Source organism: Moschus berezovskii, chromosome 3 (genome assembly GCF_049115385.1).
Source record: "Moschus berezovskii isolate FMDL1 chromosome 3, NW_MosBer_1.0, whole genome shotgun sequence".
Taxonomy (NCBI): Eukaryota; Metazoa; Chordata; class Mammalia; order Artiodactyla; family Moschidae; genus Moschus; species Moschus berezovskii.
The window spans coordinates 37,847,941-38,424,656 of NC_142462.1; the positions used below are offsets into that span (position 1 = coordinate 37,847,941).

The 576,716-nt window shown below is 42.7% G+C and overlaps 1 protein-coding gene, 1 long non-coding RNA gene and 1 other non-coding gene across 7 annotated transcripts; all 3 read right to left on the minus strand.

The window, feature by feature from the left end:
* Positions 1-50,953: 50,953 nt before the first annotated feature.
* Positions 50,954-295,292, minus strand: RAPGEF5 (Rap guanine nucleotide exchange factor 5). Of its 5 annotated transcripts, none has more exons than XM_055420567.2 (26): positions 295,000-295,292; positions 248,756-248,806; positions 246,963-247,069; positions 241,999-242,120; positions 240,279-240,447; positions 225,355-225,421; positions 195,706-195,754; positions 164,329-164,402; positions 152,605-152,730; positions 124,638-124,753; positions 124,080-124,168; positions 98,359-98,437; positions 94,319-94,463; positions 93,045-93,142; positions 91,222-91,252; positions 90,194-90,272; positions 87,407-87,556; positions 83,636-83,733; positions 80,834-80,956; positions 78,658-78,836; positions 72,563-72,653; positions 70,252-70,302; positions 69,356-69,443; positions 64,032-64,096; positions 58,410-58,464; positions 50,954-55,233 (listed from the first exon to the last, which is right to left on the minus strand). In XM_055420567.2, the coding sequence occupies exons 1-26, from the start codon at positions 295,228-295,230 to the stop codon at positions 55,115-55,117; spliced, it is 2,652 nt and encodes an 883-aa protein (XP_055276542.1). In that variant the 5' UTR covers positions 295,231-295,292; the 3' UTR covers positions 50,954-55,114. The 5 variants fall into 5 exon arrangements, with proteins under 5 accessions (XP_055276542.1, XP_055276541.1, XP_088689797.1 ...); XM_055420566.2 differs by having other exon boundaries at positions 124,638-124,756; XM_088833671.1 differs by lacking the exons at positions 164,329-164,402; positions 195,706-195,754; positions 225,355-225,421; ... (3 more) ...; positions 248,756-248,806; positions 295,000-295,292 and adding an exon at positions 152,809-153,011 and having other exon boundaries at positions 124,638-124,756.
* Positions 295,293-322,971: 27,679 nt separating this feature from the next.
* TRNAC-ACA (transfer RNA cysteine (anticodon ACA)) lies at positions 322,972-323,044 on the minus strand. The gene has a single exon. It is a non-coding gene; the product is annotated as a tRNA-Cys (tRNA).
* A 137,196-nt stretch (positions 323,045-460,240) lies between these two features.
* On the minus strand, positions 460,241-471,466 carry LOC129552298 (uncharacterized). Its single transcript, XR_016036886.1, has 4 exons — positions 471,326-471,466; positions 470,414-471,168; positions 469,142-469,229; positions 460,241-461,402 (listed from the first exon to the last, which is right to left on the minus strand). It is a non-coding gene; the product is annotated as an uncharacterized LOC129552298 (long non-coding RNA).
* Positions 471,467-576,716: the final 105,250 nt, after the last annotated feature.

The following is a 576,716-nucleotide window of genomic DNA, read 5'->3' on the forward strand; positions in this document are numbered from 1 at the left end:
CCAACTATTTTCCTATGAATAGAATGTGCTTTCTTTATCAAGATAAAAGGTGTTTGTGTGTGTCTGTTTGTATAGAGATGTGCTACACATTTCAGAATAAATAGAGGGGCCTCTCTGCATGTGTATTGCATGTGAGTTTCTTAATCTATTTGAAAGGTTCAGGGTCAGAAATATTTTGGTGTGTCCTCAAATAGGACTGGAAATTCCTGAAAGGCTAAACATTTGTCCTTCATGTAGGAAAAATGAAGAGAAGAGAGTCACAGTTTCTAAGAAGCAAGCCAGAGTTGAGTGAAACTTTTTATTTATTTATTTTTTAATTGAAGGATAATAGCTTTACAGATGGAGAAGGCAATGGCAAGCCACTCCAGTACTCTTGCCTAGAAAATCCCATGGATGGAGGAGCCTGGTAGGCTGCAGTCCGTGGGATCGCTAAGGGTCGGACACGACTGAGCGACTTCACTTTCACTTTTCACTTTCACACATTGGAGAAGGAAATGGCAACCCACTCCAGTGTTCTTGCCTGGAGAATCCCAGGGACAGGGGAGCCTGTTGGGCTTCTGTCTAGGGGGTCGCACAGAGTCGGACACGACTGAAGTGACTCAGCAGCAGCAGCAGCAGCAGCAGCTTTACAGAATTTGGTTGTTTTCTGTCAAACCTCAACATGATTCAGCCATAGGTATACAAATATCCCCTCCCTTTTGAAACTCCCTCCCATCTCCCTCTCCATCCCACCCCTCTAGGGTGATACAGAGCCCCTGTTTGAGTTTCCTGAGACATACAGCAAATTCCCATTGGCTATCTATTTTATACATGGTAATGTAAGTTTTCATGTTACTCTCAACATACATCTCACCCTCTCCTCCCCTCTCCCCATGTCCATAAGTCTATTCTCTGTCTGTTTCTCCACTGCTGCCCTATAATTCTTCAGTACCATTTTTCTAGATTCCATATATATGTGTTAGTATATGATACTTATCCATCTCTTTCTGACTTACTTCACTCTGTATAATAGGCCCTAGGTTCACCCACCTCCGCTGGATCATGGAAAAAGCAAGAGAGTTTCAGAAAAACATCTATTTCTGCTTCATTGACTATGCCAAAGCCTTTGACTGTGTGGATCACAATAAACTGTGGAACATTCTGAAAGAGATGGGAATCCCAGACCACCTGACCTGCCTCTTGAGAAACCTGTATGCAGGTCAGGAAGCAACTGTTAGAACTGGACATGGAACAACAGACTGGTTCCAAATAGGAAAAGGTGTACGTCAAGGTTGTATATTGTCACCTTGCTTATTTAACTTATATGCAGAGTACATCATGAGGAACGCTGGGCTGGAAGAAGCACAAGCTGGAATCAAGATTGCTGGGAGAAATATCAATAACCTCAGATATGCAGATGACACTACCCTTATGGCAGAAAGTGAAGAGGAACTCAAAAGCCTCTTGATGAAAGTGAAAGAGGAGAGTGAAAAGGTTGGCTTGAAGCTCAACATTCAGAAAACAAAGATCATGGCATCTGGTCCCATCACTTCATGGGAAATAGATGGAAAAACAGTGGAAACAGTGTCAGACTTTGTTTTTTTGGGCTCCAAAATCACTGCAGATGCTGATTGCAGCCATGAAATTAAAAGACGCTTGCTCCTTGGAAGGAAAGTTATAACCAACCTTGATAGTATATTAAAAAGCAGAGACATTACTTTGCCAACCAAGGTCCGTCTAGTCAAGGCAATGGTTTTTCCCGTGGTCATGTATGGATGTGAGAATTGGACTGTGAAGAAGGCTGTCCGCCGAAGAATCGATGCTTTTGAACTGTGGTGTTGGAGAAGACTCTTGAGAGTCCCTTATACTGCAAGGAGATCCAACCAGTCCATTCTAGAGGAGATCAATCCTGGATGTTCATTGGAGGGACTGATGCTAAAGCTGAAACTGCAATACTTTGGCCACCTCATGCGACGAGTTGACTCACTGGAAAAGACTCTGATGCTGGGAAAGGTTGGGGGCGGGAGAAGGGGACGACGGAGAATGAGATGGCTGGATGGCATCACCGATTCTGTGGACATGAGTTTGAGTGAACTCCGGGAGTTGGTGATGGACAGGGAGGCCTGGCGTGCTGTGATTCATGGGGTCGCGGAGAGTCGGACACGACTGAGCGAATGAACTGAACTGAACTCAACTGAATAACAAGCAATGTTGAGCATCTTTTCATGCGTTTTCATGCCTTCTTTGAAGAAATGTCTGTTTAGGTCTTTTTCCGACTTTTTGATTGGGTTGTTTGTTTTACTGGTATTGAGTTGTATGAGCTGCTAGTATATTTGGGAAGTTAATCCTTTGTCAGTTGTTTCATTTGCTATTATTTTCTCCCATTCTGAGGGTTGTCTTTTCACCTTGCTTATAGTTTCCTTTGCTGTGTAAAAACTTTCAAGTTTAATCAGGTTCCACTTGTTTACTTTTGTTTTTATTTCCATTAGTCTAGGAAGTGGGTCATAGAGGATCTTGCTTTATGTCATTGAGTGTTCCGCCTATGTGTTCCTCTAAGAGTTTTATAGTTTCAGGCCTTACATTTGGGTCTTTAATTCATTTTGAGGTTATCTTTGTGTATGGCTTTTGGAAGTGTTCTAATTTCATTCTTTTACATGGAGCTGTCCAGTTTTCCCAGCACCATTTATTGAAGAGGCTGTCTTTTCCCCTTTGTATATTCTTGCCTCCTTTGTCAAAAATAAGGTACCCATAGGTGCATGGGTTTTTTTCTGGGCTTTCTATCTTATTCCATTGGTCTATATTTCTGTTTTTGTGCCAGTACCACACTGTCTTGATGACTGTAGCTTTGTAGTATAATCTGAAGGCAGGAAGGTTGATTCCTCCGCAGCTCCATTCTTCTTTCTCAAGACTGCTTTGGCTATTTGGAGTCTTTTGTGTTTTCATATGAATTGTGAAATTTTTTGTTCCAATTCTGTGAAAAATGCCATTGGTAATTTGATAGGTATTGCACTGAATCTGTAGACTGCATTTGGTAGTATAGTCATTTTCATAATATTGATTCTTTCTAGCCAGGAACATGGAATCTCTCTCCATCTGTTTATGTCATCTTTGATTTCTTTTATCAGTCTATAATTTTCTGTGTACAGTTCCTTTTTCTCCTTAGGTAAGTTTATTCCTAGATATTTATTTTTTGCTGCAATGGTAAATGGGATTGATTCCTTAATTTCTCTGATTTTTCATTGTTAGTATATAGAAATGCAACTGATTTCTGTGTATTGATTTTGCATTCTGAGGCTTTGCTAAATTCACTGATTAGCTCTAGTAATTTTCTGATACTATCTTTAGGGTTTTCTATGTACAGCATCATGTCATCTGCAAACAGTAAGAGCTTTACTTCTTTTCCAATCTAGATTCCTGTTATTTTTCTTCTCTGATTGCTGTAGCTAGGACTTCCAAAACGATGCTGAATAATAGTGGTGAAAGTGGACACTCTTGTCTTGTTCCTGATCTTAGGGGGAAGACTTTCAGTTTTTCACCATTGAGAATAATGTTTGCTATAGGCTTATCATATATGGCCTTTACTATGTTGAGATAGTTTCCTTCTATGCCCATTTTTTGAAGAGTTTTAATCATAAATGGGTGCTGAAATTTGTCAAAGGTTTTTTCTGCATCTCTTTAGATTATCATTCAGTTTTTGTCTTTCAGTTTGTTAATATGGTTTATCACATTGATTGATTTGCGTGTATTGAAGAATCCTTGCATCCCTGGAATAAACCCAACTTGATCATGGTGTATGTGCTTTTTTGTGTTGCTGAATTCTGTTTGCTAACATTTTGTTGAGGATTTTTGCATCTATGCTCATCATATACTGGCCTGTGGTTTTCTTTTTTTGTGCTGTCTTTGTCTGGTTTTGGTATCAGGTGATGGTGGCCTCGTAGAGTGAGTTTGGAAGTGTTCCTTCCTCTGCAATTTTTTGAAAGAATTTTAAAAGGATAGGCATTAGCTCTGCTCTAAATATTTGACAGAATTTTCCTGTGAAGCCATCTGGTTCTGGGCTTTTGTTTTTTGGGAAATTTTTGATCACAGCTTCAATTTCAGTGCTTATAATTCAGTTCAGTTCAGTTCAGTCGCTCAGTCGTGACCGTCTCTTGGGGACCCCATGAATCACAGCATGCCAGGCCTCCCTGTCCATCACCAACTCCCGGAGTTTACTCAAACTCAGGTCCATCGAGTTGGTGATGCCATCAAGCCATCTCATTCTCTGTCGTCCCTGTCTCTTCCCGCCCCCAATCCTTCCCAGCATCAGAGTCTTTTCCAGTGAGTCAACTCGTCGCATGAGGTGGCCAAAGTATTGGAGTTTCAGATTTAGCATCAGTCCTTCCAATGAACACCCAGGATCGATCTCCTTCAGAATGGACTGGTTGGATCTCCTTGCAGTCCAAGGGACTCTCAAGAGTCTTCTCCAGCACCACAGTTCAAAAGCATCAATTCTTTGGCGATCAGCTTTCTTCACAGTCCAACTCTCACATCCATACATGACCACAGGAAAAACCATAGCCTTGACTAGATGGACCTTGGTTGACAAAGTAATGTCTCTGCTCTTTAATATACTATCTAGGTTGGTCATAACTTTCCTTCCAAGGAGTATGCGTCTTTTAATTTCATGGCCACAATTAGCATCTGCAGTGATTTTGGAGCCCAAAAAAATAAAGTCTGATACTGTTTCCACTGTTTTCTTATCTATTTCCCATGAAGTGATGGGACCAGATGCCATGATTGGGTTGTTCATAATTTCTATTTCTTCCTGGTTTAGTCTTAGAAGATTGAACTTTTCTAAGAATCTGCTCATTTCCTCCAGGTTATTCATTTTATTGCCATATAGTTGTTCATAACAGTCTCTTTATTATCCTTTGTACTTCTGCATTGTCTGTTGTAACTGCTCCTTTTTCATTTCTAATTTTGTTGATTTGATTCTTTTTCTTGATGAATCTGGCTAAAAGTTTGTCAGTTTTGTTTATCTTCTCAAAGAACCAACTGTTAGTTTTATTAATCTTTACTATTGGTTCTTTCATTTATTTCTGCTCGGATATTTATGATATCTTTCCTTCTGCTAATTTTGGGGGGTTTTGTTCTTCTTTTTCCAGTTATTTAGGTGTAAAGTTAGGTTGCCTATTCCATGTTTTTCTTGTTTCTTGAGGTAGCATTGTATTGCTACAAATTTCCCTTTTAGAACTGCTTTTGCTGCATCCCATAGGTCTAGTCAAGGCTACAGTTTTTCCAGTGGTCATGTATGGATGTGAGAGTTGGACTGTGAAGAAAGCTGATCACCAAAGAATTGATGCTTTTGAACTGTGGTGTTGGAGAAGACTCTTGAGAGTCTCTTGGACTGCCAGGAGATCCAACCAGTCCATCCTAAAGGAGATCAATCCTAGGTGTTCATTGGAAGGACTGATGCTAAAGCTGGAACTCCAATACTTTGGCCACCTCATGCGAAGAGTTAACTCATTGGAAAAGACTCTGATGCTGGGAGGGATTGGGGGCGGGAGGAGACGGGGATGACAGAGAATGAGATGGCTGGATGGCATCACTGACTCGATGGGCATGAGTTTGAGTGAACTCCGGGAGTTGGTGATGGACAGGGAGGCCTGGCGTGCTGCAATTCATGGGGTCACAGAGTCAGACACGACTGAGCGGCTGAACTGAACTGATAGGTTTTGAATTGTGTTTTCATTGTCATTTTTTCTGAAAAGTTTTTCTATTTCCCTTTTGACTTATTTAGTAACCTGTTGGTTATTTAGAAACATATTGTTAACCTCCATGTGTTTGTGTTTCTTAAAGTTTGTTTCTGTAATTGATATCTAGTCTCATAGTATTGTGGTCAGAAAAGATGCTTGATACGATTTCAATTTTTTTAAATTTACTGAGGTTTGATTTGTGACCCAAAATGTGGTCTATCCTGGAGAATGTTCCATGTGCATTTGAGAAGAAGGTGTATTCTTCTGCATTTGGATGGAATGTCCTGAAGATATCAATGAGATCCATCTCATCTAATGCATCTTTTAAGACTTCGGTTTCCTTATCAATTTTCTGTTTTGATGATCTGTCCATTGGTGTGAGTGGGGTGTTAAAGTCTCCTACTATTGTGTTACTATCAATTTCTCCTTTTATGTTTGTTAGTGTTTGTCTTATGTAACAAGATGCTCCTATGTTGGCTGCACAGATATTTACAATTGTTATGTCTTCCTCTTGGATTGATTCCTTGATCATTATGTAGTGTCCTTCCTTATCTCTTGTAATAACATTCATTTCTTTATTTTAACGTCTGTATATTCTTTTCTGCTGGTCAGGTATTCCTGTCCACGTCAGCTGGTGTTCTGCATGCACTTCTGTGTCTGAAGGTGTATTCTTGATGTATCTGTGGAGAGAGATGTACTGCACGTCCACCTACTCCTCTGCCATCCTGTTCTCCAGTAAGTGAAACTTTCTTGATCGTGAGATTAAAGAAGGTCCCAAGAAATTGTTAACTCTCTTCTTCTCCCAACTTCTTTAATGACATCTTAAGGTGGAACAACTTCCTCTGCCTTGGGAGACAGAAATCTGTGTCCCTGAACTCCAGTCCCCTCCCACCTCCACCATAAGATGGAAAGAAATAATTTTCCACAGCCAGGTATTCAATTAGTATTTATCAAGTGACCACCAAGGGCTGAACATTCTGCTTCTTTGATCAAAGTGCACTTGAGATCTCACTGAGGTTTATCTTCCAGAGAGCTATAACCACTTCACTGTGAGTGCTGTGACACTGAAAGGTGATGATGACAGATGGTAATAATCAATAATGAAAATAGTGCTGCAGAGGAGGATCAGCAAGGGGACAGCCTTCACTGGAGGTGGTGACATATTTTGAAAATTCCCAAGACTAATGCTAAAGAGAAAGCAAGAGAGTTCCAGAAAAACATCTATTTCTGCTTCATTGACTATGCCAAAGCCTTTGACTGTGTGGATCACAATAAACTGTGGAAAATTCTGAAAGAGATGGGAATACCAGACCACCTGACCTGCCTCTTGAGAAACCTGTATGCAGGTCAGGAAGCAACAGTCAGAACTTTACATGGAACAACAGACTGGTTCCAAATACGAAAGGGAGTGTGTCAAGGCTATATATTGTCACCTTGCTTATTTAACTTATATGCAGAGTCCATCATGAGGAACGCTGGACTGGAAGAAGCAGAAGCTGGAATCAAGATTGCTGGGAGAAATATCAATAATCTCAGATATGCAGATGACACTACCCTTATGGCAGAAAGTGAAGAGGAACTCAAAAGCCTCTTGATGAAAGTAAAAGAGGAGAGTGAAAAGGCTGGCTTGAAGCTCAACATTCAGAAAACAAAGATCATGGCATCTGGTCCCATCACTTCATGGGAAATAGATGGAAAAACAGTGGAAACAGTGTCAGACTTTATTTTTTTGGGCTCCAAAATCACTGCAGATGCTGATTGCAGCCATGAAATTAAAAGACGCTTACTCCTTGGAAGGAAAGTTATGATCAACCTTGATAATATATTAAAAAGCAGAGACATTACTTTGCCAACAAAGGTCCATCTAGTAAAGGCTATGGTTTTTCCCGTGGTCATGTATGGATGTGAGAGTTGTACTGTGAAGAAAGCTGATCGCCGAAGAATTGATGCTTTTGAACTGTGGTGCTGAAGAAGACTCTTGAGAGTCCCTTGTATCGCAAGCTGATCCAACCAGTCCATTCTAAGGGAGATCGATCCTGGGTGTTCATTGGAAGGACTGATGCTAAAGCTGAAACTGCAATACTTTGGCCACCTCATGCGACGAGTTGACTCACTGGAAAAGACTCTGATGCTGGGAAGGGTTGGGGGCGGGAGGAGAAGGGGACGACCGAGAATTTGATGGCTGGATGGCATCACTGACTCTGTGGACATGAGTTTGGGTGAACTCCGGGAGTTGGTGATGGACAGGGAGGCCTGGCGTGCTGTGATTCATGGGGTCGCGGAGAGTCGGACACGACTGAGTGACTGAACTGAACTGAACTGACAGAACTGAATGCTAAAGGAATAGTGTGAGGGCCAGGGTAGTCACAACATGGTGACTATTTAGACCACTCAACTTTCTCAACTTTAATGATGGGCACCCTCTGCTACAGTCCTTACTGAAGACCCAAACCTGGAGGTAAGTTGTCCCCGTATGCCCAGGGTCTGTCAGACACTAAAGCTGGGAACTCTTTCATAAGGGCACTAATTTCTATCATGATGGCTCCACTTCTATGAACCAATCACCTCCCAAAGGCCCCACCTCCTAATACCACCACCTTTAGGGTTAGGATTTCAACAAATGAAATTTGGGGGGCACAAACATTCAGACCATAGCAGAAGGTATCAGCTCTAGTGCCTGGGGCAGAGAAGAGTAGTCAATTAATAAATGTTGAGCAAGTAAATGAGTGGGTGTATCAACAACCCTAAGTGTGCTGAGAGTTCAGAGGAGGGGAAATTGACAAGAATTAGAATAGAATAAATTGTTTTAAGAAGGAGATGGAAACCATCCTGGAAGAATGAGTTGGACTGACTAGATAGAGAGGATTTATGGGGTGGGGCTGGGGAGAGGCTTTCCATTTTAAAAGGACACAATGAGTGTAGTGGTCCAGATAGTGCAACAAGCTGACAGTTGTAAGGAATAAGAGCTTACTAACAGAAGCAGAAGATATTAAGAAGAGGTGGCAAGAATACACAGAAGAACTGTACAAAAAAGATCTTCCCGACCAAGATAGTCACGATAACGTGATCACTGACCTAGAGCCAGACATCTTGGAATGTGAAGTCAGGTAGGCCTTAGAAAGCATCACTACTAACAAAGCTAGTGGAGGTGATGGAATTCCAGTTGAGCTATTACAAGTCTTGAAAGATGATGCTGTGAAAGTGCTGCACTCAATATGCCAGCAGATTTGGAAAACTCAGCAGTGGCCACAGGACTGGAAGAGGTCAGTCTTCATTCCAATCCCAAAGAAAGGCAATGCCAAAGAATGCTCAAACTACCGGACAATTGCCCTCATCTCACACGCTAGCAAAGTCATGCTCAAAATTCTCCAAGCCAGGCTTCAGCAGTATGTAAACCGTGAACTCCCAGATGTTCAAGCAGGTTTTAGAAAAGGCAGAGGCACCAGAGATCAAATTGCCAACATCCGCTGGATCATGGAGAAAGCAAGAGAGTTTCAGAAAAACATCTATTTCTGCTTCATTGACTATGCCAAAGCCTTTGACTGTGTGGATCACAATAAACTGTGGAACATTCTGAAAGAGATGGGAATCCCAGACCACCTGACCTGCCTCTTGAGAAACCTGTATGCAGGTCAGGAAGCAACAGTTAGAACTGGACATGGAACAACAGACTGGTTCCAAATAGGAAAAGGTGTACGTCAAGATTGTATATTGTCACCTTGCTTATTTAACTTATATGCAGAGTACATCATGAGGAATGCTGGGCTGGAAGAAGCACAAGCTGGAATCAAGATTGCTGGGAGAAATATCAATAACCTCAGATATGCAGATGACACTACCCTTATGGCAGAAAGTGAAGAGGAACTCAAAAGCCTCTTGATGAAAGTGAAAGAGGAGAGTGAAAAGGTTGGTTTGAAGCTCAACATTCAGAAAACAAAGATCATGGCATCTGGTCCCATCACTTCATGGGAAATAGATGGAAAAACAGTGGAAACAGTGTCAGACTTTGTATTTTTGGGCTCCAAAATCACTGCAGATGCTGATTGCAGCCATGAAATTAAAAGACGCTTACTCCTTGGAAGGAAAGTTATGACCAACCTTGATAGTATATTAAAAAGCAGAGACATTACTTTGCCAACCAAGGTCCGTCTAGTCAAGGCTATGGTTTTTCCCGTGGTCATGTATCGATGTGAGAGTTGGACTGTGAAGAAGGCTGATCGCCGAAGAATCGATGCTTTTGAACTGTGGTGTTGGAGAAGACTCTTGAGAGTCCCTTATACTGCAAGGAGATCCAACCAGTCCATTCTAAAGGAGATCAATCCTGGATGTTCATTGGAGGGACTGATGCTAAAGCTGAAACTGCAATACTTTGGCCACCTCATGCGACGAGTTGACTCACTGGAAAAGACTCTGATGCTGGGAAAGGTTGGGGGCGGGAGGAGAAGGGGACGACGGAGAATGAGATGGCTGGATGGCATCACCGACTCTGTGGACATGAGTTTGAGTGTACTCCGGGAGTTGGTGATGGACAGGGAGGCCTGGCGTGCTGTGATTCATGGGGTCGCGGAGAGTCGGACACGACTGAGCGACTGAACTGAACTGAACTGAACTGAAAAAACAGATGCACAGACTCATTTCCCCTGTAACCACCATACACAACTTTGCCAAGAGAAAACAGACCAACTTTACTTTCCAATGTATGGAAATGGAGAGGCACGGTGAGTTTTAGGAACATCTCAGCTATTGTTAGCCATGTAAGCCACTGCCATTTTGAACTCACAATCTCATGTGAGCTGACTTCCCACGTAAGGCCTGACATTTTAGATAGAGTTCTGAACACATACAAAGCAACTGAATTCTTTCAGGTAAGAGAAGAGAGTTTATTCTGACAATTCTAGATGAATAGGAGGTACCAATGCCAAGCAAAGACGTGCTAAAAGCCGGGGCACACAAATTCCAACGCCTTCTGGGGCCAGGCAGGTAAGGTGTGAGTGCAGCTGATGAAGTGGGAACAGTAAGAAATGGTGCAGGCATGTGTCTTTTGGAGGGTACACAGCTTTTAAAGTACTCAAACTAACTTTTTAAAAAGCCACTTAGCTAACTTCAGAAATTATCTGTGAGCTGAACAGAATCTCTGGTTACCAGCTTGCAACTCATAGACCAACAAAATACCTATATGGTATTGATACAACCAAACAGCCTAGCATGGTTGAAAGTTTAACAGAATAACAAGATCTGTGAGACAAGGGATCTCTGTCTGTTCCCTGATATATCGCAACTGCCTGGACCAGATGTTGGTATATGACAGCTATTGAATAAATGTTGGTTGAGGAATGATGAGTCAATGCCCCAGAGACAGTTCATATCTATCAACAGAAAATCATTCAGTGATCATTAAGTTAGGTGTCTGGATAGATAAAAGGAATGTTGTTTCGTTTTTCTCATGCTTCAGATTTAGCTGGGGCATTATTGGTTGAGAACCTTAGAAATTTTGGTTATTAAACAGATTCCAGGCTTCTGTTTCAGTGGGGAGAAACTGTCCAGAACCTGTACACTTGGACAGTCTCCCTTTGAGCTACGTTCACAGTGTATGTGTGTGCTGAGTTGCTTCAGTTGTGTCCGACTCTGTGACCTAATGACTATAGTCAGCAAGGATCCTCTGTCCATGAGATTCTCCAGGCAAGAATACTGGAGTGGACTGCCATGCCCTTCTCCAGTGGACCTTCCTGACGCAGGGATCAAACCTGCATCTCTTGCATTTCCTGAATTGGCAGACGGGTTCTTTACCACTAGCACCATCTGGGAAGCCCAGTGGTGTCTGATTCTTTGTGACCCCGTGGACTATTCAGTCCATGGAATTCTCCAGGTCAGAATACTGGAGTGGGTGGCCTTTCCCTTCTCCAGGGGATCTTCCCAACCCAGGGCTCAAACCCAGGACTCCTGCATTGCAGGTGGATTCTTTACCAGCTGAGCCACAAGGGAAGCCCACATTCATAGCAGATGTTCTCAAAACAAATCAGACTATTCAGGAAGATATAAAGAGCCTTTAAAACCACACCAACTCAAAAATCTATGCTTTTATAACCCAAAAGGTGAGATCAAACACTTAAAACCAAGGTCATTAAACCTTTTAAATATAATTTCTACGTAAGAATTATTCTGATTCACAGGAAACTGGTATGTGGCAATTATTTCCATATATTCTTGAATGCACTGACATCACAGTAAGAATGGTGGGTAGCAGCTATATCCCAGACCTAAGTCATGCTGTTTGCATGTGATTAAAAGACTGAACAATCAACTAAGGATTCTAATCCTACGTCCACTACCAATTCTATGGCCAAACCTTGAGCAAATTGGTTTATCTTCAAAAATGGTAAAGACCACACCCTGAGACTGGTCTCTGAAACACAGCCTACATATAAGAATGAATCAATTTGCAAATCACTCCACCTTAGATATAAAAAATGCTAAGACTTCTAACAATAGAAATCAGTACAGTTACACTTTCATTAATGAACAAGGAAAAACATGTATATTGAGGCATTTACTGGGCATACTATCAACATCACAAAAAGATCTATAAGACTCTGCATGAAAAGATAGACTACTAGCTCCCCTATCAAAACTGCATTCTACTCCACTCTTCTGTGCTTTAACAATGTCCTATCATTTTCAGTGTTACTTCTAGGCTATGTACTTGAGAACTTTTTTAGTCTAATGCAATCCAACTTTATGGACCTTATCAAAAGAAAGAAGATGAAGTAAAGAAAGTGAGGTGTGCTCTAATAAAAACTATTTACTTATTTTTAAAAGAAACATTCTCCTGAAGCTAAAAAGTTCTCAATAAACTCGTGTGTAATTCAGGATAATATAGGGAAGCACCAAGCCCTGAGCCTGGAATATGAAAGTAATCTTGTGGTAGCCATGGAACACTATCATGTTAGAAAAAAAGTATCGTGTATGGTTTTTTTCAAGACAGGTCAAATATACTGCACTGGACAGTTATCAAATGCAACTAGGCATGAAAAGGATCTGGTGAGCATGTTTAAAATACAGATCCTCACATCCCACTAAGTCAGATTATCTGGGGGAACTACAAACCCTGAATCTATATTTTTAAAAAATCTTCCCAGGTTATTCTCAGGTAGATGGTCCATGGACTCACACAAGGGAAGTGCTGCTCTAGATTCTTACTAAAGATTTGAAATTTTAAGAATCCATTACATTTTATAAGAAAAAATATATATAGTATAAGTATATATACACACATATACCTGTGTGTATTTGTGTATAGATACATATGTGTGTGTATGTAGTAACAAAGATGCTTTTGCTTGACCAAACTTTAGTCAGGCTCCTGAAACTCCTAGGCTCATCTATGAACTTCCTTATAAAATCCAATTCCAAGAAAAACTAAGTCAGTTTAGTGAGTCTTTCCTTCTCCATATCTGAGCAGATTCCTCAGCTCCCACCATCTCCCAGGTGACATCTGATCCTCCTGACCTGTCTTCAGCAAGAATCTTGTTTGGCCAAAAATCCCCATTCCCCTGATATTTTCTTAGTAATTTCCATTCACTGACCCCATCCTGTTCCTTGGCTATAAATCTCCACTTCCCCACACTATATTTGAATTGAGCTTTGGTTCTATACTGAGGTCTCTTTCCCCCTCTTGCAACAGCCCTGAATAAAATCTGTGTTTTCCTCTTCAGCTACTGTCCAGCTTGTTTTTTCTTTGGCAAGTACTTGTGTATGTATGTGTTTACGCATGTATGTACCCACAGAACCACACTTAATTTCTAATGACTGTTTCTCAGGGAAAAAGACCTTTGCATTATGAGCATTTAAAAATCACCACCCTGAACTAAACTGAGTGACAGAAGCCAATAAACCTCTCAAAAAATTTAGCAGGAATCATCTAAACATAGGAAATTGTAATCTCAACACTTATATGCATTCACTGACTTCTGTTATGAAAATTATCTAATATAACTCATTTCTGAAAAAACGATCTGAAAATGTCCCTCTGTGCTTAAAGAGAGAGAAAAACTTAGAAAATATTACTGAAAAGTGAGAAAGTTTTTGAAATTTCCCAGGATGTCTTTTTTTTCCACAAAGTCTTTATATGCCTCCTACCTCCTTCCTTTTGAGCCTTCCCCACTGGGAACATAGTAGGTACTGAGAGCCTGACTGTATACAAATGCTTAGACCATTTCATTAACGGTTGTAAGAGGCCTGGGCACAAAGAAAAACAGGGAGATCCCCTCGCCGGGGAGGCCACATGAGACAGTGGGAAGTTAACTGACTTTTGACTGAGGCTGGGGGTACTTGCTACATCATGGGAGAGACATTTCTATTGATACTGCAGTTTGATCTGTACCACTGTTCTTAAATTTAAATAATTGAGAGGAAAAATATTTCTCTTTCATTCTCTCCTCTGAGTCCCCATCTGCAGGGATGTTCTAATAGGAAAGCTGATCCCTCAAAACCTCAGAGACTTTTGGTGCCGAGGAGATGCTGAAACAATTCCAATCCATGTGAACAAGGGTGAAAATGGTGACATTTATTCATTCTCTCTCTCTTTCAACCATAAAAAGAGATGAACCAGCTGGGCCTGCTAACATTTTCCTGGACTCATAGCTTTAAAGGACAAGCCCCAAAGTCTATTCCTAAGTTTACGACAGAATCAAGGGGTACTTGCTTCTTTTTAAAATCTGATAGGTGAAGGCGATGGTAACTGTCAGAAATTCATGGGTGTCTTCCACCACTGATGAGCTACATAAGGATGACTATAGTTTTATTGTAAGTAGCAAATGGACAGTGATCCTCATGTGACTTAGAGAATAACATGATTGTTAGTTAACAATCCACATCAGAAGACAACTGAACACAATTTTACAGACAAGATGGGTAAAGAAAACGTATCTTGGAGGAGTTTTGTGACACGTGAAGCAAACAGATATAAAATTGAGTAAGACTATCTTGTTCCAAGAAAGTGCCTGCCCCAGCATGGTAGCCTGGCATATAGGTGCCATAAAAATTGACCATACAAATGATGTGAGCAACAGAAAATGCACTGGGGAAAAAAATACTGGAAGGAAAGTGCCTGTGTGTCAATAGTGTTTTCCTGTCTCTTTTGACTTTTCTGTATTCTTTGTATAATTTTTTTACAATAAGCATGGATTACTTTTATAATTTGAAAAAACAAATGCAAAAACAAACAAGGTTTTTTTGTTCACTAATTCCTTAGTTTCTCCCATTTGAAAGTTCTGAGGTCTGCTTTCCTACTGTTGGCAATTACTTTTTTTATTTATCCCAGTTTTCCAATATTGAAAATACAATTCTAAGGGGGAAAAGATGCCCTTTTGCTAGGAAAGCGTAAGACCAACTAAGCAAATTAAGATAGAACGTAACAGAAAACTACAACTGGGCTTGATAGGAATATCAACCTAATAGGAAGAAGTAAGTAGACCAGGAACATCTATCCACAGGGTAGGAAATGACAATATTTCATCAGGTTAGTGCACTCCTCTGCTATTTACTTCATTAGTATTGCGAATTAAAAGCTGAGAGAACTGACGAAAATTTTACAGGCTGGCTGAGGTTTTCTGAACGTTACCTCCATCACTCATGTTATTGCCACAAGCTTGTCAATCACAGTGCCTCTGTATGAGCTGGTTGAGGTTCAGGTCAATCTTGTGACAAATAGAAGACTCCTGATGTTCTTTCAGTCTTCAAAGACTTTGCAAATTTGACTTTTACTTATGTGAAAGAATCTCCTCAATGACAAAACCTAAGGCATTCAATACCAGGGCTCAGGATGAGCTGAAATGCCCATGGGGAGACCACAGATGGCAGCTTCAGAGACCCCAGTAATGAGAGGTGCTGGGGAGAGAATCTTTCATTTGTATAATATGCTCTATTTACAGTTGTACAGAAAATTTCAAAATCCTTTCACAGCATTAATCACAATCTCTGTAACTACCCTTTCGAGTAAATGCAGCAGGCACATCCTCCTCCTTTCACTGGCAGGTGGACTGAGAGTCCCAGGGAGGGAGCAGCTTAAGACTGTTTGCTGGGGGGCCACCGAAGCAGGCCTGGAACTGGGTTCAACTCCCCTTCAACACGCCTCACTGCCTTTATATGCCCTGCAGGAACTGAAAGAGTGGAAATGCTCACACCTATTGCGCTGAGATACTCTCAATGTCATTGGCATCAGGCGAATAGTCTCCAGTAACCGATCCAATTTGACGTGTACATGGGCAAGCAATTTTCTGTTAGACATCATCATCATTAGCATTCAACAATTAAAATTCTCATCCCTTTAGCCTAGAAAAGCCGACAGAGAAGCTGTTCAGGTAGTTCTGATCCAAATTTCCCAGGTCCAAGAGGCTTGGTTTTTCCCCATCTCAGGTTCAGTAAAGCATACAAGTAATTGGCCGTGGAGTGGCACTGAACGGCTGACCCTTTTGAGGCTTGCCGGCCACTACGAGTTGTTCTGTTCTGACTGTCATCTGGCGGCCGCAGCTTTCAAGCAATTACCCGTGGCCACTTAGTGACAGTATTAGGAAAGTTAAGTTGGGACTGTTCCCAGCTCCTAATTTACCACTCAGTAAAAATGGAAAGTTACAAAGAAAACTAGCTTGGTTGCAGCCCCTAAGTGTTTCGGAAAGACCCAGCTGGGGCAGAGGGCTGTGAAGGAAGGCAACTGACGAAGAACTTGGCTTAGCTGGAGATGCTGGGGGAGGACTTGGAGAGTCCCAGGAGCCTTTTTCCGGGGGCAAAGAAGCTGGGAGTTTTGTGAGGAGGAAGTGGACAATTTGTGCTTATCTGGCAGGCGCTTCTCTTTTATGGATGCTCAGACAAGACCCTATGATCTCTGCCCTTTTCAAGCCTGTTTTCTTTCCTCTTCTTTGATAGTGCATCTTACACCTGCTGCCATCAATGTAAACATGTAGAACTCTAGTCTGTAATGTCAAGGAATTCTTACTGTTACATATAACCATTTCAGACCCCTAACTATAAGAAAGTCAACTTTATCTTAATTTTGAATCCTGTAAGTTTCTTATTTGTTTGAAAAATTATCTTCTGATTCCAAGAACTATAATCAAAAGAAAGTGGGGGGAGGAACCACCCAGTGGGCTACCACCCTACTGCTCACTTTTCCTCTAATACATTCATTTCAGGGAATTTTTAAAAAGAAGTTTTCCACTAAAGATGATGCACATTTCACGGGGCCTGGGCTTCAGCATCACCACTGGGATAAAGCATGGGCTTTGGGAAGGTGACTATCATTTTAAACTAGGGTGAGTCCCAGGAGAATCCCGGAAGTCCTCAGCTGACACATGTGTAGCTGCTTCCCCACCCAACAGCACTGTATGTTCTTCCACCTCCCATGGCTCTGTGCCAAGAATTCTTGACACTGGAAATTAGCTTAGCTCCTTATAATTTAAGCAAGACTTAATTTAAACAAATGGTTCAGTTACCATCTGGGAAAGGCCTGGCAGAAAGCTGGGAAAAAAAACTTCTAAAATGTTTAGTCTGCTTTACTCTACATTTTCCTAATATTTTGCTTTATGCATCTATTTCTAGTTAGCAGCTATTACTGGGTCTTCATCTTTCTCCTTCCCACTTTCACCTGTTTGGCTTGAATTTCTGTACATCTTCCTTCTCTCTCCAGTTTTGCCCATTTCGATTTTTTTCTTCCCTCCCTTTCTGATGGGTGGCGAGTGGAGCATACAGCAGTGGCACATCCTCACAGGCTTATTTAGAAAGATTCCTGCAGGAGGTGTTGCTTCTGTTTTTGTCCATCCCGGGCAGCAGCATCCTAACTGGTAGGCAGGAGAGGGACAAAAGCGATGGCTTTTGTTGTGATTTCATTTCCCATCCTATTTCTAATTTTTAAAAGCTGACAGACACCAAAAGCAAAGGTAAAAGCAGCAAAATAAACAACTGAGAGTACTACAAACTAAAAAGCTCTGCACAACAAAGAAAGTCATCAACAAAATGAAAAGGCAAGCTACCATGTGGGAGAAGATACTTGGAAATCATTTATCTGATAAGGAGTTAATAGTCAAAATATATGAATAACTCATACAACTCAACAGCTAAAAACAAAGACACAAAAACAACCCACACGATTTGATTAAAAAACTGGCAGAGGATGTGAACAGACATTTTTCCAGAGAAGACACGCAGATGGCCGATAGGTATATGAAAAGTACTCACCACCACTCACCTCCAGTGACATGCAAATCTAAACCATAATGAGGTGTCACTTCACATCTGTCAGAATGGCTTTCATAATAAAAAAGACAGAAACAGTAAGTGCTGGGGAGAATATACAGAAAAGAGAACCCTTGTGTTCTGTTGGTGGGAATATAAATTGGTACAGCCACTAAGGAAAAGTATAAAGAGGTTCCTCAAAAAATTAAAAATAAAACTATTATAGGATCTGGCAATCCCACTTCTGGGTATTTTTTTAAAGAAAATAAAAAAACTAACTGAAAAACATATCTGCATTCACACGTTAACTGCAGCATTATTGACAAGACCCAAGACAGAGAAACAACCTAAGTGACCAGGATGGATGAAGGGATAAAGAAATGCATACAATGGAACACTATTCAGCCATAAAAAGGGGAACCTTGCCATTGACAGGACACAGATGGACCTTGAGGGCATTATGCTAAGTGAAATGAGTCAGAGAAAAACAATACCATATGATCTCACTCAGAGCTAGAATCTAATAAAAAGCAAACTCATAGATACAAAGAAGAGATTGATGGCTGCCAGAGGAAGGGCTTGGGGATGGGGGAAATAGGGAAAGGGGGTCAGAAGGCACAAAATTCCAGTTATAAGACAAATAGGTCCTGGTATGAAATGTACAGCATGGTGACTGCAGTTAACAATACTGTATTGTTCATTTGAAAGTTGCCGAGAGAGTAGATCCTAAAAGTTCTCATCACAAGGAAATGTGTAATTATGTATGGTGATGAATGTTAACGAGGTGTGCTGAGGTGATCATCTCACAATATATACAAATATCAAATCATTATGTTGTAAAGTAACATGATGTAATGTAATGTTATTTGTCAATTATATCTCAAAAAAAAAACAAAAGTTCACAAAAATTACAAAATTCAGAGACACAGCATTACATAATGCTTTATATTATGTAAATAATGTAATAATTTATAATGATATATCATCATAATATATAATATAAATAATAAACATAATATTTACATAAATATATTAAATATTTATATATAATAAATAATAAATACATTAGTTGACTCACCATTTTTTCCTGCATTTTTGGTGGTGCACGTTTTACATAAAAATGATTCTTATAGTATCAAATAGAAGCAAGCAACTCACTATCCATAATGCCATAAGTTCAGGATTATTGTCAAATTGAGGGAAACTTCTATTAAGTTTTTGTATCAGGAGTAACTCAAGATTTTAAGGTAATGCTGCTGCTGCTAAGTCGCATCAGTTGTGTCAGACTCTGTGTGACCGCACAGACGGCAGCCCACCAGCCTCCCCCGTCCCTGGGATTCTCCAGGCAAGAACGCTGGAGTGGGATGCCATTTCCTTCTCCAATGATTGAAAGCGAAAAGTGAAAGTTAAGTTGCTCAGTCGTGTCTGACTCTTCACGACCCCATGGACTGCAGCCCACCAGGCTCCTCCGTCCATGGGATTTTCCAGGCAAGAGTACAGGAGTGGGGTGCCATCACCTTCTCCGTTTAAGGTAATAATTACTTTAAATACTATAAATTGAAGTAAGTTATGAATCAGTCTATCATCGATGTCCCTGTTGTAGCGGCCCATTATGATTTTTTAAATTTTTTATCTCTGAAAGGATAAAACCTCCACTTTGACCTAGCAGCAAGAAGAACTAAATTTTCTCATGCTCGTGCTCCATTGTTCAGTCATGTCCAACTCTCTGCAACCCCAGGGACTATAGCCCACCAGGCTCCTCTGTCCACGGGATTCTCCAGGCAAGAATACTGGAGTGGGTTGCCATTTCCCACTCCAGGCAATCTTCCTGATTCAGGGATCAAACCCAAGTCTCCTGTGTCTCCTGCATTGGCAGGCAGATTCTTTACCACTGCACCACCTGCAACTCCTTCTAAATCTTCTACTTACAATATTAAAGATCTGATGATTGTACAAATTGTATACAGACTAGCTTCTGGCTTTGTACATTTCAAACCCGTTTCTCCTCCTTTACAGATTTTGGTGTTAGGCCCTTCTGTTCTACAATGTCAGGTGAAGAAGCATGGTAGACCATAGGGATATTCATAAAAGCCACACTGGACAATTAATGTAACCTAGCATGACTTATTTCTACAGGAAAAAAATTGGAATCCCATATATGTGCAATTCAACTCTCCCTTTGTTGGATCCCAAAATGAGGGTTGCCACCTCTATCGCCACCAGGTGCAAAAAGTCAATAGTGGGCAAGCTGAAGTGGAAAAAGTGTTTTTGATGGATTTCTTCCCTGGTGGCTCAGATGCTAAAGAATCTGCCTGCAAGGCGAGAGACCCAGGTTCCATCCCTGGGTCGGGAAGATCCCCTGCAGAAGGGAATGGCAACCCACTGCAGTATTCTTGTCTGAAGAATTCCACGGACAGAGGAGCCTGGTGAGCTGCAGCCCGTGGGGTCACAGAGAGTTGGGCACAACTGAGCCACGAGCCCTTTCACTTTTCATGTTCACAGTTAATATACCTTATTTTCTCCAATTTTGCAAGAACATATGACACATGAACACGTTTCTGGTCACGCCCAGGACGTTGGAAGAAGCCAAAGACATAACTGAATCTGCAGCTTTACAGGCTGACCATGAATCTGCCTCTATGACAGAAAAAGTTCAACTTAGACTTTTTTAAAGATATAAAGGAGCTCTAAGGACAACGGCAAACTTATTCTCTAATGAGACCTAAATTCAGCTGCTTTTCTATATTTCAGCAGATAAAAATCATAACTTTTGTACAAAGGTGGTCTGTACTGATGCAGCTACTGAGTAAAATTTCAGATCCACAGACTATGAGAGGCACATGGTGACAGTGAAGGGAAGGGTGGCTTGTTGGATCAAGGAATCCATGAAGTGGAGCAGAGCAAGTGGGAGTCACTTCAATTCAGACTCCAGGCAATTCTGGCCTTGCTTCAGAACCCCAAAATTACCCAAGATGTTGAGATAATCACCATCGCATCTTTGGCAAGCAACCTCTTTCAAAACCAAACCAAACCACAATGAAAACATCGACCTTTCTTCCTGTTGCGCCTCACCCAAAAACCTTATCCTTTCCTTGCCAAATCCTTAACCCAGTTGACAGGAGAAAGAGTTATTTTTGTTGTTGTTTGCTGGATGGGAAAGCACCTTAACTTCTGCTTTGGACCCACTTTTGTGAGACACTTCCCTCTACAGTTGGCTCTGATGTCCACCTTCTGAGTTTCCACACTAAGAAACCAGTGAAAACTCTTCCCCAGCAGGTTAGGGACTCCAGGCTGATCCAAGATGGATCTTCACAGATGGATATGAACAGTGGTAGAGGGGATCTGTGTTTCTTTCCTCAATGCGTATGCACTTTCCTTTTAGAAACTGTGTTCTTTGTATGTCCCTTGAGCGTAGAAGGGAGAACCTCAAAACCTAGTGATGTGGAGAAGTGAAATACAGTATCACCGAGCTGTTTTCCCACAGCTATCTCACACTCTAATTTCCCTAATGAAACAACGTCCAAGAATTAAAAAACCACAATTCACTAACAAAAATTCATTCAGTTATTTGTCAAATGCCAGCATTGAAGATGTAACAGTTGACAGGGCAAAGTTGTTGTCCTCATGGTCATGACATTCTAATGAGCGAGGCCCTAAGCTGGGAACGAGAGAAGTGATAGCTAAGTGGGCAGTGTGTGGGGGGTGAGGTGGGGGGGTTGTTGCAAGATGAGGAGGGAGAGGTACCCTGGGTCACAGCCACTGGAGTGTCAAGGGCCACAGTTAGGGCTATGGGTTTTATCCTAATCTATTGGAAGGTTTGTGACACCATCTGGTTATTTTAAAAGGCCTACTTTGGCTGCTGTATTGAGAACAGACTGCAGGGGTGCACTGAAGCAGGAAGCTCTCTATACAGGCAGTTGGAATAAGAACAAGTGGCCACTGAAGGGGGCTTGGTCTAGCAAAGTCACTATGAATCTGCTTTTGTGCACTGGACGAAGGACTGAGAGCTCATTAGTACACAGCAATGAGCAATGTTTGACCAAATCTGGACTCCAAACCCACGCTGCATTTGCAAAGGTCTCCAAGTTAAATCTCCCACACATTTTCCGGAACTAACTCCAATCTGCAGTCTGCAGAACTTGCATATCATCATATTAAGGGTCAGACTGACAGACCAAATATCCACAAGTCCCTTATTCACTTGTACGAACTGCACAGAACATGACAAAGCTTTTGGGACCAGACAGACCTGGGGTGGAGTCCATACTCCATGGAAAGCAGAGCCAACTCTGGGCAAGTTCTTAACCACAGAGCCTCCGTTTACCAGTGGGTAGAAATGGACAGTCTCCCCTCAAGTTGTGGGAGAACAAATTAGAATTATGTTAAGTAAGGGTTTGGCAGATCACAGGCATTTGGTAGAAATCAGATCCAAAATACAGTCACATCAGTGTGAAAACGGCCACTTTCTGCCCTTTGGAAGTAAAATTACTTCTGCAATTTTCTAATTACCCGGTATAACATCTTTTGAAATAGTACCCAGATTCCTGGCAAGTCTCCAGGAAATTGATTTAATCTGATTCTCTTAACTATGTATTTCCAAGTAGGGACTGCACTAATTGTGACACCAGAGATGCTTGTAAAGAAGTGCAGATTCTGGGCAGCATCCCATTACTTCCAAACAAAAAACTCCAGGGTACGGGCCAGGAGTGCACTGAAACATCCTCAAAAGGTTGTGCTACCTTTTGAGAACCATCTCCCTGAATCAACTCCAGGGAGAAGGGGCCCCAGGACTAACTTCACCAGTCAAGGAAGAGTTGGAGGCACGTCTCAGCCCTGCTTTGCAAAACAAAAACAAAAAATGCCCCGTTTGTGGCGGCTGTAGGAGGCGCAGCTGCTAACGGGAACAATTTTTCATACTGAGGAACATTTCAGTCCCTTTTGGAATGGCGGGAATTTACCTCTCGCTTTAGTGTCCCCCTTCGCAACACCCCACCTCCTATCAAGCCGGGCAGCGCCCAGCCTTCGCGTCTCCTGCTAGCTTTCTTTCCGACCACAGCGACGCCCTCGGAGGCAACGCGGTGAGCGATAGTGCCGCAGGCGAACCGTGCCGGCGGCCACGCGGGCAGGGAGACCGCGCCGGGCGAGGGACGCGGGCCAGTCGCCGGGCTGAGGCTCGCCCCGGCTGCTGCCCAGGAGGACCCAGGGGGAATTTCGGAGTGGCACCCCGCTAGCCCAGGTGATCTTTTTGGTGGACCCGCTGTCTCTTAGGAAATAGAGGAACCAGCGCCCTCCAGTGGGAGAGAAAGATAGGAGCCTATGGTCCAAGAAAGAAAAAAGAAAACAAAAACGCTGCAGTCCTCCTGCCAGCCAGGCCCCGAGGCCACGGCTCCTGCTACGACTCGGCCTTGTTCACGTGTGACTCTGTGCCCATCTCATCACCATTCCCCAAGCCGTAACTCCACAGGAGGACGTAAAAAATTTAGATTGGGAAGTTTCCCAGGGAACAACTGTAGGGAAGCAGATAAAGAGGGGACAGAGAGAAAAGGGACAGAAATCAAGAGAGCTTCCCTAGAAAGGTTTAATCAGACAGGAGGAAGGCAGCAGCGGTGCATGGGACCTTAGCCCAACCCCCTTTCCTCCGAACCTGCCACTGCCACTTCATCCTTCTCTCCTTGTTCCTAAGGGGTGCCCCTTGAGGCACTGTCTGCACAGGACTTGATTTTGAAGTCTCCCTCGTTTCGGTATCTTAGCTTGGGCTGCTGTTTACAATAGTCGCTGGATGACTAAGGCACATGTATCTCACAGTTCCGGGGGCTGAGAGGTCAGAGAGAAAGGTGCCCATGTGATCAGGTGCTGGTTCAGACCCTCTTCCTGGTTTGCAGACTGAGGTCTTCTCACAGTGTCCTCACATGGTAGACAGCAGAGGGAAGAAGCAAGCTCTCACTGTTTTAAAAAAGATTTTTTTTTTATGCAGCCCATTTCTAAAGTCTTTCTTGAGCTTGTTACAATATTGCTTCTGTTTTATGTTTTGATTTTTTGGCCATGAGACATGTAGGATCTCAGCACCCTCTGCACTGGAAGGCAAAGTCTTAATCACTGGACCACCAGGGAAGTCCCTCTTATCTCTTACGAGGGCACTAATCTCACTCACAGGACTTCACCCTCACCATCTAACTGCCCTCCAAAGGCCAAATACTACCACTTTGGGGATTAGGACTTCTGAAATTTGGTGGTGGGAAAAAGCAGTTCATTAAAAAGGGTCCCTGAGGACATCTTGGGGATTCCGAGACAACAATAATTTATTACTGTCACATTAGATATTATCAGCTTCTGATCCTTCCATTATCAGCTCTGAGATACAGGACTTTGTGGTCCCTGTTGTACCCCTGTGCCTGGCTATGGTAGCTGCTTACATCCCTGTTCAGTGAAAAACCCTAAAACAGTAATTTGGAATTTACTCTGTGCCAGGCAGCATTATAAGATCTTCACCTACAGTAATCCTTTACTCCTCACTACAACTGTAGGAGGTAACGTTTTCAGATAAGGAAAGCCAGCCACCCCATAAATAATATATACAGGTTCACACTTTCACCAAGTGCAGAAGCTGTAATCAAGCCTGGGCTTCCTGGCCCCAGAGCTCTCAGAGCTCCCCAGGACAGCGCACCGCACCGCCTCTTATGAATGAATGCAGGGAGAACAATGTTGGTTCTTTGGGAAAAGATGCAAGGTTTCCAGCTGCAAAAGGCCTGAGTAATGAGGAAGACCCTTCTGACTTAACGCTGAGGGAGAATGGAGCCCCCGGTCTCCAGGCTCTTAGATGAATGTCTGGAACCTCACTCACAGTAACCAACCCCTAGGGGATATTTCCCACGCTTTCAGCTATGGCTGTGGTTCTCAACCTGGACTGTGCCGTTAGAGTCACCCGCAAGAGAATTTTTTAAAACCCAGTGTTTTTTTTTTTTAAATAAACCCTGAATTTTAAAAATTTAGGCCATCCGCCAATACTAACTGCATCAGAATCTTTAAGGGTGAGTCCCAGCCATGGATTTAGCGCTTCTGAAAGTTTCCCAAGTGACTCCAATGTGCAGGCGAAGTGGAAGGACCCTGGAAGTCAACCGGGAAACAAGAACCTGGTGCTTTCTCAAAGGATGGTCACTGAGCACCGACTGAGAGCCAGCAGGTTTACTTGTCACCAGTGAAGATCTCTGGGCCCCATCCAGGTTTATCCCATCGGAATCTCCTGGAGTGGGCCACAGGAACTGCTCAAAAGAAGAATCAGAAGTTCCCAGCAATGTGTATGCAAAATGCAGTCTGAGAGCCACCACCAGGGCAGCTGTTTTTAAAGTATGGTCCCAGACCAGCGGCGGTGCTACCTGGCACTCGTCAGAAACACAAGGCAGCAGACCCACCCGAGACCTCCTGCACCAGAGCCTATGGGATGGGCGCCAGCGGTCTGCGCTCAGTGAGGCTCCAGGTGACCTTGGTGCCGCCAGCCTGCAAACCACTTCTCGGAATAACGGGCTTCCAGTTCAAATCCCAGCTTGGTCATTCACTAGCCAGGTGACCTTGAGGTGGTGGTTAGTCGCTAAGTCGTGTCTGACTTGCAACCTCATGAACTGTAGCCCGCCAGGCTCCTCTGTTCATGGGATTCTCCAGGCAAGAATACTGGAGTGGGCTGCTGTTTCCTTCTCCGTGTGACCCTGAGCAGCTTACTGAACTCCTCTATGCCTCAGTTTCTTCATCTGTCAGCTGGGTGGGTGGGTGGGTGGGGGTGGCATTGGTTGAATTATGTCCCTCCAAATGTATATGTTGAAGCCCTCACTCTCAATGCCTCAAAATGTGACCTTTTTCAGAAAAAGGGTCATTGCCAATGGAATGAAGATGAGGTCCTACCAGAGTGGGGTGAGCCCTGATCTGATACGACTGGTCTCCTGATGAAACGAGGAAATGTGGAGACAGACAGGCACACAGGGAGAATGTCGTGTGGAGAACGGGTTGTGCTCCACAAGGCAAGGAGCTCCCAGAAGCTGAGAGAGGCGTGGAGCAAACCTTTACCTGGCGCTATAGAGGGAGCGCGGCTCTGCCTACACCTGGACTTGGGACTCCTAGGAAATGACACAGTTCCGCATAAGCTACTGTCTGCGGTGCCACGTGATGGCAGCACCAGCAAGCCAACCTGGGGACAGTCGGTACGAGACGTAGCACAATACCTGCTAACAGTGGCTTCCCAATAAATGTTAGACTTTGTCATTTAGGAAGGGAGGAAAAGTGATTCTGTACACTGTCTCCTTAAGTAGGCATTAAACCTGACAAGTAGGAAAAGGAACAAAGCAGAAAATTCCAGCCAGTGGACGGAGGCAGGGGTGGGCACTGGCCACGGTGTGTGTGCCAAGCTGCCCCAGCCCTGTCTGGAGGCTAAGAAACAGTGGACAGATGGTCACCATTTCTGGTCACTCCTGACCTGGAAAAGAACCAAATGAGGGATCCAGAGGCAATGGTGTGTTCAGCTCTGATGTAGCTCTCATCTCCAAAGCTCTCTGGGGAGGCCTCAGACCTTCCATGAACTGTCCCAGCCCTTCCCAGTCAAAAGTGTCCCTGCCCGGCAACCAGAATCTATAACCAGCTCCTGTTCTACTCAAACCCTCCAGAATTGTGTGTGTGGGGAGGCGGGGGGTGGGGACGGAGGGAACCAGGGAGGTGGGGGGCGGGGGAGAGAGAGGGGTTCATTGAATTACCTGAAATGAGTATTAATAAAGCAGAATACAAGTTCGCTTCATCACCCTCAACAACACAGTGACCTGGCTGCTCGTTGGACAATGCCCACCCTCTCTGTAAGGGCTTCCCAGGAGGCTCAGTGGTGAAGAATCTGCCTGCAATGCAGGAGACACAGGAGACGAGGGTTTGATCCCTAGTTCATGTAGATCCCCTGGAGGAGGAAATGGCAACCCACTCCAGTATTCTTACCTGGAAAATCCCATGGACAGAGGAACCTGGTGGGCTACAGTCGTGGGGCCACAAAGAATCGGACATGACTGAACAACTAACACTTTCATTTTTTCACTGACATTCCACCCAGTTGTTGAATATCCTCCTCTCCTCCCTAGGCAGTAAGGGGGCACTAGTTTTGTGAGGAAAAGACTCTGCTGTGTGAGCTTGTGCAACTATGCAACCCCTCTGAATTTCACGGGTTTGGTTTTTCTCCTTTAAAATGGAATTATTAATATTTCTTTGGCTTTTCTCATTTGGTTGTTAAAATTCAAGGAGACTGCATGTGTTCAACACAGAGAGTGATGGAGGTGTGAGCGCTGCACAGCAGGGAAACTGACCATGGTGCAAACATATGCTGCTTGGAAGCAGGGTTCACTGACCTTGGGATGACGGTTTTGCATATGTCCTTAATGAATGCAGGTGAAATTCAACAGAAAAGGAGCACCCTAAGTATAGGCAAAGTGAAGAGAACTAACATCTATGGGCATTATCTCATTTAATTCATTCAAAAATCAAGTGAAAGAGCAGGTGTAACTGAGTAGAACCCTTTGGGGCCTTTCCAGGACAGATGCCCTTATGTCCTCTGCTTGCCTCTTGTTTGTAGAAAAACTTGAGCCTCGTAGGCATTCCCCAAGTTCTAAAGAGTAAATTTAATCAGAGAACTGAGACAATGCAGAAAGAAAAGAAGTCAAGCAAAATAATAGTAATTTAGTCATTAAACAAAGTCAAGGACCTTCAGTTCCTCTTCGAGGGCTACAGATAATACTCTGAGCCATATCCCTTGAGCTGTTTTGCAGAGACCGAAACCTCCACCAGGTGGAAGAAGTTAACTGCATGCTGCCCACATGCAGAGCCCAGACCGGTTGGAACCAGAAGGTTGATTAACTTCCAACTACCTCACCATGAGACAGTCACGCACTCCACAACCCTCCTCCCTCATCATGTCTTTAAAAACCTTTCCCTGAGAGTCAGTTTGGGTCTTTCAAGCACTAGCTACCTGGACTCTTTGCTTGGTGCCCTGCGATAAACCTGCACTTAGCTTCGGCACAACCCAGAGCCAAAAGACTGGCTTTACTTCACATGGGGTGAGCGGACCTGTTTGGTTTGGTTACAAAGCAATTAACCAAATGTTAAACCAGAGGTTCCCAAACTTTCTCAGTTCATGGTCCTCCTACTGTGTCAGCACCCAGGAAAGGAAATACCTAACAGTTCTACTTATTACGTAGTCAGGTTCAAACAATTTAATCCGCATTGACAGCCTCAGGTTCAAACAATTTAATCCATACTAATAGTCTAACAGCTTAGCACCTGTTGGGCTCTGTACGCTTCTCAGATTTTGGATTCAGATACAACTGTCAACTCATTCCCCATTCCCCATTGCCTTTTACACAGTTCTAGTATCTGATCACCGGAGAAGGCAATGGCAAGCCACTCCAGTACTATTGCCTAGAAAATCCCATGGATGGAGGAGCCTGGTAGGCTGCAGCCCGTGGGGTCGCTAAGGGTCGGACACGACTGAGCGACTTCACTTTCACTTTTCACTTTCCACTTTCACACATTGGAGAAGGAAATGGCAACCCACTCCAGTGTTCTTGCCTGGAGAATCCCAGGGACGGGGGAGCCTGGTGGGCTTCCGTCTATGGGGTCACACAGAGTCGGACACGACTGAAGTGACTTAGCAGCAGCAGCAGCAGTATCTGATCACAGCTGAAATTTTTCCTAGTCATCCATAAGACATCGACAGAAGGAACACAGTGATCTAAGGTTGAAAATAAACTAAAGCTAGAGGTACACATGACACTGGACAAATGTTTGTGTTTCCCAAGATATGTATTAAATAAAGATATCCCAGAGAGCTCCCTGTAAGTTCACTGTGGTACCGTTGGGTGCCTCAGTGAACAGATTGGGAATGAAGGTAACAAACTCATGTTCAAAAGTGTGTCGTAACTTGTAGTCAGCTTTTCAAATGCTAACCTGCACAGGGATCCCCCTTACATTGTGGGTTCTGATTTGGCAGGTCTGGAATGGGGCCCCCCGAGAGGCTGCTTTTCTACAAGCTCTGAGTTCAGGGTACACAGCTAGTTCACAGACAGCGCTCAGGGCAGTGAGGCTTCAAGTGAAGCAGCCAGGAGAGGTGGGGCGGCTGGTGACCAGGCCAGGCCTCAAAGCCTCCCCGCCTCTTTCCCACCTTACTGCCGGCCACATCATTTCAACTGTAGGAGCATTTAAACAGTATTAGAGTTCGAGTTTCTAGCTCTGCCCATAAGGAAGGTTAGAAGTTGTCTCTCCCACCCACATAGAGACCAAAAGAAAGCTGAACAAACCGAAAGATCAACGACTCTCTCAGATTCATCAGAGAATTGAAGCCATAGGACAAGCCACTGCGCCACAGACTGGAGAGACCTACAGGCAGATGCAGAGTCACAACTCGCCAGGGCAGAAACCAGCAGGGACCCAGTGCCTGGGCGGGGAGAGCTGAGTCTAACGGGTGAGGTGCGGGAGGCAGGTGGGTTCACCTCCAGGGCGGCGCCCACACTACTGTGCGTGCGGCCTGCTGGAGCCCTGCCGGGATCTCACAGGGAAGATGGAGAAGCAGCCCTTCCTGCATCTGTGCGGGGAGGGGAAACGGCCTTTCTTAAATACACCCAGACATTGCCATTCTTCCTAATAAGGCCTGCCCTCAAGAGAAAGTAATTTACCACAGCCTAACCTGCTAAGCCGGAGAAGGCAATGGCACCCCACTCCAGTACTCTTGCCTGGAAAATCCCATGGACGGAGGAGCCTGGCAGGCTGCAGTCCATGGGGTCGCGAAGAGTCGGACACGACTGAGCGACTTCACTTTCATTTTTCACTTTCATGCATTGGAGAAGGAAATGGCAACCCACTCCAGTGTTCTTGCCTGAAGAATCCCAGAGACGGGGGCGCCTGGTGGTCTGCCGTCTATGGGGTCGCACAGAGTCGGACACGACTGAAGTGATTTAGCAGCAGCAGCAACCTGCTAAGGGTTTACCAGACCCAAACCAACCTGGGGGAATAGATACACCCATCTCGACGTTCTCCAGCCTCCCTGTCTCACTGATGAGGGACAAACGAAACAAAGAAAATGGAGAAGCTCTTATGAAGGTCAGCTCACTAAAGACTGCCAACTGTAGGATCACAGACGTTTTCCCTCCACATCATCTTCCAGATCACTGGGGCTCCAGTATGACCACTGGGGAATACACCCCCGAGAACTGTGCCTCTCGGAAGATTCAAGAAGCCTCTGGGGAAATCCAAGGACCACAGGGGAGGCAAAAACAGGGACACTGGGAGCAAGTTTAGCCTCTAACACCTTATAGCTACAGCAAACAGGAAACACAGCCCAAGCCTGAGCCTGATAAACACAAAACCTTACACTAATAGCCTGCTTCCCTCAGTTTCCTGGACTCCATTCCACATCTGTCTTGAAACAAAAAGGCATAAGACACGCTAAGACACTTTGAAAAGCCTCAAATACCTGGTCCATGCTTCACTGTCCCAGCAGACTTCACTTACAAAACACAAAGTCAAAACTCAAATTATTCAGAATTTCAGGACGGAAGCCACAGAGCATTACAGGCCAAGCGACCACACATCTGTGAAGCCAGCCTGCATGTCAGCCACAGGCTGGTCAGCACGTGTGACTCTGGTTATTAACAGCTGAGCTTTCTGTGCTTCAGATCCATCCGGGAACTAAGTTCTGGAAATGTCGGAGTTCTGAGCAGTTGGTCTTAGTCCAGCAGCTCTGTTTTCTTTCAAATCACAGTACATGCAGACTTCAGAGATACAGTGGGTTCAGTTTCAGACCACCCCACAGAGTGAATGTCATAACAAAGCAAGTCACAAATCTTCCGGTTTCCCAGTGCACATAAAAGTTTTGTTTACGCTGGACTGGTTCAAAATTGAGAAAGGAATATGACAAGGCTGCATATTATCACTCTGCTTATTTAACTTAGACGCAGACTGCCTGTTTGCTAAGTTTCTTCAGTCACGTCTGACTCTTTGTGACACTATGGACCATAGCTTGCCAGGCTCCTCTGTCCATGGGATTCTCCAGGCAAGAATACTGGAGTGGGTTGCCATGCCCTCCTCCACGGGATCTTCCCGACCCAGGGATCGAACCCATGTCTCTTATGTCTCCTGACTGGGAGGCAGATGCTTTACCACTAGGACCACCTGGAAAGCCCAGGTATGTAGAGTACATCATGTGAGATGTCGGGGTGGATGGATCACAAGCTGGAATGAAGATTTCTGGAAGAAATATCAACAACCTCAGATAGGCAGATGATACCACTCTAATGGCAAAATGTGAAGAAGAACTAAAGAGCCTCCTGATAAGGGTGAAAGAGAAGAGTGAAAAAGCTAGCTTAAAACTCAACATTCAAAAACATTCATGGCATCCTGTCCCATCACTTCATGGCAAATAGATGGAGGAAAAGTGGAAACAGTGACAGATTTTATTTTCTTGGGCTCCAGAATCACTGCAGACAGTGACTGCAGCCATGAAATTAAAAGATTCTTACTTCTTGGAAAGAAAGCTAAGACACACCTAGACAGCATATTAAAAAGCAGAGACATCACTCTGCCGACAAAGGTCCGTATAGACAAAGCTATGGTTTTTCCAGTGGTCATGTATGGATGTGAGAGTTGGACCATAAAGAAGGTTGAGCACCAAAGAATGGATGCTTTTGAACTGTGATGTTGGAGAAGACTCTTGAGAGTTCCTTAGATCGCAGGGAGATCCAACCGGTCCACCTAAAGGAAATCAACCCTGAATATTCATTGAAAGGATGAATGCTGGAGCTTAAGCTCCATTACTTTGGCCACCTGATGTGAAGAGCCAACTCATTGGAAAAGACCCTGATGCTGGCAAAGATTGAAGGCAGAAGAAGGGGGCAACAGAGGAAGAGATGGTTGGATGGTATCACTGACTCAGTGGACAGGAGTCTGAACAGACTCCGGGAGATGATGAAGGACAGGAAAGCCTGGCGTGCTGCAGTCCGTGAGGCTGCAAAGAGTGGGACACGACTGAGCAAGTGAACACAGTAACACTGCTGCCTATTAAGTGTGCAACATGATGTTTGAAAGATAATGTATGCACCTTAATTTTAAAATACCTTAAAATAAAATACCTTAATGCTAAAAAACGCTAACATCATCTGAGCCTTCAGCGAGTCGTAATAGTAATGAAAGATCACTGATCACAGATCATGACAGCAAATACAATAATGAAAAAGCTTGAAATATTTTGAGAATTACCAAAACGTGACACAGAAACACAAACTGAGCAAATGCTAATGGAAGAATGGTGCTGGGAGACTTGTTCCTCACAGGGTTACCACAAACCTTTAATTTTGTAACATAACTGCAAAGCACAATAAAGCAAAGTACAGTAAAGGGAGGTCTGTCTAGACTGTTCCGGGGACCACCTCAAGCTCAGCTGGCCTGTGAGAGCCCATGTGCTTTCTCACTAGACACATGCCCTGGCCCTGAGGGCAAACCTTCCGTCCTGCCTGCAGGAGATGGAGCCTCCAATTCCGTGTGTCTGTCTGCCATGTTCCATCACACAATGCAGGATGTCTTCTCAATGCACACATTCTTAGCTTTTTCTAGATGGAAACAATATGTATGACACTCTGCACGTCATCTGCCTAAGCAATTTAACCAAAAGACCCTCTCATAAGATACTTAGAGCAAATCAGAGCTATTTGCTTTGATTTGCTCTAAGTAAAACAAATGTAAAGTAAAACAGTAAAACATGGGTGACAAAGAGGATTACCTAGCATTACTGACTAACACTCACGGCAATGAGAATAAAAGTAAAACCTTAGCCAAGTCCTGGTCCCAGTGGGTGCTCTCCCAGGCATCTGAATTTAGGCACTAAACCATGGGTCATGCAGCATGCTGGAAGCAGCGGAGGGTCAACTGAAAAGGGGAGTCATGCGTGGCTGATGCCTAATGCTACAACAGTATCTGTAACGCAGGGAAATAAAAGCTATCTACAATCACAAGTGCCTTTGTGACGTTGGATCCTGGGAAAAACGACAGGCTCTTTCATTTTGCCCAGTTCCCTAAATGGATCTGGGTTTGCAGAGTTTGGCTTGGAGCTAAACTTTGGTGGTGGCGACAGAAAGGAGCTAAAACTGGAAGAATCTGGTTTTGCTCCTGAGAGGGAGGCAGTAGAGGAACTGTGTGATATGCTGGAGTTTGCACAGTGGAAAAATGGTCAAGGGATTTTTTTCCCCCCACCAAACAGGGATGCCTTGAACTCAATGTTAAAGTGTATGTATTGCTCTAGTAATTGGATGGAATGAAGAGCTGAGTGACTTCATTTCTGACTCCAGAGTTTACAAAATGGTGCTGTCATAACAGATACAGGGCACTGCAGGGAACCAAGTCCCCAGATTCTCCAGGTCCACGGGGCTACCAGCATTCATACAGGATCTACAGAGACGAGTCAGACCTGCAAGGGGGACCAACGCCCACTCTCGGCAGTCACATAAAGGTATACCAGTGAGCAATAGAGAGTTAACCTTGCCCAAAGAAAGGCTGGACCCACGTTAGGCTACTAGAAGGTAACATTTGAGCCCATGGAATATCCTGCCTGGTAAATGTCTTTGTTTATGTGGATGCCTGGGATCACATCAAATAGACTATGCCAACAATGTGATTTATGATGGAGGCTTTGGGCCCATATGGTATCAGCTTGAGTTTTAAGGGCTGGAGACTGAAGTCAATCATATGGGTGGTCAGCCATGCTGACATAACCCAATGAAAACTGGATGCCAAGGCCCAGGTGAGCTTCCCTGGCTAGCAGTAACCTGGGCACTTTTCCAACACATGATTCCTGGGAGAAGCAAGCACTGTCCCATGACTCCGCTGGGAAAGGACCAAAGGAAAATCACCCCTGGGCATTCCTGGACTCTGCCCTACACACCTCTTCCCTTTGCTGTAATGCTTCATCATCATAGTAGTGAACACAATTGCTTTTCTGAGTTCTGTGAGTCCTTCCTCAGAATCGTGGAACTTGAGGGTGGTCTTGGGGACCTCCTGAACTGCAGTCTCCTCCACAGGGAATCACAGAGAAAAGAAAGGGTGGGGGAAGTGAAGCATCTGCACCCTCTCCCAGTTCTGCAGGCTCAGATCACAGGACCCTACCCTGCCCTGAAAGGGGTGAGACTGATGTGAGAACCAAGCTTCAGAAACAAAGATGGAGTTTTGTAACCAGAATTAGACAATTATAATAACAAAGGCAATGGCAAGCCACTCCAGTACTCTTGCCTAGAAAATCCCATGGACGGAGGAGCCTCGTAGGCTGCAATCCATGGGGTTGCTACGAGTCAGACATGACTGAGCGACTTCACTTTCACTTTTCACTTTCATACATTGCAGAAGGAAATGGCAACCCACTCCAGTGTTCTTGCCTGGAGAATCCCAGGGATGGCGGAGCCTGGTGGGCTGCCGTCTATGGGGTCACACAGAGTCGGACACAACTGAAGTGACTTAGCAGCAATAACAAAGTGACTGGAAAGTAAGAGTCAGCCTGAGATGTGGAGGGGGTCTGCCTGATGTTTTAACAGAGGCCAGTGGACATCACTATGCCGACAGAAGTCCGTATAGTCAAAGCTATGGTTTTTCCAGTAGTCATGTATGGATGTGATAGCTGGACCATAAAGAAGGCTGAGTGCTGAAGAATTGATGCTTTTGAACTGTGGTGCTTGAGAAGACTCTTGAGAATCCCTTGGATAGCAAGGAAATCAACCCTGAATATTCATTGGAAGGACTGATGCTGAAGTTTAAATTCCAATACTTTGGCTACCTGATGTGACGAGCCAACTCACTGGAAAAGACCTAATGCTCAGAAAGATTGAGAGTAGGAGGAGAAGAGGGCAACAGCGGAAGAGATGTCTGGATGGCATCATCAACACAATGGACATGAATTTGAAAAAACTCCAGGAGATAGTGAAGGACAGGGAAGCCTGGCATGCTGCACTTCATGGGGTTGCAAAGTCAGACAGGACTGAGTGACTGAACAAGTGTGAGGAGATGTTGAAAAAAAGGTTTATATTGATGCCACACCATTTGAGATGCCTTAGTGAAGCTAGCCTTCACACAAATGTTCTTTCTGCAATGGACAGTCATTTTCAACCCAGACTGCACTTTAGAATCACCTAATAAACTGTGGAACATTCTGAAAGAGATGGGAATCCCAGATCACCTGACCTGCCTCTTGAGAAACCTGTATGCAGGTCAGGAAGCAACAGTCAGAACTGGACATGGAACAACAGACTAGTTCCAAATAGGAAAAGGAGTACGTCAAGGTTGTATCTTGTCACCCTACTTATTTAACTTATATGCAGAGTACATCATGAGGAATGCTGGGCTGGAAGAAGCACAAGCTGGAATCAAGATTGCCGGGAGAAATATCAATAACCTCAGATATGCAGATGACACCACCCTTATGGCAGAAAGTGAAGAGGAACTCAAAAGCCTCTTGAGGAAAGTGAAAGAGGAGAGTGAAAAGGTTGGCTTGAAGCTCAACATTCAGAAAACAAAGATCATGGCATCTGGTCCCATCACTTCATGGGAAATAGATGGGGAAACAGTGGAAACAGTGTCAGACTTTATTTTTTGGGCTCCAAAATCACTGCAGATGCTGATTGCAGCCATGAAATTAAAAGACGCTTGCTCCTTGGAAGGAAAGTTATGACCAGCCTAGATAGCATATTAAAAAGCAGAGACATTACTTTGCCAACCAAGGTCAAGGCTATGGTTTTTCCCGTGGTCATGTATGGATGTGAGAGTTGGACTGTGAAGAAAAGTGATCGCCGAAGAATTGATGCTTTTGAACTGTGGTGCTGGAGAAGACTCTTGAGAGTCCCTTGGACTGCAAGGAAATCCAACCAGTCCATTCTAAAAGAGATCAATCCTGGGTGTTCATTGGAAGGACTGATGCTAAAGCTGAAACTCCAATACTCTGGCCACCTCATGCGACGAGTTGACTCACTGGAAAAGAGTCTGATGCTGGGAGGGATTGGGGGTAGGAGGAGATGGGGACGGCAGAGAATGAGATGGCTGGATGGCGTCACCGACTTGATGGACATGAGTCTGAGTGAACTCCAGGAGTTGGTGATGGACAGAGCGGCCTGGCGTGCTGTGGTTCATGGGGTCACAAAGAGTCGGACATGACTGAGCGACTTAACTGAACTGAACTGGAAGGCACGTGGGCCTTAACTCCAGGGATTCTATTTTAATTAGGGTGGTGTAGATGGCTGGATGGGGCTTCCCTGGTGGCTCAGAGGTTAAAGCGTCTGCCTCCAGTGTGGGAGACCTGGGTTCGATCCCTGGGTCGGGAAGATCCCCTGGAGAAGGAAACGGTAACCCACTCCAGTATTCTTGCCTGGAGAATCCCATGGACCGAGAAGCCTGGTAGGCTATAGTCCACGGGGTCGCAAAGAGTCGGACACGACTGAGCGACGGAACGGAACGGAGATGGCTGGATGGCATCACCGACTCAATGGACATGAGTTTGAGTGAACTCCGGGAGTTGGTGATGGACAGGAAGGCCTGGCATGCTGTGATTCATGGGGTCGCAAAGAGTCGGACATGACTGAGTGACTGAACTGAACTGAGAGGCTTGACATTACTATTAAAAAAAAATATGCAAAAGAGACATAGGCATTTAGAACAGTCTTTGGGACTCTGTGGGAGAGGGTGAAGGTGGAATGATTGGAGAGAATGGAATTGTAGCATGTATATTATCATAAGTGACCAGTCCAGGTTCGACGCATAAATTTTCCTCTGTTCAAAAAAAAAAAAAAAAAAATTCTATTTGAGTAAAAAAAAAAAAAAAATTAGCTCTATTGAGAAATAGTTTACAAATGACAAAATTACCAATTTTAAATGTACAATCTGTTGAGCTTTAAGAAATACACATATTAAAAACTCTGCCATAATTATGATGTAGAATATTTCAATCTCCCCAAAATGTTTATTTTTTGTCCACTTAGGGTGCTGTAACAAAATACCAGATTGGGTAGCTTTTAAAGGACATACATTAAGTTCCCCCAGTTCTGGAAGCTGGCAAGTCGAAGATCAAAGTGCCAGTATGGTCAAGTTCGGATGAAGGCCTGCGTCCAGATTCACAGTTGGCACCTTCCCTCTGTAAACTTGCAGAGATGAAGGGACTAGGGATCTCTCTAGAGCTTCTTTTATAAAACATGAATCCCACTCACAAGGGCTCTGCCCGCATGACCTAATCACCTCCCAAAGGCCCTGTCTCCTATGACCATCAACTTTGGGGGTTAGGATTCAACCTATTCAGGATATTTTCTAATGTATGTATATACTGTAATGTGTTTATCCATTACCAGTTGGTAAATAGTGGGTGGTTTCAGTTTTTGGCTTTTATGACTAAGTCGGTTATAAAGTTTTAAGGACACGTCTTTGTCTTGACATATCTTTACTTCTCTTAAGTAAATATCTATGAGTGGCAGTGCTGAATTGAATGGTAAGGATCCGTGACAGTTTATAGAAAACTAATAAACTGTTTTCCAAACTGGCTATACCGTGTTGAATTCCCACCAACAATGTATGAAGTTCCAGTTACTCCACATCCTTGCCAGCACTGGTTTTATCTTGTATCAACAGGTCCTATTTTTATCAGAGTTTGATGATTCTTCATTTTAAACTTTCCCTGTTTACCTCCTGTGTGGCCTAAGCTCCACATTGGATGCAGGCAAATTGATATAGACTTTAAACTATGAATTCAGTTCCTTCATTTGATATACAACTATTGGTTTGCTGCTAAAGAATCCACCCGCAATGCAGAGACCCTGGTTTGATTCCTGGGTTGGGAAGATCTGCTGGAGAGGGGATAGGCTACCAACTCGAGTATTCTTGGGCTTCCCTGGTGGCTCAGCTGGAAAAGAATCCACCTGCAATATGGGAGAACTGGCTTTGATCCCTGGGTTGGGAAGATCCCCTGGAGAAGAGAAAGGCTACCCATGCCAGTATTCTGGCCTGGAGAATCCCATGGACTGTAGAGTATATAAGGTCACCAAGAGTCAGACATAACTGAGCATCTTTCACGCTATTGGCTTATTTATTTCTTGAGTAAGCGTTATGAGTTTATATCTTTATGAGTTATGAGTTTATACCTTTAAACTATATAAACTATATATAGGTATATAGTTTATATCTATTAACTTTATGACTTTATATCTGTTGGAGAGTGACATCATCAAAACGGCAAAACTAGAAGATTTCTATAGTCTTCCCCTATAAGGATCACCAATTAGACAATTACCTACAGATCAGAGAGACTCTGTGGAAGTCCAAGAATCCAGCAGAGGTTCCAGCACATGACTGGAGCAACAACAACGACAAAAATCTGCAACTGAACACGTCAAAGAGGGTTAGAGGAGCATCTGACTTTACCAGCACTACGCCTCTCCTGGGCAGCTCAGCTCAGGGGCAAGAGAACCTTTCTCAGCCTGTGGTGTCTCCTGCGGGGGAAGGTGAGAGTGTGAGAGGAAGTCCCTGGACTTCAGCCGTGTGAACAATGAAAGAGGCTTGTTTCTCTCTCACCCCATCCAGAGTTCCAAGTCAGGAGCCGCACACATGGACAAACCTTTGGCTGGCTGACTGAGGAATAAGAGAGAAGACACAAAATCAGAAACGAAAGAGGAGATATTACTATTAATTCTCCACAGAAATACAGAAGATTATAAGAGGTAATGAGTTCAGTTCAGTAGCTCAGTCACGTCCGACTCTTTGCGACCCCATGAATCACAGCACGCCAGGCCTCCCTGTCCATCACCAACTCCCAGAGTTCACTCAGACTCATGTCCACAGAGTCGGTGATGCCATCCAGCCATCTCATTCTCTGTCGTCCCCGTCTCCTCCCGCCCCCAATCCCGCCCAGCATCAGACTCTTTTCCAGTGAGTCAACTCGTCGCATGAGGTGGCCAAGTATTGGAGTTTCAGCTTCAGCATCAGTCCTTCCAATGAACACCCAGGATCAATCTCCTTCAGAATGGACTCGGTGGACCTCCTTGCGGTCCAAGGGACTCTCAAGAGTCTTCTCCAGCACCACAGTTCAAAAGCATCAATTCTTCGGTGATCAGCCTTCTTCACAGTCCAACTCTCACATCCATACATGACCACGGGAAAAACCATTGCCTTGACTAGACGGACCTTGGTTGGCAAAGTAATGTCTCTGCTTTTTAATATACTATCTAGGTTGGTCATAACTTTCCTTCCAAGGAGTAAGCGTCTTTTAATTTCATGGCTGCAATCAGCATCTGCAGTGATTTTGGAGCCCAAAAAATAGTCTGACACTGCTTCCACTGTTTCCCCATCTATTTGCCATGAAGTGATGGGACCAGATGCCATGATCTTTGTTTTCTGAATTTGAGCTTCAAGCCAACCTTTTCACTCTCCTCTTTCACTTTCCTCAAGAGGCTTTTGAGTTCCTCTTCACTTTCTGCCATAAGGGTGGTGTCATCTGCATATCTGAGGTTATTGATATTTCTCCCGGCAATCTTGATTCCAGCTTGTGCTTCTTCCAGCCCAGCGTTCCTCATGATATATTCTGCATATAAGTTAAATAAGCAGGGTGACAAGATACAACCTTGACATACTCCTTTTCCTATTTGGAACCAGTCGGTTGTTTTATGTCCAGTTCTGACTGTTGCTTCCTGACCTGCATACAGGTTTCTCAAGAGGCAGGTCAGGTGATCTGGGATTCCCATCTCTTTCAGAATGTTCCACAGTTTATTGTGATCCACACAGTCAAAGGCTTTGGCATAGTCAATGAAGCAGAAATAGATGTTTTTCTGGAACTCTCTTGCTTTCTCCATGATCCAGCGGATGTTGGCAATTTGATCTCTGGTGCCTCTGCCTTTTCTAAAACCTGCTTGAACATCTGGAAGTTCACAGTTCACATATTGCTGAAGCCTGGCTTGGAGAAATTTGAGCATGACTTTATTAGCGTGTGAGATGAGTGCAATTGTGCGGTAGTTGGAGCATTCTTTGGCATTGCCTTTCTTTGGGATTGGAATGAAGACTGACCTTTTCCAGTCCTGTGACCACTGCTGAGTTTTCCAAATTTGCTGGCATATTGGGTGCAGCACTTTCACAGCATCATCTTTCAGGATTTGAAATAGCTCAATTGGAAATCCATCACCTCCACTAGCTTTGTTCGTAGTGATGCTCTCTAAGGCCCACTTGACTTCACATTCCAAGATGTCTGACTCCAGGTGAGTGATCACGCCATTGTGATTATCTTGGTTGTGAAGATCTTTTTTGTATAGTTCTTCTGTGTATTCTTGCCACCTCTTCTTAATATCTTCTGCTTCTGTTAGATCCATACCATTTCTGTCCTTTATCGAGCCCATCTTTGCATGAAATGTTCCCTTGATATCTCTAATTTTCTTGAAAAGATCTCTTGTTTTTCCTATTCTGTTGTTTTCCTCTATTTCTTTGCATTGATCGCTGAGGAAGGCTTTCTTATCTCTCCTTTCTATTCTTTGGAACTCTGCATTCAGATGCTTATATCTTTCCTTTTCTCCTTTGCTTTTCACTTCTCTTCTTTTCACAGCTATTTGTAAGGCCTCCTCAGATAGCCATTTTGCTTTTTTGCATTTCTTTTCCATGGGGATGGTCTTGGTCCCTGTCTCCTGTACAATGTCACGAACCTCCATCCAGAGTTCATCAGGCACTCTGTCTATCAGATCTAGTCCCTTAAATCTATTTCTTACTTCCACTGTATAATCATAAGGGATTTGATTTAGGTCATATCTGAATGGTCTAGTGGTTTTCCCTACTTTCTTCAATTTAAGTCTGAATTTGGCAATAAGGAGTTCATGATCTGAGCCACAGTCAGCTCCTGGTCTTGTTTGGCTAACTCTACAGAGCTTCTCCATCTTTGGCTGCAAAGAATATAATCAATCTGATTTCGGTGTTGACCATCCGGTGATGTCCATGTGTAGAGTCTTCTCTTGTGTTGTTGGAAAAGGGTGTTTGCTATGACTAGTGCGTTCTCTTGGCAAAACTCTATTAGCCTTTGCCCTGCTTCATTTCGTGCTCCAAGGCCAAATTTGCCTGTTACCCCAGGTGTTTCTTGACTTCCTACTTTTGCATTCCAGTCCCCTATAATGAAAAGGACATCTTTTTTGGGTGTTAGTTCTAAAAGGTCTTGTAGGTCTCATAGAACCGTTCAACTTCAGCTTCTTCAGCATTACTGGTTGGGGCATAGACTTGGATTACTGTAATATTGAATAGTTTGCCTAGGAAACGAACAGAAATCATTCTGTCGTTTTTAAGATTGCATCCAAGTACTGAATTTCGAACTCTTCTGTTGACCATGATGGCTACTCCATTTCTTCTAAGGGCTTCCTGCCCGCAGTAATAGATATAATGGTCATCTTATATGCAAACAAGTTTGATAACCTAGAAGAAATGAGTCAAGTCCTAGAAATTTACAACCTACCCAGACTGAATTATGAAGAAGTAGAAAATATGAACAGACCAATAATGAGTAAGGAGACTGAATCAGTAAGCAAAAACTTCCAAACAAAGAAAAGTTTAGGACAAGGTGATTTCACTAGTTAACTCTACCAAATGTTTAAAGAAGAATTAACAGTACTCAAACTCTTTCAAAAAACTGAAAAAGAGGGAACATTTCCAGGTTCACTTTACAAGGCCAGTAATACTCTGGCCAGACAAGGAAATTATAATTTAAGAAAATTACAGGCCAACATCCCTGATGAATATAGATGCAAAATTTTCAGTACGAGAAACCCAATAAGATATTAGCAAGTGTAATTCAAAAGCAAATTAAAAAGATCATTTAGGAATTTCCCTGGAGGCTCAATGGTTAAGACTCCAGGCTTTTACTGCCATGCGCCTGGGTTCAGTCCTTGGTCAGGGAATCTAAGATGCTGCAAGGAATGCAACATGGCCACGAAAAAAAATAAAGTCTGGCCTCTTATCAAATACTGGAGAACTGCCTTGCAGATACAGAAGGAATCCTAGTACAGAAGAAAATAAGAAATACTGAGAGAAGATTGCAAAGCTGATTTATTTTTAAGTTTTTTAAAACTTGCTTTCCTAAACTGGTGTCCACTTATACCGCCATTCAGTGTATTGCCTCAAGCCCAAAATGTTGAAAACTACTACTGCATTAAATAACTCGTTAGATGAAAAGGTTAAACTTAGGCTCCTAGCTGATCTGGGGGCTCTACTGTGCCCTTGTTGCACTCTTGAGGTTTCGTTTTGTCTGCCGGCCAATCAGTCTCAAAACCCAGCAACCAGGGCTGTCTGGAGATGAGTCAAGCAGCCGTAAGACAGACTGGGTCTGATCTGGGATGCTGAGTCCAAAGTTGAGCAGATGAGCAGCTCGGCTGCCGTGCAAGCATGCGAGCCACTAGATGGCGCTCCACGCTCACCCTGGACCGGAGTGCCACTTCCCAGAGCTGACGGGCTTCCGGACTGACTGACTGACTGATGCTTCGGGGGCCACAGGCACGGTGCCCAAGGTGCGCCACACCTTCAGAAACCCATGAGAGGACTTCACTTTTTCTAAAGTCAGGGGAAAGAGGGGATATAATATTAACACGACTTTACTATATTCCTCTCTAGACAAGTCATTCGGATGCTTTCTTATATATATACTTATTTATATATAAATATATATTTTTATTATTATATTTACTGGAGAAAAGGGCTCATTGAAGGCAAAGTGTCTAAGGCCCATGAAAGTCATAATACAGCTCTGACTTTCCTTGCATCACATCTGGAGTGTGGACCAACAATCTCGCTGACACTGAAAGGAGTTCCAGGGCGTGCCTCTGTGTGAGAACATCTTTCAAGAGGCATGCACTCACACGCTTGCTGAACTCAACAGATCCACTCTTGGTCGCGCGCTCTCCGCTCTTGCCTCCTCAATCCCTCCCCAGTCTGTCATCGGCCCTGCATGCCTGTGCTGCCACCTGAGTGTGGGCCACCGATGCCTTCTCTTGGACTCTGGCAACAGTCTCCTGGCTTCTTTGCCTCCACGCCCTTTTTTAAGCATCCAGGGTCACTTGCTGAAAATCAAACCTGATCAGGTGAAGGTTTTTGCTTTCATCTAAAGCCTGCCATGATTCTCCACCGCCAAGAGAAGTGATCTCTCAAATGCAGTGTGTATACTTGAGAATGGCAAGCCACTCCAGTACTCTCGCCTAGAAAATCCCATGCACGAAGGAGCCTGATAGGCTGCAGTCCATGGGGTCACTACGAGTTAGACATGACTGAGCGACTTCACTTTCACTTTTCACTTTCACACACTGGAGAAGGAAATGGCAACCCACTCCAGTGTTCTTGCCTGGAGAATCCCAGGGACAGGGGAGCCTGGTGGGCTGCCGTCTGTGGGATCACACAGAATTGGACATGACTGAAGCAACTTAGCAGCAGTAGCAGCAGCAGCATACTTGAGGAAGCAGACAAAATAAAGCACTGGAGAATAGAAAGAAAACAGAACTACTTATATTTGCCTTTCATCTGCTTCTTTAAACATTTCTGGGTTTTTTTTTTGTATGCTTTACTTCCTTACACAGTACATGTGCATTATTTATACATAAATATACATGTTTTTGGAAGGGTGTCAGTTTTCACCTTTTTTTCACCAGAAGGATGCATCATCAAAAGTGTTTGGAAACTTTCAAAATGACAGCCAAGACTTTTAGAATCATACACAAGGCCTTTACAATATGAATCAAACCTACCTTTAGGATCTTCCCTGCTTGTTCTAACCACACAGAACACTTCTTAAGAGCCCAAAGCTGTTAAACTTACAAGCATTTACAAATATTTCAGGCACAGGCTGCATCTCCTTAAACAGGACCCTCAATTAACCCGCCTCTCCCCCACCCTAGGCTCCCATCCTCTGCAGCCTCTCCTGGCTTTTCTCAGCAGTCCTTCTCTCCCATAGCTGCCTTAGTTATAGCATATTTATTTGTTGACATTTTTTCTTTTCCCTTTATCCTGCGATGAGGTGTGTGGGTGGGGGTTTCTGGCTGTGTGGGCATATACCCAAAGAAGGGCTGTATTGATAAAGCAGCAAGCAGATGCTGGGCACTAGACTTGAAAACTGAAAGTGAAAGTGAAGTTGCTCAGTTGCATCCGACTCTTTGCGACCCCATGAAATGTAGCCTACCAGGTTCCACCGTCCATGGGATTTTCCAGGCAAGAATACTGGAGTGGGGTGCCATTTTCTTCTCCAGGAGATCTTCCCGACCCAGGAACTGAACCCAGGTCTCCCACATTGTAGGCAGATGCTTTACCGTCTGAACCACCACGCAAGTCCCTGGGCTTAGGCCCTATCTATGTGTCATTTCAATTCATCTCTCACATAGGTGACCAACTCCTACCAGTTTGTCTGGAACCTTCTAGGTTTTAGTTCCAAGAGTCCTGTGCCCTAAGAAACTCTTCAGACAAATCAGATGGTTGGTCACCCTATGCAATAAGCCCATTACACTAGTAAGCAGAGTAGAGCTAAGAGAAGTCATCAAAATTTGGCTGAGCTATCACAGCTAATTAGCACTGGGACCTGGCCGTGTCCCTCAGAAAAGCAGCACTCTTTCCACCATGCCTGTTCATCAGTGGGGACCATGTCTTCGTCAACTTTGCATCTTCATGTCTGTCAGGATCTCTACATATATTAAATAGCTGAACAAATGAATGAGTGAATACTTACTCCAACAGAGAATCAAAGCAGGTGTTACATGGTGACATAGTGAACTAACCAAGCCCTCCTCCCTCCCTGTGGTTCCACATCATCTCAGAATGTAAGAGAACTGGTCTCAGTGAGGATAAGTGACTTGCCCAAGGCCACAGTTCCTGGAAGAACATGGGGCAGGCACCTGAATTCAGGCTTCTCTGACTCAAACTCCAAGGATCTTTCTACTGGAACACTGAGTGAAATAAACCAAAGGGCAAAGAAAATAGTGGGAGAAAACCCAGCTGTTGTTTAACATCTACCCAAAGACACTAAGCAACTCTGAACGGCCAGAATTTGAATCATTTAAAAAAATCCTAAGATTGGGAACTTCTCTTAAAGGAAAAATCACTCTGTCAAAAAAGTGTTTCCAGGGACTCCCCTGGTGGCAGAGTGCACAAGAATTCGCCTGCTATTGAAGGGAACATGGGTTCGATCCCTGGTCCCGAAAGATTCCACATGCCACGGAGCAACTAAGCCCGTGCACCATAACTCTTGAGTCGTGCTCTAGAGTCTGAAAAATGTAACTATCGAAGTCTGTGTACCTGGAGCCTGCAGTCTGCAACAAGAGAAGCCACCATCAAGAGTAGCAGCCCTGGCTCACGCAACCAGGGAAAAAGATCATGAGCAGCAACTAAGATCCAGCACAGCCAAGATAAATAAATAGTTTTTTTAAAAAGATTAAATGGTAAATGAAAAGACTGCTTCTAAAAGAACATATCTATGAAACAGAAATAGACTCAAACACGGAGAACAGACTTGTGGTTGCCGAGGGGTGGTGGGTGGGGAGGGAATAGGTTGGGAGTTTGGGATTAGCAGATGCAAACTATTATATATAGAATGGATAAACAACAGGTCCCACTGTAGAGCACAGGGAACTATATTCAATATCCTATAATAAACCATAATGGAAAAGAATATGAGAAAGAAAGTGTATATGTTTGTGTATGTGTGTGTATATATGTATATACACCACTGAAAATCACATTGCTGTATAGGAGAAATTAACACAAGATTGTAAATCAACTCTACTTCAGTAAAATAAACTTTAAAATAAACAAAAAGAGTGTCTCCCCATGGAGAGGGCTGAGTACCAGAATATGAAACATACAAACTGCCGTATTTATCATGCAGAGGCCCTTTGTGATCAGTCAATCCTCCCCACTCCGACCCCAAAACAGTCCAGCCTTGGGTCCAAAACAACCTGGCATCTCCAAAACGGACGGGCTGTTTGGAGACCCAGTGGCCAGGCACTGCCAGCCAGAGAAGAGGCAGTGTCCCACGCCCCGCCCTGTGCTGCTCTGAAATGCCCATTTATTTCCATCTGGATGGTGTCTCTGGCTTCCAGGCTGAGTCTGTGCTTTGTCCCCTGCCTTTACTGACCTCTTTGATTCTGCAGGGTAAGCTCAGCCCCGGGCCAATGGGAGTTTCAATGCATAATGTGAAACATGGGTTCCAGAACGGCCGCTGGCTGCTCCCCACACCTGGACTCTCCAGAGAATCTGTGGCCCCAAAAGGGTTGTTGGTGCCGAAGGACAAAAGGAGCCCAGCGCCGACCACTGGGGCCATTGTGCGACTGAGGGGGGCCTGTCCTTCTTTTCCATCTTAATCTATCCTCAAGGCTCTTTCATGGGAAAGAAGAGGAAGGAAGGAAGCGGAGCTTTATCCCTTCGTTCCATCACCCTCCACCCCAATTTGGGGCAGCAGGCTAGTCACACCTGGGAATGTTCCAGCAGCTTATACACGGCTGGGGCAACAAGGATGCTCAGCCACTGTGAAAGGGAAATTCTTAGCTCTCGTGGGATCTGGAAGTGGCCAAAGTTTAGCCCTGGCAGGACTGTTGGGGAGACGAGGTGGGGTGGAGTGGAGGACAAGGGTTCTCCGCGCCCCTAGAGAGAGAGGGTCGTTTCTGAGCAGGGCTCAGCTAAGGCCTCCCGAGGTCTCCTCTGAACTGCGGACGGTGTTCGGGGCCTCGAGGAAGAACGTGACCGTGGTGGCCCTGGGATCTCTGGACTGCTGGCGCAGACCTCAGGTGAGGCCTACCCCGTACCCGCTCTGGGAAAGGGGACTTGGATTCACCCCAGCTATAAGCATTCCGGAATGTGCTGGAATCACCTCCAGCTCCTCGGACATCACAACACTGGGAAAGGGCTGAAAGCGACCTCTCTGGTCCACCCCAGCCCCCGGAGCTCTTCAGCCACCTCCCGTCACCCGCGGGGACTTGGAGCGGGCAGCGCCGGCGCCGCGAGGCTGCGAATCCCGCCGACGCCGCAGCATCGCTGGGCCGTGAACTGCGGCCTTCACCTGCGCCTGGGACACCTACCTGAGGGCTAACCCTGGGCCGGCGGGGACAGCCAGTGGGGTGGAAACCCACGCAGGCCGGAGGGCCCGGGCCAGCCTCCCGGCGGTGCTGAGGCCGGAGCGGCCCTTAGAGGCGCAGCGGGCAGCTGCCGGCGGCGGCCTCCCCCGAGCAGGTGCGCGCGGGCGGGGCGGATCGTGCGTCTCGTTCACGTTCACGTTCACGGCGGTAGCCCCGCGAGAGCACAGCGCCCCCTAGGGCCGGAGTGCCCGCTGGGTAATGCGGATGGCAGAATGGATAGGGACAGCAGGGAGCGCGGGGGACCTTGCCTGATCCCTTCCAGCCTGGCTCTCACCCTCATCCCCTTGAAAGAAAGTTCGCTCAGTCATGTCCAACTCTTTGCGACCCCATGGACTGTAGACCGCCAAGCTCTTCTGTCCATGGAGTTCTCCAGGCAAGAATACTGGAGCGGGTGGTCATGGCCTCCTCCAGAGGATCTTCTTGAACCAGGGATCGAACCTGGGTCTCCTGCACTGCAGGCAGATTCTTTACCAGCTGATCCACCAGGAAAGCCTCATCCCCTTCGGAGACACCAAATGACAGTGTCTGCCTGACCTTTTCAAGTGTCAACGTTCTCCAGCTTGGCTCCTCACTCCCTTGATTTCTGGTTTTTGTTTAAGACTCTGCATTGTGTTGCAAAAACAAAACAAGAACCCACTGGACCCTGGCCCAGTAAAGCAGAGCAGCCAAACCTCTCACAACAGTGCCTCATTGTGTCCTTTGATTTAACCAGAATCTCAAGAACAGGAATCTACAGCTGAGACCCAAATGCTGAGCAGGATTAGCACATGCCCACCAGATGGCCTGAATATCTCCCATTTTGGTCCCCACAGCAGCAAGAGACTGTCAGTCCACAAACTGTCATTAAGTATCACACGTGATTCCCAGGTGGCTCAGTAGTAAAGACTCTGCCTGTCAAGCAGGAGATGCAGGTTCGATTCCTAGGTTGTGAAGTTCTCCTGAAGAACGAACTGGCAACCCACTCCAGTATTCCTGCCTGGAAAACTCCACGGACAGAGGAGCCTGGCAGGCTACAGTACACAGTGTTGCAAGAGTTGGACACGACAGAACGACTAACACTTTCACTTCTTTTCATAAGAACGTGTGTCCTCCTAGACGGCTTATTCCATAAGGACTTCATTTTAACTTCATAACCTCAGTAAAGGCCCTGTCTCCCAATAGTCACACTGTGAGATCCTGGGGGTTAGGACCCTAACACATGAATTTTGAATGGGCCTAATTCAACTCATAACAAAGGCCTGTCCTGGCACTTTGACCCTCTCCCTGGCACTCTCCAATCCCCTTCCCTGCTTTAGCTTTTGTTTCTTTAGGAACCTTGTGTCATCTGATGTACTACTATATATTTTCCTTTCATCTTATTTCTCATACCACCTTGTGAGGGAGAAGGCAATATGAACTCCCATTTTCTGAGGTGCAGAAACAGCAGCTAAGATGGCAGTGCAAACTTTTGCTGATTCTCCCAACTCTTCAATGCCTGAGTCTGATTTGAACCCGGCAGTGTAGCCTCACAGGCTAGGCTGGTCCATTTCCTCATCCTTGAGGCAGCCCATGCAAAATGGGTGGAGGGACCATGCAGGGTGGTTCCCCAAATAGTCGCGGGTGGGACCTGCTCTAGGAACTGAGACAGTGATAAGGGGGTGCAGTGCAGGATGGGTCACCCAGGAGGATCTGGGAGTGGACGAGCCTTACTTGGGGAGGGGGTTAGGTGCATAAGGGGTCCCGGGCACAATGTGTTGGGGTGGGGAGGAGAAGAGTCCAGCCAGACTTGAGTGCTGGCTCCAGTCAGGGGGCCTGGGCAAGAAGGCAGAGTGAGGCCAGGTGGCAGCAGCCAGGAATATAATGACAGCTGATAAGATGAGGTTCACCCTCACTGTGGACCCTCCTTACCCCTGGGGAGGCAGCAGCTGGCTCTGTGCTGGAAGCAGACCCTGCTGTGTGATTCCAGGGCTTTATTCGTCTGTTTATTGCAGGCCTTCGTGTCTGCTGGGACTGTGACGTCAGCAGGGGCACCGGGCCGGGAAGGGTGAGGCGCCCTTCCGCTCTGGCCACTGCCATTCCCTCCCAGCTGAGACCCAGCCCAGGCCAACGGGACACCAAGGACCATGAACAGTTCTTACTTCCCAAATCAGCCTGGTCACTTCCTAAAACAAAACCAATTTTCTCTAGCAATTGCAGATCTGCACCAGTTTTCTTAACAGCCAGGGGCTAAAAATGATCTCCCAGATCGCTCATCTGATGACTGAATTGCTGGCTGGTTTTAGGTCTCTTGGAACTTCTCTGGTAGGGAAGAGCTCATCTCTGATAGCGAAGGCAATTCTGCCCTCCTGGGCAAATCCTGGTAGAGCCCCCACCCCACTCCCTCCAACCATCCTCAGTTTGGCTTTAAGATTCCACGCCTTTGAAAGGAGCAAGTCTCACATTGCTTATTTAGCAAATGTCTGGTGCATATTATTTTCATCTGGCATTCTTATTAGTAAGAATCAATGAATCTCCTCATGTAGAATTTCAGTTTAAAGGGGGTTACCAAGTTATTTATCTTCCCAATCTCTTTAACTCCTGGATGGATAAGTAAGAGGCCAAAATATGAAGAACTTGTATGCTATTGAGGTTTATTTCTATAGCTTGGGAGGTGCTGCTGAAGGATTTTGAGCTAGGATCTGTATTTTAGCAAAAAAAAAAAAAAGAGAAAAGAAAAAAAAAAGAAAAATCAATTTTGAAAGGGAATATTTAGATGAAAGGGAGGAAGCCTAAACAGAAGGTCACTGTAATTAATGGCTGAAGTAATGGATAGTGAGGGCCTGACCTCATGCGGGAACATGGGGACAGAGCAACTGGTGTAGAACTAGATGAGCAAGGGCTGTTGGATGTGAGCAATCAAGATAGCTCCCGTAGTTTGAACTTGGCCATCTGTCAACATACAGGGTTCTCCAGGAGAAACAGACTTACCAGATATGAGACACCACAGAGCCACGGCTGCTGTAGAACCTGGGAAAGGTCCTGCCATTGCCTGAATTCTCCCCTGTGTCCTAGAGACTGTATTAGTCAGCTGTGGTGAAATGCTGCCCAGGCAATACTAGGCCACCCACTCCCACCCCTCCATTCAATCTCAATAGCTTCTAATGAGGGTGTTTTCTCTCTCCCTCAAGTGACGCATCCTCCACCAGCTGGAGAGTCCAGTGGATGGAGACACCTCTACCTGGGCACTGTGGGTCTCACAGCAGAAGAGACATGGCAGCCACAGGCTACCTCAAAGCTTCAGTCTCCAAGCCACACAGGTCACTCCTTGCCTTTTTCACTGAACAGAGGATGACGTTTGGCCAGTACTCAATTCAACATAATCCTCCTGCAGGGAAGGATCAGCACATGCCAGAGGCCAAGCTTGACACCAATGGGCAGGATGTATGATGCTCTCGGAGGAAGGGCTAGAGAAGAGTTGGTGTGACAGTCTCATGTCTTTCCGGCCTGTGGAGCATCATTACCACCCCTCTGCTTCAGCATCCCACCCCGGCTCTTGTGCTGCAGCTGCTCCAGGCCTTGGGCATCCCCACGAGGGCCTGGAGCTTCCCTCCATGTCTGGCCTGGTTAGGGAGAGTACACCATTCCACTTGAGTGGGGTAAGGTGCTGGTGGGGGTTTTCAGACTCTGCACATCCCAGGAGAGGATGTGATTTCCAACACAGCATGTTTAGGTTCAGAAATAACTGCATAAATGATTTTGGCTTCCATGGGCCTCCTGAGAATCTCTTCACCTACCTGTAGCGCACTCTGGGTAAACGATTCTTGAGTTTCAATCTGAGCATAATATGGTACCAGAACACTGGCTGCAGAGTCCCCAAACATCACAAAGCAAGACGTTCTGAGGCGTGAATAGTGTATCTTTAACATAATCTTATATTTGGAAAAGCAGTTTTTTAAAAAAACACTTGAAAATACAAGGTAACAGTAACTTTTATATAAGTTTTCACCTTATATTGCTTGGCCATTTTTACATATAAATTATTGCTTACTAGCTTTGATAAATACACAGCACAGTCATATGTACAGAAGCAGAAAGCATGAGATATGAGAAAGAAAATACTGTTAATGGCAATTCTGGTAATTCCACAAGTGTTTCATATTTACCAGCTCTTCTAACGGTGGAAAACTACGAAGTGTAGTCCCTGAGAAGTTAGGTAGGCGCCCTGATTGCAGGTTTTCTACCTTCTAACTGTTAACGCAAGCTGACAAGGTCACAGCAGTCAAGAGTCCTTGCTTCTGGTTGACTTCATCCCAGTCTTTAATAACAGTGTAATACGAATACAATAAATAGGCTATGCAAATAAATAGTACTCTGCTAAAAAACGTTTAGTATATACAGCTTTGCTTTATATAGTACATTTTCATTTAACTTTTTGGCAATTTTAAAAAACGTTTTTCCAGCACTGGTTCTAAGCACAATGGCTCACTGGTTAATAAGCAGGCTGAAATTTTAAGGACACGTCTTTGAAGCATTTAAAAGAAACTCCGCATTAGACCACCACAGTGGATCTGATCTGCCCCTAGTTTCTGAGAAGTTCGAATTCCCTGTGCCATCCAGGGACACTTGGGATCTGGTGAGTGATGACCACAACAAAACCACAGGGCTGGGATCAGGGCAGCCGTCAAGGCCAAGCTCCAGGGATTGAAAGCCACCAACACCTTCTCTTTCACACGACTGTTTCTCCCTCCGTAGAGGTGAGTACACCTCTCCCCACAAACTGAGAGGGGTGGGCTTTTACTTTTTCCTTGTGCCTCGGAATTTCAGGTATGCTCTACCCAACTTGCTTGTGGATAGGGGTCTAAGACAATAAATTTATTCTGAGATATCAGAATAAAGTAAATGCAGGTGATAATAAATATCACTACAACCATTCAGCAATTGTACAGATTGTAACAGAAAGTGAATTTAAAAAACTGTAGTCTTTGGAGCATCAGCAAATGTGTATGAAAAAATTTAATATTTTTGGAATGGTTATGATTTTGCCTATTGGAAACTGTTGCTGGGGCTTCCCTGGTTGTTACTCAGATGGTAAAGAATCTGCCTGCAATGCAGGAGACCTGGGTTCAGCCCCTGGTTTGGGAAGATCCTCTGGAGAAGGGAATGGCGCTACCCACTCCAGTATTCTTGCCTGGAGAATCCCATGGACAGAGGAGCCTGGTGGGCTACAGTTCATGGGGTCACAAAGATTCAGACACGACTGATCAACGAGCACACTGTCCTATGCTAATTTCTAAAGAGGGCTAGTTTGCTGGAAAGCTGACAAATCCAAAGACACACAGGACTGTCTGAAAGTTGTGCTGTAGCAAAAAGAACCCTCTTAGAAGGGCTCATGCACTCCTCGCTGGTGAAGGTTGCAGATACATGAAATGTTTTAGAGTGAACAGAGATTTTGTGCAACTGTGAAAATCTAATAGAGTTGGAAAGGAGCTTCTACATCTTCCCGGTGAGGGAATATGACCTACCCCTATTAACAGGGACCCAGTTTAAATTCTGTGCAGCCTGCTCACTGGGACAACTCCAGACTTGTTAGAAAGAGTCTCATGTTAAGCTTGATCAGGTCCCCATGATCCTGCCTTGAATCCTTCAGTTCCAGATTCAGGCCTTCTTGGTGCTTCTGAAATTTCTGAGACCTGCTGCCAGAGAAACATCTTGAGACTGTTGTTAAATTTCAGGAAGATTTGGAGATTATGACTTTCAGAAGATGGGGATGGAAAAGCACTAAACAGAACAAAATCCTCCTTTCCTTTTGCTGCCCTGAGAGCCACGTGCACCCCGTGACTAGGGAAGACCCTGAGAGCCACGTGAGCCCCAGGACTGGAGGAAACAGTAGGCAAGCACCACCCTCTCCCCAGTCTGTTTCCGCTCATACCACAAGGGGGTAAACTGAATACACCCTCAGAATCTGTTCAGGCCTGATGTACATGTGGATTTGTCTGGCCATGCTCATATCTGAGCTGAGGTCCAAGAAGCAGATGCTTTGTTGAAAGAGCTCTCCACTGGAGCAACGGCAGTAGTTCTAGATGGAGCAGTATGAATCTAATGCGAATAATCACTCAAACTCTAAAACACAGAGATGATGTCAAAACAGCCTCACAGGGTCAGAATGGCTAAATGCCACTCCCTTAGAGTAAAGACCAAACTCACACTGGTGCTGTCAGCCCACACCGTTGCCAGTAATCGCCAAGGGGAGCACTTCTCCACTGTTTGATCAGCCTCGAGAGAAATCGCTTTTCCCTGGTTCTGATCTCTTCCAGCGAGTCTCATTCCATCCGCAGCTGCCTGGGGCATTTCTCCGAGTGGACCAGCCCTGGATGGTGCCTTTCTGTCAAGGCACCGTCATTTTCAGGACTGAAGGACGCAATGGGACAGACTGTCTCTCAAAGTCCTCCCCAAATTTGCTCCATGTGATTCTTTTGAGTGATCTCTCCAGGTCAGCATGGTTGCCAAGCCCAGGGAACAGTGCTGCTACGAAGGTGTCGGAAAGCACTGGACGCATCTCAGTAACGCGGTGCTGATGAGAGGAGAGGAAGCGGTTCTGTACAGGCACAGAGGAGACGAGCCAGCAGGGCTGGCCAGAGGGGCGCCAGGGTCACATGTGTGGAAATGAACGGACCTAATACGGGAAGCAGGAGCTTTGTATTTAAGCGAAGTGACAAGGATCTGGCTGGCAGGATGGATTTCAATATTGTTTCCCACAGGTTTTTTTTGTTCAAAGGTTGAGGCAAACCAGTTCATGAGAACAGCCAGAGGTCTTAACTACCGTAGGAGCCCCAATCTCTAAAAATGGAAATAAAAAGAGATCTAAAAGACTCTGAGACTTTGAGAAGAAAAAAGAGGCAAATTATAGAAAGGCCCCCTGTCTTGGTTGGGAGGTGGGCTACAGGACTTCTAAGCGTAAATCAGGCATTTGTATCTCTGGGGGCTCTTTTCATCTGCTGAAAGACAGGCCACTGCCACTACTTTATATCCCTTCTTCTTCTCCAGGGAGCGCTAAGCACTCACACATCAAATCCCCTGAAGACCCCCCTGTACTGGTGGTTCTCATTCCAGAGTGTAAGCACAAGGTGGCCGAAGAGTGAGAACACAAGGGCGCCGCCACGTGCAAGATGATGGACCTTTGTGACCCTGTCATCCCCAGAGACAGTTACAGAGTGCCCACGATGTGGCAGGCACTATACTTTTGTCAAAAATCGTACTGTATTTGAGGAGAGATGAGAGCCTGCCTGCACATGTAAAGAAAATCCCCAGAAAGTAAACAGTGAGTCAGTTTCTTAAAGATGACTATTTTTCCGTATTGGCAAAGCAACTTAGTCTAACTGACTTACAGTTGTAAATCAAGTTGTGCAGAAATGAATTTTACCCGCAAGCATACAGCACTAAGTGACTGAGCTGCTAAGAAATGCATGCCTCGACATTTCTCTTCTGGAGATTAGAGCAGGGGTGGCAGCTGCCAGTGCTCACTGCTTCCTTAGACACAAGTAGCTTTTGGTGATGTCCTAGTTTGTTTGTAACAATGGAGACCAGTCCGTCTCCATAGAAACCTAGAGATGCCATCACTGTCTTTGAATGTTCAAACGAGCTCCTACTCTGACAGCCTATAAACTGCCACCTACTGCCAGGCCAAGTAAAGCTCCCCCCGGCTCCTGTGCACTCTAACCGAGCTGTCTGGTCACCGTATGACAAGGGCGGCCTCTTCCCTTGACGCTGGCATGTCGCAAAGTGAACAATGGATTGGCTCAACATGGTGATCCTAAAAAGCCAGACTTCTCATTTCGAGCAAGTTTCTGCCTCCTCTTCTGCCGTCTCCTTTCCATAGCAGCCTCTCCCCAACTCCGGTGGCTGATATCACTTCCTGAGCACGCTCTGGCTGGCTTTGCGGTGTGCGTCTTATTGTGATAAGCTGATAAAACTCAGCAACTTTTCTCACAGGAACTTAACACGCTTGGCACTGCCATCCCCATGGCTCCAGCGCTGCAGTTCCGGGGCAGGCAAGGCAGTGTGCGGTGGGGCTCATACCCGCGGCTCGATCCTATGCGAGAGCTCGAACAGGGCTTGCTGGCTGTCAATGACGTACAGGTGATGCACGTAGGACTTCAACTCTGGGTGCTCTTTTGGAGATATGTCACCTCCTATGTTGGGGAATGGGGAAAAAGTCAATCTCAGTAAGCTATTTCTAAATACCAGTAAAACCCTGCATGAAGAAGCAGTGTAACTCCAGAAGGCTGACCCTCATTTGTCATAGTCCCAGAAGAAATGTCTGTTTGCTAATTATATAGATGCTTTCTGGGCTCAGACTAGATTCCTCAGGTGAGGTGATTAGACTGGCAAGATATATGTTTTACCAACAATGGTAGAGTGATGTCTCCTCTCATGATATAGTATTTAGTGGTTGTTATGATCCTCTCCCCAAAACAGGAAACAGCACAGACTTGGCAGGTGAGTGGCACAGCAGGACCGGAGTCCAGACCACAAGGCCCCCAGGTCCATGGTCTTGGCTCCTGACTAAATGGCCTTCACAGGCTCTTGTATCGTAGGCTGAAACTGTCAGAAATCACTGCTAATCTGGTGACTGCATGGACACGTTTTTTTTTTTTTTAAGTATTTCATATAATCTTTCGGTGTCCTCTTTTTTTGGAGGGAGTGCAGGATTTAACGGAGAAGGCAATGGCACCCCACTCCAGTACTCTTGCCTAGAAAATCCCATGGACGGAGGAGCCTGGTAGGCTGCAGTCCATGGGGTAGCGAAGAGTCGGACACGACTGAGCGACTTCACTTTCACTTTTCACTTTCACACATTGGAGAAGGAAATGGCAACCCACTCCAGTGTTCTTGCCTGGAGAATCCCAGGGATGGGGGAGCCTGGTGGGCTGCCGTCTATGGGGTCACACAGAGTCGGACATGACTGAAGCGACTTAGCAGCAGCAGCAGGATTTAAGGGCTCAACTGAGTGAACAAACATGGCTGAAGTGAACTGAAGGTCTGGTTAACAGGCAAAGCTGGTTTAGGAAGTGTGTGGATGGGCTGACACTGGCCCAGCTAAAGACAAGGCAAGGGGGTTCCTACTCCCTAACGGCCAGCAGACAAAGGGCCACAGAGCCTCTGGCGTACTGTGAACCCTGCATGCCGTGCTGCTGGCAGCTGTGATAAGGAACCAGAGATAAAGTAGCCTGGACAATGGGACAGGCCCACTTCCGTCAAAAACAAGCAAACAAAAACCCCCTCATGGCCTGTGGAGATGGGCTGAGCTACATTCCAGAGAGACAAGGTAACTGTGAGCCTCCATGATCCATGGGGTTTCAGATGGAGAAGCAGGGGGTAAGTTCAGCTTGAGCAGAAGGAAAAGGCCCTCAGGAAGCTGAGCATTCTAATGAGAATTTTTTTCTCTTGTGGAAAACCTATTTTTCCCCTCCTCTGTGACAAATATGTTTTCTATGGAAATAACTTGAGGCGTGCTTGTAGTCCTTAGGTTTAATAGAAACAAGGCTTTCCGGTTCAACAAGTAAAAGCACCAAGAGTTAAAAGTTTTTACCATCCTCCTTGTTTGGTTTAGAAAACATGATGCTCCCAAGATAATTTTGTTGTTAACTTTCCAGTCTTAAAAAGATAGCAAGAAGAATGCTTCCAACCATGATGCGTGACCCTTGCAGGGCACTCTATAATTCAAAGTGGCTTTCCAAGTGCTGACGTCAGTTAACCCTGCCTATATAAACTGTCAAAATGAATTTAGGTAATTCAGTTCCAAACTTGATTTTTAAAGATAGGTAAATACAAAACACCAAATGGTCTGCCAGTTATTTAAACTTCTCCTTTGCTTTGTGCCTTGCAGACTTATCCTCTGGTGATGGGAGGTTGATGGCAAGGTCAAGGCCAGCCACACTGCTCTAACCCTCCTGCCCACACGTGCAGTGTATATAGACCAGAAGCCCTTGGCAAGTGAGACCGAGGTCCCAGAATTTGCTGAGAACCCATAAATGCATGGGAAGCAAAGGAGGGTGAAAGAAATACAGATCCTTTACTCATCAGCAATATTATGCTTATACATTTGAATGAATCTCCATGACAATGTTCTTAACTATCTCTATTAAAACTGCATTACACTTGAGTAGTTAATGGAGAATTATATAAGCATGTATCAAATAATATTTGCTGATGTGAACATTTAGAAGATTAGGTCCTGTATTTATAATTCTCTCTTTCAAGTAGAAATTTTGTACTTCACACAGAAGTTCAGCTGCTTTGTTGGAGGACAATAAAGCTACTCAAGACTGGCAACAGAAAGAAAATTCTTAAGAGTATGTAACGGAAAGAAAATTCTTAAGGAATATGTACCAAAGTGTTAGCAATATTTTCCTTAGGAAGTAGGACTGTGATCCTTCTACTTTAGAGCTCTGTATTGTTGAAAAACATTGGTTTACAATGAGTATGTATTACTTAAAGTTAGGTTTTACTTAGTGGTCACTTCTGATTGATTTATAATTATGAACTCTGTCCTTTAAAAAATAAAACAAAACTGCCTTTTTATCTCTAAAGTCTGTGCAAGGTGAAGAAAAGGGTACCAGCCAGGAGGTCTGCGGAACGGCCGAGTGAGTCAGCGTCTTGGAGCTGGGGTCTTCTGTTCTGCATCCACAGAGTCAATAATCTCCATTCACTAGCCCTGGGGTCAGGATTCCACTGCCCACGTGAAAGCTCCCTGAACTCTATACATTCCGATTTCCTTCCTTCCTGCAATATCTTAACATCATTTAAACATAATGCAAATTATTCCTGAGACTTGAAACAAATATTCCTACATACAGTAGTCTCAGTGGGGAATCTACAAAAGTGCTCAGAAAAAACACTGTTTCAGTGAAAGGAAGCTCCAGAAAGGAAGTTTTCGCTGGAGAGGAGAAAAGATTCTGGAAGACTGCTTTGGGCACTTTTACAAACTGTATTCCTATTCCAGGGAGGCTCCAGGCAAGGAGGTGAAGGACAGGGTAACTCCTGATAAACCCACAGGTCATTCTGAGCCAGAGGACGAACAAATAAGGCTTTCGGGGGCAGGTGGTGGAATGGGAGCTTCCGATAGTTGTAAGTCACGCTGTACAGTGCCTGCTGCTGGGGCAGGATGAAGAGCTGCCACTTCTTCTCTTACTCTCCATCCCAAACATGCAGTGATGAAAAGGAGAGAACCCAGTGCATGCATATGATGTGAATAGTATATTTTACCACCTGTTTAAATTCTCTATCACCAAATACTTGTGAAATGGCCACAGTCTGTACCGATGTATGACAAATGAACATGCCGTAACCAGCTTCAACGACTCACCAAACTGGTTAGTCCTGCAGTGTCTCAGGGTTCGGACAGTGTCGGCGATCATATGCTGAAAGGCAGGAGAGGAAACACATCAGTGGAAGGGTCATTTCAGGTGTTGCTGAAGTAGGAGTGCTGCAAGGCTGAATAGTCTAACACCACTGGATGTAAACAGAAGAGTTGCATTCGGTGCTAGACCTAGCTTTAATTGAGTATACTGAGTTTGGATTACAAAAGAATATCCAGACCTTGTGTGCGGAAATAGTGGCTCTCAACCCCAGCTGCGCAGATTCTAACCAAGACTTGGAAAAACATACTTGAAAGAACACAGCACAAAACAACCTACTTACCATGAGAAAATACCTGTAAATACTATGACTGATAAGGAGTTAATATGCAAAATATATAAAGAGCTCATATAACTCAACATCAGGAAAACAGACAACCCAATTAAAAAACGGGCAGACGACCTGAACAGACATTTTTCCAAGGATGACATACAGATGGCTGACAGCATATGAAAAGATGTTCCAACACTGTTAATCATCAGAGAAATGCAAATCAAAACCACAAGGAGATATTACCTCGCACCTGTCAGAATGGCTAACATAAAGACCACAAACATTGCTGAGGACATGCAAAAAGGGAGCCCTTGCACACTGTTGGTGGGAATGTAAATTGGGGCAGCCGCTATGGAAAACAGTATGGAGGTTCCTCAAAAAACTAAAAACAAAACTATCATATCCAGTAATTTCACCCCTGGGTCTATATCTGAAGAAAATGGATACTAATTCAAAAAGACATATGCACCCCACCATTCACAGCAGCATTATTCACAGTTGCCAAGGCAAGGAAGCAACCTCAGTGTCCATCAGCTGGCGAGTGGGTAAAGACACCGTGACATATATACATACATACAATGGAAGGCAACTCAGACACTAAAAAGAATGAAATTTTGCCATCTGCAACAATATGGATGGACTTGGAGGGTATTATGCTAAGTTCAATAAGTCAGAGAAAGACAAACACTATATGATATTACTTATATGTGGAGTCTAAAAAATAAACTAGTGAATATAACAAAATAGAACAGATTCACAGAAACAGTAAACTAGTGGTTGGTCACCAGTTGGGAGGGGAAGGAGGGAGAGGCAAGATAGGGGAAGGGGACTAAGGAGTACAAATTACTACACATAAAATAAATAACCTACAAGGATATAGTACAACACAGAGAACATGGCCAATATTTTATAACAACTATAAATGGGGTAGAACCTTTAAAAATTATGAATCACAAAGTTGTACACCTATAACTTATATACTATTGTATACCAACGATACCTCGAATAAAAGAAAAAATGAATATTTAAAAAGTAATATATTAAAAAAATGCAGCATGTCCAACCTCGGCCTACCTGTCCACATGTGCTTATGCTTTCACTTCAGAAGTTTCAGCTCCTCCCCATGAAGTCTTTCTGAGGTCTCCCTTCTGGACTCGGGAGGCTCCATTCTCAACCTCCCCACTGCTCTGTGTGCAGTGTTTCCTGGCCTGTGCTGTTGTGACCAGGACGGGACTTTTCTCCTCCTCTAGACCAGCTACCACAAGAGGGCCTTGTGGACCCAGCGCCTACCGTACAGCTCATATGTAGTCTCACACACACCTGCTCAACGGAGGCAGGAATTGTGTGGAATCAAAGACTCAAGAAACTCAAATGGTGATAGGAAAGGGGATGTTTATGAAAGACGAACATCTTCTAAAACATCAATATCTTTACAGAGACTGTTCCCTGCTTCTTATTTACATTCCCTTTCGTAGTCTTCAGTTCTCTGCTTTAATTTCTAAAGTTTTCTCCATCTCCAGGAAAAGGCTTCTCAAGCTTGCAGCTCCTTCCTGCTGACGAGACCCCCTGTCTCAGCCTTGCGCACCTGCGCTGTCTTCCAGCTCTCTACCACAGTCAGTTTCCCACGGTAAAGGAAAGACAGCATTTAGGACGAGACCAGTCTCCACTACACTTCCTCCTGTGCAGGTGGCAGAATAACCTCCAAACATCTGCATCCTGTTCCAGTCCTCTGCAAGTCTACAGTGACTCCACACTGTTTCACACAAAATTCAAACATCACCCTATAATTCCAGAATCAACATTATTCATAATCTGGTCCTCCCAACCTTCCTAAATGGGTATCATCTTTTTCTTAGTAATTGAAATATAGTTGATTTACAGCATTATAATAGTTTTAGGTGTACAACACAGTGATTCAAAATTTTTATAGATTAAACTCCATCTAAAGTTATTATAAAATATTGGCTATATTCATCTGTGTTATATATCTGTATATAGTATTTATTTTATACACAGCAGCCAGGACCTTGGGCCATCATTTTTCATGTCCTGCCTACACACACTGAACACAGGGTAATCTATAGACAGCAAACCCTCAGCAAATTATGGCTAACATAATAATGTTGACACTAAAACAATTACTTAAAATTCAGCAGACCTCCAGAAGCATTATCTGAATATGACCTACTTATTAAATCGTTCTCATGGGCTGCATTTCTATTGTATTTCTACTCAATAGTGGAAAAATTAAATAGGACAGTGATTACAGCAGCAGCCCAAGTTGCATCTGTAAAGGAAATGAGACCTGACTCATGTCTGCGAATGCATTGTTAAATTTCCTTCCCCCAATTTTCCCACTATTCCCAGGACCGTTCTCTCGCTGTTTCAAGGGATGCCGTCACCTTGATTGCTACCATGTGCCATGCGCACAGCTGATGCAAGGCGGGTACTCAGGGCAGCACTGCAACCTGAGCCCAGATCGCATCTTCAGGTTTTCCGAAGCGGGAGGGAAGAGCTACGATAAAGGATGATGTCTTCACATTGAGGGATAAAGAGAAACATAGAAGAATGCATTTTTTTTCTTTATTATTTAATGGTTTGAGGCTGATACATTTGGAGCTGCTGAGGCAGAAAGGGGAACAATAGAAAACTTATTACATCCAGTGAAGCACTTCTGAGCCTTCTCTGTTCTCTGACCTAATGTGTTGGCCGGGATCAGCCTGATAAAGATAATACACTGAATTATCTGCTCGCTGGCTAATATCCATCATGAGGAACTGGCTTCCCACAAGTTAATCCATTTAGGGTCTACTGGTTCATTATTGTGAAAGATGATGCTATTTTAGCTTAAGTGAAACCCTGTCTTTTGTGAAGAAACATGCTGAAACTACTGATTCTAGTAGGAAATTCAGTTTCACTCTCTGGCATCCCAGTATAACATAGGGCTTTATACAATGTGAAATAGTGTTTTGTCCTTCCAGAAAAAAATTCTGACTTCACCCTGAATTCTCTGTGCAAGGAGGGGGTCAGCATGGGACACGCTGTTTCTTAAGTGCCATCTGCTTTGAGGACCAGGAACTCAGTGACGCTACAAAACCTGCTCCCTTTAGAAGTGATGTGCTAGCTGAGTACATGACGGGTGCCCTGTGCGCCAAGGGCCTGCTGCACACATGCATAACTGCGCTTATCTTCCAGCCATCTTTTTAGTAAGAGTTCACTTCAAGAATTTAAAATTTCAAATGAAAGATTATCTGTGTATACCTTGTCATTTCATTAAGCTTTATTAAAATATTAAGGCTACAAACAGTTATTGACCCTAAGAAAAGTCCTGTTAGTCAGACTTCATTTCAGGTCCTATGGCCAGTCTGAAGTCTTGTCTCTGTGAAAGCGAGATCCTAGACTGTGTTGGTTGGCATTAAAAGGATTCTACTGGAAAAAGCCGGGGAAGACCAGAGACACTGGTCAGAATGAAACAGAGAGGGTGCAGGAAGCTTTCCACTGCTCTTTCCAATCTGTGCATTTTTCAAATTGTTCCCTCACTTGGATAGCTCCATCTGAGAGGAAATGACACAATGAACTTGAGTCACTGGTTCCCTTTGGGAAGAAGGTCAACCACCAGCCTACCTTTCACCACAGACAACACTCAGCGTATACTGAGCACCTCCTGCTCTCCTGTTCCCTATGGGTTACTCAGGGTGAAGGGTACAAGACCTTCAGAGGAAACGCCACTTGGCGTTTCACACCTTGTCCCTCATCTTCACACACATTCCCCAAAGCTTATTTGGCGTTCTTAAGCAGAGGTGTGGGCCAAGATTTGAAATAAATATTGACCAGCAGCTTCATACTCCTGTGGTCATTTCACTAATATCAAACGCTGGAGACAACCTGCCAACAGGCTAGCGTGTTGGTGCCTACAGTCTAAGGCCACAAATAGGCCCTGGTATCTTCAGAACATTACTGGGTGACACAGAACAAATCTCTAAAAAATAATACTTTTAATACAAGAAAACTCAATACTTTAAGTATCTATTTCAGGCTGAGTTGGTCTGACTGAAGTATCTAAAATAACTGAGCTCAATTCCAAAGCACATAGTGCCGGGAGAGACTTGAGAAGTTATGGACGTGTCCACTTAAAAACTAACGACCCAGAAAGCGATCATCCTCAAATTACTAAAACAGAGCTATGGCCAGATACCCTAAGATGTCGGTCTTCCAGATCCCAGCTGCTTGGGTTTTCAGGTTGTACAGGAGCTGCCTGCACTGACCCTGTGCCAGCTCCTCCCATGTGAGTGAGTTAACCTCACAGTTAGAGCTGGGCACCTAGGAGGCAAAGGTCAGAGGCTAAACCTTGTTTGGACTCATCACTTGGTACTGTTTTTTGATTATGGTCCATGGCCCCCCAACTCACTCAACCTTCTCTCAAATGCCTGACCTGGTCTCACAGGGAATCAGGGGCCCATTCCTGAAAGAGTTCACACGAATCCATTACCATTACTAAAAAGGTCACTCAAAGGTCAGGGTCTATGGACAGGGGTCACTGATATCATCTTTAATCATGCATGGCAGGCTCATCTCTGACACGAAAGTTCATCTGTCAAACAAATCCATTCTTGTAGTCAACAGGGTCTCCTTGGAGCAGTCCTATTTCACAGTTGCTCAGCCCTTACAGGAACTCCGCCTCTGCCCTCAGCCGGTGAGAAAGGCTAGGAGGAGCCTACTGCATGACAGAGCACCCAGGAATGTCCATGAAGAGGCATTTCAGGAATGCATTAAGAAGGGGCTGGCTGGGGACCCCCTTCTCATGGCTCACTTTCTCACTCTGCATGAGGTGGTCTCACATAGCGGTACCACCTGCCCACAGGTTGATAAATGGGTGGTCCCTCCTCTCCCAGGCAGACCCGACAAATTCCACCTTCATAGCCATGAAGGACATACCTCCCCAGGGGGAGGAGCAGTGCTTGCCAAGACACAGGCAGACGCCTTAAAAGCCACAAGGCTCAACCTGCCGACAGGAACCTTACCACTTTAGTTCTAGTTCAGATACATACATTCAACCACTGATGTTAATCTAATGAAGTTCCATTTTCAAAAATAAAAAGCAAATGTTCATACTTCGCTCTCAAAACCTTGGCAGCACCCTTCACTTCTTTTTAATTGGGATGCATTTTATTGACAGTGCATAACATACAGCAAATAAATCACCACCAGTTCAGCAGAGAATGTCGTCTCTCAAAGCAAGGAAAGTACGCATTTCCCTTACAGTGGGTAAAAAGAGAAATAGTGAAATTTTACATACCAGTTTTTCAAAGTTGACAAGATTATCCAGAAATGTTTTATTTCCCTCATGAATAAACGTTACATCTGAAAATTAAAAACAAGAAGATGCATGTACCATTAGGAATAGGTCATGAGTCAGGACTTGAGAGGTGCAGATGCAGTGCAGCTTATTAATTTTTCTTAAATATTACGGATTATTTCATGCATTAGGCCAGACAACTTGGAACTGCATCTGTACAGGACACAATGTGAGAGGGCATGATTTATGTGTGTGGGGAGAAAACATTTCAGCATTCATACAAGTGTGTATCTTGCTCTTACATTGTAGGCTTTGACTTCAACCCACTTAACATAAGCTAACACTACTCTACAACTTAACTGGTCCATTATGTTTTTAGGCCAGAACAGTGAGCAGAAAAGAACTGAATACCCAGAAACAAAAATTATTTTAATATTTATGTATTTGCTTTTTAACAATCCCTGGTAAAGTGAATGGGGTCTGCGTTACTTAAAACATCAAGGTTTAGATGTGGATGTTTAAACTTAGATTTCTGGTTCTAAAAACCAGGGCTGGCGTGGTTATCCAAAGTGAGTGACGAAAGAGACAGGTTAGAAATGGCGAGGTTTCTGGGTCTATTCAACCACTGGAAAGCAAGTGTCACTGATGAAAACTATGTAAGGAAGGTAGGATGAAGCTGCATTGTCAGAGGAAGGGAATGTGGCATTTGATTTGCACCTCACTGCATTTGAAGTGACAGGAGACATTCAAATAAGAATCTCCCTTTGGTTGCAAAAATTATTGGAATGCTTCTTCAAAAGATGGAGACTAGCAACAATGACAGCTGCTAAAGCTCCAAAAGGGGGATGACTTATAAAAACTCAAACCAGAGGGTGAGTGACTGAACATTAGGGAATCCTCACAGACAAGAATCAAAGAAATATACTACAATTTAAAGAATGTTCAAATAACCATGTTATATCACAGACAGGGAGGGCAAACCAAATGAAAACCATTTTCAAAAATCTTCTTAAAATAACATGATATAAAAGAGAGAAATGAACAGATTAAATTCCTCTAACTAGAATGGGAAAGTATTTGCATTTAGTCAAGACTTTGATTCTGCTAGTCCCTATGGGGTAATTTGGAGAAGGCAATGGCCAGCCACTCCAGTACTCTTGCCTAGAAAATCCCATGGATGGAGGAGCCTGGTAGGCTGCAGTCCGTGGGGTCGCTAAGGGTCGGACATGACTGAGCGACTTCACTTTCACTTTTCACTTTCACACATTGGAGAAGGAAATGGCAACCCACTCCAGGGTTCTTGCCTGGAGAATCCCAGGGACCGGGGAGCCTGGTGGGCTTCCGTCTATAGGGTCACACAGAGTCCGACACGACTGACGTGACTTAGCAGCAGCAGCAGCATGGGGTAATTATGAGGCAGGTGCTCAGGAAATTGGCCTGCAACACACTTAGCTGCTGAGCTTTAACTGGCCACCAGGGGGAGACACCAAAACACACAATACACTAATAGAACCCTTTTCTCAAGGCATCCTTTATACACAGCTTCCACCGCACTGGCCTGCAAGGTTTTCCTAAGCTGTTTTTCTTTCTTTCCTTTCTTTTTTTAAACTGATGTCTGAGCAAGAAAACAATTCACCATTACACAGTCATCTGACAAGCTCTCTGGTTATTTAATTATCTTTCACTGTTTTACTTTCAGAATAGAATTGCAAGCTTTATATCTCTGACACAGTATTTAGAGAAAGAGCAGCCGACACAGCTAACTTGCATTCTTTCTGTATAGCAAACAAAGCACTGCGTGCACAATGTTTACTGTAAACACCACCTAGGAGCCTGGTATCTCCTCACTCCCAGAGAATTCAGGTTACAAATGCCCTGTCAGAGTTCTTGGACCACTTCCCCAGTGTTCCAAGGCTTGTCATCCCCACCCTCTGCTCCCAAGATGAGGATCATGACATAGCTTATCTTTATCATCAGTGTCAGACATGGCACTAACTCATTTAATACTCACAAAAGATTATAAGGTAAAGTCAAGCCGGAAAGAATGTGAAGAAACAACAGTCCAAAGACGGATGGAGCACGGCTGGCTCACGACCACAGCTCTAGTCTCGGACCCGAGCCCGGCGGCCTGCTCCCTCTCGCCACGGCGCCTCTCTGGAACTCGGAAGGACTCAGACATTTCTTATCATCTGTTCCAGTCAATTTGCCGAATTCACGGGATGTGGGGGCCTCTGCAAATTGTACTGCTTCCTTCGTCACTCATTCTGTCTCTTCCCTCTCCTCTGCCTGGGCGGTCTTGCTTATCCCCAGCTCTCAGGGACTTGTCGAGGTCAGCACACGAGGAAGGAGGCTTTACTGAGGGTGGGGGCCGGCAGGCTGATGCTGGCATGAGGATGAGGCAGGCAACGTATGTCTGGCCAGGAAGGGAGAGGAGAGGGGCTGCTGCCTGGGAGAAAGGGGGTCAAAATGGCTGCAGGTTTTGATGCAGGTGGCTGACAAGTGTGCGATTAGGAAGGTGTGAGAGAGATAAACCAATAGGTGGTTGAACTCAAAATCTGGAGTCTTACAACCTAAGTCATGGGTGGGCTGTGAAGCAGTTGAGGGTAGCCACCAAGTGCAATGCCAGAAATGAGTACCTGCCAGACCCCTTTATCTGGAAACACCCAAACATGTTCCTAACATTTCATATAACAGGACTGGGGGTGAAATAACTCCATTTGAAGAGATGGCAAGTGAAAAAGAGGGAAAAAACATGGATGCACCTCAATCTTCCTCTTATTTACACAACTCCACAAATCTGCCCTTGAAGATACAGATACAACCTCAGTTTAACTTCAGACACCAGCTGACTATTCACTCTACTCCCCAAACACCATGACACAGATTATTCAACTGCTTTTGATCTTCAGCTCAGCTGGAACCTTTTTTCATCACTTAGGGTTTCCTGTTCACTACTTTCTGAACTGGACTCCACAGTATGGGGAAAGTAAATCAGAAGTGAGAAATTCACTGGCAAATAGAAAAGCTGATAGCTGGAAGCATTTTTAGGGTATGCACTTACTTTGATAACCTGCATGTTACGGGGAACTGACTCTCTCAAAAAATGAAACATGGGAGCCCGAATCCTTCCTAATACCGAAGGAGTTTAATTTGGTCTCTTTCTCTAAACAAAAGCAATCCAAAGCAAGAGGCACAAGAGAAGAGGGCTGGGAATTTTCATGAAAAAGTTGCTTGTTCTAAAGTAGTTTACTGCAAATTTTAAAATAATTTTGCAGTTACTAAAGCTAAGAATTAATGTTGCATATGTTTTCCAAAATGTCTTACCACAGATGTGATATATACATATATTTAAAAGCATCATCCTATTTTTCCTTTTGAAATTATTTCAGACAAAAATAGTAACTTTACATGCAATAGTGTGCCAATATTATGTATTTTTATAATGACACAAATTAAGATAAAGGAAAAACAAGTGAGCTTGTTCTTAAAACTCAAGAGCTTCCAGTGGGAAAAAAGGGGGCAAAAGTTTAATTTGCTAGAATGAATGAGACAATGTATTTTCAGTGGAAAAAAGAGAAATTTGTTTTGCTGCCAACAAAGAGGTCTAGATAAACTCAGTAGAGCAGAAAATTGCATCCAAGCTAAGACATAAATGTGAGGCACCTGAGTGCATTAAATATTTGGGGGGAAAACCCACCACTATATAGCAGAAGGCTCAGCTCACATCTAAATTAAAGGGACAATGTTGACTATTTTCTCCTCACCTTAAAAATATCTATTGTTCCAAAATTTTGTCTTTCTAAAATCAATTCCTTTCCCAGGTCTGTCTTCCTTTCCTATTTTTCCTATTTGTGTCTACATGATTCTAAGCTTTACTTCCCACATGCCACCACTCCCACTCTCCAGCTGGTGCTTTATTTGAAATAAAAATCGCAAGCCTGAATAAACTTATCTTAGAAATAAAAATGAAGAAGCAAATGAACTTTTTAAAGTTGTTACTCTGGCTTTACAATCTTTCCTTATTTCATCCATTTGCAGTTCTCAGAATCTTCTGAGCTTGAGGGAAGCAGTCCATGGGCTTCATTGTCCTAATTGATTTAACGTATTACTGTTTCACAGAAATTCTTGCTTTATATAGATGAAGACTAGATAAACAGCTGCAAAAATGCACAGCAACTCAAAAGCTCTCCAAGCTCTGGCTGTTCTCAAGAGAAGCCGAAAAGGTTTATTTTCGGCTTTACTGCCAGTGGGACTGGTGATGAGGGGAGGCAGCAGAGGACACGGCCCGGCCAGCCAGTTCCCAGGTACTTCATTTTCCAGGCAATTCCACCACACTTACAAGTATAGGCGCTGGGGCCTGACCCAGCAGAATGTATGAGCCTCTGAAGGATGCAAGCAATATAAAAGAGTACTCCTATAAAAATACCTTGAAAAGAATCAAAATAAGACCAAGAGAAATGACCAAATCCCTTGTCCTGGAAAGCACACAGGTGGGATGTATACTAAATGTCAGAAGCATGGGCTAGATGAAAACAAACTTCCCTTTCACTAATCCCCTTGGCTTGAAAGAGACTGTGAAGATCTCATTAATAAGTTTAACTAACATGTTTCATGGAGAAGGAAATGGTAACCCACTCCAGTATTCTTGCCTGGAGAATCCCATGGATGGAGAAGCCTGGTAGGCTACAGTCCACGGGGTCGCAAAGAGTCGGACACAACTGAGCGACTGAACGGAACGGAACGGAATGGAACGGAACATCTTTCATGATGACTGATCTGCTGCTCTACAGAAGAGAAGTTAGTCGACTAACTTGCAGCTATCACATACTATCCCAACTGGATTCACTCCTGGAAAGAAGAAAGTACATTCTCTACCAGAACTTTTTATACATGACACTGCTTGTGTTGACCGAAGGTTTTTCTCACACAGCAGCAGGCCATGGGCTGAATCTCTAAACAAAGAACATAACTGATCACCACTTGGATTCTTCATGCCAGCCTTATTCTTGGTTGAGTTAAGTGGACTGTAGAGTCAAATAAGACAAGGCTTACCAGCAGAATAAAGCGAAAACACAAACAGTTCCAGTGCCGAGTTTTGTGAGTCAAGTGAAAACACTTTGATGTCTGCTTAAGAACAATTAAGGATTTCAGGTGTCTCAGAAAGAAGCAAACATGTGAAAAACAGTCACAAGCCAACAGTTAGGTTGGAATGACAAAAATACTTTGAAGAAATAAACTGGGGTTCCTTTCCTTGCCCTCCGTAGTCAGAGCGATAAACTTCTGGAAGATGGAATTACATGCCATAAAAGACGGGTAATTGTTACCTTTGAGCAGCAACGGCATGAAGGGGATTTTGGGTGGCTTCATTTTCTTGAATGTGTCTCGGTAGGCTTTGTGATTCAGGGATGGATCCTGCCGAACCAAGCAGATTACAAAGAGAAAGAAAAATCAATGTGCTATAGAAACAGTTCTAAATCTACTTTCACTGCTACAGTTTGAACATGATTTAGATATAGAGTGGTTCTTCCTAAGAACAAAGTAGATAAAGGTTTCCTAGGAGAATAAACTCACTAAATTAGGGCAGGAAATCTAGGCAATGAATGAAAGTCAAGTACTGGTTGACAATAGTGGGAAATGACTGCAGAGGAGAGACACCTTTTGATTGCCCTATTATTTTCCCTCCAATAGGTTCTTTAAGTACAGTTTCCTCTCCATAATTTCTATCATGAGGTAACCCCAAAGTCTTTTGTTAGGCACACTGCAAAGAAAAACTGCCCTCATAATGCACAGATAATGCAGAGAAAACAAAAGAACATTTCTATTGTGTTCTGAAAAGAAACCAGATTTTGTATTTCAAAGATATAAGAAATGATAAAAAGGAGAAATGGTAAAAAGAAAAAAAGAATAATGCGTAAGAATTGCACAGTATATTTATACTGGCCAATTTCATAGGCTTTGAAATGGACTTTACTGAAAAATCTGCCTTCTGAATATCTTACCAAAAGGACCATTCTCGCTACCTTTTATCATGGAGAGGAAGAAGCAGTAAATGTTACCCTGCTTCACTCCATTAAGAAGCAAAGCTACCTGTTCATATACAAGCACACTAGTCTAAGCTGCCTAACATGGCAGAGTGGAGATATTGACCACTGAACTCTAGGAAGAAATCTGAGGCTAACCATCAGTTTGAAGAGTAAGTCCTCTATGCTCAACTACTTACTGTTAAACTTTCAAGTTCAGAGAAAAGTTTCTTAAACTTCCCGGGGATTTTCTAAAAACAAACAAACAGAAAAAGAAAAGGTCAAAAGAAGTCAGTTACTTTATGGGGAAGGCTCATTAAGTTGCACTATATACTTTACATTCTGAACATAAATCCCTCTATCAACTGGTTCTACCCTGATTGCTTCTCTTTACGCAATTTTCATCATTCCTTAATGTGACGTTCCTTGGGAATGTTGCTAAAGACAGTTTAAAATGAGTAGCAGCCACAGGATTCAGGAATCCAGCTTAAGACATTCCACACACTGGTGATCTTTTAATGAAAGCTTGGATCTCAGTTCTGTATCCCACCCTTGACAAACGCTCTCACATTCTTAAATGGTCATGTTGAGTAGGAAATAATAATGCTGACTGATGTTTTTTGTATATAGCTATGTTTCACAGCAGAGGTTTAAATAGTGAAAGGCCATGAAAACCCTCAATAATGAAGCCTGTACTTTAGTGGGTAGAATCACCAAACTGGAAAGATCACCCATGCGAATGGTGGTGTGAAGACTGACGGGATGGAAACATACACCATCCTCCCAAATAAGAATTTGGGCCTAAGGGAGAAGGACCTGGGATTTGCCAGCCTGCCCTTAACATGGTGAAGTGGGAAAGCCAGATGTTTCGGTAGTCAGAGTTTCAATTCTGACTCTGCCCTCTTTCTAGCTGTGTGACTTCAGCCAGTCTCCACATTCTCTGATCGAAATGGAGACTACTCAAAGGAAATCTACAGTCCACAGTTGGTGCTCGGCAAATTCCATCAAGTAACACTGATGAGTGTTCTAGAAAATGTGTGGGATTTTCTGTTTCCAAAACAAATCAAAACAATGAGGTAAACCCCTATAATAACTACACTTTTAAACATCAATTTGATAATTCTGAATATGGACTCAACAACACAGGTTATTCAACCTGTTTGGAAACTACTGTTACACACACCAACACATATGTATTAATAAATGGATGACAAATTAAATGCAAAAAGATAAAATGTAGACACCTGCAACTATTCTTCTCAGCTGCATACCTTAGTCTTTTGGATATTCCACAAAAATGTCTCAGTTGCACATCAAACTCAACACATCTAGGGCCAAACTGATCTACTCAAGGGGTCAGCCATGAGCCAATCTGACCCTTTGCTTTTGTAAATAAAATTTTATTGGAGCATGGCCATGCTCATCATTTACAGACTAACCAGGGCTTGCACTTCAATAGGAGACTTGAGTCATGCCAGTGGAAACCACACGCCAAAAAAAATATTCACTATCTGGCCCTTTACCCCAAATGATTGCTGACCTCTCTTCTAGTTCCTCAAACCAACTTCTTTTCCTCCATTGCCTACTTAGGCCAATGTGATCATTTTCCAGGCCTAGAAACACTGAAGTCATCAGCTCAAGTGGGCTTCTCTCTCTGAGAACCCAATGGCCTTGATCATACAACAGTGACAAACAGAACCAGGATTTGGGAGACCTGGAACATATAACACTCTGTGGGCCCTGATTTTTAATAAAAAAAGAATATAAAACTACTTTTGTAAATTTTGCAAAGATATCTGCCATCCACGTGAACATACTGCCAGGAGTCCTGCAAATGAGAGGCCTGGTTGCTTACATTCATAAGCATCTCAGCAAATCTGCCTCTGGACAAACAGGGAGCTTTTGAAAGGACCAACGTGGAACTGCAACCATGCAGTCACGGGAGAAAAAAGAGAAAACTAATTCAAGTTAGGAAGCATTTTCAATTTTTGTTTCTTTCATATATATTATAGAACTATTTTGAAGACCACTTGATCAAAATAGTTCCTGATACCTTTTAAATATAGAAGTATGTACATGCTTATCTCAAACTCCCAAACCATCCCCCCGCTCCACCCGCTGGCAACCAACCATAAACTAAAATGGATAACCAATAATGGATAGCATATAGAACTCCGCTCAATTGCAGCAGCCTGGATGGGAGGGTGGTTTGGGGGAGAACGGATACATGTATATGTATAAATGAGTCCCTTCATTGTTCACCTGAACCTATCACAACACTGTTTGTTAGTCAGCTGTACCCCAATACAGTATAAAAAGTTTAAGGAAAAAAACAGTTCCTAAGGACTTGAGACACTAATTTATAACGTTTTTTTCTAGCGGTACTTCTCGCATTTAAACCATGTAAATCAGTTTACTTTAAATAAGGGCTTCTTGGTGGAACATTTCCCATTCAGTGTTATTTGTCCTCTCCCAGCCATTCCGTCCTTCCCATGGGCCCCCAAGGCTCACCTCCCAGGTCTGAGACAGCCGGCTCACAGAAGCAGTGTTGAGACCCATCACGATAGCAAAGAAGGAATTCAGGTTTCTCTGGGCTTTGCAGCTATGGATTAAAGAAAGCAGAAGGCACTGTTAAACAACATCCTTTTGCCAGATGAGCACAAAAGATAAAGCTGCCAAGACTCTCCTAGGCCACAGGGTTCAACCTGTAGGGAGGGGCTGAACTCTGCTCCATGACCTATGTGCCCCTGAGAGAGGAGTGATATCTGCTGGACAAAAACAAATTCAAATACTTCTGCTCACCATTGCCTTCAGGAAAAGATCTGTGCTTATTTTTTAAATTAATTAATTTAATTGGAGGGTGATTACAACATTGCAATGGCCTCTGCCATACATCAACATGAATCGGCCATAGGCACACATGTGTCCCCTCCCTCCTGAATCCCCCTCCCACATCCCTCAAGGCTGTCACAGAGCACTGGCTTTGGGTGCCCTGCATCATATACCAAACTCCTACTGGCTATCTATTTTATACAGTAAAGTATATGTTTCAGTGTTATTCTCCCAAATCATCTTACCCTTTCCTTCTTCCACTGTGTCCGAAAGTCTGTTCTTTATGTCTGTCTCCTTTGATGCCCTGCACGTAGGATCATCGGTACTATCTTTCTAGATTTCATATATATGCATTAATATACAATATGTCTTTCACTTTCTGACTTACCTCACTCTGTATAATAGGCTCCAGGTTCATCCATCTCATCAGAACTGACTCAAATGTGGTCCTTTGTATAGCTGCATAATATTCTACTGTATATATGTACCACAACTTCCTTATCCATTCATTTGCTGATGGACACCTAGGTCACTTCCATGTCTTAGATATTGTAACTAGTGCTGCAATAAACATCAGGGTACATGTATCTTTTTCAATTCTGGTTTCCTCAGGGTATATGTCCAGCAGTGGGATTGCTGGATCATTTAGGGCTTCCCTCATAGCACTGCCTGCAGTGCAGGAAATGTGGGTTTGATTCCTAGGTTGGGAAGATCCCCTGGAGAAGTAAATGACAACCCATTCCAGTATTCCTGCCTGAAGAATCCCATGGACAGAGGAGCCTGGTGGGCTACAGTTTATAGGGTCGCAAGAGTCGGACATGACTGAGTGACCAAGCATGCATGGTAGTTTTATTCTTAGTTTTTTAGGGAATCTCCATACTGTTATCCACAGTGGTTTTATCAGTTTGCATTCCCACCAACAGTGTAAGAGGGTTAGCCAAAGCAATTTTGAGAAAGAAGAATGAAACTGGAAAAATCAACCTTCCTGATTTCAGACTATACTATACAGCTACAGTCATCAAGAAGTATGGTACTGGCACAGAAACAAATCTAGACCAATGGAACAAGATGTAAAGCCCGGCGATAAATCCACACACCTATGGGGACTTTATCTTTGACAAAGGAGGCAAAATATATATAGTGAAGAAAAGACAGTGTATTCAACAAGTGGCGCTGGGAAAACTGGTCAACTATGTGTAAAAGAATGAAATTAGAACACTTTCTAATGCCACATGCAAAATAAACTGAAAGTGGATTAAAGACTTAAAACACCAGAGTAGAAACTATAAAACTCCTAGAGGAAAACATAGGCAAAACACTCTCTGATGTAAATCACAGCAAGATCCTCTATGACTCACCTCCTAGAGGAATGGAAATAAATACAAAAATAAACAAATGGGACCTAATTAAACTTCAAAGCTTTAGTACAATGAAGACAACTGTAAGGTGAAAAGACAACTTTCAAAATGGGAGAAAATAACAGCAAACAAAGCAGCTGACAAAGAATTTCCAAAATATACAAGCAGCTCTATGCCAGAAAACCAAACAACCCAATCAAAAAGTGGACATAAGACCTAAACAGGCATTTCTCCAAAGATGTGTGCTCTTGATACCCTCTGGACACGTCAAGATTCCTTCTTTTTAAAAACCTGTTTTTGATGCATTTACAATTTCAACTGAAAGCTCTGACGTTCCTGTTCCTTTATAGATCCCAGACTCTCATTGTAACAGCTCCTGGGTCCTGTCTCTTTAATCTGTATGTTGCCTTTCTTTTTTTGACAAGCCCCTCTTATCTCATAGGCTTAAGCTTCCCTCCTATTACATTTAGACATTATTTCCTTTTCTCTCAACAAAATAGCTACTATGTTATGCATATACTTATATATTTAAAGTATGGCATATGTTATGAGGACACCGTCCCATATTTCTAATTTGAGGAAAAAAGGAATATAATGCAAAACAAGACCATGTCAAGTTCCAATCACTCTGGAAAGTTATCTGCTCTGTAGAAGGTCAGTCTTGCCCTTCAACTTAGTTGGTTAAAACTCCACTAATTTTCAAAGCCAGCTGAGGGGGTTTGATCCAGCAGAGGGAGGGTGGGCTTCCAGGTCAGCCATCCCAAACACTCCTTAGCCTGGGATGAATTAAGAAAACAACTTCTCTGAGGCAAGTTTTTAAAATTAAAAAAATTATCCTAATTAAATATGGAAAAAAAATAGGGAAGTGCTTAGCAGCAATAAAAAGTACCTAATGTGTATTGACTGAGCTGTCCTCAGATGTCATTTCTTCCATGACATCTTCACCAATGGCTCAAATGGAATTTGGGAACAGTGTATATACAACTCCATATCCTGCTGTTTCAGGTATATACTGTTATATATTATGGATTCTTGACTGTTATCATTAACGGCTACGGAACACTTCATCAAAAACATATTTAAATAAATTTTTAAATTTATTCCCTTATTGTTGATGTTTAAATTATTTTCAACACAATTCAATACAGAAAGCTACAATAAATATCTTTTGCATATAAAACTTTTTACTGTCTGAATTTTTAAATTAAGTTATACTTCAAGTCATTACATGATTGATCAAAGCAATCATGACTTTAAGATTCTTGAACATATTAATAACTTCTGTTTCCCAAAACTATACCAATTTCCAGTTGCACAGGTGTGTGACGGGAGCAGGATTCCTGAGTTCAGGACCAGGAAACTATTTTGGGCTCTGAAGTGGTAATATACAGAGCGGGCTATGCCCTGACTGGTCCCGCCTAAACCTGTCTGCTCCTGGAGCCAGTTTTGTGCACTGGACACTGCCCAGGACAGCTGCGCCTGGGCATCAAGGCAGTGGGGGTCACCCACTAGAAGCATTTTGGAAATTTCAGCCTCCTTAATAGGGGAACCTGGGCAGGCATTGTTGCCTATACACCTACTGTCCAAAATAACTGGATGAACACAGCCCTGGAAGCCCCCCACTGCTGGGTCTGCAGTGGGCACGGTCTGTCCCTTTCACAGTCTTTCTGTCCAACTTTGGACTCTGCCTATAGTTTCCTGGTAGGCACGAGGACTTGATATTCAGTCTAACTGGCCCTTCATCCGGTTTCTGCCCATGTTCTCCCAGGTGGAGCCTGCTTGGTATTATCCATGAATAAACAAACAGGGCACTTTCCTGGCCTATGGTTTAAAAGTCCATCTGTTTCGAAGAAATAAAGGAGCCTAAAGGTATCAATACTGCAACTCTGCTTTTCTTCTGCCCTTTTTTCCCTCATTCCACCCCTCCTGTCTCATCTCACCCTGGCAAGCTCATGCCAGCCAGGGCAGACTCGAGTCAGCTCCATCTCTTCATGTGATGATGCTGGGTGCCTCTGCTGAGGGCCCTGTGGTAAGAACAGCCCCATCCCTGTGCCAGAAGCATCTCAACTGGATGCACTCCCTTTCTCCCGCTCCTCCCACCAGAGTGCATGATGGGAGCCCCACTGGTTCTGTCATTTCCAACTAGACATTTTTATACAATGTCCAACACTCAAATGCACAGTATTCAGCTAAACTTTCAGATACCATTTGTTGGAGTTGAAAAGAAGACCCTGGGGGCAAATCATTTTACTATTATTCACTATAAAAAGTATACTAGCCACTTTTATATTCAAAAATCATTTAGCTACAAAAAAAAATCTTTAGATGTAATGCTCATCTTTTTATCTTTTATCTCCCCATAAACAATTTTCCTGGTTCAGATTTTTCAGTCATACTTAAAATTTTAAAAATCCACAAACAATAAATATCGAATGTAAAAAGAAAAAAAAAATGAATATAGGAATGACTTACTTCTCTATAAGACAAACTGATACAGCACAAATATGGGTCACCATTCCCATCTGGAGTCCTCTTTAGCCAACGTTTATCCATTGCAAGGTAAGAACAGACTGATACTAAAACATTACAGTTTAGCAAACACTCCTTTGTCTGAAGAAATAAAATCCACTCAATCCACAGAGGTGGGGGATGGGACTGGTAAGAAGGAAGGAAACATGAATATGCAAATAGGATGCCTTAGGCAGGGAAGACACTGCATGATCATGGAAATTAACTGTTTTCCCTGGGCTATCTATGCCAGTGTGATTATGAAGAATTTAACTTTATGTTTCTGTTGGAATTCTGTTCTATGGGCCAGGAATAGAGGCCAGCAAAGCAAATAATTCAAGAGCATGGGGACATATGGAGAAGATGTGAATATACATACTTCATTTCCCTGCGGACAGCTATGATCTTACACTGGGAACTAAGCTATATGGTGTCAGTTTACTCCTTGGGATATTAGTGTCCCATTTCACCAAGTAGTTGGCTTTTATAAGAACGTTCTGGACCACAAAAAGCCTCATCTTTAGGAAGTTCACAGGTATTATAGAAAATGTACTGACTGAATTAAAAAAAAAAAAAAAGGAGCATTCATTATAAAAGTAGTCTAAGATTTAGGCATATAAAGAATCCTGGTGCCTTTCAATTCAGTCCAAACTCTTCAACCTGAAATTCAGTATCTTTTACAGATAGGCCCCATCTTCCCTTGGTCTCCCACAGCTTCCTCATAAATACCTTCCACTCAGGCCAAACTGGATGAGGTTCCTTTTCCTGACCACATGCTCTCTGCCTCTCATCAACTTCTCTGCTTCGCTCTTGTGAGTTTGAACTCCATGGAGAGTGTCCTTCTGAATTTTTACCTAGAATTCAAAATGCTACTTTCCTCCCAATGTTTTTCTAATCCTCCTTTCCTATTCCCTTGGCATAGACGCTTCCCATCCTCTAAAGCTCCTGAAAGAACTTCATCTCATTGTAGGGCACCCTTGGGTTCTATTTTGCAAATGAGCCATTGGAGTTATAGAAAGTATTCCCCTGCCCAGCAGACTGCAAAGTTCTCAAAGGCGGTACTAGGTGTAGCTGCATTCTGATTCCCCTATAATACCCTGCACAGATGTGCAAACAATGAATGATCAATACAGATTTCCTAAATATATTACACAGACATGTACCCCAAAATTGTTTGATATAAAAACTACTTTGAAAAACAAAGGAGAAAAGAAATGGAAAGACTGGAAGGTAGGAGGAACTGGGAAAGATCTGGACTCCTGTTGCCTGTTTGTGTTGGAAAGCTGTCCCAAGAGTGGTCTCAGGACATTAATCTGGTATTTTAACAGAAGCTCCCAGGAAGTTACTAAAATGTCATCCAACCAACTACGGAGTCACTGCTATTTACTAACTTTAGTACCAGGTACCCCAGGTCCAATGTTTGAGTAGAAATGGTCCCTGTCCTCTGAAAGCTAACACAGCCCAGCGAAGGAATTCTATATACAAAAGTAAGTTTAATCAATGAAAGTTCATACTCTGGGCATCAAGGAGCCAGGAGCAGAACCTTGAAACGCATCTGACTTTCAACAGTTCTCACCCCCTCTCATCATCTCCCCGCATTTTCCTAACCTACTGTAATTCACCTGGCCACTGTGTAATTTAGCTGCACAATGGAGCATGTGTGCACTGCCTGCTTTTTCCTTCAGCACAGAGAGCTATGGTCTGGTATTCTGACATTTAAGATATAAATATTTCAGAGGTGAAGACAGAAATATTCAGAACAGACCTTTCCAATCATTTGGTCACTTAACTCACCATTACCCTTTTGTTTCCCATCTCTTCATATCCCATCCCATCCCGTTACAGGGAAAAACAGATTCCCTCGAAAGGAGAGGAACAGAATTTCATTTTTTACCACTAGACACTCACTGAGCGGCAATTTTGATGAATTTTTTCACCAGCTGCACTCGCTTGCCCAGTGGGCTGCAGAGCAGAATCTCCGTGGCCACCCAGAGCTGGACCTCATTGCATCTCTGGAGCAGCAGGCTCAGGTTCACTGTGTGCTCCCCGCTTCCTTGTCTGCTGAATGTGAAGTAGATCAGCTCTTGCTGAAAGACAATGTATTCATGCCAGCATTTACTGTTACAGAACAGGGTCAAGTTGATACAAAATACAATCCATTTTTTAAAAATTCAATTTTAATTGGAGGATAATTGCTTTACGATGTTCTATTGTGTTTCTGCCATACAACAGGGTGAATCAGCCATAAGTATACATATGTCCCCTCCCTCTTGACCTCCCTCCCATCCCCCAACCCCATCCTACCCCTCTAGGTTGTCACAGAGCCCTGAGCTAGGCTTCCTGCGTCATACAGCAACTTCCCATTAGCTCTCTGTTTCACACACGGTAATGTATATGCTTCAGTGCTACTCTCTTAATTCGTACCACCCTCTCCTTCCCGCACTGTGTCCACAGTCTGTTCTCTATGTGTCTCTATTCCTGCCCTGCAAATAGGATTTTAAGAACTATTTCAGATAGCCACTGTCATAATATGTTAGATATAACAAATAACAATATATTAAATTCAAGACAATTCATGTTGACTTTCAGAAATGCCTCATGAAATGATGTTCACATAAAAGACTTACATAAATCTACTTTTTTAGAATGCAAAGATTATGCTTTTCATGAAAACCTAAGACACTCTTATAAATCCAAACTTCCCAAACTTGTTCTATAGGCAACCTCAAGCACAAATGACATCATTTGTTCAGATGTACATTAGACCCTCACAGGTAGATTCTCTAGACAAGGGTTTTCACATTTCAATGTCAATCTGAATCACCTAGAGGTCTGTTAAAGCACTGACTGCTGGGCCCCACCCCATCCCCCAAATTTTCTGAGTCAGGAGGTCTGTAGTCGGGCCAAAAATCTGCATTTCTACTAATTTCCTGGGTATACTGATGATGCTGGTCTGGGTACCCACTCTTTGAGAACCACTGAAATAAGACACTGTCAAATTATAGAGAGTAAGATTAGAATAAGGTACAAAACTGACAGTAACTAGTGACTAGACTGATCATACGTAAGCAATGGAAGAGATCTGTTTCCAACCGAAAAGGGGTATGTGTGTGTGTGTGTGTGTTTTACATAAGAAACTCACATCCTTCCACTGCATAAGCACATAAGCAGGGACATATCCTACTCTACCAATACTTTCAAAGTCACAAGTCATTTAGTTTGAATGAGTTTACTACTTGCTCAAATTTAGATCGTTAAGCTGCAATGCTTTCCGCGAGAAAATACGAGGACATTTAAAAGATGCTCCAAAATGAAAGAGAACCTTGGGGGTTCCTTAATCAGGCATGAGTTCCTTCTTCAGCAGGAAAGGCCTTTTTGTAATGAAACATTTCACTACCCGGCAAAGCAAATGCAACACAGTCTATCTCATTTTTCATCTACTGATTTCCGCTGGCTACATTTATTCATCAATTGTCAGTAGCATTCTGCCCCTCATCTCATGTTTTATAAACGTTTAAGCTGTCCTCAAGGGAGAGGTTGATGGACATAAAAATTTGAAATATATCTCAAAATGTCCAAGAGAGTACTTGAAGTCCTGAAGCACAGTCTAAATGTATAGAATGTTCTTAGAAAGTGTGTGTGTGCATGTAGGAACACATATAAATGTGATTTTTATATAAGTACTGTAAAGCCATGGAATAATTAAAATGTCAGTATCAAAGGTATCAAACATAAAACACCTCTTCAACCCCATTCAGCCTTCATATATTCATACACACACATATATATGAATACACATTTTCAAACATTAAAAATATAGCATATTTATATATTACACAAATATCTGATTGTATTAGGTGCAAATAAAGCATGATCATGTATTCTAATTTTCTTAGGTTTGGATCAGTCTTTCAGTATATTTAAAGTCCCCAGGTATCTTTGTGGGCCATGGTATCCCAAAGCATAACTATATCAACCAGAACATGGTTTGTCTTAAAACCTAATCACACCTGAATATTCTTCAAGAAGAATTTCTAGTTAAAATGGCACTAGCATTTATTTGATCACTTCCCCCCTTACTTACCTCGTGAATTGAATTGAAAAGGCTCCAATCAAAATTCATTAATTCCAGAGCAAGATCCCAAGTGTTCATTCCCAAAATCCTTATTGACCTTTGCTGTGATTCCTCATTTTCTGCAAACGGATTCTAAAGTGACAGACAGAAGAAAAAGAATCCTCAGTAAATTCCCAGATGGTTGGCACTGAATTGCTGGCCACAGAAAGGCACTAGAAGCCCACATTAGAAAAATAATCTTGTCTGAGTGCACTTAATAGTTTCCCTGGTCTGTTCACCTTCAGTGAGTTACAGCCAATTCAGGAAACAGCCTCAGAAGCTGCAGAATGTGATCAATGATACTTCACTGAGTTGTCCCTCCCTCCCCACAGGCAAGCATGCACACACACACACACATGTGCACACACAAATCTGATTATAAAACACTGCCCCAGCAGACAGCATAATGAAAGCAAAAGCCCTGAAGTCACTTTGGTTTCTGGTAAGAATTAATGTGCCAGCAGGGTTAGGATAAAAACAAACAAAAGAAATGTCACAGTGCACTTCAATAAAGACAGACATGGCTTTTACAGGAAATATGTTTAACAAGTCTCATCCCAGACATGCATTTACAAATTTTACTAAAATGCCTGTGGAAAGCAAAAAAAAAAAAAAAACTTAAACAGGAAATAAAAAATAAGAAGTTAATTCATTTAAACCCCATGATGTATGATTATTTTAAATTATCAATTGCTTTCCCTAGACAAATGGGTATGAAGAGTTTGGTAATAATATTATTTTATTAAAATCTGACATAAAATTATTAAATGCCACCACAATTTTAAATCTGCCATCACTGTTAAATTTATTAAAATTATTTGGCATCTTTTCAAAACATCTGATATTTTTTAATTAAGGTAATAAATTCTCTCATTTGACTTGAACAGTTAATGACGTTAAAACAGTTAATGTCTTGGGGAAAAAAGAAGAGGACTTTTCAAAAATAAATGCCATAGAAGAGTAAAGGGAATATTTTAGAATCCAAACATTAGTCTTTAATTTTTGAACTGTAAAATAAATTTTTAGCATTTTTGAATTTTTATATTTATGAAAAGGTTTCCTAATTGAAAACATGACAAAAGACCTCCACAAGCTATTCCACAGACTTGATTCCCTTCAAAATAGGTCTAGGTACAAACTGTCCCTGTACCTCCAGCATGGGTACAGGGTGGAGCTCAGTAAGGGCAGAACGAATGATGAATGTGCAGACACTGAGGTGCTGAGGTGGATAAACCCCAGTTTCTCAGGGCCCTGTCTGGCTCAATGGGAACCACGCAGATGTCAGGCTACACTGCAGACGTTCACAGAGCCACAAGGTGGGAAGAAACACAGATCTCTGCTTATGAATTTGGAGCTGTAAGGACATTGTCACTAGGCTTTTTATCGCTCCTACTTTCTCCCTAAATGTGCCCTTACCCTGGCCCTGCCCTCCGGTTATTCAAGGTAGTCCACCTCCCTTTCCAGGAAACACTTTCCATTTCTCTATTCCATTCATTCAGGGCTACCATTCCTGCTTTCCAAGAAGACTGACCCATGCCCAAGCACAGGAGTATGAGTGGTTTCCCCTGTTAGCCTTCCCTTACAGGGAAAGGAAGGCTCCGTTTCAACGGAGATCTTTTAGAGCCGAAATTACCAGAACTATGATTCCAATGGGAAATTTTAGGTGGGGGAAGCATTCACATGCAGGGTGGCATCTGGCTCAACTCACAGCACCTATTTATCCCACAAGACCTGCCCCAGGCCTGCCCTCTGTGATTCCGAGGCCCTGGACTGCAGCAGCAGAGCTCTGGGAACTCACATGTGAGGGAACCACAGGAAACGTCTGTGTGTGGCTGGGGGTGGAAGGGTGGGACAACGGGAGACAACTAGAGTGCCTCCATCACCAGTAACAGCAACCTGCATGTCAGATCCTCCTCCTTTAAGAGGTGGGGGCGACTAATGTTATTATGGCAATTTGAGATCTTGTAGCTAATTTTAGATGAGATATTTTTATTATAAGCAGTGTTGGTTAACCTACATGGTATACAGACTCGTCCGTTATATACATAAAAGGAGCCTAGCTGGAAAGACCCATTCCTGTGATGACTGCATGGCACAGACCAGGACCCTGACTCAGGATGATATGATCATAATCTGGTAAAGCCCACTTTTTATGGGTGATGGCTCTGAGGCCTGATTCTACCATCCAGAAAGCAACCACAAGACTGAGTTTTTTAGTAACAACAACAACAAATCATCTAGTTAAGTATAAAGGTTCTTAAACTTAAAACTGAAAATAACATACAGTGGGGGTTTCTCCATTTCTTTATATGCTTACTCTTTAATGGCATCTGATGTTGCCCATTTACACAGGGAATGCTGATCATGTACCTTCTCTTCAAGGGAATGGCACGCTCAAAGGGCACCCAGGGGACAGAAGAACAGAATCTCTTTCCCTTTAAATGAACACAGGATGGATTCCTCAGCCTGATCTCCATATATCCACCAGGAAAGAAGAAATGGAATTAAGATTCTGTTGGAGAAAGTGTCCCATCTCTCAAATCTCTTGTTCCAGAGAGGCTTAGAGAGAAACAGTGTGAAGGGTTTTCAGTTTCTAAAGACAGGCTTGCCTTTGATTAGCAAACGTAGTGTTGTTTGACAAGTGTACTGTTGGCTATAGAAGGGAACAGCCTGATGTATTTTTCTAACGTTCATTTTAAAACACACCAATACATGTTCTCAGCCTGACATTTGTGCCCATGTGCTTCAAGCACAAGGCTAAAGGTAACTCACCAAAGTGTCGGCCAGGTCTTTCCGGTAGACATATATCCGACCAGAGGCATCAAGGGATTTGGAGATGGCCAAGTTGTTTGGCTGAAGCTCATGCTTTTCTTTATTTACAGAAAAGAATAATTAAAAACACAAGAAGAGCTAGTATGCATTCACAGTACTGCTAAAGAGTGAAATCTGCCAAAGAAAAATACTTAAAAGTCAATGGGATGTGAAGTACATGTAATTCAGTTCTGCATATGCTATACAATGACATCAGATAATCAAAGTTCATTATCCACAAAGAGGTGCCCTCTTAGGATTCATTCTTATAATATTTAGTCATTTTTTTATACAGTACAGCTTGGGGAAGAAGGTAAAACTTCCTCTTCATTTCATATCTCTAAAGTAACCATATGAAGACTTCCCTGACAGCCTAGTGGTTACGACTCTGTGCTTCCACCGCAAGGCACATTACAGGGATTTGATCCCTGGCTGGAGAACTAAGATCGCAAATGCCATGAGGCAGGGCCAAAAAAAAACAGAAAGAAAAGAAAGTAACCATCCAACAGTAATACTGCTAACAGCTGGGTATACCTCTGTCCTCATCTTCATGCAAATATGTCTATGCACACATGCACATACAGGCACAGCTATTCATACGTATACATTAATAATCACAGACACATATATATTTGTAATAATTCCTTATGTGGCTTCATATTCTGATTTTATTGTAAGTACTTACCCTCCTGTCAAAATTATTCATATATGCCATCTGTAATTGGTTATATAACAGTCTATTACACCATCATTTAATCTTTCCTCTATTGTTGAACATTTAATGGTTTCCAATTTTTTTTTGTCATATAAATTAGATAGTGAGATACGTGCTAAATACCAGCAAGGGGCCTGACATATAACAGGAATTTGATAAATGGGATCTATTATTACAGCAGCCATAATATATATTGCTCAAGTCAACATCCTTCTGCATAAATCTTTGGCTCCTTATAGATGATTTTTCTTAAGACAGATTCTCAGCAGTAGAATTACTAGGTCAAAGGGAATGAATATCTGTAAAGGTTTTGATACAAGCTGCCAAACTGCTTTCCAATTCTTATGTCTACCAATACTCATCATTACGTTGAATAAGTTTACCGATTTGCTAAAATAAAAAATAGATTATTGGTATATTTTCTATTTCTTGACAACTAGTAAAGTGAATATTTTCCATCTATTCTTCTTCTATTTTATTTACCTATTGTTCCTATGCTTTGGCCATTTTTCTACCATAGCTGAACTCATAACACAATATGCTTCTCAAAGAAAAATGTCCTCCTCTCACCTGCAAAATACAGACGGGAACTGACCAAAGTGATATTCAAGTTTATTCCACTGTAACACAATCAGTGTCCCCTAAGGTAGCCCTTTATTTATCCAGCATGGTTGGAAAATCAATACATCACATCTCTTTTTCTAGATAACATAATCAGTTCAAATGCCAGATTTTGTTTTGAACATTTCCGCTTGATACAGAGGACAAAAATGATACTCAAATACATTCTTTACCGCCCAGCACTGCAAAGATCAGTAGCACTGTCATGCCAGGCTGTTGACATCTGCTGTAAATGGTCCCACATGGCTGGGCTCTGACATACTTCTATATCCTCCCTCCTTGTTTAAGCTACAGCTTCTTGCAACCCTCTGTATATTCATAAATACCTTAGATATGAATTTATAAGAGCCATTCTGCATTTGCTATTAAATAAAATGGCATGGTTTTCTGACAGCCATTTTTCCATTTGCTAAGACCTATTTTTCTTACTGTCAGGTTTGTCACTATGCCATAAACAATGAAAAGTGACAGAATTTTAAGCTCTGAGTAACTGGGTAGGTTTCTGTTACTACATACATATACTTCCCCTGGGCACAAAACAGCTAGAAACCTACTAAAAGCTGTGAGAACAACAGTATTAGCCCTTTCAGAGAAACCGACAACATGGGCAACATGTATTTTCTCTTAAGAAAGAGAAAGTAACAGTAGATCTCATTGTCATTTCATTTTGACACAGCACTGAAAACATTATTTATTAAAAATTATGTAACTAGAGCAAGGAATACATTAGGTTCTGTGGGCTTTTTTTTTTTTCCTTCATAAGAACATTATTGTTTGGGGTGATATGAAACTGCAGGCAGAAAGGTTCGTAACAGACAAAACTACTAATTGATGAAAAATGATGGCATATTTCCAAACCTGTGAGGTAATTCAAGAGATAAGCTTGTACTGCTAGTGATGATTAGCTATGAGTATATGCACATCAGAACGCCAGATGAATCTAATTTAATAAAGTGTAAAGACGGTATTTCACAGCCATCAAATAGATAGCGGGTAGTAAAAGAGCCATTCGTTAATTCCCAGATGCATGTGAGGCCCTGGGCGGACACTGGGCCAGCTGCCAAAGGGGGCGGGTCTCCACTGCACCACCAGGCCCTCTGAGGGTCCTCTTTCTCCAGCACCGTTTGTCTGCATGGGGACCCATGATTACCTTCTGCGACAGTACTGCCTCAGAGGAGAATGCTCATCGTGATGAAGCTTACTGCCGTCTAGACTCATTTAATACCTTTGGTCACTCAAAATCAATATACAAATATCAGATTATCTGGAGTATTTCCTAATATATTTTATTAGACATCCAACTACTCTCTGAACTCCCTTAAAATTCACGTAAGTCCATATGTTTCTGAAACATTTGCTCCTTTCCTTTAGAGAATGTCTTGCTAGGAGCCATGACGCCCAGGGAGAGGAAGGAAGGCAGCAGTGGGACTGGGCAGATGGGCTGTATTTTTTGACTATGTAAACGATTAGCTTGTAGGGCCATTTTATCTGCCTCTGAGTAACAAAGCGGAAGAGACAATGTTCCCTCACATAATGCTTTAACATCAAGTACATTCTGATCTTCTCCTGACTCTAGAGTGATAACAAAAGGCAAACAGAAACGCCCTTTATCTGCTCCCCCTCCCCCACATGTACATCATCTCTGGTTGATTAGCTTACGCTGTCCTCCCATTTTTCAACTACTGAGGCTCAGTCACTTTCTCTGTGTTTTTCTCAGGGTTAATGAAATATTAAATAAAGATCGTAAGGCAAAAATGGAGGCCAGCGACACAGAGATCTGACAGGCTCCAGTGGAAGCGTAGGGTTCTGTTCAGGTCATAAGATCAATAGTGTCAGCTTGTAATCTGTGTGATCTTATTCAAGACACACAATAAACCATTCTCAGAGGATAAATAAGGCCCAACAGAAGACTATAACCAGAGCCCACTGCCCATGTCTACCTGAAAGAACACTGCCTGTGAGCTTTCGGCTTATTGTACAGTGTTTGTTTCCTTCAATAGGGAGTCTTTAAGTATTAACTTGTCAGTCAGTAAAATGACTAGTTCAAGGCTGTCTTTCTTTTTGCTTCCGAAAGTAATTTCATCCTTTAGCAATTTCCCAAGTTAATTTAAATATGAAAACAGAAGGCTTATCTAGAGTACAAACTATGTAAACCTTTATAATACATTTCAAAACACTGGCACGCCTCTCTGGTTCTTGGGGAGGAAATTCAGTATCCAATGGTACCCAACTGTTGTCATGGAAACACCTCTGGTAGGAGGCTTCTCATTGTTAGGGTGATCACCCAGCTGCAGACCCAGAAGGCGCTGCACGTTTACTCCATAAAAATGTCAACTCTCTCCCTTTGGAGGCAAGCCAGTGAACGATTAAATATTCAAAGACAGAATATAACTTACCCCCAGAGAAGGTGACGGCTACCAGAGCCAGATCCTCTTCCGCATGTTGGATCTTTTCTGCCACAACCCTCAGGATCTCTTGGGCTGTACTGGAAACAGTGGCCTTCACGCTGACGTAGGAGTGCTCCGTTACGTACACGTGGCAAAACACTATAGGAGGTGAAAGAATTGTGAGTAAACAGAGAACTGTGGCCACAAGGCACAAACCTTTCCAAATCAAGGCCCCCACCACACTATGCTCTTTAGTACAGGACAGACATGGCGAGATTTACACGCGCACATAGGCGCCCGAGGGTATGAGAACGGAGCCACGTGCTTACACACACAAGAGATGGAGACATTATACAGCAGCTGAGCAAGCTGCAGTAGTCCCTGGGCGCCCCAGAGCGCAATGAGAGACCTACGTCATGCCAAAGCGCGCTGTGAGCTGCTGGTAGGAGGCAGCCCAACCATAACACAGTGCAGTGTGTGCAACAGGGACTGGACCTCACAGACCCTTCCATGAGGGTTACTGAGATCTCCCAAAGCAGCCTACAAAAATGTCTAACTCATACACTCTTACTTTACACTTCTCCTCTCGACAGCCCCAGTGGCTCAGTAAAGACCACCACGCTTTGTTATTTGAACTCGCATAAGCTGGCACACTGCAGTCCATGGGGTTGCAGAGTGGGACACGACTGAGCGACTGAAATGAACTGAACTGAAGCTTTATCTCAAAATCTGTCGCTTGCTATGGTTTTTGGCTTCAAGCCTTCTTGATCTTTCAAGAAAGAATCTCCGCCCCCTGCCTACATCAAGGTGGTAGTGAGCTTAATTTTCAAACGGAGGTCACATTTCCAGCCTTTTTAATTTCCTTTTTCTTGTCTGTGGTAGTACTCATTATTACAAGGGCATTATCACTATCATGGTGAACAGGCCCAGGAAAAATATTCCTTTATGATTTGACAGCAGAAGCTGCCTTAATAGCGATGGAAATAACTGACATGTTATTTGTCTCTTATATGAGCCAATGTGAGTATATAAAACACTAGCTTCTTTAGAAAAGACAGGACAATAATATACTTAAGTATTCTTCTTTTCTAGATTGAAGAAAAGAAGTAGATTGTAGCTCCTAGAGAAGTTTCGTATGCAATTTAAATGGCACCACAAAAATAAACCCAGGAATGTTTTCACAGAAATGCAAATGAAGCAAAAGACAAACTATGGGTTTACTAGTATAAACCTCAAAGTAAACACGCTTTGACAAAGGCACTGACAATATTTTGTTTTAGGTTTGGTAGGGCGTGTCATTAAAACTCTAGCACCCAACAAACAGCTGTTTTATGTGTTGTCAACAGACTTGTGAGAGAGGAAAACGGCTTTTTTCCTTCCACAGAAAGATGGAGTTTTGGAGCAAGGCAAAGATGCAGTCTGCTCTGCTAAGTCACTTCAGTCGTGTCCGACTCTGTGTGACCCCATAGACGGAAGCCCACCAGGCTCCCCCGTCCCTGGGATTCTCCAGGCAAGAACACTGGAGTGGGTGCCATTTCCTTCTCCAATGTGTGAAAGTGAAAAGTGAAAGTGAAGTCGCTCAGTCGTGTCCGACCCTTAGCGACCCCACGGACTGCAGCCCACCAGGCTCCTCCATCCATGGGATTTTCCAGGCAAGAGTACTGGAGTGGCTTGCCATTGCCTTCTCCGAAGATGCAGTCTACAAAATGCTAAATGTGAGGAAATTTACATTGTGGTTAGTCAAATGATGAACAAAAACAGTCTGAGGCATCTTGAAATAACCCTCTGAAACTCAGCCTGGAAAATTAAACAGTTAATTGTAAGACAAATGGGAAAGGAAGGTTAGCGACTGAGAGAGGAGGAGATGAGGTTTTCTGTTCCTCCACTTGGTACAGATGATGCGACCCAACAAGCGCCCTCATGAGCAGCTCGTTATACACCAAGGATGGAACAGAAGAGGAATCTGTGACATTTGGGTGCTCAAGGGTTCAAGAAGCTGAGCAAATATTCAATGTCTATACTTAGAATTTTGGCACTGTTGGGGCAGACGAGTTTACAGAGCAAGTCTCCAGTCATAATAGCATGAACATCTGAATGGCTGTTTCCCAGCTCCGCACTTGACTCAACCTTTACCCTAACAGGAAGAAACCATTTCCCGTTCTGCTATAAAAGAGTAAAGCAGAAAAGCACGTCAGCCCTGTCAGTGTGCTGCGAAGGTGCTTCCCCTGCCCTGACCTAGGAGCCCTCTTCGGACGGCAGGGGCGGGGTGGTGGGATGTCACGAGCCCTTTTGGCATGACAACTGAGGACGCCCTGCATGTGTGGCACTGCCGCATGGCCTCGCCTAGGAGGGGTTTCTATCACACATCCTTCCTTTCATTATTCCCTCCACGGTTTTCTCCTCTAAATCTCAAGGACTGACTCAGTCCAAGCCCTGAACAGTGCTTTCAGCGGACTTTCCAGTGAGTCACGAGCAACGGACCGACAACAGGTGAGAAGGCAGCTAAGGGCGCCTTTCCAGTCCTCTGCACCTCTCCCCAAGAACGCAGTGGACTCTGCATAGTCTCCTTCCCTTACTTCCCAAAGTAAAGATGCCCTGGCTTCGGGGACAGTACTCAATGATGAAGAAAACTATACCACGGCAAGAAAAGAAAAACTTTCATTGTGGATGCTAACGTGCTTGTTGTGGTAGGGGTGTGGCAGCTGGAAACAGTTACTGGCAGGCGGAGGTGTTAAAGTTGCGTTGTTGTGTTAAGGTCCTCCACCTGCCCCCAACGCCTGTTCAAATCATACTCACTTTCCTCAGTTTCTGTCACAGTTCCTCTGTGCTGGAGCCAGTTCTCCTTAAGACTGAATTGGTGGAAAAGGGCTTTATTCTGCAAGAAGGGAGAACAAGAACAATGAATGAATGTATTGCTGCCCTTTGGAAAACCACAGCTGTTTGCAACATGTTCCAAAAGAGAGTGCCAATTTTTTCTGAATATGAAATCCATCCGTCTAATCTTAGAGGAATAAACTGGGAGTTGCCGCAATTAATACAAGTGGAGGTGGACAGTCTGAGCAACAGGACAGACCTTGGCCAAGGTCAGTGGCAGGGACAAAACCCCCAAATTGATTCTTCACAACATGCTGGAGAATACAGCTGTGATTTTTAACCTCTGGCCACTACAAAAGTCCACAGCTGCTTCTCCTGAGAAAGATATGGTTTCCCCACCCCAACATCAACCTTACTTTTGGATAAGACCACTGTGAGATAGTTCATACTTCTGCTGTAGAGCAGTGACTTGCTTAAGGGTAACAGGTACATAATTCATTATGCTTATTGGTCACTTGACATATAGGCTCCTACAAAACTTGTACCTGACATGTTACTTTGCATTTCCCCCCGCCCCCCGGAAGCTGAACAGGAAACACATTCATCCCGGCTACGATCTCTCTCTCTCTCGGTTGGGTTGAAGAGTGCAAACCTTTTGCTTACAAGACTTTCTTACTCTTGCAGGCAAAAAAGTCTCGCATAGATGACTTTCTATTTTTACATCAATGATTAACAATCAAGTTTATGTCATTCAGGGGACATTGGGAAAACTCCAGAATTCCAAAATGCACCACAAAAAATGCAGAAATGTCATAAAGTCAAGGGCACCTGACTGAAACTGGATCCACACCAGCACAGGGAAAGCTAAGTGAGGCAGGAGCAGGGAGGCAAGCTGAAGCCCCCACGTGGGTGGGGGCAGCATTCATGTTAATTATGAAGAAACGCCAAGTGGGGCAAGGCAAGGTCCCTAACTCAGATCACCCAGTTTCAGACAGAAGGGTCTGCCTCACCTTCCTTTGTGGTGAATATTCATCTACAGTGCTGAAAGGGAAACAACAGAGGTCAGTCTTATATACAGTGCTGAAAGGGAAACAACTTATATCAGTCTTTGTCTCAAACCCAGAAAAACGTAGTCACTGTCAACAGACACTACTTTTCAGGCACCATGTGGAGATTTTCGCTTTTCAAAATGGTAAAATGCACAGTATTCATTCATTTACTATGTAAAACACACTTGACCTTAGGATTTCAAGTGAACCAGGAAGAAAAGAAGCTATTTATTCAATAGGAATACTTTGCTTTCTACTCACAGAAAATGAGCATCGAGGAAATAACTGGATTTACTCAGTCCATAGAAATTCTAAGTTTATTCACATTTCACTAAATCTTAGGTGAAATTACTGTTCTTCAGACAGCTAAATAAGCCAGCTAAGGCTGCTCTTTTCCAGGATGTTTCGAAGTGTGGTAGGACTTGTTGGGCCTTCAGCAGGTCCCTAGCTCAAATCGTATTCCAGCATCTAAAAGATAGTTCATTATCTCGTACCAAAGAGGCAGGAATCATGACTTAGATCATGTTCTTACTTATATCTATTATTTCCCATTTTTATGTAAGTTTTCAAGTGGAATGTACTAAACTACACTAATGCATTTAATGTATTTAAATTTGTATTAAACCAGAATTAAATTTTCCCAATTGTAAGACCTGCCTTACAGCATAGATCTATTTCCAAGTAGGGTATTATTTTGATGTAAATGTTTCTTTCTTTTTTGTTTTTGCTTCATTTGCTTGTTAATATTTTCATATTAGTCTTAGGCAATAGAAATTTTTTACAGTGTAGAATGAGATGATAAAAAAAGACCACCAAAATTCATAACATTCATTATTAACAACCTGTAGCTCATTTCTGAACTTCTAAATGTGTGATTTTCATGACTGGGGCAAAGGTTTACACACAATTTGTCTACACCCTAAAATTATTTATATAGCCTTCACTGCACAGGATCTTCCTTTACTAAATGCAAGTCAGGCTTTAAGTCTCTGACAATGTGAAAGGCTTGAATTAACATTTTCTATGAGAAGCGCCATTTGTGACTGCTGAAATCTTAATATAAGTTTGTCACAACTTGACAACAGGTGTGTTTTATGTTTAAAAAGTAGAAACGACATTGCAAGTCAGAGAACAATATTTCCCTTCAGATTAACTTTGCAGGTATATCTGAAAACTGAATAATGACTCGATGTTTTCATATACCAAAATTATGAAGAAGAGTTAGTGGTAAATCAGAGTAAAATCAGATATTAGCAATTTGAAAGACTAATGATAGATACCTCAGTGATACCTGGATATGACAAAAGTCACAGAGTAAGTGCTTCCCTTCAATTTTTCTAAATTGATAAAGAAACCTCAGGGAATTCATAAAATGAACTTTAAACATGTGCCATGGTTTGCTGGGACTTGTTTATAAAACTTTTTTCCTATCCCATTAGAGATAGCTATGAACCCCTGAAATGACAAGTTAAATATTTACACTTATAAAAATAAATAATAATTTATTAAATAATTGTTCTTATGCACCCAGACCGTCAAGGCTCAGTTGGTTCCTATCATATATTGAACAGGGTTTTTAAAAAAATAGCCAATAAGCTTGATTTAGTGTTCACTCACCTTGAGATATAAAAACAAAATACATATTTACTACGAGGAAAGCTAATGAAGCAAGATAAATCCCAGATCTGAAATGTTCAAAATGATCGTTCTGAGACACCTCCAATTCTGTCACACGTGGTGCTGCTTTCTCTTACTATCTGTGATGAGGAAAATGAAATACTTACTGACGACGGTGCATTCCAAGTATCTTTTGAAATTCTTTCAGTTCTTTTTCGAGTATTGGGTATTCATAGACATCATCCAGCACATTCCTGTATATGGTCTGGGGTGGGGGGGTGGGGCAGAAAATGGCAGCTGAATTGGTCTGGTATCTATTTTGTAAGGATTAAGACTCAAACAGTGGGTAACCTGATCAGAGAGATAAATGGAATCCAGAACAATGCAAGGGGTTAAACCCGGCACCAAAGAGCTCCTGAGTGGGGGTTCCACCTCAGAGCCCCTTGCTCTACTGTGTGGCTCTCTGGCAGCTCTTAGGGGCTATGGGTAGAAGCTACTCAAAATTCCCAGGCCTGTTCTACAATATATTTTTAGAAATAATAGCCACATAATCATTTGGGAAGGAAAAAGAAATCTATTGAATTAAACTAACCAGTTGTTTTGAAAATAATAGTAGTTTAGTCAGAGACCTGGTTTAAACCAGTTTATAACTGGATGTCTAAAAGATATTTGAATTTTAAAATCAAAGTGATTTCTTTCACGAAGACAAAGTCAGTTTAGACACTTGCCTATTCTGAAATAGAACTCTTTCCCGCATGGATTCCACTGCACCCCTTCTCTGAATTGACCCGCACCGCTAACATGCTTTTGGTGGCCAAAAGAGTCCAGCTGTCTACAACCTGTCTCCAGAGAATCATCTGCGTTGAAAAGACACTGCAGCCTACTCGATTAGAAACACATATCAGCTTACCTAATTTAAAATGTAAATCTAAGTTGAGCATCAATTTTATAAGTTATGATTGTTTTAACGTCTCAAAATACACCAGGTGCTGAAAAAGTTTCATAATGTATACATTGTCAATATAGTTCTTATATGATAAAAATAGTTGTATCGCACTATTGTAGATATGGGACTCGTTAGTTTAAACCTACAATACATCTCAACATATGAGGCAGTATCAAATTTTAAAATATGTTTTATTTAACCTTCCATAATTATTTCATTTGCAATAAAAATTCTCATGACATGTAAAATAAATAACTTTAAAGCTTGCCTTCTACATTTACTCACATAAAGTTAAAAATTTCTAACTATGTAAATACTATTTGGCCTCAAAAGTCAATACTTTGAATCAAACAAATACTTTGAATCATAACTTCAATATTACAAACAAGTTAGAGGGCTGTAACATAGGAATGAGATTACTGAAAGGCACAACTGAAAATAAAATCAGTCATTCAGCATCAAAGAATAACTGAATAACTGGAAGTAGTACGTTACCTTTAAAAACATTTTTGAATGTTCATCTTCATGTAACCAGTCTTTGTACAGAGCAATCCACTGGGAAACAAGATGCAAGACCTTCCGTTTCCGACAAGGAACATCTGAATTTTCTTCTTTGCCTTGATACTTCTTAGCAGAATAGGTGCAAATAGTTAAGAAAGAATACTGCATTGTTGCAAGTAAAAAGATGAAGAGACCCATGTATTCTTGTTTTCACAAAATATGTCAAAGCTCATTTTTTGAAAAAAATCTACAAGTATCTGTATATGCAGGAAGAAAAGAACATGTGTAGGGAAAGCAACAGGTGTGCACTGAAAAATGCAAAAGGAAACCCAGGAAAATGATTTACACACACTTGGTAGCAGGCCATGAGGATAAGGACTAGTGATCAAACTGACAAATGTATCACACAGTTCCACAAGCAGTGCGGGTTAATGCCACTTTGAAGAGATACCAGATGGGCCATTAATCAAAAGGGTGGCTTCAAGAGATCTGGCCTCACTACATAGGTGGACATTATTTCCATCAAGATGACATCAGAAGTAGGCCACATACACTTTGATCCTCAGAAATTTACATTCTAAAGTAGTGCCAATGAACATGGATTTCTGGAGCATAATTTGTGGTGTGATTCAACTGTCCACCCCCAGGAATTTACATGGAAAAAGAAAAAGAAATGGATAAGTGTACAAATATAAGTAAAAAGGGCTGCTAATTTAATTTTCTCTGGGATAAAAAATATTAAATAGGAGTAACTTAAAGGTTTCAGACCACTGAAGACAGTTAAATAAATTACTGCATATCCATTGAAAGGGCTCTTTTGTAGCCATAAGGCTGATGGTCCGGCACTCTATTTGCTGACACAGGGCATCCACAATATACTGTTAATTAGGAAAGCAAGTAAGAAAAGAATATGTCAGGATCATCCATTTCTATTAACTATGTCTATTTACATGGTCATTGCCTGGAAAGATATATACTGATAGTTAACAGTGGCTTCTTAAAGTAATGAGATTTCAGAGAACATGAATTATTTTTATTATACTTACAAGCATTACCCAATTTGTATACAATGACAATGCATTAACTATGCTGTTAAAATTAAATAAAAATAACAACCTCAAAGGCAACATGCTTAAAACCTTAGGAATAAGACAGAAGCACTTGGCACTTCCCAAAACATCCTAGTGTTTTTGCCTCCCAAATTATTGTTTCTGGGTATCTAGGACACATTACAGAGAAGCCAATGGCAAGCCACTCCAGTACTCTTGCCTAGAAAATCCCATGGACGGAGGAGCCTGGTAGGCTGCAGTCCATGGGGTCGCTACGAGTCAGACATGACTGAGCGACTTCACTTTCACACATTGGAGAAGGAAATGGCAACCCACTCCAGCGTTCTTGCCTGGAGAATCCCGGGGACGGGGGAGCCTGGTGGGCTGCCGTCTATGGGGTCGCACAGAGTCGGACACGACTGAAGTGACTCAGCAGCAGCAGGACACATTAAATAATTAACTAGAAATATAAAATGCTATGACACCAAAGACAGGTAGGCTTTAGGGTTACTGGACAGGATTCTATATTCTTTAATGATGATATATAATAGAAAAACAGGGATAAATTCTGAATCAAACTTTATAACATTTTTTATAATCTGCTCATTTAAAAGAAGTATTTATTTGGGTCTTAACTGCAGCATGTAGGAACTAGTTCCCCGACCAGGGATCGAACATGGCTCCCTGCATTGGGAACGCATAGTCTTAGCCACTGGATCACCAGAGAGGTCCCCTTTGCAGCTATTTTAAAACATAATTCAGTCACTGTCTCCCCAACCGACAAAAGTACATCAAGGACTGAATGGATAAAAAGATGTGGCATGTATACACAGTGGAATACTATATATAAGGTCAAGGCATCCGGCCCCATTACTTCATGGCAAATAGATGGGGAAACAATGGAAACGGTGACAGACTTTTTATTTTTGAGCTTCAAAATCACTGCAGATGGTGACTGCAGCCATGAAGTTAAAAGACGCTTGCTTCCTGGAAAAGTTATGACCAACCTAGACAGCTTATTAAAAAGCAGACATTACTTTGCCAACAAAGGTCCGTCTAGTCAAAGCTATGGTCTTTCCATTTGTCATGTATGAATGTGAGAGTTGCTGCTGCTGCTGCTAAGTCACTTCAGTCGTGTCCGACTCTGTGTGACCCCATAGACGGAAGCCCACCAGGCTCCCCCGTCCCTGGGATTCTCCAGGCAAGAACACTGGAGTGGGTTGCCATTTCCTTCTCCAATATGTGAAAGTGGAAAGTGAAAAGTGAAAGTGAAGTCGCTCAGTCGTGTCCGACCCCTAGCGACCCCACGGACTGCAGCCTACCAGGCTCCTCCATCCATGGGATTTTCTAGGCAAGAGTACTGGAGAATGTGAGAGTTAGACTATAAAGAAATCTGAGCACCAAAGAATTGATGCTTTTGAACTGTGGTGTTGGAGAAGACTCTTGAGAGTCCCTTGGACTGCAAGGAGATCCAACCAGTCTACCTTAAAGGAAATCAGTCCTGAATATTCATTGGAAGGACTGACGCTGAAGCTGAAACTCCAATACTTTGGCCATCTGATGAAAAGAACTGACTCACTGGAAAAGACTCTGATGCTGGGAAAGATTGAAGGCGAGAGGAGAAGGGGACGACAGAGGATGAGATGGTTGGATAGCATCACCTATGTGATGGACATGAATTTGAGTAGGCTCTGGGAGGTGGTGATGGACAGGGAAGCCTGGCGTGTTACAGTCCATGGGGTCACAAAGAGTCATACGCAACTGAGCAACTGAACTGAACTGAATAGTATTTATATATATATATATACACACACACACACACACACACAGAATAGTATTTACATTTTAAATATATAGAATAGTATATATATATATATATAAATGGTATCACTTTACTGTACAGCAGAAATGAACACATTATATGTCAAATATACTTCAATAAAAAATTTAAAAATAGAGGAGAAAAGTTATAGATAACACTGAATATTTTAGAATGGATACATCTGGGGGGGCAGGAAAAACTTAAAATCCTTGTTATTTCACCATGAAATTAAAGCAACTAATTCAGAAAACTAACTCAGGAAAAAAAAAGTACAGCAAGGACATCTGATTTCTTTGATGTCTACCTGTGAAACAAACTCAGGCATACACAAAGAATTTGTTAAAGTATACATTTCTTCTAGTTTTTCTCTTGAAAAGCATGATATAAGGATTTATCTTGCATTATTTCCACTTATGCAAATGCTCTTTTTGTTTTTTCCTGTGACCTTCATGGCTTGACTTCTGATAAAGAAAAAAACTCTTCCTTAAACATTGTAAGGCAAGACACTCATTTGGAAACTGAATGCGTTTCCATGGCATGGCTTCCTGGCCTTTGATCTGTTGCATCTCTTCTAGTCAGTGTATGCAATCCTAAAGCCTCCTTAACTGGTCATTAACCCTCTAATCACATCCATCATCCTAAGACAGCGTGCCCTGACAAAGTTCTGAAACGATGACAGCTGATAGGGGGGTGGGGGTGGGGGGTCAGACCTCCCAAGTGGGCGATCCTTGTCTTCCCCAGGATACTTGCCCAGAAAAACACTATCACATGCATGCTTTCCCACCCATGTGGTCTGGCACTAACTGATTGATTGTCTTGTAAGTTCAGTTACTGCCAGTCCACTCAACCTCTTGACTCTGGGGTTTACCCAGTAGGCCAAATTCATCTCTAGCTTCTAAAGCCTTCTGACACAGGTTTGAAGAAAACAGTATCGACACACAATGTACCCACGACCCAGAATGTGAAAACAGCAGCTCTGTATGCAGTCCCCCCTGCATACTCTGTCTGATTTCATCTTTCACCTTGGCTATCATGACATTAATATTTAACACAGCCACACTCTACTGACGGCTTGAGTAAATGAAGAAAGGCAGTTAATTCCTAATGTGAGACATCTGTCTGAGAGGAAGCCGACACAGCATCCTGAAGCTAATGAAGGATATTGCCTCAACAGCGCCTGGCACAAGTCGTCAGTTGTCATGAAGACTGTGTACGTGAGAAGGAAGTCATCAAGGAGAGTCTCTGCAAAGAAAGGAAAAACAAACAAAAGGTGAGCAAATCGGAGATAAGAAGGGCAAGCTGCTTGGGCAGGCTCTGGAAGAGTGTGCACAGCAGAAATACGATAAACGGTGGTGGCAGTGGGAGGGGTAAGGTTAGGAGAATTTTAGCACAAAATACATTTATTAAAGTTACTTTAAAAAACTCTTTATTTAAAAAAAAAAAAACAAAACTCTATATAGAATGCCTCAAGCAATGAGATTCTTTTCCATTACAAGGCTCTCTAAACATATTAATTTTCTCATCTGTTTTTTCCTTCCCTAAAACCTCATCTATATTTGTGGGTACAGATGTTATGGAAAACCAATGTATTAAAAAAAATGTGCCATTAAAAATAAATTTTATATGATTTCTGAAGTATGCACTCCAGACCTACTGGAGAATCCTCATGGAGAGAGGAGCCTGGTGGGCTACAGTTCATGGGGTCGCAAAGAGTCGGACACAACTGAGTAAGCGCAGTACAAAAGCTATTTACCTAAGTCTAGGATAAGAACAATAGATAATAAAAGCCAGAGGATACACGGCAATTTCCAAGGCCATTCACCTTTATCTCTTGAGAGCGTCTGTAAGAAGCTGGGAAAGTGAAGCGTGAGTTTCCTATTGCTGTGAAGAGGGACAGGGCTGAGTCCAGTTAAAAATGGAGAGCAGATAAAAAGGATCATGACATACTCCTTCCTAATTCCTTTTCTACCTCTTCAACACAAACAGGTCCCAATTTTATTGCCTCTTTGGCTGAGTGCTCTTTACAAAGTCCAGCTTACATATAATATGGAACTGCTAAATGGCAGCCCACTCCAGTGTTCTTGCCTGGAGAATCCCAGGGATCGGGGAGCCTGGTGGGCTGCCGTCTATGGGGTCTCACAGATTCGGACATGACTGAAGCGACTTAGCAGCAGCAGCTAAATAGGCAAACTGACTGACCTCCAATAAACTTCAAAAATGATGGAAAGACTTATGTTCAGAACGCAAAGCAGACCTTTAGCCATAGTAGTCTTTATTTACTCTCCATTTCTTAAAATTCATTTTACTCTATTATTTCGTTTTCATGTTGTTTACATTCCGGACATGAAAACTTTAGCTATTTGAAATAGTAATAAATTCTATGAATAGTGAGCTTGTGTACTTAATAGCATTGATGCTCTTTCATACTACAAATGTGAAAGTAGAAAGAATTGTCCAGAACAGAACTCTATAGCTCCATTTTGAAGACCGGAAAAATTCCATACTTTTAGAAATAACCAGCAATGCTCCTTTAAAAGTTATCAGTGCAAAACAGACTGTTTTGAAGAATATAAAATTCTGATAAAAAGAGGCTGTGAACGACACCTACAGCCCTATATCAGCTGCAGGGGTTAACTTATTTCCATGATTTGTTTATGCTGCAAAATAGCAAGATACTCTTGATCTACATAGGTAAAGTGGTTGCAAATGGTAATGGGTTACCAAAACTTCTTGCTTTCTAGAAGCTCTTTATTAAAATGAATCAGAGGTGTTCGTGAAGAGCATTAGGGATTTTTTTTTTCAAAGGTATTTATTTTTTTCAGATAAGTAACAGTGAAAAAATCAAAATGTTAGTCACTCAGTTGTGTCTGACTCTTGGCAACTTCATGGACTATAGCCCACCAGGCTCCTCTGACCATGGAATTCTCCAGGTAAGAATACTGGAGAAGGTTGCCATTCCCTTCTCCAGGGGATCTTCCCAACCCAGGGATCAAAACCAGTCTCCTGCGCTGCAGGCAGCTTCTTTATTGTCTGAGCCACCAGGGAAGCCCAAGCAACAGTATTCCTCACTAAAAAAAAAAAAATAAAAATTTAAAAACGGCACCTAAAATGTAAAATAAGCCTGCTGCTGCTGCTAAGTCGCTTCAGTCGTGTCCGACTCTGTGCGACCCCATAGACGGCAGCCCACCAGGCTCCCCATCCCTGGGATTCTCCAGGCAAGAACACTGGAGTGGGCTGCCATTTCCTTCTCCATGTGAACTATTAGTCTGTGGAAAAAGCAAGCTCTCAAACAGATGTGCCGAGGCCTTGCTGGACATATATTAAGGCCAGCACGGGAAAGCTGGGCGACTGTGGTTGGCTGCACAACTGAATGCAAGTGGACTCATGCAGCCGACATTCATAGCAGAGCTAGGGGTTCTCTACTTAGGTCCTTGTTCACAAAAGTTTCCAATCTATGCACAAAAAGGCAGAAGAAATTTTATCCTAAGATCTATCCCCAAGCTAGTTAACCCGCAGCACAAGTTAGTCACTGGCATCCTACTGAAAACTTTGGAATGTACATTTGAAATTTGTGTGTGTCTTTCATTACAGGGTTTTAAATAGATGAAGTTAAGATCCAACAATGGCGTGACGTCTGAACCCCTAGGATATCTGGGAAACTAACTTGCAAACTATCACTCTGGGATGCTGCTGAACAATAATGTTCACAAATTAGAACATTTCTCTGTACTAAATATGGTTGATGAGAATCCTCAGCTTCTCTGGTCTGATTAGAAGTTAAGTCTTCTTTGCATTCAGTATTAGATACAGGCAGTAAGGACCCCAGAGAAGCCTAGAATTACTTTAGGCTTTCCAATGGGCCCTTACAAACTGGAGTTAATAGTACACAGAAACCACTGGGTGACGTCACTGAGTACCTCATACAAGTCAGCATACAAAGTTTCTGGTGTGACACTCAGGTTCAGACTCTTTGGAACGTTCTTATGTGTGTGCTCAGTTGCTCAACTGTGCCCTTGTGATCCCAAGGACCGTAGCCCACCAGGCTCCCCTGTCCATGGAATTTTCCAGGCAAGAATACCAGAATGAGCTGCCACTTCCTCCTCCTGGGTATCTTCCCGATCAAGGGATCAAACCTGCATCTCTTGCATCTTCTGCATGGGCAGACGGGTTCTTTAACACCAAGCCACCTAGGAAGCCCCCTGGAATGTTCTTACACTTAGCTAATTTAATGGGGTTGGAACTATTCTCTAATCAAGTCTTACTCCATGAAAAATTCACATTAAAAAGAACACCATACTGGAAATACCTATAAATAATATACACAGTATTTCATGCAATAAAGAACTGTATTAGTAAAATAAAAAGAACACCATTAACTTTGACATAAGCAGCCATTCCACTCCAAAACTGTCTTAGATGATGAACTGAGTGACTCTGGGAGTTTGGTTGGATGGTGGCAAAACCATCTGGCATTCAATTCCATAAACCAGCTCATACAACATAATACTTTGTTGAGGGCTTTGACCCAGAAATGCTTATTTTCCCTGAAGCTACTACCATATTTAATATTCAACAGCATTTACCTAATTATCTCCGTGCCAGAGAAATAATAATTAAAGTAAAAACAATGAGGTTATATAAAAACATCTCCAGTTAAAAATCTAATGAAAAGAACAGCTAAAATTCCTTATGAATAGAACAGATTCCCAACACTCCTAACTCAAATCTTTATATAACTATCATTTTGTTCTGAAAATTTTCGACGTAAAAAGAGTTTTCCTTTATTCTTTTCAGTACTGGTTTTTTTTTTTTTTTGCCGCATATGAAAGTAATTGAGTGATTTAATCAAAAAGACACACTTCAAATAGAAGTGCATTTTAATAGCCATGCTTCAAAAAAAAGACTGTCCCATTGGTATTTAGACATATTTTTAGAACCACAATGGCTATATAAATGATCCCCTGAAGACTATTAGCCAACAATGGCCATTTAGAAAGACTAGCAAATCCACTGGCAACCATATTAAAACACTATAATTATATATTATATTATATACTGCTTAATTAATGGTAATTTAAAACTCTAGGTAGAAAAGCACTTTTGTGTATAAAAACATCTTTCACTTAAACACATTCATAGTTGCCATACAGACTCACATTCTGAATAAAAAGATGCATTCATTTATTTCTAGCTTAATGAATACCTAGGTATTAATATACAAAAAAACCTGTCTTTGAAATTCTATCCATTAAATCAAATCACTAAATCTAATCCCAAATTCTTGGCTCATCACTGACAAAAATACTCAGCTATCCTTTTGGGCATACCTCCTCTTCCCACAATGATATAAAATTTTGTAGTGGATTTTTAATTACAAGAATTACTTTTTGCAGTATAAAAGTAACATGCTAATAACAATCAAAACCGGAAGGCAAATACCATTACAGTTTTAAGAACTGGGCTGCCGTCTATGGGGTCGCACAGAGTCGGACACAACTGAAGCGACTTAGCAGCAGCAGCAGCAATTTGAAATAAAATATATTAATATGCTGTAAAAATCTAAAGAATGGCTCTAAAATTTATGTCTATAATTAGCCATGATGTTAATTAATACAGAACTTTTCCCGATCATCTGCTACTTTTTAAACTTAAGGGCATAAGAAAATAATTGTCTATTTTTATCTGATTTTACTTGAATGTATTTTTATTTTATGCATAAATTAAAATGTTTTCTATCACTTTAAGTGTATAAAGCACTAAAAATTTCCAGTTTATTTCTACAAAGCATAAAGGTTTCTAGAACATCCCCAAGTTATGTCAAGGTGGAATGGTAATTGGCTTGGTATAGATCATTTTATAGAGTTCTGTTATGTAAATTTAATCAAATGAAAGGAAATGGTCTAAATGCTTCCAAAAATTCTAAGCTTAATGCCTTTTTTCTTTTAACAGTTATAAAAAAAATAAAAAATAAAACAAAACTCTGAAGTCTAGAAATCATAATGAGTATAGGGTGACTTAGGAGCAATTAGAAAAACCTACTTCAGTTTTATTTTCCAACACTCGCCAACAAAATGCACTGCAATAATTAAACCACTCACCCGTTAAAGTAAATTACCAAGAAAGCAAATGAAAAGAATTTTGACAGACAATGGCCTATTGGAGCCATTTGATCTATGTAAGGTAATGTGAATATTCAACATTTCTGTACTAACTCATATTCCCTAAAGTACTGTTGGTAGTTTTGTTTCACCTGTATTTCTACGTCAGATGCAATGAAATTTAAGGTGCTCTAAAACATGCGCGACTTAACCTTTATTCCAAGGAGCCAAGAAAAGCTTTGTACTCGAAAGGGCCTATTTCTGGCCCTGGAATGTTACAACTTACCATTATTTTTGAGAAGCAGTGCCAAAATATACCATGTAATCTGATTAAGCACAAACAAAATAATTTCATGTTCATGCTTGAATCATAGGCTCAAGTGCTAGGCCACTGATAGGAGTTGTGCCTCTTGTTCAGTGTATTTCACATTTCAAAAAGCAGTATTTGTGACGTCAAATGCAGCTGTTTACTACAGCTTTTAAATTCAGTTGATTCCTGCAGAATTTTACAATTTCACCACAGTACTGCTTAGCCATTCTAAAGCTGCCAAATCCTGAGATATAGCTTTATTTTTAGATATCGATTACACAAGAAATGCTTATTCATTTAATGCTGTTTCTACATCAGACTTGAAAAGTCATCCCTTGGCGTGGCACTCTTCCAATGATAAAATCCATTTTCATTTTAACTTGGAAAATTTGGTTTTAGAATCCCACCGCATTTCTTTAGGACAGAATGACTTGAGTGCAGCAGGTTTTATGTTCTTGGCTACATTTAATTCCACACGCTGCCTTTTAAAAACGTCACAAGAAGGAGCGTGGAATATTAACAACGGCGCTTTTATCTTCTCCGCACAGAGAAAGGGTCACGTTTGCAGGTCGCCCTGTCGTTACAGAGGGGCCGGGCTCCATGAGCTCCTGCTGTCCCAGCCCCCATCAGCTGCTGTGTTCAGGCACAATTCATGGATCTGCCATGTCTGCTAGGAAGCTCAGAAGACAGTGTAGAGTGTGCAGAGGGAGTCAGAGACCCTGATTCCCATTGAGCAGAGTACCTCATCCCCCTGGGCCTTAGCACAATCACCTAAATCCACACCTAGCAGAGCTACAGTTCAGTCAGATAGAATAGGATAGCTAAGGTGTCTGGCAAAGAATCTGATACACATCAAGCACACAATAAATCCTTTCTGCTCTTTGCATGCATGCTAAGTCACTTTAGTCGTGTTCAGTGCTCTGTGACCCCATGACCTGTAGCCAGCCAGGCTCTTCTGTCAGTGGCGCTCTCCAGGCAAGAATATTGGAGTGAGCTGCCATGCCCTCCTTCAGGGGGATCTTCCTGACCCAGGGATCGAACCTCCCTCTCCTACATTACAGGCAGATTCTTCACCATTGAGCCACCAGGGAAGCCCATCTGTTCTTCAGTTTCCTAAAATAAAATTACTTATGTCTGTTCTTACCCGTTTCTCCAAGTGCTACCAGTCAATCAACCAAAACTGTGTACTGAGGACTGAACTATACACGAGGCATTTGTTGAGGCACTAGGGGTTGATAGGGGAAGCACCGTGGCTGGTGCACGGCATGACCTAAGTGAGGTGACACTACAGCCAAGCAGTACCCACCATGGACGTCACAGGGGACGAAGGAGAGACTCCCGTATGCCAAGGAAGGTTTCACCAAACAGGTGGCATGTGACATGACCCCTGAACTTCTGAGAAGAATCGGAGGAGAAAGAAATTAAGTGTGTAAGCAAAGGAGTGGGTTGGGTGTGTGTCTGTGGCTGAGTCATAGACCAGTGGTCTTTGAGACTTGATTTTCCCTAAAGAGATTTTGTGCTAGATGACAATATTTAAAACTCAGAAATCTGGCCACACCAGGTCCACAGTTCAGTTGGCAACCATGGTTTAGAGCTGAGATGCACTTTTTACGCAGAGGGTCCTCCCCAGTGTAGCACAGTTCTACTCTGGTTGGCTTCTTTGTTCACATGAACTGTCTGTGGACATGTCAGTCTGCAAGTGTTAGTCTACGGTATAGTCACAAAACAGTAATGCAAGGGTCACACGGTGTAACAGAAAACCTAAAAAAGCACATTGGAGCCAACTCCCAGAGGGTCTTTGAGCTCTAGACTGAGGAGTCTGGGGTTTGTTCTATACGAAAAGGAAAGTGAGTAGAGGCTTTTGAGGTCAGAAGTGACGAAAGATACAGATTACGCTTGCTGCATCCCAGAAGTAAGTGGGGATCAAGGAGGAACAAGGGGAGGGAGGATGAGTTTATTTTTAAATGCACCGAGACTGAATTCCCTAGGTTACTTTAAATGAAACTACTGAGCAATATATCAAAGACCAGCGTTTGCTAATGAAGGTGAGATGAAGATGGAAGCTACCGTATAAAGAGAGTGGTTGGGAACAACATGAATTTTCAGCAACAGTCCTAAGAAAATGTAAGCAGAGGGCTGAGGGTTGAGCTGGGGTGGAAGTTCACATTTGGGTGATGGCAGAATAAAGATGAATTTAAAAAAAAAAAGAGGAGAAAGAAGAAACTGGAGAATCGGGAGACAGAAATGTAATAGAAACCAACAAGAAAGGACTGGAAAAGAGAGCAGATCGTAAGTCTCAAAAGTTGCTGGAGGGAGGTCCATGAGACAGAACATTCAAAGGCCACTGGATTTGGTGTGTGATGGTCTCTGGTCTGCTTGCTTTAGAGATATGCCCCTTGGTAAGTGTCAGGGGCATACACTAGTTAGACTGAAAGAAACTACAGATATTCTGACAAACAGCTTTCACACCATCTAGCATACTGTTTCTCCCCAAAGACTCTCCTTGCAATTGTATAGCTCATTGATCAGTAACAGCAGGTGCTCTCACTAATGAGCCAGGAGGTCAAATTTCTTCATGATCAATGCAAGTATTGTTTTACCTAACCAGTGTATGTGAGAATATGGCAATTATCACAAGTATGATGCTTAAAATAACAATCTGCCAGCATCTACCAACAAAAATTAATATCAAAGACTTGCTCAGTATAACATAACTGAACTGAGTTGTTGAATCTTGTACAATCAACACCACACAATGATTTCTTAAGATACAAACTGTGTTCCTAAGTGCCTGGCAAATGTTCTAAAATTTCATGAAACAAAAGGAAATTAATTTTTACATTAAATTTTAAATCAGAAGTCTCAGGTCTGGTTGTTGTGGTTCAGTCATTAGGTCATATCTGACTCTGCGACCACATGGATTGCAGGCCTGGTTATTTCAAGCAATAACTCTAATCCTTGAATACACTTAAAACAAGGTATGACATTTTTATCTCCTAAGCACTAAGCAGAATCTCTATTATCAGCTTTCTTTCAAAACTTGAAATATATCACCATTCTGAGTATTAATTTTTCCCCCTTGGTCACTGTCAATCACTAGTGCTGAATTTCAGACAAGTAAAACTTTATTTACTAACTTACTTTTGTTTCTGGTTAAAAAAATTTTTTAGGGACACTAGAAAAGCTACTTTAAATAAAGTTTAGCAATGGATAGTCAACTGCCTATTTTAAAGCTAAGAATTGGCATGATAGCTAGATATATTAAAGATAAAAAGATATTCTACAAACGTACTCATTTAAAGTAAACACAACTAAGGCTCTTTCTAAGCAATTTGGCACAAGATCTTATGCAAACTGAATGCTTCCAATACAAGAAAACTTACTTTAACATATTGCCTCTGTTTGAAAACATTTCTAGGCTAAGTATCTCAACCAGTGACTGACAGCAGACATGCCTTTGTGTCTGGTTTCCAGAATAGTCACTAGAGGTCTTTCCAATATCACATGACTGCTTTCTTTCTCACACAGGTAAAGGGAAGATTTGTGGTTTAGGGTCACAAAGAAAGGTTTGGTCACAGCTGACAACAAAACTCCTATTACTTCAGGTTGAAGACAAAGTTTCAGGATAAAGTGTCAACCTTTGCAAAGATACGGAATTTGACTGGGGAGGTCATTAAAGAACTACAAAGGGTAGTCTACAAGCTCCAGCCTGATGACTACTCCATCCATGTGAATACCTAAGCAAATCTCCACACCCTGCTCCCACCTACCACCACTACCCAGCACATGGATTTTAGCCTCAGTTCAGTTCAGTTGCTCAGTCATGTCTGACTCTTTGCCACCCCATGGACTACAGCACGCCAGGCCTCCCTGTCCATCACTAACTCCCAGAGTTTACTCAAACTCGTGCCCATTGAGAAAGTGATGCCATCCAATCATCTCATCCTCTGTCATCCCATTCTCCTCCTGCCCTCAATCTTTCCCAGCATCAGGGTCTTTTCAAATGAAATCAGTTCTTCACATCAGGAGGCCAAAGTATTGGGAGTTTCAGCTTTAGCATCAGTCCTTCCAATGAACATCCAGGACTGATCTTCTTTAAGACGAACTGGTTGGATCTCCTTGTAGTCTAAGGGACTCTCAAGAGTCTTCTCCAACACCACAGTTCAAAAGCATCACTTCTTTGGTGCTCAGCTTTCTTTATAGTCTAACTCTCACATTCATACATGACCACTGGAAAAAACATAGGCTTGACTAGATGGAACCTTTGTTCGCAAACTAATGTCTCTGCTTTTTAATATGTTGTCTAGGTTGGTCATAACTTTTCTTTCAGGGAGTAAGTGACTTTTAATTTCATGGCTACAGTCACCATCCGCAGTGATTTTGGAGTCCGAAAAAATAAAGTCTGCCACTGTTTCCACTGTTTTTCCATCTATTTCCCATGAAGTGATAGGACCAGATGCCATGATCTTAGTTTACTGAATGTTGAGGTTTAAGTCAACTTTTTCACTCTCCTCTTTCACTTTCATCAAGAGGCTCTTTAGTTCTTCTTCACTTTCTGCCATAAAGATGGTGTCATCTGCATATCTGAGGTTATTGATATTTCTCCCAGCAAACTTGATTCCAGCTTGTGCTTCTTCCAGCCCAGTGTTTCTCATGATGTACTCTGCATAGAAGTTAAATAAGCAGGGTGACAATATACAGCCTTGATATACTCCTTTCCCTATTTGGAACCAGTCTGCTGTTCCATGTCCAGTTCTAACTGTTGTTTCCTGACCTGCATGCAGGTTTCTCAAGAGGCAGGTCAGGTGGTCTGGTATTCCCATCTCTTTCAGAATTTTCCACAAGTTGTTGTGATTCGCACAGTCAAAGGCTTTGTCCTAGTTAATAAAGCAGATTATATGTTTTTCTGTAACTCTCTTGCTTTATCTATGATGCAACCGATATTAGCAATTTGATCTCTGGTTCCTCTGCCTTTTCTAAATCCAGCTTGAATATCTGGAAGTTCATGATTCACGTAATGTTAAAGCCTGACTTGGAGAATTTTGAGTATTACTTAACTAGCATGTGAGATGAGTGCAATTATGTGGTAGTTTGGGCATTCTTTGGCATTGCCTTTCTTTGGGATTAGAATAAAAACAGTCCTTTTCCAGTCCTGTGGCCACTGCTGAGCTTTCCAGATTTGCTGGCATATTGAGTGCAGCACTTTCACAGTATCATCTTTCAGGAATTGAAAAAGCTCAACTGGAATTCCATCACCTTCACTATCTTTGTTCGTAGTGATGCTTCCTAAGGCCCACTTGACTTCACATTCCAGGATGCCTGGCTCTAGGTGAGTGATCACACCATTGTGATTATCTGGGTTGTGAAGATCTTTTTTGTATAGTTCTGTGTATTCTTGCCACCTCTTCTTAATATCTTCTGCTTCTGTTAGGTCCATACCATTTCTGTCCTTTATTGAGCTCATCTTTGCATGAAAAGTTCCCTTGGTATCTCTAATTTTCTTGAAGAGATCTCTGCTGCTGCTGCTGCTAAATGACGTCAGTCGTGTTCAACTCTGTGCGACCCCATAGGCGGCGGCCCACCAGGCACCCGTCCCTGGGATTCTCCAGGCAAGCATACTGAGTGGGTTGCCATTTCCTTCTCTAATGCATGAAAATGAAGTTGCTCAGTCGTGTCTGATTCTTCGCGACCCCATGGACTGACTGTAGAAGAGATCTCTAGTCTTTCCCATTCTATTATTTTCCTCCATTTCTTTGCACTCATCACTGAGGAAGGCTTTCTTATCTCTCCTTGCTATTCTTTGGAACTCTGCATTCAAATGCATTTATCTTTCCTTTTCTCTTTTGCTTTCCGCTTCTCTTCTTTTCACAGCTATTTGTAAGGCCTCCTCAGAAAGACATTTTGCTTTTTTGCATTTCTTTTTCTTGGGGATGGTCTTGATCCCTGTCTCCTGTACAATGTCATGAACCTCCGTCCATAGTTCATCAGGCACTCTATCAGATCTAATCCCTTGAATATAATTCTCACTTCCACTGTATAATCCCAAGGGATTTGATCTAGGTTATACCTGAATGGTCTAGTGGTTTTCCCTACTTTCTTAAATTTAAATATGAATTTGGCAATAAGGAGTTCATGATCTAAGCCACAGTCAGCTCCCAGACTTGTTTTTGCTGACAGATCTTGTTTATTTTTCTTTTAGCCTCAGAGAGCCTCAAATTTGCTTTGAACCACACCTATTCCTTACCATGCCCCAGAAAGCTTGTGGTGGCTTTGGTGGGTGATAGGGAAACACTGGAAGGGAAAACAGCGCTAGTCTGTATGGAAAAAAAAAAAACCCACATACTAGCCACTCTTTATGGACCACATACTGTGAACTGTATCATGAACTTCACCCAGCTGGTCTCTGCTCCTCATAGCTACCCTAGGAGGTAGGTAGGGTTTATATCTTTGCAGAATGGTGAACCCGAGACTGAGATAAGTAAGGAAAACAACCACTGTGTTAATGCAAGTTAATGTCAGAAGGGGTTCAGGTCCTAAGCTGGGCTGAGACTCAGCAATGTCTCTAACTGCATGATGCTCTCCTGAGGGTGTGGAGCCAAACCGTCCGTGTCAGGGATAGGGGGAAAGGAAATGCAGGAAAGTCACAAAATCCTGGGTTGAGATAGGGGAAAGCACCATAGACAAAGGAACCTAGCCATTTTATGGGCCATGAATGGCCAAAGATGCCCCTGTGAAGTTGTTTTTCATCCACGTGCCAGCATGCTAGAGTTCCTTTATCCCTACTCAAATACTAAAAGCAAAGTGCTTTTATTTTCGAGCAAACACCTGGCAATAGCACATAGCTATAAGAGATCAACCAATTTACTTTTCCAAAAGTGGAAATGATAATCACATAGAAGGATTAAGACAGTCCACAAATTCACAATGCTTTTACGATATTTTAATGGCTACTACACATATCTATATTTTGAAAAATTGAAATGTAAAGACAGAAAGGAAAACAATTTTTTTAAAAGGTCAAATCATAAAACTCCTTTTCTTCTACATAAACTTCTCTGTATTAGACATTATAGATACTGGAAATCATTAGTCATGTTAAATCATGTTCACTCTTTCCTAAAGCAAAAGGACTGACTTGCATGTCAATGTCTTGGCTGTCCCTCACCTCAGTTATCACCTATCAGTCCAACGTCGGGGTAAACAGGCCAATAAACATGCATCAGCTGCCACTGGGCAAGGTATTTTTGCCTTTTGGCTAAAGGAACACATACATATTCCTTGTCTCAAATGGTTCTAATAATAAGTCAGTTTTGTTTTGTTTTAAAGTAAATGTACAAGGCTAAGAACATTCTTAAGCTTTTCTGTTAGCATGATTCATGGTGATTTCATCCACACAGGCGTGTAATGGGCACATATGAGTTCTGAAATATCACCAAGAATACAATAATATATAAAATGGTACACTATAGCCTGCTCTGAGAAGAATAATTTTAATTTGTGCTATTGTTTAAAAAACTTTTTCAAAGTCTTATGACATGAACTACTTCTTTGTATATGTTAAATTTATTTATGGTAAATATTTCTCATAACTTGTAGGGAGAATTTTGGAGTAAAAGATGAAGAATTCTCAATCATGAAGCCAGTGGTTCAAATTACACAAGAGAAAGTTACTTAAATAAGCCCTGAGAACTAAGAATACATGAGATTATGATTAATGCATAGCAGAGGGAACTATATTCAATACACGTGATAAACTACAATGGAAAAGAATGTAAAAAAATAATGTCTTTATGTATATAACTGAATCACTCTGCTGTATAGCAGAAATTGGCACATTATAAATCAACTATACGTCAATTAAAAAAAAGAATACATGAGATTAGTGTAAATACTCACCTATAGAGAAAAATATGACTTAATCTTTATAGGCTTTAAAAAAGTGTTTACATGGCACTTTAAATTATGTTTACATTACTTTGAAAGGACAGAAGCATATAGGGACACTGGAGCACAGAGCTGGAAGGATTCACACCTCTAGCTGATTTCAGATGGGCCTTACCAGCTCTGGAGTGCATTTCTTTATTTCTATTTTCACATGAGAGAGAAGTATATGGATATTTGTGTACATCACTGTTTGAGATTTTATTATATGCAGCCAGGCCTAATCACAAAAAATACATACACACAGAAAATTTTCAGGAACTCAAATATAGTATCAGTAACGTGGTCTTGTTCTCAAGTTTCTCAACTATCATAAGCAGGAAAAGTACATTTAAGGAGAGATGAGAGTTGTGAATTTACCCTAATCTCACTATTGTGAATTTCTAAAATGTGCTGATAAAGAAACACTTGCCTTGTATGTTTTTGATTTCTTTTTAAAAGAACCAACAACCCCCCCCAGAATACAGTCAAATAGTGTAAATTGTCATAATAATTCTGAGATATGCACTCACAATATGCCAATCAGCACAGGAAGAATTTGTGCCTAATAAAATCTGTCTATAAAAGTCATCAGTGGTGAATGAAAATAGCTTTGCACTGCCTTCAAATTCAGACCAAACCGAACTAAGACACAGGAGGTCACATTTTACATGTTCAACTCTGGGGACAAGAGCTAAAATTAGGATGAAAATATCTCCACCCTGTTCTCTCTGTTCTTTTTTTTTTTCCTTAACAAAACACATGACACTGGATTTACAATATCTATAAGCCTGTTACACAAAAGCAAAATATGTGCTATCAAGCAAAACAGGAAGAAAACTCTGTGTAGGTGGGGACTAACTTGCTCTAAGTACTATGTAAATCTTTCTTCATACCAAGTCTATTTAAGGCACATAGAAAGGGATGTAGAAAGAAGGAAAATACCAGATGCTTTAATATTAAAACTACTATCTATCACCAGCGCCGATATAAACACCACTCACCTAAACTCCTGTTCATTTTTAGACTGAGAATTTAAGTAGAAATATCCTACCAGGCATGAGATGGGCAATTTTAACTTCTGCTTTTCATCTTCACACTAAGTGAAGCTCATTTATAAGATTAAAAGATTTAAAACTTAGAAGGTTCACCAAGTATCCTGTATGCTGAAAACAGACAAGGATAAGTGTGAAGCAGAAAACGATTAGGATTGCACTGAAAGCCATTTTCTGCCACTACTTAGATTACAACAAGATATTCTGGGTATTACAATATGACATTTTAGTTTTCCACACTTTCTGTTTACCCATACCTACCAATTCTGTCTCATTTCATATTTATTTCTGGGGAATATGGGGGAAGGACTTCCCAAATGGGGGAAGGACTGCCAGCCAAACAGCAGCCTTAAGTCCAAGGCGAAAAAGCAGCAAACAGAATGAAAAGAATGGTTTCGATTGTAGAGCAAGAAAGCCCCAAGGGCAGAAAATGAGGATAATGGGAAATGGGAGGGGAAGGTTATAATGAGAAAGACTGCAGAGAGAAATGAGGAAAAGCTCAATTATAGGTGTGTTAAAGACAAAAATTCTCTCACTTGAAGAATATCCCTTTTAGACACGTGTTTGTCAATTACAACAATTCTGTGGCTTTGTACACTTTACCTAAAGCCGTAATTTGATAGAAACACGCTGTGAGAGACTTCAGCATGCGGTGATTATAATCAACAGACTGCCATCCACTAGCATTTCTTCCTGACACTTATAAGACTATCTGAAATACACACTCTTGTGCAGAAAAATCACTTTTTCCTCCGTTTTCTGACAGGACCCTAAAATGTTTGTCTGAGGACAATGTCACAGCATTTAAAAATACGGACAAGAACATTCGATGATCTCACATTAATTCCATCAAGAGTAAAGATGACACACGAGATCTCTGAGGGAGAGGGGAGAACAGAGGGAGAGAGAAAAGAGTTTTTTTTAATCCACTGAATTGCTTTAAACACGGTCTCGAGTAATTTCATTTGCTGATGTTACATTAAAACTATGGTTCTGCTAAAATTAAACACACTTTTGAGGCAGTATCACATCTCCAGAAATTTTAGAATCTGCTGCTCCGAAAATACCTGACTCATATCACACATTTAAACAAGTTTCTGGAAATACAGCTGGACGCTCACAAAATCACAAGTGTTTCTACCAAAGTACAATATTAAGTATGCCAATATACCCCAAATTCACTGAGAAAATATGGTCATTTTTAAAATTTTAAGACTGGAGAAAAGCATTTTCTTTTTAAGGAAATAAAAATTCATTTTCCTTTTAAAAAGAACTACCCCCTCCCATAAGTTTATTAAGAACAAAAATCGGCACAAATTAACTGAGAAACTGTGGTACAGAGATTATAGAACTATAGACAGAAAAACAGAAGTAGCGGCCTTTGTTTTCAAAAGATATATATTAGGGAGACAAAATATAAAGGGAAATCTAAACAAAGCTTTTCTCAAACTCATCGTTATAAGAAAAACTACAAGTAATACTGCATTTGTGTTTAAAAAGCAATCTTCACCCTATGTCAAAGAGATTATACAGATTTAAGTCAATATCTTATTCACATGATTATAAAACCAAAGATATTCTACATACTTGTGACTTTGAGAGGGCTTTTAAGCTTTATATTTAAAAATAGATGGTAATTTTATATATTTTGATTCTTTGAAATTTGGTAATTTATGCACATATGTATGGCAACTCTCAGTGTAACAGGATATTTTATTATTTGTAATAATTTATCCACTAGTCATTCTAGGAAATTAGAATTTACTGAACTACAAAGATGAAATACCTACGGTTCCCCACAGTTGTCTATCAAAAGAGATGAGGACCAAATTGAGCATCTGAGACAGAGGGAAAGCAAAGAAAATGGAAATAAGGGGAATAAAGCAAATAAAATGTGCAAAGGAGAATAAAGGAGGAACTCCATTCATTTTTAAGTCTTTTGCTCTGGCTGCAGTTTACAAAGGGAAACTGGTGGTTTGGGGGGTTGAGGACACACCACTAGGAGAGACTTCACAGAAACAAGCAGTCACACGTGTATTTCGTTTAGAACATAACGTGCAAAGGAAGCTTTCAAAGATCCTCTCCCTCACTTCCTGTGTCCAGGACCTGGCCTTCACTCTAACCCATCATAAAGTTACTGATATTTTCCTTAAAATATCCAAGAAGTATTCAAAGAAGAAAGTCCAAAAACTCTTGTGAAGAGGCACAAGTTTTTCAAAATCCTTATAGTCAGGAGACTAAAGGTCTACTTTCTAAGGTAATTCTTGCCCCTTGTGTGCTTCATTTTCCATTTCCTATCTTCAGATCCTCCTGAAACTAATTTCCCACAGCCCTACAATATTTTAGCTTGCTTCTATGTGCTCTAGCCTTAGACTTGTACTGGAAGAAATCATGCGCTACAAACATGAAAATGATGCAATTTAAAAAAATGTATTCCACTGATCCAATGAGTTCTAAACAGGAATAGCTTCCCTGAAAAGTAGGCTGTCAGTTCAGTTCAGTTCAGTTCAGTCGCTCAGTCGTGTCCGACGCTCCGCGACCCCATGAATCACAGCACACCAGGCCTCCCTGTCCATCACCAACTCCCGGAGTTCACTCAAACTCATGTCCACAGAGTCGGTGATGCCATCCAGCCATCTCATTCTCAGTCGTCCCCTTCTCTTCCCGCCCCCAACCTTTCCCAGCATCAGAGTCTTTTCCAGTGAGTCAACTCGTCGCATGAGGTGGCCAAAGTATTGCAGCTTCAGCTTTAGCATCAGTCCTTCCAATGAACACCCAGGATCGATCTCCCTTAGAATGGACTGGTTGGATCTCCTTGCGGTATAAGGGACTCTCAAGAGTCTTCTCCAACAGTCCTTCCAATGAACACCCAGGATCGATCTCCCTTAGAATAGACTGGTTGGATCTCCTTGCGGTACAAGGGACTCTCAAGAGTCTTCTCCAACACCACAGTTTAAAAGCATCAATTCTTCAGCGATCAGCTTTCTTCACAGTCCAACTCTCACATCTATACATGAACACGGGAAAAACCATAGCCTTGACTAGACGGACCTTTGTTGGCAAAGTAATGTCTCTGCTTTTTAATATATTATCAAGGTTGGTCATAACTTTCCTTCCAAGGAGTAAGCGTCTTTTAATTTCATGACTGCAATCAGCATCTGCAGTGATTTAAAGTAGGCTGTACTCCTGCTTATATCCTTATCCAATAAACATCTCCTTTTCCCACTGCTCATGTTGTAATGAAAACTTCCACATTTCCATTATTAATCAGCCTACATTAATGACCTTATGCTTCAGCTCTGTCTCACTTCATTTCACCTTGCTTCATTACCAACAGGAGTATTAATTAACCCACAATCTACAGGCAGTGTAGAAGCATCAATTCCCTTGTTATTATTCGTAATATCACTTGTTCAAAGGTGGTGTTAATAGATGAGTTCAGAAGATGAACACCTCAAACAAAATTCAGTCAAAATCTGATTTTTAATCATTTCTCATGCGGGTGGTCTGATAGAGCATCAGCTGATAATTAGGACCTCTTCCCTCACATCCTCTGTCTTGTGTAACCTTCTGGAAGCAGTCAGCCAATCCAGTGGCCACTTTGCTCACAGATGGAGACCAAGAAGCAAGTCTTTGTGCTGGAGAGTAGTTCTCCCTAAAGTGACTACTGAAATGCTTGATTTGAGGTTTATAGCTAGAGTTGAATGGTAGATTTTTTTCCTTTAATTCTGCCTTTTATCCATGATTCTAGTAACTAGACAAAAAAGATGTCTGAGATAAAGTTATGAACACAGCTGGGTTCATTTCCAGATTCAAATGATCCCTCTATCTCTGAAGCACCTTAGTTAACTTCTTCTGCCTTAGTGTCTTTGTCCATCAGCTGGAGATAATCATCCTATACAAGCATCATTCTAAGGGAGCAGACGTTTGGATAAATGGAGTGGTGACAAAACCTGGCTCTCAAAACTGGAGGGGGCCTCAGATGTCATGTGATCTAAGTTCTTTGCTTTCATAAATGAGGTAACCGAGAAAGAAATTTCTACACAGTTCTAATTATCTTGTCACTTTGTCAATATTAATTTATAAAGTCTTCCAATACTTCGACTGCAATCAGAAAAAACAATACATTCTCCATATTAGCAATTAGGAGAGAAGCTAAGGGAACTGCCAAGAAACCAAACCAAATGCACAAAGATTATAGAGCAGAACAGAAAACAGACCCTTATATGAGCACTTTTATTCCTAATGCTCTCTCAACGGCACTTTCGGAATTTTCACTGTCACTGTGGATTGCTGTTTCAAGCCTTCACTTTATTTGGAAAAACAAGCCTTTGCTGAACAGTGGGTCTCTCATCTGCATCTGAGGCACACCGAGGGTAGCTGGAGTCAGGGCTAATGAATTTCTTCAGTCTTTCATTGATTTTTTTCATTAGCATGTATGCAAACAGAATTAACCTAATATTTAAAATTGACAGCTCTATAAAGCTGAAAAAGACCTAAAGTAGCAACTTAGTCCAGTTATGAGTCTCTGAGAAAGTTATTTGCACAGGTCAGGAAGGTAAACGGCTGACACCAAGGAACTACAGGGATACAAAGCCTACAGTTGTAGAAGTTTCTAGTTTCTAGTACCATCTGGGGATACCCATGCCTATTTCAAATTCCTTTTATGTCTCGTATCTATTTATTTTTTCAACTATTTTCTTAGGTCCTGAACTTTGCTGAATAGGACCAGAAGTTCCATGTTAATTCTCTATACTACTTTACATATGCTAAAATATAGCTTCTTTATCTTTAATGACATATAGATACAGTTCTCCACATTAGTGCCTGTAATGAGACTGATTATTTGGCACCCATTCATTTCACATCCACTGGTTCCCTCTTTGTTTTTTGGCTGACTCCCCCATAAAATGTAAGCCCCACAGAGGAGTCGGAGTATTCTGTTTACAGCTATGTCCCCAAGTCTGTAACAGTGCCTACCTACATAATAGTAGAGGTCAAAGATAATTGTGGAAGGAAGGAATTAAAATTTTCTTTGGCATTCATCACATGTATATTGGCTTCCCTGATAGCTCAGTTGGTAAAGAATCTGCCTGGAATGCAGGAGACCCCAATTCGATTCCTGGGTTGGGAAGATCTGCTGGAGAAGGGATAGGCTATCCACTCCAGAATTCTTGGGCTTCCCTTGTGGCTCAGCTGGTAAAGAATCTGCCTGCAATGCGGGAGACCTGGGTTCGATCCCTGGGTTGGAAAGATCCCCTGGAGAAGGGAAAGGCTACCCACTCCACTATTCTGGCCTAGAGAGTTGCAAAGAGTCAGACATGACTGAGCAACTTTCACTTTCACATGTATATATAAACTGGACACTCAAAAATACACTGTTGTATTTTATTACAGGAGCAGTGTGTAAAGTTAAAAGTAGAGGAATTACAGAGGGAGTGCTAGTCTGAGAGCCAGGATGCAGTACATTTCATCACTGGGGAAAAACCCACTGCTTTTCTCTGGCAAAAGACTGTTTCTGAATAAATGGCCTGGTAATAAAACTTTCTGCAAATGTATTTTACTAGTTGGTGATAAATCAAAGCTGTTCTTTGTAAACGTTATAGCATAATTTCTGAAAGGGGCTTAAGACATTTCCCACTGGACCAGGTTCTACACAAACATGCTTAAATCATCACCAGATAGGGCCACCGAGCCTTGAATTCCAAGTCTGCTACCCCATCAATGTCCTAACTGCTCTCTGAGTGAGGCTGAAGAAGTACAGCAGGAGGACAGAGCGACAAGAAGTCAGGCCGAGTGACCGAAGTCCGTGCGCCGTGCCTAAGTGGTGGCGAGGGAAGCTAAGCTGACCCTGAGGGTCTGGCAGGTGTCTACATGAACACTAGGGGCTCCAAACCTAGAATTCTACGGTTCTGTGACATATTCTGAAAGGAAAGGGCTGATATAAATCTCTTTGGACCAAAAGCATTTTAGTGATGAAAGACACTTCAGAAATCACTTCATGTATAACTGCTCAAGGTCTCAGGCCGGTTTACTAATAGAGTCCAGAACGAGGAACCAACACTTCGAATCTCATCTGAGAACCCTTTCTACTCTGCTGGCTGCATGTTCTCCTTCCTCAGAACGTCATTTCCTACAGAAGTAAACGTTCTCGGCTGTCAGACTGAAGGACCACCTAGAGATCTGTGGGGCATGACAGAACCCTGGCAAAAACCCAGATGGGTTTTGCTTACTATACCATCGCCTCCTCATTCCAAGAACTGAGAGCATAGAGCTGTGTGAGCAGACCACTGTTTCCCTGGATTATCTCCTCTTTTCAAAACTGTTTTAGAGGCTGGACCAACAATGCAGGTTTGTGATTCTGAACTTCTCAGGCTGCAGAGGTTCTGGGGCAGGGAACAGTGGCTACGAGGTCAGATATGAGCCCAGGAGAGGGAGTGGGGAGGGCGGTGGAGGACAGAGGACACGAACCCCACCCCCACCCCCTGCCACTAGCTCCCAGGGGCAAATATGTAACTATTCAACACCTGGAATTTGTCTTTGAAGAAAGTGAGGAGACAAAGTCATCATCCGAGCTCTGTGGCTCTCAGACCTGGCTACACACAGCATCACCTGTGGAGCTTTCAAAGACCATAAGGCCTAGGTCTCAACTTAGGCCAACTGAATCAGCATCTCTGGGGTGGGACTCAGATATTGGTATTCTGAAAAATGCCCCGTGTGCTGCTAACGATGCAGCCACAGATAAGATCTATGACTGGTCTATGATGTGTCACATGATACCACAAAAATAAAAAGACAAATCCAAGATAATGTTATATGCATGTTAACTGCATAAAATCATGGGGAGCCTCCCAACCATCTAAGAGCTCTGTGCCAGCCCCCCAAAGTTCTAGTCCTCCACAGCCATGAGGGCACAGGCTTAAAAAGATCTTGTCACCTTCAAAAGAAATCCTGGAACAGAAGGACCAAACAGCGTTTCAGAAATCTTAAAACAAGGAAATTAAGGAAGAAGTTCACCTAAACGGTCTTCTGTATTTCCAATGATCAGGAAAAAAAGGCATTCTTAATTTTCCTTCAAAAGAAGTATCTATCATGTATTCAGGACAGGCTTGCTGTTGGCAGGGGGAAGAAGGTAAAAAAATCAGTGAAAAACTGTCATGCCTGTTCTAGCTGCACTCAAGGTCCCATCAGTGCAGTGCTCCAAAAGCACTCCCAAGTTTGAGATGGAGAACAGCTGCAGCAACCCATCAGTTTAAGTGAGACACTCCTATGACATAAACTAGGGTTCACTTTCACAGAGGAGGTTGCCTCACTACACAGGTAAGGGACTCACTTTCTCCATGATGTAAGGAGCCTTGTGGATGCTACTGAGAGCACACCACTCACACGGACTAAACTGTGGTCAACACACATTGAGTACACGATATCCTGAATGGTAACCTCATGAAATAAGAACAACCATACCTGGAAGAAAGCAGGTCAAGACTAGTAAGCATTGGCTGATAGGCTTTACCTGTTTCCACTATCCTAGTCTCTGTTTTTCTTGAAAACCTGTTATCACAAGCATATTTGCTTTGAAAAGATGAAAAAAAACCCAAGACACAGAAGAAACAGGGCAGCAAATAATGTCCTTTGCTCGTTGTTTTCCCTAAAGTAGACTCATCATAACGCAGATGTAGGAAAAAAAAATCAGTAAGAAGGATTTTCTCTGTGTAATCCATCTGATACATAGTGTGTCGCCCTCATCTGCCCCACTCTGAAACAGAAATCGCTATTCCTAACAGAAACATCTCGAGTCAAACACACCGCATCCTTTCCAGGGAGGGGAAGGGGTTAAATAGGAGCAGCCACCACTGCGGACCAGGGCAGTGCAGACTTACACCTCCATCCCCCGAGCTCCTCCACACACAACAAACTGGTTTCTTGCTTCTTGCCTTCCATGTAATTCTCCTGAGCTAGGAATGCCCAGTGATATCTGTCCTATTTCTGGGAAGATGGAAGACAGAGCTGCTTGATTTTCCTCTAACATTCCAAATGATTCAAGTCAGAACCTGAACCTTGAAAGAAAAGGAAATCTTTGCAAACAGCTTCAGTCTTTGCATGTCCACCAACAGATATCCAGTTACCAGACTCAAATAGTTTTTCAATTTTAAACAATGAAGGATTATGCATCATTCATTCATCCATTCATTCCAGAGATAATCAAAGGATGGGTTTTTGTGCCTGGTGCTACCAGAGAGGAAAGGTAGGCACACAGATGATTATGATATGAAAATAAGCATAGTAAGTGTCGTGTGGATCAAATCATTTAGGAAAATCATTAGTAGGCTACTTGTAAGCATCTCCAGTATTTTTTGCTTTTGAAATTCAGTTTGATATGGTGATAGAATACTATATGAATTGTTGTTTTCTATCCTATTCTTAATTCATGTAATAACAAAAATACATTATTTCATACTTCTATTCCACTCAATTAAGTAAACTTTGTTTCCCGCTTGCATCTTTACATCAATTAATAATCACTTGAACCTGTCCTATCTGACTTCAGGTCTCTTCTATTGGGCCGTGTACCTACACTTTATCAATGAAGTGACTTTTGTGGCAAAGAGATGGGGAATAACTTGCATCTCTTGTTTGGTTAACTTCCCCAGCCTCTGGCAGGTATGCTGCTGCTGCTAAGTCACGTCAGTCGCAGGTATAGGAATGTAAGAATCAAGAACAGGCTCATCCCAATCCGAACCATTTATTTCCTCCCATGTACCTTTCTCCCTCACTGTCACTGGGGCCATGTGGACGACCACCATATGGCTCCATCCGGCTCCATATGGCTCTAGCTCCCTAAAAGGGGCGCTCAAGAACATAAAAACGCTGCTGTATACTTTTATTGCAGCCCCTTCTCATTTTCCTCCATCTGTCTTCCATATGTTTACGAGACTCTATTAGACCCCTGAATACATAGGCCTTTTATAATGAGGGTTGCCAGCCTGAACAAGATAAAGAACTGAAATTCACCTCTATCAGTGACAAGGGGCTTCAGCTACTTTAAAATATGTGACTCATTTGCTATTCAAACTAGAACAAACTCATAATCATTTTTCTTCCATTTTTACATGAAACTGATCTTATATTTATGAGATTTCTTTTAGTTTTATCAACAAAAGCCACATACGGGTCTTTCCATTGTATTTTCTTCAAGTGCTGTTCATGAAGTTTGGAAGAACTGTGTGTGACTTCTACTTAGGTGTCCCTATGATGTTACACATCCATCTCTCTCCAAAGTTGATTTTTTCATTTTCATAAAACTCCTTTGATCAGAGGAAGTACTGTTACCATTTTTCCCCTCAGGTGTCTCTGCAAACACCTGTGTTTGTGTCCTCTGCAAATGCTAAGGAAATGAGTAGGAGTGAGGAGAGGCTGACCCCAGCAGGACTGAGGCCATCCCACTGCGTCCTGGTCCTCTCTGCTTTGCTCAGCACCTGGCAAGGGTGACACATGCGACCCCAGTGTTGGTATAATCTAAAACACACTGGGAATAACAGTCACGACACACCAGGTACAACACCACTTCCCAACAGGAGGCAACCGCTGGCATTACTAAGAGGGATCAGGGTGATTTTTCATTCCCAGAGTTAAGTATGGGAGCTTGTTAGTAGGCACCAGGACTTCCCTGGAGGCTCAGTGATAAAGGATCTGTCTGCCAATCCAACAGACACAGGTTCAATCCCTGCGTCGGCAAGATGCCCTGCAGGAGGAAATGCAACCCACTCCAGTATTCTTGCCTGGGAAATCCCATGGACAGTGGAGCCTAGCAGGCTACAGTCCATGAGGTTGCACGAGTAGGACACGACTGAGTGACTAAACAACAACAACAAGGCCATCTTTCACAAAAAACTAACGACAGTGAGAACAAAAGAAAAAAAGAAACCAAGGAGGCCTAGTATTGACTTCGGTAATCTCTACTCTTATTTATACAACTTAGACATAAAGTCCTGTGATACAGAAAAGAACTGTAGTGCTATTAAGAACAAGTCATTGAATCTCCCAACCTGGTACCCATGTTCAAAGGTGTCTTCATGGCAGATAACCTGTCCATAATCAAGTCCAAACCACCTGTGTAAAGTGGTCTGGTAATCGGTACACAGAAAATTATGGCCAGTTCCACAATGACCGCTTCTGATGAAGCAGAACTTGGAAACATTACTCAAATGTGCAAAATATTAATAGACAGACAAGCAAAAACCACCCAGCAAATGCCACAAGAATACATTTTTCTTTTAGCTTGTCTGTGTATAAATGACTACTGCCATTTTTTTCTCCAAACATACATAAGGCAAAGTAAAGTTTTTATCTGAACTGTGAGATCAAACAATAACACTATCAGTAGGATGCGTGATGGAGTCATTTTGCCTTTTTAAAAACTCGATTGCATATTTCACATATCTTTGTTCCTCTTAATGTCCTTCATAATGAAGCACAGATCAGTTAAGACAAGACTGCTAGGACCCAAGGAAATCCTTGTTCTCACCTGAGCTATCCTCTCAAAATCCTTCCTGTATGGGAAAAACTTAAGGAGTTATCAGTACAAAGTATTGTACCAACACAACCCCCAAATGCCTCTTATTGATGCAGTCCATGTATTGCAAACTGTGGTCATGACAGGTGCTATGGTGGCAGCAAAAAGTGCATTTTAGTCAGGGGATCAAGTCACAGAATTCAGGCTAAAACCAGAGGCCTATTCATTGGGATAACTGCTCCAGGCTGAAGCAAATTACAAATCCTGGTTAAAAGAATCCAGCACTGCCCTATGTGATGAAGGAAGTTTAGGTAGATCATGCAGGGATAGCATTTTCAGAAGAGCAAGGGTGAAAAAGCTAAGCAGGTATTTTGCTTGTGGATTAAACAGAAGGACAAGGAACCTGACCAAGAAGACTTCAGTGAATTATCATTTCTAGTCTGAGAAGCTATGAGTTTCATATTCTGCACAGTAGGGCTTGCTCTGAGCAGTTTGTGAAACACTTGGAAAAACGCAGAAGTTGCTGCTAAGCTTCTAGTTGCTGAATAGTTGCATTAATTGTTGACATTTTGGCAGGGAGGCTCCTCCTGCCAGCTCAGTGCTTCCCACCGGCTAGGTAAATGCTTGCCGGGTAACCCCCATCTCCCTTGGAATCCTTCCCACTGAACACTGGCTACTGGATGCTGGCCTCTTGTCAACTGTCTTTAGGTGAGATTTGGTAAAAATTGCCAGCAAAACAAGAATACGTGCCTTCCTATCATTTTCTTTGTACAGCCACTTACCAGGCGGCTGCTGGGATCTCCCTGCGTCCATTTACTGGATTTAAACAAAACGGCAGGAGGCTAAGGAGGAGGTGCACAAAGGTCTGCTGGCTCAACCCCCGCCTCCGCTTTGCTGCTTTGGCTAGGGAGGGAACCTTGCCCCTGGGAAACTGATAACGGCTGCAGCCGTGAGTCTGGAAGAAGCGGGAGACACCCCCCTGCCTTACCTGTTTCTTTGTCCTGGACTTCTTCCAGGTGCAAGTCATTCAAAAGGTGCTCCAAGATCTTCTCCGGGGTCCCGGACACGACCACGTATCTGTCAGAGAGCAGAGAGTCCACCGAGTCCTCCTCAGTAGAGGACTGTGAGCGGCTGCTCCACTCCTCGTCCTCATCCTCCTCGTCAATGTATTTGAAATAAGGCACATCGAAGGTGGGCAGGGGCAGCTCTCGGTCTGCCAGCGCGGCAGCGGCGGGATCCTTTCTTTCTAAGTGAGGGTCAAAGACCCTCAGCCGGGAGCTGCCCATTGTGCACGGCCACTAACAAAGGCATCCCCTAGACGCTCGGAGATCTTGCCACCTCTGTCCTTTCGCTGGGAACCGAGTCCATCTGGCTGCTAGGAGCTCTGCAGTCAGCTAGAACGCTAGCTAGCTCGCTCGGGAGGCGGAGAGAAAAAGGGAGGGAGGGAGGGGAGAGGAGGCAGAGAGAGCGAGTGAGATGGAGCGGGAGAAGGGGAGGCAGGCAGGGAAAGGAAACAGAAGCGCAGGGCTCCGGTGAAAACTCTCACCTCCAATCGCTCCCGTTGCTCCCCGCCTGGGGGGCTGGGCCGCAGCTCTGCACTTTCTTCAGCACTAGGACATTCTGGTCCTGCTCTTTCACCTCAACAGTCGTCACTTCATCATCCTGCTTTAATTGCCGACAGGAGTGATGGATGGAAGAAGGAAAAAGGGAGAGAAGATTAAAAGGCAAAAAAAGCTAACAAAAGCTGCAATCTCTCAAGATGCTTTCCCATCTACTTTCTTGATAGATTCAGAACAAATTAGGAATCTGGTCAAGAATCTCCATCTAATGGTAATGGGTCCAGGATCAAGTTCTATGGACACATAAAGCATTAGAAAGACATACATACTTTAAAGAAAACAGAAAAACACAGTGAGGATGGGAGTCAGAGTTCATTTTTAATACTTGAATAATCTGAATAAAGAAATACAAAGTTCAACGTCTCAGAAACACAAAACTAACTGCATGTGTACTATTCTTTTACCCGGTTACTGCTTCTTAAACAGTCACTATATTAAAATTGGAAAACCACACAAAACACTGAAACAATGAGCAAGCCATATTAAGTAGATGCGATGGCTATGTATTGTCATTTACATCACAGTCTTACTTTAAAAGGTGGGCAAAAAACTATTCATTCTATTATTCAGTTCATCCATTTGAGATGGCCTTCACATTTATCATGTACTTGTTTTGCCAGGATATGCGCAAAAAAGGGATCCTCTAGTTAGAATCTCATCTGGGCTGAAATTCGGGTGTCATGGGTGAGTGCACTGACTTTCTTCACCTCAGTCACTTTTAACGCGGACAGAAGGCCAAACAATCACTCATTTCTGCACACACAGCTTCCAGAGCCAGAGCCCAGCATGGCCCGCTGACGAGGCTCTGTTGGAGTCGGGCTCACTGCTGACCCAGCAGTGTGGAGCCGCCCCGAGTGATGAACACTTTCAGAGTGTGGAGTGTGAAATTCTGATTGGCAACATCCAGCCAGAGGAAATTGTGGGGGGGAGGGGAGCAGGGGGTGTGTGAGACACACACATGAGAAAATTTAACTTCTGTATCTCCGAGGATCTGAGCAAAAGATTGATGCAAGAAGCTAAGAGCCAATACACATCACCTTAAAAATGATTACAAAGGGAAACAGGTCCTAGGGTTCCTGGCATGTTTCTATGTTCCTGCTCCTGGTAGAAAACCTACATAAATTAGGTATAAACACACAAAAAGAACATTTTCCCCCAAGTAGATAAAAAGTACTATGTCTCCATGCCTTATTAATCAGTTTTCCACTGATTAACTGGAGATGCCAATGTATTTTATTCACCTTCCGTAAGAATAAGAAGGCACTATTCTTGTCATAATTGCCAACCAAGTCAATGGGAATACTAAGATTTCAACTCCCAATGTTCTCATTTCTAAGAAAATGTAGCAAGCTACTCACTCGAGTCCTCCAAGATCTTCTTAAAAATAAAAACTACTAGTCATTCCAAACAGCAATATAATTTTATGATCATGCCTTTTTAATCTCTTAGTGGCAAATAATTTTACTATGTAAAACTGATGTATTACATTTCAGCAAGGTCAGACATGCAGTTACTGTGGCAATTAATGCTGGATATTCATTGTTAAAGTCCCCAAGGATGGCAGCGACTCCTGTAACATGAATACCAATGTGTAATTGCTATCTTTCATTTCTCCAAGGAGGTTCTTTTGTTATCAATGTGGCTGAAGTGAAATAAGGTGGCTGGAAAGATGAGCATAATATTGACCAAAAAAAAACCAGGCGGGGGGTGGCAAAATGGAGTCTGGGATACTGAGACACAGAAACAGATAATTCAGTAAAGAGCAGGTCTGAAAGGACAAAAAGCTTCCTCTGGCTTTTCTCTTGTCGTAAGCCAATACTCGTTTATATGAGCCCGCTGTCATTTTGAAGTACATTTTACGTTCCACGTACATGTGATATATGGCATTATTAACTTCCGCAGGCCATGTGCATACATATGGATGGGAAGGGCTCCTCTAATGTCTGTGTAACTAATATGTATTACAGGGCTGTGCACGGAGCAGCCACACTCTGCTGGGCAGGGGACTAGCTGAACCATATTGATGTACTATCAATAGCATCTTATGTCACAGTGGCAGTTTCCATTTTGAAAACCTGTTAAAAAATAAAGAAGCGAAAAAGCAGAAAAATCAATGTATAAAGGGAGATGGAAGTTATCTAAAATTGCCGTGAAAACATAATAACCCTATGTATTGTATCTGCTCTCAAGAAGGAAGGTGAAATTAATGCCTCGCGTCCAACCCATGCCAAACTGCTCTTTCTGAAAAACAGCAGAAGTACTAGAGTTGAGGCTCTGGTCATGAAACTTCATTCTGGTGCTTGCTCAGCTAATAAAGGTATTCAGTGAACTAATGACAAGAAATGCATTCAATGACAAACAGTTTGTGAAATGCAAGTAAAGCATTAAAATGCTTAACTTAGAGAAAACCATTCAACAGACAGTGGAAGGGGGCGGATTTCCTGTGGGGAAATCCGCTGTGCCAGCCACTAAGGGACAAGCAGAGGTAGTAAGACTGGTGCCCTGCCCTTAGATGACAAGGTGATAGCTCCATAACGCAAGTCGAACACGGTGAGCTCCCCAAGACGAGGCCACATGCAAGAGACAAAAACGAAGGTAGAACTCACGGGATTTGACTGTCAAAGATGACAGATCGAATCTCAGATCTGTGGGTGACAGCGATGGAAGTGCCATTAAATGGGGCAAAAAAACTGGTTCTGCTGAGACTGATGGATCTGGTTTCAGACAACTGATGTTTCAGGACTGACAATACATCTTGCTGTAGGTGTTTAGCAAGCAGTGAGAAATAAAGAACGAGGCCTCTGTACGGAGGCCAAGGACAGAGACAAATCTGTGGATTATTCCAGTTAGGGAGTGGGTGAGACTGTTAAAGGGAAGCAGGAGAGAACGGGGATTATGAAGAAGCATAAAGGAAGAGAAAACATAGGAAGTAGAGAGGAAAAGAGGGGGGTCAGAGTCGCGAGGAAACCTACTAAAGAGACGATGAAGAAGTGAAACCAAGACGAGCCAGGAGTAGGTGGAGGGCCGTGAAAAGCTTATCTGATGTCGTCAAGTTTACCAAGATGAAGAGCCTACGAGAAAGTGATGACAAGACCATGGTTAAGTCCAGCGGTGGGAAGGGGAGTGTTGAGGTGTGAGTGGATGTGGAGGAAGTGCACGGACGGGGAAGACCTCCTCAGAATTTCACCGGGAAGGGAAGGAGTCTGGCTGAAGAGGCTGCCTGGCTGGGGGAGTGGGGAGGTGAGGGGTGATGGAGAAGAGGCGAGACAGGTCAGGAACCGGTGTGGAGGGGTGAGGCTACCACAGGACCAACAGTTCCTCCCTTCAGAGAGTATCAGGGCAAAGAAGACAATGGAGGTTTAGAAAAGAGAAAAAAAAATAGAGCAGGGAAAAGAAGAAAGCTGAGGTAGAACAGATGAGGTAGTTTCCAACATCTTTGCAGAGTGTGAGTTGAGATCCTCTTCTGGGAGGAGGGGGTTCACTGGTGGCCCAAAGAGAAAACTGTTGGAGAACTGGCTTTAGGGGGTGCAACAGGGAATAAACAAGTTATGGAAAAAGCAACTGCCAGACAGCTTTGTGCTGCTGAAGGTAGAAAACACATGTGTATGCTTTTAGGCATTCCTGCCAAGGTGTTCAAAAACCTGAGAGGGGAACAGTGAACGATCTGCCCTCCCTACCCCCCACCCCGGGTAAGTGATCAGCAAAGGAGACAGGAGGGAGGAGAGGAGTTCAGGGCTCCATCAGCACACACGCACACAGCTCATCACCACATGGCATCTGCCTGGTTAGTGGAAGGATGAGCCAAGAGAACAGCTGATAAACCAGGGCAGCATGGAGGGGCTGAGAAGTCTTTACAGGAGTGAAGGGGACAGGTAGGCAGGTGAACAGGTGGAGGCTCTGATCAAGGAGGATGATCTCTGAAGCAGGGCAATTCAGAGCAGTGAAGACAGGAAGAAGCAGCAGCCCAGACACCTGGAGCCGGCCTAACACTTGGGCCCAGCCCAGTGTTCTCCTGTTAAATGTGAAAGATTCTGTAAAAAGTCAACACTAGAGAAGGTCACTCTGTGCTGTGGTGGGACAAGACAAAAACATGGCCACTCTGAACAAGATACAGCATAAATGTTGGTCACAGCAGAAAGTAGCAGGAAGCCCAGCTAACTAGCGATGGCTGCTTCTTTCCCAGGGACAGCCTTAACTTTGCTGCTCCTCCTAGAGATAAGATTTAAGATATCTCACAGTCACCCAGCTGCTTGATCAAAAACAAAGCCCAACTACTTTAAATCCTCCCCAGAGTCACCAAACACAAACCCAAGTCCTATAAATCCTTCTAATACCTTCTTGCACTGAGCTGTTGCGTGGCTCCCCACAGGGCGAGTGCTCCATCCCCACACCAAGCAGCAAACCCAACTTGCTCAACTAAAACTGTGTTCCCAGTGGTCTCTGGTCAGAGGGCACTGATCATGGATGAGGGTCATTAAGATGCTACCCTGCTATTAGCATGGCGCAGAGTGGAGGTGATGATTATCGGAGTTAAGAGTAAAATGCATGTATTTCCTTGTCAAGGGGATGAGAGAGTCACACCCAGGAATGTTCCCCACAGTGATTACAGGCAACAGGGCTCAGAAGATGGGTGAGCTAGGAAGAATGCCTGAACAAGAGGCATAGAGCTCAGGAGAGAAAGGGCTCTGCAGGTGCAACACGGAAGAGGAGGGAGCAGTGGGGAGCAGGGTGCATTCCCAGAAGGCATGTTCCCACCCCGTCCCCTGCTTTGGCCCGTGATGCTCAGCCCTGGTTGGTACATGCTCAGTGAGAATCCTCTCCTCTCCCTGACACACACTTTAGCTCTCAGGCTCACAGAAACGAGTTCTTTGCCCTACTCTCTTGAAGGGATGTTGGGAAGAACAAAAAACTCCAAGGACTGGGCCACATAGACTCTTCACAGCTTTGCCCTTGGGATGCAGTCTGGGATAAGCGGGGAGGTGGCGGAGGAGAGGAAGTGCAAAAACAAACAGGTATCCTCAGTTGAAAGTGGGAGGGGGGTGAGCGCTGAGGGAAAGCTGTGTGGTCATAGACTCACAGGCCCTTCTCAACAGAGTCCATGAGGAACACAAAAACAATGGAGGATTTTCAGATCTTCCCTGCTCCTCATCTTTGTTCCATTCTTTGGGCAACTAGCTATGATTTCTTTTCTTTTTATGGCTACACTGCTTTCCTGCCTGTGAATTCTCAAAGAATGACAGAACCCGTATCTTTGACTTACTTTCAATTCCAAGACGAAGATCAGCGTTTATACTTCCAAAGCCAACTCTTCTTTCATTTATTCACATGAAAGACATTTATTTTTAAGATAAAATACATATAGGGTAATAAAAATATAAAGTCAAGAACTGATGTTCACAGTTTAGCAGATCTAGGCAGTCCCAAACCAAATCTCTGACTGCATTTATATTTTCACTTATCACTGGCACTAGCAAGAAAAGGTGATTACGAAGGGATTTCTCAGGCCTCCTGAAATTGTCACAAATACTTGCTTGATTTTCTATTATCTCTGTTGGGAAATGTTCTTCTCCCAAGTGCTCACAGAAAGCAGCCACTGATATTCTCCACGGCATCGTGTCCCTGCTACTCTGTGAGCATAAACTTAGCTGGGGGTTCATGGATGGGTTTCAGGGACTCAGAGAACCCTCTGAAAGTATACAAAATTTTTCATGTGTAGGCATAGTTTTCCAGACAGAGTCCAGAATTCTAGGTCTCACTGGAGTCTATGAACCCCAAAAGGTACAAATCATTCCCTACACTGAAACTCATATTATCACCACATCTAAGGAAGCTTCTTTGACAAATCTCCTGCCAGTAACACTGCCTGTCCAGATGAGATGCTCAAAGAACTTTGTCATGACATCCATCACACTGACCTCTGATTATCAGCTCTTTCTGTGGTCTCCGCGAAATGATGACATCTTGAGGGCAGGGACTGTGACTTCTATTTCTCTTCCTAACACACAGCTCAAGGTCTAGCAAATGATATTAACTTGATAATGGTTTACTGAGCTTGCAAGTTCAAGAGCAAGGGAGACAGTGAGCAAGTGGATTACCTTTAAAACACAGATTCAATCTCAACAGTCACTCTCCTCCAAGGCTGCCTTTACCTTCTCTCCTCTGTCACCCTTCTGTTATAACACTCATCACATGAGATAACTATGTTTTGAACTTGAGTGTTTTACTTGTTCCATCTGTCAAAATTCTATCAGACTAAACTCCCATACAACTGACATATAAGAAACCCCGTAACTAACAAAACCCTGGGAAGGCCTGCACTAAATGGTACTGTCCCCCAGTCTAGGGCACAGGGAAAATACGGTGTGGGTAGGAACAGGTCACCCTGTGGGCCCAACTGGGGAAGATGTGGATCCTCAACACTCCTCCCGTGACCCACACTGACTCCATCATCAGACCTGTGTAAAGCAGGCAGCACAGAGAACTGGTCATATGAAGGATGCACAGAATCATCTAGCTTGATGCCACGGCATTCAAGAAGTCATACTGGTAGTACGAGATGCAGTGCTGTTTTCCCTCAAGTCTGTGAACACAGTAACTGAAGATGCTAATTTATTCATAGGAAGGCATTTGCTATGGACTAAATGAGTCCTCTCTCCAAAAATTCTATGTTGAAACCTAATCCCCAGCGTGATGGTGTCTGGGGGCAGAGCTTTTAGGTGATTAGGTCCTGAGGGTGGAGACCTCTTGAATGGGATAAGCACCCTTATAAAAGAGGCCCCTGAGAGATCTGTTGACCCTTTGCTGCCCTGTGAGGACAGAACAAAATGAGAGCTGTCTATGAACCAGAAAGTGGGCTCTCATCATACACTGAATCTGCTGGTGCCCTGATCTTGGATTTCTCAGCCTCCAGAACTGTGAGAAATAAATTTCTCCTGTTGATAAGCCACCCAGTTTGTGGTGTTTTACTGCAGCCTGAAAGGACTGTGATGGCATTTAGAGCCAATAGCTTATTATGACTCCTTTCACTTCCCACCCTTCTTGGTTGGACTTTCAATCACCTTACAATGTGCACTTCAAGAATCACATCCTCCAGGTTTTCTGCCCCCTCTACCTCCAGTCTGATGTGGCGGGCCCTTCTCTGGGACCCCATGGTGCCACGTGAATCCTTCAGACTCAGTATTTCAAAAAGCACACACTGATGACCATTTTTGTCTCCCTTCTAAAGCATAAGTTCATGTGTAGGCAGGCACCATATCTTCTTCAACACTGAACTCCCAACAAACAGGCCTTGGCACTTCATAGATACTCGAGCATTAGTCAAATGAATCAGTGAATGAACAGAAAGAGGAAAGGATAAAGGCGCAATTTTGAGTGCAGGTTTGCAGAATGACCGCGTAAGTCTCACAGGCTACATCTCAAGCAGTGGACTCTGATGGTGCTAACAGAGTGGACAGTCTGCTGAGAGGTGCTCTTCCTAAGGAAGGGTCACCCAACTACTCGGGCAGTGGATGACACTGGCCCGCCCTCTTCTGCACCTCCATCACCAGCTGGAAGTCTGGGACACTCAAACAGAAAAGAAGTGGTGCATGCTCGCCACACTGGATAGTGACATAGACAGACAGGAAGTTATGAGATCACAACAACTTGCTCTAATTCAGGATCTTGCTCTGAGAGTCATTAATGTGAAAATCACTAAGGCAGCCCCCAGATTTGACCCGTACTTAAGAGGACGGTTGGTCGGTTGGTTTAATTGGTAAGTCGTGTCCGACTCTTTGCGACCCCATGGACTGTAGCCTGCCAGGCTCCCCCGTCCCTGGGAATTCTCCAGGCAAGAATACTGGAGTGGGTTGCCATTTCCTCCTCCAATTTAAAAGGATACATGGTAAGTATATATGGTGAAGTATAAAGCATCATGTAATCATTAGTTACCAGACCAAACTCCGGGAGTTGGTGATAGACAGGGAGGCCTGGCGTGCTGTGATTCATGGGGTCGCAAAGAGTCGGGCACGACTGAGCGACTGAACTGAACTGAAAGAAAGCTAACATAATTTTTATCTCACAGTGGTAGAAGTTACAGTTGGAGAGCTAAGGAGACAGCACTGCCATATGCAACTAACAGATCTACGAGGAACAGGCAACAAGGGAGGGATCAAGTCAAGACCAGGCAGATAATCGATTACATTTATTGAGAGCTCACCATATATCAGCAAAGCTAGGAGATGAACTTCCGTTATCTTATCTGTTAGTTGCTCAGTCATGTCCAACTCTTTGTGATCTCATGGACTGTAACCCACCAGGCTCCTCTGTTCATGGGGATTCTCCAGGCAAGAATACTGGAGTGGGTTGCCATTCTCTTTTCCAGGGAATCTTCGCAACCAAGAGATCAAACCCAGGTCTCCCACATTGCAGGCAGATTCTTTACCGTCTGAGCCACCTTCTTATCTAACCATTACAACAATTCTGCCTTCCCTGGTGGCTCAGACGGTCTGCAATGTGGGATACCTGGGTTTGATCCCTGGGTTGGGAAGATCCCCTGGAGGAGGGCATGGCAACCCACTCCAGTATTCTTGCCTGGAGAATCCCCATGGACAGAGGAGACTGGTGGGCTACCGTCCATGTGGTCGCAAAGAGTCAGACGTGACTAAGCGACTAAGCACAGCAAAGCCCACACGGGGAAAATACTGTTAAATCTCTCATTTTGACAAAGTAACTTGACCAAGCAAGATCCCAGGGTGAGGGTGTATGTACTAAAGCTGAGACTGACCTCAGGAAGACCCAACAACAGAACTCTTAACTAGAACCACAGAGATCCCTGGAAGATGGTCACTAACACATGTTAGAGACTACAACTACGGCAGGGACTAGTTTACCCTGGTGCTGGCAGCCAAAGCAAGCCAATCTGCTCAGTGTGTAAGGCAACAGAGGTGTCTCCATCATCCTGAGTTCCAAGAGGAGAAGAGGGTTAACAGGGACTGAACATGGTCTCGGGACCACAACTACACCAGCTCAGCGAGAGCAAAGCTCAAGACCCAGCACGGGGGGAAATGAAGTGCTGGCAAGAATAGAGTTAAACATGGCAGGGATCAGTTCAATCTGATGCCCACAGAACGTGGGCACCAAGAGACCTGAAGACTAAGTTGGCAGGGCTTCCAGTGCATAAGCTGCCTTGGGCCTGATGGGCTCAAGCACTGGGCAGACATGGAACTGTACATTTTAAAATGATTACTTTTATGCTATGTGAATCTTATCTCCAACAAAACAAAACAGGGCTGTGAGGAGTCTGTGTGCAGAGGAGTCTGCTGATCAAAGCACACGGGACTCTGCACCAAGTAGCTACAAGAGGGTCTGGGAAACATGCCCTTTGAGGTAGTGTTCAGGTAGTTGGAATGTCTAAGAAAAAAAAGATGGTGACAATGAAACCACTGCAGGAGATTTTCACTTTCTGAGCTACACTGCCTTGTGGAACGGGATTATTGGTGATGTTATTGAAAAGTAACCTTCCGTTAATGCATCTTGAGTTGGAGGAAGCACACTCAAGGTCAATTTTAGGAAATACAGAGGCAAAACGACCTCTTTTTCAAACTGGAGCAGAATCTGTAATATTATCAACAAGTGAAGGTGCTTTTTCAGTGAGTAAGGTTGGAGATGATGACCTTCACATTTTCCCCAAATCCTCAGATCCTACAGAATTCAGTTGTCTTGACTTCACTTTTTCCCCAGAAGCCCGAAATGCTGGTTCCCTACAGAGGAAAGCTGCGTGTGATTTAGTGTTTAAGGAATCTCTCCTCATCTTGCACTATGGAAATTCACACACAGCTGAGCAAACCAAACCATCAGTGCCCGCATCTATTCTTGTACTGTAAATGTGGGTACCGCAGAACTGGAATACTTATCTGAAAAAAAAATATCTCCTCTGGCCAAAAACAATTTTGTCTAAGAACAACCTTCACAGAATTTGCTGACAATGTATCTCATGATTCTATTTTCTTATGGGGAAAAAAAAAAAGCAAACAGAGCTTTAGAAAAAAAAAAGGCATATTGCTGGCAAGACAGACTGGATTAATAGAGCAGCTAAGGGAAAGATAAAGTAAGCTGATGTGTGTCAAGGTGAGCAGTGGTTTAAATTTACCAGATTCCAAGGTTCTTGCCTAGCAGACACATCCTGGCAGAAAGAGAGAATTTGAGTTAATGATCATTAGTTCTTTTAAAAAATCCTAAGAATAGTATGATTAATAATTCAAACTAAAGCCTAAATAGGACTAATAGGGCTCATCATCCCCAGACTTAGAAAATCTAGGTCAAGTCTGACTTCCATAGTGTGAAAGCAAACACAAAGTTGTTATGGAACATGGTCAAATTCCCAGAGAAAACCAGTACACATGACAAGACAGAAAGTTCTGGCTGCTAGAGAAGAACTGTATTTATTGAATTTACTGCCTCTAATAATTATTATTATGTAAAGTAAGTTTTCTGAGAACCCTACAATTAGGGCAAGGCTAGGAATCTGATCCAGGCCAACTTCAATCTAATCCCTGCACATTTTATTTTCCTAACACTCTTTCTAATATCAGTTTACTACAATTCAGATCCTCTTCTTTGCTTCATACAAGACACTCCCCATGTGACCCTTGAGAGTTATTAAATCACACAGATGTTTTTTTTTTTTTAACATAGAATCTTAAATTTTATTAAATCTTTCTCAGCAAGTCCTCTAGTTCCAATACACTCTTTCTTCGTTACTGAATGGACTATGGGTGGGGAAGGAGAGGAGAAGGGCAAGGAGAAATGACAGGACAAGTTCTACTCTGATATTTGTGTCACGAGAACATGGACTTGGTCTGTCTTGTTCTCTGTGCTTCCCCTCCATTAAGAACAACACTGCCTGTAGAACGAATGAACAGCCTGGTGAATGACAGATGCGCAGACAGATACTAGACATCAGAATGGCCCAAGGTCAAAAACTGAAAGGTCGGCAAAGGCCAGGAGGAGGAGGTTCAACTACAAAGAGATAGTCCAGAGAGCAGGTTAGGGTAGAAAGGAGAAATTTCAGGAGTCAATTAACGCCTAATGAGACCCTAGTTTTGGGATGGGGTTGCTGATTACTTGCAAGGGAGCAGTCAACATCCTTTAGCATCAGCATGTCTGAAGTATAAACAAGATAAAACACCTGCAGCAACAAACAAGGCGTGATGTCAGCCATGGTCATGGGATGAGGCTGCTGCACTCCATTGCTTCTGCAGCCCCTTAGTCCCAGATATCGTGGTTATTTCATTCTGCTAAGACTTATGAGTTACATACACTCACCCTGGTTACTGAGTCCATGGGAATGTGCAAAGGCTTGGCTGGGTTGGGAAGTCACTAACACTTACCCTTTGGCTTCAAGAAGCCTAGGTCAAAGAGCAACTGAGGGCACTGCCTTGTGCATATATGATCTGACAGAAGCCTATTAGAAGGTAATTCAGAAGAAATGGGGATGCCTTCAAATTCTAAATTAGATCATTAAATAACTCCTAACATGACTGAGTTCACTGGAGAAAAACTGTCTATCAATACTTTGGATATGAGTTCCATCAATCCACAGCATCCTTGGAGAGGGCTGGCATAATATGTTCACAACAGACTCTTATTTTGCAAAAAACTGAGATGACTTAGTGCTGAAAAAAGTGCTAATTTCCACTCCTTATTATTGGTATATCTCGATGGCCCTCAAAATACAAAACATATGTTGCCTGAGATTTAAAACAACTAAAAAATCTGAAATCTTGTTTGCTAGGCAATTTTACAGAAATGGCAAAAACACTGTAGAAATATGTTCTTGTTCCTAAGAATTTTCATATCATTTTGTGTGTGTGACACACACACGCAAAGTTATTCTAAAGGGAAAATATCAATATTGACACTTTCCCCAAGCAAACTAAAGATGAGACAAAAACCTATGGTAAATTATGACTCAGACAAAATTTCTACTAGTCGCAGATATACTTGTCATCTGGGGTTTGAATAATTCACAGTAGCAGTTTTACAGACTCTTTTAAAAATCTGAGTGAAAAGAGGATGGTATGGATTTTTACAGCAGCACTTGATAACCCCCTCAACTGGTTCCTATGGCACTGGTTTCTCTTCCCAAATTCCTCTTACAGGAAATGCAGTTGTGTCTGGAAATGCCTCCTGAAGAAGTAAAGATCTAATTTATAAATTGAAATTATTTGAGAAAGCAAGCTCTTAACCGTGAACAGACTCAGGAGAAGTATTTTTCAAATTTAAAACAGCACTGGATCCATGAAATTTGCTGAGTAGATCTTAAGTGTTCTCACCACACACACAAATACACACAATCGAACATAATCTCGTGATGTATAGATATGTTAATTAGCTTGTGATAATTTTACAATGTATGCATATATCAAAACATTACCTTATACACCTTAAATATATACAATTTTTGTAAATTATAGCTCAGTAAAACTGGAAAAAGTTTTTAAATAAAAAATAAATAAAGTGTAAAGTAATACATTTAGAAAATGGCAAGGCTTCAAGTCAAGGAACTCTATAACTCTTTCCAAATGTCTGCTGTGTGTATATAAATGTGACTTTACAAGTGTATGCCTGTGAACACACGTGTGTGTGTGTGTATGCACGTGAGTGCACGCATAACTTCAGAGAGGGCAGAGCAGTGATAAAAAGGTCAGCCTCGTCCTTATGCAAGTTATGGAATGAAAAATTCCTAGTTACCGTAGCAACCACAAGATCACACGCATGGGAGCAAGGAGATACAAAGCATCTTAAGTAAACACTCTTGTTTTTTCATGTTTTGCACATTCCTTGGTGTTTTAAGAGAGACACACCTAGGTCTCAGCAATAACCATTGCAGAAACCTTACTTCACAGTGTGAAACAAGACTATGAGACAAGTAGGACTGTGTCACTCTTCGTTTAGAAAAAGTTGGTACTAAAACAGGTAAAGAGAATTTAAACTGCAATGAAATACTACTACAATTGTTTGAAAGATAAACAAAATTAAGAGGTAAAAAGGAAGACAAGGTTAAAATAAGAAAGAAATAAATTTGGTTACATAGGAGTAGGTGTTTCTCCCTTTTTCTGGAGTGAAGGATGGGTGTGGAGAAAGAGGAAAATGGATTGAAAAGAAATGGAAGTACTTAAGTGATAATACAGACCCCCCCAAAAAAAATCATCTATTTTCCTGAATGTTAACGTGCACTTAGTGTACCAAAGAGGATTGAAATCTTCATATACAAATCTGCCCAGGTAAGATCCTTGCTCCATGAACTGTGACTCGCTGAAGTTTGAAAGTTTGTTTCTACCCTTTACCAAGTATGTGTTCTCCTAAAGACTTGCCTGCAGTTACCAACTGATGATTGGTGAGGAACCTCCTTGTCCTTTCTGCCTGTCATTTCCAGGCTAATCCTCCTGGGTACAAAACCTTTAATTTAAAATTTTAAATCTCCAACGAACTGGAATCCTGGAGCAGGTATAACTTTGGATTTGCACAGATTTGGTTTGAGTGCCTGAACTTCAGAAACATTTCAAATCACTCACATTTGCCTTCTCTACAGAAATCAGGTCCACAAATGCCAATTGAAAGCCTTATGCTAGATGCTGGGAGTAAAAGTTCAAATAAAACATAGAGCTTATCCTCAGAGAAGAAATATTCTTTCTGAGAGACGGGGAGAGATAAAAATTTCCATTAAACACAACAACAAACAAACAGTGGTTTGGAGTAAGGCTGTGGATAGTGGTTAATGAACTGAGCCATTATAAATAGAGACTAATTTCTTCTTATTTCTAGAAGTCCAAAACAGTAGGATCTAGAAGTTTCTTTTTAGTTTGACATTATCTGAGAGTTTTATATCTCAATCTTCCTCAGGACATTGTAAACTCAGAAAAACAATTCCAAATATTTAATGACATGGCTTGAAATGTGGCTTCAACACCCTGAGAGCACAGCTACTTCTAGCTGGATGCTAGATCACCATCTGTCCCATACCAACTGCATTTCACAAAGAGGAGATTTTTTAGAAATTCTATCCACAGGAGTATTTTTAGAACATAAAAGAACAGAATGATTTTTGGCATTGATAAGCATAGTCAATCAGAGTAAAAAATGGCTACTCAGGGCCTCCTGAGTAATCCACTGGCATCCATTTTAAAATGGCAACATTTTCCCCCAAAGTGTTTAACACTGAAAAGAATAAATGCTGCTAAACTGGGGGAAGTGGGGTGGGGGGACCTCATCTTCAATTTAAGACAGGAATTTCAGAACCAGAAGAAATCTTAAACTTCTAATCTCCTACTTTCATAAATGAGAAAACTGAAGCTCAGAGAGGTAATATTACTAACTAAGTTTATATTTGGTATATTTAATTTGGAGGAAGTTTGTTAACAGTTTCAATTTCTCAAAAATGCAGTGGATTTGTTTTTAATGCTGGCAACCAATAAAAATCTGAAAACATGAAAAAATCTGCATGTGATAGCCAATGGAGAAATCTTACTTTTATATTATAAAACTAAATTCCAGCTATATTAAAGACCTGAATAAGAAGTGTAACTCTAGAATAGCAAAAAAGAAAATTAAGTATCTAGCCACAGAAGTGGGAAGAAATTTCTAATTTTAAAGGCAATTTTTAAAGTTAAAAAACATGAATCAACACCTTTGCTCATATGTGCAAAAAAACAAAAAAGAAGAAGCCTGGAAAAACTACATGTAACAAATACAGCAAAGACTTATGTCCCTAATGTATAAAGCACTTATTCAGATTAGTAAGAAAAATCCCAATAGAAAAAATGGGCAAAAGAGGTGAATAGATTAATTACAGAAGAAATATGGATGGATTGATATTAACTGCAAGTGTTCAACGTCACTAGAAAAGAAATGTAAATCTGAACAAGATAATACTTTTCCTTCCCATCAACCCGACGAGAAAACTTAGCTTCTCCTTCTAAGAATCATAATAATCAATATGGGTGAAAGAAAGAAAGCAAGAGAAGTCTCCCAGTCGTGTCCAACTCTTTGCAACCCCATGGACTGTAGCTGACCAGGCTCCTCCGTCCATGGGATTTTCCAAACAAGAATACTGGAGTGGGTTGCCATTTCCTTCTCCAGGGGATCTTCCCGAACCAGGGATTGAACCCAGGTCTCCTGCATTGCAGGCAGAAGCTTTACCCTCTGAGCCACCAGGGATGCTCCAATATGGGTGAGGGTGTAACAAAACAAATACTTTAATGGAGTGTTGATGTTTATGAAAACTGGAACAAGCTTTATGAAGAACAGTCGAGCATAAAACACAAAAGATTAAGGCAGTTCATATCTGTGAGTAGTAATTACTCAGCTTGGAATTTACCCTTAAGAAATATAAACTTAGATAAAGATTTTTCTAGACATGTGCATCTCAGATTATTATAACTGGAAAAATCTGAAACCCTATTTGCCCCCAAATGGGAAGAGTAGATAAGTGAAGTCTGTTATAGAAACATAAGGAAAGCCTCATAATGCATGTGCTGATATGCTGGAGACGGTGAGGAGAAATCCTGGTTAGTTCTCACTAAATTTTTCTTTTCTTCCTTGTAGTTTTCTATTGTTTCTAAATTCTCTGCAAAACACATGTATTACTTCTACAGTTAGTAGAACAAATGTAAACAAAAAAGTCTCTAACAGAAAGAAATGTGCTATATAAATTCCAGCAAGTTGCCTGATGCCTTGTTCAAATGCTTTTCTCAATGATTAACCTTGGCCAAACATTTAAAAAAATTTGCTCTATATTTGAAAAGGCGAAAGTTCTACTGAAATTAAAAATCATTTAGGCCCTCAACAAAGTGAACTTTATGTGTCACAGCTGAATGCCCACTGTTGGTAGCAGCAAGCTAAACAGTTATCTGGCTGTCTCCATCCTAGCAGGGTTTTTCCTAATCATCTCTATGAGTTCAAACAGGGGAATCTGAAATAAGCTGCTAATGGCAGAGAAGCTAAGCATCTGACTGATGTGAGATGCTAGCGTCGGTCTGAAGACCTTGATCCAACCAGTCCATCCTAAAGGAGATCAGTCCTGGGTATTCATTGGAGGGACTAATGTTGAAGCTGAAACTCCAATACTTTGGCCACCTGATGCGAAGAGCTGACTCATTTGAAAAGACCCTGATGCTGGGAAAGATTGAGGGCAGGAGGAGAAAGGGACGACACAGGATGAGATGGTTGGATGGCATCACTGACTCAATGGACATGAGTTTGGGCGGACTCCAGGAATTGGTGATGGACAGGGAGGCCTGGAGTGCTGTGGTTCATGGGGTCACAAAGAGTCGGACACAACTGAGCAACTGAGCGACTGGACTGAACTGAACTGAACTGAAGACCTCGAGGCAGTCAAGTAAGTAACTGAATCCCCAAGAATTGCTGGGTCATCGCAGCAATGAATTCTGCGAGAAACACACAATGAATTCCCTGTGGGTCTTCTGTAGGCCTGTGCTACCCAACTCTTCTTTCTAGGGTCCCCCAGACTGGGAAGTCTGCAGTCTGTCATCCTCTATCACTTGGAAGGAAAAGACAGCATTCCTGACTTTTCTTCTGGAGTAAAGTGATCTTAAAACTTAGGTTTGGGCCAAAACAGGCCCAACAAAACTCCCACTGCCCTCTTCACCGAAGGTTCTGGCGTGGCCAAATATGGTACCTAAAAGCAGAAGTCAGAGCCAAGATGCAAAAATGGCAAAGCACACAGCATGGGGCCCAGGGGGACCAGCAGCTACAGATGTTGACTCTACCTAGGACCACCTGGATCTTCATGAAGAAGGATTTTCCCAGGGTGTGGCGAACTTGTCTCAGGTCTCTGCAGATCTCCTCCATATGCCAAGATCATGAGTAATACTAAAGGACAGGAATTTGAGATTTACTGACTTCAGACAGAAGTGGGATCTACTTAAAATTAGGATACAGGTCAGACATGATTGTTAACTTATAATGGAAATGGCATTTAACAGCTCAGCAAGTCTTGAGAGGCATCTGCCCACAAGCATCTGGCATTCAAGTATATTTCTTAAAAGACAATCAGAATAAAATTGGCTCTCTGCTTTGTTCCAAAGTTTCTTCCCTCAGATTTTAAGGGTTAGTTAGAATTTGGCCTCATCTAAGCTTAAAAGCTTCCCTTCTCCACCTGGCTGGTATATCCCTTAACCTCAAACCTGTAGGTACAATTCAGCACTATCTCAAGCCATGCATGTTTCTGTCTCTGCCACTGTATATTCCAGTCGTATGTACTAGGGGAGGAGACGGTATTATCTCCATGGCTTCAATTAAACTCTCAGTTCCCACGATTTTAGAGTTATATCAAAGTATTGTTTTAACACAGAGGTAATTTTCAGTTCTGTGCTTCCCTATGGATGCTTAATAAGCACTGAATGCCCCAGTAATTTTTTGTTGGCAAAACTGTTTGTACCTGCTTTTAGGAGTCGCTGTGTTAAGTTTTCTGATGGGGTAACTGCTTCCCTGGTGGCTCAGTGGTAAAAAAAACCACCTACCAATGCAGGAGATGAGGGTTCAAGCCCTGGGTCAGGAAGATTCCCTGGAGAAGGAAACAGCAACCCACTCCAGTATTTTTGCCTGGGAAATCCCATGCACAGAGGAGCCTAGCAGGCTATAGCCCATGGGGTCGCAGATAACAACTGCTAACAAGCAGAGAAGCAGTTCAACAGAAATGCTTACTGCAGCAAGGGTCACTTCAATCAGGCTAGCCTCTGCTAGAGCCCCACAAAGTATAACTCCAGAAACACGGAGCGACAAAAGCACAAAGACTAAATTATACCATTCTCTAACAAAACTGAAGGCTCTCCGATGATGACTGTTTTAATCAACAATCTTTTGCTTCTGATAACAGAGGCTAAAAAGGTATACATCTTAGTAGGAGAAATATATCAGAATATTTCAACATCTTTTTGTGATTAATGAACTTTAGACAGAATTAATGGACTGTGAGGTACTTGCTGCCCATTTTAGAGGATACTCTTTATAATTCTATTTAGCACTTGCTAGTTTTTGAGTGAAACTTTTTCTTATCCAGTCAAGATACATCATATCAAAAAAGTTCTTATCAAAGCCTATGCTTCTCAGAGGAAAACTCCAGGATACTCAGATTGACTGCAAAAAACACCACATCATCAGAATTCCCCCAACTTATAATAACAGCTAGGTCACTGAGCTGGGAGAAAGTGACTGCATCTATCAACTATAAAATTCAGTTTGGGATTTTATTAGGTACCGCACCATCTGGGGATCATTAGAACTCTTTATTCACAAGAGTACCAAAAGGAAGCTTGTTTTGCCTCTATAAATCCTAGCCAAGGCAAGATCAAGAAAGGTTTAACGAATCATCCGTATGATTTTGATTGCACAGGGTCAAAATTTTAACTGGACACCTTCGACCCCACCCCCACCTGGGAGGTCACTAAGATATGCTTCTGGGACTCACTGAGTCTTCATGAGCTTCCTTGGAAATCTCTACCCCAGGGCCACTTCTGCGGTCTTAATTATCATATTAGCACCATTGTTCACTCCCTCTCTGTATTTCTTGGAGCCCTAATCCTTCACTCTGACTCAGCTCACCTCGATCATGCCCAGCCATTCCTGGAACCTGAACAAAGAGGACATTTACAAAGTTCTGTTAAAATTGTTGAGCCTTGTTCACCTAATTACAGACAAATGTACAATAAATGAAGAGACATGCCATATCTTCTTTCTCCATTTTTTTTTTCTTAATACATGAGGGAGAGATTGGAAAAGGAAAGAAAACCTCACAAAAACCTATTCCAGGTAGACCTAATGTGACAGCATTAACTTCAAGACACCTAAACAAGTCTTTTGTTCTTCAATAATGGAGTGGGTGATTTTTTAAAAATTAAAGACAAATTTGTATGTACTAACAAACAAGAACATGTTCATGTTTTAAGTAAAATATGGGTATTTGACGTGATCTATTAGAGAAATATGTACTGTGCATTTGGCCACAGTCTGCTATGTTCTGTTATGGTATTTTCAGCCATCTTCTATTTTTGCTCTCTTAAAACAACATTTAGGGCTGCTGTATGCCAGATGGAATTTTTCCTTTCCACCCACTTCCCATTGCAAAAGGGGGGGAATAAAAAAGGTTCTCTGCATCCCACATGAAAATCTTTTATAAATTTCTTTTCCTCATCTTTATCAAATGAAGTATCTGAATCACTCAGAAATCACCAAACTCTGGCTGAATCAATATGCAGCAAATATTACGCAGCAAAGTAAGTACATTTAATGTGAACATACATGCCTGCCGGGTGTTAATTAACAGAAAGTCTATTATATGCAAGTTCAAAATTCATTCTATAAAACAGGGCTGAATCAAAGTCAATTTTTTAAAGAAAAATGATGTGGTACATTTTAGAGTAAAGCTATTCAGTTAAGAGCTGAGCTATAATTGGACATTCTGTCTTCACAGCAAAGCTTCGACATTTATGCTGGTTACTGTTTTACGTAAAATTGAGAGATCTGTAAGGGAAGGAGAGTCAGAAAGCTTTGCAAGGAGTGACTGTGACCCACTCTTGGCTGGCAAACCCATTCCCACACTGCAGCAGAGGAATCTCAAAAGTTCAAATCTAATCATCTTCCTCTCTTGTTTAAAGTCTCCACAAGGGCTCTGTATCACTCTCAGCTCCCCATTTTTGACTAAGCCTGTGGGGAAAGCCTTGCCTCCTCTGTCCCCCGCCTCTCAGGCTAGACCGGCCTCCTTACCCTTCCCGGGCTCCAGCCGCTGGGTTCCCCTGCAGAGCTGCAGCATCCTCTCTCTCCATCAGCCCTTCCTGTCCTCACACAGTTTTCTCCTCTGCCTGGAATGCCTGCCCTGCCTCACTTCTTCTAGGAACTCTTCTGACTCCTCAGATCCTGTCTCTTCCTCAGGGACACAGGCGTGTCTCTCTGGACCAGCTGAGTGCCCTGTGATAACCTTCCATAGCATCATGGAACTTAGCATGCAGGTAACTGGGAACTCAGGGCTTCCCAGGTGGCTCAGTGGTAAAGGATCCACTGCCTGCCAATGCAGGAGACACAAGAAATCCCTGAGTCAGGAATATCCCCTGGAGGTGGGTATGGCAGCCCACGCCAGTATTCTTGCCTAGAGAATCCCATGGACAGAGTCCGGTGGGCTACAGTCCATGGGGTCACAAAAGAGTTGGACAGGACTTGGCAACTAGACAACAGTAACTGTGAACTCAGCCTCTAAATTTCTTGCAGTGTTGCCTCCCCCAAAAGCACTGATGTATCAGGACAGTCTTTGGGGGAATCAAGACACAATGTACATGAGTACCTGTGTCTCCATGTCTTATTTCTCCAGGCCTCAGTGGTATGCAGTTGTCATAAAGTACAGTCCATCTCTCTATGCATCTGTCCATACATCTTTTTTCTATCCTTTTGTCTTAAACCACTCATTATAAATTCAAATAAAACCAAACCACCAAAGATTTCTAGTGTTAATTCATCAGATGACAACCTATAAAGTATTAATACTGTTATATTAATGCAGATCACACCTTGATAGGGGTAGAGAAAAAAAGAATATAAGGTTTCCAAGGGTCTGGAGTGAGGTATACCACTGAGAGGAACGAAAGTTGAGGAAATACTTTATTTTTCAGTATTTCAATGCTTCACCATATTTAGTATGATTTCTCTCCCTGGAGGAGGGCATGGCAACCCACTCTAATATTCTTGCCTGGAGAATCCCCACAGACAGAGGAGCCTGGTGGGCTGCAGTCCATGGGGTCACAAAGAGTCAGACATGACTGAGCGACTACACAACACAGAAGTATGATTTCTCAAACATACTAAAGATAATATGACTATTTTAATATTACAAGTAGAAGAACTTGATAAACCTGGTAAGTAGCATCTGTACCATAGGAAATCCAACATCTGCTAAGAACATGAATTTGATAAACCAAACTGAGCCAGGATCCATTTTCTTAACTGGACCTTTTTAAAAATAAACAAGTATCTTCAGAAAAATAAATGAATACAATAACGACAAGTTCCTCTCTGCTTAAACTGCTAAAAACTGATGATAATATTTTTTAAATGTTGAGACTTACAACAGGCTTCTTGTGAGAACTAAAAACCCCAGCTAGTGGGCAGATGGCTCTGCCAGACAGTGGGAGCTCAACCACTGAAGTCCCCTGGCTGCCTGGCTGCCGATTTTATGACGGGAAAAAAAAACAAAATAAAAGCAGGATTTAAAATGAACCAAACTTTCAAACCTTGCTTTTGAAAAAGGAAAAGAGCTTCTCTATGGATTGCTGCAACTGTGAGAAAGTTTACCAGAGGTACTTCCCTCTCCCTGAACGTCTGTGAAATTCTTTAAACACTTGGTTTAACACTGTCTTGAATGGTGCACTGGTTTTCCACGTGTGAATTTTATCTCCAGTCAGACTGTAAACTTCTTGGAGGTAAGACCTATCTTCTCTATCACTTTCGTGATTACTCTGTGGCCAAATCAATCCTGATTAAAGATGAACTAAAACAACTCACGCAAGGAAGCCTATTTCCTCTAAAACGGTACGTATGTAAGTGCCAAACCAACACAAAGTTGGGATTTTTCCCATTAAGAAAAACAACATGGTTTCTGCATAGAGTTTCTCAGTAGTGGGTCACTTAGTATGTTCTGACTTGCCTATTACATTTGAATTCTGGCTTTTGAAACTGAGCAATGATGTGATAACACTGCACTTGTCTTTAAGTAGTTCTTGGTTAAACTAAATTACTGGCAAACTTCAAATAATGCCATGACTGCTCTTTAATTTTACTCACCTCGATTTTGATTTCACATAGAGCATAAGGAGGGTTTTCATTTTATATAAAGTTTTTTTTTTTTTTTTAAGTATGAGACTAAATGAAAGTTGGGAAAATGCAGAGACCAACTTTTAGAGTGTGAAATAAAGAGTGGCAGGAGCCAGAATACCCCAGCCCACTTCTGCCCCAGGGACACACGGGCAGCAAGCCCTTGGACGCCCAGTGAGCCCTTTGACGCAAGCAGGGCTCCAGGATGAGGCTGCAGGAAACAGGGGAGAGGAAATTCCGGTTTAAGTTGAGAGATAGGGACCCCAGCCTGGCAGCAGACTCTGCCAAGATTCAGTTTCAGAATGTGTAAAACCTCCTTCCCACCCATATTTCATGAGTGAATTGGAAAAGGGGAAGGAAGTAGGGTGGGTCCCCAGACTTAACAAAGGACCTAAAGAAAGCGGTGTGGGGAAAGGGAGGGATACAGACAGGGTCCCTATGGAAAGCAAGCATCACTAGGCACAGTTTTCACGTACGTTTTATAGATTTTCGTTTCTGCAGTTTGGAAATTGGGAGGTCGAGTTTAGGAGCTGCTTGTTGCTACTCTTCTTCTACAAGATAATACACTACGAAGCATAAACAACATTTCAGGAAAAGCTGAGTTTCAGTTTTCCGGTAAACAGTGCAATGGTATAGCGGAACACAGCACCCACATCTAGAGAGAGTTGTTCTTCAATACAACTGCTTACACTTTAAAAAATTAAGTTAGAACTCAAAACAAGCTTGTACCTAAGCATCCCTTTTCTTTCCTCCTTCCCATACTTCACCACCACCACCCTTTCAATACCTAATCGTTCTGTCTTTCCCCCAGGGCTGTCGTCCTGGTGGTCGCTCCTTCTCAGGACCATCCTGTCATCTCGGCTTCTGGTCCTCATAACAGGCTCCCTCCGGGGTTGACGGCTGAGCAAGCAGGTGACAAGGGGCAGTCAGACTTGAGTTCCCACTTGGCTCAGCTCTGCTTGGTCACTCACCAGCCTCAGCTTTCTGACCCATCACACTGAAATAATATCATTTCCCTCACAGAAGGGCCCCCTCATCTTTCTTTTTTATGAAAACCAACAAAACAAGTCAATGGCTTTTCAGTGTTTGTAGAATGAAGTGACACGTGTCAGCCCAGCCCCGATCTCGTTCCTCACTAACTTCTCCTTCTCCTACATCTTTGCCACCATCTCCCTCAACCCCACTCTTGGTGCTCTGGTGACACAGAGTGGTTTCAATTTCAAGGAAAAAAAACCACCTTGTGTATTTTCTCATGCTCTCCTCTCTGCCAGGAATGCTTTTCTTCAGTTTGGATTCTTTAAATCCTACTTCAAGGTCCGCATCAAACTCTGCCTCTGCCATGAGAAAGAATCCTGTTTGCCCAGGTGAAAATTCTTGCTGTGACAGCCACGTGTCTCTCTGGGGGTTATTACCACTGTCTCCTCGTGCCACTGTTATGCGTGTCTGTAGCTCCTCTCCACAACGTGACTACACTCCTTCAGGGAGGGACCAGCATAGTTATTCTGGATCCACTACAACATTAGCTTTAATAAAGATGTACTGAATGAATAAACGACCAAGAATGTTCTAGAATAACAGTACAGAAACACCAACTCGGACTAAATGGATCAGGAGAACACCTCTAAAATCACGGTTAGTTCTGAAGGAGGTACACACATCCCTGCAGCCAATGCCAGAGCATTGGCCAAATAATTCCGTTCATTTTGAGGTTACCAGAGATTCTCTCTGCTTAAGCTATCGTCCAAGTACCTGGGTCTCAGAAGAAGCAGTCTCCCTACTGTTTGCCAAAAACCCATCTGACGATTTGCTGATGAGATGGACACTGTGCGCTGCAGCAGCTATCTCAGACACCTGAAACAACTGCAGGACAACAAGGCAAGGGAAATGGCTACAGAGCTTTTGGGGGAAAATGACCAACCATTCTGGTGATAAAGACAACTTTCTCATGTCTGTACCAGGAAAGTGTAGTACAAACTTCAAAACTGCTTAGTATAAATTAGCACACACATCCTCCCATCACCAGGCATCAAATGCTGCCAAGCTTACCATCTAAATGACTCACCATCTGTGACCTTCTCATTTCCCAGAGTTGCCACCCTGGTTCAGACTTACATCTCTCACCTGACTCACAACAATATCTTTCGAAGGGTTCTCTCCAGCGTTTCCCTCTTCCTCACTCAATTTTTCCTCTAAACCAATGCCAGAGGGATCTTACAAAGACCACATCTGATTTTGCCGCTTCCCTTCTTTGATGGCTTTCCTTGGCCAGAAAAGCAAGTCTAAACTGCTTAGAGCGGGTTTCCAGGTCTTTCACAACTGAATTCCACCCTCCCTTACAGCCCATCCCACCCCAACTTCTTTCCCAAGAACTGCCCAGCCTCAACTCACACACCTTCCTGACAGTCCCTCTGTCTTAAATGCTCTTCCCTGCCCTGCCCTTCTATGACCTTAGTCATCCTTCCAGGTCAAGCTCAAAAGTTCCCATGTGGTAAAATATGCCCCTTCCTCTATGGATATAATCATAGAACTAAGACAGAAAATATGATGCCTACATAAGAGGCAATTTCTTTAAAGAATTAATGACCAAATATTAAGCTCACTCTCATATTGTTTATAAGAAAGGGCCCTTTCTGTCCCCTTCTTAAAGTTCTCACATAATTTTCAACACTTAGGAATGAGTGCTGGCTAATATTGCCTGCAGCCTGTTAATACAAAATAGGAAAAGTAAGTGCTTCCTGTGAAAATTGTGATAATTATACATTTAACTTTTTTTAAACTTCAGAAACACCCTGGCAAAAGCACAGAATGAAGCATTTCTCTAATTGCATCCATTTTTAATCACGGCATTTACCAGTTTAAGAAGATATTAGATATGCCTACTCAGAAATCTCAAAGCCCCTTCAATTTGTAACAAGATGCACCAGCAACAAAAGCCTTATTCTAACAAATTCATGTCTATCTCTGGGCAGTAGTACCTTAAAGTAGCTTTCTCTTTTGAATGCTTATGTACAAAGAGGGACATAGTTTACTGGGACTGGAGAAGCAAAGTTGTTCACTAAAAAGAATGACTCAATAGGCATCTGAGATTCTAAACTCAAATTTTACCACTGTCCACTTAAATAATTTTGGCTCAGGAATGGTAGATGATGTCGTTGAAGCATTTGAGAATCACAAAAGAAAGGAAATTTGTATGTAACTCTAGGGTTTGGTCATAATTGTTATTGTTGTAAGAGTAGGAAACTGCAGAACTAGGTTTACATTAAGTAAATTGCAGTTTCCTCTGTATATTCTGTGTGTTTTCACGGACAAGAACAGATGACTAATGCTGAAAAGAAAGTGAGGGCAGGAAAAATGAAAATGCTGCAACCAGCTCATGGACACTGAACTCAGTGGGCAAGCAAAGGGACTGCTATTTCGAGCGTTTAAGACAAAAGAGTGAAATAATCCAGCAGATGGTTTTTATTCCTAACAAACAACTGTAAAAGGTGCAGGAAGCATCTAGTGTCAAAGGTTCCATTTGGTGGTGCACTGTGGAAGTCTTAGCCTTGAGAGCTGATCAGTTCAGCTGATGTCAGCTTGAAGGAGGGAGATCACAAAATGACTAAGTTCATATTTACCATGAAGGAAGAAAGATCCTTCATATTCACCTTTCCTGACTGTCAGCTTCAGCAGGAAAAGTCTAAAGAGAAAAGGCCATCATTCCACTATTTATTTATACATCATCTTTCTCCTCAGAAGGACACACTCTTCAGAACTGTTGCTAAGCTGCTAAGTCACTTCAGTCATGTCCGACTCTGTGTGACCCCATAGACAGCAGCCCACCAGGCTCCCCTGTCCCTGGGATTCTCCAGGCAAGAACACTGGAGGGGGTTGCCATTTCCACCTCCAATGTATGAAAGTGAAAAGTGAAAGTGAAATCACTCAGTCGTGTCCGACCCTCAGCGACCCCATGGACTGCAGCACACCAGGCTCCTCTGTCCATGGGATTTTCCAGGCAAGAGTACTAGAGTGGTTGCCATTTCCTTCTCCATCAGAACTGTTAATGCATCCTTATTACGACATTCATGCAAGAATTAAAAAGCCATAGTGTTCTTTTTTACCATCTTAAAATGAAGGTTTAAAGAGAACAGTGAGTACACAACCATAAACAGAGTTGCAAACCTTCCACCACTAAATTTCCATCTCATGGTCAAAGTTCTTAACAGCAGCAATTTCAGATTTGCTTCTATGTATTTGGAGGGTATTATATTCTCATTAACTGTGACTATCCTCTTTTGGATTAAACTAATAAGGCAAAGGCAACACAGGTACCTTTTTATTAAGCATAAAGCTGTCTATGGCCTAAGGCTGGTGATTTCTGACCTTGGGGAAGGGGGAAGGGTTCCTCTATTGGTTTGATTTTAAAAGATCTCTCCCTCCCCTCAGGTTGTCACTGATCCACTGAATCGAATATACAATCCATCATATAATGTGTGCTCAGTCACTCAGTTTTGTCTGACTCTGCAACCCTATGAACTGTCCCAGGCTCTTCTGTCTGTGGGATTTTCCAGGTAAGAATACTGGAGTGGGTTGCCATTTCCTTCTCCATTGTATAATACGTCATCCTTTTTAAGGACCACTAAGGGAAGAGAAATGCTCCCAATTAAACTAGGGCATGTTTTCATATCATCAACTGTTAAGACTCATCCTGATTTCAGAAATGCCAAGATGGGTGTGGAAGGAGGGGCGAACGCACCCTGAAATTGATAAAATATAGCACATGAAAACGACTGCTCTTCTAACTAAGATGAATCAAAAGGAACATTGTTTTGAGAAATTTAAGACATGCACCAGGATAGTCTATGGATGCAGAAGAGGTTAGGAGTTAGTCTTCCATATAGTTAACCTCTGGAGTGTTTTTAACAATGCAAGAAATGTCCGTAAGTAGTACCCACTGTGGTGAAGGCTCCTGAGATGTCCACTCAAACTTAAAGCCAACAGTCACCTCTAAGATAACTGCCACTGCAGGCTCTGAAACTGCCTAATTAGTCTCCCCCTTGAGACCCTGATAGCTAATGACTCAATGCTGCACTGCTGTAGATGTGCTACATGATCAAATGGAACAGCCTGCCATCCTGGGACCTCTCACCGCCTCTCCCGTTCTGTCAATCCCTGGTGTTTGTATTGATGGTCATGGAGCAGAACAAGCATGAACCGATTCTGCTCCCTTGCAAAGGGTTGAAAATAAAATTTCAGCAAAGATTAAAAGTCAGAGAAAAGACACGTTCATAAACACGGGAATTTTCCCCTTCATGAGCAATCCTGGAGGGCCCAGCATGGAGGGTAAGGCCTTACAAACAACAACACGAAGTCAACAGACGACGACGTGGAGCAGAAGTGAGTGGTCCCATTGTCTCCCCAGCATGACCGCAGCGTTCTTGGTTCCAACGCTCAGTCTGAATAACTGCTTTCAGGACAACGGAGCAAAGCGTCCCTTCCCTCCAGTCTAACTGCATCTAAACAATATAACTCTTGTTGGAACACAAACGTTCATGAAATACTGGGAAAACGCCCTTCTGCCTCTGCCACTTGGTCTAAGCATCTAGAATCTGCTCCTCTGTTCTCACCTATTTCTTGGGTTAGGACTTACTTGCCTGATAACTAGATCACACCCCTGGGCTCAACATAAAAGTACATCCGAATGTTCTTTTAGAATTCATACTCCACAGAGTTTCTGATGGGGTGAAACTCCCCAAGTCAAGCCTGGAAGTTATCAAATAGACATGCATTCACATGTGCTCCTCGGCATTCTTATATTTCTACAAGATCTACTTCTGTGAAGAGACTGCTTCTAAATCCAGTGTCATGAACCGCTGGCCTAGAAAATTAGAGCAGTTGTCATTCTCTTTTACTAAGAAGCATGCTTTTGGAGGGAAAAAAAAAAAAAACCCAAGCCCAAAGAATTTAAAATAAAATATTCTTCTCTTCAAACATATAACCAGGCAGAAACATTTTCCACCCCTTCAAACCTGCATCTCCAAGAGGAAAACTGCTTACGTGTTCAGACTTCTCCTGTTCTTTTTTGTCCGTCTGCAAAAACTGACAGCTTTCTCTTGCCAGCTTCTGGACCAGTTCAATTCGCCCGATATCATCTCTCTCTTGAAGTTTGCACATCATGCCGGCCTTAAGAGTTGGAGAAAAAGCGAAGATATACTTAAATCCACAGTCCCAGGACATGACACCGCTCACTGAATAGTTCACCTTATAATACACTCATCTCCTCTTGTCACCCGGATTGAATCATGGTCTTGGTAAAAATATTTTGCCTCTCCAAAACTGAAACTTAACCTAGGAATGCTGCACTGAAAGACTTAAGTTGAGATCATTTATCAGTCTACTTTAAGAGAGGGAAAGGCAGAGCACACTGAATCATTTGCTGCTAAAGGGTGCTCCTGATATGCCACTATTTGTTCCTGACAGCCTGTTTCCTGTTACATAAGCCCAGCAAGAGGTTAAAAACTCATGGGAAAGTTAGCCAGGAACTACTCCGGCCATCAGGGTGAAGTGATAGAGAACTAAAAATAACAGTACACAACCTCCTAATTCCTTAGCTCCACCAGTTCATTCCATGTACAAATACACAGTTCACAAGAAAAGCACAAGAAATTATTTTCTTTCAAAACGGAAAAGTTACTGTGGGGCAATATCAGTGAAATACCTCCAATGTTGCATGAAATGTGGTGGAAAGTTATTAAAAATCAACTGCAAAAAGAAAGCTTCAAATTTACTCAGAGTTTAGAAATGGTCCACAAAGTACCATATTTTCATTATGCCCAAGTACCAAGTAATAATGACAATATGAAAAAGAATCTAGGATTTTGATAAGAAAAAAAAAATGTTCTTTGTTAACACACACTCTGAACAGTTTCTACTCAAATTCTTTCAAAAATGGTTCACACTGATACATGAGGAAATGACCTAAAAAGAAATCTGAAGTTATTCCTGGCAGTCAAAACTATCAAATCCTCATTTTACCCTATACAATCTACAGGATTTGAATGGACCCAGCAATGTGACCAAACACGGTGAAAAGGGTAGCAAGTGATCACAACCTTAGGGTCTTAATAGTTTGTACTGAAGACACACCTTTTGTTGAGAGGGTGTCAGAAGAATGAAACCGTCCATGCAAAGCAGTGACTAAGTAGTTACTCCTAAGGGCAAGGACAGCTCCTTATCTAGCATTTTCTCCAACAAATAGGAAGGAAACAAAAAAAAAAAAATCAGAAGTGGCCCAAATCAGATTCCCCTGGAATGACAAATGGAATTTCTCTACCAAAGTCAGGGATTTATTTTTACCATATGCTTCACAAGTGGTCTTCCAGTTCGTCTCCAGGGTTTCCTTAGACAAGGATCTCAGTTTATCTTAAGACAGGCTGTGCAGTGCTGGAGAGCCAGAAGTACTGGAAAGCCCCTTATCATGCTAGACAAAATTCTGAAACCACTAAACTTCAATCCGTGAATACTAGCACTGCCCTTTGAAGCAACTGAAAGTATGTCTACTTTTTATCCAATATGACGACCTTCTAAATATTTAAATACCAATATCTATGATGTCCTCCTTTATGCGTCCCTCATGTATATTCCCCTGGATTCCTATTTTATCCATTCATACATTTACTCAGTCACTCACTCAACTGATTTTATTGGAACAACCATGCACCAAGATCTATTACAGGTTCTAAGAATACAGTGGTGAACAACGGTAAAGACCCAGTCACAGGTCGTGTGGCTTACAGTAAATAGGAGATGTGGATTACATTCACATAGAGACATGAAGTATCAGATGGTGGTATGTGGTAAGGAGGAAGATACAGTAGGGTAAGGGACAGAGAAGGATTTGTTGGTTGACATCTGAGAGGAGACCTAAGGGGAGTGAAGGACGTTCCAGGCAGAGGAACACAACTTCAAGGGCCCCGAGGTCTGGGAGTGTTCAGCATGTTCCAGGATGGGGGAAGAGCACAGCAGGGCTGCAGTGGAGCTGGTGAGGGGAGATCTGTGGGACAGTTCAGAGAGGTGATGCTGGACCAGGACGTGTAGCTTCTGTACAGCACATATAAGAGGTTTACATTCTTTTTCTGAACAAGATGGAAAAATACTTTGACATGTTTTGAACATAGGACTGGAATAATCCAACTTATCTTTTAACAGGATCATTCCATCTTCTGGGTTGAGAAAACACTGTTAAGTGGGGAAAAGCAGTTGAAGCTAGAAGGCCAATTAAGACTGGTCTTCAGACAAGAACTGGTTTGGAAAAAGAAATGGCAGCAGTAGAGATGGTTGGAAGTGGTTAGAGTCTGGATCTATTTCAAAGATAGGGCCAATAGAAATGGTTGTCTCCAAGATATTTGGCCTGAGTGACTAGAAGGGTAGGGCCTGTCAGTTCCTGAGATTGGGAGACTTTGGGGGTGCGCAGGTCTGGTATGGGATATGCCTATTAAGACACCCATGTGGAGCTGCCGGGTTGGCTGCCAGGAGATCCAGAGAAGACTAAGCTGGGGATGGGAGTCATCATAGGGTTGAGTTCAGTTCAGTCACTCAGTCATGTCCGACTCTCCGCGACCCCATGAAACACAGCACACCAGGCCTCCCTGTCCATCACCAACTCCCGGAGTTCACTCAAACTCATGTCCATCGAGTCGGTGATGCCATCCAGCCAATCTCATTCTCTGTCGTCCCCATTTCCTCCTGCCCCCAATCCCTCCCAGCATCAGAGTCTTTTCCAGTGAGTCAACTCGTCGCATGAGGTGGCAAGTATTGGAGTTTCAGCTTTAGCATCAGTCCTTCCAATGAACACCCAGGATCGATCTCCTTTAGAATGGACTGGTTGGATCTCCTTGCAGTCCAAGGGACTCTCAAGAGTCTTCTCCAACACCACAGTTCAAAAGCATCAATTCTTCGGCGATCAGCTTTCTTCACAGTCCAACTCTCACATCCATACATGACCACGGGAAAAACCATAGCCTTGACTAGATGGACCTTGGTTGGCAAAGTAATGTCTCTGCTTTTTAATATGCTATCTAGGTTGGTCATAACTTTCCTTCCAAGGAGTAAGTGTCTTTTTATTTCATGGCTGCAATCACCATCTGCAGTGATTTTGGAGCCCAAAAAAATAAAGTCTGACACTGTTTCCACTGTTTCCCCATCTATTTCTCATGAAGTGATAGGACTAGATGCCCTGATCTTTGTTTTCTGAATGTTGAGCTTCAAGCCAACCTTTTCACTCTCCTCTTTCACTTTCCTCAAGAGGCTTTTGAGTTCCTCTTCACTTTCTGCCATAAGGGTGGTGTCATCTGCATATCTGAGGTTATTGATATTTCTCCCGGCAATCTTGATTCCAGCTTGTACTTCTTCCAGCCCAGCGTTCCTCATGATATACTCTACATAGAAGTTAAATAAGCAGGGTGACAATATACAACCTTGCCGTACTCCTTTTCCTATTTGGAACCAGTCTGTTGTTCCATGTCCACTTCTAACCGTTGCTTCCTGACCTGCATACAGGTTTTTCAAGAGGCAGGTCAGGTGGTCTGGTATTTCCATCTCTCTCAGAATGTTCCACAGTTTACTGTGATCCACACAGTCAAAGGCTTTGGCATAGTCAATGAAGCAGAAATAGATGTTTTTCTGGAACTCTCTTGCTTTCTCCATGATCCAGCGGATGTTGGCAATTTGATCTCTGGTGCCTCTGCCTTTTCTAAAACCTGCTTGAACATCTGGAAGTTCACGATTCACATATTGCTAAAGCCTAGCTTGGATAATTTTGAACATGACTTTACTAGCGTGTGAGATGAGTGCAATTGTGCGGCAGTTTGAGCATTCTTTGACATTGCCTTTCTTTGGGATTGGAATGAAGACTGACCCTTTCCAGTCCTGTGGCCACTGCTGAGTTTTCCAAATTTGCTGGCATATTGACTGTAGCACTTTCACAGCATCATCTTTCAGGATTTGAAATAGCTCAACTGGAATTCCATCACCTCCACTAGTTTCATTCGTAGTGATTGATGCTCTCTAAGGCCCATTTGACTTCACATTCCAAGATGTCTGGCTCCAGGTGAGTGATCACACCATCGTGATTATCTTCGTCATGAAGATCTTTTTTGTACAGTTCTTCTGTGTATTCTTGCCACCTCTTCTTAATATCTTCTGCTTCTGTTAGGTCCGTACCATTTCTGTCCTTTATCGAGCCCATTTTTGCATGAAAAGTTCCCTTGAAATCTCTAATTTTCTTGAAGAGATCTCTTGTTTTTCCTATTCTGTTGTTTTCCTCTATTTCTTTGCATTGATCACTGAGGAAGGCTTTCTTATCTCTCCTTGCTATTCTTTGGAACTCTGCATTCAGATGCTTATATCTTTCCTTTTCTCCTTTGCTTTTCACTTCTCTTCTTTTCACAGCTATTTGTAAGGCCTCCTCAGACAGCCATTTTGCTTTTTTGCATTTCTTTTCCATGGGGATGGTCTTGGTCCCTGTCTCCTGTACAATGTGACGAACCTCCGTCCAGAGTTCATCAGGCACTCTGTCTATCAGATCTAGCCCCTTAAATCTGTTTCTCACTTCAACTGTATAATCATAAGGGATTTGATTTAGGTCATATCTGAATGGTCTAGTGGTTTTAATGCTAAACAAATGGGCCAATCTTGAACATGCTCTTTTAATCACTGCCAGGGAGTAAAAAGAGAACCAGTAGAATTAAGGATCTTCCTTTAAAACTAAGAAGACAAGGAAATTATTCTGGGAAATTTCTAGACAAAAATGATCAACATTCTTTAAATGTTTTGATACTTAAAGAACTGTATCTCTGTTATCCAGAAAATCCATTTATGCTGACCCTCTAGGATTTCTTCTCTCTCCATCCGTGTCATTCTCCCAGTGTGTAATGCACTGTCTTGCTAGAGGAGAGAGGGTGTTAATGACCCTGGAAGCTCTGGCCTGCTGCGTGGCTGCTTACTCAGCAGTGTGACGGATTGATCCCCATCTCTGCCTGCTCCCTGGGGTGGCAGCCTTGGGTAACAGAGGGCATGACTGGGATTGGCCAGGCTGGGATCGTACACAGGAGGAGAGCACCTCAAGCTAACTGACCTGGCAAGTGAGAATGAGCCTGCTACCTCTTCTCACCAGCACCGGCTCCAAAGCACCTGGGCCAAGCTTCCATAGATGCCAGTTTGGACAGAGAGTCTTTTAATTCTGTCTATGGATTCCACACGTATCCTTGGAATATAACTGATGATATACCATCAGCAACAAAACGATAGGACTGAGGAGAGGAAGTTTCAGAGACCTTGACAATTTCTTTGGCTTCTGTGTGAACATGAGCTTCTTGCTTAAGATCCTAAATAGAGACTTTTCTTTCTTGAGGGAATACATTTTTATCAGTACCAGATACTTGGGTTTACAAATTATGTATTTTAAACACAAAATGCTATTACTTTAAAAAATGGGTTTTCAGATGGGCTTAATTTTTTCATGTTTATAATTAAATCATCTTATAATTTTAAAAGGAATGTTGTGATCTAGATTTTCTGGTCTCTTGAATAATTTCTAGATGCATTTCACATGATAATCAATTTGATAGCACTCATATATAACTCTCAAAAAAGGCTTTCAAGGAGGGTTATGAAAGCTTCTTCACTCCCTAGAGAACTTTAAGCCTGGAGAGATGCCTGTATATCCTAGATAGTTTTATAAGACAGTCCTCTTTGGAAATACCATGCTCAACCAGATGTTCTCCAGGGGGTTCCTTTCACAGTTCTGTAATTTAGTGATTTAATTCAAAAAAGCCATGAATTTATTAATATATTTTGAGAGCTCTGTTATGGCAAGAGAGGCAAGATAACTAACAGCCCTTGATCTAGACTTTCACATGCCAGGACTACTTAATTTATCTATGTGAAATTAATTATAAACTGTTTACCTAACACTCTAGACCAGAAAAAAATAAAAGATTAGTGTGTAACAGAAGAGTTATTTGAGAGCCTTATTTCAAGGTCTGCTCTGGAGAAAAAAAAACTCTGTAATGCATAATTAACGCTATTCATATGATTTTCAGTATTTGAGAAGAGAAATGTTATGAATGTAAATGAAAAGTCTGTTTCCTTTATAAATGGAGTCATAAAAATGTTTGGTCCATTCTTTCAGGGATAAAATGAAACTTGGACAGAATTCCCTTAGGAAAAGCTAGAAGGATGATAAATGAACAACCTTTATGACATAAGGTGAAAGAGCACAGTTCTATATATGGAAGCATTTTCTGCATTATCATAACCTTAAAAATCAGCTTTTCTATAACACCTAGAAAAAGCATCATGCCAAAATTGCTATTCAAGGGGAAGGAAAACCAGGATGCAAAAGTCTATCTTTCATGAAAGCACTTTTGTAATAACAATGCTTTTCAACATAAATTCAGGGTATGTGGGTAAATTAGAATTGATTGCTATATAATAGACTCATTTCTTCAAAAATTAAATCTTGACTAGAAATTCATAAAAAAAAATTATTTTTGCTACTTTAAACAGAAAGCCCAAAACAGAATAAAACACTGATCTCCTGGGATGCTATATTACATTACTAAATGGCACGTACCTATTTTCAATAGAGAAAACAGTAAGAATTCTTTTCAGGAAAATTCAAAAGTTAATTCATAATAAATTAAAAATATTAATAAATAATTTCATTTTTATTACTCATTTTCTCAAATTTCTTCAGAGAAAGAAAATGATGACAAATATTTTACTAGATGGACTAGAAAAATGCACCCTTTGAAAACTGGGGAAAGAATCAAGAAGCAGTCACAGTGAAAAGTGAATGTGATAGAAAGCACGATGGGAAAGGCAGGTTTACTAATGCCCAGGGCACCACAAGGACAGGCCTCAATACCATGCCAGGGCATCACAGCGCCTGGGAAAGCAGTCAGTGACTTTCGGTCCCTCACAGCGCAAGTTCAGGGAGATTCGTTCCTCCGGTCCTCCTCCCTTGTGGAATCACCTGTGTTACTATACCACACTGGCTAGTCAGACCCATCCTCTACCAACAATGTGTGATACTGCGTCGTGCCAAATTGTGTCCAGAACACAGAAGGGGGCAGAAACCAGAGCTACATGGAATTTATGACTGTGACTTCCCTCAAACACTTTCTTTCCTCTATTATATTACATAACTATCTCTTCTGATGAAGCTACATACATCACAGATTTAGTGTAACTGATGAAGTAAGGGGTTCATTCATTATATATATTTAATTCTTTGAACTTTCAGACTAGAATAGAGAAGTCACCATATTTTACCTTGCTTTGACCTGGGAGAAATTACAGCTCAGATCTTATACATTATTGACCATTCTGCAAAGGAGAGCACCAAAGCTGGGCAAATAATAAAGTGGTTAAAAGAAAAAAAGGGAAAGAGAATAGTAAATTTAATATATTCTAACACAAAAGTTTTAAAAGCATCATCTGTTTTCTATGATAGCTTTCACAACCTTAAATAAGAGCTTTCTTCAGTCTATTTTGGAAAAAAATACTTTCGCCACTGATAAAACAATCATAAACTATTTGGTAATCAATTTGCATAATTAACAGCTATCATCACTTAATAATAAAATGACTGAGTCCAATGGGGGAATAGGAAACAAAATAATTACTGAATCCAGTGGCCACCTGCATAAACAGGGAGAATTTCTAAAGTTCAAAATGTTATAAATTACTCATTCAATATCTCATTACAACCCTTAAACTAGAACCTGAAAAAATTCTATACATTTTGATAAAGATGATTTAACCCTTTAGTCCTATATAAATGGCTATAATGAGTGAAGGTCTAGAATGCTTTCTGATATGCAGACACCACAATGGTAGACAGAGTAACACTGCAGCCCAGCCCTGACAGATACCATAGGTTCTCAAACCAAAATATAATGCAACAGACGATCATGAGAACACCAGGAGGCTAACTTTTGCTGAGAACTTACTGGATACCAGACACTGTTCTAGCTGCTTCACATATACTCATTTAATCTTCAGAACAATTATCTCCATTTCAGAGATGTTAGGAAGGCAGTTTAGCACAGTGCTTACAAGCAAGAATATTGGAACCAGACTACCTTGCTTGGATTCCCATCCCCACCACTTAGCAGTGAATCCTAGCAGGGTCCTCTGGGGCTCCCCAGGCAAGGGGGACAGGCCTTTTTGTCCCCTGTTGCTTGGGGGCAAGATTCCAGCCTCCAGGAGTTTCCCTGAGTTCCAAAGGGCAGATTCAGTTGCTAATCAAGGGAGGGAGAACCAAGAAACCACCAGAGGCAAGAGCCAGAGCCAGAGCAGCTCATCAAGATTAGGAGACCCTAGCACACCCTTCCTGATGGCTCAGCTGGTAAAGAATCCACCTGCAATGCAGGAGACTGGTGCAATTCCTGGGACAGGAAGTTCCCCTGGATAAGAGATAGGCTATCCACTCCAACATTCTTGGGCTTCCTTGGTGGCTCAGATGCTAAAGAATCCACCTGCAATGTGGGAGACCTGAGTTTGATCCCTGAGTTGGGAAGATCTCCCGGAGGAGAGCATGGCAACTCACTCCAGCATTCTTGCCTGGAGAATCCCCATGGACAGAATAGCCTGGCAGGCCACAGTCCATGCGGTCACAAAGTCAGACATGACTGAGTGACTAAGCACAGCACACACCCCCTAATCTTGTCAGCAAACTCACCCTTGGGAAGTATTGTTATAAAACTCTTCATCAAAGCCTTCTGGAGGAGGGGTGAGGGTACACACACAGTTTTTCAAGGCAGTAGCCTACTGTGTCCCCCTTTGTCTGGCAAAGTAAAAAGGTTATCCTTTTCTACTTCATCCAAAATTCAGTCTCTGAGATGAGATTCAGCTGTACACCAGTTTACAGAGAAGCTTGAGCTTTTGGCATCAGCAGTTCATCTGTAAAGTGGTGGTAATTATATTATCAGCCTCATAGGGTTTGTTGTGAGGTTTTAAAATAGGTTAATAAAAACAAAGAGCTTAGGAGAGTGCATTTGAAGTGTTATCTAAGTGTTAACTCCGGATACTCTAAAGAAAAGCATCATGGAACACCAGAGAGCACAGTAACTTGCCCAAGGTGCTGGAACAGGGCCCAGCCCAGAGCCCTGGCAGTCCAGCCCAGGAGGCAGCGCTCTTAACCTCATGGGTGTGGCCTGACACTCACGGGGCAATTCTTTTATGTGCCAGAATGGCAGGCATTTGTTATGCTGCTTCATTTCAGCTTCATAACATCTCCACTTTACAAAGATGAAAACCAAGCATGCTAGTCACTGCCCAGCATAGTGGGGATACTTTAGACACTTTGGTGACAAAGGATGCCACCCTAAAGGGACACACAAGTGTAGAGACACTACAGAACCTGCCTACAGGCACCAGCTATGAGGAAGAAGGGCTGGGATATAAACCAGGCTACATACTCCCTTCACTGTGCAGACACATCACTGCATGGAAACAGGAAGTTTCTCAAGGCAGAAAACCAGCATGAGGAGAGAACTAGTTTTCTGAGAAAGGTTTCTGAGAAAGCTTTGTACAACAAGGGCCAGTCTCTCCAGAGTTAGTAACGGGCTTAACCCTTTGTACACCTAAAGTTTTCAACAGCCACAGGAAGTTTTTCCTGTAGTGATATATTTCATCACATACAGGCAAGGAATGAGAAACCAGTTTGCATTTAACTTGTTTAAAACATGCTCCGGAGTGAGGACTGCAATAATGTGAAATATGATAAAAGCCTGGCAAATAGGTGCTTGATTAATTTTTACACACATACACACACACACATACAACAAATATCAAATGAATAAATTTTTGTGGAAAGTGCACACATTTATACCCATGAGCACACACATACATCTATTTCTAAATCTGTCTAGATGTGTGATGGAGAAATTCTGGATATTTTCTTTAAGCTCGCCTTACACAAACTGAACCCCCGGTGAGTCCACTCAGCGCATCTGAATAGACGGACCTGCAGGATTAAGCCATTAAAAGCGGCCCCTCTCATTGTGGGAGCGGATCAGACCTCCTCAGTCATGTCAGTGGAGGTGACAGCTGTCCAGGCCTCTAACAATCACAGTCAGGCACCCCACTGAATTAACTCATGACTCCCCAACTTAAAAAGGATCTGTTCCTGATCTGATTATGGATTTGCTGGTTTCAGGCCATCATTCCTCTGTACATTCTACAGATGCTCAGAGATGTCACCATTGCTGAAGAAAAATCACAAAATCTTGTAGAGAAAGCTCTGCACATGCACTAAGGAATAGAACTGCATTAACGCAGACTTTTGCCCACAGAATAAGTCCAAAATAAATTAAAACTAGAAGTTTAAATTGAGAAACTATAATAAATAAAATGTCCCATTAATAACTTAATGCTTTAAGAAACCATTGAGAAAGCAATCCCTGCCCAGGTTTACTTGGAAGCCTGAAATGTAATTGCAGTATAAGCCTGTGGATTGCAGCATTCTGAATATGACCATAGCAAAACAATTCCAAACAAATCTTTATATGAACTTATTAGGCCATGAAAGCCTATGCAATTCTGCCTAACAAAGTTAATGTGATTATTCTGACTGGAATCCACAGATTCACAACTTTAAAGGTAGAGTGCGAGGCATCAACCAAACTAAGCATCTTTCCTTCACCAGGCCTTTTGAGGTATACTTGATATACAACAAGTTGCATAGATTTAACGTACCCATTTTGATGAGTCTGGACCTACTTGATACCAGGATACCATCATCACAATCCTGAGAGGGCATCTCCTCTGCAGGTCTAGCAAGGAGAACCCAGCAACACCCTCCACTTAGTAAGGGCTCAAATGGGCTCCTCTGTTTCGTTTTTCTCCTCCTTTCACCCTGAGTGTAGAGTCTGTCCGACTCTTCTCCCTGGGCAGATCAGTCAACCCCACCGCTCTGTACACAGACTTTCAAGTAGTGGACTCCCTTGAACCCACTCTTTTCTCTTTCTTGTGTATAATAAAATCCCATGGCTTTCTTATTCAACACACTTCTCTTTTTAATCCTCACAATGTCCCTATCAGGTAGGTTTAGAGACAAGTCATCTAACCCTCAAAAGGGTTAAGAAACTGATTTAATGAAGCTAGGTGTTTAGCCACATCACATAACACTATGGCTGGGAGTTAAGGCAGGGGAATTCTGAGGAGTGGAGCTGAACTGCTGGGGACTTTGCAAAATAAAGTCCTTACGCCTGCTGTCCCCACTTCCAATGCTCTGCATTCACATAAAGTTTACAGCAGTAGGGTGTCCAAAGTTTTTATGCTGCCATACTATTTGGAGGTCAGCTGCTACTAAAAGTATGTTTGTGCCACGAGGTAAATGTTGGGGGTGGGTACAGAAAGTCTGCCAGGGGAGGCACCGCACTGATCTGTTGGGCTCTGTCCCAGCTGACTCTCCTCCGCCATCTCCAGGGGGCGGATGGCCCCAGGGTGGTCTCCCCTGGTTCTTCACTTACTTGGGTTGCTTCCTCTGGGAAGTGGGGGCTGTCTCCATGCCTGTCCTTCTCTCCTGAATCAAATTATAAACATAATGAGCAATTTTGGGCCTTTCTTATAGAATATCTCCTAATCAAAAATAAGTGCTGCAATCCCATAATTTTACAGAACACAGAAGGTGAGACCTGGCTCCCCTGCCTACACCTGAGCTCTCACCACAGAAGAAGGGTGCAGGGAGGGACCTCACAGAGCTTGTCACACCTGAGGATCCGCGGCACCTTCAGCCTCTGTCACAGTCACGTGTTTGTCGCTGTTCTCTTCGTCTTGTGCAAGTGCTTAAGTAAAAAAAAAAAGAAAGAAAAAGAACAACATTAAGCAAATGTAGCATCATAAGAAAATTGTTTCAGGTCATTTTCTTTTCAGATGACAATTTGGCAGGAAAAAAGAATGTTAGGTAGAGACCCAAAATGTAAGTAACAGTATTATTTTTTTATAATAAACTATTTGGATGAATAGTTTCACTAACAGCCCTGAGCATTTTTCACATCCATTATCTCATTTATTAAATCAATAGCATTGGAGCTATCTGATCTCAATTTTCCTTGTCACCTCAACCCATCCAGACATCATCATGCCAGTTCTGTGCTTGACCAAAGGGAAGCTGGGGTAGAGGTAAAGACTTCTACCCAATTCATGTGAGAATATCATATTTTTTATGTGATTTTTTAGGCTAATAGTATAGTGTTATCCGAGATGGCTCAGACGGTAAAGAATCTGCCTCCAACGCCAGAGACCTGGGTTTGATCCCTGAGTCGGGAAGATCCCCTGGAGAACAGAATGGCAACCCGCTCCAGTATTCTTGCCTGGGAAATCCATGGGCAGAGGAGCCTGGAGGGCTATAGTCCATGGGGTCACAAAAGAGTCAGACATGACTGAGCAACTAACACATATTATGAAGGAAGCATGATTTTCTTAAAATTAGAGTATAATTGTTGTGCTCCGGCACAACCAACCACACACAGAAGCTACCCCACGTCCAATAGGCAGTGGCTGTGCGGGCTCAGGAGGGCCGAGAGGAGCTACTCCATGTTCAAGGTTGGGAGGGGCGGCCCTGAGGAGACACCCCTCGTCCAAGGTAAGGTGCAGCGGCTGCGCTTTGTTGGAGCAGCTGTGAAGAGATATCCCACGACCAAGGTAAGAGAAACCCAAATAAGATGGTAGGTATTGCGAGGGGGCATCAGAGGGCAGACACACTGAAATCTAATCACAGGAAACTAGTCGATCAGATCACATGGACCACAGCTGAATGTGGTCCACTGGAGAAGGGAATGGCAAACCAGTATACTTGCCTTGAGAACCCCATGAACAGTATCAAAAGGCAAAATAATAGGATACTGAATGAGGATTTCCCCAGGTCGGTAGGTGCCCAGTATGCTACTGGTGATCAGTGGAGAAATAACTCCAGAAGGAATAAAGGGATGGAGCCAAAGCAAAACCAATGCCCAGTTGTGGATGGGACTGGTGATAGAAGCAAGATCCGATGCTGTAAAGAGCAATATTGCATAGGAACCTGGAATGTTAGATCCATGAATCAAGGCAAATTGGAAGTGGTCAAACAGGAGATGGTAAGAGAGAACGTAGACATTCTAGGAATCAGGGAACTAAAATGGACTGGAATGGGTGAATTTAACTCAGATGACCATTGTATCTACTACTGTGGGCAGGAATCCCTTAGAAGAAATGGAGTAGCCATTATGGTCAACAAAAGAGTCCGAAATGCAGTACTTGGATGCAATCTCAAAAACAAGAGAATGATTTCTGTTCGTTTCCAAGGCAAACCATTCAATATCACTGTAATCCAAGCCTATGCCCCAACCAGTAAAGCTGAAGAAGCCGAAGTTGAACAGTTCTATGAAGACCTACAAGACCTTTTAGAACTAACACCCAAAAAAGATGTCCTTTTCATTATAGGGGACTAGAATGCAAAAGTAGGAAGTCAAGAAACAACTGGAGGAACAGGCAAATTTGGCCTTGGAGCACGAAATGAAGCAGGGCAAAGGCTAATAGAGTTTTGTCAAGAGAACACACTGGTCATAGCAAACACCCTCTTCCAACAACACAAGAGAAGACTCTACACATGCACATCACCAGATGGTCAACACCGAAATCAGATTGATTCTATTCTTTGCAGCCAAAGATGGAGAAGCTCTATACAGTTAGCAAAAACAAGACCAGGAGCTGACTGTGGCTCAGATCATGAACTCCTTATTGCCAAATTCAGACTGAAATTGAAGAAAGTAGGGAAAACCACTAGACCATTCAGATATGACCTCAATCAAATCCTTTATGATTATACAGTGGAAATGAGAAATAGATTTAAGGGACTAGATCTGATAGATAGAGTGCCTGATGAACTCTGGACGGAGGTTTGTGACATTGTACAGGAGACAGGGACCAAGACCATCCCCATGGAAAAGAAATGCAAAAAAGCAAAATGGCTGTCTAAGGAGGCCTTACAAATAGCTGTGAAAAGAAGAGAAGCGAAAAGCAAAGGAGAAAAGGAAAGATACAAGCATCTGAATGCAGAGTTCCAAAGAATAGCAAGGAGAGATAAGAAAGCCTTCCTCAGCGATCAATGCAAAGAAATAGAGGAAAACAACAGAATAGGAAAAACAAGAGATCTCTTCAAGAAAATTAGAGATTCCAAGGGAACATTTCATGCAAAGATGGGCTCGATAAAGGATAGAAATGGTATGGATCTAACAGAAGCAGAAGATATTAAGAAGAGGTGACAGGAATACACAGAAGAACTGTACAAAAAAGATCTTCACGACCAAGATAATCACGATAATGTGATCACTGACCTAGAGCTAGACATCTTGGAATGTGAAGTCAAGTGGGCCTTAGAGAGCATCACTACGAACAAAGCTAGTGGAGGTGATGGAATTCCAGTTGAGCTATTTCAAATCTTGAAAGATGATGCTGTGAAAAGTGCTGCACCCAATATGCCAGCAAATTTGGAAAACTCAGCAGTGGCCACAGGATTGGAAAAGGTCAGTCTTCATTTCAATCCCAAAGAAAGACAAAGTCAAAGAATGCTCAAACTACCGCACAATTGTACTCATCTCACACGCTAGTAAAGTCATGTTCAAAATTCTTCAAGCCAGGCTTCAGCAATATGTGAACCGTGAACTCCCAGATGTTCAAGCAGGTTTTAGAAAAGGCAGAGGCACCAGAGATCAAATTGCCAACATCCGCTGGATCATGGAGAAAGCAAGAGAGTTCCAGAAAAACATCTATTTCTGCTTCATTGACTATGCCAAAGCCTTTGACTGGGTGGATCACAATAAACTGTGGAACATTCTGAAAGAGATGGGAATCCCAGACCACCTGGCCTGCCTCTTGAGAAATCTGTATGCAGGTCAGGAAGCAACAGTTAGAACTGGACATGGAACAACAGACTGGTTCCAAATAGGAAAAGGAGTACGTCAAGGTTGTATCTTGTCACCCTGCTTATTTAACTTCTATGCAGAGTACATCATGAGGAACGCTGGTCTGGAAGAAGCACAAGCTGGAATCAAGATTGCCGGGAGAAATATCAATAACCTCAGATATGCAGATGACACCACCCTTATGGCAGAAAGTGAAGAGGAACTCAAAAGCCTCTTGATGAAAGTGAAAGAGGAGAGTGAAAAGGTTGGCTTGAAGCTCAACATTCAGAAAACAAAGATCATGGTATCTGGTCCTATCACTTCATGGGAAATAGATGGGGAAAACAGTGGAAACAGTGTCAGACTTTATTCTTTTGGGCTCCAAAATCACTGCGGATGCTGATTGCAGCCATGAAATTAAAAGATGCTTACTCCTTGGAAGGAAAGTTATGACCAACCTAGATAGCATATTAAAAAGCAGAGACATTACTTTGCCAACAAAGGTCCGTCTAGTCAAGGCTATGGTTTTTCCCGTGGTCATGTATGGACGTGAGAGTTGGACTGTAAAGAAAGCTGATCGCCGAAGAATTGATGCTTTTGAACTGTGGTGCTGGAGAAGACTCTTGAGCGTCCCTTGGACTGAAAGGAGATCCAACCAGTCCATTCTAAAGGAGATCGATCCTGGCTGTTCATTGGAAGGACTAATGCTAAAGTTGAAACTCCAATACTTTGGCCACCTCATGCAATGAGTTGACTCACTGGAAAAGACTCTGATGCTGGGAAGTATTGGGGGCAGGAGGAGAAGGGGACAACAGAGAATGAGATGGCTGGATGGCATCACCGACTTGATGGACATGAGTTTGAGTGAACTCCAGGAGTTGGTGATGGACAGGGAGGCCTGGCATGCTGTGATTCATGGGGTCACGGAGAGTCGGACACGACTGAGCGACTAAACTGAACTGAACTGAGAGTATAATTTACAATGTTGTCTTAGTTTCAAGTATTTAGTAAAGTGATTCAGCTATACATATGTAAATTCTTTTTTAGATTCTTTTCCATTATAGTTTATTACAAGATATTGAATATAGCTGCCTGTACTATACGATAGGACCTTGTTATTTATCTGTTTTACATATAGTACCATTCATGTGCTAATCCCAAACTTGTAATTTGTCCATGCACCAACTTCCCCTTTGGTAACAGTACATTTGTTTTCCAAGTCTATGAATCTGTTTCTGTTTTATAGATAAGTTCATCTGTATCATCTTCTGAGGTTCCACATGTAAGTGATATTATATGGTATTTCTCTTTCTCTTTCTGCCTTCCTTCAATCAGTATGACAACCTCCAGGTCCATCCATGTTGCTGCAAGTGCCATTATTTCATTCTTTTTAATGACTGAGTAAACTTTCACTGTATATCTGTACCGCATCTTCTTTATCCATTCCTCTGTCAATGTCCATTTAGGTGCTTCCATGTCCTGGCTTTTGTAAATAGCGCTGCAGTGAGCATTGGGGTACATGGATCTTTTTGAATTAAGAGTTTTCTCTGGATATAGGCCCAGGAGTGGGAACGCTGGAAGAAGCATGATTATTTTATATTTGGACTGCATGGAGCATTGTAACCACAAAATTCTAAACTATGGAGTCTTGAATCGACCTCTTCCCCCATATTTCCCCAGCATCTCCCTATCAAAGTCCTTGTCACCCTTTCTGCACTGGTGCAATAACCTCCTACCACAAAGCCCCTGATTCCAGCCTCTCCTTACTGAAATCTAGCTTGAGCAGAACTGTTAGTAATTAGTCTCAGAAAATCTAACAATAAGTACACTGCTCTGGCCTCTGTATTGCTTATCTCATTAACTCTGAACACCGTTCATCACGGAAGGTCTTCCTTGAACTCTCTTGGCTTCCTCATCTCTGACTCCACACTGACACTCAATGTCAGAATGTAGTGTACCCAACTCTGATCCAAACTCCGTGATTTCACCATTTTTCTCCTTATACAGCTTGCTCTGCCATTTTAACAAATATGTACTTAGCACCTGCTGGGTGCCTGGCATTGGGATTACTCCTGTGAACAAGACAGGTAAGCCTCTGACCTCGTGAAGCACACACACCACGTGGGGGATAGCTAACAGCTACTGCTGCAACTAGTAACAATCACAATTATTAGAACAATAATCTTTAAAAATGAGATAGGAGTAAAGATCATAATAAATAGGGAAATGACAGAAAACCAACTGAGGGAGGTCACTGTGGAAAGCAGGCCAAGCGTGCTGCTTCTTTGAAGAAGTGATACTTGTGCTGAGACCAGGGGATGAGACACACGGCGGGTGACAGTGATGCAAGATAGGCCTGGAGAGAGCATGGAACGCAATGTGGATGTTAGTCTGAGAACACAGGATTGGGGGCAGGGGGGCACTCAGTTCAGTTCAGTTGCTCAGTCGCATCTGACTCTTTGTGACCCCGTGAACCGCAGCACGCCAGGCCTCCCTGTCCGTCACCAACTCCCAGAGTCCACCCAAATGCATGTCCATTGTGTTGGTGATGTCATCCAGCCATATCATCCTCTGTCATCCCCTTCTCCTCCTGCCCTCAATCTTTCCCAGCATCAGGGTCTTTTCCAATGAGTTAGCTCTTCACATCAGGTGGCCAAAGGATTCAGCTTCAACATAAGTCCTTCCAATGAACACCCAGGACTGATCTCCTTTAGGATAGACTGGTGGGATCTCCTTGCAGTTCAAGGGACTCTCAAGAGTCTTCCCCAACACCACAGTTCAAAGGCATCAATTCTTTGGCACTCAGCTTTCTTTATAGTCCAACTCATATCCATACATGACTCCTAGAAAAAACACAGCCTTGACTAGATGGACCTTTGTTGGCAAAGTAATGTCTCTGCTTTTTAATATGCTGTCTAGGTTGGTCATAACTTTCCTTCCAAGGAGCAAGCGCTTTTTAATTTCATGACTGCAATCATTATCTGCAGTGGTTTTGGAGCCCAGAAAAATAAAGTCAGCCACTGTTTCCCCATCTATTTGCCATGAAGTGATGGGACCAGATGCCATGATCTTAGTTTTCTGAATGTTGAGCTTTAAGCCAATTTTTTCACCCTCTTCTTTTACTTTTATCAAGAGGCTCTTTAGTTCTTCTTCACTTTCTGCCATAAGGGTGATGTCATCTGCATATCTGAGATTATTGATATTTCTCCCAGCAATATTGATTCCAAGCTTGTGCTTCATCCAGCCCAGTGTTTCTCATGATGTACTCTGCATATAAGTTAAATAAGCAGGGTGACAATATACAGCCTTGACGTACTCCTTTTCCTATTTGGAAGCAGGCTGTTGTTCCACGTCCAGTTCTAACTGTTGCCTCCTGACCTGCATACAGGTTTCTCAAGAGGCAGGTCAGGTGGTCTGGTATTCCCGTCTCTTTCAGAATTTTCCACAGGTTATTGTGATCCACACAGTCAAAGGCTTTGGCATAGTCAATAAAGCAGAAATAGATGTTTTTCTGGAACTCTCTCGCTTTTTCGATGATCCAGTGGATGTTGGCAATTTGATATCTGGTTCCTCTGCCTTTTCTAAAACCTGCTTGAACATCTGGAAGTTCACGGTTCACATACTGCTGAAGCCTGGCTAAGGAATTTTAAATTGGAACTGCATGACGTCATGTCTATTTTCAAAAGTTCTGTTTACCTGCTTTGAGGAGACCAGACATAGGAGAAGCAAGACAGGAAGCAGGGAGCCCAGTTAGGTGACTGTGGCTTACCATCTGGGCTAGAAATGACCATAGCATAGACCGGGGTGGGGGAGGAGGGGAGGATGAACTGAAGCAACAGGGAGAATCTGAGCTGTGTTTCTGAGACATAATTTGCAATGACTGAAAAGGAGAGGCAAGGGATTGCACGGAAGTGGGGGTGGGGTGCAGGTGGCAGGGAGATTAGTGAGGAAAGGTAATCCAGAATGAATTAAGTAGAATAAGTCATTGCTTGTGCCCACTGTACCACTTATTCTTTTTGCCTTCTCCACCAACAGCAGGCCCCAAACACAGCAACCTACCGACAGTGAGGTCGCCCACTGCACTTTTGGATTCAGCTGGCATTGTTTTGTGTACTTTTAAGTACTATGCTCTCTACTCTGTATTCTTTCAAATATTATTTCATGTACCTCTTGCTTTTATGTGTCTCTTATGCCCACTGTGTGGCACTCACCATGGCGCGCACCTAAATTGCTGCACACACGGTCTGAGTGCTGTAAAAGCTAACTGAGATGAACAATTTCTCCCCAAGTGACCAAAAAGGCACAAATTGACTACACCTACATACATAAGCTATGTCTTTCACAGCCATTTATGAAAAAAGAAGGGAGGGAAAGTCTTCTCTTAAACTCCACGGAAAACCAGGATAACTCCAACCAGCTGAGCATTAAAAAGCAAAGCAGGAACAAGAGAAGTTGACAGAAGCTTTTCTTCTGCTTTCAGCAAAAAGTTCCATTCACGCTTGTTCAAAGGGGGCCCTCTGTTGCTACTGTTGCCCAATTAGGAGGAAATTTGAGAATAAAGAAAAACACTAATATTTTTTCTGAAAAACTAGAGACATAAATGAAAAGGGAAAAATAAAATACAAAATAACATCTACAATTCCACTTAAAAATGCAGTGGGTTGTAGAAATAAGTAAACTACCTGAAATATTGTAAGAAGCCTTTCTTCATCCTGTAATGAGGAACAGAATTCCTGGAGGGCAAGTCAGTAATATGCCAACAGGGAACAACCATGCCTGCATTAAGTACTCACTATACCGTGGCACTTAATTCCTGTTTTATTTCAATTTTTGCTCTTTAAAGTTTTAGTTTTGATGAAAATAAAGCAAATTAAATTTTGGAGTATTTTGGCCCATTACATGCGTGTATCTGTTTTTAAAACAACAATGTTCTGATTTCTGTGCATTTCTTTTCTTCATCTTATTAACTCCATCGTACAACATGCAAGATCAGTCAGTCAGTCCAGTCGCTCAGTCATGTACGACTCTTTGCGACCCCATGTACTGTAACACACCAGGCTTCCCTGTCCATCACCACCTCCTAGAGCTTACTCAAACTCATGTCCATCGCGTAGGTGATGCTATCCAACCATCTCATCCTCTGTCGTTCCCTTTTCCTCTTGCCTTCAATCTTTCCCAGCAACAGGGTCTTTTCCAATGAGTCAGTTCTTTGCATCAGATGGCCAAAGTATTGGAGCTTCAGCATCAGTCCTTCCAATGAATATTCAGGACTAATCTCCTTTAGGATGGACTGGTTGGATCTCCTTGCAGTCCAAGGGACTCTCAAGAGTCTTCTCCAACACCACAGCTCAAAAGAATCAATTCTTCGGCACTTAGCTTTCTTTATAGTCCAACTCTCACATCCATCCATACATGACTATGGGAAAAACCATAGCTTTTACTAGATGGACATTTGCTAACAAAGTAATGTCTCTACTTTTTAATATGCTGTCTAGGCTGGTCATAACTTTTCTTCCAAGGAGCAAGCGTCTTTTAATTTCATGGCTGCAGACCATCTGCAGCGATTTTGGAGCCCCCCAAAATAAAGTCTGTCACTGTTTCCCCATCTATTTGCCATGAATTGATGGGACCAGATGCCATGATCTTAGTTTTCTGAATGTTGAGTTTTAAGCCAACTTTTTCACTCTCCTCTTTCACTTTCTTAAATTGAAGAAAGTAGGGAAAACCACTAGACCATTTAGGTATGACCTAAATCAAATCCCTTAGGATTATACAGTGGAAGTGACAAATAGATTCAAGGAATTAGATCTGATGGACAGAGTACCCAAAGGACTATAGCCAGAGGTTCATGACATTGTACAGGAGGCAGTGATCAGGACTATCCCCAAGAAAATGAAATGCAAAAAGGCAAAATGGTTGTCTAAGGAGGCCTGACAAATAGCTGAGAAAAGAAGAGAAGCTAAAGGCAAAGGAGAAAAGGAAAGATATACCCATTTGAATGCAGAGTTCCAAAGAACAGCAAGGAGAGATAAGAAAGCCTTCCTCAGTGATCAGTGCAAAGAAAGAGGAAAGTAATAGAATGAAAAAGACTAGAGATCTCTTAAAGAAAATTAGAGATACTAAGGGAACATTTCATGCAAAGATGGGCTCAATAAAGGACAGAAATGGTATGGACCTAACAGAAGCAGAATATATTAAGAAGAGGTGGCAAGAACACACAGAAGAACTGTACAAAAAAGATCTTCACGACCCAGATAACCACAATGGTGTGATCACTCACCTAGAGCCAGACATCCTGGAATGTGAAGTCAAGTGGGTCTTAGGAAGCATCACTACGAACAAAGCTAGTGAAGGTGATGGAATTCCATTTGAGCTTTTTCAAACACTAAAAGATGATGCTGTGAAAGTGAGGCACTCAATATGCCAGCAAGTTTGGAAAACTCAGCAGTGGCCACAGGACTGGAAAACGACAGTTTTCATTCCAATCCCAAAGAAAGGTAATGCCAAAGAATGCTCAAACTACCACATAATTGCACTTATCTCACACGCTATTAAGTGATGCTCAAAATTCTCCAAGCCAGTCTTCAATAGTATATGAACCGTGAACTTCCAGATGTTCAAGCTGGATTTAGAAAAAACAGAGGAACCAGAGATCAAATTACCAACATCTGTTGGATCATCGAAAAAGCAACAGAGTTCTAGAAAAACATCTACTTTTGCTTTATTGACTATGCCAAAGCCTTTGACTGTGTGGACCACAACAAACTCTGGAAAATTCTTAAAGAGATGGGAAGTCTGGTAGACCACCTGACCTGCCTCTTGAGAAACCTATATGCAGGTCAGGAAGCAACAGTTAGAACTGGACATGGAACAACAGACTGGTTCCAAACAGGAAAAGGAGTACGTCAAGGCTGTATATTGTCACCCTGTTTATTTAACTTATATGCAGAGTACATCACGAGAAACGTTGGACTGGATGAAGCATAAGCTGGAATCAATATTGCTGGGAGAAATATCAATAACGTCAGATATGCAGATGATACCATCCTTATGGCAGAAAGTGAAGAACTAAAGAGCCTCTTGATGAAAGTGAAAGAGGAGAGTGAAAAAGTTGGCTTAAACCTCAATGTTCAGAAAACATGCAGGATGGTGAATCACAATTTCATGATTGAGAGTTCACACTATTTTTTAAATTTAGACATAATTCTTAGTACATACAACTAGAACCAAACAAAGAGAATATTACCAAAAAACGCACACTTGGGATAAGAATCCAGTCCTGTATTTCTAGCTTTTCCTCAACAACAATGTGACATTTCTTATCACATATTGAAGATCTCAAAATGTGTTGCCCAGGGTTACATGTTTGTTAACAGAGAATTAGAAACACAAATACTTTAAAGGCATGTCACAAACCTAACTTAGTAACTGATCACAACATGGGTAATGAAGAGACACTCAAAGTGCTACTGGACTCAACCTCGGCACCCTGACAATGAAGAAAACAGTGTGGTCCCTTACCACACACAACATTACTTTATTGGAAATACTGAAAAAAATATGATTCTAAGAATGCATTTTTAGCTAGTGGCTCACGTATACCATTTGAGGCAAAAAAAAAAAAAAAACACCTTATTTATCATGGCCTTCTGAGGATTTACCACCCCATGAAGTCTCATGGATGACACCTAAAAGAGAAGGCCTTACGGATGCTTTAATGTGAAGATCAATGTCTACAACCACGTATGGGGCACTTTCTCTCTCCACGCCTCCTCAGAGTGTGGCTCATCTGGCAGAACAAGGAGGAAGCAGTTGCTTGGATTTTGAGCCGAATTCTTTTATCTGATCAGAATAAGAATCTGCTGGAGGAAATTTTCCTCTGCAAATATTGATTCTGGACGGTTCCCTCCCATGGCACAAAGATACAGGAACGACAGCTTCTGGGACCAAGGGAGGCTCAAAGCCTTGCTCTCTGCCAACACAAACCATTCCCCTTATCTCTCAAAACACAGAGCCCAAGAGCCAGAAAAGGCCTTTGAAAATAACTTACCGGAGGCTAATTATTTTACAATATTATATTGGTTGGTTTTGCCGTACATTGACATGAATTCACCCCGGGTGTACATGAGCTCCCCTTCCCGAACCCTCCTCCCACCTCCCTCCTCCCTTTATCCTCCCTCTGGGTCATCCCCGCACACCAGCCAATAAAAAATAATTAATGAAGATAAAATAAATAAATAAAATTAAAGTAACCACTCTTCCAGAATCTCTCATTAGAGATTAGTTTTGCCCCATTCTGAATTTTATATAAATGGAATTATATAATAAAAAAAAATAACTTACCACAAAAATCATAGTACAAGACCTGAAGCATACACTTCAAATGGTAAACAGAGAGCCCACAAGAGAACTAAGAATATATGTGGATTAATTAGCATTAACTCACATAAGAGTACTGGGTTTAATTGTATCTCTTTGTAAGTTCAGTTCAGTTCAGTTCAGTCGCTCAGTCGTGTCTGACTCTTTGCGACCCCATGAACCGCAGCACGCCAGGCCTCCCTGTCCATCACCAACTCCTGGAGTTCACCCAAACTCATGTCCTTTGAGTCAGTGATGCCATCCAACCATCTCATCCTCTGTCGTCCCCTTCTCCTTCTGCCCTCAATCTTTCCCAGTATCAGGGTCTTTTCAAATGAGTCAGCTCTTCACATCAGGTGGCCAAAGTATTGGGGTTTCAGCTTCAACATCAGTCCTTCCAATGAACACTCAGGACTGATCTCCTTTAGGATGGACTGGTTGGATCTCCTAGAAGTCCAAGGGACTCTCAAGAGTCTTTTCCAGCACCACAGTCCAAAAGCATCAATTCTTCGGCGATCAGCTTTCTTTATGCTTTCACATATGGAAAAACCATAGCCTTGACTAGTTGGACCTTTGTTGACAAGGTAATGTCTCTGCTTTTTAATATGCTGTCTAGGTTGGTCATAACTTTCCTTCCAGGGAGTAAGCGTCTTTCAATTTCATGGCTGCAGTCACCATGTGCAGTGATTCTGGAGCCCAAAATAATAAAGCCAACCCTTGTTTCCACTATTTCCCCATCTATTTGCCATGAAGTGATGGGACTGGATGCCATGATCTTAATTTCCTGAATGTTGAGCTTTAAGTCAATTTTATCTCTCTCCTCTTTCACTTTCATCAAGAGGCTCTTTAGTTTTTCTTCACTTTCTGCCATAAGGGTGGTGTCATCTGCATATCTGAAGTGAGCCAAGAGCAATTCAAGAGGGGTTACTGGTGACAGCCTCTGAGGATGCCAGGGTTCTCCTGACTGTCACCGTCTCTCCCCATGACTTAACTGGGATGGTTGCTAAGAAAACTCTCCTAATAACTCTGTTAAAACTGTTATTTAAACACAAAGGGGACTGATGCTCTTTCAGAATGACATTTACTTAATTCCTGATCAATGTTGTAAAAGTCAAAGCCAAACCAACAGGTCATTAAATTCAATGACTGTAATGTACTAAGTGACTATAGTTGAGAGAGCTCTTTAAAAATCAACCAGACTATGTTTTTTTTAATTTACAAATCAACCAAAAATCATATTACAGACAGAAATTTACTGTTTCAATGTGAGAAATCAGCAAATAGAGTTAAGAAAAGTAATTCATTGAGTACTTTGCCAAGAATTAAAGTTTTGGCAAAAATGTCACCATTCACCTGTGCAGTACTTTTACAGAGGGAAAGCTCTTTCATAAAGGGTCTCATCTGATGTTCGTAAAACCTACAAAGTTGGGCAGGTAAAAACATTCTCATTTGATACAATCCTCCTGTATAAAATGTTGCATCTGTGGCAGTTCAAGTCACCCTCAGTCAAGGATAGAGCAGTAACAGCTGGTCAAACTGCAAATCCATTCATGTGGATCCCGACCAGGACTTCTTTCCATTTCTTTTTTAATGAAATAGAACAGAATACAGTGGAAAGAACAGGAAAAGAATTAAAAGTCAAAATGTACTGCAACTAGTAAAGTTAAGTATTTCTCGCACACCTGGAATTAGATGTGTGCCTGGTCAGGCTCCTCCGTGTGTGCTGCGGGCTGTGGACATAAACATGTTAGGAAAACACAGAAGGTATTCCCAGCCACGGGAGGCAGAACCCCGTTTCTCATTATCCAAATAACCAGCTATGTTTTTGGTGCCGTTTCCTGGAGAAAGGTCGTAGTATTTATCTTAGGAGCCCCCTCAACAAGACTCTATCCACACCCAACAAGGAGAGCAGCCCTGTGAGAAGGCATGGAAATGAGCTACCAGCAAGACATGCTGACAGCATATTCATTTAGTCACCCAGTCCTGTCCAACTCTTTGCGAACCCATGAGCTGTCACCTGCTAGGCTCCTCTGTCCATGGGATGTCCCAGATAACAATACTGGAGTGGGCTGCCATTCCCTTCTCCAGGGGATCTTCTCGACCCAGGGATTGAACCAAGGTCTCCCGGATTGCAGGCAGATTGTTTACTATCTGAGCCAGCAGTGAAGGCCATGTTATCAACATATATCCACAAGTGCTCCCAAATGCTCAGATCTTTTCTAATCTTTAAAAAGTAAGGGGAAAAGCAGTTACAAGCCTTACCGCATCACTATATGTGTTTTTAGTAGGGAAATTTGAAAAAAATAGTGGTCAGCATTCACCACTGGGTCATGTCATGTAGTATTTTTAATATTCTTTTAACTCTTTGAAGTTTTATGTATTCTATTTTCGTTTTATTGAATAATAATTGGCATACATCACTGTATAAGTTTAATATGTACAGAAGTGATTACTACAGTCAGTTCAACTAACATCCATCTTCTCTTACAGACATAATGATAAAAAAAGAAAAAAGGGAAAAAATTTCACTGTGATGGATATTCCTAGGATTTACTCTCTGTGTCCCATAGAGCAGTGCCAGCTAAAGTCGCTGTGCTGCACATTATACCCCAGGTACTCATTTGTCTTATAACAGGAAGTTTGTCTCTTCTGACCACCCTCCTCCATCGCCCCCTTCCCCCGCTCTGTGCCTCTGGAAACCACAGATCTTCTCTCTTTTCCTATGAGTTTGGTTTTTCTATATCCATTCATCCCTCACTGGACACTTAGGCTGCTTCCGTGTCGTGGCTGATGTAAATAATGCTGCTATGAAATGGGAGTGCAGATACCTTTTCAAGTTAGTGTTTTCACTTCTTTTGGATATATCCACAGAGGTGGAATTGCTGGATCACCCAATAGTTCTATTTTCAACTTTTTTTGAGGAGTCTCCATACTGTTTCCATAGTAGCTGCACCAATTTACAATCCCACCATGCCACAGTATTATAATCTGATCCCTCCAGTGCCATTCAACCTTTTCTTTGAAAGCTGACCAACAACCACTCTCTCTGGTCCAATCTATTCAGCCTGTCAGCTGAACTTGAGACTGTTTAAAACTCTCTTTTCTGGGTCCTTATCAGGTTGAAACCCTCTAAAAAAATACAAGTTTCCTGCAGGCTCTCTTTCCTCTCTCCTCAGTGATATTATCTGTTCCTACGGTTTCAACTTTCCCCATTATGCGGGTTATTCCCAAATCTGTGTCTCCATCTCTGCCCTCTTCCCTGAGTGCCAGGCCCACATCTCCGGTTACTTGCTGAGGATGCTCATTTCACAGACCATCACATGTCTGCTCCGTACAAGCTGCTACGGCATGTGGCGCACATTACCTCTGCCCTCAAGAAAGAGCATCAATTTAATACAATGGGAGGACGGGGAGGCCTGAAATTGCACGCAGCACACACAGTATGTCTCACAGGCCTCTCCCTCCTCCTGGGGTCTGCACTTTAGTTCGGATCACCACCAGGAGCCTTCATGTTCTTTCTCCTCAGCCCTCATATCCATCTCTCAGTAGATCCTGCCACTTCTACCTCTGAAACGCTTCTGTCCCTCTTGCTCCCTGCCACTGTCAGAGATCATGGCCACGCCACCGCTCAGGTTTCTGCCACTACTGCACAGCCTCCGAGCCAGCCCCTCCCTCCATCCACTCTCCACTCAACTGCTCCACTTCCAGATTGCCAGCCTGGTCCTGTCACGCTGCCATCCCGGAAGACTCCTGCCTCGTGCCACTTACAGAACACAACAGTACACAAGGAGCTCAGTACTAATGTTTCACTTTTACCAACATCTGACTACTGGTGTGCTGATAAGTGGGAATTCACAGCACTCGGATAACATAATAAATCTACGGTGCGGAGGCTTAAACCAGAGGCAGGTGAAAACCTTGCCATTTCCTTCATCAGATACTCCACACTCCGCACAATTGCCTGGAGACAGCTCAAGCCACCGAGAGATGGACTCTGGCTGTTTCCCTGTCTCGTGACTGATGGTGATTTATCCCTGCCCCCAGGCAGAGAGGATTCCATTTCAACTCTTTTGCCTTTGCCTTGTAGTGGACTCGACCCTCTCTTTCCTCCACTTCTTAACAGGTTTTTACCTATTAGGTGTTTTCTTTGGAGTCACATTTAATACATTAATGTCCAGCCAGTGGAAAAGTTACTCAACAGAGAAAAATGGTAATGTCACCAGAGCAAAGTGTATCCTTTAATTAGAGAATAAATATTTTCTCCATTGGTGAGAGTAATAAAGAATTCATCAGTACCTGAGCACAGCAGCCTGTTCGGTTGTCCTTCTTGTGAAGAAATGTACTAAAAATAAACAAGTTTCCTTTTAATGCAAAGATGGATTAAATACAATCCAACTGAAATAAAACCTCAATGAAAAACAGTTGAGTTAAACTTAGCAACATTTTTCTCCACCATTTTTCTTGGAAGATAGAAGGGCTTTCATTTTTAAACACTTTGCAAGAATTGTGTTCTGGTGACAGGACAGGTTCAGGCTAATCCTGTGACAAAAGATTTGAGCAGCAATGATGCTCAGACACCTTAAGACGTTCATTCATTTTAAAAGACCCCACTACTCTGTATAGTTTCACCCAAGAATTATAACGTTTTTAAATATTTATCTCAGGGAGTAAAACAAAATGATATCTGGGACTTCCCTGGTGGTCCAGAGGTTAAGACTCCGCACTTTCACTGCAGGCAGCACGGGTTTGATTCCCGGTTGGGGAACTAAGTTCCCATGTGCTGCAAGGTGCAGTCAAAAACAAGAGAAAAAGAGAGAAAATTATTTCTAAGCCTAACTACATTCCAGCTTCATGCTTTATGCTATCTAATTCTCTCCTACCTCCAGAAGTCTCAGAGGCAAATGCCTTTAGCTCCATTTCACAGAATAAGAAAACAAATGTCTGGGAGCCATTACTTCACAGTAAGGGTAAGCCAGAACTGAACCTAAGTCTCTTAAATTGCTTTTCACAGCTATGAAATTTTGCCTCAAGGACTGTAAACCAGAAAACATAACAGGTCAGATCTACCTAGAGAGTCTTGTTAACTAAGGTTTTATAGTAGGCAAGGAGTCTACATTCCAAAAATAATGTTTATTTACATTAAAATACTTCTCACATGATGCTATTTTTCTGTTGTCATTGTTCCTGAATTGTCAGGAGTTATACTGCTGAATCTTCCCTTGACATTACAGTGAAATTCTAAAACAGGCAGAGGAACCATCAAGAATCCCCGCAAAGTCCTTGTGTTTGTAAATATTGATACAAGCAAAGACACAAAATGGGTCAATCACTCAGTCACTGTGGGGTTGGGAGGGAGCAGACAGGCCAAGAGGAGGCTCGGAAATATCTGAACACTTTCCTTAACCTTCAATGAACTCTATCCCATTGAATTTTTTTAAATGTCCTTTTATTACACATATGGGAGAAAATATGGCATCACTTCTATACTATTTCTAGTTTATGACCTTTGTCAAGTCACATCAACTCACCAATCTTAAACTTCATTATCTGCAGAAGGGGATGATCAGAACCACAACCCCACAGGGTAGGTGTGTAGAAAAAAGGATGGAAGTCAAGTGCTTAATCAAGGGTAATTAAGCTACAAAGCATGTAACGTGCTTTTTTCTTTTCCATTTTCATCTCCGGATGGAATCGTCTCCCTAATCAGACCCTCATACAGCCTGATGAGGTAGAGCAGAAGATAAGGAACATAAAGATGAAGCCAATCATATTTGTATCGTGACACCCAAAGAATTTTGCAGCAAGACAACAGGCTTGAAAGGGCAAACACAGTAAAGAATGTCACTCTCCTTTGCACACCAAGAACCCACTCTAAAAGTCTTAGATTGCAGAGCTTGCTCTCCTGGGATGGCTAAGCCACAGGTCTGTCCCCCACAAGGAGACAGCCAGGAAGTAATGGGTGAGGAAAGGTCAAGCCCATCCCTGTGTTGCTACAAGTGGATCATGGGCTGGGGCGGCAGAAGGAGGAAGCAGAAACAGGTCAGAGCAGTGGGCCTGGGCTCCCTGGTGGGCTTGGCTCTGAGGCTGGGGTGGGTGGATGACTGAGGGACACTGAGGATGGGAGTGCTGGTGAGCACACCTACACGGTGGGAGACGGCCTTGAACCCTACCCCAGCCCCACTCGGGGCCAGCACACTCACAGGGGATCATCTGTGAGCACCGTAAGGCTTGGAGCAGACAAGCGGTAGGGCTTACTTTTCTGAACTGCTCTTCCTTCCCTGACTGGGAAGTCTGAAAGGACTCAGAAGTACCTCCGTGGCCTGGAAAGAGGGGCCAGCAGTGGAATTGCCCTCATGCAGGTGCTGGCTGGAGCCTGTAGCAGGGAAGAGGCACTATGGGGTCAGAGGCCTAAGGAAGGTCCAGACACCAAGCCAGCTGCCATAGGCCCCTAACTGCCACTGCAGATACCACAGCAAGCAAATCCCCCCTGCAGATCCACCAAGCCTATAGCACTGGCAGGGGCACTGCTTCAGAGACCAGAGGAGCCCACGCCTCCACAGGACCCTCTCATGCCAGAAACTAAGTGGCCCAAGAAGGGAGATTTAAACTAGACTCAGGCAGGACCAACATCCTGAACAGATCGCTTACCACAAAGAAAGTTTGAATCAGAAACAGGTAAAATCTAGAAGCTCACTGGCAGTAGCTAAGATCATGCAGCACAGTTGTTGAAAATGAAGAAGAGAGCATTTCCCGTCTACATTTCACCACAGTGAATAATTCTGACAACCTGTTGCCATTTTTGAGTATTAGGATAAGTGCTTAATGGTTCGTAAACTAAAATAATCTCATAAGATCACGAGATAAGAAAACCTAGCCAAGATACATGTGGAAAGAAAAAAGTTTTGATATAGCAGTAGCACTGGCTGATAGCCAGACTACCTTCCACATCCATGCTGAAGACATGAGCCAGCCATCTTTCCTTCAAATAAAAGTATATGTATTTTGATTTTTCATATACAATTGATAGAAACTACAGGCTATTTTATTCGTCTGTCTTTCTTCTTGAAATATGAAGGTAATGAAAAACTGCACTAAAGCAGGCCCCAGGAAAATTCCCTTGGAAGGACCTGGACCACTCACAGAAATGTAATCTTTTGATGAAACTGTCCACTTGATTACAAGATTAACCCTGAAATAAGTTGACTTAAGTAGGCCTAATGTTACTAGCAAAATGAAGCAGCTTCAATAACTTGGATTCGGGTACAAACGATAAGCCTGAATTCCACACCAGTAATTAGTTTCAGGGATGACTCTGAGATGACTGAAGGGTCCAAGGTGTCCAGTGACCAAGCCTGCAGCCTAGGTGCTGCTCTAACACCACGAGAGCAGAGGATGAAATCTGCTCCTCCCCTGACCAGACAAGGTGGACAGACATTCCCTAGGGCCAGCAGCCTGCTGGGACAACACCCTTACCCTCCTCCACTGTAGCAAGAGAGGTTTCCTGCCAGGGCCTATGGATGACCTCTGCTGCTGCTGCTAAGTCACTTCAGTCGTGTCTGTCTCTCTGCGACCCCAGAGACGGCAGCCCACCAGGCTCCTCCGTCCCTGGGATTCTCCAGGCAAGAACACTGGAGTGGGTTGCCATTTCCTTCTCCAATGCATGAAAGTGAAAAGTGAAAGTGAAGTCGCTTCAGTCGTGTCCGACTCTTAGCGACCCCATGGACTGCAGCCTACCCGGCTCCTCTGTCCACGGGATTTTCCAGGCAAGAGTACTGGAGAGGGTCGCCAGTGCCTTCTCCATAGATGACCTCTAATCCCTGCTAATTCCCCCCACCTGAAGGTGGAAATTTGTTTTACTACTATTTGATAAATTTGTTTTTGCTCTATAAGGCCTCCCTCAGGCAGAAGAAAAGAATCTTTACCTCGCTCTACCTTCAGAACTAGGATATGGAAATGGGCCTTTTAAACATATGAAAACAAAACTAAAAATCAAAACGAAGAAAATAGAAACAGCAGAACCAAGATGGCAGTTGTATCTGTCATGGTCTTCAATTTCAGCTAGACTGGAAGAAAAATGGGCACCATTTCTAAAAGCTTCCATCTGTTTCTAATGGTATAAAGATAACCTCAATCTCAAATTTCTCACAGTCCTTTTTCTACCAGAAAACAATAATACGATAAGATATAAACTTTCTCCATTAATTTTAATAGGCCTTAAAGCAAATGCTTTGTTTCTATTCTGTATCTGCATTTTCAACACAGAGAAGTTAGCCCCCTTTTGGCAAAAGGAGAACCAGACAATCCCTTTAGTCCTGTCAACTTGGGGTCCTGCCCACAATTTATCAGGATATGGCGGTGGATCATGTGCACTCACTTAAAGCCAAGGTTAAATTCACTTCCTCTTTAAACTAGCGGCCCCTCCCTCCCTCACCCAAAGGTCTTCCTGGTAAGTTTAGTATAGAAACTTCAGTAGGAATATTTGCTTATTCCTGAGTCTGCCCACTAAATAAAGCTTGGTAGTACTTCTCCTCATTTACAAAGGCTTTACTGCCAATGCCATGAGAGCTTTTAATTCTGTTACCATTCACATGACAAAATTTCCACTCAGGTCAAGAAACATTGTAAAGTTGGGCAGTTGTCCAACTAAACTTGAGGAACTTTAGAAAATAAAAATTTTATTTAGTTAAGTAGGAATTCTGATGCAACCATTCAGAAGGAAACCTAAAATTATTAAAAAAAACAAACACCTATCCATCTGTTTCCTCATCTCCAACAAAAAAGACATGTCAAAATGTATTGCTGAAGTTGTAAATATAAGCCTTCACTGTCTCCAAAATTGGTATCATCAATCTCATTCCAAAAACGGATATTACTGCAGTATTAAAATGCAATATTTTTTATAACTACCTGAAAATTGCAAGTGGCTAGAACCACAATTTGTCTAGCCACTTACAAAGACAATGTCTGATTAAGAAATTGTCAAATGTTAAGCATTTATGTGTCACATTAAGTAGAACAGTATGTGACATAAATTTCACTTTTATCATAACTTGCTCACTTTTTCTAGTATAATTCAGTTGAATCAAATTGTGTACTTTGCATTACATACTATGGCACATTATTTAACTTATATTTACACATACTGTGCCCATGTCATTTTCAGTTTTACTGAGAACAGCTCCATTTTCATGGCTGTTTATACAATTAGACTTTTAATGTGACGAATGATGGACAATAGCTGGGTCATGTGGCCAAGACAAAGATTTCCCTCGAGTGTGCTTACTTGTCAATACAAATGATAGCAGAAAATGTTCCCTGAAAAAGGTGGGGGAGGAGCCCGTCTGTAGATCTTCACTAAGGAAAAGGTCAAAAAATGAAAAAATGTTTGGAAAAGATACTATGTTATCAGCAGTTATTATTCTTACATTCTGTCTAAACAGACAGCAACTAATACCACCTAATACTTGGCACTGGGGGCATGACCTGCAGACTCAGCATGGCCCTCCAGCATCAACCAAGCCCAGCCTCTTCCTTTTATTAAAAAAAAAAAAAAAAAAAGAACCTGAGCCTGAGGGGAGCCAGTGACTTGCCAGAGTGAACACAGCCCAGATTTTCTGACTACATGCCCAAGACTGCCAGATTTTGTTCACCAGACCACAGAATTTCATAACTTTGTAAAAACAGCATACAACAAGGATTCCTCTACTTAAGGAATATTTCAGTTCATAAGACACCATTTTAGCCATTAATATACCTTCCTATTTAATTAACCCATCATCTTGATCTTGTAATATTTCCTTAACTATTCTAATATTTTAAAACACCTACCAACTGCTTTTATCTTGTAGCTTGGGTGTATACAGAGAAGTAATCATAGCATTTTTAACTGTAAAAATGGATCACAGGTCATACTCCCCACCCCCTTACCCATGCACCTCCACCCCTTCCACGTAAAACTTCATTCAAGCACACAGAATTAGTCAGATACAGGGTTTTAAGTGGATGCTCGTCCTTCTGGGGCACTTGGTAATTAGCATACTAGCCTTCCGGGCTGGCCTCCAGACTCAGGGTGGCATATATCATATGTTCTTCTGGGAAGCAGCTCCCAAACCCCAGAAGACCAAGAACAAAGGAGCTGGCAGGCTCTAGAGAAGCCACCCCATCAACAGTGTATTAAAGACACCCATTAGTTGCCTCAATCAGCTAATTAACTCAACAAATGCAAAACCTAAATCATTAAAGAAAGTGGTTCTGATTGCATTACTGGGCTCTAATTTGGTGTCGCTAACCCAGCAGGGTGGGAACAGGGCTGCTCCACAGAAAACAAAAAAACGTCCACACTGGAGAGCCTGCATGAGATGGGACTGAATTTTTTATGAAAGTTGAGTCCTACCAGGAAGTTTCACTGGTGAAAAAAGGGTACCAGGGAGACCTCTGTGTTTATGCTTTGAAATTTAAATCAATTTAAATATAAATTGCTATCCTTTTTAGTCATTATGAGAAAGAAATAAAATGTGGGTTTCAGATCTCTGGTGTGCAAATGGTCATTAACTTTCATTTGACCTTGTGTGTAGAACGAATATTGAATTTATGCACAGGGTACACTCATTACACTCATCTAGTTTGCTCAAAGAAAACACGTTCCCAGGAGCTGCAGTGCTGGCAGCCAGTTTTCCATGCTCAAACAGAAAACTGTGGAGTCTCCGTTTTATGTCTCTGTCCCACCTTCCACCCAACTCTCTGCTCCAGACCGCAGGAAACTGTTTCCCAAGGTTTGGCCACGTTTATAAGACACAGGCAATAACAGGTAAGAATCTGAATGGCGTAAAATCATTGTCCTGGACCACATGAGACCAAAGAGCATCAGTGCTCAGTTCTCCCTTCCGGTATCTGGTTCCCTAAACAAGAACAAGCTCCCGCGTTTAGAGTGATAAATACCTTTGTCTACTGAGCCTTATAAACTTTACCTTCCTTGGCTGAAGAGTTCCTGCAGTGCATTTTTAAAACAAAGGCATCTAAACCTTGCACTCTCGCGTACACTCTGCTGGGGCTATTACCATTCTTCACCTCCTCCATTTACTCTCTTAGTGGACACGACCATGTAGAAGGAGGAAAAAGAAAATCATCCTGCCTTTCTTTCTAATTTCCTAAATTCTAAGTAACCCTCAGGGTTAAAAAGAGCCCAACTTCCATGCTGGTTGCTCTCAGATACCTTGCTATTCAGGAGAAAATAGGGCAAAGGGCTATTTTCTTTTATGGTATGTCACTGAATGGTTATTTATCATTCTGACTTAATAGCTCTAATTACAAAAGACAGTGTCATGGGATTCTTTTTTTAAAGGCAATTTTCTTCGTATCCCAGTGGGAGAGTTAGAAAAAATTTACAAAGCATCTGCCTCATGCATTTTCAATTGTTCCTGGGTTTTATTGATGCTATTATTTTCTTGATAGGAAGATTTTTACATTTTCAAGTAAGTTTTAACTTTGCATTGCATTGACAATGACTGTTTGAAGACTCTTATTACGGTCCCATGCCATTAAATAAAAAAGAAAGATACAACTTGTCAACCACTGAATTGATCACTGTTTCGTAAGAAAATGCACTGGTGGAGACGGGATGTGAATGTACAAAATCCGTCAGCTGGCAGAAGGGCTTCTGGAAATGTTAGAACAAGGAGTTATTATAGCACCGAGAAGGGGGAGATTTTTCCAAACTTCAACAATCAGCATGGTGTTAGGCAAAGCGCTCTCTTCTCAGGAAAACATCCTAGATCCTCAATCAATCAGGAAGACCAGAATGTTGTGTTGATTATTTTGGGGGAAAACACATGCTGCTTCTTTCCTCTTGGATGACAAATGCTAAATAGCACATTTGTTAGTGGGGCTAACAAGACAATTGGTGTGGGTCTGTGCTGACCACGAACGCGAGCCGCGGCCCTGCCAGCTCAGCATCCAGGAGGCGGCAAAGGAGAAGAGGCCACAACACAAACCACGTGGAGACGTCAGTTCCGAGAGGAGAAGGCGCACCCTGTGAGGACAGGTTGGGGAAGACTTTACATTCTTAAGGGGTTGAAAATATCACTAAACATAAAACATGATATCTCAACTGCTTAAAATACAGCCAATAGACCTCTGTCGTTATAAACTAGTATTTTCTAGCTTGAACATTCATTATTAGAGCACTCAGAGATTAGATGGAAAAAACTATTCAAGACAGGATTACTACAGCTTTTATTAATACTTTCAAAAGCATTTAAATTTTTTCAATAGCAAGTTAATCACAGGAAACCAGAAAGGGGTTTGAGATAGCAATAATTGTACCAGCACGTTAAGTCTGTCTTTGTTGGTCCTTAATTTTATTATTACCATCCACTCTAAAATCCCATTTTACTGTGCATTCTCCTTTATGAGCAATGTGTTCATGAGAGAATAAAGTCAAACACTGTGCTACATTAAAATAAAAAGTAAAAAGTCAGAGGACCATAAAAGTAGAAGCAATTCTATTGGCTTAATGGTTATTTTTCTTTTTCTAAATGTGCAGAAGGGAGAAATCTTTCTCTACTGTTGAAAATAATCAGTCCATCTATTTCATTTCTCATGACAAAGAGATGGGGATGTCTTCTCTATGGGAAGCTTCTGCCCTGAAGGAGAACATGTCCCTTCAATTGTGTCAGACCTCAAACCTCTCTGCAGAGCTTCCTGTCAACACTGACTCCCTGCCAATCTAACAAAGGGTCTTAAAACTGCTTAAGTTCTTATAACGAGTTATTGGTGACTGTTACCAGCAGTAGATCTTCAAAGCTAGGAATTTATCCAGATAATAAAAGGCCCTCAACTTGTCTGATGGGTTCACCCAGATTACCAGATCCCGCAGTCACTTGTTGAATGTTTTACAAACATGCAGTTCAGTGTACAGCAAATAGTAATAACCAGGCTGGAGAAATCACATACCCATTCAAATGCCTATTTAAGCTTGAGCATAGGAATCAAAGATGATTGAACAAACAAGAGGATTTCTGAGGCTAGGAGAAACAATTTAATATGAATGTAAAACTCAGGCTTCCTTCTTATCCTTTCTGGCCTATTAAAAATAATGTTTCTAAAAGCTAAAACTAAACACAGTAGGTAAAGCCATTTTATACAATTTTATGTTATATATAAAACATTTAACGTCCCAAAGAAATAAAAAAAATCTTGGTACAAAAATAACACGCTAACCTGAATCCCTGGCTAATTTATTTGAAAAAGAGGGGGAAAATTGCTGCTATTCACTGCTTGAAAAATATGTTTTCACTCGATTCTTTTCCATTTCCAGAAACAAAAGTAGAAAATGTGAATGCCTTTCTATAAACCAAATCTTTACTCCCCATAACAACAAGGGAGGGGACACAGCGTAGCTAGGAAAACTAGAGACTGGATGTTGGAAAGCTTGGGTTTGCATTGGCTGCAGCCTTCTTAACCTGTGTACTCTCAGGCACGACATTTCCCTCTAAATCCTCTGAATCACGAGATTCAGACAAAACAAGTAATTCCTCCTTTGGTGAGCACATCCCCAGTAGCCATCCCTCTTCTGCTGGTTTTCTCTGGGGAGCCACACCTGCCCCAGCCTCAGTTCGTGTGACTTAACCTCTGTACCTTGCCCTCCATCCAAGCTTCCACTGCTCCAGAGATGGGCATTCCATCCTTCCAGCAAAGTCCCCACTGAGACTTCTGTGGGCCTTACTAGGAAAGAGGTTCTCTCCTGCTGAGACTGATTAGCTCCACAGATACCATGAGCCGATAAAGTCCCCTTGTGGTTTTCAGTTTATTTTTCTCTCACTTGTCCCTAAGAGTCCTGAATAAAACATTCCCAAGGTTGTGACTCCATTAAGGATAATGAAAGAAATTAATGAAAATACTCACTATTATAATTAAATACTGGAACTGGAAGGAATCACAAAGGTTCCTACATTCTATACCCACCCCCTCATGATACAGTACAAATAGGAATCCCTTTACCAAAGTCACAAAGACATTTAATGGTACAAACAGAGTCTAGAACCTCTTCTGTGTTTTCCAAACATTAATATCCTCGATACTTAGTTTTAAAACATTTAACTAGGTATGGACTAGGAGAGAGAGTGAAATATAAAAACTGCCAAAGAGGTTTACGAATATGAGATTTCTGGCTTTCCAGAAATAAAAGCCCACCATGGCACAAATATCATCTAATCTAAAGATACTGAGAGCTAAACATGCTTTGGTTGTGGATTCCCTTGAAATGGGGAAGAAAATGTCTCCTAAGACTCTGTCTAACAATTAGCAGTAGAATTAGCAATTCAACAAAAAAGAAACAAGTGCAAGGATATCTGAGTGAAGCCTTAAAATGCCATTCATATTCAGTAAGGTCAGCATTTAGAGGAGGAAACTGTGGCACATCCTAATGACTTCTTAGAAAATTACAACAAAATAGATTTTTTACAAAGCTAGATCCTTGAATCATCTATATAATCTATCAATTGACAATTACTTTTATTTCTGTTTGTACCGGAGAGCTGAAAGCAAAAACTCTTTCTTTATACTAATTCTTGTTTTAACAACCCTTCACAGAGAGACATAAATCTGGCATGACCACCTGAGCCCTAATTAACAGTTCTACTTCAAGACAGATATTAAGGTAATCAATTCCTTTTGTCAAGCCCCAGATGTGCCAACTATTATTTCAATACTTTTTTTAATTAGAAGTATACCAGTTTCTTTTTATTCTACCTTAAAAAAAATAAAAAGTTTTTTTTTTTTAATGAGCATACAGAAAGCACCATTCTGCAGCTAAAATTCTGTTTAATTAAGGCTGTGTTTAATAGTTCTTCATTTTATCACCTCCTAACTACATAGGAGGTGATAAAGAAGGCAATGGCAAGCCACTCCAGTACTCCTGCCTAGAAAATCCCATGGATGGAGGAGCCTGGTAGGCTGCAGTCCGTGGGGTCACTAAGGGTTGGACACGACTTCACTTTCACTTGCACACACTGGAGAAGGAAATGGCAGCCCGCTCCAGTGTTCTTGCCTGGAGAATCCCAGGGACGGGGGAGCCTGGTGGGCTTCCGTCTATGGGGTCACACAGAGTCGGACACGACTGAAGTGACTTAGCAGCAGCAGCAACTACATAGTAATATATTATCTTTTTTCAGACAGTCATTGACTTACTCACGTTTATTTATCTATGAAATAAACATTGTGATTTTAAAATAGCAGGGAGCCGTATTTGTCCTTGCTCACCACTGTACCGTCGATGCCCTAGAGTAGGTGCTCAGTTAGAATCTGATTAGGAATAAAAGCAATACTTATAAGTTAGGTTCTCATACTTTGCAGCTATTATTTTTTCATCTACTCTCATTGCCAAATCAAGCAGCAACGAATCAGGTGGGTATCTTCTGAAGTCCATACTAGGATTCTTTGAATATTGCAATATCATCTTGTTGGTTATTTTTGCTCCTAGACTGTTTCCCAAATTTGCTGTGGTTTGGGGAATGTGGCATAGAAAAGTCTGTTTTTCTCTAAAAATGATCTTCTTTGCTTACCCTATTATTCTAGTCAGAAAACTTATTATTTAATTTTGTCAGGGACAATGTAAGAATGCCAACTATCCTTTTTATTATTCAATTTATATATCACAGGACCCTAGCTAATGAAATAGCATGAGGGGAAAAAAGGGGAGTTACTTGGGTTGGTAAGATAAGAGATAAAATAGTCATAATTGATAGACACTATATTTGCCTATAAAGAAAACCCAAGGTAATTTTAAAATTAGCTATTAGAATTCATTTAAGTTCAACACTTTTGACAGGCACATAAACAAGAGTTCTTATACAGGAAAAATAAACAATTAGAAAAGATAACAGTTGTGGATCAACAAACTTTTACAAGTATATATGGAGAGGGAAAAGACCCAGAATAGCCAGAACAATGTTGAAGGAGAAAAAGCTGGAAGACTGACAGTACCCTCCCCACACTTACTGTAAAGTTACAGTAATCCAAACGGTGTGGTACTGGCGAAAGCACTGGCAAGTAGGTCAATGGAAGAGAACAGAGAACCCAGACATCAACCCACACAGATATAGTTAAATGACCTTTGGCAAAGGAGAGAAGGTAATAAAATGGAAAAGGGATAGTGTTTTCAACAAATGCTGCTGGAACAACTAGACATACACACACACAGATAAAAGAACCTAAATGCAGACCTAACACTCTTCATAAAAATGAACTCAAAATGGATCACAGACTTAAATGTAACCCAAAACTATAAAATTTCTAGGATGTAACAGAAGAAAACCTAGACGATCTTGTGTGTGATATGACTTTTTAGCTATAACGCCAAAGGCAGGATCCAAAAGAGAAGAAAGATAAGTTTGACTTTATTAAAATTAAAAATCTCTGCTCCTTCAAAGACAATATGAACAGAATGAGAATACAAGCCAGAGATGGAGAAAACACCTGCAAAATATATCCGAAAAAGGACAATCATCAAAATATATCCGAAAAAGGACAATCATCAAAATATATCTGAAAAGGACAATCATCAAAAATACATACAGAACTCCTAAGACTCAACAAGAAAACAAGCAAGCTGACTGAAAAACGGACCAAAGACTTTAACAGACACCTCATCAAAGAAGATAAAAAGATAACAAGTAAGCACATGACAAGATATTCCAGATCACATGCCATCAGGAAAACGCAAACTAAAACAACCAAACAACAAATGCTGGAGAAGATACAGAGCAACAGGAACTCGTGTTCACTGCTGGTGGGAACGCAAAGAGGACACCCACTCGGGAAGGTAGTTACCAGAAGCAGCTTCTTATAAAACTCCACATACTCTTAGCACACGATCCAGAAGTCACACTCTGCTACTCACCCAAAGTAGCTGAAAACTATGTGTCCATGTACGTGTTTGTGTATATGAAAACTAAATACAAACACACACACAGACGTTCACAGAAGGTTCATTTATAACACCTATAACTGCCAAAACCTGGAAGCAACCAAGATGTCCTTTAGCAGGTGAACAGATACATAAACTGTGGTACATCCAGACAACGGAATATTATTCTGAGCTAGGAAGAAATGAGTTATCAAGTCATTAGAAGAAGACATGGATGAACTTTAAATGCCTATTACTGACTGAACAAAGCCAATCTGAAAAGACTATCTACTCTATGATTCCAACTATGTGACGTTCTGGAAAAGGCAAAACCATGGGGACAATAACATAAGTGACTGCCAGGAAATGGGGGCAGGAGGCATAAACAGGTGGAGCAGAAGGGCGGTGAATGATCCTGTGTGATACTACAGTGATCCGTTCCGTTCCGTCGCTCAGTCGTGTCCGACTCTATGCGACCCCGTGGACTGTAGCCTACCAGGCTTCTCCGTCCATGGGATTCTCCAGGCAAGAATACTGGAGTGGGTTACCATTTCCTTCTCCAGGGGATCTTCCCGACCCAGGGATCGAACCCGGGTCTCCCACATTGGAGGCAGAAGCTTTAACCTCTGAGCCACCACTATAATGATAAACACATGTTATTAGACATTAGTCCACACCCACAAAACGGACAGTACCAACGGTGAGCCTTAAACTATGCACAGTGGGTGACAATGATGTGTCAACACAGGCTACTGCTTATAACAAATAGACCCCTCTGAGGTGATGGCAGTAAGGGAGCAGGGCATGTGGGGACACAGGGTATATGGGAACTGTGTACTTTCTGCTCAATTTTTCTGTGAATTGAAACTACTCTAGAAGGTAAAGTTTATTTTATGAAAAAGTGTCATAAAAGACAAAGACAGAAACCTTCACTTAAAAAAAAAAAAAAAAACGCTAAAAATACCAGTAGCCCAAAAAATAACAGTAACCAAAGGCACCAAAGAATACATTAAGCAAAAAGAATGTACAAAGCTTTAAGGAGACATTTTTAAGACAGTACTGAAGATATGAAAAAAGTGGAATGAAATCCTAGATTCAGAATGGAAATGCTTATCTCCAAAGTGCCAAATTTATCTAATGACCTATAAATTCAATACAGTTTCAAATTACCAACAGGGGTTTTCATGCAACTTGACAAAATAAAACTATGAATTTATGTCCCCATCCCTGATATATTTGTGTTCCACTCTGTCCTTGAGAAGTCGCCAATGTTGTCTTGACATTCCAAGCTCCACAGATGAAATAAGTCAGGAAACTAGAGATGTTAACCTCTTGGCATAACAGTCAACTTCACGCCAGTCTTTGAGTCTGCACAGTCCACCGTGTGTGGGTCTTGCTTACTCTTCCTCCTTTCTCTTCACCTCCAGCAAGTTCAAACTTCTTAGCCTGACGTCTGAAATCTACCTCTTTCTGCCTCGTTCACTGTGCTCCAGCCACTTTCACCTCCTTGCTGTTCTCCACACACATTTTGCGGACCTCTGTCTGATGCTCTTGCCTGGACGTCCACAGGGCTCATCCCTCCGTGACTTCAGGTCTTTGCTCAAGAGGCCTGCCCAGCCCACACTGTGTAAATTAGCAACCACCTCCTCTCCAGCCCCATCTCTATTTACTTGCTCTGTTTTGCTCCAGCAATGACAGAGTATATGTATTTTATTATTTTCCCAACTTTTTCTAAAACTTAAAAAATAAATCTATCCTCCAAGGCACTATCATCCCAACTCATACAGACTGTAAATTTTGTCTCCTCATGGGTGTAGGAAACTACATCAGCTCTGGCACAATTTATTTCTAAGATTCCCCTCCTACAACCTGTATACTGGTGTCTCTTCTCCCTCCTGGCCTCCACCTATACAAATATCCACGATCTAATGTCATTCCCACTGCCTGGGCTCTGCGGATCCAGATCGCTGTGCCTCGCATTTCTTCTCCACCACATTTATAGTATCCAGTCTCTGCATCCTCTACAACAGCCAAATCAACAAAGACATAGTACAAACACAACAAGGTGCGTTTGATCTCAAAAGTCACCGAGAGAAAAGCAAAGTTTTCATTTTAACTAGAAAAAGGAAGATGCAAAATGTATGCCTTCTGTTCGGAAGACATCTCTGTTCCAGGCATTTCTTCAAACCTTGGCAACTCTCTGATTTTGTCATAGTGCTTTCACCCGCAAAGTCTTACCCTAGTTTAACGTTCTCCACGAAGCACCTCCCCTCTGTTTGCCATTCCATTCAGCACCGACCTCCTCTGAACAGCGAGGGTCCTCCTGCTACTCTTCTTTTCAAAGCAACTGTTCTCTACCTCACTGAGCGTCTGTTTCATACTGAATTTCAGCAAAACATGGCTTTCTCTCCTCAAGATGTAGCTGAGAGCTCCCTTTTCCTTTCCACTTATTACATGCACAGATTGCTTCCTAAGGTATTAAGAATCGGATCCATACCATCAGTTCCTATGAAACACGCTTGCTATGAAATGTTATTAGACAATTCAATTATTTTTTTAAGAAGCCACTTTGAGATGAGAAATATAAAACAGAGACCACCATTACATTATCTGTTTTCCTCTGTCATTATGACAAGTAATGCAAAGTGGTTTTCTTTCTTTTGCTGGGTACCTAGACCCATGCTTGCAGTGGGCTGCAAACACATTTTTAATTTTGAATTTCATTTTTTCTTGACGCATGAAATAAAGCCAGGCAGTGAAATTTGAAAGAACTGTATATATGCCTGTGCTATTTTGACAGCAGAATAAATAGTTTTTAAAACAAATGGAGATATGCTTTCTGGACCAAATCTTCCCAGGATGTATTCAACTGCTCACAACCACATGACATGTGAAATATTCCCAAAGAATCAGAATCTTCCTCCAGCCCCATGGAAGACTACTCACCAGACTTCCTTGCTTTCAAAGCAATAACAGCTGCTAGCTCTCTCTGCACCTAAGAAAATATTAGGGGGAAAACATCAAATTAGAGTAAGAAAAACATAGGTTTGTCTTTAGATCTGCAAACAAAGATAAGAGCTGTTGAGATAAAAGTTTGCTGACATATTTTTGTTTGTTTTTAATAATATGGAAAAACTTCTGCATAGGCATTTTAGGCGGAAAACCTCAAAGAATCTAACTGACTTTCTTTAAAAAGAAATTATAAACAGTTGCCAGAATGTACACATTGGAAAACATTGTTACTTATGATGCTTTGATGGGCAGTACCTCAAAAACATAACTGTGTAACATTCAGAAATAATGCAAATACATTATTAAAACAGGCACAATACTGTAGCAAAGATAGTAAATATTTTTTCTCTCTCAAAGATTCTAGTTTATACAGAAATTCTGGAAAAACTGAGGTAGGTGGCCCTAGTTTAATTGGACTTCTGTCTGAATGCAATGAACGATCACTTGAGGCTGACAGGTTTAATAGCAACCATTTCAGATATCATGCTGCATAAAAGCAAAAGCTATCCACACACAGGGTAGGTGAAATGGGAACAGGCAGGAGGGACTTTAACATCCTAAGTGCCTTAAACCTCACTTACTGTCCAGATTTTTGCTTATTCACTCATTCTCTCTCTCTTCCCTGAACATATATGCTTAAATCCTTTCTCAAAAAGGAACATAAAACAGAGACCAAGAAAGATAGCCACAGTCACTTGCAAAGATAATGTGGGAAAAAGAAAGATAACACAAGGATAATATCTGGGAAACCTTTGGAGGTTTGAAGGGGTGGTGGTAGTGAGTTTGGAAGGGTCCTGCAGCTCAATGTGTTATACAAGTGACATTTTAAAGGCAGAGCGTGAAAGTTCAAGGTTAAAGATTTGCTATGGAAATTAATCTAATTTACACTGAAGGTAAAAGCAGCTCAGTGAGACACTGGGACTCTGCCTGGGATCCATACCACAATGATCAAGGTATCGTCATCCCTGAAGAAAGCATCCGGCTCCCCCAGACTACTTTACTGCCGTGCTTTCCCTGGCTGGCCAGTATGAATGCCAGTCTAAAGGGTATATATACTCTTGATTTAACTGATTCTTTGCTTCCTTAGGACTTCCTCAGGAAAATTATACTGTAATGAGAAGATAATCAGTCCCTCTCTAATGGTGGGGGTTTGAAATTCAAAAACACTCATGGGGGAATGGATAAAGAAGACGTGGTACATATATACAATGGGATATCACTGAGTCATTAAAAAGAATGAAATAATGCCATCCGCAGCAACACAGATGGACCCAGAGACTGTCACACTGAGTGAAGCGAGTCAGACAGAGGAGAAACATCATATGACACCCCTTATATTTGGAATCAAAAAGAAACGATACAAATGAACTTGCAAAACAGAAAGAGACTCACAGACTCAGAGAACAGCTGATGGCTGCTGAGAGAAGGACACGGAGAAGGGACAGTTAGGGAATTTGGGACTGACATGTACACACTGCTGTACTGATAATGGATAACAAACAGAAGACCTATTGCATAGCACATGGAACTCCGCTCAATGTTATGTGGCATCCTGGGTGGGAGGGGAGTTTGGCGGCGAAGGGATACATGTATATGTATGGCTGACTCGCTTCACTATTCACTGGAAACAACATTATTGGTCAATCAGCTGTGTGTGTGTGTGTGTGTGTGTGTGTGCGCGCGCACACACACATGCACACTCAGCCACTCCTAGTCCAATGCAAAATTAAAAGTTTCAGAAAAATAAACAAAAATGCTCACAGATATAAAAATTTAGTTGAAGAACTTATGCAGAAAAAGAGAGTTGGGAGAGATAAAAGTGATGATTAATCAAAGGAAAGCCTTTACAAAACACTTGCATGTGTAGTAATAAAAAAGCAAAAAAACAAAACACAAATTAGTGCCTGTTTTATATACTTGAAATCATGTGTAAGGTTTATCGTAGTAACAGCCTCTCTCTTCAGAATTCTCCCCTCTTACAGGGGAGAATATATGGAGGTGGACAAAGATACAGATTAGAAAGGCTCCTCCCTGGGACCCTGTCAATGGCTTCCTAATGTTATGGGCACCCAGGGAAGACTTCTCTCGGCTCAGACATAGGAAGACAGCGGAGACAGGAAAAGATGCTGAAGGTGGCTCACTTAAAACTGTCTTCTCCACTCTCCTCCTTCAGTTTTCCATACCTGATACTCTCTTCATGGGAGCTTCAGTTATTCCTTCCCGATTTAGAAATAAGACTCAAAACAAAGTAGCTCAGAAAAGGAAAATGTTGCATTCCCAACACTATATAAAACATCTCTGCAAAGATTGGGTGGAGAAAGAAAGGGAGTAAAAGGATGAGCAAGAAACCCATAGAGTATTTTTTGGGAAGTCAAGAAGACAAAAAAAAGGGATAGTGAGAAAGACAAGAACTTCACACTTAAAAATGAACCTAAGCTTTTTCTTTTTTTCCATAAAATAAATGAGAATACTCTACTGTACCACACCACATCCCCTGAACATCCGCAGTCAGGGAGGACGTACAAAATGTTACATGCAGTGGTGTATAGAACAGTTTCCATATTTCTGCCCCAGAGGGAAAACATTTTTGAGCAAAACCCCAAGGATAGGTTATTCTTCCTCCAAAATACAAAGGGGGAAGCAGTGAGCAAGCAAATCACAAACTGGGTGAGACTCCGTTAGAGTTTCCTATAGATGGTTGGATGGCATCAGTGACTCAGTGGGCATGAGTGTGGGTAAACTCAGGGACACAGTGAAGGACGGGGAAGCCTGGCGTGCTGCAGTCTATGGGCTTGCAAAGAGTCAGACACAACTCAGTGACAGAACAACAACAACACAGTATCCTCCGAGCACTTTTTTTTTTTTTTTTAGACACACCAGCAATCATTATTTCATTATTTTCAATTGTGACTAATGCCTGTCTTCTGGGCAGAAGCTCCACTGAGGCAACCATCTTTTCAGCACCATGACTCAGGGCCATCAACATGCTTGCACTGACCCACAGGAGGTGGATGAAGAGGCGACTTTAAGGGAACAGAGACAGAACCCAGGGGAGGGGGAAAAAAAAAGGCTGCCTGAGGGAGGACAAGGAAAATCCAAAGAGAAGGCACTCCCCCTAAGAAGGGACTTGTAGCAGAAATCTTCAGAACAAATTAGAACTCCAAGCCTCCTTTAGCAAATACTTGTTAGGTTTATTCTGAAAACTTAAACTTTTAACAACTGCAGAAACAGAAACTAGACTTTTCTTTGTAAGCACTAATAAGGGAATTGTTGGCACTGAAAAAGGAACATGAGACCCCAGCAACGCTCAAGTTTCCAGATGTCTGGAACCCTGGCCCACATTTCGATAACAACTTTCTGGGAACCCTGAGCAAAAACCAGCCAGCTAAGATGCTCCTGAATTCCTAACACTCAGGAACTGATGAAGATAATAAATACGTGGCGACTCTCTCTGTGTCTATCCACACATAGCCTTTTTCCTAATAAACATTTAATCTGTTTCACTTAAAGAAGAAGCAAGTACAGTAAACATGCGCTGTTTTAAACCATCAACTTGGGGGAGGAGTTTGTTACACTGAAAAGTCTTTTATAGACAATTATTTCCCTACTTGATCTACTTATGCTGTTCCTTAATGTAAGCTTCTCTCATCATGACACAAACGGAAACTCTTCTTAGATCAGTATCAAAAAATATATACATATAAATGTATATTTAAAAATGGCCAAGAGCCGTGCTCTGATATTCACCACTGTTTTTATTTAATGAGGATGCTAAACCACTGCCTAGAAAATTAGAAGAAATGTGCTGCTGTCAATCTGACAGGAAGCACATTCTTACAGTGGTCTATCACAAGCCTTTGTTGTTGTTCAGTTGCTCAGTCGTGTCCGACTCTGTGACCCCATGGACTGCAGCACGCCAGGCTTCCCTTTCCTTCATCATCTCCCGGAGCTTGCTCAAACTCATGTCCATTGAATTGGTGATTGAACATTTTATGTAGTTCAGAAATGCACCCTGCCTATGTCACACCCTCAGTGAAGTCTTATAATAAGAAATCAGACACACTAATATTTCTGTAATGAAATGTATGACTATTCATACCAAATGGGATAAAGACAGACTAGGAGAAGTCTCAGGATTTTCTACTAAATATATTCAGTTTAGGTTAGATTTTGGCACCAGGTGGCACAGTGGTAAAGAATCCACCTGCAGGAGACGCCGGAGATGCGAGTTCAATCCCTTGGTCAAGAAGATCTCCTGGAGTAAGAAATGGCACCCCTTTCAGTTTTCTTGTCTGGGAAATTCCACGGACAGAGGAGCCTGGCAGGCTGCAGACCATGGGGTCACAAAAGAGTTGGACATCACTGAGCAACTAAGCACACGCACAAGTTATGAAAACCTTTTGTTTTTTAGGACTTTTATATCTCAGATTTGTGAATAATGGACCATACACCTCTACTAATTTTAAGCTGAAGGTTTGTCTCCATCTTTTTCTCATGTTGCTGCTGCTGCTGCTAAGTCACTTCAGTCGTATCTGACTCTGTGTGACCCCATAGACGGCAGCCCACCAGGCTCCCCCGTTCCTGGGATTCTCCAGGCAAGAACACTGGAGTGGGTTGCCATTTCCTTCTCCGATGTGTGAAAGTGAAAAGTGAAAGTGAAGTCGCTCAGTCGTGTCTGACTCGTAGCCTCTTGTCAAACAGCTATGTAGTCACTATATTCTGTCTAAGAAATGCTTTCTTTTAAATAGCTTGGCTTTTCATCCATCTTGAACCTTACTGCACGTGAGAATCACTTGGGAAGCTTTAAAAAAGCAATTGAAACTTGGGCCCCAACTAAATCAGAATCTCTGGGGGAGAAGTCCAGCCATCAGTATTGATTGCTGCTGTTGTTCCCAAGTTTCCTAAGCGATTCTACACTGTATTCAGGGTTGAGAAGCACTGTTCTATTTAATAAGATATCTTCACTTCTCCAAGACTCAACCTTTTAATCTTGAAATCATTTCAACTGACAATCAATTTTTACTTTTTATTTTATTCTCCTCTAATTTAAATCATTTGTAAAGGAACATGGTCTTTACTGTGTTTTAGATATTAAATTTTGATATAATCCAATCAAATGGGAAGATTCCGTTACAACATCAGCGGTTTGACAGACCCAAGCACAAGGAATATTGCAAGGGAGCTTTTAAAGAAGCTTAAACTTTAAAACATAGTTTACTCAATATAAAAAGAACCCTATAACTCAAAACACATCTGCAGCTTAGGGTATATTAGCTCTTGTGAATATCTAAATAGAGGATAATTAAGGGACTGATAAAACACATATCAAAATTTTTCTTTCTCCTCTGGGTACCCATCAGCAATTTTAAAATGTTTTAAAATGTTGAAGCATTTTGGCTTTCGATCTTTAATAACCAGCAGCTGCTGCTGCTGCTAGGTCACTTCAGTCGTGTCCGACTCTGTGCGACCCCATAGATGGCAGTCCACTAAGCTCCCCCATCCCTGGGATTCTCCAGGCAAGAACACTGGAGTGGGTTGCCATTTCCTTCTCCAAAGCATGAAAGTGAAAAGTGAAAGTGAAGTTGCTCAGTCGTGTCCGACTCTTAGCGATCCCATGGACTGTAACCCACCAGGCTCCTCCGACCATGGGATTTTCCAGGCAAGAGTACTGGAGTGGGATGCCATTGCCTTCTCCAATAACCAGCAGGGCTACTCACAAAATAGCCCTGAAATTCAACAAGAATCAGGGTTAGTCTCAGTTCCAGCATTTTGTCTGTTTTTCTCTGGCTTTATAAGGCTTTCAGACTCAAAATACAAATGCAATGAGTCTTATATCAGCATAAGATTCAAGAGGCAACAGAAAGTGTCAAATACAAGCCCCGAGTGCCAGAGATAATGGCCGTGAAGAGGTCAACTGAGAAGATGTGGTGGCCTTCCTGGAGAAAGAGGCCCCTGAAAACCAGGCATGAAGCTGGAGAAAGCCAATGAAGGTCACTGTGGGAGACAGACCAAAGTGACAAAAGTCTTAGCTAACCAAAGGGCCATCCTTACAAACTAATTTTACAGAAAATCATGAATTCACAAATTTGCTAAAGGTTTTTAGTAAATCTATTAATCTTCAGTTCAGTTCAGTCGCTCAGTCGTGTCCGACTCTCCGCGACCCCATGAATCACGGCACGCCAGGCCTCCCTGTACATCACCAACTCCCGGAGTTCACTCAAACTCATGTCCACAGAGTCGGTGATGCCATCCAGCCATCTCATTCTCCGTCGTCCCCTTCTCCTCCCGCCCCCAACCCTTCCCAGCATTAGAGACTTTTCCAGTGAATCAACTCGTCGCATGAGGTGGCCAAAGTATTGGAGTTTCAGCTTTAGCATCAGTCCCTCCAATGAACATCCAGGATTGATCTCCTTTAGAATGGACTGGTTGGATCTCCTTGCAGTATAAGGGACTCTCAAGAGTCTTCTCCAACACCACAGTTCAAAAGCATCGATTCTTCAGCGATCAGCTTTCTTCACAGTCCAACTCTCACATCCATACATGACCACGGGAAAAACCATTGCCTTGACTAGACGGACCTTGGTTGGCAAAGTAATGTCTCTGCTTTTTAATATACTATCAAGGTTGGTCATAACTTTCCTTCCAAGGAGCAAGCGTCTTTTAATTTCATGGCTGCAATCAGCATCTGCAGTGATTTTGGAGCCCAAAAAAACAAAGTCTGACACTGTTTCCACTGTTTTTCCATCTATTTCCCATGAAGTGATGGGACCAGATGCCATGATCTTTGTTTTCTGAATGTTGAGCTTCAAACCAACCTTTTCACTCTCCTCTTTCACTTTCATCAAGAGGCTTTTGAGTTCCTCTTCACTTTCTGCCATAAGGGTAGTGTCATCTGCATATCTGAGGTTATTGATATTTCTCCCAGCAATCTTGATTCCAGCTTGTGCTTCTTCCAGCCCAGCGTTCCTCATGATGTACTCTGCATATAAGTTAAATAAGCAAGGTGACAATATACAACCTTGACGTACACCTTTTCCTATTTGGAACCAGTCTGTTGTTCCATGTCCAGTTCTAACTGTTGCTTCCTGACCTGCATACAGGTTTCTCAAGAGGCAGGTCAGGTGGTCTGGGATTCCCATCTCTTTCAGAATGTTCCACAGTATATTGTGATCCACACAGTCAAAGGCTTTGGCATAGTCAATGAAGCAGAAATAGATGTTTTTCTGAAACTCTCTTGCTTTCTCCATGATCCAGCGGATGTTGGCAATTTGATCTCTGGTGCCTCTGCCTTTTCTAAAACCTGCTTGAACATCTGGGAGTTCACGGTTCACATACTGCTGAAGCCTGGCTTGGAGAATTTTGAGCATGACTTTACTAGCGTGTGAGATGAGTGCAATTGTGCGGTAGTTTGAGCATTCTTTGGCATTGCCTTTCTTTGGGATTGGAATGAAGACTGACCTCTTCCAGTCCTGTGGCCACTGCTGAGTTTTCCAAATCTGCTGGCATATTGAGTGCAGCACTTTCACAGCATCATCTTTCAAGACTTGAAATAGCTCAACTGGAATTCCATCACCTCCACTAGCTTTGTTCGTAGTGATGCTTTCTAAGGCCCACTTGACTTCACATTCCAAGATGTCTGGCTCTAGGTCAGTGATCACATTATCGTGACTATCTTGGTCGTGAAGGTCTTTTTTGTACAGTTCTTCTGTGTATTCCTGCCACCTCTTCTTAATATCTTCTGCTTCTGTTAGGTCCATAGCATTTCTATTAATCTTAGAAATCTTTAAATTTTGATAATATAATCAAAATGTTTTTAAAACACAGAACACATTTTCTCAATTTCCTAAATTAAATGTAAGAAGAAACATAATTCAATACACTTTCCTGTTTTATTCCCAAATACACTTGCTTCCAAACAGGGTTAAAAATTCTAGATAAATAAATAAATCTGATTAAAGCCATCAACATATTCTTGGATAAGACATAAACTGAGCAGTGACGGTGGCTAGACTTCTGTCCCATGAAGAAGCAGCCACATGCTCAGTGACAATTTTCTTTGTTCCTCAGTGGCCCATTTCCCTATTTCCAAATTCACTGGTCTGTTCTCAATAGTTAAAATTGCCACAGGAATGACACATGAATAATCTTCTGATCACCTGCTAATGTCAACCCATAATTAGAAAATTAAGAAAGTTATTTATCTGTCTCCACCTAATAATTTATTTAACAAATAGTTGTTTTCCTAATAACTGCTCTCACCATATCAAAGATGTGTTTGCTAAGCATGCTACGATGACAAAATATTCTTATTTCAAGGATATTCAGTTCAATTCAGTTCAGTCGCTCAATCGTGACCAACTCTTTGCGACCCCATGAGTCACAGCACGCCAGGCCTCCCGGTCCATCACCAACTCCCGGAGTTCACTCAAACTCATGTCCATCATGTCGGTGATGCCAGCCAACCATCTCATTCTCTGTCGTCCCCTTCTCCTCCCACCCCCAATGCTTCCCAGCATCAGACTCTTTTCCAGTGAGTCAGCTCATCGCATGAGGTGGCCAAAGTATTGGAGTTTCAGCTTTAGCATCAGTCCTTCCAATGAACACCCCAGGATTGATCTCCTTTAGAATGGACTGGTTGGATCTCCTTGCAGTCCAAGGCACTCTCAAGAGTCTTCTCCAGCACCACAGTTCAAAAGCATCAATTCCTTGGCAATCAGCTTTCTTCACAGTCCAACTCTCACATCCACACATGACCATGGGAAAAACCATAGCCTTGACTAGACGGACCTTGGTTGGCAAAGTAATATCTCTGCTTTTTAATGTGCTATCTAGGTTGGTCATAACTTTCCTTCCAAGGAGTAAGCGTCTTTTAATTTCATGGCTGCAATCAGCATCTGCAGTGATTTTGGAGCCCCAAAAAATAAAGTCTGACACTGTTTCCACTGTTTCCCCATCTATTTCCCATGAAATGATGGGACCAGATGCCCTGATCTTCGTTTTCTGAATGTTGAGCTTCAAGCCAAACTTTTCACTCTCCTCTTTCACTATAATCAAGAGGCTTTTGAGTTCCTCTTCCCTTTCTGCCATAAGGGTGGTGTCATCTGCATATCTGAGGTTATTGATATTTCTCCCGGCAATCTTGATTCCAGTTTGTGCTTCTTCCAGCCCAGCGTTCCTCATGATGTACTCTGCATATAAGTTAAATAAGCAGGGGGACAATATACAACCTTGATGTACTCCTTTTCCTATTTGGAACCAGTCTGTTGTTCCATGTCCAGTTCTAACTGTTGCTTCCTGACCGGCATACAGGTTTCTCAAGAGGCAGGTCAGGTGGTCTGGGATTCCCATCTCTTTCAGAATGTTCCACAGTATATTGTGATCCACACAGTCAAAGGCTTTGGCATAGTCAATGAAGCAGAAATAGATGTTTTTCTGGAACTCTCTTGCTTTCTCCATGATCCAGCGGATGTTGGCAATTTGATCTCTGGTGCCTCTGCCTTTTCTAAAACCTGCTTGAACATCTGGGAGTTCACGGTTCACATATTGCTGAAGCCTGGCTTGGTGAATTTTGAGCATGACTTTACTAGCGTGTGAGATGAGTGCAATTGTGTGGTAGTTTGAGCATTCTTTGGCATTGCTTCTTTGGGATTGGAATGAAGACTGACCTTTTCCAGTCCTGTGGCCACTGCTGAGTTTTCCTAATTTGCTGGCATATTGAGTGCAGCACTTTCACAGCATCATCTTTCAGGATTTGAAGTAGCTCAATTGGAATTCCATCACCTCCACTAGCTTTGTTCGTCGTGATGCTAAGGCCCACTTGACTTCACATTCCAAGATGTCTGGCTCCAGGTGAGTGATCACACCATCGTGATTATCTTCGTCGTGAAGATCTTTTTTGTACAGTTCTGTGTATTCTTGCCACCTCTTCTTAATATCTTCTGCTTCTGTTAGGTCCATACCATTTCTGTCCTTTATCGAGCCCATCTTTGCATGAAATGTTCCCTTGATATCTCTAATCTTCTTGAAAAGATCTCTTGTTTTTCTTATTCTGTTGTTTTCCTCTATTCTTGGCATTGATCCCTGAGGAAGGCTTTCTTATCTCTCCTAGCTATTCTTTGGAACTCTGCATTCAGATGCTTATATCTTTCCTTTTCTCCTTTGCTTTCCGCTTCTCTTCTTTTCACAGCTATTTGTAAGGCCTCCTCAGACAGCCATTTTGCTTTTTTGCATTTTTTTCCCATGGGGATGGTCTTGGTCCCTGTCTCCTGTACAATGTCACGAACCTCCATCCAGACTTCATCAGGCACTCTATCTATCAGATCTAGTCCCCTAAATCTGTTTCTTACTTCCACTGTATAATCATAAGGGATTTGATTTAAGTCATATCTGAATGGTCTAGTGGTTTTCCCTACTTTCTTCAATTTAAGTCTGAATTTAGCAATAAGGAGTTCATGATCTGAGCCACAGTCAGCTCCTGGTCTTGTTTTTGCTAGCTGTATAGAGCTTCTCCATCTTTGGCTGCTAAGAATAGACTCAATCTGATTTCGGTGTTGACCATCTGGTGATGTCCATGTGTAGAGTCTTCTCTTGTGTTGTTGGAAGAGGGTGTTTGCTATGACCAGTGCGTTCTCTTGGCAAAACTCTATTAGCCTTTGCCCTGCTTCATTCCGTGCTCCAAGGCCAAATTTGCCTGTTACTCCAGGTGTTTCTTGACTTCCTACTTTTGCATTCCAGTCCCCTATAATGAAAAGGACATCTTTTGGGGTGTTAGTTTTAAAAGGTCTTTTAGGTCTTCATAGAACCGTTCAACTTCAGCTTCTTCAGCATTACTGGTTGGGGCATAGACTTGGATTACTGTAATACTGAATGGTTTTCCTTGGAAATGAACAGAGATCATTCTCTCGTTTTTGAGATTGCATCCAAGTACTGCATTTCGGACTTTTTCGTTGACCATGATGGCTACTCCATTTCTTCTAAGGGATTCCTGCCCACAGTAGTAGATATAATGGTCATCTGAGTTAAAGGAGGTGGTGTCTCTCGCGTCTGCGCTACCACCAGGGAAGTCCCTATATGTAAGTTAGTTTTTTAAGTCTGTTATTTAGGTTTGCTACTTGTACACATATCTACTATGCATGGGATTCACATTAAAAAGATGTGATAATTTTTAGTTGATCATAAGCATGGTATAAGTTAACAATGGAAATGAGATTATTTAGAATTGCATAACCATGCTTTTAGAATAGCAGTGCTATTCCAACTAGGATGACACTCAGGTCACCAAGAAATGATGGACTCCAGAGAGATCAACACCTGGACTGTATTCAGTTTGAAGTACCATCTGTTTAGGTCATGAGGAGTTGACAGTATTCACAGGACACCCCCAAGGTGGTCACCTCCTCTCAGTCGATGTGAGGAGTCTCATTTATCTTGTCGTCACCTGCAGGGTCTGGCAGGTTACCCATCCTCTTGTTCTTAACCACTAGGATTCCACGACACCATACCCTCCAGGCTTTTCTCTTTTCTCTCTGGCTGCCACTTCTCTTTCCTCAAGGCTTCGCTTTCCCCTATCTTTAAGTTTTGATGATCCTCAGTGGTTTGTTCTTAGCCCTCTCAACCTTCTTCTCTTTCTATTTGTTCTCCCTAGGCAACCTCACTTACTCACAGGATTTCAATCTATCTGCATTTCCAGGGTCCAAAAGTCTCCTTCCCATCCACCTCCAGGACCTAAATGTCCCATGAGTAACTCACACTCAACACTTCCAAATGTGAAATCACTTTCTTACCACTTTCCCCCACTCTCTAAATCTGCAACTTGGCCCATATACCCAGGCAGTGAATGGTATCACCATGTATCCAGGGTCTCAAGCCAAGAAGTGAGGTGTCCTTGATTTAATGTAACCCACCATCTTCTCCCAACTCAGACTGTTATCTCTCATCTACCTCTCTTCAGACCACATCATATCCAACAGAAAATATAAATCTTATATTACATCTTTTGCTAAAAACTTTTCAAAGACTTCCCATGACACCATGACAGAGTCCAATGTCCAATATTTCACACATAATATTCTTTTCGTCTGGTTTTCAGTATCACCTATTTCCACATCTCCTCTTTTGGATGAGGGAGTTCATTGGTGCACTTGGGTTTTCTCCAGCTGTGGCAAGCAGGGGCTATCCTTTGTTGTGGTGTGTGGGCTTTTCATCGCAGTGGCGTCTCTTGTGGCAAAAAGGCATGTTTTAGCTCTACAAACTTTCAAATACTCAGAGCTACCCACAGTGGAAATGGTCTACTATGTGAAGTTCAGTAGAAGATGCTTTATATGGGAAAGTAAATTTCAGAAGTACCCCGACCAAGGATTTGTTCTAAAGATTTGTTTTATGAAAGCCTCCTACCCAAATTATCCACTATCATCAAAAGAGAACAAGCATAAACCTCCTGGCAGTAGTCTATCTGTCAGCCTGCAGTAGAACAGTTGGGCATATTATTGCCATTTCATCTAGCTAACAGAGACAGGGGGAGGGCAAATCTCAACAAATAGAAGAAGAAGAACAGCTGGAGGCCATTCCTTACTGTGGAAATCTCTTCAATTTCATGGCACAAAGAACAGGAGATGCTATAGATGTACTGGCCAAATGTAATCTGAAAAGAGCAAGCAAATGACACTGACATCTTTTCAAAAGAGCAGGTGAATCTGCTCCTTCAGTCTTCAAAGCTGCTCTCACAATTCTTGATCTAGTCATTTCCCCAAAGCTCTAACTGCTCATCCACATGAATTTCTTAATGAACATTTTATATATGAAATGTTATAAGGAAACACATATACATTGGACACCCTGGGTTTTGCTATGACAATGAAATAAAACATTGATTATGCTTACATCAATATATTTTTTTAAATTTTTATGTCTCAAGTTACTTTTTTCCACTTTCTGGTAAGACCAGAGTATTTTCAATCTATGTCACATTTAATGATATGATATGATTTATTTAACAAAGTATCTTTAAAGACATAACTTGCAAACTTATGTCTTTAGCATGCTTTTCATTTCGTATCACATGTCATTCCTTACATGCCCTTTCTTAATCAGTGTGCTCTTCAGAAGTAAGTTTCTAAACTGCAGCAGGAGTATAACCTGTAGCTCTAGACATTCCATGGATCTTCTACAGTAAGGATCTCCCATCAGAAGGGATGGGTGCCGTAGAAGTTGAAAGATTGAGGGCAAGAGGAGAAGGGGGCAATAGAGGATGAGACGGTTGGCTGTCATCACTGACTCAATGGACACGAGTTAGAGCAAACTCAGAGATAGTTAAGGACAGGGAAGGCTGGCGTGCTGCAGTCCATGGGGTCACAAAGAGTCGGACATGACTGAGCGACTGAACAAGGGACGTTACACAGAAACCCCTGCGCTGGCATGAATCCAGATCATCTAAGACCCCTTCCAACCAGGAAGTCTGTCTACAAAAACTGCGAATGTGGGAGGACATCCTGGAAGAACAAGATGCAGAACACAAGATCCAAAAGCCTGGAGCAGGAACGGGAAATCTTCATCGAATTTATGCCAACCTTGAGGGAGACCTGGGAATCTGGTTGTTGGGGCGGAGTCACAGCCCTCCACCCCACAGCACAGGACTGCTATGGGCATGAAGTGAGTTAACACCTGTAAAGCATCCGGGAATGGTGCCTGCAACAGCGAGTGCTACTTGCATGTTAGCTACCATCATCATCATCATCATCACATTACTGTAAGTAATACAGCTGAGCTTAACAACAAATTACAACAGAAGGACATTTCAGCCCCTAGTTGCTTTACTATTTCATTTGTTTAAACCCTTCTTCCCGTCTAAATTATTAAAACTCCTTGACAATCAGTATTGCTCCTGCTTATAATATGCCTCCTGCGTGGCCCCCACATTGCCAGTAGCATAAAAGTAACTGATAGGCTTCACTGAAAAGTTAAGTGCCTACAGTGCAGGTATTTCTAGAGTCTATATATTTTTTAAAAATACGCTTTTAGATTTCTACAGAATTCTAAAGCTTTTACAAATGCATGTAAGACAGACCTCAGATTTAGAAATTCACTTTGAAACTTCAGAGGGATCAACCAACGAGCTGTGGCCTGGCAGCTTTTGTCATCCAAGAGATAACGGCTATTGAATGAATCGAGGGATTGCAGCTGCATTCGAAAAGGAGTGTGTATTACTTTTGTATTTCTGCCCTAGCAAATCACAACCCACTGGGAAGCTTAAGAGAACACCCACTGACCATCTCACACTGCCATAGGTTAGGAGTGCAGAGGAAGCATGGCTCAGCCGGATCCCCCGCTTACAGACTTATGAGGCCAAAGATGAAGGTGCAAGCGGAGCTGTGTTCCCTGTGGAGGCACTGGGAGAGAAGATGCTTCCGAGTGCATCCAGGTTGTTGGCAGAGTCTGGTTCCTGCATCTATGTGACCAGGGGACCCATTTCCTTGCTTGTGTCACCTGCCCTGAGCTCCTAGAGGCCTCTCTCTGGTCCTTGCACAGGGAGACCTACTTCTCAGAGCCAACAACAACACACTGAATCCTCACGCTCGGAATCTTTCCTTATCCTCTCTTCTGTCACTTCTCTTTGATGCTCACCAGAGCAAGGTTCACAGGATTAGACTGGGTACTTGCAGGCAATCCAGACTGTACACTTAATTACATCAGCAGAGTACCTTTTACCATATAGTGAGTATTTACAGGTGCCAAACAGTGCATTCATCTTTGAGGTCATTCTACCTACTAAGGTACAGAAACTCAGATCCTTAGAGCCCTCCTGGAAAACTAGCCCTGAACCCCATTTCAGGATTTTATAGTAACATGCTAATAAGTCTAGTCCTGGGTCATGATTTACCTGCTGTAACATCTTTACCAGAGCATACCTCTGAGTTCACACAATGGAATCCCATGACTTGAGAGCCAGTCTGAATAAATATCTGAATTGCTAAACCATACAGTCAAGTTTACAGTATTTCATGATCCCTTAACAGGCTAAAAGTTAAAATGCTGTTTAATAAAAGTTCATAGGTTTCATTTTATATAATTCTTCAAATAAGAAGACTCTGTAATCAAATCCCAAACCCCACCTGTTGAGACCTATTCAGTAACTATGAAGTATTCTAAGTGAAGATAATGTAGAGAATTGCCTTTTGAACCCTAAATTGCTATTTTTCATTACTACAGCAATTACTGTACAATAGCAAAAAATGCTATTTTTAATTACTCTTAATTAATACTTGCTGTCTCAAATGCTTCACCTCTGCAATGCAAATGACAACCCACTGTGCTGTGCAAGGCTGAAATGTGACTGCATGTAAACAGAAGCAGGATGCTTGCACAAGGTAAGACCTCAACAAAAATCACCCAGTCTTAGCCTTTAACCCAGATCTCATTTGGTCTTCATAACTCAACAACAGGCTAACACATTTATATCAGCAAACAAGTTTCTTCAATAATTTCCCCATATAGAAGTTCATCTGTGCTGTTTTTAATACAAAAGATGGAAACAACCACAATGTTCGGGGGATGATAAATCCATGGTATGGGGTGTTATGAACCACAACCAATGTCAGAGGAGGTACTGTTGGCGCTGAAAATACATTAAGGGAAAAGTACAGAACTCAAAAAAAGAGTCTTTTTTTTTTACATATTTTACAAAAAATACACACACAAGAAATATAACCTAGAAAGTAATAAACACTAAAGTGTTAATAGTGAGTCATTTCTAAGCAGTTTCACTATGGGCATCTTTTTTATTCTGGAATTTTTTTTAAAAAATTATTGTCTTTATAGTCAAGTTAAATAACCCAAGTATCAGATAAATTTTTAAAATTTGCAAAGCATAATCCATAGTAACAATGACTCACTAACAGATTTATCATTTTGACACAAATAGAATTCACCCTAATTCTAACCATCTAGTATGCACATAAAATTTCCTTATATTCTAATTTATACTAATACAACAGAATAAAATAACAAACTAATTTAAAATCTACCTTATTCCATCACCACCAAAAAAATTCAAGTAGTTTTCTCTTTTTTATATGCCTCCTGGTCCTGCTTCACAAATGGACATAATACTAAAGCTATACCATTGAGTTAAGTATGCAAAATTAAATTTCATCTAAGCAGCTATAAGCAGCTCTATTTTAAATAAATGCACAAAGAAGCAACCCAACATGAAATGTTCATGGATCATCCTTTGAAAGCTCCTTCCACTTGCCTCAGATAGAATTTCACAGTAACGCTCCACAAACCCGTGACTGTTAATGTACAAACTGATGGCTAAATGGTCTATCTGTTCAGTTCAGTCGCTCAGTCATGTCCGACTCTTTGCAACCCCATGGACTGCAGCACGCCAGGCCTCCCTGTCCATCACCAACTTCCAGAGTTTACTCATGTCCATTGAGTCGGTGATGCCATCCAGCCATCTCATCCTTTGTCATGCCCTTCTCCTCCCACCTTCAATCTTTCCCAGCATCAGGGTCTTTTCAAATGAGTCAGTTCTTCACATCAGGTGACCAAAGTATTGGAGCTTCAGCTTCAGCATCAGTCTCTCCAATGAATATTCAAGGTTGATTTCCTTTAGGATGGACTGGTTGGATCTCCTTGCAGTCCAAGGGACTCTCAAGACTCTTCTCCAACATCACAGCTCAAAAGCATCAATTCTTCAGCACTAAAAATTCTCCAAGCCAGGCTTCAACAATATGTGAACCATGAAATTCCAGATGTTCAAGCTGGTTTCAGAAAAGGCAGAGGAACCATAGATCAAATTGCCAACATGCCTTGGATCATCAAAAAAGCAAGAGAGTTCCAGAAAGGAATCTATTTCTGCTTTATTGACTATGCCAAAGCCTTTGAATGTGTGGATCACAACAAACTCTGGAAAATTCTGAAAGAGATGGGAATACCAGACCACCTGACCTGCTTCTTGAGAAATCTGTATGCAGGTCAGGAAGCAACATTTAGAACTGGACATGAACAGCAGACTGGTTCCAAATAGGAAAAGGAGTACATCAAGGCTGTATATTGTCACCCTGCTTATTTAACTTATATGCAGAGTAGTACACCATAAGAAACACTGGGCTAGATGAAGCACAAGCTGGAATCAAGATTGCTGGGAGAAATATCAATAACCTCAGATATGCAGATGACACCACCCTTAGAGCAGAAAGAGAAGAACTAAAGAGACTTTTGATGAAAGTGAAAGAGGAGAGTGAAAAAGTTGACTTAAACCTCAACATTCAGTAAACTAAGATCATGGCCTCTGGTCCCATCACTTCATGGCAAATAGATGGGGAAACAGTGGAAACAGTGTCAGACTTTATTTTCTTAGGCTCCAAAATCACTGCAGATGGTGACGGCAGCCATGAAATTAAAAGACACTTACTCCTTGGAAGGAAAGTTATGACCAACCTAGATAGCATATTAAAAAGCAGAGACATTACTTTGCCAACAAAGGTCCTTCTAGTCAAGGCTATGGTTTTTCCAATAGTTATGTATGGATGTGAGAGTTCGGACTATAAAGAAAGCTGAGCACCAAAGAATTGATGCTTTTGAACTGTGGTCTATCTGTATACCCTGTCAATTAAAAAGGTCTGTCTTGCATGTATATTGCAGAGAAAAATTATTATCTTCATCTTCGGAACTGATACCCAAAGATCGTAATATATTGTATATGCATACACACACACACACACTTCTTCCCTTATTGACAATAGATTCTTCAAGTCACATTTTATTCTTGAATGGGTTCTGCACACTGACATCTTTCTGAAATGATGCTTTTAAGTTAATGTCCCCACACTGGGCTCATCTCAGAAGGCAAAACACCATGTACTATGCTATTTACCAAAAACCAAAACAAACTTCACAAGGCTAGAGTTAAATTAGGTTACCACAAGATCCAAGCATGTGCAGTTTCTGTGAAAAGTGAAGTCGCTCAGTCATGTCCAACTCTTTGCGACCCCATGGGCTGCAGCCTATCACGCTCCTCTATCCATGGGATTTTCCAGGCAAGAGCACTCGAGTGGGTGGCCATTTCCTTCTCCAGAGGATCTTTCAAACCCAGGGATCAAACCTGGGTTTCCTGCATTGCAGGCAGGTGCTTTACTGTCTGAGCCACCAGGCAAGTCCTGGTTTCTTTGAAAGTAGAGACAATAAGTTAGTATTTAGTTTTAAAAAGTCACATGTGTGTACATCTATATCTTTTGCTATTTAGGGACCTATTCCCAAGACGAAGAAAATCAACTTGATGTGTGGTAAATGTAGAATATATTAAGCCTGTTTGATTTACAAAGGAAAGAAACATGCCCCTGAGTTACTGTTCACATATTCATAATCATGGGCTTTTTGATGTGTCACCATGAGATCCTACGTGAGAGAAACTGAAGGAGCTATAACCAGCTCTCCATGCGGTCCTAGAGGCTGAAAAATTCAAAGCCGAAGGCACCTTGAACACTGTGACAGCTCATCAGGGTAGCTCTAAAGCACAATGAGGAAAGGTACTAATAAACCCCACAACTCCTCAGAAATATCAAGAACAAGGAATACTACACCAAGACTGTGCTACAAGTGCTCCGGGGCTTTCTTGATGCTTCCTGAAACCAGATCTATCTTTCTGGGCCTCCCTTGACACTTCCTCTCAAATCTCAATCCTCCTGACCTTCCCCAAATCACGTAGCAGCTCTGAAGCCCCTGGAAGGGCTGGAGCCAGGCTACATTTCCAAATGGGAATTGTACATTCCCCACAGATGAGAAATATAAGGTGGCAACGTGTTCAAGATCCTGCAGTACTCAGATACAAGGTGAGTCATACCCTGGGGGATTCATTTATTTTTATTCTCTGAACAAACATGCTCACTCAGGTCTGTGATAGACTCAGAAAACGAAGAAAAACTCCATTTCTCCATTCCCCAGAAAGGAAGAAGCAGACAGCCCAGAGAAAGAGTGAGTGGAGATCATTACTTTAGCATTAAAAATGCCGTATTTCTAAATGTGGCAAAATTCATCACTTGATGGTACACATTGCGTACTCAATGTGACAGATTCTCCCCTCTTCCCCTAACCTAAGATTATTTCTAGACCTTACTAACTTTATGTATCATCTCTTAAATAAGTCTCCAAAGTTCTAACTTCTTAAACATTTGGCAAAACTCAAATCCCATGCTATTTCTTCTTCCTGAACTGGTACCAATGTGGACAATTCCAATCAAAAAAGCTGTCACCATTCTCTTTAGGGAAGCCCCAGGAATACTGGATTGGGTAGCCATTCCTTTCTCCAGGGGATCTTTCTGACCAAGTGATCGAAACTGGGTCTGCCATACTGCAGGCAGATTCTTTACCCTCTGAGCTACTAGAGAAGACTTCTCTTCAGACACTTCTGCCCAAAAAGGAATTTCTCCACTGTATCAAACCCAACTCGTAGACTCATCCAGAAGGATGAACTAAAGGAATCCTAGCCACTTTATATGCTTCCTGACCCAGAAAGGATGTAGCAGATTCTTGTGAAAGACAGACCTTAAAGAAAACAAGGGAAGGTTCAGGAGAATGATTAGACATGGCAAAGGAGAGGAGTTTTAAATGAGGGAGAGGAGTCAGACAGCTGACAGACAACCTTGCGGAGTTAGGCTCTTTGAGTTTCCTAGTGTTATGCTTTTGGTGATACAGGACAATTGGTTGTTCATTAAGACTCAGTTCCTGGTGCCTCCCTGAAAAGTATTTCCCAAGAGATTCTATCTAAGGAAAAGAAGACATGGGAGAAGAATCACAGGCCCGGGTTAAGTGCAGGTGCTGGTTAATGAGAGGAAAATCAGGTCCTTTTTACCTGTAAAGCAGGATTCCAGAGAGGGAAAATGTGAGATGACTTTTACTAGAAAGAATGCTAGGAAGCATGAGAGAACAAGTTCATGGCTGATGGAAAAACTGATGGAGTTAATGTCACAACTTCTGGACATTAAGCAGGGAAAGACTTTCCCGTGAAGTTGACAATGTGCTGCAGTTATAACCATCTCTTCTTTTGTTTTTTGTCTTTTTTTCCTAGAGAGTTGCAAAAAAAATTCCACCTCAACTCTCTTCTTCTCTAACACTTGCAGCAAAAGTTATGTGTCCTGTTGACTTCTTGGGGTTTCATCTACTTCAAGATCTTCTAGGACTTACAGCAGTAACCTTCATTTGTAATTTGGGTTAGATTTTTTTTTAAGGTCAGAGGTATTTCTCAGACGAGTGATAATGTACCCTATGAGAAGGAATTTGGAAATTACCACTAAGGACATCAAACGCAGAGGGGTTCTAAACTAAAATTGGATGAGCTGAAGAAAACGAGCAACGGGATAGAGCAGAGACGTACCAAGAGAGAAATCTACACTGATGAAAATCTTCAACTACATCAGCTTTGAGAAAGAATATGAGGGTGCCAGGAACACCACTGGCAAACGGCAGAGCAGAAGGACGCGCACTCATCTTCTCTGTGAGAACGTCAAAATTACAACTCTTTGCTGAATAACCATTGACAGGAGAATGTTGGATCCCACCAAAAAAAAAGATACTCCACATTCAAGAGCAAAGGAGAAGCCCCAACAAGACAGTAAGAGGTGTAAAATCACATTTAGAACCAAACCCCATACCCGCCAGAGACGCCTGGAGAGCTCAAACAAAACCTTGAGCGCGAGACCCCACAGAGACTGAGCCAGACCTGTGTCTGAGTCTCCTGCAGAGGTACGGCTCAGCTGTGGCCTGCCACAGGGGCAAGGGCTCTGGGTGCAGCTACCTGAGTCACAAAACCTGTGGCATAAGTCCTCTTGGAGGAGGTCACCATTAAGCCCAACGTAGAGCCACCGAGGAGACAACCTACAAACTGCAGAACAATTATATCAAAGAAATTCTCACACTGTTAAGAAAGTTCTAGAACACACAACAAATTTCCCAAACTGGGTATCTGGCAAAGGGACTGAGAACCCCCAGAGAATTTGACTTTGGAGGGCAGTGGGATTTGATTACAGAACTTACACAGGACTGAGGAAACAGATTCTTGGAGGGCACAAACAAAACCTTGTTTGCACCAGGACCCAGGAGAAAGGAGCAATGACCCCAAAAGAGACTGAGCCAGACTTGCCTGTGAGTGTCCAGGAGTCCCTAGTGGAGCTGTGGGTCGGCAGTGGCCTGCTGCAGGGTCGGGGGCACTGAGTGCAGTGCAGCAGTGTGTGCATGGAACTTTTGAAGGAGGCCGCCATTATCTTCATTACCTCCAGAGGCTGGTCTCAGGTCAAACAACAGGAAGGGAACACAGCCCCACCCATCAACAGAAAACTGGATTAAAGATTTACTGAGCCTGGCTCCACCCATCAGAACAAGAACCAGTTTCTCCCACAGTCTCTCCCATTAGGAAGTTTCCATAAGCCTCTTATCCGTATCCATCAGAGGGCAGACAGAATGAAAACCACAATTACAGAAAACTAATCAAACTGATCACATGAACCACAGCCTTGTCTAACTCAACAAAACTATGAGCCATGCCCCCCCACACAGGGCCACCTAAGACAGACAGCTCATGGTGTAGAGTTCTGACAACACATGGTCCACTGGAGAAAGGAATGGCAAACCACTTCAGTATTCTTGCCTTCAGAACCCCATGAAGAGTGTGAAAAGCAAAAAGAAGGATGCTGAAAGATGAACTCCCCAGGTCAGCAGGTGCCCAATATGCTACTGGAGAGCAGTGGAGAAATAACTCCAGAAAGAATGAAGAGACGGAGCCAAAACGAAAACAACGGCAAGCTGTGGACGTGACTGGTGATATAAGCAAAGCCCAATGCTGTAAATGGCAATACTGCATAGGAACCTGGAATGTTAGGTCCATGAATTAAGGTAAATTAGAAGTGATCACGTAGGAGATGGCAAGAGTGAACGTTGACATTCTAGGAATCAGTGAACTAAAATGGACTGGAATGAGAAAATTTAGTTCAGATGACCATTATATCTACTACTATGGGCAAGAATCTCTTAGAAGAAATGGAGTAGCCCTCATAGTCAGCAAAAGAGTCCGAAATGCACTACTTCGGTGCAATCTCAAAAATGACAGAATGATCTCTGTTCATTTCCAAGGCAAACCATTCAATATTACAGAAATCCAAGTCTATGCCCCAACTAGTAATGCTGAAGAAGCTGAAGCTGAACAGTTCTGTGAAGACCTAAAAGACCTTCTAGAACTAACTCTCAAAAAAGGTATCCTTTTCATCATAGGGGACTGGAATGCAAAAGGAGGAAGTCAAGAGATACCTGGAGTAACAGACAAATTTGGCCTTGGAGTACAAAATGAAGCAAGGCAAAGGCTAACAGACTTTTGCCAAGAGAATGCACTGGCCATAGCAAACACTCTCTTCCAACAAAACAAGAGAAGACTCTACACATGGACATAACCAGATGGTCAATACAGAAATCAGATCGATTATATTCTTTGCAACAAAAGATGTAGAAGCTCTATACAGTTAGCAAAAACAAGACCTGGAGCTGACTGTGGCTCAGATCATGAACTCCTTATTGCCAAATTCAGACTGAAATTGAAGAAAGTAGAGAATACCACTAGACCATTCAGGTATGACCTAAATCAAATCCTTTAGGATTATACAGTGGAACTGACAATCAGATTCAAGGGATTAGATCTGATAAGACAGAGTACCTGAAGAACTATGGCTGGAGGTTCGTGACATTGTACAGGAGGCAGTGATGAAGCCTATCCCCAAGAAAATGAAATGCAAAAAGGCAAAACAGCTGTCTAAGGAGGGCTTACAAATAGCTGTGAAAAGAAGAGAAGCTAAAGGCAAATGAGAAAAGGAAAAAAAAAACCCATTTGAATGCAGAATTCCAAAGAACAGCAAAGAGAGATAAGAAAGCCTTTCTCAGTGATCAATGTAAAGAAATAGAGGAAAACAATAGAATGGGGAAGACTAGAGATCTCTTCAAGAAAATTAGAGATACCAAGGGAATATTTCATGCAAAGATGGGCACAATAAAAAACATAAGCGGTATGGACCTAACAGAAGCAGAAGATACTAAGAAGAGGTGGCAAGAATACACAGAACTATACAAAAAAGATCTTAATGACCCAGATAATCACGATGGTGTGATCACTCGCCTAGAATCAGACCTCCTGGAATGAGAAGTCAAGTGGGTCTTAGGAAGCATCACTATGAACAAAGCTAGTGGAGGTGATGGAATTCCAGTTGAACTTTTTCAAATACTAAAAGATGATGCTGTGATAGTGCTGCACTCAATATGCCAGCAAGTTTGGAAAACTCAGCAGTTGCCACAGGACTGGAAAAGGACAGTTTTCATTCCAATCGCAAAGAAAGAAAATGCCAAAGAATGTTCAAACTCCCACATAATTTAACTCAACTCACACACTAGCAAAGTAATGCTCAAAATTCTCCAAGCCAGGCTTCAACAGTACATGAGCCATGAACTTCGAGATGTTCAAGCTGGATTTAGAAAAGGCAGAGGAACCAGAGATCAAATTGCCAACATCACAGAAAAAGCAAGAGAATTCCACAAAAACATCTACTTTTGTCTTACAGATTACGTCAAAGCCTTTGACTGTGCAGATCACAACAAACTGTGGAAAATTCTTCAAGAGATGGGAATACCAGACTACCTTACCTGTCTCTGAGAAATCTGTATGCAGGACAAGAAGCAATAGTTAGAATGAGACATGAAACAACAGACTGGTTCCAAAAGGGGAAGGAACACATCAAGGCTGTATATTGCTTATTCAACTTATATTCAGAATACATCATGTAAAAATGCCGAGCTGGATGAAGCACAAGCTTCAATCAACACTGCCGGGAAAAATATGAATAACCTCAGATACGCAGATGGTACCACCCTTCCGACAGAAAGTGAAGAGGAACTAAAGAGCCTCTTGATGGAAGTGAAAGAGAAGAGTGAAAAAGCTGGTTTAAAACTCAACATTCAAAAAAAGAAGACCATGGAATCCAGTCCCATGTCTTCATGGCAAATAGATGGGAAACAATGGAAACAGTGACAGACTATTTTTGGGGGCTCCAAAATCACTGCAGATTGTGATTGCAGCCATGAAATTAAAAGATGCTTTCTCCTTGGAAGAAAAGTTATGACTAACCTAGATAGTATATTAAAAAGCAGAGACATTACTTTGCCAACAGAGGTCCGTCTAGTCAAAGCTATGGTTTTTCCAGTGGTCATGTATGGATGTGAGAGTTCGACTATAAAGAAATCTGAACACTGAAGTATTAATGCTTTTGATCTGTGGTGTTGGAGAAGACTCTTGAGAGTCCCTTGGAATGCAAGAAGATCCAACTAGTCCATCCTAAGGGAGATCAGTCCTGGGTGTTCATTGGAGGGACTGATGTTGAAGCTGAAACTCCAATATTCTGGCCATCTGATGTGAAGAACTGACTCACTGGAAATGACCCTGATGCTGGGAATGCATCAGGGAGGAGAAGGGCACGACAGAGGATGAGATGGTTGGATGGCATCACCGACTCAATGGGCATGAATTTGAGCAAGCTCCAGGCGTTGGTGAAGGACAGGGAAGCCTGGCATGCTGCAGTCCATGGGGTTGCAAAGATTCGGACACAAGTAAGTGACTGAACTGATGAGGGTGTATGAGTGCCTACTTAAATGGTCCCTGAGTATTAGATTCTGTTCTCATCCAATTCTGAAAGCTCTCCCTAAATTCTGTACATTATATTTTTCATTTGAATTCATCTCTCAAGACATGGCCACAAACTCTTCACCATTACTATCACCAAGTCAGTGTGGACACTCAGCACAGTTCTCTTTCACCATTTGAGTGATGGCCGACTTCACTGGACAAGCAGCACAGATGACCACATCGCAGCCCCCCCCACAACCCTTTCATAAATGCCACTCATATAACCATGTTATCAAACATGCATCTAATACGTCAGATTCACAACTTAGCCTTGGTCACATCACCACAACCATTCAACAACTGGACCATGTGAATAAAAATCACCAGACTACTAAGATGTTTGTGTTTTCTTATTTCTACAATTTACATCAAGAAAATTTAGCCTGAAGTAACAGAAATAACCCAACATGGTTTAGGATGTTGATTTTAAGGCAGCATGATCTGAAGTCCAGAATCAGTTTTTCTCTCCTCTTTAATCATGTCCATATTGCCACTTTCTTTCTTTGGATAATGCCCAAGTTACTTCTCAGTTCTTGAAAATGCCTCAAAGTTTAGCTTATTTCCTAAATTTACATCTTAAGAACTATGACTTTGAAAGCAGTATTTTATTGACTAAAAACTCTTCTCTTTGTCTAGTTTATCCTGGATTGTAAAACAAATATATAAAAGCTGTATCATCAATTCTGAACACTCTTTTTGTCCTGTACCCTGGGAGAATTCATGTTTAAAGATAAAATAAAATAACGCTCAAAACTTCCAGGGTAGGAAGTGGCAGACTGTGTCATCCACGGACTCCTTCTAGCCTGCCAGCTTTATCTGACTAACAGAGACTCAGAGGAAATGAAGAAGAGAAGGTTTAAGGTTTACAAAATGTGTACAGTTAGAAGATATTAGGAAGGTAGCTAAGATGTTAAGGCAGAAACCCTATGTTCACAGGGAAAGTCAAAGTATTTTCAGATAATAATGCCCAGGGTGTGACAGTAGAGTTCATATAATGGGAGAAGTCTATTTCAGTCACACCCTTTTTCCTTAAGCTGAAAACTTCTTACAAGGTTTTCTTCTTTAGGTTTTTGGATGTTAGGCACTTGGGAAGGTGGCTCTTTCTTGAAACTCACTAGAAACATAGATGAAACATTTTTACTGCTTATGTTTGTGTACATCTAGCAGCTGTAAATCTGATCGAATTATCAAGGCATTTCTATACACACTGCCTTCTCCTGTTACTTTAATATGAAAACTCACTTGTGTTTTCTTCCAGGGTAGAATTTTACATATTATTTTTTAGGTGAAAGGACTTTTTCCTGATGAACCTAAGCTGAGACTAAGAGATAAACTATTTAACAAGGAGGATTTTTTTTTAAAGAATGCTTATTTATAAAACGCCCAAGTTTGAGGAAAAAGAGATGAATACACAGGGCAGTAAACTCTATTGCGGGAAACTGCTCTCCCCCTTCCAGTGACCCCTAATTACACAAAAGCTCTGAAGAGCACTTTAACAACTCTGCTTTACAGATGTCACTTCTGCTTTCCTTTAATGCATTTCAGGGTCATGCCAGATGACAACTGCCACTTGAGTGATGTATGCAAACATCTCCCATCCTATGTGGTGTTAACAGCTGGGTTAACAAAGCTTTCAGACCAGTGCCAACAGGAATAACTACACTGTGAAGTGGGGAAGAACAACAGTCCCCCATAAATGCTTATACAAGGAACCAAGGAATTTTAGAACCTAGATACTGTCTGTCTACCACTCAATTTGGCCAAGGTCATACTGTTTGAAAGAATTAAGAATCAAGGTCTACATTCTCAGTTCAAAGATAGTTTCATTACTCCAGGCTGGTCAGCTATCAATTGAAGACATGAATTTTTCTCCTATGCCCTTTATTCTCATTTCTACTCTAGCACCTTACCTCAATTTATTCAGTCTTTTAGCTTGGAGATTTTTTCCAGTAAGATTACCTCAACCAAATATACAACCATCACTCTGCTGTCCACCCCTCCTTTCAAGAGGTTCTCTTGAATTTTACTTTCATGGCATAAGCTTCCACCTTCCAATAAGAAGTATATCCACTTCTTATCACAGTCTCCTCAGCTCCCTTTGTTGTTGTAAAGTTGCTAAGTCGTATCTGACCCTCTGTGACCCCAAAGAACTGCAGCACACCAGGGTTCCCTGTCCTTCACTATCTCCCAGAGTTTGCTCAAATTCATGTTCATTGAGTTGGTGATGCCATTCAACCATCCCCTTCTCCTCCTGCCCTTGGTCTTTCCCAGCATCAGGGTCTTTTCCAATGAGTCAGCTCTGCATCAGCTGGCCAAAGTACTGGAGCTTCAGCTTCAGCATCAGTCCTTCCAATGAATATTCAGGATTAATTTTCTTTAGGATTGACTGGTTTGATCTCCTTGCTATCCAAGGGACTCTCAGGAGTCTTGTCCAGCGCCACAGTTTGAAAGGATCAATTCTTCGGCGCAACTCTCACATCTGTACATGAGCACTGGAAAAACAATAGCTTTGACTAGATGGTCCTCTGTTGCAAAGTGATGTCTCTACTTTTTCATACGCTATCTAGGTTTGTCATAGCTTTTCTTCCAAGGAGCTAGTGTCTTTTAATTTCATGGCTGCAGTCACTGTCCACAGTGATTTTGGAGCACAAGAAAATAAAGTCTGTCACTGTTTCCATTTTATCCCCATCTATTTGCTATGAAGTGATGGGACTGGATGCCATGATCTTAGTTTTTGGAATGTTGAGTTTTAAGCCTCATGTCCTTACCTCCCTCTTATCTTGGGTGCTGCCCAAGACTGCATCTTCCACTCTGCTCTTCAATCAACAACCTGGACTGGTTCCCATAACTCTAGTCCTGACCTTTCTGAGTTCCAGATTCATGTCTCCAGGTGTTTCCCGAATATTTTCACACCCTTATGTCCTCAAACTCAGCGTGTCCAAAATTATGTCATCTCTCCTTCCATATATTTTACTCACCTTCCTAAGAGTATCATCACTTTTCCATTAAGTTCACAGCTTTGGTTACTTGACTCCTCCTCTGCATTTACCTAGTCCTACTGATTTTTAAACAATTCTTTATGCTCCTTTTTCTTGTGGTTCCCCAAAAAACCGCCAGAAACTAAGTGTTCATCAGCCTCTCAAACTAGATTTTCATCCAACTCATCTTCTTTCTTAAATGTCTACATCATGTGAATCTGTTGTTCAAAAAGTCTTCACTTTTCTTTATTAAATCCCACAGGAGAGTACACATCCTCTACCTGCTCACAGCCTGACCGCTTCAATGCTGATTCAGGTCCAGTCTCTTCAACCAAGCTCTCTGTTACTGTTCTTGGACTCACTATCATACACTAAGATTGTTGGCGCTCAACCATCAGTTCTTTTACAAGCTAGCTTTTTGATGTGCCTGTCTTCCTGGTATGGCTGTAAGAACCACATCTTACATGTTCACATATTCTGAAACTTACCTGCTATATTACATTATTTTAAAAATGAGGCTCAGTGATGAGGAGAATGTGATTAACAAGTAGAAAATCCTGAGTTTAGATCCTAGCTCTGATCTGTTTTAGATGGGTGACAAGAGGCAAGTTACTTAACCTCCAGAGGCTTTCACGTCTATAAAACAGAGATAACGCCACCTATTTCACAAGGCTGTAGGGAAGTGTAATGTGTACATGGGTATGTGTGCCCACACATACAAACACACAATGTTTAACTCAGTATCTGGTACACAGTGAGTGCATTTTTTTAAAACAGATGGCTATTAATGACTTTGCAACCCATAGGTATTCCTCTTTGGTCAACACTTTAAACTGCAAGTGAAGTGAAGTGTCAGCCACTCAGTTGTGTCCAACTCTTTGCAGCCTCATGGACTGTAGCCCACCAGGCTCCTCTGTCCATGGGATTTCTCAGGCAAGAATACTGGAGTGCGTTGCCATTACCTTCTCCTGGGGATCTTCCCAACCCAGGGATCAAACCCTGGTATCCTCACTACAGGCAGATTCTTTACTGTCTGAGCCACTAGGGAAGCCCTTTAAACTGCAAAGTTCATGTTAAATATATTTTATTAACACGCTGTCAAGATTCCATTGCATGTTAAGTTTTATACTACTCATCACTATATTTAGCCAAAAATTACTTTTCTAAGCTACATTCTAGAAGAGTAAGAAAGACAACTTTTAACTTTCAAGCTGTGCCCAGATGCCAAAACTTGGGGTGTGAAACTATACAAGATCAGTTTCATTTCACATACATAAGGCAATCCAGCATGATTTTCAGCAACCACCATTTTTTAAATACAGTTAAAGAAGCACTCAAGAAGCTTTGGGAAGGCTAGATATTGTGAGACAGGATTGCCAGAGCCTGTTAACAACCAGAGTTTAATGATTAGCAACCATGGCCAGCTACTTCTGGGAAGAAGGGGATAAGCTTTCCCTCAACCAACAGGTTAATTACTGACTCTAATTAATGGCCTTAAAAGACATAATGAAAATGCAATCCAATACATTAAAAACTGAAGAACGGATCTTCTGTTGGTTGAGGTGATCTTTTTTTCCCTAATGAAACATACAGTCCTTTCTCCTTTGTGCAGTAGGTCACAGCTTTCCCTAGGTTAAGTCATACAGTATTTTTTTTTTAAAGTCCTACTCTAAGGTTCCCGGAACTTTCCATCAACAGAATCTGTAATCTTGCAGGAGAGGCTGCCTGAGAGCAGAGCAAGTTAATGCCACTGTCTCCTTTTGCCCTGACTTGGGCCTCCCACGATGACGAGCAGCCACAGGGCGAGTGGTTCCCTACATCACTACCCACGGTGCCTCCCGTCCAAGACCCCTCATTATCTCCGCACTCCTGGGCAGAGAAATCGCGTGGCCTTACCGCAGACGTTAGACGGGCAAGAATTTCATCACTGCTCTCTTCTGAGTCTTCAATTTTCTGATGAGATCTTTAAAAAACAAAGAATAATTACACTTTAGCTTTGGCTGCTCAAATTTATTCACCGAGTTATGGGGAATACAGGGTAAAGAACAGCCTTATTGCTTCATATGTTAGTGAAAGTAACCTATGTGAGTAACATGGTGACAGTAATACCATAGGAACAATTCCTTCAAAATCAATCAGCAAGAACCTCTTTCCCACACATCAATTAAATCCTGAGGACTGTTACTGCTCTCCAAATGAATCGAAGAATAATCCTGAAACACCAAATTTACTAACATGGGTATGCACAGAGAATAAGCAGAGGGCGAATATAATGTGGGTAAGTACTGAAATTCCTGGTCAGTCTAAATTCAGTCCAGATTCTGAAAATATGAAACATGAATTTTCTACTATACCTGAGTTCCAGCCGACAAACAAATTTATTAGGAAATAGTCTATTATAAGCCTTGTCCTGTGACAGGAATTATATGGATCACAATAGCAGAAGTACTTTGTTCTTTTTTATGAGACCACAACCCAGTTAAGAAGAAAATTATACATGTGTTAAATAACTAAAAAGACAAACAACATTTACATAGTGTGATATCAGTTTGTTTAGAAAATCACCTTTCTAATGTAATTCATGAAAAAATTTCACCACACAAATGTACATTGCTAACACATAAAATCTACTTCAAACAAACCTTATAAAAATTACATTTCTTTCTCCTGGCCTGGTCAAAGGGAAAAACACTGACTAACGCCAACTGAATATATGTAATTGTCTCCCAGATCTATTTCTACAAGCAATTCCTTTCGGCACCTTCCGTGGACTTGTGGGTGGTAATTGCTCTGCAGAGCAGCACCATGGCACGCAGTCCACTGATGGATTTCAGTCTCAGAAACCACAATGGACCAGCCTGAGTGCAAGCCTTGCGGGGCAGAAGGGCTTCTCCTGGCTCCTAAGAGAGCTATGAGGAGGCTCTTTGAGAAAGGAAAAGCAGTCGGATCAGTTCTGGCACTGGCTTCCAGTTTCTGTAAAAGTTACTAAACCCTTTCAAAGGAAAAATGTCCCACCCTTCAGGTCAGAGGAATGAATTACATACTACCACCTTTACAAGAATGGCATGTCACAAGTATGGAGCAGTGCAGGCATGTTGTCCAATAACAATTCTTGGTGCAGCAAAGCCTCTGAAACATTACCTTGATAAAGAACATTTCAAACAATAAGCTTTATTATTAAACGATCTACTTACAAGGTTTCCAAACACATGAAGTTACACCAAGAAAAGACTGGAAGCATTTATATCCTAAGCCACCAAAGCAGGTTTATAAGATTATGCTGGGGTGACAGAATAGATCTGAGAGGAAATTAGGATCTGAGAACATTAGACACAAGAGCACCACCAAGGACTTCAAGGCCCCATCGGTGTCTGCGGTGAAGAGCAGCTGGTGGTACCATCTCTTGCTCAGCCCCCAGCAGACACCTGAAGGATGAGTTCATGTGCATGACGTATTCCCCATTAACACAGATTCTGCTGTGAATGCATTTTCAACAAACTGCCGAAAGGAACTCAAAACTCCAAGGGAAGCTCTAGTGTATATGACTGATGGAGGCTATGCAATGAGCAACAGCCAAGCTGTTGCAAATTCAGTGACAAATAATTTCATCTCTCTTCAAGCAAAACCATCTTTTATCATGCTTCTAGCACAAAACATGCCCCTGGCAGAAACGTTTCTCAAGGAAGCACATCTAAGAGAGATAGAGTGATGTTCTCCTGAGAGCCGTCCTCCAGCCCATGGCCCGTTTTTATCCCCTCAATCACTACAATCTATACCCAGAACTCTCAAATCTTTCTCTAGCCCCTGAATCTTCCCTGAGCTCACCCTGTGGTTCCATCTGCCTTCAACATGGCTCTAGGTGGCAATCTCAGAACACTGTTTTCACTCACATGGGGATCTTACGAGGCCCACAGACTCGACATAACTTCCGGTGACCTTCTCCTGTCTCCTGCCCTCAGTGGTACTTCAGTGCCTCTCAGCTTCATGTCACCCTGTGGTCTTCCTCATCTTTCCAGTCACCATATCCTCCTCTGCTCTGCTTTCCTCCCCACAAGCCTCTCTGGGAGGCTCTCACCTCCACAACGTACTTTAACCAGCTTCTAACCAGCTTGTCTCTGCCTCTCCTCCAGTATTTGATCTTCTGTTGATGCCAGGGTTCTCCTTCTACAACCCTAATCTGGTCCTACTCTTCTCCAGATCCAGAGCTTCAGGGACTCTCCCACTGCCTACCTGAGAATTCAGAAGACTCCCTGTCGGCTGAGGAGGTCCACCCCGCTCCCAAAAGGACCTGCATGGCACCTGGCGCAGAGGAGTGACATGGGAGGCAGGCAAACAGTGGGCAGCATAGGAGCGGGGGATGGAAGCGAGAAGGACGATGCTTCCCCACTCAGATTCCCTCCTCACCACTAGCACCCCTGCCCAGCTCAATGCCAAAAGGCCCAGAAATACCAGACTCCTTTGCCCTCATAAGTATATTTTTGCAAAATAAGATAAATTCTGATTATTTCATGATGTAAATACCCATTTTTGAACCCCAGTGACAGTAAAGTTCTCACAGGTCAGATGGAAACAGATGATGAAGCAGAAGGGGCGTGGGAGAATGAAGAAAGAACCACCCGCAACACGTGGCACGCCATTTTACACGCAAGACTCAGGCAGCCATGGATTTTAGTATCCATGGAGGTCCTGGGAACAGTCCCCCACAGATACCGAGGGAAGGCTGTACTTGTATCTTTAGGGGGCTGTGCTGCTCAGTAAACAAGGGAGGAAGAGAGAAACTCGAGAGAGAGGGCAACAGAGAAACCCTAGCTGGACTCAGCAGTAATGGCAGTGGCGAGGTGATGAAAGAAAGAGAAAAGGAAGTGACCCCAGGAAGGAAGACCCACCCCTGAGGGTCTGTGCCAGCAGGAAGCTCTGGCCCAGCTGGAGTCCCTTTTATGATTTCCTAAGGCCACTTCTCAAGGTCTCTGCCTGGCAACAGTGCAAGCCTGACCCCATGATCCTCCAAGGGAAGTGCCGAATCCTAGTGCTCTGGGCAATACAACACAATGGGAAAGACTAGAGATCTCTTCAAGATAATTGGAGATATCAAGGGATCACTACATGTAAGGATGAGCACGATAAAGGACAGACACGGTAAGGACCTAACAGAAGCTGAAGAGATTAACAAGAGGTAGCAAGAGGACATGGAAGCAACCTAGATGGCCAGTGACAGATGAACAGATTAAGCAGCTGCAGTACATATATACAATGGAAATCAACCCTGAATATTCGCTGAAGGACTGATGCTAAAGCTGAAGCTCCCACACTTTGGCTGCTGCTGCTGCTAAGTCACTTCAGTTGTGTCCGACTCTATGTGACCCCAAAGACGGAAGCCCACACTTTGGCTACCTGATGTGAAAAGCTGACTCACTGAAAAAGATGCTGCTGCTGGGAAAGACTGCAGGCAAAAGAAGAAGGGAGCAGCAGAGGATGAGATGGTTAGATGGCAACACTGACTCAATGGACATGAGTTTGAGCAAACGTCAGGAGATAGCGAAAAACAGGGAAGCCTGGTATGCTGCAGTCCATGGCACTGCAAAGACTCGAACATGACTTAGTGACTACAGCTACAGTGCTCTGGGCAGATGTCTCTGTAAGTTCGAGAGGTCTGCAATATCTAAGGATGCTGTTGGAAGGACACAGGAATGGCAAAAGCCAGTGCCCCTCTACCCTTGTCCCTACAACCATCAAACAGGACACGTTATCATTCCACTCAATCTGCACTAAAAACAAACAAACCCCTACCTCTCCATAGAATTCTCCAACTTAATTACAGGCAACTCCACCCTTCTAGTTAGAAGTCACCTTTGGTCCCCCCTCCTTACGGTCTCTTCACTGTATCCATCCCCAAATCCTACCAGCTCTGTCTTCGAGGCATCTCTTGCTTTGGAACACTCCTCACCACCCCTACTCCAATCACTGCTGCCCCAGCCACACGGTCGCTTACCTAGAGCCAGAGTGGTCTTGTTAACATGTAAGTTAGATCATGTTCCTCCTCTGCTCAAAACCCTCAAATGACTCCCCATCATCCTCGGAATAAAGCCAAAGTCTCTGCAGTGCTGCCATCTTTCGCTCTCTTTACTCTGTTTCGGTCTCTCTGGCCCTGCCTTCAATGCTCCTGTCCTGGGCCTTGCTCTGACTGTCCCCAACCCTAGAACACTTCCACCCCACTGCACATTGCCTCTTCCCTCACATCAACCTCTTGGAGAGGCCTTTCCTGACCCATCACTCTATCGCTCATTTCCTACTTTATCTGTGTAAAGTTTTCCACTGTTAACTGACATCAATCTGTTTACTTATGAAACTGTACTTCCCTCCTAGACATGGGAATAGATGCTTCTGCCTGTTTTGTTCCTGGTTACAGCAGACTTCCAAAGAATATCAAGGGAAGATAAGAAAGCCTTCCCAAGTGGACAATGCAAAGAAATAGAGGAAAACAAGACAATGGGAAAGACTAGAGATCTGTTCAAGAAAATCAGAGATACCAAGGGAATATTTCATGCAAAGATGGGCACAATGAAGGACAGAAACCTTTAGGTTTCTGTTAGGTAATGGACCTAACAGGAGAAGAAGATATTAAGAAGAGGTGGAAAGAATACATAGAAGAACAATACAAAAAAGATCTTAATGACCCAGATAACCATGATGATGTGATCACTCACCTAGAGCCAGACATTTTGGAGTGCTAAGTGAAGTGGGCCTTAGGAACCATCACTACAAACAAAGCTAGTAGAGGTGATGGAATTCCATCTGAGATATTTCAAATCCTAAAAGATGATGCTGTGAAAGTGCTGCACTCAATATGCCAAAAAAAATGGAAAACTCAGCAGTGGCCACAGAACTAGAAAAGGTCATTTTTCATTCCAATCCCAAAGAAACACAATGCCAAAGAATGTTCAAACTACCACATTATTGCATTCATTTCACAAGCTAGCAAGGCAATGCTCAAAATCTTTCAAGCTAGGCTTCAACAGTATGTGAACCAAGAACTTCCAGATGTTCAAGCTGGATTTAGAAAAGGCAGAGGAACCAGAGATCAAATGGCCAACATCTGTTGGATCATAGAAAAACCAAGAGAATTCCAGAAAAACATCTACTCTGTTTCATTGACTATGCTAAAGCCTTTGACTGTGTGGATCACAACAAAGAGTGGAAAATTCTTAAAGAGATGGGAATACCAGACCACCTTACTTGCCTCCTGAGAAACCTGTATGCAGGTCAAGAAGCAACAATTAGAAACGAACATGCAACAACAGATTGGTTCCAAATTGGGAAAGGAGTACGTCAAGGCTGTATATTGTCACCCTGTTTATTTAACTGATATGCAGAGTACATCATGTGAAATGCCGAGCTGGATGAAGCAAAAGCTGGAATCAAGATTGCTGGGAGAAATATCAATAACCTCAGATATGCAGATGACACATCCTTATGGTAGAAAGCAAAGATGAACTAAAAAGCCTCTTGATAAAAGTGAAAGAGGTAAGTGAAAAAGCTGCCTTAAAACTCAAAATTCAAAAAATGATCATGGCATCCAGTCCCATCACTTCAAGGCAAATAGATGAGGAAAAGATAATCCAGACTGGGACTTAATGAAGGTGGGGAACACATCCGTCTACAAATCAGAATTCTGTCAGGAAGAGGGTGTCCCTGAGGAATTGGGACAGGTCTGTCCCTACCTCCCACCCCGAGCCAGGCTGCTGCTGCCCTACCCTGTTTGGAAGGAACTGAGAAAAAGCCAGTTTTTAGCATGAATCTCAGACAACCCCAGTGAAAGGCTGGTGAAATTCCAGGGCATGGAACAAACCAGAACCAAGACAAACTATACAGGAATCTTTCAAGCATGATCCCACAACAAACAGAAGATGCACGGCACATATATATATGAAAAAAAAAAAAAACCTACAAACTATTTACTGGGCTTAGAAAAATCCATCTTTGAAATACTCTGCCAACACAAGCAAGAGGCACTTAGCCTGATCTGTGATTCAGAGGTGTCTTGGGAGAAGTGATATCCAAGGTGAGGTTCTGATGGAAAAGGAGTGGCCCTGAAACTTGGCAGAATAACCAGCGCAGGGAAGTGGGAAATGGCAAGAGGCAAAGCCAAGGCCAAGGCAGGGCACATCTAACTACTGCTGATGAGTCTGGGTGTTATGCTGAAGTGTTTGGGTGTGATGCTGAAGTGTTTGGGTGTGATGCTGAAGTGTTTGGCTGTAAAGCAAACAGGACGGAAGCAAAAGTAAGGAGAACACCAACGGAGGGTGAGGGACTGAGACCCGCAGCCCAGGCAGCAGAGTGAGTCTGGAGCAGGAGAAGGGACTTGTCTCCACCACGTCGGGAAGAAACGGCAGGTCAGGTGACAACGCCAGAATCCACCTTCTCCTGGACAAGTCAGATTCCATTCCATCCTTGTTGAATGTCAGGCAAGGAAAAGCATTAGGGACCTTTTTTTTTCCCCCCCAGAAATGTTTCCTGGGCCAGATTTAGTTTTTTCCTGAGAAACCACTGCCACCAAGTCCTCGACACCACAATAGAATGTTCTTCAAGGGGCACAGAGTCAATCTCTACCACATCAACACCTACAGACCCCAAGAGGATATCTGACACTCAAGTACTACCCCACCTAGATCTTCCCATAACGCCTATAACCAGATAGGTCTATTTTGCTTAACAAAGCAAATTTCTTTGACCAAAAAAAAGTGCATGGGAGGTATATGAGAACTTGATTTTATTGTTTTGAGATCACTGATATTATGAATAAAAATACCTGTTCAAACTTCTCAAGAGAAGGTGACTTTTCATCGTATCAGGCTACAAGTTATGCTTATAGAGGAAATTTACCAAACAGGAGAAAGTTGTGAATGTGACAAGTTTCATTAAGGGTCCAGGGTATATAGTTACACATTCATCTAAAACTGAATAAAACATTACTGATATCTCTTTTTCACACTGAGGATTTGAGAACTAATGTTTACTATTGAATTAAACAGCTACATTTCAAATGCTGGTCCAAGTAAGCCTAAAAGTTTAATTTTTGTTAAAATTTCTGTACTATTCCTAAACTGATGTACTCAGATAGAGCTAAGTAGTCTGTTTACACACCTGGCGTAAGCCTTATCTGTAAACAATGGAAATTTTGGAGGATTTAGCATTTCCTTAGGAGAGGGAGTGATGAGTATTAACAAATACTGAGACCAGCTGATTTCATAGCACTTTTTATACAATTTAGTGATAAACGGAAATTTTTCTTCACCTATGACCCTAATACAAAACTTATGTCAAGTTTCATCATGAAAAAGTTTGAGAGAGATACTCAAAAAAGGTTTGTTTGCTCATCCAGTATTTCATCCTCTCCAAGGATCATAAAATGAGAATCTAATCAGGAAAAGTCAAGAATACAAAGTGAAGTTTTGGGATGCAGGAATGGTAGACTTGAAGGTGATCTTTCCAGTTAGAAGGTGTTAATCCAGCACCAACTCAGAAATTAAGGATGCCAATGAATTTCTCATGATGCTTAAACATGTCAAATAAAAAAGGACAAGTTAGGCAGGATAAGGAGAATAAAGGGGACAGAGATGATGCAGCAGTCGGTGGTGGTGTTATTATCGTATAATAAAGTTCTCAGAGAAGACAGGGATCTGAATCATGGACGTCATCACTGTGGAGCTGATATTAAAAATATGACTAAGTGACAGTGCATCCGGAGAGACAGTAGAAAAAAGAAGACTGAGCTCCAGACACTCCCTGTTTAGAGGTCAACGTTTCCAAACATGGGTTTTATATTATGTAGGTACAGTGAGGGCAACAGGTCAGGAGATGTCGGCTGTAGAAGTGATTGGTCAATATGGGGAGAATTAATATCTAAACAATATTGAATCTTCCAATCCATGAACATGAATAGATCCTCTACTTATTTAATTACTGATCTTTTACAATCAGGCATATGAACTGTGTGACATACACCTAATCATTTCACAGGTTCTTTTTTTGTGCCAGTACAGAGAAATGTGATTCTGTACATTGATCTTATAGCCTGTGATCTTGCTAAACCATTTATTAGGTCTAGTGGGTTTCTTGTGGATTCCTTAGAATCTTCTATGTATATAATTTATGTTTATAATTAGGTCATCTGCAAAGAAAGATGGCTTTACTTTTTTCCTTCTAATCTGTATACCTTTTCTTTGTCTGGCCTTATTGCACTGGCTCATGTTGGAAACAGTGATAAGAGGCAACATATTAGCCTTGTTCCCAATCTTAGTGGAAAAGCATTCGGTCTTTTGCTATTAAGCATGACAGAAGCTATATGCTTTATGTAAGGTTATAACAGATTGAAGAAATTCTCTTACATTAGTTTTCTGAAAATTTTTATCATGAATGTTGAATTTTTTAAAATGCTTTCATGCATCTGCAGAGTTTGTCACATACTTTCAGTTTTATTTTTTGGACTGGATATGGTGGATTACATTGATTTTTAGATGCCGAATCACCCTTATATTCCTGGGATAAATATCATTTATGATGCATTATCAATTTTATATATTGCCAGACCGCATTCAGTAATATTTGTTACAGCTTTTATGTTTACACTGTTTCCCTTTCTTAACTTTGTCATAATAACACTGGTCTCACAAAAGGCCTACCATTACTTATTATCTTATAAGGCTTTGGCACAGTTATTAACATAAACCTGATGGTAAGTAAATGTTGTTAAGTAAGTCACTCAGTGGAGAGTATTTGTGACAAGGGGGTGTCTTTTCCTAGACTCTCTATTTCCTGTCCCTTTTCCTTACCTGAAAACTAAGAGAAGCAAATTCAGTTATCCAGAAAATCCCTTTCCAGATATAAATGTTTATGAAGCTAAATTTACAGAATTTCAGAAGTGTCAGCCGAGTGTGACAGGTGTCACATTCAATAAAATCTTTATGTTCTGATAAATTTAATCTGGCTTCTTTACGTAGTATTCTGAGGCTGTGATTTAATTAACCTTCACATTCCCTATTACTTGGCGGAGCTCTTTCTGCAGGATTAACATCATAGAACAGTAGATTTCAACCTTGGTATGCCTCAGCCTCTTGTTAAAAAGAAAAAATACTGCTCTCTGTCTTATCTCTCCATCCCAATCTCGATTCAGTAGATCTCAGGTTATATCTGTTTAATTTTTAAGGTATCACGGTTGCAAACCGTGGTTCACTTTCTGCCTTCAGTTCCCGTTGCTGCCACCAAGTACAGACACCTACCCTTTGAGCAAGTTACACAATATTAATAGTTCCTCATCTGTAAAATCAGAACAGCTCCAAACTACTGTTGTCAGCATTAAATGAATCCCGTGTAAAATGCTCAGAATGTGATAAGTACATAGAAGTGTTAACGATCCCTGCTATTTTTTTTATTATTATTGCCACCATAGGTTAGGTCAGCCCACGCCATTTGTTTCCATCTTTAAGCAGTTGTGTGCTGTGCTCAGTCGCTCAATCGTGTCTGACTCTTCGCAACCCCATGGACTACAGCTCACCAGACTCCTCTGTCTGTGGGATTCTCCAGGCAAGAATACTGGAGTGGGTTGCCATTCCCTTCTTCTGGGGATCTTCCTGACCCAGGGATCAAAACGATATCTCCTGTGGCTCCTGCATTGGCAGGAGGATTCTTTACCAATGAACCACCTGGGAAGCCCATTTTCCTAGAGTGGGGGGGTCCCCTTTAACATAGAAATAGATCAAAGACACATAAACTCTGTACCTGTTGAGCAAATATATGACCAAAATGTTACCGTGAATTCAAGTAAATTGTACTTATTTCAACAGCATCTATATACAGTTAAGTCATTCTCTTTATTCAATACAAAGATAATGCTTGGCTTCCCTGTAGATTTTCAGACCCCTATAACCAGTCTGAGCCTGCTCCCCACCCCTCTTAAGGTTCTGAGTTCCACTGGTTTTGACCTACTGCTCCAGACATATCAAGCTGCCTTGTATTGTCTCAACATGCCACCCATCTTCTTGACTTCCTGCTCTCCTTAATATACCATCTACCTCAAACACCCACCCGTCTGCTTCTCAATTTAGAGTATGGAGTCATGAATGTCAACAAACTCCTTCGAACCCACTGGGCTGAGTTTTCCCTACAGTTGGTTAGTGAGGAATCAAAGGTGCCACCCAATGAAGTGCTCTGCTCATTAACAGGAACAACAATGAACAGGCATGATTTTTTAAACAGGATAGAGGGAAGATCAGGGAGAGACAGCAGACAGCAGGTGAGTGAATGAGGTCTGTGGGCCTCAGGAGCATCAGAATGCCAGCGCACATCCAGGAGGGCACATTGGCCTGGACCCTGGGGCACTTGATCAAGCTGAGAGAGATGGACCCCATGATGCCAGGCCCTGGCTCCACAGTAACAGCTCACCCCTGTTACACTCCAAGGTCACTAAGAAAGATCAGTGGGCATGGGAAAGGGCCACCCTGACAGGAGAGCCCAGGGTCAGGGGCCCGCACCACCCACCATATCCCCAAGGGCTATCTTGCTGAGGCGTAAGGAGAGGGCACAGAGAGGCTGAACCATTTTACCAAACTATGGTCAGGAGCTAACCAAAGAAATTTTCAAAATTCCCTTACTAGAATAATTTTACTCGATTAGGCTACAAATATGGGGCTCTTCTCTTCCTTCTTTCTGGTGATTCAGCAGGATGGGACTCATGTGGACAGCAAACAGCGGACCGCTTGCTCCTGCTCTGCTAAGTCACTTCAGTCGTGTCCGACTCTGTGCGACCCCATAGATGGCAGCCCACCAGGCTCCCTGGTCCCTGGGATTCTCCACGCAAGAACACTGGAGTGGGTTGCCATTTCCTTCTCCAGTGCATGAAAGTGAAAACTGAAAGTGAAGTCGCTCAGTGAAAAGTGAAAGTGAAGTCGCTCAGTCCTGTCCAACTCTTAGCGACCCCATGGACTGCAGCCCTCCAGGCTCCTCCATCCATGAGATTTTCTAGGCAAGAGTACTGGAGTGGGGTGCCATTGCCTTCTCCGGACCGCTTAGGGAGAAACAAAGTTACATTTACACTTTTCTTTACCTGCCTGAGTGCAGCATGAGTTAAATTTTAGCAATCCTCTATGACTCTTTTAACAGCAGCATAAACGTTAACTGCCCTGTAATTGGCAGAATACAGTTTTATGTATCAAGGTTCACAGACTCAGTTATTTAGAGCACCACCACTCCCACCCCTGGGCAAGCTGGGAGGGCTGTAACATAGGTGGTTGAATTAAAACAGCCAAGTTCCCACACAGCCTAAATTTTCCAACGAGTCAGTGTTAAGAGAGAAATGTGTCTTACTCATCCTGAAGGAATTATTTAGGCTGCCTTTCCCTACACTGCGACTTCAGTATTCCTAACCCCCTACCCCCTACTTTTCCTCCTCCCACTCCAATAAAAAAGAGTTAGAGAAAAGTACATTCTGGATGACTTGATTTGGCTTTCAGTTTAAATAAGTTACCACAATTGTTCCTTCTTCCCCCGGAGATTACCCTTGACAACCAATGCACTCACTTCTTTCAAATGATCTACTCAGCTTAGATGTAAAATTATTTTGTATAGAAGAGGAATTTTGTTTCTTCACATTAGCCTAAAAACCTGCAATAGTTCCATTTTCCTTCCTTATTTATACGTTTTATTTTAAATGAAAAAAAAATCTGTTTCTTTTTTCTTTTTAAAAATGCATCCTTGAAGAACAGAATTGTATTTACATAGAGACAGGAGGTAGTTTCCTCACATAGTGTTAAAGGGATTAGAGAGAAGACAGCAAATACAGGAACCCATGTGGAACCGCACAGGCAGAACTTCGAAGCCTTCAGATAGCAAAAAGGTTATTAAAAGAACCACAGGACTGGGTTTTCAGCTTGTGAACAGACAATGTAAGCTAATGAGTCAAGAGGACTTTGGAGGGCATTTCACTAGAATGGGTAAAGATGAATGGATAAATGGATACCATAGGACTAAGAATGACATAGAAGAATGGGAAAAACATTTTTTTGATACAAACAGCAAGAGCAGTAAATTACTAAAAGTGAGGGCTTCCCTGTTGGCTCAGATGGTAACAAATCTGCCTACAATGTGGGAGACTCAGCTTCGATCCCTGGGTCGAGAAGACCCCCTGGAGAAGGGCATGGCAACCTACTCCAGTATTCCTGCCTGGAGAATTCCATGAACAGAGGGGCTGGTGGGCTACAGTCCATGGAGTAGCAAAGAGTCGGACACGACTGAGTGACTAACACACACACTACACTACACAAGGCTGCCACAGACTGCAGACATTACGGAAGCTCTGTGCTCAAGGCAGGACTTGGGCTCCCCCTTGAGGGGTGGGAAGAAGCTGACCAGACAAGAAAAGAGCAGAACTTCACAAGGGCACGAGGGAATAAACAGCTGTGGGATTCAGGCTACAGTGAACGGATATCACCAGACTGGAGCAGAAATTATGATGGGATCATATGCACTGAACCTTAGGAAGGGCGGTGACAACCCAGCTGAAGAGGATGATGCCCCCTGGACACCTTCCTTCTCTCTGACCATAAAGTGAAGTCAAGTCGCTCAGTCATGTCTGATTCTTTGCAACCCTATGGACTGTAGCCTACCGGGCTCCTTCATCCGTGGGATTCTCCATACCAGAGCTTAGAAGTTTGCTTATAACTCTAGTACAGAGGGAAAAAAAAAAAAGATATATTCTCTCCAGAAGAGACTTGCAGTAGGTTCAGTAATTTTATCTTTTCATAGTTTGTACTTATAACATGGGATTAAACAGGTTGATAGCGCCCCACTGCCAATTTTCCCAGAGGAATTACCACTCCCAAATGTACGCGATCACATCAAGAGAAAAAGAATGTGCTGACGAGGCATGCTACAGTGACTGTCAGCTCCACAGGCATGACGCTGTGTACAGTGATCGGAGTGACAAAAGACTGCAAGTAATATGCAGTTAATATTAGGAACCAAATTTTTTCAAATAGGATCATTTTTAGAACCTGAAGCAGACTTACGGTTTCCCTGTAACAAGGTCCACTGGCATTCCAATATGCTTCCTCAGTGGGGGAGAAGAAGTGGAGCTAAACCATGAGGACTGCTTGCAAGTCGACTGCAGAACCCCTCATGCCCCCATTACCCTGGGTACACCCATCAGGACTGTACACAATTCCAAGTTCAGAACAGGAAACAGTTAAGAAGAGCTGCTAGAGAATGCTAGTCCATGGAGTCACAGAAAGTCACAGCCACCTCTAGCTTAATTCGACTCTTTCTTAGAAAGCTTTTTAAAATTTATTGAAATGCTCCTTGACTTTTCCTGGGAAACTTCTGGCCTATATTAAAAGCACATTACATTAAGGAACATTTTCCGTACTTAAGTCGAATGATGCATTCTATTTGAATTTGCTTTACCATGGCAAGGTCCTCTATGAACAGTGGTGGTGCCAGTGGCACTGAATTAATAACCATTTCAGAGTCAGTCTAACATTTTTATAGCCTCTGATTATCACATCTCAAAAGGGAAGCTAGAATGACCCCCATAACTCCTAGGTACATACTCTGCTGCTGCAGCTGCTAAGTCGTTTCAGTCATGTCCGACTCTGTGTGACCCCATAGACAGAAGCCCACCAGGCTCCCCCGTCCCTGGGATTCTCCAGGCAGGAACACTGGGGTGGGTTGCCATTTCCTTCTCCAATGCATGAAAGTGAAAAGCGAAAGGGAAGTCGCTCAGTTGTGTCCAACTCTAGCCAGTGTTAAAAGCACAGGTGTGAGAGCCAGACAGACATGGGACGTGCCACACACCACGTGTGTGACCTTAGATAGGTTACCTGATCTGTACGCCTCAGTTTCCTCACTTTAAAATAACAGAAACGGTTTTACACAATTCATCTGAAGATGAAATAACAAATATAAAGCATGTAGCACAGTTCCTGACACAAAGTGCATTCTTTACAATCAACCTATTAGTGTCTTATTCTGACATTTCTATCTTTTCTAAAAGCCTGTATTAACTGTTCAATATTGTACTTTTTTAAACAAGAGTAATTCATCTTTGCTATGGGTGTAGGTATTTCTCCCTGAACCTATTTTTCTTACCCATGAAGCAAGGATAATACCACTTGCCCTCTAATCTCAATGTATTCTAGAAACAGAATATACAAAAGTTACTAACTAAAAATTTTAATCTGTGATTGATTATACTGAAATAAGCTTGTCATGAATGCTGTGCACAAACAAAAGCATGTCAGATTCATCATATCATGACTCAAGTCCTGTTCCCAAACCTCCTCTAACGAATTCATTTTAATTCATTTTAATCATACAGTGACTCAGCATCTTCATGTGATAATGATTCATGGGTTTTAATTTGCCAAATGTTGCTTCTAGATTATTTGCAGAAACGTCTGATGAGCTTTTTCTTAGGAAAGTCATGACTTAGCTAGAGAATTAGATGCCGGTTATTATTTTATTCCAAGTTCAGCTAAATCAAGTTTATTCCCAATTTGGATCATCTACTTATATAGCAGTGATTAAATTAGAAGCAGTATGGTGCAGCTGGCGGGGCGTGGACTTCTGGGGTTTGAACACCAGTTCAGTCATTTATTAGCTGGACTGAATTTTCAGCATTTTACATTTCTGAACCTACATCTGAGAAATGGGAATAAAACAATTACTTTTTAAAGGAGATGGTCTTCAAAAGCAGAGCACAGTCCCTAGACACAAGGATGGTTCTCGAAGTGAGAATCATTTTACCACGGAACAAAACAGCATCTACTTACAGTTCACAGATGCCAGCTCGACTGGGAATGAGAGGCACAAGCTGCAGTAAGAGCCTGACACCGTTCTGCCACTCCTCCTCTCTTTCAAACTCGCAGTACAAGTAGCTGCACTCATCAGACGAAAACTGGTAGAAAACATAGGTGTCCTGAAAGTATAAATGCTGGTCCACTGTTGGAAACAAAAAAGGTGTGGATCAGTTTTATAAAGTATATTATTTAGAGAGTCATAAACCAAGTAATAAATTGAAAGACCTACTAATTACTAGGGAGAAGCTAGGGATAGGACCATAATTAAGTCCATTCATACTCACAATCACATTGAATGAAAAAAGGCTTACTGACCAATCTATTTTTATTATTTGAAACTTTGGCCAGCACATTCACGTGGATTTTACAACTCTTCTGCTTCAAGGGACAGGTGAAATCAATAGCAATTCCAAGGGAGCAGAAGAAACTTCTTTTTTTTGTGTGTGTGTCCCAAAGCAGTACATTTAATTACTTTAATGGTACACAAATACAAAACTATGCCAAGTTTTAGATCAGTGGTTCTCAGTCAGGGGCAACTGTTCCCCACCCTGAGGACATTTAACAACGTCTGGTGACATTCTGAGTTGCCACAACTAGGGGGTGCTAGGGATGCTACTAAACATCCTATCATGTACAAGACAGCCCCCCACAACAAAGAATTGTCTGGCAGAAAATACCAATACTATCAAGGCTGGGAAACCCTACTTTAAAAGAAATCAAGAAGTGGAGATGTTGCCTAAAAATGTTAACGTAAAATGTTTTGCAAACCAGAAACCTGAACCTCACAAGCAAGCTGATAATTATAATCCTTAAAGGCAGTTAACTGCTTTTCTAAATAAGAGCATCAGGTGCTAAGTGTGACCAACTAAGATGACACCCACATCCCCATCTGAACCACTTTCCCACAGTGGTACTTGGGTATGCCTTTCTGAACCTTATTTTGTTCTCTGACCCTCAATATTTATAACCTAGAGAAGAAAACTTCCCAGTGACCCAGCACCCGGGTGGTAGAGCTAAACAAAGAATCCAAGCTGCCTGACTTATAATTCTTCAATTCCCTGGGACTCAACAAAGAAAAAAGATATTTACCATCTATTCTAGTGTCTGTGCTAAGTCGCTTCAGTCGCGTCTGACTCTTTGCGACCCCATGGACTGTAGACTGCCAGGCTCCTCTGTCCATGAGATTCTGCAGGCAAGAATACTGGAGTGGGCTGCCATTTCCTTCTCCAATTTTAGTGTCCAGTTAACATCAATTTTCTGTTCTATTTAAATAGTTTATTTTCATAGATCATATTTCTAGCTGTTCATGATTCCTTATACAATTAAAATGGCATACACCTTCTATTCATACAGTTTCTGATGATTATTGTAAGTGCAGCAAGACAAATCACACATTTAGAGCAACTAAAGATGCCCACTGATCTGTTTTAAAAATTGTGAGCATCATTTTGAGTAGAGAAGACATGTGGTAAGGGAAAGACTCTTACAGGTTGTAGTTAATAAATCAGCAAATACCAAAAGGTGTGAGAAACAACAAAAGATGACCTGTCACTCATTTATAAGAGAACACAGATATTAACCAGCGAAAACAATCTCCATCTAGATTATAACAGCATCTAGAAAATTAAACACATTTTGGTCAAGCAGCTTAACAGCTTCAGGATTCTGTGCCTTCAGAACACGTAATACTAACCTGATGACAGAATTCCCATGTCCAGTAGGAGCTGCCAGACCCCTATGGCCATAGATCTGCACTGGACGAAAGGACAGTGTTCTAGAAGCCAGTCTACCAGTTCTGACCCAACGCAGCTTCTCCTAGACAAAAGCAAAGCCATTCACGGTAAGACACGATTGCCACCCATTTGCCAAAAAAAAAAAATTTAATACCATCCCTTTCATGTTCTTTTTAGACAAGCAACTCAAGAATAAATGACATGTACTTCTTATTCATGTTTCAGATTTCAGCTCAAATATTACTTCCTTACAGAAGCTTAGAATCATATCCTCTCATACTTTTTCTTTACATCCCCTAACATTTACCAATTATACATCTTTCCAAATGAATAACACCTGATTTCTTCCCTTGAGAATAATTTTCAGGAGAACAGGGACTATGTATATGTAACTCATGACTAAACCACAACATTAGAACAGTCCAGGTACACAGCAAATTCTCTGAATACATACATTTGAATAAATGAAGGAATAAATTTAGCAGTCCTTTACTGAAAGACAATGTTTCTGCCTTGATAAGATAAGTGGTGATCAACTTGGGTGCAACCATTTACACATTTTTATCTCGTCTCTTTGAGAACAAGATAATTCCAAGATTAGACAAAGTTACACCACAGTGAGGGGTATAATGTTTTGTTTTCTACTCTTCAAACAGAGATTAAACCTAATATTTGTCTCAAAGAACAATAAATTTGACTGTTAATATAGTCTAAGCAATCTACCAAGCAGCTTGGATCATAAACCCGCAAACCTGGATGACGGATTCTGCTAACCACCTGAAGAAATACTTTCTATAATCCATCTTAAAATACATAGCTGTATTCAAAGAATGCCCTAATCTGGGTATTGAAAGCAGTATTTTCACGCCTACCTCTCCATCTTTATCAGCCTCAGAGGAAAAAACCAAATAAAGAAAACTTTCTGAAATAAGGTTAATTGCAGAAATTTCATTGAAACCCACTCTCCCATATGAAAAAAAGTCACACCAAATGTTTTTTTTAAACACCTGCATCATGAAAATGACTATCTTTCTCCTATATTTTTTATTTAAGGACCAAAAAATGCCAACATTTATTTGTATTTCTAGAACAGAAAAAAATTGCCTATCTTTTATGACTGGCATAATCACAAACACCCAGAAATTACCCAGTAACCAATAGAATGAAGAAATGCCATAGATACTTTATTTTCTTGGACGATGGAAAAATAAGGTAGTAAACATTTCTGCTGAGATATCTGAACAACTATTCTAGCTTTAGATAAAATATCACTTTCTTGGGTAAAGATTTGAAAGATACTCTGAGATCATTAAGGCAATTCTAAGTTGTACCAACTGTACAAATCCAGTTGCAGGTTAGCAGTAAGACAAAAGAAAGATTAACAGTCAAATAAATGGATGGTTTTTTTTGAAACAATACAAGAAAACAGATGGCAACAAAACAGGCAATTAGGCCAAACCGTCAATATTAACTTCTAATTCTATAGGAGACCTTTCATGAGTAAATGCTCAAAGTGTTAATTCCTCAACACCTCTATCAATTAGCCAGGATCTTTGGGCTTGTAAAGCACTTTTATCATCTTAATCCTCACTCTCAGAACGATACATATGGCTCCTCAGCCTGTTCTGTGTCTGATACCACCTGGAACATGGAAGGATACAACAAAACATTTACTAAACAAACTAAACTTTCAAATTGCAAACAGTGACTAGACAGACGCACTGGCTTGTTTCTTCACAGGTGATCAGAAAGACGTTTCTCAGAACAGGGCTTCCCATGATTGTGTTGAGTGGGAGTCATCTGGGAGACCTTGTTAACATGAAGATTCTGGTGCAGTGTGGCTGGGTACAGCCTCAGAGCCCTCACGTCTAATGGGCTGCCAGGTGAGGCCAGTGACCCAGCCCTACCTCCTCAGTGGGAAAGACTTGCTCTGTCTCGGAGGCATATTGTCTCGGAACAACAATACCACCAAAGCAAACAAAATGAGGGGAGTGGCCCCTGCAGTTCAACAACCTCCTTGACTTGTGGACCAGGTCAGCGACAATCCACTATAAACCCCTGAATCGACAGGCCTGAGGGGAGGGTGGTGGAGGAATCAGAGATGCCTGGAAGGGAGGAGTGTGAACACCCACAGCAGTTCTTACTCCCTACGTATCTTCAGTCTTGTACTGAATTCCGAAGTTGTTCTGAGTACACAGAGATCTCACCAATGCTGCAATGCTAGACAGGAACATTATGATACGGAGGTGATGGCTCCAAGGTCAATGTGATTGCCGCAGCAAAACAAGAATTTTACTAATCTCTGAAGGTGAACACTTGGTTTTTCTTGGCCTCCTTCTGTCTCCAGTTACCGTTTTAGTAATCAGTTCATAGCAATACAGACAGACCCTCATCTCATTCAATGGGACAGTGGTATTTAGAGACTTACATGAAGGCTCAAAAAAGTAGTATGATTTTTCCTATAGTACCAAATGAATGGAAAACATATCAAAATTGTGAAAGCAATTCTCATGTGGTACTCTGCCTCAATTTACTACCAGACAAATGAAAATGACTCAGCCTCGGCGATCACATTAGCGCTTTGTCTCTAAACCCAGAGCGTTAATCAGTCCTTAGACTACAGACCCACACTCTCACCACGTTCTACTCTCAATAAACTCAAAGTATGCTCTTGCTTGGATGGACGGTTCTTCTCCATGAACCTGATTAATGTACATCTTCCAATTCTTTCTCAGTCTATATCCAGTCAGAAACAAAACTGAGAGCAAGGACCAATCCTACACACAGCCTTATATAGGAGCGAAAATGAATCCTATGAGTCTGCTCACCTCTAGGCCCAAAGACTGACACAGGCAGACCTCGTTTTATTGCACTTTCCTTTGCTGTATTTTACAGATATTATGTTTACAAATGGAAGATTTGTGGCAAGCTGAATATAGCAAGTCTATCAGTGCCATTTTTGCAATGGCATTTGCTCACTTTGTGTCCCCATTTTTGGTACTTCTCACAACATTTCAAACCCTCCACTAACAAAAAGATGATGACTTGCTGAAGACTCAGATGATGGTTAGCAAGTTTTAGCAATAAAGTATTTTTTAAATTAAGGGACAAATATTATTTTTAGCCAGAATGCAACTGCAGACTTAACAGACTACAGTATAATAGCTGTTACATGCACTGGGAAGCACAATAATCCATGCGGCCCGCTTTACTGAGCTACTCATTGCCCTGGGGTGGTCTGGAACCAAACCCACAGTATCTCTGAGGTATGCTTGGACAGGCAGTTTTAGTTTTTAAGAAAAAAAAATTAGACTTATCTAAAGTTGATACTATCATCTATTAAAGAAAAAAAAAAAAGAGAGATTTTACATGAAGTAATGCAACTATACTCACAGTCCCTATCCCAGCCTGTTGCAACTACTTGACCTGGGCCCTAAGCCAGTGATTTTCAGACTTAGGGGGCTTGAATTCATTATGGGAGAAAGTGGGTAGAGTGATCTTGGAGCTTTTTAAAGAGATACACAATTCCATATACACAAAAGCACTGTTTCTCAACAGAATAAATCATGTCTAACCTATGTGGAAGGTGTCAAAATCTACATAAACACTAGTAAGATTAATTATACATGGGATTTTAAAGTGTTAATTCATTGTAGTGCTCTCATCTCCACTATGTAGTTGCTCGGTGGTGCCTAAGATTACAGATCCTGCCAAGTTTTTGATTAGAAACAAGTTGTCAGTCTGGGACAGTTACTGATAGGGATGGAACATGAAGACATCATCTGGGGTGTGAAAACCTTCTAGATCTTGCTGTAGATAGCAGTCACATAGGTATATGTAATAATTAAAAATTCATCCAGCTGTACCCTTAGATTTGTGCATTTTACTGTATGTAAACTATGCCTCAATAGAAAATGGGGGGTCTTCTTACTCAAACAGGTTAGGAAGCACTATCCCCCCAAATCTAGGCCATGATGAAATTTTTCCCATCTGTGGCAAGTGGAAAAAAAGGAAAATACCATAAGGAGATGGCGATAAAGCTAAACTTAGTTAACTCAAAGAAACGTCTTTATTATGAGAATCTTTCCTACTTTTTTTTGGCATCATTTGTTCTGAGTATTCTTTCCTATTCTTCATGGTATTAAAATCTCATTTCTGTAAGAACAAATAATGATAACAAATGATAGTGGTTCTTTCTCTGTTTATTTTTGTAGTTTTAGTATTGTTTGCTGTCATTTAATACCTTTACTTGGAAAAATATTCATAAAAAGCTGGTCATTCACTTCTGTTATTTCTTTAAATGGCTCCATGAAATGAAGACATGTGCCCTGAACTTTCTCTGTGACCATCTTCTTGGTCCAGATGTACTTTAAGCTGACCATATGCCCATCCGTTTACTCTAACACCTCCACCCTTATTCACCTGCCAAGGCAAAGAAGTGCCATCCCTATGCCCACCTGGCCCTCCCCCCACCCCAAAGCTCCTGAAGGGGCAGCTCACTCCCACCTGGAGAGTCAGAGTAGTGGCCCTCTCCCACAGGGACCTCCAAAGGATCATCAGAGAGCTCTGATAGAGGGGACTTGTATTTACAGAAGGCCCAACACAGCACACGCCCAGGAAAAACATTATAAAACATCACGTCTTTGAGGAAGCAGAGCAGACTCTCAGGAGCCCATGCACACCTGCAGCTGAGCATTTCTCACCTAATCTTCAGACAAGGAGTCCAGCTGTCCAACCAGCTCGTTTAATTAAGAGAAAAGTCACCGCTAATCTCCCAAGCAGACACTTCAAACCCAGCAACCCTCCTACTCCTCATAATAGCCGATCTCTCTGCGATCAAGGTTATGACTTTAACACGTTTTCAGTTTTTTTTTTTTTTTTTCTCAAAGAGAATTTCTGACAAGGTGTTAGGAAACTGTGTTACCTATAAAACCCCTTGAGGTTCGCTCTGTCCTTTATCAGGTCAGCTGCCTGAACGATGATAATATTCCGTAATGCTCTTCCTGCACAAGAAGAATTCTCCCCATAAATCTACATAGAAAAGACAAAAGATTCACTGAGAATGCAGAACAATAATGTAACAATTTGTGAGCTGCCGATGACACACTATACAGAAAAATTATGGCCAAGTCCCTAAGCTTAAAACACGTATATCTTACCATACATAGCTAAGATAATAGCTATGTAACTACCTATTCTATTTATTTTTGCTATTGGACCATTTAAGCTCTTAGGCTATAATAACTACTTCCCAAATGCTAAACTGCTTTAACTGTAAATAATTTCCTTTTACACAAAATTTCCAGGGCAAAATACCTTTTTTTTTCTTTATATACAATGTTCCTATCAATAGCAAAAGCAAACTGAAGAACATTTTTATATGAATTCTGCCATATTGATAGTGCATACATATAAACATCTTGGAAGATGGGAAAATTAAATTTTTTCCTATCTAGTGAGCATCTCGCTCCATGATATAATTTGATAGCAGGCTGCTGTCTGCTTTGCTTTCAAGCTTCCCTCAACTGCAGAGTTCACAGTTAATTCCAAGCATCCTGGGTTCATCTACTTCATGACTGCATCTAGCAGATAAAAATTTCATATGACTTCTTTTTTTAACCTTCTGATTTGCCTGTACACATCTCTGACTCTTGGAGGCTGAGGGAGGGTGTCCCTTAGATCTGGAGAGGTCTATGTCTCACTTTATAAACTACCTCCTTTCTCTGTAACTGGCTACTTCATCCACAGGGCAACGTTGCCTCACAAAGGAAATGAAATGAACTCTCTTCCTAAGTAAAGGCTCATGAAAATGAAGATAAATTAAGGGTGCATGCTTACATCTGTTCACTTGTTTCTTGCTGAACTCTTTTTGCGCCCACAAAGTTTTGACAGAATATTTTTATCTTTTCCCAAGGCAAGCAATTGATAATATATTGACTATAACTTAATCCTGAACACTTCAACTCCATCCTTATACTCCCTTAATTTTCATACTATCACCTCCTAAACACAACCTAATGAGAAGATGAGAAGGACAGGAAATGATTTTATTTTTAACATGCTAAACCCATTAAAAAAAAATAAGTCAGACAACAGGAAGTACTACCTGACTAGCCCTGACAGCATCATTCACTCTGTCATTCAAAAACACGGAGCAGCGATCAGCCCCATTCTAGATGCTGGGGATACAGTAGTGGACAAGACCAACGGTTCTGTCCTCACAAAGCTCACAGTCTCCTGTCTTTCTAAAACACACAACCCTGTCAGCTGATATTTTTTTTCTTTTAGTCAGCTGATTTTTTAGCAACACAATGAAGGCAGCCCCACCTTGTCTCAGTGAGTATTCGGGGATATTCTACTATTAGATACCTATAAAAAAAAAACCCTTTTCACAAAGTTTTCAGAGTAAAACATCCCCTATTTTTTAAATACAGCATTTCTATCATTCAGCAAATAGAAAATATTTCTATTATATACGAACTCTACCATATTCATAACACATTCATGTAAAGCACTTGGAAAATGTTTTTTCCTTATTGAGTGAACATCTTTCTACATGACAGTTATCAGAGCATTCCAAACACCTTTGGCCATGTCATTCCACGTGAAGGAGACAGCGTGATCAGGAGCAAAGGGCAGATTTCTAGCTAGCAAGTACTACACTGGGATTTGTGAACTATTGTTTCAGAAATGCTGTAAGGCAGAAAAGAATCATACCTGGGATGGAGTATGTTCGAGGTATGGATTGGAAATTCTTCTTGATAGAGTCTATTTGGAAGGAAAGAAAAGGGAAAAATTAGAACCAAACAGTTTTTGGGTACCACTGTACCATTAAGAACATAATACACACAACCGTGGCAAGTCCAGCAATTGTCTGAGCCAAAAAATGTCAAAGGCCACAGAGGATTAACGTCCTTATTTTCATTCAAGGTAAATATCTGGTCAACATTCACTCCAACAGGACAGGATAATCTATCGGAATGGCTTCCACAACTTTAAAAACTGCAACAGAACAACAGATGTTTGTGTCTGTGTCGCTTTATTCTCAACATGATTTTGATATCACTTCTCCTTTCCCTTCCATTTCCCCTTTCACCAATCTAATTCCAGCTCTCATCCGTGCACCCCTGGACTGCTGTTTCAGCCTCTCAGTGGATTTCCCCAGGCTCCAGTCATACCCTCTCAGGCCATCCTGCAAACCTTAAGTGAACAAAAGTCCCTGTGTAGCCCCCTCAACTGAGGGTGGGTCTCTCCTTGCTTATAGGAGTCAATGAAAAACCCCTGCCTGCCCTTCTGGGCCCACCACAGTAGGCCTCCAGCAGATTTCTAGTATTCTCCCTCTCCCTCCCCACGTGGCTTCTGTGATTCAACATGAAATCCACTTATCAGAAGAACCTACAACACATACCTGCCTCTGCTCATACCCTTCTCCACATCAGAAAGCCCTTCACCTTCCCTGGCATGGCCCTGAGACCCAGTGAAGCCCAGGTCTGTGCAGTCACCTGCTGGGTAAGGCTCCGTCCGCCTCCACTGGGGTTTGTCCCCCTTTGGAGCTCCTTGTTTCTGACTATTTCCGGGGCAGCTCCCGGGTGCTCTGCCTCACTGGCTGTCCTTCCACATGTTCATTTGCCCAACTAACCCATAAGCTCCTTGAGGGAGAGCTGGCAGCTTCCCCGCCTTTGCTTTCACAGGCTCTAGCACACAGCTGTGCACAGAAGTGTTGAATTTTTCTATTCATTTATTACAGATTATTTATATCTCTGTATCAATTGAGTATTTGCTGAATGATTTGAATTGTAGGAGCTAATTTTTCCTACCTAACAATCCAGTAAGCGGCACCATCACCCACATGTGTTTAAGCACAATAGAAAACTATTATGTTTTCCTGTTGCGGTTTAGGAAAAAGAACAGAGAAATGAACATTTACTGAGCTTCCACCCTATGTTTAAAAGTTCTTTACACTTCTATTCTGAAGCTTGCTATCTTTTGCAATCCCATAGTTTTTTGTCTGCCGCTTCCACTTCTTAGACTCACTTACAAAACATTCCCTGCCACACAGGGCCTTCCACGGAGAAGGCAATGGCTAGCCACTCCAGTACTCTTGCCTAGAAAATTCCATGGATGGAGGAGCCTGGTAGGCTGCAGTCCATGGGGTCGCTAAGGGTCGGACACGACTGAGCGACTTCACTTTCACTTTCACACATTGGAGAAGGAAATGGCAACCCACTCCAGTGTTCTTGCCTGGAGAATCCCAGGGATGGGGGAGCCTTGTGGGCTTCCGTCTATGGGGTCACACAGAGTCGGACACGACTGAAGTGACTTAGCAGTAGCAGGGCCTTCCAGCCTCTGAACCTTCTACCAGACTTTATGGCAGAATTTCCATTTTGCCCCGGCCCACTCCACATAGCTCCCATATTACTTAGCTTCTAATTAAACCGAAATAAATATATGGACTCTATATCCAGAAATGTCCGTTGGTACTCTGCCAAAGACTTGTAATGGCTCCCCACCCCCCACCCTAGAAATTGTTTCAGTCAGTTCAGTTCAGTTGCTCAATCATGTCCTATTCTCTGTGACCCCATGGACTGAGTCCACCAGGCTTCCCTGTCCATCAGCAATTCCTGGAGCTTGCTCAAATTCATGTCCATTGAGTGGGTGCTGCCAAACAATCCAGAAATTGTTTAAGACAGGCCATTTTTAATTTTTCTAAGAATAATTTTATTTATTTATTTATTTTTGGCTGTGCTGGTTCTTCATTGCTGCAAGGGTTTTTCTCTAGTTGCAGTGAGCGGGGGCTACTGTTTAGTTGTGTGCACGGCTTTCTCATGTCAGTGGCTTCTCCTGTTGCAGAACAGAAGCTCTAGGGTGTGCAGGGTTCAGTAGTTGCGGCTCCCGGGCTCTAGAGCACAAGCTCAATATTTGTGGCGCACAGACTTAGTTGCTTTGGGGTATATGGGATCTTCCCGCACACCAGGGATCAAACCCGTGTCTTCTGCATTAGTAAGTGGATTCTTTACCACTGAACCACTCAGGGAAGCCCCAGACAGGCCATTTTTAATTATCATGTATGAAAATAAAACATCCACTCACCCCTTCTGATCTAGTCCATACACATTCCCAACCGGCCCTTCTTAGGCCTTTTGTCATCTGAGCCTAGGCATTTGTACTCACTTACTGAAATACTGAACAGTGTGAAATTTGCATCTACACCAGATTTATAATTTGAAGATGAATCATCATAAGTGATTTTTCCCCCCTAAACAGCCTTTTAAAAGTCAATATGGCAGGCCATAACTGACAATCTTTATTACTCATTTAATTGCCTAAATCAGCTCAGAAGAGCAACTATGTCACATGATCTAGTTAAAAAGAAGGCTTCCAGGTAGAAACAAGCTCTGAAGAATTAGGTGGGGGCACTTCCACAGAAGAAAGCAAACGGCTTCCTTTCTCTCTGCTGCCAGCCCCAATCTGGCTGTCTTGACACTAGCGTTATACTTGCACAATTCCATTTCACAGAAACTTCCCCCGTGGGTGGCTTGTTACAAAAGATTGGTAAGGTGAGTCAATAAAGCCATGGGATCCTTCCATGCCGACTAGACAACAGTGTTAGATGAGCTCCCAGCCCCAGGGAATCGACCAGGAACTGCCTTTGACAGCACACAATACCTAGATTTGTTGTCAGAAACGCCTCAGAAACCTGCTCTCGACTCGTCCCCAGGGAGCTGTGTTTCCCAAACGTTCCAGACAGCAGCTCTCAAACAATACCAGAAAGGACTGATTTGTTCAACTGAAAATAACTACCATAAGCCTGTACTTTTTTTTTGAGACCACTTTATGACTAAAAATTACAAGTGCCAAAGACTTATTAAAAAAGAACATGGAGGAACTGACCACCCATCAACCCATTTTTTCACAGACCTTGTGAAAGGACTGCCATGGAATTTTACTGGAAGAATGCCATGGGCCAACTTACAGGACCCTGAGAATCACTGCTCTAAACGACCTCACAAACTTTCTCTCCCAGCCCTTCCCTGAAAGAGCAGCACAAGAAACGTTGACGACGAACCTTCTCCACTCAACATTCTTTCCCTGATATTCAATTACTCAGCTGTTTTCATCCCATCCTGGACTCCCTCAGTTTTGTTTCTCCTCTCAGCATTTCTGAGCTTCAGCTCACTACTCCTGTGGCAACTAACTTCCCTTACGTTCCTTATGAAGCACCTATTGAGCTTCTATTCTGGCAACATGGGAGCTCCAGTAACAGACATATGAACAAGACACCATCCTCTAACTTAGAAATCAATATACTGAAGGACACAGGACCTAAAGAACACTTTAAACCCATAAGAGGTCTCTTTCTTCTTCCCAATTTCCCATCAATTTTCTCTGTAATCTTGGGTGGCTGATCCAATTGATGCAGTGTCCCCTTTTCAGTGGTTCTTACCATGATATCTCAAATAGAATGCCCAGATGAGATGATTCTTTTCTCCCCTTTATCTCCAATTTCCTAGAATTACTTAAGCTAGATGCAATGAGTCTTTTACACAGGACTTTATACAGACCATAGAGAGAAGACTAGTAACAATACAAACGAAATTAGACTTTAATTCAAATTTCTTCTCCTTTCCAATTTAATGAACCATAGAAAATGATTCCCTAAATGATTCCATGCAAATCTCATATTTTAGACATGTGTTAGAAAATTGCAACCCTTTAATATTCACAAATGAACTTCCAGAAAAAAAAAATGGCATAACTCAGAAGGATAACTGGAAAGCAATCATATATTATTTCCATTTTTTTCTAAGTTAAGTGCCCACTAAAGTTAAACTATAGTAGTCTGTGAGGTTGGGTCTAAATCAAACATTTTAGCATCACTGGACTTAATGCACATTTTTTAATCAGCTCTTAAAGGACACCCACTCCAGTGTTCTTGCCTGGAGAATCCCATGGACGGGGGAGCCTTGTGGGCTGCCATCTATGGGGTCGCACAGAGTCAGACACGACTGAAGCGACTTAGCAGCAGCAGCAGCAAAGGACATGTCTTAATGTTCTTCTTAGATTGAATTAAAAAAAACTTAGGCTACAAGGGGAGAGAGAAATGAAAAGAAAAAGACTGAGTCACTTCAATCACCAAAGAAGTATGACCTGCTCTATTACAAACAGGAACCAACAAGAACTACCAAATGTGTTGATAAGTTAAGACTTCAGCTCACAACACAACCTTCTGTCATCTTCAGCCACTGTCCTCTACCCATTCTGACTGACAAAGTAGATATGAAGATGTTAAAATGGGTAAGCATACTTAGAAGTCAGAAAGTTCCATAAGCAACTGGAGGGCACATGTGTTAGGAGACTAGGAACTACAACAATGGAGGCTGTGCAGTAGAGTTCTAAGACCTGGGGTGGGGGTCCTTTTTAAGTCCCAGCATACCCTTGCAACTCAAGCAAAGCTTGATCCAGATAAAAAGGACAGAATCCCACCCAGCCAGGATGTTGGCTCAAGAAGGACAAGGCCATCACAAGCTCAGCATAATGCAAACTGGAGACACGAGCCAAGTACTGATATGGAAGTGCAGGGCAGGGCACCCCAACTCTTATCTGCAGACTCTGGTCCCAATACAGGCCCAACCATCCCTCAGGGCTCCAAGGGTCATGCTCCCAAAGTCGGTCACAGCCACAAAGGTCATTTGAAACAGTATCTTCTCCACACAGCCTGGCCAAACCAAAGTCAATGATGTTCTCAAAATTAGATTTTTCCACTGCCTTGTGATGTAATTAACAAAACAGATTGAGAGGGAAGGTGGCAGAAATGCTTACCTATCACCGCCTTTGTACTTAAGCACTTTCCCACACTAGGAACTGCATCCACCTGTTCACACATCTATAGACAAGAGCCCTGAGGGTCAGAGAAATTAGGGATTTCACTTAAGGTTCCAGAGCTGGAAAGTTACACAGCCAGGGCTGGAAGAAAATTTTGACTGATTCCAAAGTCACCACTGTACTGTAACACACTGCATGTTACTAAATAATAAATGTGTTTGTACCGTGTGCTAGAGATTGTACTGATTATTTGACATGCAACATACTGCTTAACTTTGGGAAAACTATGAGGTATTATTAATCTCATTTTGTAGATGATAAAGCTAGACTTCAAGAGCTTATGAAGTTCACCCAACTTTGCCACTCAAGCCTGTCGATAGTTATTTTCCCATACATTTATAATGTAGAATATGCCAATTAAAGAGTCACGTGACAAGCAAGCATGTATGACTACATGAAGATGTCACAGATAGTTGTCTCTGCTAGATCCAGAGGCACTGAACCCTGGATGTAAATTAGAACCATCAGGGAACCTGAAGAAATAATCAGGAGCTCAGGTCCACAGAATTAGAACCTATAGGAGTACAGCCTGAATGGGTTTTTCCCAAGCTCCTCAGGGTAGCTTGAATGCACTCTGGTTTGAGAAAACCTAAAAAAAACAGTGGTTGAAGTCGGTGATATGCAGCTCTCATCACCCACCTCCACTACGAAGCTAGGTGCACTCCTCAACCACCTTCTGCCTCACATGCTCACCGGAGATCTAAACACAGCAGAGGTGCAGGCCATCTAAACAACTGCCCTGGGGTCTGTGTCTGAGCTTCTGACTCTGGTTTGCGTAGAACAAAGAGTTACTGTTTCAGTAAATCTCACCCCGCACCTGTTCTTGTGGAGTGTGTTTTCTATCCGCCCCGTCCCAGACATAGCCCTAAGCCAAGGTGCCTCACGTCTGCAGAGTGGCATCCTACCTACACACCTGAAAGGACATCCCCCTTTTAATGGCATCTGTAGCGTTAGGCTTAATTTACATTTCCCACTACTGAAGGATTCTCTTCTAGTATAAACATGTTTGCCTCATTTAAAAGCCAAAGAAGAAAATTAAAGTGGGGCTTAGGAATACTTATAAATATTTCACAATCTGGCCTGCCTAGGGAGATAAATCGGCAGGAACCAGCAGCTTCTGGGAAAATATATACAATAGGTATCACGGAAACAAACCCCAAAATGTCATCAACTTAATTTTTTTCATTCCTTGGGAAAGTATCTTTCTTTTCATTGTGTGTACAAACATACAGCATAACTGCCGACAGGGTCAGCTTCCTTGGTTAATATAATCATAGAAAAGCCTTTACAGTTTAGGAAGCAGGTCACCAAAGATTTTGGGTCAGTAGTTAAATTGGCAGCTTACTTATCTCCACTTGTCACTAAGTTCCCTACCTGCAGTAACATCAACCCCCCAGTCACATCTGGACTCCAGAATGAACCCTTTTCTCAGCAGCCAATGTGAAGAAGCTCCCACCTGCCCTATCTAGGACTTAAGCACAAAACAATGGAAGTATTACATTATACCAGTAGGATAAATACCCAGGAGTCCAAACTGATCTAAACCACTGAGTAAACAAACATGGGGCAGAGGGCACAGTGGGGAAACAGTTCTTCCTTACAGAATTCTTTCAATTACTAAATGCAACGAGAAGAGGCAAAGAATGTCACAATTAGGCAAAGAACACAGTACTAAGTGTTGAAGGCAAGAATCATCAATGGGTGCCAAAATGAGAGAACAAAAGTACGACTGAGATATAGGACATCTGCATGGTGTCAAAGTGTTTCCCCACAAGCTGTTAAGGAATAGAGGAAAGAATAGTAACTTTTCAGCGAAGCTTAGCAGATCCATCTTAACTAAGTGATAAAAGTTATCACCAATCATGAGACTTGACATCACTTGCCTGCTATTAATAATATGATACCCTGAGAAAGGCACTTTCAGGGTATTTTTTGTCAAAATGCATACCATAATTTAACGAGAAAACATCACACAAGCCAAGCTGAGGGATACTCTTCAATATAACTAGCTCATACTCTGCAAAAATTGTCAAGGTAAGGAAAGACCAAGAAAAACAGAGCATCTATCCTGGATTGGAGGAGAACAAAGGAAACTGACAATGACAAGGAAAGACAATCCGATCCTGAGTGCCAGCCTGGACAAGGATAAGGCCCTTAGTAGGTCAGCTGGCAGAAAGTGAATGAGGTCTGTATTTGAGCTACTTGAGTGTCAATGCTGGTACTGACAAGTGCACGGTGATTAAATAAAATGTTAACATTTGGGGAAGCTGGGTAATGGTTATAAGGTTTCACCTGTAGTATTTATACGTTTAAGTCTGAAATTATTCCAAAGTGAAATAAAAAATGTGTAAGTAATAGCCTCTTTCCTCCCCACAAACAAAGCCTCAAAAACCATTCAAGTATTATTTAAAATACAGCCTCTATTTCTGTACTGAAAGTTGCTCTCCCCATAACATCATCATCCTGGGCTGCCCAACAGAATGACCCTCCCTGCCCCTGACCACTCCAGCCTCTAGCACCTTCACACAGATCAGATTAGCCTCCCTAAAACGTCTCCTTACATACTACTTTGTTATTAAAAAATAAAATTTATTTTAAAACAGTTTATGCTCTTTATGCACTCACAGACAATATTCTAAGACTTTACCCAAGTGGCCAGTCTCTCAATGTCTGCATAATCCTGGCTGCATGTCTCTTCCGCAAACTCCCCACTCTAGCCAGATAGCTGGTCCAATTTTTACTCTGCCAACAGTATACACTCTCACCTCCATGCCCAAGCCCTTGACCTCTGACCTCTGTGTATCTTTTTATTTCCACACCCTGCCCTTCCTTCAATTTACACAAATGCTGTGTAAAGCTCACCCAAGCCTTGAGCCTCCTGCGACCAATCTCTTTCACTAAACACTCTCAGTATTTGTCACTGACGTGTCTCCTGGCTCTATCTGCATATGAAGGTAATCTCTCCTCAACCAGCCTCGTAAACCCCCAGAAGGACTTCCACCTTCTGTCAATCTAGGACCTTCTACAGAGCACAGCAGAGGCCGGAAAGCCAGTGGTGACTTCCTCCCACTGCCACATCACCTGGTGACCCAGACTCTCAGGCTAAAGAATAAGGCAGGATATCACCCCCTCAAAAGCTATGAAACCCACCACCATCTCTGCCATCCTTCCCAGCTTGCTTTCTCAAGTTTCTCAACTCTGTTGTAAGTGGTCACACATGAAACACACACACACACACATATATATATAGGAAACATATAAACATGTACAGAGTATATTTTTAAACACTGAATAATAAATGTGCTTGTTTTAAAACTTAAAGATCCACTTGAATGCCAGTTATTTCTTTGCGGTGGAAAAGACTTCAATAAGTCATTTTGTGGGGCATCTTCAAGAGGAAGTTTTTTTCACTTTTCCTTTCCTATATTATTGCCAAGTCAGAAATGTGCAAAAGAAACACACCTTGGAGTAGGAATCCGATCTTCGTTGCCCCTGGAAATAAGTTAGTCTCTTTAATGTTCCTTGTTAATTTGTAAAAAAGTTTTTGAAATCCGCAAGAAACAATAAAGGTGACAATGTACAGTCCTCTGGCTGAAGGAAGACTTAGAAACTAGTTCGAGTTTTTATTTTTCAATTACTGACCCAAGCCATACAGAGCACCTCAGAAATACAGTACCAGAAAGGACACCCTGAGGTCTCCAGATCATTCCACAGCCTTCATCTTAGTGGTCTGAGGCAGGAGGGGTCAGGAGTCACAGGCCAAACCCAGCTGCCGTGCTGGGTTCACGGTGTTACTGGAGCACAGCTGTGTCCCATGTTTACATCCGGCCTCTGGCCATTTTCCTGACAAAAATATTTTTTATCTGGCTTTCTACAGGAAAAGTTTACCAATCCTCGTCTAAATCATCAAAGTTTACAGAGCAGGAGGCGCTCTGTAATCTCCCTAGCATATATTCCAATAACCAGTAAGAATTTTTTTCATTTTGAACCAAATAATCTTTTGGTGCCATTTAAGATTATTTCCTTCAAAATTGTTTAAGATACATTTCACTGACATATGACATAAACACAAGAAATAGTTAAAAACAATTATTGGCTCTCAAGACTAAAACAAACAAAAGCAATTAGTTTCACTAACTACTTTTAACTAGGAATTACCAATCTATATGGTAATACAGAAAACACCTTGTTTTAAACATTTGAATCTTGCACACAGTATCCTCAATGCCTGGAATCTCTTTCTTCTCATCTAAGTTTCCATACAGTTTATGCTGTTTGCATACAGTTTATGGTTCTCTGAGGAGGCCTTACAAAGCTGAGAAAAGAAGAGAAGCGAAAGGCAAAAGAGAAAAGGAAAGATATACCTATCTGAATGCAGAGTTCCAAAGAATAAAAGGAGAGACAAGAAAGCCTTCCTAAGTGAACAGTGCAAAGAATAGAGAAAGACAGCAGAACGGGAAAGATCAGAGAGCTCTTCAAGAAAGTTAGAGATACCAAGGGAACATTTCATGCAAAGATGGGCTCAATAAAGGACAGAAATGGTAGGGACCTAACAGAGGCAGAAGATACTAAGAAGAGGTGTCAAGAATACACTGAAGAACTATACAAAAAAGATCTTAATGACCCAGATAACCACAACTGTGTGATTACTCACCTAGAACCAGACATTTTTGAGCGCGAAGTCAAGTGGGCCATAGGAAACATCACTACAAACAAAGCTAATGGAGGAGATGGAATTCCAGCTAAGTTATTTCAAATCCTAAAAGAGGATGCTGTGAAAGTGCTGTACTCAATATATCAGCAATTTTGGAAAGCTCAGCAGTGGCCACAGGACTGGAAAAGGTCAGTTTTCATTCCAATACCAAAGAAAGGCAATACCAAGGAATGTTCAAACTACTGCACCATTGCACTCTTTTCACATGCTAACAAAGTAATGCTCAAAATTCTCCAAGCTAGGCTTCAACGGTACATGAACAGAGAACTTTCAGATATTCAAGCTGGATTGAGAAAAGGCAGAGGAACCAGAGATCAAATTGCCAACATCCACTGGACCATAGAAAAAGCAAAAGAGTTCCAGAAAAACATCTGCTTCATTGATTATGCTAAAGCCTTTCACTGTGTGGATCACAACAAACGTGGAAAATTCTTCAAGAGATGGGAATACCAGACCACCTTACCTGCCTTCCAAGAAACCTGTATGCATGTTAAGAAGTAACAGATAGAACCAGACATGGAACAACAGACTGGTTCCAAATTGGGAAAGGAGTACATCAAGGCTGTATACTGTCACCCTGCTTATTTAACTTATATGCAGAGTACAGCAGGCAAAATGCCGGTCTGGATGAAGCACAAGCTGGAATCAAGATTGCTGGGAAAAATATCAATAACCTCAGATATGTAGAGGACACCACCCTTATAGCAGAAAGAACTAAGGAGCCTCTTGACGAAGGTGAAAGAGGAGAGAGAAAAAGCTGGCTTAAAACTCAACATTCAAAACACAAAGATCATGGTATCCAGTCCCATCACTTCATGGCAAATAGATGGGGAAACAAGGGAAACAGTGACAGACTTTATTTTCTTGGGCTCCAAAATCACCGCAGATGATGACTGTAGCCATGAAATTAAAAGACGCTTGTTCCTTGGAAGAAAAGCTATGATAACCCTAGACTGTATATTAAAAAGCAGAGACATTACATTATTGACAAAGGTCTGTTTAGTCAAAGCTATGGTTTTTCCAGTAGTCATGTATGGAGAGAGTAGGATCATAAAGAAGGCTGAACAATGAAAAATTGATGCTTTTGAACTGTGGTATTGGATAAAACTCTTAAAAGTCCCTTGGATTGCAAGGAGATCAAACTAGTCAATCCTAAAGGAAATCAATCCTGAATATTCACTGGAAGGACTGATGCTGAAACTCCAATATTTTGGCCACAAGCTAAGAGCCTAAAAAGACCCTGATGCTAGGAAAGATCAAAGGCAAGGGGAGAAGCGGATGACAGAGGACGAGTTGGTTGGATGGCACCACCGACTCAATGGACATGAGCCTGAGCAAACTCCAGGAGATGGTGAAGGACAGGGAAAGCCTGGCGTGCTGCAGTCCATGGGGTCACAAAGAGTCAGACAGGACTGAGGGACTGAACAACAACAACAGTTTATGTTAAAATGTATTCACGTGCTCAAATCCTCAACCCCTGCCCCATAAAAATTTCTTGGTTATTTCAAAGCACTTTAGATTCCAGATACTTACGTTTGGATTGCCCCTAATTCATTGTAAGAATCTTAAAGTCTATGTTCCACTCATATTTATATACGCCCACAGTGTTTAAAATAATTCCTTGCATACAATTAATTCCCATTAAATGTTTACAAACAAAGAAACAAAAATAAAACTGGTCTTACTACTTTAACTCTTTTCACCTTTTGGAGTTTACAGCTCCTTCTTCTGTGTATTGCACCTTATTTTCCTAGGACGCTGCCTTGCCTGATAGGAGCAGAGCTCTGAATTTGCATTGCTTAGATTCAAAGCCCATCTGTACCACTTAAAAGTTCTACATCCATGGGCAAATCATTTAACTTCTTTGTGCCTCTGTTTCCATCTCTTTAAATGGGAGAAATAAAATCTGTTCATAAGGCTGTTGTAAGGATTAAATGGCTTAAAATAGTGGTTTTCAAAATGCTTGCATCAGAATCACCTTATTAAACCAGACTGCTGGGCTCCATTCTAGAGGTTTTGGCTGTCTTAGGTCTGGGGTGAGGTTCTGAATCTGTGTTTCTAAAAGATTCCCAGAGGATGATGCTGATGGACTGACTTATACCCTGAGAACCACTGATTTAAAATATTAAAGAGCTTACAAAGGTGCTCTTCAAGTAATACGTGCTCAGCAAGCATTCACTACTTTTTTTAAAGAGGGAAATTAATTTTTTGTTTTGTTTTGTTTTTGCTGCACTGTGCGGCATGCGGGATCTTGGTTCCCTCACCAGGGATCGAAACTGAACCCCTTGCAGTGGAAGCACTGGAAGTGAGAAGCCTTAATCCTGGGTCCCCAGGGAAATCCCAATAAGCATTCATTATTATTCTGGGGGTGCTCTGCAAACTTATTATGATCATGTACATGAATGTGGGTTTCCCTTTCTACAGTGTTAAACTAACTTACCCAGGGACAGGACTGTATCCTTTTCATCCACAATTCCTAGGACATGACAGAGTGCCTGTGACAAAGCAAGGCAAGTGCAGCTCTGAGAGAATTCTCTGCCTCTCGCCCAGGTTCCTCACGGTCAGAAGAGAAAATTTGTGGGAAGGGAAACTCTCCTACAGGCCAATGCCCAGGATTCCCATAGCAAGCACCTTTAGGACACAGGCTGTTTCATTCATCCACCTGACCCATGTGGGGGAGGTCCTGTTTCTCATACTTGGGAGTCTGGAGGAGTAACTCAGAATCAGTCGACTTTTCTCATGTTCTTGGGACCACGGTCCCTTCCCAAATGGGTACAGAATTTCCACCAGCTTCTGTCAATGACAACAACGTGCCACTGCCACTGTTTATCTGTGAGTGAACTATACCTAGAATTTGCAAGAGAAGTCTGATCTGGACATTGCCAAGTGGAAATCATGTAATTCACTTTCAACTTATTGTGTCTCCTGGTTACTATGACTTATCTCCCTTAGCATTCCCAAACCTTTCAGTTAATAACTCATGTTAGGACTTGAGAGGATTGATATTAACCTTGACTATTTACAGTGTCACATACACAACATATAAACTTCATGACATTTGCATTGATAGCAGGGCAATGACATAGATCCTCCACAGTGTGGCAAATCATACTGACTGTGGTGCTGTGATCCTACGTGCAGACTTTCAGAATCACACAAGGTCACCGTTCTGGCTCCCAGAAGGGACTTGAAGCAGCTGGGCACTCCATTACCTCCTATCTCATGCAGTTCCAGTTTGAAATATCATTCTCTTGATGGAGATAAGAACAGAGACATCTCATCCTGCCATTTGCCACAAGGAGCAGGCCTGTGCCTTCCTCCTCTCCTGGTTCCAATTGCACACAGAACTGTGAGCTTTGTGGCCTTCACCTACTTCGCAAGCCCTCAAAGAGCTGGCACTGGAGTCCTACCAGCTGGTGAAACTTACTTTGTCCTGAGTCACACGTCCTCCTTCCTCTGGTTCACTTGTCTTCTGGACATCTGTTTGTGCTCTTAGTCGCTCAGCTGTGTCCGGCTCTTTGTGACCCCATGGACTACAGCCCACCAGGCTCCTCTGTCCATGGAATTTCCCAGGCAAGAATACTGGAGTGGGTCACCATGGCCTACTCCAGGGGATCTTCCCGACCCAGGGATCGAACCCACGTATCCTGCGTCCCCTGCATGGGCAGGCGGGTTCTTTACCACTGAGCCACCGGGGAAGCCTTCTTTACATCTGAGGGCTACTGAAAGCCCACTTTACAGCCACATCAGGGTCCGTCACTTCCTCTCCTCTCCCAAAATGTTCTAACAGCCACACTACAGAATCGGAACTTGGTTCCAGTGATGATGCACTTACCATCACTTCTCTGAGCGTGCCGACACAGCAGATTCCACCACGTGCAGGTGCAAAACTTGCTCCCCAGGTTTCCTGTGCATAATGAGCGGAGTCTACTGGGCCTTGCGCTGCATTGGCACTGACGAGTTTCCTGCCCTGACTGTACTCTTACTCCTTCAATTCCCTGACACTGATTTAGGTCTCCCTCTCCCTCCACTGAATCCCCTCCTTTCTAGTCTTCCCGCCAAATTATTGCATCCAACCTGTCTGGACATCCTTTCCTCTCTCTAATCATCAGGGTCTGTCCTTAAATGGTTTCCCTCCTCTCCCACAACGTTCGACTCTAACACAAAGGCCCGTGACAGTCCCAGTGTACAGAACGGGTGATCCCTTCAGCCAGAAAGAGACACAGAGCACACGCCCCACAGCTCACTCGGCAGTGCTGGAGTTCAAGGAGAGCTAGTTCTCTAGTTTTCTTCTAGAAATCCCCCTTTCAGCACAAGAGGCATCAGCAACTTCCAATCAGTTCACTCGGCTCAGAAGGGAACCTTCTGGAAGGCTACTAAAACCACCTGGCAAGGTGAATCACATCAAGGTCAAGTCTGAAAAGCATTCATCCACATCACCTAGATACAAAATCCTGCTTCTGTTACAAGTGCTTTCAAACCAAGACTTCAATAGTCAAAGTCAAAGTCACTCAGTCACGTCCGACTCTTTGAGACCCCATGAATTATATAGTCCATGGGATTCTCCAGGCCAGAATACTGGAGTGGGTAGCCTTTCCATTCTCCAGGGGATCTTCCCAACCCAGGGATCAAACCCAGCTCTCCCGCATTGCTGGAGGATTCTTAGCCACAAGGGAAGCCCAGACATTAACAGAAGTCCTCCTAAAAAAGGACTAAATGGGCAAAATGAGTTTTGAAGACGTTGTTTACTTTATTCTCCCTTCTTAAAGCTGAAAAGTGCCCCGAAGCAAATTAAAAATGTTCAAGAATTCCTGGAGAGCTTCCCTGGTGGCTCAGTGGTAAATGCAGCTCACCAGTCAATGCAGGAGACACGGGTTCAATCCCTGATCTGAAAAGATCCCGCATAACACAGAGCAACTAAACCCATGCGCTCCAACTACTGAGCTCTTGTTTCAAGAGTCTGGGAGCCACAACTACGGAAGCCTGCATGCCCTGGAGCCTGTGCTCCGCTTCATTAGAGCAACAACAGTGAGAAGCCCGAGTACAGCAACAAGTGGCCCCTGCTGGCCACAACTAAACAAAAGCCCACACAGCAATGAAGACCCAGCACAGCCAATAAAAACAAATTAAAAAAGAAAAACTCCTGCAGTAAATAAATTGTTTAATACAACATTTCTCAAACACATCTGACCAAGGAATTTTTAAAATTTATCTATTTTTATAGATATCTGTTGCCATCTTAACCTACATTTATTGATGTTAACAGAAAACAGTAAATTGAGAAGCCTGCCCCAGAGCTAAAGTACTTCCACACGAAGAGCTGCACTGACTTCTCCACCTCTCCTGCTGGCCCACTGACTTTTAAGCGCTTCTATTAATCAAGGTTAGGAGTGATGTTGCTGCCTACTTTCTTGGCACGGGAGGTCAAGCAGACAGCAGCCTTGGCCCCAAAGGCGGGACATTATAAGGCCAAGATGAACAAAAGAAAAAGGTTAAACACCACAGCTACCCAACCATCTGATTCAAACAGACTGTTACCATTCCAAACTTTCTGGACATATCTTGACTCCTCTCTTTATTATTTTTTCACGAAGAGGAAGACATTCAAAAACTGATTTTCATGTGTTCTGCTAGGTAAGGTCCAAAAACAACTCCAATTTTTTGTGTTCATCCCTCTTCTTGAAGCATAATCACTGTGAGAGGTACCTCATAAGGGGTTCCATTTTTAGAACTTTCTCAATTTTTAGTTTTAATTAAATTCATTTTTTAAAACTTCATTTTAAACACCTACACCTGGACTCTTTCTCCTTCATATCTGCATAAAATCAGGTAACAAACAATATCTTCTGTAACTTGACAGAGCTGAGATAGAGTCAATCACAACCCTAACTTTTTAAGAGGCTCCTTTCAAGGTATGTTAACGTTGATCATCTGTTTCCAGACGAAAGTTATAATAAAGTGCCGCACATTCCAGAAGTAGGTGACTGCAGAGTTAACTGACATAACATATATGAATGACAAAGGAGGAGACATTTTGTTAGGGTATTTTTTACTACCAGAAAGGGTTTTACAATCCTTGGTTATCTAAAAACTCGACATGCTCTGTGACTCCTCGACCTACACCCCACTCCCCCTTTTAACAATCCAGGAACTCAGCAAAACATTATGAAGTCATTAAACATATTGTAAAGAGCTTGTAATACAGTGAAGTATTCTGGTGAAAATTTTTTTTAAAAAAGCAAGTAAAACTAAAGAGACATATAAGGTCAACAGCACTTAAAAAACAAATAAAAAAGAATATATCAAAATGCTAATAGTAATGGTCTTCGTGGGACTGGCAACTGGTAGATTTGTTCTTATCTTTTCAGAATTTCAATTTTTCTGTATTAAATATATTCCTTTTATAATTAAAAAATATAAAACCTCTACTTATATCACCATACTCCACCTTTAACCCTAAAGCAGAAAGGTAATGTTCAGTTCAGTTCAGTTCAGTCGCTCAGTCGTGTCCGACTCTTTGTGACCCCATGAATCACAGCACGCCAGGCCTCCCTGTCCATCACCAACTCCCGGAGTTCACTCAAACTCATGTCCATTGAGCTGGTGATGCCATCCAGCCATCTCATTCTCTGTCGTCCCCGTCTCCTCCCGCCCCCAATCCCTCCCAGCAGCAGACTCTTTTCCAGTGAGTCAACTCTTCGCATGAGGTGGCCAAAGTATTGCAGTTTCAGCTTTAGCATCAGTCCTTCTAATGAACACCCAGGATTGATCTCCTTTAGAATGGACTGGTTTGATCTCCTTGCAGTCCAAGGGACTCTCAAGAGTCTTCTCCAACACCACAGTTCAAAAGCATCAATTCTTCGGCGATCAGCCTTCTTCACAGTCCAACTCTCACATCCATACATGACCACGGGAAAAACCACAGCCTTGACTAGGTGGACCTTGGTTGGCAAAGTAATGTCTCTGCTTTTTAATATGCTGTCTAGGTTGGTCATAGCTTTCCTTCCAAAGAGCAAGCGTCTTTTAATTTCATGGCTGCAATCAGCATCTACAGTGATTTTGGAGCCCAAAAAAATAAAGACTGACACTGCTTCCACTGTTTCCCCATCTATTTCCCATGAAGTGATGGGACCAGATGCCGTGATCTTTGTTTTCTGAATGTTGAGCTTCAAGCCAAGAGGGAGTAAATCTCTAGGTAAAGAGCCAAGAAGATATGATAGATTAAAGATTCTACAAGGAGAGATGTTTTCATTTGTTCCCCGTCTTTCTTCTCCAAGGAGTCCACTTCACAATCTCCCTGTCTTCCCTCAAGAGACAGGAGGCTGAACAAGACCCACGGAGAGAAAAAACAACAGAAGGTGATGAGAGAGCGCAGTGGGGAGAATGAAAACCCACAGCGAGAAGAGACGGGGCAGCGCTTCCATTTCTAAATGACCCTTGGTGGTCAAGGATGTAGACCAGGCTCTGCCCAGAGTTCCTGTTCTAATAACATCTGTACTTGGTCAGTGTCTGTTTTGTGGCCAGTTTACTGACGTGTTTAGGATCACTTTCTCATGCCATCAACCTCAGAGCTAACAACATCTACAGGAAACAATGCAAGAAGTAAATACACCAAAGTCAAATGCCAATAATTTTGAGGTTCCCAGTGTTTGAATTTAATTGTCTATACACAGTAGCCAGGTTAGATACCAGCTTCCAAGGGAAGAATGTGAGATACACAATGGATTATGATGTGACAGCTACATTTAACACAGGATATGAAGCTACAACAGAGAAGGCAATGGCAACCCATTCCAGTACTCTTGACTAGGAAATCCCATGGATGGCAGAGCCTGGTGGGCTAAAGTCCATGGGGTCGCAGAGAGTTGGACACAACTGAGTGACTTCACTTTCACGCACTGGAGAAGGAAATGAAAACCCACTCCTGTGTTCTTGCCTGGAGAATCCCAGGGACGGGGGAGCCTGGTGTGCTGCCATCGATGGGGTCGCACAGAGTTGGACACGACTGACATGTCTTAGCAGCAGCAGTAGCAGCATGAAGCTACAGCCAATGCAATTCCTAGTAAAATCTAACCTCCTCCTCTGTCCCAGAGAGCAGACACTGCGTTCACTACTCTCAGGTAGGCAAACTGCACATCAATTTTTTAATGAATTGTGATCCTCATGTACAGGACATTGGCTTCATCAGAGATATCAGCAAAAATGTGAGTTTGGTCCTGGCCTCATGGGTTTCCGTGTTCATCACACCCCTTCCTGAGTCCTGGACAACAACTCAACTCTCTTGTTCAATCCAAAACAATGTCAGTACCCAGTCCTCAACATGCAGGCTGGGATGAAATCCTCAACCTGCAAGAGGAAAAGGAGTTCTAAAAGCCTTTACGTACATATTCCATAAACAACTTCCATGCAGAGCTTTCACTGAAGGTAAGGTTAAATCGCCAAGAGAGCAGTCTGTAAAGCAGTTGCTAAGATAGAATGAAAACTATTTAACAACTCATATATGGATAGCACATAAAACTGAATTACACCAAAATCTTTGCAAAAGAACACAAGATTGAAACCTTTTCATTTTTCCTAAGAGATATGCCCCTCTCCAGAGAATGAGTGCTACAGAAAAAAGTATTACTATTTGCACACCATTTTGAGTCTGAAATTTTGCATGCCCCTTGAAATAAAAGGTCATGCGTGCTTTTGTGCTAAGTTGCTTCAGTTGTGTCCAACTCTTTATGACCCTTGGACTGTGGCCCACCAGGCTCCTCTGTCCATGGGATTCTCCAGGCGAGAATACTGGACTGGGCTGCCCTGCCTTCTCCAAGGGATCTTTTCAACTCAGGGATTGAATCTGTGTCTCTTAAGTCTCCTGCATTAGCAGGCAGGTTCTTTACCACTAGCGCCACCTGGGAAGTCTAAAATAAAAGATCAAGACTCCTTTCAAAATAATTACAAGAGCAATTGAGTTGACCAAGAACTTTCAAGAAAGGAGTACATTCAGAGAGGGGAGAGCAGTGAGCAAGCAACCAAGGATTTCCTTCTATTTCTATTACATATTTCAGAAGCTTGAATTAGAAAACACTGATTGAGTAACAGAAAAACTTAGAATACTAAAACATCACTAAAATCCTAGAGTAAAAGCATACTTACATTAAAGCTCTTATACCATTCTGATTTCAAACCCATGCATGATTCTGGAGTTCTGATGCACGGTAATGTGAGTGTGCTTAACACTACAGAAATGTATATGTTTAAATGGTTAAGATGGGCTTCCCAGATGGCTCAGTGGTAAAGAATCTGCCTGCCAATGCAGCAGACACGGGTTGGATCTTTGATCCGGGAAGATCCCACATGCTGCAGAGCAACTAAGCCCGTGCATGTGTACTCAGTCGCTCAGTCATGTCGGACTCTCTGTGGCCCTATGGACTGTAGGCTGCTAGGCTGCTCTGTCTGCAAAATTTTCCAGAAGAATACTGGAGTGGGTTACCATTTCTTTCTCCAGGGGATCTTCTCAACCCAGGGATCGAACCTGCATCTCTTGTGACTCCTGCATTGGCATGGGGATTCTTTACCATTGAGCCATCTGGGAAGCCATGTGCCACAACTACTGAGCCTGTGCTCGAGCCCAGGAGCCACAACTACTGAAGCCCGCTCACCGAGAGCCTGTGCTCCACAAAAGAGAAGCCACAGCAATGAGAAGCCCGCCACCACAACTAGAGAGCAGCCCCCGCTCGCCACAACTAGAGAAAACCTGTTCAGCAGTGAAGACCCAGCACAGCCAAAAATAAATAAATAAATTATAAAAATTAAAATTAAAAAATGGTTAAGATGGTAAATTTCATATTTCATGTATTTTACCACAATGTAAAAAAAAAAAATTTAGGGCTTCCCTGGTGGCTCAGAGGTAAAGAACCTGCCTGCCAATGCAGAGGACACGGGTTTGATCCCCCATATGGGAAGATGCCACATGCCAGCAGAGCGACTCTGCCTCAGTGCCACAACTGCTGAGCCAGTGTTCTAGAGCCTGTGCTCTGCAACAAGAGAAGTATGCACTGCAGGGTAGCACCCGCCCACTGCAACCAAAGAAAAGCCTGCACAGCAACGAAGACTCAGCACAGTCAAAAACAAACAAAATTCTTTTTAATTTTATTTTTAAACCATATTTGATACGTTCTGAAATTCTAAATTTACTTAAAAATGATCACCTCCAAAACTAAGTAAATAAACATATAGCTAAAGTCATACAAAGCAGCTAAAGGCTCTTCTTGGACTCTAACTTTGCCTGTGAATTGCCTGAGCCTCCAGGCCTTGAGCCTGTCAAACCCTTCTTAATTTTAATGAGGTTTTAAATGGCAACATTAGAAATGTAATCGCAAGCAAATGAAGCTTCAGAACTTAATTACCACAACTGTGTGCCCTTATAAATGTATTTCAGTGCATCATGAGAGTCATCAGGGTCCTTGGTGTAAATAAAGCTTTAAATAGGAAGGTGAAAACCAGGCCTATTCACCTGCAGAGAACAGAACTTGGCTCTCTCCACTCAACCACATTTCCATAGTCAAGAGTCCATGTTAAGAGAAGGTTTCAAAGTCGTTCCCAATTTCTTACTACCAACTACACAGGACACACAGAAGGAAACTTCCTTTTGAAAGCTTTCCAATTATGAATTCACTCCATACTCGTGGCAGGCAATTCCTTTCACATAGCTCTCACTTAGGTCCTGTGTGTCTCAAGTTGGACAACAAACACTTCACTACCATCACGGGCTATGACCACCGGGTAAGGGACTCCATTTAAACCACCTTCTCTCTGACTCTCTCTCGCCCTTCTGTGCTGGAGGGAGCAACCCACTGCAAGGTGAGCACAGGCAAAACTGGAATAAGCTGCTTGTTTAATCACTGCCTTTTAAACTTTTCTGACTACAACCCACAGTAGGCGGAACATTTTATGTGGTGTCCTGGGTCACATAAACATATGTGTATTTGTATGTAACTGAAACAAAACATGTTCAATCATCTCCTTATACAGACTGCCAAACGAGATCAAACCTGAACCCACTGTTATTTTACATATATTCATATTAAATGCTTACATTTCATTATAATGATTCTATAATACTCATGTTAAAGAGTCAGTGAAAGAACTTTTTAGCTATTTAAATCTTTAAAATGTTCAATAGATAAATATTTCATAGATATTACATATTTACATAATCAAAATCAGGCTGAACTGCATGACCATATATCTAGATATTATATGTCTGTGTGGAGAAAGAGAGTAACCAAACATCTATTTCTGGTTTATTGACTCTGCCAAAGCCTTTGACTGTGTGGATCACAATAAACTGGAAAATTCTTCAAGAGATGGGAATACCAGACCACCTGACCTGCCTCTTGAGAAACCTGTATGCAAGTCAGGAAGCAACACTCAAAACTATACATGGAACAACAGACTGGTTCCAAATAGGAAAAGGAGTACGTTAAGGCTGTATAATGTCACCCTGCTTATTTAACTTATATGCAGAGTACATCATGAGAGACGCTGGGCTGGAAGAAGCACAAGCTGGAATCAAGATTGCCAGGAGAAATATCAGTAACCTCAGAATTGCAGATGACACCACCCTTATGGCAGAAAGTGAAGAACTAAAGAGCCTCTTGATGAAAGTGAAAGAGGAGAGTGAAAAAGTTGGCTTAAAGCTCAACATTCAGAAAATTAAGATCATGGCTTCCAGTCCCATCACTTCATGGGAAATAGATGAGAAAACAGTGGAAACAGTGTCAGACTTTATTCTTTTGGGCTCCAAAATCACTGCGGATGCTGATTGCAGCCAGGAAATTAAAAGACGCTTACTCCTTGGAAGGAAAGTTATGACCAACCTAGATAGTATATTAAAAAGCAGAGACATTACTTTGCCAACAAAGGTCCATCTAGTCAAGGCTATGATTTTTCCAGTGGTCATGTATGGATGTGAGAGTTGGACTGTGAAGAAAGCTGATCGCCGAAGAATTGATGCTTTTGAACTGTGGTGCTGAAGAAGACTCTTGAGTGTCCCCTGGACTGCAAGGAGATCCAACCAGTCCATTCTAGAGGAGATCAATCCTGGGTGTTCATTGGAAGGACTGATGCTAAAGCTGAAACTCCAATACTTTGGCCACCTCATGAGACGAGTTGACTCACTGGAAAAGAGTCTGCTGCTGGGAGGGATTGGGGGCGGGAGGAGAAGGGGACGACAGAGAATGAGATGGCTGGATGGCATCACCGACTCGATGGACATGAGTTTGAGTGAACTCCGGGAGTTGGTGATAGACAGGGAGGCCTGGCGTGCTGTGATTCATGGGGTCACAAAAAGTCGGACATGACTGAGTGACTGAACTTAACTGAAAGCTTCTCTATAAATGGACTATGCCCTGGCTTGCCAAAACAACCAACACTCTTAATAATCTTAAAGGAAAGATTTTTTCAATAAAAGAATATATATAATTGTCTTTGAACAAAATCAAAGAGGGAAAAGAATAAGTATTACAGAAACCTACTTTTTAAAAATATTTAGTATGAATAATAATTAAATAACACTAATAAGCAATTGTGTTATTAATATGTTTAAATATTAATGCTACACTTCAAAAGGGGAGAGGACTCCTAAACCCTTCTCAGAGGTAAGATGGTTTATCGTCCATGACAATATCCATTTTGGCTGTTTCTCTCAGAACAGAATAACAGGAGGAAAGAGTAAAGGGGATGTTAGTAATGACCATGAAAACACAATATCAGAAAAAAAGAAGACAAGAAGTGGCAGAAAAAAGTTGACTGCACTATCGCTCAGGGTGGCTGTGTAAAACTAAAGCCCCAAATGCACAGACCATGATTTTTATGTGCTTCTGTTGTTAATAATGTCCCAGAATTAATGGTTCTGAGGGAACCACAAAGAACTGAAACAATGTCCTTGAACAAACGTTTGGCCTTTAGCAATAAGGGAGAAACTAGTTCCAGCAAAGCAGCAGCTGGGGGTACAGAAGCAAAGCCTGCAGCCCAGAGAGTAATTATACTTACCAGCTAAAAGCCAAAACATGTGTATAGGCATGCACAACCTCAACTAGAAATGCATACTCACCGAACACTGAGATACTGTTTATTATTTGCCAGTCTCAATGTTCAAGTACTTCTTCCAAATACAAATGCATTTCTCATTGATAACTATCCTGGGAGGCATAGAATGGGTTAAAAGATGTGTCCAGAGTTGTTCAGCTGGCAAGTGACAGAGAGACCCAAGCTGGTTGTTCTCGACATTCACGCCTTTAAGATTTTTTTCATGTGGATCATTTGTAAAGTCTTTCTTAAATTTGTTACAATGACGGTTTTATGTTTTGGTTTTTTGGCCAAGAGGCATGTGGGATCTTAGTTTCCAGACTGGGGATCAAACCCACACCCCCTTCATTGGAGGGTGAAGTCTTAACCACTGGGCCACCAGGGAAGTCCCCACTCAGGCTCTTGATGGTTTACATTCTACGGTTTCTTCTCTGGAAACATCCTTGGTTCCTGCCCTGTCAGATGCCTACCTCTCCAGACTTCCAATAATTCTGTAGGACCGACTCGATGGACATGAGTTTGAGTGAACTCCGGGAGTTGGTGATGGACAGGGAGGCCTGGCGTGCTGTGATTCATGGGGTCGCAAAGAGTCAGTCACGACTGAGCGACTGAACTGAACTGATACTGAGACAAGCAGCTATGGGTATTCTGAGGCCACAATTCCCTGGGCTTCACAGAGAAATTTAAGAATTGAAAAAAGCAGGATTAAAGGATACAGTCTTCTTCCTACGCTCTCCTACTTTTACCTTCCTCTGCCTGACCCAAGTGGAGAAGGAAATGGCAACCCACTCCAATGTTCTTGCCTGGAGAATCCCAGGGATGGCAGAGCCTGGTGGGCTGCCGTCCATGGGGTCGCACAGAGTCGGACACGACTGAAGTGACTTAGCAGCAGCAGCAGCAGCCTGACCCAAGATGGGGTTGGAGGGCAGCTGGCACGATGCTCGGCCGGCACTGATGGTGGAGACCTGGCGATGAGCAGATGTAGCCTGAGGTCAAGGCTGGGAGGGAGGGGCAGGCAGGGAGGCATCCACCCGAGGTCACAAGGCAGGAGCAACCCTGAGAGACCCAGCAGAACGCGAGCAGAATGGGAGCAGACAGCCCTTCGGCTCTTCTGCCCCAACCAAGAAGTGGAAATTTCAAAGTATGTCCTAAAAACAAACACTGCCACTTAGTCATTTTAAAAAGAATCCCCTTTCCCTCTTTTTTCATCACAAAAGCTGACTTACACTCAAGTTTTCATTCAAACACACACACACACATTCTCATAATTTCTAAGAGACCTTCTGTATAGAATAGACACCACGTCTGGTCATGCTTCTGACAGTTATATTCCTTTCAACACAAGAAACTTACTCTGAGTCCTTGCTAATTTTTAGCTCCCCATGAAAACTGAGAGGAAATCACTGAATCCGAGCATCCTGACCTTCCCACCCTCAGACCTCTCACTCCCAACACCTCCATCTCACACCAGGCCCTCGGCTCCTGTTACCTGGACAACAGCTCCCAACAGATTCTGCTGCCTTAAACCTCTCCCTTCTCCGTTCTGAACCCCCTACACCTATACTAAACTTTAAGAAATGTTTTTGTCACAGACAGGGACTATAATCTTAACTGTTAGAGCCTACCCACATATAGTCTCCACGTTATTCTGTCCCCAAACCCATGTGTGTACTGCATGGAGTGGTTCTCAAGCCAAAATAGGGTGCCTGGCACATCTCATCAAGAGAATGGTCTTGGTACAAAGACTTGAAGTAGGTGAATAGGTATCTGGAGAAAGAAGATTTTAGACAAAGAAAACAACAGGAGCAAAGGCCCTGAGGTGGGAGAATGCCCACTGTGATGGACGACCAGCAACAAGGCCAGTGGGGCTAGGGCAGTGAAAGAGGGTAAGGATGTGGCTTTATCAGATCTGAGGACAAGCCTGTCTCCTTCTGTCTATAAAGCAAATTCTTTGCACTGTTAACACACCACTCACATTTATATCTAATGTAAAATGTGTCAGAATCTCTGGGCAAATCAAAGTACAGTACATGCAGCCTTTGCTGCGTAATAACCAACCTTGATTGTTATTTTACACCTGCTTTGCTCTTTTCCTACTGTAACAGCAAGTTTAATTTTTGAGATCAAAGAACTGTCAGGAGCATAACAGCTTAGGAGAAGTAGAATAGTGCTTGCAAATCTCTGTTAGAAGGATACTGTGTGTCACCTTTCATGGGAACGGGCAGATCTTTTCTCTTGCTGACAGCCTGCTTTCACTTTTTTCTTGAGGTCTTAAAGAAAAGATAAGCCTACTTCTTGGAGCTATATTCCAAACGTTCGTTTCACTGGGATGCGGCACATAAAATAAGGCCAGATACCACTCTCACCAAGGTAAGGAGACCTCAAGCTGGCAAATAAAGCGCAGCCCTGATGTCACTTCCACTGGAAGGTCTTCCCTTTCTCCAGGCCAGGGAGGTAGATGCCCCGCTCTTCTCTGTGCTCTCAGGTGCTTTCTGCTCTATCACCGTCATTACCATGCTAATTTGTCATTTGTACAGTTTTATAAGACTACATTCTAATATTACCAACCTGTTTACCTCTCCAGCTGGACTGAAAGACTGGGATCGTGCCTCTATTCATTTCTGAATTCTCCGTTTCTGGAGCCTGGGGTAGGCATTCCTAGTATCTGTGCCTCCTTTCTCTTCAAAGCTCCTGGGAAGAGGACACGGCCCGCCGTGCCTTGACGTTAATGAGGTCATATGACTTGCTCCAGCCAATCAGATGTCAGCAGAACACCCTTCAGAGAGGTGTATGTATTTTTTTTTAATTTATTTTATTGGAGGCAAATTACCTTACATTAATATATTGGTTGGTTTTGCCATACATTGACACGAATCCGCCCCGGGTGTACATGTGTTCTCTTTCTTGAACCCCCCTCCCACCTCCCTCTTCCCCATATCCTCCCTCCAGGTCATCCTCGTGCACCAGCATTTAAATACCCTTGTGGAGTTCTCCACTCTTCACATTTCACAGTCATAGTGGAAGGTGATGATGATGCAGAAATGTCCCGCGATGGGAGCAGAGCCACCACATGGAGGACCGCTCCCCGTGGTGAGCACCCACACACAAAATGGTCTTTCAGTAAGAAGTTAACGTCTGTGGTGCTAAGCCACAAAGATTTTGCGGTATTTTTGTTATTGCTACAAAACCTAGACTATCCTGAAAAATCAGATGATAGGTACCTTACACAGATTTTTAGAAGGAAGAAAAGGTATCCGGAAATGCAAAAGTGAGGATGACTCACTGGACAGCAGTCTGGGATGGGAGGGGTAAGTGCTATATTATTATGAAGCTGCCTGTGGTGAAAGAACTGATTAACAAAACCATTAATCCACTTTATTTTGTCATCTCTCTAGCCTTGTACTCCCAAAGCTAACTGCTTAAATGAAGATTCTACATTTATTACTGCCATTAAGTAATGAAACTGATTTTGCATTTCACAACCTTAGTTCTCACCAGAGCAATACCTTCTTGTACACATCTTTTGGACCAAGATAGAAGTCTCTAATTAAAGGAGGTAGTTTTGAAAATGAAAACTAATTAGAAAACAATGTTTGTAAACTCTGCATCCCCCAGTGCAGACCAGTGAGACCGTGGTTATCCAAGCCCATGCAAAAGTTCTTCTGGGAAGTTAAGGAAGAGAGGTAGATATAACTGCTGTAAGAGTTTAAATCACCTAAAAAAGAGGAAAACTTTAACATGTAAAAGTGGGTTTGAATCACCCAGATTTCTAAAAGGGGCTTGTGACATCCCCATTTATATGAAACAGCCCTCAGCTGGGGCCAGGTAAATGAAAAGGATGAAGAAACAGGAGGGCTGTACAGGGAAACAAGGAGAGCAGACAGTAGGGACGGCTGATTCACAGAAGATGAGCTGGAAAAACAGCCCACCAGAACAGCCTTAGGGAACAAAGCTCAGGGAGGAGAAGAGAAAAACAGGCACTGTGGAGCCAAAGGAAACCAAACCAATACTGAAGACGGATAGCTCATCCCAAGGGAAGTGAGTAAGGAGATGAGTCCTCAAAACACCAGAGAAGGCTCCCAGAGATTACCTGGGGCCAAACCAGAGATGGAGATACCAGCAAAAGAAAGGCTCTTTCCCCAGGGAGCAGGATAGGGAGGACCCCAACTCTAGGAGGTGGAAACAAAGCAGATCAGCAAGAACCATCCTCATTCCAGGATGCAAGACTGGAAAAGAAGCCTATGATGGGGGCCCCCCTCCTTCATGCCGGGCTCCTCCTTGTTCCCTGGACAGGATATGGCCTCTCTGAGGATCATCTGCACTAGGAATCCCCTTATTCCCTCCAGTCAATTTCCACTAACAGTTGATGCTCACACATCACCATGTCAAGGCAGCCTCCATCCAGGCAGACACCATGGCCTTTCTGGTGGACTTGGAATCCTCTCCTCTGTGGCGTGTCTTCTCAGGGTATCCAGCCACCAAGCCCTCGGGATACATAACTAGAAAGGAGGGAAAATTCAGGAGAAACAAAGGGCTCATGTACCTGAAATCTGTGCCACAGTAACACAAGAGGATTCACCATGATTTGCCTCAATTGTATAAGGTCATACTCCCAACTCCCTCACAAAGTCATGCTTTCTGACACAAAAGTATATGAAAACACACAAAGAAGAGGAAAAAACTTCCAGAATTCATTTTTCCTCGAGAATTTTTCTTCTTCCTAAAGAACTGTAACAACAGAAAATCTAAGATCAAGGACCTGTTTTATCTTTAAACCACTTAAGACAAAGTATTAAGACAAACTTTACTACCCACCCCTGCCAAAAAAATCTCTAAAAGCTATTGAACAGTTTCAACCTGGGCGTAACATTTCAATATAAAAGAACCGATAAACACACAGAATTGGTACAAGTCTGTGCTATGGTCCAGCTTCATGGCGAGGGCACTGTTGAGGGTGATGTAGCTGAGTACCAAAACCATGAACAGCATTTTTCATCTTATTGATATGCCCATCACTGGAACCCATGGGCAAACTGAAGGTGTGATTATTCTATTTAACTAATTTTACTTTGTGAATGTAGTTCTGGCAGGTACTTCAGAATATGTTCAATATATTGTGACAAAATTGAGCAAGATCAAAGTGCCACAAAAAGACCTTATGACTCCCGTGTAGAGGCTAACAACACTGAAGGGTGTCTGGGGAAACGGCAGGGGCAGTAAAGAAATAAACAAACTGTTAGGCAATTGCCAAAGAGGAATGTAAATTCTTCATAAAAGAGCTCCTGACTCTGAACCCTCACCGTGCAAGTTTATGCTCAGGGGTGACACTTGGGTCACATTCTAGCAGTTGTAGCTTCTCACCCAGGGACCTCTCGGGGCCTTCTGTGATTAATCCAGAATCAGTTTAAAGGCCGGACCCCTTTCCTGCACTCCTCACCTCTTATTGACTTAGTCACCAAGTCATGTCCAACTCTTTGCAACGCCATGGACTGCAGCACGCCAGGTTTCCCTGTCTTTTACTGTGTCCCGGAGTTTACACAAATTTATGTTCATTGAGTCAGTGATGCAATCCAATGATCTCATCCCCTGACTTCCCCTTCTCCTTTTGCTGTCAATATTTCCCAGCATCAGGGGCTTTTCCAATGAGTCAGCTTTTCACATCACATGGCCAAAGTATTGGAGCTTCAGATTCAGCATCAGTCTTTCTAATGAATATTTGGGGTTGTTTCTTTTACAATTGACTGGTTTTACCCTCCTGCAGTCCAAGGGACTCTCCAGAGCCTTCTCCAGCACCACACTTCAAAAGCATCAATTCTTCAGTGCTCAGCCTTCTTTATGGTACAACTCTCATGTCTGTACATGACTGCTGGAAAAGCCACAGCTTTGACTATATGGACCGTTGTTGGCAAAGTAATGTCTCTGCTTTTTAATACGCTCTCTAGGTTTGTCGTAGCTTTCCTTCCAAGGAGCAAGTGTCTTTTCATTTCATGGATATAGTCACCATAGGCAGTGATTTTGGAGCCCCTTGACATAAACTTCACCACCAATTGCCTACTCCACTCATGATGTTCTTTTCATCCAAGGCTACACCTTCTACCATCACTCTTCCCATATTTTGGGAGCTCTTCCTTACACTCCAGTATCAATCAAGGGTCCTCTCAAAAGACAGCCTATCAAAGGTGTGTGGGCAAGGTTCCGAGACCCAGCAGGAGAGGTTGCAGAACAGAGGGGTCAGGAATGACAAGCCTTTAACAGCCACAGGCAGGAGGGACCAGGGAAGACACAGCTCTACTGGAGACAGGAGAGAGTCGAAGTGCCGGGAGCCAGTGACGGAAATCCTACCCATGGCAAAGGTCAATTGGGGAAGAGGCCTGACGGGTAAAGGCTAATCGGGACTCGAGGAACCCCCTGGACTTACCCAAGCATCTACCCAAAAGAAAACCGGAGTCTGACTGCCTTACTATCTTACGCCTCTTACCAAGTCCTCTAATACTTACGGGGGCTTCCCCCCCAACCACCTTTCTCTGAAAACATTAATTCAGAGCTGTAGTTGAAAAGTTCTCCTCGGCTTAACAGGAGTGTTCCAATGCAAGCCCCTCTGATAGCTTTCTAACTTGCCTGACAAGTTTGTCTGGGCTCTTACAACTACGAATGTGACTGTTTACAGCCTCCCAGCCATGCAAGGACAGAAAGCCTAATATTCTAAAATACAGGAATTTGTTGAAGAAGTTAAAATCATTAGAATAGTACTAAAAAAGATTTCATTGTTGAATCAATGCTTGCTTCAAAGTTTCCATATTTTCTATCTATTGTATCCTTGGAAATATATTAATCACATATAGAGAAAATAAGTAGTAGCCTTTGATTTAACCACATCAGATCTTAAGTTAATAAATTCCTTTCTTGTAGCTCACTACACCCTTGCCTTATAGGAATGTAACTTTGTCATGTGTCTTTGGAGAATAGCGCCTGACTTTAGGAAAATCACCTGAAAAGAATATAAGCCTTTTTCTATCTAACTAACCTTTGTTAGGAGAGAGGGCCATAAACTGTTAGCAGGCCTCCTGGCCAGAAGATGATGTAAACCACCTAAAACTTTTGTGTATCACGAGACATACAAAAATAAGCCCTGATCCTGATAAGGGTCAAGACTGCTGACCCCACTTGATTTTGGCATGACTCTATACCTCCCTTTCTCTATTTTTTATGTGCACAACTTAAGGTATAAAAGCAGCACTGGAAAATAAAGTTTTGGGCCTTGCTCACTGAAGCTTGGTCTCCCCGTGTCGTTCTTTCTCTTTTTCCGTCCTTTTCTCTATTCTCCTTTTTCTGGTTGAGATCCTTGGAGCGCTGGGCCCTCTGCGTTTACTTATCTGCCTGGGCTTCTAAGACCCACTCGAGGGGGTGCCCAGGTGGGGTGCCTCCAGTGATTCGAGAGGGCGCCTGCGGCCTACGTAAACAGAGCAGACCCCGTGCTGGGGTTTTACTGGTTTCCTGGGTAAACCAAGGAATCATCAGCCCCTGTCTCTCTCTCTTTCTCTCTCTCGCTGACGCCGACACCATTCACCTTGAGGATACCCTGGGTCCATACCTAGGCAGGTCCCCGATATCGAAGTAATGGAGGAGAGGCTGCCCTGTTGAAGTTGGTAATAGATAGTCATAGGCACTGCCAGCACCACCCAGAAAAGGAGAAGCAGCAGAAGGGACAGACACCCCACCCCTGACTTCGCATCTCCCCTGGCCTTCCACTGACTGAACCCAAACCAAAGCCACATGGCGGGAGCCCTAGTGATGACATCCAGAGGGCAGGATCCAAGGTGTAGACCGGAACGAAACAGAGAGGATGGAGGATGGACAGAGAATCAGTAGGCAAGCTGCCATGGGCCCTTTGTGTTTCAAATGCTCACGACTTTTTCAATTGCCAGTTACTTAGTGGAAACCAATCAGGGGGAGTTTCCAGTATTATTAATTCTAATTAAGTTCCTATAGTCATGGCCTTCCATCTTGGTTTGTCCTTCCATCATGAAGGTGGCAAACAGAACAGCAGGTAGACTCCTGGCCTCAGAAATTTTCTGACGTTGAAGGGAATCAAACTTGTAAGGCCCTTTCGACTGGTGTAATGTGGTCCATGTCCCAGTAGCATCAGCATCACCTGGAACTGCATAGAAATGCAGATTCTTGGGCCCCATCCATGACCTATGGAATCAAAGTTTCTAAGACTGGGGCCCGGGAATCTGTGTTTTAAAAAGCTCTCAGGGATTTTCATGTATGTATATGCTACTGTTATCTTTCACATTTTAGGGAGGACAGACCATGGATATCCTATCAGAGATGCTTCCAGTGTAAGGAGCCCTTGACCCTGAACTTCCTCACTACAACCTTTAGCAAGATACCAGTGTCTGAGCCTCGGTTTTCCTACTTAGTTGCGGTCATGATAGCCAATAAAATCGATTTCAGCTTTTCAGAGGGCTTGATCTTGAAATCCCTCAGATTTGTCATTTCAGGAGACGATGGTGATGGCAGCGATGACAACAGCAGCAGCTCACACTAAGCCTTCCCCGCACAACCAGCTTCATCTGAAAAGTGCTATGCATTTCAACCTACTTCCTCTCCTACCCTGTGAGGGAGGCACTATCTTTGCCTCACAGATGGTGAGGTTGTGGCCTATGGAAAAACTCAGTAACTTGTTTTGTCTGTATAAGAAAGGAATATCTACTTCAGAGCCATGAAGACAGTATGAGAAAGCATTCTGCAAATATAAAGCCTTATATAAATGGCAGCAGCGTGAACAGCCATCTACTGATGAACTGACCCTGTGGAGTGTCATTAAGCTCTAGCTTCATGGGATATTCGAGGTAGATTAGAATATGACTAGCAAGCCTCTTCTTTTTTTTAAAAAAAAGTCATGTGCCAAGAAGAGCAGAAATTTCAGTGTTTCAACGGGTGCTATTTGAAGATTTTTCATAAATTTGAAACAGTAGAGGAAAACAAAGATTGATGCTAATCTGACTCTAAAAAATAGCTTTCCTTGATGACAAGAAACAGCAACAAACCTCTTACCTAAAAGAAGATAAAACCACCTGGTAAGCTCTCCCCAGATGCAAAGGGTTGCTGACATAAGTTCTCTTCTGACTCCTCTCCCAGAATTCTGTTTATGGCAAAACAAATGATTTAATCTTCTAGAAACAAATTCATAAGTAACATCATTTTTACTCTTGATATGACGGATTCTCGATTTAATCAGAATCTTCCTCCTCCTTCAAATGCTCTATTAAAGCATTATCTTCCCCTCTTTAACTCCAGAGATGAGATGACTATTAAGACCCATCTCTCCCTCTGCCTAAAACATACCCCCAAAGTGTCCTGGGGGTCACTGGCATTAAGCTGGCATCTCAATGGAGAAAGACCTTGGCTGGACAGACAAGGGCCAAGAAACGAAAACTGGGCCCCTCTCCCACCATCAACTGCATGATAGAATACTAGCATTCCATTTTAACTCAGAAAGGTATCTGACTTATTCATATAGCCGGTAAATGACAAAACATAGAAAAAAATGTCTTTTCTACTATAACAAAGCCAAATTCTATTTCAATGGATTGAAACAGGCACCATACTTCCCCTACTCTCTAAAAGCAACATCACACAGTTTCTTTTTTTTCCCTACAAAAGATTTCATACCTATATATAAATTCACAACACAGTATGATGGAGTGTACCATTTGTAGTGTTTGTTCTTTACAGTCAACATTTAGAGTGTTAGACCAAGCAGAAGTGATAAGCCGTTCACTTCCCTCAATAGTAGCAAGAGAGAGTAAAACAAATTTACAGTCCGCACCAGAGGCAAAAGTGTTAGGCAATCACAAGTATTTGCATGTACACCTCATAACAGCTGCAGGTAAATGATCTGACAAGGTTAAATTCGACTGAACAGCAAAAGCACCAACGGGACTGGAGTGAGCTGCTAGACCAGTTAGAAAAAAATACAGGAAGACAAACAGCTAGACTGCAGAAACCCTGGTTTTCTGGACTCTAACTTTAGAAAGGTTTGTTTTGCTTTTATTAGAAATTCTGAATTATGTTTTTTCGACAGATAACACAAATGGTACAAAAAGCAAAGAAAAGCACTTTACAAGGGAGAGGCCAAAGCCTCATGAAAAAAGCAGATAAAACATAAAAAAGATTAACTGAGTCCCAGAAGGTAAGATCTGCCAACTTCCCATACATTGTACAGTGATTCAAAGACAAAGTCTAACTCTACTGGCATTTGTATATATTCATGCTGTTAGTTTCAAAAAAATAAATTCATATGGGAAGTTTACCTTTTAAATTTTATGGAAAATAAAAACAGGAAGGAACCAATAATAAACTTTCTATGTATATGTAATTTCACCTTCAACATTATTTTAAAGATAATCATATTTTTGTAGGAAAAAATTTATATGTATTCTCCTCTGTCATTTAAATCATTACCTAAGCAATTATCAGTGCTCAGATAAATTGTTAATATACGCTTCATTAAATTTTTCACACTTCACAAATAGATATAGATTTTGCCTGTATTGGGATTCCCCGGTGGCTCAGCTGGTAAAGAATCTGCCTGCAATATGGGAGACCAAGGTTCGAGGGAATGGCTACCTGTTCCTGTATTCTCACCTGGAAAATTCCACAGACAGAGGAGCCTGGAGGGCTACAGTCTACGCGGTCACAAAGAGTCAGACACCATTGAGTAACTAACACTTTGTTCGTATGCATCATTTTACTTTATTTTTTTAACAGGAGAAAATCAAACAAAAGTTTAGTAACATGTATACATGGGAAAGATCCAGAAGTGAGTGACCTTCATGCACGATTTTAAAGCTGTGATTTACTTTAATATTTCAACAGATAAACTATGCAGCTACATTTAAAAAGTAAAACGTGGCTTATTGTAGCTGTTTAAGACATCATGATTTCAAGATGGCATGCACGCTAAGTCTTTTCAGTCGTGTCCAACTCTGTGCGACCCCATGGACTATAGTCCTGCAGGCTCCTCTGTCCATGGGATTCTCTAGGCAAGAACTGGAGTGGGTTGCCATGCCCTCCTCCAGAGAATCTTCCTGACCCAAGGATCAAACCTGAGTCTCTTACGTCTCCTGCACTGGCAGGCAAGTTCTTTACCACTATCACCACCTGGGAAGCAAATTTTAACATATACTATCAATTTCAGTTCAGTTCAGTTCAGTTCAGTCGCTCAGTCGTGTCCGACTCTCCGCGACCCCATGAATCACAGCACGCCAGGCCTCCCTGTCCATCACCAACTCCCGGAGTTCACTCAAACTCATGTCCACAGAGTCGGTGATGCCATCCAGCCATCTCATTCTCCGTCGTCCCCTTCTCCTCCCGCCCCCAACCTTTCCCAGCATCAGAGTCTTTTCCAGTGAGTCAACTCGTCGCATGAGGTGGCCAAAGTATTGGAGTTTCAGCTTTAGCATCAGTCCCTCCAATGAACATCCAGGATTGATCTCCTCTAGAATGGACTGGTTGGATCTCCTTGCAGTATAAGGGACTCTCAAGAGTCTTCTCCAACACCACAGTTCAAAAGCATCGATTCTTCGGCGGTCAGCCTTCTTCACAGTCCAACTCTCACATCCATACAATTTAATAATAGCTTTCAAATGAAAAAAGTTATATTCCATTAAATGATCATATTAATTTAACATACATCCCTATTTCAAAAGTAATAAAATGAGAAAGAGATTGTAATCAAGAAAATACATTCTCTTATTTGGAGAAAGGATACAGCAGAATAGATAAGAGCCAGACTTCCTGGGTTCAAACCCTGGCTCCTCCACTTACTAAGTGATCTCAGGCAATCTAGCCAGCCTCTGTGAGCCTCATTCTTCACTTCAGACAAGAAGACAGAGAGAATACCAGTCACACAGGCTGTTACGAGGATTCAGTAATTAACGTTCTTACAGTACCTCAAACAACCCGAGATGATGAATGTTACATGAGAATTTGTTAAATAATAACAGCTATCACCACCACTGCCACCACCTTCCAGGACTCACTGACACTTTCTCTGCATTGAGGTGAGCAAATTTCCAATTCAACCAGCCAACAAAATGCTTTAATTTGGGGAAATATTTACCGACTGAGCACCTGACCCTATGCCAGACTTTTAGAGGAAGGAAAGATGAAAAGTAAAATAATTATAGAACCATGGTACTGCTTCTAGAAGAAAGGCCTTATGGTGTGTGGTGACCCAGGCTTCAGAACATCCACAAGCCGTCTGAAATGAGGTGCAAAATTATGCCTGCACATGCATTTTTCTAGGGTGCCATCCCAGATTCCATAAAAGGCCTGGGATCAGTAGGGAGGGGAGTTGAGAGCTATTTGTTTCAGGTAATCACATCCATTAAAAGATAAATATGCCAAAGCTTAATTTTAGTAAAAGACACTTGTGTATTCTCAATGACTTGATTCAGTTGTAAATGGATTCTTTTACTTTGATAGGTACGCACAGTTCCCCCTTCCTAATCAGAAGTTTCTTAAATATCAAACAAGTCACCATCAGAAATGTAAATCCTGGGTTATCAGAAACTCCTTCTACCTCTTCTTCCAGTCTTCCAGAAAAGGAAGCTACTTGCTTTATATAAATCTCCAAGTTCATCTGCAATACGCAGCCAGTCAGTTTCCAAATCTCCAGAGCAATGGCTTCCGGAATGAGTCATCCTAAACCTTCCTGTTTCTTGAACAATGATGGCTGGTATTGCAGAGCGATGACAAACAGCTGCTGCTCAAGCCATCACCAAACCTTGCAAGTGGATAAAGACTAATCCTGGAAGCCATTTACTTAAGACACTGGAAAGAAAATAAGCTGTGTTTTGCACTAAACTTGAAATGTCTAGGGCACCCCTTGTTTCATATAAATATCACACACTAAGGGATTCTACCACTGGAGTTCCTTGGGGTACCCATTGTTTCAGTGCTCAACATGTTATAATTATGTCCATGTCTTAGACAACAGGGTACAGTGGCTCAGTGGTAAAGAATGGACAGAGGAGCCTGGCAAAGCTACAGTCCATGGGGTCACAAAGAGTTGTACATGACCTGGCGACTGAGCATACGCGCGAGCGCACACACAGACAACATGGTTTTGCAGAAAGGCCACAGGTATTGTAATCAGACAGTCCTGGGCCCCACTCTGACTGCACTACTTCTTAGCTGGGTGATCATGGACGGCTATTAAACCTCTCTAGATGGCAATTTTCTCACAGTTGAAAATACCTTCTCCTTTTAGAGGATTACTGAAGTTTCAATCTGATAAAGACGTGCCAGAATCTACAATGCTGTCCCTGAACTTTCCCTTTTCCATACCGACTTATAAATGATTTATCATAACAATAATTAACCATGGGGGGGAGCCATTGATTTTAACTACTTTGCCTTCCCATAAAATTTTATAACCTCTCACAAATTACTCCTCGATAACATATTGTTACTAGAATGATCAGTATTCCGAACCAGGGTTGTTATGCAACATTGAGGCAAAAAGAAACTCACAAGCACTCAGAGTCATCCCCAGTGATTTTCTCCCACCTTTCCATCTATTTTTAGCTTCACAAGTTACCAATTACTGCCAAGTCCATTTTAGACAGGGCAAGTGTGAACCTCAGACTGTTTTGTTATGGTACCAATATTTCAGTTCAGTTCAGTCGCTCAGTGGTGTCCGACTCCTTGCGACCCCATGAATCACAGCACGCCAGGCCTCCCTGTCCATGACCAACTTCCGGAGTTCACTCAAACTCATGTCCATAGAGTCGGTGATGCCATCCAGCCATCTCATTCTCTGTCGTCCCCTTCTCCTCCCGCCCCCAATCCCTCCCAGCATCAGAGTCTTTTCCAGTGAGTCAACTCATCGCATGAGGTGGCCAAAGTATTGGAGTTTCAGCTGGAGATCAGTGGAGAAATAACTCTAGAAGGAATGAAGGGATGGAGCCAAAGCAAAACCAATACCCAGTTGTGGATGTGACTGGTGATAGAAGCAAGGTCCGATGCTTCCCGTGGTCATGTATGGATGTGAGAGTTGGACTGTGAAGAAAGCTGGTTGCTTTTGAACTGTGGTGCTAGAGAAGACTCTTCAGAGTCCCCTGGACTGCAAGGAGATCCAACCAGTATTTAGACACTACCTAAAATATTCACTCTATGTTAGGACACCACAATTTTAAAAAACTTGGAAACTGACACTGCATACAAGAGCAAAAGTTTTTATGCCTAGATTTCCATAAATATGTCTATGTAAGTCCATTTGCTTAGAATAAGCATACAGCTGGGGAAGAAAACATTTAAGCTGCAAAGTGCCCAAAGCTTCCCAGACACTGCCTTGATGCTCAGAAAAACCTGACCCACAGTGTATCTCACAACAGCAGGAGAAAATGAGGCTTCAAGAGCTCAGAGAATAATGCGAGGATAGAGAGTAGTGGCCCTGCAACTCAAAGCTTGAGCAGGCCGGAAGTCACTGTTCCTTAAATAAGATCATCACGTGCTGTCGTATCTGATCTGACTCACCTTTCCTAGAAGATGCACGCCTTGCTTAATGACCTTTATCTTCTGACAGGATACCATAAGCAGATAAGAAAAGAGTAAGGAGGATAAATTCACAAACTTTTTGGATTGATGAAGATAGGCCTGGGAGTTTTTTGCTTAGGACACACTGAATGCAAACTTTAATCTTAGTAACTATTAGTTACTATACACACCTATAACCACAGCGCTTCCCCTCCCACGGAGACCCCAACCTCTCCACCTCAATCCCAGAAGGAGGATCACAAGCCCTTGTGTGCACCAATGAAAGAAAAGTTAACATGTGGCATTACCAACAGCACGTACTGACCATTCTCAAGAGGGGTAAGGTCACACCAGCAGGTACTATAAAGCCTATGGGCATTCATTGGAAAAGGTCCTGATGCTAGGAAAGACTGAAGTCAGGAGAAGGGGACAACAGAGGATGAGATGGTTGGATGGCATCACCAACTCAATGGACATGAGTTTGAGCAAACTTGAGGAGATGGTGAAGGACAGGGAAGCCTGGCGTCCTGCAGTCCATGGGGTCACAAAGAGCTGGACACTACTGAGTGACTCAACAACAGCAACAACGGACATTTAGGGAAAAAAAAATAGACCCTAGGTCCTCAGTGCATTTGCAAGTCAATTCAGAACATGGACAATGGAGCCAGACTGGCTGGATTCAAACCTCCCTTGTCCCGCCCACTCAGTGATCTTGGGCAAGTTACCTCAGGGTTTCAGTTTTCTCATTTGTGTGGGGGTGTGTGTGAGTGTGGGGGTGTGTGTATGCGTGTGTGCACACAAATGCACTCAGTTGTGTCCAACTCTTTTTGACCCCATGGACTGTTGCCCACCAGGCTCCTCAGTCCATGGAATTTTCCAGGCAAGAATACAGGAGTGGGTTGCCCTGTCCTCCTCCAGGGGAATCTTCCTGACCCAGGGATTGAACCCACGTCTCCTGCATTGCATGAGGATTCGTCACCGCTGCACCACCACCTGGGAATCCCCTCCCTCATCTGTAGAATGAAAATAAAAGCATCTAACACAGAGGCTTGTAGTGACCATTAAAGTTTATACCAGAACCTGCAAGGCACATAATTAAGTGCTATGAAGTGTTAACACTGATTTTAATTTAAATACAAGGAAGAAACTACATGCTTTGCCTATGAGATATGTGTATAAAATGACTATAAGTTGGCCATACTGGTATAACTTGGAGCAGAACCTGTTTCTCAATCAACAAAGTCTTATTTCCAGCAGAGGAGGGTGGTAAGCCAGGCCTGAAGCATTCCAGCTCAGACACAGGAAATGGGCAGCCTTGTTCTTCTTTGAGAGGGAGTCACCAGGGTGGGATTCAATCTCTGGGTTGGGACGATCCCCTGGAGAAGGAAAAGGCAAATATCCACTCTGGTATTCCTGCCTGGGAAATCCCATGGACAGAGGAGCCTGGTGGGTTACAGTCCACGGGGTTGCAAAGAGTTGGACATGACTGATCACACACGCGTGCATCAGGGTACAGACTGTAAATAAAAAAGAGAGAACTTCCAGTTTCTCAAGTCTGAAGAGCCACTGAGACCCTGCCTGAGTGAAGAGTGGCTGAAGGGAAGAGGTCAAGGCAGAGAAGACTGATCCAAAGGCTGAGGATCACAGGAAGACCAGGGTGAACAGTCAAACTGGCACAACTGGTGAATCGTTCTGACTGCAGTAAATGAAACAGATTTCAAGGAGATGAAGAAAGTGGTGGAACACTGCAGAAAATATTCCAGCAGCCAAAGCCCAAAAAAGGCAGCCCCAGCACTCTGACATATATAGAAAGAAGGAATGTTATTTCATTAGAGGGAAAAAATGACAGTCTTAGAAACAGCCTGATGAGAAGAATTTCTAATGAAACAAAAACTTAAGATGAAAGACTTGAAGGTTAAAAAAAACTCAACCACTATGAGAGGCAAAAGTTGAGGGACATGAATGGTTTGCAGAAGAAAAAAAATCAGTACTCCTTAGGAAAATGGCTGATTTGGAGTCTGGAGCAGGAAATGGGAAAAGATACGCTTAGAATAACTTGTGCTGAAAAGGAAGAAAGGTATCAGAGACTACTAGGGCCTTTCAAGAAGTACGCAGGAGATAAATATAAACTGAGCTTCAAAAAGAATATTGCCTTCAGTGGATTGAAACAAATACATTACAAATGTAATGTATTTACAAACAAATATAAAATCTTGCTGATACTTGAAAAAGAAAAAAACTCACTGGTTGTTAGGGCATTAAATCATAACTCAGAAAATTGATCAAAGGGAAAAAAATCAAGCCTTTCCCTTGTCCTTCCTATACAATCTTTTTTTCAGAAGACCTAAGCAGTTCACGAGGGAAAATTTTTCTTTTTCTTTTTGAGAGTAAATTCTTTATAGACAGAATTCCAACTGATAAATGCAAGAGGAATGATAGATTTAGATCATCATTTTGCAACCTCTAATGAAATGGATCTAGGTTACAACTATCAAGGATTATTACAATCATTAGGTGAAAGGTAGAAAGGTAAGCTGACCCCACCTGAATTCACTAATCACTCTTGGTATCTCAGACAGGGACACATTCAGGCATCACGTCTCTCGTGATGTGATGCAACAGGTTATACACAGTAATACCTACCAAGAATGCTCGCTCTTAAGTCTGTATCTAATCAAGCCACTACATCTCCCTGACAGATTACAGGAAACATGGAAAATAAATGAACAAACTAGACAACATCACAAGTAAGAAGTGACCGCAGAAGTGGACAATCTACTTAACAAATGACCTGCTCCATCACATCAAAGGCATGAAAAAAGAAGCAGGGGGAGGAGATGGTTGTAAAATAAAATAGATTTGAAAACCTAACAACCAAACACAATGCATGGACCTTAATTCCTGGTTGCAACCAATCATAAGTGAAAAGACAGCTCTGAGAAAAATTAAATATGGGAATTATGCTAAGGAATTATTGTTAAAAATTTTAGGCAAGAAAGGCACACAACTTTTTTTTTAAGGAACAAAGTCCTTATCAGAGATGTAAACTGAAACACTAAGGAGTGAGATGACAAAATATTTAGGATTTTGTTTTAAAATACACTCAGTTCAGTTCAGTTCAGTCGCTCAGTCGTGTCCGACTCTCCGCGACCCCATGAATCACAGCACGCCAGGCCTCCCTGTCCATCACCAACTCCCGGAGTACACTCAAACTCATGTCCACAGAGTCGGTGATGCCATCCAGCCATCTCATTCTCCGTCGTCCCCTTCTCCTCCCGCCCCCAACCTTTCCCAGCATCAGAGTCTTTTCCAGTGAGTCAACTCGTCTCATGAGGTGGCCAAAGTATTGGAGTTTCAGCTTTAGCATACTGCTGCTGCTGCTGCTGCTAAGTCACTTCAGTCGTGTCCGACTCTGTGTGACCCCATAGACGGAAGCCCACCAGGCTCCCCCGTCCCTGGGATTCTCCAGGCAAGAACACTGGAGTGGGCCGCCATTTCCTTCTCCAATGTGTGAAAGTGGAAAGTGAAAAGTGAAAGTGAAGTCGCTCAGTCGTGTCCGACCCTTAGCGACCCCACGGACTGCAGCCCACCAGGCTCCTCCATCCATGGGATTTTCCAGGCAATAGCACTGGAGTGGCCTGCCATTGCCTTCTCCGTTTAGCATACTAGTCCCCCACAAAAGAAAAGTGTGGAAAAGAGAAATAAGTGAAACAAAATTGGCAAAATGTTAACAGCTAAAGGTAGGAAGTAATTACACTGTTCTCTCATAATGTCCCCAACACAAAGTTAAAAAAGAAAATTAAATGGTTTTGGTGTAAATTCAATCTGAGCCTTATCTTACCAGTGATTTTTTAGGAGGTAGCTAAGAAAAATCTAGTCATTCCACTTAGCCTAAAGAGGTGCAAACAGTCTTAATCAGCTTGCATTCTGAATTCAATATGACAATAAGTGATTGAACCAAGGAACCAGGAATTCTATAGTAACAACCAAATGTCAGCTTACATTTTCCCAGTAAGAGACAGCCTACACGCCACCTGGGTTGGGCAACACAACTCACAAAGAGCTTATCTGATGACAGTTGATGTCAGATTGTTAAGATCTGTGAGAGCCCAAGGCAGCATGGGCAAGGGCCACACAGATTCCTAAATCAGATCTTGGTCAATACAGAAGTTGCAAACTTTCCTACCAACTTGTGTAATGCACAAAGCTACTTTCTTACCAGTGGTAATGAATGTGTGCTAACTTGTCCCTATAATCACTCAGCTGTAATCTGGAAGTACAGCTTATGACATACAAAACTGAAGGTCCACAGAAAGAGCTAAGCCATGATTTACTTGCATTCGTACTGCCCTAACCAAGGGGCTAACCACATGACCCTAGGTGTTTACAAGTCACCCACTGGTTTGATACACACTGCTTGTGTTTTTCTCTTTCCTTCAAACACTTCTGTTATGGAATGAATATCTGTGTCCCCCCAAAATTAATGTTGAAGCCATAAACCCCAAGATGCTGGTATTTGGAGGGCCTGTTGGAGGTACTAAGGGTGAGACAGGTCATGAGGGTGGTGTCTCCATGATGGAATTAGTGGCCTCATAAGAAAAGGAGAGAGATCAAAGAATCAGAACAAAAAAATTCTAAAATTTATATGAAAACACAAAAGACTCCAAATCATCAAAGCAGTTTTAAGAGAGAGACCAAAGTTCCAGGTATCACACACGCTGATTTCAAACAATTTACATTGCAAAGTTACAGTCATTAAAACAGTATGGTACTGGTACAAAAACAGATACACAGATGCCAGTACCTATATCAAAACAATGTGGTACTGGCACAAAAACAGAATGGAGAACTCAGAAATAAGCCCATGCTTATACGGTGCATTAATCTATGACAAACAAGGAATATACAACAGAGGAAAGACAGCCTCTTCAATAAACAGTGCTGGGAAAGCTACAGGCAAAAGAATCAAACTGGACCACTTTCTCACACCATATACAAAAACAAACTCAAAACGGACTGCTGCTGCTGCCGCTGCTAAGTTGCTTCAGTCATGTCCAACTCTGTCCAACCCCACCAGGCTCCCCTGTCCCTGGGATTCTCCAGGCAAGAACACTGGAGTGGGTTGCCATTTCCTTCTCCAATGCATGAAAGTAAAAAGTGAAAGTGAAGTTGCTCAGCCGTGTGCGACTCCTCGCGACCCCATGGACTGCAACCCACCAGGCTCCTCCGTCCACGGGATTTTCCAGGCAAGAGTACTACAGTGCGTTGCCACTGTCTTCTCTGCAAAACAGACCAAGGACTTACAAACATAAGATCTGAAACCATAAAACTCCTAGAAGAAAACATAGGCAGTACACTCTATCAGTCTAGCAATACTTTTTGGATCTGTCTCCTCCGGCAAGGGAAACAAAACAAAAAATAAACAAAAGGGACTACATCAAAATAAACGGCTTTTTCACGGTGAAAGAATCCATCAACAAAATGAAAAGGCAGCTTACTGAATGGAAGTATATAAATTATTTGCAAATGATATACCCAACAAGGAGCAGATCTAAAATATGCAAACAACTTATACAACTCAACATCAAAAACAAAAATAATTCCATTTTTTAAAAAAATGGGCAGAGAACCTGAAGGGACATTTTTCCAAAGAAGACAAGCAGATGGCCAACAGGCATATGAAAAGATGTTCTACATCACTAATCCAAAACCACAATGAGATATCACCTCACACCTATCAGAATGACTATCATCAAAAAGACAACAAATAAGTGCTGGTGAGGATACACAGGAAAGGGAATCCTCCCATACCACTGGTTAAGGTTAACACAGGAAAGGGAATCCTCCCATACCACTGGTTAAGGTTAACACAGGAAAGGGAATCCTCCCATACCACTGGTTAAGGTTAACACAGGAAAGGGAATCCTCCCATACCACTGGTTAAGGTTAACACAGGAAAGGGAATCCTCCCATACCATTGGTTAAGGTTAACACAGGAAAGGGAATCCTCCCATACCACTGGTTAAGGTTATAATTGGCACAGTCACTATGGAAAACAGTATGGAGATCCCTCAAAAAATTAAAACTAGAACTACCATATGATCCAGAAATTTCACATGTGAGTGTGTATCCAAAGTAAACAAAAGCCCTAATTGGAAAAGATATATGCACCATTATGTTCTCTGCCATGCTATTTACAATAGCCAAGATACGGAAGTAAGTGAAGTGTCCGCCGATGGGTGAATGGATAAATAAGATGGGGTATATACATATAATGAAAGATTACTCAGCCATTAAAAAAAATGAATTCTTACCATTGGTGACAACATGGATGGATCTAGAGGGTATTATGATAAGTGAAGTAAACTAGAGAAAAACATACTGGATGGTCTCACTTACATACAGAATCTAAAAACCAAAACAAAATGAAAGTAGACAAAGAATAAACACGTGGTGGAGGGTGGCACAAAACAGGTGAACAAGATTATGAGGTATAAGCCTCCAGTTGAAAAATAAATAAGCCGTGAGGATGTCATATACAGCATAAGGAATATGGTCAATAATACTGTAATAACTTCGCATGGGAACAGATGGTAACTAGACTTACATCATCACATCATTTTCTAATGTATGCAAATACCAATCAGTAATGTGGCACACCTGAAACTAACATCATGTTGTATGTCAACTATATTTCAGTTTAAAAAAAGAAAAGAGAGAGGGCGATCTCTTTTCCTCCACAGGCACCAAGGAATGGTCACGTCAGGACATAGAGGGAACGTGGCTGTCTACCGGCCAGTAAGTGTTCTCACCATAAACTAAATATGCTGGCACCTTGATCTTGCACTTCTTAGCCTCCAAAACTGTGAGAAAATACGTTTCTGTTATGTAAGTCCCCAGTCTATGGTATTTTTTTATGGTAGCCTGAACAAACTAACACATATTTCACCTATTTTTCTTTTTCTTTCAAACCCTTTCCAATTCCTTTGATGGGAAGGTTCCATGATCACAAAGGTGGTTCCAGAGCCAAAGGACAGAAAACAGTTGAAAATTATGGGTTTCCAATGTTGGAAAACTTGACCATCTTCCCCCAATTAAAAAGAAAAAATAAACTGGCCATGCACTTTTGAAATGTATTCGGAATGTCACAAGGAGAACTAATACAATATTAGAACCAAAGAAGGGCTAATGAAGTATACCTTATTTGAAGTAACCACATTCAAAATAATTAATAAGAGAAAATATGTATTTTGGCAAGGTACACCACAACATCATTCCAGACAGGGGGAAATTCAAGCCTCTGTGCATATGAACACTCCAAATCTATTTACACAGAAACCCTGGGCAATTGTCCTCACAGACTACCTGGCTGCCCTCATGTCATCAGTATTCTGTGCAGTGAAAAATTAACTGTCAAGGGTAACAGGAATACAATTTAACCTACTTTCCCCTAGACTCCTGGAAAGTCTCTAACTCTGATTTTTGTGTTTATTTAGCTATCATATCTTTGGGACACATTTCCTCACTTTGTTTGTAGGTAACCCTGTACGCCACACGGTAAGGTCATTTGCCATAATTCCTCAACTCCCCTGGTCATTTGACCTAAAGATGTCCTATTACTGCTCAGCTAATCCTCTAAACATCCTTCTAAGGTAGATCATGTACAGTCATCTGTGTGGGAAGAATTCTTAGGGAAAGAAGTACACAGCCTAGAAAGCCCAAAGACTCAACATTAATTCAGAACCTTTACGGCCCAAAGGAAGCCATACCAAACCCAGTGTTTCTCCCTAACACTCAAGTTTCACAAACCTGTCTTTCAAGAGCTGGAAGTCCCTCTGCAAGATCTTTTAAGGCCGACAGCTACGACTTCTTTTTAAAATTACAGACCAAAATATCTACCTTGTGGTACCTTCTCGGTAGTCTCCTTAATGATGCAAAAATTTTAAAAGCTAAGCAAAACCTCCCAAAGGTGCCCAAGGCCCTGGTGAGCAGGGACACCCGAAAGTCAGTAGAGCCTGCTGAGTGACTTATGAGAGATCCCAGGCCGTCCCGCTTCTCTTAACCACAAAACATGTCTGACCTGCTCGGGCCATTAGATGCACTTAGAACCCAACGAGGGACACTCCTCCACCAGGAAATCCTACAGAACACACCAGCAGGAAGTCAATATTTAAGATTCTGGGGGCGTCGCCGAGAACTAAGTGCTGGCGACTGCAGAGCCCAGGAGCTAAAGATCGCCCCGGAACTTCCAACTCGGGTGTCTGTCCCTCGGCCGTAGCGGCGGCCAGAGCCAGTGTCGGTGCCCAAAGCTTGCAAGGAGGCGTCCGACAGCAGTGCACACGTCTCATGCCTCCTGAAAACTGAGGTCCCGCGCGTGGGGCCTTGGGCTCGCTGTCGGGACAGGGCCGGCAGTTAGGCACCGGACACCTGCAGCTTCCCCTCTGGAGAAAGGCAAACGGCCCTCCTTCCGGCGATGCTCACGGTCCCGCTGCCAGAATCCAGGTGCGCTTGGGCTAAGTCAGGTGCACCTAGGGGAGAGCGAAACCAACGCTCCGTGGGGGACACCCCACGACCCCGCTTTCCCGGGTCCCTCTTCTGCCTAGTCCGGCACAAGCGCCCCACTCCCGGCACCTCCCCAACTTCCAGATGCCCTCCTCGGCCGCCCCGGAGGGTGGGCGCGGGCTCCACGTGCGCGCCTCCCACGCCCATTCCGGCCGCGCAAGAGCCGGCCACTCACCCGGCCGCCAGCGGCGCTGCGCTTCCTCCGCAGGGTGAGCCCGCTCCGCAGCAGCGCAGGCAGGTCCCGCAGCCGCGGCCGCGGCGGCACCGGCGGCTGCTCGCGCTCCGGCTCGCGCGCGCTGGGGCTGCGGCGCAGGGCGCCGTCCGCCGCCGCTACGGCCGCCACCGCGGCCAGGGCCGGGCTCTCGCACGGCGGCTGCATCTTGACGGAGCCCACGGCCATCCTCATGCCCTGACGGCGGCTGTGGCGCCGGCGGCTCTTCCCCGCGCTCGCCTCCGCGCGCCGTCCGCTCCTTCGCCAGGCAGCAAGAGGGCGCGACTGCGGCTCGGGCGCGGGGCGCGCTGCCAGCCGCTGCCCATTGGCGCGCGCCGCGGCCCCCGCCAGGCTCGGCCCCGCGCGCCTCCTGCTCTCCGCCCAGGTGCCCGGCCCCGCCCCGCCCCGCCCGCGCGCGGCACACCTCCGCCTGCGGACCCGGCCCCCGCAGCCACTCCCCGAACCCTGAGCACCGTCTCTTCCACAGGTGCGGGAGTCCCAGAACCCACCACCAAACCCACTCCACTGCCCGGCCCATCCCCCTAGTCCTTTTAGGCTGAAAAGTCCCGCTCCACCCCCTTTTCCTGCATGCCGGGCTCGACCTGAACTTCGACCCGTGTGAGCTAGGAAGTGGGGAACACCACCACCTCACCCGGGCGCACAAGGTGGTTGGTTGTTTTTTTTCCTCTTCGCAGCCTGGCCCCAAATCGTAATCACTATTCCCAGAAATGGTTTTCGCCTGAGAACTTCAAAATAGGCTCTGTATTCTGCTACAAGTCAAACAGCCCCCACACTGTCCTCTCTTTGGCACCTTCATCATTAAAGTCTAAAACTTTTGTTCATTTTGATAGGTGTTGAGCAAAGTAGATGCAAGTCTGCTGACCTGGAGGTGATTCTCTGTTAACAAGTTGGAACCTGACCTTCTCTGAAAGCCTGATGCACGTGATGAATGTGCTCGGTAAAGCGTAAAGGCCTACCGTGGTGTGAATCATTGTTTACACCATTCCAGGAGGCAGGAATAGCGAAGCCCTGGCAGCGAGACTCTTCCAACAGGGCCTCAACGTCCAGACGGCTGTGAACCTTCACCTCCCAGATCAATCTGTCTTCAGCAAGGGGCAGCCAGTAGTTTTACTCCTTATCAGTAGGACACAGGGCTCCTATCTTTGCCTAAGACTTGCAAGAACTGAATAAGCTTACTCAGAAAAAATAAAGTTGACAACCAAGGATTATAGGCAATCAGGGCCCTTTGTTGGTTTATGTTGGTCTACCACTGTAACCCTCAGCCCTCATATGGCAGACGCCTGGCAAATATATATGGAAATATGGCCATGCAAGGAAAAAAGAATGACCTGTGAACTCTGCCCTCAAGGATCTTAAGACTTGTTCAGTTGCTAAGTTGCCCCTGACTCTGTGACCCCATGGACTGCAACACGCCAGGCTTCCCTGTCCTTCACTGTCTCCCAGAGTTTGCGCAAACTTAAGACTTGACCCAGGACTAGACAGACATATAAAAAAACAAAGATATTGTGTTGTAGTCTTGGTAATTGCCAACTGAGTGTGAATAATGAGCACTGCAGCTCACAGGAGCAGGGAAATGCTTCTGGCCTGAGACAGGCAAAGAAAAGTCGATGAAGGGAGTTTGAGCTGTGCCCTCAAGCTGAGTGCAGAAGAGTCAATCAGGCAGAAAAGAGGATGTGGTCCTTCAAGCAAGAAGGAAAAACATGAGAAAAACGTCAGGGTGGTAGGAGACAGAACCTATTGGGCCCTGAATGTGTCCTACTGGTGGGAGAGAGGGATCCTGTGATGGAGGAGGAGGAGAAAGTATCAGAATAGATGCGGGTGACATATTGGACGCCTTACATCCTGTCACCAAAAGCTGTGTGTGTTTACTGGAAAGGGAACTGCAATAAACTCTATCAGACATTACAGTTTCCAAATACCTATTACATATATTTATTCAAGGCTGAAATTCCACTTGTATGGACCATATAAGAGTGTACCGGCTTATATAACATTCAAATACTTCTGCTCCCACTGGTAATTAGGCATTGCCTTGAGCCCTAATGTCATGGGCTTCCCTCGTGGCTCAGTCGGTAAAGAATTTGCCTGCAATGCAGGAGACCTGGGTTCAATTCCTGGGTCAGGAAGATCCCCTGGAGAAGGAAATGGCAACCCACTCCAGTATTCTTGCCTGGGAAATCCCATGGACAGAGGAGCCTGGCAGGCTACAGTCCATGGGGTCGCAAGAGTAGGACACGACTTAGCAACTAAACAAAAACAAAAACCAATGTCATACTCCATACTCCAGATTTCCTCCTGAAATACCAACTAAAAGTCCACTAAACCTTTGGTCCTGGTCCAGTAAAGGCACTCCAGGACACTTGTGGCCAACAATCTCTCTAATGAGTGGATGCTTGTTCCATGTCACCCCTGAGAACACCCTTTGAATCACACCATGAACCTACTCTGCTCTAAAACAGAACACACATGTTCTAACTCCTGGTCCAGATCCTTGGACTTCATGTTCTTTCACAGAGTTTCTCGGTGCAAGATCAGGGAGTCTGGGACTTGACCCATAGATCCTATGGCATTGACCAAAGGTCTAAAACTTAGTATCAACAAAGGCCTTTGGAAATTGGCTTGGGGTAAGGTGCTACATGACAACTGCCATATAGTTACGGTATAAGACAGACAGTAGGGCACAGCAGGAATGTGTGAGCAGAACAGCAGCACCACAGTGTTCCACCCGCCCTGCCCAGGCCCTCTGCACTCGTTGTCTCCTCTGTGTGGAACACCCCACCTCTGAAACACTGTCCAGCAGAACTCTCTGTAATGGTGGAGATGTCCTGTATCTGCATTATAGCCGCTAGCCATAGGCAACTTTTGAGCGCTGGCAATGTGGCTACTATGCCTGAAAAACTGAATTTTTAATTTTAACTAATACAAATTAAGATAGCTACATATAGTTGTGGGCTACTCTACTGGAAAGCAAAGTTCTAGAATTCCCTGTTACCCTTCTTCTACTCTTTTAAGTTTTTTAACTGAAATGCCTCCATTTCAGTGAGGTCATCCATGACCAAGTGATTTGAAATTGTAGCCCTTCCCATCTGCCTCCTGCCCTATCTCCTTTCTAACCCTGCAATATTACCATCCATCAGTCTTTCTATGTTATTTGTTTTCCCTATTGTCCATTAAATCCCACAAGAGCCTAAAAGTTTTTCCCTTAGTTCAGTATCTAGAACATATTAGTCAAAGAATCCGATTTTTCTACATATGAGGATCTAGTTTTTCAAAAGGGGCTTAATCTGGATCTCCTGATTTTGCAATGTTGAAAGTTAAAAATAACAAAATCCTATATATGCTAACTTTGCACAGGTCAAACAAAACCACTGGGGATATCCGATCTGATTTTTACTTAGGAGAATGACATCATTAAAGCTAAAGTTTATGTAAACACCAACGTTAAGAAAGTTTCATTGGCTATTTGCAGTGACGGAAAGTGGGATACCAGGAAGGTAACTCTGGCATTCACCTAACTACAAAAGGGTGCGGGTTTGAATGAGTGGAGTCAGTAGAAACAGGGACAGGTCAGATGTTAGACATTGTAAAAGAATGCTCCTCAGGCCTTGGACATGTGCTAGAAGGAGTAGAACGGTACTTCAGATAGTGACACAGATTGTATTTTACCAAAATGACCAAGAGAGTATCTCCTAACCTCAAGATCTTCTGCAATACAATCTTGCTACTCTCCTATGAAGAGAACAGGGTTTCTTTCTCCATCTCCTTGAAACTGGGCTAGCCCTGAGATCGTTTTGCCAACAGAATCCAGCAGACCTAACAGTGCCAGTTCTGTAAATTGCCCTTAATTAACCTGGTAACTTTCACTTCCTGCTTTCTTGGGATGCTCCCACTCAGAGAGACAAGCTTCTTGTGAAAAGCCCAGTCTATACAGAGGTGCTCTGGCAACTGAGCTCCCATCCAACAACCAACATAATTGCCAGCCGTTTGGAACCTCCAACCCAGTCAAGCCTTCCCATGACCCCTGTACTAGCCCACATCTGACTATAACCACAGTGAGAAGCCAAAGCAAGAACTACACAGTTGAACCCAATCAACCCACCAAACTATGAGAGTTAGCAACAAATTGTCTTAAGCCCCTCAGTTTAGAGATATTTGTTACATACAGATGCAGGTTTGATCCCTGGGTCAGGAAGATCCCTTGGAGGAGGGCATGGCAACCCACTCCAGTATTCTTGCCTGGAGAATCCCATGAACAGAGGAGCCTGACAGGCTACAATCGATAGGATTGCAAAGAGTTGGACGGGAGAAGTGACTAAGCACGCATGCACGTTACATACTAGTAAATGACCAAAACACATGGTTCATAAAACCATGAAAAATATACTCCTTTATGAATTAAAAAGAAAAAAGGAAATTTATATTTCTATTTGCATGTATGTGAAGAAATGTGAAGTCTCTTGCAAGTAGTTAGAATTGGCTACATGAGGAAAGAAGGGAGATTTTTTCAAGTATAACTTTTTTTTTTTTTTTTTAAAAAAGACATGAAAACATACTACCTATTCAAAAAATTGTTTTAAAAAATGGCTCTGGATTTAGAAAAGTTAGGAGGTAGAGGGAGCTGATTTGAGAGTTTTGTTTACACAGCAGTTAAACTCACTAAACTAGAAGCCCCCGCCCAGTGAAAATCTGACCAGCAAGAACAAAGGATGAGCTAGAGCCCAAGAGAAAAGACAGGAGCGATGGTGGAGCTGGGGTCCAAATATCTGATAGTAAAGGATGGAACGGGCTGGAGTGCTCAGAGGACAGACAGGAGCAGGGACAGTCCACCCGATGCTACGCTGGGCCCTTGGATCACACAGTGTGCGACTTTCCAGTCCTCATTGTATGGAGTTTGAAGCAATGACTCCCTTGGTTTTCCTCCTTTAATTTTTGCGGTCCATATGATTACCCAGAATGCCAAGGAAAGCATCTATTAGCTAGGCTTTCCCTTGTATTTTTCCCCTCCCTGTGTACCTACTTATCTCCCCATAAATGTACACGTGTGTCAAACTCTGTACAGTCTCCTAACCCCACAGCTACCAGGACTTTGATGAGTCCACCTTGGTGCCCATCCCTTCCCAACATCTCTTGTTTTAATTTTTCCTCCATTTATGACGTTTTGCATTTCTTTACCAGCTATTTGAAATAGAAAATCTAAATACAGTTTTGCCTCTCTATTCAAGCCTGCTAACACTTTAATATATAATGATCAAGATGGATTGAATGGGACCTTCCCAAGAACTAAGGCTGAAGTGGGAGATCAGAGGCAGAACTTGCACTTGAAACCCAGTACTGCCTACCCTGCCTCTGCTGAGAATGCCACACAGAAGTGTGTGCCTAATACTAATACTATTTTTATGTTTTATTATGGAATGAATATGCAGTTGAGATAAAAGTCACAAAATAATGAAACATGTTTCAAACCTAAAAATGTTAAGCCTTACTCATTTTATTTTAGCTTTCAAGAATCACAAATAGGACTATCTGCCATCAGATGGTTCATGACAAACTTGTGTGATGCTATGCTATTATTTGTGTGGTATATCATGCGCTATGCATCATGCAAATATTCCCTTCAAGGATGACACATTTTTTCCTTACACTATTTGCATTGGTGGCTCCAACCAGAGACCGGCTGATAAGGGTGGGTGCCCTTCCTTGTAAGCTTGTCTTCTATACACTCATAATCTTGAAACAAAATCTGTCTGTTTATGCCTTTTCATATGCGATTGACTGTTATCATGCTGGAAATTTCCTTTTTTAAGTCAGGTGTGCACGTTTACCAAGCCCTTGAGTATTTAGGACACTGGTTTAAAAAAAAATTTTTTTTTTCTTTGTGGTCAAATGCCCAAGAAGACACAAGAAAAAGGCAATAGGAGACCTAACTTAACCAACAGACAGCAAGGAAGCCAAGCCAGTCTTATCCCATCTCCCTGTTCTGCTTATGGAAATCTCTTTGTCCTTGCACAGATTCAACAGTACCCCTCCTGGAGGTCTTGTATGTTCTGCCCATTGGGATTAATTCTTCCTCAGATAAACCTCAGAGTTTACCTACAACTATAAATCTACTTTCACCACCTCTCTTATCACAGTTAGTCTAGTATTTGAATTGCATGCGTGTGTGCACGCTAAGTCACTTCAGTCGTATCCAACTCTTTGCGACCCCATGGACTGTAGCCCACCAGGCTCTTCTGTCCATGTAATTCTCCAGGCAAGAATACTGGAGTGGGTTACCATGCCCTTCTCTAGGGGATTGTCCCAACGCAGGGATCGAACCCGGGTCTCTTATGTCTCCTGCATTGGCATGCAGGTACTTTACGACTAGAGCTACTTGTGCACATAAGACCTAGATGAGGTTATAAAACCTTGGAGGGCAGAGAAGATTTACTTCCCCTCCACTGTCCGTTGCAGTGCCTAGCACATCATAGATGCTACGTTAAAAAATGCATACATGAATGAATGCTGGATGGATGAACAAATGAATGACTAAAACTCCAATTAGCCAAACACTGTCATCCTAGGTTGACGAAAGTCAGTCAGAGGTCTTAGCAGATGCAGAGTCTCGAAGGTCTCAGGAAAATACATTACCCCAAGAGTGTTGGAGGCTATAAATGGACTCCAGATGGTGGCATGTTCAGATCAGCAGGGAAGAAAGATGATTTTAGCATCAGTATGTAGAGTGCTTTAAAATAGGGAGACCCTGAAAGTTGCGCAGCCAGCAAAGCAGGTTACAGAATACCAGGCATGACGTATTAGCGTGGTAACCCATCAAATCAGATTAACAGAAACTTCTGTGTTTTTCCTTATCCTACACACATCTGTGCATTCTGTACATAGTCAGTGTATTAAAAAGCAGAGACATCATTTTGCAGACAAAGGTCCATCTAGTCAAAGCTATGGTTTCTCCAGTTCAGTACAGTTCAGTTCAGTCACTCAGTCGTGTCCGACTCTCCGCGACCCCATGAATCACAGCATGCCAGGCCTCCCTGTCCATCACCAACTCCTGGAGTTCACTCAAACTCATGTCCACAGAGTCGGTGATGCCATCCAGCCATCTCATTGTCCGTCGTCCCCTTCTCCTCCCGCCCCCAATCCCTCCCAGCATCAGAGTCTTTTCCAGTGAGTCAACTCGTCGCATGAGGTGGCCAAAGTATTGGAGTTTCAGCTTTAGCATCAGTCCTTCCAATGAACACCCAGGATGGATCTCCTTTAGAATGGACTGGTTGGATCTCCATATACAAATGTGAAAGTTGGACCATAAAGAAGGCTCAGTGCCAAAGAACTGATGCTTTTGAACTGTGGTGTTGGAGAAAACTCTTGAGAGTCCCTTAAACTGCAAGGAGCTCAAACCAGTCAATCCTAAAGGAAATCAACCCTGAATGTTCATTGGAAGGACTGATGCTGAAGCTGAAACTCCAATACTTTGGCCACCTGATGTGAAAAGCCTACTCATTAGAGAAGACCCTGATGGTGGGAAAGACTGAAGGTAAAAGGAGAAGCAGGCAGCATGGGATAAGATGGTTAGATAGCATCACTGACTCAATACACAAGAGTTTGAATAAACTCTGGGAGATGGTGAAGGACAGGGAAGCTTGGCATGCTACAGGCCATGGGGTTGCAAAGAGTCAAACACAACTAAGCGACTGAACAACAACAGCATTTTGTGCATAGTTTCCATGCTGATTAAATGAGATGATGTTTATAAAGCTGTTTTCAAACTTTAAAGCACTACACCTAGAGCACTGCCTTTCTGTAGGGGTGAAAGAGAAGGGACAGATGAGATGATGCCTTGGAGAAAGCGGAGCCTGGACCAGAACTGCAGAAGGAGTGGGAAAGTAAATAGGGTGTCAAAGATTATGCCCAACCAGAAGACAGAGACCTTTGACAATGTTTCTCCCTGTCTGTGAATGTGAAGCATTTGTAGCCCTGATCAAAGCCAAGCACCAAGTAAGCCATGAGAAAATCTGCCTGAGTGCATTCTGGCAACATTGTATGAGTTCAAATTGGCATTTGAAGATCTGGATGAGAATAGAGATGTGGGGCTACAGAACACTCAGAGCAGGGAGGTCTCCTAAGTCCTTAAACATAAAGGAGGCCTTCTGAAGAAAATGACAGCAAGGGACAAGGCTGTTTTCATGTATCTGGAATATACAGAGGAGAAACTGGATTTCATTCTAAACAGTTAAGACTGCAGATGGAAACTACAGAGTAAAATTTCTTCTTAGCATAATAAAGACTTTTCATTTAAATCCATGTTGACTGAAACAGTCTCTGTGTGTGTGTGTGTCTGTGTCTATGTGTGTGTGTGTGTGTGAGTCTCTCAGTCATGTCTGATTTTTTGTGACCCCAGGGACTGCAGCCCACCAGGCTCTTTTGTCCGTGGGGATTCTCCAGGCAAGAATACTGGAGAGGAGTGCCATTTCCTTCTCTAGTATTCTTACCCTTGCAAAATGAGGGGACTTTATGGAATTTCATTTTATCAGATGCATGGTTGGATTCAGTGACCTGGAAGGTTTCATCTGACCCAAACATTGGGGTTTTTCACCGGCCCTAGTGAATACTGAGGCAGTCATATAGAGCAGCAGTTCTCAAAGTGTGGCCCAGGGACCTCTGGGAATCCTCAAGACCCTTGCAGGGCTTTCATAAGGTCAAAACTGTTCTCTTAATAATGCCAAAATTCTATTTGTCTTTTTTGTTATCATTTTTTGAAGAGGATACACTAGTGTTTTCCAGAGGCTATGACCCCATGATACTGCAGCAGATGGAATGCAGGAACAGAGAAGAGACTCCAGCAGCTTCTACTAAGCCAAACATCAAGGAAACTAACAAAAATATGAACAAGGCCATTCTTTTCACTAAACTTTGTTTTGTTTTGGAAAACTACTATTTTTCATAAAACATTTCTATTCACATAATCAGTTTATTAAATGAATTAATAAATATTTTAATTCTTCCCTTTTCAATTTTAAAATAGTAAGTATCCACAGGTATGACCCACAGGAAAAGAAAAGCTCTTTGAGACCTTCAATAATTTAAAGGTGTAAAGGGGTCCCAAAAAACGGTCAGAAAAAAAAAAAATGTCTCTGATAATAAGAAAGGAGTGAGGGACGTCAATGGTGGTCCAGTGGTTAGGGCTCTGAGCTCCCAGCAAAGGGGGCACAGGTTCCATCCCCGCTCAAAGAACCAAGATCTCAGAAGCCATGCAGCACAGCTGGAAAAAAGAAAAAACAAAAAAAAGAGAGAAAGAAAGGAAAGAAGAAGAAAGGAAACAATAAAGTAGGGAGATGCAAACAGGCTAAAGAAACCGTTCTGCCCTCCCACTTCCCACTCTCCTTTGCTGAGTTAACACCACTTTCAGCCTGACAGAGAACTGGGGTTTTCCACAAAGGTGGCTGGTAGAGGTATCTGGGTGGTGGAACGGAAGACCCGTGCTTTGGAATCAGATGGGCCTGAGTTTGAACCCAGATTTTTCCACCTTCTACAGGCCTTAAATTACTTGGCCTCTCTGAGCCTCCATGATCTGTTCTGTTTATTATTAAGACTACAAGGTTGTTAAGACGATTAGACAAGATCTTCGTGTAGAATCTAACCCAGTGAAAGTGAAGTCACTCAGTCGTGTCTGACTCTTTGCGACCCCATGGGCCTACCAGTCTCCTCTGTTCATGGGATTTTCCAGGCAAGGGTACTGGAGTGGGTTGCCATTTCCTTCTCCAAGGGATCCTCCCAATCCAGGGATCAAACCTGGGTCTCCTGCATTGTAAGCAGACACTTTTACCGTCTGAGTCACCAGGCAAGTCCTGGTGAGATACAACCCAGGTGCGATACTTCTTAAATTACAGCTCCCACATGCTGTTGATTAATCCCAGGTGAGGCCCAGGGAAGTCACATGACCTGGTGAACAAATGGTGGTCGACACATGATTTTCACCAACTCTCCCCACATAATCCCCTCTCTAGACAAACCCCAAATCTTTCGACAGGTTATTCCTGAAGCACCTACTTTACCGCCAACCACTGAAACATAACTTCCTCATCCTCTCTACTCTGAATACAGCTGTGGGGGAGGAGAACAAACATTGAACATGGAATCAAAAACCTAGGCCATGTCCCACATTTATTGATTTATTAGCTCTGTGACCTTCAACAAGCACTTCGTCTCTTTGAGCCTGTTTCCTCATCCATAAAACAGGGAATAATAAAAGTCTGTGGGGTGGTTATGAAAGCTAAAGTAAATAATGCCTATGAAATCACCAAGCAAACAGTAAAATGCATATATATATATATATATATGTTGTTTTCATTAATAAATCTCATCTATTTTATGTTTAAAGCTGATCTAACTTAAAAAATTCCACAATGAATACTTAATCAAAATTATCTCCAGGTAACTCCCTGAAGTCCTAACCAGGCCACCGTGCTATCACTGCTAAGTGCCCAGGTTTGATCCCTAGTCAGGGAACTAAGACTGTTGCAACTTAGGCTGACTGCAAGCCATTCATTCAAAAAAAAAAAAAAAAGGAAAGAAAAAAAATTATCTCCACACATACACACATGCAAGTGTGTGTGTGACTGGATAGTAACACGAAATTTGCACACATTTTACAAGCCCACAAACTTTGTGAATGTCTTCTGGGCAATCTCCCCAATTAGTTTTTCTAAATCTAAAGTCAAGCCCTAATAAAGAGAAACACTAGGATATATCAATCTTTATTTCTAAATACATTTACTTAAAAGTGGTAGTAATGTTGATAAGAGAAGCAATGAAGAACTTTTTTATAAAATTAAAATGTGACACTCATCTGATTCTCCTCCTATGAGCTGGTCTCTTAGGAGGGAACAGAAAGCTTGAGGAGGAGATGCTTGCAGGAGTAAGAATTTATAACTGCCATTAGCAGAGCTACTAACAAAATCTTTTATCTGCAGGTGCTCTTTTATGTCTACTGATTTAGAAGTAGGAAAAGCTGTTAGTCATAAAGTTCCTGTTTATTCCTGACGAAATGTCAAAACCTGCATTGTCAAGGCTGAAAGAACCTGACTCCGTTCTCCACTCGATTCAGGATGAGCCAGTTTTGGTTATGGTCCACTGAGTTACATGCATATTTGTTATCCTTGGCTCCTCTTTGGCTGATGTCATTCCTTCTAAATACCACGTAGATTCCCTTTCACTTGCAGAGTTGTTCTCTGCACAGTGGGCCTTACAGGCAACTGTAGTCTTACGATTTCAGATCAAAACTGATACTGTTTCCCTTTTCAAATATGTCAATTTGAAACATTTGCAGATACCATTCACAATGGTAACAATGGAATGTCATATTTATTTTCAAGGGAGACTTAGAGGATCAGATGTAATGTCTTAGTTCTTCTCAAGCTGTCTGGACAAGATACTTTTTAGACCTCTGTTTACGGTGTAGACATCAGAAAAGAAGATGAACTCAAGAGTCTATGAAATCATAGGAAAGACTTGGAAGCACTGTCGGAAGCTGACGAGATACATCTTTGGCCTCAGTTCCTTTATTTGCAAAATGAGAAACAACTTGCCTCGTTAGATCACTGTGGAGAAAACATGAGAGTACGTGTAAAGTACCGAGAACAACGAAGTCGCGGTCAGCAGCACAGGCTTGTGAGAGGATATTTTTATCACTAGTCAATCTGAGCTATAGAGCTTCAAAAAGGGCTGGAGACTTCCTAAAAGCATATGAAAAATGCCTGCGTACTTCTCTGATGAAAGAGATGTGGGTGTCATCAGATTTTCAAAATAGGTACGTGTGTGCCTGCCAAGTTGTTTTCGTCATGTCTGATTCTGTGCGACCCTGTGGACTGTGGCCAACCAGACTCCTCTGTCCATGGGATTCTCCAGGCAAGAATATTGGAGTGAGTGGCTGTGCCCCCCGCTTCAAAATAGGTACCCTAATCACAAAATTTCTAAGACCCATGGCACTTAGGGTTGCCTAACTCTCTAAATGTGAGCGTGTATATACAGACCACAGATGAAGACAGATGCAAGCTGCCCATTTACACCTGCGGCATTAATCATGATGTCCACTACAATGTAAAGGGCTGCTCCTTCATCAGTGGACCCATATCTAGTACAAATGGATCTCCCTCCAGCACCCAACACCATTACCCATACCACAAGATATAAACCTGAAAATGATCAAAAGCTAACAACCCACACTGGGGGTTATCACAGAGCCCAGTATCTGATGGCCAAGAGGTTTGGGGAAGGATTGAAGGCAGTCTGGGAAGGGGCAAAACAAGTGGAAACCCGACATTTCTGTTGATGCTTACATCCTAAAAACACCACAAAGAAGTGACAACCATCACAGGACCAGGTACGAGAGGGAAAATGCTAGAGGAGGAGACGGCAAAGAAGGCATTTGCAGGAGGCTACTTTACTGTTTCAATTTTGCATCTTTCTTTCAAAGGCAGCACAGATCCTCTGTAAGAGGAAAAAGACAGATGGATGACAGAATTTTGTGCCCGTTTTCTGGAGCATTTACTAGAGAATTTATGATTCTTCGTAGTTACTGCTGGGTATGTATTTAGAATAATTTTCTGCCATGACAACAGGTAGTCCTCATAAAATGTCAGTCTCTAACAAGAGGGCAGAGATGTCACTTTTCTAGTGTTTCTGCCTTTTAGCTTGCATATTAATAACCCTGAATAGCTACTCAGTATTCTAAATAATTGAAGCTGCCTTGCTTGAAATCAACTATATTGTTGGTGGTGAAAAATAATTCATTCATTCTCCTCTCTGGACAATGTGGACAACTTCCTGGAACAGGCCTTATTACTTGAAAATCACATACCTTTCTCTCACGTTACATATCTCTGGGCTCAGACTAAGAAGAATGCCGATTTTGCCTTATGAACCATACAAACATTTGATGTTCTTCCTTATTTCTGTCTTAATTATAGATCATGCTCAGGAATCAAAGAGCCAATATTTATAGAACACCAATCCTGTGCTCAGCACTGTGCTACAGATGTGGATGGTGGCCTTCATTCCCTCCAGGAACTCAGGAAGTAGTTGGGAGAGTTAAAATAATCACATTTGAAAAAAGGGAAAACTATTCAATAGTCACTAAGCCTTACTGTGTTCTGTTGTTGGGATGGGGAGATAAGTGGGGTCACATGCCCTCTGGGAATCAGTCTGCAATGTAGGAGATGCAGCAGCCATGGGTTCAGTCCCTGGGTCGGGAAGATCTCCTGGAGAAGGAAATGGCAACCCACGCCAGTATTTTTGCCTGGGAAATGCCATGGACAGACAAGCCTGACGGGCTACAGTCCATGGGGTCACAAAAGAACTTGACACAACTTAGAAACTAAATAACAACAACGACATGCCCTCTATAGCAGAGGTGTTTTCTGAGTAGGAACTGTTTTGCGGGGAAGAGCTTATAAGACTTGTAGAACTTCAAAGGAAGAGGTAAAGATTAATGAGACTTGGCACAACTAAGGAAGACATTGTGGCTAAGGGATGTTTTGAAGGATGAGAAGAATTTCGACAGGCAAACAGTGTGAAGAAAGAAGATCATGGAAGTAGAAATGACCAGCTTTGCATGACGCCCAGGGCTGGGGGCAGTACACAAGCTGGACACCCATATCCACTGGCTCTGGAAACGGTCCTGACTTGCTCATGCTAAGAGGAAAAAGCAAAGCACATTGAGTAATGGAGAATAAGAGCATGCTGGGCTGTGTGGGACAGGCTAGACTGTGGAAGGCCTCGAAAGTCCAGCAGAGAACACTGGAAGGTGTGTGGTAATCCATAGGGAGCACAGTATGTTTCTTAGTTGGGGACGGACACGGTGGAAGCATGTTTGGGGATAATTAGCAGAAAAATAGGCGGCAGAGTTGCCTGGAATATCTAGAATTAAGATCAAGGAGGCAGACTTGGAGATAACCAAGGGGACTCCCAGTGGAGGTGATGACATCTGAGGCTATTAAACAGTCTATGTGGGAGTGGAGAGGCAAAGAAGAGATGAGCATCTGGAAGGAAAACCCGACCAGATGGGAACGGAAGATGGGAGAGGATTCGGGCAGGGATGGTCCCTTTAACACGCAGCCACACGCAGTTTTGGTGCTCAGTGCCTGTGTCTAGGGTAAGATAATGTTGAATCTTCAATCCAGTAAACTCCCTTGCTGTTATTCAAACAAAAGAAAAACAGGGAAATATTATTAAATTTTAGGAAACAAATTCTGGGAAACCAAACAAGGGATTTTGTGCTTTACAGTTCAATGCTAACTCCGTCTGCATCAGAGCCGAACTAATACCCCAACACGTTGCTAGGAGAAATTATCTTGAAAGACGTGTTTAAATGAAAGACAGGATTAAGGCCCTCATCATTTACAGAGTGACCTGGTTCAAAGGAAGTCCATTTAGATGTAATGGGTGGATTTACATGAGTCTGTAGATTTACCCAGAGTCGATCTGAAATCTTCCCTTGGTATAATATCTTAATCAATTCACAAGGGACGCTTTCCTAAATAATTAGACAAAAAATAATAGAGTAACATGCACCTTTACTATTTCCTTTTTACCAGTCAGTGAGCAGAAGGTAAATAAGTCAGCAGGGATGTGTGGAGTGAGACGCCCATGGCCCTTTAAACCTGTGGTTCTGGCCTTCAACTGCGAGCTGAAGATCATGTGGCAATGAAGGTGATTAAACACCATGGTGGTAGACCCCTGGCTGTTTCACAAAAATCCTTTAAGCCAGCAATACTTCTTACGATTAATGCACTAATAGAAAAAGATTCACAAAAGATGTGACAGAGAAATAGCTTCTGTGACAAAACCTTTCCTCTTGGGGTAATCACAAGTGATCCTTTCACCAAAGCAGCTGCAGAGGTTACATACACAGTTAGGTGAGGCCTGGCTAATGCATTCATCCACAGTCTTGTCCCAGGGCTCCTCATTCCAGAACTCTGGGCCTGGCTGTAAGAGCCTAGAAGGTTGGAAGTTACTCAATGTGGAACATCCTTAGCATGGTTCTGAGTAGTCACTGAGAAAACCTCAACCTCTGACACGCTCAACACCAGCCTGAGAGTAACGAAGAAGGGTTTAGGGTCAGTGGGTTTAGCAGAAGCTTCACTGCCACCCAGGGCAGCTTGCATTGTTCCTCAGAAGTCTGTTTCTCTCATAGTCGCTTGCACTATTCTGAAGCCACTCCCCCAACTGCACCCCCATGGACCATGAAAACTTCACACCAGGTATTAGAGCAGCCCCATAAGGAAACATGTGGCTCAGGCAAAAGACAACTTATCAAAACCAAACCGCCCAGATGCAAACACACCTACCCATCACAGAGATGTGATGCTAGAGCACAGGCTAAGCAAAGCCAATAAGAACACAGTGGGAGGAGAGGAGGGAGAAGGTGAGACCATGGAGAGAGTAACATAGAAATGTACAATGCCATATGTAAAACAGACAGCCAATGGGAATCTGCTGTATGACTCAGGCAACTCAAACAGGGGCTCTGCAACAGACTAAAGGGTGGGATGGGGAGGGAGATGGGAGGGAGGTCGGGAAGGAGGGGACATGGGCGTACCTATGGCTGATCGTTGTTGATGAAGGACAGAAAACCACAACATTCTGTAAAGCAATTATCCTTCAATTTTAAAAAATCGTTTAAAAAGCCAGTAAGTTCTGAAAAGATTGGGATTTGGTGTTTATAGAAGAAATAAAAGGAGCATAGTTGACTGGACGCAGAGACATTTCCACAAGGCAGGACTTCAGAACACCCTTTCAGCCAGGACAGGCTCCAGGGTTCACCAGCAGATGAGCCACTTACCACCGTACCACAAAAAGAGTTGGATGCAGTGTTGTTGTTTAGTCACCAAGTCATGTCTGACTCTTTCACAACCCCATGGACTGTAGCCCACCAGGCTCTGTCCATGGAATTCTCCGGACAAGAATACTGAAGTGGGTTGCTCTTTCCTTTTCCAGGGGATCTACCTGACCCAGGGACTGAACCCAAGTCTCCTGCATTGGCAGATTCTTTACCATTCAGCACCAGGAAAGCCCCAATGCAATATATCATCTTGTTAAATTAGAAACCACAGCAGCATTTTTTAATATGGATATTTCATATGCACACACGGATAGCTAGAAGGCAGGTAGCCCTAGTTTTGGTTTCCCGAGAATAACACCTTAAAATAAGAATTCTAAAGCAAGTAATTTCCTTGGCAGATGCGCTTTGCAGAGGAAGGATGGAGAGCTTCCATAGTGACAGGAAGGCAGCCAAGAAAAGGTGCATTTTGAGAAAGATTCAGCTCAGTTCAGTCGCTCAGACATGTCTGACTCTTTGCGACCCCATGGACTACAGCAAGCCAGGCCTCCCTGTACATCACGAACTCCTGGAGCCTACCCAAACTAATGTCCATTGAGTGGTGATGCCATCCAACCATCTCAATCCTCTGTCGTCCCCTTTTCCTCCTGCCCTCAATCTTTCCCAGCATCAGGGTCTTTTCAAATGAGTCCGTTCTTCACATCAGGTGGCCAAAATATTGGCATTTCAGCTTCAACACCAATCCTTCCAATGAACACCCAGGACTGATTTCCTTTAGGATGGACTGGTTGGATCTCCTTGGCAGTCCAAGGGACTCTCAAGAGTCTTCTCCAGCACCACAGTTCAAAAGCATCAATTCTTTGGCGATCAGCTTTCTTCACAGTCCAACTCTCACATCCATACATGACCACTGGAAAAACCATAGCCTTGACTAGAGAGATGTTTGTTGGCAAAGTAATGTCTCTGCTTTTTAATATGCTGTCTAGGTTAGTCATAACCTTTCTTCCAAGGAGTAAGCATCTTTTGATTTCATGGCTGCAGTCACCATCTACAGTGATTCTGGAGCCCAAAAAAATAAAATCTGTCACTGTTTCCACTGTTACTCCTTCCATTTGCCATGAACTGATGGGACCAGATGCCGTGATCTTAGTTTTCTGAATGTTGAGCTTTAAGCCAACCTTTTCACTCTCCTCTTTCACTTTCATCAAGAGGCTCTTTAGTTCTTCTTCGCTTTCTGCCATGAGTGTGGTGTCATCTGCATATCTGAGGTTATTGATATTTCTTCTGGCAAACTTGATTCCAGCTTGTGCTTCATCCAGCCTGGTATTTCACATGATGTACTCTGCATATAAGTTAAAAAAGCAGGGTGACAATATACAGCCTTGATGTACTCCTTTCCCAATGTGGAACCAGTCTGTTGTTCCATGTCCAGTTCTAACTGTTGCTTCCTGACCTGCATACAGGTTTCTCAAGAGGCAGGTCAGGTGGTCTGGTATTCCCATCCCTTTCAGAATATTCCACAGTTTATTGTGATCCATACAGTCAAAGGCTTTAGCATAGTCAATAAAGCAGAAGTAGATGCTTTTCTGGAACTCTCTTGCTTTTTCTATGATCCAGCAGATGTTGGAAATTTGCTCTTTGGTTCCTCTGCCTTTTCTAAAACCACCTTGAACATCTGGAAGTTAACAGTTCACATATTGCTGAAGCCTGGCTTCGAGAATTTTGAGCATGACTTTACTAGCGTGTGAGATGAGTGCAATTATGCAGTAGTTTGAGCATTCTTTGGCATTGCCTTTCTTTGGGATTGGAATGAAAACTGACCTTTTCCAGTCCTGTGGCCACTGCTGAGTTTTCCAAATTTGCTGGCATATTGAGTGCAGCACTTTCACAGCATCATCTTTCAGGACTTGAAATAGCTCAACTGGAATTCATCACCTCCACTAGTTTTGTTCATAGTGATGCTTCCTAAGGCCCACTTGACTTCACATTCCAGGATGTCTGGCTCTAGGTAAGTGATCACACCATCGTGATTAACTGGGTCATGAAGATCTTTTTTGAACAGTTCTTCTGTGTATTCTTGCCACCTCGTCTTAATATCTTCTGCTTCTGTCAGGTCCATACCATTTTGTCCTTTATTGAGCCCATCTTTGCATGAAATGTTCTCTTGGTATCTCTAATTTTCTTGAGGAGTCTTTCCCATTCTATTGTTTTCCTCTGTTTCTTTGCATTGATCACTGAGGAAGGCTTTCCTATCTCTCCTTGCTATTCTTTGGAACTCTGCATTCAAATGGGTATAGCTTTCCTTTTCTCCTTTGCTTTTCACTTCCCTTCTTTTCACAGCTATTTATAAGTTCTCCTCAGCCATTTTGCTTATTTGCATTTCTTTTTCTTGGGGATGGTCTTGATCCCTATCTCCCATACAATGTCACGAACCTCTGTCCATAGTTCATCAGGCACTCTATCAGATCTAGTCCCTTAAATCTATTTCACACTTCCACTGTATAATCATAAGGGATTTGATTTAGGTCATATCTGAATGGTCTAGTGGTTTTCCCTACTTTCTTCAATTTCAGTCTGAATTTGGTAATAAGAAGTTTATGATCTGAGCCACAGTCAGTTCCTGGTCTTGTTTTTGCTAACTGTATAGAGCTTCTCCATCTTTGGCTGAAAAGAATATAATCAATCTGATTTCAATGTTGGCCATCTGGTGATGTCCATGTGTAGAGTCTTCTCTTGTGTTGTTGGAAGAGGGTGTTTGCTATGACCAGTGCGTTCTCTTTGCAAAACTCTATTTGCCTTTCCCTGCTTCATTCTGTACTCCAAATCTGCCTGTTACTCCAGGTGTTTCTTGACTTCCTACTTTTGCACTCCAGTCTCCTATAATGAAAAGGACATCTTTTTTGGGTGTTAGTTCTAGAAGGTCTTGTAGGTCTTCATAGAACTGTTCAACTTCAGCTTCTTCAGCATTACTGGTCAGGGCATAGACTTGGATTACCATGGTATTGAATGGTTTGCCTTGGAAATGAACAGAGATCATTCTGTTGTTTTTGAGATTGCCTCCAAGTACTGCATTTTGGACTCTTTTGTTGACTATGATGGCTACTCCATTTCTTCTAAGGGATTCTTGCCCACAGTAGTAGATATAATGGTCATCTGAGTTAAATTCACCCATTCCAGTCCACTTTAGTTCACTGATTCCTAGAATGTCAACATTCACTCTTACCACCTTCTGTTTGACCACTTACAGTTTGCCTTGATTCATGGACCTAACATTCCAGGTTCCCATGCAATATTGCTGTAAGCAGCATCAGACCTTGCTTCTATCACCAGTCACATCCACAACTGGGTGTTGTTTTTGCTTTGGCTCCATCCCTTCATTCTTTCTGAAGCTATTTTTCCACTGAACTCCAATAGCATATTGGGCACCTACCAACCTGGGGAGTTCATCTTTCAGTGTCCTATCTTTTTTTGCCTTTTCATACTGTTCATGGGTTCTCAAGGCAAGAATACTGAAGTGGTTTGCCATTCCCTTCTCCAGTGGGCCACATTCTGTCAGACCTCTCCACCATTTCCCGTTCGTCTTAGGTGGCCCCACACAGCATGGTCTAGTTTCATTGAGTTAGACAAGGCTGTGGTTCATGTGATCAGATTGGCTAGTTGTCTGTGACTATGGTTTCAATCCGTCTTCCCTCTGATGCCCTCCCTCTGTGCCTACCATCTTACTTGGGTTTCTCTTACCTTGGACGTGAGATATCTCTTCACCACTGCTCCAGCAAAGCGCAGCCACTGCTCCTTACCTTGGACATAGGGTATGTCCTCACGGCCACCGCTCACAGCTTAATCAAGGAAGTTTAAGGGAGCTTAATCCTGCTGGAGAACTCTGCAAGCTTCTGGAGAGTTATCTGAGTTATCATGTTTGAGGATGAGGGATCTGGGGTATTTATACTCCAGTGCCTAAGGGTCATAAAGCATCATAAATTCTCTGACATTTTCAGTCTGCCCTCAGCACTGACAAAGTAGGTTTCAGGCATGAGGAAAAAACCTCCAAGCCACTGACAAGATGCTGGCAGTTTAATGTCTAGCTGGTATGTGCCACAGCCACAAGGCAGAGGAAACGTGGACAGGATATAGGCAGAATCTGCCACATAAGTCTTCCTCAGAAAATCTCTCAAAAATTAGGCCAGGAGACAATTTTTAAGCAAACATGTTGTTTCTCCCAAAATATATTTCTCTCCCATTTCCTTCAAGAAGAATCCCATTTTCCATTTTCTGAAGTTACATCCCTAGGAAGTGGCAAAGGTCCATAAGAAGAAGCAGGTATTAGTTTGCAAGGGCTGCCAGAACAAAATGTCAGAGGCTGAAGGATAGGATGAAGAGTGAGGTGGGAAGGAGGTTGGGAGGGAGGGGACATGGGTGTACCTATACTACCTATAGCATGCACGACGGAAATTCATTTTCTTTTTAAAAAAATAATTGTATTTCTTTTTTTTGGCCGGGCTGGGTCTTTGCTGCTGCACAGGCTTTGCTCTAGCTGTGCCAAGAGGCAGTTACTCTCCAGTTGTGGTGTGCAAGCTTCTCACTGTGGTGGCTTCTCTTGCTCAGAGCACGGGTTCTAGGGCACACAGCCTACAATAGTTTCAGTCCCCAGGTTCTAGAGCACAGGCTCAACAGTTGTGGTGCATGGGGTATTTGCTTCATGGCATGTGGGATCTTCTTAGACCAGGGATCGAACCTTTGTCTTCTGCATTAGCAGAAAGGTTTTGTACTACTAAGCTACAAAGAAAGCCCCAGAAATTCATTTTCTGACAGTTCTGGAGGCAGGAATTCCAAGGTTAAGGTGTCAGCAGGTCAGGTTTCTCCTGACGCCTCTCTCCTTGGCTTGTAGAAGGTGGTCTCCATCTCGAATCTTCAGATGACACCTTCCCTGTGCATGCACAACCCTGTTTCCCTTTATGTCTCCAAACTTCCTCTTCCTATAAGACCCACAGTGAGAATGAATTAGGGCCCATTCATAGCTCAACATTCAGAAAACAAAGATAGTGGCATCCAGTCCCATCACTTCATGGCAAATAGATAGAGAAACAGTGGAAACAGTGGCTGACTTTATTTTTGGGGCTCCAAAATCACTGCAGATGGTGACCACAGCCATGAAATCAAAAGACGCTTACTCCATGGAAGAAAAGTTATGACCAACCTAGACAGCATATTAAAAAGCAGAGATATTACTTTGTCAACAAAGGTCCATCTAGTCAAGGCTATGGTTTTTCCAGTAGTCATGTATAGATGTGAGAGTTGGACTATAAAGAAAACTGAATGCTGAAGAAATGAGGCTTTTGAACTGAAGAAGACTCTTGAGAGTCCCATGGACTGCAAGGATATCCAACCAATCCATCCAAAGGAGATCAATCCTGGGTGTTCATTGGAAGGACTGATGCTGAAGCTGAAATTCCAATCCTTTGGCCACCTGATGCAAAGAGCTGATTCATTGTAAAAGACCCTGATGCTGGGAAAGATTGAGGGCAGGAGGAGAAGGGGATGACAGAGGATGAGATGGCTGGATGGCATCACCGAGCCTTAATGGGTAGGCTCGGGAAGTTGGTGATGGACAAGAAGGCCTGACGTGGTGCAGTCCATGGGGTTGCAAAGAGTTTGACCTGACTGAGCGACTGAACTGAACTGAATCATTTAACCTTAATTACCTTTTTTAAAGTCCCTATCTTCAAACAGAAGCACATTCTGAAGTGCTGGGGTTAGGGCCTCAACATGTGAATTTGAAGGGGGGGTTCAAAATTCAGTCTATGACAGAGAGTAATGAGTATATTCATCACTTAGATTTGTAAAATTTCTGTTAAGAAGGAAAGCCCACCAGGCTCAAACAAACAATTACAGGCAAGAAATGAATGGAATTTCAACTGCTGTCTTAATTTGGAAAAGACCTTTCAGGAGTGCCTTGGGATCTCAGTTTAGGATGTGAGGATAACGTGCAGTAAGATCAGCCTTGACTTTCAGTAAACCTTAGCTCTATTGTATTAAATCCTGAAATGCAGAGATGGTAAGGACCTAACAGAAGCAGAACAGATTAAGAAGAAGTGGCAAGAATACACAGAAGAACTATACAAAAAAGATTTTCAGGACCCAGATAATCAAATGGTGTGATCACTCACCTAGAGCCAGACATCCTGGAATGTGAAGTCAAGTGGGCCTTAGGAAGCATCACTACAAACAAAACTAGAGGAGGTGACGGAATCCCAGTGGAGCTATTTCAAATCCTAAAAGATTATGCTGTGAAAGTGCTGCACTCAATATGCCAGCAAATTAGGAAAACTCAGCAGTGGCCACAGGACTGGAAAAGGTCACTTTTCATTCCAATCCCAAAGAACGGCAATGCCAAAGAATATACAAACTATACACCATTGCACTCATCTCACATGCTAGCAAAGTAATGCTCAAAATTCTCCAAGCAAGGCTTCAACAGTATGTGAACTAAGAACTTCCAGATGTTCAAGCTGGATTTAGAAAAGTCCAAGAAACCAGAGATCAAATTGCCAACATCCGCTGGATCACAGAAAAAGCAAGAGAGTTCCAGAAAAGCAGCTACTTCTGCTTTATTGACTACGCCAAAGCCTTTGACTGTGTAGATTCCAACAAACTGTGGAAAATTCTGAAAGAGATCAAAATACCAGACCACTTGACCTGCCTCCTGAGAAATCTGTATGCAGATCAAGAAGCAACAGTTAGAACCAGACGTGGAACAACGGACTGATTCCAAGTTGGGAAAGGAGTACGTCAAGGCTGTATATTGTCACCCTGCTTATTTAACCTCTATGCAGAGTACATCATGTGAAATGCTGGGCTGGATTAAGCATGAACTGGAATCAATCAAGATTGCTGGAAGAAATATCAATAACCTCAGATATGCAGATGACACCACTCTTCTGGTAGAAAGTGAAGAGGAATTAAAGAGCCTCTTGATGAAAGTGAAAGCAGAGAGTGAAAAAGCTGGCTTTAAACTCAACATTCAAAAACTGATGATCATGGCATCCAGTCCCATAATTTCATGCAAATAGATGGGGAAACAATGGAAACAGTGACAAATTTTATATTCTTGGGCTTCAAAATCACTGCAGATGATGACTGCAGCTATGAAACTAGGACACTTCCTCCTTGGAAGAAAAGCTATGGCCAACCTAGACAGCATAATAAAAAGCAGAGACATTACTGACAAAGGTCCATCCAGTCAAAGCTATGGTTTTGCAAGTAGTCATGTATGGATGTGAAAGTTGGACCAGAAAAAAGTCTGGGTGCCAAAGAATGATGCTTTTGAACTGTAGTGTTGGAGAAGACTCTTGAGAGACCCTTGGACTACAAGGAGATCAAACCACACAATCCTAAAGGAAATCAGTCCTGAATAGTCATAGGAAGGACTGATGCTGAAGCTGAAGTTCCAATACTCCGGCCACCTGATACCAAGAGTTGACTCACTGTAAAAGACCCTGCTGCTGGGAAAGATGGAAAAAGGGGCGACAAATAATGAGATAGTTGGATGGCATCATCAACTCAATGGACATGAGTTTGAGCAAGCTCCAGTAGATGGTGAAGGACAGGCAAGCCTGGAGCGCTACAGTTCATGGGATCAAAAAGAGTCTATACAACAATTGTATTAAATTATGAAGGCTGTGACAACAAGATGAACTGACCTCTCCTGAGTGCCTTCTATGCATCAGGCACTGTGCTATGCAATCTAAGTGATTAAGTGATTCCTATGGGTTTGATAATATTTAATAGATGAGAAAACAGGTTTAAAGAGGCAAAGTAACTGTACTTTTAGTTCTTTATTACAGCAACTGAACCTGCCTTGTCATTAAGAATACAAAGACAAGCCTCACCTGTACTGCAATTTTTATATTTAATTCAGTAAAGATTTGAGAGGTAAACCTATGAAGCACTGAGATCAGGATTGGGGGAAGATGGAAAGAGTGAGGTAATTAGTAAGACTTTGGACTCGTCCCAAGAGGTTGACTGTGTAATTGGGAGAGAGGAGAAATGGACCAGGTAAAAGGGAGAAAGGAGACAGCCAGGTGCGGTACAAAGCCACAGGAGAACTTTGACCAAGAAGACAGTGATCCCTACAGAGAGGATGTGGGAAAGCTCAGATGTGCAGTCCGCACCAAACTCAGTAAACTGCAGGAGGAGACGTGGAAGCAGGCAGGTTTCCCAATTCTGTCACCATTCTTCAACAGCGTAAGTTCATGAAGCTTAGCAGACGGTTTGAGCCCAGGCGGGAGCACTTTCAGACAGAAGATCAACATCTCAGAGCAAACCGCCGGCAAGGGGCACCCTGTGTGGAGCCAGTGCAGTGGAGGAAGGAGAGGGCCACCTGTAGGCTTTGCATGAGTGGCAGGTGTAGGCGGTTGGTGTGGAGAGTGCCTTTCTAAAATAAGGAGCCAACATTCAAAACCCAGGAGATCTCTTACTGAACTTCAGCTTTTTTGGCCACTCTAGACAAATCAAAAGGCCTAGCACCTGGCCTGCACACCCTCCTATTGTGAGTGGCACCTCCTCCTGGGCTGGATCGTGCCCTCTCCAGGTGTTCCAGCCCCCTTGCTCCCTGTGGCTTGCACCCGCTGACCTCACTTCTTCAAGTTGCTGTCAGGGCCCTGGAGCAGCAGGGATGCTGTCACTTAACTGAGTCTCATGGTGAGGCAAAGGACTAAAAAGGTCAACAGGTTCTGAGTTTAAATCTTGTTGCTATGATTTTACTACCTGTTACCTTAGCTTCCTCATCTGTTAAGTGGGCATAATACTATATTCAGATCTACAGCAACCACTCAGTATGTGTAACTTGCTTAGCATAGCATCTGGACCCATCAGTTCAGTTCAGTTGCTCAGTCATGTCCAACTCTTTGTGACCCCATGGACTGCAGAACGGCAGGCCTCCCTGTCCATCACCAACTCCTGAAACTTGTTCAAACTCATGTCCATCAAGTCAGTGATGCTATCCAACCATCTCACCCTCTGTCACTCCCTTCTCCTCCTGCCTTCAACCTTTCCCATCATCAGGGTTTTTTCCAATGAGTCAGTTCTTCGCATCAGGTGGCCAAACTATTGGAGCTTCAGCTTCAGCATCAGTCCTTCCCATGAATATTCAGGACTGACTTCCTTTAGGATGGACTGCTTGGATTTCCTTGCAGTCCAAGGGACTCTCAAGAGTCTTCTCCAACACCACAGTTCAAAAGCATCAATTCTTCGGCCTTCAGCCTTATGATCCAATTCTTACATCCATACATGACTACTTGAAAAACCATAGCTTTGACCAGACAGACCTATGTTGGCAAAGTAATGTCTCTGCTTTTTAATATGCTATCTAGGTTGGTCATAGCTTTTCTTCTGAGGAGGAAGTGTCTTTTAATTTCATGGCTGCAGTCACCATCTGCAGTGATTTAGAAGCCCCAAAATATAAAGTCTGTCACTGTTTCCATTGTTTCCCCATCTATTTGCCATGAAGTGATGGGACCAGATGCCATGATATTCGTTTTTTGAATGTTGAGTTTTAAGCTAGCTTTTTCACTCTCTGCTTTCACTTTCATCAAGAGGCTCTTTAGTAAAGTCCTCTTCACTTTCTGTCATAAGGGTGGTGTCATCTGCATATCTGAGGTTATTGATATTTCTCCCAGCAATCTTGACTCCAGCTTGTGCTTCATCCAGCCCAGTGCTTCTCATGATGTACTTTGAATATGAGTTGAATAAGCAGGGTGACAATATACAGCCTTGATGTACTCCTTTTCCAACTTGGAATCAGTCCATTGTTCCACGTCTGGTTCTAACTGTTGCTTCTTGACCTGCATACAGACTTCTCAGGAGGCAGGTCAAGTGGTCTGGTATTTCGATCTCTTGAAGAATTTTCCACAGTTTGTTGGAATCCACACAGTCAAAGGCTTTGGCGTAGTCAATAAAGCAGAAGTAGATGCTTTTCTGGAACTCCCTTGCTTTTTCTATGATCCAGCGGATGTTGGCAATTTGATCTCTGGTTCCTTGGACTTTTCTAAATCCAGCTTGAACATCTGGAAGTTCTTAGTGAGATGAGTGCAATGGTGTATAGTTTGAATATTCTTTGGCATTGTCTTTCTTTGGGATTGGAATGAAAACTGACCTTTTCCAGTTCTGTAGCCACTGCTGAACTTTCCAAATTTGCTGGCATATTGAGTGCAGCACTTTAATAGCATTCTTTTAGAATTTGAAATAATTGGAATTCCATCACCCCACTAGCTTTGTTTGTAATGATGCTTCCTAAGGTCCACTTGACTTCGAATTCCACGATGTCTGTCTCTAGGTGAGTGATCACACCATCGTGGTTATCTGGGTCATTAAGATCTTTTTTGGACCTATAGAAAGCTTTAAGTAGAGGTCAGCTCTTATTATTGTTAACTGTTGTTCTATGGTTTGGTCAGTGGGGGAGTTTGCCTTTGGGCCTCCAATGTAAGTCAAGAAGATCCCCTGGAGGAGGCAATCTCAATCCAAACCAATATTCTTTCCTGGAAAAATGCCAGGGACGGAGCCACCTGGCAGGCTACAGTCCATGGGGTCGCAAAGAGTTCGACATGACTAAGCAACTTAACACTTTTTTTTTTCCAGTTACATCCCTTAGAGAACAGTGCTAATGGAGCCAAGGTTTTCCGTCTGAGGCATATGGGGGGATGGGGGGGACAGTTAGTTTTGTACTGTTTCAAAAATATTTCTGCAATCCTGGCTCAGCCAGGCCATCTCACACACCTGTCATTATTCCAAAAAGGTACCAGGAAATAGTCTAGAAAAGCATTCATTGACAAAGGGGTTGGTGGCATCTCTTTTGCAGACCAGGTACAACCATTTCTAAAGACAAACACAAGAAACCACCTCCAATCTCTGTTGTCCTAAGGACTTATGCCCTGTGCACATTAAATCCAAACAAACTCTATTCTGTCTATCAGAGATTAGGTTGAAGACAGTAAAACGCCCTTTCATGATAACACTGTAGACAAGATTAAGGGCAGGAGAGAGGTATTAATACATTTACATGCATGAATTTTATATTTATAGCTATAATTATTCTTCAGCTAATAATAACCTGAGTTAACATTCACTGAACAGAAAGGGACTGATTGCAGGAGAAGAGAAGGGTGGTAAGGTGTGGGCTGCCAAGATTAATCCAGGAGGCATTTTTAGTTTGTACTGTGTAAATCCTACACAGGATGATGGAAACTGGTCTCCCTTGAGAATTGTATAACCACAAAGTAGTGAGACTCAGGGTGGTAACTCTTCTATTCCTTTTCCTGCTATAACACAGAGGCTGGAAACAGGGGCCAGACTCCCCAATTTCAAATTCCACATCCCAGCAAGTCACTTAATTTATCCAATTTCAGTTTCCCCATATGGAATTCCTCCTACCCAGGGTTTTTATGAGGATATAATATATAAGAAGTGCTTAGCAAAGAGCTTGACATACAGTTAACATTCAAAGCTAGACATTTACATTACTATTGTTAATTAAAGGTCAGTCTCTCTTTTTTTTTAATTGAAGTATAGCTGTAGTGCTGAAGAAGACTTTTGAGAGTCCCTTAGACTGCAAGGAGATCAAACCAGTCAATCCTAAAGGAAATCAGTCCTGAATATTCATTGGAAGGACTGTTGCTGAAGCTGAAGCTCCAATAGTTAGGCCACCTGACTTGAAGAACCAAATCACTGGAAAAGACCATGATGCTGGGAAAGACTGAAGGCAAAAGGAGAAGAGGGTGGCAGAGGATGAGATGGTTAGACAGTGTCACTGACTCACTGGACACGAATTCGACCAAACTCCAGGAGGTAAAGAAGGACAGAGGAGCCTGGTATGCTGCAGTCCATGGGGTTGCAAAGAATTGGACATGACTTAGTGACGAAACAACAACATAGTTGATTTACAATGTTGTGTTAGTTTCAAAATGAAAGAAAGTGAAGTCACTCAGTCATGTCCAACTGTTTGCGACCCCATGGACTGTAGCCTACCAGGCTCCTCGGTCCATGGATTTTCCAGGCAAGAATCCTGGAGCAGGTTGCCATTTCCTTCTTCAGGAGATCTTCCTGACCCAGGGATTGAACCTGGGTCTTCTGCATTGTAGGCAGACACTTTACCATCTGAGCCACCAGGGAAGTCCAGGTGTTAGTTTCAGGCACACAGCAAAGTGCTTCTGTTATATATATGTATCTGTTCTTTTTTCCGATTTTTTCCCCTTATAGGTTATTACAAGATATTGAGTAGAGCTCCCTGTTCTGTATAGTAGGTCCTTGTTGGTTATCTATAGTTGTGCTGTACCAGCTTAGTTGCCCTGCACCATGTGGAATCTTCCCAGATCAGGGATCGAACCGGTGTCCCCTGCATTGGCAGGAAGATTCTCTACCACTGAACCACCAGGGAAGTCCTGGGCATTTTGTTTAAAGGGTCAAGAGATTGACCTTAGACATAGAAAACAGACTTGTGGTTACCAAAGGGGAAAGGTTGGGCACGGGGCGCTAATTAGGAGTTTGGGACTAACATGTACACATATTTTATTTTGTTTTCTATGTCTAAGGTCAAGTTCTTGACCCTTTAAACAACATGCTCAGAATGCTCACCAGAAGTAGAACAACTTCTCTCTGGGTCTCTCTTGAGTTCCCTGTCACCTTGGAGTCTGGAAGGGAGAAGGCATGCTTGTTTCCCTCCTCCAGGGAAATGCAGACATGAAGGCGAAGAGGATATAAAGGTGTTTGACCTAGAGGGCTCAGCTACAGAATTGCTGCAGGAAAGAAGACAAAGTTGCAGAGCTGAGAAAACAAGAGCAAAGTTGGATCTGGGTAGAAAGACAGAGGACACTCAGCAGGTGTAAATTGGTCTTTGCTTTTACTCTGACACAAGGCCAAAAGTGTAAACGCAGTTGTTACTGGGCACCCAAGGCCTCATGTGGCTGAAGTTAACACATTTTCCATCGTTTTACTTACGGGGAAGCATGAAGTTGGATTCCTGTTTCCGAATCTCATTAAGAGTGAACTTTCAAATCAGGTACCACGCTGAGGGCAATTTCTCAATTAAGACTAACAAAATGCATTACCTTCATGAACAAGTTTCAATATTTCAGTATTCTGGATTTATAACCAGACATGGGAATAATAGGCCCGTGGAGCCTTTGACCATTAATTTTTCCCCCTAAGTCGGCTGGGAGAACTCCCGCCCTGTCTTAGTCAGTGTGTACCGATCCTAGACTGAAATCCTGGCGGGCCGGACAGAAAAGCACACTTAGCTCATGATTCTTCTCACCTCTCTCTTGACATGTGGACTCCTGAGAAATACAGTGGGTGAATTTTATGACTGACACTAATTTATACAGGCTTTAAAGGGGGCCTTTTCTGCCTACAGCCTCTCCTTAGGAGAGTAAAGTATTGGAGCCACAGCAAGACAGTCTAAATGCAGGGGAAGGGGTGCCTGGGGAAATCTTAGGCCAAGCGGATGGCTGTGGATAAACGCGCTGCTACAGGACCAAATTAAGATGTCAGCGCATCATGGTACAGGCTGTCCTTCCAGGGCCAGAGGGAGCCGGCCCTCTGCTGGAAAACAGCCAGGCACTCAGTAATGAGAGAGAGGCTTAGATGCTCACCAAACAAACATGACAGGGGATGCGACAGGAGCCTTGAGAGATGATAATTAGCAACTAGAAGCCAGTGAACCAGGGTGGAGGTGAAAGGCAGTCCAGCTACTTGATTTTGTTTACCTTTTGCGGCTGACATCTGAAAAGCTTCGCACTGGTGATCCTCATGCTTGAATCTACAGTGCTTGATTGGCCTATTCATGTAGAAATGATGATTTTCAAGGCTTTAGGCTTTTGTCCTATGTTCCCTTAACATGAGCTGCAGGCATGGGTTTAGCTCTTGCCTAGATAGCCTCCAGTCCAGTTTGGGGGTTCTTGGAGGGAATGCCCCAAGACTTAGGCCAACATGTCTGAAAAAGGTAGAGAGGGAGCCCCTGGCACCATGCCGCTGGGACACACAGGATGTAAATTCCTGCCACTTGCTACAAACTCAGAAAAGCTCTTGGAGCATTTGCATTTGCTTATGAAACATGCTCTTGACTTGATCAAATGAAAAACAACGTGAACCCTGCCCACAGGTTATTTATCCCAGCAGCAAATGCTCAGGATGTCTAAAATTCTATTATCACGGAAGCCCCTATGGACCTCAGGTTCTTTTTCTCTGAATTTAAATGAGCCCTGATGCCTTTCCATCTGTCTTCTGAGGTCATATTTTTGAATGACAGAATCATCTTGGTGGCTTTGCTCTGGGCAGTCCATGAGGAGGGGGGAGTCCAGCTCTCATGCCAGGGGTCAGCCACCTACAGCCCATGGGCCACACATGCAGTCTGCCTCTTGTTTTTTAAGTATTTTTACTAGATAACAGCCCTCCACATTTCTTGTAGATTGTCAATGACTGCTTTCAAGCTACGACAACCAAGTTGAATAGTTGTGAGACTGGTCTGCACGGGCTAGAATATTCTCTAGACAGTCCCCTATAGAAAAAATTCCCTGCGGCATGGCCCCTTCTGCAGATGTCACTGACCTCGCAGGGGGGAGGATGGAGGAGGAAGTATGAACTCATTAGGTTCCTTTTCCCTTCCTTGTGCCCAGGGACCCCCCACTTTCCAACTCCTCTCACTCCTACCATGGGAGTCTTTGGCCCTCAGATTCACAGAGTGAATTATACTCTTGAATCCACAGCCCAGCATTCTAGGTGGGCGCCAGGTCCTTGCTTGCTTTTACTTTATTTCATTTAACCCCTTCATCTCCAGCCCCACCCCGTGTCTCCTCACTCTTCCTTCCTATGGGCATGTCACTCAGAAGTGTCTGATATGCATTAAAAAAAACTTTAACTGTTAGTCGCTCAGTCATGTCCAACTCTTTGTGACCCCATGGACTTCAGCCCACCAGGCCCCTTTGTCCATGGGATTATCCAGGCAAGAAAACTGGAGTGGGTTGCCACTCCTTTCTCCAGGGGATCTTCCTGACCCAGGGACTGAACCCAGGTCTCCTGCATTGCAGGCAGATTCTTTACCATCTAAGCCACCGAGGAAGCCCTGATATGCATGGACCCTTATAAAAGGTGCAATGTTGTTGATTATGTGTTTGTGTCTTTAATGTACATAAATGATACTGTTATAAATCTCATTTCATTTTTTTTCCACTAAAAATCACCTTCATTCAGCACTATGTTGTTGATGTCTGGGCTTTTTGTGTACATCTAGTTCACTGTTTCTAATTATACCTCAAAGATTTGGGGGGAAAAGACAGTAGATTTTTTTCTCAAAAAGTGGAAACCTCTGGTGTATGAGTTCTTCATAACACTTGTGACATAGTATCCCCCCAGAGAAGACAGAATTTTTGAAAAAGAACTTGCCACACATAAAACATAATAGGGTTTACATTAATCAATAGGTTGCTAAATTTTTTATTCCTGGTGCCAAATTTAGTTTTGAGGTCCTATTTCTGATAAACATTCCACATACTCTGTGCTAACCACTCCCAGTTTATCCCTACAAGCTCATCTGTGGCTAGCCATTCCCAACCATATACCGTCTATATCGGGTTTAGAGTGAAAACCCAAGGTAAGGGGTTTCTCAGAAAATAAACTCAGGTAGGCCGAACCGTAAATGGGCAAGAAAAAGCCAGAATGGTGTTAATCCCCAGCAGCTGCTGGATCAGCTCCACTGATCCTCAACTATAAGAAAAACCCAGCAGGACCACGTTCCCTCTCTCATTCCCTCGTCATTCACTCTGTTGGGAGGGTAGGTTTGGTTCAGAAGCCTCCTCGACCCTTGGGCTCCACAGCCTCTCAAGAGTTGGAGGGTGAACTGAGCAGAGAATTTGCCAGAAGAATAGTGTTTGATCCATGTTCAGTTCAGTTCAGTCACTCAGTCGTGTCCGACTCTTTGCGACCCCATAAACTGCAACACGCCAGGCCTCCCTATCCATCACCAACTCCCGGAGTCCACCCAAACCCATGACCATTGAGTCGGTGATGCCATCCAACAATCTCATCCTCTGTTGTCCCCTTCTTATTCTTCCCTCAATCCCTCCCAGTATCAGGGTCTTTTCAAATGAGTCCGTTCTTCACATCAGGTGGCCAAAATATTGGCATTTCAGCTTCAACACCAATCGTTCCAATGAACACCCAGGACTGATCTCCTTTAGGATGGACTGGTTGGATCTCCTTGCAATCCAAGGGACTCTCAAGAGCCTTCTCCAACACCACAGTTCAAAAGCATAAATTCTTCGTCATTCAGTTGTCTTTATAGTACAACTCTCACATCCATACATGATTACTGGAAAAACCATTGCCTTGACTAGATGGACCTTTGTGACAAAGTAATGGTCTTTGCTTTTTAATATACTGTCTAGAAATATATATACACTGTCTAGGTTGGTCATAACTTTCCTTCCAAGGAGTAAGTGTCTCTTAATTTCATGGCTGCAATCACCATCTGTAGTGATTTTGGAGCCCAGAAAAATAAAGTCAGCCACTGTTTCCACTGTTTGATCCATGATTTTGTGTTAAACTCAAGGGAAGAATATTCAACTTTAACCAATCTTTATTTTCATAAAATATGGTATATAGTTTCCTAGCTAAAGCTTTTGATCACACTTGTCATGAGAATTTGTACTTTTTGTGTTGCTTTTTATATTGCTAGAAAAAAAAGAACTGTGTCTTTTGATGTATGATACATATTTAATATGAGTGCATGCATATGTGCTCAGCCCCTTCAGTCATGTTCAACTCTTTGTGACCCCATGGACTGCAGCCCGCCAGGCTCCTCTGTCCATGGAATTTCCAGGCAAGAATACTGAAGTGAGTTGCCATGTCCTTCTCCAGGGGATCTTGCCCACCCAGGGACTGAACTCGAATCTCCTGCAGCTGCTGCACTGGCCGGTAGATTCTTTACCACTGAGCCACTTGGGAAGCCCATCTAATAGGGGAATAGGCAATAAAAGATAGACGAAGGGTTTGCATGTATGTTTATAGTAATATTTGAATTATAATAATATTAATGTTATCAGACTCCTAATGGAGATCCAGAAAGCTTTCGTAGAGTATTTAATGTACCACTCAAATTACTACTATTGGCTTCCCAACCTACCCCCAAATTTTAAGGCAATGCTAATTTACCTTTAGAGCAGCATATACTGAGAAGAGACAGCGGTGAATAGAAAAGGGGATGATTTCTGCAGGAGGTGATGGAATGATCATTTTTACTGGCCCAGGGCTTGAGGTTCTTCAGAGGATGGTGACAAGGGACTGCAGCACAGAGGTTTAGCACAGGTACAACTGCTTCCTAAATCGCCCCTATGGAGTCCAGACCAATGCCAGTGGCAGTTCTGTTAATTAGAGAAGGGCTCCTGACAGTCCATAACTCATTGCTTTGGTACCTAGTCAATACTATCTTCAACTCAATTTCCTAGACTTATAATTTGAATAGAGGACCTGTAGTTCGGCTCATGGCTGTTTTTTTTTTTTCTTTCTTTCTTTCTTTTTTTAGCTCACAGTGGGCTGAACAATGTGCCCCCACCAAAAAGCATACACACACAAAATCAAGCTTGTCAGAATAAAGTAACTCAGGCTAACTCTCTGCCTTTCTCTCTCTTTATGAATCTGACTTCTGCCCACACACATTTCATCACTGCAGATAGACGAGCAAGCTTTCCAATCTGCAATTAACAAAGTTTAAGAGACCCTCTCTGAAATTCAGTCTGGGGAGAGCTATACTTCTGGTTTATAGCTAAAGAGACTGTCCACTCATTAAATTGAAGTGCCCATCAGGATTAAGGCCAGGAGTTCCATGAAAGGAAAAGTCTAGACTGCATCAATGAGGAAAGCAGGAAGCATAAAAAACTCACTTAAAAATCTTTTTTAGGATAAGCAGTCACAACAGTGAAGATTTTCACACAGGAGATGACTATTTTATTCATCCTAATTAGGTATTAAAAAAAAAAACTTTGAACAAGAGTCTGCTTCAATGCCACTGCAGAACCCAAGTACTTGGCAAGCACAGAGCAGTCAGCTATGGAGCCTTCCTGCCCTTGTTCCAGCACTTGTTCCACTGAGACACCTCCTCCTCTTTCCTGCCTCCATCCCCAGCACACATCCAGAGTTTAGTCACCTTCTTCCAGAGTGTCTAATGATATATGTTCTGCTATTTGTCATCTTCCCACCCACATTCAAAAGTCGCAAAATATCAACTGTCATTTTTTTAAGAAAATCAAGGAAATTATAACTTCTCATGTCAGCTGGGCCTAGTGAACAGCAGCTCTTTTAGAACTTGGAGGATGGGCTCAAGGGAAGTCCCAAAGAGCAACTTCCTATATGAAAAACTACACACAGAGTCTGCTGAATTTTTTTTTAAGTTGAAAGAGACTCCATGCTGCTGCTGCTGCTGCTAAGTCGCTTCAGTCGTGTCCGACTCTGTGCAACCCCATAGACGGCAGCCGACCAGGCTCCGCTGTCCCTGGGATTCTCCAGGCAAGAACACTGGAGTGGGTTGCCATTTCCTTCTCCAATGTGTGAAAGTGAAAAGTGAAAATGAAGTCGCTCAGTCGTGTCCGACTAGTAGCGACCCCATGGACTGCAGCCCACCAGGCTCCTCTGTCCATGCGATTTTCTAGGCAAGAGTACTGCAGTGTCTTGCTATTGCCTTCTCCGGAAAGAGACTCCATAACTGACTCAAAATAACAATTTTTATTTTTTAAAAATGAAGCCTTAATTTATGAACCAGAACCTTCATGAATGCATAAGCTCGATATTTTTCACATTTACTTTTTGAAATGTATTTGCTGATTTCATTTATACCTGCGCTATAACAAACCTAATAAGAAGCGGCAGTACTTTCCCATTATCTTATGCTTTCACATTTTGAGTTGCAGAGACTCTTAAAAATTTCAAGACTGTGTTACATTTCAAAAGGACCAGCCTAGATTGGGAGGCAACATGAAAAGATTTCTCTCTTTGTGCCTCTTGACACTGTTTACGATATAAGCTGTGAGGCTGTTCTATCATCTTCCTCTTTCCTCCCCATTCTGCCTGGTTTCCACCCACAGCCCTTTGGTTTTTTATCATTATGCAGTTCTGTGCAGAAAACCAAGATATATGTCTGAATTTCATGAGCAATGAATGATTAATACAGTGCTTGGCATGGGATAGGGAAGGAAAGGTTTCTTTCCATGACTACCATGAAGAAAAACTTCTTTGATTTAACCTCAACTCTTAAAGGCAACTACCCCGTTACTTCTGTCAGGCTCCCAGCTGTCCTGAGGTAGAGCCAAAAGGTCAGAAAAACCCATATTGAGTTTATGAGAATATTTCCTCTTAACATTCCTTACTCAGATTATTTACCAGCAGATATGGTCATGGAAAGGCTATGGTTGGAAACCAGCTCTACAGGAGAATACTGTAATGGATTCCCCTTCCCTTAGAAATCAACAAATGCAATGCTATTAATATGTGAATAGCAAAGTACCTTCAAAGTTGCTAGAATGTAAGTTTCTAGAGGGCAGAGATTCTTCTGTTGTTCACTAACATATCTCAAGAGACCAGAACAGTGCCTGCACATGTTAAAATGAAAGTGAAAGTCACTCAGTCGTGTCCAACTCTTTGTGACCCCATGGACTATACAGTCCATGGAATTCTCCAGGCAAGAATACTGGGGTGGGTAGCTTTCCCTTCTCCAGGGGATCTTCCCAACCCAAGGATTGAACCCAGGTCTCCTGCATTGCGGGTGGATTCTTTACCAGTTGAGCCACAAGAGAAGTCCTGCACATGTTAAGTGCTTAATAAATATTTGTGGATCAAATGAATGAAGTCAGAAGATACAGTACAGCTATGTGTGTTCAGGAGTTTGGGAAGTGGTAATAACGCAGCAGTCAGAATCAACTGTGAAAACAGACACCACTGTCTCCTAATAGAGGACACTCTTTTGAGAAGGTTTTCTTTTCAAAAGGGTTAGATTTTCCTTACAAGTGTAACTGACTCACAGAAATGCTGGCGAGCAAAAAAGTGATTACAGGAGCAAAACCAGGAACATTTTAATCTGCATTAAATGTCTGAACTTTCCAAATTCTAAAATTCACCTAAAAATTGTCTTTTCCCATACAAAAAATTTATTTGCAGAAAATAAAGTTAGTGAATACTGTATTTCCAACTTTGACTTTTTTTTCAAAACTATTACTAGCAACTACAACTTAAATATGTGAAACTAGTATGTGAAGGCTTGCTTTGTTTGTTTGTTTTTCCAGTTGCTTAGCCTAGGTCAGTGCGACATCCAGGCCCCACCACCTAAACAAGAACCACAGTAGAGCCACCTCTGCACTGTCATGACAACCAGTAACCCAGACATGAGGGTCCTAGGATGTTCCTCAACTTGGCCACTAGCAAGGAAAGCTATGACAAACCTAGATAGTGAATTAAAAAGCAGAGACATCACTTTCCCAACAAAGATCCATACAGTTAAAGCTGTGGTTTTCCAGTGGTCATGCACGGATGGGAGAATCGTACCATAAAGAAGGCTGAACACTGAATTAATGCTTTGGAAATGTGTTGGAGAAGACTCTTGAGAGTCCTTTGGACAGCAAGGAGATCAAACCAGTCAAAGCTAAAGGAAATCAACCCTGAATACTCACTGGAAGGTCTGATGCTGAAGTTCCAATACTTTTGCCACCTGATACCAAGAGCTGACTCACTGGAAAAGACCTTGATTCTGGGAAAGATTGAGGGCAGGAGAAAAAAGGGGCAGCAGAGGATGAAATGGTTGGATAGCATCACTGACTCAATGGACATGAGCAAAGTCCAGGAGATAGTGAAGGACAGAGGAGCCTGGTGTGCTCAGTCCATGAGGTCACAAAGACTTGAATGTGACTTAGCGACTAAACAACAACAGCCTAGTAAACTGATCTTTGAAAAGTCAAGTTGCATCTCAATTTCATCACCTGTTAAACAAGCTTAAGTCTATTGTCCAACTATTTGAATAGAAATAGTCATGATATGAAAATCTTTTAAAAATTATAAGGTAAACAAGAAATAAAAGTAAGAAATGCATGATGTGGTTGGATCTATATATTGACACAATACTTTAGCCTCATTCCTGCCCTAAAAACAACTGAGGGAATAGAACGTTCTGATCATGTCTTCTGGAAAATCCATGTATATAATCGCCTGCCTTTCGCAGCTCTGATGGAACCCAAAGAGCTGTGGTGTTTGAGAAGGCAGCTCTGGTTCAATATCGGTCTGTAGCTTAATAAATAAAAATCACTGCAGATGCTGATTGCAGCCATGAAATTAAAAGACGCTTATTCCTTGGAAGGAAAGTTATGACCAACCTAGATAGCATATTAAAGAGCAGAGTCATTACTTTGCCAACAAAGGTCCGTCTAGTCAAGGCTACGGTTTTTCCCGTGTTCATGTATGGATATGAGAGTTGGACTGTGAAGAAAGCTGATCACCGAAGAATTGATGCTTTTGAACTGTGGTGCTGGAGAAGACTCTTGAGAGTGCCTTGTACCGCCAGGAGATCCAACCAGTCCATTCTAGAGGAGATCAATCCTGGGTGTTCATTGGAAGGACTGATGCTAAAACTGAAACTCCAATACTTTGGCCACCTCACGCGACGAGTTGACTCACTGGAAAAGACTCTGATGCTGGGAAGGATTGGGGGCGGGAGGAGAAGGGGACGACAGAGAATGAGATGGCTGGATGGCATCACCAGCTCGATGGACATGAGTTTGAGTGAACTCCGGGAGCTGGTGATGGACAGGGAGGCCTGGCGTGCTGTGATTCATGGGGTCACAAAGAGTCGGACACGACTGAGTGACTGAACTGAACTGAACTGAAGTTAGTTGATGTCTCTAAGCTCCAATTTCTCCACCCTTAACATGGGAATAATGAACAGAGCTGCTGTAAAGTGAGAACAATGTCCAGGAAATTTGTAACAGGAATAGCAACAATGTATCTTTTCATACTAGCTTTTTTCAGATCTGAGGTTCAAACTCAGGTTTTATTTCAGATATAGTCCCACTTCCTTTATTCCAGAGTTACATTTGTTCTTAAGAAAACTTGGTGCTCATTCTGTGTGTAAGGAGAAAATATCTGTGCTATTTTGGCATATTAAGTGGCATGTGCCTTATTAAAGTATCATTCAGAAGACCTCACCCTTGATACCAGTTACAGCTGAAGAGACAATTTACAGAATTCTTTGTGCACTTATATTTTTAAGCCCCCTTTTCAATGCAAATTTTGCTTATAGCAGCCAGTGCATGAGCCAATATTGTTGCCCAGGTAAATAACACATGAAAATGTAGTTCCTAATTAAAGGTCTCCATGATGAAAAGGACCAGACCACCTCCCTGAAAAGATCTGGAAAAAGCAGCATCTCATCACAGCACTTCTATTACCTGCCCTTTCTTCTCCACCTCTCTTTTTGGGCTACCCTAATTGCCTGCAGAAAAAGTCTCCATATTGCCAGCTTCCTGGTTCTCGCCTTAGAACCCGTCTATACAGACAAAGCTACTAACTGAAGAAGAAGAGAAAGAGAGGAAGGAGGAGGAGGAGAAGAACTTTCTTGGTAAGAAGTTAAATGCAGTTGACCCTTGAACACTGCAGTGGGCGGGAGGATAGGGGCACCCACACCCTGCAGAGGGAAAATCTGAGACACTTGTCACAGTGGGATATCTGTGGTTCTGCAATCTTGGATTTATTGGGAAAAACATTCCTTGTATAAGTGGCAGGGGACGGGAGAGTGGGCCACATATTTTAATCCTGTACACTGATGCTAAACGCCTCCAAACAAATTTCCATATTTTCACTTTGTGGTAAAGTTGCAAAGTCTACCTATTACTTTTTTATTGTAAAATACACATAACATAAAACTTACAATTATGGCCATTTTTTAGGTATGTAGTTCAGTGGCATTAAGTCAATTTACATTGTTTTGCAACCAATAGCACCATCCATCTGCAGAGGTTCCTCATCTTCTCAAATGGAAACTGTACCTATCAAACAATAACTCCCCGTTGCCCAGTGTTCCCAGTCCCTGGTAACCTACAATCTACTTTCTGTCTCTGTGAATTGGACTACTCTAGATTTCTCATGTAAGTGAAATAATACAATATTTACATTATTTTTGTGTGTCTGGCTTCTTTCATTTAGCATCATGTCTTCAAGGTTCATCCCTATTACAGCAAATATCAAAATCTCATTTATTTTTAAGGCTGAATCATATTTCATTTTATGTATGTACCACATCTCGCTTATCTATTCGTCCATCCATGAATGTTTGGTTCTTTTCTACCTTTTAACTATTGTGAATAATGCTGCTATGAATATTGATATACAAATATCTGTTCAAGTCTCTGTTTTCAGTTCCTCTGGGTATATACCCCATAATGGAATTGCTAGATCATAGCAATGGCAACCCACTCCAGTACTCTTGCCTGGAATATCCCATGGACAGATGAGCCTGGTGGGCTGCAGTCCACGGGGTCGCTGAGAGTTGGACATGACTGAGCGACTTCACTTTCACTTTTCACTTTCATGCACTGGAGAAGGAAATGGCAACCCACTCCAGTGGTCTTGCCTGGAGAATCTCAGGGACAGAGGAGCCTGGTGGACTGCCGTCTATGGGATTGCACAGAGTCAGACACGACTGAAGAGACTTAGCAGCAGCAGCATGGGTAGTCTATCAGCTTTTTTAAGGATTTGCCATACTGTTTTCCACAGTGGCTGTACCATTTTACATTTCTACCAGCAACGCACAAACTTTCTAATTTCTCCATACCCTCATCAACAGGTGATATTCTCTGTTTTTTTTTCTCCCAATAATAGCCATACCAATGGATGTGACATGATATCTCCTAACGAGTGTGATGTGGTATCTCACTGTGGCTTAATTTATATTTTCCCCTGATCGCCGAAGAATCGATGCTTTTGAACTGTGGTGTTGGAGAAGACTCTTGAGAGTCCCTTATACTGCAAGGAGATCCAACCAGTCCATTCTAAAGGAGATCAATCCTGGATGTTCATTGGAGGGACTGATGCTAAAGCTGAAACTGCAATACTTTGGCCACCTCATGCGACGAGTTGACTCACTGGAAAAGACTCTGATGCTGGGAAAGGTTGGGGGCGGGAGGAGAAGGAGACGACGGAGAATGAGATGGCTGGATGGCATCACCGACTCTGTGGACGTGAGTTTGAGTGTACTCCGGGAGTTGGTGATGGACAGGGAGGCCTGGCGTGCTGTGATTCATGGGGTCGCGGAGAGTCGGACACGACTGAGCAACTGAACTGAAGTGAACTGAACTGAAGGATGGGTTATATTGAGCATACTATTTCTCTTGAATCAACTAAACTCATTGGTTGGAGAGTCAGGGCAGCACTGCCTCACATCCTGTGTGAGCCAGTACTCTGCCCACTCAATGTTCCTGTCTCCAACATCCTGCCAGTGTCCCTCTCACTGCCACACCTTGGCTCAGCCCAGCAGAGGTCAGAGGGAGGGGGCACTTCTGATGTAGCACAAATCTGTCTCCAGGATGCAGAGCAGGGTAGGGTAATGAAGAGATGACACATAGGAGGGCAAATGGAAACTATTTTACCATTCCAATATGTTAATGACTACTATTCTAGATCCATCACAAAATCTCGTGCAATGATGGGCTCATGGTAGACGAGAAATGCTTATAAACTTGAATTTTTTCCCCCCTGATGTCTCGAAGCAGAAGTCGAGATTAAGCTTATAATCTACCTATTTTACCTACAGCTTCAAATAGTTAATCTGCATAACCCATCCCTGCCATGGACGCAACTCTTTTGCCTTTCCAGCTGTCACAAGGGCCACACCTATCAGCTCCTCCTCTCACCATCAGGGCAAAGGGCCAGTAAAGGGAGATTGTTGAAGCTGGATGATGTGTGCATGGCCTCTCTAATTATATACTTGCAATTTTGCCTAACAAAAAGTTTACCGGGCTTCCCTGGTGGCTCAGTGGTAAAGAATCCACCTGCCAATACAGGAGACACGGGTTCAGTCCCCGGTCCAGGAAGATTCCACATGCTGCAGAGCAACCAAGCCCATGGGCCACAACTATTGAGCCTGTGCCCAAGAGCCCGGGAGCCACAACTACTGAAGCTCTAGTGCCCTAGAGCCCGTGCTCCATAATATGGGACGCCACAGCAGTAAGAAGCCTGCGCACAACTGGACAAAAACCCATACTATCTGCAACTAGAGAAAAGCCAGTGCAGCAATGAAGATCCAGCACAGACAAAATAAATAAATACATAAATAAAACTAAAATTAAATAAAGCTTATTAAAATAAAGCTACCATGACTGACCGTGTAAAGGAACGGCCCACCCATGGTCTTGTATACCCATCGGCTTTTTGCTTTGGGTAATTAACTTGGAATTTATGGGTAATTGTTATTGGATTTGTTTTTTAAGTTATATAATTAATTCTACAAAGACGAATGCTTCAGGCATTTTTATGCTTATGACATATAAACATAAACTACAGGTCATTTTATTTGGTCATTTTCAGTTGTGCCTGCCTCTTGTTTGATGAGTACACCAAATAACATTTAGATAGCATTTAAATACCTCCTATAATTACACTGAAAAAACTTTCCCAGAGTTACTGAAATCGGTTGCAAATTCTGCTTCTAGATACATAAAGTACTAGAAAAGTAGCCAAAAAAGAGACATGGACTCAACATGCTGCCAAAAATAATAATAGAACTTTAAATGTTAAACGGTTTTTTAAAAAGCTCTTCTCTGGAATGAAATGCATTCACTCAAGTTGTTTTCCGCTCCATCCTCCGGCTTCTCCTTATAGATGTGCTCTTCCGGCCGACTCCCTGATCTGTTGGTAGGCCTCGTCCTACTGAGTCAGTGGGGTGCGGCTGTCTGCCAGGGGTGTGCGGGCCCGTGCAGGGCGAGATGGAGTGTGGAATGGGGACTGGGCGCTCTAAGATATCTTGAAATCTTAAAGCGCCCAATCCCCCATGGATTCTCTAGGCAAGAATACTGGAGCAGGTTGCCACGCCCTCCTCCAGGGGATCTTCCCAACCCAGGGAAAAAACCCGCATCTCTTTTGCCTCCTGCATTGAAAGGAGTGTTCTTTACCACTAGCGCCACCTGGGAAGCCCTCCTCTCTCCGCAGGCACCATAAACTGTGTCTGATGACAGAAGCCAAAGGTGACCTATCTGCTCTGGTGAAAAATGAAGATCAAGGATTGTCCTCTGGTTGGCATCATATCCTCTAAGCACAAGTTACTTTCTGCTACAGATAGCTTTGCAGGTCATGCAAGGGGTAAGCAAGAGTTCATTTTTCCATCATCACTTTGAAAAGCATATCAGGACATTTCATTCCACATCAGGCCTCTAAGTCTGGTTGTCCCTATTTATTTGTGTGCTCAAAGGAAAACCATCAAGGGAGCCAAGACAGTGCTTGGAGTAGCCTGGATCCTTGAGATCCTCCCAAAGTGTGGGCCACTTTGTGCAGAGGGCCACTCAGTGCTTTCCTTTAGGGAAATGTCCTGAATTCAAGTCAGATTTCAATCATCTCCCCCAATTTTATAAGGTCACAATCTCCAAGCAGTCAACATTAGTTCATGCTTTTGATAATAAAGAATTAAATGAGACAATGTAGATAAAGCCTGTGGCAAAGTGCCCTCCCTACATATTGAGAAAGTCAACAAACGTTAGCTCTTATTGATGATTATTCTTACCATGAAATGGGATACTTTGTTCTCAATTACTTAATCATTTAGCAAATAATTATTGAGCAGGTATTGTGTCAAGCTCTGTTGTTGGTGAGTAGGGACTTGGCAGTGCACAAGCAGAGCAAGGTCCCTGCTCTCATCAAATGAACATGTTTTGGGAGGGAAGACAGACAGTAAGTTGTTAAACTAAATAGTTTGATTTAATAATTGCTATGATTTTTTTTAAAGGCAAGACCACGGGCATAGAGAATGACTGAGGGGATTGGGATGGGGAGAGAAAGTGGTTCGAGATTGAGTGACCAAGAAAAGCTTCTCCAAGAGTGAGTCTTGGGAGATAAGGAGGCACCTGCCATGTGAAGACTCAGAGGTGAGCATCACAGGCAGAAGGAGCAGCAGGAGCGAGGCCCTGGGGTGAGCCCCATCTCAACACCGCACTGCTTCACCACAGGCAGTGGATGCCAAGCCACTTTCTTCTGTGCTGCCAATGTTAACAGTTCCCTTTTCAAGGTGCCCAAGCACTTGACCTACAATCACGATAAACTGCCACCAGAACTGCAGCACTTTGAAAGTGAAAGTCGCTCAGTCATGTTCGACTCTTTGCAACCCATGGACTACACAGACCATGGAATTCTCCAGACCAGAATACTGGAGTGGGTAGATTTCCCTTCTCCAGGGGATCTTCCTGACCCAGGAATCTGGGTCTCCTGTATTGCAGGCGGATTCTTTACCAGCTGAGCTGCTAACGTGATATTAACCCACTTACACAAGTAGTGTAGAAATTTTAGTTGAACCAGTGAGAACTGTCTCCAAACTGGCATTGCTTGATGTCACGTAGGCTTTTGGTGACTTCATTCATCGATACAACAAGAGGAATGGGTTAGGACAATTAGACTACAGTTTTAATATGACTTCCAGCCCCCTGGGGATTTTGCTACACACAGACTCGCTCAGTGGGACCAGGGTGGAGATGAACCTGAAGATGATACTGATGCTGCCAGTCCTCAGACCAGACTTTTGAGTGACAGGAGTTTAGACGATCTCTAACGTGCCTTCAGCCCTAAATCTAGAACTCTGTTCTAGGCTTATTATGACTTGAACTTCGAGTCCTTGATATAATCTTAACCACCGAGAGATCTGCGATAACCAAGATGTGGTGATCTTCCTGCAGCACCCAACCTGTGCTTTCTTCTGGTTGTCCCACCCGCCCACGTCGAGCTCACTGACGCACAGCACCTCCGTCCCACTGCAGCACCTATACATTTAGGCCAGAGACCAGAGAAACTGCTTATTACTCATCCAATCCACATGATGAAATGAGGAAGCTTGGAATGGAATGCTTGGTTTCCTAGAGTAAGCAAAAATAAAGGAGCATACTACTCTAATTTACGTTATTTAATTAATGCATGCAAGCTTTAGGTAAAATGTTCACAAAGTTCCATATTGTTTTGAAAGTTCAATGAAGGATGTTATTGCTGATTTTACCTTAATTACCCCTGCTGGATTTCACCTTGAGGGGGTTATTAGGCAGGTTAAAAAAAAAACCCAAAAACCTAGATTCTTACAATTAAAAATTTTTTCAACTCTTCATAGCAAGATCAGTTGCCACATTGACTTTTTATCTCCAAAAGAGGAGACTTAAGTGGTTGGTCTTCCAGCGCTTGGCAGAGCTATAACAGGCAATGCAAAGGGGAAGTAAGAAGATACCTCAGGAAATGATGGGTTCTGCTTAAAGAGACTGCTCCACTATTTAGTAGAAAAGAAAGGGGCAAAATGGGGATACTGTAATCATGATAAATGATAGCTTATGTGCGAATGTGGCCTCCACGTTTTCCAAGTGTTTTTAGGCAGTGACTCTGATTAACAACATCAAGGCCTGAAGGCTAAGGAAAGCTACAAAGTGCTATCTGGTGGAACCAGGTCTGAACTCAGATCTTCTGTGTAGTGTAATTTTCAGGATGGAAATAATGCTGCAATTAAATGACACTAACCTAGTCTTTGCAAACCTTCCCAAGCTCACTGAGCATGGCATGTGGAGGAAGAAACAGAACCCGTCCCATTCTGTGGACTCACGGAGCAACAGTCTCCATTGGCAAGCCCCGGACTCATGATTACCTTCGTTGGCTTATTAGGACACAATCTATATTTCCCATCAAATATGCTCCCCTGTAGAAAGTCCCCTGGGGATAGATTGAGCCCAGAGAGGATGTCAGTAAACAGCATAATGGGATTAACTGGAAGCATTTCATTTATCCTTCAGTGTTTCTTCTACCAGATGTCAGTCCAAGGGACCATAGTCTCATGGGGCACCCATCAGGGGAGAAGAAACAAATGAAATATGACTTACTCTCCCTAATGCTTCTCAAGCTATGCAGGGAAGTCCCTGCTGTAAAGCTAGCCATTTCAGAGAAGATATTATAGACATTGGCTAGTTGGTTCCTGCATTTTCAATCAGCTCTCTCTATATCCTTGTATAATACACATTTTTTGCTAGGAAGGAATATTCTCTACCTAAAGGAGGTAAGCAGACATTTCCAAAAGGCCAAAGACATGGCCAAGCACTCCTCATTGAGAAGCCAATTCTTTCAGGAAGAACTAGTAGGAAACAGAGATGATACTGAACATGCCTCTTGACCAAGAATTTAAATCAGTTCAGGGCAACACAAGAAAGAGAGGTTTTCATATAACTGTGATTTCTACCTTTTGTGGGTTCCTTATACAGTTAATAGGAGCCACAACAAATGTTTGGAAACGATCATGATGATACACAGATAGGCAACAAGATCAATAGACAGCAAAGCCTGGATGAGAAGGCTAACCTTCTATTATTAACTTCCCAAACCCAGCAGGCACTTGTAACTTACAGTTATGTCTGTAGGTGGGGGTCTGTTAGCACTCTCATCCAAGAGATTTAAAAAATCAATTTTCACCCACATAAGTTAGTCAAAATTACAGGCTGATCAATCATCAAATTACAGGCTGATCATCATCTACCATGATGTAGAGTTGAGTATCCTGATCTAGATACAATGGAAAGCCAAACATGAAAAGAAATACACAGGATTTATCTCCTTTTTAACCTTTCTTTCGCATTTTTAACCACTGCCTTGTTCTCAGTAAGGCAACACTGGCTTTTGCAGTGGGCAGGCTGACCTGAACTGAGGCCCTGGCTCCGATTACACCAGCCACACTCTCCCTCCTCTCTCCCCTCCCCATCCCCCTGAACCTGGCCTTAACCGAGGAGAACTGGGACTGGGTGGCGCTTCCGGATGGGGGGGTTGGGCGGGGATTCTCCAAGGAACCCCGGCCTCATGCTGACAGGGGGCCTACCCTGCCACCTGGGCTCGGGGGTGGTGAGAAGAGTCCCTGGAGCAGAATTACATGCTGCGGTGGGAGCTGACTTCCCTCCCCTTTCGCTGACTTAGAACCTGAAGGTGATGACAACTTCTGATGTTTCTGCTGAGATCCTGACTGGAGCTGATACCCACTTCCTATTCTCTTTTGTTGGGGTTAGAGAAAGTGTACGTGGGGGCTGGGCAGGGTGGGGTGGCGGTGAGCTGTATGGCAGAGGTACGGGGAAATGTCTTGGCAAGGCAGCAAACTTGAGAAAAAGGCAGGTGAAACACCATCTGGGCCAAGTATCCTGTTTCCTTACCTCCTTCAGGTTTCTTCTCCTCATTCTCCCAAAGGACGTCAATTACTTGTGAGGGGCTAATACAGGGATCTGGGTCCCCAAAGTGAGCTGCTTTCCAAACGGCCAGTGAGCACTGACAGCCACAGCAGTCGGTTTTGAGGCAGGGGAATCCTTGTACGGGGGACTGTTCTCCATCAAGAGGACCTGGATTGCTGGCCCTGCCCTCCTCTCTGGCTCAGCCCCACTGATCTGGCTCTCACTGTCAGGACACCTTCCCAGAGAAGGAGCAGCATGATGGAAGGTCACTCTCTCTTGGATACAACAGTTGACAAAGGACTATCTAATACCCGAGACCCCTCTACAGTCCCGTCTGAGCTACAGAGATTGGCTCTAGCTTGGTGAGAGGGCCTTCCTCCCCGTGTGTAACTCTCCCCTGACAGCCACAGAGAGATTGAGTGCCATACCAATGTCTGCACACTTCCGAGAATCCCTGGGAAGACGGGAACGTGGCTAGAAGCATCTGCAGTCAGCCTCCAGGACTGAAGCATCGGTCGGGGTTCCTGCTGCAATTCCTCACCGTGCTCAGCTGCAGGTTGCTCACCTTGGAGAGGGAGCCCACCACCGAGTGCCAAGCAAGGGTGTGACTCCTGGCCCAGAAAGACCTGATGACCCATTCGAGTTCATACAGGCACCTCCTGGCCCTTCTGCCCTGGTTTTACCTCTTCCTTTCTTATCTTGGGTAACCTAGGAAGGAGCTGAGAGATGTGAATACTGTTTCTGAGTCTGTTTCTGTGGAGATCTGGGACCAGTCAGCAAGAAGGGGTGTGATTAAATCCAGGCTGACTCGGAGATGACAGCAGAGACTTGGGCCATGCATTAGGGGGCCGCTTTAGGATCAGGAGAGGGAGGAACTGTGGTGAAATACAGTGGCATGGGATAAGAACCACCCCTACTTCCACACCAGACCGGCCTTCTACTCCCCAAGGCCACATCTGGAGGGACACAGAGGTGAGTGCTGGGTGACAGAGACAGCAGGGCTCTTTCTATGTCTGGGAAAAGAGGGGTGAAATGTCAACATTTCATTCCCATAAACATTGACCAAGTCCTATCTGTGAAATCCCAGGCACTACCATCAGAGATAAAACAGAAAGGAGAAAGAAACAATCTCTGCCGCCAGCTTAGAAACAGAGCTTTATGAGGTGTAACCCCAATTCCAGCTCCTAACAAGGAACTGATGTTCTTTCACAAAATGGGACAGAGAAGCAGTGGTCTGAGTTATAGAACAGAGAGCCTGGCCCCAGGCCACCCAGGAGGGAGCCAGACCAACCCCAATCAGGTAACCTGGGACTCAGGGCGCCCAGACTGTGCTTATGGTTATTGTACCAGTCAGTTATAAGTAGCAAAGGTCTCTGCTTCATGAGCATTTCCATTCGAGAGGGAAGAAACTATTCATAAATAATAGTCATCAGACTAAGTAAATCATATGGTCTGTTAGTGGACTTGTGTATGGAAATAAAGAGAAAGGGGAGAGCAGAGCGAGGGGATGAGACATACCATGGTTTGAAAACAGGGAAGGTCTCTTTGAGAAGGAGGCATCTGAGCAGGGACTCGTAGGGAGCGAGGTCCACTCAAGGCGTAGATGCCGGGGGTCTTGAGTGAACCATAGGCCCTCCTCCATGTGGGTCTATCAGGCTGGGAGACCTGCAGGGCCTCCCCTCTGCCAAGTGAGGGCCTAGAAGGCAGGTCCTGTGCTCTCTCCTCATCCTTTCTTACAAGGTCTGGTACCTAGGAAGTGTTCAGTTAAAATCCAGCCATGAGGCACATTCCGGAGAGGCGGCCCTAGGTCTGCTCTGGGTGTGGCCCCTTTCCTAGGCTGAAGAAGCCGCTTGTAAAACTCTGGATACACACAGAGTGATGCTGCATCATCATACAAGAGAGGACACTGAACAGGGCCTTCAAAATAATTTCCCACCTTCACACTCTTAGATGACAACTCCTGCACAATGGCTCATGTGGGATGAGGTACCCCAAACCTGGTCAAGAGACACATACAGCTTTGGTCCTCCTCAGGTTGCCATCTCAGATGGTAAAGAACCTTGCCTGCAATGCAGGAGACCCGGGCTCAATCCCTGAGTTGGGAAGATACCCTAGAGAGGGGAATGGCTACCCAAACATGGCAGATTTCATTGTCTAGCGCTCCAAAATCACTGCAGGCTGTGACTGCAGCCATGAAATTAAAAGGCACTTGCTCCTTGGAAGAAAAGCTATGACAAAACTAGACAGCATAATAAAAAGAAGAAACATCACTTTGCCAACAAAGATCCGTATAGTCAAAGCTGTGGTTTTTCCAGAAGTCATGTACAAATGTGAGAGTTGTCAGAAAGAAGGCTGAGGGCCAAAGAATTGATGCTTTTGAACTGCGGTGTTGAAGAAGACTCTAGAGAGTCCTTTGGACAGCAAGATCAAACCAGTCAATCCCAAAGGAAATCAACCCTGAATATTCATTGGAAGGATTGAGGCTGAAGCTGATGCTCCAATACTTTGGCCACCTGATGCGAAGAGTCGACTCACTAGAAAAGACTCTGATGCCGGGAAAGATTGAAGGCAAGAGAATTGGGCAACAGAGGATGGGGTGGTTGGATGGCATCATCAACTCAATGAACAGGAGCGAGCTCCAAGAGATGGTGAAGGACTGGGAAGCCTGGTGTGCTACAGTCCATGTGGTCGCAAAGAGTCGGACACAACTAAGCAACTGAACAACAAGGTTGTAATGTAATCCGGCCAGAGTACAGGTCTTCCTAATAACCCAGTGTGACCGTCTTTGGCTCCTCCCTGTGTCAGACCATCTCACAGGCCTCCTTAGGTACACTTGGCCTCACCTGTGTCCCAGACCTTCGGCCCCTTGCTCTGCTGCAGTAGCCGTGGCTGAGCCGGAACCTTCAAGGGCAATGAGCAGGTGAGATTTGCCACCCAAGGTCCATCGCAGAGACAGACCCCCAGGATGCCCTGAGACCTGGGCCACAGGGCACCTGACCCATGTCACAGGTGTTGCAGAGGGAATTCTCTGCTCCTCCCTCCCAGGGCTTCTGTTTCAAGCACAGAGAAAACATAGCTAGTAAAGGTAAACAGCAAGAATTCTGCTTGTTCCCTGGGCACGTGCCCCCCGACAAATGTTTCAGATGCCTGTTCTTTGTTTAAGATGTAGCCTTAAAAATTCAAGATTAACTCCCACCCAAGGACTCAGTGCTTCAATTGTTTCAACAATAATAAAACACAAAGGACTTGAGTCCCACCCACTGGAAAAGACCGTAAGATTTCCTTTACTCCTGGAGTCTGTTGTCACATTCACGCCTCTCACTAGCCCTCCACTTCCCTCTCCCTGTAGGAAATGAACTGTAAATGACACTGCTCTGGGTTAGAGGCACCATCTGACAAAGAGACCATTAAGACGCGAATTGCCCTGCATGTGTGCATGTGTGTGCCTGTGTGTGCATGAGCCTGCTATTTCCCGGCGTGCAGAAGTCTGCTAAGGCTTTTAAGCTCTGCTTTGAAGTTTTTTTGACTCAGATAATTTTCCAGGATCTTATTCAGCTGAACTCATCAAATGCACTTTGTTTTTCCCATTGTGGATCAGCGCGGGCAATTTTCTGAAGGGGTTATTCCTCTAATTTTTCCCTGAGGTCTGTTTGCCTCCTCAGGAGCTGAACCTGACTTTCTCCAGCCTGTGATGGAGGTTGGTAAGAGTGACTACCTGGTCTTTTTCACATTAAAAAAAAAAAAAATTTAATAGGAAATCTACTTTTCACAACATGTTCCCTTTACTCAGGGCAGGCTGCTGGCACATGTTTAAATTGGACAGGGAGTGATTTTTCACAAAGTTTCAATGCCCTCAGGATCAGCAGTGCACTCCTGTGGATCTGGCCTAGACTTAGTAAACACTGCTTTGTAGAGCAGAAGAGAAGGAAGTAACTTGCGGCTCTGAGAGCATAGACTTCTGCAGGCCTCCGGGGGCCGATTAGGAAGTTGTGCTATAGGACCTTGGCCTCGTAGGCCTCATTCTGCATGAGCCAGATTATGGAGAGGATCTAAGAGTAAGAGATGTGTGGAGAGGCTTTCTGAGGCAGATTCTGTGCTCACTCTCTGCACACGGGACTCTGAGATGCTCCTCTCTCATGCTCCCCTCTCAGCCATATTTTATGGTTATCTCCTCTGCACGAAGGATAACTTTAAAATCCTTAGACTGGCACCCAAGACCCTTTGCAGCATTGCTGCAAATCATCTCTCCACCTTTATTTCCCTCCCCTGAGCCATACTCCTCCGCAGTGGCACACCCAGCCCAGAGCAGACGCCAGGTCTGCCACCCCCAAACCCAGCTTCCATTTGCCAAACTTACGGCCCTTTCTTTACGGAGCTCCCAGGGCCAGAAAGCATCACACTCACCTTCTGAAATCACACCCACCTTTCCAGGCCCACATGAAACAGCATCTCCTCCAAAAAGCTTTCTCAGATACCCCATCCCAGCTGGAATCCATTTCTTCCTCCTCCCACTCCACACTCTGTGGCTCTATTTCACGGGGCTTAACAGAAGTTTGGGCTAAAGTGGGGAAAGGAGAAATGGGCAAATCTCACATATAGGTATTTTAAACTTAACTCTCCTTTTTTGTTAAGAGGGAGTGAAATGCTTGTGTGAATGGAAGCTGATAGCAGCAAAGCAGGAAAGGCTGGTCGGTCTGAAGGGAACGAAGTGTCCCAGGATATTCCTGCACACATAGAGGTCTCCACTGCAGAGCCAGAGAGTAGGACCTAGGTTCTAAAACCCAAGGTGGGGAATGAGAACTGCAGTGTGAACTGCGTACACATTGGTGGTGATGGTTCATGAATAATATGGAGAGAAATTGCCTTACGTATCTAAGCGCTGTCCAAATGTCTCTGGGGTCAAGACCAATAGATTGGGGTGGCCGGACTTAACAGGGCTCAAGCCCTCATCAAAGACAATGTGACGGCTCTTATCTCTGCACCTGTCTCATCTGCTTTGCTTTGAACATCTTGAGGGCGGGGATCAAGCCTGCCTCATCGTGACACCTCCCTCATGCCGGCACTCGATGATGGGTATAGAATTGAATCGAATTAACTGAATGAGCCCCGGTAAAGGTTTCTATCTTAATGGGCTCTTAATAGCATCCATAAGAAAACTAGATTCAATTTTACATAGCTTTAACACCCTTATTTAGCTTGAATCAGCTTCAAGAAGGAAAAGGCTTCTTTCAGAGAGGTCTGTGTGTCTGGAAATACAAAAACACGCGGGAGAAAGGGCCTTCATCTGAAACATTTTCTAAACCGTAAGCCATTCACTCCAGCTTTGGTCCAATAGTGTGAGATATCTTCTCTGCCCTCTCTGCTTTGAAATGTAAAATATTTTCCAAATGCGAAAAAAAGTGCTGATAGAGCCAATTCAGGTCTATTTTATAATGGGGGAAAATAAAAGTATACCCATACAGAAAAGGAAAATAAAACACTCACGCCACCCAAAGAGAAATGCCTTTGTTGTTGTCAGCATTTGGCTGTTATGACTTCCTACCCCTCCCTTAGCACCTCCAGACCTCCCCTCAGGTCCAGCAGCTACATGTGTCCAGAGTCCTGCACCGGGACCACGGCCACGGCCTTTCTGCTTGGTCACTGCTTGAGCTGCCTTGGCTATTGTCCTCATTTCTCTTATGGACTCTCCCTCACTCATTTTAGGGTCTCACATTTTATACTTTCTCTTCTTTCCCGTCTGTCAAAACCTGCTCTCAGGAAAAGTTCTAACTTACACACTCGAGAGTGTAAACCACAAGTAAGACTTCTTGTGCTTCCCATTCCAGAAGTATATGCATTTAATTTCAGGGGAAAGTCTTAAAGGAAAGAACTACAACCCCAACCCTCCACTCCAAAGCCCTAATACAGTACTTCCTATGTGTTCTCTCTGGAGGCAGACTCAAGTTGTGTCATCCTGGTGGACACCAACATTGAGGACCCTCCTCCTGAAGAAATTCTGGTAGATTCAGTATTATGAATACAAAATTAGGTGTCAAAGAATACTGGTTTGGAAGAAAGCTCTGTATGTGAGGTACTCTCAAGTTTGGTCTTCAGGAACCTGACAAACTCGTTTCTGACTTTTTTTCATTGATAAATGATCAAAATAAGTGCCGTTAGCCCTACTTTACAGGTTTGGAAACTGAGACCCAGGGGATCACACAGTCAGCAAAGAGAATCACGTAGTGAAAGACAGTGGCGGTGTCTACCCTACTGAACTGGAGGCAAGAAGAGTTAAATGATGTCTTATAACAAAGAAAATATTTGTAGATGAGATCCAAACACACACTTCCTGGCTCCAAGCCTGTTGTTCTTTCTAGTACCTGAGCCATCTCACTGAATGGAGGCTACAGCTCACATCTGCTGAAACTTGGGCCAGTGCTTCCCGCCCACCCACCCCGCCAAATCCAATGTGGTCTGACTTCTTTAAGAAGAAAAAAAAAGCAGGTACTACTGTTGCAGGCTTGGCCTTTTCATACACACAAACATGGTGAAAAAACAAGACTAAGCATATCATCTCAACATTAAGGAGTCCCGAGAGAAATAAGGATGTGTCATGTTCCTGGTAACAGGAGTGTACGAAGTAAATTACACGGTAAGTAAAAAACACTATTTCAAGAAACTCTATAATAAAACCTTCTGTTAAAACTTAAAAGAATTCCTGTCAATCAAAGAAGAACATCCTAATTTCTCTTTGGAAAGTCTGAATGTTCATACCCAGGGCTTTCTTTTGGCAGAGCACAATTATACACACTAGGGAAAGTGCTGAAATTTGGACAGGCCTGTGAGGTGGACACAAACAGCAACTGAGGGATTTCTCTGCTGGTCTAGTGGTTAAGAATCTGTGCTTCTACAGAGAGCATGGGTCTGATTCCTAGTTGGGGAACTAAGGTCCACATGCCACATAGTACAACAAAGAAAACAAACAAAAAGCCAACAAACATGGTTTCATTCAACAATGAAACATGGTTACATTCAACAATAGGAAGGAGCTGAAACACTGTGAAAATGCGTCAGTCTTGCTAATTCTGTTCTCAGTTCCACTGCCTGAATGCTGCTGTCAATAGGGTTTCCTGTCCTGTCTTAAAGAGATGATTATCCTGCCTGTTTTCTTACAAACCATGCGAGATTGATTGCAGCAATGGCCCCATTGTCCACGTCTCCCCGATTTGCAGTATTACCTTGCGCTCCTCTCAGTAAGAGGTGGGATCTGTTTCCCCGCTTCTTGAATATGGGCTGATCTTGTGACTTGCTTAGGCCAATGGAAGGCAACTAAAGTGCCCCGTGTGCCTGTTCAGAGCTCAGGCCACAGGAGGCCTTTCAGGCTTCCATTCACCATTGTGGCCCCCTGGGACTGCACTGTGAACAGTCCAGGCTAGCTTACTGGAGAGAGCCATGCAATCCTGGACCATCTTCCCCACCCCCACTGCCTGAGCAGACAGCCATCCCACCAGCAGACATGCAAGCAGGGCCGTACGAGACCACCCAGCCCCTGATGGGAGCATGAGCAGATCCAATCTGTACCATTTGAAACTGGCCTCATCTGGTTTAGATCAAAAGAATCACCCAGGTGATCCACGGATGGACAAGCTAAATAAATATTGTTTTAGGGCAGCTTGTTTCTGTAATTAACTGACAATAGAAAACAAACACAATACCTTCTTACAAAGATTAGCTACTTTGAGGGAGCATTTTCTGTCTGAAAAATGAAACTTTTGCATTGGTGGTTAATATTCCATCTTCTTTAATATCTTCAACCAGTGCACTGTGGCAGTCTGAGCTTAAATAATTCCACACTATGAATGTATTCACAAGGAGTTACTGACACATGTATCTGGCAAGAACATTGTTCTGGCAGTCATTAAAAAGCAGGAAAAGTAGAGTTTCCAGAACCACGTGAATTTTTTTCTATGACTAGATCTGACTTCGCTCTCACTCTAAAGATTTAGTCATTTCTCTTGACATCTACTCAAATTATTAAGAATTTCTAGATATACTGTAATTATTCAGTAGAATTATCAGGAATAAATCTCTATTATGCATAGAATAACCCCTTTACAGGCTATTTGGCAGCTGACCACCTATTTTTGTAAGTAAAATTTTACTGGTACATAGTCACGCTCATTCATTTACATATTATCTATGACTGCTTTTGTGTGACAGCTGCAGAGTTGAGTAGCTGCAACAGACATCCTAGGGCTGACAAATCCTAAAATATTTACTATATGATCTTCCAACCCCTGCAGTATACCGCATTTTTATATTACTAATAACTCTATTAACATAGCCAATATTAAGATATGCCAAAATTACAAGCTTTGGTCTGACAAAACCTAACCGATCACATTGCAGGGACAGATAGTACGAAAGAGAGGCAGGGGTGTGTGAGGCTACTGTCAGCAAAAACTGTAGGAATACAATCCTGTTGGGTCTGTCGGCTGGATTTGCCCCAGTTAAGCTGCAGTTAGGTTATACAACACAAACAGGTGAGCCAGTGACCACAAAGTTCAGTTCAGTCGCTCAGTTGTGTCTGACTCTTTGAGTGGACTGCAGCATGCCAGGCTTCCCTGTCCATCACCGACTCCCAGAGCTTGCTCAGACTCATGTCCATTGAGTCGGTGATGCCATCCAACCATTTCATCCTCTGTCATCCCATTCTCCTCATGCCTTCAGTCTTTCCCAGCATCAGGGTCTTTTCAAATGAGTCAGCTCTTCACATCAGGTGGCCAAAGTACTGGAGTTTCAGCTTCAACATCAGTCCTTCCAATGAACACCCGGGACTGATCTCCTTTAGGATGGACTGGTTGGATCTCCTTGCTGTCCAAGAGACTCTCAAGAGTCTTCTGCAACACCACAGTTCAAAAGCATCAATTCTTTGATGCTCAGCTTTCTTCACAGTCCAACTCTCACATCCATTACATGATCACTGGAAAAACCACAGCTTTGACTAGACAGACCTTTGTTGACAAAGTAATGTCTCTGCTTTTGAATATGCTGTCTAAGTTGGTCATAACTTTTCTTCCAAGGAGCAAGCGTCTTTTAATTTCATGGCTGCAGTCATCAACTGCAGTGATTTTGGAGCCCAAAAAAATAAAGTCTGTTTTCATTGTTTCCCCGTCTATTTCCCATGAAGTGATGGGACAAGATGCCATGATCTTTGTTTTCTGAATGTTGAGTTTTAAGCCAACTTTTTCATTCTCCTTTTTCACTTTCATCAAGAGTCTCTTTAGTTCTTCCCTTTCTGTTGTAAGTGTGGTGTCATCTGCATATCTCAGGTTATTGATATTTCTCCCAGCAGTCTTGATTGCTGGGAGTGGCCATAAAGGATTTTCGCAAAGTCAAGCTCCAGTGAGCTCTGCCCATTTCTTGTTCTGTAGCCCATTCAGTAGTCTTGGCCCTTAGGAATCACCTGATTCTTCTGCCAGACCTGTAGTTATATTTCAGGCATCTTAGAGCTCATAGCCAGGGCAGACAGACAGCTGGGCTTGCCATTCATCCTTCTCAGCTTTGGCTTCCTTGTTTATAAAATGACCACCAAGTGGTGATCTCTAAGGTTTCTCCCAGGCTGGACACCGTGATTCTGAGCTGGCGCAGTGATGGTGGTGCTGCTGGCGTGGCAGGGGGTGTGGCCACGAGTGATGCAGGCCCATGAGGGCCATCCATTGGCTACACAGGCTTCCCTGACTCCTATGGATCTGCTGACCAGCTGGGCTCTGCATATGGGGACTCTGAGCCTCAAACTCTGGCAAACCCACACTACCACAGGGACAAGGCACCTCTTGGCGCCTCACTCAGCGAGGTTCCAGATAGGCAGATGGCAAAATGGTGGTATCACCAGATTTTCCAAAAAAACAGAGACAGAGGATGTGTATCTATCTGGCAGGAAGTGACTGTGAACACTCAAGTGTGAGCAAGATAACTCTGGTGTTAGAAATGCCAGTGTTTGATCATTTTAGTCTTTTCACCGATGTGCACTTTTACAATGGTGGTATACAAAGAAAAAGAAACAATAACAAGGGTTTTCAAAGGCCCTCATTCCCAAAACTAAGGCAACAGGGATGACTAGGGCAGGCTGATGATCACACCCTCCCTAGCTACACATTTTCCATGCTGAACCATGACCACCTCTCCTCCCTTTCAAACCCAGCCTTGCTGCTCAGGGTTAAGTATACTTCCTTAGCACACCAGTTTGACCCCACCCCTGTGTTTGGGAATGTTTCGATTCTGCTACAGCAGGGACTCCAAAACCTGCTTGGCTGTTAGAAACACTCGAGGAAATTTAATGTGCAATAATACTATTTCCGGGGGCCCTGACTCATATGGAGTCAGACTGGTTTAGTAGCTCAGGGGTACTGCTCAAATAGCTGCCTTTTCTAAGGTTCCCCAGATGGTTTCAATGATCAGCTTGGTTTGGGGTTCAGATCTTTCTGGAACCAGAGCAAGTCTGGGAAGGTAACCTCAGTCTCCTGCTTGGCTTTACAGACGCCAAGGAGAAACATGGAAAAGTGATCAGTGGGTTTCCTTTTGTCAATCATATTTCCCCCTCGCAAGCTTCTTTTTATTTTCTGTATTGGTGAAGAGTTCAACCTCAAAAACCATCCTGCCTGCGTCCTCTCTTCAGTTCTGCTGATGTCTAATTACAGGACTTCCGGCAAGTTTCTAAACCTCCCTGTGCCTCAAGCTCCCTTATCCGTGAAATGAAGATCATGGCACCACCTGCTTCGGAGTACTGCTGTGAGAACTGCATCAACTGACATGTAGAATACTTACAGGAGTGCCTGGCCTGTGGTAAAGCTCATTAGTGGTGGCTACTGTTTTCACGATTTGACTTGCTCTGGTCCCACATGTCACCCTTGGCACACTTCCTTGGGTCCCTTTCTAGATGGAAGCGCAGTTCCTTGGAGCACAAGAGGAGGTGCCACATCAGACAGGAAGGTTTGGGATGGACTTGTCAGTATTCATGCAGTTACAACCCCTAGCACAGTATTGGGTCATGTCAGGGGGGCATACTGTGCAAGAGAGCACTTCCCCGAGGTGCAGGACAGATGTCGGGTCTCCAGGTCCTAGCCCTGGGCTTCCTGGGGGCCAAGGGCAAAGCGTCTCCATGTCAAGGAAAATACAAGTAGGGACTACCTACCTCAGGGCACACTCTTCCTTCCCATCACGATGGCTGCACATTTGGAAAATGGGCAGTATTTTAAGATGTAATTATCAGAACAATAGCTAAGCGATTGGACAAGGTGAGAAATTTCATCACTCGCCAAGTTTCATGCTAAAATTGTGGAGTTTAGCAAATTTCTACTCCTGCTCATGCTGTGGGTTAATAAACAACCATAGCCAGGGTTGATCATAGACTGAGGGAGAAAAAAAGCTTTCCTCCAACCTGTCAACTCTGTACCTGGAGCAATTTGGGATGGCAGAGCTCCAGAAACTGCAAGAAGCTGCCACTAACAGTGTAACTGTGGTCTTTTACACATACAGGAGACGTGCTTGTTGGTGGCTGCTTTTTTTGAAGCTACATATATTAGCAACCCATAGTGAATCGTTCTTTATTTTTAGGCACCAAGAGTGATCCTTTCTGCTCCCAGGATGGCATGAGATACTTCAACAGATGATTTAATGAGCACAGCCTTATAAAAATAGCACAATTATCTATATTTACAACCCGGAAGTTTCTAGTGTCACCTTATGTTTGGAGGTGGTGTAGGCATTTACTGGATGCCCTGGAGCACAAATAAACGACACCGATTGGGTAGGAAAAGCACAAGAATTCCAGTGAGACCAGCTGAGTGTGAGGCCCAACTCCAAGCTCTGGGTCTCTTCAGGCACATTTCTTGATCTCTGAGATGGCCTTTGGGAATCCCAGCCACCTCAGCAGGGTGTGGCCAAGAAATGAATGCTTACACATATTCCACTGGCTCCCGTATCACCCTATCACCCAATCACCCTACGGCTAGGCAGGGTCACGTGACTAGCCAATGAAGGAGGGGCAGAAATGGCCTCTGCCCCTTTCAGCTGAGGCAGTGAAAAACCCATCTGTGATTATGTCACCTCTCTATGGCCTGGTCCAAGGGACTGAGAAGGCCACCTTCCTCTTCAAATGATGCAGTTTACAAGATGGCAGAGCTTCTTTCAGCCTGGGTCTCTGAGTGGCTTTGTGGAGGAGAGCATTCACTCCCCCTGCCCCATTCCCAACTCCTTATGGACCTTCAGTCAACAAACAGCAGCTTTTCTTCAGTCATAAAAGAATGCTATATATAAAAAATTTGAAGCTTAATGAATAGCCAGTTTGAGTAAGAAACCATCTTTGTTAACATGGTAGCATGGAGATTTTTGCATTCTTAAGGGACTTCTGTTAAGGGGTTTCCAGGTAACTTCTTCCATTCTCAGAACAATATAGCCCACCCTCACTAACAGCCAAGGACATTGTGAGACAGTAAGATGTACTGGTAAAGAGAGTGTGGGCTCTGAAGCCATACTGCCTTGATCTGAAACCGTGCTCCGTCATTCATGAGCTCTGTGATTGCTCTGCGCCTCGGTTTCCTTATTGAGACATGGAGCTTATTCTTCAGAGGACTGTTACACATGCCAACAGATCATAAAACCTTTGCAACCGTGTCTTACACAGAGTAAGCACTCAATAGACAGCAGCCACGACTAGGTAAACCATCTAGCACATGGCAGGTATTCAGCAAATATTAGTTTCCTGGAATACCTCTTCTTTCCCTTGGATCCGTGATTCCCAGCTAGGGCTGCACATTAAAATAACTTAGGGAGATCTGAAAAAGGACCAAGCCTGGGCTGCACCAGCAGAGCTCCTAATTGGCCCGTGGGCACTGATTCAGACAGACAGGCTCCCCTGCTGGACCCGGCAGTACATTAGGACTGTCTCCCCCCCGCCACCTCATCCCTCCTCCTGGGCCTGGAGCCGTCTCAGCACCACCTCCAGATTGCTCTGCACCGTCCTGTGCTCTGGGGGGATCCCAGCCTCCAGGTGCAGGGATTTCTGAGTTCTGGGCCTAGCGCTCTCAAACACAGCATCAGCTCATACTTGCTGGCTGCCTGACTCCGGTCTTGTGGTCCAGAAACTAACTGCTCTTTCTTTCTGAGGTTGAGTTCCTACGATGCATTCCTGCCTCACCAGCTCCCAGAGCTGGCTGTGCTACCCCAGGGATGCGCCTGAGTTCAGATGCAACAATACACCTGGAAGAGAATGGAGGTTTTCCAGAACAGGATGAGGAGAAACCTGAGTCTCAGGAAGAGGGCAGGAAGGGGAGACAGAAGGAATGCAGGGTAGCGGAGCAGGCTGGATGTTGGTGCAGTGGGGTCCTGAGCATGAGCCTGTGGTGGAGGCTGGAACAGAGAGAAGATGCTGATTTTGTGTCTGTGTGTGTTGGCAGGGGCGGGAGGGCAGCTCAGTAGGAGACAGGTGGGCTTGGAGAAGTAGAAGAAATAGAGGCCCAGGTACTGAATTCTCAACTGGGTCCCTTGTGCTGAGCCCTTACCCTGGTGAGCTGCAAGTCTTGGATCCTGATGACTCCTGGGTCTTTTTCCGTCTTGTCAGTCAGCCCTGCCCCAGACCTGAGTTTCACCTCAGGAGCCCTCCCTGATGTCTGGTCCCTGCTCTCTGAGATACACTTCACGGAGACAGCTATCTGCCAAGGACCTCTACATGCCACTGAGACGAGGTGGCACTTGGGCAGAAACCTAAGGATGGTGCAGGTAAGCTGGGACATGTGGGGAAAGGGTCTTCAAGCAAAGCCCACAGCAAGTGCAACAGCCGTAGGGGAGCATGCACTTGGAGTGTTCTAGGAATTGGTGGGATAGAATGGTCTGGGGAGCGGGGTAAGTTAGGGAATGGGAGAGGTGGCCGAGGCGACACCACACAAGGCCAGACAGGCCAGTTAAGTCTCGCTTTTACTCTGTGAAATGAACAAGATACTGTTCTAGAAAATTCACAAAACTTGTAACCTGAAACAACTAAGGTAACAAGGAAAAAGCAAAGATGAGCTGAAGTCGTAAGAAGTAGTATGTGGTCCTGGTTGGAGCTCCCTCTTCGTGACAAAGCACGATGCCAAGTTCTAGTTCCCTACCATGCAGCCAGGCCCTTCTCCCCAGAGGCAGTCCTACCCCAGGAAGAAAGTCCTGCTTTCCCCCGACCCCTCTGTCTGCCTTGCCCTTGTGCAGGCAGTCTGCCTTGCCTTATGCCACCAAGTAGGAAGTGTTCACGTCCCGCTCCTCCTCAGTCCAAGGGAAGAGACAGGAGAGCATGGACGTCAGTTCTGGTTGGTAAAGCCTCTTAACGTGGGTGCCTTGTGTGGGGGAAGTGTGGGGAAGGGAACTGAGAAGGAGAAGCTGCTGCTACCTTTAGGGGAACAGAGGGACGCGCCCTGACAATCAGATGACTGGCCCATCTTCCCCACCGTCCCTCCATCCCTCATCTCTTGCTCCTTCCACCACAGGCTCCCTGGGTTGAAGGCTTTGTTCCTGTTCTGTCGTCAAGCCCAGTGGCTCTGACTTCATTCAAAGGCAGGATACTCTGATCCGATTCAAAAAATATGCCCTGGCCATGTCTCCACAATTTGCCCACCTCCCCACACTCCATGGTGACTGGAGACTTCATCTGGCCTGGAGACAGGTGACAGTTGTGACCAGGATTCCAACAGCTCATCATATTCTAGTTATAATTACTGTCGCCCAAAGAATAATTTGTGTAGCAAACCTCTGAGCAATATGTTCATATTCAGTAAACTTAAAAGGTAGCTTTGAAAATGATATAAATAATCTTTATCTATTGATCCATCCTTCCCTGGTGGCTCAGTGGTGAAGAACCTGCCTGCCAAGGAAGGAAACACACGCTTGATCCCTGGGTCAGGAAGATCCCCTGGTGAAGGAAATGGCAACCGATTTCAGGATTCTTGCCCGGGAAATTCCACAGACAGAGGAGCCTGGTGGGCCACAGTTCACAGGGTCACAAAGAGTCATACAACAACAACTGATCCATCCATCCACCCACACACCCCATCCATCTATCCATCTGGGTCCCCAACAGAAAACTGCGTAAAGGAGACAAAAGGCAACTAACAAAAGAAATATAAACGACTAAAAACCTTGAGAACCTCAGTGTTTCCAGAACTCAAGAAATGTATATTAAAACATTGAGAACAGCCAGTAAACATGGACAGCAGTTAATGTCATGTAGGAAAAGGGAAGACAGACTCGCTCAAGCATTGCTGATGGTGATGCACACTGATCTGACTTTTCTGGAGGGGAATCTAGCAATAGGTAGGAAAATTCTAAACAGGCATACCCTCATACAGCAATTTTGCTTAAAGGAATTTATTATTAAGAAATAACTGGACAACTCCACAAGGACATATGTACAGGGATTTCCAGGAAAAACAACCTAAACCTCCACAGTAGAAACCTGGTTAAATAAAATATGCTACATGGATATCATGGAATTGTCTTTAGCTACCAAAACTGATATAAAGCCATATGTAGTGATATAGAAAGGAGTCCACAATATAATAAGCACAAAAGCTAGACTACAAAAGTGTGCAGTGTATGATACAATTCATATGATATAATTTTTTAGAAAATTCTGTGTGAAATGTATAAAAAAGTCTGGAAAATATATAGGCCAAAATAAATTATTTTTGGTTGCCTCTGAATTACAGGATTTTGTCTGCGTTTTACTTTTTCATATGCTTCTGCATTCTCTGACTTTTAGGTAATGAACATGTATCACTTTTGAAATCAGATAAAATCAGTAATGCTGAGATGCTCTGAAAAGTGGAATGAAACACTTGGCCAGGAGACCTCAGTAGAAAGGTGATCTCTGTTCCCTTCCGTTCCCACCTGAAGCCAGTCCATCAGGGTATCTCCAGATGGAATTATGCTTCAACTGCCTCGGGCAGACAAGTATCTATCCTATTTCCAAAAGTTCCCAGAAAAAGAAGCTTCAAAACTTGACAATCCATTCCAGAGTTTATCAAATCCATCTGAAAAAGAAATTTCCCCTAATGTCTAATCTGAAACACCTGTTCTGTGATTTAAGCCACTGCTTTTCTCCTTCAACTTGCAGTAAAAATAGGAACTGGTGGCTGCCGTTGGTCCTAATCAAGAGCAATTATTTCCAGAATATCTGAAATTGTATACATCCTGCAAGCTAAACACATGTGCCCACATACACTCACAAGTGCAAGGGAGCATGCGCGTGCACACACACACACTCAGGACTCTGTACACTGGCATCATCACAGAAGCAAACATTAAATTCTGAGCCTTAGGCTCAGTCGAAGAAGCCATTTGGAAAGCCGCAGCCCATCCTTAAGCAGCTCAGAAGCACGGATTTCAGCCCCAGGTTATCTGTCTGTGTGGCCAGTAGTGACACTGCCAGGAGGGTAACCTTGAGCAGGAATGAGAACTAGAGATGCTGCAGGAGTCTATCTCATACTTGCTCTGATTGATAAGAAAGAATATCATCCCCCCACACCTTGAGAAGAGGAGTGAGAAGAGCAGCTTGCTGATGCTGACAGCCCACGTGAACCGCACATTGTGACAACAGCTTTCTGTCTGTCTGTTCCTTAATCCCTCTTCTGTTCTGCGCTCTCCCTCCTTGTCCCACTGTCCTTCCCTTCATCATCTTCTGCCCAGTCTATTGTCTCCAACCACATCGTGGCTCACATTCATTCCTCATTTACCATGCCTCAGACACTGTTCCAAGAAATCTACATGTACACATTCAGTTCTCACAACCATCCTAGCAAATGGATTCCACTACTCCCATTTAAAGTGGTTTAATCCATGAGCTCTGTCCACTACTTGCTGGGCACCAGACAGTCTCTAGATGCAATCCTTAGTAGCTGTGGGGGTTACCGTGGCCCCAGAGGCACTCCAGGACGGGAAAGCGGATGTGCCAAGGAGTTTCCATGGCTCAGAGACTGAGGGAGCTGAACAGGGTAGAAGTGCCGGAGACCTCAGGATTGGGAGCCTGGAGCAAATGCTGTCATGCCTCAATCCACAACCTTTGGGCATACGTCCTTTCCAAGATGACTTCCAATCACCAGGCTCTGCCTCTATGCCTGAGGGCACTTATTCCCCACACCAAAGTAGGCCACTCTGCCTCTGGGAGCAGTCTTCAAACTCAGCTGTTGGTATATTAATACCCCAACTCCCTCAGCCCTTGAGTGGGATTATTCTGGGTCATGAGTTTTGTCTCCAGGGGATTAAACCATGGCCATAATGATAATTCTATGACAATCATCCTTTATTAGCTGCCTCCCTTCTCCTGAATCACTTCCCACTGCCCAGTATATAAGAGCTTCCCTGGTGATGCAGGGGTAAAGAATCCGCCTGCCAATGCAGGAGACAGAGAAGACTCAGGTTCGACCCTGGGTCGGGAAGATCTGCTGGAGGAGGAAATGGCAACCCACTCCAGTATTCTTGCCTGGGAAATATCACGGACAGAGTAGCCTGGTGGGCTATGGTCCATGGGGTTGCAAAAGAGTTGGACACAACAGAGTGACTGAGCAAGCATGCACGCCAGTGTACTACTTGTGCTTGAATCCTTATCACCTTCTTGGGAAAACCTAAGGCAGGGTTTCTGACAGGCCTGGTTTGAATGCCAGCTCCGGTCCTTTCCTTCTATACGAACTCTGATGAGCTTTGACTTTGGAAAGGGGGCGAGATGTTACATTTCTATATATTAACACAAAGTTCTCGTACACAGGCACTGAAGAAAAGCCATTCTTACTGTTGCTGTGAAGCGGGTTCTGTTATGTGGTCACTGTTCTATCCCTAAACAATGATAGAACATCTTTTCCTTCCTCACTAACACTTCCAGAAACTTTAACGCCAAAGGCTAGAAGCTAACTGCTCTCCAGTCTTGGACCAGGGAAGCTAACAGCAAATCTGACCTGTTGCATAGACCTGAGATCAGATGTAGTTCCTGAGAGTTCAATTTCTATCTCAAAGAAATAATTGCGAGCAATTTTCCAAGAACGAGCTTTCCACCCACTGGCTAATTTAGACATGCCAATCCCTTCCTTAGGTAGAGTGCTTTAATGCTGACAGAACATTTCCATCCACAGGGCATAGCTGCTTTTGATTCTCACCACTGCATCCTTGTGCCAGTCAGTACAGGACGGCTCGTGCTCCATAGTGCACCCCACAGCCTCAGTGCGTTCACACAACAAATATGTATTTCCTGCTTGCTCTCCCATGCCTCAGCTGGGAATCCACCCCATGTCACCTTCTCGGCAGCGTCCACACTGACCAAACAACCGTCATTTGGAATGTGGCGAGCACTGCGGTCAAGGGAAAAGAGCCACCAGGAGCGTTCTATTCTAGCGGACAACGGGGAATCACCAGTGCAGAGGAGTAATGACTGTTTGTGTGCTTAGTCGCTTCCCACAACCAACTCTTTGTGTCCAACTCTTTGCAACCCCGTGGACCATAGCCCAGCAGGTTCCTCTGTCCATGGGATTTTCTGAGCAAGAATATTGGAGTGGGTTGCCATTTTCTTCTCCAGTGGATCTTTCCAACCCAGGGCTCAAACCCGAGTCTCCTGAATCTCCTGCATTGCAGGCAGATTCTTTACCACTTGAATCATTCGGGATGCCCAATGAAAGGAATAACTACCATCATGTTATTCTACCCATTTTATTGGTGAGTTTAAGTGCTTTCTCAAAGTACCCCAGGGAATTAGGGCAGAGCGGGGACCAGGATTCTGGTGGTTGCTTCTCCCTGAGATGCCTGAAGAAAAAAACATTGGGAGGCGAGGGCCCCACTCCTCTACTCTCTCTCTCCAGGCTCAACAAAACTGAACCCCATCTTTGTGATGCTACCCACCGGCTATCTCAAGGTCAAGGACCGACTGGTGAAAGGTCAAACAGACTGACTTTCTGAAGTCTTTCAGGTACCAGGTGATCCGGGGAATTACGGTTTTAAGTGGTAGGATGTGGGAAGGAAAGGCGGTCCCTCCCTCTGGTTTGATTGAGGGAACTCTCTTGTTCCCAGAACCAAGCAGAAGTCTCCAGACCAGAGGATGTTAACAATCTTTGTCCACATCACCAATACGAGGTGTTCTCTAGAATCCTGCAGCTTCTACCCAGGAGTGTCCTGGAGCCTACTCACGCCAACCTGCAGGAACCGATTGTGTGTGTTTTTTCCCGGTTCCACAATCAGCACAACGGTGGCTTCAAACTGGCCATGGCAGGAATATTTACACCACGGAAATTGGAAGAGCTGTTTAAGTCAGGGCTTTTTTTCTCCCAGATTGCTGGTTGTTTAACAACAGCTGAGCACATCCCAGGACACCACTCAAGTCTTCACTCCTGCTCCGCTTTCCCTCATGGTGTTGCGTGCCTCGTGGGCACACGTGGAACCCTGAGGACGGAAAAGCTTCTCTGAGGAGAGGGGCTCTGCTTCGTCCTTCGGAAAGTTCTTTCCCCTTCCCTGGTACATACTTGCATGGCCGTCACTGTCTGCCGGGCCTGTTCCAATCACTGTATGTGGAAAGCCTCTAATCCCTGTGAGGAAGGTGCCGCTGTTTCACAGGTGAACAAACTGAGGCACAGAGACGGGAGGTGACTCGTCTCAGGTCACAGAGCAAGCAAGAAGCGATGCCAGCATCTCCACCCAGGAAAGTCCAACTCCAGCAGCCCTGTTGGCAGTAACCACGCTCTACTGACCCCCTGAGCACATAACAGAAGAGGAAGTTCTTAGTTAAGAAATCACGTTAAACACCATTTTTTTGAATATCCACGTGAACTACATCTGGCAACCACACAGTTAAAGTGGATTTCTTTTCGCTCATTTAATATTCATTTATTGCATGCTGGCTGTACACCAGGCTCTGTGGTAAGTCAGGAAGAGGACACAAGGACGTGGCCAGTGTGAGGTAACATTTATTTTGCCCTCATTAAACAGGCACCCTGGCGGGTCCTAAGGGGCGACCAAAAGATGATCATGACAACTGATGATGGTGACAGCAGTGGGACTCACTGTCATTTAAATGCTTAGTGGCCACATACTGTGCTGAGTACCATTACATTTCAATTTTGCTATATCTTGTGAGACAAATATTTTACACTTTGTGCCCATTTTACAGTTGAGGAAATTGACAGCCAAGGACATGTCAGAAGCCATGTGTGTGCATGTTCAGTTGCTTAATCATGTTCAACTCTTTTGACCCTATGGACTGTAGACCAACAGGTTCTGCTGTCAATGGGATTCTGCAGGCAAGAATACTGGAGTGGGTTGCCATTTCTTTTTTCCAGGGGATCTTCCTAACCCAGGGATCAAACCCGAGTCTCCTGCATCTCCTGCATTGGTAGGCAGATTCTTTATCTCTGAGTCACCTGGGAAGACTGTCAAAAGCCATACAGCCTGTCAGAGCTCATCCAGGAAACTCTGACAACACTCTGTCTACAAAGGCAGGAGAGTTAGTTAGCCTCTGGGGTTTCTCTCCACCACCTTCTGATGACAGCCAGGCAGTTCTGTGTTTGCTCCAACCCAATCCCGAATGTTTACATCTCAGCCTTCAGGATATCTTTTGCGTTGTCTATGTAACACTCTTTGAATATAGATATAGTGAGAGGAGACCCAAAAACCAAAAAGAAGACTTTTCCAAGTGTTTTTGTAAGAAACAGAAATCATTAGCATTCCGAAGAAGCCTATAGCAAACATAGATGTGCTTGATATTCATTGAGTTCAACACACAGTACCAATGAGACCAGAAACTCATAATGTGCTCAGTAGGGAGCTTAAAACCAAAGCAAGGACCTCTTCTTACCCAGCTTTGTAATTAGAGCCTCCTATGGGAAACACTATGAATAAAACTTTGAACTTGGAATTATCAAAGTTACCTTTGAAATGAAGTGTTACTATCAAATAGAGGGATAAAATTTTAAACAAATATGCTATAACTTATACAACTCTTTGAATGTTTTCTTCTTTAAAGATATTACTGCAGAAGATTATTCTCTTGTTCATCAAATAGTGTTATCAATTAAAAGTATTATTGGTAACTATTTTTAAAGGGATTTTTCTGGTTTAATCTAGGAAACACACACATAATGCAACTGTGTGTGTGTGTGTGTGTGTGTGTATAGGGAGTGTTACTATGCAGCCCATATTTCTGGTTCAATTCAATCACTTGCTCTACTATGTTTGGTTCCAAATGACTCTATGCTCTTTCTAAAAATAAACGTCACCTGCCACAGACATTGTAATCACTTAGGAGAGCCAAAATAATATGCCTGGAGTGCCACAGGGCAACTAAAAAAAAAAAAACAGTACTCCAAAATGACTTGAGGAATCACTTCATCAGTTTTGATTCATTCACTCAAGGTGAATGCTTTGAGAATAAATATACTCATATGTATGGTTTTTATTAAGTACTTTTATTCCACTACTTTCAAAAAGATTCGAAGCATTTGTTGATAATTTAAATTGTCACATTAGTTTATCCTGGCATTTCATTGACTTAATTTCTGGGAAATGCTTGCTTTTGCTCAAATAAGAAGGAAAAAGATGAAGTTTTATATTGAAGAGTATCAAAAGGAAATACTAGGAGAAAAAAGATCATTAAAAAATCATTCATTTAAGGGCTTCTCTGGCAGACCAGTGGTTGAGACATGCACTTCCATTTCAGGGGGTGTGGGTTCGATCCCCTAGTCAGGGAACTAAGATCCCTCACTCCATGCAGCACAACCAAAAGATAGAAAATAATATTCATTTAAATATGAATTGAATATACTAAAGTAATATATAAAAAGACATGACAAATGGAGTAAGGGGAAATTATTTTAAATCCTTACCTTAACGAACAAAACAAAATAGAGACAAATGAAGGCATGAAATATAAATAGACTATAATTGCAATAACAAGTGTTGGAGAAAGGGAAACATTGCTGATGAGATGTAAAACAGCGCAAGTACTTTGAAAAATGGTTGTTTCTTTAGAAGTTAAGCATAAATTTACCAACTGACCCGTCATTCCACTCATAGGTATCTATTCAAGAGAAATAAAAACATAGGCGCAAAGACTTGTATATGAACGTTCATAGCAGGTTTTTTGTAACAGTTGAAAAGTAGAAACAACCCAAATGTCCATCAAAGGATGAATGGATAAATAAAATGTGGTATGCCCACCAATGGACTTATTATTCAACCATAACAGGGAACAAAATACTGATATGTGCTACAGCATGGCTAAACTCTGAAAACAGACCAAGTAAAAGGAGCCAGTCATGTAACACCACACGATGTATAATTCCATTTACATGAGATGTTGACTATAAGGCAATTCATAGAGGCAAAAATAGACTGTGTTTGCCCAGGGCTAGGGGCAGGAATGAACAGTGACTGCAAATGAGCATGAAGTTTCCATTGGGTGATAGAAATGTTCCAAATTTAGATTCCAGTGAGGTTTGAACAACTCCATAAAACTGCTAAAAGTCACTGAATTGTACACTTAAATAAATTTGTGATATATAAATTATACCTCAATAACACTATTGAGCATAAATATTATAATTAATGACTTTACCTTCTATTTCTGGGTCCCAAGCTTAAATTCAATATAAAAAATAACAAACGAATGATAAATATGATTACATAAAAATGTAGATATTTTATACATCAAAATAAAAATAAAATGCAAATTATTAACTGATAATAAAATTTATCATACGTAAGACAAAAATTTACTTAATTAGTATATAAAGATTTCAGGGACTTCCCTGGTGGCCCAGTGGTTAAGACTCTGTGTTCCCACTGCAGGGGGTCCAGGTTCAATCCCTGGTTGGGGAACTAGCTCCTACATGCCCCAGCTAAGAGTTTGCAAGGTGCAACTAAAGATCGGGCATGTGGTAATGAAGACCCAGTGCAACTAAATAAATATATAAATAAATAAATATTTTTTAAACGATTCCATACAAACCTTTGAGGAAAAATGGTGAGATCCCAAAACATAAATGGGTGAAGGGTACAAACAGACTAGCTCATCCTTCCCTTTGAAAAATGACTAGTAAACTTACCAAAAAAATGTATTCAATCCTAAGACTAACCAGAGAATGTAAATTTTTAAAACTATGCTTTTCACCAATTCAAATGGAATTTTTTAGAAATGTAATACCCCATGTTTACTGGAATTACATAATACTGGTCTATGTATGGAGAGACAAATCCTCTTGTGTCCTGTTGGATTGAATATAAATAAGGACACTCCTTTAGGAAAACAATTCTGCCATTTGTCTCAGAAGGCTGAAAAATATCTATAACCTTTGATTAAATAATTCTACTACAATTGTACGATGCAAGCTTAAGAAAATAATTTAAGATATAGAGAAAAAACTTTATGTACCTGAAAAGCATGTTCAGGTAAATAGTATTTATAATAATAGATAACAAAAAAACAGCCCAACTATTCAACAGTAGGTGAATGTTTAAGTAAACTATTCTGGGACTTCCCTGGTAGTCCAGTGGTTAATAATCTGCCTGCCAATGCAGAGGACATGGGTTCGAGCCCTAGTCCCAGAGGTTTTCACATGCCGCAGGGCAACTAAGCCCCTGTGCCACGACTGAAACCTGTGCTCCCTGAAGCCTGTGTCTGCATCAAGAGAAGCCACTGCTCTGAGAGGGCCATGCACCACGACTACAGAGTAGCCCCCACTTGCCACAACCAGAGGAAAGCCCGGGCAGCAACAGACCCCTGGTAGCCACGGAGACCCCATGCAGCCAAAAATAAATTAATTCATTAACAATTAATTAAAAACTAAAACAAGCTATTCTGCATTCATACAATGCAATGCTATGTACCATTAAAATATTTATGGAAAACGGATAATAACATGGGAAATATTCGAGTCATCATGTTCAGTGGAAGAAAACCCTATCAGTATACAAATTAAGTGAAAAACAAAAATCACACCAGGATACAGTATCATTTCAATTAGTAAAAAATGTGTGAAAAGAAGATTGGAAGCAAATATACTAAAGTGTTAACTATCACCTCCTCCAGGTGAGTGAAATGTCCAAAAGTAATACTTTTGTGGTTAGAAAACATAACTTACTGCTGTTCTTACAAAAGGAATCTTCAAAGGTAGATATCCCAGGATACCTCACTGCCTATATTTTGAAAGTCATCAAAATCTTATCAAAAATCGGTACTGGATTGACTGACCCAAAGATTTGATGTGATACATTAAAATTGAATTCAATGGACAGAACACCGCACTGTCTATTATTCACAAGCCTTTTAAACCAGCTTACTGATAGGTTGGCAGCAGTAAGTTATTTTGCAAGAAAAAAGTTAGCAAGTCATTTGCCCACTGGGGCTATCCACTATTATTCATGACCTATTTGTTGCATTCGATGATGACCCAGCAGAGCAATCTCTATCTAACATATATCAAAAGCAACCATGCAGTTAAGTCAATTCAGGCCCCAGGTCAGTCAGTTCAATGAGACAAATAAGGATTTTTATTTAAATGTCGGTTGGCATCATGTGAAGCAAAATTGACTGACTGACTGAAGATCTCAGTTATCAACTGATTTGCAAAGTATTCTGAGCACGCCAAACTTGCAGCCATTTTGCTTAAAGTACAGCCTGTTTTCAGCAACTATCTAACCAGAGCCAATAAACATTTTTTTAAAATCTACTATAATTATCAAGGTACAAATGTTTCCATGCTGCCTGGAAACCACCCTGGGTGCAGCCTAAATGAACTGTAGGAGTGAAAGGAGACTGCCTCCAGCCTTACCTCGGAGCAGAAATTCTGAGGAAAATGGGTCTTTCAGATCTGACTTCTAAAGGAAAAGCAAAAAGAGTAGCTTCTGACAAAAGCTACCCTGCTGATGTCAGCCACAAGTCCCATACCTATTTCCCATTACACATTTACAAGTGGCTATTACAGCCCTCAACGCTGACAACAGTTTCCTTAGAACTGGAGACCCTCGTGTTGTGATTATTACTTCTGTTCCTTTCTACCTTCTCTGACTACAAACATTAAGCTAGAAATATCTGTTCTATTAGACCCTCTTAAGAAAATAGGGCACAGCCCCAGTCCAAGGTGGACGTAAAGCACTCACCATGGTGAGGTGAGGGATTCAGGGTCTGCTCCCAGCAATTCCATTTACAGTAGGACCTTGGGCAAGTAACTCCCCTGGGTTGCTGTGCAGGGCATGAAAAACAGCAGGTTTGATGAGTTCCAGATTCAGTACTACTATAAGCCAGGTCATCTGAAATGCAAAAGAAAATAAAAAGATAATTGGTAGAAATGCATAACTAAGCTCATAAGAAAGTAAGGGAAATCCTCTGAGGACCCCTCCTCCAAATGAAGTGAGAGAAGAAACTCAGAATTTTTAAAGAGTGGTGAAGCCAAAGTTGCCTCGGGTTGTTTTCTGATATTCACTCATCAGAAAGATGAATGTGGCCTTGGGCCCTTGAAAAATATCAAGTCAAAAGGCAGATGCTTCCTTCCACCACCCCACTTGCATGAATTAAGTTAGATCTCCAAAGGGCTACCAACACTTTTAGGAAAAGGATGAATGACAACAATAAAAACAAGAATAAAACTGCTGCATGAAGGCAAAACTATGGCTATGGGTCAAAGGGGAAGTGGTTTCCCCTGAGAACTTGTCACTTAAAGCCAACCTGTACTCACTCATTCACTCAATAAATATTTCTTGAACACTATGTGCCAGGCTGTAAGCTAGATATTGGAGATATAGCAATGAACAAAACAGACAAGCCCTGCCTTGAAAGAGATTATATTCCAATAGTGGGAGACAGACAATAAACAAACATGCAGATCAGACAGTGACAAATGCTAGAAGAAAAGTAAATAAGGGGAAAGACGCTAATGAGTAACTAAATAGGGGAGAAATTTTGTCTAGTTGGGTGAAGAAAGTACCCTGAGAAATGTAACCCCTAAGTAAGACCTGAAAGGAGTGAGGGAGTGATCCACGCAGACATTAAAGCAAAGTGCTCTCTCAGCAGAAGGAACCGAAAATGTAAAAGCCCCTAAGCCAGGCCTGAGGAAGACAGAGGTGGGGATCTGGGGCAGAGTAAGCAAAAGAAGAGTGTAGAAGATGGGGGTGGGGGGCGTGGATAGAGACAGCAGGGGGCCAGGTGACAGATGCTAGAGGGCGAACTGGTGACTTGGAAATTATTCAAAAAAGCTGGAAAGACGCTGAGGGGTGAGTTAACATGTAGAAGGCTCACCAGAATGCTGTGTGGAGAACATACCTTAGAAAGATGAGTCTAGAAGCTGGAGCGCCAATTAACACAACAGGTCAAGCAAGAGGTGATGATGTCCCAGACAACTTGGAGCCATGGTCTGACTGTTTGTGCTCCTCCCAAATTCACATGTTGAAATCCTGATCCCCAAATCTGATGGTATTATAAGATGAGACCTTTGGGAGGTTCTTAGGTCATGAGGGCAGAGTCCTCACCAATGGAATTAGTGTTCTCATCAAAGAGACCCCACAGAGCTCCCCCAGCTCCTTCTACCAAGTGAGGACACAGGCAGAGGATGCCAGCTATGGACCAGATGAGGGCTGGTTCACCAGAAAACAACCAGGCTGGTGCCTTGATCTTGGTCTTCAGCCTCCAGAACTGTTAGAACAAATCTCTGTTGTTCATAAGCCACTCAGTCTGTGGAATTTTGTTGTAGCAGCCTGAGCAGAATAGAACACTTGGTGTAATAAAGATGGCAAAAATGGCCAGACTCTGGAAAGGAAAGGATTTCCATATTGATTGGAAGTGGGTTGCGAAAGAAAGACAGGCTCAAACATGACTTCTAGACTTGTGGCCTGGTTAACAATAAGCAAATAACAAGCCCTAGCACCCCGATTATTACTTTAAACATTAATATCATTTCCCAGAATTCTGGAGAAATGGCTGATTCCAAGTCTGAGACATAAAATGTATAAAAAGAATCTATCACTTCTTGTCACACCAGAAAATTAAGAAGCTTTTGGAAAATATTACAGATGGGTCAAAAGTATGCACAAATCAACTTAAATAGGCTCCAAGTGGCCAAAGGTGGAACAATTGGGCATCAACAGATTTAATAGCTGCAATGAATTGAAATATCAAATGTATTTTAAATGTGATAATAAATTTCAAAATTCATTGGTCATATCTAGAGGACACAGGGTATCAACGTGTCCCTTCGAAAACTAGTAAATAAAAGGACCAAATCAAGCAGACTGAATCCACTTACAAAACTGTATCTTGGGATGGCCAAATAGCCGATGAGAAGGCTTTCTTTATAGAAGTATCCTAACCAATAAATGAAGTGGGAGCAACAGAATTTTAATACTTTAACCCCACAATTAAATAATGAATTTAGGTAATAATCATTAATGGCTGTTGTTAACATCATTTAAAAAAAAACAGGTAACTGGATATTATTAATATATGCTCTCTGATGGATGGAAGTACAATACACTGTCTGATGCATTCTTGTCAAAAAATCAAAGCTAAATGTGAACAGCTCTCTAGATCTTACCACCAATTTACAGGAAATAGAGGCTTCTGTGAATCATGCTGATTGACACGTTGGAATGCAATCAGCAAAAAACCAGACTGCGGAAACTATACAGAATAAATGACCTGATTTCTTCAACAAAGACACTGCAAAGAACAAGATGAGAGACAGAGCGGAAATCTATATACCAAGAAAGACTCCAGAGTTACATCAAACAACTGTAATCTATGAGTCTTATTTGAGTATGGATTTGAAACAAATAAATGCAATTACAACTTCTGGCATACTCTGGGAAAAAAATGTTTTAATCTGCCAATACCAAGGGTCAGCAAGATTGTGGTAAATGAAAGCCCTTCTACACTGCTTGCGGGAGTACAAACTGACACAGCTACTTACTGGTCATCAACTAGGGCACCCAAGGCTGCACACGCCCTACAGATGAGCCACCTACTCCTAGATTCATACCCTGGAGAAACTCTAGCCCGTGGGCACCAAGAGACAGTATGGGAGTGGACACAGTAGCAAAGTTGGAATGGTAAGAACCCCCTACCCAAATGTCCAGTCACAGCAGCAAAGCTAAAGTATGGTATATTCATAAGAAGAGATATCAGAGATCAGTGAAAAATGAGTCAACAGTTACCTGTATCAACATGATAAATTTCACATCACATCGCATATTTTAGAGTACTACATACAGAATGATACCACTTATATGAAGTTCAAAAGTTTAGAAATGTAAACACTGTATTAAGATTTTAAGTGTGTTTGATGGGCTTAAAAGGCCTGACACAGGCTGGACAGGTCTATAGGGAATAAAATCACACAAATGATAAAAGCGAAATGCAGCCAAGGGTCTACCTCAAGGCCAGAGGGTGTGAGGTTCTGGATTAGGGAAGTGATACACAGCACCTTCAGGTACCACTTCTCAAACTGGTTGTGGACATATGTGCATTTGTTGTATTATCTTTATACCATATACATATATTTCAATTATCTTACATGTAGACAACATTTCAAATTTTTTTTTTTTTTCAATATTATATTGGTTGGTTTTGCCATACATTGACATGAATCCGCCCCGGGTGTACATGAGTTCCCCCTCCCGAACCCCTCTCCCACCTCCCTCCTCCCCTTATCCTCCCTCTGGGTCATCCCCACATACCAGCCCTGAGCATCCTATAACATGCATCGACCCTGAACTGGCGATTCGTTTCACATATGATATTATACATGTTTCAATGCCATTCTCCCAAACCATCCCACCCTCACCCTCTCCCACAGAGTCCCAAAGACTGTTCTATAGAGAGGGTGAACCAAATGACTAAAACCCTTCCTAACACTTAAAATTCAACTCATGTGATGTCTGATTTCCCTTATCTTCCTCTTGAGAAAAAAATAGCAACTATCTCAAAGGATGTGGTGAAGATTAAATGAGTTAATGCATATAAAGTGCTTGGATTAAAAGCATGGGGAAAAAAGGAAAAAGATTTAGGACTGGTAATAAATATATAAATGCTCCATTATTTATAAAGAAAGGGTGACTCTGAAATTCATAAATCTGAATCAAGTGTGCATGAACCTTTTGGATGTGCTTGAAGAGATGATCTGTGTGCACCAGTGCCATACAACTTTAATATACTAATAATATCAATTATGTCCAATTAAATCCTATCATCTCTTTATTTTAACACCTAAATAAATAAATATATAAAGTGCTGGGATGAGAGCCAGACATATATGAAGACACATTAAGTGTTCAATAAATATAACTCTAACTATTACCATCAGCCTGCTATTCACCACCAGAACTTGCCAGGAGAATGCATCTTTCATCTTAAAATGGAGAGGAATTATTAAAATCCCAAACAAAGGAAGATGCGATCGAAGATTATTTTGTATCACTGCCTGCAGCAGCCAAGCAACAGCCAGCCAGGGAAGCCCTCCTCATCCTTTCTCCGCCCCTGGCTGACCTGAAAGAAACCATGGGCGGGGTCCAAGGGCTTACTCCCTGAAGAGTCATGACGGGTCATGCTGAGAACACAACTGGCCAAATATTCTCAAGGAACCTGGACAGCCATGTCCTCCTGCTTAAAGGTGATGACCTCATTCAAAAACGTCTGTCCAACCTGCCCCAGGCCTTTCAAGCCAGTCAGACAGACAGACTCACCACCGTGAGTGGGCATTCCCCATCACTCCTGACCTGGACTTTACTCAGTCTTGTCTGTACTGAACGTGAACCCTTGACTCCGTGATTCCAGCTTGCCCCAGGCTTCTGGACTTGGTCCTATTCTTAGCCTCCCTCTTGCTCATGCTACAGCTTTTCCTATCAAACTACAGCTTGTCTGGTCCTGCGGTGCTTCCCCTTCTGCAATGCACTGAATAGAAGAATATTCTCTGGTTCCAGGTCCAACACTGGTGGCTTTGACAAAATGCTTTTGGTTGCAAGTAACAGAAACCCCAAGTTGACATAAACACTAAAAAGATGGTATTGGCTCAGTGATGAAAAACTAGTCATAGGGTGAGCTTTGGTGGCCAAATCATGGCACCAGAGTCACAGTTTCTTCTCACCTTGTCTCCTGTGGTACCTGCTTCATCCTTAAAGCTGACTGCCTGCACGTTTGCAGAACAGCTGGAAGCAGCTACAGGGGTTGTGTGTTCCCTTGTTTATGTCTAGCAGGACGGGAAAACTCTCTCCCAGTAGCTCTCTTATAAATGAAGCGTCTTCTTTTCTAAAAGTCTCTAGAGAAAAAAATTTTGGCTCATTGGTCTAAATTGGGTGGTGTGTCCTGAACTAGGCACTGTGACCAGGGGTGGATCTTCTGGCTGGGGAGCCTGAGGAGATGTATTTGGGAGTGGAGGCTCCTCTCCCAGAGCACAGGGGCTGCTGGAAGAGGCATGATGCCTGGGCCCTGCTTCACCCTCACCCCAGATCCACCTCTGCTGTGCTCTGTGCCCTCAGGGCACACCCTTCACAATGCACCACCCTAGCTGTCCTGCTCCCTGGCTTCTAGTTGGATTTGACCCCAGGAACACCAGCGGAAGATCTGAAGGTGGGAGGAGAATAGGGCAGGATTGACTCTCCCCCCAGCTCGCTTGCTGTGCTGTGGCTCTAACAGAGGTTGCGTTCCTCTGGAGGGACACCCCCTGGAGGGTGCCCCCTACCCTTCCGGCTCTAGCCATTCCCTCCCTCACCCCCAGGCCCAGCGGTGGCAACAGCTCCCACTGTTACCTGCTTCCTAGTGCTCCCCTGTCCCCTGCCCACCCCATCTGTGTAAGCAGCCCCTTCACTAAACCCTGGAGTGCGGTCATGTGTTTCCTTCCCCGGCCTTGGCTACCACAGCATCTGAGTGAAGACTGGAAAAACATTCCCAAGAGGAAGGGAGGACATATGCCAGGCAGCCCCAAACCGCAAATGTCCACAACTGTTGTTCCTCCTTTCCCCACCCCACTAATGGGAAGCAAGAAACTGTCCCTTCATGGTTTCCAACCGACAATTCACTATTCTAGCTTGTTATTCGGCTATGGATTATATGTGATATGAACAATATTTACGTACACACCGTGGGAGTTTTGTCTCTCTAGAGAAATGCTCTCTAACTCCCTGAATGCTAAGAATTTCAGGTTGCTTCATGGGCTCAGACAGAAAAGTGCTTAAACCATCAGACCTGCTGATCCTGCCAACAAACGCCGTCGGATGGCTCAGAGCACATTTCAGTGATCAACCAGAGGATGCAAGACAGAAAAACAGGAGAGGCGGGAGGGAAGGGAACCTCAGAATAGAGAAAGACCTAAATGAGTTATTTCTGGTGCAGACAAGTCAAGGACAGGTGAGGCTGAGCCAGTTTGGGGGAGGGGAAACATATAGCAAAGGGGGCACAAGTTGTGGGGATCTGGGGTCTGTTATGCGGGAGTATTTCTACTGAGTAGAAAAGGTGTCCAGATACAAGAAGAAGTACAGCAAAAGACGGGCTCAGGGCTGTGGAGAAATCTCATTCCCAAAAGTCACCCACCCCTACCCCTTCAGGAAGAGTGAGCCCTTAAAACTGGTCTAACTGGTTGTCAACTGAGATGAATTGAAGAGGAAACACTTCTGGGCTTTGTCATGGTGAATGTAGGTCTACATGCACGCACGTGTGTGTGTCTGTGTGTGTGACAGAGAGAGAGACAGACCGACAGAGAGAGAGTCACCCATTAAGCTCTTCTCTCCCCTCTCTTCTCCTCTGTCGCAGCGTGAGTGTGCTTTCCTGGGGGAGCCCACCTCCATTCACTGGCCCCCATCCTGACAGCTGGGGAAGGACACATACACACACAGGGCCCTACACCTGGCATCCCACCCCACAACAGCTGTTCCGACCACGTAAGAAGCATGGGGGTCACCGGTCATTCTCCACAGGAACAAAGCGCCAAGGACGCAGAGATAATTGTATCAAAGGGATTCAACTTCCTGGATGACCTCACTCCACAGATCTGAAGGGAAAAGATAAGCATCGCAGGGCCCTGGCAGCGGCCCCTCCAGGGAAGGAAAGGGCTAGGAAGCTGACTTTCCACAGTCTGTGCTGCCTTCCTTGACCCAGGGACAGGCCACCTGCAGCCTCCAAAGTCAGGATGCCCTATGTCAGCTCCTGCCAACTCCACAAGAAAGGCGACTAGGGCCACGCTACCCACAGGGTAAGGCCTCCACTGACCCCACGTGGGCCCCCTGGGAGCCTTTCCTTCTGTGTCCCCCCAACAGAGATTTCTCATATTTTCATTCAACTGAATTTGTGTTTCATTTCTGAACTGTTTCTTTCTTTCATGTTCTCAGAATATACAGCATAAAAAAAGAATAGGTTAAAAAAAAAGGTATATCTCAGAACATAATTTGTGAGCCTAATAGTTATAATTAGCAATAGAGGAAATGAAATGATGTTTCCAAGCATTTATTTAGTCATTATCCCAATATATATATATATATATATTTTTGAGTCCTTTCTGAACCAGACACTAATTCAAGCCTGGGAGAGAGAAAGCTAACACACGTCCCCTGTTCTGGAAGAACTCACAGCTCATAGATTTGTTAGAATTCATAGACACTTAAACAAAGGGCTATTTAAGTGCTCCGAAGTCAGTTTATCCCTAGGAATCCTATTAATATTGTATTAAATTATAAATCAGCCAGAGGAAAAATCAGTTATCAAAGCTTTGTTTTATAGTGCTCAATTCTGGCCCCAGGATCCTGCCTACAATCAACTGCCTTGCAGTTTCTGGAACGATGCAAAGATTCTAAATTCATGCTAATAGGGTAGCCACTTGCCACCTGTGGCTACTGAGCTCTTTAAATGTGACTAGTGTGACAGGAACAGAAATTTAAATTTTATCTAATTTTAATTTAAATAGTCACCTGTGGCTGGTGATTTCCAATCTGCATATCACAGTTCCAGAATTCTAGTCCTATTTAGATCTGACTAGATTTACCAAAACCAGTGAATATAAATCACTCAAGATTAAAATCAAGTAACCCACCAATGGGCCTGGTCAATGAGGTATTAATAAATCAACTGTCTGCCCACCTGGACTCATCCGACCTTGAACGTCTGGAAGAAAATGAACCTGTTACTCAGTTGGAGCAGAAAAGGAGGTAGTAAGTATAACCATGAAGCAAGCTTAAGCACCTAAAACAGAAGCCCCAGGCACAAAGAACCAAAGGGAAGTTTGCAGGGGGTGGAGGGGTCTAGACGGTGGGGGTGGGTGTGGCGGGGGGGGGACAACACCAAGCAGCTGAGTGTCAAAAAGCAGAACTAAAACAGGCTCAAACTCAAGTCAAAGTTCTAAAAAACTTAGATATTAGCCAACAAAATGCAATCCAAAACCCATTCACTGACAACCCTCCTTCCATCAAGAAATGTCTTTCTGAACGTTTCTTGTGTGCTCAGCACCAAGTGAGAATTATTAAGAAATCTTCGGCAACATCAACCTCTGTCTTAAAGTAGTTGAGATTTTTGCATGAAAAGACGAAACTCACACATACAACAGTGAGAAAACTATACAAGACAGTATCCAGTAAAGCACTGAAAGTATTTAACTTAGCCACAGTTACAACTGTGGGCTTTCCTGCCGGCTCAGAAGGAAAAGAATCTGCCCGCAATGCAGGAGACACGGGTTCAATCCCCGGCTTGGGAAACCCCCTTGGAGAAAGGAATGGCTATCCACTCTAGTATTTTTTGCCTGGAAAATTCCCTAGACAGAGGAGCCTGGAGTGCTGCATACAGTCCATGGGGTCACAAAGAGTCAGACACGACTGAGAGACTAACATACACACACGGTAAGCACCGGTAAGTAAGTGGAGATGAAGGGAGCGGTGAGTGAAGACTGCAGTCACCAGTCTTCATGGGCAAGGGGAGTTTCAAGGTGGGCTTTCTGCAACTCTCAGGACTCAATTCAAGTTAGCCTGGCCTCCCACCCATGTTCAGCAGCATCCTCATCAGACAACCCCACCCCAGTTTTTGCCAACATGAAGTCGTTTCCCAATTTGCTTGCCATCTCTAACGCTGAGCCACTGTATACGCAGAACCACTGGTGGACCTACCGGGACCCCCAGCACTGGAGTCACAGACCTCTGCTTGCATCCCAGCCTCTCCAAGTCCTAGCTGGGGGACCTCAGCCAAATTCCTTAACCCATTCTAAGCCCTGATTTCCCCACATGTAAAATGAGAGTTGGAGAAGGAAATGGCAACCCACTCCAGTATTTCTGCTGGAAGAATCTCATGGACAGAGGAGCCTGGCGACCCATAAGGTAGCTAAGAGTTGGACACAACTGAGTGGCTGAACAACAGCAGCAACAAAAATCAGAGTAATATGACCCAGCCATTGGGTTTTTGTGATAATCGAGATAAATAAAAGCCTTACAAACAACTTTTTAAAAAACCCTGCTTTTCATACTTTGACTGACAATTTTCAACCTATCTTAAGAGTCTGCTCAGGTATTTTTTGCCTGCCCTTGCTGTTGGGGGTTTTTCACAAAGGGATGCTATAATGATAGCACTCGTAGCCAGTGAGGTAACATATCCCAGTTCACCCAAACAATCCCAGTTCATGCCTGGTGTCCCACATAGCTTTTGGCACTTGTCCTAGATGCTTTATTTTTCTGTAAACTGCTGTTGGTGATGACTGCAGTGAAATATGTTGGGGAGGATGCTTCCCTGGTGGCACTAGTGGTGAACAATCCTCCTGCCAACTTCAGGAGATGCAAGAGACAAGTGGGTTTGATCTCTGGGTTGGGAAGATTCCCTGGAAGAAGAAATGGCAACCCCCTCCAGTGGGTTGCTGGGATATACCCTGGCAGCTACAGTCCATGGAGTTGCAAAGAGTCATAGACATGACTCAGTGACTGAGCACACAGGCACACGTTGGGGACGGAGAGTTCGGTGGGTGTCCACTTTTTCCGACTTCCTGCAAGGATGCAAGGTCCACAGGCAGTAAACAGGGTTCCTACTCTAATATACGCAGAGATCTGAAAGATGATCAGCCATAAACTGTCTCTTTTCCTGAGCTTTCCTAGATGAAACAGGAACAGGTGAAAACTAACATCTCCTCTTCAAGGACAGCACACAGGGCACTTACTGCTGATAAAATGGAGTATGTATATAACTCTTCCTGGTCTTGGAAAGCTGGGGGTGAACTGCTGGGCACCACAGCTCCTGCTGGTCATCTGGTGCACCCCCTAGGTGTGTGCCGGCCAGTGCTGGGGCCTGAGAGATGCACAAAGCCACTAAGCCTTCAGCCAGTGCAGTCTTTGAAAAATAAGAGAAATTAAACATGTTAGGCTCTTGTGAGAAATATACAGGAATTAGAGACTGAGCATGCTATAGTAAAGAATACAACAAGTAATCTGAATACTCTTGCTGTAGAGGGATTTTCCTTCAAATATGGATAAAATTACAACTATTTATTTTACTATTTGGTAACATTTTACAAAATTTGGCAATAAATGTTTTCAGCAGCAAGTCAGCAAAGAATGTGCATGTTAAATTTAAAGTTAAATTTAAGTACTGAATTTTCTTGGATCAAGAAAACTGATGAATACGTAACTTGTACAATATCATTGATAATATTTACTGCCCACCACCAGATCCTGGTAACATCATGGACCACACAAAAACCAAATACAAGTCTACTGAAGAAGTTCCAGCCTCTACTTCAAACGTTAGAACTATTTTAGGAAGGCGGTGCTCCCAAACAATAATTTCACAAGAGCAGCTGCAGAAGGTGTGTTTACCAGTGAAGCATGACTTTTCATTTAGATCAAACTACTCTTTTCAATTAACTTTGCCCATTTTTATTCCAAGTCTGTACAAGCAAAAAGTGAACCAATAGCTGTGTGTGTGTTGGTGACATTAGTAAAAGAATTGCCAAACAGTTGCACAAAACCCTTTTTATATTAGAGTCTTCAGATACTTCAAATAGAAAATCAGTGAATTTCAACTCTAGTGTGATTTTTCCCCCCATACAGTTCACGAAATCAAAGTGAAACTGTCTGCAGTTTATTTTTAGGTAAAACAGCTGATGTCGTTTTATTGCTATAAATTCAGTTCAAAAGTTTGACTTAAGATATGTTTTGTAGTAATAATACGAATACAAATTTAGGGAAAGCTTAGGTTCGTGGGAAAATAATGTTCTTACCATGTACTTGGTAATGTACTCGGAAAACTCTAGTTGATCACAATCCATGATTGTCTCCAAAGAACTGTGATATTCCACCAAAGGAAATAGAAACTGTGGTTGTCAAAAATTACGAATGTTTTTATATGTAAACAAAGTAACCAAAGTACAAAATTCTTCTGATAAAGCTTATATTAAGCATCCAGTTACTCCTCTCAAAACAAAGCCCTTGCATCAACAATAACAATAAAAACTTCAGCTTGGCAGTGTACATTTTCTCACTTTCTCTGTTGCCCATCAGCAAGCTGATTTAGAAATGTTTGAGCCTTTGAATGACTATTTTGCAAATCAACCTATGTGCCCTGGAAAACTAGAGAATTATTTTGGAATAGTTCATTAAATGCTGGTTGTATTTTAATGAAAATCAATTGGAATATTTTAATAAATTATTCAATAAATGGAGCACAATAAAATTCAGGTTGTAAAGCTCTTTATGAATTATAACTATTTAAAACAAGCTTACCCAGGGACACATTGAAACTGTCTCTACCAAAGCAATGAAGGAAATGAAGAAATTAAAGTGTGGAGCTCAGAGGTATATAATACCTTGACTTGTAGGAAGGATCTTTTGACGAAGCTCTTATTTTTAATTGGATCAATTTATATTCTTTATTGAAGTGGAATATAATTGAAAAGGCCTGCAATTTTACAACATCTAACTTCAGCGAAATATTCAAAAGCATCATAAATAGTGAGAAATTATTTGATAATTTGTGCCTGGTAAAAGTATTCATTGAATAAAGGTGCTCTGAATGGGGGAAGTTATTTTAGCTGAAATATTAACACAGTCCAATTTGAAAACATTAGAATCAATCAAACTAGAAACTCTATTTAGCTGCATTAGCTCTAAGCTTACTAAATAATTCAGCAACTCCAGAGAGTATTTTCTCAGTTAAAAATACTTGGGTTCACAGAGAAAGGTCAGTTTCAAGTTTACTAATCATGTAATGCAACTGAAAATGATGCAATAGTAAATTTTAGTTTAAAAATTAAAAATAAAAAGATTGAAATAAACACATTCTTCAAAAGTGTCAGGAACTTACCTCAATGCAAACAAATATGGCTGAAAATTGATTAAAGTTGTGAATGTGTATTTGCAGACAAGAATGTACAGTAATTACAGGCATAGGGACTTCTCTGGTGGTTCAGCAGCAGGGGACCAGGGCTCGGTTCCTGGTCAGGGAACAAGATTCCTCATGCCACAACTACAACAAGGTGCAGCCAAATAAATAAATAAAAATATTTAGAAAACCCAGTATTATAGGCATAACTCAGAAATATTGCAGGTTTGGTTCCTGACCACCTCAGAAAAGTGTATATCACAGGAAGGCGAGTCATACTAATTTTTTGGTTTCCCAGTGCATGTAAAAAGTATGTTTACACTCTACTGTGTCTATTAAGTGGGTAAGAGCAATATATCTAAAAAATAACATACATACCTTAATTCAAAAAGACTTAATTGCTAAAAAAAATAAGAAGAAAAATGCTATCACCTACACCTTCAGCAAGTAATAATCTTTTTGCTGGTGGACGGCCTTGCCTCAGTGTTGATGGCTGCTGACTGATCAGAGTGATGGTTGGTGAAGGTTGGGTGGCTGTGGTAATTTTTTCTTTTCTTTTGTTTTGTTGTTGTTATTGCTTTTATGACAGTTTCTTAAAATAAGAGAACAGTGAAGTTTGCAGCATCAACTGACTCTTCCTTTCATGAATGTTTTCTCTGTAGCATGCAACGCTGTTTGACAGGATCTACCCACAGTGGGACTCCTTTTAAAACTGGAGTCAGTCCTCTCAAACTGCCACTGCTTTAATAACTAAGTTCACCTAATATTCTGAATCTTCTGTTGTCATTTCAACAAAGCATCTTCACTAGGAGTGGTTTACATCGCAAGAAATCACTTTTTTGGCTCATCCATAAGCAGCAACTCCTTATCCATTAAAGTTGTATCACAACTGCAGCAATACAGGCATGCCTTCAGCCTTCTAACTCTAATTCTCTTGCTATTTTCCTTCACATCTGAAGTTACTTCCTCCTGAGGTCTTGAACCCCCTTCAAGTCATCCATGAGGGTTGGAATTAACTTCTTCCAAACTCCTGTTAATGTTGATATTCAACCTTTTTCATGAATCACAAATGTTCATAAATGGCATCTAAGATGGTAAATCCTTTCCAGGAAGTTTTCCCTATTTTTGCCCAGATCCATCAGTGCCATCGCTATCTATGGCAGCCACAGCATTGTGAAATGTGTTTTTAAAATAATAAGACGTGAAAGTTGACATTACTCCTTGGCCCATGGGCTGCAGAATGAGTATTTCGTTTTAGCAGGCATGAAAACATTAATCTCATTGTACATTGCCATCAGGGCTCTTGGGGGACCAGGTGTGTTGTCACTGAGCAGTACTATTTTGAAAAGAATATTGTTTTCTGAATGATAGGTCTCAAGAGAATCCTTAAAATATTCAGTAAACCATGTTGTAAACAGATGTGCTGTTACCCCGACTTTGTTGTTCCATTTACAGAACACAGGCAAAATAGATTAACCCAAATTTGTGAGGGCCCTAGGATCTTCAGAATGGTGACTGTGCACTGGCTTCCAACCTGAGCTCTCCAGCTGCATTAACCCGTAACAGGCGAGGCCTGCTGTCCTTTGAAGCTTTGGAGCTAGGCATTGACTTTTCTCAAGCTATGAAAGACTTACTGGGTTATCTTCTTCCAAAATAAGGCTGTTTTGTCTACATTAAAAATCTATTGTTTAGAGTAGCTGCCCTCATTAACAATCTTAAGGAGATCTCCTGGATAATGTGCTGCAGCTCTTGCAGCCGCACTGGCTGCTTCACCTTGCCCTCTGATTTTATGAAGATGGCTTCTTTCCTCAAACCTCATGAACCAACCCTCTGCTAGCTTCCAACTTTTCTTCTGCAGCTTCCTCACCTCTCTCAGCCTTCAAAGAACTGATGAGCCTTGTTCTGGATTAGTCTTTGGTTTAAGGGAATGTTGTGGCCGGTAGGATCTTCTATTGTTGTTGTTAAGTCACTAAGTCGTGTCCAACTCGTTGTGACCCTATGGACTGTCGCCCACCAGGTTCCTCTGTTCATGGGATTTCCCATGCAAGAATACTGCAGTGGGTTGCCATTTCCTCCTCCAGGGGATCTTCTCAACCCAGGGATCGAATCTGCATCTCCTATATTGGCAGGCGGGCTCTTTACCACTGAGCCACCAGGGAAGCCCCATGATCTTCTATCTAGGCCACTAAAACTTTCTCCATAAGAGCAATAATGCTGTTTCACTTTCTTGTCATTTATGTGTTCACTGGAGTAGCACTTTTAGTTTCCTTCAAAAACTTTTCCTTTGTATTCACTATTTGGCTAACTGGTACAAGAGGCCTGGTTTTCAGCCTATCTTGGCTTTAAACACACCTTCCTCATTAGGTATAATCGTTTCTAGGCTTTCTGGACACGCTGTGCCGCCTGTGGGATAATAGCTCCCCAACCAGGGATCGAACCAGTGTTCCTGGTAGTGAAAGCCAGGGAATTCCTTCATTTCCAACTTTTGATTTAAAGTGAACGACATGTGACTCTTCCTTTCACTTGAACACCTAGAGGTCACTGTCGGGTTATTAACTGGCTTAATTTCAAAATTGCTGTGCCTCAGGGAATAGGGCGGAGAAGGCAATGGCAAGCCACTCCAGTACTCTTGCCTAGAAAATCCCATGGATGGAGGAGCCTGGTAGGCTGCAGTCCGTGGGGTCGCTATGGGTCGGACACGACTGAGCGACTTCACTTTCACTTTTCACTTTCACACATTGGAGAAGGAAATGGCAACCCACTCCAGTGTTCTTGCCTGGAGAATTCCAGGGACGGGGGAGCCTGGTGGCTTCCGTCTATGGGGTCACACAGAGTCGGACACGACTGAAGTGACTTAGCAGCAGCAGCAGGGAATAGGGAGGCCGAAAGAGTGGGACAGAGACAAGGAAACGGCTGGTCACTGAAGCGGTCAGAAAACACACAGTATTTGTCGAGTTCATGATCTTATATGGGTGAGGTCCATGGTGCCCCAAACAACTACAATACTAGCATCAAAGATCACTGACCACAGATCATCATAACAAATATAATAAAAATGAAAAGGTTTAAAATACTTCCAGAGCTACCAAAACATAACACAGAGACATAAAGTGAGCAAATGCTGTTGGAAAAAAGGTGCTGAACAGACTTGCTTGCCACAGGGTTGCCACAAAACTTCATTTTGTGTAGGGGGGAAAAAAAAAGAAAAGGCAGTATCTGAGAAGCACAATAAAGCACAACAAAGCCATAAAACAAGGTATGCCTGTATTGTGTTTTGCTTATATTTTCTTAATCTGTATAAAATTATTTATTTAAAAATTTTGGTTTGCACACATGATCAACATTCTATCTTTTAAAAATAATTCTATTCATATAATCACTTTTGAACAGCACTATTTACTGCTGAGCACTATGTTGAAACTAATTTTCTAGTCAATAAATAATTTCAAAAACAATATAGTTTTCATTGTTCTAGTAACCCCCCAACGCAAAAGCATCACAGACTGGATAAGTTCTAAGTTTCCCGGCCAGAGCTCACACCAGCCTTCGTCCTGTCTGCACCCAGCTCCTTCTGCCTCCACCCACACTGCCTTTCAGTTCAGTTCAGTTCAGTTCAGTCGCTCAGTCGTGTCTGACTCTCCGCGACCCCATGAATCACAGCACGCCAGGCCTCCCTATCCATCACCAGGGATTTGATGTTACAGATCCAGAACCCTTTTAATTCCCTTACCATGTGCCGGGTACAGGCTGTTTAACTCTTTGAATCCTCACGAACCCCTGAGATGGACGTTCTAACTACACTCCTTCACAGACGAGGTGATGCTGAACCGACTATGCTCCCGGGCAGTGACTGGGCTGGGCGTCGAGTGCGGGCAGGCTGCCTGCAGGGCCCACGGCCCTGACTGCAAACTGGTGTGACTCTCGCTCAACAGCTGTCTGCAGATGAGTGAATAAATGAAGAAAGGGAAGGGAAAAGACAATGGCACCCACTCTAAGTGTGATGGGAAAAAGACTGCAAAGAGAGGAAGTGCCTAACACGCCACTTCATACTCACAACAGTTGAAACATTTGGAGTTAGAACCAGCACTTTTCAAGGGAAAGCAATCTACCTGAAACAAACAGGATTGTTTCCTCAGTGCACCAATGGCCAGGATGCAAGGACTCAACAGAACAAATGGGCTTTTCCTCCTGCTGATAACAAAGACCTCCTCATTTTGGTTGTTTACTCAGACCCTGAGAACCAGACACTCTGCCTAAAACAAGGATGTTGTCTGCCCTGTGCTGATGGGCTCTGGATGTCTGATCCAGCCCCACCAGGCTCAGGCCTGGCCTGCAGCCAGTGTCTACAGGTCAGGAGTAGAGTTTTGAAGAGCTGTTTCTCAAGTGGTGGGACTGCAGGTGGTGGATAGGGTGTCAGAGACATCAGGAGAAGAGCCAAGAGTGAAGTGGAAGAGAATGCTAGGTTTTCAGCTGCAGAACCTGACAGCGCCCATGACAGAGCTGGAAACTTAGGAAAGAACATTGTCCTGAAAAGGAATACACTCCAGAGAGGCTTGAGCTTGTTGAGTTTGAGTCGTTAGAAACCAGCCAGAGAGAGACTGTGACAATGCTGAGAGGGGACCACTGTGTCCTAGGCCACCAGGCCTCCCAAGGTGGAGGCCTCAGAGGTGATGGAGAGAAAGACGGTGCAGAGGCGACGGAGACACGGGTGGCCCTGATGAAAGAAACACGGGATGAGAGGACACGGCCTGGAGAAGGAAAAGCAATCAGCATCGTCACGCCCAGATCGTCTCTGTGGCCTTCTCCTGACTGCATGGAGGTGCAGCACCCAGATCCTGCTTCAGGGAAGGCCTTGCAGTTGGCCGACCTGCCTCCAGCCAGGGGAGCCACTGGGCCTCACACTCCTGCCTACCACTCCCTTTGCTCTGGCCGTGTTGGATCTGCCACCCCACCCTGCTGCCTCCTGTTTTATTCTTCACAGGTGTCCCCCTCCCATAAACCTGCACTTTTAATTCCAATGACTGCTTCTTGCTCTTGCAACTGATACACGTCCCAAACCTCTGAAAGTGGCATTCCTTTTTTAAGTCCCAGAGAAGAAGCTAGTGTCATGCTCTTTGGTTAACTTCAGGAATCTAGGACTAACATCAATGGTTCAAGGATTCACTGATTCAATTAGCTACTCACTTAATGGATGGCTATTAAGTGAATGGGCATTAATTAAGCCCCCATCATATGCTAGGAGCTGTGCTGAATCCCAGGGGTGTAACAATCAACAAGGAAGACAATCTTATTTAGATGACTTGGAAAATGGAAAAGCCATGAGGAATCCAGAAAGGAGAAGCTCTTACTGAAACTTAGAGCCTTATCTGCCACCTGCTGCTGCTGCTGCTGCTGCTAAGTCACTTCAGTCGTGTCCGACTCTGTGCGACCCCATAGACGGCAGCCCACCAGGCTCCCCCATCCCTGGGATTCTCCAGGCAAGAACACTGGAGTGGGTTGCCATTTCCTTCTCCAATGCATGAAAGTGAAAAGTGAAAGTGAAGTCATTCAGTTGTGTCAACTTTTAGCAACCCCATGGACTGCAGCCTACCAGGCTCCTCCATCCGTGGGATTTTCCAGGCAAGAGAACTGGAGTGGGGTGCCATTGCCTTCTCTAGCCACCTGGTGAAAGCATACAAAGTGGTCATCCCACCAAACTGAAGAGATCTTCAGCCCCATGCAGCATACCTTCAGCTGCAGTGGTGCCTCTTCCACACTGAGTACATTCGATCCCCACCGCCAGCACCCACTGGAGAAGGGCAACTGCACACTCCAGAGAACAACAGTAAAGCATCACCGACCTCCATGGTGGTCCGGGAAGGGGGTGGGGGAGGCATTTGCCAGCTGCCTTTTCTGCTTTCAGCTCCCTCTCCCTGCCCCACCCCGCTGCAGTCAAGAGTTGGGCAAACCACTTCCAATGACATGAGCCAGCATGAATTTAATTCACATAGAGTGTCCCCAAAGTCACCCCAGTTGCACAGCTCCCTCAGAGAGGGAGCTGACCAGGAGCCAGCATCCAGTGGAAAGTGGGAGGGTGTGTGGGCACCTTCAGGAATGGGATAAAGGAGGTGCCCTGGGCTGGCTCAAGAGGCTGTGCCTAGAACAGGCTCCCAGGGGGATGCCAAGCCCCACGTCTCTGTCTTTGGGATGCTAGGAAGTGCCTGCAGCAAGAAGAGTTCCTGGGGGAGACCAGCCTCTGAGCCCCAGGGGGCCCAGACTCCTGGGGAGGGAGCTGGAATGCCAGCTCTGCCATACCCATCCATGACAAACAGCAAGCCCTCTGGCTTCGCTAGACCTCAGTCTCCTCTGCCCTAAAGGAGGGAGTGTAGCTGCATCTGCCTCCTTGGGTGACTGGGAGGATTAAATGGATCCCGTCCAGAAAGCGCTCAGCGCTGTGCAGACAACTGAAAAGTGCAAACTAGCAGTTGGTTATTATCATTCCCACGTGCCCGGCTCCAGGCCTTACACTGACTTCAACTGCCTCTACCTCTGTCATTCCACTCTGACCCACTTCCTCTTAAAAAAGGAAAACTAAAATATAAATTGCGTTCTGCATTCAGGAAGGGTTCCTGAAATTACACCCATCATGAGGCTTCCAGGTCCCCTGTTTGTAGAGATAGGATGCTAGTCAAGCACAGGGAGAAAACAGCCCACGAGTCCCTGATTTGGCTACAGAGGGATCCCTGCTCGGTCCACACACAGTGACCCCAGGCAGAACAACAAGACAGCCTGTGTCTCCTGCAGGAATTCCACCTGTGGCTCCGAGTAATAGGTTTTGATCTTGGGCTCACTGCCAGTTAGGAAGTGAAACCCCTTCTGGAACACTTGCTGTTTTGTTGGCTTTCCCCCTGGAGAGCTAGAAGCTGTGTGCTGAGAAGTTGGGTACAGAACACAGCCCCATAAACACTGACAAGGTATTTCACGGGCTCCCTAATCCTCTTCTGCACAAGTGGGGACAGTGGCCCCACCTCCAAAACCCCAAGTCACCTGAGCAAACGGGGCTGTCCACCTGGTCCAAGGTAACCATCTTGACCGCCGTGTTACCTCCACCTTCTTTTGTAACTCAAAGGCCTAACTAAACCAAGGATGTGAGAGAAAAAGGGCCATTGTTCCTGCTGACAGGTTTGCGTTAAGAATCTGGAAGAGGACACTGGTTTCCAGGTGAGACCCTCTGGGCAGGGCTGGGCATTAGAAGTGGGGGCTGGGGGGCCTCATGGACCTGCCTGCCCCGATTATTGGCAAGAATGATTACAAGCCAGTTCTACAGATGCTGGCGGGGCGTCCCGTGGTGGGCTTCTCTTGGGCAAACTGCTTCTTTTGGAGCCAGGGAAGAACAATGGGAAATCTTTTCCCATGCCCTTCATTTCTCCCTGTTGGAGATCCCATTGTGTCTGTAACTTCAGGTGTCGGGGGACTAATGTCTACAACTCTTCGGGGAGGCCAGCTGGGCCCCCTCCACCTAGCCTGCTGACCTTCCCCTGTCTCGTCAGCAGCACGCTGGGGTCCTGGGGCAGGAACCAGCCGGGAGAGGAGGCTATAAATACTCTTCTTGACTGCCGGCTTCCCTCTGGAGCACAGCTGAGGGGCAGGGACGGGGAAGCACCTGCTTCTCTTCAGGGCACATCCGCCGCTGGCCAGGCTTGCAGGGTCTCGACCTCTGAGCGCACTTTCCGCAGACGTTTTCCAGCTCTGAGGAAGCCAGCGGTGACCCAGCTTCCCAGATGAAATCCAAGCTCCCAGCGGCCACCCCCTTTAAACTCTGAGCCTGAGCTGCATTTTCACTGGGGCTGATGAAACTGAATAGCTGCAGGTAAAATAAGGAAGGAGAGAAGGAGAGGAGACTCTTCAAAGGGTGCTTTTCTCCTCTCGATTCCACTTACGTGCGGAAGCATGAAACAACGCCTCATCAGCCAGGCCTCTTTCCCCCAATAAAGAAGTGGAAACTGGACAATTGAGAGGTGTGTTTTTTTAAGTCATTATTTTCCTTTTTTTTTTATTTATAAAGCATGACTAAGAGATTCCTTATGGGCATTTTAAATAAACCAGAAGCCAAGTCACAACAACTACTAATGGCCAGTTGTGGGGTTTTCACTCAAAATGAGATGGAATTAAACAGCCAGGTTGTGTATGAGAAAAGGCAGAGGTTAAAAATCCACTGGATGACTATTCTCACACTTCAGTTAGCTGAAGAATCACCTGGAACATTTGGTTAAAAGACAGATTCCCTAGTGCCCAGCCCCCAAGACTGATCCTGCATTTGAGTCTGCTTTTGAGTTCATAAGTAATTCCAAACTGAAATACTCTGGGCAGGAATACACTTTGAGAAACAATCCCCTGAGACAGTAGTTCACAAAGTGAGGGCCCCAACCAACAGCAGCACCAGAAAATTTACTAAAAATGCAGATGCTCAGGCCAACTCCAGGCTTAAAGGATCAGAAACTCTGGAGTCAGGGCCCAGAAATCTGTTTGAACAAAGCACCAGGTGATTCTGAAAGTTGAGAAATACTGCTCTAAGAGCTCTCTTAGAAGTCAGGAGTGTGAACCCTGGAACAGTGATGATTTTAACATGCAGCCTAGATTGAGAACTGCCGCTTTGGGTCTATGGGAAGATAAACACTAACATTACCTTCACAGCCCCTGGTTTTTGAGCATCCACCTTTCTGAGCCAGGGTCAGAGTTAATGGCGTGAAGGGGAAAGAAGGCTATGTTTCAGACAGACACGGACTCATGTCACGGTGCTGAATTTAACTTCTCCAAACCTTGGTGTTTTCACTTGTGAAATGGAAGGGACGACACCCAACCTACAGTGATGCCCTGAGAAACAGTGAGATGAGATCTGGGAAAAGTGTGTGTCTGGCACACTGCAAGAACTGGATCCTCCTCTCTGTTTCTCTGCAGTCATGACTTCCCTTAGTTTAACTGGGGTTTGGAATAAGATCTTAATCTTTATGGAAATATGGCTTGAGGGTTTACTCTCTACAGAGCATCAAAAAACTCTTTTTAAAATTCATCACTCCCATTAGTGTAAATGTATGAAGAGCTCAGTGAGCAGTCCTGGTTTTAAAAGCTGGTGACGCCAGTGTAGAAGCAGCTCTAATGCCACTTAACCTGATTCGACTCTGCAACCACAGGCACGTCCCTTTGCTCACCAATGTTTCAGTAACAGACAAAATCTTACAGCTTTAATATTAGGTACTTGGCACAAGCATTTAAATTTCTCAGTTGATCTCCATTGTTGACAAAATGCCAGGTGAACTACCACTAGTTTGGTGCCAGAGATCTATAAAGAATATATCTTATGTGTATGCACGTGTGTGTGTGCACGTGTGTGCACATGTGTGTGCGTGTGTGCATGTGTGTGTGCATGCGTGTGCACGCGCTGCTCAGCTTGTAATTCAGTTGGCTGGAACACCAGCCAGTACTGTACACTCCCCCAAGACAGCAGATTCAGGAAACACTCTGGCATCAAGCTATGGTATCTGTGTTTTACATTTTCTATAATACATGGAAATACTTGACAGTGATCACTTCCATAGATTCTATAGATGAACTAGCTGCAAATGTGTCTCCCCCTGAGGCAAGGATGAAAACACACGCTCTACGTGGCGGGAAGCTTACAAGAACCGCAGCTATAGAAGTGAAGGGGGAGTACGTCCGTGTGTGACCATCAAATGTTCCACATCCTCGCCTGAGGATGCAAGGTCTCTGATGTGATCAAGACCTGGGGCAGTGTGCAGCCCTAAATGACCAACTAGCTTAGTTCACGGTAAACTAACAGGCAACCCTTGGGGCAGGAAGAGGTGGATATACCAAGGTTAGCTGCCAACTGATATTTCAGCATTAGCTTCAACATGTACTGATGGCTTACCATGTACAAAGCACATTTACATGCACGCTTTCATCTAAGGCTCACAGTTATCACCATTCACTTTTTACACACAAGGAAACTGAAGAGCAAAGACTTGAAGGCATTTGATAAACATGCAACCAGTTACTAGCAAACCATTACAGCAACCCACGTCTTCTGTCTCTAAGATGTTTTGTTCTATTAGGCCACAGGTGTTTCCCTCCAAAAGATAAAATGAATATTCCAACTGTCACTCATTTGGAATTTCTGAATCCACTGCACAGATGAAAAATAAAAACAAGACACTGGGCTTTAAGGAAACGCATTACAAGTCACTCAGTCAGTCACAGGTCCTTCTAAAATGAAGGCAAAGGCGATACTTGGCCATGGTGGCCTTTTCCATTTTCCACGTGCATATCTCCCCAAGTGGAGAAGCTGAAAAACAGCCAGAGCAGAGAAATACAGAATGTCGCTCCTATTTATCCTAGGAGGGACTTGTGTCTTTCAACTGCTGCTTCACTTACTCATTTCTTTATTCATTCACCCAGTCTTCCTTCGTTCACGTTTTATAAGTGAGGCACGTATATTTACTCATGTATCGCCTCAAACAACTCTGGAGAACTACATACTCTCTTGAACTTTACAAAGATGAAATCTAAAGTTTCTCGTCTCTCTCATACATATATATATGTTCATATATTTTTCTCTATTAACTTATAAAGTTTCCCTTTTGCCTAAATTGTTGCAAAGAATGTAATTCTAGCGTGCAGTCAATATGGACAATCTAGAACAAAAAATTGTTGAATGCTTTTATATGTAGCCAAACAATTATAGATAACATAGCAATATTTACCATCATCCAAAATTTTTAAACACATGAATGACCTTTTAACAGTAGGAACACTTAATGTTCTTTTCCCCTCTTAAAGTCACATTTCCATTCCATTTCTCCAATTTTACCCTTCATAATGTGTTTCATGCTTGAAAATCTCTTATTAATTATCCTAGGATTATTCTATGTAATAAGAGTAAGATATAAATCAAAATGATTTCTTAATTTCCTGTAATCTTAAAGCTTTAGATGTTAAAAAATTTTTCTTCTGGATTGAGTTATTGCTAAAATTAATAGAACAAAATTAATCAAAACAGCATAAATATATTTCAGCTCTAGATAATGCACTGTAAAATCAGGGAGAAATAAGAAGTATACCTTTTTAAAGTTCAAGGTGAGCTGGGAAAAAGAACCCTTCCCATGGGATCTTCCCTGAAGGCATATTCTCAAGCTGATCTTATTAGGAAAGCATATATACAGGGAAGTCTAGGATTTGGAAATTAATTCCCAGAGATACTCAATGTAATATATTCCAGCTGGAAGGCCGCTTCTGCAGGAGTGCAGAAGCTCCATAAGGAGCTCTGAGGGGCACATACAAACAACACTGCACAAGTCATCAGATGTGTTCAAGTGTATCTGTTAGGGACCAGTCAAGAGATATTAATAACCTGAACATGGGACATCAAGTAGAAAGAACTGTTAACTGGGCAGAAGAGAACTAAAGTGTAACAGAGGTAGAAATTCAGAAGGTAAAGAGTATCCCTAAGGCTGAGGGAAAAGTGGAATTAGAAACAGAGAGGAGGACCCCACAAGACTGAGACGCATCCCCTTGCAGACTGAGCATGGCTGCTGTCATAGAGAACCAGAGTGCTACAGGGGCTACGGCAGGACCCTGAGAGCCGTCACCACTGCGGCGAACACTTGCCAGGACCCTCTGCACACCAACTGCCATGCAACTACACCAGAAACAGCCTGTGGAACAAAAGCAGCCCTTTCTTTCCCTTTGACTTTGCAGTGCCCTAATTTTCTTGAAGAGATCTCTTGTTTTTCCTGTTCTGTTGTTTTCCTCTATTTCTTTGCATTGATCGCTGAGGAAGGCTTTCTTATCTCTCCTTGCTATTCTTTGGAACTCTGCATTCAGATGCTTATATCTTTCCTTTTCTCCTTTGCTTTTCGCTTCTCTTCTTTTCACAGCTATTTGTAAGGCCTCCTCAGACAGCCATTTTGCTTTTTTGCATTTCTTTTCCATGGGGATGGTCTTGGTCCCTGTCTCCTGTACAGTGTCATGAACCTTTGTCCAGAGTTCATCAGGAACTCTATCTATCAGATCTAGTCCCTTAAATCTATTTCTCACTTCCACTGTATAATCATAAGGGATTTGATTTAGGTCATATCTGAGTGGTCTAGTGGTTTTCCTTACTTTCTTCAATTTAAGTCTGAATTTGGCAATAAGGAGTTCATGATCTGAGCCACAGTCAGCTCCTGGTCATGGCATCTGGTCCCATTACTTCATGGGAAATAGATGGGGAAACAGTGGAAACAGTGTCAGACTTTATTTTGGGGGGCTCCAAAATCACTGCAGATGGTGATTGCAGCCATGAAATTAAAAGACGCTTACTCCTTGGAAGGAAAGTTATGACCAACCTAGGTAGCATATTAAAAAGCAGAGACATCACTTTGCCAACAAAGGTCCGTCTAGTCAAGGCTATGGTTTTTCCAGTGGTCATGTATGCATGTGAGAGTTGGATTGTGAAGAAGGCTGATCGCTGAAGAATTGATGCTTTTGAACTGTGGTGCTGGAGAAGACTCTTGAGAGTCCCTTGGACTGCAAGGAGATCCAACCAGTCCATTCTAAAGGAGATCAGTCCTGGGTGTTCACTGGAAGGACTGATGCTAAAGCTGAAACTCCAATACTTTGGCCACTTCAAGCAACAAGTTGACTCACTGGAAAAGACGCTGATGCTGGGAAGGATTGGGGGCGGGAGGAGAAGGGGACGACAGAGAATGAGATGGCTGGATGGCATCACCGACTCGATGGACATGAGTTTGAGTGAACTCCGGGAGTTGGTGATGGACAGGGAGGCCTGGAGTGCTGTGATTCATGGGGTTACAAAGAGTTGGTCACGACTGAGCGACTGAACTGAACTGAACTGAACTTGCAGCGCCCTCTATTGCTTCAGTGTAAGACTGAGCCGGCTGGCAAATGAGAAACATAAGGAGCAGAGTCCAGGTGCAGGATGACAAAAAAGGATGCGTGTGGAGCTGAAAGGCGATTAATCAACAACTGGTACAAGCGTCACGAGAAAACTGCAGTTAAGGAATGACATGAGTTCAGAGAAAAGGGAAACGGCCTTTAATCTCCCCTCTCCTCAAATCAATAGACGGACAGACTCTAGCTGGGTTCTGAGCTAGCACCTTTGGTCTCAGTCTATCTGTGGGTTTTAGCTGAGAGCAACCAGAAGCTACATGCATAGCTACCTTGCGGTGTCGCCCAGGGCTGAGATGCTTGCCCCAAGCTCACAAACTCTTGACTTTGCTTCTGTGTGTGTGTGCAAAGCAACCTGGCTCTCTCACATGTGCAGGAAGCACAAGCAAGATTCTCAAGGGGCGAATGATGTGTCTGTCTTTGTGGCAGCTGCTCATCCCGACACCAGTCCTTGGAGACTGCTTTTACTGCTGAGCTTTTTCTCCTTTGATTCCTGCCCAAGATGAGGAGGAAGCCAGGGAGCTGGGGATCATCTATTTTAATTTCTCCTATTTCTGCTCTTTGTTTTGAAGTGAAATGATTTCATACAGCCCCCAGCTGGCACCAAGTTCTCCTTTTCACCAACTCCCCTACCGTCTTTATTACTGCAGTCGAGATGTTAAAAAAAAATCATGCCAGTGCCAACTAACTGTGACAGGGTTTTATTTCAAAATCATTCTCTGTTGCTTTACTTGTTTGAAACTCTCTGCCATATTCTATAAAATACTCCATTATTCATCTCCAATGCCTTTAGAAAGAAACCCTCTGAGAGGCCACACTTGGGCAGGAAGGGCACTGGCTGGGAACAGAAGGCTGAAGTATTCCCATTTCTACCACTAACTGACTGTGTACACAAGGAAAATCACTTGGTTCCTCGTCATGCCCCTTGGCTTTACCCCTGAACACTGCAAAGTGTGGGACCATAGTTACAGCCATCAGCCTCATATATAAAAGAGAGGGGCGTTTGGGGGAGAATGGTGGTGGTTTAGATGCTAAGTCATGTCTGACTCTTGTGACCCCTTGGACTGTAGCCCGCCAGGCTCCTCCGTCCATGGGATTTTCCAGGCAAGAATACTGGAGTGGGTTGCCATTTCCTTCTCCAGGAGATCTTCCCGACCCAGGGATTGAACCTGCGCCTCCTGTGTTGCAGGTGCCTTCTTTACCAACTGAGCCACCAAGGAAGCCCCAGTGGGGAGTTTGGGGGAGAACGGATACATCCATATCTATGACTTAGGCCCCTGGCTGTGCACCTGAAACCATCACAGCATTCTTAATCACCTTAACGCCAATATAAACTCAACAGTTTCAAAACAACAGTGACAGCAAGAATCAGCAACAGGACAGTGCCACTTCCAAGCACTCCAGGGGCACCCAGCCCTCCCCCGCCCCTCCAGTCACGGCGCCGTATATTAAAACTCATGTGCTTTGTATCTGTCCCCTTCTCAAGGGTAAGTTCCATGAAAGCAGGAATCAAGCATTCTTACTCGTCTACATAAGCCGAGGGCTAGCCCAGGGACTGGTGTGCCTCTGCACTCAAGAAACATTTCTTGAATGTCTTGACTGAATCATAGCAATCATCTATTCCAGATGTGGGATGAGACACAAACTAGGTTTCTACTTTTGTCTACTTATAACTGACGTCAGGGCTGATGGTGGTTAATGAGGAGAAAGATGGGAACCTAGGAGACAGATCTCATTCCCAGAAGCATGAAAAATGGGAAATGGGAAGCTCCAGACCAGTCCTCTGGAGATGGGAACTGTCAGAGCGGGAAACAGTCTGGTTTAGGCCAAAACGAGATTGGAAGGGACCTTATGATGTAATGCCAGAGGGATGGCTGGAAGAGACCGAGCAAAGTGTTGGGGCCAGTTGGGAACCCCTCAGCAGACCCCAGTTGCCAACTCCAGCTTCATGTTAGACCTGCCAGAGGAGACTTAAAACATACCAGTGCCCCGGCCCCACCAAAGAGCAGTGGATTTAGAATGCAGGTGGGCAAGGCATCTGTGTGCTTTTTAAAAAAGCATCCCAGGTGATTCTGTCATGCGATGAAGGTTGAGAACACCCACTCCAGAGCAAAGTGAGACTGGAGGGCTTCTCTCCGACCTTGACCCCAAAGTCTGCGTCAAGAAAAGGCTGATTTCCCTTGTGTGCCCTGAGGGTGCCACACCCTGTGGTAAAGACTTCTTAGCACTGACAAGGCTGCGCCCAGAACATGGAGGGCCTGGAATGTCAAGGTAAGGAGAGTGGATGCTTTACAGTGGGTGGGGTGCACCAGGCACAACTCTGCAGACTAGGGAACTGGTTCCTGGTAAGTGGCTTCACCAGTGAGTCAGCCTCAACTCTGAAAGCCCACGATGGATTACATTATTGGCAAGATCAAAAGGAAGTACTAGTTATTTCTGAATATGAGTTTTCTTCATATATATCTCGCTAATGCCAGCTTGCATTAGTAACTCACATTTTCCATGTGAGTGCAACTGACACTTGCTGGCAGGGCTTAGATTGAGTACAGAGAACAAGCAAACTGATGGGAAAATTTTTTAAATCTGAGGTTTAGAAAGTGGAAAGTCAACTGCAAGGTCCAGCCTGTCTGTATAATGACACAGTATTAGAAAAAATAAGTACATGAGGTTAGCAAGCATTGTAATTAGTGGCACTGCCCTACACTGAAATTTGGGGGTTTTGTGGCACAAAGAGCCAGTTGGAGAAACCAGTTCTCTAGCCATTTCCCATCCTGACCAAACTCTCTCCCAGCCAACCTTCACAACTCATGTCCAACAAGTCCAGATGAGCCACTTCAATAGGTTGTTTGGATAAGGCTCACTGTTAAGAACAGCAGACAATATAATCCAGCTGAAGGAGAAAAAAAAAATCCCTTATTTTGGCAAAGGAAAGCTACTCTTACTCATTCCATAAACATGGATCAGGTAACAACTGTGTGCCAGGCACTGTGCTAGGTGCCAAAAACTCAGAGGAAAAAACTGTGATCCCTGTCTTCATGGAGATGAGTCTGAGGAAGAAACAGATGGAGAAATGGAAAAGTATGTCAGTGTACAAAAGGGCAATGACAGAGAAATGCACAGTGTGTCATGAGTGTGACCAGCAGGCTGCAATCAGAGAAGGCTTCCTGGAAGAGCTGCTATTCAAGCAGATAGGTGGAGTCAAGGGTGGGCTGAGGCCACTCACACTGGCTTGCAAAGCCAATTACATATATTTCTTCCCAGTTCTGCACTTAGTGACCCGATTGGTAACCTGAAATCAGCAATGGAGTTTGAGTATTCACACCTCAGATATCAGCAAGCTTTTTTCCTCCTGGAGAGATGGTGGTTAAATCTTTCCCAACAAACCCCTTGGTAGAACATAGTCAGGATGGAAGGAAGCACATTTCAGGAAAAGTACACACCATACAGGCAAAGGCCTGGAGGCCAGGAGAAAAAAAAAAAAACAGAGGGGAATACATGACTTTAATTTTTATAGGCTATAAAGTAACAGCTGTAACAGCAGGAAACAAATCAAAAAGGGAGGCAAGGGCTAGGTTATGGAAGGCATCAGAAGTTGTGCAAAGTTTCTACTTTACCCAGTAGGAGGTGGTAGGCAAAGAAGTTTTCAGGTAGGGTATAATAGGCTAGTATTCTGGAAGCACCCTACTTACAACCACTGAAGCTTCTCCGTGATAATTATTAACATCTTATACAGCATGAATTGAGATTAGATTGAAGAAAATTTGCTCCTGAGTCCCTTGGACTGCAAGGAGATCCAACCAGTCCATTCTAAAGGAGATCAATCCTGGGTGTTCATTGGAAGGACTGATGCTAAAGCTGAAACTCCAATACTTTGGCCACCTCATGCGACGAGTTGACTCACTGGAAAAGACTCTGATGCTGGGAAGGATTGGGGGCGGGAGAAGGGGACGACAGAGAATGAGATGGCTGGATGGCATCACCGACTCGATGGACATGAGTTTGAATGAACTCTGGGAGTTGGTGATGGACAGGGAGGCCTGGTGTGCTGTGATTCATGGGGTCGCAAAGAGTCGGACACGACTGAGTGACTGAACTGAACTGAACTGAAAACCACCCTCAAAGGGAAAAATAAAATCAAAAAGCAAAATAAGTTTTAAAAAAATACAGAAGTTTTGCTTTAGCACCCATGATATCATAATTTGGTATCATGATAGCATAATTTGGTTCAAGCAAGTGGTCCTATGGCAGGGATAGCAGTTTAGGTCTAATCAGATGATAAAAACCACACAGTGTGACTTCCCTGGAGGTCCATAGTTGAGAATCCACCTGCCAGTGCAGGGTACACGAGTTCGATCCCTGGTCCGGGAAGATTCCACATGCCACGGAGCAATGAAGCCTGTGTACCACAACTCCTGAGCCTGCGTGCAGTGGAGACCATGCTCTGCACCAAGAGAAGCCACAGCAACAAGAAGCTCCACACCACAAACTGGACAGTAGCCCCTGCTTGCCACAACTCAAGAAAAGCCCCAATGCAGCCAAAAATAAAGAAAAAAAATTTTTTTAAAGGCACAGTGGGTTAAACAGGAGTTTAATATAAAGAACTATGAAGAAAGACTTGAAGATACAAGGAGATTCCATATGGTGCCCTAGGGCTGAGGCGGAATACCCACGGAAGAACAAACTGGGAGGGGTTCACTCGTTGGAGAAGTGGGGCTCAGCCCACCATGAAGCAAGGGAGTTTGCTGCAGAGCTGGTCTGAGTTGCCCAGCAATAATTATAATATGCCACTCTCTGGGGTGCAGGCTGGGGAAACAGACCAGCAGAACTTGTGGCTGCGGCATGCAGTGGGTGTCCAGGGTTGTCAGGGTCAGTGGGAGGCACTGGTTTTCATAAGAGACAGTGGCAGAAAAGTTATTGCCAGGCCAAGGCTGCAAGGGTGCAGGAGGACCAGGTTCTGGGCCTGAGGCTGGGACAGGCTCTGTCAGGCGACCCCATCCACCGCCCCTGGCCCACCCAGGAGCCACAGGAGGTTCTCCTCCTGAGAGCCCCTCTGGCCTCTTCTATTGAGTAAGCCTTAGGCTGTAAGATCACTTATTTTTTAAATTGTTATTTTACTCTCTCTATATATATGTGTGTGTATATTATAAAAAATATAATTTTATCTATTTTATTGCTCACTTTAAAAGGAGAAATATTTAAAGGAATCCCATTATTTTTTCTGACAGCATGTTGAAGGGTGTGTTTGTGGCTCAGGGACAATAAAAGGAGGTGACACAGGTCCAGTGTTCCAGGGGGAACTAAAAACTGTGGTCATTCTCTTGGCTGTTTTAGCTCCACGGCCCAAAGAAGCAAGCAGTGCCAGGCTCTTTAGGAAGCCCTAGACATTGAGGAACTGCTTGCCACTCATTCTGGCTGTCACCTTGGGGCCCTCGGCTAAGGCGCAGCTCTAAGGAGGCTCAGCTCCGCGTCCACTCTGCTCACACCCTGGGCAGCCCCACCCACTCACAACACTGTCTAGGATGCTCACATTTCCTGCAGTTCCGGACTCCTGGGTCAGACCACACGCTGCACTTTCCACCATCTCTCTTTGGGGAAAGAAGAAAACATGTTGCTGTGGTTGCTTAATTTTCTTGATGGTACAAACAAGCTCCTGTTGTCAGAGACCATGGTTAAGAGTCCAGGTCCCAGGATCAGACATGCCCCAGTCTCAATACTTAGTTATGTATTAAGCCTGGAAACCTCAGTTGTCCCATCTATAAAACAGGGATAAACAGCACCGATCATACAGTTGTTAGAGGCATGAAATGAGATCATCTGTATAAAGCACAGTAAATACTTGGTAATAGTCACTGCTATATACTGCACAGAGAGCCAAAACTCAAAAGTCCCGAGAAATGGCCAACTGTGCCTTGTCTTCCTCAAAATGCTAAAAATTTAATAGTCATTTATACTCATTTTGATTTTGACTATCGTTAGTACCCAAGTAAAAAAGAAATGAGTTTTGCTGAAAAGTGTTTTACTCTCCTGGATTCACTTCCAGAGTGGAAAATGTTTGAGGACTTGCATGATTTTTTTTTCCTCTTTTTAATACAGTTGATGGTATTGTTCATTATCCACTTGAGATGGCATTAGAATAAATTAATATTAAAATATTTAAATTTAGAAAAATGCGTTTGAAATGCCATTAGGAAGATTTATCACCTGCAATTAGAACTCAGTGCTCCATTAGCTACAGGCCCCTCTCCAGTCAGCCCAGGGCCCTCCGGCTCAGATCGCTCTCCGGCACCTCTCTCCCCATCCGTCACCTGATGCTGTTCTTGGGTTCACTGAGGGTTTGATCCACTGACTCGCTTTGGACCTTTGACACCTGTATCCTACTGGGTGCTCTTTAATATCATCTGCTTAGATGCCAACTAACACGAGGAAGGGCAAAATTCACTTGTTTCACCAAGTGCGCGAGATAACACAAAATGTACTTCAGAAAAGTGAAATGAGTAAGAGTGCTATTTCCAATTAGGAGAACAGAGCTTCGAAAGGGGATCCCACCAAATCTGTGAGGCTGCAGGTATGGCTATTAAAGGCCCACACTCTGGAGCCCAGCTGCCTGGGTTCAGATCCCAGCCCTGCCACTCGCTGGCCTGGAGAGCTCCAGCAGGACCTTTCTGAGCCTCGATTACCTTATCTGAAAAATGGGCATGATATAAACACCTCCCTCACAGGGGAACCATAAGGATTTAACAAGTTAATAAATATAAAGCGCTTCAAACACCTAACACCGGGATAAGGTGATGAAGTTTTTGCTGTTATTACTTGGTCTTTGAAAAAGACATAAGAGGAAATATAATAACAGGTTCTTCCAATCTATTAAGCACCAGCCAGCATTCCAGAAGATCCTTATTTGTAAGATCCCTTTCCTTGCCTTGGACTTGTCTCCCTTTGCCGATTTTATTCAAAAGAATAACGAATACTATTCTTTTAAGTAGAAAACCCTGAGGAAGTCACTTTGAAAGGAAACTTCTCAGGAAATTCCCAAGTAATCTGCTGAAGGAAAAAAAGCAGTATCTTAATCGGCTTAAAAGCCAGCTAGCCTTGAACTCGTGCACTGCATTCCGCGTCGTGGCTTGATCACGTGCTGTTCCGTGACCTGAAGCCAGTCCCTGGGTTGCTTACTGGGCGAAAGTGGATCCAGCCAAGCACTTGTGTTTTGTGCACCACTTAAAAATATATGTATTCAACTTCAACACAAATTGTACTTAAAACAAATACCTAACAGAAACATACCTCCAGATCACCTGAGAACCTCTGAATTTCTTCTCCCCTTTCTTCATGGATATTTGAACATTTCTTTGGCAAAGAGCTCTGATCCTTTTAGACCCATGCTGAGGTCTGAAAATAGGTAGCCTCTAAACAGAGTCCCCAAAACATAAGATACAGAGTTTTTAGTACAAATATGTCCCCAGTTAATACTGGGGACATATTTATACTAAAAAATACTTATTTACATGAAATTCTGATTTAACTGGGTTCTGATTTAATCAGTTCTATGTTGCCTGCTAAATTCAAATTTTGAGCCTAGGTAGTTTATCTGACAATACAAAGCACTGGCAAAGATCCAAATCAATTGGAAGTCTCATATGCTGCTGGTAGAAATAGCAAAATGGTATAGTCATTTTGGAAAATCATTTGGCAGCTTCTTAAAAGTTAACATACACCCACCATATGACACTACCTACAATATCATCTACCAAAAGATTTGGAAACGTTTAGATTGGACACTGTGAAGCTAAGTCCACGCACACACACACACACACACACACACACGCACACACACACACACACACACACTATACTCTAGATGATAAACCTGTTTGTCACAAAGCCTAGCATTAGGAATTTGAAAACTGTTTGTATACTTAGAGGAAAAACTAAGTAAATATATTGCAAATAATTACAGCTAAGTTCTCAATTTGGGGGAAAAAATTACAAATAAAGAAAGGAAAAAGGTTAGAACGAATCCTCAGGTGACAGATTGGAGTCAGAAATATCGATATTGACTTGTCTTAAAAGATACACATACACAGGCAAATAGATACCAAAACAAAAATAGAGGTGTGTATATGCATGAACTAGTTAGTATACATATATGTATAGATTACCTAATTCTCTCTTCTGAGATAGGCCAGAAGCTAATTAGTACACCTACTGCCCAGATGTTGTTTTCTAATAACATTCTCCAATGAAAGGAACCAAGGCTTCTTGGAGAACTGGTTGAAGCTAGGGTTGGAGCAGTAAAAAATAAATAAAGATGAGCCTGGAATATTCTGTGGTTCCAGAAAGTAAGCGCTATTCTTCCTGTTGTTTAGTTGCTCAGACATGTCCAACTCTTTGGCAACCCCACAGACTGCAGCCCGCCAGTCTCCTCTATCCGCGGGATTTCCCAGGTAAGAATACTGGGGTGGGGTGCCACTTCCTTCTCTAGGGGATATTCCCAACCCAGGGATCAAACCCATATCTCCTGCATTGGCAGGCAGATTCTTTACCACTCAGTCACCAAGGAAGCAAAGAAGTACTAAAAATTATATTAAAAGATGGGGGCATATCAAACCTGAAAGCCTTCAAGGACCAAAGATGGATTGGTCACTTTATGTGACCAATAAAGTAAACATAAGATGGATTATAACCGAAAGAATCAGGTAAATGTCCAACATTCCATCCTGCTATAAATCATAACTGAAAAAATAAGTGAGGGAGAGTAGACAAGTCATCTTTAACAGAATTCCAGTCAACAAACGCAGAAACAAAGAGGCAAGCAGAGAGTCACTATTGGACCAGCACTGTAATGGCTGCCGAAAGCAAGACCCACGGAAAGATGCTAAAATCAGGAGGCAAATGGGAAGGAATGAAATAATGCCATTTGCAGCAACATGTATGGACTTAAGAGATTATCATACTAGGTGAAGTAAAGCAGACAGGGAAAGATAAATATTAATATCATATGATATCATGTGGATATCATATGTGGATATCATGTGGATATGTGGAGCCTTGAATATCATACAAATGAACCTTTTCACAAAACAGAAACAGGCTCTGATATATAGAACAAACGTGGTTACCAAAGGGGAAAGTGGGGTGGTGTGGGAGGGATAAATGAGGAGTCTGGGACTGGCAAATGCCAGCTGCTGTGTATAAAAATAAACAAGGTCCTCCTGGGAAAAGGGAAGTATATTCAATATCTTGTAATAAACTACAACGGAAAAGAAAAAGTCAGGGGGCAAGAGTTTAAGCACAAATAGGACATTTGCATAGTCTCCAAGTATCTCTCCTCAACCGTTTAATAACTGCAAGGGGAAAAAGAGTGGGTTTATGGTGGAGAATCCTGGCAAATACCACCTTTGCCACGTGATTGATGTTAACATCACCAGCAACACATATCAAAATCATGGACCCCTGATATGATGCACGGAACAGGGCACCCTTCTGTTGTATCCTTCCCCAAACTGCATAACCTGAATCTCATCACAAGGAAACATCACACAGACCCCAAAGGAGGGATTTCTATAAAATAACTGACAAGTGCTCCTCAAAAGCATCAAGTTCATTAAAGAGGATGGGAGAAAACTAAATGAAATGTGGGATGCTAGAATAGAAAAAAAGGACAGTAGTGGGGAAAGTGGTGAAGTCCAAATAAACTCTGTAAATTTAATATATTGTACTAAGGTTGATTTTCTAGCTTACATAAATATTCAGTAGTTTTTAGATGTTAACATGGGGGGAGTGGGTAAAGCTTACACAACTATTTTTGCAACTCTTCTCAGTCTAAAATTACCTAAAAATAAAAATATCACCCCCAAACCATAAAACCCTCCTTTCTCCCACATAATACCATACTTTAGCAACAGAAAAAAACTATTAAAGAGACAATTTTGCTGCAAGAACAGGCTACCACATTTTAGACTACCAAATCATTGCCCAAATCCTCTTTTTATCTTTAAATTGGGTCAGGAATCCTGGAGTCTTTTTTCCCCTCTCCTTCCTTCTTCAGATTTCTAAATCAGGATTTCCCGCTGACTGCATGCAGCTCCACGCCCCACCAACAGGCAAGGCCCAAGTTGGGGGGCTGTGCCCCTTCTCTGCCTCCATTGCAGGTCGGTGGAAAGTGGGTTCCCCCAGAAGGCCTACAGCTGTTAGGATGTCTTCAAACCCTTCTAGAGATTTTGTTGAGAAAAGCAATGCAGAGGAATCTCTCCCAGAGCAAGGCTTGAGACTTGGTGTTAAGGACCCCCAGCTGTCTCACTTTTTGAGGAAAATCACTCCCATCTCTGAATGTATAAATAAACTAATAGTGGTTAACAAAGTAAAAGCCATCTGCTGCCATGTGAACACGCTGCCAAACTGTGACATTTCATAACGCTGTCTACATCTTCCATCTTCCCACAAGGCAGAGTTAAAAAAAAAATTGTTTTTTTAAAATCTGAAGGCAGATATGTTAGCTGTTGTATGAGGAGACTTTTCATAAAGTCAGACTAACTGACTTTTCAGTTAGTGCACAAGGGAAGTGCCAATCTTTGATTAATATAAAATGTTTGCGTATTGATGATAAGAATAATTGGAAATGATAACTACTCTAAAAAATGGTTAAGGGAAGAACAGGCTTCTTACCGAAAAAAGAGGGAGTGGGTCAGGGCGCGAACTCGTGAACCACAAAAACCAGGTCCTCAGGCAGACACCGTCCAGGTGGGAATACTTTCAGTAGACTCAAGACACTGTGGAAATGTTTAGGTTTTGAGGCTCAGGGATTCCTGAGACTTTGGGGATGAGAGACTTAGCATCACTGTCCCTTTCTCCAGGCCTTAAGTCAGCTTCTTACAGCATCTGGGCACGCCTCAACCTGGCTAGTCAGCTCTGAAGGCCTCTGCCCAACAGCTCAATGCAGAGGCTAAGTCCCAAACCAGTAGCTGTGGGAACTTTTGTCCCAGGGGATGACAGACAGCTTGCAACTGTGGATCTGAATCTAAATGAGAACCCTCTCCTGACTTTAAGCCACTAGTCACAAAGGCTTCGAAGGAACTTTCATATCTGAAGTAGGATCAGCTCCCTGGTGCCTGCACAAGCCTCAGTATCCTCATCTCTCACGGCAGGAGGAGAATGTACATCTGAGCCCTCCAGGCCTGACAGCAGGGCTGTACATACCCCAACTCACTTCACCACGACCCCAAGAAGCGGCTTCCTGTCCGGGCCCTTGTGCTCCTCCCCCTAATGGGCACCTGGCCATCTCCAAGGCCAGCAAGTGGGTGGTGGGGGAGGGAGTGGGGGTGGGGGTGGGGGCTGGACTGGGCTTCCCGGTTGCCGTCACGAGGGGTCTCGAGTAGCTACATCTCGATGCCTCTCTTCAGGCAGCTAGGGGAAGTCTTGCCTAAACTTCAGTGCATTAGATCTCATTGTGACATGCCAAGTACCACAAACCTGGGGTGTCAGCAATGCCCATTTACCACCTCTCAGTTTCTGTGGGTCAGGAGTCTGGGCACAGTTTGGCTGGGTCTTCTGCTCAGGGTCCAGAGGCTACAACCAGGCTGTGAGTTGGGCTGGGTTCTCATCTGGGGACCTGACTGGAGAAAAGCTGCTTCTGAGTTTACTGGAGCTGTTAGCAGCACCAACCCTGGTGGCTCTAGGACTCAGGGCTCTGAGCTATTGCTGGGAGCCATGCTCAGCTCCTAGAGGTCACACACTGCCCTGCCAGGTGGTCATCTCACATCATGGAAGCTTACTATTTCAAAGCCACACAGAGAGTCTCTTTCACCACTCTGCTAAGTTACCTGAGCTACCTGCTAACATCTATCACCTTCGCACATAATGTAACCCAGCCAAGGGAGTGATGTCATAGCCTCCAACATCTTCCATCAGTTGGAAGCAAGACACAGGTGCCACCTGCACTGAAGGGGAAGAATGTGACCTGGGGGTTACCGTAGTTTTTGTTTCCCACACTCAGACACTTCCTTTCATATTTGATTCAGATTATAAGATTTGAGTTCCTTTTTGATCCATCTTGCGGAGTCTGAACTTGGCCTAGATTTCTGTTACTGATCCCTAATTGCTTACCCCCTACACTCTCTCCTTCCAGATGCTCTTACATGATGTAACTGAACACATTGGTGGCAACCAGCTTTCATGAATGAATGCCATCTACAGTCTAAGGACACCAACTGAGAAAGAGTTAGATTGAGAAACCGCCTGTCCAAGGTCACACAGATTACAATATAAACAAAATGTGACCTGGCTCCACTTGATTCCAAATCCAAACAGTGCCTATTAGGATAGTGATAATAATGCCATGTATCTCCAGGATCAATAACAAAATAATGCATTAAATTGTAATTAGTAAATTCAACAGTATTACAGAAATATCAACTACAATTTTCATTCATTGAGTTGCCATATGATCCGCCAATTTTACTCTTGGGCAAAAGGATGATGAAAATATAATTGAGAAAAATACACACACCACTATGTTAATAGTAGCAGTATTCCCATAACACAAGAAATAGAAAAAATGTAAATTTAGCAAAAAAGATGGATGCATAAAGAAGATGTGGCACATATATACAATGGAATATATAAATATCGATTAATAGGATTCGGAGAAAAACAGATTAATATTAATTAAAACAAAAAGTGGGACGAGACGCGAGAGACGCCGGCCCCGGCGGCGCAGACGCGACGCGAGAGACTGATCAATGCAAAGAAATAGAGGAAAACAACAGAATAGGAAAAACAAGAGACCTCTTCAAGAAAATTAGAGATTCCAAGGGAACATTTCATGCAAAGATGGGCTCGATAAAGGACAGAAATGGTATGGACCTAACAGAAGCAGAAGATATTAAGAAGAGGTGGCAGGAATACACAGAAGAACTGTACAAAAAAGATCTTCACGACCAAGATAGTCACGATAACGTGATCACTGACCGAGAGCCAGACATCTTGGAATGTGAAGTCAAGTGGGCCTTAGAAAGCATCACTACGAACAAAGCTAGTGGAGGTGATGGAATTCCAGTTGAGCTATTTCAAGTCTTGAAAGATGATGCTGTAAAAGTGCTGCACTCAATATGCCAGCAGATTTGGAAAACTCAGCAGTGGCCACAGGACTGGAAGAGGTCAGTCTTCATTCCAATCCCAAAGAAAGGCAATGCCAAAGAATGCTCAAACTACCGCACAATTGCACTCATCTCACACGCTAGTAAAGTCATGCTCAAAATTCTCCAAGCCAGGCTTCAGCAGTATGTAAACCGTGAACTCCCAGATGTTCAAGCAGGTTTTAGAAAAGGCAGAGGCACCAGAGATCAAATTGCCAACATCCGCTGGATCATTGAGAAAGCAAGAGAGTTTCAGAAAAACATCTATTTCTGCTTCATTGACTATGCCAAAGCCTTTGACTGTGTGGATCACAATAAACTGTGGAACATTCTGAAAGAGATGGGAATCCCAGACCACCTGGCCTGCCTCTTGAGAAACCTGTATGCAGGTCAGGAAGCAACAGTTAGAACTGGACATGGAACAACAGACTGGTTCCAAATAGGAAAAGGTGTACGTCAAGGTTGTATATTGTCACCTTGCTTATTTAACTTATATGCAGAGTACATCATGAGGAACGCTGGGCTGGAAGAAGCACAAGCTGGAATCAAGATTGCTGGGAGAAATATCAATAACCTCAGATATGCAGATGACACTACCCTTATGGCAGAAAGTGAAGAGGAACTCAAAAGCCTCTTGATGAAAGTGAAAGAGGAGAGTGAAAAGGTTGGCTTGAAGCTCAACATTCAGAAAACAAAGATCATGGCATCTGGTCCCATCACTTCATGGGAAATAGATGGGGAAACAGTGGAAACAGTGTCAGACTTTATTTTTTTGGGCTCCAAAATCACTGCAGATGCTGATTGCAGCCATGAAATTAAAAGACGCTTGCTCCTTGGAAGGAAAGTTATGACCAACCTTGATAGCATATTAAAAAGCAGAGACATTACTTTGCCAACCAAGGTCCGTCTAGTCAAGGCAATGGTTTTTCCCGTGGTCATGTATGGATGTGAGAGTTGGACTGTGAAGAAAGCTGATCGCCGAAGAATCGATGCTTTTGAACTGTGGTGTTGGAGAAGACTCTTGAGAGTCCCTTATACTGCAAGGAGATCCAACCAGTCCATTCTAAAGGAGATCAATCCTGGGTGTGCATTGGAGGGACTGATGCTAAAGCTGAAACTGCAATACTTTGGCCACCTCATGCGACGAGTTGACTCACTGGAAAAGACTCTGATGCTGGGAGGTATTGGGGGCGGGAGGAGAAGGGGACGACAGAGAATGAGATGGCTGGATGGCATCACCGACTCTGTGGACATGAGTTTGAGTGAACTCGGGAGTTGGTGTTGGACAGGGAGGCCTGGCGTGCTGTAATTCATGGGGTCGCGGAGAGTCGGACACGACTGAGCGACTGAACTGAACTGAAAACAAAAAGTGAAGTCAGAAAACCAAACATCATATGATACCATGAATATCTGGGAGGCAAAAGTGAGAAAAACGTGTCAGCAATAAGGCCATCTGCACTCCCCATCTGTATTATTTCGAATCTCCTTAGGAAATGACAGTCTCCATACCAAGGCAGGCCTTGAACCACGAAACAACACTAGTGCACCCAGTGGGGCGGATTGGGCTGGAAGAGCTTTGAAAAGGCACCTGGTCTGAACCCCCCCCTTGGGGGCGTTCCCACCTCCAGACTCTGTCTTTCGAGTTGCCTTACCTTTGGACCACAGCACCTTCAGACCAGCAGAAAAAGAGGGGTGGGCATTGCTCGCTGGGGTGGAGGGTACTGGGGAAAGAAGGGAGGAGACACAACCCCTAGGCAGTTTGTTCTGGCCCTTTACACCCTCATTTACAACCAGGGAAGGCAACTTTCTCGAAGGTTCTCATTCCCCAATCAGCAGAGTTGAAAATCAAGAAGTGCTGCCGCCTTGTGGGCATTTCTCTCAAAACAACAATTCAAATCCAGGCCTCTGGGAACTGAATACTCCCAAGGCCTTCAGTTCAGTTCAGTTCAGTTCAGTTCAGTCGCTCAGTCGTGTCCGACTGTTTGAGACCCCATGAGTCACAGCATGCCAGGCCTCCCTGTCCATCACCAACTCCCAGAGTTCACTCAAACTCACGTCCACCGAGTCGGTGATGCCATCCAGCCATCTCATTCTCGGTTGTCCCCTTCTCCTCCTGCCCCCAATCCCTCCCAGCATCAGAGTCTTTTCCAGTGAGTCAACTCTTTGCATGAGGTGGCCAAAGTATTGGAGTTTCAGCTTTAGCATCAGTCCTTCCAATGAACACCCAGGATTGATCTCCCTTAGAATGAACTGGTTGGTTCTCCTTGCAGTCCAAGGAACTCTCAAGAGTCTTCTCCAACACCACAGTTCAAAAGCATCAATTCTTTGGCACTCAGCTTTCTTCACAGTCTAACTCTCACATCCATACATGACCACTTGAAAAACCATAACCTTGATTAGACGGACCTTTGTTGGCAAAGTAATATCTGTGCTTTTTAATATGCTGTCTAGATTGGTCATAACTTTCCTTCCAAGGAGTAAGCATCTTTTAATTTCATGGCTGCAATCAGCATCTGCAGTGATTTTGGAGCCCAAAAAAAAGTCTGACACTGTTTCCCCTGTTTCCCCATCTATTTCCTATGAAGTGATGGGACCAGATGCCATGATCTTAGTTTTCTGAATGTTGAGCTTCAAGCCAACTTTTTCACTCTCCTCTTTCACTTTCATCAAGAGGCTCTTTAGTTTTTCTTCACTTTCTGCCATAAGGGTAGTGTCATCTGCATATCTGAGGTTATTGATATTTCTCCCAACAATCTTGATTCCAGCTTGTGCTTCTTCAGCCCAGCGTTTCTCATGATGTACTCTGCATATAAGTTAAATAAGCAGGGTGACAATATACAGCCTTGACATACTCTTTTCCTATTTGGAACCAGTCTATTGCTCACAAGGCTTAAGGGATTCTAAATGCCACCTGTCCTCAAGCATGGGCCTTGAGCTGATACCGAACACAAATTCCAGGAGGGACAGCTTTCAGGAAGCTCTTTTCAGGTGGGAAATTTTGTTCTCAGTATAAAAGGAAAAATGTAAAATCACTGGGAATCATGGTGAAGGAAGCCTAGCACTTGTTTCCCCACAAATACAAATGAATGTTCCAAGGTGAAATCACCTACTGCCAGCTAGGACGGCCATCTTCGCACACTCTGCATACATTTCATGCTGGGGTTGGGGGAGCAGAGCAGAGGAAATGGTCCTGCACGCTCCTGGGTGGGTAACTGGAATCAGCCACAGTGCGGAGAAATGGGGGACTAAAACCCAATTAACCCGAGGCAGCATTTGACGCTGCACTCTCCCCACTGAATGTGTGCTCCAAGACACCTCTGGTGCAAAAGACATGTGCACCCCAAGCGTCCCTGATGCTCTATTTAGAAGCAGCAAGCTGTGAGTCAACCACAGTGTCCCCAACAGATGATCGCATCCAGGAGATGCGATGCCCAGTGACAAGCAGGTGTCGCTCAGCCACAGGTCATAATGAAATAATGCCATCTGCAGCTATGGGGACGGGTCCTACTAAGTGAAGGAAATCAAACAGTGCAAGACGAAGACCACCCGGTATCGTTCACAGGTGAGATCAACCACGGGCAACAGACGGATGCATTTAAGAAGGAGGAACAGAGTTAGCAAACAGTGTTACTGAGGGGACAAAAGAGGAGGGATAAAACTGGAGGATGCACTTGCCGCACACGCACTCACATAAGTAAACTAGGTCACCAAAGAAAACCTACTGTATAACACATGGAACTGTGGTCCACGACACCGTGTAATACCCTATCTGTGCAAGGCATCTGGAGAAGAAAATGGCAACCCACTCCAGTACTCTTGCCTGGAAACTCCCATGGACGGAGGAGCCGGGTAGGCTGCAGTCCATGGGGTCGCTAAGAGTCGGACACGACTGAGCGACTTCACTTTCACTTTCCACTTTCCTGCATTGGAGATGGAAATGGCAACCCACTCCAGTGTTCTTGCCTGGAGGATCCCAGGGATGGGGGAGCCTGGTGGGCTGCCGTCTATGGGTCACACAGAGTCGGACATGACTGAAGCAACTTAGCAGCAGCAGCAAGGCATCTAGAAGAGACTAAATATACCACCACCTACACCTGAATCAAGGTGTTGTACAAATGCAACAAACACAGCATTGTCCATCAGCTAGACTCCAACGTGAACAGACATTCATTGAACCGCTGGGGCGGGGGGAAAACAAAAAAGACTACTGTAGTCCCCTCAGGCCCCAGGAATCAGACTTGGGTCACATCATGGGAGTCTGAGCAGCCTTGCCTCCCTGGGCTGGACACTCCTGGGGGAGCTGAGGACGATGTGCACCCATGATCCTCCTCACAGTAGACCTGTCCTGTACCTGCTTCGGGAGCAAAGCACAATCTCCAGACTCAGTTTGTCCCTGCAGGATTCACGTAACCCCAGTGCACCCAGAGAATGGAGTGCATATTTGAATGGAAGACGTTTGAAAAGTTGCCTGGTCTGCGCATCTCCTATTGGAGGTGGGGGGTGGGGCGGAGTTCCCACCTCCAGCTCGGTACTTAGAGCCTCTTACCTTTGGATGGTATCACCTCGAGAGGAGCGGGATAGAAGGGTGGGATTGGTCTCGGGGCGGGGACGACTTTGTGGGGCTGAATGGCAGTGAGGTTACTAAGGATAAGGCACACCCCCTTGGCAATGTGTGCTGGCACTTTCCGCTCACAGTTACAACCCAGCAAGCAAACTTTCAGGAAGGTTCTCCTTCCCCAACAGCAGCGTTGCAAAACCGGAAAGTGCCGCCTCCTTGTGACCGTTTCTCGCAACAACGCCTCTCAACCCCGGGCTTCTGGGAACGGAATACTCAGAAGCCTTAAGAGGTTCTAAACAATACCTGTCGTCAAGCATGGGACTTGAGCTGGATACCAAGCACAAACCTGAAAGAGGACGGGCTTTGAGGAAGCGCTCTCACCCGGGAAATTTTGCTCACCCTCAGTATAAGGAAAAATGTAAAACCACAAGGAAACACGTCGGAGAGAGTGCAGCACATATTTCCCTTACGAATGCAAATGAGTGCTCCAAGGCGGCATCACCTGCTGCCACTCTGGACGACCATATTCAAACACTGCATATATTTCATGCTGAGGTTGGCGGAATAGAGCAAAGGGAACGGTCCTGCCTGCTCTTGGGTGCGTAACCAACATCAGCCACAGTAGGACCAGAGTGGGGGACCTAACACTCACATGTTAGTCCCCTCAGGCCCCCGGAATCAGACTTGGGTCACATCCCTGGAGCCTGAGCAGGCTCGCCTCCCTTGGCTGGATGTTCCTGGGGCTGAGGGAGCTGAAGACAATGTGCACCCATGATCCACCTCATGGTAGACCTGTCCTGTACACCCTTCGGGAGAAAAGCACAGTCTCCAGACCCAGATTCACTCTCTACAACTAAAACAACCCTAGTGCACCCAGAGGCTGGGGGACCTTTGTGGCTGGAAGAGCTTCCAAAAGTCATGCAGTTGCACGTCTGCCGTTGATGGTGTTTCCACCTCCGGCCTCCGGCCTTAGAATCTCCTCACCTCTTGAAGACAGCATTTTCATCAGAACTCGAAAGAGGGGGCGTGCTCTGGTCTAGGCATGGGGGTTTCGTGGTGGTGCTGAATGGTATTGGGTAAGAAGGGATGAGACACAACCCCTTGGGAGTTTTTTCTGGTCTTTCTACTCTGATTTACATACCAGAAACAGGACTTTCACCAAGGCTCTGTTCCATCTGCATTAAGGATAGCAGGAATGAAGAAGTGCTGTCACCTTGTGGCCATGTCTCTCAATAACATCTTTCAAACTTGGTCTTATGGGAATTTAGGTGTAATACTCACAAGGACAAAGCATTGTAATGACATTTGTCCTCAAGCAGTGACCTAGGTAGGTAACTGAATAAAAACTTCAAATGGCGCCAGGTTTTACAAATCCAATTTCATCATGTGAAGTTTTCTCACATTCTTTTTAAAAGAAAAAAGAAATACCACATGGAAGGATCCTGACTGACCTACCTTCCCTGAGAGATGCAAATCAGTGCAACAAGGAGGTATCACTTGCAACAAGTCAGGGCAGGCATCATCAACCAGGCTGCAAGAATGCATGCTGGGAAGATCATGGGGCAAGAGGAACTCTCCTAGCCCACTTCTGTGATGGTAGCTGGAAGCAGCCACTGTGGAGGAAATCATGGAGGGTCCTTAAGGCCAGAGGGATAGAGGTACCATATCATCCAGCTATCCCACTCCTGGGTTTATGTCAGGAAACAGTGATAACCTGAATTGACAGTTCTACCTTGACATTACTAGTTATTAGGTGTTTACTCTGCCAGACTCATTGCTTAACATTTAATATGCATCATGTCATTGAAATCTCCATTAGCTCTGTGAGGGGTTACTGTCAGGACCCCACCGTAAAGAAGTTAATGCGGTCATAGGTAGTAGTTGAACTTGCACTATAAATTGACTCTTCCTAGCAACTTCACTTTCACTTTTCACTTTCACACATTGGAGAAGGAAATGGCAACCCACTCCAGTGTTCTTGCCTGGAGAATCCCAGGGACGGGGGAGCCTGGTGGGCTTCCGTCTATGGGGTCACACAGAGTCGGACACGACTGAAACGACTTAGCAGCAGCAGCACTATGAAGGTGCAGAATGGTCAATAAAGACTTTGGACAGGAATGATAACAGGGAACTGTTATGATTTGAATTGTGTCTTCCAAATTCATGTGTAAGTCCTAACCCCAGTAGCTGTGAACGTGACCTTAAATGAAAAATAGGGTCTTTGCAGATAATCATGTTAAAAAAGGTCATTAGGATTGGCCCTAATCCAAAAGGGCTGGTGTCCTTGTAAGAATGGGAAATTTGGACAAAAAGAGCCATGCACATAGGAATGACACCACTTGAAGATGAAGGTCAAGATCAGGGTGATGCAGCTACAAGCTAAGACATGCTAGAGATTGCCAACAAACCACTAGAAGCTTGTAGGGAAGCATGAAACAGATTCTTTCGAGACCAACTTTGCTGCCAACTCAGTCTCCAACTTCTCTCCTCCAGAGCCTTGAGACAAATTTCTGTTGTTCTAAACCATCCAGTCTGTGGGACCTTGTGAAGGCAGCCTTGCAAAACTGATATAAGCAGTTATTATAATTTGAAGAGTCTGCTTACACTGTAGCCTCAGCTGACTGGAAGCATTTGTGAGAACACCAATAAACTCAAGTGGGTCCTAATGCCACTTTACCAGTCGTGTGGCTCTAAAGCTCAAAATGCCAAGCAGCTTACTTACCCAGTTGCCTTGTCTAGAAAAGGGGACCACCAATCACCTCCTTGGAGTTGACATGCAATCCTTGGTGCGTTCTTGCACATAACTGTGGCCTATTAATTGGAAAGGGTGACAGTCATACACAGTTATCACAAGAAGTGTCACTTTTTCTTCATCTCACCCTGTCCATCTCTGCTCAGGATAAGGCCACTTACGTGCCCCCACAACTACCCTGCCCTGTAGCTTTGGAGGTTGACCTGTAAGGAATACAGTAATGTCCCCATTATTGATTGCTGTCCGTTGGGACTGCACAAAAGAAGGTACCAGCAGATGATCAGATGGTGAGAGAACAGAGATGCTGAGGCTTTTAGCCCCCTGGCATCCTCCCCCTGGGTCATCAGGAGCTGACCGCATCATCTGTGGGAAGCTTCGGTGACTGTCAGGCAACTATCTATACAGCTGCCCTCTCAGGGTTCCTCTCAGAAATTCTGGCCTCCCCTAGTCCCTTCAGACTTAGGAAGCAACAGATCCCTGTAAGGGTTAACTCCAGAACACCGCACTGAACATGACCCATTTCTTTGTATTCCACCTACACAGCTTGGTCAATAATCCTTTTGGTCAAAGCTCCTCAAAGTAATCAGTTTGAGTATGCTAGCTTTGATCTGCCAAGACTCTTAACTGATTCAGGAATTAGTTGAGAAAGCCTCAAAATGCAATTCTGAGAATGTTTTGCTCATGTATTTGAGGACTCCTGGATAAACTCCTTTGTTGGGGGAAATGGAACACAAGTAATTCATGATGTGCAGTAGCGTCATGATCACCCCACTATTTGCCAGTGGCTGCACAGGATAAAGTACAGGTGGAGTGTAAGACGCGGGGAAGTCAAGCGATGGTCCATCTTTGCTGTACTGAGAATCGTGATTGTGGTAAGAAAAAAACCAAAGAGGCACAGAAATACTATTCAGACTTTAAAAAAAAAAAAAAAGGAAATCCTTCCACAACAACATGGATGAACTTGGAGGGTATTATACTAAGTAAAGTAAGTTAAAGACAAAAACTATCTGATGTCTTTTTTTAATGTTTTTATGTTTTATTTTGTATCGGGGTATTAGCCAGTTAACAGTGTTGTGGTAGTTTTAGGTGAACCTCTAAGGAACTGAGCCATTCTTATACATGTATCCATTCTCCCCCAAACTCCCCTCCCATCAAGGCTGCCACATAACACTGAGCAGAGTTCCATGTGCTATACACTAGGTCCGTGTTGGTTATATATGATATCATTTATCAGTTCAGTTCAGTCTCTCAGTCATGTCCAACTCTTTGCTACCCCATGGACTGCAGCACGCCAGGCTTCCCTGTCCTTCACCATCTCCCAGAGCTTACTCAAACTCATGTCCATCGAGTCTGTGATGCCATCCAACCATCTCATCCTCCATCATCCCCTTCTCCTCCCTCCTTCAATCTTTCCCAGCATCAGGGTCTTTTCCAATGTTCTTCGCATCAGGTGGCCAAAGGACTGGAGTTTCAGCTTCAGCATCAGTCCTTCCAATGAACACCCAGGACTGATCTCCTTTAGGATGGGCTGGTTGGATCTCCTTGCTGTCCAAGAGACTCTCAAAAGTCTTCTGCAACACCACAGTTCAAAAGCATCAATTCTTTGACGCTCAGCTTTCTTTATAGTCCAACTCTCACTTCCATACATGACCACGGGAAAAACCATAGCTTTGACTAGATGGACCTTTTTTGGCAAAGTAATGTCTCTGCCTTTTAATATGCTGTCTAGCTTGGACGTATCTTTCCTTCCAAGGAGCAAGCATCTTTTAATTTCATGGCTGCAGTCACCATCTGCAGTGATTTTGGAGCCCAAGAAACTGAAGTCTCTCACTGTTTCTATTGTTCCCCACATCCCCATCTATTTGTCATGAAGTGATGGGACCGGATGCCATGATCTTAATTTTCTGAATGTTGAGTTTTAGGCCAATTTTCTCATTCTCCTCTTTCACTTTCATCAAGAGGCTCTTTGCTTTCTTGATGTAAGGGTGGTGTCATCTGCATATCTGAGACTATTGATATTTCTCCCAGCAATCTTGATTCCATCTTGTGCTTCATCCAGCCTGGTATTTCGCATGATGTACTCTGCATATAAGTTAAATAAGCAGGGTGATAATATACAGCCTTGACATACTCCTATCCTGATTTGGAACCAGTCTGTTGTTCCATGTCCAGTTCTAACTGTTGCTTCTTGACCTGCATACAGATTTCTCAGGAGGCAAATGAAGTGGTCTGATGATATCATTTATAGGTGGAATCTTAAAAAACCAAATTCATAGGAACAGAGATCAGATTTGTGGTCGGCAAAGGGAGAATTGAGTGAAGGGGGTCTAAAGGTACACACTTTCAGTTATAAAATAAATAAGTTCTAGGGATCTAATATAGAGCATGGTGACTGTGGTTCACAGTATTGTATTATATACTTTAAACTTGATAAAATGTTCAATCTTAAAAGTCTCTAACATAAAGCCCAACTATTATCTATGTTTTTGAGGTTATTTGCCTCCACCAGAACTCTATAATGGGGTTTCGCTGGTGGTTCAGGTGGTAAAGAATCCACCTGCAGTGCCAGAGACCTGGGTTCGATCCCTGGGTTGGGAAGATTCCCCTGGAGAAGGGAATGGTAACCCTCTCCAGTATTCTTGCCTAGAGAATTCCATAGAGAGAGGAGCCTGGCAGACTACAGACCATGGGGTCACAAAGAGTCAGATACGACTGGGAGACTCACACTTTAATAGAGACACTACATAATGGTGAGCTGCTCTGCATTTCTTCCCAAGTCTGTGTTCAGTAACAAGACATTTACAACCTGAAGTGAGCTGTGGTGAGCATATTTACAACCTGAAACTGGCAAATGCTGTAAGTCAGGATATTTCTCGCCAGACTGCTGCTTCTTAATCAGTTACCAGCACACCCCTCACTTGATAAGGCTAAATTTATTTGTGGGTGAACTGGTTTGAGGTTCAGGATGTAATATGTTTGCTCTGGAACTTGGGAGTGATATTTAGTTGAAACTTGGATTCAGCAGTAGCTGTTCTCATTGCTTTCACTGCTGTGGCAAATTGCCACACACTTAGTGGTTTAATATCAACAATACAAAGTATTATCTGGAACTCATTAAGCTTGGAAGGTCAAAAGCTCAAAATGGGTCTCCCTAGGTCAATCAAGGTGTTGGCAGGACTATGTTCCTCTCAGGAAGCTCTAGGGAGATGCATTTCTTGGCTTCAGTTCCCTTCTCCATCCTCTAAGCCAGCATCGGCAGGTCAAATCCTCGTTGCAATGCTATCTTTCACATACTAGCTCTCCTGCTTTTTCTTCTCCATTTAATGACCCATATGATCCCTAGTGGCTCAGATGGTAAAGAATCTGCCTGCAATGCAGAAGACTCGGGTCTTGATCCCTGAGTCAGGAAGATTCCCTGAAGGAGGGCACGGCAACCCACTCCAGTATTCTTCCCTGGAGAATTCCATGGACAGAGGAGCCTGGTGGACTACAGTCCATGGGGTCACAAAGAGTCGGATATGACTGAAGCAACTGAGCACACACATGCACGTACGCAGGCACATGATTACACTGGGACTACCTTCATGACCCAGGCCCCTCTCCTTATCTTAAGGTCAGCTGATAAATCCCTTAATCCCATCTGCTACTCTGCTTCTTTCCACAGTAGCCTGCAGTCAGAGTGAATCATCAGAACCTTCCTGCAAAGCCTTAGGGAGATGGGAACTCCAGAAGGAATTCACAGGCAGACCTCATTTTATTGCACTTCGAATACAGTGCTTTTTCTTTTTTTTTTTTTTTAACAAATTGAAGGTTTGTGGCAACTCTGAATCAAGCAAGTCTATAAGCACCATTTTTCCAACAGCATTTGCTTACTTTCTCTCTGTGTCACATTTTGGTAATTTTCCCACTATTTCACAATTTTTTCATTATTATTGTACTTGCTATGGTAATCTGTGGTGAGTGACCTTGATGTTACTATCACAAAAAGATTATGACTTGCTAAAGTTCAGATTTTTTAGCAATAAAGCATTTTTAAATTAAGATACATTTATTGCATTTTAGACATATGCTGCTGCCAAGTCACTTCAGTCATGTCCAACTCTGTGTGACCCCATAGACGGAAGCCCACCAGGCTCCCCCGTCCCTGGGATTCTCCAGGCAAGAACACTGGAGTGGGTTGCCATTTCCTTCTCCAATGTGTGAAAATGATAAGTGAAAGTGAAGTCGCTCAGTCGTGTCCGACCCTTAGTGACCCCCTGAACTATCATCATGAACCACCCACCACTCAGAATGGGAGCTCATGGAGATCAGGTGACAGACTGTGTGTCCTGGCTGAAGTCCCTCTCACAGTAGGTCCAACATGGGTTCTCACTGTCGTTATTTCCTTAATTCTAGGATATATAAAAGGAAAAATATAAGCCTGGCAACTGGCTGAACACTCATACTGGTTCCCTGGCCTAGGGAGTAGAGGCCATTATGGCTGGAAGCGCCAGATAGAGTCTCCTGGAATCCCTGGGAATTGTCAAGTTTAGTGCTGAGATCAATGACTTAAACATAAGACCAGAAACTATAAAACTCTTAGAGGAGAACATAGGCAAAACACTCTCCAACATAAATCACAGCAGGATCCTCCATGACCCACCTCCCAGAATAGTGGAAATAAAAGCAAAAATAAACAAATGGGACCTAATTAAAATTAAAAGCTTCTGCACAGCAAAGGAAACTATAAGCAAGGTGAAAAGACAGCCTTCAGAATGGGAGAAAATAATAGCAAATGAAGCAACTGACAAAGAATTAATCTCCAAAATATACAAGCAATTCCTGCAGCTCAATCCCAGAAAATAAATGACCCAATCAAAAAATGGGCCAAAGAACTAAACAGACATTTCTCCAAAGAAGACATACAGATGGCTAACAAACACATGAAAAGATGCTCAACATCACTCATAATCAGAGAAATGCAAATCAAAACCACAATGAGGTACCATTTCACACCAGTCAGAATGGCTGCTATCCAAAAGTCTACAAGCAATAAATGCTGGAGAGGGTGTGGAGAAAAGGGAACCCTCTTTCACTGTTGGTGGGAATGCAAACTAGTACAGCCACTATGGAGAACAGTGTGGAGATTCCTCAAAAAACTGGAAATAGAACTGCCATATGATCCAGCAATCCCACTCCTGGGTATACACACCGAGGAAACCAGAATTGAAAGAGACACATGTACTCCAATGTTCATCGCAGCACTGTTTATAACAGCCAGGACATGGAAGCCACTTAGATGTACATCTACAGATGAATGGATAGGAAAACTGTGGTACATATACACAATGGAGTATTACTCAGCAATTAAAAAGAATACATTTGAATCAGTTCTAATGAGGTGGATGAAACTGGAGCCTATTATACGGAGTGAAGTAAGCCAGAAAGAAAAACACCAGTACAGTATGCTAATGCATATATATGGAATTTAGAAAGATGGTAACGATAACCCTGTATGCGAGACAGCAAAAGAGACACAGGTGTATAGAACAGTCTTTTGGACTTTGTGGGAGAGGGCGAGGGAGGGATGATTTGGGAGAATGGCATTGAAACATGTATATTATCATATGTGAAATGAATCGCCAGTCCAGGTTCAATGCATGACACAGGATGCTTGGGGCTGGTGCACGGGGATGACCCAGAGGGAGGATAAGGGGAGGAGGTGGGAGGGGGGTTCAGGATGGGGAACATATGTACACCTGGGGCAGATTCACGTCAATGTATGGCAAAACTAATACAATATTGAAAGGTAATTAGCCTCCAATTAAAATTTTAAAAAAATAAAAGAAAGAAAAAAAAGATACAGAGGTGGTGATTTCTACTGCACCCTCATCTTGCTTGGCTGGTATAAATTCTCGATGGGTCATAGAGAGTGACTGTATTTTCACCAGCTGGATAATTTTGGATTTTTAATATGAATTCTTTGTTTCTTTGGGGAAAAGAAAAGTTTTTCAAAGGAGACCTAACACCTAGAATCCATTATGACAAAGGTGGATCAATTTCAATAAAAAGGTTAATATTCTCTGTATGAAAGAATTAGGTGAAAAGATAAAACAACTTTAGAAAGGTATTTGCCACTCAGATAACAAAAGACTCCTTTACTTAACATATAAAGAACACTTGCAGATTTCCAAGGAAACCTGTAATCCAGTAGAAAATTGGGAAAGAAGCACAAATAGGAAAAGAAATTCCAATGGCTCATAATTAAATAGATGGAATTACAACAGTGAAAAACCATTCTTCTTTGCCTGTGCATTAGCAAAGTATTTTAAAATTAAAAAAATTAAAATACAAAATGTTAGCAAGGATATGGAAAATAAATATTTTAATATATTATATAAATTGCAAAAACCTTTTAAAATGATAATTTGGCAAGACTGCATTAAATGTAAAATGCACAGATCTACTTCAAAGAATCTATCTTCACAATAATTAGGGATGCGTTGCAAGATGCCACTGAAGCAATGACTGGCTGGACCAAAGCTGGGAGCTGTCTGCTATTGCTACTGCTGCTGCTGCTCAGTCACTTCAGTCGTGTCCGACTCTGTGTGACCCCATAGACGGAAGCCCACCAGGCTCCCCCGTCCCTGGGATTCTCCAGGCAAGAACACTGGAGTGGGTTGCCATTTCTTTCTCCAATGTGTGAAAGTGAAAAGTGAAAGTGAAGTCGCTCAGTCGTGTCCGACCCCTAGCGACCCCACGGACTGCAGACCACCAGGCTCCTCCATCCATGGGATTTTCTAGGCAAGAATACTGGAGAGGCTTGCCATTGCCTCTAAATGACCATTATTTAGAGGGCTGTCTAAACGACCATTATTTAGAGGGCTGAGTAAAATAGAAAATTGAAACCCCGAGAGCTTCCCTGGTGGCTCAGTGGTAAATAACCTGCCTGCCAATGCAGGAGACACAGCTTCAATCCCTAATCTGGGAAGATCCCACATGCCACAGAGCAACTAAACCCATGCGAACTAAACCCACGCGCCACAACTACTGACCTGTGCTGTAGAGCCTGGGAGCTGCAACCACTGAGCCCCAGAGTCCATGCTGTGCAACAGGAAAAGCCGCCAGAGTGAGAAGCCCACACACCGCAACTAGAGATTAATCCTTATTCGCTACAACGAGAGAAAAACCCTGAGCAGCAATGCAGACCAGTATAGCCAAAAAGAAAATAAAGCAAGCCTGAATACTGCGTGGTTTGAATAAAAAATGTAGTTTGAAACTGTGAACCACAAATTTCCATGATATTATGAAAACTTTGAATGAAAGTGTTAGTATATTTTTAAATTTTATTTTTAATTGAAAGATAATTGGACTATGATATTGTGTTGGTTTCTGCCAAACATCAACATGAATCAGCCATAAGCATACATATGTTCCCTTCCTCTTGAACCTCCATCCTATCCCACACCCCATCCTACCCCTCTAGGTTGTCACAGAGCCCTTGTTTTTTGAGTCACATAGCAAATTCCCACCGGCTGTCTATTTCACAGACAGTAGCGCATACATTCCCATATTCCTCTCTCCCTTTGTCCCAGGCTCTCTCCCCGGCGCCCCCCTCCCCGCCCCCATGTCCGCAAGTCTGTTCTCTATGTGTGCATGTCTGTTGCTGCCCTGCAAATAGGTTCATCAGTACCAGTGAAGATGTTAATGTTTCTGATAAGTGAAACACCTGGTTAGCTGTGATCTTTTGCTAAAAAAGACAAAAGTTAGAGAATATCTTCCAACTGATTACTGTAACATTAAAATAAGTCCTGTACAGATGAAGCTGAGTTTCTGTCCAAACCAGTTTACTAAAAAGAGCAAAAAGCTTTCCAAATATTTAGAGGCTTGTTTTCATAATTATTTAACAAGACCGTTGACCTGTAATCTGAAAACCACACATTTGTTATTGGAAACTGCACACAAATGCTTATTTTAGAGGATTGTGTTTAGAGGATGGTTGTTAAGTTTGCATAACAGATTTGACTGCTTATCAACTCCAGACACTTAACCACTCAATATGACCTCATGGGTCTTAGAATAATAAACACACCCACGTGAAAACTGTGAAGTTTCTCTTGGTGTTAAGAATGTAGCTTCATTTGGGCTTTGTCCTTTCATTGGTTTATGAAAGTAAAGCAATGTTTGAATGGTGTTAGTATCAGATTCATTATTTAAAACACAATTCAAAACAATTTATCTTTTCAGTTCAGTTCAGTTCAGTCGCTCAGTCGTGTCCGACTCTCCGCGACCCCATGAATCACAGCACGCCAGGCCTCCCTGTCCATCACCAACTCCTGGAGTTCACTCAAACTCATGTCCACAGAGTCGGTGATGCCATCCAGCCATCTCATTCTCGGTCGTCCCCTTCTCCTCCCGCCCCCAACCTTTCCCAGCATCAGAGTCTTTTCCAGTGTGTCAACTTGTCGCATGAGGTGGCCAAAGTATTGCAGTTTCAGCTTTAGCATCAGTCCCTCCAATGAACATCCAGGACTGATCTCCTTTAGAATGGACTGGTTGGATCTCCTTGCAGTATAAGGGACTCTCAAGAGTCTTCTCCAACACCACAGTTCAAAAGCATCGATTGTTCGGTGATCAGCTTTCTTCACAGTCCAACTCTCACATCCATACATGACCACGGGAAAAACCATTGCCTTGACTAGAAGGACCTTGGTTGGCAAAGTAATTTATCTTTTAAAATTAGTTAAATAAATAAATTATGGGATACCAAAACAATGAACTGAGGAATGGAGCAAAACTGTAGTGGTTCTCAAATCTGAGTGTAGAGGGTTTGATAAACACTAACAATCAAGCCCCAGATGGAGTTTCTGATTTACTTGGTGTGGAATGAAGCCTGAAGTTCCATAATGATGCTGGTATAGTTGGTTGGGGACCACACTCTGAGAACCACTGCTTCAAAGTCATGAAGTAGCTCTCTATACACTTGTGTAGAAAGAGTCCCCAAAACACAGTAGATTAAAAGAACAACAAAAGACTGATAGAAATGTCTTATTTACTTATGTGGACAAACGGACCTGTCTATGCCTGGGAAGGAGAAGGAAATGGCAACCCACTTCAGTATTCTATCCTGGGAAATCCCATGGACAAAGTAGTTTGGCGGGCTACGGTCCATGGAGTCGCAAAGAGTCGGACAAGGCTTAAGCTTCTAAACCACCACCACCACCATCCTTGGGAAATGGCTGGAAGGAGATATGACCTTGGGGACCCTTTCTCTGGGGACAGTGAGCATGGGTGGGAGAGAGACTCACCTATGTCGTATATCTTTATGCTGCTTCGGTTTACCACGTGCATATGGTGGATTAAAAAATTAATAATTTTAAAAACCAAAATTAATAAAAAGAGATTGTTGAGTCTGGCACTGGCTGTCTCTATCGAAGGCATTGTGGCGACTGGCGGCCAAGCAGGGCATCCCAGGCTGTCATCCTCTGGATGGTCAATGGTGCCTTGACGCGACGTGGGGATGAACCTACAGGTAACTCTTCACTGCTGCAGCATTACCTGGAGTCTTCCCATTTCTCATCCTGGAGAGCCATGGGAGGCGGGCAGCAACTAGCCAAAGGGGCAGCAGGCGATGATGCTGACTTGCCTAGTTCTGTGGGGCAAGCCTGCCCAGGAGAGGGGACAGAATAGTGGCCACAGGTTCCCCAGGCAAGAACGGGAAGTAAACCTTCCCCGGCCTCCGGAAGGGGGAAGGAAGCGCGATGCTGCGGTGACTGAGAGGACGTCGGGAAGGTAGCAGGCTGCGGGGCGGAGGCCTGGAGGGTGGCCAGTGCGGGGAGGGAGGAAATGATGGGGTAGGCAAAGCCCGAGCAAAAGCTCTGGTTACCCCCCAGTTTACTTTCGGGTCCTGACCTTCCTGCGGGGACGAGGAGGGAGCACACCCGAGGGTGCCGGCGCAATAGGCGGCGGTGCGGGGGCCCTGCGGGGAGGTGCAGCACCCAGCGAGGCACTCAAGTGGCAGGCAGGAGGAGGGACACCTCCACCCCACGAAACACCGCGCTCACAGTGCAAATCCGAAGTGGACTTGCAGAAGCCGGCCCCTGCCCTGGCCTGACGTGCACACCTATTTCTGAGTAGGTGCGCTCGGTGCTCTGGCTCCTGGGAAACGGCAGTGACAGCTAGGCAGCTCGGTTCAGAGCAGTGGGCAGCCAAGTAGCAGCGCGCTTTGCCTCGAAAGGAGTAACAGTTTTGGGGAGCAGCTGCTCAGACGGTTTTGTGGGACTCGACGTGGAGTGCCTGGAGGAGGCTAAGCTCGAGCCACTTGGCTGGTAGGAATTCACGTCCTGGGCTTGGGTGGAGTCGACATTTGTTAGTTTTATTGGTCAGCATTTTTCCCTTATCCTCCACCCTTCAAAAGACCGTGATGCTGGGAAAGATTCAGGGCAGGAGGAGAAGGGGATGACAGAGGATGACATTGTTGGATGGCATCATCCACTCAATGGACTTGAGTTTGAGCAAGCTCCGGGAGTTGGTGATGGACAGGGAAGCCTGGCGTGCTGCAATCCATGGAGTCGCAAAGAGTTGGACACGGCTGAGTGACTGAACAACAGTGGTGTTACTTACATAGAGAAAAATTCACCAATTTTAAGTGTAGAGTTTGATAACTTTTGGTAATTGTATAGAGTCATTTAACCACCATCACAATCAGGATATAGAATAGTTCCAACATCCTACAATTTCCCTTGTCCCCCATTGCTCTTCGTCTTCTCCGTGACCAGGCAATCCTCACTTGCTTCCTTTCTTTTTAAGAAATTAATTAATTCTATTTTTGGTTGCGCTGGGTCTTCCTTGCGGCGCCAGGGCTTTTTCTTGTTGCGGAGAGCGTGCCCGCTCTCTCCTGGTGCAACAGGGCTTTTCACTGCGGTGGGTTTTCCTGCTCGGGGCACAGGCTCTAAGCATGGGGGCTTCGGCAGTTGCAGCCCGCAGGCTCAGTAGTTAAGGCACTCAGATTTAGTTGATCCACGGCATGTGGAGTCTTCGCAGACCAGGGATCGAACCCGTGTCCCCTGCATTGGCAGGCAGGTTCTTAACTGCTGGACCACCAGGGAAATTAAACCCTCAGCTGCTTTCTGTTACTAGTCTCACCTCTTCCAGAATGTCATATAAATGAAATCTGGCTTCTGAATTTCTTCTATTGCAGTCTTTGAAATCCAACCATATTTGTGTGTGTCTTCATACCTTGCTCCTTTTATTGCTGGCAGTGGTTCATCAAATTGAACATATCATTTGTTTATCCGCTCACCACTTGCTGGACATTTGGGTTGTTTCCAGCTTGGGGGTTTTGTGAATAAAGCTGGTATGAGCACCATTGTTCACATCTGTGTAAACATTATTTCTCTTTGGTAAGTACCTGAGGAGAAGAGTTGCTGGGGGAAATGGTAAACGTCTGGTACATTTTGAGTACTGCCAGACTGGTTTCCTGATGGTTCTAGCAGGTCACATTCCCACCAGGAATGTAGGACGGTTCCAGGTTTCCCACATGCTCTCCACCATTTGGCATTCTCCTGGGTATGTCTGATCATCAGTTTTGATTTTTAATCCATTAGTTCCTGGGGACCTGGAGACACAGCAGTTTCAAAATGCTCCTCCTACATTGCATTGACAACATGAAGGCTGCTGAGAAATCTGTGAACTCAAGAAGGCCAGGTTCGCTGGACTCCACACTCTGTTTCAGGCCTCCCAAGGCTTCTGAGCACCAGCAGCCACTGCGAAACAAAGTTCTAATGCACAGGTTAGAGGGATGCCCTCATGCAGAGAAGCAGAGAGTGAACACCAGCCACATCCCAACAGCTTCTGAACGAACTGGGTATTTTTGGAATCAGAGGAGGGCTGTCAACTGACCATGGGCTTGGCCTGTCAGAGATGTATACAGAAGTGTTTCACTTAGAATTGATAAACCTTAGAAATTATTTATATCCTGCCTAACACATAGTTTCGTATAAATGGTGCTCCTATCATTTTCTCCTCTATGTGTTCCAGCCTCCCTTGCAGTTGGATTGGGGCCGTCTGATTAAGTTGTGTTCAGTGGGAGATGAGCAGATACGTGGATCCATGAATGTATTTCTGACTTCATCCCCTTCCTTTTCTTCTTCTCTTACACAGAGGGCTGCAGGCAACAAAAGGGGGAGACTGACTGAGTTTTTTGGTCACAGCAATGAAATATATGCTTTAATTCATTTATTTCAGGACTCTAGGTAGGCATCTTCAATCAAATTTAGTAGGAAAGCCCGTGTGTGTGTGTGTGTGTGTGTGTGTGTGCGTGCTCAGTCACTCAGTTGTGTCCGACTCTTGGCAACCCCATGGGCTCAGCCTACCAGGCTCCTCTATCCGTGGAATTTTCCAGGCAAGAATACTGGAGTGGGTTGCCATTCCCTGCCCCAGGGATGGAAGTTGTGTCTCCTGTGTCTCCTGCATTGGCAGGTGGATTCTTTAGCGTTGAGCCACCTGTGCTCTTAGTTATTATCTATGAACAGAATATTAGGAAGTCCCGTGATGGTCAAGGCAAAGGATTAAAGACTACATGGAAGGACAAATTTCACCTCAAGGCAGGTGGGGAGGACAGGAAGGGTCTTGCAGCCCCTGAACTGTGTTACTACTTGTGCTGTGTCACAACCTTTAGGAAGCTGGAGACTGAGCATCACCATGTGGTGAATTGGACACTGGGAAATCAGAAAAACCAGTAGATTGAGGATTTTCTCTGCTCAGGAAAAGAAAAATAGAAGGCATTTTCAGGAACATTCCTTTTCTTTTGATTTTTCCATATTTCCAATGACATTTGGCTCATTGTCAGAACCTCATATAATTTCTGAGAAAAACCTTCAGAGCATATTTCCCTCTGATTCTGTCAATGACCCCTCCACGCTTGGTCTCCTCATTCAGGTGTCAGTCAAGGAGCTTCCTCCTGTGCCCTCTCTCAGCCCTGCCACTCTGGGAATCTGTGTCCATCAGCATGTTGCCTAGGAAACTTCCAACCTTTGGTGAAAGTCAGGTCAAGGTGAAGTCACACTGGCCCCCTCCTTCTCTGTCTCCTGCATCTCCTCTGCACCCACACCGTAGATTCACCGATTCTAAGGGCCTGGGAAGGCACATAAATGATTTGGGTGAGTTTTGTCAATTCTGCAGCAGGTCTCCTCAAGCACCCTGGCCATAAAAAAATCAAGGCCCTCCTAGGAAGCCAGGAGATGCTCAGAATGGTTTGCCCTGAAGCTGGGGTCCAACCTGGGCCTTCTTCTACCAGGCCTGTTCCATGTTGTTCTGATTCAACTTAAACATGATGACGTTTATCACTGAAGGACCCTGTTGCTTTAACATCATATTATTTTTATTGTGCTTTATTGTACTTGTTTTTCCAAACAAGAAGTTAACAGATAACAATGACTGGTGAGAATGTTAAAAAAAAATTTTAAGCTCTTTGATATTAGATTCCTGCTAAATTTACTCTCCATCTTATAACTTATGTGACTTACAACTTATGTCACTTTGTATCAGCTTATATTTGTCACTCTACTTAAATGGTATCATTGAGCTTGCAGCTTAAATCTGAGTACTTCCATTGTGGGATAAATCGCTGGATAATAATTAATAATTTTCCATTAACAATCTACTAAGTGTTCCAAAGATATTTTCCAGGGATTATTATATAGTATCTGCTAGTTATGTCACAGCAATTCTTGTTATGGAAATTTCCTCAGTATAAATATTAACATTTATTAATATATGGATATATTAAGATACTACAAATACCTAGATAAAACACTAAGCACATTATTTTCCCCTAGATGTCAGATACATTTTAAAATTAGATTACAAAACAGAAAATGAAAACAATTAAGGAAGATAAAGGATAATTATTTGGATATTTGAATATGTTTTGTAGAAAACACAAGAAATGCCCAGAGGGACAGGAAAGGAAATTCACAGGTCCTTGATTTAATGTAGTGTTGTGGCTTTAAATCATGGATGGGTACCCTTTACTCCTGTGACAGTCATATTGAAAAAGAATAAGAAAGGAAGGCAGACAAAATAAAAATAAATAAATTTAAATTAAAAAGCATAATAATAAAAGAACAGTGAATTATGCATTTTAAAACACATATAAAAGTATGTGATTTCATTCCAAAAAGAAAGAAAAGAAGGGAGGGATGAAACTCTTATGAAACCATCACACTTTACCATATCAGAAACTAACACAATATTGTAAATCAACTATACTTCAATTTAAAAAAATAGAGAAGAAAATTATTCACCTGTGAAAAGTAATTTTCACTTTCTAAGGATGATATAGGTAGGAAGTTTTTGAGAAACTTATTACATTTAAAGTTTTACAAATGGTGGAAAAAAGTCACTAGATTCTTGTTCTTTTATTCTATCTCAAAATAGTCTGTTTTGTCTCTATTATAAGCTCTTTGTAGATGAAAAAGAAAATTGAAGCATGAGGATACATGAAAGCCTGGCAGAAGGCAGCACAGATTTCAGTAAATAGAACAAAAAGGAAATACACACCAATGCAGGACTACATACTTAAAAGTGAAATCTTACTTTAAAATTCATAACTAATTGACGCTACAGAACAGTGACACATAAAAATCGGAAAACATCTCAACGAGCTTCTGCTGAACACATAATAGGCATGATTCGATTTGAAACAGCATCTAACAATCAGGGACCACAATGCTGCACGATTGTGATAATGGGTATTGTCTTCATGTGGCAGAAACCACAGCAAGCACTGATACTATGGCCCCACACTTATGCAGAATATAAACAGCAACTGCAAATAATACTGCTCTTTATTTAGGAGACAAAGCATAGAACTCAAGAATTAAAAAAATATATCACATGTGATTAATTAAATCATTTTGAATAAGTGAAGCAGTGGTTTTTTAAAACAGTCAGATGTACTGGATACAAGTCCTGATGCTAACTTTGAAGAACAGATAATAATTATCAGTAGGTCGTTCATTTCTCAAAGGAAAACTGTTCGCCTCTATAAACATTTGACCTCTCAGATATTGTCTAATGGAAGAGAGAATACTGCATCATTTCAGCAGACCACTTATAAAAAACTGCATCTAAACAAAACATAACTTGAATTCCAAGAACATCGTAATAGTATAAACATATGTAGGACATAATGAATTGCCACAGAGAACCCTCTAAGATACTTCTAGACATTATGTCTTACACTGCATCCACCTGTTATTGAATAATGGAGCAAAGATCTCTTTGGCACTCTGAGTTTTTAAAATATTACCTCTACAGCTACATGAAGTAGATTTGCATTAATATATTCAGCAAACCTAAATTGATGCCATTTTCCAAGGTACAATGGAAAGACTGAGTTCAAAACATAGCATGCAGCACTCACTTAAAAAGTGTTGATGATTATACTGGCAGAGACTTTAGAATGTGAGTCAAAGGTACACTTCTGAAAATACCAACTTTAGATGTTATTTACTCAGTATAATTTTAGATGATATGTTAAGTAAAATCAATGATAAAAGCCAAGTGATGCGAGAACCAAACAGAATGTGTGTAACACTCTTGACAGTGTCAAAGAAACTGAGGAGCTCTTTGAAGTTTTGCCTCTGCCAGTGGCACCAAACAAACTGCAGAGTCTCGTAATTTTGACACCAACTTCTCCACGATTGTTTAACAATCAAAAAACGAGGAAGGACATCTTTAACTGAAAATCTCGTGATCAGACCTTCCATGATCCCTAATTTTAAAATCAATTCCTTTTTTTCTACAATAATTTTAGCAATTTAATCATTAAAAGAACGGTTTACAATACTGAAATACTATTATGGGAATATCAGTTTTCTGGATAACATGTGACTGGAAAAATTAAGACCCTAATGCTGGGAAAGATTGAAGGCAAAAGAAGGTGGCAGCAGAGGTTGAGATGGTTAATAAGCGGTAGCATCACTGACTCAAAGGACATGAATTTGAGCAAACTCCAGGAGATAACTAAGGACAGGGAACCTGGCATGCTGCAGTCCATGGGGTCACAAAGAACCAGACACGACTGAGCGACTGAACAACAACCAACAAAGCCACTTTAATTATAAACCACTTCTTTCAGTTCAGTCCAGTTCAGTTGCTCAGTCATGTCTGACTCTTTGCAACCCCATGAACCACAGCACGCCAGGCCTCCCTGTCAATCACCAACTCCCGGAGTCCACCCAAACCCATGTCCATTGTGTCGGTGATGCCATCCAACCATCTCATCCTCTGTCGTCCCTCTCTCCTCCTGCCCTCAATCTTTCCCAGCATCGGAGTCTTTTCAAATGAGTCAGCTCTTCACATCAGGTGGCCAAAGGATTGGAGTTTCAGCTTCAACATCAGTCCTTCCAATGAACACCCAGGATTGATCTCCTCTAGAATGGACTGGTTGGATCTCCTTGCAGTCCAAGGGTCTCTCAAGAGTCTTCTCCAGCACCACAGTTCAAAAGCATCAATTCTTCAGTGATCAGCTTTCTTCACAGTCCAACTCTCATAATCATACATGACCACGGGAAAAACCATAGCCTTGACTAGACGGACCTTTGTTGACAAAGTAATGTCTCTGCTTTTTAATATGCCGTCTAGGTTGGTCATAACTTTCCTTCCAAGGAGTAAGTGTCTTTTAATTTCATGGCTGCAATCAGCATCTGCAGTGATTTTGGAGCCCAAAAAAATAAAGTCTGACACTGTTTCCACTGTTTCCCCATCTATTTGCCATGAAGTGATGGGACCAGATGCCATGATCTTAGTTTTCTGAATGTTGAGCTTCAAGCCAACTTTTTCACACTCCTCTTTCACTTTCATCAAGAAGCTCTTTAGTTCCTCTTCACTTTCTGCCATAAGGGTGGTGTCATATGCATATCTGAGGTTACTGATATTTCTCCCGGCAATCTTGATTCCAGCTTGTGTTTCCTCCAGCCCAGAGTTTCTCATGATGTACTCTGCATATAAGTTAAATAAGCAGGGTGACAATACACAGCCTTGACATACTCCTTTTCCTATTTGGAACCAGTCTGTTGTTCCATGTCCAGTTCTAATCACTTCTTAAGAATGTCAAATTTGCTGCTGTAATTAATTTATAAACATAGTAAGAGATGTGATATTGATGGGTCACAAAGTCTGAGGAACTGAAAACTGTAAATTGCTTTCCAGATTCTAACATGAGTTTCTTTTAGGCACTGCAGTATATTTACAGCAATAATTTACCACAAATTTCCAAATACTTTTAGAACTTCCAGAATATAGGTAACTTGGTCAGTGGGGAATAAAGTCAGTGGGAAAAACAGCCTCTCAAACTTTAATTTTATTTTAAAAAACTACTTATATTTGCACTATATGAGGATCATAATATCAAGAAAGTCTGCCAAAGATAGCAATCATCTCTACAGAAAGTGAGATATTGGAGCAAGTAAGAACTGAAACTCCCCAAAAGATACTGTTTCTGTGAAAGCAGGACAAGTACTATTTTGAAACAAAGTATTACATCTTAATGATATTTAATTCCTAATTATTCTGAAGAAAATTTCAGGCTTCCTATTGTTGGGTGATTAATAAATGATTTGTTTAATTTATACAGAATTAACATAAAGTTTGTGTTTACTGTAATATTGTTGAGATAGTTTTACCACTGAAAGATTTTAGAGATGCTAATTTTAAAACCATGATTTTGAGTAAAGGTACATTTTTCTAATCTAGACAAAGCTACAATATAGGCTGCCAGTATTCTAAAACCCATCGAGTCTAACCAGGACACAGACCCTTAAACCAGAGCATATACGACACCATATGCGAGAAAATTAGACCATTCTTCACCTCCACCTTGTCCCCACCCCCACCACCGCCAAAGGATTTGGAACAAATTCTAATTCCATGTGGTCTCTGAACCCTCCTCAAGCAGTTGTAAATCTGGATGTATGTGCATTTGTCCCTTTTCCCCAGAGCAACTTCCCACACAGTTAAGAGATCAAGAACCATGACTCTGGGCTGCAGCCATGGTCCTCACACTTCAGCATTCCTTATACTCACCTGGAGAGCTTATTAACCATAGAGGGCTGGACCCACTCTCAGAGTTTCCAATCCAGTGGATCTGGAGAAAGGGCCAAGGATTCTGCATTTCTATCAAGTTCTCAGGGGATGGTGTTGCTGCTGTTCTAGGGACCACTGTGGAGAACCTTGTGAATACACTGCACTCATCTCTACCAGCAAGGGCAAGCCCTCATTCATTCTAACATGTGTCAACACCACCTTCCATCAGTAGGTGGCAGCCCGTGCCTACAAATTTCCACATTCAGTTCAGTTCAGTTCAGTCGCTCAGTCGTGTCCGACTCTTAGAGACTTCATGAACCACAACACGAAAGGCCTCCCTGTCCATCACCAACTCCCGGAGTTCACTCAAACTCATGTCCATCGAGCTGGTGATGCCATCCAGCCATCTCATTCTCTGTCGTCCCCATCTCCTCCCGCCCCCCAATCCCTCCCAGTATCAGAGTCTTTTCCAGTGAGTCAACTTGTCGCATGAGGTGGCCAAAGTATTGGAGTTTCAGCTTTAGCATCAGTCCTTCCAATGAACACGCAGGATTGATCTCCTCTAGAATGAACTGGTTGGATCTCCTTGCATTCCAAGGGACTCTCAAGAGTCTTCTCCAGCACCACAGTTCAAAAGCATCAATTCTTCGGTGATCAGCTTTCTTCACAGTCCAACTCTCACATCCATACATGACCACGGGAAAAACCATAGCCTTGACTAGATGGATCTTGGTTGGCAAAGTAATGTCTCTGCTTTTTAATATGCTATCTAGGTTGGTCATAACTTTCCTTCCAAGGAGTAAGCGTCTTTTAATTTCATGGCTGCAATCAGCATCTGCAGTGATTTTGGAGCCCAAAAAAATAAAAGTCTGACACGGTTTCCACTGTTTCCCCATCTATTTCCCAAGAAGTGATGGGACCAGATGCCATGATCTTCGTTTTCTGAATGTTGAGCTTCAAGCCAACTTTTTCACTCTCCTCTTTCACTTTCATCAAGAGGCCTTTGAGTTCCTCTTCACTTTTTGCCATAAGGGTGGTGTCATCTGCATATCTGAGGTAATTGATATTTCTCCCGGCAATCTTGATTCCAGCTTGTGCTTCTTCCAGCCCAGCGTTCCTTTTGATGTACTCTGCATATAAGTTAAATAAGCAGGGTGACAATATACAACCTTGACGTACACCTTTTCCTATTTGGAACCAGTCTGCTGTTCCATGTCCAGTTCGAACTGTTGCTTCCTGACCTGCATACAGGTTTCTCAAGAGGCAGGTCAGGTGGTCTGGGATTCCCATCTCTTTCAGAATTTTCCACAGTTTATTGTGATCCACACAGTCAAAAGCTTTGGCATAGTCAATGAAGCAGAAATAGATGTTTTCCTGGAACTCTCTTGCTTTCTCCATGATCCAGCGGATGTTGGCAATTTGATCTCTGGTGCCTCTGCCTTTTCTAAAACCTGCTTGAACATCTGGAAGTTCACGATTCACATATTGCTGAAGCCTAGCTTGGAGAATTTTGAGCATGACTTTACTAGCGTGTGAGATGATTGCAATTGTGCGGTAGTTGGAGCATTCTTTGGCATTGCCTTTCTTTGGGATTGGAATGAAGACTGACCTTTTCCAGTCCTGTGGCCACTGCTGAGTTTTCCAAATTTGCTGGCATATTGGGTGCAGCACTTTCACAGCATCATCTTTCAGGATTTGAAATAGCTCAATTGGAATTCCATCACCTCCACTAGCTTTGATCGTAGTGATGCTCTCTAAGGCCCACTTGACTTCACATTCCAAGATGTCTGGTTCCAGGTGAGTGATCACGCCATCGTGATTATCTTGGTCATGAAGATCTTTTTTGTACAGTTCTTCTGTGTATTCTTGCCACCTCTTCTTAAGATCTTCTGCTTCTGTTAGATCCATACCATTTCTGTCCTTTATCGAGCCCATCTTTGCATGAAATGTTCCCTTGATATCTCTAATTTTCTTGAAAAGATCTCTTGTTTTTCCTATTCTGTTGTTTTCCTCTATTTCTTTGCATTGATCGCTGAGGAAGGCTTTCTTATCTCTCCTTGCTATTCTTTGGAACTCTGAATACAAATAGCTGTGAAATTTCCACATACTGGTCTCAAAAAACCCCATCACAAAAGCAAGATAAGAAAGCCTAGTGAACAGCATTTTTCTACAAGTTGGATGCTAACCTAATTCTGCTAAATGATTTAAAATGTTGATCTATCAGTACCATGCAAATCAGGGTTCAAGAACAAGTGAAATAGACTGACAAACAGTAACAGAAGCTGGACTCTGGCTTCTGGCCCCAAGGCCGACACTCCTAGATGCGGTTTTGTACTTCACTGTCTGCTGATTTGTAAATGTCCCTGTGTGAAAAGTCCTGAGCTGGATGCTGAAAAATTACCCCAGGGACCCTTTAAAAATGCAGAGCCATCTCCCTCTACTTCCATTCTAATTCAGTAGCTCTGCAGTTAGGCAAAGGCATCGTATTCTTAACAGATGTCTAAGTCGATTCTGAGGTATAGCTGTTTAGGCTACATCTATTTGTTTAAAAAAGATGCAAAGGTATGAATATGTTGATATTACTACCTTTCATAAAGTGGTTCTTTCTAGGTTCAGACTTCACAGTAATTCCAAATGCAGAAGGCCACTGTCCAGCACGGCAGTTACCAGCCACACATGGCAACTCGACATGGAAAATACAATTTGTCTGAACTGAGATGTGCTGCAGGTGAAATAACACCGTATTTCAAAGACTTGAAGGGAAAAAAATAGAATGTAAGATATTTTAAATGTCACTACTAGAAAAATGAAATTACCTATGTGGCTCGCCTCTACTTCTTTTGGACTATTTGCTGTTGTTGTTTACACCAGGCTTCCCTGTGCTTCACTATCTCCCGGGTTTTGCTCAAACTCATGCCCATCTAGTTGGTGATGCCATTCAACCATCTCATCCTCTGTCATCCCCTTCTCCTCCTGCTTTCAATCTTTCCCAGCATCAGGGTCTTTTCTAATAAATCAGTTCTTTGCATGAGGTGGCCAAAGTATTGGAGCTTCAGTTTCAGCATCAGTCCTTCCTGTGAATATTCAGGACTGATTTCCCTTGGGACTGACTGGTTGGATCTCCTTGCAGTCCAAGGGACCCTCAAGAGTCTTCTCCAACACCACAGTTCAAAAGCATCAATTCTTCAGCGCTCAGCTTTCTTTATGGTCCAACCCTCACATCCATATGTGACTACTGGAAAAAACCACAGCTTTGACTATAAGGACCTTTATTGGCAAAATAATGCCTCTGCTTTTTAATATGCTGTCTAGGCTTGCCATAGCTTTTCTTCCAAGGAGCAAGCATCTTTTCATATCATGGCTACAGTCGCTATCTGCAGTGATCTTGGAGCCCAAGAAAAAGAAGTCTGTCACTGTTCCCATTGTTTCCCCACGTATTTGCCATGAAGTGACGGGATCAGATGCCATGAGTTTTTTGAACGCTGAGTTTTAAGCCAGCTTTTTCACTCTCCTCTTGCACTGTCATCAAGAGGCTCTTTAGTTCCTCTTCACTTTTTGCCATTACAGTGATATCATCCGCATATCTGAGGTTGCTGATATTTTCCCAGCAATCTTGATTCCAGCTTGTGAGTCATCCAGCTCAGCATTTCTCATGATGTACCCAGCATATAAAATAAACAGGGAGATAATAAACAGCCTTGATGTACTCCTTTCCCAATTTTGAACCAGTCCATTGTTCCATGTACGGTTCTAGCTATTGAGTCTTGACCCATATATAGGCTTCACAGGAGACAGGTAAGGTGATCTGGTACTCCCATCTCTTGAAGAATTTTCCAGTTTGTTATGATACACACAGTCAAATGCTTTTGCATAGTCAATAAAGCAGAAGTAGATGTTTTTTCTGGGAATCCCTTGCTTTCTGTATGATCCAACAAATGTTGACAATATGATCTCTGGTTCCTCTGCCTTTTCTAAACCCATCTGTGCATCTGGAAGATCTCAGTTCACATACTAATGAAGACTTGCTTGAAGAATTTTGAGCATTACCTTACTAGCATGGAAAATGAGCACAATTGTGTGGTAGTTCGAATATTCTTTGGCATTGTCCTTCTTTGGGATTGTAATGAAAACTGACATTTTCTAGTCCTATGGCCATTGCTGGGTTTTCCAAATTTGCTGACAGATTGAGTACAGCACTTTAACAGCATCATCTTTTAGGATTTGAAATAACTCAGCTGGAATTCCATCACCTCACTAGCTTTGTTTTGTAGTGATGCTTCCTAAGGCCCACTTGGCTTCAGACTCCAAGATGTCAGGCTCTAGGTGAGTGACCACACCATCGTGGTTATCTGAGTCATTAAGACTTTTTTTGTATACGGTACAGCGGCTGCGCTTTGCTGGAGCAGCTGTGAAGAGATATGCCACGACCAAGGTAAGAGAAACCCAAATGAGATTGTAGGTATTGCGAGGGGGCATCAGAGGGCAGACACACTGAAATCATAATCACAGAAAACTAGTTGATCTGATCACATGGACCACAGCCCCGTCTAACTCAATGAAACTAAGCCATGCCGTGTGGGGCCACCCAAGACGGACGGGTCATGGTGGAGAGTTCTGACAGCATGTGGTCCACTGGAGAAGGGAATGGCAAACCACTTCAGTATACTTGCCTTGAGAACCGCATGAACAGTATCAAAAGGCAAAATGATAGGATACTGAATGAGGAATTCCCCAGGTCAGTAGGTGCCCAGTATGCTACTGGAGATCAGTGGAGAAATAACTCCAGAAAGAATGAAGGGATGGAGCCAAAGCAAAACAAATACCCAGTTGTGGAAGTGACTGGTGATAGAAGCAAGGTCCGATGCTCTAAAGAGCAATATTGCATAGGAACCTGGAATGTTAGGTCCATGAATCAAGGCAAATTGGAAATGGTCAAACAGGAGATGATAAGAGTGAACATAGACATTCTAGGAATCAGCGAACTAAAATGGACTGGAATGGATGAATTTAACCCAGATGACCATTATATCTACTACTGTGGACAGGAATCCCTTAGAAGAAATGGAGTAGCCATCATGGTCAACAAAAGAGTCCTAAATGCAGAACTTGGATGCAATCTTAAAAATGACAGAATGATTTCTGTTCGTTTCCAAGGCAAACCATTCAGTATTACAGTAATCCAAGTCTATGCCCCAACCAGTAATGCTGAAGAAGCCAAAGTTGAACGGTTCTATTAAGACCTACAAGACCTTTTACCCAAAAAAGATGTCCTTTTCATTATAGGGGACTGTAATGCAAAAGTAGGAAGTCAAGAAACACCTGGAGTAACAGGCAAATTTGGCCTTGGAGCACAAAATGAAGCAGGGCAAAGGCTAATAGAGTTTTGCAAAGAGAATGCACTGGTCATAGCAAATACCCTCTTCCAACAACACAAGAGAAGACTCTACACATGGACATCACCAGATGGTCAACATTGAAATCAGATTGATTATATTCTTTGCAGCCAAAGATGAAGAAGCTCTATACAGATAACAAAACCAAGACGAGGAGCTGACTGTGGCTCAGATCATGAACACCTTATTGCCAAATTCAGACTGAAATTGAAGAAAGTAGGGAAAACCACTAGACCATCCAGATACGACCTAAATCAAATCCCTTATGATTATACAGTGGAAGTAAGAAACAGATTTAAGGGACTAGATCTGATAGATAGAGAGCCTGATGAACTCTGGATGGAGGTTCGTGACATTGTACAGGAGATAGGGACCAAGACCATCCCCATGGAAAAGAAATGCAAAAAAGCAAAATGGCTGTCTGAGGAGGCCTTACAACTAGCTGTGAAAAGAAGAGAAGCGAAAAGCAAAGGAGATAAGGAAAGATATAAGCATCTGAATGCAGAGTTCCAAAGAATAGCAAGGAGAGATAAGAAAGCCTTCCTCAGTGATCAATACAAAGAAATAGAGGAAAACAACAGAATAGGAAAAAAAAGAGATCTCTTCAAGAAAATTAGAGATTCCAAGGGAACATTTCATGCAAAGATGGACTCGATAAAGGACAGAAATGGTATGGACCTAACAGAAGCAGAAGATATTAAGAAGAGGTGGCAAGAATACACAGAAGAACTGTACAAAAAAGATCTTCATGACCAAGATAATCACGATGGCGTGATCACTCACCTAGAGCCAGACATCTTGGAATGTGAAGTCAAGTGGGCCTTAGAAAGCATCACTACGAACAAAGCTAGTGGAGATGATGGAATTCCAATTGAGCTATTTCAAATCCTGAAAGATGATGCTGTGAAAGTCCTGCACTCAATATGCCAGCAAATTTGGAAAACTCAACAGTGGCCACAGGACTGGAAAAGGTCAGTCTTCATTCCAATCCCAAAGAAAAGCAATGCCAAGGAATGCTCAAACTACCGCACAATTGCACTCATCTCACACGCTAGTAAAGTCATGCTCAAAATTCTCCAAGCCAGGCTTCAGCAATACGTGAACCGTGAACTTCCAGATATTCAAGCAGGTTTTAGAAAAGGCAGAGGCACCAGAGATCAAATTGCCAACATCCGCTGGAACATGGAAAATGCAAGAGAGTTCCAGCAAAACATCTATTTCTGCTTCATTGACTATGCCAAAGCTTTTGACTGTGTGGATCACAATAAACTGTGGAAAATTCTGAAAGAAATGGGAATACCAGACCACCTGACCTGCCTCTTGAGAAACCTGTATGCAGGTCAGGAAGCAATAGTTAAAACTGGACATAGAACAACAGACTGGTTCCAAATAGGAAAAGGAGTACGTCAAGGTTGTATATTGTCACCCTGCTTATTTAACTTCTATGCAGAGTACATCATGAGGAATGCTGGGCTGGAGGAAGCACAAGCTGGAATCAAGATTGCTGGGAGAAATATCAATAACCTCAGATATGCAGATGATACCACCTTTATGGCAGAAAGTGAAGAGGAACTAAAAAGCCTCTTGATGAAAGTGAAAGAGGAGAGTGAAAAGGTTGGCTTGAAGCTCAACATTCAGAAAACGAAGATCATGGCATCTGGTCCCATCACTTCATGGCAAATAGATGGGGAAACAGTGGAAGCAGTGTCAGACTTTATTTTTTTGGGCTCCAAAATCACTGTAGATGCTGATTGCAGCCATGAAATTAAAAGATGCTTACTTCTTGGAAGGAAAGTTATGACCAACCTAGATAGCATATTAAAAAGCAGAGACATTACTTTGCCAAGTAATGTCTAGTCAAGGCTATGGTTTTTCCCGTGGTCATGTAGGGATGTGAGAGTTGGACTGTGAAGAAAGCTGATCGCCGAAGAATTGATGCTTTTGAACTGTGGTGCTGGAGAAGACTCTTGAGAGTCCCTTGGACTGCAAGGAGATCCAACCAGTCCATTCTAGAGGAGATCAATCCTGGGTGTTCATTGGAAGGACTGATGCTAAAACTGAAACTCCAATACTTTGGCCACCTTATGCGACGAGTTGACTCACTGGGAAAGACTGATGCTGGGAGGGATTGGGGGCGGGAGGAGACAGGGACGACAGAGAATGAGATGGCTGGATGGCATCACCAACTCGATGGATATGAGTTTGAGTGAACTCCGGGAGTTGGTGATGGACAGGGAAGCCTGGCGTGCTGTGATTCATAGGGTCGCAAAGGGTCGGACACAACTTAGTGACTGAACTGAACTGAACTGATGTATTCTTTCGACCTCTTAATAATCTCTTCTGCTTCTGTTAGGTCCTTATCATTTCTGTCCTGTATCAAGTCCATTCTTGCATGAAATGTTCCCTTGATATCCCCAATTTTCTTGAAGAGAGCTCCAGTCTTTCCCACCCTATTGTTTTCCTCTACTTCTTTGCACTAGTTAGAGGACGTAAATAAACTTGACAAGAATGGAGTTGGGGAGGTGGGGGAGTAGAAAGCACGGAGGCACAGCAGAACAGGCTCAGGGGAAGAAGGGTTGACCGGCCAGCATTCTAACAACATTCCTGGACCAACGCCTCACCCCCTGGTTGTTGGGCCTGGACAAAAAAAATGTCCTCAGCCTGCAGCCACTGCACTGCTGCAAGCTTATCCATGCATGAGTTTGCAGCTTGAACCCAAGCTGACTGCAAACAGGCAAGAAACATCCACTCCCCAAATATGCTGAGTCTGAAACATACTTGCCAGAACTCAGATGTCAGTTTTACATAGAAAAAAAGAGTTCAGTTCAGTTCAGTTCGTTTCAGTCGCTCAGTCGTGTCAGACTCTTTGTGACCTCATGAACTGCAGCACGCCAGGCCTCCCTTACATCACGAACTCCTGGAGCCTACCCAAACTAATGTCCATTGAGTCGGTGATGCCATCCAACCATCTCATCCTCTGTCGTCCCCTTCTCCGCCTGCCTTCAATCTTTCCCAGCATCAGGGTCTTTTTAAATGAGTCAGCTCTTCACATCAGGTGGCCAAAGTACTGGAGTTTCAGCTTCAACATCAGTCCTTCCAATGAACACCCAGGATTGATCTCCTTTAGGATGGACTGGTTGGATCTCCTTGTAGTCCAAGGGACTCTCAAGAGTCTTCTCCAACACCACAGTTCAAAAGCATCAATTCTTTGGCGCTCAGCTTTCTTCACAGTCCAACTCTCACATCCATACATGACCACTGGAAAAACCATAGCATTGACTACACGGACCTTTGTTGGCAAAGTAATGTCTCTGCTTTTTAATATGCTGTCTAGGTTGGTCATAACTTTCCTTCCAAGGAGTAAGTGTCTTTTAATTTCATGGCTGCAGTCACCATCTGCAGTGATCTTGGAGCCCCCCAAAAAATAAAGTCTGACACTGTTTCCACTGTTTCCCCATCTATTTGCCATGAAGTGATGGGACCAGATGCCATGATCTTAGTTTTCTGAATGTTGAGCTTCAAGCCAACTTTTTCATGCTCTTTTTTCACTTTCATCAAGAGGCTTTTTAGTTCCTCTTCACTTTCTGCCATAAAGGTGGTGTCATCTGCATATCTGAGGTTATTGATATTTCTCCCAGCAATCTTGATTCCAGCTTGTGCTTCCTCCAGCCCAGCGTTTCTCATGATGTACTCTGCATATAAGTTAAATGAGCAGGGTGACAATATACAGCCTTGACGTACTCTTTTTCCTCTTTGGAACCAGTCTGTTGTTCCATGTCCAGTTCTAACTGTTGCTTCCTGACCTGCATACAGGTTTCTCAAGAGGCAGGTCATGTGGTCTGGTACTCCCATCTCTTGAAGAATTTTCCAGTTTATTGTGATCCACACAGTCAAAGGTTTGGCATAGTCGATGAAGCAGAAATAGATGTTTTTCTGGAACTCTCTTGCTTTTTCGATTATCTAGCGGATGCTGGCAATTTGATCTCTGGTTCCTCTGTCTTTTCTAAAACCAGCTTGAATATCTGGAAATTCACGGTTCATGTATTGCTGAAGCCTGGCTTGGAGAATTTTAAGCAGTTCTCTACTAGCATGTGAGATGAGTACAATTGTGTGGTAGTTTGAGCATTCTTTGGGATTGCCTTTCTTTACGATTGGAATGAAAACTGACCTTAGTGGTTACTACAATTAATTGTTGGTTGTAGACCAACCCACAGTGACCTCTTCAACCTGTACAATAGCTAAACAAAAAACCTCTATGGTCCTTCACCATAGTCCTCTGGGCCAGCAGCACCAGCAACATCTGGGAATATGTAAGAAATGAAATCCTCAGGCTCCACCTAAGACCTGGGAATATGTAAGAAATGAAATCCTCAGGCTCCACCTAAGACCTAGAGAATCAGAGACACTGGAGGTGGGCCTGGCAAATGTCTGGACTCTGACCAGCCATCCAGGTGATGGCGAGGAGGCACCTTAGGACAGCTCACTGCATAAAATATACTTTTTCTTAATATACAATGAGGGAACTCTTAACCACAGTATATATATTGTGGTTAAGAAAAAGAAAGAGAGAGAAAGAGGAGACTGTAGGAGGCTGAGGGAAGCCCCCACGGCATTGAAACAAGCCCACAGAAATTGTTCTCTGCTGCTGTGATTGGAAAGCTGTTCAGTGAGTCAGTTAACAGCCCACATCTTGGAGTCAGGACTACGTGGGTTCACAGTCAAGCTCCATTTCCTACTGTGTGACCTGGGGTAGTTACTACATTTTTCTGAGCCTGTTCTGCCATCTGAAAGATAAGGAAAATAACACCTCTTATGAATGATTATTATTGGGAGTAAATGAACTAATGTGTGGGAAGAGCCCAGTTGGCAGTACAGAACAGGGGATCCTCACTGGTTATTTTACTGTAAGACATCCATCCATAACGCTAGGAAAAGCAACCCTAAGAGCTCCATGGCCTCACCCTATCCATCATTAGTATCTTATCTGTGCCCAAGCATGCTTGCTTGCCCTTTTCATGGAAATTAGTTCCATGATTAGACAGTGAATCTACAATCTAACCTCATTCTTGTTTAATTGACTCATTAAAGTTTTATCTCTTTGGTTTTATTGAGTCAGGTTTCATCCCCCAATGAACTCACCATGCAGTTTTCAAGGGTTCCTACTTTCTTTATATCTGACAATATGGCTTTAGAGGCTGGGTTGATAGAGTCATTTATATACTTGGGACCTGGATGCTAATTTCTGGGTTTTCTGCTTTGCTAAGTTTATCTCATGAAATAAAATGGACATTTGTTGAAATGACTGTAACACTGGAATCTGGAAGGATCCACCCAGGTTGTAGAAACAGTAGGTTTTGTTCATACATTGTTTTGGATTTTTTTGGGTTTTGCCTCACCACCCCCTCCCCCCGGCCCCACCCCGGGATCTTTGACAAGACGCCTGGCAGGGAAGAAGTCACGTCTCGGGAAATATCATTTTCAAAGGACCCAAGATGAGCTGAGTCATCAGCAAACACACACGATGGCGGCATTCCCCAACACACACCACCAGTTTGGGCAGCATCCCGGATTTGCCTAACAGGCAGCAGGAAAAAAATGCTCCATCTGGTCAAATTAGGAAGTTGAAACCAAGAATCTCCTGGCTGTCACCTCCCGTTGCTTTCCTCCCTCAGGTAGTGAGTTCTAGGTTATCATTAACAATCTGTTTTCAGTAACCTATGTGTGGGGGTGTGTATCAATGATGCTAAATCTTTTTTTACCTATGGGGATTGGAAAGTGAGCAGTAAAACCCTGGGCTTCACCTTCAGAAGGGGGAGAAAATGCACTTCCCATTTCCTCACTGCTGGTTCTGACTGCCACAGGGTTGTAGCTGAAGGAGGAAGGTGAGGACTCAGCCCCTTTCCTGTCTTCCTGGGATCTGGACTCCAGGTGAGCGAGGGAAAGAAGGTGGCAACTGCAGTAGGGGTGACGGGGGAGTGGTGAGTTTCTTCTGTTTGGAAGTTCAAGGCCCTGAGAAAGGCTGAACATGCAAGCGGGGCTGCCCAAAACTGCTTGGACCCTTCCCTGGGGCATGGATGGTGGAGAAGACCTACTCACCATCACTAAGAAGGGAATAGCTCTAAAATACTGCAGCTCTGTGTCAAAAAAACACCCAATAAAAAAATGGGCAGAAGATCTAAATAAACATTTCTCCAAGGAAGACATACAGACGGCCAAAAAGCACTTGAAAAGATACTCAATATCACTAATTATCAGAGAAATGCCAATCAATTAGGTATCACTTCACATTGGCTGAATGGCCAGAAAAAAGTCTACAAACAATAAATGCTGAAGAGGGTGTAGAGAAAGGGAAACCTTCCTACACTGTTGGTGGGGATGAAAATGGTACAACCAGCATGGAGAACAGTTTGGAGGTTCCTTTTAAAAAATAAATAAAGAGCTACCATATGATCCTGCAACCACACTCCAGGGCATATATCCAAGAGAAAACCATAATTCGAAAAGAAACATACACCCCAATGTTCACTGCAGCACTATTTACAATAGCCAGACATGGAAGTAACCTAAATGTCCACTGATGGAGGGATGGATAAAGAAGATGTGGCACAGACGCACGACAGCATATTACTCAGTTATGAACAGGAAAATAACACCATTTGCAGCAAGATAAGCAGACCTAGAGATTATCATACTGACTGAAGTCAATCAGACAGGGAAAGACAAACATCATATGATACCACACATGTGGAATCTAGTTTTAAAATGATATAGGACTTCCTGGGTGGTAGGGTGTATCTGCTTGTCAATGCAGGGGACATCGGTGTGGTCCCTGGCCTGGGAAGATTCCACATACTGCAGAGCAGCTAAGCGCATGCACCACAACTACTGAACCCAGTGCGAGGGCTCCAGAGCCACAACTTCTGAAGCCTGTGATCCTCAACGAAGAGTAGCCCCGCTCGCTGCGACCAGAGAAAGCCCGAGCACAGCAACGAAGACCCAGCACAGCCAAAAGTAAATAGTAAAACTAATTAATTAAGATAAATAAATAAAAAGAATAATGCTTGCTGTGGGTTTGTCACACGTGGCCTTTATTTAAAAATAAAAATGATATAAATGAACTTATTTACACAACAGACACGGACTCAGAGATTTTGAAAACAAATGTATGGTTACCAAAGGGGAAATGTGGAGGGGAGGGATAAATTAGGAGCTTGGGACTTACATTAATTAATGGGATCAATACACACATTCCTATATATAAGATAATAACCAGCAAGGAACTAGTGTCCAGCACAGGAAACTCCACTCAATATTCTGTGATAACCTATACGGGAAAAGCATCTGAAAAAGAATGAATGTGTATATGTATGACTGAACCACTTAGTTGTACACCTAAAAGTAAGACTGCATGTAAATCAACTATCTTCAAATACAATTTTTTTTAGAAAAGAGAATCAAGGACTTTTGAACTACTTTCTTTAAAAAAAAAATTATTTATTTATGGCTGTGCTGGGTCTTTGTTGCTGAGTGTGGGCTTTCTCTAGCTGAGGCGAGCGGGGATTACTCTTCGTTGCAGTGCATGGGCTTCTCATTGCGGTGGCTTCTTTTATTACAGAGCACAGGTTCTAGGCACACAGGCTTCAACAGTTGTGACACAGCATGTGGAATATTCCTGGACCAGGGAACGAACCTGTGCGCCCTGCACTGGTGGATGGATTCTTAACCACTGGACCACCAGGGAAGTCCCTGAACTACTTTCTAAATGTGTTCCTGCCTGAGGGTTTTCTTCCATGGCTGCCTAACAGGCTGCCTGGAAGGCTTTCAGACTCTTTCTGATTTTCACTGCCCAGGACTTTGAGTCGAATGCTGCTGCTAAGTCACTTCAGTCATGTGCGACTCTGTGCGATCCCATAGACAGCAGCCCACCAGGCTCCTCCATCCCTGGGATTCTCCAGGCAAGAGTACTGGAGTGGGTTGCCATTTCCTTCTCCAATGCATGAAAGTGAAAAGAAAAAGTGAAGTCACTCAGTCATGTCCAACTCTTAGCAACCCCACGGACTGCAGCCTACCAGGCTCCTCCGTCCATGGGATTTTCCAGGCAAGAGTACTGGAGTGGGTTGCCATTGCCTTCTTTGTTGTATCAAATCCCTTCACTTAAGGGACTTACTCAAAAAGGTATCAGCGTGCAAGGTCTCAGAAATGCCTCTCTTGGTTTCCTGCTTGGGATGACCATGTTAAAGAGGTTACACCTCATCAGCAAACTCCAGAGAACTGCTGTTGGCCTGGATCCCCACCCTGAGGCCATCCTGGCTGGAGTGGAAGGAGGGTGGCAATTGATGGTCAGTGTCTACCAAGGACAAAGTGTGAAGGAAAATAGCCTGAAGAGAGCAAAAATTCTTCAGCTTCTTAGCCTCTGCACAGGATGTCTCCTTTAGACCTTACTCCTTGGAAGGAAAGTAATGACCAAAAAAAGCAGAGACTTTACTTTGCCAACAAAGGTCCATCTAGTCAAGGCTATGGTTTTTCCAGTGGTCATGTATGGATGTGAGAGTTGGACTGTAAAGAAAGCTGATCACCGAAGAATTGATGCATTTGAACTGTGGTGTTGGAGAAGACTCTTGAGAGTCCCTTGGACTGCAAGGAGATCCAACCAGTCCATTCTAGAGGAGATCAATCCTGGGTGTTCATTGGAAGGACTGATGCTGAAGCTGAAACTCCAATACTTTGGCCACCTCATGCGACAAGCTGACTCACTGGAAAAGACTCTGATGCTGGGAGGGATTGGGGGCAGGAGGAAAAGGGGATGACAGAGAATGAGATGGCTGGATAGCATCACCGACTCAATGGACATGAGTTTGAGTGAACTCCGGGAGTTGGTGATAGACAGGGAGGCCTGGTGTGCTGTGATTCATGGGGTCACAAAGAGTTGGATACGACTGAGAGACTGAACTGAACTGAACTGAACTTCACCCACACCCTGCGACAACAAACGAAATAGTGGTAACCTGTTACAACAGCCTGACTCCCTGCTCTGTGAGAGTTGCTCTCTCAGGTGTTGCTCCTATATCATCTGTGACCAAGGATTTCATCACAGTGTTTCCTTTGGAGGAGACTGCTGAGACCCGACGAGGGAAAGCAACCCCTCAAAGTAACACAGCTGTGGCCAGGGTCTGAACCCATGCCAGCCTGACTCAACAGTTGTGCTACTTTCCCCCAACCTTAAACCATCCTTTATCTCCAGACCTCTCATTCGTAGGCTATGTCTGGTTTCTTCAATGTAATACAATAAACATACTGTTAATTCATGAAGAAATGAAGTACATGAGACAGGGAAGTCATTCGGCAAATGAATGTTGAGTGGATGAGTGGACCGAGCTTGTATCAGCTCCCTCTCCGCCCACAGGCTTGGCCACAAGGGCCTGCATAACCCAGGGGTAGAGCTCATGACCTCAGGGGTGACTCCAGGCTCTGCTCTCCAAACTGCCTGGCTGGCTGCCTGAGCTCACAGGACACTGAAGAACTACGGCTTCACTCAGGTGGCTCGTGTCTCCTGCCAATGTTTCCCCAGAAATCAGACTTTGGTTTCCCTCTGTCTAGAGCCCATGTTGTGATGCAGCCAAACCCAGCTCCTTTGGGATCCAGTCCAAACCAGAGGGTGTGGATGGGATGCACGAAAGAGGAATGAAGCCATTTCAAGAATGGACCGTTTTAAGTCATGAATACTGTGGGAACAGCTCAGGGGTTCGAGGGTCTGCAGATGGCTGGTAAATGAATTTCAAAGGCATAAAAAGGTGAAGATGTTGGTAGGCACAAGGAGAACTTTGGTTTTCATTTCACATGTGTTCATTAAGGTCCTATCTGTCTATCTATATATTTCCTTATAAAATTAGAAAAATGAAAATAAGACACTTGGGTACAGTATAGCATGACTTACCATTTCAAAACTGATCTTTAGATTCAAGGGTGTGAGGGAAAATGAAGACCATGATTGTTTTGCTAAACAAATCCCTGCCTGGTTAGAAACCACATGTACACAGCAAATGAAGAAGTGGTTTAATGACTAATTGATGTTGCTAACATCTCCTTCATTCATGACTGAACTCACGCGGGTCCTTCTAACAGGACCCAGTTATGAAAATTGCTTTAACAGTCTTTGTTTCTCCTTGTGGCAGGAAAAGTAAAGCTGTTTCTCTCCCTTAAAACTATCTGACTAACTCCTGACTCCTGGACCCTGAGTGAGGCGCAGACCTGACTTTCACTCGAGGCATCCTGTCCCTCTGGACAAGCAGACAGACCAGGACGCTCCTAGCAGCGCGCGCCCTACTGGCCTCTGGGACCCTGCACTCTCGCTGCCTCCTACCACTTGGCTGCCTCTCCCCAACCTCTTAACACTCAGTTCTTGGTCCTGTTCTCCTCTTTATCTCACCCCCCTGGTGATTTCAGCTGTCTTTGGCCTTTCACAGCACTTGTGTGCTGAGAGCTCCCTCCCTGTCACCCCCAGCTGAGACCTCTCCTCGGCACCCCGGCCCACATCCCCAAGAGTTCCAGCTTCGCCTCTCCACTTGATGCCTCATAGCCTCTCCTAAACAGGATGCCTGGTCTTCTCCCCACGAGTCCGCAAAAGGTCTTCCCCTCACCGTTAAGAGCTTCTCCATCCTTCCAGGTGCCCCAGCCAAAGACCACGGTGCAGTCCTTAACGCCCTTCCTTCCCTGATACCCGGATTGCTCACTGTCTACAGAACATCTGCTGACTTCAAACTGTATCCAGAATCAAACTCTTCCTCAGTGCCTCCAATACACTGCCCTCCCTGTTTCATTCAAAGGGAAAGCCAAGGTAGTAGAGTTGTCTACAGGGCCCTATCACGCTTTTTCCCTCTGACCCCTCCTCCTGCTTGTCTTCAGCCACACTGGCCTCCTGGCTGCTCCTGAAGCACAAAGGGCACCTCCCACCCTAGAATCCTGGCACTGGCTATTCCCACCTGCTTTAGGACTTTATTCAGATGTTATCTGCTCAGTGAGGCCCGCCTGGCGGTCTAACTTAAATCCAAGCTGCAGGTCCCCATGCCCACACTCCCAGTTCCCTGTTGGCAATGCTTTTTCACAGGTCTTACCTACAACAATATAACTTCCATGAGAGTAAGGGTATTTTTTCTGTTTTGTTCACTGTGTATTCCAAAGGCCTACAACAGTTTCCGGGTATACAGTAGGTTTTTAATAAATATCTCTTGAATGAGTAAATGAACACACACTTTACATTTGAAACTTAATAAGAGAAATAACCATCTCAGGATTCTTACTAGGATGTGCTGACCCTCCAGCACAACCAAAGCCATTCTTCCACATAACCCTGAATTCCACTATTACAGAAACATCTCCATATATATGGAGTGAAGCTGAAAGAAAGTGTAATAATTTCATTTCTGCCTCTTGAATACCCAGCTCTCCACACTCTAGCAGCTCTCCTATCCTAACTTTGCCAAAAGCCACATGCCCACTTAAGGACCAGACACCCATCTTGAACCCTTGGACAGACACGTTTGAGCACTGATTTCCCTTGGCTCACATGACCATGGATTGACCTCAGTTCTCAAGAATTTCACTTCATTACAAATACATTTTTGTTGCACTGGTTTCCAACAAGTATGTACAGTATCCACACTGCTTCTGTTTCAGTTTTGACTCCAGCAAGACTGTTTCTCAACCTCTCTGTGTCTCTCTATCTCCTCTTCTGTAAAGTGAAGACTATGGTAATGGTACCTGACTCACTCGTGCTGAGGAATGACGAGTGAATAGACACAGAGCACTTAGAACAGCACAGGGCACACCGTCGAGTGCTCAGGAAATGTTAGCTGTTATCATCAGCATTGTTGCTCTCATTATTAACACTAAGCACAGTACCTTATTTGGCTTTTCACTTCTAGCACCTAGTACACTGCCTGGGTCAAGGGATGTGCTGAGGGAAACTCTGCTGGATAGCTGAACGAATGGATGAGGATGAGCTTTTCCAGTGCAGAGGCTATACATTTTCACTCCATTTAGCACCTAAAAATTCTCTGGAAAGACTTGCTGAATTCTGAACAAATGGCACACAGGGAAGTTCCTGTATATCATCTGAATAGCAAAGAATGTTGAAAGAGGATAAAAAACAAAACTAATGAAGGCATTGAATGATTTGGTACTTCAGGAGTGCTGGGAGATAAAACAGAGCAAATCGGTGACTTTGGGCAAATTTTTTTTTTAATGCTTTTTGTATCTCAGCGTTATTCTCTAACAACTGGGGCTGAGTAGTCTTTGTGTGCTAGGAAGACTACATCAGACAATGCCTGCAACACGTACAGTTCAGGGCCTGACACCTGGAAAATCTCATTCAGTATCAGTTCAGTTCAGTTCAGTTCAGTCGCTCAGTCGTGTCCGACTCTCCGCGACCCCATGAATCACAGCATGCCAGGCCTCCCTGTCCATCACCAACTCCCGGAGTACACTCAAACTCATGTCCACAGAGTCGGTGATGCCATCCAGCCATCTCATTCTCCGTCGTCCCCTTCTCCTCCCGCCCCCAACCTTTCCCAGCATCAGAGTCTTTTCCAGTGAGTCAACTCGTCTCATGAGGTGGCCAAAGTATTGGAGTTTCAGCTTTAGCATCAGTCCCTCCAATGAACATCCAGGATTGATCTCCTTTAGAATGGACTGGTTGGATCTCCTTGCAGTATAAGGGACTCTCAAGAGTCTTCTCCAGCACCACAGTTCAAAAGCATCGATTCTTCGGCGATCAGCTTTCTTCACAGTCCAACTCTCACATCCATACATGACCACGGGAAAAACCATTGCCTTGACTAGACGGACCTTGGTCGGCAAAGTAATGTCTCTGCTTTTTAATATACTATCAAGGTTGGTCATAACTTTCCTTCCAAGGAGCAAGCGTCTTTTAATTTCATGGCTGCAATCAGCATCTGCAGTGATTTTGGTCAGTATACACTGACTTTAAAACCACATGGCAAGAATAACTGGCACATGCAGCCCTACACACAAGGCCCGGGAGCCCAAAGGGAAGGCAAGGTGCCCAGGGTTCAGGGACGAGAGCTAAATCTCCAGGGACCCTTCTTTCTATGATGTCTCTTCCTGTTTGCGTCTATAGACACCACCACCAAAGGCACATCTTTTTCACCCCCTCCTGCCCATGACTCCTAGATAATTCTAGATAATTCTATATAATGACCCCTAGACAATCTAGACAATTCTCACTTCTATAACCAGAACTTCTCCCTTTGTCATGTGTGAGGTATTTCTCCAAAACGTTACAAGCAAGTCCAGACAAATTCGTCCTTCAGGAAGCTTGAGTAAAAAAACTGGTCATTTTCCACTGGCCTCCTCTCCCCCTATTTCCTCCCCCGGACCCTTGCCAAGTCTGAGCAAGCAAGTGGACAGCGGAAAGGAGACCTGGAGCATGACTAATCCAGTGCTTAATCACAGATGGCATTTGTCTTCAATGCTTGCCCAATGTGGACCCAACTTCTGCTTTGGGTGGTCTAAATCCAGATTACCCAGCAGTTTATAACTTCTTATCTCTGACCGTCTGCAAGGTCTGTGTGTGATTCCTTTTATTTTTTTGAATGCCATATAATATTTTGAACTGATGGCCTTCTCTGAAAACTTATGGTTATTAGAGAGAAAAAAACTGAGAAAAAGTTGTCTTGCCCTTGGATGAGAGGAGAAGAGGACTGCCTGTCTCGCTGGTGCTTTGGGGTATCAGAACAAGGGAACCAGGAGAAGGATGGAGGCATCAGCTTATCTCTTTGCCTTTCAAAATTAAAAACTAAAAGCTATTTATATGACAACTGTAAGGAGTTAGAACAATACCAACTCAGCAACAGGCAACTAAATTTTTCCTCCTCTCATGAACTTTGAAAAACAGACTTAAAAGTTCTCAATCTTAAAAGTTGAAAGATGAAAACACTGAAAACCAAACAATAGAATGATGGAGGGGATAATTTTTATAGTTTTGAAAACGTCCCCATATTTTTCCATTTCATTCAATAAATGAAAAAGCCATCAAAAGAAAATAATTACAGTTTTCACAAAGCCCATCACCTCAGTGACCACTGAATATCTTCACTCCTTAGTATCTTCATTTTGATTATAACAAATGAATTAAAAGTCTATAGTAATATATTTGTCATATGTATGTCTAGCTATGAGTGTGCATATACACATGCATTAATTTGATGATTCATCCTTTAAGAATCAACTTTAAAATATTATTTAGAGTAGGAGTTGTTGAAGAGAATGGTAGTAAAGTAACAGGGATTTGGTCAGCCTTGTTTCCTACCAAATCTCCATACTGAGAATTATATTCAGTAAATATGTGTTGACTGTATGGATAAAAGAAATGCTACATTTAACCAAAACTCTGTATTTAAATGCAGTGCTAGTGTGTGCCAGATTCAAGGAAGGAAATTCACGCAACCAGGAGAAGGTTTCTGCAATGATACATGACATACTGGTACTGCCATTCTGGAGCAGTTGTTGATTTCAGAAACAAACCATTGAACTCTCAACTTCTTTTTATCACCATTAAATCTGTGCACTAGATGCCCTCACCCCTCCACCCCACCAACTCCCTGAAAACTGGCCTTTCCCAGGCCCTACCTCGCAAGCCCATCCTTGCCCCTCACTTCATCACTCCTTTGAATTCCCATATCCTTTACTCCACACTTCCAGGTGCCCCAAGTCAAAACAGCCTTGGTGTTTAAAGAGGGTCACCCAGTGTTCATACACGGGTTACCAATGACCTGACCAAGGACGCCAGCAGTGGACATAGAAGGAGAGGCAGAGTGAGAAGAAATTGGAAGGAGTAATCCACAAGACCTGGCATCCAAGTAGTAGAAGCCATGCAGAGAGTGGCTAAAGTGGGCTATCTGCTCTGTATGAGAAGAGAAGAATGAAGACCGTGGGGCGGTGCCGAGCAGGAGAGGGTGTGAGAGGGTGACAGTGAGTTGGGCTGGGGTGTGCCACAGTCAGCAGCAACATCAAAGCCTGCACAACTTCACACAGATTAGAGGCGGCACAGCTTGTACAAAATGCATGGAACCCATGGTCGGGGGGGTCAGGTTCTGTCAGGGCTGGGGAGCAGAGATCCCGGAGAAGGAGGTCCCCAAATGACAGCTGAGTCGAGGCTGCGGAGGCCACACTCCCGGCTACACTCCCTGGTTCTCACCTCTGAGGGCACCAAACACTTCCTTCCTCTCGTGTATTAGCGAAGTCCCTGCCCATCTGAGGGTTGAGGGGAGGTCAGTCTCACAAGCCACGTGCTGCTGAGGGAACCGTCAGAGCTTTACCGGAGAAAAACGCTCATTACTCTTCTATATTTCACTTTTTCAAACGAAGAACCCTTAGTAAGAATTCTTCCCCTGAGAGAAAGTGGGGCTGTGATTGGAAACCTGAAGGCAAGCGTACTAGGGCCGCTGTGACAAGAGACTCACAAACTGAGTGACTTGAGCAACAGGCAATGCTTTCCTCACAGTTCTGTAGGTGAGAAGTCTGAAAGCACAGTGGGTTCCTCCTGATGTCCTGAGGGCTGTGAGGGACGGATCTATTCCAGGCCTCTCTCCTTGGCTTACAGATGCCTGTCTTCATACTCACATGGTCTTCTCCCTGCATCTTTACACAGTTTTCCCTCTGCATGCATCCTTGTGTCCAAACTTCCCCTTTTCATAAGGACACCAGACATACTGGGTTTACACCCACGCTCATGACCTTACTGTAACTGGATTACCACTGTAAAGACCCGGTCTCCACACAAGGTCACATTCTGAACACCTGGGGGTTAGGATATCAATATATGAATTTTGGAGGACGCTAATCAACCCAGAGCAGCAAGTCAGAGGGAAGGAGTCAGTGCGTGGGGAAGTTCACTCTGCAGGAGAACTCAGGCTAAGCGTGCAGCCTTGGCAGTCATCAGCTCGGCCTCAAGGCTTCGGAAATCCCCCGCGTCTGGTTTTCCCAGTTCTCGTAATCTCACCCCACCAAAAAGACATCAAAGTACATTCCATGCATTTCTGGTGAGAAGCTAACTCTGCTGCACTCTGTGCAAAGTGCTAACTAGGTTTTAACTGAAGTGGTTGAAGTGGTTTGATTAACCGAAGATCTCTGGAGGAATTTCACCTATTCCTTAAGCCTAAACAAATCTGACCCCGGTGTTTAAGACACCCACTTGAAGCTCCACCTACTCGGGGCATATTGGGATGGTAATAAAATGGTTGGTGACCTTTTCCATTCTTGTCATTGCAAAGAAACTCTACTTCATGTCTCTCCAAACCAAAGGAAGGACTACTGAGGCAAAGGGTTTGCACTCAGGGTAGGTAAACATGGGCTCGGGCGCACAGGGCTCAGCCCCTGACAATGTATCAGGTACTAGACTAGATTTACCTGTGAGCAGAGCAGCTGGCTGGGTGGGAGAGGGAGTTCTAAATTTCCTACAGGCAGGTAGAATTTATAGAGGGCAGACCTGGACGCTCAGAGAGTGGGACTAATCCTGCTGCTTTCAGCCACAATCTGTGCTTACTGGTTGTACAAACATTTTGACTGATGGGCTTCCATGCCTTTGCTGTTGCTGTTTAGTCGCTAAGTCATGTCTGACTATTTTGCGACACTATGGACTACCAGTTACTAAAATTTTTTATTACCCCTGGACAAGAGCATACAGTTGGAGGGAAACTGGGCAAGAGGTGGAGATGGAAACCAGCTTATGCTGAAGAAATAGGCTTTATATGGTTAAAATTGAGATAATTTGCTTGAGCCATGTTCATGTAGCAGTTCTCAAACATCTTAGTACCAGGACTCTTTCCACTCTTAAAATTATGTAGTTTCTATCTGTTAATATTTACCATGTTAAAAGTTAAAACCAAAGAATTTTTGTAATTTTTTTGTTCATTCAATATAATAACTAATCCTTTATATGCTAATATAAATAATATAATTTTCATGAAAACTGTATTTCCTTCTCCAAAATGTATTGAGAAGACTGTCATGTGTTATATTTTGGGAAATTTATTTAATGTCTGGCCTCAGAGAGGACAGTTAGAATCTCACACCTACTTCCACATTTCAACCTGTTAGTTATGCTGTTTTAACAGAAGAATATGAAGAAAATCCAGCTTCACACAGATATGTAGTTGGAAAAACCCAGGGTTTTGTGAATCTCCTTTAGAACCAGGTGTCCCCAGGGGTTCTCTGGCCTCTCTTTGAGGACCACTGAACTAATGGTCTTATAATCTTGTTATATCCTGATTGGACCTTCTCTTGTAAAATTTCAATCCATAGCTGTGTGTGCTCAGTCATTCAGTCGTGTCCAACTTTTTGGGACTCCATGGACTTTAGCCCTCCAGGTTCCTCTGTCCATGGAATTTTCCAGGCAAGAATACTGGAGTGGATTCCTATTTCCTTCTCCAGGGAATCTACCTGACCAGGGATTGAATTCACGTCTCTTGTGTCTCCTGCCTTGGCAGGCAGATTCTTTATCACTATGCCACCGAGGAAGCCTTTTAATCCATAATACTTAATTTAAAAAATTGTAATTTGTCTGTGTTACATACATACTTATGAAGTCTTATTTCCTTCTATTCCCACATTGGAGGAATCAGCCTTGTGCTAATAGTCACTGTCTTTTACTTTGTTTGCAGTAGGTCAGCTAAAATATAGATTAGAAGCAAATACAATTACCCAATAACTATATTTAATTACCATAGTTTCATTTTATGCTTCCAACTCTAAGACCAAAACACTCTTAACTATGCACTTATAAATAATATTAAAATATGTATGCATAAGCCATGGGCTTCCTTCCTATCATCCTCCCTGGTGGCTCAGAAGGTAAAGAACCTGCCTGCAAAGTGGGAGACCTGGGTTCAACCCCTGAGTTGGGAAGATCCCCTGGAGGATGGCATGGTAACCCACTCCAGTATTCTTGCCTATTGAATCCCTATGGACAGAGGAGCCTGGTGGGCTACAGTCCATGGGGTCACAAAGAGTTGGGCATGACTGAGCAACTAAGCACACACACACATGCATAAGCCACAGGCAATAGAAGGTATTCTGTGAATTCTGTTCCATCATCTTTTTTGGTTTGTCTTTCGAGGAACTATGTCATATGAATCATGATGACCGCTGACAATGCAAAGGAAGATAAAGGAAACTGGTTCATTGCCCAGCTGTTTCAAGTCCAACCCTGATTAGCACATGGCTCTCTATGCTGACCAAGAGGGCTTGAATTTAGCAAGACTCTGGGTGTAGTCACAAGAGACGGACTGGCAAACATCTTAATGAGATGTAGATAGTCTTACCTTAAAAGCAGCCCACAAATTGTTTCTGTAAGCCAGTGGTTCACAGAATATCATGTGCTACATAATACGGTTAACAAGCGTGACTGAGAAGAAACCAGTTCACAGATGCCAGAGAGGTTAAAGAAGGCCCAGCCCAGAGTTAAGTCTTGGTACCAACGGTTCCCACCGGAGTCTTAGTTCCTAGGCACAGAAGGTGGGAGGAACAGAAGGAAGAGAAGTATTCCTGCATCATCTTCCAGAAAACTGGGCTGACCAGTACCCAGTACCCCGTGTACTTTGAAAGGCCCACTTCCACCAACCCGTGTGCTCTGTGTCATCTTGGAAGATCCCTCTCCCTGAATGCCCAGTGCACCCCACTGCCCTTGTCACTCAGGTTCTGATTTCCACAGTGTCATCTCCCAGCATCGGCTGCCCTGCTCCTTGGCCTCAGTATCTGAGGTGTTCCTCAGAGCTCTGGGGCCCCACCTGGAAGTCCTAACAAGATCAATAACCCACGTACAGTCAACCTTCAAACTTTCAGTGCACATTTCCTGAGCCCTGCCTTGTCCCATTCTCTATGCTCAGCCCCAAGGGAAGATCAGAGTTCCTATCATCCTACCTTCCTTGCTGGGCCATTTGCATCTTTAGAAGTAGGTTTAACTGGTGGTCCTTCAGCAAAGCCTCACAAAGAGAAGTGAAAACACTCACATGCTGTGAGGGAAATGTTGAGGGCTGGGGAAAGGTCATGAGGATATCTCACACTGTCACCCCCAAAGTTACTTAAAGCTATTCCTGTCAAGAGAGAAGGGTCAAACCCTAGGGAACTTAACCTTTTTGGGTCTCTGATCTGGTGTGAATTCCCTTACTTCCTTTGCTAGAGGAGAAAGTGAAAAAAAAATAGTTTTTCTAGATTTATTTGAAGAAAAACCAACAGTTCTTCTTTTTAGCTTGGAATGAGGTTTTTTAATGCACAGCCTATGATATCTGGCAAACTGCTGATGCAGACTAGAGGAAAGGCAAGGAGGCCTCAGCATGGCGTTGTCAACTTAAAGTCGATCATTGTGTCTTTGCCACAGTGACAAAACAAGCTTTGGTATTTGGTAGGGAAAGGATGCCTTTCTTTCTGCCTCATTGCAAATAAAGTCAGTAAATTCATGGCAGTATCTGTCAGACTGAACTTTTCTGACACCACTTTCCCCTTCCTTTGTGGTTTGCTTCTTCTTGGTGATCCTGTTCTATAGTTTTCCTTCTGAGTTAATGTCTCTCCCAGATGTTATATAGCAATCCAAAGTCAAGCATGATTCTCCACTAAAGCATAATAAAGATGGTATTAATCTTCATCTTGATTGCACCCGTCAGTAGATCAATGTCCACAGGTTTCACATGGATGGACTTTCTGGGTTGACCGATTGACTGGAACTCATAAAAGGTTTTATAACACCAGCTAGATCCTGGGGAAGCTCTCATGTGCCAGTCAAAGGCTGCAGAAGATATTTCATTCTCAGTTTTATTGTCCCTTTAAAAAGGTTAGGCAGAAAAAAGGAAAAAGTAGTGTGTTTAATTTTAAAGAAATGTTAAATCAGTTATAATTACTGGATTGCATACCTGGATTAAGCTGTGGAATAGGAATCAGTTCAGTTCAGTTCAGTCGCTCAGTCGTGTCCGACTCTCCGCGACCCCACGAATCACAGCACACCAGGCCTCCCTGTCCATCACCAACTCCCGGAGTTCACTCAAACTCATGTCCACAGAGTCGGTGATGCCATCCAGCCATCTCATTCTCCGTCGTCCCCTTCTCCTCCCGCCCCCAACCTTTCCCAGCATCAGAGTCTTTTCCAGTGAGTCAACTCGTCGCATGAGGTGGCCAAAGTATTGCAGTTTCAGCTTTAGCATCAGTCCCTCCAATGAACATCCAGGATTGATCTCCTTTAGAATGGACTGGTTGGATCTCCTTGCAGTATAAGGGACTCTCAAGAGTCTTCTCCAACACCACAGTTCAAAAGCATCGATTCTTCGGCGATCAGCTTTCTTCACAGTCCAACTCTCACATCCATACATGACCACGGGAAAAACCATAGCCTTGACTAGACGGACCTTGGTTGGCAAAGTAATGTCTCTGCTTTTTAATATACTATCAAGGTTGGTCATAACTTTCCTTCCAAGGAGCAAGCGTCTTTTAATTTCATGGCTGCAATCAGCATCTGCAGTGATTTTTGAGCCCCAAAAAATAAAGTCTGACACTATTTCCACTGTTTTTCCATCTATTTCCCATGAAGTGATGGGACCAGATGCCATGATCTTCGTTTTCTGAATGTTGAGCTTCAAGCCAACCTTTTCACTCTCCTCTTTCACTTTCCTCAAGAGGCTTTTGTGTTCCTCTTCACTTTCTGCCATAAGGGTAGTGTCATCTGCATATCTGAGGTTATTGATATTTCTCCCAGCAATCTTGATTCCAGCTTGTGCTTCTTCCAGCCCAGCGTTCCTCATGATGTACTCTGCATAGAAGTTAAATAAGCAAGGTGACAATATACAACCTTGATGTACACCTTTTCCTATTTGGAACCAGTCTGTTGTTCCATGTCCAGTTCTAACTCTTGCTTCCTGACCTGCATACAGGTTTCTCAAGAGGCAGGTCAGGCGGTCTGGGATTCCCATCTCTTTCAGAATGTTCCACAGTTTATTGTGATCGACACAGTCAAAGGCTTTGGCATAATGGGACTTTAAGAGATAATGTGGTTTGTTTTATTAAAGGGTAAAACACATATACACTCATATTTCATGGAGCAATAGAGGAAATTTTCTCCTGAAAGAGCAAATAAGCTTGGAAAACCAGACTCATGAATTCAGTTTATGACCCCCTGGTTTTATTTGGTTAAAGTTAACTTTCCACACTTGGCTACCAAAATAGCTTTCCATGTGAGGTTGTTACTGCAAAGTGAGTAGCTTAAGTTTTTCCCCTCACACCTCACCGGATATTAGTCTTTCAGTGTTCTTGCCCTTCCTTTTGCAATGTTCCTAATTCTCATGCTTCCTATTGAGAAACTTCTGCACACACTGAGGATATCCTGCTTGGTCAGCAGGGTTAGCTGTTCAGAGTGGCCATTCTCAGGAGACATGCCTCTTCTATGATTGTTGTTTTGGCAAACACACCTTGTGCCATAGTTGTTCTCAGGTTTGTTGGATGCAGTTTGGTTTCTCTGAGTAATCATGATCTTGAACAATGGCTGTCAATGTGTGTCCTCTTATAGAATTGCCATGTCATTTCTTGTTTAGAAGCACTGGACATTTTTAGAGGGGGTTCCCCAGTGATTATGTAGTTTTACTTTAGATTAGGTAGAAAAACACATTTTAGGAGTCGAAGATACCCCCATGAAGCACCGTCACATTGAGTAGAAACAATTTTAAGCGGGAAGGTGATTTGAGGAAATGAGGCTCCCAGAAGGATTTGTTTTTGGACTGTGACTTCTCATAGTACGTCAAGGATTGTTTTGTTAGTGCTGGGAAATCTGAACAGGGAGAAACATGGGCAGTTTTTATGAGGCTCATACATTGAAAGATATTTCTTTATCTGAGCGGGGGAAGGGTTTTCTCCAAGTTGGGAAAAATTGAAAAAATCTTTGTAGGACTGAAGTCCTAACTCAATTGCTCTCTCGGTTATCTATTACCACCTAACAAACCACCCTAAAATACAGGGGCTTCAAACAAAAACCCAGCTATTATTCACGGTTCTGGGAATTCAGAGCAGGCTCAGTGGTGATTGTTTACCTCTGCTTCAAGTGGTGCTACTTGAGGGGAATCGACTGGGGCAGGAAGAGGCAAGGTGGCCTCACTCACATGCTCAGAGCACGGGGCTAAGTGCTGGCGGGGAGGCTGCCCTTCTCCTCCAGAGGCCCCTCTCCATGCGTCTCTCATCATTCAGCAGCCTCAGTTTAGTTACAGGGAGGTTGCTGGCTCTCCAAAAGGACTGGAGTCCTCTGACAGCCCCAAAGTCGCGCAGTGTCATGTCTCCCACATTCTATTGATCAAAGTAAATCACAGGGTCAACCTAAGTTCAAATGAAAAATGGACTCCACTCCCAGGCTGGAAGAGCACCACGACTGCCCAGGAAATGTCGATGGCCATTTGTTTGCTGAGAAGCTGCTGCAGGGACTGACTTCTAGCAGACTGCTTCAAATGCCTTCACTTAGCAAATTAACATTAGACAACTGCCTCCAAAAAGAGAGTTAATTTATTTTATTGACTGTGAAATGCCACCAATTTTAAAGTACACATTATTTTATTATCTAAAAAGAAAAAGGCCATCAAACAAACCATCACATGACATAAATTGTGATGCATCTCAATTTCAGTGACATTAAAAGGTGGGGGAAATGTTCATGTAAGAGTCAATGAAAAATGGTAAGTATCTGATATATAACTTAACAGAATTCTGAGCTGAATAGATAAAAAGCCAAGGTTTAAGGCTTCTCAAGGAGATAGCACAGGCATAGAAAAAAGAAAGGCAAAAATAGTAATTGATGATTTTTATTCCAACCATGTTCCTTCTCCCTTCCCTGTTCCTCTGTTTGTTTTTTGTTTGTTTTTTGCAGTTTTTCTAAAATTAATTTTTATTGGAGTATGGTTGCTTTGCAATGTTGCATTGGTTTTTGCTGTATAGCAAAGTGAACCAACTACACATGTACACATGTTCCCTTTTTGGGGGGTTTCCTTCCCATTTAGGTACCACAGAACATTGAGTAGAGTTTCCTGAGCTATACAGAAGGCTCTTGTTGGTTATCTATCTTATATACAGTATCAATAGTGTATATATGTCAATCTTGATTTCCCAATTCATCGCACCCTCCTCCCTTTCCCCCTTGGTGTCCATATGTTTGATCTCTGCATCTGTGTCTCTATTTCTGCTTTGCAAAGGACAGCATCTACACTATTTCTCTGGAATCCATATATATGAGTTGGTATGAGAAAAAAGAAAACCTCATCATTATTTTTACCTCTGACTCCATTAATTATCAACTTTCACATTTCTCATCCTGACTAAGGCATGCATCCTGGCCATGATCAGATAGAAGAGGGCTGCAAGGAATCATTATTTACCTCTTACCTCCTCATCAAACCATAGGGGACGACAACCCATAGGAACCAGGAGAATAATTGACTATAGCTCAAAAAGCAAAGCTACACTCTGTTGGGAAGTTGATGCCTACTTTTGGTTTCTTTGCACCACTCAGCTCAACAAATACACCAAGACCATATAATTTTTTTAATTTGATTACTTGAATGTTTTTCACCATTGATTAAGTTCTTGTTACTTTCACAATGGCTTCATAGACGTCATAATCTGTCATAAAAGCAGTGATTATTGTATCTCCAAATTTAATCTATGCTGATTGGGTCTCTATTGTTCATCATACAGTGTGCTAGATGCTACAATGGTAAAAAAGGCAGACACAAAACCTTCCTTCTGATAACTCACAGTCCAAAGACAGTGGCAGGCAGAGGAAAAGTGAAATAAACATCTTAAATCATGAGAGATGCTGTAAGTCGTGTGAGCGAAATAAAGAAGGTAAAGAGGAAAAATAAGAGGATTCTCTTTCAGACAGAAGTGATCAAGGAGGAGCATTCTGAAGAAGGACATTTAGGCAGAGACCTAATAAAAAAAAAGCTGAGCCTCGAAAAACCCAAGGGAAGGTGCTCTAGACCAGATGGGAGACACAGTAAGTGCAAGGGTGCTGAGGTGGCAAAGAGCTTGGTACATTCTTGGTATTGAGAGTAGATTGATATAGTTGGAGTACAAGGAGCAAATTTCTCTAAAGACCATAAAACCCATCCCCAAAAAATGCATGTTCAAATTTCTGCTGTGTTCTACACAGGCAAAACAAACAAAAAGTCTTTAAAAAACAAAACACCAATAAAAAACAACTGGATCCAGAATTTTACAAGCCTATAAACATCTCTGGGAGGAAAAAATGGGCCCTGAGTTGTTTTGGTTGTTTCCTTCTTAGACTATGATGATACTGTTTGTTGGATTTAGAGGAGTTTATTCATTAAGTCAGTTATTCTTAAATAAGGGTAATGAGAAAAATCCATTGAAGAAAAAATATTTGAAATTGTCATTGTTCACTTAAATTATTTTAACTATAATATTTCTTTAAGATGAATGAAGTGTATATGCCTTTTGCTCACAGCTCTTACGCAAATCTAAAACTAAATGAAGTTTACAAATTAAATATAAACCAAGTTACAAAACCAATAAAGTGCAAATTCAGTTCAGTTCAGTTCAGTTCAGTTCAGTCGCTCAGTCGTGTCCGACTCTCCGCGACCCCATGAATCACAGCACGCCAGGCCTCCCTGTCCATCACCAACTCCCGGAGTTCACTCAAACTCATGTCCACAGAGTCGGTGATGCCATCCAGCCATCTCATTCTCTGTCGTCCCCTTCTCTTCCCGCCCCCAACCTTTCCCAGCATCAGAGTCTTTTCCAGTGAGTCAACTCGTCACATGAGGTGGCCAAAGTATTGCAGTTTCAGCTTTAGCATCAGTCCTTCCAATGAACATCCAGGATTGATCTCCTTTAGAATGGACTGGTTGGATCTCCTTGCAGTATAAGGGACTCTCAAGAGTCTTCTCCAACACCACAGTTCAAAAGCATCGATTCTTTGGCGATCAGCTTTCTTCACAGTCCAACTCTCACATCCATACATGACCACGGGAAAAACCATTGCCTTGACTAGACGGACCTTGGTTGGCAAAGTAATGTCTCTGCTTTTTAATATACTATCAAAGTTGGTCATAACTTTCCTTCCAAGGAGCAAGCGTCTTTTAATTTCATGGCTGCAATCAGCATCTGCAGTGATTTTTGAGCCCCCCAAAATAAAGTCTGACACTGTTTCCACTGTTTTTCCATCTATTTCCCATGAAGTGATGGGACCAGATGCCATGATCTTCGTTTTCTGAATGTTGAGCTTCAAGCCAACCTTTTCACTCTCCTCTTTCATTTTCATCAAGAGGCTTTTGAGTTCCTCTTCACTTTCTGCCATAAGGGTAGTGTCATCTGCATATCTGAGGCTATTGATATTTCTCCCGGCAATCTTGATTCCAGCTTGTGCTTCTTCCAGCCCAGCGTTCCTCATGATGTACTCTGCATATAAGTTAAATAAGCAAGGTGACAATATACAACCTTGACGTACTCCTTTTCCTATTTGGAACCAGTCTGTTGTTCCATGTCCAGTTCTAACTGTTGCTTCCTGACCTGCATACAGGTTTCTCAAGAGGCAGGTCAGGTGGTCTGGGATTCCCATCTCTTTCAGAATGTTCCACATTTTATTGTGATCCACACAGTCAAAGGCTTTGGCATAGTCAATGAAGCAGAAATAGATGTTTTTCTGGAACTCTCTTGCTTTCTCCATGATCCAGCAGATGTTGGCAATTTGATCTCTGGTGCCTCTGCCTTTTCTAAAACCTGCTTGAACATCTGCAAGTTCACGGTTCACATATTGCTGAAGCCTGGCTTGGAGAATTTTGAGCATGACTTTACTAGCGTGTGAGATGAGTGCAATTGTGTGGTAGTTTGAGCATTCTTTGGCATTGCCTTTCTTTGGGATTGGAATGAAGACTGACCTCTTTCAGTCCTACAAATTAAATATAAACCAAGTTACAAAACCAATAAAGTGCAAATTACTGACATTAATTGAGAGTAATGGACAATGTTAATTGCTGCCACTGAACTGCTAATGTTTGGTTATTAGAGTTTCGTATCACTTGTTGCAAACTTGGATCATCATTTGAACTTTTATTGTTATCATCCTCATTGTTTATCTTTTTAAAAAACGTTTTCTTTTAACAACAGACCCATTATCTTGAAAGGCCAATGTGCATACTTCAAAATACAATATTGAAATTTAAAAATACTAATTAATAAAAAAAAAATCTGTTTTTCACTACTACATTCATTTACTGCTATCTAACCATTGCTAATTTGTATATTAAAAGATGAGATTTCACAATATAGCCACTGACTTCATGAATATGTATTGATGGTCAAGCTCTGGGGTCCTTACAATTACACATACCAATGATTGGTCCATTCCATTGTCCTACCATCTTTCTCTACAGAATGACTGTAAAAGCTTAGAGTGCATAATGTAATTTGACTTTACTTGGTATTAACATGACCTTATGTACAGCGGAAATGCCCCTATGAAATTGCATGGAATATCCCAGAAAAATATCTATTTCTGCTTCATTGACTACGCTAAAGCCTTTGACTGTGGATCACAACAAACTGTGGAAAATTCTTAAAGAGCTATGAGTACCAGACCACCTTTCCTGCCTTCTGAGAAACCTGTATGTAGGTCAAGAAGCAACAGTGAGAACTGGACATGGAACAACAGACTGGTTCAAAACTGGGAAAGGAGTATATCAAGGCTGTATATGATCACCCTGCTTATTTAACTTATATGCTGAGTACATCATGTGAAATGCTGGGCTGGATAAAGCTCAAGCTGGAATCAAGATTGCCTGGAGAAATATCAACAAGCTCAGATATGCAGATGACAATATGTTATGGCAGAAAGCGAAGAGAAACTAAAGAGCCTCTTGAGGTGAAAGAGAAGAGTAAAAAGCTGACTTAAAACTCAACTTTCAAAGCTAAGATTATGGTATCTTGTCCCATCACTTCATGACAAATAGATAAGGGGAAAAATAGAAACAGTGACAGACTTTATTTTCCTGGGCTCCAAAATCACTGTGGACAGTGACTGCAGCCATGAAATTAAAAGATGCTCACTCCTTAGAAGATAAGCTATGACATACCTAGACATCGTGTTAAAAAGAGCAATCACTTAAAAAGAGACATCACTTTACTGACAAAGTTCCATATAGTCAAAGTAATGGTTTTTCCAGTAGTCATGTACAAATGTGAGAGATGGACAATTAAAAATGCTGAGCACCAAAGAAATGATGCCTTCAAACTGTGGTGCTGGAGAATACTCTTGAGAGTCTCTTGGACAGCAAGGAGATCAAACCAGTCAATCCTAAAGGAAATCAACCCTGAATATTCACTGGAAGGACTGATGTTGAAGCTGAAGTTCCAATACTTTGGCCACCTGATGAGAAGAGCCAACTCACTGGAAAAGACCCTGATGCTGGGGAAAAAGGCAGGAGAAGGGGATGACAGAGGATGAGATGGTTGGATGGCGTCACTAACTAAATGGACACGAGTTTGAGCAAACTCCAGGAGATAGTGAAGAACGAGGAAGCCTGGCGGGCTGCAGTCCATGGGGTCACAAAGAGTGGTCACAGCTGAGTGACTGAACGACAACAATAACTTCAATAAAAGGGGCAGTCTGAGAGTTCCAGAGTGTGCTCTTACTTTAGGATGACCACAAATATGAAAATCCAGACATGTTTAAATCCCATAGATCTTATGGACTCAGGAAATATGTCAGAGGACTCCAGGTTGAGAAGTGGTGCACATATTAATAATGGGGTTAAAAGAAAGAAAAGGTCATCTGAACTGTTTTACAGCATCAGGAGCAATCAACCCAATGTGATTACAGCCTGAGTAACCTGCTACAGAGATAGCATTGGACAGACAGGCAGTTTAGATACAATGTGAATAAGGAAGTAAAAAAAATGTACTAGCCAATAATAACGATTAATACTTATTATACGTCTATAGCATCAGGCATTGCATTATGTAAACAATAAATATTAATGATGATTTTTTTTAAATGCAGTTCTTTTTAGCTACCAGAGACATATCCAACTGAAACATATAGTTCCAATCATTCTTGGGGGGAAAAAAAAGGTAGGAGAGTAATTTGTTTCTAATTTAACATATCAGGTCTAAGAATTCTGAAGATCCTGAAGGGAACGTCCCTGCCCAATTTCCAGAGACCCAATTTCTCCCTGGGGCTTTCCTGGTAGCTCAGCTGGTAAAGAATCTGCCTCTAACGCAGGAGACCTGGGTTTGATCCCTGGGTTGGGAAGATTCCCTGGAGAAGGAAATGGCAACCCACTCCAGTATTCTTACCTGGAGAATCCCATGGACAGAGGAGCCTGGTGGGCTCATTCTATGGGGTCACAAAGAGTCGGACACGACCAAACGACTAACACTTTCACTTTCAATCTCTCCCTGAGTTCCAGACTTGAATATCAGTACACATCTCAAACTCAGAGTATCACTGGTGGATGGAGCCCCAAGTTGACTGACAACAGCTCTTTCCCTCCCTATATATGGATGCTGCTCCTTGCATCAAGAGGTAAAGTCCTACTCCTTCTCCTTTGAATATGGGCTGGCCTTAGTGGCTTGCCTGACCAGTAAAACTCTGCAGAAGTAACAGCTTGACACTTGCAGAGGTAGGCCATAAGAAGCCACGGTGGAACTTCTGCCTAGCTCTTGGAATGCAACTCCCTGGGATACTCATTCTTGGAACCCAGATGCCCTACTGTAAGAAGGTTAAGCAACATATGTTCGCACTACCATTGACAGCTCTAGCTGAGCTTCCAGCAAATGGCCAGAATTGCCTGCCAGCCACAGGAATGAACCCCAAATGACTCACTGCAACTGCCAAAGAAAAACAACCAAGAACCACTTAGTTGAGCCTAGTCCACCTTTAAGAAACATGAAAGATAATAATCCATTGTACTTTTAAGTTACTAGGTCTTGGAGTGGTTTGTTACATTGCAATAGGTGACTGACTATAAGGGGACCCCGAATCAAATCTTTCATTTCCCTTCACAAAACCTTCCCCTTCTTTTTACATCCCATCTCAGGAAACACTTCCTCCTAATTAGGTAAAACATCTTGGAGTGATCCTTGGTCTCTCTTTCTCAAATGTTCCATCCAATGCATTGGCAAATCCTGTCGACTCAGTCACTAAGTCATATGCCACATTTCTTCATTTACTATTTCTTCCGCCCCTTCCATCCTTCTCCATGTGGCAGTTACTTCTCACCAGAGCTTCTGCAGGAGCAGCTGGCCAGGCAGCCAGAGTCCTTTAAGAGCAGAAATCACTCATCTGCTCAAAATTCTCTTGTCACCATTAGAATAAACCCAAAGTCCTAGCCTTGGCCTAAAATGACTCCAGGACCTGGCTCTTGCTTCCTTCCAACCTCATTTCTTATCACTCTCTCCTCCGTACATGCGTCAGCCAGAGAGGCCCTCTTGCTGTCTCCTGACCACCCTACTGGAAATCATACCCCTTGGCTTTTTCCACCCCCTGACACTGCTTTAGTTTTATTCAACCTACCTTTGTTAATGATCTCTTTGCTAACAGTCTATTTTCCCCATTCAAATGGAAACTCCTTGAGGACAAGGATTTTGTCTGTTTTGTTCAGTGATATACCTTGAGTGTCTAAAATAATGCTTGGCATATAGTAGGGCCTCAATAAGTATTTGTTGAATGAATGAATGATCCCTGATTCCAGAGTAGCAATAAGCAGTGACATGTATCCATCTTCCTGACACATAAGCTAACATTTTCCATACTTCCTTCAGCTCTGTAGATCAAGACACATGACTTTTCCAGGCTGACCTGGGATGAAAAGGAGCACACTCCATCCCTATGTAGTCCACACTAGTTTTTTTGCCCTCAATACCATCTGGATATTAAATTCTCATTGCATGACAACATAGACTTCTCCCAGTCCTGATTTCCTAGAGCTCAGGTTCAGACTGGACTTTGTGGAGGAGCCCATGCAAGTACAGATGGCCGATCCTGGTCATTTGAATATTTAATTAATGTTGGTAGATCCCCTACTGTGTCCCAGGCCCTGTACAGAGAGCTGGTGATATACAGATTGGGCTTCACTTATTCAAAGCTGGCATTTTAAGGGATGCCTGAAAGATAAGGTCACTGGGGAATAACGGTCAAATGCCCCAAGAGGCCACCTAGAAGCACAGCCTCAGTTGTGAAATGGAGCTCATAGCTCCCCTGCTTCAGTTCCAACTGCACCCCAGAGGTCCCCTGGATCCTCAAAGGTCATGCAGCCTTCCATCAACCTGAGATTAGACTGGATTTATACCATAACTGCTCTTTGTAGAAAATAAAACCTCACATTTGAATGGTGCTCTGAGGAATGATAACTGCCAGCATTTATTGGTGTTCTTACTCACCTCACAATTAACTTGAGAGGTGGGGACCGTCATCCCTATTTATAAGTGAAAAAACTGAAGCTCACAAAAGTTCAGTGATTTTTCATGCAGCTCACATAGAGCAATCAGAACCCACATCTGTCTCACTCCAAAACTTACGCTTTTTCCTTAATGGCACATTGTTGCCTATTAAAAATTACAACAAAATGCCCTGATGTCAATACTTTCAAAAGTATCATCTATGATCTCTTTTTGTCATGATGTATCTTTCTGAGTCAGAAAGGTCAAGGGTTGCTATCCCCATTTTACAAGAGAGAAAAGTCAGTCCAATTAGACAAGCATAATGCAAGTCATTTAGGGTTACCAGACAGGACCGTATATTCAAAAGTTATTTCCCACATCAGCTGCTCTTGTACCCAACCTACAAAAAGATTTCTTTTTTTTTGTCTAACAATCTCTTTAAATCTCCAACTGCCTCTTATTAAAATGTGAATATTCTTAGGAGGGCTTATACCCCAAGGAAGTTGTCAGGTATTATCTTATCAGGATCTGTCTGAGAGTCAGTTGAGAATTACTGCTTCTAATGTAAGGCACCCATGGGGGAGAGTTCTAGGCACAAACTCCTTCAGAAAACCACTTCGACTGGGCCCTAACTGGAGGTACTCCTTGACTGGCAGTGGTTACGTGACTACATTAGCCAGCCAGACCCAGGACCTCTGGCCTTCTGACTCCAGAGCTTTCGTCTATAGGACTCAGCCACCAACTTGAGCTCACTGTAGTCTGAACTCATCATCCTGGCACTCTTCGGGGACCCATGCAGTGCCTGAGGCTCTACAGCTAACCAGAACAGACCCAGAGAAGTCATAAGAGAGCTCTCAAACTCCACCTGGTACAAAGATTCATGTTCTTTTGAAGTTTGTCCTCTTACTCTGTAAATGCTTGGACTTTAAGGGTATGTTACTGAGATGGAATCAATTGCAGTAAATAGAAGACACATCAACAGAACTTACTTGTGTCTCCCTGCTCGAAGACAGAAGCACCACTCGGGGACGTGCTCCAAATCTCTGGGACAGACACATGGGGCTCCATGGGCCCTTCCTTGGCATCTTCTCTAGATGACATTGGCCATAGCCAGCACACCCACCAAGTTACACATGACAAACATGCTTTGCCCACACACCACAAAGGCCCTGGGAAATCCTGTGTCAGAGCCAAACAGCTGTAAACCTTCAGGCCTTTCAAAACATTCCTAAGGCCCAGAAGGACAATGTATTACCCGTATTTACCCAGGAACATGAAGGCAAAACCACACTCATGAATATTTTCAGCAGTTGGTGCTGTCAGAAGAGCAAGATGCATGATTAAATATACCCAGGCCAGTTTACCTGCACTATTAGGCAGGGCTTGTTTTGGTTTTTGTTTTTAAATACTATTATCTTCAAACAGCAATCATATTGAGGGAAATAATCATTATAATAATAAACATCTTTTCTGCATCATGAATCATTATAGAAGCTTTTCCTGTATTTATTTTCTCTAGAATTCTTAAATTCCTATGGAACACATTCGTAGCAATCTTCTATAAAGATTCAGAGATGGGCGGGGGGAAGTTCACCAGCTCACATATGAAAGTAGGTGCAATTTTCCACAATTATTAAAGTCCTCTTTACACTTCTTACGTTGTGTTAATCAACCTCTCTAAACTTCAAACTATCATTTTCTTTTTCAAAAAGGATAAGAATCATTTAACTAAAGCATTTTAAGGGCTAAGACACAGAGTGTGTGTGTTCAGTCATGTCTGACTCTTTGCAATCCCATGGACTATAGCCCACCAGGCTCCTCTGTCCATGGGATTCTCCAGGCAAGAAAACTGGAATGGGTTGCCATTTCCTTTTCCAGGGGATCTTCCCGACCCAGGGATCGAACCCACGTCTCTTGTGTCTCCTGCATTGTCAGGCCGATTCTTTACCACTATGCCACCTGGAAAGCCCTCTACATTAAATGTACAGTGTGTTAAGCGCTTTATATAAATTATCTCATTGAATTCTTACAGCAACCCTGTCAGGTAAACACTCATCATTACCACCTCCCTTTTATAGATGAGGACATGACACAGCATGTTTCAGTAACTAGCCCAAGGTCACATGGAATTGGAATTCAAACCAAGATCCACCTGACTGCAAAGCCAGCAAGTATAACCACTAGGCTCTTCAGACTTGTTTCAGAGGTTGACACCACAATAGATACAGCTGCTGCTGCTGCTGCTGCTAAGTCACTTCAGTCGTGTCCGATTCTGTGTGACCCCATAGATGGAAGCCCATCAGGCTCCCCCGTCCCTGGGATTCTCCAGGCAAGAACACTGGAGTGGGTTGCCATTTCCTTCTCCAATGTGTGAAAGTGAAAAGTGAAAGTGAAGCCGCTCAGCCGTGTCCGACCCTCAGCGACCCCACGGACTGCAGCCTACCAGGCTCCTCCATCCATGGGATTTTCTAGGCAACAGTACTGGAGTGGCTTGCCATTGCCTTCTCCGATAGATACAGCATCCAATAGCAAATACAGGTAGTTCCCAATTTTTTTGGTTATTCAATTTATGAATAACACACATATTTGGACACTCAGTGGCAGAGCCCCCTCCACCCTAGTGTTCTTCCTGTTGACACTTCTGCAAATGAAGTCCCAATTCCTTCCCCCAGAGGACTCCCCACCCTCCACTGAGTCCCTTCTTCCATCACTCTGCTTTCCCTTACACCAGCACAGAGGTTGTCCTCTAAGGGCTGCTGAGGGAACTGCTAAAGTGCAGGGTATCTCATGGAACCTGCCCTCCCAGGGACCTGTACTATGACCAGCACTGTGATTTCCTTCCAATAAGGATTCTGTTGTGCTACCTGCAGTCGGCCCTCCAACGTATGATTTTCCATGGGAAAATAATAGGTTATTTTCAAACAACCAATCCACAAAGGAGCCCTATCTATTCCAACTGCCTGTTTTAAGATCCTGTGACAATGAAAATTCCAATTCAACCTTATCTTTCCAAACCTAACAGTGAAAACCACCAGGATGAACTTAAGTCAAAGTTTCCTGTTTCACTTTTTACTGTACTTATGTAAATCAATCATTACTGCAGTTTCCCAATGCCAGAAATTATTAGTCATTTCAGTGTTTAATGGCACATTTTGCGAAATCTGGTCCAGTGCAAAACCACACAGCATCTGGGTTATCTGTTTTGTATTCCCTTCCAGACTTTCACCATTTGAAATGATCTTTGCTTACTTTTTTGTCCTTTATTGGCAGCATTTTCACTGTTCACACTTTTCTTCTATTCTTTTACGCTAATCCTTGAAATGTCAGTCTTAGTTCACTGAAATGGAAAATTAAAAAAAGAAAAACAAAATCTGTTGAAATTTCTTTAGAGTTGTAAAAGTAATACATGTTATTTATAAAAACTTTGGGGGACTTCTCTGGTGGTCCAGTGATTAAGACCCCCATACTTGCATTGTAGGGGGCACAAGTTCAATACTTGGTTAGGTAACTAAGACCCTGCATGCTGTGTGGCACAGCCAAAAAAAAAAAAAAAAAGCTTAATAAAATAAAAATTTTAAATGGTTTTATAAAAAGAAAAAATATGCTAGGGTGAAGATTTAATAAAATTAATAATTTTTTAAAAATTAAATTTTTTACCAATAAAAATCATCTTTTGACCCTCAATCTAGTAAATTAGAAAAGAAAGATCGTGGCACTTATTATGAAAATCCCTTTCTTACATAAAACATAACCCTTTAAAATAGTAAATACAGCAGTTTGCAAAACTTGAGCACACGTCAGAACTAAAAGACTTGTAAAATCACAAATTGCTGGACGCCCCCCTTAGAGTTTCTGATTTAATAGATCTGGGGTGGGGCATTTCTGATAAATTCCCAAGTGATGTTGATGCTGCTGGTGGGAAAACCATACTTAGATAACCACTGGTGTAATATTAAAGCTAAAAAAAAAAAACCACCTTGAAGATCATTTCTGCCTTATTAAAGCTCTATTACTTACAATTTACAAAGTCCTACTCTCACTGGCCCAAGAGCTAGAAGAAAGTTTATTGGAAGCAACTGGGATATCTCCAAGACTCCAAGACAAAGCTGAACAATCAGGGCAAAGAGCAGATAGACTGAGGGGTGTGATAGGTGGCAGAGGACTTCCTCTGTTTGGGTCCCCCTCTCTCTGCCTCTTTACTCGCAAATTCAAGCTTGGGATTGCTCTGGGCTAATCATCAAGGGAGAGATCTGATTGGCCCCTGGCCACAGGTGCAGAATCTCTTAACCCAAGCATGGCACCATGAGACAGAAGATGTGGATCTTAGGGAAGAGTGGTATGAGCTTGGCAGAGATGCTACATAGCATAACCCGAACTCTTGTTTTTCAAAAGAGAGAGCTATGTTTGGAAAAAGTAAAGCCCTTGCCAAGAAGCACACACGTAGTAAATGGCAAAACTGAAACCAATCTTTTTTTTTTAATTTGGGGCAGGGGGAGTATTGCATGTGGACCCAAAGCTGACCTGTGAGTGGCAAGTAGAAATTTGTTTCTTAGCCATTGGCAGGCTGGAGCTGCTGGTACCAGTTCCAAAGAGAGGAGTGTTAAACATTCTGGATTTTGGCAGGCAGGTTAACTGTGGTAGCTGGAAATGTGCCAGAGTCAGAGTATGTACTAAGGTTACAAACCAACCCTCCTTTTTTTTCTTTCCAAAGAGTCAGTTTACCAGCATACCCTTGCCTAGTTCCCTGTGGGGAACATTTACAGTCAGTTCAGACGCCATGTTTCAGATGAGAAACAATCCCAGTTTGCAGTGTTTTTCAGCAGTTGCCATTTCCAACCCACCATCAGCAGATTCCCCGGGGGCTGCCAGCTAGACCCCATTTTGCACATCCAACCCCTCAAACCCACCTCCCGCAATGGCTGGGACTCTCTTTCTCTGGGACTCATGCACAAAATGAGCCCACAGTCTTGACCTTCTGCTGCCCTTATTTCCAGCTCAGAGTCAGCTCCTTCCTAACTTTTGAACAGTAGAACATCAGTACTATAAGAATAAGACAAGTCTGGACAAGTGCATGTAAGACCAAGAGCAGTGTCTTTAAGAGAATTGCTTTAAAAAAAAAAAAAAAAGAAGACTGTTAAGGCAGCCAATAAGCAAATGCCCCCTCTGTAATTATTTAAAGAAGGAAACTCTTGGGCAAATTGCCCAAGTCATCTCATTTCAGGCTTCCGTTGTGTGGCTTGGCGGCCTGCTGCTTCATTCCCATCAGAGGGCAAAGGCTGAAAGAGAAAGAAATCTTCGTGACTGTAAGTGATTCCCAAGCCCTTGGCCTCTGCCACCTGTCGCTGAGCCACTGACGCACCTCCACTGTCACGCTGGCAGGGTTCCACCCAACCTCCTGTCCCACATTTCTTAAGAGGCACAAGATGCACTTACTTCACTGGCCACAAAGACAGCACTGGGAGCCGGGTGGGGAGGTGGCACACGTCCATCTAACAATGCTTCCTGGGCCACAGAGCCTAAAACAATACAAATTGCAGGCTTCTGGAGGAATGAGAGGGGAGCCAGGGCTGCCGCTGCTGTGCATTCAGCAAGACTTCCTGGAACGTAATGTCATCATGAGATTGTCTCCATGGCAGACCTGGAGTTCCGGTTGCAGTACTGGCAAAATATGGGGATGGCAAGACAGATGAAGTCCTGGCACTTAACGTCTGTGAAGACGGAAGCATTTTTACACATTTGAATGCTCTAGCTCCATCCTCTCCTGTTTTCTTCCTCTTTCTTCCTCTTCATCCTCCTCTCTACTCAAAATCTTCCCCCCATCCCCATTTTACAGTTGTTAAACTTCCACAGTGGGTTCCCACCAAGCATATTAAACTAGTTATCTTGAGAAACACGAAAATGTGTGTTGAGGTGGGAATTTGGCACATGGATCAAGCCACCTCCCTCTCTAAGATCAACCTGCCTCAATGTACCCATTGTTTCTTCAACAATCCCTGTTGAAGACACTATCCTTGGCTTCCCTGGTGGCTTAGTGGAAAAGAATCTTTCTGCCAATGCAGGAGACATGGGTTCGATCCCTGGTACGAAGAGGATCCCACATGCCACAGAACAGCTAAGCCTAGTGCACCACAACCATTAAGCCTGTGCTCCAGAGCCCGGGAGCCACAACTACTGAAACCCCTGAGCCCTGGAGCGCATGCTCCGGAACAAGAGAAACCACTGCAGTGGGAAGCCTGCGCACCACAAGCAGAGACAGGCCCCTGCTCACAGCAAATAGAGAAAAGCCCGTGCAGCAGCGAAGACCCAGCACAGCCAAAAATAAATAATAATTTTTTTTTAAAAAAAGAAGACACTATTCTTAGTTATGGTGGGTCACATGATCCCTGCCCCGAAGTCTCCTGGGTGAGGCAGATACCTGGAAAACTAAGGAGAACCTGGAGAAATACCTGTTGCAAAGTGGTACCTACAAAGTACCACTCCATCTAGTTTTACTCAATCACACACACAGACACACACACAAGCACCAGATTAGTATAATATACACTATAATCTTCACGCAACCCTAGGAGGTAGCAGGGGAACAAAGTTGTTAGTTTTTTGGTCCAACTATCCCTCCTGGACTGGGAGCTCCCTTGCGGGAGGGCCTTGGTTATAGACTCAGGGAGTCTTACAGTTGAAGGGATCATAGCAGAAAGACACCAGCCTAGCACCTTCCTCACACAGATGAGGAAAAAGAGGTAGGAAGGCAGAACGGGGTAGTGACAAAAGCAGGGGATTCTACTTGGCCACCTGGCTTGCTGTCCCGGCTCTCAACTGTAAGCTAAACACATTACGTTGCATGTGACGTCTTTTAAGTCTTGAGATCCTCTTCTATAAAATGGAATCAACACTATTTTCTCTGCCCATCTTCTTGGGTTATTAAGAATATTAAATGAAATAGTGGATGTGAAAACACCTTGCAAAACCACGACAAATATGATAGCCCTTTGTCCTGATTTCAAGTCTAACTGTGTGTTACACAGCGTAAACGTGGTTGTGTGGGGACCTGAGAGTGTGTGAGCTCTTTGGATGCAGTGGGCAAGTATCACCAGCACTTAGTATGTTGTTGTTATTTAGTCACTAAGTCACTCTTTGTGACCCCATGGATTGTAGCCTGCCAGGGTCCTCTGTCTATGGGATTTCCCAGACAAGAATACTGGAGTGGGTTGCTATTTCCTTCTCCAGGGGAATCTTCCCCACCCAGGGATCAAATCCAAGTCTCCTGCTTTGGCAGGCAGATTCTTTACCACTGAGCCACCAGGGAAGCCCATAGCACTTAGTACAGTGTCTGTTAAAATGCTGCTTTAAACATATTTGTTAGACAACACCTGGGTAGAAAAATCATAACCATAACTCAATGGCAGTTCTGAATGTCTCCGGAGCTATTTCAGGGATAACTCATGAACATACCCTCTTTCACTTCTAATTCACTGCCCATGATAGAGTTACAAGAGGGAAAGATAGTTACCATGTCCCCATTACACCAGAAAGATCACACGTGTTTCCCCCTGTGGCCCAATGGAGAGGGAGAGTGAAGACTTGCTACTCTGAGCTCTCATCCTCAAGAGGGTGTTTCTCAATTTTTCTTTTGTAAATTCCATCTCAGTGATGTTGAGGGCTGGCCAAAGACCTTAGGCTGGTGTCCTGTAGGCAGTGCAGCTGGGATGGATTAACAATCATGAGAATGGAGTCATGAGGTCTCCAAGATACAACAGAGCTGCTGGAACAGTCTGTTTCAGGTGACACATTCAGTGCTAAGCACACATCCTTGCTCAGTCCAGATGCAAAGTCTGCTGCCAATTCCAGCTGGCACTATGTGTGAGACACTCCATGGAAATGACATGCTCATCTTCATCAACTACTTGATAATTAATTCAAGGGTGTTTGTGAAGCACCTGCTCTATCCCGTGCTTGAATTACTGATGTAGAAGTTGTCCTCGAAGGTGAGGGTTGAAGTCACAAGAGTTTCTTCCTTCAGAGACGGCGTGTGAGTTGACTGGGGTGTTGGAGGGTACTCGCAGATGGCAACTGGGGCAAGGAAGAGGAACTAAAAGGGGCAGAGAGAGAAAGTGAGTGAAGGAAAGTGAGGTGGCGACACGGAGAAAGTGACATGTCGTGAAAGCCAAAATACTCAACAACAACAGGGAGAGGGAGAGATGAGGTAAGTGTCATATCCAGTGGGGTCATCAAAAGGAACTCTGATGAAAGACCACTAGATGTGGCAATAAAGAGGTCATTAGCAAGATGTGCAAGAAAAAGTTTCAGCTGTGTGGTGAGTCAGGCAAAGAAAATTAGGAGAGACATAGCTGTCCAGGATGGTGATGCTGTGGTGACAGTTCATGCACTCAAGGATACGGACAGAAAATAATTGTGAGAAGAGACTCCAAGGTCAAATGATTATCCTTTCAATTGGGGCAAATATTAGCTAACCAGATGACAGGAAGAGTCAGGAGGGAGGTTGTGAATATAATTATATATAATTATTATATAATTATATAGATAGAGATATATACACAAACATATATATGTATGTATGTTTGTCTCTGCCCCTGGTTCCTCGCACAAAATTTCTAAAATCCTTGGAATTTCCTAAGTGGTAAGAACACTAGGAACATCCTTTGTTCTACTAATTGGTCTTTGACCCCAGTTTCTGACACAGAGTTCCTCAATCCCTTGGAATTTCCTGGGTGCTAGGAATGTCTTTTGTTCTAATGAGGCAATTCTTGGTGGACTCCTGGGTAGCTTCAGGTTGGGGGCTGGTCATCAGAAAGACCAAGCCGTGAGGAGAAACTTGCAACTTTCCACCCACCCTCTATCCTCTAGGAAGGGGAGAGGGACAGGAGACTGGAGAATTGATCCTGCCTATGTGATGAAGCCTCCAGAACAATCCCAGAATTATGGGCTTCAGAGAACTTCCTGGTCAGGAAGTGCCTGCAGAGTGGTTTGCCCCTTCCTACGCAGCTTGCCCCAGGTATCTCTTCATCTGGCTGATCACCTGGATCCTTCATTATGTCCTTTATAATAAACTGGTAAACATAAGTGTTCCCCTGAATTTTGTGATCTTTTCTAGCAAATTACTGAATCCAAGTAGGGGGTTATGGGAACCCTGGTTTATAGCTTGCTGGTCAGATGATAGATATGTGACCATCTAGGACTCGTGACTAGTGTTTGAAGTGAGGGATCCCTTGTGGAACTGAGATGCTCACAGGTAGATAGCATCAGAACTGAATTATAGGACACCCAACTGGGGCCTCCCGGGTAGCTCAGCTGGTAAAGAACTGCAATGCAGGAGACCCCGGTTCGATTCCTGGGTTGGGAAGTTCCCCTGAAGAAGGGTTAGGCTAACCCACCCCAGTATTCTTGGGCTTCCCTGGTGGCTCAGATGATAAAGAATCTGCCTGCAATGCAGGAAACCTGGGTTTGATCCCTGGGTTGGGAAGATCCCCTGGAGGGGGGCATGGCAACCCACTCCAGCATTCTTGCCTGGAGAATCCTGATGGACAGAAGAGCCTGGCAGGCTACAGCCTATGGGGTTGCAAAGAGTCAGACACAGCTGAGCGACTAAGCACAGCACAGCACAACTGGTGTTGCAGAGAATTGTTTGCTGTGTAGAAAAGCCCCACTTCTGGTGTCAGAAGTATTGCAAACATGTGAGTAAAGGAACACAGGAGTGGTTTTCCTAGAAAGAGGGGAAGGTTCCAAAAAACAGAATGATTGGGGGGTCGGGGTTTATAGGAAAAGATGGGATTCACATGATCGAGGTCAGGAAGCTCTTCCTCCTAGCCCACAGGAAGGAAATGCAGGTGAAGATAAAGGGCAGTGAAGTTACACTATCAGAAGTTAAGTTCTCTGAAGACCACAGAATTGAAGTGAAGTGAAGTTGCTTAGTCATGTCTGACTCTTTGCGACCCTGTGGACTGTAGCCTACCAGCTCCTCCATCCATGGGATTTTCCAGGCAAGAGTACTGGAATGGGTTGCCATTTCCTTCTCCAGGGGATCTTCCCGACCCAGGGATCGAAGCCGGGTCTCCCACATTGTAGGCAGACGCTTTACTGTCTGAGCCACCTGGGATGTCCACAGAATAACCTGCTAATCAAGCAATGCCGAAGAAAGCATATTTACAGGGTCTAGGGGGTCTGGGTTCATGTGGTTTAAGGTAGTTCTAAGGGGGGAATCTGATTGGGACTGGGCAAGATTCATGACATGATAGTTTAGTACTGGTGGAGGCAGCAAGGTGATGGCCAAGTCTTGGGTAAATACACAGCTATTTGACAACTGAACTGTTTGCCCAGGTAAACAGTCTATAGTTCTGAGAAGAGAGCTCTTTGACTAGATGAACAAACTATTTTGCCCAGACAAAGGGAAATAGCAAAGTTATATTCTTTCTTCCCTGACAAGAATTCCTGGAAAGAATAGCTGTCATGTTAACAGAGATGGCTATAAGTTGTCGATGTAGGTGGTCTTGCTGCTCAATACTGAGGGCCTTAAGAGGGAGCATGGACTAGAAACACTGTAGCATGGGTTCCAAACTTTGCTGGACATTGAAATCCTCTGAAGATCTTATTATTTAGTTGGTATAGGTTGCCACCTGGGCACCGGGACTTCTTTTTTCATTTAATTTTTTATTGAAGTATAGTTGATTTATAAAGTTGTGCCAATCTCTGCTATACAACAAAGTGACACAGTAATACACATATACACATTCTTTTTTTAACATTCTTTTCCATTATGGTTTAGCACAGGATATTGAATACAGTTCCCTGTGCTATAGAGTAGGATCTTGTTTATCCATCCTATATATAATAGTTACATCTGCTAATCTGACACCCCTACTCTTCCCTTCCCCCACCCCTTTTCCCCTTGGCAACCACAAGTCTGTTCTCTATGTCTGAGTCTATTTCTGCTTTGTAGATATGTTCATTTGTGCCATATTTTAGATTCCACATATAAGTGATATCATATGGTATTTGTCTTTCCCTTTCTGACTCACTTCACTTAGTATGGTAATCTCCAGCTGCATCCATGTTGTGGCAAATGGCATTATTTCATCTTTTTTTTTTTTTATGGCTGAGCAGTATTCTATTGTATAAATGTACCACGTCTTCTTTAACTATTCATCTGTCAATGAACATTTAGATTGTTTCTGTGTCTTGAATATTGTGAATAGAGCTGCTATGAAAATACAGGTGCATGTATCATTTTGATTTAGAGTTTTGTGCAGGTATATGCCCAGGAGTGGGATTGCCAGATCATACGGTAATTCTATTTTTAGTTTTCTGAGGAACCTCCACACTGTTTTCCATAGTGGCTGCACTAACTCACATTCCCACCAGCAGTGTAGGAGGGTTCCCCTTTCTCCACACCTTCTCCAGCATTTGTTACTTAATGATGGCCATTCTGACCGGTGTGAGGTGGTATCTCATTGTAGCTTTGATTTGCATGTCTCTAATAATTAGTGATGCTGAACATCTTTTCACAAGTACACCAGGATTTCTAAATGCCCACCAAGTGATTCTAAAACACAGCATTTGGGAACCACTTCTCTAGAATTAAAAGAAAAAGTAGCAATGAAATAACCATTTGGGCAATGCCCTGGAGATGTAAGAAAAGACTAAAAGATTAATAAACCACAATCAATGTATTATCAAGTTTTGATTCAGATTGTATAATTGAGCTGTGGGATTTTTGTCAAATAGGTGAAGTAAACTTCTTGGAATAGTTTTAATTCATGTTTCTTTGAGAATGAGCATATCTTCATATATTTGAAAGTCATTTGTAATTCCTTTTCTGTCAACCATCTGTTCATATCTTTCCATGTACTTCATTTCAAATATCAATTTTCTTATAGGTAAATCCTTTTGCTTTTTGTAAAAATGGAAATAATTTTATTGCTATTTTTTTATTATAGAAATGATTATAATTTTGTTCTCATGACATAAAAATTTTAAAGATACAAAGGAAAAAAGTATTACTCAATCTCATTCCCAAGAATAGTTACTGTTTTTTACATTTGGTTGTTTGTTTTTTCAGGCCATTTTCCAGACATTTGTATATAGACATGTTTTTGAAAAAACATGATTCATTCAACAAATATTTATTGTGCATGAGTATTACAAGAGTCAGACTACATATACCATTTTGCAACATGCTTTTTTCACCTAAAGATGGGGCATGGAAATTTTGTTCATAGCCTGTAAGTGCAGGCAGTTGAGTCAACAAAGTACAGAATATAATTCAACAAGCAATACTGCAGTTTCTCTCGTCTTCTCTGGGCCACTGTGCCTGCCTGTCTTCATAGAGGCACCAACCGCACTGGTGACATGGACTGACAGAGCAGTGTTACCAAGCTGGATGGACCTACCTCTTTGTTCAGCTAGAGTGACAGAGTCATTTGTTTAACAAGTATTTATTGAGGACCTACCTATCAGCTGGGAATTTATTCTAGCTGATGGGAATGAAACAGGAAAAAGGCTGGACAAATTCCTGGACTTCACGCAGCTCAGTGACGGAGACAGATAACAGGCAAGAGAGTCTCAGAATGGGGTGTGTGTTATGAAAAAAATAAAACCAAATGATATGGGACTTCCCTGTGGTCCAGTGGCCAAGACTCTACACTCCCAATGCAGGAGGGCCCTGGGTTTGATCCCTGGTCAGGAAACTAGATCCCACAGGTGGTAACTAAGACCTGGTGCAGTCAAATAAATAAATAAATACCAAATGATGTGACAGGGATTGATGGAGGGTGTGCTTTAGACTGAGAGGACAGTGAAGGTCCACTAAAGAGTAGACACACGAGTCAAGGTCTGACTGAAAGAAGGAGCCAGCCAGGGAACGGTCTAAGGAAGAGAGTTCTAGGCGAAGGATATGGCAGAGTCAGTGGGCTTGACTGGATGTAAGAACAGGAAGAGGGCCAGCTCGGTGAGCAGAGTGAGCAAATGGCAGGGCTGAGGCCAGAGGCATAGATAGTGTCAGTCTAGAAAAACCTTGGCAAAGAGTTTGGTCTTTATTTAGAAAACAGTGGAATATCATTGGTGGATTGGTATGATCTGATTTATGTTTTCACTTTTTTCTTTTGGAAAGCCTTTTGAGAATTTTATTTAAAAATTCCTGGAATAGAATGTTATTGGTTTCCCTCTCCACTTTATACAAATCTGCAGGATAGGAAAACTCAGACATTAGAAATATAAATTTCCCTTGGATGATCATATATTTGATGCTTCATCGTAAATCTCTTTCCTGAACTTATCTCATTTAAACTTTATAAAACCCAGGGAGAAAGGTAACCCTATGCCCACTTTAAAACAGATAAAGAAAGTGAGACTCCCAGTGCTGAAGGAATTATATGATGCAGGATCAGAACTCAGATGTCCTAACGCTAAAACTCTATGCTTTCCCCCTTCCATCTCTGTGATTCTAAACCAGGTGTTTATCCAGAAGTGGAGAGGGATATTATATTCCTACTGATATTCTTCACAACTACCAAGATCATGGAACAACAAGAAAAGATTAAGAACCTAGCACAGACTAAAGGAGTTTAAGAAGACATGACAACTAAACACAATATAGGGTCCTGTGTTGTATCTAGAGACAGAAAAAGGATGCTAGTGAAAGCAACTTATGACAAAAGTATCATGACTATGCAAAATGTTAGCACTGGAGAAAATTAGGCAAAGGATATTCCAGAACTCTCTGTACTATCTTTGTAACTTTTTTGCATCTAAAATATTCCAAAATAGAATTTATTTCTAAAAAATGTACATAATGCACCTATGTGAATGTGCCTATCTGCAGGGTTCTTGGGCTGTTTTACTGCTGCAAATCTAGTAGGTAAGAATTCTCGTAGAGATGCATCTCTCTAGATTGACCACAGCTCTCATTTATAGAGTACAATACATAGTATATGTGGCTAACAAATATTTGGGAGAGAGAGTTCTTAATCCACAGGCTGGCCATCAGATATTTCTAATCCCTGTAATTCTATAAGTAATTTTCATTTTCACACTCTATTATTTTCATTCCATCGTATCATCTACATTTTTAAAGAAATGATTATAATTTAGGATTGCCAAAAAGAAATACAGGATACCCAGTTAAATTTGAGTTTCAGGTAAACAATAATAATTTTTCAGTATAAAAATAATTTTAATAACATTTTATACAACTGAAAAGTACTTGATAATCTTAAATTACTTTTTATTTGGGTCTTCTGTGTTTTTATTTGCTAAATCTATCAACCCTATTCTGGCTGACTTGCACATTCTCCCTAGTCTGGAGACTTCTGGGGGGCTGGCAGGTAGGCACAAAGCAATTATTAAGAGGCTTTTTGAGAAGTCCAGGAAGCTAGAGTAGTGGTCCTGGACATGAGGGAAAGTGGGTGGACACAGAATCTATCTTGGAGGTAGAGCCAAAAGGCTGTTAGGTGTTAGGTGTCAAGGATGACTCCTAGGTTTTCAACACCTGGATGGATGATGGCAGAGAAGTTACGATTTCCTGTTTGTTTACTCTACAACATCTGCAGATGTGTAACTACTGAGCATATAATAATAAAATAAGAAGCAAAGGGGTTGAAACCAGGGTAAGGGATCTCTTTGTTACTGAGGACCAGAATCTTCCATCCACACCTCCCCAAATCAGCTGAGTTCAGGTGGTTCTTCCCAGGAGATTCAGTGGTAAAGAATCAGCCTGCCAATGCAGGAGACACAAGAGACTTGGGTTCAATCCCTGGGTTGGGACGATCCCCTGGAGTAGGAAATGGCAACCCACTCCAGTATTCTTGCCTGGGAAATCCCACGGTCAGAGGAGCCTGGCAGTCTATAGTCCATGGGGTCACAAGCAGTCAGACACAACTGAGCAACTGAGCACACTTAAAGCCAGTTTATACGCTATGCTTCTTAGACAACGTTACTTGAATTAAGAAAAAGAGGGAATATAAGATGTTATTCGATAATTAGAATAAGCCCTAACTCTATTTTGGCAGCTTCCCATTACACAGCAAGAAGCAAATGAGAGTGAGGAGAAAAGGGGTGGCAGGAGAAAGAAGAGCGGCAGATGGGAGAGGGAAAGAACAGGAAGAGTGGGGACAGGCGAGAGTCTGACTGGGCCTGGCTTCCAAACTGACTAATGGAACCGCTTATTTCACTGGTTAATACTCCCAAGGCATTCAAGGCACCAGTTAATATATTGACTAACAATAGCAGTTTATTTACTAGTCTGAGGAGTGGGACAAGAAGGAATATTTCCTGAGTCCCTTATTAGATGCCAAGTGCTTCACACATTTTCTCAATTTTCACAACTCATGTTGCAGGCATGTTTACTGCTATTTTACAAAAGTCAGTAGCTTCCCCAAGAACACAGAGCAAATGGTTCTTAGACTTGGATTTGAATGCAGGTCTGTCATCTGCCAGAACCCCAAGCATGTAGTTTTTCCCTTACCTCATCTTCCTTCACATAGTTTAAAGAGTTTGAATAATATTGATAATTAACTTCTTTGTTGGCTGTTTTTTCCTTCACAGATTCTCTAATTCCAGAGATAGGCATTCTTTTTTTCCCTCTGTTCCACTGAATAGAAATAAGGATATTGAGGACAGCAGAGAAGTATATATTTCAGAATGGTTCTGTTTGGAGAAGAAAAATCTGCCTACAGACTGTGGTTGTTGCTAGGTGGGAGTGGTTCATACACATTTAGAGGGTAATACCTCGTTTTTAGGGCTTCCCCAGAGTAAGAAGGAAAGTTATGACCAACCTTGATAGCATATTAAAAAGCAGAGACATTACTTTGCCAACAAAGGTCCGTCTAGTCAAGGCTATGGTTTTTCCCGTGGTCATGTATGGATGTGAGAGTTGGACTGTGAAGAAAGCTGATCGCCAAAGAATTGATGCTTTTGAACTGTGGTGTTGGAGAAGACTCTTGAGAGTCCCTTGTACTGCAAGGAGATCCAACCAGTCCATTCTAAAGGAGATCAGTCCTAGGTGTTCACTGGAAGGACTGATGCTAAAGTTGAAACTGCAATACTTTGGCCACCTCATGCGACGAGTTGACTCACTGGAAAAGACTCTGATGCTGGGAAGGATTGGGGGCGGGAGGAGAAGGGGACAACAGAGAATGAGATGGCTGGATGGCATCACCGACTCTGTGGACATGAGTTTGAGTGAACTCCGGGAGTTGGTGATGGACAGGGAGGCCTGGCGTGCTGTGATTCATGGGGTCGCGGAGAGTCGGACACGACTGAGCGACTGAACTGAACAGAGCCTCAGGGGTAAAGAATCTGCCTGACAATGCAGGAGATGCAGGAGACGCAGGTTCGGTAGCTGGGTTGGGAAGATCCCCTGGAAGAGAGCATGGCAACCCATTCCAGTGTTCTTGCCTGGAGAATTCCATGGACAGAGGAGCCTGGCGGGTTACAGTCCATGGGGTCGCAAAGGGTCAGACACGACTGAAGAAACTGAGCATGCCCACATGGTCTTTAAAGAAAGATTTTAAAGGAATTTTTGATTGTCTATGATAAGGGCTACACTAACTTGAAATGTGGAAAACTGTTTTAAAAAAACAAAAGGAGGTGAAAATCATCTTAACAAAGTAAAAAGAACTCCTTAAGTCAAAAGTTGTGGATAAGTATCTGGAGAAGTGTTACATTTTTGTTAGTTGCCTTAATTAATGGATATTCATTTTCCACTGCAATTTAGTAGCTGGGGATTTGGAGAGAAGAGCAAAGATGTGAGTGAAACAATTAGCAACAAGCCAGAACCCAAGGAAGAAAGGTAAAGAAGGATTTATGAAACAGGATAGCTGAATAGGACTGTGATATTTGAGAGCTTTACGTTTTGGTTTTGTGCTTTGTAATTATCTTTACTATCTTCATCTTTAGTAAACTGATTGAACATGCAGTTTAGACTGTGTTAGCAGTTCCTTAGGAAATGAAGGAGAAATTGTATTCTTAGAGCAAAGCCAGGAGAGAGAAGCAGAAGCCTTCAGAACCTGTCGCTACTCAGTAAGAAATCACTTTCCAGAGTATTCTGGAATACTCTGGAATAGAATAGACTTCCTGCTATGGTGCAGGATGAAGTTTGAGTATTTTAATTTGCTTATAATAGGGAAGGCTGAGAGATGATGGGGGGTAGGGTGGGTAGGGGTCAGATTAAATGTCCGGGAAAGTTTTCTTAGCACTGTGTGTCTAAGGCAGGAAATTAGATACAAGTTGAAATCCAAGAAGGTCCTGTGGTTGGGTTTCTCCCACAGAAGGAGGAGAAAAATCCCTGAATCCCTAGTCATGCAAATAATATGCAAATTAGGGCGATTACATATTTACTTAGAAAATTTTGGTTACCTCATTTTGGCTTCAAGAGGAGTTGGGACATCAAAAGGGAATGTTTGTCAACAGTCCAGAGTTGTTAGATTTTTTTCTGGGGGAAACAAAAGGGTAAATTTCTTATCAAGAGAATGTCAGGGTAGTAAATGAGTTTTTCAAATGCCTTAATATGTCTCTTCCGCAAAGCATACCAAAGAATGATTATGAAATGGTCAAAATGTGAGCCATAGATAAAGCATAAGTGGAAATTTCTTTTTTCCTATTCATTTTACCACAGGGTACTTTCTCTCTCCTCTCTCTCCTCCTTTCCTTCCTCTCTCTCTCAACAATGTGAAAGAAAGGCCTGGATTTTCCCCTGATGATTTCTAGCCTTTTCTCTAAATTCAGGCTTTGAATCTATCTCTTGGGAGTGGTATGGTGATATGTGAGGCTGACAGCATTGAACAAGTGGGCCAGCTGCTTCCACAGCTGCATCTGTGACACAGGCAGAAACCCACCTGGGATGGCTGTGGATGTTGCTGCCCTGGCAGGGGCTGAGGAGGGAGTCAGGGAACTGCTGTCTCTCCAAAAACAATCTAAAATTGAGCAAAATCTGACTTGGGTTGAATTAGAAGTCCTTTCTGAACAATAGCTGACCTGATTAGAAGTTAGGCATCTCTCTTCTTCAGCAGAAGATGGTGGAATATGTCTCCTAGCAACAGGGATAGTTTACCACTTAGTAGTTTACCACTTAGTAGTAGGACTGTCTCATCAAGGACACTTGTTTTGTTGCCCACAGTTCTCCAAGTAAGTACCAGAGAAGGGTCACAAGCAGAACAAATTTAGTTATTGGCCTTCAGTTTCAATGCACAGTCCTAATGAGGTGATGATTCTAAGACCTGGATTAAAGTAAATTGAAGTAACCAGATTTTTCTGAGTGTTTCCCTATTTCTGTTAAAGTTCTCACCACTGACTGCACCAGCTACTGGCTTCAAAACCTTGGTATTATCTGTGTCTTTCTTCCCTCTCCTCTATCTGAGAGGGAAGAGGAGTCTGTCTGTCTCTGGCTCTCTTTCTGTCTCCCATTTTTCTCTCCTTTCTCCCTAGTCTCTCTCCTTTCCTTCATTGCTTCCTTGGGTACCAGCCCCTTGTCAACATCTGTCTTTCACATTTTCCTTTCCTTCTTTCCCACCTCTGCAACCATCCTCCAGAAATGCTATTAGTTCCACTCTCTCCAGCTCTCAATCTTTCCTTTACCTCTACTCCCAACCCTTACTCCAGGTCCAGGTAGCAACTCACCCTTCCTGAGGGCAGCAAAGCTGGTCTTGACTTCTAGTCTTTTCTCAAAACATTTTGCTCTACATTCAGCTGCTAAATTGTTTTCTCTATAATAAACATTCTAATCATAACATCGCCATGCTAAAAAAAACTCTCAAGCGTTCCCCATATCCTATGAAGCAAAGTCCAAAGTTCTAAGCCCAAAGTTCTAGGCCCAACATGGTCAGGTTCTGTCCACCTTTTGCAGCTATGGCTCCCCCTATCTTCCTTTAGGCAGACACGGCTTCTGCCAAAATGCTTCTTGCCCGCTTGGACCTTTTTTCAGGTTGCTTCCTCTCCTGAAAACAAATCACCCTCTCCCATTGCCCCATCACCCAATTCCTCCATCTTTACAAAACCAAAGTCACCAGACCTAGCTTAGTGCAAGCTTGCTTTGGTCTATATAGCTTACCCTGACATCCCTGGCTAATCATCTGAACCCCTACACAATTTATCCACGTAATGAGGTCACCCTAACAATAATCAACCAGGTGCGGCTGGGGGCTCTGTCCCACATGCTTATATGGACCTCAGCCTCCCATTTTAAGTTCCATTTTGCCAGTGTTTCTAGAAGCTTCATGCTTCACATGTACTCATTGAACAAGGACACTTCTTCCAAGCCACCCCACTGCTCTGCATCTTCCCCAGTCTGCTAAGCATCACTGTTCCTGCATAGCTGAGGGGCTGTAGCCCCTACCATATCGAAGGTGAGCACCATTCTGCAAGATGCAGAAAAACCATGTGACTTCTCCTTACTGAGGACTTGGAAGTCACTCTATTAGAGAGCCCCTTCCCACCCCAAATGCTGTTGATTCCTAGTTTCCTTTGAGTCACTGTGAAACAGTTCTTTCTGCTCCCCTTCTCCTACCCCAGTGTTGCCTATAAATTCATAGGATTCAAGACGCTAGGTTAATATGGACAGGATATTGTACTATACTTGGAACTGACTTTTCTGCCAAGACTATAACAATTTTCATCTGGTTAAGTATGGCAAGCCACTCCAGTACTATTGCCTAGAAAATCCCATGGATGGAGGAGCCTGGTAGGCTGCAGTCCGTGGGGTCGCTAAGGGTCGGACACGACTGAGTGACTTCACTTTCACTTTTCACTTTCACACATTGGAGAAGGAAAAGGCAACCCACTCCAGTGTTCTTGCCTGGAGAATCCCAGGGACGGGGGAGCCTGGTGGGCTTCCGTCTATGGGGTCACACAGAGTTGGACACGACTGAAGTGACTTAGCAGCAGTAGCAGCAGCAGCAAGTATGTTACACCTGCTCCAGCTCAATGAGCCCCTAATACAAATGGACGAAGGGTGGCCTATTCATATATTTTCCAGAAAATGTAATTTTAATGAGTTACTGTTATCATTGGAAATTTATCATATCCCTCAGGTATGCTGCTGCTGCTTGGTCACTTCAGCCATGTCCGATTCTGTGCAGCCCCACAGACTGCAGCCTGTCAGGCTCCTCTGTCCATGGGATTCTCTAGGGAAGAGTAGTGCAGTGGGTTGCCATGCCCCCTTCCAGGGTATTTTCCTGACCCTTAGATTGAACCTGGGTCTCCTGCATTGCAGGCAAATTCTTTACCACTGAGCCACCAGGGATGCCCATCCCTCAGGTATACTGGAGAAGAAAAATGGTTAAGATGCACTAGTGACTATGAACCATACTGTCCAACAAGGGGCTTCCAAGGTGGCGCTAGTGGTAAAGAACCCACCTACCAAAGATGGAGACATAAGAGATGCGGTTTGATCCCTGCGTCAGGAAGATCACCTGGATGAGGGCATGGCCACCCATTTCCGTATTTTTGCCTGGAGAATCCCATGGACAGAGGAGCCTAGTGGGATACAGTCCCTGAGGTGGCAAAGAGTCAGACAGGACTGAAGCGACTCAGCAAGCATGCACATATTGTCCAGTGTAGGGCTACTGAGCACTTGAAATGTGGCTGGTTCCAAATGAGATGTGCTGTGAGGACAAAAATGCACATCAGATTCTGAAGACTTAATTCTGCATCCCATCACCCCAAAAGTAAAGTATGTCTTTAATAACTTATAATATTGGCTACATGTTGAGATGATAAGATTGTGGATTAGGTCAAATAATGTGATTAAAATTGATCCCACCTGTTTCCTTTTACTTTCTTAATACAGATTCCAAAAAACTTAAAATTATGTATGTAGCTTGCATTTGTGGCTGGCATTAAATTTCTATTGCACAGTGCCACTCTAGAGCAATGATTTTCTAAAACAGCAGCAGCAGCTCTGGGGAACTTGTTAAAAATGCAAATCCTGGGATCCCTCCCCAGACCTACTGGGTCAGAAGCTCTGGTAGGATCCAGGAGTCTGTGTTTAACAAACTCTACAGGTAATTCTTATTCACATGGAAGTTGGAATGCCATTGCTACAGAAGGTAAGCTCTAAGGGATGGAAAGTAAGACCTGGAGCATAATAGGATCTTCACAAATTTTAACTTAATTTCTACAGTCTCTTTTAAGCTCAAAATTTTATAAGTCTGTCAGTCAGACAAAAAGTAAATAATAATATTTGTTCTCAACTGTGGAGGAACAGCTTGCTAGTAATTTCAAATGTTGCCACTGCTGGTCTGGAAAAATTACAAGTCATTATCTCAGGACATCTTAGAAAATTCTCAACAGAAATGTAATGAATTCAGTGAACATCCCAGAAGCAAGAGACAGACATGAACTCAGCATAGAGAAAAGTAAAACCATGATGAGTAAATTATAATATAAAACATGTCTGGGTGCCACGTGAGATGGACTGGTCAAGACACTCTGCAGGGGAGTGACCCTGGCTTTTAACACCCGCCTCCCCTCATGCCTGTGCCCTGGTGGACAAAGCACCAGTCCCTCCTGTTCAGCCACCAGAAGGTCTTCATCAGCTGTGGTTTCTGACCGGTAGTCCTTGCATATTTCACCTTGACACCTTCTGGTATCCTGAAATTCATATATTTCCTTTCTTGTGTAACATGTGCCACTATGAAGGGTCATTAGTTCAGAACACCACCACAAAAACATGCCAGGCACATGGCAAAGCAGAGCTTATTGAAGTGTGGGTGATGACTAGCATGAAGCAGAAGGGAAATTGTTCTAGCAAGACCTGCTTTCCACACCTGCCAAGTGAAAAATGTTCAGCCCTCAGTTTCTCAGGAACTGATACTATGTTTAACACATTTAGTGGTTTTAAAAGTATCATCCCTGTACTTATTAAACAAGATCATTGCAAAAAAAACAAAGAATGCAGAAGTTCTCTTCTTTGATTCAATTCCATCCCCAGTCTTATTTTGGATTTTAAAATACTGATATTGATATACATTTGTTGCTCAGTTGTGTCTGACTCTTTGTGACCCCATGAACTGTAGCCCGCCAGACTCCTCTGTCCATGGGATTCTCCAAGCAAAAATACTGGAGTGGGTAGCGATTCCTTTCTCCAAGGGATGGTCCCGACCCAGGGATCGAACCCACGTCTCCTGCATTGCAAGAGGATTCTTTACCACTGAGCCACCTGGGAAGCCCCATCAATATACATACTAGTAGATATATTTTAAAAAATGAGATCATATGTTCATCTGATTTTGCAACTTAGCTTTTTCACTGTTGGTATTTCATGGACAACCTTCAATGTCCTATATGTAGAATAACCTTTTATAATTTAATAGTTGCACAGTATTCTATCTATTGTATGAACAGTTTATTTAATCATAGTATATTTCAACAACAGTGCTTGAAATACGGAAAGCTGTTAAGTACTTGTTATTATTATTTATAAACATAAAATATTTTCATATGGCTCAGGCAGTAAAGAATCCACCTGCAATGCAAGAAATCCAGGTTCGATCCCTGGGTCGGGAAGATTCCCTGGAAAAGGGAATGGCAACTCACTCCAGTATTCTTGCCTGGAGAATTCCATGGACAGAAGAGCCTGGCAGGCTATAGTCCATCGGGTCACAAAGAGTTGGACAAGACTGAGTGACTAAAAATTTCACTTCCTAAAACTATCTGTGCACTCTTATTTTAATGTTAAAATTTCTAGAACTATGTGTATTTGAAATAATAAACTATAGCTTTCAATTATCAAGTAAACATTTTAATTTTATTTTTGTCTTTATTACTATATTCTGTTTTCTTTGGGTTAATGTTGATGCTCTCCTTCTAGCCTCCAGAAATTAAATGTGTAGTTATGTTTATATTTTATCCTGTTTTATGAAACGTTATTTTAAAGCTGTCTAAGAGAAGTATTTTAGTGTAGTTTGTCTATCAACTTATTTTAATAGGTCTTAATCTTAGTTTTCGGTTCCTTTTGATTCAAGAATTATTTAGAATAATGTTTTTACATTTCCAAACATAAACAGTTGTCTTGTTAGTGCTAAGTTTGAGTTTTATTGCATTGTGTTTGGGAATATGGCATGCGTGCTTTCTATTTCTCCTACCACGTGTGTCTTCTGTGTGCTGATAAGATAACACAATCCACTAATCAGAAAACATGATGTAGTACAGGACGGCTGCTGTTTATAACAAGTTTGCCATCTGGAAGAACCTCTGCGCATACAGGAAACGAACTGTTGCTTGCTCCATGCTGGAATGCACACCTACTTCACATGGTGAGCTGCTCAGCTAGAATCACAATCTCATGTTTACTGTTAATATTTGCAAACTGTGATACCAGCAAACTGCAAGGTCAATATCAGAGATGACAGCTACGACTGAAAAATTCCCACTGTACAGACTAAAGGGCAAATGAGAATATCTGATGGTTTGGGGAGTCAGTTTTGATCAACCAATTTGTTACTTTTAGCTAGTAATAATATTCTCAACAGATGATCCTGCCTTATACTCTAGAACTTGATGCCAATAGACACATAGGGTATTTAAATTTTAATTAATTAAAATCAAATACAATTCAAAACTTCGTTCCTCAGTTACACTAAGCATTGTGTTCAACAGTTCAATAGCCATATTTGGCCAGCAGCTGTTTTAATGGATGATGCAGAAAAAACATATTTCCATCAATGCAAAATCTTCTGTTAGATAGCACAGTTTTAGAGGTAGAAAAAGACAGTGTGATGGTCTCTTTTGCTTTGTTTTTATTTTAATTAATTTATTTCTTTTAATCGGAGGCTAATTACTTAACAATACTGTGGTGGTTTTTGCCATATATTGACATGAATCAGCCATGGGTGTACCTGTGTCCCCCCGTCCCGAACCCTCCTCCCACCTCCCTCCCCAGGGTTGTCCCAGTGCACAACTCTGAGGGCCCTGCTTCATGCATCGAACTTGGACTGGTCATCTATATCACATATGGTAATATACATATTTCAATGCTGTTCTCTCAAATCATCCCACCCTCCCCTTATCCCACAGAGTTCAAAAGTCTTTTCTTTACATCTGTGTCTCTTTTGCTGTCCTGCATATAGGGTTGTCATTACCATCTTTCTAAATTCCATGCGTATGTGTTAATATACTGTATTGGTGTTTTTCTTTCTGATTTACTTCACTCTGTATAACAGGCTCCAGTTTCATGTGATGGTCTTTTGATGCGTCCACTTGGCTAGGCTGCAGCCCTCAGCTGTTCAAACACTAATCTAGGTAATGCTGTAAAGGTATTTAGTAAATACACTCGACATCCCTAATCAGTTGACTTTTAGTGAGGGAAGTTATCCCAGATATTTTGGGTCGGCCTGATTCTAATCAGTGGGAAGGTCCTAAGAACAGACCTGATGCTTTCCTGCTTAGGAAGAAATTCAGCCATTGTGCCCTTCCTCACAGTCTGCCCTACAGACTTTGGAGCTACCCTACAATCATAAAGTCAATTCCTTGCAATCCATCAGTGTCTCTCTGTATATACCCACCTTCTACTGGGTCTATGTCTCTAGGTGAACCCTAAAAGTCATGCAAACGGAGCTCTCTCATCAACACAATCTCCAAACTGCACACAGACATGCCCCGTATTTATTTTCACATGCTCTCCTGGCTCACAATAGAGGAAGTGTCTTTTCTCCTTTAAAAAGTCAGTTTCTCCACAGCACTCTGGGTCCCATCTCCTTTTGCTTCCTCAAAGGTGTTGCTCCATTAGTTCTCTCTTCCCTCTTCTGTATCTTCACTGTTTCCTTTGCTACCAGATTCTCCCCATCGGGCTCTAGTATGAGCTGAAAGCTTGCAGACAGGTAGGTGGTTTATCTAGAAGTGATCTCAGGGTTGGGGACAGCGGGGCAAAACATGGGGAGAAGGAAAGGTAATACACAGAGGCCTGCTTTTTTAAACCACTTTTTTTAGGTACCTGATGTTCAGCCTCATGGGTCCTTCTCCATAGACATATGAAATATGTCTCAAAGTCATCCACCCAAGGGAAAAAAGGGAATAAAGGCATTTATCCATCAGCTCCCATTACCCGCTGGTCAATCCTGGCATATTATCTCCAGTGGATTCTGGGTTACACAGGCATGAAAACCAAAAAGTTTCCCTCAAGAGTTACCAGTCACAAAGTAGAGAAGCCCCAGAGTAGGAGGGGCCCAAGGCAAATCACTGTCAAGTAAAACCTATGGGAAGCAGATTGACTCTGCTTAGAGCTTACCAAGGCAGTGGCTGGGATAAAAAATGGAGCCAAGATTTGAAGTGACATAAAAGAGGTGCCCAATACAGTTCCCTTCTGTACTGTTTAATCTCCTCATGTCCCCTCATAGTCACACTTCTTGGAAGATTGCTGTCCATATGGTATCCACTCTTTCACTTCCTACTCACAATTAATTCTACTGTAAACTGGCTTGGTCCACTCCTTTATCTCCCACATTGTTCTTCTCAAGGCCCTTAATGAACTCCATTTTGCCAAATCCAAATCCAATGGAGATTTTTCAGTCTTATTTTACTCAATATCTCAGCATCACTTGACACAGTTAGCAACCACTTTCTTTGCAAACCATTCTCCTCTCTCTCCTTTTTTTTTTTTTACCAAAGAGCATTCTTTTATTACATTATATTTATGGGAACTGCATGGAAATACAAATTTCAGGAAGTTTCCAGTTCAAAAACCTCAGGCTTTCACCCAATATAACAAATATATGTGGTGGTGGTGGTACAGTTGCTAAGCGACGTCCAGCCCTTGCAACCCCATGGACTCTAGTCTGCCAGGCTCCTCTGTCCATTGGAATTCCCAGGCAAGCATACTGGAGAGGGTTGCCATTTCCTTCTCCAACATTCTCCTCTCTTGATTTTAATGCCACCACACTTCTAGGATTTTCCTCCTAGGCTCTCCTTCTCTTTCCAAGCTTCTCCCTTCCCTAACACTGGATGAATTCAGGGCTTCACCCTGGGACCTCTTCTATTCTCACCAGATACTCTCCTTCTTGGTTAACTCATAAATTCTAATAAATTTAAATATATTTTCTGTTCTTTACACTCCACAATTGATTTCTTTTTCAATTGTAGACCCATATAACCAACTTGTACACAATTACACAGGGATCTTAACATGTCCAACATAGAACTCCTGATCTTTTCTTGAAAATGTGATTTCTTGCCAACCTGTGCTACTCAGTAATGGTACCAACATTCATCTAATGTAACGCCAAGTTCTGTTTATTCTACCATTAAAATAGTTCTCAAATCCACTCACTTCTCCGCATCTTCACTACCACTCCTTGTCCCAGCCACTTCTCATCTGAACTTGGAAAAATCCTCCTAATGGTTTTTCTAGCACCCATTCTTGTTCTGATTCCAACCCTTTCTCCTGATAGTAGCCAAAGACATTGTCTTATATTGTCAGTCAAATAATTTTACTTCCCAGCACAAAACCTCAACAGATGTTAGGTTGTCTGTGGGCTAAAATCTAAGATTAGAAACAAGACCTACAGAGCATATAATGACCTGGCCTCCACATGTTTCTCCGGCCCCATTTTGTACGCCAATCTCTTTGCTCATATGTGCATCCATACCAATGTTCTTTCACTTTCTCACAGAAACTAGGTCCTTTTTCTTTTTGGGTCTGTTGCACATGCTATTCCTGTAGACTGAAATGCTCTTCTCCCAGTTTCTGAAGAAATACCATTCTTTAGGTCTCAACTCAAATATCTCTTTGTTAAAAAGCCTACCATGGTGTACCTCTTTATAGTTCAGCAACATGCATTTTTCCTTCAAGGAACTCATCACAGTTTGTACCCATATCTTTATTTATGTGACCATTTGTTCTTGTCTCCTCCCCCTTCAACTGGGACAGGAACAACATCTAAGTATTTCTTTACAGTATCTTGGTGCCTTGCACAGTGGTTGAGACTCTAAAAACATAAACTGAATAAGTGAAGGGAAGGAAAGGGAGAAGAAAGAAGAAACTATTTATTAAAATCTTGTAGGTAAATTACATTTTATTGTGAGTCTGAAATACTCTAGCGCAGCCACATCTTCCCCATTGAGATAACTGTGTACTGAACAGAGCCCTTGTGGTGTGGACATCTAGTCTGTTTCTTTAAGCATCTCTGTCCACCACATTCTACCTTCCCATTCTCCAGCAATGGATACTCAGATGACCTCCAAGTTTCCTATCATCATAAACAATTGTCAGCATTTAAAATGATAGTTTTGAAATGTCTCAATATGTTCCTAATAAACTTGAGTTTGAGTGAGTCATAATCTACCAGAAAGTTTTGAAGGATATCTTTCATAATAACTTAAGTACCTAAATTCGGTATTTCCTGCAAGCTCCAAAATACAGTATTTACAGGTCTTTAGAGAAAATACATGCATTTTTTTAAAAGATGCATGATTTCCAATATGGCATATGACAAAAGAAATTGATTAAATATGTAAGCTGAGTTAGGAACTTGACCAACTGAAGAAAATGCTTAACCAGGGTGGCCCCTTCCCATTGGATAACCAACACTCCTTAAGAAGACAGTATAGATAGTCACACCAAACACTTACCTAATTTCTTAAGTCATAAACCTAAGAGTTATCCTTGATTCATACATGATATTTTTATTTCATCATCTGGGGCAAATCCTAGTCACTTAACATTTCTGTCTTGACGTTATTACGACTTTCTTCACACAACCTCTGAACTATAATGACTGGCAGGTTCAAAATGAAAATAGCCATAAAATTATCAGAGAAGTTTGGTTTTCTGCCAGTTCTATGGACGTGCAGATATTTCACAATAGTTATTTCCAGATATCACTCATTGTGTTCCTCACTTTGCCCATATCCTCTCAAATCCCTTCGAATTCATTCTCCACACAGCAGCCAGGATGATCATTTTAAAACCTGAATTTAATTCTGTTACACTGCTTAAAAAACCCTCATCGGCTTCTCAGTCAAAATCCGTAACCTGAGGGTTGGCCCCACGAGCGCTGGCCCTGCCTGCTCTGTGTCTCGTCTAGCTCCTCCCTTGCGCTTCACCCACCGCTGTTCTCCCACTGCACACTAGATTCCCAGTTCCTCAAATGCACCAGAGCCACCCACCCCCTGCTCTCTCTGCCTGGAAGGCTCTTCTCGATTTCTCCTCCCGGACACCCCCACTCCTACCACCACCCCCACTCCTGATCTCAGAGCAAGCATCAGTTCCTCAGGGAAAGACTCCCCTGGCCACCCATTAACTGCTCAAATACTGTCGTACATGTTCTTTGCAGTACTTAAAACAGTTGCAAATTATATACAGCTCTGTGAGGCTCTTTAACTAGTTCCTGATCATCCTTGTTAGACCAGAGGATTCAAGATCTGGGACTTGTCTAATTCCCACCAGAGAGTCAGTGCTCAGAAAATATTTTAAGTGGACAAATATATGAATTATTAGGTAATTCATATTTTAAAGTGTTCTATTTACTGTGACCAAAGCCCAATTCCAGTTGAAAAATGTGAATTATTTGTATTTATCCCCCAACCTTTATGTTTTCTTATTTACTGGGCTCTTTTATTTTTTATGCACAGGTTTGGGTTAGTATGACTGGTACTGGACATGTAGTGTGGGCAAGGATACAGAGGGATTCGTGGTAACAGCCAGTCTGAAGGACCTGGTGAGAGTGAATCCCAGTGGACATTAGATAGAGAGGAGATGAGGATTTCAGTCACTTTAACGGTTCAAGCAAGTGGATCTATCTTCCAAAAGTCAGAAAAACCAGGGCTGGATTGATATTTAAGGGTACAGCCATTTGGGTTGCTGCCTAGTTTATGAACACTGGAAATGGCGCAACAGACGTGGCAAATCCAAACTCATCTGCATATGGCAACTCTGACCTCAATCCAGAGCTGAGGGATCCACTGTGAGATCGAGTTAGTCAAATTCTCTCTCTCAGGGGTTTGAAAGCAAGGAATAGAAAATCAAAGAAACTTGGAATTAGCAGTTAAGTTCATGAATTAGCGGTGGACCCAAAGGCCATTTATTTTCATGACTGGCCAACTGTTGATTTTGTGAGATGTCTCTGTAACCTTCTAATAAAATTTTCCTCCTTTTTTGTAGCCAGTCAAAGCTGGTTTCTGTTATTAGCAACTCCAAGAGCCCCATAACTACAAATATAGACAAGACACCCCTGTGCAGATCATAGCTGAAACTACAAATGTGGGGAGATCATTGTACAAATTATAAGAGGGAGAGAGGGAGACTGAAAGAAAGAAATAGGGAGAAAGTGTGAGTAAGAAGGAGAGTAGGGCCAAGGGCAAGACAAGAGCCAAAGTGGAGGTGTGAAACGTGTGAAGAGCAAGTGAGAGGGAGCCAGAGGCAGAAACACAAGAGGGTGAGGGGGGATAGCGGAAGATGAGACGAAGACAGAGGCTCAGGACTTGGAGATCCCAGTAGGAAGCGTGTAGACTGAAAATGGAAGCTTTCCTGGGGCTAAAGTCACATAAAGGCCCTAATTTAGGAAATGAGCCAGGAAGGATAGATATAGATAGGCAGATAGACAGACAGATTGATGATAGGTAGATAGATAAAACATTCGGTGCGGAAAAACATCAATTTAAAAATGGAGGCAAATAACATATGATATCACTTACATGTGGAATCTAAAAAAAAGATACAAATGATCTTATTTATAAAACAAAAATAGACCACAGACTTAGAGAGCAAAGTTATGGTTATTACCAAAGGGGAACGGGAGAGGGATAAATTAGAGGGTTGGGATTAACATATACACACTGCTATATATAAAATAGATAACAAACAAGGACCTATTCCATAGCACAGGGAACTATGCTCAATATGTTGTAATAACCTATAAGGGAAAAGAATCTGAAAAAGAATATATATATACGTATATATCCAACCAGTCCATTCTAAAGGAGATCAATCCTGGGTGTTCATTGGAAGGACTGATGCTAAAGCTGAAACTCCAATACTTTGGCCACCTCATGCGAAGAGTTGACTCACTGGAAAAGACCCTGATGCTGGGAAGGATTGGGGGCGGGAGGAGACAGGGATGACAGAGAATGTGATGGCTGGATGGCATCACTGACTCGATGGACATGAGTTTGAGTGAACTCCAGGAGTTGGTGATGGACAGGGAGGCCTGGTGTGCTGTGATTCATGGGGTCACAAAGAGTCGGACACGACTGAGCGACTGAACTGAACTGAACTGAATATAAGCTTCCAATAAATTTAGTTCAGTTATAATGCATATATATATATATACACACACACATAAATATGGATAACTTTGCTGTATACCTGTAACTAACACAACATTGTAAATCAATTATACCTTAATTTTTTAAAAAATGAAGGAAAAAAATCAGCCTGTAGTAATTCTGACAGAGTGATCCACCACACTCAAGGAACTATGAATGGGAAAATATTCCCACTTATAAATATGACCATAGATCAGAATAAATTTGTTTGAAGACTAGAATGACAGAGGCTTCATAAATTCTGAGAAACATGTTGCAGACATACATGTGCTCACTTGCTCCTTTTCAGACAAAGATGATGTCTAGACTAATTATTTCCTCACTTGAAAATCCACTGGCTTTACAGGAAGAGATAGCTCTGGTCAAGTTTATAAAGTAGATTTATTGGGCCGCTTTTGACCTTCCAAGGAGAGTGAAAAAGCTGGCTTAAAATTCAACATTCAAAAAATGAAGATCATGGCATCCGGCCCCATCACTTCATGGCAAATAGATGGGGAAACAATGGAAACAGTGACAGGTTTTATTTTCTTGGGCTCCAAAATCACTGCAGATGGTGACTGCAGCCATGAAATTAAAAAATGCTTGCTCCTTGGAAGACAAGCTATGATCAACCTAGACAGCATATTAAAAAGCAGAGACATTACTTTGCCAACAAAGGGCCGTCTAGTCAAAGCTATGGTTTTTCCAGTGGTCATGTATGGATGTGAGAGTTGGACCATAAAGAAAGCTGAGCAGAAACAAAGTTAGTGGAGGTGATGGAATTCCAGTTGAGCTATTTAAAAATCTTGAAAGATGATGCTGTGAAAGTGCTGCACTCAATATGCCAGCAAATTTGGAAAACTCAGCAGTGGCCACAGGGCTGGAAAAGGTCAGCCTTCATTCCAATCCCAAAGAAAGGAAATGCCAAAGAATGCTCCAACTACCCCACAATTGCACTCATCTCACACGCTAGTAAAGTCATGCTCAAAATTCTCCAAGACAGGCTTCAGCAATACATGAACCGTGAACTTCCAGATGTTCAAGCTGGTTTTAGAAAAGGCAGAGGAACCAGAGATCAAATTGCCAACATCCGCTGGATCATGGAGAAAGCAAGAGAGTTCCAGAAAAACATCTATTTCTGCTTCTTGACTATGCCAAAGCCTTTGACTGTGTGGATCACAATAAACTGTGGAAAATTCTGAAAGAAATGGGAATACCAGACCACCTGACCTGCCTCTTGAGAAACCTGTATACAGGTCAGGAAGCAACAGTTAGAACTGGACATGGAAAAACAGACTGGTTCTAAATAGGAAAAGGAGTACGTCAAGGTTGTATATTGTCACCCTGCTTATTTAACTTATACGCAGAGTATATCATGAGGAACGCTGGGCTGGAAGAAGCACAAGCTGGAATCAAGATTCACAGGAGAAATACTGATAACCTCAGATATGCAGATGACACCACCCTTCTGGCAGAAAGTGAAGAGGAACTCAAAAGCGTCTTGATGAAAGTGAAAGAGGAGAGTGAAAAGTTGGCTTGAAGCTCAACATTCAGAAAACTAAGATCATGGCATCTGGTCCCATCACTTCATGGGAAATAGATGCGGAAACAGTGGAAACAGTGTCAGACTTTATTTTTGGGGGCTCCAAAATCACTGCAGATGCTGATTGCAGCCATGAAATTAAAAGACACTTACTCCTTGGAAGGAAAGTTATGACCAACCTAGATAGCATATTAAAAAGCAGAGACATTACTTTGCCAACCAAGGTCTGTCTAGTCAAGGCTATGGTTTTTCCAGTGGTCATGAATGGATGTGAGAGTTGGACTGTGAAGAAAGCTGAGTGCCAAAGAACTGATGCTTTTGAACTGTAGTGTTGGAGAAGACTCTTGAGAGTCCCTTGGACTGCAAGGAGATCCAACCAGTCCATTCTAAAGGAGATCAGTCCTGGGTGTTCACTGGAAGGACTGATGCTAAAGCTGAAACTCAAATACTTTGGCCACCTCATGCAAAGAACTGACTCACTGGAAAAGACCCTGATGCTGGGAAAGACTGAAGACAGACGGAGAAGAGGACAACAGAGGATGAGACGGTCAGATGGCATCACCAACTAGATGGACATGAGTTTGAGCAAGCTCTGGGAGTTGGTGATGGACAGGGAAGCCTGGTGTGCTGCAGTCCACGGGGTCACAAAGAGTCGACACAACTCAGTGACTAAACTGAAAGTCAGATTAAATTTTCATAATAGCTTTATGAAAAGAATAAAGTCTTATTATTTTATTAATCATCATACATTATAGCATTTCACAGGTAGTGTATAAAAAACCTTCTTGCTTACTTAGGCTGACTCAGTCAATGCCTTACAAGCTTGAGGTATGACTGGAACTGAGCAGGACAGAGCTGAGCAGGGCAGTACTCACAGATGGCAGGTGTCTCCTGTTCTGGGAGGCACTACCCAACTGCCCTGCCTTGTCTTGAAACTGCTTTCATCACACTGAGTTTCTGCACTCTGGAGCTCTTCTGTCTCCCTTAGAAAATCTGTCACCTGCTCTCTCTGTCTGGCGCGCTGTTTCCCAGACCCACATCCCCTCCTTCCTTAGCTTCCCTTCTGACATGTTTTCATAGCAGAGGAGTTCCTTTCCTTCAGAGCATTCCCCTCAAGTTATGATACATGCTAATTGATAAGATTATCTGATTGATGCTGTCTCTAAAGAATCTAGACTGAAGGCCTTATAAGGGCAAGGACTGTGTGCTTTCTTCACTAAATTTCATCCCCAGGGTCTAGCAAAAAGCCTGGCACACAGTAGATGTTCAATAAACACTTGTTAGTGAATGGATAAAGCTACGTGATTGCTGTTCTCTTTTAACCTCAGTATGCCATTTCTAAAAGGACCAGACAGGCATTTATTCTGGCCAAGAACACTCAGGAGATTGGCATCCTTGTTGTTGTCACTGGTTTTTCCCCTTCCTTCCTGCTGTATCCACTCAGGATCCTGAGAGAATGCTGCTTCTCTACCATTTCTCACATCTGCCCCCTCCACTCCCTTCTCAAGGCCCCTGTCCCAGTAACACCATCGCATGGACGTCTTTGTCCTCCCCTGAATTTCACACCTCCATGGAGGTATTCTGCTCAAACTCAGCCTGAGTTTAAAGTTTGAAATGGGGGTTCATTTTGCAGCTTCTTCCAAGCACTGATCAAAACAGTGGCTCTCCACCTTATATATCTAGAATCACCCATGGAGCTCTGTAGATTATACAGTTATAATCCAGACACAGGTGGATGGAGCATAGCCTATCATGTTTTTAGCCCAACTGACTTCATCTATCTGAATAAAAGATGCAGGAAGATATTTCAAATCAGTCCTTGATAGGCCACTGATTCAGACAGCCAGTCACATACTCGCAAGGAGGCGCAGCAGCCCTCCCTGACTCACTGCTCTCGCTCTCTTACTGCTCCTCGGTCTGGGTCACCCTCTGGCAGACATGGAAAACCCCAAAAAGAGAACTGGGCCAGAAGTAAAGCAGGAGCTGTGTTCTAAAGTTAGTACGTGGCTTCCGAAGAAAAGAGGTCCCCATGAGGAAAGCACTATGGGTGGACGATGATGAAAGATAGCACAGTGAGAGTGATGCTGGAAGAAGTTTTCAAAAATACATGTGGACCGTGGGAATATGAGAGGGTCAGGCAAATAGAACTATAAGCAAAGCCACATGAAGAGAAAACCTGGACTGTGGAGATGGGACTGGGAGATGGGAATGTTTACAACAGTGCCTCAGAGGAGGATTTGAGAAAAGTAACCACCTATCATCCATAACCCAAGAGTGGGGCCAACGAGGGGCTTCCCTGGTGGCTCAGATGGTAAAGAATCCACCTGCAATGTGGGAGACCTGGGTTCTCGATCTCTGGGTTGGTCAGTTTTGCCATATTTGAAATGGGAAAAAAGAAGAAATCGTGTAAACCAAAGCCACAGAAACAACAAAACAGAAGTCTGACCAAAAACTAATAAGGGAAAAAGGGCAAAGGAGAATCATTTTGGAAATATAGAAGAAAAGCAAGCCTCTCCAAAAATTATCCCCTGCAAAATACAAAAGAAAATTTTAGAAAGCTATTTTATAAGCTGTAAAATGACTTACCTCCAGAGTGAAAGAGGGGAAAGGTATAAGAAGATCATCTGGCATAAATAGACTACAGAACAAGTAAAAAGGATGATGACAGGTAAGAAAGGATCACACACACACACAAAATCTGAAAATGTAAAAGCAAAATTCTAATCTTCATTGATGGCAATAAGGAACAAGATGCACACAACTGGAAACTGACTATAGTGTCAGCAAGCTTGAGCACTTTTCACACAAAGCAGAAAACGTTTGCTGATGCCTAAACCCCATTCCTGAACATTAGAGTTTAATTGACCCAGAGTGGAGCCCAAGCATATTTTTTATTGTTTTTCTTTTATTTCATTTTTAATCCTGATATCCAGGCCACCTCACAGACCAATTAAATCAGAATTTCTGGGACTGGGACCCAGGAATCAGTATTTTTAAAGCTCCCAGGAAAAGACAATATGCACTCAAAGTTGAGAATGACAGCTCTGGAGTCATTAAAAAGTCTGTAGTCATACAAAAATCTGTAGCCTGAGGATTTCAAAGTTATTTTTCGTTCATGAAGACAACAAGAGACATAGTCATGCATGTAACTTCTTACAATATACCAATATCTTCTAGAAGAAATAATGTAAGGCAGCCTCAACTGACCAAAACACGAAGCAAAACAGGAACTAAAAACTAGTAAAGTCATGGTGTAAAAGGTAAGGATCCAGCTTACAATATCAATATTGTTCTTGAAACAGAATAATAAAATTTAAAAGCATAATTAAAAAATAAGTACCCATTTTATATTATTAATGACTGAAAAGTGAGGGTAGAGTAAAAACTGTATCATACACATACATGAATAAACATGTATACATATACACATATATATGTATATTTGTGCATCTATATGTATACACATGAAAAAGACAATTTAAGCAAAATAAAATTATTAAGGCATTTATAAAATTTCTTGAAGTCCCACAATTCTGAGTCAATTTTGTAACCAGCTACCTGGTTGTACTACTAGAAACAGCAGTGTAATAAGTATGTTTCCCTCTGTGAAATAGAGTACATGTTTTTAAAACTTTTTGAGTCACATTTAATCCTGTTTAAACACCAAGCACAAAAAGAGGAGAGGACTCCCTTCCTACCTTTGCATAAAGCCTATTTTGATCACTGCTAGCTATGGTTATTGCTGCAAACATGCATGGTCTGTTCAAGAGCCACCATTCGTTCTGACCACTTTCCTCCTCACGTCAAGCGTAGCCATGCTGCGTATTTGCTCATGTCTTCTGAAATTAAGAGCTTAAGTCTGGGTAACCTATGTAACTTTCTACTTCCTGGAATCCAGCTACTATAGGCAGGTTCTGGCCCTTTTCAATTCTTGAAGTTGTAACCATACTGATTGGCCTTTATCCTCAAAACATAAGGATCAGGGGACTTCTGTCCCTAAGTTAAACGTAGTAGGTCATGGGGTATAATGACCTATAATTCCCATTGCAACAACTAGAAAGAGCCAGCTAGATTACAAAAGTTACATTTTTAAGGGTCTCAGGGAATAGGAAGCAATGAGGGCTATATGAACTACATTTGTTTTCTTCTTTGGGGATATCCAACAATTCTGGGCATGGACTGAGAATTAAACTTGACTTGTAAAGAATTTTCTTGAGAAAAGAGAAACCAGAGAAGTTTTTGGTAATCTCATGAGGCTGGCAACAGAAACTAAAAGCTTGAGAAGTGCTAACCCCAACTGGTTTTCCCCATAGGACATCTTTGGAGTTCAGGCACTATGCAAAGAAGGCTGGGAAGTTTGGCAGAAGAATTCCAAAAGGCATAATACAATCTCCTCTAGATTCATAGTGCTAAGAAGAAAAAGTCCAACCAGAGAAAGAGGTCCTCCGATTCAAACACATAACCAGGTACCCCTTGGGACATCTTTTAGGTTTCAAAGTTGAGACAGGGCAAGGAGAGAAAGGTAAAGAGCTAAGTTTAAAACTGCAAAGTACAGCACTAAATTTCCCATTCTCAGGACTGAGAAGACAGAGATCCTGTAGGTTCTAATCAAAAGCCCAGATGGACTATGTTTGACAAACAGGGAAAAATGAGAAGTAGACTAAAATCTTTCAAAAGTAACCCCTACCCCTCTCAAAGATAAACTCTTCATTCTATTGCCTAACAGGAAAAGTGTAAACCGTTTCCAGTGTGGGGCATCATCTAGAGCCTCTGCAGTGCTTTTTACAATGTCTGACAAAACATTACAAAACATGCAAAAAAATAGTAAATGATGATTGATAATCATAATCAACAAAAGATAAATAATAGAACCGGACCTACAGATAATTCAAATAGTGAAGCTAACAGACAAGGATTCTAATTGATGAATATATTATAGGAAATAGAAGAAAAGTGAGAAAAATGAATGAAAGGATAAGGAATATTAACAGAGATAGGGATTCCATGTAAAAAAGAAAATTTAGATGGGCAAAACACTGAAGTTGAGAACACATTTAGCAGCAGATTCAACAGAGAAGACAAGGTTATTAGACTCTAAGATAGTATAATACAAAATATGCAAATTCAAGCATGGGTACAAAGCATGTATAAAAATAAAACAGAGCATTAGAGACACATGAAACAAAGTTAAAAGGTCTACCATATTTCAACAAAGTACTAGAAGACGAGGAGAAATAAATTGAAACAGAAATAATATTTGAAGGAATAATGGCCAAGACTTTTCCGAAGTTGATAAGATATCATCTCCCAGATCCAAGAGAAGCTCAGCAAATTCTAAGTAGGACTAAAAGAAGCAAATGAACAAACAAACCATACATAGACTTACTTTTGTCAATGTGTACCAGTCAAGGATTGAGAGAAAAGTTTAAAAGCAGCCAGGGAAAAAATTACATTAGCTTCAAATGAGCATCAATAGGGCTAATGGTGGACTTTTCAACATGGTATAGAAGCCAAAAGACAGTGCTCTCAAAGTGCACTTAATAAAAAGATAGCATTCTCAAAGTGCTAACATAAAGTGTTGTCAACCTAGAATTCCACATTCATTTGAAATATCATCAAAAATGAAAGCAAAATAAAGAAAATTTCAGAAAAATCAAAGTGACAGACATGTTTAGCAGCAGATCCATACTGCTGAAACCATGAGAGGTAATGCTCATTTGAAAGCACAGGACTGAAAGAAGAAATGAAAAGCATCAGAAGGTGTAAACATGTGGACAAACATGAAATACTTTTGACTGCTTCATGTAGTGGGATTTATAACATGTAAATAAAATACATGACAATAACAGCACAAAGGTTAGGATGGACTGTATTAAATCAAAGATGCATACTATAACCTCTAGAGAAATGTCAAAAGAAAGCCACAATAATTTATGACTAGCCACCTATTAATTGAGTAGAGAAATGAAATCATAAAATATAACTGGTTAATCCAAAAGAAGGAATGAAGAACAAAGATGAACAATATAAATAATAAAATAGTGGACTTAAACCCAACTATATCAGTTATGCCACCTAATGTAAATGAACTAAATAAGTTTTTAAAAATAGATTATTAATTTGAATAAATTAAAACCCCACTACTGTGTGCTGTCAAAAACAGAATCACTTTAAATATAGAGATACAGAAAGGCCTTAATGGAAGTCTTAACTTTTTTTTCAAAAAATCAAATCATGTAGAAGATATTCTCTGATTATAAAGGAATTAAAATGCAATCAATAACAAAATAATTAGAAAACCCCCCAAATATTTGAAAATTATGTAATTAACATCTAAACAACTCAAAAAAAAGAAACAAATTAGAAAATATTACGAACTGAATGATAATGAAAGTGATTTACTTAACAATGATGCCATAAAGGAAACGTATAGGTCCAAATGCATAGCGCATATTGGGTGAAGGGAAGGGAGGTCAGGGAAGGAAAGAGAGGAGAAATATTGAAAAGCAACAAACCTAATTCTCATGTCAGGCAAGTTAAATCCAAAGAAAATAGAAAAACAGGAAAAGAAATGCAAAAAAGCAAAATGGCTGTCTGAGGAGGCCTTACAAATAGCTGTGAAAAGAAGAGAAGCAAAAAGCAAAGGAGAAAAGGAAAGATATAAGCATCTGAATGCAGAGTTCCAAAGAATAGCAAGGAGAGATAAGAAAGCCTTCCTCAGCGATCAATGCACAGAAATAGAGGAAAACAACAGAACAGGAAAAACAAGAGATCTCTTCAAGAAAATTAGAGATTCCAAGGGAACATTTCATGCAAAGATGGGCTCAATAAAGGACAGAAATGGTATGAACCTAACAGAAGCAGAAGATATTAAGAAGAAGTGGCAAGAATACACAGAAGAACTGTACAAAAAAGATCTTCACGACCAAGATAGTCACGATAACGTGATCACTGACCTAGAGCCAGACATCTTGGAATGTGAAGTCAAGTGGGCCCTAGAAAGCATCACTACAAACAAAGCTAGTGGAGGTGATGGAATTCCAGTTGAGCTATTTCAAATCCTGAAAGATGATGCTGTGAAAGTGCTGCACTCAATATGCCAGCAAATTTGGAAAACTCGGCAGTGGCCACAGGACTGGAAAAGGTCAGTCTTCATTCCAATCCCTAAGAAAGGCAATGCCAAAGAATGCTCAAACTACCGCACAATTGCACTCATCTCACACGCTAGTAAAATCATGCTCAAAATTCTCCAAGCCAGGCTTCAGCAATATGTGAACCATGAACTTCCAGATGTTCAAGCGGGTTTTAGAAAAGGCAGAGGCACCAGAGATCAAATTGCCAACATCCGCTGGATCATGGAGAGAGCAAGAGAGTTCCAGAAAAACATCTATTTCTGCTTCATTGACTATGCCAAAGCCTTTGACTGTGTGGATCACAATAAACTGTGGAAAATTCTGAAAGAGATGTGAATCCCAGACCACCTGACCTATCTCTTGAGAAACCTGTATGCAAGTCAGGAAGCAACAGTCAGAACTGTACATGGAACAACAGACTGGTTCCAAATAGGGAAAGGAGTGCGTCAAGGCTGTATATTGTCACCTTGCTTATTTAACTTATATGCAGAGCACATCATGAGGAATGCTGGGCTGGAAGAAGCACAAGCTGGAATCAAGATTGCTGGGAGAAATATCAATAACCTCAGATATGCAGATGACACTACCCTTATGGCAGAAAGTGAAGAGGAACTAAATAGCCTCTTGATGAAAGTGAAAGAGGAGAGTGAAAAGGTTGGCTTGAAGCTCAACATTCAGAAAACAAAGATCATGGCATCTGGTCCCATCACTTCATAGGAAATAGATGGAACAACAGTGGAAAGTGTGTCAGACTTTATTTTGGGGGGTCCAAAATCACTGCAGATGCTGATTGCAGCCATGAAATTAAAGACGCTTACTCCTTGGAAGGAAAGTTAGGACCAACCTTGATAGTATATTTAAAAGCAGAGACATTACTTTGCCAACAAAGGTCCGTCTAGTCAAGGCTATGGTTTTTCCCGTGGTCATGAATGGATGTGAGAGTTGGACTGTGAAGAAAGCTGATCGCTGAAGAATTGATGCTTTTGAACTGTGGTGTTGGAGAAGACTCTTGAGAGTCCCCTGTACTGCAAGGAGATCCAACCAGTCCATTCTAAAGGAGATCAATCCTGGGTGTTCATTGGAAGGACTGATGCTGAAGCTGAAACTGCAATACTTTGGCCATCTCATCAGACGAGTTGACTCACTGGAAAAGACTCTGATGCTGGGAAAGGTTGGGGGCGGGAGGAGAAGGGGACGACAGAGAATGAGATGACTGGATGACATCACCGACTCTGTGGACATGAGTTTGAGTGAACTCCGGGAGTTGGTGATGGATAGGGAGGCCTGGCGTGCTGTGATTCATGGGGTCGCGGAGAGTCGGACACGACTGAGCGACTGAACTGAACTGAACTGACTGAGAAATCAGTGAAATAGATTAAGAACATGTAGATGGGGAATCAGTGAAAACAGTGTCAGACTTTATTTTTTGGGGCTCCAAAATCACTGCGGATGCTGATTGCAGCCATGAAATTAAAATATGCTTACTCCTTGGAAGGAAAGTTATGACCAACCTAGACAGCATATTAAAAAGCAGAGACATTACTTTGCCAACCAAGGTCCATCTAGTCAGAGCTATAGTTTTTCCAGTGGTCATGTATGGATTGAGAGTTGCACTGTGAAGAAAGCTGATCGCCAAAGAATTGATGCTTTTGAACTGTGGTGTTGGAGAAGACTCTTGAGAGTCCCTTGGACTGCAGGGAGATCCAACCAGTCCATTCTAGAGGAGATCAATCCTGGGTGTTCATTGGAAGGACTGATGCTGAAGCTGAAACTCCAGTACTTTGGCCACCTCATGCGACAAGTTGACTCACTAGAAAAGACTCTGAATCTGGGAGGGATTGGGGGCAGGAGGAGAAGGGGACAACGGAGAATGAGAAGGCTGGATGGCATCACCGACTCGATGGACATGAGTTTGAGTGAACTCTGGGAGCTGGTGATGGACAGGGCGGCCTGGCGTGCCGTGATTCATGGGGTCACAAAGAGTCGGATACGACTAAGCGACTGAACTGAACTGAACAGGAAATAAACAAAGCCAAAATTTGATTCTTAATGCAAGTGATAAACCCTTAGTAAAACTGATCAAGAACAAAAGGGAAAACAAATGACCAACACCATGAATAAAAAGGAGACCATCACTACAGACATTTACTAGGCAAGAGAATAATTAACACACTTATGTAACTTTATTTTTAAAATTTAGATGAAATGGATGCTTTTTAGTTACCAAAATGGACACTAGAAACCATTTAAAACCTCAACAGTTCTGAATCAATTAAAGAAATTAAATCCTCAATATATCAAATTGTTTTAAGAAATAGAATAGTTCTATACCTGCTAAAAAGATTGAAATAATTTAAAAATCTTTCAGTCTCAAAGACTGGACAGAGATGAAAAGACTAAGGAAAGGGGCTGGTAGGGGAGGAAGAGCTAGCAGATGAAACGCCAGTAGAGTAGGAAGAACCTAGATAAATATTTAACACAGAAGCCTAGTGAAGAAAATGGCTCAGGAAGGAGGAGTGGTCAACCACATAAAGTGCGGCTGAGAAATCAGCTGAGATGTGGGGAGAGAACTATTGATCCTGGTAAGAACCTGTTCAGTGGTCTAGTGGAGATGAAAACCTACTGGAGTGAGCTGAGGAGAGACGGAGAAACGTAGACCCAGAGTCAGCTAACAGTTTCAAATTTTTACAGTGAAGGGAAGCAGGGAATACAGCAGTTGCTAAAGAGAATGTGGAATCATGTTTTTCTAAGATGGGTGATATTAAGTCAAGATCCAGGAGAGAGGGGGACGTCAATGATACACAGGAGGAAGGAGACAGCTGCAGGGGCTGACAGCAGGTGAGAGTGCATGGGATCCAGGACATACATGCACTTCTCTGCAGGAAAGACTCTTTATGGTCCATACAGAACTGGCTCAGGAAAGAAACCGAAACTTGAAAAGGTAGAAACAGAAAGCAACATTGTTCTTGCCCATCACCATCCTGTGAAACTAATTCTTTCAACTTGTGCTGCCCTGCTCCTGGGTACAACCTCCAGACTATCTCATGGCTTTTTCAGTTACTCTTGACAATAACAACATCAAAAACCCACAGATTGCATTTAGCATTCAGGACATTATTGAAACTCCTAAATTTATTTAAGTTTCTCCCAACTGCCAGCTCTGGCCTGCCCCACACTAGGAAATTATCAGTGAGGGAAGGGCAAGGAGAGGATGCTTCCCCATTCTCGCTTGTTCTGCCTCATCTATTAGCCTGACCTGCAGGTGTTTGGTCTTTCCTGGGTTGAAGCCTGGTAGGAAGGGAAAGAAGGAGAAGGCAACGGCAAGCCACTCCAGTACTCTTGCCTAGAAAATCCCATGGATGGAGGAGCCTGGTAGGCTGCAGTCCATGGGGTCGCTAAGGGTCGGACACGACTGGGCGACTTCACTTTCACTTTTCACTTTCACACATTGGAGAAGGAAATGGCAACCCACTCCAGGGTTCTTGCCTGGAGAATCCCAGGGACGGGGGAGCCTGGTGGGCTTCCGTCTATGGGGTCACAGAGTCAGACACGACTGAAGTGACTTAGCAGCAGCAGCAGGAAGGAAAAGAAGAGAGAAGAAAGGCCTTATTTGATTGGTGATTTACAATTTGGCATCAGTGCCCTTTCAGGGTACAGAATTGAAATGCTATTTCTCTCTCTTCTAAAGCACTTTTGTGGATCCTTCAAAGATTCCCCGTAGATAAGTTTCCCAACAACAATAGCTCGACTCCTCCACATGGTTTTGTGATGCCACCTCCATTTCTTGGGGGTCACTTTCCCCCTCCAAGCAGCCTTCTTGGATAGAGTCCATTACTAAATGACCCAGTCTGGTCCATGGGATCCTTACCTGACCAAGCAGAAATGCCCTTGCCCCACTGAACTCTGGAAATATAGCTCATGACCAACCAAACTCTACTCCATGGATCCAGACCAGCCAGCTAGAGACAGTCTGTCTTCTTCAGACTTTTTAGGTATTCCATCACACTCCGAGGTACACATGACAACTTCTCTGTGTCTCTAAAGACTTCCTTAGTGGGTTTGAAATGGCCGAAACACTCCCTATTCCGTCCACTCCCCACCTGCAACAACTTTCTCCAAAGATACTCTTAATCCTGGCATCTTTATCCCTTTTATTCCATCACTTGGAGGTGAGTCATGGACTAATGACAGCAGAACAGGAGTCAGTCTCTAATCATATTCTGCAAAGGTGGCCTAAAACCTCTCTTTAGGATCCTGGAATATTTGGTTCTCAGACTTAAGGCCTCTGCCAAAATTCTGAGAGCAATAGGGTTCCGTTTTAACATTCCACAGGGAACACATAAAAAGAAGCAGGAATGCATAGTCAGTGTGGCCAGCAAGGTGGCCAGACTCAGACAATATTGCATTTTTAGTCCCATAAATTCTTCATTCCAACACCACACATATCCCTCTTTCTGAGCATTCATCTCTCTTTGTACTTTAGAGCAACAGGACTAGGAGAAAGCAGGGTGACCGTATACCACTGCAAAGGCTATTCACCACACAGGGGCACCAGGCTGAGGGCCAAGTCAGGATTGAAATGGAGGCCATATTTCATCATGTCCCCCAGTCCGGGCTGTGTTATCCCTGAGGGGCACTTGTTTTATTTAATCTGCAGAAAGTTGGTTGGCAGAGGCCCTGGAAGAAGCTCCAAAAGCATAAGAGTAACCACCAGCACAAAATGGATTACAGTGACTCTGGGGTAGAAGAGACAGCACTACCAAAGAGCGTAGCTTTTATCTTTGTTCAACACGACGGTGCGACCTGACCGAGGAAATCCGGAAGCGACACTGACTGGAGACTGAGGATGAGAGGCAAGCAAAGAGAGGGTCTCATAAGAAGGAATGAGCAATCTCCAGACTGAATTAAAACACTCGTGAGTTTCAATCAATTTAATTCAGATACAGAGATAAGCCATGGGAAATTACTTTCTCTCATTTTGAAATATTACTTTGCCTTGGTCTATTTTCTTAAACGTTTAAATGTTACAGACATGGTTCCAAGCTCCTTTGCGCTCACAGGATTCCAGACTCTGCCCAGGGGTTTAGTAATGCAATCTGAGCACACCTCCCTTCCTCTCCTTTGCCTGGAATGTTTGGCTCTCTGAGCTCAGCCAAAGACCTGGCTCGGGAGGTGGCTCAGCCATGACTGATGTCTCTGTCGACATGAATGGTGGGTAATGGTTGTTTGCACCTCCTTTAGGTTAATACTCAGAAAGGAATATAAATCTAGGGAGCTCTAGGAAGGGGGCTTCTGCCTGTAAAAATGGTATACTACTCTGGTTATATTTTCTAAGTGTGCCTGGATTGGTGAGAGAGAGAGAGGATAAAATGGGGTGAGAGGGGTTGTAAGGAGGTAGGGGAAAGGCGAGGGAGGTGGGGAGAGAAAGAAAGGAGAGGAGAGAAAAGGAGAGGCGGTGGGGGAAGGGGAAGGGAGGGGAGGGGAGGAGAGGGAAGCTATCGTGTGGCATTTAGTCACCTGAAAATTCTTAGCCATAGTGTTATCTTTTCTTGGATATAACACAAATCAAGTTGTTATCCAAGTGAACACAGATTTTTTTTAAAATTCTCAATTTACTTTTCTAAAATTGAGATATAACATGTAACACTGTGTATGTAAATGTATATGATATATAGATGTGATACACTTTTATATTGCAATATGATTACTACTGCAGTGTTAGCAAACACCTCTGTCACAAACACAGAATTTAAAAATTCTACAAGCAAAATAAAACAAACATAAAAGCGCAAAATGAAACACTAAGGATAAGTGTCTTCTTTATTAGCAAGTAAAAGAAACCATGAAGATAGGTACATTCTCCCCAGAGCTCACAGGCATTTAGTGTTTCATATGGCCCACTATTTACAAAGCTACCCAGTGGCATCTGGGCCTTAACCATTGCCTGGAACTGCTCAGCTTCCTCAGAGCCCCTCCCCTGGTAGCAGAGGCAGCGAGGTGCTTCCTCAATTTAGGAACAGGTTTTTTTCCCCTGTTTCCTCCTTTTCCATATCCGCACCGGGTCCTGACAACTGAGGACAAAACCAGACAACGAGCCTCTGAGCAGATTTATGCTTGATGGGCTTGTTCCTAAACATTCATTCAGAGCATCAGAGCCCCAAATCAGCTATCACAGGGGGAGGGATCTGCCTTGCAACAAGAAAGGAGACATGACTCTCCACCTGACACATGGATTCTTGGCACTTCAGGGACAATAAACATGAAGGGGTTGAGCTCCTTGCCTGGTATGAGAGTTCCCCCTGACAAGTTCTGCCTAGTGGTAGAATTGCTGGGTAGAAAAGAAAGTGTGTTATTATTTTTGAGCAATATTGTGTATCTATATCCAGGTAGATAAAATTGGTGTTTTAATTTATATTTTTATATTAGCACATTTATTATTTCTTATTTAGTGTTTTTCCTCTATTTGAGTTTTTCTTTTTTCTTATTAATTTTTGTATATTAGAAATATCAACCCTTTGATCTGCTATATAGGCTGCACATTTTCTCTCCACTTTTCATTTGTCCTTAAACTTTGTTCAGGGCAAATAATTTGCCATGCAGACATTTTAACTTTTCATGTGGTCAGATCTGTTGTTCTTTTAGAAATTCTTGGTGTTATACTATGCTTAGAAAGGCCTTTTCTATGTCAACATGATAAAAATGCTCATCCTTCAAGGGTCTTCGTTGTTGATTTTGTGTGAACCTTTCATTCATCTAGAATTTGTTTACCACAATGAAGAGTAAGTTCAGGGATCTAACTTTTTTTTCTTTTCAAATGTTTGAAAAGAACTCTTGCATATCCCTTCTCCAATCTAAATGACTAAACAAGTGAATGAAAATAAGGTTTGGAGTTTGTCAAATATTCTGTCATTTTTTGCCTTTGTTCTGGATACAGAGCAAAGAAGGAACTGAAAAGGGACTGCAGAGATTACACATCCCTCCTATTTTTGTCACTTCCTCTAAATAATAATTTAGAGGGTCTTCCTTTGTAGCTCAGTCAGTAAAGAATCTGCCTGCAATGCAGGAGACCTGGGTTCAATTCCTGGCTCAGGAAGATCCCCCAAAGAAGGAAATGGAAACCCACTTCAGTATTCCAGCCTGGAGAATCCCATGAACAGAGGAACCTGGCAGGCTACAGTCCACGGGGTCGCAAGACTCGAATACGACTTAGTAACTAAACCACCACAACCACCTAAATAATAGTTAACAAAACAGTCATATTGGAAACACAATGTCTCTCAGAGACTTGCAATACTTTCACAAGTTTTTACTGGTTCAAGTCTTATCATAATTTTCTTAAGGAGCAACTTTCTTCCCATTCTAGATTCCAGACAGATGATTTTGACTTTGGCAATTTGCTCTGGAAGAAATAAACTAGCATTCCATTCCTGGCTGCATTTGGTTGAGGCTCTATTGAGCGTGGGTGTATTTAGGGCAATAAAAAGAAGGCCAGCCATAATAAGAATTGTATCTGTTTAAACAATGGACACATTTCAATTGCTGCAGATTCCTGGTACTGTTTTAAGATAGCTGAAAAACCACAGAGATATTTTGCCCACGTGCCCCCAAACTCTCTATCTGACCGTAGTTCTCTTGTATTTAAACATACCAAAGTGATCAAGGGTCATTTTCTGAATTTCTGCCAAATGTTCCGAAAAACTTAAATTGGATTGATTCAAATTCCAAGGAAAACACTGAAGTGATTTGTGAAAAGGAAAAGAGATGTTTAAACTAAAAACATAGTCAATAGTAATTTACAAACTGAAGATGATTTTATGTCAATACTCAATTTGGGAAAAGCAACTCTTGTAGGAATTTCCCTTCCTTCCCCCAAGATACAAATAGCCAGCATGTTCATATGGACTCCACAGCTTACTGTAAATGGAAGAACTTGCATTTCACTTCTAAAAATAGATAAAATATTCCGTAAAAAGGAATAAATCTCATACCAAAGAGTCCCTTATTAAAACAGGTATTTTTACATTTTACCATATAGACATTAATTATTTATGAGGTTAAAAAAAGATGCATGTGTCACTAAACTCTTGGACCTGATCTGGAGTTAGGCCTTAGACTGAAAATTCCAAAAGTCTAATTTATTTGGAAAATGTTAGAACATCAGCTTTTACCTTTGTAAGGATATTATTTTGTTGTTCACTGTGGTGAAAGATTAAAGCTTCTTTGTTCATTTACTCACAGGAAAAGAAAAAGACTACTTTAAAACATAATGGCAAACATGCAGGCCTTAACAGATTTTATCAGGCATATGTCTTTCACCCAAGATTCCACATGGTTTTAAAATTCTCACTCTTATTTCATTCAAGCAGTTAAATTCATAATGAATTTTATGCCCCAAATTTGCAAAAAGGATAAAAATGAAAAGATAGCTTTTGATAAGGGTAAGGGAGGAGCAGGCTAAAGCTTAGAAATTGGAAAAAGCAGTTCTGGTAAGACAAGCAAAAACATGTGAAAAGATGCTCAACATCACTAATTATCAGAGAAATGCAAATCAAAACCACAATGAGGTATCAGCTCACACAGGTCAAAATGGCTATCATCAAAAAATTACAAACAATAAATACTGGACAGGGTGTGGAGAAAAGGGAACCTTCCTACACCTGTTAGAATGAAAATTGGTACAGCCACAGTGGAGAAAAGAATGGAGATTCCTTAAAAAACTAAAAAAAAAATCATTGCCATGTGATCCAGCAAGCAAACTCCTGAACGTATATCCAGAGAAAACCCAGTTTGAAAAGATACATGGGACTTCCTGGTGGCCCAGTGTCTGAGAGCCCGTGTTCCCAATGCAGGGGGCCTGGGTCTGATTCCTGGTTGGACAACTGGTTCCCACATGCTGCAACTAAGATTGCATGCCGCAGCTAAAGATACCATGTACTACAACTAAGACCAGGCATGTGTGTGAAATGTGAAAGTTGATCAGTCGTGTCTGACTCCCTTTTTTTTTACTAAACACATCTTATACATTTTATTTTTCTTTGATTAATTTAATTAGAGGATAATTACAATATTGTGATGGTTTTTGCCATACATTAACATAAATTGGCCACAAGTACACGTTTCCCCCAGATCCTGAACACCCCTCTCACCTCCCTCCTCACACTAACCATCTGGGGTGCCCTGCTTCATGCATCAAACTTGCACTGGTCAGTTATTTTACATATGGTAATGTACATGTTTCAATGCTATGCTCTCAAATCATCCTACTCTCGTCTTCTCCCACTAAATTCCAAAGTCTGTTCTTTACATATGTGTCTCCTTTGCTGCCCTGCATGTAGGATCATTGGTACTGTCATTCTGAATTCTATATATATATTTTTTTGTTTGTTTGTTTTTAATTTATTTATTTTTTATTGGAGGCAAATTATTTTACAATATTATATTGGTTAGTTTTGCATACATTGACATGAATTCGCCCCGGGTGTACATGAGTTCCCCCTCCTGAACCCCCCTCCCACCTCCCTTGAATTCTATATATATATTTAATATATAGTATTTGTCTTTCTCTTTCTGACTTACTTCACTCTGTGTGATAGGCTCCAGGTTCATCCACCTCATCAGAACTGACTCAAAGGCATTCCTTTTTATAGTTGAGTAATACTTTGGCCACCTCATGCGAAGAGTTGACTCACTGGAAAAGACTCTGATGCTGGGAAGGATTGGGGGCAGGAGGAGAAGGGGACGACAGAGAATGAGATGGCTGGATGGCATCACCTACTCTATGGACATGAGTTTGAGTGAACTCTGGGAGTTGGTGATGGACAGAGAAGCCTGGCGTGCTGTGATTCATGGGGTCGCAAAGAGTCAGACACGACTGAGTCACTGAACTGAACTGAACTGAATATTCCATTATGTCCAACTCTTTGCAATCCCATGGACTATAGAATTCCTCTGTCCATGGAATTCTCCAGGCGAGAATACTGGAGTGGGTTACCATCTCCTTCCCCAGGGGAACTTCCCAACCCAGGGATCAAACCCAGGTCTCCTGCATTACAGCCAGATTCCTTACCATCTGAGCCACCAGGGAAGCCCCAAGACCCAGCATAGTCAAATAAATAAAATTTTTTTAAAAAAAAGAATAAAAGAAAAGATATATGTACCACAATGTTCATTGCAGCACCACTTAAAATAGCCAGGACATGGATGCAACCTAAATGTCCATTGACAGTTCAGTTCAGTTCAGTTCAGTCGCTCAGTCGTGTCCAACTCTTTGCGACCCCATGAATCACAGCATGCCAGGCCTCCCTGTCCATCACCAACTCCCGGAGTTCACTCAAACTCATGTCCATCGAGTAGGTGATGCCATCCAGCCATCTCATTCTCGGTCGTCCCCTTCTCCTCCTGCCCCCAATCCTTCCCAGCATCAGAGTCTTTTCCAGTGAGTCAACTTGTCGCATGAGGTGGCCAAAGTATTGGAGTTTCAGCTTGAGCATCAGCCCTTCCAATGAACACCCAGGATTGATCTCCTTTAGAATGGACTGGTTGGATCTCCTTGGAGTACAAGGGACTCTCAAGAGTCTTCTCCAACACCACAGTTCAAAAGCATCAATTCTTCGGCGATCAGCTTTCTTCACAGTCCAACTCTCACATCCATACATGACCACTGGAAAAACCATATCCTTGACTAGATGGACCTTGGTTGGCAAAGTAATGTCTCTGCTTTTTAATATACTATCTAGAGTTGACTCACTGGAAAAGACTCTGATGCTGGGAGCGATTGGGGGTAGGAGGAGACAGGGAAGACAGAGAATGAGGTGGCTGGATGGCATCACCGACTCGATAGACGTGAGTTTGAGTGAACTCCGGGAGTTGGTGATGGACAGGGAGGCCTGGCGTGCTGTAGTTCATGGGGTCACTAAGAGTCGGACACGACTGAGCAACTGAACTGAACTGAACTGAAGGTTGGTCATAACTTTCATTGACAGAGGAATGGATAAAGAAGATGTGGTGTGTGTGCGTATATATATATATATATGAATATTACTCAGCCATGAAAAAGAATGGAATAATGCCATTTGCTGCAACATGGATGAACCTAGAGATTCTCAAACTGAGTAAAGTAAGTCAAACAGAGAAAGACAAATATCATATGATATGGATTATATGTGGAATCTTAAAAAATGGCACAAGTAAAGTTATTTATAAACAGAAATAGAGTCACAGATGATGTAGAAAAACAAAAAACTTTAAAATTACCAAGCAACTGCAACAGGTGGATTGTGGTGCTGAATGAAAAGCCCTATTTGGGCTAAAACTCTATAAATCAGCTGGACTTGTCACCATCTGAAAATAGATTCCAAGGAAAGAATAAAACCTCTAGAATCTGAATAGATGAAAGAGTGAAAGACATATACAAAATGTCAATGATGATTATCTGTGGGTTTAGAATTAAAGGAGTTCTGATTTATTTTTAATACTTTTGGGGGACACTTTCCTATAAAACATGTTACTCATATGATTTTAAAAATAAAAAAATTTTGAAGTGCAAAACCAAACGAACAAAAACAACAACAATAGAACAAAACCCCTTTATCTTGAGTTATTATCTATTCCAAATGTTACTAATAGTTGTGTTAAGCAGAGTAAAGGCTCTCCAAAGATGCCCAGGTCCCACTCCCTGGGGCTTGTGCACATACTATTTTCCATGGCAAAAGGAACTTTCCAGATGTGATTAAGTTGAGGATTTTTGAGATGTTCAAGATTATCCTGGATTAACTTGGTGGGCCCCATGTAATCATGAGGGTCCTTACAAGGAGGTAGGAGGATCCAAGTAAGAGAAGAAAGGTAGTGATGACAGAGCAGAGTCAGAGTCAGCAAAGCTAGAGTCAGAGGAAATGTGAAGATGTTAAACTTCTGGCTTTGAAGATGGAGGAAGGGCTATGAGCCAAGGGATGCAGGTGGCCTCAGAAGCTGAAAAGGGCAAGGAAATGGATTCTCCTTTATGTCTCCAGAAGAAACATAGTCTTGCCAAAACCTTTGATTTTAGCCCAATGAAACTGATTTTGGATTTGTGATCTCTAGAACTAAAAGAAAATAAATTTGTTTTTTTATTTTGTTTTGTGGTTTTTATTTTTGTTTTTCTAATAAAGCACTTCTTTTTTTAAAAGATTTATTTATTTATGTATTTATTTATTTGGGATCTTCCCTGATCGGGGATCGAACCTGTGTCCCCTGAAGTGCAAGGTGGTTTCTTTACCACTGGATCACCAGGGAAGCTCGATTTGAGTTGTTTTAAGCCACTGAATTTGTGAGAATTTTTTTTATGGCAGCAGTAGGAAACTGACACATTAGCCTAGCCCAAATCAAGTTTGAAATGCATAAATTTTCACTCACTGAAAAAAGAGATCTCACACAGAGAAGGGGAAGCCCATATAGAGATTTTTTTTTTTCAATGAGTGAAAATTTATGCATTTCACACTTGATTTGGACTAGACTAACGTGTCAGTTTCCAACTGCTGCCATTAAAAAAAATATCACACACAAAATTCAGTGGCTTAACACAACCCAAACTGGGCTTTCCTGGTGATCTAGTAGTTAAGAATCCTCCTTGCAATGCAGAGACACACAGGTTCGATCCCTGATCTGGGGAGATCCCACGTGCTGCAAAGCAACTAAGCCTGAGAACCACAACTACTGAGCCGGTGTTCTAGAGCCCGTGAGCCTCAACTACTGAGCCCTGAGTGCTTCAACTACTGAAGCCCACGAGCCCAGAGCCTGTGCTCTGCAACAAGAGAAGGGCTTTTCAGGGGGTGCTAATGGTAAGGAATCTGCCTGCCAATGCAGGAGATGTGGGTTTGACCCCACAGTGGGGAAGATCCCCTAGAGTAGGAAATGGCACCCACTCCAGTATTCTTGCCTTGAAAATACCATGGGAGAGGAGCCTCGTGGGCCACAGTCCATGGGGCCGCAAAAGTCACACATGACTGAACACATCTCTGTGTGAGAAATTTTGTGTAACAGTATTCTGAACAGATGAATACAAAGGGTTAGCAGCGTGGAGTAGGTGTGTAGGGAAAAGAGCTGGAGGAACTGATCAGCACAGGGACCATACTTGCAGTCAAAAACACCCAAGGTAAGGGAGTGGAGGACATCAGGGGACATCAGCTCCTCCCGAAATGAGAGTTTCAAGGCGAAGAAGACCAATTCCAGCGGACAGCTTGGTGGAGACCCCAATCCTGGCGATTCACTTTTAAATTTTTTCTCAAAAAAAAAAATAAATAAATAAATAAATTTTTTCTCTTTCCTGACCAACCAGGAGCAAACAAATTAACTTGCCCCACTCAACAAATATCTCTAGAAATACGTACCCCACGATTAAAAATGTGCCTAGGGGTGGTTTTCTGGGCAGTAAGACAAGCATAATTTGTCTTCCTCCCACTTGCTAGTGAGATGACCTGCGGTGGGTCCCCAAGGGAGGCCTGGCAGAGAGGAGAGCTGTCGTCCCTGGAAGTTACTAAACACTCAGTGAGGACCAATACTGCCACCCAGGCCTAGACAGGGCCAGGGCCATTAACGAAGAGCAGGATGACAGCTGCCTGAGGCTTTGAGAAGGGCAGTGCCTCCTCTCCCTCCCTGGTCAAGCTGTCTCAGGGTGCAGGAACCCAGGGCCATCTGCTCTTGGCTATCCTACCTCCACAGGCCCACTGAAGTCACACAGACCTCGGGGTGGCCAGCTCCCAGCATTCCAAGCTCAGCCATGGAAACAGCTCCTTAGCTCAGGAGCATAGGGTAACACAGGCCAGCATTTCCCCCATGGCTGTCTTTCCTGAAATTCCAGTGTTCGCCATATAGATTGTGGGAAAACTTATTTTAGTGAAATTTTGTGTGCTAGACAGCTGAGACTTGCAAGGCATGAATGGGAGTTGTTTCGTAAGGGGACTAGTGCCAGATGGCTTGGCCTCAACTACTTGGAATTCTTGCAAATTTCCAATCATCTGAGGGTCTCACTTTCTTCATTGCAAAAGGGGACCATACTATCTGAATCTAATTGAATCTAATTCATATGACTGTTATGAGGTTCTCAGCCTGCAACTTTTCTAGGGCTCAATGTTAGCTGCTATCATTACTGTCATTGTTACTATCGTTGGTACAGCTTTCTCAGGCTTTTCCTTATCCATTCAGCAGAGGAGCGACTGCTCACATAGTGACTGCTCACTCATGCACAGACACCAGGGACACAGAGGTGAGTAAATTCCCTTAGCAGCCCAAGAAGAACTCAGGTTTAGGAGAGATATATGCAAACCTATAATGATGATAATCTGGCCATACCACTATCACAACAGCACAGAAAAGGAAGCCTAACTGCAATTACTCACAGTTCTTTGATCCAATCTTATGGATTACAATTGTAAATTGGTACCCACTGACATATTATGTTTGGTCTATATATATTCAGTGGCTTTAAAATTTTTTTACTTTTTATGAAATGTTTCAAACCTACAGAAAACTAAAAGAAATAATACAATACGCACACATATGCCCAATATCTAGATTAAACCATTGCTATCCTTTTACTATGCATGTGTGTGTGTATACAGAAAGAAAGAAAAAGGAATTTCAAGACATTATTACACTTCATACCTAAAAATCTCAACATGAAACTAAGAAAATTTAAGAACTTCCCTTCGTTCAGTTCAGTTCAGTTCAGTCGCTCAGTCATGACCGACTCTTTGCAACCCCATGAATCACAGCACACCAGGCCTCCCTGTCCATCACCAACTCCCGGAGTTCACTCAAACTCATGTCCATCAAGTCGGTGATGCCATCCAGCCATCTCATTCTCTTTCATCCCCTTCTCCTCCTGCCTCCAATCCCTCCCAGATTCAGAGTCTTTTCCAGTGAGTCAACTCTTCACATGAGGTGGCCAAAGTACTGGAGTTTAAGCTTTAGCATCAGTCCTTCCAATGAACACCCAGGATTGATCTCCTTTAGAATGGACTGGTTGGATCTCCTTGCAGTCTAAGGGACTCTCAAGAGTCTTCTCCAACACCACAGTTCAAAAGCATCAATTCTTTGGCGCTCAGCTTTCTTCACAGTCCAACTCTCACATCCATACATGACCACGGGAAAAACCATAGCCTTGACTAGACGGACCTTGGTTGGCAAAGTAATGTCTCTGCTTTTTAATATGCTGTCTAGGTTGGTCATAACTTTCCTTCCAAGGAGTAAGCGTCTTTTAATTTCATGGCTGCAATCAGCATCCACAGTGATTTTGGAGCCCAAAAAAATAACTTCCCTTATATATCATTATATACCACAATACCATTATCACACCCAATTAAGGTAACTAGAAACTCCTAATATCATCTAATACCTTGCTCAAATTCAAATTTTCACAACTGTCCCCAAGATATCTATTATAGGTGATTGTATTTCCAAACTAGGCTCCAAAGACTCTCATTGCATATGGTTATTATGTCTAGTGTAAACTTTCTCATCTACGAGAGTGGTCCAATCCTACTCTTTTTCTTTTCTTTCTTATGAATTTATTGAAGGAACCAAGATGGTATGTCTTATATGACAATCCATATTCTGGATATTTCTGATTGTTTCCTTAAAGTATGCTCAAGGTTTTTTAAAAACTATGTTTTTGAATTAGTGTAACCAGATGGATAAGACCATGGGTTCAAGAGCTCATAAAGTTGGATTCAAATCCCAACTTGCTACTGTTTAGCTCAGTGACTATGACCAATTTGCTTAACCTTGCTGAGCCTCAGTAACCTCATCTTAAAAATGGGATTAGTGATTATCCATGTGATATTTTGGAGAAGGAGATGGCAACCCATTCTAGTATTCTTGCCTGGAGAATTCCATGGACAGAGAAGCCTGGCAGGCTACAGTCCACAGGGTTGCAAAGAGTCGGACATGACTGAGTGACTGTCACTCACATGTGATATTTTAAAAAATTATACAAGGTGATATATTCTACGTACTCAAAGCTGACACCTCATCAGTGCTTGGTAAATTGGTGCTTCCAATGATGGATTTCTTCCTTTTGCAATTATACTCAGGACTTTGAGAAGCCAGCAAAGTTCTTTCTTCAATTATTTGCAGCTTGCACCCTCTCTGCTGTGTTTCCTCTGCTTTTTCCACCAGGATATTAAAAAAAAAAATTATGTTGTATTCTGGCCTTTCTCCAGTGGAGAATAGTCCCTCCCCAGCAGGGTAGATCCTCAGGCTCTTACTGCCCCCCTGTTTCATTGTCCCTCTAACCCCAGGATCCAACACAACATATAATGTTTATGTATTTCAAAAATAAAAAGGTTAACTCTGGAATATGCAGACTTGGTCCACACCTTCACCCCCAAGTTAGAATTAGTGAGTTAAAGAGAATTTTAGAACTTGGGCAATTTTGTACAAAATTCTGGATTTCCTGCTTCTTTTGGGAAATATCAAAAGACCTGTTCAATTGGCGGCACGGTGCATGAGCTGCTGCCTTTGAGCGGGCCCCCATGCCATCCTCAAGTCAGTCCCAGTACACCTCAGATATCTGTGTGGTCCCTAACACACCTGAGTTCATGACTACATTAGTTAAGTTTCTCCTGTAGGATACATGTGAAGAAATTTATTTGAAGGAATTGACTCATGGCATTGTGGGGTCTGGCAAGGCTGGAATCCATAATTCATGCAGCATTTTGATATGATGGCCTTGCAGGATTCCTTCTTCTTGGGGAGGCCTCAGTTTTTGCTCTTACAGCCTTCATAATGAGGTCTGCTCACATATGGAGGATAATCTCTTTTACCTAAAGTCAATTGATTATAAATGTTCATCTCATCCACAACATAACTTCACAGCAACATGCAGAATAGGGTTTGGCCAAACAGATAACTGGGCACCTTCACATAAGGTGAAACATAACATTAGCTTGCATCATGACAGCTTTGCTCCAGAACCAAACTCGGGAATGTTGGATTTACTTAGCTTTCTAGTCTCAAAGGCCTTCTCCTCCTTCATATTAGTTTTCCACTGCTGTGTGGAATGGGAAGTTTAAGCCACAAACTCAATGGCTTAAAACAAAACAAATGTATTACCTTACAATTTCTGTAGGTCAGAAGTCTGAATGTGGTGGGCCTGGATTATCTTCTCAGGGTCCCCCCTGACTGAGTGTCAAGGTGTCAGGTGGGGCTACATCCTCTCCTAGAACTCCGGACCCCCTTTTCAAGCTCCTTGCTTTTCTGGCAGAATTCATTTCCTCACAGAGGCCTCAGGGCTGAGGTCTCTCAGCTGAAAACCACATGCTTCTTCTTCTGTGACCAGCTGAAGACAACTCTCTTCTTTAAAGGCTCATGTGATTGGGTCAGGCCTACCAGATAATTTCCCGTAAGGCCAACCATGCTTACAGCATAACCTAATCACAAGAGTAAAACCTATCATGTCCATAGTCTTGCATACTGATTATACTGACCGCCTACATGGGAGGAAGAGGTACCTAATCTTGGGGCCCACCATAGAATTCTGCTTAATGCAGGCTTATTCAAGTCACTTGCAAAATTATTATCCTCTGTATTCAGAGAAAGAACAGAAATATAGTGAGACGCTAAAAAATCAACCAGTGAGCATAATTTCCTAATGAGTACAAAGAAGTAGTTAGTGGCTCAGCCAGTTCTTTCCATGGAGGAGCGGGAGAACCTTTAAATAAAGCCTTGCTAAACTGTGCATTCTCAAAAAGTATAAAGGGGATCTCCCTTTCTCCCTTTCCACAAGCTCTGCCTTCAGAGTAAGAGTTTACTCATCTTTTCCCAGTCTGAGCTTTATTGTTGGCTTCTTGTAAAACCAGTCTCAGTTGCACCCAGTCAAGCAGGCATAAAAGACTATGAAAGCAAAACCAAAGAGCTACCCAGACTCTTCTGGCATAACATTTTAAAATCATCACAAAAGGGAAAAGAGGGAAAAAAATCCCAAACAGGGAAAAAAAATCCCATTCAGACATGGAGTGATCTCAAAGGAGCTTAAGACAGTAAATCAAATTTCATCCAAGTTCCTTGTGTACTGCTATTTGGTGTATAGGGGAAGCAAATTGAAAAGTGAAAAAGGCAACCTTGAAGACAGTCTGCAGAAACAAAATTTCAAACCAACAGAAAGGTTGCCTGGGCCACAAAATGTGCTGTCACATTTACATGTTTTATGTTTTTTATAACGCTCCCCTATGTTTTTTCCAGATTATTCTATAAAAAGAAGTCATGCATTCATCTATCAAAAATCAGCAGTAGCAATATACATTTTTCAAATTTCTGTTATAGGTCGATCTCTGCACTGGTTATGCTGAGAACCCTTGCCCCAGAATATTTTCCCAAAAATCTTTACAGAAAATTTTGAAAAGAGAGAAAGAGGTGTTTCAATTTACTTATTTGATTTTTCTTTTACTGGAAGACCTGGAAGAAAAACCCATGCATGACTAGGTAAGAAGCACTCATTTTCCTATGGACCCAAAGTTTATAAGTTTAGGCAACAGACAGGAACCTAAACCATAAAAAATAGTTCATAAATATCACCATCGTTATGTATTTCAGTCTGTTTTACAATGCACTGCATTTGACCATAGACTTAGTGATTTTCTGAAATGAACTGTTGGAAGTCCCCGTCAAAAGAACTTTTCCTCCACAAGGAGCCATAAATGATACCATACTTGAAGTAACTGTGATTAAAAGAGTTTACAAGGAACTGAAATATTCTCATGAATTTTAATGTTTAACTTAAGCATTTCTTCTCCAAATGAAATCTAAACAGAAACTTTGCCAAATACCTCTGGTAGCCACGAGAACTCACAATGCAATCCGCCAAGTGCTCGGAAAGGTTGAGAACAATGGTGGCCATCTCAAGAGAGCTTTTAGATGACGAATTTTCCCTCTGACCTCAACTTTTTAGGGAGCTATCTATTTTGTATGTCTAGGATATTTCTTATTATATGTATTTCATGACGGAGAAGAGAGGAGAGGGTGACAAAGAAATAACAAGTTGGCTTACTTGCAGAAATACAGGCATAACACAGGGAGGGAGAACATCAGGAACACAGCCCAGGCAGAGGCCAGGAGGAGTCACCAGAAGCACTTAGCTGTCCATCTTCCTATCCCCAGACAACCCTGAGTAGGGGTCTGGGAAGACAGCCTGTGATTTTTTTGGTTGACAGAGCTCATAGCCCATTGACAATTTTCTTGCCTCATATATAAACTAAGGTCACTTTCAGCCCTCAGACTTCATTTCAGGGGAAGGTAAGAAAGAGGATACTGTAAACACAAGTGTCCTTGACAATATAAATTATAGTTCCCAGAAGTTTCCTTCATATGTTCCAATGTTATCGTTATTATTGTTGACCAAAATCACAAGCAGGTCCCTGGAGATATCTAGAAGACAAGCTGCTTAAATCAACACCTCCTACAAAGTAAGCAAATTCTCAGTTCTTGGTCTTCATCCATGCAACAGTTCCTCTCTCCTCCCCCTCCTGACTAAGGAAAATTAGATTCTCTTCTCTGACTTTGCATTAGTTTTGCATGAGTGCTCACTTCCTTTTTTTATTCTCCCATGACAACTCCATATCTGATAGGATCCCTTTTAGAATGGCAGTTCTCTTTGACAAGAAAATGACAGTGTTTATTCAGTGTCTACCATGTGTCTGTGGTGTTAGGACAAAAGCTAAGTTAGGGTATCTCAACCTTGCTTGAAATTTTGAACTAGATAATCTACTGTGTGTGGGGGAGGGGAGGAGTCAGGCAGGAGGTGTTCTGAGTATTGTAGGTTTAGCAGCATCCCTGGCCTCAGGCACACCAGATGCAAGTAGCAGCCCCCTCCCTCAGTGTGACAACAAAAAATATCTTCAAATGTTGTTAAATGTCCCCTGGGGAGGAAAATTATCCCTTGCTGAGAAACACTAGACTAAAGGAATTATAAAAGAAATATAAGACAAAGACCCTTTCCTTGAGGAGTTTAAAATCTTGTGGAGACAAAAAATGTTAGATACAGAGCATCATTAGAAATGATCTTGATCAAGTCTTTTTTTTTCCTTAGTGAATAAACTAAATGAGACACAGAGACATTAAATGACCTAGTCAGTTGTACAACAGAAACATTTTAGAAAAAAAAAAAGCAGCAAATAATCAAGCCTAGATTGTATTTGTATAGGCTGCAGGTGTTATGAAAACCTAAAGAAGGAAGAGAACAATGCTGGTGAGCAGTGGCATGAAAACAGTAGAACTGAGTCTTAAATGACTTGCACCTGAAGGATGAGACAGGCAAGAAGAAGAAAGGTGATGCTAGGATGACCACAGCATGAGCAGAGGCTTGCAGGAAAGAGCAGAGCATGGACCATTAGAGGAAGGAGGCAGAGACTAAGCCAGACTAGCAGGAGATAAGGATGGACAGGCTAAGTGAGTCTGAATTCTGCAGGCCCTTGGTCTCCTAGAGGAAGTTCCAGCGTGGACTCAGAGCCCTCCAAAAATATTTCTAATATCCTCTAGGGGAAGGTAGAAAAATGGAAACTCACAAAATGGGAGTTAAGAGATCTGGGAGCTAGCTGCAGCAGTTCACTGACAGTTGAATAACATGGACAAGCCCCTTCATTTCCCTGGGACTCAGTTCCTGCATCTGTAAAATAAGAGGGTCCAACTGGATGATCCTTGCGGCCTTTTCCAGCTCTCACACTATATGATTCAGTGAATACACACTCCTAAAAATCCCCCCATGAGATAAGACACACCTGATTGTTGGGTTTCATAGCCTGAGAATAATCCTCTGTGATTTGATACACCCTCTGGGCCCACAGCAGCTCTTCCTTCTGGGCCAAAGGACTGTTTGTCACATGTCCTCACATGTCTCAGCAGGTCCCCAGGGGGTCTTGAGGTTTGTGAGGAGGGAGGGGTATAACTACTGGCCTAACCACACAACATCACATCCATATGCAAAAAGCCTGACTGCAAGGAAAATGTGCTAAAACCCCAAATGTTCCTGATTAGTTGCAATGTTTTCTGTTACAGAATAAGGTCTGCCATTCCCAGCCCTGACTTTTGCAAATGCATGATTGCACAGCCAACCAGGTTCAGAAAAAAATAATGTACAACAGCTGAAGACAAGTGAATAGAGAACATGTTATCTAACATGACACTGACATATTATTTAGTAATAAACTCTGACAAAGCCAATAAAAGGGGTTAGTGTAGTTTTGAATGGATGAGGGCAAACAAAGAGAAAACGAAACAAATTAAGGACTTCTGTTCAATGAAGTTATTATAGAAAAGGTCCAAACACAAAAGAAAATGGGGAAAGATATTTGCAATGTTTAAAACCAATGAGTCATTAATAAATAGAATATATGGAATTCCTAAAGGTTAGCAAGAAAAAGAAAGTAGTCCCAGTGGGAAAACCAGCAAAGGCTATGAACAGGCAATTTCCAAAAGAGAAAGTTCAAAAAGCTAAAAGGCATATCATGAGATACTCAAAATAAGAGAAATAGAAAATTAGAGGAAAGATAAGATATTGCTTATACCTACTAGGTTAGTTAAAATTAGGAAGCTGGATAATGCCAGATGTTGGCAGAAATGTAGGAACTTTTAAGTACTGTTGGTGGAAGTATAAACATAGAGTTCCAAATCACATAAATCATCCAAATCGGGTATGGATGAAACTCGAGCTTTGATCTACCCAGGGACAAAATTTCTCTCCATCTGTGGATCTGTGAAACTACAAAACAGGTTATCTGTTTCCAGAATACAATGGTGGAGCAGTTATAAGATAGACATTCCCATTCCAAAAAGTGGGGGCGGGGGGAATCAAAGGAATAAAGGGATCACTGGTCCCAAGAAAGTCAGAATCTAAATAGGAAATTTTTCATTGAGCTTCAAAGCCTAACAATAATCCTCTATGACTTGACACACCCTCTGGGTCCACGGCAGCTCTTTCTTTTGAGCTTGCAGTGGGCCCATGGTGACTTTGGGCCTATAGTTGCACCTCAGAGTCGTTCTTCCTTTTTCTCGAATGGCAGCAACTGTTTGCAGTCAAGTAGTTTTATCAGCTCACTTCCTGTCTGTAGAATTTTGGAAGTCTGATAGCTCTCTCTCATTTCCTCCTTCTCTGTCTTTTTGGCAGTGTTTCTGTTCATATAATATTCTCAGAAACTTTGTGGGTCTTCTGTACATGTCACAAGGGCTCATGCCATTAGAGAAGAAGGTCCTCCATAGATATGTTCTGTATAACTCTATCTATATTCCTAGCTTCTGCTGAGACAATTGAGTGGATCCATGAGTCACATGCCTAATTTCTTCAGCAAAAGGCTGTCTAGCCACAACCTCAGGTTTCTCTCTAGAGGTTACTTCCCAACAATAGATTTTCTGATGACAGTATCCCTTGTAGTCTGGGTAAACTGAGTTCAGTTCAGTTCAGTTCAGTCGCTCAGTCGTGTCCGACTCTCCGCGACCCCATGAATCACAGCACGCCAGGCCTCCCTGTCCATCACCAACCCCCGGAGTACACTCAAACTCATGTCCACAGAGTCGGTGATGCCATCCAGCCATCTCATTCTCCGTCGTCCCCTTCTCCTCCCGCCCCCAACCTTTCCCAGCATCAGAGTCTTTTCCAGTGAGTCAACTCGTCGCATGAGGTGGCCAAAGTATTGGAGTTTCAGCTTTAGCATCAGTCCCTCCAATGAACATCCAGGATTGATCTCCTTTAGAATGGACTGGTTGGATCTCCTTGCAGTATAAGGGACTCTCAAGAGTCTTCTCCAACACCACAGTTCAAAAGCATCGATTCTTCGGCGATCAGCTTTCTTCACAGTCCAACTCTCACATCCATACATGACCACGGGAAAAACCATTGCCTTGACTAGACGGACCTTGGTCGGCAAAGTAATGTCTCTGCTTTTTAATATACTATCAAGGTTGGTCATAACTTTCCTGCCAAGGAGCAAGCGTCTTTTAATTTCATGGCTGCAATCAGCATCTGCAGTGATTTTGGAGCCCAAAAAAACAAAGTCTGACACTGTTTCCATTGTTTTTCCATCTATTTCCCATGAAGTGATGGGACCAGATGCCATGATCTTTGTTTTCTGAATGTTGAGCTTCAAGCCAACCTTTTCACTCTCCTCTTTCACTTTCATCAAGAGGCTTTTGAGTTCCTCTTCACTTTCAGCCATAAGGGTGGTGTCATCTGCATATCTGAGGTTATTGATATTTCTCCCAGCAATCTTGATTCCAGCTTGTGCTTCTTCCAGCCCAGCGTTCCTCATGATGTACTCTGCATATAAGTTAAATAAGCAAGGTGACAATATACAACCTTGACGTACACCTTTTCCTATTTGGAACCAGTCTGTTGTTCCATGACCGGTTCTAACTGTTGCTTCCTGACCTGCATACAGGTTTCTCAAGAGGCAGGTCAGGTGGTCTGGGATTCCCATCTCTTTCAGAATGTTCCACAGTTTATTGTGATCCACACAGTCAAAGGCTTTGGCATAGTCAATGAAGCAGAAATAGATGTTTTTCTGGAACTCTCTTGCTTTCTCCATGATCCAGCGGATGTTGGCAATTTGATCTCTGGTGCCTCTGCCTTTTCTAAAACCTGCTTGAACATCTGGGAGTTCACGGTTTACATACTGCTGAAGCCTGGCTTGGAGAATTTTGAGCATGACTTTACTAGCGTGTGAGATGAGTGCAATTGTGCGGTAGTTTGAGCATTCTTTGGCATTGCCTTTCTTTGGGATTGGAATGAAGACTGACCTCTTCCAGTCCTGTGGCCACTGCTGAGTTTTCCAAATCTGCTGGCATATTGAGTGCAGCACTTTCACAGCATCATCTTTCAAGACTTGAAATAGCTCAACTGGAATTCCATCACCTCCACTAGCTTTGTTCGTTCACTCTTGCCATCTCCTGTTTGACCACATCCAATTTGCCTTGATTCATGGACCTAACATTCCAGGTTCCTATGCAATATTGCTCTTTACAGCACCGGACCTTGTTTCCATCATTGGTCACATCCACAACTGGGTATTGGTTTTGCTTTTGCTCCATCCCTTTATTCCTTCTAGAGTTATTTCTCCACTGAGCTCCAGTAGCATACTGGGCACCTACCGACCTGGGGAATTCCTCATTCAGTATCCTATCATTTTGCCCTTTGTTACTGTTCATGGGGTTCTCAAGGCAAGTATACTGAAGTGGTTTGCCATTCCCTTCTCCAGGGGACCACATTCGGCTGTGGTCCATGTGGGGTAAACTGAAACGCTCCCCAATTAAAGTGCTGATCCTTTTTCATTTAATACTTCCTTCTTCCACTTATCATTCCTCTTATATTGCTGTAAGCAAACAGGCTGTCTCTTCAACATTTTCCTTAGAAGCCTCCCCAATTAAATATCCAATCTTGTATCTTATAAATTCTGCTCTTCACAAATCAAAGAAAACACAATTCAGCCAGGTTTTCTACCACTATATAACAAGTATAACCTTTCCTCCAATTTCTAGTAACATGTTTCTCATTTCCTTCTGAGTTCTTGCCTTTAATGTTCATTTTTGTATGATATTCTATACATATGTGGTCTCTAAGACCGCAAAAGCTTTCTCCACTGTGCGCCTCACTTCCTCATGAATTCTCACCAGAATCTACTTTTTCTATATAATGAGTTTCAAAAGTTTTCTGTCTCTGCCCACTACCCAATTTCACGGTCTTTCCCACAGTTTTAGATATCTGTTATAGCAGCACCATACTTTCAGGTAGCAAAATCTGTGTTTGTTTCCAAGGGCCACCTTAACAAAATAACACAAAATTGGTTACTTAAATCAATGACATTTATTCTTTCACAATTCTGGAGGCTGATGAAAGAACTGCTTGACCCACAGGGGACTTTGCATGAATGAGAAGTAGATTTCTATGTGTTAAGCCACTGCAAATTGGGGGTTGTTTGTTATTTCAGCATATGTAGCCCTGCCTACCTTGAAATACATACCCCCATGGATAGGTCAGGGTGGAGTGTGTGGGGGAGGGGGGTAGAGGTGAAATAGGCAAAGGAGATGAAGAGGTACAAACCCCCAGTGATATAACAAAAAAGTCACAGAGATGTCAGACATAGCATAAGGAATACGGTCAATAATATTGTAACAACTTAATGTGGAGACAAACGGTTACTAGACTTATCGTGGTGATCATTTCATAATGTAAGCAATTGTCAAACCACTATGTAGTACATCTGAAGCTAACACAATATGGTATGGCTGCTGCTGCTGCTAAGTCGCTTCAGTCGTGTCCGACTCGGTGCAACCCCATAGACGGCAGCTTACCAGGCTCCTCCGTCCATGGGATTTCCCAGGCTGGTATACTTCAATAAAAACCAATTAATTGATTGACAGAATAAAAGGAGGGAAGGTAAGGAGGAAAAAGAAAAACCAGTTAAGGAGCCTGTAGAGCAGGGAGTTAGGAAACCTGAGAAGGTAAACAGATCTGATGAACTGTAACAGGATCTTGATGAAGAATGTGGCAGGAGAGCGGAAAGGAAGGTGTGGATACAAAAGGTGGACTAAATGAAATACAGTTAAATCCAACTCCACTACCATGTCCTCCAAGTCCAACACGAGATGGTCCCCTTCATCCCCCACTTGACCCATCACCCTTCAAACAGTGGTCTCAGGTTTGTTCAGCCTCAGGGTCCAAACTCTTGCAGTTCTCTTTATTTTGAACAGTCATCCCCCATCTTTCCATGTCCTTTCTCATCATCCAGGTAGCCCCTTGAACCTCTGGAAAGGTTCTCTCTGACCATACTTCCTAAAGTAGCTTCCCCCATTATTCTCTCTCCCCTTCCTTTTCTTTCTTCTGAGCACTTCCCACTAGCTGCAAGTAAGGTCTTTATTGTCTATTATCTCTCACCCTGTGAGACTGCAAGCTCCAAGACAGCAGGCACTTGTTTGGCTTATCCATCACTGTATATACAGGGGCTGGAACAATGGGTAGCACATAGTAAAAGTTCAGTAAATATTTACTCTGTGAATGGCTTGTGAAGAAAGCTAAGTAGACTCTGATATGTTCAGTCCAAGAAATATGGAGTACAGAACTACTGCCATTAAACCAAGAAAAGGAGAATGTTTTGAGAAACTGATAATGAATTCAGTTTTGGAAATGTTGATTTTTGAGGGAGCCCATGAGGTATCCAAGTGGAGGCTCCCAGCAGGTTATGAGTCAAATATTGGGAGAGACCTCTAGACTTGAGAGCTGTTTTAAATCTGCTCAAGAGGAAAAACTTTTCCCTTTTATTCTCTTAGATTCATTGACTGGGGCCCTACAAATTAGATTGATAAAGACTAAGATTTACAAAAGAAAAGGCAAACAAATTTTATCTGATGTTAATTTTTATGTGACAAAAGGAACTTGCTAGAAAAGAAATGAATACCCAAAGAAGTGGATTGGATTGAGAGCTTATATATCAATTATAGCAAAAAATGATAAATTGTAGAAATGTAACAAGATCTTTAAGCTATGAGTGACTGTAAACTATGGGAAATTAAGTGAGAGAAACTACGGGAAATTATGAGAGAAACTAATGGAAGATAAGGGTTATCTTAGCAAGGTTTGCTTCTCCAGGTCTACTTTGGGGCTCACTCTCCATCTTCATGGCCATAAAACTTCCCCAGCAGAGGGGATTTATGACAATCCTTATTTCTCAGGAGTTTCTGCTTTTAGTCAGATAAAGAGAGATCTGAGAAGGCTTCCTTCCGCTTCTGTTGAATCTCAAATATCTTAGCTCAAGACAGTCCTTCTGTCAAATTGGCGTATTTGGGGGTAGCACATTTGGCTGTCCTTCAAAACCATGAGAAGAGATAAGATAGTAAAACAGAGAGAACATCATTACTTGAATGAGGCTGTGGTATGCAATGGCTTGGGCCCCAGTGTGGTGCCTCCTCTAGGGTCCTTGAGATCCAGCTATGAATTTCACTCCTAAGCAGAAAAGTACAACAGCAAGATTCCAGCACATTTATCTGGCAAAATGAGACAGACATGATCTCTACCATCTAGAGACTTTTTGCTTAGCTAAAACATTCATGTGGTATCATCTCACACTGGTCAGAATGGCCATCATCAAAAAGTCTACAAACAATAAATGCTGGAGAGGGTGAAGAGAAAAGGGAACCCTCTTACACTGTTGGTGGGAATGCAAACTGATACAGCCACTATGGAGAACAGTATGGAGAGTCCTTAAAAAACTAGGCATAAAACTACCACATGTGCATGCTAAGTCACTTCAGTAGTGTCAATTCTTTGCAACCCTATGGACTGTAGCCCACTAGGCTTCTCTGTCCATGGGATTCTCCAGGGCATGGGTTGCCATGCCCTCTTCCAGGGGATCTTTCCAACCCAGGGATCAACCCTTGCCTCCAGCATCTCCTACCTTGGCAGGCTGGTTCTTTAGCACTAGCACTACCTAAGAAGAAGTCCTTAAAACTACCAGACAACCCAGCAATCCCACTGCTGGGCATATACCCTGAGGAAACCAAAATTGAAAAGGACACATGTACCCCAATGTTCATTGCAGCACTATTAGCAATAGCTAAAACATGAACCCAACCTAGATGTCCATCGGCAGATGAATACATAAGGAAGTTGTGGTACATATACACAATGAAACATTACTCAGCTATAAAAAGGAATGCATCTGAGTCCATTCTAATGAGGTGGATGAACCTAGAGCCTATTATACAGAGTGAAGTAAGTCAGAAAGAGAAAGACAAATATTGTATGTTAATGCATATATATGGAATCTAGAAAGATAGTACCAATGATCCTTATGTGCAGGGCAGCAAAGGAGACACAGACATAAAAAACAGACTTTCAGACACAGTGGGAGGAGAGGGTGGGATGATGTGAGAGAGTAGCATTGAAACATAAATATTACCATATGTAAAACAGATAGAAAGTGGGAGTTTGATATATGACACAGGGAACCCAAAGTTGGTGGTCTGTGACCACCTGGAGAGATGGGGTGGGAGGGAGGGGAGAGGGCCTTCAGAAGAGAGAAGTCACATGCATGCCTATGGCTGATCATGTTGACCTATGGCAGAGGTCATCACAATATTGTAAATTATCTATCTTACAATGAAAACAAATTAATGGGGAAAAAAACTCACTATAAGATGAAGTTAGGGGAAGCACTGCTGGATCCTGAAACACCATCTCGAATCTCCTGCTACCTAAAAACCACTGTTATACTTTGGAGGTACCCACCAGAGTCACCTTGGGCTACAGAGACTGAGACACTGCAGGAGCCTGGGAACGCAAAACTTTTGAACAGGTTAACTTAATAGTTCTGTCCAGATCAAGATGGACTTTAAATAATCTATATCCATTAGAGGCTTTTTACTGAGCAGTTTTGAATTCAGTGCAAATTGTCCACAGACACACTGAAAGAAAAGGGGAAATGCTAGGTCTAAGTGCTAAACCTGTTCTCCTCCCTGGTTGCACATCAGAATCATTTGGGAAATACACACACACACACATGCTAAACCTGTTCTCATCCCTGGTTGCACATCAGAATCATTTGGGAAATACACACACACACACACACACACACACACACAGAGTGCTTAGGTCTCATGGCACACCCACTGAGTCAGAATTTCTGGGACCGGGACTTGGACATTAGTATTTTCAAAAAGCACTATAGGTGATTCTACTGTACAGGATGAGAAAAACGGTTTCAAACTGTAGACATGTGTCCCTGGAAATTTTTCCTTTCTCCTTTCCCTTCTCTCTCTCCTAGAAATTAATAGAGGACATAAAAGTAATCTCAGCATGTATGCCTCATCCATGGTCAGACTTGGGCTGTCATCTCCTGTTGGAGCTCTGGCCAAGAATGGCAGTTGAATGAATCAGTCATCTCCCTGTTCCCAAAGAGTCATGGGGTGGGGGGTAGTGGGATCAACTGGAGAAACCAGAGAGAAGGAGGGAGAATAGATCAGACCACAGAGACAGTGGGATAACTTTTGTGGCTGCTGACTCGTTCACTTGGTATGTCCGTTCCTTTTTTCATTTGCCCCTAAGGGTGAGTAGATACCAACCACTAAGGAGTCAAGTCCAGAATTCACATTTTCTGTTCACACACAGAAAATACATGTGTTAAAATCCCAGAAGCAGGAAACTTGCTGGCCTTAAATGTTGGGTTGAATGACAGTTAAATGAAAGCACTGGGACATGCTGGCCCTAAACGCTGTGTTGAATGACAATTAAATGAAAGCATTGGGCACAATCCATTACTGCATCCTTCTTAAAACCATCTTCTTGGTGACAGGATGCATTTCTGGTTGCTTCCCCACCTTTCTCAAGAATGACCCCTTCTCCATTGCCTTCAACATTTCTCTTCCTCCTCACAGTTTTCTTGGAGATCCTTGAAACATTTTTGTAGAACTATGTAGGGCTCCTCAGGACAGCTTGAAACATGACCCAAGCCCTACTCCCCTATTTTACAGGACTGAAAATTTAGGCCCAAAGGGAGTGAGTGAGGGATCTGCCCAAAGCCATGCAGCTAATTACTGATGAAATAAGGACGAGGACCCAGATTTCCAGACCTCCAACTGCATTCAGTGCCCAACTCACCTTACTACTGATTCAGACACAGGAGGACACCAAAAAGTGTTGGTCTGTATGGAGATCTTTGTTTCTAGTCTTCTAAATCTTTGCTGTTTAATATATAGACCTTGGACCAACAGTATAGGCATAATCTAGGAACTTGTAGAAATGTGAAATCTCAGGCCCCACAGGCCTACTAAATGAGTCATTTTGCATTTTAACATGCTCCTTAGGTGATTTTAATGTACATTAAAATTTGAGTAGCACTTTTCCAGATTACCATTTAGATATTTACTCATGCATAGATGCAAGTATTTTTTTAATACACAGTGTGTAAAGCAGGATGTTAGGCATTGAGAATACATACTTCTCAATGTAAAGTAGCATGTAAAGCATACTGTTAGGGAAAAAAAAAGAATTTGTTTTAATTATTTAAAAAAAATTTAAAGATAGTGGCAAGTCAATTTATTTAGTGGGATAGCATTGATAAATGTCGATATGATAGCTTGATTTCCACATCAAAATAATTTTAGAGTTAATGTTATAATAACTTAAGATAAAAAATAAAGTCAGGAATTCCCTGGTAGTCCAGTGGTTGGCAGTCTGTGCCATCACTGCTGAGGGCATAGGTTTGAAGCCACAGGATGGGGCAAAAAAAAAATCTAAATCTAAACACCCATCATTGTAGCATCAAAAACGTGTGTCAACAGCTTCCAGTGCTCCTAAAGTGCTCTTCACAGGCACCTACAGCCTTTGCTTGAATCAAAACCACTGCAATGTAGGGCTGACTGTATTCATGCCAAAGACTGAGCACCAGTTCGCTTCTCAATATTGTAAAACTCCTGGCACACATAACTTTACTATCTTGGTCATTGGTGCACGTTTCTAATTTTCCTGGTTTTTCTTGGTGCTGTAAAAAATTCCTCATTGCAAAATTCAGGCTTAAATTGAAGAAAGTAGGGAAAACCAGTAGCCATTCAGGTATGACCTAAATCAACTCCCTTATGAGTACACAGTGGAGGTGACAAACTGATTCAAGGGATTAGATCTGGTAGACAGAGTGCTTGATGAATTATGGACAGAGGTTCATAACACTGTATAGAAGGTGGTAATCAAAACCATTCCAAAGAAAAAGAAATGCAAGAAGACCAAGTGGTTGTCTAAGGAGGCTTTATAAATAGCTGAAGAAAGACGAGAAGCAAAAGGCAAAGGAGAAAGGGAAAGATATATTCAACTAAATCAGAATTCCTGAGAATAGCAAGGAGACATAAGAAAACCTTCCTCAGCAATTAATGCAAAGAAATAGAGGAAAACAATAGAATGGGAAAGACTAGAGATCTCTTCAAGAAAATTAGATACAAAGGGAACACTTCATGCAAAGATGGGCTCAATAAAGGACAGAAACGGCAAGGACCTAACAAAAGTAGAAGATATTAAGAAGAGGTGGCAGGAATACACAGAAGAACTGTACAAAAATGTCTTAATGACCAAGATAAGCACGATGGTGTGGTCACTCACCTAGAACCAGACATTCTAGAGTGTGAAGTCAAGTGGGCCTTAGAAAACATTCATATGAACAAAGATAGTGGAGGTGATGGAATTCCAGCTGAGATATTTCAATTTCTAAAAGATGATGCTCTTAAAGGGCTGCACTCAGTATACTAGCAAATATGGAAAACACAACAATGGCCACAGGACTAGAAACGGTCAGTTTTCCTTCCAATCCCAAAGAAAAGCAATACCAAAGACTGTTCAAACTGTCGTACAATTGCACTCATTTCACATGCTAGCAAGGTAAAGCTCAAAATCTTTCAAGCGAGGTTTCAACAGTAAGTGAATCAAGAATTTTCAGATATACAAGCTGGATTTAGAAAAGGCACAGAAACCACAGACCAAATTGCCAACATTCGTTGGATCACAGAAAAAGCAAGAGGATTCCAGAAAAACATCTACATCTGCTTCATTGACTAGGCAAAAGCCTTTGACTATGTTCAGTTCAGTTCAGTTCAGCTGCTTAGTCGTGTCCCACTCTTTGCGATCCCATGGACTGCAGCACGCCAGGCCTCCCTGTCCATCACCAACTCCCAGAGTTTATTCAAACTCATGTCCATTGAGTCGGTAATGCCATCCAACCATCTCATCCTCTGTCATCCCCTTCTCCTCCTGCCTTCAATCTTTCCCAGCATCAGGGTCTTTTCAAATGTCAGTTCTTCGCATGAGGTGGCCAAAGGTTTGGAGTTTCAGCTTCAGTATTAGTCCTTCCAATGAACACCCAGGACTGATCTCCTTTAGAATAGACTGGTTGGACCTCCTTACTGTCCAAGGGACTCTCAAGAGTCTTCTCCAACACCACAGATCAAAAGCATCAATTCTTCACTACTCAGCTTTCTTTATAGTCCAGCTCTCACATCCACACATTACTACTGGAAAAACCATAGTTTTGACTAGATGGACCTTTGTTGGCAAAGTAATGTCTCTGTTTTTTAATATGCCGTCTAGGTTGGTCATAACTTTTCTTCCAAGGAGTAAGCATCTTTTAATTTCATGGCTGCAGTCACCACCTGCAGTGATTCTGGAGCCCAAAATATAAACTCTGTCACTGTTTCTATTGTTTCCCTATTTGTTTGTCATGAAGTGATGGGACCAGATGCCATGATGCTAGTTTTCTGAATGTTGAGCTTTAAGCCAACTTTTTCACTCTCCTCTTTCACTTTCATCAAGAGGCTCTTTAGTTCTTCTTCACCTTCTGCCAAAAGGGTGATGTCATCTGCATATCTGAGGTTATTGATATTTCTCCGGGCAATCTTGACTCCAGCTTGTGGTTCATCCAACCCAGTGTTCCTCATGATGTACTCTGCATATAAGTTAAATAAGCAGGGTGACAGTATACAGCCTTGACGTACTTCTTTCCTGATTTGGAACCAGTCTGTTGTTTCATGTCCAGTTCTAACTGTTGCTTCTTGACCTGCATACAGATTTCTCAGGAGGCAGGTCAGGTGGTCTGGTATTCCTTCTCTTTCAGAATTTTCCACAGTTTGTGGTGATCCACAAAGTCAAAGGCTTTGGCATAGTCAATAAAGAAGAAAAAGATGTTTTTCTGGAACTCTCTTGTTTTTTCGATGATCCAATGGATGTTGGCAATTTGATCTCTGCTTCCTCAACAAATTGTGGAAAATTCTTCAAGAGATGGGAATACCAGACCACTTGAACTGCCTCTTGAGAAATATGTAAGCAGTTCAAGAAGCAACAGTAAGAACTTGACATGGAACAACAGACTGGTTCAAAATTAAGAAAGGAGTACATCAAGGCTATATATTGTCACCCTGCTTATTTAATTTATATGGAGAGTACATCATGTGAAATGCTGGGCTGGATGAAGCTCAAACTGGAATAAGATTGCTGGGAGAAACATCAACAACCTCAGATATGCAGATGACACAATCCTAATGGTAAAAAGCAAAAGGGAACTAAAGAACCTCTTAATAAGGTGAAAGAGGAGAGTGAAAAAGCTAGCTTAAAACTCAACATTCAAAAAACGAAGATCATGGCATCCGGTCCCATCACTTCATGGCAAATAGATGAGGAAACAATGGAAACAGTGGCAGATTTTATTTTCTTGGGCTCCAAAATCACTGCAGATGGTGACTGCAGCCATGAAATTAAAAGACACTTGCTCCTTGGAAGGAAAGCTATGACAAACCTAGACAGCGTATTAAAAAGCAGAGATATCACTTTGCTGACAAAGGTCCACATAATCAAAGCTACTGTCTTTCCTGTAGCCATATGTGGATATGAGAGCTGGCTGAATGCTTCTCATTCAGAGCTTCTCATAAAGAAGGCTGAATGCTGAAGAATTTGATGCTTTTGAACTGTGGTGTTGGAGAAGACTCTTGAGAGTCCCTGGACAGCAAAGAGATCAAACCAGTCAATTCTAAGGGAACCAACTTTGAATATTCATCGGAAGGGCTGATGCTGAAGCTGAAGCTCCAATACTTTGGTCACCTGATGCGAAGGGCCAACTCATTGGAAAAGATCCTGATGCTGGGAAAGATTAAGGTCAGGAGAAGGGGGCGATAGAGGATGAGATGGTTGTATGGCATCACCAATTCAATGGAATTAAATTTGCACAAACTCCAGGAGATAGTGACGGTCAGGGAAGTCTGGTGTGCTGCAGACCATGATCTCTACATACTTTCCTTTCCCCTTCTCTTATTGAGTTTCACATCAAGAGCTTGGTCTTTCCTTGTTTCTTGGCAACAGAGCTTCCAGAGGAAGTTCAAAGGCTGGACATACAAAGGCTGTAACAGAAGAAAGGCAGAGACGATAAACACATACACAGTGAGAAACAAAACCTGTGAGTATGAGAACAATGGGTCCCTTTGGTAAAATGAGAGTGTATTTATCAAACCCCAGGCATCACAGCTCCTCTGCTTAAAATTCTTGACTACAGCCTCATGAGAGACCTGGAACCAGAACTATAGAGCTAGGCCATGCCCGAATTCTTGACCCACAGAAGTTGTGAGATTAATAAATTTTGTTGTTTTAAGCTCTTAGATTTGGGAGTAATTTGTCACACAGCAATACATAACTAACATACTCGGGATCTGCTCCCATTCTCCCATCTTGACTATCACATTAATAACTAGGATTAAGATACAACATAACCTAACTGAGGGAGCACTGGATCTTCTAATAAAAGAAAAGGTTTGTGCCCCTCAAATAAACTGCGGGACCCAGCTAGCACGTGTTGGCAGAAACTGGGATACTAGGTTTGTGAGAGAAGGTTCAAAACCCCAGGAGACAGTGCTAAGACACATCTGGGATGAATCTGAGAAATGTGGAGAAAGTAGCGAAACAAATGCCAGAACTGCCATGGCAAACAGTGGGAAAGGAGAGCAAAGGGCTCAGAGGAGTAATCACGCTAAAGTAGATATACTAAACAACATGAGAAAGTGCACCCAATGCTTTTGTTCCCTGGGAAGGCACAGAAGACACTGCTTGTCAGAGTGATGAGGGGTGGCCTGGTGACAGGGGCACCAACATCACTGAGAATGAGTTGTGGTCACTCTCTGTAGGGCCAGCCTGATGGCAGGAGATGTTATTATAGAACTGGGCTCACTGAGAGCAATGGGGGTGGTGGGAGTCTGAAGAAGCCAGCAAGCTACTCTTAACCACCAGAAGCAAGTAGGTCACAATTTCCATAATCATGGAGATAGTAATCAAACACAGGATTCCAAGGGCAAGACATAAGGGTAATATTCAATATACAAAAGAAATCAAGGATGGGTGATCAAGAGACTAGGGACAACCCAATGAAAATTCATGATTCCTGGTTCAATTTCTGGATCTGAGTCAGTGTTTTGATCTGGAAAATTGACTGAAAGAGAGACAAGGTCCCTAGAAGGGAAGACCTTTAACACTGTGATAAGCATATAGAGTAAAGATTACTTCAATTCTTCCCTTAAAGGGATCTTTGGTCATTCACCCAGGTAACTGTATACTTGGAAAAGGAGAAATCCCAAACATTTTGAGGACTGTTAGACATAGGAATTGGCAACCCACTCCAGTACTCTTGCCTGGAAAATCCCATGGAAGGAGGAGCCTGGTAGGCTGCAGTCCATGGGGTCGCTAAGAGTCGGACCGACTGAGTGACTTCACTTTCACTTTTCACTTTCACACATTGGAGAAGGAAAAAGCAACCCACTCCAGTGTTCTTGCCTGGAGAATCCCAGGGACGGGGGAGCCTGGTGGGCTGCCATCTATGGGGTCGCACAGAGTCGGACACGACTGAAGCGACTTAGCAGCAGCAGCAGCAGACATAGGAATTAGGTTGACACTGAAACCCAGAGATCCAAAGCAACATTACGCCCAAACCCCACTGGAGAGAGGGCTAATGGGGACCAAGCAGTAAATGGGGTCCTGCCTTAGGTTCAGCTCACAATGAGCGTGCTGCTTCCTCTGGCCCGTCTAGTAGTCCTTCTCCTTGTGCTTGAATATAAAACTAGAATATGGACACACCTGGTTGTTGGCAGAGACCCCACACATTGCAGTGGGAAAGCCAAGTGGAAGTCTGACACTGCCCTTCCCCATTCCAGCCAAGATAGTAAGCTAAAAACAGTATCCAATCCCTAGGGGATGGCAGACCTCAAAGATGCAGGGGGCGGGGTGATCTCTATCACACTGCCATTTACCTCACCAGTCTGGCCTCTACAAAAGCCAGGTGGGTCGTGCAGAACAACTGTGGATGGGGAAACTCAATTCAGCACTAGCCCCAACTGCAGCCGCTATGCTATGTCAGATATGATTATCTCTCTGTCAGCAGATTAACATTGCCTCAGGCTAATAGTTTGGTCATTGATTAGAAAAATGGATTCTTTCCAACCTCTATCAGAAAGGGAGATCAGAAACGTTTCTCCTTCCCTTGGGACAAACAGTATACATTGACAGCCTTACTCCAGGGTGTGTCAACTCCCCCACCCTCTGTCAAATACAGTCCAAAGAAACCTGGCCCCCCAGACATCCTGAAGAATATCATACTGGTCCCCTCTATTGGTGACAGTATGTTACTTGGACCTGAGAAGCAAGACGTGGCAAATATGTTGGAGGCCTTAGTAATACATGTGCCCTACCTATAGGAGAAAAACGCTACAAAAATTCAATGGCTCTGGGCACTGTTGGTAATACAGTTTCTCATTAAAGAATGAGGTGTGGCTGCCACCCAGTTACCTCCTGTTTCTCATGAAACATTCTCCGCTAAAGAATAGCAGACAGGGAAAGGAGTCACCCTTCTGGCATGAATAATTGACCCTGAGAATCAGAGAATGATAGGGCTGCTTTTGGACTTCCCAGGTGGCTCAGTGGTAAAGAATTCACCCACCAATGCAGGAGATGCAAGAGATGTAGTTTCGATCCTTGGGTCAGGAAGATCCCCTGGAGTAGGAAATGGCAACTCATTCCAGTATTCTTGCCTGGAAAATTCCATAGACAGAGGATCCCGGCGGGCTACAGTCCATGGGGTCGCCAAGAGTCAGACACAATTGAGCGCACACCCACACGAGGCTGCTTTTACAATTGAGGGGAAAGGAAGGCTATGTTTGGCACCCGCGTAATCCACTTGCTGCCTCTTAATGGCAAAAGGGTAAGTACAGCAGCTGCAGTCCACTTCACACCCACCGCGTAAGTGCTTGGACTGGATAAGGGGAAGGAGAAAACAGAGCAAGGAGTAGAGAAGGAAGATGATGAGTATCAATTGCAGCCTCCAGAGCAGCTCCTGTGGTGAAGGCTCTAGTTCATTTCTCTTACAAGCTTCCCCACGAAAAAAGCTCCCCAGCCCCAGAGGAGCTGTTTGCAGAACTTATTTATGAAAGAAGCAAAGCAGAGGCACCAAGAATGAGCTGCAGTGGATCTGTGGCGCATCACCCAGGTTCACCACCTCTTTGGGGGTTTAAGCACTCTTTCCCCTTCCCTGCTAAGAGTGGTGACAGCTGCCAGCTAGCCGCCACATCCCTCTCGAGCCCTGACCTTCTGCCGAAGTGTTTCTTTGCCTAAGATCACAAACCCTTCCTGGGGGCAGCACATCCAGTGACTGCTCCATGTGGCGACATAAGACCCACAACTTTGTCTCAATTCAGGGTGACTCTGAAGGGCTATTGAAGCTGCACAGCCAATCATGGATTACTGAGGCCTTCCTTCAGCTGCATCACAGTTCACCTTCTCCTTTACCCAATAATGCTATCTTCACTTTCCCAAAGGTATTTATCCCAAGAGGACTCCTCCAATACCTTCCTGCATGCAAACCTCTATCTCATAATCTGTGACCCAAGGAACCCAAGCTGCAGCGCATGCGGGATCTCATTTGCTCCTCACCATGACTGGGATTGCATTTGTTTTTACCGTTATCCCTATTTTACAGAGGCAACTCAAGCTCTAAGAATTTTTGTAAACTGGCATCCTCCCTTGTTCTACGTTCTTAGCCAAACTGGACAAGGAAAGGCTAACCCTTGTCTGGATGGCATCACCGACTCAATGGACATGAGTTTGAGTGAACTCCGGGAGTTGGTGATGGACAGGGAGGCCTGGCGTGCTGTGATTCATGGGGTCGCAAAGAGTTGGACACAACTGAGCGACTGAACTGAACTGAACCCTTGTCTTAGAATCAGCCAAGTAGCCCCCTGAGAGACTCTGGGTGCAGCCAACCAAGCACTAACTCTTAGAATGTCTCTTGCTGTCAAGTGTTCCTGGGACCTAGGGAAGCTGCAGAGGAAGGCGTGAGGACACTTCTGTAACCCAGCTCCCCTCTCCAGGCTCCATAATCCGCCCCACTCTATTGCTGTGGGTTCCCGGGACTGTCTCTCTTGTGCTTGTGACGCTGTGCAGAGGAGTCTCCCTGGCACGACCAGCTGCCACCCACAACCTGTGAGTCCCAGATTTCAAGGTAACTAGAATGTCCCACATGCATGGTGATATAGGGCCTATGGTTCAGAGGTTTACAAAGTGATGTGTGGCTGCTGCTGCTAAGTCACGTCAGTCGTGTTTGACTCTGTGTGACCCCACAGACACCAGCCCACCAGGCTCCCCCGTCCCTGGGATTCTCCAGGCTAAAATATTGGAGTGGGTTGCCATATGTGTGGCTAGAAAGTTAAATAACTGCAGAGATCATCCAGGTCTGCTTCAATCTCTTCTCTTCCTGTCCCCAAGCTCTTAGTCCCTCCTTTGAGGATGGCTCTGTCACCGGTCTTCCCCAAGTTTCAAGGCGAGACAGTGCTCGATAGAGGAAATGCTTAATGGGAATGTGGCTAAAACTGTCTGCACTATGCTGGAGGGACAGACTGTCATCAGCTTCTGTAAGTTCATTCTCAGTTTTTCTCTGAGCAGTCTCTGAGACAACATCTGGACTCCCATCAACTCTGCACATATGCCACGTTTGTAAGTAATCAGGCAGGGCAATGGAGCGTGTTTAGTCATTTTGCATAAGAACTTCCCTTGCACAGACTTCTATATATAACTCGTCTGGCAACCCCCTTTGCTACCCACCAGTGCAGAACACGTTCTTAGGAGAGCTCATTGTCCTTCTGCCATGGGCTCCCTGAGGCCACGGAAAGAAAAGTCCAGGTACTGCTTTTTCCCTACCCCTTATGTCCACATCCCCAGTGTCCCTAGACTTGTCTCTCATTTCTCGTAGCCAAGGTTCTACTGCCTAGGAAGGTCGGTCTCCTTCCCCCAACCCACACTAGCTGGTTCCAGTTAGTTCCTGCCTTTGTCCTCCTCTCACGCTGTTTTCCACCTTCCTCCTCAAGGAGGATCTCCTTAACACCTTCACTAAGCCACCCTCCCCCAAGATACCACCCCCGCGGAGCCTCATGCCACTTCAAGCACTCAAGATGCCTTATCCACATGCATATGTCCTGATATTGGACTAAAATTGCCAATCTTCAATGAAATCTGACACAATTTTAGAGCCAGAATACTGTTTCTAGGTTCAGACTCCATCATCTACAGGAACATCATCCTAGGCAAATCCTTTAACGTCTCCAAGCTTCACTATCCTCTTCTGTAAAATGGAGAGAGTAAAGCTATGCCGCATGTTTGTGGCAAGAACTAATGGGACATGACCTCTAAACTGACAAGTGTTACGCAGATGGTACCCTTATCATTACTGTGCTGTTTTTCTCCAATGCCCTCTCTCTCCACATCTTCTACTTCCTTCCTAACCCTCCCCTGGGTCATACACAGTGCCAGGAACTCTGCAGGCTAATTTTAGATGTAGAGTTAAGAAAGATTCAAAGAAAACCACTTGTCCAACAGATTCGGGGCAAAACAGTTAACAATGTTAAATCTTCTTGTAGATGTTGCTTCACAGAGTGAATCTAGAAATTTCTCTACAGGGAAACATGCTGAAATGGGCTGAAAATTTGCAGCCCACCTTGCAAATATATGCTGAGAGGAAGAGAAAGAGCATAAGAACACTTCCATTCCTTATTCTAAAATGAGGCTAAGACTATAAACAAGGGACTAATTGGTCTCTGGAACCCTTGTGAGCTTCTCCCCCAAAAGACCTTTAAATGACCAGCTTTTTTAAAATTTGTCTTAGAGAGATCATTTTTATCTCCATGACATGATCAGTTTCTCTTCAACATCTGATGCAACCCTTAGTGTTTTCCATTGCTTTCTAGCTGTGTCAGATTTCCCTAGAAGACAGAAATGAAAGTGATGACTAAGAAGATTGCACTTAAAATTCAAATTTTTGACCTACACATTGATTCCCCCACCCACCCCTCCCATTCCTGTCTCCTTGCCTTCCGAATGGGGAAATTACCACTTTTACAGAGTGTAAACCTTCAGCTTGCACCATCCATCACATGTAGATTTGCAATTTTTTTCTCTTTTTTTGCCTTCCCTCCTAAACTTGCAGTCTTAAAGCAGAGATTTAGTTCATTTACTTGAAACTATACAAAGCAGAACCTACTCAGACAATTCAGACTTTTTTCTTTTCCTATGTCCCTGACAATCTTCTAAAGAGACAGAAAGGGCTACAAGCCAGAAATGTACTGCTGCTGCTGCTGCTGCTAAGTCTATTTCCCCTCATCACTTAGGAACAATTAGGCATTTACTTATCAAGCTCCACACTGACCCATATCCTATATCCCAATCTTGCCTCCAAGTCAAATCATTTAAAGAACCACATCTGGAATACAGAAAGACATAGAAAAAAGAGAGAGAGAGAAAAAAGACAAACCATGAGGTGGGAACAAATAAAAATGTGGAGTCTTTCTTCAGACCACTTCAACAGACACTCACAGAGTATTTCCCTCACAGAAACAGGATGAGATTTCTCAACTGGGTGTTTTTTTTTTTTTTTTCAGTGACCCGAACTTGAGCAATACAGTCAGTACTTTGATGACTATCTAAGATAATTAAATGGTTATGTGATGTGTTAATGTAGCCCATTTTCCAGTGTGGTCTATTCCAAATATGCTCATTCGTAAACCCAAATCACTTAACAGTTTAGCAAACATCTTAGCCCCATTCTCAACCTAAAGGCAAATTCTTTTGTCTGTCAAGCTAGCAAAAATTAGCTCATTCGCTGGCCCAAACCATCAGAGAGGGATATTCTAGAAGGAGGAATGGCACCCCAGGTGTAGTTCAAAGCATCCTACAAGAACTCTACACTTCCTCAACATATTATTCAGAATCCAGGCACTCAAACTACAAAACTGACCCAAACCAACCCTAAATAGAAGTTCATGGTCTCAGACTGACCCATTAGCAGATCATTTTAATACAAGTCAGGTAATGACAGATATACAGGGCCAGGAGTTGGGGCTGGGGTAGGGGTAATAGAGAAGGAGTTGCCTGACCACATCTTAAATGATAAGCAGGAACTGGACAGGAAAGGGGAAGAAAAATGGCCAGTTCAGGAAAGGAAAATAACAAACAATCAGAAGAATCAGCAAACATTTTTATCCCATAAGTATTCATCATAGGCAGCTACCATTTGGTAGAGTTGAGCCTGCCAATTTGTCCCTCGCTAGTTCTGGAGCCCCTAAGACAGGCTGACCTGAAAAGTCTACCTCTAACACCCCCTGTGCAGCCTTGAGGCCTGACTGCCTTGGTGACCCTCCATCGCCACTCCCAGGGAACTCAGAGGTGCCAGCACCCTCTGGTGATCTATGCTGAGTCGAGGAAGAACGTTTTCCTCCTTATTGAGACTTGTTGTGATGGAGAAGTTCCGCATGCTGTGCTCAGTGTCTTCCAAAATATTCAAAGAAGCAGCTCTTGCAAGCTTTACCTCAACCCACTGGGTTCCCTCCAAACCTAAGGACTCAGAAAAGACTCTGCGAGAGGATCTGCCATGGGAGCCAAGGAAATCACCACTGCTTCCTCAGAATCCCCCTCACCCCCAGTTAAGCCTAAGAGCTTTGATGTGGGGCCAAGCTCCTTCACCCCAGAGGCACTCATCTTTCCCAGAGTTCCTCACTTCGCCCCCCTCTGACTTCTGCCCGGTGGCCTGCCAGTTTGCAAACCGCCCCAAGGTACCTCAGTCCTGACAGAGGACACAGCTGAGGCCAGAGGTGGGGCCCCTGCTACATCATTTCTCTCTACTTCAATCACTAATGAGAAAGTGAATCTCCAAACATCATTTTCAACATCAGAAACTGTTAACAGCAGATGCCTCCAGAGAGGGAAACAGAGCAGATGCTGGATGAAAGGAGACCAACTGTTTTACACATTTCTTAGTCGTTTTGAGTGTTGTGCTGTGCTTATGCATCATCTTTTCAGGGAGTATAATTTTCTAGATAATTACTCAAAAAAGTAACTTTTTTGAAACTGAGAGCTTTCAGAGTATTTTCTACAATGCAATACTAAGGCCTCTGCTTTGTACTCAAATGGTTTAATAATCTCATAGGCAAAAGGTCAGTAGGTTAAAACGAAAAATTGGTGATTAAGAAGACAAATGTCAGACACTAAACTCACTATGAGACCTTAATTTTCTTTACCTCTCTGTGCCTGTTACCACATTTGTAAATTGGGGATAACGGACTTGAGTTTGAGTGAACTCTGGGATTTGGTGACGGACAGGGAGGCCTGGCATGCTATGATTCATGGGGTAGCAAAGAGTTGGACACAACTGAGCGACTGAACTGAACTGAACTGATAGTACCTGTCGGAGACGGCAATGGCAAGCCACTCCAGTACTCTTGCCTGGAAAATCCCATGGATGGAGGAGCCTGGTAGGCTGCAGTCCATGGGGTCACTACGAGTCAGACATGACTGAGCGACTTCACTTTCATTTTTCACTTTCACACATTGGAGAAGGAAATGGCAACCCACTCCAGTGTTTTTGCCTGGAGAGTCCCAGGGACGGGGGAGCCTGGTGGGCTTCCGTCTATGGGGTCACACAGAGTCGGACACGACTGAAGTGACTTAGCAGCAGCAGCAGCAGCATAGGACCTGTCTCACGGACTTATTGTGAGATGAAAGGAATGAATCCATGTGAAAGTTTTGGTGTCTACCAGATTGTAAATACTGTGCCATCAACTACTATCAATCATCATACTTATAAGTTGTTGCTCACCTCTGTCACCCTCTGCTGTGGCATGTGGTAAGAAGAAAAGTAGGTAAACATGCCTTTGAGAGAAAGAGCATATGGATTAAGTAAAATTTGAGTGCTTTCAAAACCCCTGTCACTCTTTGCTACGTGTCTCCAGACGCCAGAGGAACACTTCCTTTCGTGTGAGCCACATGTGGTACACAGTACAGGAACCGAGTCAGGAACTTGGTTCAAGCAACTGCTCCTCCACTAACCTGCCATGTGCCTCCTGGGTAAACCTCAAGGTCTTCAGTCTTAGTTTCTTCACAGGAGTGTAATGGGCCCAAGGGATCTAGCGCATGTGAAAGGGCTTTGCAACCACAGAAACCCTGCAGGTGAGGTACAGTTATGCAGAAAATATGCAACTGATGGCCTATTAAATAGAACAGCTAAATTAAACAGAAAGAATGTTTAGGAACTGGAAACACCCCGAAGTTTCTACACTGCCACAAAAGAAGTCTACTTTCTGGTAAAACTCTGCAGTGGCTAAAATCAACTGCTGAAGAAACAACCCTCTTTCAGAATGCTCTCCTGGTAGGGTTGCTGGTACCCCCTTGGTCACCACCCTCCCAGGGTAGAAGAACCCTGAGACTCTGAGAGTTTCCCTTTCTCTTCCAGATGTTTCCTCTGGGTCTACTACTCTGAGTCCTTCCACTTCTCCAGAAATAACATGTTCCCTGGGCATACACACCGAGGAAACCAGAATTGAAAGAGACACATGTACTCCAGTGTTCATTGCAGCACTGTTTATAATAGCCAGGACATGGAAGCAACCTAGATGTCCATCTGCAGACGAATGGATAAGAAAGCTTTGGTACATATACACAATGGAGTATTTTTCAGCCATGAAAAAGAATGCATTTGAATCAGTTCTAATGAGGTGGATGAAATTGGAGCCTATTATACAGAGTGAAGTAAGCCAGAAAGAAAAACATCAATACAGTATACTAACGCATACATATGGAATTTAGAAAGATGGTAACCTTAACCCTGTATACGAGACTGCAAAAGAGACATAGGTACTTTGGGACTTTGGGACTTTGTGGGAGAGGCTGAAGGTGGGATGATTTGGGAGAATGGCATTGTAGCATGTATATTATCTTATGTGAAATGAATCACTAGTCCAGGTTCGACGCATGATACAGGATGCTTGGGGCTGGTGCACAGGGATGACCTGGAGGGAGGATATGGGGAAGAGGGAGGTGGGAGGGGGGTTCAAGAAAGGGAACACATGTACACCCGGGGCAGATTCGTGTCAATGTATGGCAAAACCAACCAATATATTAATGTAAGGTTATTTGCCTCCAATAAAATAAATAAATAAATAAAATTAAAAAAAAAAAAAACCATGTTCCCTTCAAACCCAAGGCACCAAAACATACTGCAGGTTCCTATACTTCAATCCACAACAACTTTTAGTAAATTCAAAGAAACCTCAGAGAACCAAGTTCACCAAGTAAGTAAGTAAGTTACTCATTAACTAAGTCTTCCAGGCCACAGTTTCCTTACCAGAAAAATGATATTTCAAATTCTAAGAGTCACATGAGCTTGGCACAAGTATAAATTTAGTTTTGACTGTTTCTTATCTCTCTGCCTATTCTGGTTAATTCCAGAAACTTCCACCCATAGACTCAGGCTGAAAAACATCTCATGCTCAGCTCCCTCCAGTTTTGAAAAAGTTGGGTCCTGACTTGTTTGAGTCCACAGGTGTGAAAGGACTTGCTCACCTGGCCAGGGTTCTTCCATAGCTGTTGTTTAGTAAAGTCTTGCCTAGTGAGGAGACAAAAGAATACTTGGATGAAGGATGAGCTTATTCATTCACTTAATAAATATTTACAGAGTATCTGTTGTACTCCACAGAGAACAGTTCAGTAAGAACCTGACCCACCTGTTAGGTGGAGGTAAAGGGGCTCAGGCGGTATTCCAGAGGAAGTGAAGTTTGGCTGAGAGCTAAGGAAGAATAGGAGGCAGATCTACTAGGAGCATTCATGAGACCAAAGGCCTTGCAGTGGGAGAGAAGGAAGATGAGTGAGGGAACGAGCGAATGAACTGAGTGAATGGACAGGCAGCCAGGCCTTACCCTTGGTAACCGGTACCTCTCATTAGGATCCTTTTTCTGTTAGCACATCCTTGTTCCCTGACATGAATGGTTACATTTCATCAGTCTACAAAGCAGGTGTGAGTCCTGGACATCTACCAGTGATTAGAAAGGAGTTTTGCAGTATTTATATAAACGTTTCCTTGGTTTCTACTGTGTGGAAAGCAGTCATTACCCAAATGGAAGGCTGAGAAATTTCTATTTTCACTACTAATTCATCAGTTTCCCCCAATTTATAGCTTCCATTCAGCCCTTTCCATTATCAGCATAGTTGAAACACCTCCCTAAACTAGCTGGAGCAATTTAGATATTTTCATTTTGCAATAAGATCCAGTAAATCTAGTATAGAATTTAACCACACTTTTCTTTCACAAGGTGAAAATCCTCTAGGGAGATAAGTTTACTAAGTAGACAGAAGAAAAACTTTTGTCATTCCTGAGAAAAGGGGGAATGAGAGGGAAAAAAAAAAAAAAAACCTGTAAATGTCACTACTGACTAATCCCATCTATTTTGGAAGGCCCTGGGGGGTTTTAGGGCTTTCCAAGTGGTAAATTGAACAGTGGCATTCCTCTGAAAAAGGAATGTTCTGCCTCTTCTCCCTGGAACACTCACCTGCTGAGGCTGGAACAAAAGGTGAGTGGGGATTTGGAGGCACAACCTGCTCTCAGGTACCAGAGGTCACCTGAATTTTTAAAGCCCATGAATCAAGCCTGTCCCTCATCTGATCGCTTTCTTCAGGCCACTGTGGTCTTGCGATAGTGCCTCTTCAGCACTTGTCTCTCCTGCTGCTTCTATTACTATTGATTCCACTTATACCTGACCTCAGACAGATACCCAGATTTGTTCCCATGAGCCTGCCCTGAACCCTATCAAATCCATGTTAGTCCTAAGAAATATATCACTGTCAAAAGTTCAGAAAATGTTTTCATTGTTAAAAATGACATTTAAATTATGCTGGTATTCGTTGGAGAAGAAGTAGACCTGGGTAGCTAAGGAAATATGTCTGTCCTTGCCATGGTTTTTAGTTTCCACCAGGCTTGGACGAACTTCCTATATTTTACCACTTTGTTTTTTCCCAAATGAGGTCGAAGACATTAGGTTAAAAATAAATTTTTGCAATGGTGGTTTGTTATATCAGTCTCTCTGTTTTTGTGTACGCCTGAAATTTTCCATGATAAATGGTTACAAAGAGAAAAATAAATAAGCACAGCATTTCCCAGGCTATAGGATCCTTGCTGCTTTACTTGCTCCTCTCCAGTGCCACCAAAGACATCCACAGCTAGGGAAGCTCTGAAAGCTGAACTTAGGCGGCTGTGAGTCAGCCCTGGATCCTACTTTGCTCAGTCACTTAGAAGTGGAACTCAATATTTTTGTATCTTACATCCCACCAATACTTCCATAAAGTAACTCTGTCTCACTGTGGTTAAAGATTCACTTCTTTTGAGAAGAAATTACCTATTAACATGCATTCTGATGTTACTCTTACCTTTCTTTAAAAGGTAAATGTTTTAAGGACATTAATCATTGCTATACTATTATTGGGAGTAAATTTTATTCTTATGTCTAGAAAACATATTAGCAAATGATTATGTCATAGTAGTTAAATTTTGCAATATAACACTACCTTAAGGCTAAACCACAACACAGATAAATAAAACACTGAAAATGAATTCTATAAATGTCATTGACACAAGTTAAAAAAAAATCCATTGAACATTTAAAAAGTTAATAATAATGCCTAGCATGGTTGCATATAATCATGGGTGAAAATATACTGGTTTCTTAGGAACTGTTATAAAAATTCCACATTCCACCTACACAACTTCTGGGTCACAAGTATTCTGGGTCACTCCCAGTTGAAAGCCATTCTCTCAGAAGACGTTTCTAAATCCACCTAAAGTCATGACAAGTGGTGTTTCATTTCCTCCCGCCCTGTCGATGGAGAGTGGTGGACACAAAGGAGATGCGGAAGGCAGCGGAGGACTCAATGCCAACTTTGACCAGAATGCTAGTCCTGCTCCACCTCGAAAGACCCCAGCTTGGCCCTGACGTCAAATGTGGGCCCTTGACGGTAACAGGAAACAAATTCCTCATGCTCCATTAAAGTGTCCACATGTTATTCAAAAGAAAACCTTAGCATCTCCTTGATAATATGGATCATTTCGAACTAACAAGATGATGGCCAGTCTGAATTAGTGAAAACCTTCTTTATGCTTTAATATGATTTGTGGGACAGTCTTTTAAAGTAGTTTCATTACTTTCAAAATTATGGTGTAACTCAAAGGTAGGCTAATAAGAGAACTGTTTTATGGGTATCTCTTGCTTGGTGACTAGGTAGGAAAGACTTTTCAATGTAGTTAGTCATTAAGTTCCAAAATGTCCAAACAGAGCCTGGAAGCCATCTGTTCTTTTAGTTTTTTGATTGTCTGTTTTTAAGCTTTTTTAATAGAATTCTATTTCCATTCCAAAAGCAATGGCTTTGCCCAGCTTGAACTGTCAGATTTACTATTGTCTGCTCTATATTAATTATTAATAGGTTGTGACCTTTTGTTAGAGCATCAGCTGCATGCAAGAATTTAAAAAGGAAAAGTTGCACCATCCAAGCTTTCTTAATAAACCCTGCTCCAGGATGAGGGAGCGACTGGCAATCTCTGGGAGGAATTGCAGAGTGAAGCGCACAACAAGGGCCCTAACACAGCTTCTGAGAGGCACACAAGCAGCGCCGGGAGCCCCATGCTAAAGGTAAGCGTGTGCTGCGTGAGTTCAGCAGATACATCAGATTGGGTGCTACTACATCATCAGTGCCTAAGCACACAAGCAGCATGCATGCTTGCTCCTCATAGCAGTCTCCTCTCTCTTGCCCATAGAAGGGAGCCTAGCCCAACAGCCAAGTACTCCCCACTCTTATAGTAAATGGCAGAATTAAAACCCCAGGGTGCCCTTTTGGATTAAACAAGATTCAAGGGAGTAGGCTTCCTTGTAAACAATTACAGAAACAAGTTCAGGGAGAAGACATGACTAGTAAGGGCAGGTGAGAATAAACGTAAAAGTGGAACGTATATTCCAGTTCCTCTGTCTATTCTTCCAAAACCCATTAAAATAGCATTACAAAAAAAAAAAAGATTAAGGAAAAAACCCCTAAGCAGCCAAAGGAATCTGCCTCCCATGGGACTTGAGCCACAGGTGTGGGCAGAATGAAATGCCAACAGAAGCAGGGAGATTAGGTGAGAAGGTTACAATGGATGATGAGCTACTCATGCAGGTACACACGCACGCACTCCCCGACAGCGCCTCTTGGACCAACCCTTTTCAATGGTTCAGCTATCAGAATACTTGCAAGGCAAGTTTACATCCTCCAGGCAACAGATTGGACAACTCCTCCCTGGGGAAACTGAATATCCCAAGAGAAATCTGTCTCCACTTCCTGCATACAGTGACGTCTAAAGGTCCTCCAAGGGAAAAACTGAGAGCCCTGCCAGATCTCTCTTCAGAAAAGCCTGCCAGCTGATAAGCCCTACCTACACAAAACTTCCAGTCAGTGTTGTAGTGCCTCCCCTAAAAAGAAGTGACCAAGACATTTGAGAAAAGCCACACCTTTGAAAGAAACAGATTAAAACAAACTAATAGGAAGAAGAAATTCAGGGGAAATACAACTACACGGAGTAGGGGAAATAAAACTACACGGAGTAGGGAAAAAGAAAGGTTTTAAGCTAATATCAACTTCCTTAGCGAGATAAAAGATATCATATTCATTTAACAAGATACTATTTTTTAAAAAGAGAGCTCTTGGGAATTCTAAATATGATAGCAGAGATGAAAAGCTCCATGGAAGGGTTAAATAATAAAGATGAATAAATCTCCCAGAAAGAATAGGAAAAAAGAGATAGAGATTGATGAGAGAGAAAAAAAAAGTTTTCTTTAAAAAAACAAAGGATCAATCCCAAAGGGTTAATATCCAGAAAGGGAAAATAAAGAAAACAGAGAAAAAGAGGCAGATGAGAAAGAAGGGCAAAAGGGAAGGAGGGGGGAATAAAGAATATCATCCTGACAAACAATGTAGCTCTTATGTAGTTAGTACTGAAGTAATGGAGCACATCATAGAATGTTGAGTTCTAAATCTATAATAATTTGAAACAAAAAACAAAACAAAACCTGAAAACCAATGGAATTTTCAGTGCAGAATCCTCAAAAGACTTGAGAACTAGCAGTCCCAGAGACTTCAGAAACTGGGGGTTACAGAAAAGCAATTAGACCTAAGAAGAGATGAGTGGAGGCCATCTGAAACACAATTAGCCTTCTAAACCCTCCCTGGTGACTCAGTGGTAAAGAATCCACCTGCAAGGCAGAAGACATAGGTTTGATCCCTGGGTCAGGAAGATCCCATGGAGAAGGAAATGGCAACCCATTCCAGTATTCTTGCCTGAAGAATCCCATGGACAGGGGAACCTGGCAGGCTACAGTCTATGATTTAAGAAAAAAGGAGTTAAACACGATTTAGCAACTAAACACACACAACACACACACAAGCCTTTCCTGCTCTATACTACTAGGTCTACACCCGGCTCTTCCACAGCCCTGGAAAATAGAATGTTTATTCTCTGAAGAAACTCTGACTTGGAGGTCAACTGGCCTGGTTGTAGGTTTGGGAATGGTACCAGAAACTAGGGCATTTGGTGATCCTAAAATGCTGTAACTCTCAGCTCTCCTTCCCCATCCCTATTTCCTCAGTGGGGTACCAGGACATGGGCAGCGTACTTATAACCTTGGAGGAGTTAAGAAAAGTTTTTCTGGAGAGTATGACCAGCCCCCAAAATGTCCAGAAAAAACTTAATCAGAGGTTTCCTAAAATAGTGCTTCCAGATGTAGGAATCTCAAAATCAACAAGCCCTGTCTATAAACTCAGAGCTTCCAATTAGCTTTTTGGTTCACTAATCTTGACTGGACATCCAAGGGTTACCAGATATCTAAGGAAGGCCTAGAATAAAGAAAAGCAAAGAACAAAACAATTAGATAAAAGCAATTTGGAAGAAAAAAATATATACAGGAATTAAATTTTAAAGTATTATTAAATATGTGACAATGTTACAACCTTAAAACAAGAATAGGAACCTTAAAAAGGAACATTTAGTTTGCCAAAAACAGAAGCATTAGAAATTAATAAACATTAATGGTAATAATGAAAATCTCAAAAGAAGGAAATCTGATTAACAACTGTTTCAGAAAGAGGGAACAGAAAACCAAGGGGAGGAAATCATCAATAAAATAATTTAAGAAAATTTCTCAGAAGATCTGAGCTTCCAGATTTCCTGAAAGGACAACTGAGGGCCCAGTATAATGGATAAAATAGGCTTATGGCCAGGAACACTACTGTGAAATTTCACAACACTGAAACAAAGAAAAGACCCTTTTTTTGCCTTGACTCCAAGAGGATGTTCTCCATCAAAACAAAAGAGTAAACCAAGAAAGAGGAAGAGATAAGAAATCCAACTCAGGAGAAAAACAGGGAATTCCAAAATTGATGGTGAAGGGAAGTCCCAGGGTGACAGCTCTGCAACAGTGTAGAGAGCTCTTACCCCAGGACAAGGATGGAGGAGTGGAAAGGTTCTACTCAAGAGAAAGACAGACATTGGTAGGTTACATAATGGTGGTTTGCCTGTGTCTCTCAGAAGGTATGTCTATTAGAAGGTCGTACAAAGAAAATTACACAAATGGGAGGAAAGGCAACTCTTAATTTCAGGAAAAATAAGGAGAAAAGAAACAACCAGAGTCACAATGCTCAACTGTGAATTGTATTTTCCTTAACAAGTGACGTAAGTACATAAGTTGATTTAAGCAAGGTATAAAGGAGCTCAATCCTGGGTGTTCATTGGAAGGACTGATGCTAAAACTGAAACTCCAATACTTTGGCCACCTCATGCAACGAGTTGACTCACTGGAAAAAACTCTGATGCTGGGAGGAATTGGGGGTGGGAGGAGACGGGGACGACAGAGAATGAGATGGCTGGATGGCATCACCGACTCGATGGACATGAGTTTGAGTGAACTCCGGGAGTTGGCGATGGACAGGGAGGCCTGGTGTGCTGTGATTCATGGGGTCGCAAAGAGTCGGACATGACTGAGCGACTGAACTGAACTAAACTAATCATCTTAGGAGCACAGGTACAGAGAGGAATGCGGTATAAGAGAGTTGGATGCTTATCCAACTCTTACCACAGTAGGTGACAGAAAATGTCTAAAAGTCACAATTTAAGACAGTATAATTCAGGCATATTATTTGGAAGCACCAAGATGTGTATTCCAGAAGAAATGGCTAAAAAATTGACAACTGGTTGCTCTGGAAAGGGGCCCTGGAGAAGTATGAGGACTGATGCAGGGGACCACTGTTTTGTTATAATTTTTTCAATTCTATTTAATTTTTATATGGGCATATGTAACTTTGATAGAAAAAATTTAAGTACACTTTTTTCAAAATGAAAAGATAAAACAAACGTAAAGGATCTTAGTTCTTAGTTAATATAATAAATCAACATGGTGAGGGACTACTGACTCCTCCAGATAAGAGGACGGTCTCATTCTCCTCATTCCCAGCATCTAGCACAGAAATGCAAAAAAGCAAAATGGCTGTCTGAGGAAGCCTTACAAATAGCTGTGAAAAGAAGAGAAGCAAAAAGCAAAGGAAAAAAGGAAATATATAAGCATCTGAATGCAGAATTCCAAAGAATAGCAAGGAGAGATAAGAAAGCCTTCCTCAGCGATCAATGCAAAGAAAAGGAAGAAAACAATAGAATGGGAAAGGCTAGAGATCTCTTCAAGAAAATTAGAGATACCAAGGGAAAATTTCTTCCAAAGAGGGGCTCAATAAAGGACAGAAATGGTATAGACCTAACAGAAGCAGAAGATATTAAGAAGAGGTGGCAAGAATACACAGAAGAACTGTACAAAAAAGATCTTCACGACCAAGATAGTCACGATGGTGTGATCACTCACCTAGAGCCAGACATCTTGGAATGTGAAGTCAAGTGGGCCTTAGAAAGCATCACTACGAACAAAGCTAGTGGAGGTGATGGAATTCCAGTTGAGCTATTTCAAATCCTGAAAGATGATGCTGTGAAAGTGCTGCACTCAATATGTCAGCAAATTTGGAAAACTCAGCAGTGGCCACAGGACTGGAAAAGGTCAGTCTTCATCCCAATCCCAAAGAAAGGCAAGGCCAAAGAATGCTCAAACTACCACACAATTGCACTCATCTCACACGCTAGTAAAGTCATGCTCAAAATTCTCCAAGCCAGGCTTCAGCAATATGTGAACCGTGAACTTCCAGATGTACAAGCAGGTTTTAGAAAAGGCAGAGGCACCAGAGATCAAATTGCCAACATCCGCTGGATCATGGAGAAAGCAAGAGAGTTTCAGAAAAACATCTATTTCTGCTTCATTGACTATGCCAAAGCCTTTGACTGTGTGGATCGCAATAAACTGTGGAAGATTCTGAAAGAGATGGGAATACCAGACCACCTGACCTGCCTTTTGAGAAACCTGTATGAAGGTCAGGAAGCAACAGTTCGAAATGGACATGGAACAACAGACTGGTTCCAAATAGGAAAAGGTGTACGTCAAGGCTGTATATTGTCACCCTGCTTATTTAACTTCTATGCAGAGTACACCATGAGAAACGCTGGGCTGAAGAAGCACAAGCTGGAATCAAGATTGCCGGGAGAAATATCAATAACCTCAGATATGCAAATGACACCACCCTTATGGCAGAGAGTAAAGAGGAACTAAAAAGCCTCTTGATGAAAGTGAAAGAGGAGAGTGAAAAGGTTGGCTTGAAGCTCAACATTCAGAAAACAAAGATCATGGCATCTGGTCCCATCAATTCATGGGAAATAGATGGGGAAACAGTGGAAACAGTGTCAGACTTTATTTTTGGGGGCTCCAAAAACACTGCAGATGCTGACTGCAGCCATGAAATTAAAAGACGCTTACTCCTTGGAAGGAAAGCTATGACCAACCTAGATAATAAATAAAAAGCAGAGACATTACTTTGCCAACCAAGGTCCGTCTAGTCAAGGCTATGGTTTTCCCGTGGACATGTATGGATGTGAGAGTTGGACTGTGAAGAAAGCTGATCGCCGAAGAATTGATGCTTTTGAACTGTGGTGCTGGAGAAGACTCTTGAAAGTCCCTTGGACTGCAAGGAGATCCAACCAGTTCATTCTAAAGGAGATCAGTCCTGGGTGTTCATTGGAGGGACTGATGCTAAAGCTGAAACTCCAATATTTTGGCCACCTCATGCGAAGAGTTGACTCACTGGAAAAGACTCTGATGCTGGGAAGGATTGGGAGCAGGAGGAGAAGGGGATGAAAGAGAATGAAATGGCTGGATGGCATTACCGACTTGACGGACATGAGTTTTAGTGAACTCCGGGAGTTGGTGATGGACAGAGAGGCCTGGCGTGCTGTGATTCATGGGGTTGCAAAGAGTCGGACACGACTGAGCGACTGAACTGAACTGAACTGAGCACAGAGTAGGAACTCAGTAAATATTTGTTGTTTGATTGATTACTCTGTTAATGGGTGTCTTGGGCTACATTAATAGAACAATTCTGGGGTAAGTTAATAGCTAACATTCATTGAACACCTACTTTGTGCCAGTCTTTGTTCTAAGTGCTGGCCATATGTTGTGTTGTTTAATTTTCACATGAGGAAGATGCTGATATTGTCCCCATTTTATAGATGAGGTCTACTCTTAACCACTAATCTTTACATCCAAGGAGGAGGTGTTTTGTGGTCAGTACAGTTTTGAAAAATTTTATAACATACAGGCCACAGTGGGAATATTCTGTTCTGAACACACACACATACACACACAGTCTTTAGAGGTAGAATGCAATCACAGGAAGTTGAACAGGATGTGAGAAGACCAAAAAGCATGCAAGTAGGTGTGGAAAATAGGGATAGTCTGTCAATGATGATAGTTTAATCATGTTTCAAGGGGGCTGGTAAAGAAAAGGGATGGGACGTCTTCTTTGTGCCCCAAGTAATAAAACTATATGTGACAATACAAAGCTATATTTCAGTTTAAGGAAGAACTTTTCTGCAGTTCAATGGGAAATCAACTACTCTGGAAAACAGATGGTCCCATTAGAAAATCATTAGTTCATCAAACTCCAGGTCTGGAAGCAAATCTAAAGAAATTTCATCCAATCAACCTCAAATTGCTTGGATCATCTTTACATCATCCTCCTAAGTACTCTAAATCAGAGATAAAGAACACACCAGAGGCAACACATCAAAAAAAAAAATTTTTTTTTTAAATCAAAGTTATACATGGACACCGGAGAAGGCAATGGCAAGCCACTCCAGTACTCTTGCCTGGAAAATCCCATGGATGGAGGAGCCTGGTAGGCTGCAGTCCATGGGGTTGCTAAGGGTCAGACACGACTGAGCGACTTCACTTTCACTTTTCATTTTCACACATTGGAGAAGGAAACGGCAACCCACTCCAGTGTTCTTGCCTGGAGAATCCCAGGGACGGGGGAGCCTGGTGGGCTTCCGTCTATGGGATCACACAGAGTCGGACATGACTGAAGTGACTTAGCAGCAGCAGCAGCAGCATACATGCACACAATTTAAGGAGTTCAACAAGATTTGCTAAGGAAAAACAGAAACTCCTCACTAAAGATATCCACTTTCAGTCTTTTTAGGGTAATTCTTTTAGAAAATTTGGGGGGCTACTCTCAAGCTGATGTGTGCAGGCTTCTCACTGCAATGGCCTCTCGTTGCAGCATGCAGGCTCTAGAGCATGGGCCCAGTAACTGGGGCACAGGCACTTAGTTGCCCCATGGCATGTGGAATCTTCCTGGACCAGGAATCCAAACTGTGTCCTCTGCATTGGCAGGCAGATTCTTAACCACTGGACCACCAGAGAAGTCCCCAATATACTTTATGTGGTGATTGTGGTTAGATCAGCATGTAGTGCTTACATTACTATAACTAGTTCTTCCCTGGTATCTGTCATAAAGAATTTGCCTGCAATGCAGGAGACCAGGGTTGAATCCCTATGTCAGGAAGATGTGGAGAAGAAAATGGCAAACTACTCCAGTAACCTTGCCTGGAAAACCCCACAGGCAGAGGAGCCTGGTGGGCTGCAGTCCATGGGGTCACAAAGAGTCGGGCACAATTGAGTGACTAACACACGTGACTATAACTAAACACTATTCAGAGTTGAGTCAGGATTTAAGCTATGATTATTTTTCCTTTCTTACACATCTTTGCGTTTCATTCATTCCTCTGGAGTGAATAAAAAGACTCGCCTTTTGTCTTTGCTTAATTTATTATGTATTTGTCTGTAATTCAAGCCCTCAATTTTCTGTCACATGTCTAAATTTCCTCTCTAGACATTCACATGCGTAGTTGCACACTTGGCATCTGGGAACTTCCTTTACCATCACCTGGAGAGTCCCTTCATCTTTCTCCTATTTCCTGTATGTCCTGTCTCTCTCTTATTTGGTTTTCTCCATTGTTTCAGAGGTGCTCATTCCACAGTAGCTTCTTGAGAAAGGTTGTGTGGGAGGTAAAATTTTTGAATGTTTTCAAGACTAAATATATCTTGATTATACCTCACACCTGATTCTAAATTGTATACTAGCGTTGCTGTAGAGAAGTCTAGAGTCATTCTGATAGCTGTTCTTTGTATATGACTTGTTTTGTCTCCCTTGAAGCTTTTAAGATCGTCTCCTTGTCTTGAGTGATGGGCACTGAGAAGTTTCACAATGCTGTGCCCTGGGTGTGGATCTGTTTTCTTGCACTGTGCTGGGCACTCAGTAGATAATTTCAGTCACGAAACTCATGCCTTTCAGTGCTGGGAAATAGATTTTGTTTCCTCTCATTGGTTTGTTCTGTTCCCTCTTTTGGCCACTCATTCAGAAACTGCACTTCCTGGATTGACCCTCTAATTATTTTATCTTTACTTTTCTCGCTTGTTTTCTATCTCATTTCTTTGTATTCTAATTTCTGAGATGTTGTCTCAACATTTTCCTCCAACACTTCTACTGAAACATTCATTTTTATGTTATTTTATCAATTTCTAAGAGCTTTTTGTGTTCTATAATTTGTTCTTTCTAGCATCCTATTTTTATTTTCTGGTTAATTTTTTTAACCTTGAAGTTTTCTCTTGCATAACCTCTTTTTTTCCTCTATGAATTAGCTGTTTCCAGTTGTTTGTTTGACTTTTTGGTCTCCATCTCTCATTTGAGGTTGTTCTCTGAAGTCTGGTATTCCTTGATTATCTGTTTATATCAAATAGGAATTTAAAAACTGACTGGAAGCTCTAGCCTTTGAATGAGCTTTGTCCAATTTTGGTTTCACTTTAATCTATCTGGGTTTTTATTAAACATCAGAAACATCAGGTATTTCTTCTTGAGTTGACCAGAGATGCCAGAGCATACTTTTCTATATTTCTGTTTGAAAGTCAGAGTCCTAGTTGATAAAATTCTAAGATCTGAGGGGTGTTTAGGGGCACTCTCTCTGCCATTGCCCTCAACTATGCTTGAGTCCTCAGTCCAAAGACTATTTTATCATCTGGAGAGAGAAAAAATAGACTCCAGGCTCCTGTTGAGGTTGGAGTGGAGGATGGGATCTAGCATCATTGAATTGTTGGAAGGGTCCAGGACTCTTAACTACCTCACAGCATCAGTCAGCTAACTGTATGCTTCCCCCTTCACTCTAGGTCCATAAATACCTGATGCCAATTCCAAAGTCTTTGGGGAATTCTGAAATTTAGGAAGTTGATCTAAACCCACTACCAGCCTAGGATTCACCCTTCCCAGGTCTGCTAAGTTAGTTACCACTTTTCCACATGCATTCCACCTTTAGGATATTTTTGTTTGGACTCATTCTCTAATTCCCTCATGTTTGTTGGTCTGTACCTTAAAAAAACATAAAAAGCACTTTATTTTAGCCTTAGTGGTTTGGGAAGGAAGAAAGAACTAGAAATGTGTGTTCAATTTGCCATCTTTGCCTCAAAACATTCCTATTCCATTTTGGGACAATTTTGACAAAAAGTTCCATTCTATTGGTATGATCTCTTTGGAGGAAAACTGGTCATATCAAATTTTTAAATACAAATACTCTTTAGTCCAGCAACTCTATTGCTAAGAGTTATTTAAAAGATATATTTGTAAAAGTGATCAAAGAAATAGAGTTATCTATTACAGCATATCTTTCATCCAAATACATAAATAAATAGGAAACAATCAAACTGACTATTGGTAGGAATATGGAGAAATAAATGTCAGTTTATCCATGTAATGGGAGACCCTTCAGATGTTTAAAACAATGAGGTAGTCTGTATAGAGGCAGACAAGCAGAGTGACTGCTTGTTACAGAGCATGAACTTTAAAGCCAGGGCTCATATACCAGCTTTGCTACTACGTGACCTCAGGCAAGTTATTTAGCTCCTCTCTGCCTCTATTTCCTCATCTGTAAAATGGGGTTGGATTTGTCTCCTGTGCTCTATAACAAATTACCACAGGGAGGCTTAAAACAATATGAATTTATTCTCGAACAGTTTCCATGTATCAGGAGTCCAGGCACAACTCAATTGGGCCTTCTGCTCAGGGCCCCATACGATTGCAATCAAGGTGTCAGCTGGGGTGTGTTCTCATCTGGAAGTTTAACTGGGGAAGGATCTGATTTCAAGCTTACTCAAGTCATTTGCAGAATTCATTTCCTTATGACTATATGACTGAGGATCCCTGCTTCTTATTGGCTGCCATCTAGAGGTCAACTTCAGACCGAAGAGGTTGTCCTCAGATTCGAGAAAGCAGCTTCAGCTCCACGCAACATAGCTGCTTATTTCACCAAGTCCCCAAAGAGTGTCCAAAGCAAGATGAAGCCTTCCATGTGCTTGTGTGCATGCTCAGTCACTTCAGTTGTGTTTGACTCTTTGTGACCCCATGGACTGTAGCCCACGAGGCTCCTCTGTCCATGGGATTCTCCAGGCACGAACACTGGAGTGGATTGCCATGCCCTCCTCCAGGGGATCTTCCTGACCCAAGGATTGAACCCATGTCTCCTGCATCTCCCGCACTGGCAGGCAGATTCTTTTACCCACTGAGCCACCTGGGAAGCCCAGAGCCTTACATAATGTTATGTAATCATGAGAATGACATCCATCACCTTTGCTGTGTTCTATTGGTTAGAAGTAAATCATAGATCCCAACCACACTTAAGGGGAGGGGACTGTACCGGGATGAGAACACCAAGAGCAGGAGATTATGGTGGGGGGGGCACTTTGAGGTCAGTCTGCCACAGGGATTAATAGCAGTACATATCACAAAGGACTAGTGTATGAAATGAGTTATATAAAACAATTTGGCAGTGTTTCGTTTACAGTCAGCGTTAAATAAAAATTAGCGATTTTTATTATTAGTCATTATCATTATTATACCTGACAATATGAAAATATATCCAAGGAATGTTATAAAGCAAAAAAGCAATTTACAAAACAATGGACAGTATGATCTTTTGTTTAAAAATTTCAAAACATATAAATGTATATATTCTTACATATAGAAAGAAATTGTTAACTGTTAATATTTATGGGGGTAAAATAAGACTACAAGAAGAAAGAGCTTCTTTATAATGAATTGAAATATGTCTCATATAAAAACTGGCCACTGGTGATTATCACTTTGGCTACTCTTCCTTGAATGAACTCCAGTTTTTGAAGTGTTTGTTAAAGGGACAATCATTGGGATTTAAAACAGGACAATTCTTCACTGCATAGGACTTTCCTGTGCTTTGAGATCATTTAGAATCCATGGTCACTGCCCACTAAATGCGTTCGGTTCAGTTCAGTCACTCAGTCATGTCCGACACTTTGCGACCCCATGAATTACAGCATGCCAGGCCTCCCTGTCCATCACCAACTCCCGGAGTTCACTCAAACTCATGTCCATTGAGTCACTGATGCCATCCAGCCATCTCATTCTCTGTCGTCCCCTTCTCCTCCTGCTCCCAATCCCTCCCAGCATCAGAGTCTTTTCCAGTGAGTCAACTCGTTGCATGAGGTGGCCAAAGTATTGGAGTTTCAGCTTTAGCATCAGCCCTTCCAATGAACACCCAGGACCAATCTCCTTTAGAATGGACTGGTTGGATGTCCTTGCAGTCCAAGGGACTCTCAAGAGTCTTCTCCAACACCACAGTTCAAAAGCATCAATTCTTCGGTGCTCAGCTTTCTTCACAGTCCTACTCTCACATCCATACATGACCACTGGAAAAACCATAGCCTTGACTAGACAGAACTTTATTGGCAAAGTAATGTCTCTGCTTTTTAATATGCTATCTAGGTTGGTCACAACTTTCCTTCCAATGAGTAAGCGTCTTTTAATTTCATGGCTACAATCACCATCTGCAGTGATTTTGGAGCCCAAAAAAATAAAGTCTGACACACTTTCCACTGTTTCCCCATCTATTTCCCATAAAGTGATGGGAACAGATGCCATGATCTTCATTTTCTGAATGTTAAGCTTCAAGCCAACTTTTTCACTCTCCTCTTTCACTTTCATCAAGAGGCTTTTTAGACTCTTCACTTTCTGCCATAAGGGTGGTGTCATCTGCATATCTGAGGTTATTGATATTTCTCCTGTCAATCTTGATTCCAGAGTGTGCTTCTTCCAGCCCAGCGTTCCTCATGATGTACTCTGCATATAAGTTGAATAAGCAAGGCGACAATATACAGCCTTGACGTACTCCTTTTCCTCTTTGGAACCAGTCTGTTGTTCCTCGTCCAGTTCTAACTGTTGCTTCCTGACCTGCATACAGGTTTCTCAAGAGGCAGGTCAGGTGGTCTGGGATTCCCATCTCTTTCAGAATCTTCCACAGTTTATTGTGATCCACACAAAGGCTTTGGCATAGTCAGTGAAGCAGAAATAGATGTTTTTCTGGAATTCTCTTGCTTTCTCCATGATCCAGCGGATGTTGGCAATTTGATCTCTGGTGCCTCTGCCTTTTCTAAAACCAGCTTGAACATCTGAAAGTTCACAGTTCACGTATTGCTAAAGCCTGGCTTGGAGAATTTTGAGCATGACTTTACTAGTGTGTGAGATGAGTGCAATTGTGTGGTAGTTTGAGCATTCTTTGGCCTTGCCTTTCTTTGGGATTGGGATGAAGACTGACCTTTTCCAGTCCTGTGGCCACTGCTGAGTTTTCCAAATTTGCTGGCATATTGAGTGCAGCACTTTCACAGCGTCATCTTTCAGGATTTGAAATAGCTCAAGATGCCCCCTATTCATATGACAACCCAAAATGCTCACAATGCCTCCAATCACATCTTCAAACACCTCTAGGGAACAGGCAGAAGTTTACTGTTGAAAATCACCATGACCCTTCGGAAAGCTGGTACCCAGAAGTGTTGTACAGATGGAAAGGTAGGGTATCTCATAATCTTTAAGAGCTCTTCTAACCTTGAGGTTCTAAGAAATTGCTGATCTAGCCCAACTATATCTCAGAGAGTTCCTGAGGGCAGCAGGAGTGGATATGATGGACCCAACAATACAAGTCAGGGCATGATGAAGGGGCAAACTCTGCTACCAGTGATGCCACTTGCTACTGTTCTTTTACAACCATTCCTATGGCTCTGTCAGTTTTCCGTCTTGGAAGGCAATCCCTTAAGTGTAGTGAGTATATCCATTCCTCACTGGGGCAAAGGGGAAAGCTTATCCTGACTCATTTGCACCTATCAGAACCAGTCTATGGTCAGGAGTGATTCTATCTCACTAAATGTCAGCAGCATCTCTGGCAGTTATTGTGACAATCAAGAATTCCCTACACATTTTTAATTACCTCTGGGGAATAATAACTACCCAAGGTCAAGAACTACTCTGACTCTTTTTTAAAAGGTATTGCTATTCAAGGTGGGAGGAGCCAAATAGAATTTGCAGCAATAACTACAATATCCATTACAGTATTATCATCTCTGCCTTGAAAGTGAAAAAACTCAGGCTTAGAAATTTTAAGTATCTTGTCCAAAGTTATTCTGTGGTCAAAAGCAAGTCACTTAACCTCTTCCATGCTCACATACTTCTTTTATAGGAAGGTAACAGTACCATCAGAAAGTTAACAAACTTTGTGCTTTATACAAGCTGAACACACACGCATAAACGTATGTGTTCCTTTACGCATTAACCTGCCTTCACTTCAGAAAAGAAGAATGAAAATCTTAGAGATGGCATCAAATGACACATCCCAGAATTGTTTCAAATATTGTGATTTCACATTTTTTTCTCAGTTGAAACGCAGTAGTTTTTTGAAACAGTGAGTGAGTGTGTGTATGTTTATATATGTGGATGGGCAGAGAAATCTTTTCCTGACTTGGGATCTGTCCTCAGTGGCCCTGGGAAGAGGACAGCACTCAGTTGGCAATTACAATCAATTAGCCCCTACAACTGACATGATCCCCAAAAGAGGACTGTCTGCGCACACTTGAAAGGAACGAGACCCAAGCAACCTGGACTCTGCCTTTTAGTCAGTGTGCCCTGAATCTCTCGCCATCCCATTGCTTATCTCACTCCTGTGCTGTCCACTCAGCCACTGCTTAGGAAAATCTGCTCTAAGTGTCTTCCTGTTGCTGCTGCTAAGTCGCTTCTGTCGTGTCCAACTCTGTGCGACCCCATAGACAGCAGCCCACCAGGCCCCTCTGTCCACAGGATTCTCCAGGCAAGAATGCTGGAGTGGGTTGCCATTTCCTTCTCCAAGTGTCTTCCTGGAAATATTCTACTCATGCATAGAAGCCTCTTCCACCCAGTGCCTGGAAAACTTTTTCCCACCTTCTCAAGATTCTCCTTGACTACCACCCCAGCCCCAGGTCCTGAAGTCTCAGCCTCCCCTATTGTGAAGGTACCAGTGACTAATCAGAAAAAGAAGGTGATTTCCTACAGTCTCTCTCCTGTCACACACTTAAAGGGCACTTAAAATGCCTTTTAACCTATTGTTCAAAAACCCAAGATAAGTATTTTCCAAAGAACAGCCATTTATTGCTTGGTCTTTTGACTTTCTAGTCTTCATCATTTTTTCCACAGATAAGTCTAAACAGTGTAGAAATGGTATCCAATTTCTCTGCAAAGTACCTAGCACAGTAGCACTCTTTTTTCATTCATTCATTTAACAAATGACAGTGAGTCATTTCTGTGTAAAGCTGAACAAGAGATTCTGCCCTCTAAGAACGTACAGATGACTAGGAGATAGAGAATATAGACGATTACAATATAGGAAGATGCTTGTCTCCCTGGAGCTGTTTTCAGGCTCACTCAGGTTGTCTGCAAAATTCATTTCCCTCTGTGTCTGTAGGGCTGAGGACCCTATGGGGTAGAGAATTAGGAAAGACTTCACAAACCAGGTGGCATTGAGGCTGCCCTACTATTCCCAGGTAGTCAAGAGGAGGAGGACATTTTAGGACAAGTGAATAGCAGCACAAAAGCACAGCATAGAGTATATTCAGAGAATGTCTAATAGTTCAGCATTATTGAGCCCAAAGTGTGAAGGGAGAGTGGCAAGGTGATAAATCTGGACAAGTAGGCAGGCACCAAACCACAAAAGGCTTGCATGACAGATTAAGAAGCCAAAATGGAAAGTCACTAAAGCATTCTGAATCAGAAAGTGATATGATCAGATATTTTTTCAAGAAAGAATCTCCCTGTCAGGAGGAGCATAACAAGTGAAGGGGAACAGAATGAGGATCTGCCTTAAGGCGAGATCTGGCAGGAGATGGCAAGCCTTGAACTAGGGCAATCACAGTGCAAGTGAAGAGGAAGAGACAGGTCAAGGAGAATACGATGAGTTGAAACTCCTAAGTGAGGGTAATAGGAGACTCACCTCAGCAATAAATAGAGTACAGTATAGGGAGCAGATTTGGAGAAAAGGAGAATCAAGTCCAGTTAGGGACTTATTGGCTTGCCAATGCCTGTGGAACATGTGTGTGGAGATATTCAGGAAGGGTGGACTAGGATAAAGGTCTCAATCCAAGCTTCGGTTGAGATGAACATATGTGGGAGTCATCCATAGAGATGACGGCTGGAGCCATAGCAGATGATGATGAAATTCCCCAGGGATTGTGTGTTCAATTAAGTTCAGTTCAGTCTCTCAGTCATGTCCAAATCTTTGCAACCCCATGGACTGCAGCACGAAAGACTTCCCTGTCCACCACCAACTCCCGAAGCTTGCTCAAACTCATGTCCATTTAGTTAGTGACGCCATCCAACCATCTCATCCTCTGTCATCCCCTTCTCCTCCTGCCTTCAATCTTTCCCAGAATCAGGGTCTTTTCTAATAAGCCAGTTCTTCGCTTCAGGTGGCCAAAGTATGGGAGCTTCAGTTTCAGCATCAGTCCTTCCTGTGAATATTCAGGATTGATTTCCCTTAGGATTGACTGGTTGGATGTCCTTGCAGTCCAAGGGACTCTCAAGAGTCTTCTCCAACGCCACAGTTCAAAAGCATCAATTCTTCGGCGCTCAGCTTTCTTTATGGTGCAACCCTCACATCCATACATGACTACTGGAAAAACCATAGTCTCGACTATAAGGAACTTTGTTGGCAAAGTAATATCTCTGTTTCTTAATATGCTGCCTAGGCTTGTCATAGCTTTTCTTCCAAGGAGCAATCATCTTTTAATTTCATGGATGCAGTCACTATCTGCAGTGATTCTGGAGCCCAAAAAATAAAGCCTGTCACTGTTTCCATTGTTTCCCCATCTATCTGCCATGAAGTGATGGGACTGGATGCCATGATCTTCATTTTTTGAATGCTAAGTTTTAAGCCAGTTTTTTCACTCTCCTCTTTCACTTTTATCAAGAGGTTCTTTTGTTCTTCTTCACTTAGTTTTAAGCCAGCTTTTTCAGTCTCCTCTTTTACCCTCATCAAGAGGCTCTTTTGCTCCTTTTCACTTTTTGCCATTCAGTTCAGTTCAGTTCAGTTCAGTTGCTCAGTCGTGTCCGACTCTTTGCAACCCCATGAATCACAGCACGCCAGGCCTCCCTGTCCATCACCAACTCCCAGAGTTCATTCAAACTCATGTCCATCGAGTCGCTGGTGCCATCCAGCCATCTCATTCTCTGTCGTCCCCTTCTCCTCCTGCCCCCAATCCCTCCCAGCATCAGAGTCTTTTCCAGTGAGTCAACTCTTTTTGCCATTAGAGTGCTATCATCTGCATATCTGAAGTTGGTATTTCTCCTGGGAAGCTTGATTCCAGCTTGGGCTTCACCCAGGCTGGCATTTCGCATGATGTAGTCTGCATAGAAGTTAAATAAGCAGGGTGACAATATACAGCCTTGACATACTCTTTTCCCAATTTTGAACCAGCCCATTGTTCCATGTCTCGTTCTAACTGTTGCTTCTTGACCTGCATACAGATTTCTCAGGAGGCAGGTAGGGAAGGAGGAAGAGAGGACCCAGGGTAGATTTCTAGGAACACATAAAAGTTGTCTGGAGACTACAAAGAGATTGAGACAAACAATAGAGGTTGACTCCTCTGGATCCCGACACTGTATCTTTTCTTTCATACAACAAAGGTCCTAGACAAATTGGGCCAATAATACTTTGTACATTATTATTTTGGAAGGTTTAAAGGAATAGGATTCCTTTTAAAGGAATTTTTTTAAAGGGAAAATGGATTTTCCCCCCCTTTATTAGAATAGCTGTGTGTCAGATGCTAAAGGAACACACTTAAAACTCTAGCTCTCACCATGTGTTGACCAGTAACAATTTACTTAAATCTCGATTTCTATGAAACAGAGACCTTTCCATTTATAGGAAGCTCAAGAACAGGCAGAATATGATCTCTGCTGATTAGAAGTCATGATAGTGGCTACATGTGAAGGGTGGTTATTAACTGGAAAGAAGCCAGACAGAATTCTATAGGGTAATGGAAATGTTCTATATCTTGATCTGGGTAGTAGTTACATAGGAGATACATATGTAACAATTCTTCAAGCTGTACATCTAAGACTTGTGCATTTTACTGCATATAATGTAGTATATATAAATTCTCTATCAGTAAAAATACATAATCCAAAACAGAAGAGATGTAGCATGTATTTGTGTACAAACATATACACACACACCAGATGGATACACAATGAGGTCTATGATGCCCAGGAAAATAAGTAATATCAAAAGAGGACTGATTCACTTGAAGTGGAAGGAACTGAAGGACCCCATGAGATATAATAGCTGACATAATGAAAAAGGGAATGACAGGGTGGGGACATCAGAATCCATTATTAGGGTGGAGTATTGGCCTTTAAGCCCTCATGGGTGAAGCAGCCCTGTTGATGGCAAAATTCAAAGCGGGGCCAATGGTGTAGAAAGCTCAAATGGAAAATAAGTGAAGATCACTGGCAATGAGGAGGTCTCTGAGAGAAGGAACATTAGAAGGATTAGCTATATGGTCATTGATGCTCCTCATAGAAGATGGCGGGAGGAAAAATTTCAGGTGTCAAAGACATCAGAGCTTTGAGGAAATGGCCAAGGAGATGAATAGATAACAGCTTGAGAAGACAGGAAACCATTCAAGTGACTCAATAATGTTTTTTGATAATGATAATAAAGGGGAAAAAATAAGTAACTAATTTAGGGCAAGGCACTCTTCAAGAAATGGAGTTTTTAAGTGAAAATGAAAAGTTGAAAGCTAGTGTGACGTTCTTGGCAGGGAAGGAAGAATTGTTGGTGTTAGGTCACTTTCTCTTTGCTTCAGTAGCCCTCTGTGCTAGGCAACCTTAACAAACCTGCTAAGACTCTCCCCTCAATCCCCACCCCAATGAAAATTTCCCAGAGGACAAAGGTTGTTAAATGTCTGGGGTGCAATGAATATTTAATGAATGAACGGAAGAAAGGAAACAAAGGAGGGAAGAAAGGAAGACAGCAGGGAAGAATGTAAATTAAAGAAAACCTCAGGCTAGAATTTTTTTAAGTGTAATGTAACATAGTGGGATAAACAGGATTCAAAAATTTTAATGCTGTAAATTGCAGCTGTGTATGTGTTTACTTGCTTGGTCATGTCCAACTCTTTGCAACCCCATTGACTGGAGCCCACCAGGCTCCTCTATCTAAGAGCTTTTCCAGACAAGAAAATTGGAGTGGGTTGCCATTTTCTCCTCCAGGGTATCTTTCTGACCCAGGGATAGAATCTGTGTCTCCTGCATCTCCTGCATTGGCAGGCAGATTCTTTACCACTGAGTCATCTGGGAAACCCAAATTGTAGTTAGCTGTTATGAAACTGAAAGTTCACTGAAAAATAATAGTTTAAAATTAAACAATATTTTTAAATGGAAAAATATTTGTATTTATTCAAGGTATAGGCAACTGACTAATTTAATGAACTGATCAAGTGTCAAATGATTAGAAGGAAGTTGCTTCCTGGCCCCTCCCCAAAAGATAAGAACTAAAATGAGCCCATCCCTAGGAAGCAGGGTTGAAAGGAAGATGGGAACCCATTAGCAATCGCATTAATACTCAATGTTATTTTATCCTGGGTGGAGTGCCCTCAAATTTTACTGTATCAGAGTGTGACCTCTAAAGCAGCATCAGCATCACAATTACCCCCTTTGCAAAATGTATTCCTCTGAGTTCCCAAGTGAGCTCTGGTGGAAATTAAAATCTGCACATGTCCAAGAAAAAAGCAGAAGCTTAATCAACCTGTAAGGGTTTTTTCTGTGACTTCAGATAAATCTCTCAGAAATACCCATCTGGTTCAGGGGACACAGAATGGCAGGGTCAAGTAAGCAAGCAGAGGAGACAGCAGTTCCCAAGAAGCTGGCCAGCAGAGACTAGCCAGGGCCCAGAATGGTCTGCTCACACTTCTTCCAGGCTCTTCCCCCTCTATAGCTCCTCATCTCTCCCCAACTTTCTCTCTGGTGGTCTCATCAGGGCAGAAATCACTCTAATAAATCAAGGAATTAAAGACTAATCAAACCATCTCCCCAGGGAATTGTGAAAAGAAGCCTATCTAATAAGGAAAAACTTATCTCTAATGGCAAATTTTGGGCTTCCCTGGTGGCTCAGAGGTTAAAGCGTCTGCCTCCAATGGGGGAGACCCGGGTTTGATCCCTGGGTCGGGAAGATCCCCTGGAGAAGGAGATGGTAACCCACTCCAGTATTCTTGCCTGGAGAATCCCAAGGACGGAGAAGCCTGGTAGGCTACAGTCCACGGGGTCGCAGAGTCGGACATGACTGAGCGACTGAACGGAACGGAATGGCAAATTTTAGCCTTCAAGGTCCCTGTACCCAAGAGTTATTTGGGAAGCTGGAGTTGTACCACATAGGATCCACCTGGTAAGAATATCTGGATCAATTCATTAGTATACAGGGGTCTTGAAAAGGCTCAGTCACAGTTGTTCTAGCCCCTTGACAGCTGGGAACAGGGTAAGGGGTTGAGCTCACAGCCGCTTTTCTACTAGATATATCCTGCTTTCCAGCTTCTGTGAATTAAGATACACCATGTTTGCAGATTTTTCTTAAATAACATGTCTTTTGCGGTAAATAAAACTACCCTTTCATGATGCACCACCTAAGCAGCCCAGGGCAGATTTCCAAAAACTATAATAAAATCAGTTCCTATCCATAATCTTAGAAACTGTGAGAGCGTTCATTTCATGTTTGAAAATATGAAATATGTATGAGGAAGATAAACCTGACCTAACATATATGTAAAATCTATTCTCTAAATGGAAAACTGTAGTCCAAAATAGCACAGGTAAGATTCAGTAATTAAGATAAGAGGTTAATAATTTCACATGTAACCAATATGTGTTTGCTTAACACCAGTAGAGTAAATGTGACTTGAATGTAAAAGCAAGACATTTGTTTCTGATTAAACTGAAGATATAGTCGTTAATCTTTATAACATAATCTGAAAATAAAAAATTATTTTATTTCTTTTAAAAACTTCCAAATTTATAGACTCAAACCAGATGTAAAAGAGAGAATTCCAGATTAAAACCTGGCTGAAATGGCAGTGGATGAAGAACAAAAACATCGGAGAAATTTCGTCATTACTTTCAGGTAAAATGATGGTCCTGGCAAAAGATTTTTAAGAAAGCATTTCCTCACCATGGTAGACACTATCAGCAAACTCTTGTTTAATACAATATTACTTTTCACACAATTCAACCAGAGCACTGTTTTCTTCTTCCTTGACTTAACAGTCTTGAATGATTGATCCAGGAGGACTGCACTGTGCAAGAACAGAACCTCAGAATAGCCATCAGAGAGTTCTTTGTTACATTAGCTCTGATCAGAATTTCTACATCCCAAGTAGTTATGAATTATGAATGGCTGACATAACGTCCTTTGTTATACAGTTAAAATATTGTTTCTTAAAGGGGGATATATGAACCTCCTCTTTCAAAACTAAAGATCCCTGGGCCCTGAGCCAGCCCAAGCCATAGAAATTGGAACTTCTGAAGAGTAGGGCTGAAGAATTTATACTTTTAAAGGCACTCCAGATGATTCTTATGAATATTAAAATTTGAGAGCTACAAAGACTCTCTCTCTCTAAATACATATATTATATATATATATTTCTTGATACCTCTTTTGGATTCTTTTGGATTTCACAGAGTAATGAAATTTGTAACTCCCATTACTTCTATCACTTTGTGAAATACCAGGGGAAAAGAATAAGTAGAATTAGTTCAAATGCACTGTTGTCATGGGTGGCTGTATGGCTGAGGATTACACAACTTATTTATTTGTCTGAAGTTTGGCTTCCTCATCTGAAAAATAGGGATAACAATATCTACTTCATAGGTCTGTTAAAGTGAAAGTGAAGTCGCTCAGTCATGTCCGACTCTGTGCAACCCCATAGACGGCAGCCCACCAGGCTCCCCCGTCCCTGGGATTCTCTAGGCAAGAACACTGGAGTGGGTTGCCATTTCCTTCTCCAATGCATGAAAGTGAAAAATGAAAGTGAAGTCGCTCAGTCATGTCCGACTCTGTGCGACCCCATGGACTGCAGCCCACCAGGCTCCTCCATCCATGGGATTTTCCAGGCAAGAGTACTGGAGTGGGGTGCCATCACCTTCTTTTAGGAGAATAAAATCATATAATACATGCAGATTAAGTCATCTTGGACACAAAATAGTAAACAGTTCCACCCTTGAATGATTATAACCACAGGAGTGTAGAACAGTTCTATCACAGATGTGATAGGTCTTTGTGACTTTGCTCAGAGAAAAATCTGATCTTAGTTATAACCCCAAACATGGCATTCTTAGCTCCAATCAACAGCCAGTATTCCCAGTAAAAAGTGAACTTAGACAAGAATGTTCAGAACCATACAAGTACTTAATATTCTAGAAGTTTGGCTAGTAATTACAGGAAAAAAAAAAAGGAGTATCACAAAAGAATTCACACAGCTCAATTATCAGAAAAACCAACAGCCCGATTAAAAAATGGGCAGAAGACCTAAACAGACATTGCTCCAAAGAAGACATACAGATGACCAATAAACACATGAAAAGATGTTCAACATTGCTCATTATTAGAGAATAACAAATAAAAACTACAATGAGGTATCATCTCACACCAATCAGAATGGCCATCATTAAAAAAAAAAAAAACTACAAACAATAAATTCTGGAGAGGATGTGGAGATAAAGGAACCCTTTTGCACTGTTGGTAGGAATGTAAATTGATACAGCCACTGTGGAGAACAGAATGGAGATTCCTTAACAAACTAGGAATAAAACTACCATGTGACTCAGCAATCCCACTCCTGGGCATAAACCCTGAGAAAACCACAATTCAAAATGATATATGTACCCCAGTGTTCACTGAAGCACTGTTTATAGTAACCAGGACATGGAAGCAACCTAGATGTCCATCAACAGATGAACATCCCTTCACCCAACAGATGAAGGGGTAAAGGAGATGTGGTACATATATAAAATGGAATCTTCCTCAGCCATAGAAAGGAACACATTTGAGTCAACTGTAGTAAGGTGGATGAACCTACAGCCCGTTACACAGAGTGAAGTCAGAAAGAGGAAAACATATTGCATATTATCACATATATATGAAATCTAGAAAAATAGTACTCATGAACCTATCTGAGGGAAAGAACAGAAACACAGATGTAGAGAATGGTCTTGAGGACACAGCACAGGAAGAAGAGGGTAGAACAAATTGAGAAAGTATTACTGACATATATACACTCTCATGTGCAAAAGAGATACCTAATGGGAAGCTGCAATGTAACAGAGGGAGCCCAGCCTGGCACTCTGAGATGACCTAGGACAGTGGGATGGAGATGGGGGAGGGGATATACATATAATTACGACTGACTTGCATTGTTTTACAGCAGAAACCAATACAACATTGTAAAGCAATTATCCTTCAACTTTAAAAAAAGCCACAGAAATACTATTTGAATGACATGATTCCTAGGAAAGTCATATCAAATAACAACACCTATTAGTATAAATAGGACATTTTCATAAGACAACCAGTTATAAAATGTACAAAGACTTTCCTCCATATATGATGCAGGTTTTAATAGCAAATTTTATATATAATGGGAAAATATTCTATTCCCAAACCACAACAAAAACATAAAATACACAGGAATTAATCTAAAAGGAAATATGCATGCATGCTAAGTCACTTTAGTCATGGCCGATTCTGTGTGACCTTGTGGACTGTAGCCAGCCAGGCTCTCTGTCCATGGGATTCTCTCCAGGGAAGAATACTAGAGTGGGTTGCCACGCCCTCCTGCAGGGGATCTTCCTGACCCAGGGATCAAACCTGCATCTCTTACATCTCCTGCATTGGCTGGCAGATTTCTGACCACTAACTCCACCTGAGAAGCCCCAGAAGGAAATATATAGGACCTGCATTTTTTTTTTTCAATTGTATGGGGTTTTTTTCTACAATATTTTTAAAAATCAGGCTTGGAAAAACAAAACAAAATTTCACTGAAATATGTAAAATATTTGCTAAATAGACATAAATTAGCTTATTTAATGAGAAAGGTCAACATTGTAATGATGCCAACTCATTCCACAATAATTTATATGTTTAATTCAAATTTCTGGAGAAGGAAATGGCAACCCACTCCAATATTCTTGCCTGGAGAATTCCATGGACAAAGGAGACTGGCAGGGTACAGTCCATGGGGTTGCAAAGAGTCATATACAACTGAGCAACTATCACACATTTAATTCAAATTTCAATTATGAAAAGTTCTTGAAATTTGAAAAAAAATTATTCAAAAGTTAACGAGATGAGTTAGCTAAGAAAATAAAAAAGAGAAATAACAAAGAGGGCACTTTCACTGCCAGAAAATAAGATGTATTTAAAACTACAATAAGTTGAGCAATGGGGCACTAGTAATAGGAGAGATAGCAAGCTCAGTGAGATGGAATAAAAAGTCTAGAAACTAACAAGAATGTAGGAGTAATCATACATGATGATTCATCATAAAGGTGGTATTGGTGTTTCAAATATATAGGAAAATAAGAGATCAGGAATATTTAATATTATTATCTTAGTATCTTGCTGCTGCTGCTGCTGCTAAGTCACTTCAGTCGTGTCCGACTCTGTGTGACCCCATAGACGGAAGCCCACCAGGCTCCCCCTTCCCTGGGATTCTCCAGGCAAGAACACCGGAGTGGGTTGCCATTTCCTTCTCCAATGTGTGAAAGTGAAAAGTGAAAGTGAAGTCGCTCAGTCGTGTCCGACCCTTAGCGACCCCACGGACTGCAGCCTACCAGGCTCCTCCATCCATGGGATTTTCCAGGCAAGAGTACTGGAGTGGCTTGCCATTGCCTTCTCCATTAGTATCTTACCTCACTCTATTTACCAAAATTAATTCCATGTAGTTTACATAGTTTAAAATTTTTAAATAAGTGAGAGAGTTAAGTCTTGAATGAAAATATGATGGTATTTACAGAATACTAAGGACTTTCTATGCATTACATCATGGTAGAAGCTAGAAAGGGAAAATAATTGATAAATTTGATTTACAGAATTTCATAGATGAAAAACCATATATCAATTTTTTTAAAATAAGGGACACTATTTGCAACACACATAATAAAGGATCAATATTCTTATAAATAGTATCTTAAGTAATTATAATAACATAC

Coding starts and splice junctions, on each gene's coding strand:
- RAPGEF5 (XM_055420566.2), bottom strand. CDS start 295,230: ATGAGGATGGCCGTGGGCTCCGTCAAGATGCAGCCGCCGTGCGAGAGC. Junction 87,557..90,193: donor TGTGACAGAAACTGAGGAAA/GTGAGTATGATT, acceptor CACCTCCTATAG/TGTTTTGCCACGTGTACGTA. Junction 69,444..70,251: donor CTGAACTTGAAAGTTTAACA/GTAAGTAGTTGA, acceptor TTGGTTCGGCAG/GATCCATCCCTGAATCACAA.